The following is a 576,716-nucleotide window of genomic DNA, read 5'->3' on the forward strand; positions in this document are numbered from 1 at the left end:
AAAATGTAATAAATGCAACCATCGGGGATCATCTGACATCCACATGTTCATTGATTGCCCTGACATAGGCCGGTTCTGGGAAGAAGTGAAGCTTACCCTAAACTCCATTCTAAACACATCACTGTCAATAACTTTACCACTTATCATCTTTGGTTTGGAAGATAGCATCACTGGCAGGGCAAGGTCCCTCCTTTTCTACGCCATTTTGTTGGCCAGAAGGCAAATCTGTATGCATTGGGTAGAGAAAACAGCCCAATCACACTCTGGGTGGCTCACGTCCCTATATGAAACATCTAAAGCTGACCTCAACAGATCATGCAGTAAACGTAACTTGGCTTTTCGGGATCTGTTGACCAAGTGGAGATAGTATTCCGGGTGGTTTTTTTTTGTTTTTTTTTCCCCGGGTCCTATGATTATGCCATAAACACTCCTTGGACCGGGTCTAGCCTCGTTACGATATTGGTCCTACAGGTTGAAATATACCTAGATGGAGTCAGCTTAAACCCCTCATGTTTTTGGGACTTCTCTGCCACCATTATTACATCTCGCGTCCCGGCACAGGAGAGGGAAACAAAAAAGGATATGTTGTTCCGCTCCAAAGTGAAGGACTCGCAAGGTGGCTGGTATCTCCTATATTGAGGGTAAGGCAAATGAGGACAAAAAAAAAAGTGACACAAAGCAGCACAAGGTACTGCTTTGCATTACTTACCACCAAGGGGGCGTTACTTGAGAGTTCCCATGCAGTCACCTATGCTTTTTGATGCAAAACCCTATTTACAATTGATTGTAGACAGGGTTTAGTGCCAAAAGTTAACCCCACTTCAAATGAAGCGTTAACAGGAGAAATGTTTTTATTTCTCATTTCTTTTCTGACTATGCATGCGTGTGGCACTCTGCATCAAACATACAAAGTAGCAAAAGTGTTTAAACTTGTCTAGACATAGCATTTTGCGCAGGAAGGGTAACCTATCTGTACAAAACCTATGCTAGACTCAGGCACGCACCCTAGCGCTATGGTGCCAAGATGTGTGCCTGGGGCTTGGCAGCTGAAATCAGCGCTGGCGCTTGTGAGAGGGAAAGAGAGAGCCATGTCTCTGCAGATATGCCACTCTTAAGCTCCCTGTTTTCCTAATTCAGTGCAGGCTCAATTACTTTTTTTTATCTGGCCCTTAATATTCCAAAATAATTATCAGACACTTGGACAGCTACTGCAAAGAAAACCGGATATTTATAAACTAAAATCAGTCCATGATTATGAGATATGGGGTTCTTTAAGAAAGAATAATTCAAAAACATCATGCTGGAATGTAAACATTTACAAAAGGTGCTCACTTCACTAATTTCACATTTGGTTTTTACTATGAAATTAGTTAGACCAACCATCTGCCTAAGTATCAGAAACATGTCTATCGAGCTGCCAAAGGGTTTTTATGAATTACCTATTGGCATCGTACAAGAAAGGGAGAGTATATTAGCTTTAAGTAGCCCAAATTTGGTTGCATTAAGGGCTCCAAGAGATTTTAATTAGATCAATGGAATTCATGGATGAAGCTACTAAAGTTTTCCAAGGCCATTTCTATGGCAATATGTGAAGTAGACTATACTATAAAGACCCCAGAGCTGGAGAAAAGCAACATTGTGTTGTTCTATATGACAAAAAAAACTTCACCAAAACAGATTACTTCAGTCACTTCAGTGGTGACAGATCCAACTTGCTCACCTCCTCTCCCCCCAAAAACAGTGGGACCGCCGCCCGCCTCCCCCCCAGCTACACCACTGAATCATGTTTGCGTGCTAGAAGGCCTATGTATCAGTTATATGTAGGATAAAGTACCATCCTTCCATATATTATAAGAATATTGTAAGTCACAGAGGATTTTCGTGAACATAAACGGCAAAGAAGCAAAAGGCTGAGTTACTCCCTTGTAGTATACAATAGCCTTATGACATATTGCAGAGGTTATTTTAATTCTTATAGTAAATGATCATACCATCACCTATTCCACAAACCACTTCAATCCAGGTCATTTGATATGAACAATATAGTTTGGTTGCGAATAAGAAGATTAAAAGCGAAATCTGTAGTGCAAAATTAAACACTCCAAAAAGGGGTTAGCAATTTGTTGCAAAACGATATAAGAATCAGTGTAATGTAAGTCAGATTAAACACAATGTAATAACTCAGAATGTGAAGAAACTTGAAGTGAGATTCTATCTTGCCTGTAATGATATATATAGCATGCATGCATGAACATATTCCATACTTATTTTTATCACAATTCATAAAAAAACACAGGTTAAAAGGAGAAAAAAATGGCAGTTCTCATTTTTCTCTGTGATCTGCTTTTCATCTTGAAGGATTTATCGGGCCGGGCTGACGGGAGCATGCAATGTCTTGGACAGACAGACGATCTAAAAAGTTTGGATTAATTCAATAGATTTGGAAGAAGGAACAATACAGAACTTTAATAATAGCCCTTCCAAAATGTAAGCTTTATAAGGCTTACAAGTAGCAGAAATAGAAACAAGTGTGATAAAGATGGGATCTTAAATAACTTCAATTATATCTAACAAACCTCGATAGCGAGATATATTCACATTTTTTAGAATTAAGACACAAATATGATAGAATTCAAAAGGATACAGAGAAGTTTGAACAGTTTAGGGTTTAAGCCCTGATGATTTCCACTGCGGATGAAACGCGTCGGCTGATCAACTATATTGAAATAATTGGTGTCTGAACATATTTGTTAGCGAAAGAAAGAAAAAATATTTTTTGCTGATTGACTAATAATATTGTGGAAATCGATTTATGTTTCTTGAATTAAAGAAGAAGAGAAAATAAAACTTTCTGGTTTTGGAACTGAACTTACTGCCTAAAGGACTGGCCATTTGAAAACTTCCAAATAGTGGATTACTGTATATTTTGATATTGTTTGACGCTCCTCCTGTTTACATTTATTGCTTTTCATCTTGGCTGGTGGCCCTGGCAGTAAGCATTATGAAATGATAATTTGACTTGTACATTACTATACCAGACAACAGTTAAAACGGGATGGGTGCAATCAAAGCAGGCGTTTATCCTTGTTGAATGTGGGACTATAGGAGATGCACCCGCAACAGACCATGAGGCAATATTCACCTTCAGAAAGGGACGTCCCAATATTCACCTTCAGAGAGGCAGGTCCTGGCTGTTAATTCTTTCCCTCACTTTAAATCAAGTACGAGGTCCCACACATTGATGAATGTCCAAGACTGTTCAGGATTATAATGTGGCAGAATCCTGTTGGTTAAATCCAAGTTTACCCAAGAGTCATAGTATCCACCAACAAACCCTTTCAATACCCCATGGTACTTTTAAAATTGTACCCAGGGTTTCCCCTTAACAAAATTATACTTTTGTGGTATACCCTATGGTGTTTTAGTGCAAAAACTGGAGCCAAGTTATCCAGATAAAAGATTATTATGTAGGAACTCTCTCAGGGTAGCCCAGCTCGACGTCGAGTTCCCCCTGATTGTATCATCTTAACATGGTGGGACGAGGTTTCTCATGATGAAGTATGTCACATTACGTGAGTGAGTCCACCATTCCAATTCTTGTAATTGCCGTGTTTAGTAGGGGACACACCGGCATTATTCAATAGGATCAATAGAGAAGGAACTGGTACCTCCCCTGGATGCTCTTAACATAAAGACACGATGCCAATAGTTGTGTTTTGGAATAGAGACTTCACAAATACGCTCTAATAAAGAAATTCGAGATGGGTTTTTATATAGTGATTGTAGGTTTCCATGTATAAAATAGAGGATAAAAAAGCCTTTATCAATCAAGAACTAGTTACCAGAAATCTAGTGGCACGTATTAATGGACTTACACTCCACACTCAAATTAACTCATAAGAAAGGTTTACAGAGCAAAAGAGTAATATGGATGGAAAAGGTCCATGCCAAATAACCTCAAGAGGAACTTTTTCTATTACTTCTGAGTGAAACCTTAGTCAAAAGCATGGGGGCACAATGAGATAAATATTTCTGCTGCCCAGGGTAGGCTTACAGCAAAAGATGTGGCATACAAAAAATTATCAAGGCTCAAGACCTCAAGAGGCAACTGAAAATCACCACATATGCTCTTTCATTTCCTAATAATGAAGATTAAATAACAGTTTGTCTGAGGAGAGGCTTAAGGGCCTGGTTCGTGTCACTGACAATATAAAAGTGAGAACAGCATTTAGATGAAATAACCAAAATTCTGAAGATTTGAGGCACCATGTCCAGGCACAATGCTTACTTACATACTAATATAATAAAGAGAGAGCCCAATCCTTTGAGGCGGGTAATCTCAGGAACCACAGCACCAATCACAACACCCAATACAGCTTTGGAAAGGGCAGTTGCAGCAGAGGACATAGGCTATGCAGACGCCCACCATATACATTTAAAAGGTAAAAGAACCATGCTAGCAAAGTAGTCCCTAGTGGGCGTGTCTGCGTTGTGCTGTGGGCATGTGCTGGGGGCGTGACAAATGCTGGGGGCGTGTGGCACGTTCCGCCCTTCATGCCATGTCTCATATTGTGTGCTAATCCCACCCTGCTCCCTTTAAATACCCCTGCACCCCATAATCATAACCCCCTCTTACTCCTTAAAATACCCCAACACCCTTAAACACTAACCCATCTTAACCCTATAAATATATCCTGTACCCCAAAACCCAAACCTACCCCAAAACCATAAAAATACCCCTGTACCCCAAAACCCAAACCTAGCCCTGAACCCTAAAAATACCACTGTACCGCAAAACCCAAACCTACCTCTGAACCCTAAAATACCCCTGTACCCAAAACCCAAACCTAGCCCTGAACCCTTAAAATACCCCTGTACCCCAAAACCCAAACCTACCCCTGAACCCTAAAAATACCCCTGTACCCCAATACCCAAACCTAGCTCTGAACCCTAAAAATAACCCTGTACCCCAAAACCCAAACCTACCCCTGAACCCTAAAATACCCCTGTACCCCAAAACCCAAACCAAGCCCTGAACGCTAAAAATAACCCTGTACCCCAAAACCCAAACCTAGCTCTGAACCCTTAAAATACCCCTGTACCCCAAAACCCAAACCTACCCCTGAACAATCTTCTTGGACCCTTGGATAGTGAACCAACTAAGCAAGACTTGGCTGAAGCTCCAGTCAAAATCTTGTCCTGGAATGTGGCGGGTCTTAAGAGTAAATTGCCCATTCCAGAGTGGGTCTCCCTAATGGCTTTGCATGATATTGCATGCTGCAGGAAACTTGGGCGCTTAAAGAAAGCGTAGTCCAGGGCTTTGCAACATATGATATTCTGGCAACCGTGGGTGCTAGGGGTAGACCCTCGAGAGGATTGTCTATATGGGTTGGCACGCACTTGGGAGTAAATGCAAAACCGATTCCAACTAACTCATTAGATGTTCAGTGTGTCTTGCTGATCTTGCCAAATGGGCCAGACATCACCTTGATTAATGCATATTCAAGGCCAGTTAGGCGGGGTCTTGAGTCAAAAACTATTGAGATTTTGTTAAGCCTCATACAATCGATTGACCCCTCTACTATGTTAATCCTGGGTGGTGATTTTAACTGTCATTTTGAGCCCCTTATGGACCCAAATTTTGGTGAATCAGATGACATAGATCTACTTTGGAATGTCCCAGAACCACTGACCCTCAGGTCAAGGCATGGACACCCCTTGTTTTGCAAATGCCGTCGTTTGTGCTAGCTACTTCGCTAAGAGCCTGCAATGGGAGGGTAGAGCCCGATAGACCAGGGAGAACCACGTTTAGTAGATCAAATCAGACCTCAATAATCGATTATATTTTTATGGAGGCTAAATATTGGGATAGGTTGTCTGAATTTAGGGTCATCGAAAGGTCTGACAGTGACCACAATTCTTTAATTCTGTTCCTTAAACCAGGGAGTTTCGGGTTAAAGGGTTCAACCTTGATTAATTACTCCAATACTGTTCCACTAATAATAACAAACTGTAGACGTAGGGTTAAATGGCCAGATCTACAAGCTTCGACTCCTAAACTCGCAGAACTGTATGAAACCATTATCCCGTTTATCGAATAGATGGGGAAAGTTGGACATCTGGGTAGGGCAACTAAAATACATAATCAACTGGTTGCCTCACTAAATGGTATTTTGCACCCAGTAAGAAGGGTAAATAATACACGGACCAAGATTTCTCGATGGTTTAATAGTTCCTGTAGAGAGGCCAAAAAGGCTTTGCTTACAGCATTAAAGACCAATGATAGCAAGGCCACTAGGATACATCGCATTAACTACAAAAAGCGAATTTGTGAAACTAAAAGGGAGTGGGAAGCTGCGGTGTGGGAAGAGTTGGGATCTGCACTCAGGAATAAGGACTCCAAATTATTCTGGTCCATTGTTTCCACTGGCATTAGTGGGCATACCAAGGCACTTGCCCCCAATATTGCCCGCTCCATCTGGGAAAGCCACTTTGCTAGTTTATACGGCACTTCGGAGCATGACGCCTTGCCTCGTAGCTCTGTAGAACCCCAGCAAATGCAGGGCGTCAATGGGACTGAGGATTGTGGATGGCTGACTGAAGCCCCTACGCTCCACGTTTCGGTGGAACCCTTTACCCTTACAGAGGTTGAGACAGCCATAGGCAAATTGCTCCCCAACAAGGCCCCTGGATTGGATAAACTGCCGGGGGATTTGTTTAGGGGGCAGCCGGATATTTGGGCTCCCTATCTGGTCGTTTTATTTAATGGCATTGTGCAGGGGGAAAATCCGCCCCCTACTTGGCTAGGAGCAGAAATTGTCCCCATTCTAAAAAAGGGCTGCCCGCTTATCCCTTCCAATTATAGACCCATCAGTCTAATTGATACCTCACAAAAGCTGATGGGGAGGGTCATCCTCGATAGGACCGTTGGATGGATCAAAGATTAAGGGATCCTTTCTACTCTGCAGGCAGGGTTTAGGTCCGGGACATCTACCCTAGACCAGATATTCCGCCTACAGTTCCTGTACTGGAAAACAGCAAAGGTGGAGGGTGGCAGCCTCTACCTTGTGTTTGTGGACCTGCGGGCGGCATTTGATCTGGTTCCCCGTGCCAAATTGTGGAATGTGTTGGCGGACCTAGGACTCCCGTTATACCTACTAAATGTACTAGCTAGGCTACATATAAATAATTTTGCACAAGTCAGGTGTGGTAGGCATGACGAACTCACAGATCAGTTTCCAGTTCAAAAAGGAGTTCGCCAAGGGTGCGTGCTGGCACCCACACTTTTTAGCCTTTACATTAACGGTCTTCTAGAACATTTGAATGGTGTGGTTAATAACGATGCCCCTAAACTGGTCACGGGTAGAGTGCCCGCTCTGATGTTCGCAGACGACACACTGTTGTTGTCTAGAACATCATCAGGCATTTAAAATACCCTTGATGATTTTGTTGAGTTCTGTGAGCTACGGGGACTGGAAATCAATCTGGGAACAACCAAGTTTATGATTTTTAATCCCCCTAAGCGGGTACGCCCAAACCCAGTCCTACATGGAACTCCCCTTGAAAAGGTAAAAATATTTGTCTATCTGGGTGTTACTCTAACTGAGAACCTTGATTGGAACACCCAGATCGCTAAATCTACACTTAAGCTATCCCAGCTTGCTGGGGGTATTAGTAAAGTCTTTAGGGAGTCAACATTTAGGCTGGTGTCCCCAGCTCTGGAAATATATTGCCGCCAGGCGAGAATGGCTGCAATTTACGGGGCTGAACTTTGGGGGCACAAGCAGACACCAAATCTCAAAAAGGCAGAACAGCTTTTTCTGAGAAACCTAGTTGGGTTACCCCCCAGTACACCTATGATTCCTCTTAGGCTTGATCGGGCATGGTCCCATTAGAAGAGATCACTAGTGCTAGACCAATCATGTTCTGGAAGAGGCTGTGGTCAGTCCCCGAACTGGCCGCATATAGAGCAGAGTTCGCTGAGATTCTGTCCCTTCTTACACACAAAAAATCCCTTGGCTACAGCACATTTGTGCGGTTAGTACTGGATTAGGTCTACCAGATCTGTGGGAAAACCCAGAGACTTATTGCCCAAGGATATCAAAGAAGGAACTTCTCTTCCATATAAGCAAACAGAGTATTCAGATGCTAGCGAGCTCTACATCATTGGGTAGGTTAACTTCTGAATTCCTCCAAGTTAAACTTGAATCCAAATTCGAGGAATTCTTGAACACAATTGAACCCCCATTTGCTCGAAAATTATATCTTCAGTTAAAGCATGGTACTCTTCCTATTGGATCTTTTACATCTAAGTGGGCAAAAACTAACATTAAATCTTGCCCTGTTTGTAACTATAAAATAGAGAACGTAACCCATGTACTGTTTTTTTGCCCTGCCTATTCTGCCATTAGGAAATGTTGGCTGACCCCTATTTGTAGGAACCTGGGATTTTTGCCCTTTACACAGGCTTGTAGGATATTAACCTATGATACCCATCCCCCGATTGTGTTTGCGGTCTCAGGTTATCTTTTAAGCATGTGGCGCAGGAGACAAACTTTTTTAAATTAAAGTAATTGATGTATTTATTGCTTTTATTGCTGTATCCTGATAACTTCCAGTTTAATGCTGTTTTTACATTTTATGTATATTTATTGTTTTATTGATCGTGCTGATGTATTGTATGTGCACTTTTATGGTCAATTGACCGAAATAAAGTTATCAATGAATGAACATATATGCAATGTTTACTCCCAGTACATACAAAGCAAGCCAATAGGAAAAATTGGAAAACAAGCTATCAGGTGTCCCAAATATGCCCCTCTTTCAGACCCCATGTGTCACCCTTCCCCACAAATTAATCAGTGCTAGTACCGACAATCCAATTTGCAGGTGGCAGGAGGTATTTGTGTGCCTCAAAGGATAGTTGTGTAACAAGAGAATACAAGGAGAGAATAGCGAAGGCCAGTCGGATAAGATAATGTAAGGAAAGAATAGAAGAAGCCAAATAGTCAGTCGAGACAGGGATAAATCAAACCAGACATGGATTAGTGAACTCGGCCAGACCCTGACATCGGTTTCGTAAACAAGGGCAGGGGGTTACTCTTTAACAGAAGAGACACGTAGCAGCTGGCAGCTAAATACGAGACAAAGTCGGAAACCAAAGAACCTCAGCCCTGAAAGACTCAAAGAAATCATGCCGCATGCTTGAAAAAACCTGGCGCTACGAACGGACGACAGAAAACATGACAGCCCTAAAGAACGCCACTTGCGGACACCACCAGCTGATCCGCACCACCAAAAGGACCTCGTTCAGAGAGCGGCTGGACAGCAACACCCACAACAGCAAGGAACTCTTCAGCATCGTAAAAGAGCTCTCCAACCCCAACGCCAGCAACAACAACATCACACCATCACAAGACCTCTGCAACTCCCTCGCCACGTTCTTCTACCGCAAGATCGCAGACATACACAACAGCTTTGACACCCAGATTCCACCTCCAGCCTCCAAACCAACAACCCCCACCACCCTAAGCAACTGGACCCCCATCAGTAGAGAAGATACCACCCACGTCATGAAAACCATCCACTCCGGCTCTACCTCTGACCCATGCCCCCACCACATCTTCAACAAGGCAGTCGCCATCATCGCACCCCACCTCCGGAACATCATAAACAACTCCTTCACATCAGACACTTTCCCAGAGAGCTGGAAGCACGCAGAGATTAACGCCCTTCTGAAAAATCCCACAGCGGACCCTAAGGACTTCAAGAACTTCTGCCCCATCTCTCTTCTTCCCTTCCCGGCTAAAGTCATCGAGAAGACCGTAAACAAACAGCTGACTGTATTCCTCTAGGCAAATTACTTGCTCGACCCAACCCAGTCCGGATTTTGAGCCAACCACAGCACCGAGACAGCCCTTATCGCAGCCACCGACGGCATGGGGACCCTGATGGACAATGGGAAGACACCGCCCTCATACTCCTAGACCTCTCAGCCGCCTTTGATACCGTCTGCCACCGCACCCTTACAACCCACCTCAACAAAACTGGGATCCAAGGAAAAGCGCAGGACTGGATCATCTCGTTCCTCTTCAACAGAACCCAGAGAGTCTGCCTCCCGCCGATCATCTGCGGCGTACCCCAAGGATCCTCGCTCAGCCCAACCCTCTTCAATATCTACAGGAGCCCCCTCGCTGCCATCGCACGCAAACACAACTTCAACATCATCTCCTACGCCGACGACACCCAGCTGATACTCTCCCTCACCAAAGACCCAACCACCGCCAAAACCAACCTCCAGGAAGGAATGAAGGAAGTCGCGGAATGGATAAAGCTCATCCGGTTGAAACTGAACTCAGACAAAACGGAGGTCCTCATCCTCGGACAATCCCCATCCGCCTGGGACGACTCCTGGTGGCCCACTGCGCTGAGCACCGCACCAGCACCCATGGACCACGCAAGCAACCTGGGATTCATCCTGGACTCCTCGCTCACAATGACCAAACAAGTCAACGCCATCTCATTCTCCTGCTTCAACACCCTGTGCATGCTCCGAAAGATCTTCCGGTGGATCCCCACAGAAACTAGAAAGATGCCCTTTTCACCAGCTGACTGGACTATGGAAACGCCATTTATGCAGGAACCACAGCAGAAATGACTGCAGCGAATACAGAACGCCTCTGAACGACTCATCCTCGAAGTCCCTCGCCGCAGTCACATATCGGCCCACCTGAAAAACATGCACTGGCTCCCCGTTAGGAAGAGAAGTTAGCACATTCAGGCTCCTCACCCACACACACACACAAAGCACTCCATGACATGGGCCCCCAATACCTCAACAACTGCCTCTCGTTCTACTGTCCCACCCGCCAACTCCACTCCGGCAGCCTCGCCCTCGCAACCGTCCCACGGATCCGCAGAGCCATCGCCGGAGGACGATCCTTCTCCTACCTAGCCGCCATGACATGGAACTCCCTCCCCGCTCACCTACGACTAACCCAGGACCATCTCACCTTCAGAAAACACCTCAAGACCTGGCTATATGGAGCAGTAGCAGCCCCCCCCCTCACCCTCAGCACCTTGAGACCCTCGCGGGTGAGTAGCATGCTCTATAAGTGTACTGATTGATTGATTGATTGCCACGTTTTGTATGGAATCTACAAATTGAAGATTATTTCAAGTGATTTATTTTTTGCAAGGTGTATTTCAGTATTCTTTGGAGATTTTTTTGTATTTTTAAAACAACATTTTGCTAGAATACCTTTTCGAATTCTCTGGAATTAGACAGAGATCTGCAGCAACAAAATCATAAGTAACATTAATTATTTTAGTATGGCTGGGAAAAGTTATATGTTTATAATTATGTGATAATTATTTGTTGAAGACACTGTTTTGTGGAAAATATATGATGTGTTTTTATAAGTATGTGTAGGTAGTTTTATTTTTGGATGTGTTAAATACCTAGTAATATTTTTATAATTAGCAGTATAAATATTTTTTATTATGTCAGTGAATATTGCAAAATTTTGCAAAACATTTTACTGATATACTAATAATATTTTATAATCTTTAAAAAATGTTTTCTAAATATTTCTATCTATTATGTTGTTGTTAGATGGTTGGTAGATTATATCTGTTGTTTAAAGGATAGATTTTGATACCATTTCTAGGTAGTCTATATCTTTATTGTTTATAAATAGTCTAAGTTTTAATAGTAAATGATCCTGCATGGTTCTGGTTTGTTAGGTTAGTGTAGGACTGATTTGTGTCATGGATTGTTCTAGTCTAAGTTTTTGGTAGCTTTGTTATTTTTGTAAAGATTGCAGTAGTTTGTGCAGGGTAGGTTGAGTTCTTCCTAGTGTGGATTGGAAGGCAATATGCCATCTTTCCACTGAGTTTTTGCTTCTTGTGCTAAGGTGCTGTCATACACATACCACCATTTTATTTGGAATTTTGGCTGGCGTTTGTGCCTGACCTGTGTAGGGTCCCTACGCATGTGTATTCGATGTAATCCATTGGGGGAGCAAGTTTGTCTTCGTTAATTTGTTATAGGGAATTTGTAGAAACGTTTTGTAATGGTTGGCTACTCAAGTTACAAGGATGTAGGCTAGAGCTATCAATTTTTGTATTTCAAATGCAAATTGGCTGTTAGTAGCATATTCCACAATTCGTGCAGATGTTTTGTAGGTGACACCATCTACTTTGCTTAAAATGATGTATACTTTGGGGTAGTAATTGTTTGTTGGTTGCTTAATTCTGGTTAGGAGTTCTATGAAGGTACTGGTTTCATGTTTAACAATAATGCATACCCAAAAGATATGTTAGTTTTATGAAATTCACCATGTATGGTGTAAAGTTGATGGATTGATTTAGGACACATTTTAAATGTGCCATCCATCATCCATATTTGACATTGGCCTAGTTTTAGTTAGTTTTCAGAGATTGCAAAATTAGTATTTGTTTGTCATAACATTTATTGTCATAAAATAAAAATTGTTCTGCTTTGTGTGTTAATACAAGCTCAGGTAGAATTTCTATATCTCTAAATGTTTTAGAAGCAGGTGGGGCTTTGCTGGTGGCCTTTTTAGTTCTGGTTATAAGGTGTTTTAAGGTGGGTATGGAAGGTAACTGACCTGTTATATGTCTGATTCATTGGATAGTATATCTGCAAGGATTTGTGTTGTAGGTTTTTGGGAGCTAGTGCTTTCTTCTTTTCTGATGTATAACACTTCTCTTACTTCTTCTTCTGTTACATTGTATGAGTGGTTATGTTCTTTAATACTAAATACTGTGGTTTGTCTGCAAGTTGCCCTCCCATAACCAGCATTAAATTAATAGTTGGTACTTTTCCAATTAATATGCTGAGAACTTTTTTCTTGACCCTATGCATTTTCCATATAACATAGTAAAAGTTATCCCTTTTGAGAAGTAATACATTTGGCACCTTCTCTCATTATAGCTTTATGTACTGTAATGAAATAAATATAAACATTTTTTATTAATCAATATTTAAAATAATTTACAGTTGAATAAATATTATTGTTTCTTTGCAAACGTACATGTATGTTGTTTTTGACGTTTTTCGCTGTTGGAACAAGTTTCTTCTGCAATCTTTTATTTTCAGGCTCATACTTTTTTCTGTTGGAACAGAAAAACAATTGTATTACTTATAATGCTTTCTGTATGTTGGATTATTTGGGGGATTAGTTGGATGGTGTTGTACCTATTGCCGTTTAACTGTGTTTAAAATTATTTTGCAGATATACTTATGTTTTTTGGCTGCTTTTCTTGGGTGCTTTGTGGTGCAGTTTGTTTGAAGATGGAAGAATCTTTTAAAAAGTGAGTTAATAATTGTTTATTAGTATATATTTCTTTAAAGTTCACTTGGTTTATTTTTTATTTTAAGCAAAAAATATACTTACTTAGTTCAGTTAATGTGGAGTGTATATGGTGAGACTTCTCTGTTGCAGGGAAAATCGTACAAAGTTTCATCTTCTTAAAGAGCCAGATGTACGACCATTCCGTTGTTTGTGACTCTCAAAATGGAATGTACAACAGTGCTTCAGACCCGGTTTGCGATTCCTAATGGCGTCGCTGAAGACCTATATCATTAATATTAACAAGGCAGGTTGAAATTTGTGACCCTTTAAGATTTTCACATATCACAGGGATGATGATCTGCTGAGGATAGCAGACCACCATGTCTGTGTTTGCTTTTTTAAGTAAAGCAACTTTTTTCAAATACAGACCATTTTCTTTAACCCCCTTCACTACTAGGCCTTTCCTCCCTGTGCTAAGCCTTTTTTTGGCTATTTGGGGTAGTTTGCGCTTAAGCCCCAGTAACTTTTTGACCACATAAGGGATCCACAAAAAATGTGCGTCCTTTTTTTCTAATATCATGGGGATTCTAAAGGTACCTAGGGTTTGTGGATTACCCTGGTGGGGACCCAGAAATTAGCCAAAATACTGCTAAATTTAGTTTTTGGAGGGAACAATGGGAAAAAAGTGCTGCAAATGAAAGCTTTGTGCTTTCAACCTCCTTCCAGGTATTGGTAGAAATGGGTATGAAAGCAATAATGGATCCTGGAAAGCTATACATTTTAGAAAATTAGACACAATTCTAAATTCAGCAAGAGGTCATTTGTGTACATCCTTTAAGATTTCTTTATAGAAATTAACAGTTAAATATAGCAAAAAATTAAAAAGTTAATTGAAAAAAACTGCAATTTTTGTCAACGCTTTCACCTGTAACTTTGGATCACTGAAATAATATTGAGTTCATAAATATAGACTTACAAGAATATCGAGGATAAATTATTGACTACAAAAATGTCGACTCCCTATCGACAAACAGGTAAGTAGAAAAATATTGAATGAAAAATATTGTTTGAAACAATATAGTTAGTCAAAATATTGAATTTTTGTAAATGTCTTAAACTTAATTTAAAATAAATGACATATTAAAAATAATTAACTAAAACACTCTTAAAAATAATTAAATAAGCTTATAATTATATACTATTTAATTTAAGCTAAAAAAAACATACAATTTTATTTTTTTAAATATATATATATATTAACATGATATTAGTAAAACATATACCATATTTTACCGTAGGATAGCGGGACGGTAAAATGTACTATTCCCACTACAGTGAGTGCAACAGTAGGGAAAGCGTTAGATAGCGTATTGGTAAAAATTACTATTCCCACTCCAGTGAGTGCAACAGTAGGGAAAGCGTTGGATAGCGTAGGGGTAAAAATTACTATTCCCACTCCAGTGAGTGCAACAGTAGGGAAAGCGTTGGATAGCGTAGGGGTAAAAATTACTATTTCCACCCCAGAGAGTGCAACAGTAGGGAAAGCGTTGGATAGCGTAGGGCTAAAAATTACTATTCCCACTCCAGTGAGTGCAACCATAGGGAAAGGGTTGGATAGCGTAGGGGTAAAAATTACTATTCCCACTCCAAAGAGTGTAACAGTAGGGAGAGCGTTGGATAGCGTAGGGGTAAAAATTACTATTTCCACTCCGGAGAGTACAACAGTATAGAAAGCGTTGGAATGCGTAGGGGTAAAAATTACTATTCCCACTCCAGAGAGTGCAACAGTAGGGAAAGCGTTGGATAGCGTAAGGGTAAAAAGTACCATTCCCACTCCAGAGAGTGCAACAGTAGGGAAAGCGTTGGATAGCGTAGGGGTAAAAATTACTATTCCCACTCCTGTGAGTGCATCAGAAGGGAAAGCGTTGGATAGCTGGAGGGTAAAAATTACTATTCCCACTCCAGAGAGTGCAACAGTAGGGAAAGCGTTGGCTAGCGTTGGGGTAAAAATTACTATTCCCACTCCAGAGAGTGCAACAGTAGGGAAAGCGTTGGATATATTAGGGTGAAAAGTTACTATTCCCACTCTAGTGAGCTTAACAGTAGGGAAAGGTAATATTTAATATATTAATAAAAATAAATTAAATATCAATACAAACAAAAAATCATTAAAAGTAATTACCAATTTAATATAATATAATTATTAATCAATTAAAAAAACAAATAAATGTTAATTATGAATATTCATTAACTAGTAATACAAATGAATTACCAAATAACAATTAATTATTTAACAAATAAAAATTAATTACCAATTAATTCAAAAGAAATACTAATAAATAAATAAAAATATTTAATTAATTACAATTAAGTAACTTCCCACTCTATTCCCCTATAAAGCCACAACGCACTACAGAAAATACATTAATAACATTCACATAATTATCAATAATCAAATTAATAAAAATTAATAACTAATAAAAAATTAATTAATTACCAATGAAAAATGTATTAACAATTTATTTAAAATAAATACCAATAAATAAATTAAAATATTTAATTAATTACAATTAAATTACTTCCCACCCTATTTCCCTATAAACCCACATCCCCCTACATAACTAAAATGCAAAATTAAAGAAAAACTAATTAATAATTTCGAAAAATGTAATATTTCATTTTAATATAATTAAATTACTCCCCACCCTATTCCCCTATAAACTCACAACCCTCTACAGAATTAAATTACGCAACAATTAAATAACATAACATTCATTACTTAAAAAAAAATTACAAAAAAATACACTTTTCACACATATACTAACATACAAAACACTTTAAAAAATTTGATATTAATAAAAATTCTATGTATTTTAATAACCTATATTATATACTTCAATATTTTGACTTTCTATATTTATAAAAATCGTATTACATTACTTACCTTAAATTCGGTATTTTTGCTGACTATATTCTGTCGATTAGATATTTTGTCCATTCTAGATTTTGAAGTCGATATGTATGTAAGTCGATATTTTTTACTTGATATTTTGTGTAGTTACCGTAACCTCTTCTAATTATGACAGCTCTTTGAAAGCAATGTACCGTTACATCCGCTTGACCTTACTGGTTGTGGGTATATATATTTGACTTGTAGGTTCACCAAGAACCCGACGAACCCAGAGCCAAAACCTGAGCAGCGACTTGCTATGTTTTTTTATTATGTACCGGGTATATAGCAATTATTCTGGGAAAATGTATACATGGAAAAATTGGTATGAAAGACACCTCTGTATTTCTGAATTGGGACAAAATATAGAGGGTAGCAACAGTAGATATTTGCACATTTCCGAAATTAGGAGGACTCATACTAGCATGAGACTTATCAGTCACTTTTCAAAATGACTTTTTTTTACATATTCTCTTTCATTTGGAAGGCGGAAATGCATTGAAAGTCAATAGGTAATAACCGTTTCTTCACAAATCTAAATTACCCTAAGTCTCCAAACAAAAATGGTACCTTACTGTGTGGGTAGGCATAGTGCCCATGACAGGAAATGTCTCAAAACGCAACGTGAACACGCCACATTTTCCCACTGTAAATTATTTGCAAAGTCCCTAGCTGTAGTTTTTGAACCCTTGGAAAACCTAGTAAATCTATACATTTTTTTAAACTAGATACCCAGGGAAATCCAGGATGGGGTGACATTACTGCCTCTCACCAGGTTTTATTACCCAGAATCCCTCGCAAACCTAAAGAATTGTACAAAAAAAACACATTTTCCTCTAATTTCTGTGGTGTAAAGTTCTGGAATCTGCGTGGATCCACAAATTTCCACCCACCCCGCGTTCCCCAACGTTTTCCAAGAAAAATGGTAACTCACTTGTGTGGGTAGGCCTAGTGCCCGCAACAGGAAACAGCGCAAAACAAAACGTGGACACACCACAATTTGCCAGTGAAAAATGACCCTTTTTTGGCAAAGTGCCTTACTGTAGTTTTTTAATCCTAGCTCTGCAGGCACCTAGGGAAACCTAGCAAACCTATACAATTTTTAAAACTAGACACCCAGGGAAATCCAGGATGTGGTGACTTGACTGCCTCTCACCAGGTTCTGTTACCCAGAATCCCTTGCAAACCTAAAAAATTGTCCAAAAAAACCCAATTTCCTGACATTTCTGTGGTGGAAAGTTCTGGATTCTTTGAGGATCCACAGATTTCCAACCACCCCGTGATCCCCAAAGTCTTCTGAGAAAAATGGTAACTCACTTGTGTGGGTAGGCCTAGTGCCTGCAACAGGAAATGGTGCAAAACGCAATGTGGAAACACACAACTTCACAGTGAAAAAAATGACCCTTTATTGGCAAAGTGCCTAGCTGTAGTTTTTTTTAACCCTAGCTCTGCCGGAACCTAGGGAAACCTAGCAAACCTATACAGTTTTGAAAACTAGACCCCCAGGGGAATGCAGGATGGGGCCATCTCACTGCCTCTCACCCCTTGCAAACCTAAAGAATTGTAAACAAAAAACACATTTTCCACACATTTTTGTGGTGGAAAGTACTGGAATTCTTGTGGAACCGCAAATTTCCAGCCACCCTGCGTTCCCCAATGTCTTCCAAGAAAAATGGTACCTCACTTGTGTAGGTAGATCTAGTGCCCACGACAGGAAACAGTGCAAAACTCAACATGGACACACCACAATGTCACAGTGAAAAATGACCCTTTTTTGGCAATGTGCCTAGCTGTAGTTTTTTAACCCTAGCTCTGCTGGCACTTCGGGAAACCTAGCAGAACTATACATTTTGAAAACTGGACACCCAGGGGAATCCAGGGTGGTGGGGTTTGACCGCCTCTCACCAGGTTCTGTTACCCAGAATCCCTTGCAAACCTAAAAAATTGTCTAAAAAACATATTTTCCTAACATTTCTGGGGTGGAAAGTTCTGAAATCTGCGTGGATTCAAAAAATTCCACCCATCCAGCTTTCCATCAGTTCGCCCGATAAAAATATTACCTTTCTTGTGTGGGTGGGTCAAGGACCCGCGACAGGCAAGGCCCCAAAACCTATTGAGGCGACATCAAAATTACCTATCACAAACCAACCTAGTTTGCAAGGGGGGTCCCATGAGTTTTTGGCCCGGGGCTCGGCGGCCATCTAGACAAACCTACCAAACCCACACATTTCTGGGAACTATACATCCTGGGGAGTCCAGCAAGGTATGGCTTGTGTGGTTTTCCCAAAAAGTTTCCTACCCAGAATCCCCTGCAAACCTCAGATTTCACTGAAAAAATCACTTTTTTCTCAAATGTATGTGTGGAAAAGTTCTGGAATCTATGGATCCACAAATGTCTTACCCCCAGGTCTCCCGATAAAAATGGTACCTCACTTGTGTGGGTAGGCATAGTGGCTGCAACAGCAAATGGCCCAAATCTTACTGTTTAGACTTCAAAATTACCTGAACATAGGAAATAAGGGTATAGCACCGAGAATTCTAAGCGCTACAGTTTTTTAAAAGTACGGTTTTAGCCAATTTTGCATTGGACACCACACAAGTGAGGTATCATTTTACTCGGAACACTAAGCAGAACGCTGTGGGGTAGCACATTTGTGCCAGCATGGGGAGTCCACTCAAAAATATGTTGAAAATATGTTTTTTCAGCTATATTTGAAGTTTTCAGGGGATTTCGGGTAAGGAAACGTTGGGGGATCCATGCAAGTCATACCTTATTGAACTCTAGTTTTCAGAAATGTGTGGGTTTGGTAGGTTTCCCTAGTTACAAATGGGTACAACGGAGTTCAGGATACCACCAGACTGGGTACTGTCATGGCCAGCGGTCGAAGCAATTGAGTTCAATGGAGTCGGAGCACCACCAACACAGGGACCGTCGCAGCCGCTGAGAAGAAAGTGCAGAGAGAGACAGTGGAGGACCACTAACACAGCTACCAATACTGTTGATGGAAGCAAGGACTCTGCTGTTGAACCTTGGGTGAGCACCGTTACTCAGGTTCAAAGGTTGATCTTCTCCGGGCAGGTTGAAGTTCTTTGGAGTCGCAAGACTCAGCTACAGCAGGCCGTAAAAGGCAGCCCGTTTCGGAGGTACCCTGAATCATGAGGGCTGATTTCGGTCTTCAGCCGTGGCAGTCGGGCCACGGGTGTGATGCAAGGCAGTCCGTCATGGTCACAATGGTGCCCAAGTTGCGCTGGGCATTCAGTCTATGTCACCAGGGATAAGGTGCAGGCTCACAGGAGTGGGACTGTTTCCAGCATCAGCCACTATGCTGTGAGGAGCCTTCCCCCTGGAGGATGCTTGGAGGTAGTCGGCCCATGGTGTGGAGTTCAACAAGCCTTGGCTGCTGCCACAGAAGAGTTGAGGCTGAGTCACGTTGACATAGACCCTGCCAGTCCTCAGCACTTATCAATCTTTACCGGTGTTGTGCTGGAGACCACAGGAATGTTCTGGGTAAATTGTTGAATTCTGGAGGCCTCTGGGGTTTCTTAGTGGCCTCACAGTTTTCCAGGAAGGCAGCAGGTCCCCCTTGGGTGGGCATACCCTGAATCCCAATAGACTCATCCCCATGGTCGATTGTGAAAGGTGGGATTTGCCTTGCCTGCCCCACCTGAGGGTGGTGCAGGGTCAACGTTGACCCATCTCCTACTTTACCTACCTTTTCCACCAGTCCCCCGGACCATAGTGGGGATGGACTGTAGGAGCATATCTGCTCATGCTGATATGTCAACACAATATTGAGCAAAGTTCCTCTGAGGGAGTCTTCCTAACTATAGGATACTCCAATAGGTAAGATAAAAGATAAAAGGTGGGATGTGCCTTGCCTGCCCCACCTGAGGGGTGTTGCAGGGTTAACGTTGACCTACCTCCTACTTTGCCTAACTTTTCCACCAGTCCCCCGGACAAAAGTGTGGATGGACTGTAGGAGCATATTTGCTCATGCTGATATGCCCACACATAGGACATAGTGCACCCAGTATTAGGGCTCAAGGCCTGCCTTAGGGGTGGGTTACCTATATCTTAGGCAGTCTACGGGTGGCATGGTGCACTTTTCGGTGTGCCCTACACTTGCACACACAGCCTGAGACAGCAGTATCACCTGATCTGGTTTAGAGGTCCCTAGAGGACCTCTTTCTGTCCCCATGCCCTGGGTACCATTTACTAGGGCTTACAGAGGAAACAGATGTTGTGCCAATCATGGTACAGTTTTAGAGAAATGAGATATGGCTTTGGGAGCTTGGCTAGCAGGGACCCAATGTACTTGCAGTTTAAAATTGCATCAGGCAAAAAGTGGGGGCTAACCATGTCCAAAGAAGCTCTTTCCTACACCAGCCAAAATAGTCTGCAGTTCTCTTCTCACTAGCCTGGTTCAGCAAGGTTGTCTTCTTCCTTAAAGGGTGCTGGTGTAAGTCTGATAGCTCTTCTTCAGGAATGGCCAGAGTTGGGGTGTGCGTTGTGACCAGGGTAGAGAGTCTGCACCATCTAGGGATGAGATGAGTATATGGAAACCTGTTGCACTACCATTAGTTATCCGTTAGGGTAGAGGTGCCCCATTGCATATCTAGAAGGTACATGATTGCTACGCAGTTAGCATTCATGCCCATTGGAAGATTTCTGTTACCTCTGAAACATAAGGAATGCACTGTAAGTTTCAGTTCAATTAGGTGTTGCTGCTTCCATTGTAACCAAGTGTATCCACCCAACTCACTGTCCTAGTATTCCTGACATGGGGTGGTCCCTTTCTGTCCATGAGCTAAATTGCACTACACAGGCACTCCATGTTGGGAGTCCACTTGTTGTTAATGAAGACTTCCTCCATACACTAAAAGCCACCCTTGGTCAACAGATAGATGCAGGAGCGGACATGTATGTGTATTGAGTTGGAGGTTTTGCTAACTCCAAGAGTCTCTTCTCTGGGAAATCTCAGGGCCAAACAGTTTCCTCCCCTATGGTGCCCTTTCTACACATCTTGTCAAGTTCAATTTGGATATCATTAGGTTCCGTGAAGATTGGTGTCATATCAGGTTAAAATTACTACTACCCTGTGGGGTTCTACTTTGGCAGGTTGGATCTTGGCCCTTATTCTGCATAGATAAAGGTGAAGAAGGCATTTTGCATTCTCAGGGGCTACCTCTTGGTATAAGTAAAGTAATTTTGCACAGACTGCATGCAAAATCAACTAGCAGACGTAACATGACCTCACTGATGTTTGGGATCCCACCGCATTTATGTGCTGGTACCTTGTGTTGTGCAAAAGGATGTTGTGTAATGCATGTAGGATGCTGTTGTTCTGCTTGGTGTAATGTGGGTGACATGGTAGAGGTCCCTACTCAAGTGGTAACTTTTGAATAGACTCCATTTTACTCACCAGTTCCTCCATGACGAATAAGTGCGGTATCACCCAAAGTAGCCATAGGGTACATAACAATGCAATCATAAATATCATTTCATTTCACATTGCAGATCTTGGTATGGGTTCCCTGGCAGGCATCTGTGGTGCTCTAGGGGTGGTGGTTTCCCTTATCACTTCAAATAAAAGGTTTGCTGTGTTAGTTCAAAGTTTCAAATGTAAACTTTATAACTGGGCTGGGGTGTTTGTTGTGGCAGCTGGGTGTTAATGCACTTGAAGGGTCAGTAGTTAACCTGTTTGGATAAGAACGTGATTCCTTGTTAACTCAAAAACATCACATGTGAACCATAAATAATGGTTTCCGGAAGTTACTGCAATTTTACCCTAGGACTGCATCTTCCACACTTCACTATTCACTAATTGAGTGCGGCACCAGAAGGTGACTTTTCTAGTATCTCTTTGATAGTTTGTCTGGAATAAGCGAGATTATTGGTTATGAAGGCAATTTACTCTCTTCATGACTCATTGATCCCTACCATCCTTCTTTCCTAACTAGATGCTTAGGTTAGTGCATGATATGAATGGGGTTGTCTAAGGAGCATCATGTTTTAGCAGGAGATCCATGGGTGCCACTAGTTTTCCAGGAATGTGTTTCACCTGGTGTGTGCATGAAGGCACTTTTGGTGTGAGTTGCGTCTTTGTTGTCTACATGTGCACAGGAATATATGATGCAGGAGTGTGTTGCTATTTATTGGTGCTGGTGGATGCCGCATGGCCTGAGATCAAATGTATATGTACCTCTCAGCTCCTAGAATGCGGCAAGCCACAAGACCCTCCTTTAGGGTAGCAGGTTTCTCGACCCAGCCTTTTATCTGGAAACCTCTTTTGGTCTAACTTTAGGCTGTTTACCTTTTGTTTTGGTCATTTCCCTAAGTCTGTCGTTTTCTATTGTTTCATTTGGAATGTGCGGAAGTTGGTCTGAGTCTACTCCCTAGCCCACTTTTCATCCCAACCTATGCTGCCCTGTGTTATCTGAGGTCAGACCAACTGCTTTTGCTGGATGGTGCATGCAAGATTAGGACCATTAGTTAGTCACTATGCTTGATATGGGGGTGGGTGCATCTGCTGCCCTACCTTCATCTGCAGTGGACATTTGGGATCTCTTCTCCCAGGCACCCCCCTCTCCCTCGGACCACTCCTTGCTTCCTTTCAGCGCACTTGGGCCTGCTATCACTAGCTGGAGGATAAAATCTCTACACTCATGCATTGTAAAGGCATGGCACAGTGACTGAACTTCAGAAAAGATTTCATCATTCATACAGCATAGCAGAAGGCTAGCTAAGTCAGTATTTACCTTGTAACCTCAAACATGTGGAACTCTGGACTTTTGATGAAACATTTCCAGAGTCTGCTGGGTGACGAGGAAAACAAAAATCTGGGGACTGCATCAGCAGTTCCAGGATGCCTGGTCACCCTAGTGAACCTCAATTGGAAGCTTGGGCTCAACATTATGCGGATGCCTCACAGCTTGGCTCTTTGTTTATGCACCGTGGAGTTTTTTGGAGCTCTATGATCCTAGGCACCCATGAATCCTGGTTATTGCCACTAAGGACAGCTTCATTTTAGAACTGCAAGGGGGCCTCCATTGGGTGGAGGTTACTAATTCATTGGAAACACGCTTTACAGGAAACATCGGTCCAAGCCAGATGCCTGAAAATGAGGACCCTTTGACTTAGTGATTGAAACCACTTTCTATTGACTTTGGATGCGGGTACCTAGGTGTCTGCTTTTAAAATACATTCTCTTGGTGCCAACCTGCCCCCTCATCAGACTACCCTCCCCTGGGGTGTGGCCAGCCTACTCCACCCTAGGGGATTTGCAGCAGAGTAGGTCCTTAGATCTCTAGTGGTACTCCGATGTCAAACTCTAGTGAGGATACCCAGTCAACAGAGCACATACAGCAGCCCAAAGCTCCTGGACCCCAATGAAATGTATGGATCCCTATTGCTGTAGCTTTGTCTTTTTTAAACTTTTCGAATATAGGGGATATTGGTTATATGTTGTAGAGTTGATGTTTTAGGTATTGTTATTATTTGTCTAGTCTTGTCTTGTTTGTCTAGTCTACTGTGAACTTTGGTTCTGAGGTTGTGTGAGGGCTCTGCCTCCCCATACTGTTACCCCTCCCCCTGATGTGCTGTGTTACTTGTCAGTGGTTGTTGATACCCGGTGTTTGTCCAACTAACTGATCCCTTCTGCAGGGGGTGTGGCAGATAGCAGACTTCCCTGAAGGTGAGGATATATCGGGTGAATTCTGATTCCCCTGGGCTTATTTTTGTGCACATTTGTGGGGCTTTTTTGTGGATGGTTCTGGCTCATTGATCTATGCTCATGGTATGCCTCTAACCAGAATCTGTCTGCTAGGTGGCCGAGCCTGTGGCAATAGCACCACTCCCTAGGGTCTGGTGGTGCCAGACTCCCTGGCCTTTATCGCTACTGCAAGGTTGGAACCCTCTGGGGCTCTGCAGTGGAGTTCCCCTGGAGACTGGTGCCATTTGCACGGATGCGCCCAGGCTCCTTGGTGGCGGTCTTTTTTTAATAAATTTGGACCAATTTATCAGTATCCCTCTGGGCTTGCTCCTGTTTTCATCCATCCTTTTGTGCTTCTTTCTGTGGTAATGTAATATATGGGCCATGTATCTCTCACCATGGTTTAGTATCTACACCAACCACAATGTCCAGCCAGATCTATATCTTAGTGGGTAACCCTTTTCTGTCCATGGCTGTCCTGTCTCTTGTTCCCTTATTATACCTAGGAAATACCTTATGCTTTCCCCTGGCTTCATGGTCTCTGCCATTAACCCTCCTAAATCTGGATGATCGGGGAACACAACTCTCAGGGCTATCCATATTCAGTTTGTCATGCTCGTTATCTGTTAGCATAATTCCTGGAATGTAGGCCTGTGTGAACACCGCATTGGTTTGTTCCCTAATTAGGCTACTTAACTGGCACTTAATGTCACCCATCACTAGGTTGATACCTACTGTGTTTTTTAAAAAGCATGAAATCCGTTTCCCTGTTCCATCAAGCAATGACGGCAACTTTGCCCTTAGACCATCTATGAGAAGTTGGCCAGACATATGCTGTCCACAAGTTATAGTGGGCACCTTGCACCAGTCCAAAAAACCCCTTTGAGGTGATAGGTTAAAGACAACCTTTACTGAAAGCTATCCTAGTGGTAGCTATGGAGAGCAGCCTTCAGGCTAAGCCTTAAAGGAATATAAAGTAGGCTGTTTTACCAGTCTATATTCTTGTGAATGACCAATTAAAAGGAGAACCACACCGGGTATATATATATAATATATGTAGTTACTCTAATCACACCCTACTAGTCTCTTTGAGGCTAGAGGTCAAAACACATAAGTTTCTCTTAATATCACACAGTAAATTAGCACAATATACGTTAAGCCCTAGGGACGTACCAAACCATATATTAAGAAAGTGGTATAAGAACCATGACTTGACTAGACACAAGGTCTAGAGCCTGTAGAATCACTGGGACCACTAGCGAACCACCCAAGGTAGTGACACAGGGGGCCCACGGGGGACATGTGCAGTGTGAGAACACAGCCACGAATCACCGTTAGCTTCTATAGGGAAAGTCGCGGTTGGCAATTTAAAGATTAAGGAAACTTAGGAGAGGACTTTGAGCAAACCCCTTTGACTCATATACTTGACTTTAAATTCTGTTACATTACTTTTGGTTATCTGTGTCCCTCTTTACCCCCTTAAACAATAAGCAGACTTTGAGCAACTAGAATGATGCCAACTCTATTAAGAAATTGTATTCTGTATACTGCTGTTATGTTCAAATCTCAATTCCAAAAGTAATGTAACAGAATTTAAAGTCAAGTATATGAGTCATAAGGGTCAGTAGCAATATCATATATAAGAAAGGGACCATAGGATAAGTATAGGAAACGTATTGCTTGATTAGGAGGGAAATATGGAGACAAAAAACTGTACAATTGTTTACTTAGCCTTCAAAATCATATGATTTATGTATTTTGATCTAGCCTATGTGCATGTTTCTTTTGGTGTGAAATTGTACAATACAGCCATTATACAAAATGTTTATTGCATTAGTCTTACGTATATTATTTGTACGATATCTATTTCAGGGCGATTGTTAACACTCCCTGGTGAGGACAGAATAAATCTTGTCTTGATAAAGGTGGTAACCAATAAGAGAACCCACCGAAACGCGTCAACGCTACTTACCGTACAATTCAAGTCTCCATAACCAGATTTGATATGCCGATGTTGTAGCAGTACAACACTGGTTGTTAAACCACGGAGCAGGAATGTACAAGTTGTAACCAACAATTTTTATGTTGTACCCATCTTTGTCTGTTCTCGATAGTGTGGATCATTATTGAGTGAATTGTTTTATTGTATTTTATTCTTAGGGATTTAGATTAGTTTTCCCTATTGTGTGTTTTAATTTATTCAAAATAAATGAATTTGTAACTTTCATATGTTTCAGTTGTATGTAACTTTGACACTGTAAGGTTTAGCATCCTAAACCTCCACTTAGCTTGGTCTCAAGGGAATCCTCTTCTTCCTTGGAACTCTGACTAGGCCAGAGTCCATCTCAGAACTCAGGGTTAGCCCTACTACACCCTTATTCTGAGTACCACCACTTGGAGCTAAACTAGGGGGAACAGTTGACTTAGAGGCAATGGTAGCTGGAGTTGAGTTTTTGGATCTATTACAGTCACTAGTCCAATGGGTTTTCTGCTTACAAATTTTACCCCATGGTTTCTTTTGGCCTTTTCCTTTGGATGATTGGGACTCCCCACCAGATGCAGATTTTTGGGGACCTTTAGAAGACTTCTGGTCTTTACCCTTTTTTCACACCTTTATCAGAGTTCTTAGAATCTTGCTTCTTTTGGTCACCACCTTTGTTCTGAACCTTCTGCTTCACCCTGGTTCTGACCCATTTCTCCCTTCTTTCCCAATTCTTGGGGAGAGGTCAGATCCGAGTCCACCAGGTACTGATGCAACAGCTGATTTTGACAATTATTAAGGATCTTCTCCCTCATAATTAAGTTGTACAATCATGTGAATTTACACACCTTACTGCCAAATAACCATCCCTCCAGAGCCTTAATAGCACAATCAACAAAGTCAACCCAGTCCTGAGACTGTGCCTTGTGGGTATCTCTGAACTGTATCCTATATTGTTCAGTGGTTCATCCAAACCCTTCAATCAGACCACTCTTCAGGACTTTATAATCACCAGCATCATCTTCTCTAACAGTGAGGAGCTTGTCTCTTCCTTTGTCTGCAAAGGAGAGCCACACAATGGCTGCCCACTGCTCCTGGGTGACCCTCTGAACTTTACAGGCCCTTTCCAGTGCAGTTATCCATTTGTGGATGTCATCCCCACTCTGGTAGGGAGAGTCAATCTTGGTTAAATTCGTATGGTCATGAGATCTCTATCTATCACTAGGGAAGTTGCTGCTACCATGGGACTCTAGTCCCATCTTTTTCCTAGCTCTCTCGAGCTCTAGGGATTCCATTTCTAAGGCTACCTGCTGTCTTCTAATTCTCAGATGGGCTTCCTCAAACATCATCTGTCTTTCTATCTTCTCCTGGGAGGACTCCCTCCTATGAGAAGAGACAGAGGTCCATAATAATGTGTCAAAATGGGTAGATTCCTGTGATGGAGATCTTGACCTTCTAGGCACACTTCCAACTCTTCCTGGGGGATAACGATAGGGCCACCTTGATCTTCCTACTCATCTTCAGTAGGAGATGCATTTTCCAGATCAAGGTCATTGTCACCTTCCTGGTCAGCTTCAGGGGTTGGGACCTGGGTATTTTCACCCCTGGGCCCTTACTCATCTGCTGACCCATCCCGACTGCCTAACCCATCAGGGCCTGAAGCCTTTCTAAGATCATCCAGCAGCAGTACCTCCTTGAGGCGTTGGGTGTTGGCACTTTTGCCTGTCTTCAATCCCCTAGTAGTACACAATGCTCTCAATTCCAAGAATGGGAATGTGTCAGACTTGGATGCCAGTACAGTACTGACATCTGGCAGGGACCCACTGGTTCCAGCCCTTGAAGACATCACTAGTGTGGTCTGGTGTGTGCACCTACCTACTCTAGTGGGGCCTACTAAACTCTCTTGAGTTGTAGAAAGGGTGTGTTAAGCCCTTGACAAACAACTATACGTTCAGTAGAACTTACTGTAGTTTAAGCTTGTATTATATGTACCTTGGGTACCTTTAGTGGTTTTCAGTTAGTCAGTCTTTTGAGATTATCTGGTAAAACAAAGGCAAGCTTGAATCCCAAACACTGCACACCAATGTGAGAATTTGGCCTGGCATATGCAGTCCACTAGTTATAGTGGGCACCTTGCACCAGTCAAAACAACCCCTTAGTGGTGATAGGTTAAAGACAACCTTTATTGAAAGCTTTCCTAGTGGTAGCTATAGAGAGCAGCCTTCAGGCTAAGTCTTGAAGGAATGTAAAGCAGTTTGTTTTCCGAGTCAGTAATTTAAAACAACATTTCAAATTTAACTTCTGTGTCTGAACCAGTAATTTCCAGATTGTGGGTCCCTAGTCAAATTATGGTGGGTAGGGAAAGTTCAAGCAATAAATAAAGATGCCTTTAAATTCTACATATATCTTGTCACAATTGCTCAGCTTCAAATATAAATGTCAAATATCAGGCTATTTCCTTTTGCAAATTGCTGCTTAATTTTGTACATGAGTTTGGTGTTTACAGACTACCCTGAAATTACATTCCGGGAAAAAAAAGTAAAGTGGATTTTGCAATAATCTTGCTAAGGTACAAGTGTGCAGGGAGTGTGGATAGAAAGGCTGTATAATGCTATTTTTTTTGTTATAGAAAACAAAATATAAATACTTGTAAGTGAGCTGTACCCATTCAGCTGATAGGAAAGCAAAAATAAAGCAAATTGTTTTGTCATTCTGAAAAGTGGTGGAAACAACAATTGAATAGGATAAAACCAAATGAAAACTCTTTACTTGATGATGAACAAATGATAAATATTCACTGTAATCCTATTTCAACACATCATTATTTTGTGTAATATAATTTTGTCAGTAATGCTGTATGTCTGTACCAATGTAGTGGCCATTTCAATTGAAAATTAGCTTTCTGCCAATGACAGTACGCCACCCGACAGTGCTTTAGTTACATTAGAAAACCACCCACCTCATGTCCATTGAAACTAGGTGAGTCGCACAAGTTTTTAATTTTGAAAATTGGGTAAAGGTTTTAAAAAGTTTGGGAAGCAATGGTCTAAACTATAAATATGCTGACTTAATTAACCAGCTGAGCTTTTACTAGTACAAGACAATGTCTGAAAAAAATCTTAAAGATTATTTATTTTAATAAATGTATATGGCTTAAACATTATTTAGGTTATAAATAATATTTTTCCCTACAGTATGTCGAAAATTTCAACGTTATGTACTCCACTAAGATTAAAACTTGCTTAGAAAAGTCTTCATTCAAATGTTGAGAAAAAATGCTTCACCAGCAAGGTATGCCGTGGTTTTTTTTTTACTATTACATTGGTGCAGGCATGTAGAACCACCATTTGGTATGGGGAAGCAGTTAAGTCAACCAGACCAACAGCAATCAGAGTGGCAAAATCCTTAACATGCATTGTGTCATGAAGCATGTCATATTTTAAGGCGAAGAATGATTTAAAGTCATATTGGTTGTGGGGAATTGACAATGTAAAAGCCATGGAAAGCTCTAGAATTTAACTTTCTAACTGTTAAGTCAGTGGGTAAAGTGTGTACTGGGTGATCCCTAATATTTTGGGAAGAATTGCCTCTACAACATAAATGTCTTGAAGTACTTTTAGGCAGCATGGCTACTCGATCCTAATGTGACGTACTGGTGATACCTATGAATAGAAGTCCTATATTTTAAAAGGGCATTTGCACAACAGTAGAAGACCCATCCATCACATTGTCATGGAGTAACATTGCGTACAAAATCAACAAATTGCAGACGTCAATGCCATCATACAACATTTTAAGACTAACCCTTCCTCCAAACTTCAAATGAAGCCTGTTGTTTTTATAAACATAACAAGAAAGAGCCAATAAGGGAATCATTTCATATCTGACTCACAAGACTGTCAAAGAAACGTGATCAATATTAATTGTAACGGAGAAAATATCTATTAATGTTGAGCAACAAAGTGAGAAAGAAGGCACTTCGACACTCAGGCATTTACATGTAAAAATGTATTTTACTCATAGAAAAGGACCATAACAGAAAACAGGTAGAATCAGAAATAAAATGAAGGCCTAAACAAATACCAGCATCTAAAAGCCAAATGACCCGTAACAGTCCAGGATACTACAGTCCATACACGAGCAACATGCACTGTTGATCCACTCTTGCAATAAGGTAAATGATTAATTGTAAAAGCAGTTGATGAGAAAGTTAGTCACATGTTAACAAAACCAGACTTGATTTTGAGGAAGCAAGTAGTGGAGAGGCATTGACGTTTCGTTCTCTTATATAATTAATATACGGAACCATCCTCAGAAAAATACTTAGCAACACAACACCCTGTAGTTTCACTATTTTTAAAAGACAGAAGTTGAGATAAGCTTAGCCATATGCCTCTAGAGACCAAACAAAATATGATAATGCACCTGCGTCAGCTACACGTAAATATACACAAAACCCACACCTGTATCACCATGTGACAAATAATGCCATCAGGAATAATTCAAGAAGAGAGTTATTTATTGAACATAGCCAGGTGCCACACAACAATATTAATAATAATAACAATAATTACAATAAAACAGTTTATAGAGCGCAGGGCTGCTTCAACCAAAGTGTCCCAGCGTTAATGCGGTCTGACTGCTGAAATGAACAAAGGGCTAACAAGAAAGCAGGGGCTGCCTAAGAAAGCCATGTTTTGAGCTTTGAATGAAATAAAAGTTCTATTTTGTCTTTTCATAGATGCAGCGGAAGGGAGGTCCACAACTTGGAGGCAAGAAATCTAAGAGAGCTGCCCCAAATTTGAACTTTCCTGAAAGTTTGGAACTTCTACAAGGAACACCCTGAGGACCTCAAACACTTTGAAGGAGGTAGGCTTTGGTAAACTGATAGCGATATCTGGCCCCAGCATTGTTGAAGCCTTAAAAAACTGATGCTATGTGATTGGAAGTCAGAGCAATTTCTGCAGAGCTGAGGCCATTAAAGCCTGTCTGAGAAGATTCAGCAATAGTCAAGCCACGGCGTTCTGGGCACATGATTGGAGTCTCATAATTTGGGCTTTGGCCCTGGAGGTGAGCCAAGTGATGGTGGTCACTAGTCGGGAGTCTAAATAGAAGTCTAACTTCCCAGGATAAGGGTCTCAGTCCTGCCTGCATTTAGTTTCAGGCAACTGTGGCCCAGCCAGAGCGTCAACTTGGACAGGCATGCTCTTAGAGAGGCCACGGCTGTAGCTGCATCCTGAGACAGGGTGTCAATGATCTGAGTATCATTGGCATATGATATGATGTCAACTCCATACTTCCCAATGATATCCGCCAGGGGGCGCAAGTGGAGATTGAATAAGGTAGAGCTCAGAGGTAAGCAACGTGGCACCCTGGTAGCAGTGGCAAGATGTCAGACAGGAAAAGTTTTCTGCAGAACCGATAGAGTACGGCCCTGCAGAAAGGATGCAAGCCACCGCAGGCCTTATAACAGACACCATAGCTCCACAGCCAGTCAACAGAAGACTGTGGGACATGGTGTCAAAGGCCGCTCTCAGATCAAGCAGCAGTAGCACTGCTGTGCCACCCCTGTCCAGAATGTGGTGCATGGATTCATACACCAGCAACTGAGCAGACTCTACTTTACCAAAGGCAGAAGCCCAACTGTTTACTATGCAGTACGTCCCTGGTCTCAACAAACATTGAGAGTTGATGGTTGACAAAGAGTCCCATCATATAGTGCCTTCGCTATATGACGGGACTTTAGGACACAGCCTCGCGAATGGAGGCAGAAGGGGACATATCAAGGCGCTCCATGAAGGAAATACTATTGTCATTATCTGGGGACATTACAGACAGCTTCATGGACGAACAGGTCATTGTAGAGACTATACCCACACAATCCTCCCTAAAATCTTTTGGATTACCTTATTATTCATTTTAGAAGGCAAGACAGCGCCTTTACGGATGATTCTTTAGAATTAGACATCAGTCATTCTGATACCTAAGTGACTATATGCAGATGGAGCATTAGATCACAGCTAGTGATCCAGTCCTGGCTTTGTGAGAGACCCGCGAGAGGCCACTGTGGGAGCACCAGCAATAACCGGCAGCATCAGCAACTGAGTAGGTCCAGAGAATCGGGAATCGGTCACTTGAACTTGAACCACGAAGCCGCGCTGGGTGCAGCGGGAGCCACAGGAAGCTGCAGGAAGCTCTGGCAAGCCGCGTGTCCCGGTGAGCCGCAGTGGGAGAGTGGGAGCTGAACCAGCTGAACCAGCAGTAGCAGAGTGGCAGCAGAGCCGCGGGCCCAAGAACCCTGCGCAACAAAAAAACAGGAAAGAACCAGAAGGCATCAGCAAGCTCCAGAGAGCCTCAGTGAGCCTCAGTGAACCCCGGTGAGTTGCGCGGTGCCAGAATATTGTGAGCAGTGAGCCGCGAATAACTGCAGTGAGAGTTTGGGAGAAGGTGCCAGTAAGGAGCCCAGTAAGGAGTCTAGAGCCCCCGCAACACAGAGGAGAAGCAGAAGCAGCAGCAGCGGCACGCACACCAGCCCACACACCAGCTGATGGCGACCGGTAGCAGAGGCAGTGACTAACGGTAAGAAGCTGTGAGGAGCAGCCGGTGCGGCTGGTGCTTGGGGTGGGAGAGAGATCCTACTTTGGAAACCAACTGCATCCCAACTGCCTCCCCTAGACTTTATAGCACGGACAGACTAAACTAAAATCTTATTCATCCACTGCACAAACTGATTCAATTGGACCTACTTAATTTAACAAATGATTCAAACACCAAAACTCGTCAAGCAAATTCTTCCCCAAGAGACGGTGACCAAGCCCACAATTACGGTTTACTAGGTGAAAGGGCAACACACTCACTATGAGGTCTAGAAGGACAAGAGGAGGGAAGAAAAAAGACAAAAATCTGTTAGCTAACTCCAAAGAAAAGCGGAAAAGGAAGCCTCCCCGGCGTTGACCACGGAGGAAACCAGCAGCCCAATTGGCTCCTCGCAGGGAGGAGCGATCCAAATAGAGCCAAGGCAAAGAAACTGCGACAAGCAGTATACGTTTGGAGTTTCATCAACGAACACCGCAGTGACCCCTGGAAAGACAAGCACCCAGCCTATCACCAGCAAAAAACTCATCTAGTCGGCTCCACATGTAGCTTTGAAGGTGGTAAGAAAGGTACTCCACTGGCACCATCCAGACGTTATTCATGCCTGAGTAGCAGTAAACGGGCGCTGATCACCGATTTCTTAAAAGTGGCGACAAAAACCATCAAGACTAAACAGGATCAGACTGAACTTGAACGCCCTGAATATTATAAAATCAGCAAAGATACCACCGACATTCAAAGTGAAGTCACCACAAAGTCCCTCCGGGAGAGAAGCAGCAGTGGGAGCCAAAAGTACGAAATAGAAGAATTTCGAGAAACGGACCAGTCCACCAAAACGCGACAAACAGTGAAGCCCAAGGCTCGCAATTCCACACAACCAAAACTCTTCCAAATGGGGACAAAGCCACAAAACTCAAGCCACAGAGGTATTAATACACTGCCATTACCAACCAACCATTCCAGAATCTCATTTGCAGCAGAAAAAGCAATCTGCACTTAGCCGCCACAGCAGCAATGAGGCAGTTCCAACACATGAGACTAGTTTAAACATCCTTGGTCCATTTGGAAACAAACATATACACACACCTATAGACGACTTGGATCTTGTCGAGATAAACAACAAGAAGCAAGACCAACAGACTACGCCACACCACTTATTGTCAACAGTGTATCAAAGTGGCCAGGATCTCTAATTTTCTAACCAATATGATGACATGCCCTTCAAATTAAAAAATGTTGAACATTCTCCCACTGTGCAGCATTCACAAAAAAGGGAAAAACCAAGTGAGATTCCGGATTCACTGAATTTACTGTCTCCGGATCTCCAATTACCACATGAGGAGAAAGCCAGATCACCACCGACAACAGTCTGGTCGCACTTGTTAAACACTCTGGATACCATTGGTAAAGCTATGATTTACCACGCAGACAAGTTAGACACCCAAGTGGATCTCATAAACATCTTACCTATCCACGTACAGGGAGTTGAACAAAAGTTGCAAACCTTTAGCAACATGATCACGAGGGTGCAGCAAGATCGAGAAGCAACTTACCAAATATGTCATTGCCACTGCACTCAAATAATAGATCAATTAGCTGTAGTCCCAGGTTTAATGTCTGAATTATTGGGGGTCACCAGGGACACCTCATTCAACACTAACCCACCAGTCAACAAAATGAAAGAAACACTGAGGGAAGAGGATCCGGTTTGTCCCAGCCCTCTCAAGGTGAAAAATGCAAAAGCTCTGGAGACCAACCTAGCCCAAACACCAAGAAATACTAATAAACCACCACCAACAGAAGTCTTAGGCAACACAGGCTCCCTGGCCACTCCATCAACTGATCATAGCATCAAGTCACAAAAAATATTAGCCCTACTATTCAAGCGAGAAAGAAAAGACAGGCACAGAATATAACCAGCACCACAAAGGAGCAAGATGCGGCTCCAAGTGAAGATCATATAACATCCACAAACATTGAGGATGTTTGCCCAGAGGTTGAAACTACCCCATCCACTAATAAGATCTCCACCTCAATAAGTTAAATCCAACCCATAACAGGACACTTGCAGCCATCAAATGTATACAGCATGTTCAAGCCCACTAAAAAAGAAAAGAAACAGCACCCATCAACCCAGGCCACACAAACCACTAAAGCCACCAAAACAATGGGTCTTGACACGTCAGAAGTCACCACAACCAGCACAAAGGATGCCATCCCGCATAAGGAGGGCGACGATGAGGTCAGGACCAACCATAAAATAACAAACAATCACCACAGGGGAAGTGGCGCAGCAACGACTGTAAAGTATAATGACACATACAACCAAAACAGTACATCTAACGATCAAAATGTTCATATTCAAGACCCGATCATTCCGGAACACATCACGTGGGAGAAACAAATCCGAAAGAGCGAGGAAATCAAACAGTGGCCGGTCTCGCCTGACTTCACCATTGACTATAAAAAGTTGGTCTTTATCGCCCACTACGTCTCAAGGGGAACCCATGATATTCTCAACAGAAGCGTATTATTAAAACTATTTAAAGCACTCCCTTCCTTGAGTCATATCAACACCAGTAACCTAGAAAGCATAGCGTTTAAGCTAAATCCTGACCCAACCGGTCACAAAATTACTACAGCAACTTTCTTTGACAATCCCACCATCGAGCAGATCTGGCGGCAGCAGGAGTCATTTGCAAAATGGGGCATAGAAATAACAAAGCAGTCTCCCCCGTTACCAAAGTCAGCTACAACAATTAAACCCGCCAGAGAGTATGCCGAGAGGAGCAAAAGGCCCGGATGAACACAGCACAACAAAGAGCACAGTCTAAACCACAAGGAATATCACCATCATGTTTGCTCACCCTGAAGCAATTGAGCAAACAGGGCATAGGCAGACAAACATAACCGGAAACCATCGACGGAATGGCATGATTAAATTCAACCAGAGGAACAAAACCAGACAACGGCTGTAACATCTGATCCTGGAACGTCAATGGCCTAAGCACAAAACTAGAAGATCCTGACTTCATGGAATTCATTGAACAGTATGACCTTCTTCTTTTTCAAGAGACGTGGCAGACAAACCTTTCACCAATGGTGGGATATAAAGAATATCTAATTCCGGCAAAAAGAGAATCGAAACACGGAAGAGCAAAAGGGGGCCTCTCCATCTTTGTCTCGACATACATCTCATGGCAAGTATCTGAAGTAGACCTCGACTCAGCTTGGATGTTATGTATCAAACTAGAGGCTGCACCCCTTTTTAGCCTGCTAATATTGAACGTTTACATCCACCCATCACCGAAACAAAAGAGATCATGTATCAATGCCTTAACAGCAACACTGGCTACCCTCAAACTCGCTCACCCTCACACCAACATCATACTGTCAAGAGATTTCAATATGAATCTATTACAAGGCCGCAAAGAAAGATCAATAGGCCATACTCGACCTAGCAAACGAAATGATACACACGGTAACAGATGCGCATCCCTGCTGGAGGAACAGTCCATGTGCGAATTAAACGGACAAATCTCACCGGGGTGTCTCCAAGCATACACCAGGGTCACGCAAAAACAGGATCTACCATTGATTACATACTAACAGATCATGACATTCTCCCACACATCTCAAATTTTCAAATTAAAGAAAGGACATAAAGCGACCACTATCCTCAAATCTTCTCCTTGCACATAAGCACGGCAAATTCAATACCAGATAAAGCAATGTCCCGATAAACACAATGTTACAATCTGATATGACTTACTTGAAAAGGGGAAAATATAGGTGATATCATGGCCACATCCACTGCCCGTTTGGAAAGCTTTAAACTCAAACCATCACGTATAAAGGCCTGGGTATCCTTCACTCATGATCTAAAAAAGGAATTCACAAGAAAAGGCAATGGCTGCAAAGTAGGTAGGTCAGTGGGGGCAGTGTGGTTTAATAATAACTGAAGGAAAAAAAAACAACTGAATAAACATTTAAGACAACTATGAACCCGAGGTTCAGAACCTTCATAGGACATTCTTTCCCTAATATTAAAATTAAGGAAAAATCAAAAAAGGGACATCAAGGTGGCTAAGAAAAACTATAGTGAACTCCTCTGAGCAAAACTCCATCATGCCAGCAAATAAAGAGACTCCAAGTGTTTCTGAGACGTCATTACCTGATATCAAATGGCAAACACCGCCATTTTAATTCAGAAATAATGGAGGGTGCCTGGAGAGCACACATTGAACATGCATACAACGCCATTCCACCTACTGACATTGCAAATTACGGAGTCTCTAATGTAGGAATAGCCCACGACATGGTAAATTCGGAACAACCAGATTTCACCCTGGAGATCTCAAAAGAGCAGGTCCTACACATCATAAAAAACTTAAGGCCCAAAGAAGCTCCAGAGCGCAACGGTTTGCCAAACGCTTTATTCCGGCATGACCCCTCATTCAGGTCAGGTATCCTTACTCCACTCTTCACAGACATACTAGCAACAGGCACAATCCCTGACTCCTGGTGAGGAAGCATCTTAAACCCTATATATAAATCAGATTCACGCTCGGACCCCAACACCTATAGAATAATCGCACTAATTGACGTTGAGGTTAAGATTTATGCTTCGAACCTGCTGGCAGATCTAGAAGAATGGGTGAGTCATACAAATCTGATGCCAAATACACAAACCGGATTTCAGGCTGGAATGGGTACCCTCACCAATATCTCAGCGGTTACTCTTCTAGCGAAACAAGATTGTGCAAAAAGTTCGATAAAGTACCAAGTGCAAGGCTATGGGCCAAAATGCAAAGGTGGGGGTTACCAACCAAACTTCTGGCGACGATAATGAACCTTTACTCAAACACGTGGGTACAAGTAAGGATAGGGGACAGGCGCAGTATAACAAGCAAGATTCCAACCAAAAACGAATTAAAACAGGGGTGTGTGCTGGCCCCCTGCCTTTCTAACATCTATACTGCCGACCTTAAGAAATATCTCCAGCAAGTTCAAACTGACCCCCCCAAAACTGGGTAACATGTCAATCACTACCCTCCAATATGCAGACAACATTTTTCTTCTATCTCAAAAACACAGATAGGTCTGCAGCAATCAATGACCCAACTAGGAGCATACACAATCACAGCCCAATTAACAATAAATCTGAAGAAAACTAAGGTGCTATGCTTTTCTAAACCTCAGAAAACAGGGTCAAAAGATAAATTCACCTGGAATCTAGATGGCAAACCGATATCCCAGGTGAATTCATACAAACACCTTGGGTTTCAACTGGATCACAACCTCAACTTTAACAACAAGCTGAACCAAGGAAAAATGAAAGCAAAACAACTCCACTACACCTTTGAAACTCTAGAGAGGAAGTTAAAAGGCTGCTCAACGGGTCACCTGCTAAAGGTAATTGCAGCAAAATTCATTCCAACTATATCTTATGAGTCAGAACTGATGAATACAAAAGATGCAGCCGCTTTAAACCAAGCCCAGTCGAGTCTCTTTAAGAATCTGTTAGCAATTCCACAATGCATCTCTCAGCCACAGATTCGACTGGAATAATTGGCTCAAAAAACAGAAACCAGCCCGAAAAGGAGCGGTGGTCAAATATTACTGGCGGATGAGGCAAGCAGAAAAAAACACCTTAGCCCACTTTTGCTGGGCAGAAATTGAACAGCAAGCGAGACAAAATAATTCCATTGTCAGCATACTAAAAGAATCACTTGCAGACCTACACCTCGAAGAGGTCTGGCATACAATCATCTCCTATCCTGTGTTAAAAAAAGTGGCAAACATGGCAACCAAACAAATGTCTCTGTTAATGGACAAAACTGCATTTGCAAAAAAAAACATGCATGGGCAGTGATTCAACCACAATACTTGTCAGAAAGCTTTGCACATCATAAAAAGCACTATCTGACAATGCTAGGGTTGGGGCTCTTCTGCACGAAGGAACTGACTCCGAAATGGAAATGCACATGGCCGACGAAAGAATGCAGACTGTGTGGACAGGGAGATGAGACATTACTACACCTTCTATGCATCTGCCCCTCGCTTCTAGAAACTCGGAAAATTGTCCTTCTTCAGATTTTCAGGGAGAAAACAATTAAGGACATGCAGAGCAGCTGTCATAGAATGTCTGGGAGGCCTGTCAGTGCAACTGACCTGCAAAACTTTTACGTTTTGGGAAATGGCAGCCAAAGATCTAGACAAAACACAAGAATCAACTTGAGTGGCCCTTACAATACTGACTGGCCTGACCTCACCTTTTCATGAACTATTTTTCTGATCTCTTCTCAATGAAATATCCTAGCACTTTAAAACCGCATTGATTATAAATTTAATATTTCTTATTTTAATTGTTAATGAGGATTGAGTAATGACGACACAGTGTCTTTTTATTCTTTGCATCTTTTAAATCTTCACTTTTAATTAATGTGTACAATGTGTTTTTACAATCTTTTACGATTTTTTTAACGAAATCAAATAAAAGTATTATTGACTGACTGACATTAGATCACAGCATTATTTGGGACACCATAACATGCGTTGCTGATCTGGTTCACAATTTGATTTAGAATTTGACTTCAAGGATCGACTCCCTTACCAGCCCTGTTGACCCAAGGGACCGTGACAACAGACCTTTATTTTTAGCCTTGAAGAAGTTATTTGTATGAGTAAACATGTACCGGCTGTATCTTTGACCACAATACAAAATATTTATAACAAATCGGCGACTCCTACCTTCTGAAGTTGAGAAATGTTCTGAAATATTGTGCATGACAGCAGTAATGGCCTATGGACATTGAGTGCTTTGGTACATAATTTTTGTATTATTTAGTGATTATTTATTTCTCAATACTGAGTTTGTGCAACTAATGAACCACTGGATACCACTCCTCATATCTGACTTTTGTAAAGTGCATGTGGTTTTTCAGACTACCATTTAACTACACATTGCCTGACAACTGTGTATCTACCTAGACTCGATTTATCATCTGCCAGGATGCTCTGCAACAGCATTTAACCACAATATTTTCTCAGCCATTAAATTAAAAAATGATAAGAAAAATATCAAACTTATCCTGCTTAGCTCATGTGTGTGCCTTTCACTACCGCATTACAACAGTGACTGAGCACATAGTTGTATCACAACATAACCAAGCAACCACCATAAAACTCTCTCTTCAACATCTACATGACAAGGGTGCCACATGACTCACCTCGTCTTTCTCTGTAACCACATTAAAGCTGTGGAAGCTCCTGACTGCAGTCAACGTTTGTTTGCAACATTGCATCTCATCACTGATCGCCTGTGGAAACCCAATCAGCAATTCAGTTGACAGTGTTTCATTGGACAGAATAAAACACATCATATCTCCCTGGCTTCTTCCAGTATTTAACAGAAGGACCCACACCAGGTGACACATAAACATGGCAGTTTTTCTCACACATCAGACTTAAAGAACTGCTTCACAATAGGGTAGGAATGTAGGAAGGTTGGCAGAAAGGGGTACTTTGCCCCTGTCTGTCACCATGAGAAGAGTTGCAATCACAGGTGAAGATGTTGATGAGCCTATTCAAAAGATGAAGTGTGGATAGACTGAAGACGTTTAAGCTAGACTAACTAGACCAAAGGACACATTTCTTCTCAGCGGTCCGAAAGTAGCCACTAGGGTAGCAGAGCTTCAATATATAAATATACCCTGAAATGTGTTTGAAGTCACCTGGCCCAGGGTCGTTTGGAACCTGAAGAACTTATATCCTATTTGGTTACAGGACATCAGCATTGATTTTGTTGGATACATGTGGGATAAAATCAAATTTTAAGATTATCTGGTGAAGGGAAAGATCTATGTAGCTGAGTCTAGACTGTCCATCTTGAGATGGGTACCACAATATGACTTGGTATCATTATTAATCAAGTAGCGTTTGAAAAGCTTTATTCGAGGTATATACTCATAAAAGCACAACATACATTTAAAATACATCACAGTTAAATACTTGAATCACATTTATACAAGTACATATTTCTAAAACAGTTGTGCAAGCTTAATCAGTATAAAAATTAACACACATTTAAAACAGGAATCAAATCGCATTTGTAGAAAGAGCCCTCCGCCTAATGGACCACGCCCACCCCAAATACTTATCTATTCCCAGAGCAATAGGCTCGTCAGTGGAGGTACAGATGATTCTCAATGCCTAAACACCATTAGATGTCCCAAGGTTCTTACAAACTGGAGCTAACCATACCCTCCTTGGGGTGGCGTAGGCATTGCAAAACAAATAGGAAGTGGCCTATGCTTTTATTGGCTGCCCCGCACGCTGGGCAGCACAGGGTGTTCAAACTCCTCCACCTGCCTGTTAGATATCTCAAGGGGAGGGAACCAGATCTCAACTGGAAAAATAACTTCCTGTCCATAGGGACAGTTATACTGTCCCAATACTGTTCTAACACGGGACACATTTTGGTTTCCAGAAAACGACCCCCCATCGAATCAGATTTTATACCCCTCCAAAGCCTACCATCTATCCAATCCCAGTATAAAGTCTTAAGGGTATCTTTACTTGGAAAAACTTCCCCCTCAGGATTGTCCCAAAGGTTGGAGAGGCCAAGTTCACCTAACATAGCCCTTAGATTTTTCAGCCATGATATTTTGTGGAAGGTGTCAACTTTGATTATTGCAAGAAACCCATCTGCATAGTGCTTGATCTCGGGGGTGGTCCAAAGACGTCTACGGTATAGGATGGGATGCAATCGAGCTCGATCACTAACAGATCTTCTCCCAAGATCAAGGCGAAGTGGGATTAGTGGGGTGCTCTGGGGAAGTCCCGTAATTCCCCTGAAAAACCTGTTCTCTGCTATCTGTAGGGAAGTAAGCCTTTCGAAACCCCACAGCTCTGCCCCATATAGGGCCGACCCTATTGCCTTTGCATCATATACGGCAAGGAAAGGTTTTATGGGTTTTGTTTTTGATTTTTTATGCTCCACCCGTAGTGCCCCCGAAAGTTGCTGGTGTTTCAAGACCGCTTTTTCTATGTGATGGACCAACCTTGGCTATTTGCTATTTGTACCCCCAGGTAGGTAAACTCCCTAACCACCTCAAGCTCGATATTATTCAGGTATATCCTAGGACAAGGTTTACATCTTGGGGAAAAAGCCATCAGCTTGGTCTTGCCAACATTAACTTTGAGGCCATGCTCCAGGCAGAATCCATCGAAGATATTTAAGGCACGTTGGAGCCCAGAAGGGGTCTTGGACATGATTAGCATATCGTCAGCGAACATCAGGATAGGGACCCTGAGGCCCGCTAACGAAGGTGCGTCTACACTAGCATCCAGCATCCTACCTACGATTCCATTAATAAATAATGAAAAAAGCAAGGGTGCCATTGCACAACCTTGGCGAACTCCCCGTTCAACCGGAAAGTCGACGGAAGATTGACCATTCAGGCCCCACTGGACTTTAGCGAAATTACTCTCATGCAACCTCATGATTAGAGTGAGCAATTATGCTGGGATACCTATTTGTTTAAGACTGTCCAAAGCTTGCTCCTTGGGACTAAGTCAAAGGCAGCCCGCAAGTCGACAAAGGCGACATACATGCTGCCCCTGCCAAGAAATACCGTCCCCCACCGCAGCATAGTGAAACGAAACACCTGATTGACAGTGCTAGTAGCCAGCCGAAAACCTGCCTGGTAAGGGGAGAGGGAATTATTCTCATCCACCCAATCCATAAGTTTGTTTACCACCATCTTCCCTATCACTTTTTGGATAGTGGCAATCAAGCTTATTGGCCTGTAATTAGCCGGGAGGGACCGATCTCCTTTTTTATAGATCGGTATGATAATTGCTCCCTTCCATTGTTCTGGGACGAGCACGCCCTTTGCAATGGCATTCCCCAGTAGGAACACATACCTAACCCACCTTATTTTATCATTTTTAAAAACATCTGAGGGTATCCCGTCTAAACCCGGGGCCCTTCCCCCTTGTACAGAGCATATTGCAAATTCAACTTTTTTGGGGGAAAACAAATTATCAGTAGGAAATACAGCTGGAATCAATTCCCCCACCACCACCTTCTTTGTCTCTGCATATTGGGGTCTAAAATAATTCACCCAAGCAGCCTCAGCAACATTATGGTCTGGTTTATTTGGGATGCCACCTCTACCCCACTTCACTATCTTCCAGAAGAGCCTGGAATCCTTGGCTCCAGAGGCCTCCTTTAATTCAGCCCAATACTTCTCGTCCCACGTTTTCTTTGCCAGGGAGATGCTTGCGTTGTAATGCCTCCTTGCTGCACTAATCGCAGCCCTATCCCTGCTTCTAATAGCACTACCCAAGGCTAATCTGGCTGCCCTACACTGTTGATTAAACCACCTAGCTGGTTTGGGAGGTAGTGTACGATTTGCCTTGCGTGTTCTCATAAAGTGAGGTCTTAGAAGGGAAAAGAGATTGTTGTGGATGTCAGTAATTACCCTAGACCCTGGGACTGTGGAACTTACGAACTCCATAGAAGCGAGAGCATTGTCCACTTCAGAACTAATGAAGTCCATGGATTCAGCATTCGCCAACACACATGGCCATTTCAATCTGCGCATATCATTGGCCATGTCAGGGAGTAAACCATCACTTGGCTGCAAGTTGTACTGGGCGACCATCCACCAGGTTTGGGTCACACAGAGGGGGTTGTGATCACTTTCTAACCTACCCTTAATTTCCATGTCACAAACCCCCTGCCAAAGATTAAGACTACATATGACGTAATCTATCCTGCTTCTATTGTGGCCATTGTCAAATGTGCAAACACCCTCCTTGTCACCCTTTGTCCTCCCATTTAGGGCTCTCATCCCGTGTTCCAGACACATGGTATTTAGGAGAAGTATGTCCTTTGTCCAGCGTTTGACAGGAGCTAGATTCAAAGAAGGGACTCCCCATAGATTGTCCTCCTCCTACCCCAGGGGATCATCAGTACTGTCTAGGGGTTCAAAGGTCCTATTTAGATCCCCAGCTACTACTACTCTATTTCCAAGGGACTTTGTTTCTGGAAAGGTAGACAGGGCCTCTAAAGTGGGGGAACTCCCGGTATTGGTGCCTCTGGCATAAACGTTGTACAAATCTATCACACCATACTTTTCTGAGGACATTTGCAACATTAAAATGTCTCTACAGCCCAAATCCCACACTTTTATTGTAATTTCCAAACTCTGCTTGATCCAAACTGTAAGACCTCCCATTGGTCTACCCCTGGCGCCTCTGTTTGCTGGAATTGAGAAATTTAAATAACCTGGAAGAAAAATGGGATCACAAGCCCATGTCTCCTGTAAAAAGCACACTTCAAACCCATTAATAAAATCAATCCAGGTTAGTGACATCAGCTTGCTACCCAATCCTGCAATATTCCAAGATATAAACTTCCCTGCGATAGAACCATCTCTACATACTGCTTTTGTCGAGGGCGAGGTAGGGAGATTCATTGGGCTACCACCATGCCCTCCGCAGTTTTGGTCATTGCCCATAATATTGTGCTCCACTTCTTGAGTGCCAGTGATACTTGGTGTGGGTAATACCCCACTCCCCTGGTTTTGCGTTAACTCCCCGCTTGCTTCCTCCACAGGTACAATCTTTTCACCAGCATTTATTTAGTTTGACACCACATTAATATTCAAAGCAGAATCATTAAGGTTCCCACATAAATTCCAACAAGTTGTGCCTCCCCTACTATTCAGATAATCAAACTTTGGTCAACAACCCCAACCCAAACCTTGCATGCCATCCAAAAAGTTATAGTTTAGGCCATTACAATGGTTTTGCCATTGCAATGGTGTAGCAGAGGGAACAACCCCTACCGGGGGGGGGGGGGGGGGGGGGGTTGTTAGGACAACTTAAATTCCTAAACACACCTACTTGGGCGCATGTTGGTCTTGGGTAGAAAAAGGTAGGATCGACAATACCAATTCCACCACTACTTATGCCCCAGCCGTGTCTCGTTATCCAACCTGCCACCCTGGGGTCTTGAAAATTGATGACAATACAGTCCCCCCCAAGTTTTTGGGAGTACAACCAATCCAATCTGTCCTCCTTGCCCCTATTATCAGCCCATCCACTTCCCCTGGTAGTGGTCTGTTTACCCTTAACCAGTGCATTACCTTGTTTTTCAGCATCTGGAAGGTTTCTCTTTGTCTAACCGAAAGGGGTGGTACGTTAGTAAGGACCACCACATAAGAATAGGAGTCTGGGGTAAGATTCATAGGGGGTATCTATTGAGGGGGCTTCGTCGAATAAGATGTTGGTTGTCTAGTAGCTGGAGCAGCAGGGCGGAATATAGGAATATTTGAAGGTTGCTGGGAACTAGTGAGTACAGCATTGCTTATTCTGGGACCGTTATTACCCCCTACTCCAACACTTGGGTAGGGTTTTGAAATACTTGGTGGAGGCTGGGAATCATTCGGAACAGAAGTACTACTTTGAGGGCATTCTTTATTCTTACCCTTAGACACAGGGTCAGGGAGCTTGGTTGTTTTTTTTCCAGTACTGCTGCCAGGGCAAGCTAGCACTACAGAATTAGTCTGTTGACCGAGTCCCTTTCCCTGGGGCCCACTTGTAGTTCTGCCTACTGGGGGTTGTATTTCAACAATAGGCAAATTTTTAACCTGCCCAATAGGTTCCTGCAGCTTACTACTCTCGCTCATCCTAAGTTGGGATTTAATTAATGATTTTGTGGAGAAAAAGTTATCTAAGGTAGCCTGTTCAAAATGATCCAATCGATTAACTAACTTATTAACTTGTTCCTTTATGGGAGTCAGGAGAGACCTTAACAGCTTTTCCAACTCGGGTAGCAGTAAATGAATAGGGGATGAATTCTCGACCAACCCCGTCCCCTGGGGGTCATTGGTAGTGAGGCCTGGACTCATTGAAACGACAGTTCCCCCCTCATCGGGTGGTTCTCCACTTTGGCTAACCCCAATATATTCCTTGTGGGTGCGCAAAATTTTTGCAACTTTCCTAACTTTGCTTGGAGGTTTAGGGAAATAACATTTCCTTGGGCGGTACTCCCCTTTCTTTTTAAGCATGGTTTTGGTTGAGCCACACTGGTTGACACACTAGGTTCAACTATACAAGTTGGTGAGTCAGTAAGATTTGTAGGTGGAATTATGGGCATGGTGGGAATCTCAGATCCCGAGTTCGAGCCACCCTCAGACTCCAAAATTGGAGGAAAGGCATAAGGTGTTTCAGACACAACGGGCAGGATTATGGATGACAAAGGGGTAACCAATGCCGGGAAGGCTTGCGGTGGCCGTTTTTTCACAGAATTTTTAAGGAGCTCAATGGACAGCCTAGGTTCAGCACGTCTCTCTGCCAGGGAAATTTCCTTGTCAATGTCTTGAGTAACGTGATTGAAATATTTATCTAGTGGGCCAAAAATGTCTGGCCCAGCCTCGGCCTGGGGAGGGACCAAGGTGGTACTATTTGGCAATGAAGACATTGTTTACAGCCCCCAACAGCTATACAATAAATAATTAATGCAGGTACAACACAAATAGGACTAGGTATGATTATACCACCCTACTGGCAGGGAAGAGTTCCTTTGCACTAAGTGTCAGTGGGGTGGCCCAGCCCGGCCTCCTTTAGCCCCTGACGGCCACAGACGGCCCGCCCTTTGCCCGGGCTTCGCCCCGGGCACTCCCGCGCGTTCCCACGCAGCGGTGGTGAGAGACACTAATGAGGGAAAGGTAAGGCGGGGGCGGGGCAGGCAGGGAGAGCGACCCAGGTGTTGCGGGTCTAGACCTCACGCAGGGACTCCTGGTACTTTGAGTCCCTGCGGGTCAGCTCGCAGCCCTGCGGTTCTCCCAACACACACACAGCGATACACAGTCCCAGGCGCCTCCGGTGGAAGGGCGCTCACCCCGACAGGCGAAGCGGGACCCGCGCAGTGGGTCCTGCGAGGAGCTGCGGTGGGCTGCGGTGGGCTGCGGTGGGCTACGGTAGGAAACAGCCGAGCAGACAGAGAAGCAGTCCAAAGGTCCAAAGGTCCCAACAAACACAGAAGGATTCCAACGGAGAATCAAATCGCCTGGTATTTCAGTGCTGAGGCGGGGGCGGGGCAGGCAGGGAGAGCGACCCAGGTGTTGCGGGTCTAGACCTCACGCAGGGACTCCTGGTACTTCGAGACCCTGCGAGTCAGCTCGCAGCCCTGCGGTTCTCCCAACACACACACAGCGATACACAGTCCCAGGCGCCTCCGGTGGAAGGGCGCTCACCCCGACAGGCAAAGTGGGACCCGCGCAGCGGGTCCGGCGAGGAGCTGCGGTGGGCTACGGTGGGCTGCGGTGGGCTGCGATAGGAAACAGCCGAGCAGACAGAGAAGCAGTCCAAAGGTCCAAATGTCCCAACAAACACAGAAGGATCAAGTAGCACTACTATTGATGCCAGTACAGTGGGTGTGGGTGCTTGCTGTCTGCTCGTAGCTTCTTGCCAGTAAGTGAAAGACTGCTGGCTTTGCCTTTCACTTTGAAATCAATATCGTGTAGATTGATTTGATTGTAGAGTGGAGGTGTTGGCAGCAGCATGGGGTAGAGAGTTCTTAAAAACAGAAATTTGGAGACCAAGGGTGATTTTAAATACTGACTACAAACCCTTACTCATAATCCTAAAGCCGAGTGGTGCTAAGGAGAGAGACAAATAGATCACTTTGGCACACGAGGACCATCCGTGTCAGACATTGACCAAGAAATGTCCTAAGAAGAAAGCACAGGTCACAAAGAAAGTGATTGAATGTACAATATGTAAAGAGGGTGAAAGGGGGCTCAACATTGGTGGAGGGGAAGGACAATCACACATGCCAATTCCAGGGGTACCATGGATCAAAATTAGCTTGAACTTCACTGGTGCAGGCCTCAGTTCATCAGAGCTTTTTATGTTCTGCTGCTATTATGTAAATGTTCATTCCAAGTGGCTATAGGCAATTGTTTTGCACAATATCTTCACATCCAGCACTGATCAAGGAACTCTTTTCATTCTGCAACACACATTAAATGAGGAAAATGCCCCTCAGGACTGTTTTTGTGCAGGAAGATGTCCCTTCCTGCACAAAGACAATCCTGCTTACAATGCAGGCACCCTTGCACCATGGTACAAGGGTGCCTGCATTGGTGCTAGATTATAGACAAGTGGGTTACCCAACTATAGTCACTGGGAACTGGGTTGTATAGTTACTAGGAGGAGAGGGTCCCAGTGTGAACACAAAATAATTTGAACCTTCAATGAATGAATCAAGAAATAATTGTTATATCCACAGAGTTTAATTCACTCAGGGATCAAATGTAATGAATACATATTAAGAACAATCAACCACATTAACGGTCATACAGTGCCCCGGGGGGGAGAAGGGAAGTGATAGTGATGAGGATAAGGGAGTGGTAGGGTTTGAGTGACAGTAAAATCAAACATTTGAAAAACCTTTTTAGCTATAATTTAGATAGCAGCATTGCCAGTAAAAATGACAACCGTAATCGAAAGAGGCATACAACACCATGTACAATATCTACATAATATTGGCATGAGGTTGCCACACAAGGAACAACAGTCGACGTTTCGACCCTCTTAACAATGCAGGTAATGTGATCCTTGCAGCGGGGTCTTCATCAGGACCAGGGGTAAGGGGCAGATGGACCTAATAAGAATAAATATAAATTAGAGGGGTGCTAATCCAACCTCTCAAGTTTATCACAATGGTAGTAGACAATATTTATTACTAGTGTTAACTAAATAATCGATGATGGTTGCAAGACCGTACCTAAATGCACTGTATAATTAGGAAGTAGAATTAAGTCGAATTAATCCAAACATGTTGATTAACATGAGGGACATTAGTACATGCTATCCAGTTAATTTGAAGAGAATCCCTGAGCTACCAGGAGGGAAATGGACACGCAGGTAGGTAAACCACTTAGTCAAGGCGGAATGTGGATGTAATTCAATTACCTGAATTGGTTCAGACGTTGCCTAAGAGTCAGGCACACAAAGTTGATTGAAGAACCTGGAAGTGCTCCAGATAGTCGCTATTGAGTAGAGGCCTCATATGTAGAGGGAACCGCACCTAGGGGTTGAGGATGCGAATTAATGTCAATCGCGGAGTGGGCAGCAGTCAAGAGTGGACTTAATATAAAGGACACCCGACTTAGCGGTGTATATGGCGCCAGGAAAAGTGAAAATATTGCTGGCGGTGATTTTCAGCCTTTTAGCATTGCAAAATATGGTGGAGTAAGGAGCAGAACATACCATAAAGGTTGAAGTCCTCCCACGTAATTAATCGATTCGAGCAAGGCGGCGTCAAAGTCACAATTACTTTTCTTTCAATGTAAATGGACACTCACGAGACATCTCAGCATAATAAATATAACTACAATACAAGAAAAGAGTTGGCGTTGATTAATAACCATAGCGCTGGTACACGCTGTGAGTCACCATACATATAGTGGTAAAGGCGGGACATACCACAAGGGTTGCCGGTCCTCCAAATAATCAATTTTGTTGTAAGAATGGCAACGAACGAGGAGACAGCACCTACAAATAAATAATTACATTTAATGAAGGAGAGATATTGAAGAGACATCTCCGCATGGTGTGTCAGAAACCGAACTAGGCACATTGGCGCTTACCTGTCATTGCGTGAGGCACTAACATGGTGCTAAACAAATTATCGGCATCATGGGGAATAGATCCACAATCCGTCTGTAGGGTAAAAATAATAAGAGGCCAGAATAAGTGCCTGAATAATCACGGAGTTCAGCGTGATGTAGGACGGGGAGGAGATGGTACTTACTCATTCAATTAGGGACGGGGAGCTCCGTACGAGGGCAAACGGTGTCTGCTCTGCTTCCTGGTTAGTGAAGTAACCAGGGTAACCAGTCACATGGTGCGTGATTGAACAATGGAGCGCAAAGACAGACTGTTGTCTAACTAAGATTGATAGCGGATTTAAGGTCAGGGAAAAAAAGGGTAGAGGGATTGTTTAGTTTATCAGAGTAAATCATCATGTCCCCACTAAAGGATACAATTCATAGAATATTGGAATATTACCAATGAGTCAATAAACATAGTGACAACAAGAGACCTGTTGAGATCTCCAAGGCGTACCTCTCGAGCATGAGGGTAAAAGCCTGGAATCTGACTGATCGAAATTCATAAGTAATGTAAACATTTTTACAGAGTCATATATATTATGTTACATATCATCCAGTGTGGTGTCCAGAGAATTAATCAAAGCAAAGTACGGCGTACCTCTCTACACAGGAGGGTAAGGCCTGAAGCTAAATCGATTCACATGCAGAACATACCATTACTGTAAATGTACCATAATTCTCAAATATGAGGATGAGTCTGGGTTTCTCAAAATATAGACTCCCCATGGGATGCTGAGGCTGGGGGATGCTAGGGGCCGAGGAGACAAGGGTTATTGGAGTTCCAATCAATGAAAGGTATACGTGTCCACGTGATATGGACATGTGAGTGTTCAGAGATAGAACAAGATACCCCAATTTATGGAAGTACAGCTAATTGGGAAAATGAACTGTCCTGTTCGTTAAGACCGGTTTCAATGGAATTGAAGAAATAAATCCATTTGAGTTCACGGGTGTTCAGAATGTCTGAGATATTGCCACCTCGTGGACCCAATGTTGCCTTTTCAATGACAAGCCATCGTAGGCTTTCTGGGGGATGGGAGTTCAATTTGAAATGGCCCACCAGAGGTGCGCCAGGAACCTCACAGCGGATCCGGCTCATGTGTTGTAGGATCCGTGCTTTTACTTTCTGTTGGGTTTGGCCAATATAGATTTTCTGACAAGGGCTAATAATGGCATAAATGATGTTGTTTGAATTGCAGTTACTGAAAGATCTGAGTTTCACTGTCAGATGGGGATGTAAAAGTTCTTTAGTTTGAAGCTCAGCTATTCAAACTAAAGAACTTTTACATCTCCATCTGACTCAAATGGATTTATTTCTACAATTCCATTGAAACCGGTCTTAACGAACAGGACAGTTCATTTTCCCAATTAGCTGTACTTCCATAAATTGGGGTATCTTGTTCTATCTCTGAACACTCACATGTCCATATCACGTTGACACGTATACCTTTCATTGATTGGAACTCCAATAACCCTTGTCTCCTCGGCCCCTAGCATCCCCCAGCCTCAGCATCCCATGGGGAGGGCTATATTTTGAGAAACCCAGACTCATTCTCATATTTGAGAATTATGGTACATTTACAGTAATGGTATTTTCTGCATGTGAATCGATTTAGCTTCAGGCCTTACCCTCCTGTGTAGAGAGGTACGCCGTACTTTGCTTTGATTAATTCTCTGGACACCACACTGGATGATATGTAACATAATATATATGACTCTGTAAAAATGTTTACATTACTTATGAATTTCGATCAGTCAGATTCCAGGCTTTTACCCTCATGCTCGAGAGGTACGCCTTGGAGATCTCAACAGGTCTCTTGTTGTCACTATGTTTATTGACTCATTGGTAATATTCCAATATTCTATGAATTGTATCCTTTAGTGGGGACATGATGATTTACTCTGATAAACTAAACAATCCCTCTACCCTCCTTTTCCCTGACCTTAAATCCGCTATCAATCTTAGTTAGACAACAGTCTGTCTTTGCGCTCCATTGTTCAGTCACGCACCATGTGACTGGTTACCCTGGTTACTTCACTAACCAGGAAGCAGAGCAGACACCGTTTGCCCTCGTACGGAGCTCCCCGTCCCTAATTGAATGAGTAAGTACCATCTCCTCCCCGTCCTACATCACGCTGAACTCCGTGATTATTCAGGCACTTATTCTGGCCTCTTATTATTTTTACCCTACAGACGGATTGTGGATCTATTCCCCATGATGCCGATAATTTGTTTAGCACCATGTTAGTACCTCACGCAATGACGGGTAAGCGCCAATGTGTCTAGTTCAGTTTCTGACACACCATGCGGAGATGTCTCTTCAATATCTCTCCTTCATTAAATGTAAATATTTATTTGTAGGTGCTGTCTCCTCGTTCATGCCATTCTTACAACAAAATTGATTATTTGGAGGACCGGTAACCCTTATGGTATGTCCCGCCTTTACCACTAAATGTATGGTGACTCACAGCGTGTACCAGCGCTATGGTTATTAATCAACGCCAACTCTTTTCTTGTATTGTAGTTATATTTATTATGCTGCGATGTCTCGTGAGTGTCCATTTACATTGAAAGAAAAGTAATTGTGAGTTTGACGCCGCCTTGCTCGAATCGATTAATTAAGTGGGAGGACTTCAACCTTTATGGTATGTTCTGCTCCTTACTCCACCATATTTTGCAATGCTAAAAGGCTGAGAATAACCGCCAGCAATATTTTCACTTTCCCTGGCGCCATATACACCGCTAAGTCGGGTGTCCTTTATATTAAGTCCACTCTTGACTGCTGCCCACTCCGCGATTGACATTAATTCGCATCCTCAACCCCTAGGTGCGGTTCCCTCTACATATGAGGCCTCTACTCAATAGCGACTATCTGGAGCACTTCCAGGTTCTTCAATCAACTTTGTGTGCCTGACTCTTAGGCAACGTCTGAACCAATTCAGGTAATTGAATTACATCCACATTCCGCCTTGACTGTAAGTGGTTTACCTACCTGCGTGTCCATTTCCCTCCTGGTAGCTCAGGGATTCTCTTCAAATTAACTGGATAGCATGTACTAATGTCCCTCATGTTAATCAACATGTTTGGATTAATTCGACTTAATTCTACTTCCTAATTATACAGTGCATTTAGGTACGGTCTTGCAACCATCATCGATTATTTAGTTAACACTAGTAATAAATATTGTCCTACTACCATTGTGATAAACTTGAGAGGTTGGATTAGCACCCCTCTAATTTATATTTATTCTTATTAGGTCCATCTGCCCCTTACCCCTGGTCCTGATGAAGACCCCGCTGCAAGGATCACATTACCTGCATTGTTAAGAGGGTCGAAACGTCGACTGTTGTTCCTTGTGTGGCAACCTCACGCCAATATTATGTAGATATTGTACATGGTGTTGTATGCCTCTTTCGATTACGGTTGTCATTTTTACTGGCAATGCTGCTATCTAAATTATAGCTAAAAAGGTTTTTTCAAATGTTTGATTTTACTGTCACTCAAACCCTACCACTCCCTTATCCTCATCACTATCACTTCCCTTCTCCCCCCCGGGGCACTGTATGACCGTTAATGTGGTTGATTGTTCTTAATATGTATTCATTACATTTGATCCCTGAGTGAATTAAACTCTGTGGATATAACAATTATTTCTTGATGCATTGGTGCTAGGCAGCACATTGTGCACTAGCACAGGGTAAAGACAGGAATGCATTGTATCATGTTAGAAATGGCATATTCCTACCCTTTCCCTATCATGCAGCGCAGCTAGGTAAATTGCTGTGCTGTATGTGTTTTTATGAATATGCCCCTATGTGTCTTGAAGAGACTGTTTAGTCTAATAGCATTTGCAATATGTTCTGTATCTATAGAGGGATATTCATTAAAGAATCATGTAGCGTAGCTCAGGAAGTCACTGCATTCCGTTCTTTTCCGTGTTCCGGAGTACAATGTGCTGCCTAGTGCTAATGCATGAACACTTGCACGATCGTACACGGGGGTGTTCATTGTAAACAGGATTATCTTTGTGCAGGAAGGAAGGCCTTTCTGCACAAAAAAAATCCTGAGAGGTATTTTTCTCTGTCTGTGTGTGGTGCAAAATTCAGCACACATAGAAAGAGGAAGCAACAAGGATAAATAAAGATATTTCCCATTGCTACACAACACCTGTGAAGGCGTTGCATTTTGATGCATTTCCAAAGCTACCAGTAATGGCAATTCTGGAAATGCACCAAAATCCATGAGTGGATGCATGGGAGCACCACCGCTCTACTCTTGGAATGCCTCCATGGGCAGAGTAACACAATGCACTGATTTGTCCTGCTGTCTGTTACTCTAGATTCATCATACCACACAATGTAAGTGAGCATTGCATCGCTCTTGTGCCCCAGTGCGTGGTGCAAGGGTGATGCAAGTCTTTGATAAATTTAGCCTATGCATGTAGTGCGACTACTTTGTTTGGCTGCCTATTTCTCCTGGTTTATCCATTTGTATTGTTTGCCAGTTGCTGTCTTTCTTCATTAGTAGTCTTATTCTTTTATTCTGGAGGGTTGGTTTATTTATTTGTTGTTTTTTGTTGTTATTAAAACAATAATGCAATTATAAATGCCGGAAGTAAAAAAGAATCATGTGGAGGATCCTCATTTCATGAAGGTTAAATTGAGTTACCTACCAAGATATAACTAAATCAACTGCTTCAAATGTTCATCTAGTTAGGCACAGAACTGTCAAAGGTTACCTCACCAATCACTCACCTGTTACAATTAACCTCTATCCTTACTGAACTTACTTAACCTGAATGATTGAACTCAATCTGAAGACAGAAGCAATTAGTAATTTGCTTAGAGTTGGATATTGCATGTGAGCTGTTTAAATTCAATCTCCTTAAACATGTACATGAAGGAATTCAAGGTTAATGGCTTTAAAAGCACAGGCGCCTGGTGTTAAAGGGCTTGAGGGGCATCGATCGCCCACCCAAAAAGAAGAGAAGAGTCTTTTCAAAAGACCAAGCACATGGAAATCAATTTCTGTTGCTTCTCTTTGACAAACTGGTGAAGAGGCATTAGCCAGGCCTGTGATGACAAACTGGGGAACGAGGTGGGCTTTTATTTTTACAAAGTAGTTTCCCTTCCTGTAATTATTTCCATGGCCCAGGGCAGGAATAAGACAGTGCAGGAGCACAACAAGCCCTTACTAAAAAGGCAGGAATGGGTGTATCGCTGGTCTATTTATTCTCCTCTGTCTCACAGCAACTGCAGCCGTTGGTCAGGACTTAAATGTGATTGGTGGGTTGGGGCAGGGGAAGACCAGTTTAATTACCCGAGTTGGAGGTGTAGAATTTTTTACTTTTGTTCCCAGTGACTTAATAATTCGCACTTTCACCAAACTAGTTGGCTGAATCCTACTAACGTAATAAGCAGTGCTGTGCCATACCAATGGTGGGGGGTTTCTGTTTGTCCACAGGGACGTCGCGTGCAGGGACCTTACACTCCAGACCTCAATGTCACTGTAAGTTTGGCCTCTGTCTTCCTTTCTAATAACAATTACTCCGGCTAATTGCTGACTGATATATTTATGAGAGACACACTTAATCCATGCTTTCTCCTTAACCAAATTGTGCAATTTTAGGCAAATATATTATTTTCCACATTCTTCTTCAAAAAAGCGATTTTTGGTATAAAAATGCATTGTTGTTAAATTAACGATCTGCACTGTTGTTATATTTATAAGGAATTGGGCCTCATACAGAATGCACATGACAACTGAAATGTCTTTTATTCGACTGATGGCATTGTCATCAGGGCAGGGGCTGTTATAAGATCATGCTTAAAACTATCTCTTTTAATAAATATCTCTCAATGCACTGATAAAATGGGACATAATAATGTCAAATCAGCAGCATGTTAAAGAAATACAGTTCTTAGCCTTTTAAAGAATGTTCATCATATTTTACATGGAACATATTCAGGGCTGGGCACGAGCACAGGCTCCAGGAGTCAAGCAAGACTCTTGGCTCAGCTCTCTCTGGTAATTTGTTGAGTAGCCCACCTGTACTTACTCTAAACCACATTGCATCACTATCCAATGTATATATTGTGAGCATGTCCAGAGTTTCAGAGTTTGTACTATGTTCTCGGAGCCTGCAGGTATGCCTGGATGTCGCTCTGGAGTCATACCATCCAGGATATGAAGTACACGGACACGGACCAGTTAAGTGAAGTGCTTGCGTTTTTTATTTCCTAGTGCAGTAGTCTCATGACGTTTCGGCTCACAGGAGCCTTGTTCACATGACAATGTTCTAATGCAAGGTTTGCCCTTTTAAAGTGCCAGTGATAGGTTAATTAACGTCACATGTGAGGGCTGTGTATGGACATAGAAAACATACTGAGCTTATATAACAGTTATGTTTCTAAAGACATTATTCAGTTGCTTTTTACAAATCACTGTAAATTACCAGATTAGCATCAAATAACCGTCTGACATTAAATTAGAATGTTGACATTTGTAACATCGTGGGTAAAACGAGGTATCACAGTTAAATACAGTATACTAGTAGGCTGTATAATTCAAACTTCAACTCAACTCAGGATACAATAATATCTTCATTATTCCTAAAAAATATATATACAGATATCATTTACAATTCTCATCCTGCTAGACCAATTGATGTATAAAGTGCATATGCATGATTCTTGATGTGCAAGTGTCGCGTTCAGTACAATTATTCGTGCAAATATCGCATCAGTGCAAAACAAATCCGATCGGGAATAACTATTCCCCCATCTATCTGTGCAAATACGCTAATGTGCAGAACTGGTATGGTCAATATTCATAGCAGCTGATCGTGCAGATATCCTCTGCCTGTGCAAAAAATCGCATGGCTTCAGGTAATTTAAGAAGTTCATAAGGACAATGTGAAATATCGAAGCGTAATTCTTCTACAATAGATAAAACAATCTGAGTCTAATACTTGCTTACTATTTGTATCCGATGTTTTTAAAAGATGTTAAAAACAGCCTTAAACTCGTTCAACCCCAATGTTGTCAACCCACCCTTTAAAAGCCCAGGGGGAATCTCATTATGTACATACACTGTGATAAAAGTGAATTAAGTGTCTACTAAAATAATCAACAAAGGACTGACCGAAATTAAGGACCCACACAGTTCATCTATTTTCTAAAGTGCCCTTCAATTGTGAAAATCAACATTTCAAATATAAGTAGCAGCAAAATCAGTTTTATACTAGGTCCCAACAATGTCTCTAACCCCCTCGTCCTCATGTGGTACCTCCCAACCGGGTGGTTCCTACTCATGAGGCTTACAGAAGGGAAACATCGTATTTTCTGTAGTTGTTTAAAAAACTCTTATGGTAAACATGTATAAAGATCCTCGGTCACATTGAGGCCCCCAGGGGTCTTTGTGTTAAGCAACAGGATGTATTTTGTTGCAAGCTTTCTCAATTTCGCCTCTCTGTCCCCTCCTCTTCTACTTGCATATACTGAGTCAATCACCCAATATTTCAGGGTTGCATTGTTGCTTTGGTGGTATTCCCTGAAATGACGGGCCACCGGATAAGTGTTGTCGCCATTGGTGATTGCACGTAAATGCTGAAGGATACGTTTATGAACAGAATGTTTGGTGCTGCCCACGTATCTTAATATTTACAACAAGGGGTGGTGAGGGACAGAGTCTCTGAATTAAGCAGAAAGCTCTCACCCAGTCAAGAGATCAGGGCTAGATCCAACACCGTTTTTTAGCTCACTGCACCATCCCAGTTTCAGAACCTGGCTGTATGCAAATTAGTCTGTTCCTGTCCCAGTGCATGATGGGAACAGGGCAAACCAAACTACAAAAGCCAATTCTTACACTGGGAAGGAAACAAGTTCCCGGGGACCGGTTTCTGGCATTACAGCCGTCTTCGGCCCGGTTTGCTTGAATCCTGATGGTGCAATGAGCAAGGGTCTCACATCTGAGAATACCCTTCCACGCTTAGGGTGGACAAAAATATTTACAACAAGGGGTGGTGAGGGACAGAGTCTCTGAATTAAGCAGAAAGCTCTCACCCAGTCAAGAGATCAGGGCTAGATCCAACACCGTTTTTTAGCTCACTGCACCATCCCAGTTTCAGAACCTGGCTGTATGCAAATTAGTCTGTTCCTGTCCCAGTGCATGATGGGAACAGGGCAAACCAAACTACAAAAGCCAATTCTTACACTGGGAAGGAAACAAGTTCCCGGGGACCGGTTTCTGGCATTACAGCCGTCTTCGGCCCGGTTTGCTTGAATCCTGATGGTGCAATGAGCAAGGGTCTCACATCTGAGAATACCCTTCCACGCTTAGGGTGGACAAAAATATTTACAACAAGGGGTGGTGAGGGACAGAGTCTCTGAATTAAGCAGAAAGCTCTCACCCAGTCAAGAGATCAGGGCTAGATCCAACACCGTTTTTTAGCTCACTGCACCATCCCAGTTTCAGAACCTGGCTGTATGCAAATTAGTCTGTTCCTGTCCCAGTGCATGATGGGAACAGGGCAAACCAAACTACAAAAGCCAATTCTTACACTGGGAAGGAAACAAGTTCCCGGGGACCGGTTTCTGGCATTACAGCCGTCTTCGGCCCGGTTTGCTTGAATCCTGATGGTGCAATGAGCAAGGGTCTCACATCTGAGAATACCCTTCCACGCTTAGGGTGGACAAAAATATTTACAACAAGGGGTGGTGAGGGACAGAGTCTCTGAATTAAGCAGAAAGCTCTCACCCAGTCAAGAGATCAGGGCTAGATCCAACACCGTTTTTTAGCTCACTGCACCATCCCAGTTTCAGAACCTGGCTGTATGCAAATTAGTCTGTTCCTGTCCCAGTGCATGATGGGAACAGGGCAAACCAAACTACAAAAGCCAATTCTTACACTGGGAAGGAAACAAGTTCCCGGGGACCGGTTTCTGGCATTACAGCCGTCTTCGGCCCGGTTTGCTTGAATCCTGATGGTGCAATGAGCAAGGGTCTCACATCTGAGAATACCCTTCCACGCTTAGGGTGGACAAAAATATTTACAACAAGGGGTGGTGAGGGACAGAGTCTCTGAATTAAGCAGAAAGCTCTCACCCAGTCAAGAGATCAGGGCTAGATCCAACACCGTTTTTTAGCTCACTGCACCATCCCAGTTTCAGAACCTGGCTGTATGCAAATTAGTCTGTTCCTGTCCCAGTGCATGATGGGAACAGGGCAAACCAAACTACAAAAGCCAATTCTTACACTGGGAAGGAAACAAGTTCCCGGGGACCGGTTTCTGGCATTACAGCCGTCTTCGGCCCGGTTTGCTTGAATCCTGATGGTGCAATGAGCAAGGGTCTCACATCTGAGAATACCCTTCCACGCTTAGGGTGGACAAAAATATTTACAACAAGGGGTGGTGAGGGACAGAGTCTCTGAATTAAGCAGAAAGCTCTCACCCAGTCAAGAGATCAGGGCTAGATCCAACACCGTTTTTTAGCTCACTGCACCATCCCAGTTTCAGAACCTGGCTGTATGCAAATTAGTCTGTTCCTGTCCCAGTGCATGATGGGAACAGGGCAAACCAAACTACAAAAGCCAATTCTTACACTGGGAAGGAAACAAGTTCCCGGGGACCGGTTTCTGGCATTACAGCCGTCTTCGGCCCGGTTTGCTTGAATCCTGATGGTGCAATGAGCAAGGGTCTCACATCTGAGAATACCCTTCCACGCTTAGGGTGGACAAAAATATTTACAACAAGGGGTGGTGAGGGACAGAGTCTCTGAATTAAGCAGAAAGCTCTCACCCAGTCAAGAGATCAGGGCTAGATCCAACACCGTTTTTTAGCTCACTGCACCATCCCAGTTTCAGAACCTGGCTGTATGCAAATTAGTCTGTTCCTGTCCCAGTGCATGATGGGAACAGGGCAAACCAAACTACAAAAGCCAATTCTTACACTGGGAAGGAAACAAGTTCCCGGGGACCGGTTTCTGGCATTACAGCCGTCTTCGGCCCGGTTTGCTTGAATCCTGATGGTGCAATGAGCAAGGGTCTCACATCTGAGAATACCCTTCCACGCTTAGGGTGGACAAAAATATTTACAACAAGGGGTGGTGAGGGACAGAGTCTCTGAATTAAGCAGAAAGCTCTCACCCAGTCAAGAGATCAGGGCTAGATCCAACACCGTTTTTTAGCTCACTGCACCATCCCAGTTTCAGAACCTGGCTGTATGCAAATTAGTCTGTTCCTGTCCCAGTGCATGATGGGAACAGGGCAAACCAAACTACAAAAGCCAATTCTTACACTGGGAAGGAAACAAGTTCCCGGGGACCGGTTTCTGGCATTACAGCCGTCTTCGGCCCGGTTTGCTTGAATCCTGATGGTGCAATGAGCAAGGGTCTCACATCTGAGAATACCCTTCCACGCTTAGGGTGGACAAAAATATTTACAACAAGGGGTGGTGAGGGACAGAGTCTCTGAATTAAGCAGAAAGCTCTCACCCAGTCAAGAGATCAGGGCTAGATCCAACACCGTTTTTTGGCTCACTGCACCATCCCAGTTTCAGAACCTGGCTGTATGCAAATTAGTCTGTTCCTGTCCCAGTGCATGATGGGAACAGGGCAAACCAAACTACAAAAGCCAATTCTTACACTGGGAAGGAAACAAGTTCCCGGGGACCGGTTTCTGGCATTACAGCCGTCTTCGGCCCGGTTTGCTTGAATCCTGATGGTGCAATGAGCAAGGGTCTCACATCTGAGAATACCCTTCCACGCTTAGGGTGGACAAAAATATTTACAACAAGGGGTGGTGAGGGACAGAGTCTCTGAATTAAGCAGAAAGCTCTCACCCAGTCAAGAGATCAGGGCTAGATCCAACACCGTTTTTTAGCTCACTGCACCATCCCAGTTTCAGAACCTGGCTGTATGCAAATTAGTCTGTTCCTGTCCCAGTGCATGATGGGAACAGGGCAAACCAAACTACAAAAGCCAATTCTTACACTGGGAAGGAATAACGGTGATGGATCAAGCCCTGATCTTTGGACTGGGTAAGAGTGGTCTGTTTAACTCAGACACTCTGTTCATCACCACCCCCTTTTTGTAAATCGTTTTGGCCACTATAGGTGTGGCAGGGTATACTCAGACATGAGTCCCTTTCTCACTGCTCCATCAGGATTCAAGCAAGCCGGGCCGAAGAAGGCTGAAATGCCAGAAACCGGTCCCCGGTAGCTTGTCTCCTTTCTGGTGAAGAATTGGCTTGGTAGTTTAGTCTGCCCTGTTCCCATGATGCACTGGGCCAGGGACAGACTGATTTGCATATAGCCAGGTTCTGAGCTGGGATGGGGCAGTGAGATAAATAACGGTGATGGATCAAGCCCTGATCTTTGGACTGGGTAAGAGTGGTCTGTTTAACTCAGACACTCTGTTCATCACCACCCCCTTTTTGTAAATCGTTTTGGCCACTATAGGTGTGGCAGGGTATACTCAGACATGAGTCCCTTTCTCACTGCTCCATCAGGATTCAAGCAAGCCGGGCCGAAGAAGGCTGAAATGCCAGAAACCGGTCCCCGGTAGCTTGTCTCCTTTCTGGTGAAGAATTGGCTTGGTAGTTTAGTCTGCCCTGTTCCCATGATGCACTGGGCCAGGGACAGACTGATTTGCATATAGCCAGGTTCTGAGCTGGGATGGGGCAGTGAGATAAATAACGGTGATGGATCAAGCCCTGATCTTTGGACTGGGTAAGAGTGGTCTGTTTAACTCAGACACTCTGTTCATCACCACCCCCTTTTTGTAAATCGTTTTGGCCACTATAGGTGTGGCAGGGTATACTCAGACATGAGTCCCTTTCTCACTGCTCCATCAGGATTCAAGCAAGCCGGGCCGAAGAAGGCTGAAATGCCAGAAACCGGTCCCCGGTAGCTTGTCTCCTTTCTGGTGAAGAATTGGCTTGGTAGTTTAGTCTGCCCTGTTCCCATGATGCACTGGGCCAGGGACAGACTGATTTGCATATAGCCAGGTTCTGAGCTGGGATGGGGCAGTGAGATAAATAACGGTGATGGATCAAGCCCTGATCTTTGGACTGGGTAAGAGTGGTCTGTTTAACTCAGACACTCTGTTCATCACCACCCCCTTTTTGTAAATCGTTTTGGCCACTATAGGTGTGGCAGGGTATACTCAGACATGAGTCCCTTTCTCACTGCTCCATCAGGATTCAAGCAAGCCGGGCCGAAGAAGGCTGAAATGCCAGAAACCGGTCCCCGGTAGCTTGTCTCCTTTCTGGTGAAGAATTGGCTTGGTAGTTTAGTCTGCCCTGTTCCCATGATGCACTGGGCCAGGGACAGACTGATTTGCATATAGCCAGGTTCTGAGCTGGGATGGGGCAGTGAGATAAATAACGGTGATGGATCAAGCCCTGATCTTTGGACTGGGTAAGAGTGGTCTGTTTAACTCAGACACTCTGTTCATCACCACCCCCTTTTTGTAAATCGTTTTGGCCACTATAGGTGTGGCAGGGTATACTCAGACATGAGTCCCTTTCTCACTGCTCCATCAGGATTCAAGCAAGCCGGGCCGAAGAAGGCTGAAATGCCAGAAACCGGTCCCCGGTAGCTTGTCTCCTTTCTGGTGAAGAATTGGCTTGGTAGTTTAGTCTGCCCTGTTCCCATGATGCACTGGGCCAGGGACAGACTGATTTGCATATAGCCAGGTTCTGAGCTGGGATGGGGCAGTGAGATAAATAACGGTGATGGATCAAGCCCTGATCTTTGGACTGGGTAAGAGTGGTCTGTTTAACTCAGACACTCTGTTCATCACCACCCCCTTTTTGTAAATCACGTATCTTAATAGGCAGGGACATTGCAGGATGTACACCACAAATTCAGTCTTGCAGGTTAATATCTGCGTGATGGGATGTTGGTTGTCAGTAAACCCATCCCTGTAGGTCTTAGTATTTTCTCCATGGAGGCAGGCCTTACAGGTTTTACACCGATAAAAGCCCTTATGCTGTTGCCACCAAGCAGACTTGACATATGGTTCTGGATTGGTTTCTACCAGATGATCTCGTAAGGAGGGTGCCCTGCTATAAGTTAAAGACACGCTTTTGGGAAGGTTGGTACCTATAATGGTATTATTGGTTACCAAGGACCAATGTTTGTTCATGATCCTATATATCTGCTGATGTTGTCTGCTATATCCAGTGATTATCCGGAAGTTCGTACTCTCCTTTTTCTTCCTACCTCCCGTCTCTACTATGGCTGTTGCCTGTTGATCAGTTTTCTTGGTCAATAGGTCCTCCCTAGATGGTAGCATAGATTTTTCTTTGGCCTTATGGATCAACTGGCTTTAATATCCTCTTTCCAGGAAACATATCCTGCTTTCCTCCTGTGTCCTCTTTAGGTCAGCTGGGTTGCTGCACACTCGCCGTAGTCGTAGCATCTCCCCATAGGGGATGCTAGACACCAAGTGTGCAGGATGTGCACTCGCAGCATGCAGTATGCTGTTTCCAGCAGTGGATTTTCAGTAAATTCTAGATTCTAAGGGCCAGATGCATCAAAGGGTTTTGCCCATTCTGTGTCTATGGGAAAATGTGTTCATGCATATGGCCCTAGGTGCCCATCACATATGTACAATTCTGTATTCAAAAACGTAACAGTGTCCTGACTGAGGGTAGCAGTGAATCTCAAGTTTAATTCATTATCATTAATGTCATCAATAAATTTTAATGCTTCTTCTTTGCTCCCCCTCCAAATAACAAGCAAATCGTCAATGAAACGATACCAAGCAACTAAATTATTGCGGATATTATGTTGGTATTCCTGGCCCAGGACCAGCTCCTCCCAAGCCCCCATGTGCAAACATGCGAAGCTAGGGGAGAAGCTGGCCCACATGGCCACTCCCTGTAATTGACGATAAAGTTGTTGGTTAAATAAAAACACATTATTATCAAGACAAAATTGCAACATAGTCAGAAGCATCACATTGTGATCATTGAATTCAGGATCCCTTCTTGATAAATAATGTTCGACTGCTCTGATGCCGTCACTGTGTGCAATGCTCGTATATAAGGATGACACATCCAATGCTATAAGCTAATCTCCTATGACCCATTCCACGTCTCTTATTTTTGTTAAAAAATCCCCAGTGTCTTGTATGTATGATCGTAACTTGTGCACATACCTCTGTAAAAAATAATCAACATTGACAGAAGTGTGTTCAAGAAGGCTGCCTCTGACAGAAATAATGGACCTGCCCGGTGAGTGTAGAGGATCTTTATGCACTTTAGGGATGAAATATAATATGGGCGTGATGGGATTATCAGTTTTCAAATATCTGAATTCCGCCTCGCTGATCAGCTTAGATGATTTCCACTTGGATAGTTTCCGATGGTATTCTGTTTTAATTGATGTTAGTGCATGAGCCAGTATACGTTCATAGCAAGTTCGGTCATTTAGCTGTATATATGCTTCTTTGTCGTACTCTGCCTTTGTCATCAAGACTACATTTCCGCCCTTGTCACTGCTCCTCACTATTATATCTTTTTCCTTGGATAGTCTGGTAGTAAGGGCTGTGTACTGTTGTGATCGTCCATCATATTTTCTTTTTATTTTTCCTATATTTTTTTGGAGTTCTTTCAAATCCCCAACCACATTCTCATGAAACATATTGATGTTGTCTCGTGACAAAACAGGGTTAAAGATTGAGGGTGGCCTGAATTGGGTGTTCGATGATACTCTATTGCCCCCTTGGTCAATCTCATTGAATTCATTTATTACCATGTTCGACTCCTCATAGCCTACCCCTTCAGTTTCCCAAAGTTCTGTGATAGTTTGTGTGCCCTGAGAGGCATTAATTGTATCGCTGTTAGCAACAGTTAAGTGTGGTGGGGTGTTTTTTGATTTTTCCTTTAGCGCATAGAATTTTCGAAGTTTTAACTTCCTCACTGCTTTATAGACATCACATCATGTTGCAGGATAGGTAAAATCACAGGGTGCGGCAAAAGTAAGTCCCAATTTTAAAATTTCTTCTTCCTTTGTCGTTAATTTAAGTGGTGTTAATGTCACAATAGTGTGATTACTAGCTCCTTTTATTCCTGTGGGGTGACAGGTCCCTGTCCCCTTCCACCTCTTCTCTTCTTTTGATACCCTCCCCTTGGCCGCCCTGTATCTCTGGCGCCGCCGGTAATTTGCCCGCTGTTTCCTTGTCCAGACTGTGTGCGGGGCCTCAGGATTTTTAATCTCTCCTGGCATAAAAAAGTGATCTCTTGGCCTGGGGAGGGTTTGGGAATTCCTTCCGCCTGTTCCTGCCTGCGGCGGTCAGAATCCGATTCTGCTTCTAAGTCAGAGCTAAGAGTGGAGTTAGAGGAGTCAGTTTGCACATTTTGCCCCTGTTTCTGCCGAACATTTTTCACTTTGGGTTGAGGTTTTACTGCATCTCTGCGAAGGGCATCGTATTTGCGTGAGAACGTAAAAATTTGTCCCAGTTCATAATCACTACGGTCCCTTTGAAATGTATATACTTTTCTTTCAACAATTTTTGCTTCCTCTTTCTTGAGGCGCTCATTCATTGCTTTGGCTAATTTTGTTCTTTCCTATTCCTCCCCCAAAGTTTCCAGTTCTTCTTGGATGGCTGCTATTTCACCCAGCAATTTAGCTCTATCAATGTCTGCATATTTTATTAGAATTTGTACTTGTCGACGTGATGCATCGAGGTTGCACTCCGCCCACTTCCTCATGAGTTCAGGGTTTGGGTCCTCGTAGGTGGGGGCTGTAAGAATTCGTAGTCCTCGTGGTATGCGGTTTGCTTCAATATACCGCTGCAAGGATTTAGATTCCCACCACTTTGCTTGTTCTTGGCGGGACTTTTTCTCTAGAGTTTTGAATAGGTCCCATTGCTGATGAACTCCCACCACTGGCGTCGTTGTTGGACCTCCCATGGATGTCAGCGGGGAGGGGGGTACTGTCAGAAAACATCGTGGCTGCTAATGTTTCCTGATCCCAAACATTGTCAGCAGACATCCCTGCAATACTAGTGTTCATCCGCTAGGCGTCTTCGATATCCTCGATAAATATCTGGTATCAAAAGTCTGCCCGTTCACTAAACTTCTCACCCACCAAGTTGTTTTCAGAGCTTACTTGGTCAGGCATTTGCTGCATCGGTCCTTTGATCACCCGGTCCGCTACACGAGCGGCGCTTGCTCCGACCAGTCTTTCCGCTCTTCGTAAGTTCTTCCGGTTAGTGGGGGTCAGGCGCCCTACTCCTTCCGGAGTCGCGAAATCCCAAAACCAAGTCCAAGGAGGCAATCCGATTGGGGCATCGTCCGTTACTGAGAAGTGTCCCGTGTATAAGCCGGTTCGGAAACAACACGGCTATATATCAAATTCTCCGCCACTTCTCTCACCCTCTGGTGTCACACCAGCCAGGATATGAAGTACACGGACACGGACCAGTTAAGTGCTTGCTTTTTTTTATTTCCTAGTGCAGGGTAGTCTCATGACGTTTCGGCTCACATGAGCCTTGTTCACATGATGATGTTCTAATGCAAGGTTTGCACTTTTAAAGTGCCAGTGATAGGTTAATTAACGTCACATGTGAGGACTGTGTATGGACATAGAAAACATACTGAGCTTATATAACAGTTATGTTTTTAAAGACATTATTCAGTTGCTTTTTACAAATCACTGTAAAATACCAGATTAGCATCAAATACCCGCCTGACATTGAATTAGAATGTTGACATTTGTAACATCGTGGCTAAAACGAGGTATCACAGTTAAATACATTGTACTAGTAGGCTGTATATTTCAAACTTCCACTCAACTCAGGATACAATATCTTCATTAGTCCTAAAAAATATATATATACAGATATCATTTACAATTCTCATCCTGCTAGACCAATAGATGTATAAAGTGCATATGCATGATTCTTGATGTGCAAGTGTCGCGTTCAGTACAATTATTTGTGCAAATATCGCATCAGTGCAAAACAAATCCGATCAGGAATACTATCCCCCATCTATCTGTGCAAATATGCTAATGTGCAAAACTGGTATGGTCAATATTCATAGCAGCTGATCGTGCAGATATCCTCTGCCTGTGCAAAAAATCGCATGGCTTCAGGTAATTTAAGAAGGACAATGTGAAATATGGAATCATAATATTTTATATATATATAGGCTTTCCTGTTTTCAGTTTCTATTTCTGGTAAATTCTGGTGGTGTTTTTTCAGTGTTTTCCAGTTATTTCCATACCTAAAAAAAACAGTGCTTTTCAGTGTTTACTCATTTTCGCGCCGTAAAAAACAACTGAAACGGTGTTTTGCCGGTGTTTATGGAACGCTTTGCTTTTATGATTGCTTATTCAATTTTTTTTCAGAAATTGTATACTGCTCTACATTTCAGAAGCTTAATAAAGTCATTAAATACTTTCCATTGTTCTTTGATTCTGCAGCTCAGATTTAACAAGCATTTGCAATTCAATAGTTCTCGCATTTATGCGAGTTTAAGCTATTGGCATTGTAAATGACAAAGCCTTTTATTTATGTTTCAAAAAACAAAAACAAAAATAAAAGGCATTGTTATTTGCAATCCTGTGCTCGAAGGCATTGTCCTCGTCTTACCTTCCAGCTCCATCTCACGAGTAGTCTTCGCCCTTTTGTGTGCTGGTCATCCCTATCCCATGGTCCTTTTTGATTCTATTTAGAAGGGGTAGGACTTGTCTCTTTCTTCTGACTCTCCTGACGCTCATCCATACCATCCTCACAGAGTCATCTTCCTCACACCAGGAGCAGCCCTAACCCTGCAGCGCATGCCTTCCTTTTCCTTTTTGGACCAGACTGTAGGTTCTAGGTTGGTGTCTGTAGGAACCATGCTGCCCTATGACAGCTAGCCTAAGAGTCCTCAGTAACTGGATGAGAGGTAAGGAGTGTCTGAGCCAGGACAGATCTGATGCCTCTCTGGACATTTAAGCCACGTGAACAAGGAGTGAGACTGAACAAAGAGGTGGAGCCATGAGTCGGGGTGCTCCATGGGACTGAAGCTGGGCTCGGACCCAGGGGGCGGGCTGTGACCTTCAATGGGTAAGCCACTCAAATGTAAACAAGAGGTGCAACTGTTACCCAAAGAGGAGTGGTTAACTTTGAGAGGTTCGTCATTCACTTAGTTGTTATGACAAAACTGCACTCTTTTTTTTTAAGTTGCCAAATGATGTAATTTCAGAGCCTGATGCTTGTTTATCTATCCACATTCATACAAGTGGAAATAAGCGCTGCATTGGAAAATTCAGTTTTCGTTTTATATGAAGTTCTTTAGTTTTGAAAAAACATCTGAGTTTGTGGATTCAGAATAGTGTGTCATTCTTAGGTCTTGCCGTTCCACAGCTTTAGCTGTTTGTGTCAAAAGACCTGGTGTGTACTATACCAATACTTACAGTAGGCTTTGGGGCGGCCCTTTGCTGATCATTGGTTGGCTTTTTTGTCAATCTCATTTGTGTGCTTTTGTTCAATGGCTTTCCTCCTTCTTTTATTTGTCCCCTGGACCACCGCTTCTTTACCATGTGTTTGATTGTATGACTAGCAGTGCCTAATTTGTAAAGTATTAAGTGCCAGGGCACTGACCAGGAGGCCACTGCAGGTTGCACCACCCATCGCCCTGGTCATTGCTGCCAATATTCATGCATGTGTTGTTTGCAAGCTGTTGAGAATACCGAATCTTCATTATAGCTGTAATTTTCAACTTTTAACCCATCAGATTATCTTGTGTAGTCTCATATTCTGCAATGTGGTGGTGCCCAGCTGATGGGGGGGGGGGCTGCTGTTGGGTATCTTTATTTCACTCATGTCACTCACAGATTTGGTTAAAAAAAACATGGCATGTGCTATATAAGCAAATTGTGCTTGTGATGGATAACAGGCACTTTAAACTCCAGGATCATGATCACCGAGGTGTCTCTGCTATCCCAATATTTTGGGAAATACTGCTCTGCATTTGTTTGTCTGTAAGTAATGCAACTCTTGCATCAGATTATAACCTGTAAATGCCCAGTGATCAGGTGAAACAATTATAATTGTGATCTGCACACATGTTTCAGTGTGCACACACGTTTCAGTGACTGGTGGAAAACTGGCTGATATAAAGGTGCAGACTGAAACTGTCAGACTGAGTGGCTATTTGTGCTCATGCTTCAATTTCATTTATTTAAAGTTAAAATCTGTACTATTTTCCTCTCCTCTTTTATTTCGATCACAAGACTGATATATATATATATATTCAAATGTACCTTTTTAATGTGCCCCTATATAGAATGTGCCGCTTTTGTGGTTCTCTTGAGTTATAAAGCAGCACGTTTTGCGCTGTACTTGTGTGTTATAAAACTCTTCTATTGGGGTTCCAGCACATTGTTCAGCACTCCTCTTTTGAGCTGCCCATATTTCACAACTAAACCTTCACTTGTTTCTTTCATGTACATTGTAAGGTACCCCTTTTTGTGATGTGCCTCGATGCTGCAATGCTCCCTTAGTGACTAGTTAATATATTGTACTGGGCCCCTATCTTTTGACTTTCTTTTATATTCTTTTTTTTAAATAGAGGTTCGCTTCTCTGCTGTGTTTGCACTTTCTAATATGTCCCCGGTTTGCGTGTATACTCTAAGGACAATGTGGTTACCTGTATGGTGTTTGATTTGGCCTGAGGCTGCCTCCAGGTGCTATAGAATGCACTGATGTCACCTTAAATGCACCCAAAATCCTGTCTGCGCATGTTATTAATATTTCCTAATCTCTGTTCTTATTCACGCGGCATTAACAGGCGAGGTTTATAGTGAAATTCATTTTTATGAGTGGAAGGGGGAAAAGACATGCAAATAAAGTTGAAATGATGAGCGCCAGTACTAACTGAAACACATTAAGCCCTCCTTCCTGTAAGACGTACATTGAATTCATGAAATGCTGCTAACCATTACCAACTAAAACATGCTTGCCTTCCTGGAAGATGTAGAACAACTAAAAGGCCCCATCCTTCATGCAAGACGAGCAAAAGCAGCTGAAATGCTGCGTCAGTTTGCACCATTTAATCACATTGCACCTCCCACAATGCTCATTTGTGCAACAGCTGTCTTTGCCTCGAGCCAACGTCCAAAAGAAGTATCCTGGTGTGTGAGGCAAGGGCTTCCTTAAGTGATCTGATTAACTTAATGGCCTGGTCACGTGCACATAAGGTTGCGCTCCTAAAACTTCGCTGTGTTGGTGTAACACAAGCCCCAATTTCAATAAATGATCATAGTCAGGCACACAACGCCCATTGGACTCAAGGGCTTCAGCCCCCTCCCTTAAACCCCCTCCCCCCCCTCCCCGTCGTGTGTGTCAGCCCGGGATGCACACCCTCAAACATACATCTTTAAGGCTATTTTGCAACTCGTCTGAAATCTCTTTCCACAGTGGAAAAGACAGGAAATGTTCAAGGGCGGCAGTAAAAGTTTTTCCATGGTGGGGAAAAGGGGGTGTAGGGAAAGGGAATTTGAAATCAGTGAGCAAAAGTTTTCATATGCAAATGTACGCATGTATATCTCCTCATGCAAATATCGAATTCACACAAGTTTAGTTGGAGTTAGGGTTCCAGGTCTACTTCTGTAAAACCCTGAGAATGCACGAAATTGTAAACCTGCACCATATGCAAGGGCGTATGCCAGCAGGTAAAACGTAACTTACTTTAGGAATTCAGCCCATGATTTATTTTTATGTTCCGTGTATGGCTCCTCACAGATTCTCCATTGTTTATATTTTTTAATATTGGCATTCATAAACACATTTTGCTAAATGAGACCTTGAACAAGTGGTAACATTGCCCTGTAGATAAACATTTTTTTTTCAAGTTTCACATTTTCGTGTAACTTTTATATTGAAAGCAATCACCAGTCTTGCTTTCTGGCTTCCTCAGGGACTTATCTGATTAACTTAATGGCCTGGTCACATGCACATGAGGTTGCGCTCCTAAAAATTCGCTCTGTTGGTGTAACATGAGCCTCGATTCGAATAAATGTCCAGAGTCAGGCGCGCAACGCCAATGGAATTCAAAGGGCTTCAGCCTTCTGCAATCTCCCCCAGCCCCCCTAGCCCCTTCCATCGTGTGTGGCAGCCCTGGCTCAGACGGCTTCTGGGCACACACACAGCCGCACCCGAGCACTTAACAGGTCTTTTAAAGACCTTTTGTTTGTTAAGGTGGCATTAATATCCCCCCTGCTTAGAGCCCTTGCAGCTCCACTCTGCCTTTTGTTGGAACAATCAGCCCCCCAACGAATATTTTTCTTAGCCCTCCCCCCCCCCCGAATTCGACTTTAGTTGCGCCTCTGTCCAGGGTGATCAACTGAACCAAAGCCATTGGGCTGTGCATGGTGCCTTTCGTAACAACTGATGGCGAGCAATCGGCAACAAAAGAAACTGGGGGCAGAGGAGGTGTGGAGACAACTGCACAGCTAGGAGCACTCTAATTACCCTACCTGATAGCAGAGCTCAGCTGAATTGTGATCAAGGCGCCTGCTGCAGTGATCAGTGTCCAGCCGGCAGGTCCGATCTCGGCAGGGAAAGCATAACTTAATTTTCCATAGGTCAACAGTCAGCACAGCAGGATAGCGGGATGGTGAGCAGCAAAGCCATGGACACTGGGAAGAGGGCGGGAAAGGAAAGCAAGGCCACAGATAGCAGGAGGAAGGGACCAAACAGCACCATGAACAGAGGGAGGAGGGCGGACGGTTTATTGCAATTACCGACGGTAGCTTGGATTGTATTTTCGTACTGCTTTAGCGCCCTCAAGTGGCCAAACAGTGCAATAACTGTAAATGCAACTAATGTAAAAAATCAGCGATACTCGGTTTAAACCGAGTCAGCTGATTTTCAGCCGGTAGTGTACTTTCGTTGACAATCGGTTTTAACCGAATTCCGGACAGCCTATATATATATATATATAAAAACACTCAGAATCCTCCCACACCAGTCAAGGGAAAGGAAAACAGCACCCCTGAGGCAGCAGTTAGCAGCGGTTTATGCAATCACAAAACAAACGTTTCGGCGTTAGCCTTCGTCAGTGTTTCCAACCATCAACACATCATTTCGGTTTAAATAAAGTTATGTTGAAAAGGTAAACATCGATAAGGGATCAGCCCAGCAAACATTAAACACCTGAATGGGTGCCATCTTGGAACGGGTTCAAAAGATAAGAACCAATGTGAAATAATACCGAGAGTCGGTATGTTCACAAAAGAAATGGGCATTTGAAAAATAAAATGTAAAATACACATCATAAAGCCGTGGATCGGCAATGTCCCTTAGCAGAAGTGTACCGTACAGTAATGTACACATACATTCGCAAGCAAATATATATTGTTAGAACTGGCTATTTCTGGTTGGCTAAGGCTTACGCCAAAGCCAGGCAGAAACCACCATTCTAGTCAGGGCAAGGGAGTCACACGCCAAGATAACCCCTGCTCACCCCCTTGGTAGCTTGGCACAAGCAGACAGGCTTATCCCGGAGGCAATGTGTAAAGCATTTGCGCACACACACAACAGCAACAACATCCTAGGCATACCACCAAAGGAACTCCACACAAGGTTATATAAAAATAACTTTTGTATTGTCAAAACACATCAGATAGTAATCATACAATATACATTGTGCCAACTGGCACGGGCAATATTCACAAGGGATTATTTACACAGGACAGGGCCACGTGGGCCACTGTCAGAATCAGCACTTAGTAGAAAATAGCACTTCTAGAACATAGAATATAGGATATAAAATCACTGTAGCACAAATTAGCAAATATAGCACACTACCAGTAACCACTGGTAACAGGTAAGTACCACCTACGCAACCCTAACCACCTTAGTAGAATGTCACGCAGGGAACCAGGACCTCACTAGGACCACCTGTACTAGAAAGAACAACCACCTAAGTATCACAATACTATTAGGGGTATGAGCACGAACACATTACACATGATGCATAAAACATGCATTCAGCGGTGTAAGAACAAGGCACATGATGCAACAAAAACACATTCAGAGGTGCAGGGAATGAAGACACATGATGCATAAATCAACACATTCAGAGGTGTAAGAACAAGGAAGACACATGATGCATAAAAACATTCGGAGGTGCCAGAACACAACTAAATAGCGCAAAGACACATGATGCATGAAAACACATTCTGAGGTGTAATAAAACCACACAATTGCACAAAACTTACATAAGCCACCACCTGTGGCAGTCCCTAGGCCAGCTGGCCTTGTTGGGGCTAGGACGCCCTGTGTCCCAATGTCAGGGGCCTAAACGTGGCAGCTGCCCACTAAGTGCTGGGCAGCTGGAGATACAATGATGGGGCCACGCGGGAGCCACGCAGGCTCTGATCAACTGGTTGCACCTGAGCCTCTCTGGGCTCCAAGCAAAGAAATGCGGCCACGAGCCTCTCTGGGCTCCAAGTAAAGAAATGCGGCCACGTCGTAGAAGTCCCTCACGGGGGACTCAGACTCACAATGGCCCCCAGAGCCCTTTCAGGGCTCTACGCAAATATGGCCGGTCGGTGGAGTCCCCCCCTCTGGGGGACTCGAGAACAGATATGCCCCCTGAGCCTCCTGGCTCAAAACACCAAGGCCCTCACGCTGAAGGGGAGGGGCGGGCACCGGCAATGTGCCCCGACGCCCTCCTCCTTAGGAATGGACCCCCTGGCCCCACTCACCGGCTGCTCAGGGGCGCTCGCAGGGATCCAGGTCTTCCAGCAGGCCTCTCTTCTTCTGGGCGGCAGAGCTTCTCCTCGCTGGGTCTCCCGGCAGCCAGGATGTCCTTTCAGCAGCGCGGGGCTCCTGTTCAGCACTGGAGCCCTGTCTGCTCTTCCAGCCGCTTTCTTCTTTTCTCCGGCTGCGGGACCGGCCACACTTTCTGGTTGGCGGCCCTGGGGCTCTCCACAGCTACGGGAGCCCCGGTGCCGTGGGAGCATGCAACTTCCTCTCTTCCCAGGCTCGAGGAGGCGGGGTGGGCTCCTGAACTCCTCTCACATGACACCACTTCCGCCTCATTGCAGGCCCAGCCCCGTCACGGGCCGGCCTTCCTGACTTCCGGTTTCGCCGCCACGGTGGCACCGGCTTCTCTGGATCTCGGGGGCTTCCTTGAAAATCAATAAACGTAGCAGCGAGGTGGGCACTCGCTGAGGGGGGCAGATAAACGGGGTGGGCTCCCGTGAATTAAATAATATAAGTGAATATGCCGCGTGGGCAGCCGCGAAAGGGGCATCAAAGCGCTACCAAGCGCTTAGGGGACAATTAAAGCGCACCCAGCGCTATAAATAAAATCCAGCGCTCCCAAGCGCTAGAAGGAAACACCAAAATAAAGCGCTCTCCCAGGCGCTAAGGGGGGCAGAGTCCATAAAGCCCCCAAGGCAAAGACTCCCATTGCAAAGGGGTCCCAGCATCCAGCAGGGGATCCCAGAAAAAGGTCTCCAGAGTCCAGGACATCAGCAGTCCTTCAGGTATACAGGGGCTGTGCAGGGCCCAGGGAGGAAAGCCTTCCCCTGGGCCCAATCAGCAGCACTCCCCTGGCAGGATTCAAGTCAGAAACAAGAACATTTTGTAAGGGGACACAGCCCCTTTTTATGCCATAAAATCCTTTGTCTAGCAGGGTGCAGGCAATGTGAGAACTGGTTATAGGGAACTCCTTTCACAGGCCAGGCTAGGGACATCAGACGCACCACAGGGGGTGGAGCCAGCATTGTGTGGGGAAAGCCCAGCCCTATTCAGGACCAGGTGCACCCCTCCCCTCACAGCAGCATGCTAAACACTCCATTCACCACCGGGGCAGACCCTCCCAGACTCTTGGAGCCAGGCTCACCAGCCAATCACACACCAGACACAAATTACACAAATATGCCAACTTCTAAAAGTGGCACTTCTACACTAGACACAATCATGCCGCATATTTCATTGCGCAGCATTCAATCTCACGGGTTCGCACATACCAAACTCGACCCTGCACTCCCCACACATCAGGAACTACCATGGTGACACATATTCCTCATGCATTCCTATGGGAGGGCAGGTCACTCACCACACATACACAGAGAGCTCACGCACTTTACACTGTACCACAGTGAAAAAGTGCTCAGAGGCCTAAAATCACCAACACCAGGTCACAGAAACAGGCTAGGAAAAAGCAAAAAGTCTCTGGGTGAACCTGCTAAAAGGGCCTGGTCTGTTCTGCGACCGGCAGGCCGCATTTCACGGAAATGAGTTGCCCCTAGTTGGAAAGCACCCGCAGGAGACAAGTGAAAGTCAGGGGAAGTTTCCTCACGGACCTGCAGCCAATCCTGACGTGTTTCGGGAGTTATCCCTTTATCAAAGGTGAGCTGCGGCGTAATAGCAAACATTGAGCTTCAAACATATTCCCTCTTTTATTTCTAGTGCATTCATTAACAACAGGTGAGTTTACACAACATCCTGTGATTTGCATGGTATCTTGGGATTTGAAGTCCTGTCATAGCACCCATGTGGGCTGCGGCCACCACGTCGTAGAATTCACTTGTATTCAGGGTCCATAAAGATCTGCTCCCAGGATTGAGAGCAGGTCTGTGAAGAAAATTCCCCTGACTTTCACTTGTCTCCTGCGGGTGCGTTCCCCCTAGATGGAACGCACCCGCAGGAGACAAGTGAAAGTCAGGGGAAGTTTTCTCACGGACCTGCAGCCAATCCTGACGCGTTTCGGGAGTTATCCCTTTATCAAAGGTGAGCTGCGGCGTAACAGCAAACATCGAGCTTCAAACATATTCCCTCTTTTATTTCTAGTGCATTCATTAATAACAGGTGAGTTTACACAGCATCCTGTGATTTGCATGGTATCTTGGGATTTGAAGTCCTGTCATAGCATCCATGTGACCTGCGGCCACCACGTCGTAGAATTCACTTGTATTCAGGGTCCATAAAGATCTGCTCCCAGGATTGGAAGCAGGTCTGTGAAGAAACTTCCCCTGACTTTCACTAGTCTCCTGCGGGTGCGTTCTAACTAGGGGCAACTCTTTTTCTTTCCATGAAATGCGGCCTGCCCTGTCGCGGAATAGCACCGCCGCTTAACCAGCGCAGACAATATTCAACAATACTGAAAATGTTGAACCTAAAAGTACCAATCCAAGAATTCAACATATTTTAGGATGTAAAGCAGAGCTGGTTTGACACTTTCATTCAAGGCAAGGGGATACACATTTGCTATGTAATGACTATAGAATAGTAGAAGGGATGTGAGAAATATTAATACAATTGTGGTTGAAGCCTGCTTTTCACCAAGGTAGCACAAAGAAACACTTGTGTTCTACTGCAAAGAACCAAATACATGCAATATTTTAATGAAGGTGAGAAATGTGATGGCAAAGAAAACCAATAAAAGGAAAGAGATGTAGTAAAGAGAATGAATGGGAAGGACAACTTTATACATTGAACTCAAAAGTGATCACAAAATAGAAAAGGACAAAAGAGGAATATTAAAAGCGTGTAGTCTTGTCTTTGATAGAGTCGTGTCCCATCCATCACTCTGATGCACTGCTATTTTGTTTACAGGAGTTCCATCCCAAAACCCTTAAGGTATTTTGAAATGAAGACAACTGTTCTTGTTGATCTTGGTTAACAATAGCAGCACATGTGCGGTGAACAACCTTTACAACGCAACTTTTACAACGCACTACCATTACTTTGTTTTTATTTTTTTTTTATTTTTATTGTTCTTAGCACAGCAAACTGAAAATAACATCTCGAGTTTACTTTCAACATATACATTATGCAATAATAAAGTGCAAATTATATTTTAGCTTTCAAGAGAGATAAACTCATGCCTCATAATAGTCTCGGAAGGAACCCCAGATTTTAATGCCCAGTCTTTTTTTTCATTAATCCTTTAATTGAGAATAAACTCCACTCCAAATTATATAAGCTCAGCATTTTAGCACGCCATTGAAGAAAGTCCGGTGGTTTTTCCTGTAGCCATTCCCAGGCGATACAAAGGCATGCAACTGTCATTGCAAAAAAAATAAAATGCCGGTGTTGAAAAAGTGTGTCCAAATTATTGTCTTTCTGAATTTTTCCTAACAGCATCATTGCTGGAGAAATAACTACCGTAGTTTTAATCATTAAATAAATGAACTTTTCCAAATGTTCAATAAATCCCTTTAACTTAAGACAATTATAAAAAATATGTATCGCTCCGGCATCCTCCTCACCACAGTGAAAACATTTGCCTTGACTTCCCACTACCCATTTCGCCATTCGCTTGGGCGTATAATATAAATCATATAATGACTTAAAAAACGGAGCTTTCAAATTTGCCGACATGAGCCCTTCCTTAGACAAAATTAAAAGATCTTCTAGGTTAATCTCGGAGACTCCTAACAACTCTCTCCATTTCAACTGCACTCTTTCTATATCATCTTTCTTAGCAGAGATCAAGGATTGATAAATCACTCCAATTTTGACTGATCTACGAATTTCTTCAATAACTTGATGTTGAATTAATCTCCCACCCCTTCGAGTTAAATAATCCCGTATTTGGAGATATTTAAAGAAGTATCATCTGGGCAGTGAATATTCATCCTTGATCTCTTCAAAAGATTTACACTTCCCATTCTTGTTAACCATATGTCCTAACGTCTTAATGCCTTTCTGCTGCCACTTATTAGACATTACATCAGAAAAAATGCCTGGTAAAATCCTATGTGCATTGAACGGAGTATAGTATGACACTCTTGGTAATTCCATGTTTTTCATGAACCATTTCCAGACCTTGAAAGCCCCCATGATTACCTTGAACCTTGTTCGCTTGAAATAGCTCCCGTCAATTTCTTTTACAAGAATACGTTTTGCATTTGCCCCTAACTGTATATCAAAAATGTTTGGCATGTTAAAATCATCCGAATCATTAACTCCTGTTATTAGAATTTTCATTTTCAATAGAAAACAAGTGACGTAGTAAAAAAAAAATCAGGTACCCCCATTCCTCCCCTTAAAACTGGCAGCGTCATGTATTTCATTGCCCTTCTAGGACTCCCCGGGCTCCATATAAATTTCCAGCATTTAGATTGCAAGTTCTGTATTTTATCTTTAGTAATTTCTAAAGTTATCGATCTGAACAAATACAATACCTTTGGCAGTATGTTCATTTTTATCACATTTGATCTTCCAATGATGGTTAAATACAACCTTTCCCATCTATCCAGGGATGACGTAATTTTTGCCATTAGTGTGTTCCAGTTAATTTGCACTATTTCTGCCATATTTGCCCTGATTAGAATTCCCAAATAGGTCACCTCTTTAACCACCCTACTATCGGCCCAAGCAATTGTGTCAGAACAGAGAATTTGAGTTTTAGTCTCATTCAATTTATAGCCTGCTATCAGTCCAAAAATCTGTGCTAATCGTTCAATTTCTTTAATTGCTGTTGCAGGATTAGTTGTTGCCACTGCTATATCGTCGGCGTATGCAAACACCGAAAAATAAAGATTATAAACTTTATAGGGGGGATCAAAATATTCTGACTCAATAACTCAATAAAAGGGTTTATGTAAAGAGCAAATAAAAGGGGAGAACATGGTTATCCTTGTCGTGTACCTCGTGTTATAATGACATTATCAGAGAGTTGACCCATAACTGATATCTTTGCTACAGGTTTTAAATACAAAGATTGTATTGCTCTAATAAATCTTCCCCCAAAACCCATTTTACTAATTATTTGCCAGAGATACTCCCATTGCACTCGATCAAACGCTTTTTCCGCGTCCAGCAGAATCAGTGCTAGGTCATTCTTATATACTGAAGCAGTATCAAAGAGAGATATAACTGTGTTTACATGTTCTGTCGTCCCCCTTCTGGGGATAAAGCCATGTTGATGTTGTGAAACTAAAGGGGTAACGCAATCTGAAAACCGATTAGCTAAAATTTTAGAGTAAATTTTATTATCAGAGTTTAACAGCGAAATCGGTCTATATGACCCAACACAGTCTGCCGGTTTACCTTTTTTACAAAAGACGGCAATAGTAGCTTCTGCCCATGTTCTTGGGGGATTTCCCACCTGAGCTTCCCTCACTGTTTTTAGAAGTTCTTTTTTAATATCCTGATAAAATTGTATGTATATTTCACTAGGTAGTCTATCGGGGGCAGCAGCTTTACCCTTTGCTAAACTTTTAACAGCCCTATCCAGCTCCTCCTCTGTAATTATATCCTCTAGGCCCAGAGAGACAGTTGAGTCCACCGTTTTTAGGCCCTTTGCAAATATTGTATTCCAGTTGAATCCAGGACCAAATGGTCCTTCATATAGCTCAGAGTAAAATCGTTGGAAAATCTTAAGTATCTCTTGTGGTGTCGACTGAATCGTCCCTACAGAATCTCTGATTTGAGCAATATTTCTGGCCGACTCTTTGATGCGTAATTGAGTCGCCAACCGTCTACCGATTGTTTCACCATATTCATGACTATCCATTTTTAAAGAAAGATACTTCCTAGCATTTTCCTGAGACCAAATACCTGATATTTTCGCTTTGTCCCTGGCAACTTTATTCTCCAATATAGTTAGACGTGGGCCCTTATTGATTACCTCCTGCATTAATAATGTTTCAGACAAGATTAATTGATCGTATAAACTATCTAGCTCTAATTTAGCTTTTTTCTGAGCCCTGAAAGAAAAGCTTATACATTCTCCCCGAAATCCAGCTTTGAAGGTGTCCCATATTATAGCTTGTGAGCTGGATCCCTCGTTCTCTTCAAAATATAACTTCATCCATTTTCTTATATGTTCTTGAAACTCCTCATTAAAAATTAACTTCCTGTCAAATGTAAAACTATTTTGTCTGGGTTTATTTAATTCCATATCAATCTCTAATAATAGCGGGGAGTGATCAGATGATATTCTAGGATATATAGAAATAGTTGCACCTGAAGTGATTGAACTAGGAGAGAAAAAATAGTCAAGTCTAACTAATTTTTTATGTGGGTAGGATTAGAACGTGTACCCATTATCTTGTGGTCTTAGTTGTCCCCACACATCCACTAACCCGTGATCTTGTAACAAGCTTGCCAATGCCTTATATACTTTTGGTTTATGGCCTTTATACATGGCCCGCTCTTCCTTTATAGCAGTATTAGTCAGATTTATGTTCATATCCCCACAAATAATTATAGGTTGGGCCCATGTAGTTAGCTCAGTATTCATTTCCGCTAATACCTCTGGGTCATCTAAATTTGATCCGTAAATATTACAAAGCGTTAGATTCTTACCGTCTACACTTATTTCCACTATTGCCCATCTACCTTTTTTAGCTACACCCCTAATCAGACTAGTTTGACCCGTAGCGAATGCAAGTGTATATCCCAATTCTCTTACGACCAATCTCTTAGACCTAGGTAAATGGGTCTCCTGAATACATACTATATGTGGTCCTATATACTTTAGTTCAGCAGCGACTTTCTGCCTTTTATTCACAATATTAAGTCCTGATACATTTAGAGAACATATTCTTAAGAGTTTCGTTGCCATTGAAAAGTTCAAGATAAATTTCCCTTTATTCTAATATTTCGGGTTATGTTCAAAATCCAAATCATTTCTAAACACTCGTTTAAATCAAAAAACGTAATACTCGATGCCAAAATTAAATCACAATTAGACTTCTCACTTTGCAGTTCGCTGTGCCCAAGAACTGTTTTTTCCCACTTTTCCTCCCTACACCACAACACTGTGCCACCCACACTCAATAGAAAAGGACAAAAGAGGAATATTAAAAGCTTGTAGTCTTGTCTTTGATAGAGTCGTGTCCCGTCCATCATTCTGATCCACTGCTATTTTGTTTACAGCAGTTCCATCCCAAAACCCTTAAGGTATTTTGAAATGAAGACAACTGTTCTTGTTGATATTGGTTAACAATAGCAGCACATGTGCGGTGAACAACCTTTACAACGCAACTTTTACAACGCACTACCATTACAACGAAACTTTTACAACGCAAGTGTATTTACAAAAGTGGAGAAGTGTGGTTCAATGGTTAGAGCGGCAGACCTTGATGCAGAGTGCTGGCCAGGGACCAGGGTTCGATTCCCGCCTCGGCGGGATCGGGCTTAAATTCCTCTGACCGGATATTCTCGCCTCAGTGCCGAATCTAAGCATGGGCCCCACGCTGCAACTCTGGGCAATAGCTTGCTTATTCTCCCCATCGGCCCCCGATACACAAGGGATACCTGGTTTCACCATGAGATGCCCAGGAGTGGACACCTCACAAGGAAAAGCCAGGAGGGGTTCCCTTGTGGTAGGAGTACAAGCGCCGGGATGCTTACGGGTTACTGTTCGCGCTATGCAAATACAACACATTTACATTACAACGCATGTTTTTACAACGCATGACATTACATCGCAGATGCTATTACAACGCATGCCATTACAACGTAAGTATAGGTAAGTTTATCTTTTTTTAAACATTTATTTAATTTTTAAAAAATGTATTTATTAAATTAATTTAATAAATATTAAAAATAAATTAAATAAATTAGGGTTTAGGGATAGGTATGAGTTTTGGGGTATAGGGGTATTTTTAGGGTTCAGGGATAGGTTTGGGTAATGGGGTACAGGGGTATTTTTAGGGTTCAGGGCTAGGTTTGGGTTTTGGGGTATAGGGGTATTTTTAGGGTTCAGGGCTTGGTTTGGGTTTTGGGGTATAGGGGTATTTTTAGGGTTCAGGGCTAGGTTTAGGTTTTGGGGTTTAGGGGTATTTTTAGGGTTCAGGGCTAGGTTTGGGGTATGGGGTACAGGGGTATTTTTAGGGCTCAGGGCTAGGTTTGGGTTTTGGGGTATAGGGGTATTTTTAGGGCTCAGGGCTAGGTTTGGGTTTTGGGGTACAGGGGTATTTTTAGGGTTCAGGGCTAGGTTTGGGTTATTGGGTACAGGGGTATTTTTAGGGTTCTGGGCTAGGTTTGGGTTATGGGGTACAGGGGTATTTTTAACATATATTTATATATATATTTACAAATTCTTTAAAAAAATTATTTAATAAATTAAATTATTTAAATATTTATTAATTACATTTTTTTTAAAAATTATGTACTTACCTATACTTACGTTGTAATGGCATGCGTTGTAATAGCATGTGCTATGTAATGTCATGCGTTGTAAAGGCATTTGTTGTAAAGGATCCTGCGTTGTAAAAATTGCGTTGTAATGGTATGCATTGTAACGTCATACATCCCACATGTGCTGCTGTGCTCGTTATCCAAATTATAAGAGTCAGGGATGTAAACTATGTCGAACTTCATCCTCCAGACATAAATGTTTAACTGGTAGGAGAACAGGTAGATATCAGATAGCGCCTCAAGGCCCTCAGAGGTGATGCATCTGTGCTCTGCAAATCTTGAGTGATTGATTGATTGATTGATTGAACTCTACCTCTGAAGCAGTCTCCCTGATGCCAAAGCCTGAGGTTGCGAATGAGTTTGTGTAATGGGACCATATTTTCAGAAAGGTGCTAACGTTAGGTATTAGATTAATAAACCACTGGGTAAGCATCAAATCTGGAAGCACCTAACAGAAAGGTTAAAGGGTCAGAGTTAGTGTTTCGCTCAGCCACTGCCTGTGCAGTTAAGAGAGGTGGGGTTGGGTGGGAGAGGGCAGATTTTGACCTACCACCACCAGGGAAAATCTAATATTTATTTAATTTTCCCATGTGGTCATTTGTCGAACCTCCCCAACCCCCCCTCCACCGCTCCACCACTCTGGCCTGTATGGGGCGCGGCTAATCTGTACGCAAACTGATAATTCCATCTACTTGAAAGTCAAATATAAACACAAAGGCCAGATTAGGATAAACGCAGCTTAGATTTTAACTTTAAAATACATATGTCATTTTTTTTTGTTTTATTGCACTGGAGCTGGTGAAATATTGTATCAACATAAACAATAACTGTGGACGTACCTGACCTGGAAATCTGTTATTTGGCAGCCCACTTGCAGCACGTTGTGCACTGGCTGGACAGTGACCCCAACTGGGATAGGTCACTGTTGGAGGGCACCCACAGTGGACACCAATTAAGATGCTTTAGATGCGAGGTGGGGAAATGCCCATCGAAATTCCTCATTTGATTTGATTGATGGGTTAGCTGTGGGAGTGAGCGTTACAGCGGGTGATAAGACAGGCACCGTTTGCCCCTCACTTGAATCTGTGGATGATTTACCCTCTTGAGAAGATGACTTGGTTGATGTCAGTTAGAAAATGGCTGTCGTTCCCTGCGGCTCTTAAACCCACACAGACAATTGACATTATGTTGTCCCTGGTGGAAGGGTGCAGACTTATAAATCATCTTTAATGTTCCTTCTGGGCTGATAGGCCCCTGAGGACACTACGTGTTGAGCAGAGGTGGCAGTCTGATTGATGACCCCATCTTCCCACAGAGATTGGTGTAGGATCCATATGGCGGTCCGGAGGGTGTTGGTGAGTCCCAGGTTTAAAAAGATACAGAAAAATATATTGCACATGACCTACCTCTTCGCGAGACGATTATACACTTTCTATCCATCAAAAGATCCACAATGTACTCGCTGTGGAGCCATGGAGGTGGATTTTTTGCAAGTGATTGCGACAAGGGGGTTATTCCTTCCACAGTTAATGGGTGTATGCAGGGGCTCCTACCCAAGGATTTGAAATGATGACTAAATCGGCACTTTACAATACTAGGCCAAACGGTGGGAAAAAGGCACATAAATATTAATTGGTGTGGCTCACATACCCAACAAGGGGCACTTTGGAGAAGAATTTGCTAGAAAGGGAGGAGCGGACCAGGCACACATGCGAAGGACCAGAAGAGATGCAAAAGGGCAGGATGTCTTGTTAGCCTGGAGCGCTATGACTAAAGCACTGCTGTAATACCCCTGGCTGGACCACCCATCCCTTGCCCAATTGAACAGGGGTGATGCTATGGCTTGAGGAGAATGGCAGCTATTCGGGATAGTAGGGATACATATGGCTTATGAAGTCCGGATAACATGGCTCAGAACAGTTTGCATATTTTTGCCTAACCAGTGCTCAGCTGTTACATGGAAGATGCAGGGGGAAGGTTTGGGCGGTGAGGAAAAGTCTTATCTACGCCTTAACTCTTGTCTGGTAACTGTTAGTGTTGATATATTCATATTAGACTATAAACACTTGTTCTGTGTTTTGACCAAACCATTGCATTCTACAGCACCATAGTCGATTGGACTACAGTACTGCTAAACTTTGCAAGTGATGGGACACCTATATCCTATACATGATTAATGTTTTGTTCTGTATTTCTATAATGTGACCCGTATGCTTCCCTTTTTATTCATTGGGATATACAGTATTTCAATATCTGCTGTGGTTATTGATTATTTTTGTCGAATATTGTATATTGTCAATAAAGAAATATTTTTAAAAAAACATAAGCATCAAGTGACATCTGAGAAGAACGATTGAGTCAGAATGCAATTTTTGAACTAGCCGTTGGTTGCAGATGTTGCTTTTCTAGTCAAGTTATGCAAATCCTAGTTTTGAACTTTCTAGGCGTTATAAATGTTGCTTCCTGGTTGCCGAATAACAATGTAATGTTATGTATTATGTTATCTGGACTGCTTCAACTCTCCGTGGGAGTAAGAAATGGCTTTCAGCTTTCAATGTTAATGGTAAAGCCATCCTGGAATTCTCTGCAGAATGACATCAGGCTAAAGGGGGAAACAGTGAGATGTAATATATGTGACACACTCCCAATGCTTCAAATGCTAAGAATAGGCAGTCAGATGAGTAAGTTGAATGGAAAAGACATGTTCGCATATCGTACTGAAAAGGGGAATGCAGCTCACCCATTGAACCGTTCCTAATCACTGTCTAAGAACATTTTTGAAAGCTAAGTCCTCAAAGGAATTTAAAGACAGTATTTCATTTTTCTTCGCTTAATGCCTTTGTTGCAAAGTCAGTGGTGCAAGGATATTGAAAACAAAAAGTGCAGACTGACTTTTTTAAGCTATAAAGACTTTCATGTGATTAACCCAGCTTTAGTGTTTTAGCAAAGCAATCCATTAAGACACTTCATCCCTTGAAGTTAATGAAAGACAAAAGTGTTACTATGAAGATGCTAAGTCAAGCAATTCATTGCATAATTAAGACTAAAAATGTTCATTTCAAAATAGTAGGAACGATAAAGACTCAAATGTGATAAAAGTTGCAAGAATATCAGCAACGTGATGACTGATGCTTATTTTTCCACTTTGTTATATTGTAGACAGCATAATTAGAGCACGGATCGACTCATCTAAGTGGGAGTCAATGTCAAAGAAAGCATAAGAAATACTAACTTAGAGGGAAAGTGCTTGAAGACCAGCAGAAGTAAGCACTCCAATGTTACTGCAGTGCAGTGGACGTAAATATGCTTGAAGAGAAATGCTCCCCTGGAGCAATTTACAACTCCTACGGAATTCTTGAATCATTTCAGATGTAAGTTTCACAACTACAACAGTTATGGATCTACAGAAAATATACATGCTTAATGTATAAGCTAAAAATATTTTCAGCAGTATAGCATTCAGTATATGGTACTTAATGTGACCTAAATGTGGATTTGCACAATTAACATTGTTGTTCCTCCAAAAAAAAGTATGGAAAGTATGTAAGACCGATAGGTCATAGCATGGCCACAGGCCACAATATGCAGATTCCATGCAGGCCTTGACAACAGGAAATTAACAAAGTGATCAAACCCTCCCATTCAAGTAGTTAAAAATGTCCAGGCATACCAATATCAATATAAATCAATATCAATTAAAAACAAACATTAAAAAGGTAACAACATTACAAAAGATAGTCCTCATAACAATATTGCACAATGGTAAAAACAGTCGCCACTACACAATTAATTCATATTGGGTATTCAGTTATTTCCTAAAATGAATCACAGACCACAAACAGCTGGCAATCGGTAAAGTGTGTAATTGTTGCAGGACAATATTGCAGGGTGACATTGTCTAAAATGATAATCATATAAAATGGGCAATATAAAACATTTCTGTGGAACCTTATAACGTGCAAAAGAAATATTATGTCCAGGGTGCTTTGGTTGGATAAGTTATCACACAGACATTTGATTAAAATAGCTGATCAGTCATTGGGTTTGGGAAATGTTGCCTATTGATGAAAAAGAAATATATGAAATTAAATCGTGTCAAAGCAAACCTATGATGACTGTTCTGTATAGGGTTAAGATAGGGTTGCATACCTTCAATGACACGTTCGATTTGGTTTATACAACGCTAGGAAATGCTATTTCCATAGATAGTCTGTGTTCTTCAAGCGGAGATAAAAGTTACTTTTTTTAACTCTCTCCTACTAATGTGATGTAACAAATCAGGATTCTTGAAGCCTTCTACGTGTCCTATTTCTAGACAGGTCTGTTTTATATATTTAAGGTAGCGAGTTTGAAGGAACAAACAAAGCTTAAGACAATCATTGTCAATCTTGCAATTTGAAATTGTGTCTTCACAAGTCCAAATCTTAAGCCATAGCAAAATGTGTTGAATTCTGATTGTGTTGGTTAAAAACGGGGCCCCAAGTTCAGTAAACAAGAATGTGGAGAATGTTGGTTCTGCCGGGTACAGAATTGATTCTTGGTTTACGGAATATTAAACAACTAAAAACAGTACTCCAACCTTTCAGTAACAATCAATGAATAGGAAAGAGAAGAGAAGGTTAGACAAGAAACACACCAAAAAAATGAATAAATCGAAAGTTGTATTGAGTAATAAATTAATATACTCTTTTACATTTTATGGTGTCAAGATAACATTAGAAGGCTGTTACAGGTAATGAACATACGAATTGTGCCAACAGCACATGCAAAATGGTTACAAAAGTGCGAAAAACGTGCAAACAAGTTATATACAGTGCTGTTTGGATGGTTAAAACTGGTCATTCAAAGGAAATCCATGCCGCTTGGGATTTAAATTTCCATTTCATGTGAGGCGGCTAGAGTAGGGTCAGGATTATGATGAGCACATCGACTTTTTGACCCAGAGATGTGTGTGATTGACTAGAAGGCACAGCGGGTCATCCTCAGGACAAGATGAACCAAGGGACTGCCCAAATTAAAGACTTCTCAGTTCCCAAGCAGCGCCGGAGAGCTACAGAACTGTGCTTCCCCCTTGAAGTGATTCATTAACATCAAGGTCCTCACTTCAGTCATTTCTTCTTTGAAGCCAACCTACGGTGGACCGTACCCTGAAGACCATCCTTTTATTATTTGGGCTGCCCTTTAGTTCGCCTTGTCCTGAGGAAGACCCGTGAAATGGAAATTTAAATCACAAGTGACACAGAGATTTATGTACCTAGGGATGGATGTCTTTTGAATGACCTGTTTTAAGCATCCGAACAGCACTGTGTGTATATATATATATAAATATATATATATATATATATATATATATATATATATATATATATATATATATATTGTTCACCTTTAGCACTTTTTTCGCACTTTTGTCACCATATCACTTGTGCCGTTTAAACAAAATGTATGTTCATTAACTGTGACAGCCTTCTAATGTGATCTTGACACCATAAAATGTAAAAGAATATATTGATTGATCCCTCAATACAACTTTCGATTTATTCAGTTTTTGGTGTATTTTTTGTTTTTCCTTCTCTTTCCTTTTCATTGATTGGTACTAAAAGGTTTGGGTACTGTTTTTATTTGTTTAATATTTGGTAACCAAGAATCAATTCTGTACCGGACAGAACCAACATTCTCCATATTCTTGTACACCGAGGTTCTGAGGGGCACTGTGTTACCTCATTATACTAGGGGCCCGATTCACAGAATGAACTTAAGACTCAATCCTAAACTTACTACTGTTTTGGTATTCACAGATTGCACTTACTATTTTTGGTATTCACAGAATGAATTTACTACTTTTGGCATTCACAGAATGCACTTACTACTTTTGGTATTCACAGAATGAATTTACTCATTTTGGTATTCACAGGAGTTAGGACTCCTAACTTTAGGACTCCTAAATGCCTTCTGTGAATACCGAAAGCCTTAAAATTACGATTTTTCTCAATTTAGTAGTAGTAAAGTTAGGACTCCTAACTTTAGGACTCCTAAATTCCGTCTGTGAATACCGAAAGTCCTAAAATTACGATTTTTCTCAATTTAGTAGTAGTAAAGTTAGGAGTCCTAACTTTACTACTACTAAATTGGGAAAAATCCTAATTTTAGGACTTTCGGTATTCACAGAAGGCATTTAGGAGTCCTAAAGTTAGTAGTCCTAACTTTACTACTACTAAATTGAGAAAAATCCAAATTTTAAGACTTTCGGTATTCACAGAAGGCATTTAGGAGTCCTAAAGTTAGGAGTCCTAACTTATGTGAATACCGAAATGAGTAAGTTCATTCTGTGAATACCAAAAGTAGTAAGTGCATTCTATGAATGCCAAAAGTAGTAAGTTCATTCTGTGAATACCAAAAGTCGTAAGTGCAATCTGTGAATACCAAAACAGTAGTAAGTTTAGGATTGAGTCTTAAGTTTATTCTGTGAATCGGGCCCGAAAGGCCCAAGTTTGGTATGACATACAAAGGAGGAACAACTTTTAGGAACTGAAAGAAGGTTCCTAAAAATGGATTTCACAACCAACTGGAGAGTGTGAATTCAGCTGCATCCCCAAACTCCCACCGCATGCAAGGCTGTCTACACACACTTGGCCTTATACATGATTACAATTTAGTTCAAGGGTCTTTTGCCATGTTAGGCGGCAGGGTTTAACAGTGCTGAAATGGCTTTTATGAAGTACAACTTCCTGGAGTTGACAGCCTGTTCCAAAGAGCTATCTTCCTCAAACAGAATTCCCAGTCAATAGAAGGTGGGAGTAAAGCTTAAGTTAATGTCATCAATGCTAGAGTTATGACATTTCATTACTTTCTTTCCATATATCATTATGAAAGTTTTCCTCAGATTCATTTTCATTATCAGTATCTTTATGCACCAAATCCATAATCCATAAAAGTACACAATAAAAATAGCAATAAAATACTTGTATATAATAGGTACAGAAAAGATAACCATATAGAGTTAGGACAAAGGATAGTGTATTAAGCCATATACATTGATTCCAGACACATTAAATAATTAGCTTATATCTGCAGACAAAACGCACACATCTAAAAATAATAAATACATTGACTAGCACAATCTATTTTTAAAATTGTTAAAACTAGAACCTATACACTGTGGACTAATATTGTCCTATATTCCAGACACCACTGCCTCAATCTCCATATTGCCATTAAAAACGGAGAAACTGCAAATACAGTTAGATACCTTACATAATTTTTCAGGATTCTGAATGCAATAGAATAAGATAGTGTGCCCCGGGCCCGAAAAATTGCCATAAGTCACTTCTTCCTAGATAGGGAAAAGGTTGGATAGAAAATGAACATGTGCTCTATTGTTTCCATCACTGCTCCACAGCACGGGCAGTGGGAATCTAAGAGATTAATGTTTTGAGACCATTTGTTGGTACATGTAGTTAATTGTAGGGTTCCATGCCTAAATTGCAAGGACAGTCTGCGAGCTAAAGGAGGCTCTATGGCATCTGGAAATTCTTCGAAAAGTTTAACTTCCAGAAACTGATCAGATATAGAACCTAATTTACATGCTGACAAAATCTGGCCTAGTTTAAACTGTCTGTAACTTGTTTTAATCAAGAATTCACTGGTAACTGGGGCCTCCTTGCAAACATTCCACAAATCTCTACATCCATTCTTACCTAGAGTATCTCTCACATATTTGAACCAGGGTATATTACTTGTCCCTGGATTCTCCACAGGGCCGGACTGGGAACCCAAAGCAGCCCTGGCTATTTTGTCAGACGAGCCTCCTCGGGCAACTGCTGTTTTTGTTACTGGGGGCCGATATTGCAGCACTGCTGTAAAACCGGCCCCCAGTAACAAAAGCAGCCACTACCTCTAAAAAACTGGCCCCACACTTCCAACCTCCAGTAGAAATGCCTGATGCCTGTTACGCCCTTATTCCCCAGCACATCCTTAAGGGCATCCAAATAGGATAAAAGTGTATTTGTGGCCCAGACCCGACGCCATAAAAAAATGGGCATAAGGACAAATTCCTCTAAGGTGGGTCCTAATCCAAAATATAATTTTAGGGGGACTAGTGGTGTACTACAAGGAAGCACAAAGAGACAATTCCCTTGATTAAGATGTATCCTATGTGGATTACAAGCTTCTAAAACACACTGCAATACATTCAAAATACAGTAGAAACACATCAATTAATAAATGTCGGTTTTGAAAAACTAAATAACACTGAATTAAAAATACATATGTTTTTTATTTAACTGCCAAATTGGCTTGATCATTAAAAAGATTATGGCTTTATATTCACCATAAATCATGTACAGAAGAGAAACAACTGTTTTGTCAATACATCCAATTCATTCGTAGTAACACTTTTATACATACAATTAAAATCATAAAAAATAATTTGGTTTACCTTAATACTGAACGTATTTCACATTTCATTATACATTGATTATGACCTGTATAATCCAAACAGTGAGACAACTTAAACAAAAAGACCTCAACCTTGTCTAATCTATTTGCACATTGATATTAGTCGCAAGTGGTCAATATATTAACTTAATATTTGCACCCTCCTTTTGGCTTTTATTCAATTGTGCTCCTTCTGCGTCGACGCGTTTCGGCGGTTTCTCCTAAATTAATGCCGCCTTTTTCAAGACAAATAATGGTACATTGTTGTCTCTCAAATTCTCAAAAATTGTTCCTACAAGCAAATATAAATACGTAAATACATAAATTAGTTTATTGTCTTGCTACATTCAGAACCCCTCATTATACTTCCAGGATCTAAGTATTATTGCTACCACTGATCCCCTCTCTCTTTGTCTCCCACTAATGGATAAAGCGTTGTATAGTAAGTTTAACATCTCGACGAGGTGGTGACATTGACCACAAAAGGAAAAAAGAGATCAGTGGTTTATTTGTCGCTCAAACACAGTTGAAAAGGGCCTAAATTAAAGGGAAGACTGGGTGAAAATCATACAGATGTGACGTACCAGTTAAAACTTCGACGCAGAAGGAGCACAATTGAATAAAGCCAAAAGCACAATTGAATAAAAGCCAAAAGGAGGGTGCAAATATTAAGTTAATATATTGACCACTGGCGACTAATATCAATGTGCAAATAGATTAGACAAGATTGAGGTCTTTTTGTTTATGATGTCTCACTGTGTGGATTATGCAGGTCATAATTAATGTATAATGAAATGTGAAATAGGTTCAGTATTAAGGTAAAACAGGGTGTAAGCGAGCACACATCCATTCCTGACCCCACAAATCCACAGAGAAAGGAGCTGTTAAGAAGCCTGATGTTCCACACCACACTTGTGCATAATTTCGCAAGTGGAGCCTGATTAGAATAATAAACAACAACCTGGATGGATCCAGTAGTGGATCCAAATATAAGGATAACCCACTGTCATACACAGGAATGAAAAAAAAAGTTCATTTTTTGAAAGAACCCTCACCCACTAATTTAGTTGGTGGCATGCTTCATCATTGGGTTCCCAGATGGGCTGCCAATTGCAACTCAGCTCTGCTGCGAAGCCTGAACTACAGCAGAGTAGGTTTTGTTTTTTTGGGGTGAATGTGTGAAAAAAGGGCGTGCTGGAAGTGTTTTAAAAGTACCTCTAGAATAAGCAATATCTATCTTGATTCTTGAGTTTCAGGGGCACGGTTAAAAAAGAGCGGGGATACTGGGACTATAAAATTGGTCTTCCTTATCCCACTTTTAGTGGTCGACATGGTTCAGCCGCGTCAAGGGTGCAGAGGCTGTCTTGAGGACAGAATCAAGTGAACAAAGTGTGGAAATCAGCACACACTCTAAGGTGTGCTGTGATTCAGTGAAGTTACCGTACTTATGGTTCCCACCGTCAGGAACTTTATCTGGAACAACAAAGCACAACATGAAAAACGGACCAACCTTACAAATAAATCATAAAATCGGGTCTAATGGTGGAGGTGCAGGCACCCGCAATGGATTGTGAATTTATGATGGTGGTCATCATTCAAGTGCAGCCATCCATATCGAGGTCGGGATCTACTCTACCCACCTTCACACACGGGCATGCATAAATGCACTTTTTGTATGCATATTCACGCAAAGTGGTTAGTGCACAGGAGCATGCCACCTAGTGAAGAGATATACACAAGTGATGGCAGCTGACCGTGGTGAGGCCAAACAAACATGTAACGGCCTATTGTTGCATGTATCAAAGTGCAAGTAGGTAAAAAATGTGCCTATTAAGCCCTTAACTGAAGCAGTTGTTAGGATTCAGATATGGCATGAATAAGCACTCAATTACAAAATGTAAAAAATGGCAAAAAGTGTGGCTTACAAGGCCTACAAAGGTTAAGTAGTTCAAACTGATCCTGGGGGGTAGCGGACGCCTGTAGTCACATGCTGCAGGTGAGAAAAATATGAAAAGAATGAGCCCTCCGGTCACGGGATTATCAGAGGAAAGTAAGGACAATAGAGAGGAAAGTTCAGAAGGAGCTTAGAGGAAAAACTTACTTCATCAAGAATGTCCACCTGCCCTCGATACCTACTGGAGTCCTACTCAGGATCCCAATGGTATCGAAGCGCAGCGACATCCTGCTGTTTAATGCTGCATTGCCGGAAGTCAGGGGAGTGTCCACGTCCCGCGCGCATGTGTGTCTCCTTATCTCCCTGGGGGTCGGGGGAATGGCCACATCCAGCACGTAGGTCACAGGACCCGTGTGCAGGCATGCGTCCAGGTGGAGCACAAGACAGGGTGTGAATTTACAATCACAGCAAGTAGAAGTTAAGCCTGCATTTACAAACAGGTGTGTTATGCGGAAACCATGCATATTATCGGAGGCTAATTGAATTTGGGCCTTGGTAGATATCCGAAATAGGCCACAAATAAGGAAGATAATTACGCTCATAATTATGGAAAAAAATTAATGTTATTATTATTGTGTAACAGACACAGGGTCAGTCTTGCAATTTTAGAATTTGCTCTCTAATGAGCAGATTAATGTCTTACATATCTGGAGGTGACATTGGGTGAACTAAAAAATGTACATTTATCATATGTTGCTGCTGTGATCTGGGGTATCAATGGTGGTGAAAGGTCAGAGGTGATCAAAATAGAGGTACAAATAACTCAGTGGTCAATCTAGTTAGTTTACCATAGCAGTAATGGGTTTGCAAGGGATACAATGGAATGTATGTAACACAGGTACTTTTTTTTGCAAATGCGTCCTCTGGGAATATTTTATGTCCAAACCTTAATTCACACTTCTGATCAAAGTCACATAAATTTAGATCCAATCATACCGACCATCCAAACCTTGAGTCTGCTAAGTATTGGCACAGAAAACCTACAGTTAGTGAAATGATTGTTGAAATGTATTAAAACAATATGTTTTTCAAGACATTACACAATAAGAACAATTCTAACAAAAAAGTCACAATGGAACAATTACAATACATTCAATATAAAAACGAATGGATCCTGGTTAAAGTGCAATACATATTGCACAAAAGCTTAAAAACAGACAGTAAACCTTGTCATCAATGTGCCACAATCTAAAAACAGGATTTTACCGCATACAACTTGATGTCTTAAGAGTCGAATACATCTAAGGTAATATTGAAACAGACGGATTTGTGGCTACAATCTTAACGTCGACGCGTTTCGAAGGTATGTTCACATAACACTTTCTTTTTCAAGACAGTGGTATTGTTTCTCCCGTTCTTCAGAAATCTATAAACATAAACAAATATCTTTAAAATAAATCTACAATGTCTTCATCTAATTTACAGCCAGCTTTATAACACATTCAGTTCTCTAAGTTCTCTAAACACTACATGTACATATATAATTTAAAGCCTTCTTTGTAACACCTTCAGTTCTCTAAGCACTACATGTACATATACATATATATAGAGGAACAGGATAAATATTTGTTGCCAATACTGTAAACCCACAAAAATCCCAATTATATGTTAAGCCTCATAAGCAATCAATCAAACTTACTCTACCATTCTCCACTCCTGGGGTCATAAGAAAGAATGTCCCCTTGTGAGCATGTGTTATGCAATTCATAAATGTCTATACCCTCAATTCATGGTTTACATAAAATGATGTGTTGTAACTTACATGAGGCGCTGTTAACCAAGTCTGCCCCAGAGTCATGCGGACAATATATTCTCAGAAGTACTTCCTAAGAAGATGTCCCAGTTAGTCAATTTCTTATCTGGGAACAAAAAGAAAGACACTTTTTTTCTTTTTACAATATTTAATCCCTGTATTCTGTTTCACTACCCCTTATTGTAGTTAATGGCCTTTTTAAAAGAAAAATTCCTCAGGGCTTACTTTATAAACTCTGTGCAGAAATTGGGCGTCTGATTCACAGTGATGGACTAGTCTTAATTTGGGGATCACAGCAATCGCGTGGGTCCTGGTATTTACTGCATGAATAAAGTTTGTAATTTTAGTTAAACTTATATCTTTATTATGTTTTAGCTTATTATTTTTCCTAATTACTCATGCATACCTTATTTTAAAAACAATATCTCACTGCCCCTTGGGTGAATTTTATCTATTCCTTGCGGGCAATGATAAAAAGGAACATTTCATATGCGCTTCCATCTTGAAATGGAGCTTTTTAAATATATCAAGCTCTGAAATGAAAAAAGGGGAAAGGAGGCCTTTGTAAGTAATATGTACATATTAGTAAAATAGACCAAAGAACTGCTGAGTGTCTCCAAATGATTTTATATCTCACTCTCAGTCCTCTGAGTGTCGGAGTAGCAGAATGTCACTATATTTCAAATTTAATGTTGTCCTTGTTGTTTAACTTTAACAGCCTCCCGTAGTAGTCTTACAAGCTTTCTTTCGGCCCTCTTAATACAACCCCCTGCATTAAGGAGTAAGGATTTCTTCTATCCTTGCATTCTCACCTTTCCAATGTCAGATGGAAAACCGGCGGTGTTTCATTACGTCCGTCCTTGGGCCATATTCAGGTTTCTAAAGTCACACGATCTTTAAATACTTCTTCTGGCATGATTTAAATCACATGAGTGTTGTGCCTACCTCATCTATACGTAATAGGACGATGAGTGTTTCCAGAGCAACGCTTCCACGTTTCCTCTGTCCCTCTCCTGTTTTGTTGTTCTTTATCAACAAGGAAAGCTTTATTGGGAATATTATTAAATAAAGTACTAATATTACCCCATTGACTTCTCTCTCATTCTGTTGTTACCTGTGTTTTGCCATAATGAGCCCCATATTTCTGATTCTACTCCTCCACCTCTCTAACACGTGTCATATAATGAATAGTCACCTCACAATCTTTCGGCACATAGATGAGGTATATAGTCCGCAATCTAACATAAGAATTGTCTCTGCACCTGTCCTTTCTTAAAATATTATTGTCAGTGGCCCTATCTCACAGACTATCATCTTTTATCCATTGGCATAGAATGTATAATTTTTAAGGATGATAGCCTGACAGTTTGAGTTGATACACAGACCTATCTATGCCTAGTCTATTGTCAGTCCCATTTTTGGCCGTATTGCATGATTATATTATCACTCCCAATATAGATCCAACATGGAAAAAAAGTACAAGTGTAAGTCATCTTTTATTTAATCCTATATGTACTTATGAATTTTTTAGTTCTTTTACAGCTTTTGATTACATATATAGGCATTCTTAGGAGACTATTGACATCCAGTCTTCACAAGAATTTAGACCATTTGAACAGTGTTAAATTTACTAATGAACCATTGTACTCTCTGTTTTCTTTTTTTATTCAGGTCTCCACCCCTCATATTGCCGGATATCTTTTCAAGTATAAACCACCGCAAATCATTGCAGCCATGACCTAAACTCGAGAAGTGCTCCCTTAGCGGGGCATTTTCTTTGCCTATTCTCAGTGCTGATTTGTGTTCTTGTACCCCGAACCTGAGTTTTCTACACGTCTCACCTACATAACCTAAACCGCACGGGCAGATCAGTAAGTATACTAGGTTCTTACTCTGGCAGTTACTCAAACCACTGCACTTAATCTCTTGACCATTGAATGTGATGTTTTTTGCAGCTATACAATATTCACAAATTGAACATGTACCACACTTGTGGTTGCCAATCCCCTTTGTGCCCTGGAATGTGCCATGCACCTCTTTGGTACAGTCTATATAGGTTTTAACTAAACTATTTCTGATATTTCTATTCTTCGAATCGGTAAAGAGTGGCTTCTCTAGTTTCAGATTTTGCCCATCATTGAGAATTTTCCAATTCCTGTTTAGGATATTCTTTATCTGATTACTCCTTTCACAGAATTGGCTCACAAATACAACTTTTTCATTCTTCTGGTTCTCCTTTCTGATCGTCCACAAGTATATAGCGGTAGGAGGCAGGTGGTAAATCTATTACTTAGAGGCCCTTTAATCTGTCAGAGATATTAGGGATTGTTTTTCCCATCTGTCCACAGCATAAATGGAGGGAACAGGAAGCTGGCCAACATTAACATGCGAAGGACACATAATGCCAGACTTTTGTCTACTCAATTGTAAAACATGGTTAGCCTTTGCTACTCCTGGCATATCCCTATTCTTAACCTTGCCTGGCCTATTAGTCAAGGAAGAATGACAGTCAAAAGGTGGGGCATGGGCACCAACAGCCCCTTCTAATCAAGAGTTGGCTGAGCTGGTTTTACTCACAACAAAGTTACCCAGAACTTTTTCAATAAAAGATAGTTGTTCCAGAAGAGGGGAACATTTCTTTGGTCTGCATGTCTTTGATTGCCCCATAAAGTGATTTCATAATTAATACTGCCAAAGGAGGAGGGCTTAATAAATCCTTTGTGTCATTTACCACAGTAGATTGTAAAAAAATCAGGTCAGGGGCATCCATACTAAATGGTTCATTTGTTGGCCTAGCAGAATCTAGACTGGGCTGAGCAGTGCAATTCTCCAATAGTCTTCTCCCAACTCAAGTTGGTTTTGCATTGACCTTTTGCCTAGCCCCCAATCGAGTACCAGACACAAGTGATGGAGACTGCCATATTATCAGCCATATTATCAACCCTGGAGGTTTCCAATAGTAGGGGAGTCCCACTACAGGTATTAAAAGGTGTATCCATGGACAATCTTCTCTCAATTAATTCGATTTCTGTTGAAATCATATCCACAGCCTGCTGTAGCATTCTATCTATGCCTGTGGTCCTATGTGGGGAATGAGGTTGTAGCAAAGCTATTTTCCTGTTATCCATATTGAGGTCAACTGATAAAATCAAAGGGAATATTACAAAAACATAGGACGGATGCAATAGCGGAAACCAGAATATAGACTGGTGCGGTCACTGATGCTGGAGCAGGGCTGACTGGGGCATATTGTTCAGCTTGAATTTTGGCCCTACCCCACCGGCTCCTCTGGCTCGCAGCTGTGAGTACACTGGTACAGGAAATAGGCACCTCCTGGCATGGTCAGTGATGCCTAATTGCAAGTTGGAGTGCAATTTCAGTGGGCAGGTCAGTGACGCAGAAATTGGCAGAAATTAGCAAAGTCCTTCTGTGGAGATCTTTTACATGGTAGCAGTATAAAAAGTTACTATGCTATTACTTGCAGATGATGCATGCAACAGCAGTTACTGGCCGCTTTACAAAGGTCTGCAGATGTGGATGAGTGCAGCCAGAAAGCAAGCTGCACCTAGCCTAGCTGGGCCACTTCCACAAACACAGGGCACACACTTTGCAGAGGGACTAACCCACCGCACTGTCACCATCATCAGCCAAAACTCTACTCACCAGTTTAGCACCAGCCTGGCCCAGTCAGATCACAAATATAACCTTCTCCCCTGCTATAGACTATGTGAAAAGCAGGGGGAGGAGGCGGGGGTTGGAGAGACAAGAAGCATCAAGCAGGCTACAAGCACCGCCAAGCAATGCCCAGTCAGTGCCTCTCGGGGTCTTCACCACTGAGCACCAGACCACCCACAGATTGATTTGGTGGTGCCACTAAGTGACAGCAATACTTGCACTGTGTTTGAGCACAGATGGAAATAAAACATGGCAAAGCACATCCGCTCTGCTCAGCAGCCATGTCAAAGTTCCTGGCCAGCCCCTATTCACCAATGTAATGCCCACATTCCAATATCGTTTTCACTATATTGTGTGTTTTACTCTTCTTTAGATTAGTTATGTTTATCTTTCATGCAAGATCATGAAGTTGCTTATGAGCCACTTGGCATTACCTTATTCAGTTCTGCCTCTAAGGGGAAATCCTGGCCAGTCAAGTTGTGTGGTGCCTGTGAACTTCTGTGGCAGTAGAGGAGGCTTGAGGGCTTCTTTCACTGGCATCTGCTCCCACCACACCTGTTTGCCTGACTTAACGGTATGGCCCACCTTGTGTGCTCCTGAACCTCCATCTCTGGCATCACCTGTTCTGCCTTCTTAGCCACGGCCTCCTGCTTCACTATAGTATGCAGGGAACCGTGTCTTCAGGCATAAAGAGCTATGGTTGCAAGGGTTATGGCTGACAGCAGACTACGGTTGTCTTTGGAAAGTGTGGAGGGCATCAGTGAAGGCGATAGTGAGAGGAAAGGCCCACTGCCCATCGTCATTCAACATTTGGAGTCTTCCGCTCATACCAGCATGGCACTGGTAGCGGCCGGGGTGGTAGAAGATCCGGCTATGTGCTTGCTCAAGGCCCCTCTTCCTTAATTAGAATTATTTGAATTAGAATAGAACTTTCCCCAGATTCACATTTAGACCCAAGCCTTGCAAGTGATTGACAAAGCAAGCAAGTAGCTACTGTAAGCCCAAAGGAATGCAGGACATGAGGACAGTATCATTGGCCTAGAGCAGGACGGCAATCGGCCGATGCCCAATCTGAGGGAGATCCCTGCAATTTCTTGTCAGATAGAGCCCAAGCTGTTAATATACAGTGACCCCTCTCTTTATGCTGAATGCCTCTCTCCATAGTGTAAACACCGACACAATTGTGTCACGTGCAGGAATGCACTGTTCAATTTTGCTCAGGTGCAACCCTTATGTATGACTCTTATTCATAAGTAAACAAACATGGTAAATTATTAAACATTTCAATGCTTATCTTCCAAACAACATTTTCTACCAGAGTCGTTAATATAAACAAAACCACAACTTAAATGTCTTCACTCCTTATTCTTTACTTCAGTTGATGAAAACATGTCAATACTCTACAAAACACATATTTCAAACTGTTTCGCAATTGGTTATCACTGCTGATACAATTCCCATGTGGCGAATATCAAATTAATACAAAGAAAAACCCTTTTCATCTGTGCTTGTGTCGGTTCCCAATGCATTTCGATGCACTCGCATCTTCGTCAGGGGAAATCACTGCGTAAATAAATAATACGAATTTTGTAACCATATTAACAATTTTTCATCTTCTATTCGCATACTACCATTTTTAATCATGAGACAACATAGTAATTGTGTCTTGAACATGTTATTTGATCTAACACAGCCAGCTATCCAAGCAATGTTCACTTCCACTGTGGTATTCCCTATACATGCTATTGAGTTTAACCAAGTATAATCAACGTGTATAATATGAGTACTTAACTACCTGCCTTACAACAAATAAGATGAAAAAGGGGAGAAACATACCCTGAAATCAAGCACAAGTACTTTCTTCAACTGCTGTGAATTGAGCCAAAAGTCCTACAAACCAAAATCAAGAGTTCACGTAAATGCACACTCTCTCTAACTGCTTTTCATTACAACGTCACAATAGCGTATCACTTACTTCTAAATATTCTGGTGTATGTCTTGAGCCTCTTAAATACACTGCGCTGAATGCTGAAAGCACAAAAAGGAGCCCACTGTCAGAAAAAATCTTTCATTCTCCATAACCTTAAAGTACAGCGTACTCAATGTACTACGCGTTCTAACTCTTACCGTCTGCCTTCCTTCCAATGCGTACGCCCTGTTCACCTCGCTCACTCCAACAACACTGACAACGCCATGTGGCCACGTGTCTAACCCGGGTCTATTTAAACCCGTCATCAAAACGGGACAGGCGTCCCCGCCCCCTGAAGGTTACTAATGTTTTTCCAAATACCCGTTATTAAACTGCTCATTTGCGAGCGAAAGTTCCAAAATATGTAACCACGTACGCTAATGTACACCAGTGAACATTATTTTAAAGTGATGTAAAATAATATGAGTTATGTACAGCTCCCATCCATGGTTATGGAAAGAGGACGGATCTAACTACCTCTCATCCACTTCAACTTGTGCTACTCTTCTGCCTACTTCTACATTGTATTATAAACAACAATGTTTGTATCTCCTAATCGCTGCTACGAAAATAGGCTAGGGGGTGAATTAAAAAATTCTAATTGTGAATTCACTATGTACTCAATCGTTGATGATACTTCAGTATAAGCTCAATCCTGTATTGACAACTCAACATGTTACCACAATTTTGGAAAAAATGATGTTAATCAAACCAATTATTACAAAAAACACGCAAATTCAATTTTGTCATTTAGCCCACCCAGTTTTACGGTATTCAGATGTCTCATCCAAAATGTTTCTCTCTGAGCTATTCTAATGTTAGGATCCACGTGGGGTTCAACTAACACCTGCTCCAGTACAGTAAATCTTAGCTGGGGAATAGTATGTTGCCTCTCCTTCCAGTGTTGTGCCAAACTAGATTTCTCCTGATTTAACCTTATGTTAACTGCTGCAGTCCATGCTGTGCAGGTACTGTGTGGATGCACACAGGGGGCACATGTTGTACCCCTCTTTGTGCATCCACATGGAGTGAATGAGGCACCGGAGGGCTCTGTGTGTGTGAGTGGCTGTGTGGCTGTGTAAGTGAGTGTGTGAGTCTTTCAGTGGGTGTGTTTGTCTGTGTGAGTCTGTGGCTGGGTGTGTGAGTGGTTCTCCGGGTCTCTGAGTGGATGTATCAGTGACTGTATGGGTGTTTGAGTGGCTATGTGGATGAGTGACTGGGTGTATGAGTGGCTGTATGAGTGTGTACATGGGAGTGTGAGAGGTTTTCTAGGCTTCTGACTCGGAGTGTCAGTGTATGTTTGGGTCTATGAGTGGGTGTGTTAGTGGCTGTATGGGTATGTGAGTAAGTGGTTGTGTGGGTTTGTAAGTGGGTGTGTGAGTGTATGATGGGTAGGTGTATGAGGTGGTATGTAAGGGAATGTGTGCATCACTGAGTGGTACGTGAGTGGCTCTATGGGTGTGTGAGTGTGTCATTGGTTTTGCTATATAGGTGTGTGAGTGGATGTGTAATTGGCTGTGTGGGTATGCAAGTGGGTGTGTAAGTGGCTGTATGGGTATCGGAGTGAGTGGTTGTGTGGGTGTGTGAGTGAGTTTGTGAGTGTATGATGGGAAGGTGTATGATTTGGTATGTAAGTGAATATGTGGATCGCTGAGTGATGTGTGAGTGGCTCTATGGGTGTGTGAGTTGGTGTGTCAGTTGTTTGACTACATAGATGTGCGAGTGGATGTGTAATAGGCTACATGGGTCTATAAGTGGGTATGTAAGTGGCTGTACGGGTGAATATGTAGGTGTGTGAGTGGGAGTGGGAGTAAGTGTGTGGGTGACTGTTTGGGTCTATGAGTAAGAGTGCGAGCAGTTTTCTGGGTCTGTAAATGGGCCTGTATCATTGACTGTGAGGGGGTGTGAGTAACTGTATGGGTGTGTGAGTGGGTGTATGGATGTGTTAGTGGATGTGTGAGTGGTTGTGTTGGTGTGTTAGAGAGTGTATCAGTGGGTCTGTGAGTGGCTGTAGTTTTTTAATTGGGGTCCGGATCCACAGATCTGCCATGAATCCAGGCACAGGACCATGCTGAGTGCTGTGGTGGGTCCATAAATGCTCGCACGACCCCCCAAAAAAAGTCAGCAATTTCTTCTCCATGAGTGGTCCCTCACCGAACCCTCCAGCAGTCCCATGAGGTCAACATACCTCTATCCTGATCCCTTATATCCTATTTCTATCTCACAGGAACCATGACCCAATTGACATAATGTCAGCTTCAAATTTTTTCTCAGGTTGCGGGCCATCAATGACAACATTGCTGTTGGCAGTAGATCCGTGCCTCTAGACATACATACATGTTTTTTCTTGAATAACTCCTAAACTACAGAGAAGATTTACACCAAATTACTAGGCCTGGGTGGTAAATTCCGTTCCGCCTGTTGAATTTGGCTAATTTCGCATTCCGCTTGTTTGTGCTTTCAAAATGCCTGTTCGCAAGTTATTTCTCCACGAGCGCGCCAACAGCATTTGCGAACAGGCGGAACAAGCAACTCCACGTGTTTGCAGAACTTTTGCGTGCTCGCGGAGATTTTTTACCATTTCACGGAGCTCGGCATAGCGCAACTACGCAAATTCCGCCCACCCCTAAAAATTGCAAAAAGCACTACTTCTGGGCTAAGACCTAGCTTTTAGGACCCCCCCTTCTTCTTGTCCCCTGCTGACCTATCACCCCGACACTTTCCAGACAGCAGCTGAAGTGAGAGACATTCTTGTTTTAAAAATATTGTGAAGATGCGTCAAACAACGCCAGAGTTATTAGCGGAATAAATAAAAAAATCATATGAAAACTAGGTCCAAACCACCTATTGGTGACCCCAAGTAGGTAAAATGTATATATATATAATATAATCTTATAATATGTACTTATGATCATGTAGTGTACACGTATGTTGGCTCATTGCTAAATAACAATGCTGTTTTATGCTTCATGCATTCATTTCAACTTTACAATTTTATAACTGAGTAGGAGACCAAGGGCCAGATGTACGACTATATTTTGCAGTCGAAAACGGGAAATCGTCCCGTTTGCAACCGCAAAATTGGTCTGCCCCATGTACAAACCCAATTTGGGAGTCAGCAGCCTATTACGGCTCTCAAAATAGGGTTTGCGGCTCGATATTAGGAAAGGGCGTGCAAAGGGTGTCCCCTCCTAATAGAGAGTCTCACTAAAATGTATGAGTGTTCTGTAACCTCAATTGTGGCTGCAAAACACTTGCAGTTTACCACCAACTTCAAGTAGGTGGTAAGCCACTCACAAACAGGAAGAGGTCCCCAGAGGACCCCTTCCCCTTTGTGAATATGTGCAAAAGTATATTTTAAGAGCAGGCAGTGGTCCCACGGACCACTGCCTTCTCTTAAAAAATAAAACAGAAACGTTACATTTTGCCTTTTTAAATGCATCCCATTTTCCTTTAAGGAAAACGGGCTGCATTAAAAAAAAGCAGTTACAGAATGGTGGTCAGCTGACCCCAGCAGGCCACCATCCGTGGAAGTGCTAGCCATTCCAAATTGGATCGCAACTTGCACCGGCCTCATGAATATAAATGAGGGAGGCAATTTGGGACCCCATTAGGAATTGCTCACAGTGTCTGAGACACTGTTCTAACTTACATTTTGTGAGTCACAAATTGCGAGCCGCAAATTGTAAGTCGCAAGGCGAAGCAATTCGTGACTCGCAAATTGTAACGGTTGTACTCCTGGCCCTAATTTACTAACCTAATGAGTATAAGTAAACATTGTTAGATGATAATGTACCATTATAAAAATGAAAAACAGAACATATCAATTTAAATATACATTTTGAACAGAAAAATATGTAATCAATTTTTTTAAATAAAACCCATTAAAGAACCCACTTATTATCAGGAATCCCAGTGCGCATTAAAAAAGTATTAGATCAATAAAATAGTCCTGTATGTTCTATGAACATGAGGAGTGTACATGTGAAGTCTAAAGTAAAGCTGCCAACCTTTTTATTGATGACTTTGCATTCATTCAACGAACCAAGTTGGCAGTTATTATTGAAAATATGCGCTCAGTAAAAAAGGAATGAGGTTAATCAGGGCTTTTAGTTCGATCAATGACTTTAATGAAGTCTAATAATGTGCAAGGCTACATTATTAGTGATTAAATGAAAGTGAAAGCTGATTGTTAACTTATTCGAAATATATAACAGCATTGTGATAAACAACTCACTTTACATGCTTGCATTTTTGTGGACAAGTCTCAGGTTAAAGGAGAAATGTTGGGTTTCTCAGTTAGAATTAACCTTGTGCGGAGAACTACGCTCCGTTCACGGAATTTGCGAATTTTCGGCAACTTCGCACTTCGCTGCGAGTGCGAAGCTGTCGACTACTTCGCAATCTACAGCATAGCGCAGTAGTTTTACTTCCTCGCGCGCTCAATAGCATTCTCGCGTGCGCGGTAATGACTTACCGTGGTTCTGCGTTCGTTTTCTCACTTTTCTCTCCCATTCGCGTTCACTACGATATTTGGAATCCGGCCGCACAATCCCACCCGACTGTGAGAACGCGATAACGTCATTTGGAAGCGCGAACACGTCATTAGGACGCGCAATCTTCCTTGCAGCGCCATGTAGCTAAGATCGCGTTTCCAAACACGCAGAAACTGCAATCTGGCACAGAATATCTCTCGAGCATGTTAAAACCTTATCAAAAATTATCATTTTGTTCAGGAAAACCCCTCAGATTGTCATTTGGCTGTATTTTTTTGGGCAAGGACTCCTCTTTTTGTTTCTACTTTTTTTTTCAAGAGAAAGGAAGTGCCTCTGAGTCTCCAACTTCCTCTTCCTGCCCACCAGGCTCCTCCCAGTGCTTTGTCCATGTGATGTTCACTTTCATTTGGATTTGGAGCTGGAAGGATCACTCTTTGTGTATGTCTGCTGCATCATAGCATTTGATTGGATTTATTGAGGACTTTAGGATTTGAACTTTTCTTTTACAAGTAAGTTTGAGAATTGGTGTTCTGTAAATGTTTGTTTGTTTTGGGTTTTTTTCACTACACTTTTCTGTGCTTCTCAATCTTTCTTAAAAATTATTATTGAGGGAGGCCTGTACTTTCATGAGGGGCCAAGTTGTATGTCTTTGAAATTACATCCAGTAGGCCTAGAGGTACCCACGGGTCCAACCAAGTTTCTGTGGTGTCTGTAAAACATCATGGATGGCATTGGATTCAATTGCAAACTCTGTTGTAGTGGAATTTAATTTTTTTCAAAAAAAATTAGGTAACCCTAGTAGTTCATGTAGTTAGTGTAGGCCTGCTTGAGTTCATTTACTTTCTGTGGGTGGCTTGGCCAGGTGGTTGCGGCCATTTTGAATTTTAAGTCACTGTGTTTTTGCCATAGGCCTCCAAGCTTGTGGCCTACTCTGCCAGCAGGCCCAAGGGTACCACTAGAAACATCATCATGGGTGCATGAACGTTGTTCAACTGTTATTGTGGTGTTTAAGTTGTAAGTGTAACATCATGTAGGTCATGGATGGCTTTGGATTGATTAGCAAAATGTGTGTTTGGTGTTGAATTGCAGGTTTTGGGTGTGTGTTGAATATTATGGATTTTTCTGCGCACTAGGTAACCCTGGAATTCAGTTCGCGTAGGTTCGGTAACTTTGCACAGTGTGACAACGCGACCTTACAGTTTTTGTCTTCTTCGCGTGCTCAATGTGCGTGCTCGGGCACGCTATAACGATGTTTTGTACAATTCGCGCTGCCGAACATGCCGATTTTGCAATCTCGCGAGCAATAAGTCTCGAGCTGCATAAAACCTTCTCAAAAATGTGGATGCTGTTCATTTTGCTAAAGAAACTCCTCAGGTTGTCATTTGGTTGTAGTTTTTGGAGCATGGACCACTTACTGTTTCTGTCCTCTATGTACTTTGTTGTTTGAGAGTGGCCTGACCATGTGGGTGGCGGGCGGCCATTTTGTGAAGCCAAGCTGTGAGAAGTTGGCCTGGTGTATAATGCTCACTAGTTCTAGTGATCACTTTGTACCATGCCAAGCAACCCTTATGATGATGGTTGTAATTCAACCTTGTAGACCAGTTATCCTAGTGGTAACGTGGACGAAGCAGTCTTAGGCTAAACTCTGAAAGGCATGTGAAGCCAGCTGTTATACCATACACAACCCCCTTGAATACCAAATGAAAGGGACACCACACAGATATATATGTATGTAGGAAGGTGGATATCTGACTATGGTTACCCCCAAACTTTTTGCCTGGTGTTTAGCTGGTTTTTGACTTAGTTGGCCTGGGATCCTGCTATTCAGGGCCCCAGGCTGATTGCTCTCTCCTTAAAATGGACTCCATGTACCTTAGGTGCATAACACAATTGGAATTGGTTCACCTTATAGGCCCCTGTAACAGTGTACCATAGGTACCCAGGGCATAGGTGTAGCCAAGGCCTACCAGGGGCTGCAGCATGTATTGTGCCACCCCTGGCCTGGCCTCCCTATTTGACACAACTGGCTGATCACTCAGCTGGGGTAAGTTGGTGTAATCACCTCTTACTTAGGTACAGTATGCCTGTGCCTAACCCTAAACTGGACACATATGTTCCTATCAGCCACTCCTATGGAAGGCCTCATCAATCCTGGAGGCAGAGTGCTTGGAAATATGTGAGATGGTGCTCTGGCATGAGCTGAGCCTGTCTGCAGCTGTCGGGAACAACTCCCTAAGCTGGTCCGGGATATTGCCATACCATATACTCTTAAGTGCATTATAATCCTCGCGGTTAAATGCTAACTTTGGTTTGGCTTTATCAAAACATGTCGAGTAAGGTGTCATACGAATTGGAATACTATCCCCTCGCCAATTCTGGCGACGGGGATAGCATTCCACCCTTCTAGAGGGACACGACATGTGCGTAGCCTTAACCCCGGTTAAAGTTAAACAGAGCCTCAGCATCACAAAATGGATGCTGCCACCACAGACACATGTCTGACCTCCTGCTGCTGGGAGTCCTTCCAGCGAGGAGGGCCTGGACAAAGGGTTTCCTGCCTGGGGAGGTGCGAGCACCACCCCAGACAGGGTTTTGTGTATTGGGTAGGACAGGGCTGAATAGATTGAGACATGCCTGGGGCACACAAGGTGTCCCTGTGCATAAGCCAGCCCAAACCGGTTCTGGGGCTTTCCAGCCCCAGTCCTGGCGAGGAGCTGGACAAAGGAGAGGGGGTGTAACCACCCCCCTTCCTGGTCCCACCCATAGGGGAGGGACCTAGTAGGTGATCCACCCCTCAGATTGGAATAAGAGAGGGAGCAGTGCCATTGCACAGCAGATCATCCCGAAATCAACTCAAAACTAAGAAGAAGACTGGACTTCGACATTCTGCTGCACAGAAGACTGAAGAAGAATCTCCCTTGTGGCCAAGGAGTGACCACCCTGTGAACACAGGTACCAACCAGCGACTCGACGTCTGCTTTGCCGCCGCCTCCCGCCGGAGCCCGAGCCCAGAGCCCGACAAGAACCAGATTCCCAGACCTCTCAGAGCCCGATCCACAGTCCCTGCAAAGAAGGGACCCGTGGAGGCACCGAGTGACGTGGGACCGGACCTCTTGAAAGACACCCGAAAAGCTGACTGCGCAGCTTCTGAGGCATCCTCGACGTTGTGCTTTGGGGATTGAGAACCCCCACCACCGAGCAGCCCTTGCACCGAAGATCAGCCCCCCAGCATCTCCACGATCTGCGTGGGGCCCTTTTGCACTGTGCCACTCGACGCGCCATCCCGGCCACTAGCCACGCGGCCAGCGGCCATCTTGGCGACGAACCCGAAGATTTAAACAGCAGGTCTGGTTGCTCCAGACCTACCCAAGCTCCTGTGAAAAGGAGCACCCGCTCTGACCTTGCTGGTCCGAGTGAACAGCATCTTTCAACTTCTGCGTGGCTTGCATTTGCCAAGGCCTGTTTGCTCCGATCAGGTCGCCGACACCGCCAACAGCGAGAAGCCTACGTGGGACAGCTCGTGACCGACTCCTGGACGTCCTCGACCCCGGGTATCCACGTGGCTGCAGAAAGAAGCTACCCGACAACGCCTGTTTGCACCCGACATCACCTGGTTCCACTCTGGTTCCACGGCAGTCACTGGCTAGTGACTTTGAACACTGTCCCCTCTGCTTTCAGGTCTTCACATCTACAGATCCACCCTTGGATCCACCGGAACTCTTCTCATCGAGCCGCCTGCAGCATCTCCTGCTCCAAGCACCATCGACCAGCGTGACGAAACCCGACATATCTTCGACCCTGTGCACCCGCTTCCTGTGGGTGAGGTAACTCAGCTCCGCCGGTGCTCCTGCACTGGTACACATCCCAAGGGCCTGTGTTTTAAGTTTCAGCTCCGTAGGTCACTCGGAAGGTTCCTAACTTTCTAACTTTGTGCTTTTTACGCACCATAGACTTTGTATTGAGAAGTGCGTGCACTTTGGACACTGCACCCGAGTCCCGTGGGCCTTTCCCGACTTAGCTAACTCCAGTCTCGAATAGCTCCAGCGATTCCCCAGGCCCTAGGCCTCTTCACTTTCCTCCTGGTATCCCTTATACCACTTATTTAGTATATGGTTTAGGTGGCCCCTAGGGCTCATCCATATTGTGCAACTTTTGTGTATTTTAAACTGTCTTGTGATTTTACGCTTGTGCTTCTGTGCTCATAAAGAGTCCAGGGGATTTTAATAGTTAATAAATCAATATATATTTTCAATATATATCTGTGTGGTGTCCCTTTCATTTGGTATTCAAGGGGGTTGTGTATGGTATAACAGCTGGCTTCACATGCCTTTCAGAGTTTAGCCTAAGACTGCTTTGTCCACGTTACCACTAGGATAACTGGTCTACAAGGTTGAATTACAACCATCATCATAAGGGTTGCTTGGCATGGTACAGAGTGATCACTAGAACTAGTGAGCATTATATACCAGGCCAACTTCTCACATTGGTGAGCAGCGGATTGGGATCTGAGCTTGCTGTTGTTTTACCATTACAATCTTTGAGATTATCATTTGAAAGATCATACAGGTACCTGCTAGGTACATATAAAACAAGACTAGTATACTTAAGTTCTACTGAACTTAGTCGTTGTAGAGCAAAGGGAGTAGCACACCCTAGCTACAACTACTAGATAGGTTTAGTAGGTAAACACCAGTGTAGGTAGATTGCAACACATCCACCCACACTAGAGCAATGTCTGGAACAGAGGGGTCCAGTGGACTTACTCCTGTTGAGAGTGACCCTCCAAGGGCACCATCCCAGTTTGCTATTTTTCCCTTTAAGGAATTAAGACAGCTTTGTGTCTTAAGGGGTCTGAAGACAGGGCCTACCCCTACTACAGACCACCTAAGAGAGCTCTTGGATCAGTCTGAGGCTCTAAAGACCTCTAAAGCAAACCCCACAGGGAATGCTGAAGGAGGCCATCCTTCAGAGGATGACACTGTAGACACCCCTACCCCTATCATCCTAGTAGATGAGGAAGCCTCCACCACTGGAGCTCCTCAAGTAGATGTAGAGGAAGAGGAAGAAGAAGAGGAGGAGGAGGTGGAAAGCAGTGAGTCAGATGATGACAGAGATAGTCAGGTGCTGGTCAGTAGACTGAACCAGGCTAACTTAAGTCAACTTGGGAATGAATCAGGTAACAACCCATTCAGACCCTCAGGTGGACTTAACCAGGGCCATAGGAGGAGGAGGCATCACTCAGGTGAATCCAATACCTCCCATGTCTCTAGAGGCTCTCATGGTCACTCCAGAAAGGAGATGACTAGCCCTCAGAGAAGGGAACATGAGGCCAAGATGAGAGAGGCTGAGCTTAGGATCCAGAGGCAAGAGTTAGAGGTTGCCCTGGCTAAGGAGAAACTTGCTAGAGCAAGACAGCCTAGAGAGAGTGGGGTAATAGAACCCACTGGTGGCAGCAATATCCAGAAGGATAAAGACAGGTCCTTTGATACAAGAAACCTGAGTAAGATTGTGCCCCCCTACAAAGCTGGGGATGATATCCACAAATGGATGACTGCACTTGAGAGAGCCTGCATGGTACAGCAGATCCCTCAGGAGCAGTGGGCAGCAATCTTGTGGCTCTCCTTTGAAGGTAGAGGCAGAGACAGACTCCTCACAGTTAGTGATGAGGATTCTAGAAACTACATGGTCCTGAAGAGTGCTCTGATTGATGGGTTAGGCTTAACCACTGAACAGTACAGGTTAATGTTCAGAGATACCCAGAAGACACAGACTCAGGACTGGTCTGAATTTGTTGAGTGTGCCACTAAGGCTCTGGAGGGCTGGTTGCTGGGAAGTAAGGTTACTGACTATACAGGATTGTATAATTTAATTATGAGAGAGCAAATCTTAAGTAATTGTCAAAATCAGCTTCTACATCAGCATCTGGTTGACTCTGATCTGACCTCCCCACAAGAATTGGGTAGGAGGGCAGACAAATGGGTCAGAACCAGGATCAGGCCTAAGAACCAGGGTGGTGACCAAAAGAAAGAGACTACCAAGCCTCAAGAGAAGGGTGGGGATAAAAGTAAGGAAAAGACTTCCCCAGGGCCCCAAAACTCCAAGAATGGGGGTGGGTCCCAAGACACTTCTGCATCCCAGAAAAAGCCTTATTGTCATACCTGTAAACAGGTGGGGCATTACAAAACAGATAGCTGTTGTCCCAAGAATGGCAATAAGGAGAATATACCTCCAGGTAAGGCTCCAACACCTCCTGTCACTGTTAGCAGTGGTCCCCCAGGTGGTGGGAGCACCCCCAAGAATTTGGGTGGGTTTACTTTTGGAGGACAGGTGGACTCTGGCCTATCCAGGTCCCCTAACTCAGATACTCTTGTCTATGAGACTGGCATGGGGTTTGCCAATTTCACAGCTTGCCCAAACACTTTGAGCAAGTATAGACAGGAGCCCCTCATCAATGGTTTGAAAGTTGAGGCCTTCAGAGACACAGGGGCTAGCATCACCATGGTGGCTGAATGTCTAGTCCCCTCAAGGCAACTTTTACCTGATGCCAAATATCAGGTGACAAACATTGATGGCATAGAATCCAATCATCCCATGGCAGTAGTCAATCTTAGCTGGGGAGGTGTCACTGGCCCAAAGAGAGTGGCAGTGTCAGCAAACTTGCCTGTAGATTGCCTACTGGGTAATGATTTGGAAATCTCAGCCTGGGCTGAGGTTGAACAGCAAACCCATTCTAGAATGGTAAATCTCCATGGAAAGGTTAGTGGGGCTGTAATGGCTACAGCCCCAATTCAAGATGTCCTTCCTGAAAAGGTTGGGAGGGCTGAGCAAACCTCAGCCCCATCTTTAGATAACTTCCCTCCTGGAAAGAGTAGCAGGGCTGTACTAGTAACAGCCCATACCCAAACTGAGTCTCCTCCTGAAAAGGTTGGTGGGGCTGTGATGGCCACAGCCCAAACTCAAACTGATACATGGGTAGTGAAGCCTGAAATGATGGATCACTCCACCCAAACAGAGAGCATTGAGGAGGAAGAGAAATCTCCCTCCCACCAGACTTTAGGAAAGGATCAGCCTCCTCAGGGAACTGACCTTACCCCTGATGAAGGAACTGTCCCAGAGGTTGTTAGGCCTTGCCTAACAGAGCCTCTGATGGCAGTGGACCCTTCTCAGGTGGGACCCAGTCTGGAGCAGGTAACCTGCCCCTCTCTACCTTGCCTTACTCAGCCCAGGGCTGCAGAGGACAAGAAGGACAGTGAGACCCAAAGGCCCCCCTGTCAAATAAAGCACCCCCATCCACAGATTAGGGGCACCGAAACTAGTAGCCCTAGTGAGGTGCAAACTTTAAAAACTCCTGAGGGATCCCCCTTAAAAGTAGTTAGGGACCTCCCCCAGATGGATATTGTTGGGCACAGCCAAACCTGGGACCCTAAGGGCCCAAACCTGAACTGTCCCTTCAGTAAGCCAAACAGAGGGACTCAGCCTCCAGCTTTAGGTAGCCAGAGGTTGACCCTGAGAGCACAGTGCAACTCAGTCAAAGAAAGAAAGGCACACATGGTGGAGAGTGATTGGAGGAAGCTGAGCCCTACAGAGGAAACTCACTTCAGTACTCCATCTCAACACCAGCCTTTGACTTTGCAAAGACACACCACAGGTAGAGATTCCCTATGGTGGAGACCCTCAGATACCCTTAGGGTGAGGGATTGCTTAGTGGACCATGAGACAGGGGGTTACCAAGCCAGAGCTGGTACTTCCTTATATGGCCACTTAGGCAATATAGGCTTACCTGGTCAAGGATAGCCTTATCTCCTTTCGTTTGGGGGGGGGTTATGTAGGAAGGTGGATATCTGACTATGGTTACCCCCAAACTTTTTGCCTGGTGTTTAGCTGGTTTTTGACTTAGTTGGCCTGGGATCCTGCTATTCAGGGCCCCAGGCTGATTGCTCTCTCCTTAAAATGGACTCCATGTACCTTAGGTGCATAACACAATTGGAATTGGTTCACCTTATAGGCCCCTGTAACAGTGTACCATAGGTACCCAGGGCATAGGTGTAGCCAAGGCCTACCAGGGGCTGCAGCATGTATTGTGCCACCCCTGGCCTGGCCTCCCTATTTGACACAACTGGCTGATCACTCAGCTGGGGTAAGTTGGTGTAATCACCTCTTACTTAGGTACAGTATGCCTGTGCCTAACCCTAAACTGGACACATATGTTCCTATCAGCCACTCCTATGGAAGGCCTCATCAATCCTGGAGGCAGAGTGCTTGGAAATATGTGAGATGGTGCTCTGGCATGAGCTGAGCCTGTCTGCAGCTGTCGGGAACAACTCCCTAAGCTGGTCCGGGATATTGCCATACCATATACTCTTAAGTGCATTATAATCCTCGCGGTTAAATGCTAACTTTGGTTTGGCTTTATCAAAACATGTCGAGTAAGGTGTCATACGAATTGGAATACTATCCCCTCGCCAATTCTGGCGACGGGGATAGCATTCCACCCTTCTAGAGGGACACGACATGTGCGTAGCCTTAACCCCGGTTAAAGTTAAACAGAGCCTCAGCATCACAAAATGGATGCTGCCACCACAGACACATGTCTGACCTCCTGCTGCTGGGAGTCCTTCCAGCGAGGAGGGCCTGGACAAAGGGTTTCCTGCCTGGGGAGGTGCGAGCACCACCCCAGACAGGGTTTTGTGTATTGGGTAGGACAGGGCTGAATAGATTGAGACATGCCTGGGGCACACAAGGTGTCCCTGTGCATAAGCCAGCCCAAACCGGTTCTGGGGCTTTCCAGCCCCAGTCCTGGCGAGGAGCTGGACAAAGGAGAGGGGGTGTAACCACCCCCCTTCCTGGTCCCACCCATAGGGGAGGGACCTAGTAGGTGATCCACCCCTCAGATTGGAATAAGAGAGGGAGCAGTGCCATTGCACAGCAGATCATCCCGAAATCAACTTAAAACTAAGAAGAAGACTGGACTTCGACATTCTGCTGCACAGAAGACTGAAGAAGAATCTCCCTTGTGGCCAAGGAGTGACCACCCTGTGAACACAGGTACCAACCAGCGACTCGACGTCTGCTTTGCCGCCGCCTCCCGCCGGAGCCCGAGCCCAGAGCCCGACAAGAACCAGATTCCCAGACCTCTCAGAGCCCGATCCACAGTCCCTGCAAAGAAGGGACCCGTGGAGGCACCGAGTGACGTGGGACCGGACCTCTTGAAAGACACCCGAAAAGCTGACTGCGCAGCTTCTGAGGCATCCTCGACGTTGTGCTTTGGGGATTGAGAACCCCCACCACCGAGCAGCCCTTGCACCGAAGATCAGCCCCCCAGCATCTCCACGATCTGCGTGGGGCCCTTTTGCACTGTGCCACTCGACGCGCCATCCCGGCCACTAGCCACGCGGCCAGCGGCCATCTTGGCGACGAACCCGAAGATTTAAACAGCAGGTCTGGTTGCTCCAGACCTACCCAAGCTCCTGTGAAAAGGAGCACCCGCTCTGACCTTGCTGGTCCGAGTGAACAGCATCTTTCAACTTCTGTGTGGCTTGCATTTGCCAAGGCCTGTTTGCTCCGATCAGGTCGCCGACACCGCCAACAGCGAGAAGCCTACGTGGGACAGCTCGTGACCGACTCCTGGACGTCCTCGACCCCGGGTATCCACGTGGCTGCAGAAAGAAGCTACCCGACAACGCCTGTTTGCACCCGACATCACCTGGTTCCACTCTGGTTCCACGGCAGTCACTGGCTAGTGACTTTGAACACTGTCCCCTCTGCTTTCAGGTCTTCACATCTACAGATCCACCCTTGGATCCACCGGAACTCTTCTCATCGAGCCGCCTGCAGCATCTCCTGCTCCAAGCACCATCGACCAGCGTGACGAAACCCGACATATCTTCGACCCTGTGCACCCGCTTCCTGTGGGTGAGGTAACTCAGCTCCGCCGGTGCTCCTGCACTGGTACACATCCCAAGGGCCTGTGTTTTAAGTTTCAGCTCCGTAGGTCACTCGGAAGGTTCCTAACTTTCTAACTTTGTGCTTTTTACGCACCATAGACTTTGTATTGAGAAGTGCGTGCACTTTGGACACTGCACCCGAGTCCCGTGGGCCTTTCCCGACTTAGCTAACTCCAGTCTCGAATAGCTCCAGCGATTCCCCAGGCCCTAGGCCTCTTCACTTTCCTCCTGGTATCCCTTATACCACTTATTTAGTATATGGTTTAGGTGGCCCCTAGGGCTCATCCATATTGTGCAACTTTTGTGTATTTTAAACTGTCTTGTGATTTTACGCTTGTGCTTCTGTGCTCATAAAGAGTCCAGGGGATTTTAATAGTTAATAAATCAATATATATTTTCAATATATATCTGTGTGGTGTCCCTTTCATTTGGTATTCAAGGGGGTTGTGTATGGTATAACAGCTGGCTTCACATGCCTTTCAGAGTTTAGCCTAAGACTGCTTTGTCCACGTTACCACTAGGATAACTGGTCTACAAGGTTGAATTACAACCATCATCATAAGGGTTGCTTGGCATGGTACAGAGTGATCACTAGAACTAGTGAGCATTATATACCAGGCCAACTTCTCACACAAGCATTGTCCTTTTGCCGTAGGAATGTATTGTCTGTCTTCTCTTTCTTTTCATGTTGTTGGGGATGGCCAGGCCATGTGGGGGCGGCCATTTTGTGTAACCTTCCATCGTGCTTCAGTTTTGTCGCAGGCCTACAAACTTGTGATTTCTTCTGCCAGTAGGCCTAGAGTCCCCGAGGTAGTCAGCGCAGCGGGGGTGCTTGATGTAGCGGTTTCCCTTTTGTCTGTTGAATTTAACATCATTTAGGGCATGGATGGCAATACATTGAATTCCCAAATGTGGTGTTTGGGGTGTAGTTAACTGTTTGGGTATGTGTAAAAAAAACTGTAAATGCCTTTGTTGTTTGTGTTGTTGTTGTGTAACTTTCAAACCTTTTAGCCATGGATATTTTCTTTTTAGTGCATTAAGCTGTGATGTATAACAGGCATCCTCCTTTTTCTGGCCATATAGGTATATAGGTCTGCTTGAGTTTATTTTTTTCTGGCCTTTACCCATGTACCTGTGAATGTGATATGTGCCCATGTGGCTGGGAGCTGTGGTGGTAGTGTGCTGTTTTGTTTTTGACAAATTGGCCTGTGTCTTGCCATTGTTCCTGTTGGCTTACTACTATTGGAAAGGGGTGGAACGCGCACAGCAAAATTGTTATCCAAGTTTAACTGGTGGTAAAGTTCTGTAGTGTGCTCTGAGGGAATCACTGTCTGGCCTGACAGAGAGAGAAATCCACAAGAACTATTACAAAGCTCCCCCTCTTGGGAGAGAGCACCTCTGAGCACCACTGTGTGGGGACCAGCGGTCTTCTTCCATAAAACTGAGGTAAACCAATAGTTCAATCCATACACATAAAAGTGTTTTCCAACTTCCGCAATTTATCAAACACATTGCAAGTTCATGGCTTAATTGCCTTCTGTTAAAGCCATGACCGTTGAGAAGTGGCAATGGGACCTCATTAAATGCCTGACAGAGATGCTACTTCCTTTTGAGGTCTTCACACGTGCAGTCAGCAGGGATGACTGTACTATGGGCCAAGCTATCCCATTGTTGTACATGCTAGAACAAGAGCTGAAGGAGGTGTCTGAAACATACGAAGGTGTTGAAGGAAAACTTGAAGCATGTTATTTGGCAAAGGTCTTAGCCGGCCGCTTATCTGAGAATACAAGGATTCCAAATAAGATTGTGTCACATCAACATTACATTACTGCCACAATTTTGGATCCACGGTACAAATTATTTGTGAACAGTAATGCAGTAATTCCTTTTTCAGAAGGGAATGTTGCCAAGTACAAAACTGTAATAGCTGAGGAAGCCACTGATTTAGAAAACGAACGGCTCTCAATAAGAGGCCTGCCAGTGCCAGCCCAGGACAGTGCAAGTACTACTGAGCATCCTACAGAGTTAAGTTCCTCTTCACAGCATGAGAGCAGTGCGTTTGCTTCCCAGCAGTCACCAACACTACCAATAACAACAGCACCAACAGGATCTGATTCATCAGACACAACCAAAAAAATAGCTGCTTGGTTTCTACAGAAAAGGATGGGTAAGTCAGTTGCTGTCACAAAGCAAAAAGAGGACAAGCAAACCGGAGCACCACTGAACATTGAGCGGATGGACGAGGCCTAACTGGATGACACAACAGAGGTGTTCATGGAGCAAAGCCCATTGGTGTATTGGTATAGGAAAAGAAACGACTGGCCAGTGCTCAGCAGGCTGGCGATAAAGTATTTTGCTTGCCCTGTTGCAAGTGTCTCTTCTGAGCGTGTTTTCAGTGCTGCTGGTGCCATTGTAACTGTGAAAAGGACCAGTCTCTCTGCCCAAAAGCGTGGAGAGGTTAACCATGATCAAAATGAATCGCCACTTCATACCACCAGACTACAAAATACGTGAATCATACCTGGAAGAGGAGAGCGAGTCGGAAGACATAACTACGGGGTTACAAGACCTACTTCTGTCAGAAGAACCACCAGGGTTTGAGGACAAGCTCCTCTTCCCTGACAACTAGACTTTTAAATTGTTACATTCTCCCTTCCTTTATTTGTGTGTATCTGTCTTTCTTGTTCAAACTTCAAAACCAACACCATCCTTCCTTTTACCTTTTTAATTACCTATTGGAGTTGCACATTTGTGCATTTAACTGTGCACTCCACTCCTCACAGTCCTGCTCCATCTTCCTGACTCACCCAAAATACATTTCCATCTTGCCATACATCGAATGGAGATGGAGAATAGTACAATAATGTAGCGCCTAACAGTCCCTCCATAACAAGTGAAAGGTACGTGACTATAGCCATCTTCTGTTTTGTTTCCAATCTGAAACGCATCACTGTCTTAAGGCTACCACCTCTGTCTGCACTGGCATACACAACTCTTCAATGTCAAACTTCAAAGTAAACTCGTCATCGCTTTCAGAAGGCTCTGCTGCATCTGTGATCTGACAGTCACAAGGAAGAGAAAGACAGGTATATGAAATGAATGATGCCATACATTAACTTTAGTATCATTTTCGTAATTTTTTTGGATTCCTTTTTCCTCTTCATTTATTTTACGCTTGTGTTTGTTAATTGATTGTTCACTTAAACTATTGCTTACTTTTCTTTGCTAGCTTTCAGCCCGCTACAGCAGGTATTACGGTTTCTCAGAGGGCATACAGCCTAGGCAAAAGTCATATTCATATCATATATAAGAAATTATTCCTTTGAATTGTGTAGTAGTAGTTAAGTACCACTTTTTAGTAACCATCAAGTTATAACTTATCTTCATCATGCATGCATTACATTTTTCTGAACTTTAGATTTATTGGGTAGTAGTGGATCATCAATCATTGTCTTCATTGTTTTTCTTTTGTTGTCTCCATGCATACTGTTTTTCTTTGCCATACCTTTCCCCAAACCCCCGTTCCCATCCATTCATCAAACCCTAACCCTTTTCCCCCGGGCTGTGTGGTTTTATATTGAGGTGTGATGTTACTACATTAAATCTACACCAACAATTGATCACACGCTTGCTGGGGCAGATGAGGAGAAAGCAACACCAATTAAATCAAATGTCAACGAGGCAGGGCGAGGATCTTCTTCTGCTTGCCCACCCAAGCTCACTTTATGTACTAGTGTACAAGGCAATTAATTTCCCAAAGTGACCCAATGAATAAATCTAAATAATTGCTGGCATTGTTTGAATTTAATTTTAGAGCATTTAAGTTTACAAATTGGATTGTGTTTTACTGACTCCAACACAACTACAGTTTTCTTCTTGTACTTGGCAGTCCCCAACACCATTGATTTCTTTGAGTTCGTTCAGCAGTTGCAATATTGTTTGTATTTTTTTGTCAGTCCTATGTACTTAATTTTTCTACTTCTCCCACATTCTCTCTCAGGAAAATGACTGTCTTTGTTTTTGTTTGCCAATGCTAGTGCCAGTGTCTAGTCTACTACTACCATCACACAACCACGGCCTATTCTCCGTTGTCTTTGGAAACCATGCAGCCCTTGCGGTGCCAAACTTAATCATCATCAATCACAGGTAAGAAGAGAAGTTTGATGGGAGGTATAATGGAGGACAGGCTGTTAGTAGTACTGATAGGACAAATATAACTGAGTGAGGGGTACCGCATCTATCTGTTTGCATGTTACATATGTGGTCAATTAATAAAGTATTTCAATCAAACACTGGCCGCTGCCCTGCATCTAGAGTAAACCTTGTGACGTACAACAGTAACCCCACCACAAAACAACATCATATGTGTAAGTTGAAAATAAATAACATTTATTCATATACAAAAATATCGTATTCCTATCCCACCCCTATCCCCACCCTAACCCCAAATAATGTCCAAGTCCAAAGAAGTCCCACAAAAATAACCCCAACACCCAAATCCCACCCACCAACAAAAGTATTAAAAAAGGGGAAAATCAACAGGGTCCATTTCAAGTGGCGGGCTTTGAGGTGTTTGTCCACAACGATCTTTACGCGCTCCTCTAATTGGTCCTCCAGCTTGGCCACCTGGAGGAGAAGTTGTTGCCGAAATGCACAGCACCTACATTTGCATCCATGCTGTGAGGGGGTGGCAGATGTTAAATGCCGGCGGTGAACGGCTGCCTGGCCGCGGCGCCGTACTCCTGCAGGTGGGGCCTTGCTGGGGCCAGACGCATTGGAAGAGGCAGCAGCTGCTACCGCCGCCTCTTCCTCCTCCTCCTCCTTGGCCACCAGCCGGCGGTACTCTTCCACAATGGACTGCAGTTTCCGTTGCCGGGCCCTGGCTGCCAACTCTTCCTTGATGGTTTTTGGGAAGGAGTATGAGTATCTATAAAAAAAGAAACAGAATTGTAACTGAAACTCTTCAAAATGAATTCAACAGTACATTATGGCATAGTAGCACTACCAAGCGCAGTACATACAATTAGTGTCAACTTTTAGTATCTATCTAATCTATCCTCCTGCTTCCCCTGCCTGTAGCATTTGTTGAAGTTTTTTCCGTCATTATACTTGCCCTAGTACTATGGGTGGTTGGTTCACCACTGCATCCTCCTCCTGGTAGTCCATCGTTCTTTTCTAGTGCACACATTCTAACCTACCACGCGCAAGTTTACTAATACATATCACCGGTTACCGGCTCGTCACCTAACCTTCCAGGGGAATCACTCTTCTCCGACTCGTACCCCGGACTCTAGCGAACCACGCTGTCTACCTCATGTAAGTGAAAGCCCCATCTAACATTCACAACTACGCTAAGGAGCTCCGCTCCACTAGTGCACTTTACTTAAGTCGATCTCTATCCCGTTTTTTAGTATCACGCCAAAGCTGGCCCGTCTCGAGCCCAAACCGTGAGTGTTCAACCAGCAGCTTTTTTACTAAGCACCGCCACCATTAACCCACCCGTTTGGTTTTACCGCATGATAGCTTTGCACTTTTTTATGTTAACTCCATTTCCCCACGTTTTACCTACGTTACGCTTTATGGCTTTGAGCATGTTATTCACCGTCAGGTACTACGGACATCACCCTATATCTGCTGTTACTTACCCTGTGTCTCCCACCTTCTCTTCTTTGTACACATCACCCGTTTGCATCATCCTTCACTGTTCAGCATGACACATATTTTCACATTTGTTTTTCGTGTTTATTTTAGGCACCTCACTGTTTATAATCCTTGAATGCACATACCCTCCCTCTACATCTTGGTAACTGATATCCCATTCTTCTTCATCCCTTGTAGATACCCCTTGACAAAGGGCTCCACCCGAAATGCATAGGGAGTGGAATTAATTAACCCATATGCAAGACGCTTGTGAACATTAAATGAACTTGATATGATATTAATATCAAAAAAAACTTTTTCTTCATGAAATAAAATGCAAAGAAACCATCACAAACTTGATTGGAGTCTAACTCTTTAGAACCCCACGTTGTACCTCCATCCAGGGATGCACTCACATTTATGCGTGCACACAACTTCATTATAATTCTTAGCGTCATTGGACGGTGACGCCACCTGGGAGAGCACCCTACCCACCTACCAAACTCAAGCCTAAACTATTGACTAACATTGTAGTGCACCTCCCAACCTTTGATTGGCAAACCTAAAAATGCCTACTCTCATTTGATAAGTCTGCCAACCTGGTATATAATCCATTGTATTTGACACTTCATATTTTGCACACAATGTCATGCTGTTACACTCCTTGCCGCAAAGTATAGTTACAATAAAGCCCAAGTGGGCAATCGTGAAGCTTACTTCACCCGATAGATAGCCGGCAAGAAACCACTCAGTCAACCGTTAATTAGCGCAAAAAATAGTGCTATAGAAGAGATAATTGAAAAAATATATAGAACAGTTATTTCCTTAATTTCATATACACACGAGGAGATGTGCCCTACATCAAAAAATATGAAGAAGACATTTGTATATACATAGCAGCTAATCGTCCTACAGAGCACACTTCTTGACAAATTATCCAGAACATATAACATCAGAGCCAAGTATAGAAATCTTCGCTGGCGTTCAATCCTGATGGAAACTTAATATCTAACTCCAATATTTAATGTGTTTCCAGGAGGCACAATTTTGCATCCCGGTTTCCTCTTCTTTTGAGTGGTAAGATTGTATCTATTACAAAATACTGGAGATGCACAGGGTTGCTCTCATGCTTTTCCTCAAAATGCCTAGCAACAGGATAGGCTTTATCTTTACTACTTATTGCCCTGATATGGTAGAGTATCCATTTGTGTGACGGCAGCTTAGTACTGCCAATATATCTCAGCCTATAAGGACACTCCAGCACATACACCGCAAATTCAGTTCTGCAGGTCTGTTTTTTGTTGATCAGTATGGGGTTAGATTTGAATGGGCTGTAGTAATGAGTCTTATTGCAACCAAACTAGCAAGCTTTGCTACTAGGACACTTTCTAGACCCTTTGCAAAGTGCCATCCAGTTAGTCGGTGATTGCACTTCCGGACTGTTCCTGATTAAGGCATTGCTCATTGACCTTGATTTCCTAAAAGTCAAGGCTGGCTTGGATGTTAAAAGCCATCCAAGGACTGGGTCACCTTGTATCAGGTTCCAATTATGATAGAAGATTTTTATGAGTGCCTGGTGTTGACTATTATAGGTGAGTATGATCCTTGGTTGGAGTTCTGTGGTGGGTGTGCTGTCTAAAATCTGCCTAGCTTTGGGTACAAGTGCCTCCCTTCTAGACAGGTTCCTAGTCTTTCTAATCGCACTGTCTATGGTACTAGGGGCATATCCTCTTGCTATAAATCTAAGCCTGCTCAACCCTTGTGCAGCCTCAAAGTCTATATCTGTACTACAGATACGTCTGATGCGCAGCATCTCCCCGTAAGGGATGCTGCGTATAAGGTGATGCGGATGATGACTGCTCGCATGCAGGACTGTGTTGCCTGCGGTAGGCTTTCTAAATAATCTAGTAGCAAGTGTACTATGATCCATATATACCTCCACATCCTAAAAATAGACCAATGTTGTACTAATAGTCGAAGTAAAGTGGAGGATAAGACAATTGTTATTGATTAGACCCACAAATTCCTTTGCACTGGTTTCTGATCCTCTCCAATTAAAAACAGATCATCTATGTACTGTAACCAAATTAATGCATGTTGATCCATTATATCTTTGTGCTGCCCCATAAGAACCTGCTCCTCCCACAGCCCCACATTCAAACATGCATAGCTGGGGGAAAAGCAGGCCCTCATCACATCACCCCTGATCTGTTGATAGATCTGATAGTCAAATGAGAAAATGTTTAGCTCTCAAACATGCCGATATCATAGAGATCAACATTTTGGTATGTATAGAGACAGTCATTGGTCTTAAATTCAAGTAATACTCAACAGCTCTAAGGCCATCACAGTGCTGAATAGAAGTATAGCGCAATGTTACATCTAGAGTAATTAAGAGCATGTCTGAACTTCATACAATATGATCAATGTTGCACAAGAAGTCTGATGTGTCCTGAATGTAGGATGCCAACCATTTAACCCAATCCTGCAAGAAATAATCCACATATTTGGACGTGTTTTCCATTATGCTGTTGATCATGGAGATTATTGGTCTCCCAGGGGGTTTGCTAGCACATTTGTGGATTTTTGGGAGGAGATACAGCGTAGGGATGACCAGATGTTCTTTTTTCAAAAATCTATTCTCGTCATCTGTAATCAAACCCCCACTTTTCCAGGGAAATACTTTACAATAGTGTTCATTCCATACTGCCTTGACAATATGAATGTTACTTTTCCGGAATCAGCCAATTGCTGTCCAGCTTCCTCCATGTAGAGTTGGTGGGGACATAGGACAACATTGCCGCCTTTATCCGCCTGTCTCACAATTGTGTTGTTATCATTTTGTAATCTCTTCATCAATTGCATGTAACAGAGATTTTGCTTATTAATTCCATGGCGGGCTTTATTGGTTGCAGTGTACAATTTCTTCAAGTCCATTGTAACTAGAACGTGGTACACATCCAAATTGTCATGCAGCATAATGGGCTGGAAAACTGAATTTGGGTTGAATGGGATTTTGACTGTACCACTAAAATCTAAAGCCTCCAAGTCCACAGCAGAAGTTTCCATCAGTTGCTCATTTTGCAATGACCAAACATCCTGGGGAAGGCTCAAATCTCCAGCTTTTAGGAGTGAAGGCCAACCGTTTGATCTTTCTGTAGCAGGTACTTTTTTCTTCTTTGATTGTAATAGGTGGCATTTTCTAAGTTTTAGTTTTCTTACAAATCTAAACGTGTCCATACTGGTGTCCGCATAGTTAAAATTGCAAACCGGACTGTAAGAAAGCCCCAAGCCAAGTATTCATTTTTCAGCCATTGTTAATTGAAGGTCAGTTAAATTCACTACTGAATTGGCGCCTGGGCTTGATTCTGATTTTAATAGTGATTCCATCTTCCTCTCATTGGTTTTTTGCTGGTTTGTTTCCCTTCTTTTGTAGCACTATCTTCTTTGGCTGCGTTTGAAATTGTTTCTTTTGTTTTTGGCCCAGACTGTCCTCGGGGTCTCAATGTGTCCATTCGATCTTGACACAGGCAATCTACTTCCTGTGCAAGGGACAACTTGGTAAACCCAAAGCCGGTGTCCTGGGTGTCTCACCTTCCGGTTCACTTTCCGGCGCCGAGCTTAAATATAAAACCGAGGTGGGTGCTGCAGTCACCTCACTGGCATTTCTATAAGAAGCTTGGTTACCCCTTGCCTTCACTGCATCATATTTCCGGGCGAAAGTAAACACCTGCCCGTTCTGATAGTCAGCCTTATCGCTTTCAGAATTAAAAGCCTTAAGTCTTTTGATAATATCTTCATCTTTGTGCAAACCTGCATTCATCATTTCCCTGAGCTTTTTAATTTGTTCTGTCTTTTCCAATTTTTCAATCTCCGCCTTCAACACTTCTAGCTGGACTTGCAACTTTGCAAAGTCGCTTTCTGAGTTTCCGCATACTTCACCAGTATCCTGACCAGCTTGCTCGAGGACTCTAAATGGCAGTCGGCCCATTCAGCAAGCATTGCGGGATCTGGATTCTCATAGCTTGGTGCTAAGGTGATTCACAAGCCTCTAGGTGTTCTTCGGACCTCCAAGTAGCGGGATAATCATTTGTGCTCCCAGTACTTGGATTGTTTGGGGCGCATGAGTTTCACCAGATTCTTAAACATGTCTCTGGCATTTGAATTTCCCAAAGGTGTATTACTCATGTATACATCGGTTGCTGACCCCCCCAGCCGGGGAGTCATAAACATTGCAGTGGCTGCCTCTTCGCGGTTATGCAATGCGTCAGTGGACATCGTTGCTGAAAGTTGTGGCTTAAAAATAGAAAATGCAGTTGATAACGGCTGCTAGTTCACAGAAACAATGTCCGAACTACGTACCGTGCACACTCCCCAACTGGCATGTCTGCCAAGTCCTACCTTCGCAGAATGCCTGGCGCTCGATCCGGTCGTCCGACACAGGTCACGCCGACCTCCACACACAGGCAGGACAATTCGCAGCTTCCAGGGGCACTCGAACTTACTCCTCGCCGGAGTCACGAAAAACAGTTCCGGGTTAGCGAAATCGACTGCTTCCGGCTGCCTTGCCCAAACAGGGGAAGGGTTTCTGCTTGTACCACTGAAGCAATATGTACAGGATTCGCCACAAGCAGCTGCTCCATGCAGGAAAAGACGAAAAGCGGACCCAAGGTTCCTTGTGCAAATCAAGTGACTTTAATTTACGTGCCCAGCAAGTCCACCATTGCGCGTTTCGACCCCAACTCGGGTATTGATCACATGATGCATTGCCTTTGGTTTGGTCGACATTTAAAGTGACAAATGCAGGAAATGACACAATGAGATCAAAGTGCAAGTGCAAAGCAACTGAAGAGTTACTATAATCAGCAAGAGGTTCAATGCATGTGCAAAAGTTACACATTCAAAATATATATGATGATAAATATATAAGTATATAAATATGGTCATAAAAATTATAATGAATACATACATGAATATAAAATAAATTAAATGGATAAATAATGTGTAAAGACAATGAAAATCACAGTTGATAAAAACAATGTTGTTAAGAAACAGGTTACCAGTGGCATTTAAAATCTCTTAAGACATATCCAATGGAATTGTGCAAAGCTAAGAATGCCTACTCTCATTTGTCTGCCAACCTGGTATAAAATCCATTGTATTTGACAATTCATATTTTGCACACAATGTCATGCAGTTACACTCCTTGCCGCAAAGTATAGTTACAATCAGACACGTTTCAGTTATAAACCTTCCTTTAGTGACGTTCAGTTACACGAAGACTTTAAGCCATGCACCCACTTGGGTATTACAAGGAATGCACTACATCAGCCATAAGGCCATGAGATTGGCCATGCCCACAAGGACAGGTGCTGGAATATAAATTGTGCACTCCCGGCAGAGCTTTGAGTCTTTGTGTAAACTGAACGCCACTGAAGAAAGGTTTATACCTGAAATGCGTCTGGTGTATACTGAGCTATGCTGTTCCTGGATGTTTCCTGCTGGCAGGCTGTCAATGAATTAAACAGAGCTGAAATGTACCTTTGTGTCTCTTCAAATGGACTCCTGTTTGGTTGGATGTTAAAGCGGCCGCAAACCGGTCGCGAAGAGAAGCCCACCACTTTAGGTGGGTCAGCTGTGGCACTATGCTGTTGCTGCAGCATGTGTGAACAAAGGTGAGCTGGCGCCCTTACAGGGGGGGCCAGCGCTGAGTTCCGTTTGGCAGTCATAAAGCGCGGCAGGTCCTGTCTTGGACCTTTTCAAGATTTGCAAGTTTTAATTAAAGACTTTAGGCCATGCACCCACTTGGGTATTACAAGGACTTCACTACATAACCCATAAGGCCATGGGGATGGCCACGCCCACAAGGACAGGTGCTGGCATATAAATGTTGCACTCGTGGCAGAGCTTTGAGTCTTCGCGTAAACTGAACCCCACTGAAGAAAGGTTTATACCTTAAATGCGTGTGAAGTATACTGAGCTATGCTGTTCCTAGACGTTTCCTGCTGGCAGGCTGTCAATGAATTGAACAGAGCTGAAATTTACCTTTGTGTCTCTTCAAATGTTTGATTCGATGTTGAGGCGGCCGCAAACCGGTCGTGAAGCAAAGCCCGCCACTTAGGCGAGTCAGCTGCGGCACAACGCTGGTGCTGCAGCATTTGTGAACATAGGTGAGCTAGCGCCCTTCCAACTCGGAGCTCCGTTTGGCAGTCATAAAGGTGGGCTGGTCCCGTTTTGGACCTTTGCAAGATTAACAAGTTTTAATTAAAGACTTTAAGCCGTGCACCCACTTGGGTATTACAAGGACTGCACTACATCACCCATACGGCCATGAGGATGGCCACGCCCACAAGGACAGGTGATGGAATATAAATTGTGCACTCCCGACAGTGCTTCGAGTCTTTGTGTAAACTGAATGCCACTGAAGAAAGGTTTGTACCTGAAACGTGTCTGGCATATACTGAGCTATGCTGTTCCTGAATGTTTCCAGCTGGCAGGCTGTCAATGAATTAAACAGAGCTGATATTTACCTTTGTGCAGCGTGTCTCTTCAAATGGGTTCCTGCTTGGTTTGATGTTAATGCTGCATCAACTCGGTCGTGAAGAGAAGCCCAGGTGGGTCAGCTGCTGCACCATGCTGGTGCAGCAGCATGTGTGAACAAAGGTGAGCTGACGCGTTTGCAGAGGGGGAACTAATTCCCCTTGAATACTGCGGGTCCTTGGGGGCCAACTAGACCACCAGGAACCTCCAGTATGCGCCAGGGGGCTGCGTTGCACAGAGGTGTAATGAGGCCCGCCCCTTTTTACACCTCTCTGCAACGCAGCCCCCTGGTGCGTTTACAGAGGGGGAACTAATTCCCATTGCATAGTGGGGGTCCCTGGGGGCCAACTAGACCATCAGGAACCTCTAGTATGCGCCAGGGAGCTGCATTGCATAGAAGTGTAATGAGGCCACGCCCCTTTTTACACCTATCTGCAAGGCAGCCCCCTTGCGCATACTGGAGGTTGCTGACCCCCTAGGCCAGCTCAGGGGGTCCCACAAGAAACCCCAAGGCCAACCCCAAATCCCAGGATACATGCAGGGTACCCTGCCAATCCCCCCAAAAAACATTAAGGCACCACTCTGCAAATGCACCCCCTGGAGCGTTTGCAGAAGGGGAAATAATTCCCCTTGAATACTGGGGGTCCCTGGGGGCCAAGTAGCCCACCAGCAACCTCCAGTATGCGCTAGGGGGCTGCCTTGGAGAGACGTGTAAAGAGGCCACGCCCCTTTTTACACCTCTCAGAAACATAGCACCCTGGCGCATACTGGAGGTTTCTGATGGACTAGTTGGCCCCCAGGGAACCCCAATATGCATATATCAATATTTTTTAAAACATTTTTTTCAATTTATATTAAAAATATGTAATGTAATTTAAAAAATAAAGTATCTAAAAATAAATACTTTAAAACAATGTAGTAAATTAGTATAAAAAAATATAACAAATAATACATTTAAAAATTATCATTTACAAAACCTTTGAAATTCACTGAAAAAAACATAGGTTTCAGCCACGTTATAGTTAGGAATTAGCATTTAAAAAACCTTTGAAATTCACTGAAAAACCCATAGGTTTCAGCCACGTTATAGTTAGGAATTATCATTTAAAAAACCTTAGAAATTTACTGAAAAAACCATAGGTTTCACACACGTTATAGTTAGCTGGCCATTTCACTCATACAAAACCATTGATATTCCCCCGTTATAGTTAGTTCAGCTAACTATAACTCGCGCACCCGCAATGCACTGCTGATGATGTCATATAATACATCACTCATGACATGGTCAGTGACATCACTCATGACATCACTTATGACATCTCAAATGACATCACTGATGACATCATCCTTGTGAAAGAGTGGCAGACCTCCTCTCACCCTAATATAACATTTGAGACACACACATTCAAAAATAGAACCTAACATTTTCAAAACAAATGGAGATACCAATGCCACTTAGAACAACCTATACAGTAATTCCAAAATCTACATACACATCTACTCATTCACAAATAGTTCTATATAGACACTAAGACATGTACTCACTCATCATATGTACTCATTCACCTATACATCCTGTTACACACCTACACATATACATAGAGTTATTCACACATATACTCACACATGCAAATAAACTATCAAACATCCATTTACTTGCATATACAGCTCTACACACACCACTACTTATTTCTACAGAAACGTTCACATACTTACTCTCTTAAACAATTATTAATAGAAACACATACTTATTTATACAGGAACTCTTCCTATCCTTACTTATATACATCAATACTCACATATACTAGTTTGAAACATTTGCACTTACTCATAAAGACACTATTGAGGCAGTCATTTACTCACTAACACACCCATGCACACACTCTTCCACCCATACAGTTCTGCACACATGCTGTCTTCAAAACACATACAAACAGTGAGTCAGTCATTCATGCATCTGTGCGCTAAGTAATACCCCCATCAAACCATACAGACACTCATTCTGATACTCAAAAAAACAACTAATAACCCATATAGACACTCATGTAGCTACTCACTAACCCATGCAGCCACTTATACACAAATTGAGAAACTGATACAGATATTTACATATTTAAACATTACTCGCTAATACATGTATTCACTAAGATATACTTAATAAGTCAGTTATACAATCAATTTTACAAAAAAAAAACATTTAGACACTTATTTACCCATTTATTCTTCCATCGACCATTAGATATACATATATAAAAAATATTTATATTTCAGAAAAACACACATTCACCGGATGATGTCAGCAGTGATGTCATTTGAGATGTCATCAGTGATGTCATGAGTGATGTCACTGACCATGTCATGAGTGATGTAATATTTGACGTCCTCAGCAATGCATTGCGGGTGCGCGAGTTATAGTTAGCTGAACTAACTATAACGGGGAATTTCAATGGTTTTGTATGAGTGAAATGCCCAGCTAACTATAACATATGTGAAACCTATGCTTTTTTCAGTGAATATATATATATATATATATATATATATATATATTACCTACTGGCGGTCGCCAGTAGGTATATATAGTTAGGATTTTTTTGAATAGGGATTTCTGAAAATTCTATGTTGAATAACTTTGGCGTTGATGGACGGAATTGGCTGACATTTTCAGAAAAATGGCACATTTTGTTTCTGAGCGTCCCCTGAAAGATTGGGGGGGTTTCATAAAGCAGGGGCCGGGAAAAAAGGGGGGGTCCCAAAACGTGCTTTTAATATTGAGTTTTCCATAGGGCGGTTGGACTCACTTTTAGCTCGAACGGCTGAATGGATTTCCACAAAACTTGGCAAAATTGTAGGGACTGGTAGCCCGATGTGCCTTTGCTATGTCTCAAGATATATGCTCCAGTGGTTTTTACAAAAATTAACTTTGAAAAATATATATTGGGCAACATTGGGCTATATATATGTTAGAGCCCAAATGTAGCCCAATGTAGCCCAATGTAGCCCAAAGATGGCCACCAGAGACAAAAAAAAACAAATGTAGCCCAAATATCAGCCAGATGTAGCCCAACTATAGCCCAATGACAGAATGTCCCAGAGTGTTCTAAAGAACAACTAGAGCGCTAACAGTCTTACTTATGACAAAAGTATGGCACACTTGAAGTCATTTTCAAATTAATACATTTAATTTGAAAAGGAACAAAATGAGGGGTTTCATTTTGCCATAGAAATGTTATATATATATATATATATCTATCGATCTATATATATATATATATATATATAGATATATATATATATATATATATATATATATATATATATATATATATAGATATAGATATATATATATAACCTACTGGCGGTCGCCAGTAGGTATATATAGTTAGGATTTTTTTGAATAGGGATTTCTGAAAATTCTATGTTGAATAACTTTGGCGTTGATGGATGGAATTGGATGAAATTCTCAGGAAAATGGCACCTTTTGTTTTTGAGCGTCCCCTGGAAGTTTGGGGGGGTTTCGTCAAGCGGGGGCCAAGAAAAAAGGGGGTCCCAAAACGTGTTTTTAACATTGAGTTTTCCATAGGGCAGTTGGACTCACTTTTAGCTCGAACGGCTGAATGGATTTCTATGAAACTTGGCAAAATTGTAGAGACTGTTTGCCCGATGTGCCTTTACTAGGTCTCAAGATATGTGCTCCAGTGGATTTTGAGAAATTAACGTTAAAAAAAATATATATATCTGTGACAGCGTCCCGGTTAGCGCCCAGGTTCGCGTACCAGACGCGTAACGGAACTTCGCGAGGAGAAGCGGATTGGCTCTCCAGTGACTCTCAACATTCTAAACAGTCCGGAGCAGCCGCCATCTTGTCTCTCGGTAGGATCGAGAGACAAGAGGTGGAAATAAACGAAGGGGGAAATGAATGAAAGGGGGCAAGGTAGACCCCTCCTGACCCCCTAGGATTGATGTGGGGGCTATTAAAGCGCCCCGCAGGGCAAAAAAATAAAATATTTTTTTTTTTATTTTTCGCGGTGGAAGCGCTACCCGGTACGCGAACCGGGTAGCTCATCGGTAGCGTAACGGGAGTCCGCCATCTTGTGTTTCGTGCTTTATTCAAGCATATCAACGAGGACAGCATTGCTTAAAATCCCAAATAGTCCTGACGCGTTAAGGCCTCCTTTTGGCCTGGATCACAGCTGAGCTGTCATGTGAGTGCTGTATAACTTCACGTTGTTATATGCCTGCTTAAGACTTCTGGTCTCCGCATAGTCCACTAGTGCTACAATCAGCAAAATGCACCTTGACAGTCTTGTAATTCATTAGCCTTCAATATGCACTTTGTTTTCCAATTATAATTCATATGGGACATTGCATTAGTGGCTTTTTCTTTACCTACTACACAAGGTGATCTTATATTGCTCATTAAAACAAAAGACCCACTGCTTCTTTAAATTCTTTCTTGCAACACTTTAAAATCGAAGGTCCATGTGAAGGACACAGTATCTTCACTTTCCCTTGCCACGCATTTCACCTCCAATTAAATGGTTGGAACAATCCTGTACCTATCTCTGGTGCGTTGTAGGCGGGCAGGCTCTCATTACTAAACATCCACCACTTAGACTCCTTGAGAGAGCCTCAATGTCACCAGGCCGGCCTCAGCGTGTGGGGGCAGACTGTCCCACTTAAATCCAACAAGGCTCCTTTGTACATTTTTCAAAGAAGCACGCCACACACCGGACTTCCAACAGTAAGGTGCTTTATTCAAGCATATCAAGGAGGACAGATTTGCTTAAAATCTCATAGAGTCCTGATGCATTTTGGCCACCTTTCGGCCATGATCACAGGTGAGCTTTCATGTGATTGCAGTATAACTCCACATTGTTTTTATACGCCTGCTTGAGACTACTGATCTCCAGATAGTCCCTTAGTACTACAATCATCAAAATGCACCTTAACAGTCCCATAATTCATTAGCCTTCAATATGCAATTTGTTTTCCACTTATAATTCCATTAATAGAGGACATTGCATTCATGGCTTTTACTTCACATACTTCACAAGGCACCATTATATTGCTCATTAAAACAAAAGACCTGCTGCCTCTTTCAATTCTTTCTTGCAACACTTTAAAATCGTAGGTCCGTGTGAAGGACACCGTCTCTTCACCTTCCCTTGCTATATATATATATATATATATATATATATATATATATATATATATATATATATATATATATATTACCTACTGGCTATCGCCAGTAGGTATATATAGTTAGGATTTATTCCCTATGGGATTTTTGAAAATTCTATGTCTAATAACTTTGGCGTTTGTGGACGGAATCGGCTGAAATTGTCAGGAAAATGGCAATTTTGTTTCTGAGCAGCCCTTGAAAATTTGGGGGGGTTTTGTCGAGGGGGGGCCGAGAAAAAAGGGGGGTCCCAAAACGCGTTTTTCCCATGTTAATTTCCATAGGGCGGTTGGACTCACTTTTAGCTCGAACGGCTGAATGGATTTGCACGAAACTTGGCAAAATTGTAGGGACTGTTAGCCCGATGTGCCTTTGCTAGGTCTCAATATATGTGCTCCAGTAGTTTTTGAGAAATTAACGTTCAAAACAAGATATATATCTGTAACAGCGCTCCGGGCTGCGCTCCGGTCCGCTTACTTTTCGCGAAACGGAACTTTGCGTGCAGAAAGCTGATTGGCTCTTCGGTGTCTGTCAACATTCTAAACAGTCCGGAGCGGCCGCCATCTTATCTCTCGGTAGGATCAAGAGAGAAGAAGAGGTGAAAAACGAAGGGGGAATTTAATGAAAGGGGGCAAGGTATACCCCTCTTGACCCCCTAGGAATGTTGTTGGGGTTATTAAAGGGTCCCGTGGGGAAAATAAAAAAAAATGATTTTTCACGGTAGAAGCCCTTTACGGGCCGCGAACTGGGCCACAAACTGGTAGCGAAACGGGAATTCGCCATTTTGTGCTTTGTTTCAATTAAATTACTAGGTATAAGGGGGTGCGGGAGACGTATCCTAATCCCCTATGTTTCCTGAGGGTGGCTGAGGAGGCTCATATATGTTGATACATCTCTTCCAGCGGCTGTGCGTGAGCTTTTTTTTTTTGCTGCGTGACATCTGTTAACGTTCGATTCGAAGGAAATCAGGAAGTGTTGATAAAATATTTTGTTATAAATGAATCCTTATTGATAAACATTGTCTGCGCCATTTTGCCTTTTTTCCAATGCCACAATTTTGTCGTGCACGGCAGCCATTTTAAATGCCTTGACCAGACCCACTCTCTACACGCCGTCGATTCTCAGCACGGCTCCCCACCCTCGCAAGCATCTCCCCCACGCACTGGTCACCCCCGCTCTCTCTCTCATGCATCGGCCATATACTTCCCCCCATCTGCGCTGCTCTTCCCTGAGAATCACACTCTGTGCCCGCCCGACACCTCCCTTTCACCCTATTCACTACCGCACCCTCTGACACTCCTCTTCCTCTGTGTCCGATTGTCCAGCCCTGCGGATGTAGTTTATGGCCCCAGCTGTAGAGAATCCAGACATGCCAACCCTCCCGATTCAGGCGTGAGACTACTGATTTCAGTGCTAGTCTTCCGCCTCCCGATTCCTGCAAGGAAAAATCCGGGGGCATATTACCAACAACTAGCGATAATTTTTGTCTCTAACTTGTTTAGAGACAAAAATTATCGCCGCACATCGGCGAATTTTATCGCAGATCAACCTTGCTATTAGCAAGGTTTATCGCAAATGCGATAAAAAACGGCCGCAATGCATGAATATCGCTGAAAAGGCAGCGATATTCATGCATTATCCAGCAAATGCTCTTAGCCATGTTATCCACCTCCCATTGGATAACATGGCTAAAAACTGCTCAGGGCAGGTGTTAGCTTTTGGAGATATTCGCGCTTAGCGCGAATATCTCCAAAAGTTGGTAATAGGAGATAGCGATGGTTAGGGACTGTTTCCAGTCGCTAACATCTTGGCATGCCCACTTTGCATGTCATTAGTGATAAATATCACTGACATGCAAAGCGGGGCCCAAGATGGTTGCTATCTCCTTTTAGCTGTGACTAACTGGTGTTAGCGACAGCTTGGTAAAAGGGAGATAATTTTATCTCCGCTTTCTTGGCTTTTAAAGCCAAAAAAGCGGAGATAAACCCCCTTGATAATATGCCCCACGATTCCTCGGGGGTTTCAGGTGACAGGGCTTGGTATTGTGTTACGTGGTAATTCTTCCAGGAAACGTCAGAGGGTCGATGCAGGGGTTCTAGAAGGGGTGATAAACCATTTAAGCCTCATGAACAAGCGCATGGTCTTTTAAAGATTTGTGAAGTACTCGGGGCGGCGGTGTGTGTGTGCCCTCTTTCAGGAGCGGGCGGGGGGGCACTGCCAGCAATTTGCCAGGTCAGGTAGTGTTCAACACGTGCATCATCCTTTCTCTGCCTGCTATTGCGCTCCATGCTTCGGAAAGGTAAGAAAAAGAACGTGCATTTGAGTTTGAAATGTCCGATCCTGTAGCAGTACACTTGTAAAGCCCACACATGACAATAACCTGATTCAAGGCCCCATTCACCCGATTTTTTAAAAATATATAGCACTCCAACAAAGTCGGATTTTAAAACTTTATTAACTTTGAAATATAACGAACGCAACAAAAACTGTAAATATATTTAAACATTTTTTGAAATTAACCAGAACTATAACGATAACAACAACAACAATAATATAACTTTTATGCCTAAATTACGCAAACATTTAGCTAATCTGCTAAAGGGGGGAGTCGCCATTTCTTTACAATAATCAATAATGAAAAATCAACATCAATAGGGTTGTCCGTTTTCTCGATGCAGCACTATAGTGCAACATACACAGCACCTGGGGTGTCAAGAGTGAACAGGTCCTAGCTGCTTAACCAATGACTGACAAATGCTATATTAAACACTTGCTATGTATAATACTTGCGTTCACAATAGTTTTACTTTACAAAACAGAACAAAAGATGTCCCCTGTAAGTAAACACATATTAGCTGTTTCAGTTATTGAACATCCTAAGGTTTTATGACATGGGGAACAGTGGTGATATCCTGGGCGGGTGATGGAACTGGGATTGTTAATGGAAAAACATCTACAAAGAAAACTATTGGTGAATTATACTTCTCCGGAAACTATAACGATAACAACAACAATAATATAACTTTATTAACTTTTAAATATAACGAACGCAACAAAAACTGTAAATATATTTAAACATTTTTTGAAATTAACCAGAACTATAACGATAACAACAACAACAACAATAATATAACTTTTATGCCTAAATTACGCAAACATTTAGCTAATCTGCTAAAGGGGGGAGTAGCCATTTCTTTTGATAATTTTGATAATCCATCCGTAGCCTCTCTAATCTCCATTACAATATGTTTCTTGCTGTCGCTAGCTGATGAAAAAACTAAAGTGATAACTTCCTCATCCTTATTTTGTCTTTCTTTGTTTCTTAAGATGTTATCTGTGTCAACCTCTTCCGAGAATGCTGATGCGTTAGGGATTTCCTTGTGTTTCTTGATAGCATTGGTGTCTGCACACTTCTTTGCCAATTCTGTGAACATGATAACTGCTTCATAAACAGACGATATCTTTGTTTAGTCATTAGTGTTAAGTGTGACTGAAACTACAGTGCCCTTCTGTTTTTCTTTCTTCAGGCTCTACAGAGTTTTGTGTGTTGTTCTTTTGAGCGACAATTATTCCAGAGGTTTCAGGTTCACTTCTTTTGTCTTGCAGTGAGTTAACAGCTTTAGAGACTTCATGTTTATTTGCTATGTCCTGCTGTTCGTCAACTGCTTCAGAGACGTCAGCCTCATTTGTTATGTTTGACTAGATCCTGGACCTGCCCATCTGCGCCCAAAATGGCGCCGGTGTAAATGGGACTCGTAACTGCTTGTTGTGTACTGGTTGCCCAACCTTGATATCACGAGATACGTATGCAGTTTTGAAGCACATGGCGGAGGCTCGTCTGCTGTAGTGGGGCGCCCCTTTATCGTTTCAGTCGCCATTCCGCCCGCTTTTGCTACACTGTGCCTTTTCCGCCATTCAGCTGTTTACCGCCCGCTCTTACGGCTACAGCGTCTCGCTCACCATGTAGTTGAGTTGCTCCCACTCTTGCGGTGCAGCGATGGGCGGCTGCCACAGGACTCTTAAAATGGCGGCCGGCTCTTCGGATTTGGGCCTGGTCCAGTAAAATGGCCCTGGGACACCTTGGAACTCGGACGCTTGTCTGCCAGGGCTTGGGTTCCATTCTCGAAAGCGTCCCCTCAGCCTTGAAGATTATACAAAAGTCTTGGGGGCCGTCGACTCCCGCGGGCTTCCGGTGGGGAGCGGCTGCCATGATTGCTTGCGGAATGGCCACGACGGAGATACGAGATGGTGGTGCTCTCATGGTGACGCCAGCTTCAGTCTGAAACATCCGGAAACAAGGTGGGGCTTTCATCGTTTGGGAAAAAAAATGTTTTAATCCAATGAAAAGTGTTATTTTTAGGTCACATGACCTAGTCTTACATCATTAGGAAAACAAAAGTAAAATGAAACAATGAAAAGTTTTATTAACAAGTCACATGACCTGTTATGCTTACGTTACGCGCTGCGCGGCGCGCTCTGGATCGTTTCCGGGAGGCTGCGCCTTGCGCACCGGAGCACTTCCGGGTGTGCTAACGCGGCGCGTCATATGACGCATTACCCGACAATGCAGGTTCAGAATATAGTCAAAACGTCATGATAACGTAACAGTTACGCTAAAGGAACGATTACCGGTTCGCGCACCAAGTCGCGGCTTTAAATTGAGCTAACGGGAAGCTGACCGGTTCACGGACTAGGAGCGCAACAACATGTAAAATATATTTTAAGATTTAAAGAAGAATACATTTTACAGATACAAATATTAGCTTTCAAAAAACCATTGAAATTCAATGAAAAAACCATAGGTTATAGTCCATATATAGTTAGGAATTTGCATTTACAAAACCTTGAAAAATTCAATGAAAAAACCATTGGTTATAGAACATATATAGTTAGGAATTTGCATTTACAAAACCTTATTTTACTCGCATAAAACCATTGAAATTCCATATATAGTTAGATGCGCTAACTATATATCGCGCACCCGCAATCCACTGCTGATGATGTGACATATTACATCATTCATGACATGGTCAGTGACATCACTGATGACATCACTGATGACAACTCAAATGACATCACTGATGACATCTCAAATGACATCACTGATGACATCACTGATGACAACTCAAATGACATCACTGACAACATCACAGATGACATCATTCATGTGTTAATATGATGAACCTCTACAGGCTCTGATATATCCTTAGATACACTCAGTGAAAACAGACACTCACAGATTGTCACTCATCCATGGAGTTACTCATACACCTAGACAGTCATGCAAAGAATCAATCACACCTCCAATTTCTCAACTATACAGTTATACACACCTTACTTATTGAAACATATTCTAACACATATTTACTCTCTTATATAATCCCTAATAAAAGTTCACAATGATCCATACAGCCACTCACACATTCACTGGCTCTAATGCACAGTTATTTATATATGTTAACTCTCACATGTACTGTGTTTTACATATGTACTTACTTTGACATGTAGCATTGAGATATCCAATCACTCACCAATACACTCATGCACACAGTCAACCACCCATACAGCTGTTTCCACATGCAGTTTTGAAACCATACATCTAGTGAATCAGCTGTTCACACATCTATGCACAGAGTCACACACCTCCCAGCCACTCACACACATACTCAGTCTCCCATACAAATACGTGGGCAACCAATCAATAACCCATATAGTTACTCATACAGCTACTGATCAACACATGCAGCAGTTTACAGAACAACAGATATAACGATGCACAAATTAATACAGTTTAATCACTAACCCATGCACTCAGTGAGACACATTTAATCACTCCATCATACAATCAGTCATGCACCTACTAAATCCTTCATCCAGACATTTATACATCCACTCATTCTTCAATATGTAAGACATATTTTAACTTTACAGAAACATACAGTCACTGGATGTTGTCATCAGTGATGTCATTTGAGTTGTCATCAGTGATGTCATCAGTGATGTCACTGACCATGTCATGAATGATGTAATATGTGACATCATCAGCAGTGGATTGCGGGTGCGCGATATATAGTTAGCGCATCTAACTATATATGGAATTTCAATGGTTTTATGCGAGTAAAATAAGGTTTTGTAAATGCAAATTCCTAACTATATATGTTCTATAACCAATGGTTTTTTCATTGAATATATATATATATATATATATGTATATGTATATATATATATATATATATATATATATATTTATATATATATATATATATATATATATATATATATATATATATATATATATTGCAACTTGCAATAGCTTGTTGAGCCACCTACACTGTGAACCTTTAAATGTATTTGGTTTTGGTGGAATTATCTGTATTTACTTGTAATTATGTTTTTTAAAACATGAATCATATGTGGAGCAACATTGTATCTAATTGAACCACGTATACACTACAAGATGGCCCCCAGAGTTAACATATGGAAGCTCGACCTAAGTGTCACTCATCGGTTTCAATGAATTTTAACATGAGAGATTTTTTTCACGAAATGAACTTTATTTGTTTATAAAAATGTTTTGAATCACTACCTCCCCGACATTGACAAAGGCGTGTAGCCGAAACCCGTCTGTCGGCCCATTTGTTTTGCGAAATAAACTTATGAAATCACCTCCTTGGTTGCGCCTCAATTTATGCTCCTTTAAGGCACGTTATAGTTAGGAATTAGCATTTAAAAAACCTTAGAACTTCACAAAAAAATTATAGGTTTCATGGACGTTATAGTTAGTTGGACATTTGGCTCATATAAAACCAAAGACATTTGCCTGTTGTAGTTCGTTGAGCTAACTATAACTTGCGGGTCCGTAATGTACTAAAGTTGATGTTACATATTACATCACTCATTACATGGTCAGTGAGATCACTGATGACATCACTGATGGCATCTCAAATGACATCACTCAGACATCACTCATGACATCATCCAGTGAATGTGTGTTTCTGTAAAGGTTAAATATGTTTTATATATATATATTCCAAGGTGTATTGAAGAATTAATGCATTTACAAATGCATAAAGGCATATTTAGTAGGTGCATGACTGACTGTATAAGTGACTGATTGATCCTGTCTTACTAAATGCATGTGTTAGTGACTAAACTGTGTAAAAGTCTGTGTTAGTCTCTCCGTTGGTGTGTGCGCAACTGAATAGCTACATGAGTGTCTATTTAGGTTATTTATTTGTGTTCTGAGTATCTGTATGAGTCCCTGAGTGTCTCTGTGGGTGGGTGCGTGGGGGGATGTATGAGTCTCTGCATAAATGTCTGAGTGGGTGATTCAGTGGTTGTATGGATTAAAAAGTGCATCTGTGAATGGTTTTATGGATGAGTTAGTGTGTCTATGAGTGTGTTGGTGAGTGAATAAATGTCTCAGCGGTATGTCTGTGAGTAACTACATTCGTTTTAAAGCAGTAGATGTGAGTGTTGGAGTATATTAATGACTTTACATGAGAGTAAGTTATTTGAAGAGTGAGTGTATAAATAAGTGCCTGCTTCTATCAGTGATTGCATAAGACAGTAAATATGTGTTAGTATCTGTATAAATAAGTGATGTGGTATGTCTAAAAATAACAAAGTTGGTGTGTATAACTGTATACACAACTAAATGGGTATGTGATTGATACTTTGCTTTACTGACTAGGTGTGTGAGTACCTCAATGGATGAGTGGCAGAGTGTGACTGCATGAATAGATATATGAGTTCATAATATTTTCCTGTATTGATGAGTAACTACAAGTATAAGTGACTGGATGTGTGTATAGACGTAGAAAATAGTGAGTGCTATGTAGCACAGGGCATTCTTCTGTGTACGGTTTCAAAAATAGTAGTCTGCATTTTAGAATGGGTGTATCAAAGTTTATATTAGAGTATCAGTATGTGCATCAGATTGTCACCTGGATATCATGAGGGATTTCATCAGTGATGTCATTTGAGATGTCATCAGTGATGTCATCAATGAAATCATCAGTGATGTCACTGACCATGTCATGAGTGATGTCATATGTGACATCATCATCAGTGCATTGCGGGCACGCAAGTTATAGTTAGCTCAACGAACTACAACAGGGGAATATCTCTGGTTTTATATGACTCAAATGTCCAACTCACTATAACGTCCCTGAAACCTATTTGTTTTTTAGTGAATTTCTAAGGTTTTTTAAATGCTAATTCCTAACTATAACATGCCTGAAACCTATGTTTTTTTCAGTGAATTTCAAAGGTTTTTTATATGTTAATTTCATATTTTAATGTTTCTAAAACCAATATTTTTTTGAATTTTTTTTTAAATATTTTGAAACTCTATTATCCTTTTTTTTAACTTTAAAAATGATGTAATGTTTTATATCTACCCCAATAAAATATGTATATATATTTTTTTTTCTAGAGAAAACTGCACTCCCATACCGGTAGCGTACCAAGCTCCATCACCACGCAAATCCTATCCGCCATGTTGCTAAACTCGTAAATGATGCGCATTTCGTATTTGACGACTTTGTGGGACCGCATCCCGCGTAACATCATACACGCATGAAGTCACCACAGCTGCTACTTTGGAATCCTACAGGTACACAGTACCAAGCCACAAGTTATGCCATGTACGTATGGGGGTTGCGCGTTGTGTATGCGACAAGTACACGCTGCCAAGCCGCTTTCCCGGCAGAGCGTCCAATTATTTTGGGCAATGGCTCTATGACAGAGCATTTGTCCGAATTTTTGGACACCTTCTGGAAACCCCTGGAGGTTAACCTACTCGCCTATATCAGGGACACGAAAGACATAATAAACAAATTTGAGGACCTGCAGTGGGATGACTCTATGTACTTGGTAACGTTGGATGTAGAGTCCTTGTATACGTGCATCAAAAGAGAATACGGTCAGCTAGCCATTGAACATTTCTTGTCCTCCAGAAATGCATCATATCTTGAACATAATGATATGATTATTGAAATGATCAATCTAATCCTATGCAATAACATTTATCAGTTCAACCATGATTGGTACCATCAACAACAGGGTATGGCCATGGGATCAAAAATCGCACCATCCTATGCAAATTTATTCATGGGGTGGTATGAAAAATGTCATGCTTGGCCCCCTAGTGCAGCGAAATAGATACATTTTGTCCATTTTTGGGGACGCTACATTGATGATATGATCCTAATCTGGAAAGGAACTGAAAAAGATTTTCTGGACTTTCAGTTTCTTAATAATAATGTGTTTAATGTAAAACTGATGGTGAATATGTCCCAGACGAGGATTCAATTTTTGGATCTGGAGTTTTTTCATATCAAATCACAAGCTACACAGTACTATGTTCAGAAAAGACACTGCTGTCAAAACTATTTTGCACTATGACAGTGCCCATTCTCACAGTACGAAAAGATCTATACCGTATGGAGAGTTAATTAGAGTACGCAGGAACTGCAGCATTGATCAGTTATTTGAAGAGCAGGCCTCAGGGTCATTAAACCATTTGAAAAGGCAAGGTTATAAGAGTCAAGACTAGAATAAGACCGTTGGGAGGATACATAAGGTGAGAAGAGAGGACACACTTAGGACCACCAGAAGAAAAGTCCGGAATGAGCGTTTGGCCTTTATTACCACCCATTCAGGCTTAAATCTGGATCTGTATAAAATCTGTCAAAACTATTTTGCACTATGACAGTGCCCATTCTCACAGTACAAAAAGATCTATACCGTATAGAGAGTTAACTAGAGTATGCAGGAACTGCAGCATTGATCAGTTATTTGAAGAGCGGGCCGCGGGGTCATTAAACCATTTAAAAAGGCAAGGTTATAAGAGTCAAGACTTGAATCAGTCCCTTGGGCGGATGCGTAAGGTGAGAAGAGAGGACACACTTAGGACCACCAAAAGAAAAGTCTGGAATGAGCGTTTGGCCTTTATTACCACCCATTCAGGCTTAAATCTGGATCTGTATAAAATCCTACACCGACACTGGAACATTCTAAAAAGTGCACCGAGTGTGGGTCCATTAATGTATGATGAACCCTCTGTGACATACAAAAGATCAAAAACACTAAGGGAAGTTCTGTGTCCTAGTTATACTGCTGTTAGGTCACAGGGATCCAGCTTGCAGCTTTAACGTCCCAAAGTTTTTTCATGTGTGGCAATTGCAACATTTGCCATCTGGGTCTAAACAAAACAACAAGTTTCTCATACAATAACAGGAAGGTCTATGAAGTCAAACACTTTATAAATAGTCAATCAACCTATGTTATCTATGTGATTGTTTGCAATTGTTCGACGATATATATGGGAAGCACGGTTAGACAGTTGCAGGTCCGTATTCAGGAGCATCAACATGCTGTGCCTAATAATGACCAATCATATGTGATGTGCTCTAATGTGTGTAGCTCCAGCTCTTCCAAGGGCAATTTCAAGTTCTATGCTATTGACTGTGTATCACAAGATAGAAGAAGAGGAGATAGAGAGCTTCGCTTAAGACAGGAGGAGGCGCGTTGCATCTGTAAATTAAGAGCAGTATCTGCTGGAATCAATAGTGACAATGACCTGCACTTCTTGCTGTGACATCTCGCTATGGGTCACTGTCTCATTTTGTCTTGTCTGAAAATGGTAACCTTTATAGATACCAACCGAATGAGAGTACAACATTGGCCTTTTCCTAACTACTCTTGTTTAGAGATAGGTGTAGAGCCGTACAAGGTGTGGTTCTTTGATATCAACTTGGCCCATCGACTACCGTGGGGATCCGTGTTAGTCTTGCATTAAATGGGCAATTAGTAATAATAAATGGGGTTTAGATTTATTCCTACCCTTTACAAGTGTAGAAGTGCATTTGTTTCTTCCCCTGAAATACATTGCATGGATACTGTTTGTGTGCAAGATGAATTATGTATGTATTATGAAATATGCACCAAATTCCAAATCTTCAATTTGGTGTTAGCGTTTTCCAATGAAATTGTATTAATAGTGCTACTTCAATGACAGTTTACTGTTGTCCTAATGAGAATCCGACTAGTAGTTACATATTAATTTAAAAATAATGCAATGGCTTGATCAGAAATTGTCCTCTTAATAGATGCAATGGTTGGAGCAGAAATTGTCCTCTGAATAGATGTACAATTATAGCATCCAATTGTAATGTTGATTAATGGGAATTGGCTACATCATGTTTAAGTAATGTAATGTATTAATAATGGTATTTTGGGTGACCAGACTTATATGGATGGAATGTACATGCTCAATGAGAAGGTTTGCTGGTCCCAGCATAATAGGGGTACTTGATATTTAAGAGCTGACTTTACTTGCCATATGAGCACCCACATGTCACGGACTTCTGGGCATTTAGTGTTTGTCAATCTTGTAAAGACTATCACAGTATCACTAAAGGGAGGTTTGGAATACATTGTTTAGCGATACATGACATAGACAATGTAAGAGTAAATGGATCATACGGTACCGCTTCAGTTATTGTTATTACGGTGTTGTAGTGGATTGATTTCCTCTAGACTCTGTTCATAGTACGAGTGTGAGGAACAATAAAGTTAAGTTTAGATAGAGTGATCACGCTGGCGCAATAGGTAGGTGGGTTGGTTTTCCCGGCCTAGGATACGTTTTAACAAACACAGTATTGGTTACATTTTTACACGTGATCCGCTCCACAAACCACGTAACTCGTAAGCATAGTAGGTAATGCGGCTATTGGCCGTGACGGGTCTGTTTCAAGTGACGGTGTACATAATAGGTGTATTGCTGGTGACTTGACAAGTGTGGATTGGTCTATGGTAGTTTAAAACATACTGGCAGCAGGACATTATGTGCTTTCGGACTGGAACTACACGGCAATTGGATCGCGGTTCCGCTTGTGTTTGACAAGGGTTCCCGAAATACGGGTGAGTGAAAATAGCGCATATATATTGCGCATATACCTTGATATTTTGTAAAGGCTATGCTGTAGCAGGATGGAGGCTAATCTCGCTGAATGTGGGTGTAGTCTATGACCATGGCAGCATTTGAAGTACCTCCGTTTTTACTATATGATGGGCGGCGTGCATTTTCGGTCTCTGTTTGGGTAATTTTGAATGCGTATAACTCAGTATGACTGACCTCTAGATAAGTCGCAGAATATTGCCCTGGCTAAAGTGTAAAATAAGATGTAATTATATAATAATGGAACAGGAGGATTACCAAAAGTTATCTAATCTAAATGTCGTGGTTTCAGGGTAAGCCCCGTAATAAGGTAGCACCATTGAAGATACATGACATTGATCAAAAACTCTGTGGATGCTGTATGCTGGGATGCATGCAATATTTTGTGATGTTGCTAGAGACGTCTATGGAGCATGCAACATTTCTTTATATTTTTTTTTGTCTTGCCATTTGTGTTTTTAGAATATATTGATGAACGTCCCGAGTGACTTTTGAGAGGAATAGACATTCAGCCTATTGACGACTTATTTGTAGTTTTAAAACCCCTCACCAAATACTTACTTTCAATAGAGATGAAGTGTTAAGGTATTTTTTATCAATAAACATTATTTTATTATGGGATCGGTTTATACTAAATGTGTCCAAATATTGGATCACATGGGTAACAAAGGAATAGCGTGATGTTTAATGGCCGACAATTGAATGTATGTTGACCATAGTTTGGTTTCTGCTTTAGAACCATTTAGAATATTGAATACATGAAGACAGATTACTCGTTCACAGGATTTTGCAACAAAGCATTGTTTATTTAGGTAATTGAAGTATATTTATTATATTACTTTTGTTCGATAATGACTAGCACGTACATGGGTGTGGTTTGAAACACGATGTTGCTTCAATGCATCTTGGGTGGCTTTCTTTGATTCTCATCTCCTCTTCCCCCACATGAGTTGGTCGTGAAATATTATTTTTGCAGAATAAACAACACTGAGTTAATAACTCTGGTTGTTGGGTTTGAACTCTATTGACTTGAAGCTCTTGAACTTTGTGCTCATTTTTATGTGTATGGTTTTGGTCTCTTTCTTTCCGCCCTGGCTTTTTCTATTATTTGTTATTATTATTAATATTATTATTATTTGTTTGGAGTGTGGGTGCTTTCATGGCAAGTCACATTAATTGGTAGATGGAAGACATGATGGGTGACATGCCATGATTTGTTCTTGGTCAAGGGCACAAACATGATAACTTCACTATAAAGGAGTGAGTGCTTATTTTATGTGAATTGTGATTTTGGGTTGTATATTGATGGAACATGTGATGGAATCTGTATAAGATGTTTTATTGTTATCTTAACAGCCCTGAAGAAGCTCTTTATGGGTGAAACGCGTTGGCTGTGTGTATCGAGATACAAGAATAAAGAAGATTTCTCCACACTCAAGTCTCCAAAAAAATCGTCATCATTTGATTGCATATTACATGCAATGCCTCTCTTTCCTTGCAGGCCCTGTGTTACGTCCCAGACATATAGTGTCGGGACCAGGTACGCCATTCCCTCGTTTTTTTTCTTTGTCTCAAAAGTATATCGAAATAACTTTAAACAGCATATGAGAACAAGCAATAATATAAAATATTTTAAACATTTATCTATTTCTAACTGTAATAAACCTATATTATGATAAATGTATTTGTCAAAATCGCGTCGGGTGCGGCATCCTTGCACACTCGGTGCACGATTGCCATGTGAACTGAAAGAAAAGCATTTCATTGCTTCATAACATTTCCCATTGTAACAGCTGGGCGACTCCACCCATTTTACTCATTCTCTCTACTGCATTTGATGAGAGACACCTCTTCTGCTTAGAGAGCTTTTTTGAAAAGTTTTTTTGCTGTGTACACATATCTTATACTACACACAACATGCAACGATCACCTTGATGAATATTCATGGTCTGTACATTAGCCTTCCACGTGTGATCGCCATGCACCTCAACGATACATCAAAAAACAAATATGTCTTACACAATGCCCCTGTTGTGTTTGTGTGCACATTATTGTGCTCTCTTTCGGTCTGGGTATTCATGGCTCTAGGAAGTATCAGGAGCCGCGAGCAGAGTGCACATCCTAGATCACATGAAACAAACAGTAAACAACAATGTGTAGATTTCTTTTGCTGTACGCTCTGTTGGCAGGCTTTACCAATATAGTAGTTTGTTATATATGAGACTTTCAGATTCACATTTGACATGCATTGCTTGACTGTAATAAGCGTTATCACTGTGTATGAGGTAGCCTCACTGCTGATCCTCCCTCCATCCGAGCACATTCACATGTATACGCTTCGCGATAGGAACACTTTCATAAATACCGCACACCATTGACATACGTGTCTGCGCAGATCCACTACCTTGACGAAGACATGTGATGTTCACCATTCAATCTTTTCAAACACCATCTCATTAGCGATAGTTGCGCACCACACCACATGCTACACTAATGTAAATTGCACACTCTGCAAGGTCAAAACTGCAAAAGAAACACACATAAGTACACTTCCTGCCAGACAGGCACTGAACAACACCCAGGTCCTCATAATATAATTATTCACACTCCTTCGCTGGCCTGGTGTACTCAAGCACATCCAACTTTGTGTACGTATACATACAATAACCACAACGCCACACGTCCCCATTCTTCCACACTGCCTCAGATATCACAATGCCCAATGAGGTATACAGAATCCTGGCAATCAACACTGGCTCTAAATTGTGAGCCCTACTGTCCGTCGTCTTTGAAAGGGATCCATGAGCTGCACACCATACTGAAATCATCACTCCACCTGAATTGTGAGCACTGCTGCCCGTAGTGTTTGCTCACACAACAATGACAGCAGGTAAGCAGAGTGGCCAGGGTGCACAGGGCCTTCAATTGAGCGGAGGGAGGGAGGGATAGGGTGCATCACCCTGGCTGCGCAGGTGCGAACAAACGATGTTGCTGTGCATAATGATGTGATCTCTGAACTGACTCAGTCTCATATCTGCCTCTTTTTAAAGACTTGCTGGACCATACTGTAGGGCCAAGCTAGCTGGCAGCGCTGCCCTACAAACATCTGTTGAGCACGGTGCTGCAGGAAGGGGTGGGGTGCATCACCCTGACTGCGCATAAGCAGTTGCCACGCGTAATGATGTGATCTCTGACCACATTCAGTCACATGTCTGTCTTATTTTAAGGACCTGCTGGACCGTACTGTAGGCCTGACCCAGCGGGCAGCACTGCCCTACATACACCTGTTGAGCATGGTGCTGCGGGAGGGGTAGGGTGAATCACCCTGAGTGCAAAACAGCAATGGTGCCATGTGTAAAGATGTGATCTCTGACCTCATTTGGTCACATCTGTCTCATTTTAAGGACCTGCTGGACCATACTGTTGGCTTTTAGGGTACTGTAGTGAGCTCGTTACTAAGTGTACATGCACACAGCGTTCCACCACTGCACTACACGCGCACATTATGCTTCTATCATGCACTCTGTTCCTTCTATATCAACTTTTGTATAATGTATTATTATTTAACCTTGTGAATTCTTGAGCACTCCAACTCCTTTTTGAACCATGATCACCACTAACAGTTGGTAGTTCGTACTTCAAAAACGAAGGATGCACTAAACTCCTGTTTTCTATCAAGCCTGAAATAAACCTTCATTTACCTCCAGATGTTTCCACCATTAAATTATTTCTCCCTTTTCAGACATACAATTGATTGGCTCAAGAAGGGAGGAGAGGGAACTCTACCCTCAATGATGCCCTCCCTGAGCATTCTGACGCCTTCCATCGTGGTATCAAGACACTATCCCCGAACGGAGACCTGGTTTCTTACAGTACAAAGCTACCGCGGGCTTGGAGCTTTCACCAACACGTCGTGGGACACACCGGTGGTGGCAGGTGAGCAGTGAAGCCTCGGTGTGCAGGACCTACAATTGAGCAAAGTGCGGGGGAAGGGGTTGGGGTGCAGCACCCTGGGTGCACAGGTGCAGGCTTCTGATTTCCCCGTAGCTAATAATGTTGCTCCATATTATCAAAGAAGGTCGATAACATTATCAACGCTTTAGCGGCAGGAATCTGCTGCTAAAGTGGCGACAAAGGAATTGATATTATGCCCCTGTGAATTTCCATAAAAGGCCATGTTCGCACCAGAACCTAGGCTTCTATGGGAATTCACAAGGGCATATTATCAAGCCCTTTATCACGCTTTAGCAGCAGTTTCCGGCTGCTAAAATAGCAATAATGGTATCGCCGTTCCTTGATAATATGACCCCTCATCTCTGGCCTCATGTGTATCATTTTGAGGACTTGCTGGACCACACTCTTTCTCGCGGACCACAGTGTCTTAGACAAATGGGTGACGGGAGGGTAAACACTAAGGGCTGGGTGCAGTAAGCCTCCTCCCTCTCTTCTTTTGACTCTCCCTCCCCTTCTCCCTTCCACCCACTCCCCCTCCCTCTCATTCTCACTATTGTCCTTTAATTCGTACTACCTTTCTTTACCTCTTCCACATAGCACACATACTTATGTTTAATTTTTGTCTTGCAGGTTTTCCACACTGCTTCCACTGGAGTCCAACCCATGTTTTTTATATTATACTGTTTGTTCTATTAAACTTACGTTTCTATTTATTTGTGTTTTAATAAAGGTTACTTGTTTTCAAATAAATAACTGAGTGTATAAGTCTTCTTTTTCTGACAACACTAATCTATAGTTTACTGTGAAAATCATCTGTTTATAGGATATTACGAGGGCAAACTATTCCAATATTACAGTACACCTACCAAACATAATCTAACTGACTATTACACAAATGAAGCCTAGGTAATTCTACACCTGCAAGACTTCTATGAGTGTATCAATTTATAACACCATGAGTACTGCCCGTGTGATTACAGAACCAATAAGGCACTGCCCAGGACCACCGAGGCTTCAGAGACTGCCGAGGCCCACCCTGCATATATAAATAAAGACCCGGAGATTGGCGATCCCTGGACTTCAGTTGGCCTCGAACCCCCGAACAATTAGTAAACAATAACCGGGAAGGTGGCGGTCCCCTGGGCTCCAAAACGTCTCTGTGCCCTTCAACGCCTAATTTACATGAGAGATTAAGATCCCCAGTCCTACAGAGACCCCGCAATATAATAATTGATTGGCCATGGAACATTACCCACCAGGAGCCTCATTTAAATGAACGGGTGACACCCCGCAGTTTTTTTCTTTTGTTTCTTTTTTCTCTCCATTTTTACCATCTGCATCCCCTCTATTAAAACAAGGTTTTCCTCCTCTCGCTTCAAGTAGTCAAACAGGGATTTGCTATCACAGGGTGGAAGCCATACACCAGCCCTCTAATAGCAAACACAAATGTCCCGCGTATGAACACCCCGGGACATTGTATGAGCTGCGCCTGAGAGGTCTCCCTCCCTGGGACCATGATGCATTTGTTAGTATAAACGCATATTAACACTACTTACACATGTGTAGTACAGCGACCAGAATGTAGTGAAGAAGCGCAAAATATAAATCCTACCAGAAGTCGGATAACATAGTTCAATGAGTCCACGACCCTGGCATGAGTAGAGACAGCTACATGAAGAAAACAGGACATCAGCGCAACGCAAGCAATTTTGAAATATTGGTGAGTGGTGCCTTATTTTTACCTTCTCCCGCTCCTCGACAAATTTTTGTAGTGAAGAGGCAGACAGCAGTGGATCCAATAAGTAGATTTATTACAGGAAAACAAGACACCTGAAACAGCCATCAGCAGGAGCAGCCAGCAAGGCAACCGCCTTCACTAGCATTGTGCACAAACTCTGCAAGGTTCCCCTCATGACAGCCCTACATTCTAACATTACATACTGAGATTCTAGTAGAATTACATACTAACATTCTAGTATGACATTGAAATACTATGCACAGCACATGACTTTACAGCAAAAAGCTCATGGTTTCATCCACGAGTCTGGAGACCGGTAGGGGTAAGTAGTTCGCTTCCCACTCCCTATATTGTATAAACTCAAACTAACACTACTTCCACAGGTATGCTACGGCGCCCAGAGCCCATCCCTTTACAGCAATCACCTCGGTTTCATCCCCAAGTCTTCACACCGGTAGGCATGAGTACTTCGCTTCCCACTTCCGGGATAGTATAAATGCTCGGTACCGGTTAGTAGTTTGCTTCCCACTCCCTGTATGGTATAAACGCCTACTAACACTACTTGCATGCGTATACTTCAGTGCCCAGAGCCCATCCCATTACAGCAATCACCTCAATTTCATCCCCAAGTCTGCACACCGCTAGGCCTGAGTACTTTGCTTCCCGCATACTATAAACACACAATAGTTGCCAGTAGTTCGCTTCCCACTTCCTGCATGGTATAAACGCCTACAAACACTCCTTGCACACGTATGCTACAAACACCAGACCACATCACTTTAGAGCAATGACCTCACGGTTTAGGCTCTCGGTTTCATACCCGAGGGTAGCACCATATCATATCAATACCATTTCACTTTGAGCAACACCGCACTTTCGAACGAGTAACAGTGACTACTTCGATTCGCACTCCCCCACAAAGCTTACAGTGCTCCTACCCTCCTTTCCTACTTTTTTCACCTTTTTTTCCCCTTACTTGCTTCAACAAAATCACAAAATGGCGGCCAACACTTCTTAGTTTACAACAGCTTGCATCCAATGAGCAGCAAGCTCCTGCTCGTAACGCCTCTGCCAATCAGATGGCATTATTCCCAAATATTGATATCTGTAAATTTAGATATTTCTCAAAAACTAATGAACCGATTTACACCAAATGAACAAAAGCGTGCTTTCTGCACCAAAACCCTTCTCACTGCCAAATTTGGGGTAATTCCGTTCACCTGTTCGACCTGTAGCCTTGTCTAAAGTGTCCTATGGAAATTAAACAGAGAAAACACGTTTTGGGACCCCTTTTTTTTATATCGGCCCTCCCTTGACGAATCAATCCCAAACTTTCAACATAGGAGTTGAAATGAACAAATAATTATTTTTCAGAATTTCCTGAAGATTCATCAAATGACGCCAAAGTTATAAGCAAAATATAAAACACTCTTCCTATGGAAACTCAGTCCTAACTCTATAACACCTACTGGCAACAGCCAGTAGAAGAACAAATTAGAATAGTTCCTTGACTCTTTTAGCTTTCAAAACTTCTCTCTATTACTGTCTTTTTAATTTTCCATACAAACAGTTTTTTTTCATATTTAAGTACACATAAAAGTCAGAAATGCAACGTATTCTATCAACACACTTTCTAGAACATTCTGCAACACATGGAGGTTAAATGTTTTTTTGCAGCATTTTCTAGAACATTTAACGGCACGTGCAGGTTAAAAGTTCATGATTGTTTTAAGTTTGAACACTGTATTCCAAATGCAAGTAGCAGGTGTGGTTGAGTTGATCAAATTTTATCCTATGATATATACTCCACGTTCAAACTGTTTTTCCTTCACCAATCACAAAGATGCTTTTCCACAAATCAAATGTGCACCCTACTCTTAAAAAACAATGCTTTTCATCTCCCAATCAAATATCATTTTGTATATGAAAAGAAACGAGTTCCCCATCTTCAAACATATCTCTTAATCTACGAAGATACTGCATGAGCTACTGACATCTTTCCATACCTTCCAGCCATACCTTCAAAATACTAGTGTGGATCGTAGGACACAGCTATGTTTTCTGGTGCAAGAGGTATGCAGAACAGAGACGTATTGACTTAGACCTCGGTTTACAAAATGTGGACATTAAATGGTTTGGACAGTGAGGATTGAAGGGGCACCAATTGTTGCCTTTGGTTAAAACGGATCACTGACATAATATAGAATGACAAAATATAGACTTGCCAAAATATAGTCACCAAAATATAGAATGCCAAAATATCGAATTCCTATCTATAAACAGGTAAGTACAAAAATATCGAATCCAAAATATAGTCTGTAAAAAATATAGTCAGTCAAAATATCGAATTTTTATAAATGTCTTAAAAGTAATTTAAAATTAATGAAATAATAAATATAATTAACTAAAACATACTTAAAAATACTCAAACAACCTTAAAATTAAGATATAATTTATTTAAGTTATTAATAAAAAATGTACAATATTTTACCGTAGGATAGCAGGAGGGTAACATTTAATATTACCACTCCAGTGAGTGCAACAGTAGGGAAAGCGTTGGATAGCGTAGGGGTAAAACATACTATTCCCACTCCAGTGAGTGCAACAGTAGGGAAAGCGTTGGATAGCGTAGGGGTAAAAAATACCATTCCCACTCCAGACTGCAACCATAGGGAAAGCGTTGCATAGCGTAGGGGTAAAAATTACTATTCCCACTCCAGAGAGTGCAACAGTAGGGAAAGCGTTGGATAGCGTAGGCGTAAAAAATACTATTCCCACTCCAGTGAGTTCAACAGTAGGGAATGCGTTGGATAGCGTAAGGGTAAAAATTACTATTCCCACTCCAGAGAGTGCAACAGTAGGGAAAGCGTTGGATAGCGGGAGGGTAAAAAATACTATTCCCACTCCAGTGAGTGCAACAGTAGGGAAAGCATTGGATAGCGTAGGGGTAAAAAATACTATTCCCACTCCAGAGAGTGCAACAGTAGGGAAAGCGTTGGATAGCGTAGGGGTAAAAATTACTATTCCCAATCCAGAGAGTGCAACAGTAGGGAAAGTGTTGGATAGCATAAGGGTAAAAAATACTATTCCCACTCCAGAGAGTGCAACAGTAGGGAAAGCGTTAGATAGCGGGAGGGTAAAAATTACTATTCCAACTCCAGAGCGTGCAACAGTAGGGAAAGCGTTGGATAGCGTAGGGGTAAGAATTACTATTCCCATTCCAGAGAGTGCAACAGTAGGGAAAGCGTTGGATATTTGAAGGGTAAAAATTACTATTTCCACTCCAGAGAGTACAACAGTAGGGAAAGCATTGGATAGCGTAGGGGTAAAAAATACTATTCCCACTCCAGAGAGTGCAACAGTAGGGAAAGCGTTGGATAGCGGGAGGGTGAAAATTACTATTCCCACTCCAGTGAGTTTAACAGTAAAGAAAGTAATGATTTAATATATTATTAAAAATAAATTAAATATCAATACCAATAAAAAAATAATTGAAATTAATAACCAATTTAATATTATGTAATAATTAATTAGAAATACAACTACATATTAGTTATTAAAAATTAATATCCTATTCATAATTATTTAACAACTAATTAATTTTCAATAACAAAAACTAATTGATAATAAAAATTATTACCAATTAAAAATTAGCAGTAAATTAATTATCAATACACAAAAAGTATTTTTATTATGTAATTAATTATAAATTACATTACTTCCCACCCTATTCCCCTATAAACCCACATCCCACTACAGAAAATACATTAATACAATTATCATAATTATCAAATATTTAATTAATACAAAATATTTACCAATTAGTAAAAATTAATTGCCAATTAATAGAAATTAATTACCAATTAAAAATTAATTAACAATACATTTAAAATCAATACCAATAAATGAATAAAATGATTTACTTAATTACAATTAAATTACTTCCTACCCTATTCCCCTATAAACCCACAACCCGCTACAGAAAATTAATTTAGAAAATTAACATAATTAACAATTAATCAATTAATACAAATTAATTGGCAATTAATAACAATTAATTACCAATTAAAAAATAACAATAAATTCAAAATGAATACCAATAAATATATACAAATATTTAATTAATTACAATTAAATTACTTCCCACCCTATTCCCCTATAAACCCACAACCCGCTACAGAATTAAATTACGCAAAAATTAAATAACATAAAATTCATTACTTAAAATACATTGAACATACATTACAAACATTAATATACACTTTTCACACATATACTACCATACAAAACACTTTAAAAAATTGATATTATTAAAAAATCGATATATTTAATGTCTATATTGTATACTTCGATATTTTGACTTCTATATTTTGAAAATCAATATTACTTACCTTAAATTCGATATTTTTAACCACTATATTGTGTCCATTCGATATTTTGTCCATTCTATATTTTTACTTCGATATTATGTCCATTCTATATTTTGGAATCAATATTATGACTGTTTACCGGTTAAAGCCTGTTTGCATCTCCAACACCCTGACCTTGTGATTGTGCACTATGGTGGAAACGGCCTAGGCACATTGACTGAGGTAGGTTTGGAAATGCTTATGAGGATACCTTTAAACGATTGAGGTTACTTTTGCCTCAAACTGTCTTTGTATATTCCAAAATATACCAAAGACAGAAGTGTAAATGGTCCAAACAATTTTGTTCTCAGATTGAAAAATCTCGGAAAAAAGTCAACAAATCTTTCTCTGCATACCTCAGAGACCACAAAATGGGTCCATATACAACAAAAATATGCGTTTTGATATGGCGGATATGTACAGAAGTGATGGAGTACACTTCACAGAGCAGGGAAACCCAATTTTTGTGATAACTTGAAGCTGTGCATCCGCACTTATGTATATCTCCAACTAATGAACACAAGGGCTCTTTTTAAAGCCACACTATAACTTACAACATAGGCCTGCTATTTTAGGGCCAGATAACGGCAACTCCCGGACCTTCGCCAAATGTATTCTCCACACAGCTGTGGTGCAGCGGCCAGACTATCTCCCTTCACAGCACAGAGCTCTCGCTTTGATCACCAGCTCTACTCACCCATAGGGGTCAGTAGATTGTGCTTTACAAATACCGTATTAATTTACCTTCGAACTCCCTATACAACACCACCTAAGCACCATATACATGTTGGAGAGGTGTGGCACAGCGACCAGAGAACATGACTTCACAGCACAGCACACACAGTTTAGGCTCACGCTTTTATCCCCGAGTCCAGCAGCAGCTCAATTTAGCAGCAGAACACGCTAGGCAATACCTCACTTAATTTGCGTACTGAGCACTTTCAGACTGGTAGGGCTCAGTAGGTCAATGGCTTTACCCTAAGTCGGTCAGCTTACGTCCCAAGCACCATCAGACCCATAGGAGTAGGTAGTTTGCACTTTACAAATACCAAATTGATTTGATACGAGTGAATTTAACTTTGCTCCCTCTATACAAAAGTTCATCCAAGTAGCTATAACTACATGCTCACACTATTGGTACAGGCATAGCACAGTGGCCAGAGCACATGACTTCACAGCATAGCACACACAGTTTAGGCTCATGCTTTCTAGTCCAGCAATCAATCAATCATAACATTTGTATAGCGCGCTACTCACCCGGAGGGTCTCAAGGCGCTTGGGGTAGGGGGTGTCCGCTACTGCTCGAACAGCCAGGTCTTGAGTTGCTTCCTGAAGGAGAGGTAGTCTGAGGTCAGGCGGAGGTGGATGGGGAGGGAGTTCCAAGTCTTGGCTGCCAGGTATTAGAAGGATCTTCCTCCCGTGGTGGCTCTTCGGATGCGTGGAACGGAGGAAAGGGCGAGGCTGGTCAATCGTAGCTGGCGAGTGGGAGTGTAGAAGGTCAGGCGGTTGTTGAGGTACCTGGGTCCCAGGTTGTGGAGGGCTTTGTGTGCATGGGTGAGGAGTCGGAACGTGATTCTTTTGCTGACGGGGAGCCAGTGCAGGTCTCTCAGGTGTCCGGAGATGTGGCTGTGTCGGGGATGTCCAGGATGAGTCGTGCTGAGGCGTTCTGGATGCGTTGGAGTCTTTTCTGCAGTTTTGCTGTGCTTCCGGCGTAGAGGGTGTTTCCGTAGTCCAGTCGGCTGGTGACGAGTGCCTGGGTGACCGTCTTCCTGGTTTTGGTGGGGATCCATCGGAAGATCTTTTGGAGCATGCGTAGGATGTTGAAGCATGACGAAGAGACGGCGTTGACTTGTCTGGTCATCAAGAGGGAGGAGTCCAGGATGAAGCCCAGGTTGCGCGCGTGGTCCGTTGGTTTGGGTGCGCTGCCCAGGGTAGGGGGCCACCAGGAGTCATCCCAGGCAGAGGGTGATGATCCCAGGATGAGGACTTCCGTCTTGTCTGAATTCAGTTTCAGGCGGATGTTCTTCATCCACTCGGCAACGTCTTTCATTCCTTCGTGTAGGATGGTTCTGGCGGTGGCGGGGTCGTTGGTGAGGGAGAGGATCAGCTGGGTGTCGTCGGAGTAGAAGATGATGCTGAAGTTGTGTTGGCTTGCGATGGCCACGAGGGAGCTCATGTAGATATTGAAGAGGGTGGGGCTGAGAGATGATCCTTGTGGTACGCCGCAGATGACTTTGGTGGCCTCGGGTCTGAAAGGGGGAGGTGAGCTCTTTGGGTACTTCCGGTGAGGAACAAGATGATGCACTCCAGTGCCTTCTCTTGGATTCCAATGTTGTTGAGGCGCTGCACTAGGGTGTGGTGGCAGACAATATCGAACGCTGCGGAGAGGTCCAGGAGGATGAGGGCAGCTGTTTCCCCATTGTCGAGTAGGGCTCGGATGTCGTCAGTGGCTGCGATGAGGGCGGTCTCGGTGATGTGGTTGGCTCGGAAACAGGATTGCGAGCGGTCGAAGGATCCATTCATCTCGAGGAAGGCGGCCAACTGTCTGTTGACGGTCTTCTCAATGACTTTAGCAGGAAAAGGGAGGAGCGAGATGGGGCGGTAGTTTTTGAGGTCAGTGGGGTCCGCTGATGGTTTCTTCAGTAGGGCGCTGAGTTCTGCATGCTTCCAGCTCTCCGGGAAGGTGGCGGTGTTGAAGGAGCAGTTGATGATGTCCCGGAGATGGGGTGCGATGACGGAGTCGACCTCGTTTAAGACGTGGTGGGGGCAAGGGTCGGTTGGTGATCCGGAGTGGATGGTGTTCATCGTGCGAATGGTGTCTTCGGTGCTGATCGAGGTCCAGGCGCGGAGGGTGGTGGTGGGGGGCGTCGGTTTGGTGGCAGGGTGCGTGGGCTGTGTGCTGAAGCTGTTGTGTATGTCTGCGATCTTGCTGTGGAAGAACGAGGCGAGTGCGTTGCAGAGGTCTTGTGAGGGAGTGATGTCGTTGTTTCCGGCGCTGGGGTTGGAGAGCTCTTTGACGATGCTGAAGAGTTCCTTGCTGTTGTGGGCGTTGTTTTCTAGTAGTTCCTTGAATGCTGTCTTCTTGGTGGTGTGGATCAGCTGGTTGTGTTTGCGGGTGGCGTGCTTGAGGGTGGTCATGTTGTCTGTAGTCGGGTCATAGCGCCAAGCTTTCTCGAGGGTATGGCAGTTCCTCTTGGAGCTCTTGAGTTCGTCGGTGAACCAGGGGTCTTTCTTGCTGCCGGGTCTGCTGGGGGGGGTCTTCAGTGGAGCCAGGTCATCTGCGCAGATGGTGATCCACTGTGTGAGGTTGTCGGCTGCTTGGCTGGGGTCCGTTGATCTGGCGGTGGTGATCTGGGTCAGGGATGTGGTGAGCTGGTCGGAGGTGATCTTGTTCCAGCTCCTGCGGGGAACCTGTTGTGGGTGGTGGTGGGTCATGGTCTTTCGGAAGCTGACGTGGACGCAGCTGTGGTCTGTACAGTGAAGTCCGGTGGCGTGGCTGAAGGAGATGTACTTGCTGGATGAGAAGAGGGGGTCAAGCGTGTGTCCGGTGTAGTGGGTGGGGGTGGTCATCAGTTGCTTGAGTCCGAGGCTGGCGAGGTTGTCCAGTGGGGTGGTGGTGTTGCAGTCATTGTTGTTCTCCAGGTGGAAGTTGAGGTCCCCTAGTAAGATGTAGTCGGCGGAGGGGAGGGCGTGCGAGCTGATGAAGTCTGCGATGTCTTCGCTGAAGTGTGTGTGGGGTCCAGGGGGTCTGTAGAGGAGCAGCAGCAGCTCAGCTTAGCACCACGAGACTCTAGACATTACCTCACAAACTTTTCGTACCCCAAGACTTTCTGACCGGTATGGGTCAGTAGTTACTCCTAGTAGGTATAAACACATGCTGACACTACTTCCCGATGTATAGTGCAGCGGCCACGGCACATGACTTCACAGCATAACACACAATTTCAGCTCATGCTCTAATCCCGAGTCCCGCACCAGCTCACCTTAGCAGCAACAGACTCTAGGCAATACCTCACTTAATTTCCATTACCTACCACTTTCATAGGAGTGAACACTTCGCTTTACACCCCCTCTATAGCACACCCTAAACACCCCATGGAGTTTACAGTGCTCCTACCCTCCTATTTCCCACTTTTTTCACCCTTTTTTCCCCTTACTCGCTTCAACACAATCACAAAATGGCGACCAACACTTCCTAGTTGCAAACGCTTGCAGCCAATAAGCAGCAAGCTCATGCTCGTAACGCCACAGCCAATCAGATGCAAAAACCACAGTTGATGGACAGGATGCAGAACAATGTCATACATTCACCCCAGGACAGAGATCTGGGCCTAAATCCATAGTTTTTTTTGCACTCCACACCACCCCAGTTTAGACATGGCCATATGCAAATCAGTCTGACCCTGTTCTCATGGGAACAGTCCAGCCCGATCTGCCAAGCCAGGCCTTCCCTGGACTGGAAACAAGCTTCCGAGGACCGGTTTCTGGCATTCCAGCCGTCTTCAGCCCGGCTTGCTTGAATCCAGTGGTTTGGAGTGCATGGGACTCACGTCTGAGCATACCCATCCCACTCGGGGTGACCAATGCAAAAACCACAGTTGATGGACCGAATGCAGAACAATGTCATACATTCACCCCAGTACAGAGCTCTGGGCCTAAATCCATCGTTTTTTTTGCACTCCACACCACCCCAGTTCAGACATTGCCATATGCAAATCAGTCTGACCCTGTGCTGCATGGGAACAGTCCAGCCCGAACTGCCAAGCCATGCCTTCCCTGGACCGGAAACAAGCTTCTGAGGACCGGTTTCTGACATTCCAGCCGTCTTCAGCCCGGCTTGCTTGAATCCAGTGGTGTGGAGTGCATGGGACTCACGTCTGAGCATACCCATCCCACTCCGGGTAACAAATGCAAAAACCATGGTTGATGGACAGAATGCAGAACAATGTCATACATTCACCCCAGTACAGAGATCTGGGCCTAAATCCATCGGTTTGTTTGCACTCCACACCACCCCAGTTCAGACATGACCATATGCAAATCAGTCTGACCCTGTGCCTCATGGGAATAGTCCAGCCCGAACTGCCAAGCCATGCCTTCCCTGGACCGGAAAAAAGCTTCCGAGGACCGGTTTCTGGCATTCCAGCTGTCTTTAGCCCGGCTTGCTTGAATCCAGTGGTGTGGAGTGCATGGGACTCACGTCTGAGCATACCCATCCCACTCGGGGTGACAAATGCAAAAAACACAGTTGATGGACAGAATGCAGAAAAATGTCATATATTCACCCCAGTACAGATTTCTGCACCTAAATCCATAGTTTTTTTTGCACTCCACACCACCCCAGTTCAGACATGGCCATATGCAAATCAGTCTGAGCCTGTGCCGCATGGAAACAGTCCAGCCCGAACTGCCAAGCCAAGCCTTCCCTGGACCGGAAACAAGCTTTCGAGGACCGGTTTCTGGCATTCCAGGCGTCTTTAGCTCGGCTTGCTTGAATCCAGCGGTGTGCAGTGCATGGGACTCACGTCTGAGCATACCCATCCCACTCGGGGTGACAAATGCAAAAACCACAGTTGATTGACAGAATGAAGAACAATGTCATACATTCACCCCAATACAGAGATCAGGGCCTAAATCCATCTTTTTTTTTGCAATCCACACCACCCCAGTTCAGACATGGCCATATGCAAATCAGGCTGACCCTGTGCCTCATGGGAACAGTCCAGCCCAAACTGCCAAGCCATGCCTTCCCTGGACCGGAAAAAAGCTTCCGAGGATCGGTTTCTGGAATTCCAGCCGTCTTCAGCCCGGCTTGCTTGAATCCAGTGGTGTGGAGTGCATGGGACTCACGTCTGAGCATACCCATCCCACTCGGGTGACAAATGCAAAAACCACAGTTGATGGACAGAATGCAGAACAATGTCATACATTCACCCCAGTACAGAGATCTGGGCCTAAATCCATTTTTTTTTGCACTCCACTCCACCCCAGTTCAGATACGGCCATATGCAAAACATTCTGACCCTGTGCCTCATAGGAACAATCCAGCCCGATATGCCAAGCCATGCCTTCCCTGGACCGGAAACAAGCTTCCGAGGACTGGTTTCTGGCATTCCAGCCGTCTTCAGCCCGGCTTGCTTGAATCCAGTGGTCTGGAGTGCATGGGACTCACGTCTGAGCATACCCATCCCTCTCGGGGTGACAAGTCCAAAAACTAGTTGATGGACAGAATGCAGAACAATGTCATACATTCACCCCAGTACAGAGATCTGGGCCTAAATCCGTTGTATTTTTTGCACTCCACACCACCACAGTTCAGACATGGCCATATGCAAATCAGTCTGACCCTGTGCATCATGGGAACAGTCCAGCCCTAACTGCCAATCCATGCCTTCCCTGGACCGGAAACAAGCTTCCGAGGACTGGTTTCTGGCATTCCAGCCGTCTTCAACCCGGCTTGCTTGAATCCAGTGGTGTGGAGTGCATGGGACTCACGTCTGAGCATACCCATCCCACTCGGGGTGACAAATGCAAAAACCACAGTTGATGAACAGAATGCAGAACAATGTCATACATTCACCCCAGTACAGAGATCTGGGCCTAAATCCATCGTTTTTTTTTGCACTCCACACCACCCCAGTTCAGACATGGCCATATGGAAATCAGTCTGACTCAGTGCCTCATGGGAACGGAACAGTCCAGGAAGAACTGCCAAGCCATGCCATCCCTGGACCGGAAACAAGCTTCCGAGGACCGGTTTCTGACATTCCAGCCGTCTTCAGGCCGGCTTGCTTGAATCCAGTGGTGTGGAGTGCATGGGACTCACGTCTGAGCATACCCATCGCACTCGGGGTGACAAATGTAAAAAACACAGTTGATGGACAAAATGCAGAACAATGTCATGCATTCACCCCAGTACAGATATCTGTGCCTAATTCCATTGTTTTTTTTGCACTCCACACCACCCCAGTTCAGACATGGCCATATGCAAATCAGTCTGACCCTGTGCCGCATGGAAACAGTCCAGCCCGAACTGCCAAGCCAAGCCTTTCCTGGACCGGAAACAAGCTTTCGAGGACCGGTTTCTGGAATTCCAGCCGTCTTCAGCCCGGCTTGATTGAATCCAGTGGTGAAGAGTGCAAGGGACTCACGTCTGAGCATACCCATCCCACTCGGGGTGACAAATACAAAAACCACAGTTGATGGACAGAATGCAAAACAATGTCATACATTCACCCCAGAACAGAGATCTGGGCCTAAATCCATCGTTTTATTTGCACTCCTCACCACCCCAGTTCAGACATGGCCATATGCAAATCAGTCTGACCCTGTGCCTCATGGGAACAGTCCAGCCCAAACTGCCAAGCCATGCCTTCCCTGGACCGGAAAAAAGCTTCCGAGGATCGGTTTCTGGAATTCCAGCCGTCTTCAGCCCGGCTTGCTTGAATCCAGTGGTGTGGAGTGCATGGGACTCACGTCTGAGCATACCCATCCCACTCGGGGTGACAAATTCAAAAACCACAGTTGATGGACAGAATGCAGAACAATGTCATACATTCACCCCAGTACAGAGATCTGGGCCTAAATCCATCGGTTTTTTTGCACTCCACATCACCCCAGTTCAGACATGGCCATATGCAAATCAGTCTGACCCAGTGCCTCATGGGAACGGAACAGTCCAGGAAGAACTGCCAAGCCATGCCTACCCTGGACCGGAAGCAAGCTTCCGAGGACCGGTTTCTGGCATTCCAGACGTCTTCAGCAGGTTTGTTTGAATCCAGTGGTATGGAGTGCATGGAACTCACGTCTGAGCATACCCATTACACTCGGGGTCACAAATGCAAAAACCACAGTTGATGGACAGAATGCAGAACAATGTCATATATTCACCCCAGTACAGAGATCTGGGCCTAAATCCATCGTTTTTTGGCACTCCACTCCACCCCAGTTCAGATACGGCCATATGCAAATCAGTCTGACCCTGTGCCTCATAGGAACAATCCAGCCCGATATGCCAAGCCATGCCTTCTCTGGACCGGAAACAAGCTTCCAAGGACTGGTTTCTGGCATTGCAGGCGTCTTCAGCCCGACTTGCTTGAATCCAGTGGTGTGTAGTGCATGGGACTCACGTCTGAGCTTACCCATCCCACTCGGGGTGACAAATGCAAAAACCACAGTTGATGAATAGAATGCAGAACAATGTCATACATTCACCCCAGTACAGAGATCTGGGCCTAAATCCATCGTTTTTTTTGCACTCCACACCACCCCAGTTCAGACATGGCCATATGCAAATCAGTCTGACCCAGTGCCTCATGGGAACGGAACAGTCCAGGAAGAGCTGCCAAGCCATGCCTTCCCTGGATCGGAAACAAGCTTCCGAGGACCGGTTTCTGGCATTCCAGACGTCTTTAGCAGGTTTGCTTGAATCCAGTGGTGTGGAGTGCATGGGACTCACGTCTGAGCATACCCATCCCACTCGGGGTCACACATGCAAAAACCACAGTTGATGGACAGAATGCAGAACAATGTCCTACATTCACCCCAGGAGAGAGATCTGGGCCTAAATCCATCGTTTTTTTTGCACTTCACACCACCCCAGTTCAGACATGGCTATATGCAAATCAGTCTGACCCTGTGCCTCATGGGAACAATCCAGCCCGAACTGCCAAGCCATGCCTTCCCTGGACCGGAAACAAGCTTCCGAGAGCCAGTTTGTGGCATTCCAGCCATCTTAAGCCCGGCTTGTTGAATCCAGTGGTGTGGAGTGCATGGGACTCACGTCTGAGCATACCCATCCCACTCGGGGTGACAAATGCAAAAACCACAGTTGATGGACAGAATGCTGAACAATGTCATACATTCACCCCAGTACAGAGTTCTGGGCCTAAATCCATCGTTTTTTTTGCACTCCACACCACCCCAGTTCAGACATGGCCATATGCAAATCAGTCTGACCCTGTGCCTCATGGGAACAGTCCAGCCCGAACTGCCAAATCATGCCTTCCCTGGACCAGAAACAAGCTTTCGAGGACCGGTTGCTGGCATTCCAGCCGTCCTCAGCCGGGCTGGAATGCCACAACTGTGGTTTTTGCAACAGCCAATCAGATGGCAGAATTCCTAAATATCGATATCTGTAAATTCTGATATTTCTCACAAACTACTAAACGAATTTACACCAAATAAACTAAAGCGTGCTTTGTAGACTGAGACCCTTCTCCCTGCCAAATTTCGGGTAATTCCGTTCACCCGTTCGACCTGTAGCTTTGTCTAAAGTGTCCTATGGAAATTAGTTTGGAGAAAACATGCTTTGGGACCCCCCTTTTATCTTGGCCCTCCCTTGACGAATCACCCCCAAATTTGCAACGTAGGAGTTGAAATGAACCAAGAATTATTTTTCAAAATTTCCTAAAGATCCATCAAATGACGCCAAAGTTATAAGCAAAACAAAAAATACTCTTCCTATGGAAACTCAGTCCTAACTCTATAACTATCTACTGGCAACAGCCAGTAGGTAATAAAGTACAAATTGGAATAGTTCCTTGACTCCTTTAGCTTTCAAAACTTCTCTCTATTACTGTCTTTCTAATTTTCCATATAAACACTTAATTTCCATACCCAGCCCTTTCAGACCGGTAGGGGTCAGTAGGTCAATGGCTTTACTCTAAGTCAGTCAGATTACGCCCCCAGCGCCATCAGATCCATAGGAGTTAGTAGTTTTCCCTATACAAATAACAAATTGATTTGATACAAGCTTATTTACCTTTGCGCTCCCTCTATAACACCTCCTAAGAACCAACACAAGACACAATGTTCGAAACAAAAGTTCATCCAAGTAGCTATAACTACATGCTCACACTACTTGGACAGGTATAGCACAACGGCCAGAGCACATGACTTCACAGTGTAGCACACACAGTTTAGGCTCACGCTTTCATCCCCGAGTCCAGCAGCAGCTCAACTTAGCAGCATGGCACTCTAGGCAATACCTCACTTAATTTCCATACCCAGCCCATTCAGACCGGTAGGGGTCAGTAGGTCAATGGCCTAACTCTAAGTCAGTCAGCTAAGCCTCCAGCGCCATCAGATCCATAGGAGTAAGTAGTTTTCACTTTACAAATAACAAATTGATTTGATACAAGCTAATTTACCTTTGCACTCCCTCTAAAGCACCTCCTAAGCACAAAACACAAGATACAATGTTCGAAATAAAAGTTCATCCAAGTAGCTATAACTACATGCTCACACTACTTGGACAGGTATAGCACAGCGGCCAGAGCACATGACTTCACAGCATAGCACACACAGTTTAGGCTCACGCTTTTGAGTCCAGCAGCAGCTCAGCTTAGCACCATGAGACTCCAGATGATACCTCACAAATTTTCTGTACCCCAAGGCTTTCAGACCAATACAGGTCAGTAGTTCCTCCTAGTAGGTATAAACACATGCTGACACTACTTCCACACGTGTAGTGCAGTGGCCACGGCACATGACTTCAAAGCATAACACAACATTTCAGCTCATGCTCTAATCCCAGAGTCTCGCACCAGCTCACCTTAGCAGCAACAGACTCTCGGCAATACCTCACTTAATTTCCGTTACCCACCACTTTCATAGGAGTGAACACTTCGCTTTGCACCCCCTCTACAGCACACCTTAAACACCCCACTGAGGTTACAGTGCTCCTACCCTCCTATTTCCCACTTTTTTCACCCTTTTTTCCCCTTACTCACTTCAACACAATCACAAATTGGCGACCAACACTTCCTTGTTGCAACCGCTCACAGCCAATAAGCAGCACGCTCGTGCTCAAAACGCCTCAGCCAATCAGATGGCAGAATTCTTAAATATCGATATCAGTAAATTTCGATATTTCTCACAAACTTCTAAACAGATTTTCACCAAATAAACTAAAGCGTGCTTTCTATACCAAGACCCTTCTCCCTGCCAAACTTTGGGTATTTCCTTTCACCCGTTCAACCTGTAGCTTTGTTTAAAGTGTCCTATGGAAATTAAAATGGAGGAAACAAGCTTTGGGACACCCCTTTTATCTCAGCCCTCCCATGACGAATCACCCCCACACTTGCAACATAGGAGTTGATATGAACAAATAATTATTTTATAAAATTTCCTGAAGATCCATCAAATGACGCCAAAGTTATAAGCAAAACAAAACATACTCTTCCGATGGAAACTCAGTCCTAACTCTATAACTACGTACTGGCAACTGCCAGTAGGTAATAAAGAACAAATTGGAATAGTTCCTTGACTCTTTTAGCTTTCAAAACTTCTCTCTATTACTGTCTTTCTAATGTTCCATATAAACACTTAATTTCCATCCCAGCCCTTTCAGACCGGTAGGGGTCAGTAGGTCAATGGTTTATTTCATATTCAAGTGCACAGAACTCAGAAATGCAACATTTTCTATCAACACACTTTCTAGAACATTCTACAACACGTTGAGGTTAAAAGTTCATAATTTTTTTTTAAACCTAACGATATTTTTTTGCAACATTTTCACAAACATTTAACAGCACGTGCAGGTTAAAAGTTAAGGATTGTTTTAAGTTCGAACACTGCATTCCAAATGCAAGTAGCAGGTGTGGTTGAGTTGATTACATTTTATCCTATGATATATACTCCACGTTCAAACTGCTTTTTCTTAACCAATCAAAAAGATGCTTTTCCACAAATCGAATGTGCACCCTACTTTTAAAAAACAATGCTTTTCATCTCCCAATCAGATATTGTTTTGTATGTGAAAAGAAACTAGTTTCCCATCTTCAAACTTATCTCTTATTCTACGAAGGAACTGTATGAGCTACAGACATCTTTCCATACCTTCCAGCCATACCTTCGAATTGGTAGTGTGGTTGTAGGACACAGCTATGTTCTCTGGTGCAAGAGGTACGCAGAACAGAGACGTATTGACTTAGACCTCGGTTTACAAAATGTGGACATTAAATGGTTTGGACAGTGAGGATTGAAGTGGCACCAATTGTTGCCTTTGGTTAAAACCTGTTTGCATCTCCAACACCCTGACCTCGAGATTGTGCACTGTGGTAGAAACAACCTAGGCACATTGACTGGGGTAGGTTTGGAAATGTTTATGTAGGACACCTTTGAACAATTGATGTTACTTTTGCCTCAAACTGCCTCAAACTGTCTTTGTATATTCCTATATATATATATATATATATATATATATATATATATATATATTACAACAACCCCCTCCACACGGGAGAGGAATGAGTTGCCACTCCATCCGATTTTACCAAGTATTTATTTGCAAACAGCACGTTCTGATAGTTTTGAATCCAATGCATTTCGGTCACTTCCGTGACCTTCGTCAGAGATGAGGAAAAGAAACTTCGCAGGTCGACGTAGCAAACAGCTTCTCCACACAGCCATAGTGTTTTTAAACATCCTTTGTTGTTGCCCCCTACTGGGCGCAGCGTTTATAGTTCAGTGCAAGTTATTGTGGGATATGTAGTTTGCTCCTTGCCTCGAAGTTCTTCACCTCTGCAGTGCTCTCTCGGAAGCCCGTCACAATGTCCTTTTCAACATTGCCAAAGACAGAAGTGGAAATAGTCCAAAAATTTTGTCCTCAGATTGAAAAATCTCAGAAAAGTCAACAAAGCTTTCTCTGCATACCTCAGAGACCACAAAATGGGGTCCAGCAACAGACTCTAGGCAATATCTCACTTAATTTCCGTTACCCACCACTTTCGTAGGAGTGAACACCTCACTTCGCACCCCCTCAATAGCACACCCTAAACACCCCACAGAGGTTACAGGGCTCCTACCCTCCTATTTCCCACTTTTTTCCCCCTTTTTTCCCCTTACTCGCTTCAACACAATCACAAAATGGCAACCAACACTTCCTAGTTGCAGCCGCTTGCACCGCTCACAGCCAATAAGCAGCAAGCTCGTGCTCGTAACGCCTCAGCCAATCAGATGGCAGAATTCCCAAATATCGTTATCTGTAAATTTCTATATTTCTCACAAACTACTTCTCGGCCCCCCTTGACAAATCACCCCCAAACTTTCAACATAGGAGCTGATATCAAAAAAGAATTTGTTTTGAAAATTTCGCGAAGATTCGTCAATTGGCCCCAGTTATTGGTAATAGAATACTTGGATTTTCCTATGGTAATTAGGTCCTAACTAAAACTACCTACTGGTGACCTTCAGTAGGTAATATATATAAATATATATATATATATATATATATATATATATATATATATATATATATATATATATATATATATATATATATATATATATATCCCAGCTCCAAACTTCCCTCTTATCCTTCAGGAAAGAAAAGCACTCGCGAGGATTCTGTAGCTCAACAGCAATTTATTCAGGACAAACGCGTTTCGGATTTACATCCTTCGTCAGTGTCGTAAGTTCTAAACAAAAATGCTGGCGGCCATATTTTATTAAAACATTACATGTCACGTGTCTCGGGGTAATAGAGGACGGACTTGGCGTCATTGTAATAATATGGGCGCCATTTTAACACGGTAAATACCGGTCAACAATTGTTCCATTTCATAACAAAACCCACTAAGGTTAACGGTTAGAAATTTCATTTGTCATGCATTTCAACATTTAACAAATTCATCAATAAATATGATATTCATTTAACATAATCAAGCCGTGGATCGGCAATGCAGCCTTATGAAAAGACTGCTAAGGTCCTGTGTTACCCACATACAATTATGCCGTGTATCGGCTAAAGCGACATGTTTAAAAGCGAAACATTTGCAGACAGTGTCTCACAGGTCATTTTTAGATGTCATAGTATTTCATTTATTCAGATGGATGGCCAATTCCTCCCCACTGTTCAACCCTTTTGGAATCTTGGTTCCCAGATCTATAATATAACGTGACTCCAGCCTCCTGAGTTTAAGTAGACGATCTCCCCCTCTGATGTTTGCTGGTAAATAATCCAAACAATAATAGCTAGTTAGCTATGCAGTATATTGCCTTGTGTGCCCCTGCGGACTGAAGTACGTGGGGAGCACCATAAATATGGTTAAATTGCGGATATTGGAACACATGCGGGCCATAAAAAACAAAGACTTCAGCTATCCTGTAGCACGACACTTCTCCATTAAACATAACAGCAACAGGGACCTGTTGCAGTATTATTGTTTGGATTATTTACCAGCAAACATCAGAGGGGGAGATCGTCTACTTAAACTCAGGAGGCTGGAGTCACGTTATATTATAGATCTGGGAACCAAGATTCCAAAAGGGTTGAACAGTGGGGAGGAATTGGCCATCCATCTGAATAAATGAAATACTATGACATCTGAAAATGACCTGTGAGACACTGTCTGCAAATGTTTCGCTTTTAAACATGTCGCTTTAGCCGATACACGGCATAATTGTATGTGGGTAACACAGGACCTTAGCAGTCTTTTCATAAGGCTGCATTGCCGATCCACGGCTTGATTATGTTAAATGAATATCATATTTATTGATGAATTTGTTAAATGTTGAAATGCATGACAAATGAAATTTCTAACCGTTAACCTTAGTGGGTTTTGTTATGAAATGGAACAATTGTTGACCGGTATTTACCGTGTTAAAATGGCGCCCATATTATTACAATGACGCCAAGTCCGTCCTCTATTACCCCGAGACACGTGACATGTGATGTTTTAATAAAATATGGCCGCCAGCATTTTTGTTTAGAACTTACGACACTGACGAAGGATGTAAATCCGAAACGCGTTTGTCCTGAATAAATTGCTGTTGAGCTACAGAATCCTCGCGAGTGCTTTTCTTTCCTGAAGGATAAGAGGGAAGTTTGGAGCTGGGATTTATATCGCGGTACGCCACCGCGTTTACTGCACCCGACCAGGAAGTGCCCCGCCTATGGCGTGTGGAGGAGCGAGATATATATATATATATATATATTCACTGAAAAAACCATTGGTTATAGACCATATATAGTTAGGGATTAGCCTTTTCAAAACCTTATTTTACTCACACAAAACCATTGAAATTTCATATATAGTTAGTTCCACTAACTATATATCACGCACCTGCAATCCACTGCTGATGATGTCACATATTACATCATTCATGACATGGTTAGTGACATCACTGATGACATCACTGATGACATCTCAAATGACATCACTGATGACATCTCAAATGACATCACTGATGACAACATCCAGTGACTGTATGTTTCTGTAAAGTTAAAATATGTCTTACATATTGAAGAATGAGTGGATGTATAAGTGTCTGGATGAAGGATTTAGTAGGTGCATGACTGACTGTATGAGTGAGTGATTAAATGTGTCTCACTGAGTGCATGGGTTAGTGACTAAACTGTTTTAATTTGTGCATCATTATATCTGTTGTTCTACAAACTGCTACATATGTTGATCAGTAGCTATATGAGTAACTGTATGGGTTATTCATTGGTTGTCCAAGTATTTGTATGGGAAACTGAGTGTGTGTGTATGGGTGGCTGGGAGGTGTGTGACTCTGTACATAGATGTGGGAGTAGTTGATTCACTATATGTATGGGTTCAAAAGTGCATGTGCAAACAACTGTATGGGCGGTTGACTGTGCATGAGTGTATTAGTGAGTGAATGGATATCTCAGTGCTACATGTCAAAGTAAGTACATATGTAAAACACAGTACATGTGAGAGTTGACATATATAAATAACTGTGCATAAGAGCCAGTGAATGTGTGAGTGGCTGTATGGATCATTGTGAACATGTATCAGGGATTGTATAAGAGAGTAAAGTAAATGTGTTAGTATATGTTTGAATAAGTAAGGTGTGTATAACTGTATAGTTGAGAAAATAGAGGTGTGATTGATTTTTTGCATAACTGACTAGGTGTGTGAGTAACTCCATGGATGAGTGACAGTCTATGACTGTCTATTTACACTGATTGTATCTAAGGTTATATTAGAGTCTGAAGAGGTTCATGGTATTATCACATGAATGATATCATCAGTGATGTGATCAGTCATGTCAAATGAGATGTTATCAGTGATTTTATCAGTGATGTCATTTGAGAAGTCATCAGTGATGTCATTTGAGATGTCATCAGTGATGTCATTTGAGATGTCATCAGTGATGTCATCAGTGATGTCACTAACCATGTCATGAATGATGTAATATGTGACATCATCAGCAGTGGATTGCAGGTGCGCGATATATAGTTAGTGGAACTAACTATATATGAAATTTCAATGGTTTTGTGTGAGTAAAATAAGGTTTTGAAAAGGCTAATCCCTAACTATATATGGTCTATAACCAATGGTTTTTTCAGTGAATTTTCAAGGTTTTGTAAATGCAAATTCCTAACTATATATGGCCTATAACCTATGGTTTTTTCAGTGAATTTCATTGGTTTTTTAATAGCAAATATCAAAAGCTGTAAAATGTCAAGTACGTGATAGATAAAAACTTTTTCGTGTTTATGCACGCTGATGTGCTTTGAACGCTGCCCCCCTCCCCTCTTTTCTCTTAGTAGTACTCTCTCTTTGCAGATAGTGAAGAGTAGTTAACGCAGGCCTTTACCCCCGTTGTAATCCGTTGTGCCTGCTTGTCTCTCCATTTGATTGATTGTTATCCAAGCATTTACTGTTTTACAATTGATTCTCTTTGGTTCATTCTCTATTTACAAACAAGCACAAAGTCGCAATACTCTGTTTAGTCTTTGCAGATAGTGAAAAATCGTGAAAAATCGTGTAAAAAAATAAAAGTAATCGAGCAAAATCAGTAGGCCACTAATTGGATCTCTTTTTGACCTCGCTAAAATAGAAATATTATGAACAACCCTTCATGAGAAATACGAAAATAGTGAGATGAACTGAGCTCCACACCATGAGGGCTGCAAGACAGCTCGGCTCCGTCACCCACCCCGCCCAAAATAACGGCAAACCCTATGCAAATATTAAAAATATAGACAACACACCAGCAAAGAAACAGGGTAAAACATTTTATTAAATAACTATTTACATAACTATTTTATACTTTTTATTGCCCGATCCGGCTAGCTCAATCGATCGAGCATGAAACTCATGCACTCTGATAGCAAGCGTTGCTACTGATGCTATGCAGACCAAAACTGGTTTTCAGTTTGTACATTTTTCTAGATTTTTCCATCCAAGGTTGGTTGACTTTGTAGAACGATGGCTTCAGATTTTCAACATACGGTGTGGTGGCGCGGACTGGGAGGGGGCGCTTCGCTCCTGCCCCCTCCCCAAGTAAGATTTTCATACGTGAAAGTACGTTAATGGTTTTGGTCCCTGAGTTGCTTCAATGTCACTGCCATTCTCAAATGGCATAAGTTCTGGATGTTGGGTGCCATAGTTCAGAGTTCTGAGCAGCGCTTGTAACACTGTCTGAAGCTTATTTCCACCTACTGCAGCTTCACTATTCTCAAAGTAAGTGAGTGTCGTTTGTGGACCTGACTGCATTTGAAAACAATGTGATATGTTACCTTCCTAAACCGCTTGACGGAGGCCCCCGAGGGGCGGTGTGATGGCCATGGACTCGGAGAAGACGCTTGGCTCCGACCCCCTCCCCAAGTCTTATAGCACCGGTGTAGCCTGAGATCGCCCCCGACATAGGCGGCCGGCTCCCGGGGTCCGGCGGAACTTTTTGCCTTTTGATGACTCTTCTATTCTGGACCTTTTCCCACAATCCGTTTGACCTGAAGACACGCTGTAGTGGGGCGCCCCTTTACCGTTTTAGTTGCCATTCCGCCCGCTTTTGCTACACTGTGCCTCTTCCGCCATTCAGCTGTTTACCGCCCGCTCTTGCGACTACAACGTCTCGCTCACCATGTAGTTGAGTTGCTCCCGCTCTTGCGATGCAACGATAAGCGACTGCCACAGGACTCTCAAAATGGCGGCCGGCTCTTCAGATTTGGGCGTGGTCCACTAAAATGGCCCTGGGACACCTTGGAACTCGGACGCTTCCCTGATAGGGCTTGGGTCCCATTCTCGAAAGCGTCCCCTCAGCCGTGAAGATTCTACAAAAGTCTTGGGGGCCCCCGACTCCCGCAGGCTTCTGGTGGGGAGCGGCTGCCATGTTTGCTCATGGAATGGCCACGACGGACCTACGAGATGGTAGTGCTCTCATGCTGACGCCAGCTTTAGTCTGAAACATCCAGAAACACTGTAGACTACCAATTCGATCAGTTCCGGTAGCGCCCCAACATGACCCGGTAGAGAAGAACTTGCCCTCCCCTCTTTGACTGATGGTTCTTGTTGCCTGTCCCCTCTGTTGTCATTTTACAGAACTTTTTGGACTGCTGAAAGGGGTTGTGTTCCGAACGCTGGTTGGTGGAGACATTTTGACTATATTCTTGACCTACGTTGTCGCGTAATGCGTTATATGACACGCCGCGTTAGCGCACCCGGAAGTAATCCGGGGCGCGGCGCGCAGCGCGCAACGTAAGCATAACAGGTCATGTGACTTGTTAATAAAACTTTTTATTGGTTCATTTTACTTTTGTTATTTTAATAATGAAAAGCTTGGTCATATGACCTAAAAAATACGCTTTTTATTGATTTCAAACTTTTTTAAAAAACATATATGTTATAATATTCCAGGCTAATGTACTTTCCCGGAAAATTTACAACTGTCCTGCAAGTAAAATATATTCCTTTTTCGAGAAAAAAGGGCGTTTCTTCGTTCCATGACGGAGACGTTGAGTAAAAGAGACTCGGCCTGCTGTCTTAGTCGCCGACACGCCTGATTATCAGATTCTTATCGATCACTTTATGTTGCAGAAGTGGAAAACACAACTGCCCTTGACCATTTATCTTTACTGCGTTCCTACATATTATACCTTTTATCCGTCATGTAATTGGACTACTTTATTTCACTTGCCTTTTACTGATTCGAAAACAGTGACTAAAAGTAAAAACTTTACCAATGTAAATACTACTACCATGTTTTGTTTTAAAAACCTTTATTGTGAAAATGTCAGTATACAAATACGGGCCTATAACCACGTGGGCCGGCCACGGAGCAAACTGGAATCGTATATGATGAGGAGACATTTACATTATAGAGGAACGTAACGAACGAGCCATTAGGTTGCAAGAACTAAGGTGTCTAACAGTTGCGGAATCGGTGGACGTACATTTTGTAATTAAAATACGACAGGGCCACTTACAAAAAAGTTATCTAGATATACATTTGCGTGCAAGTACCATGGGTGACGTTAATTCGAACTTTCAATAGTACAGTAATCAATAACACATCAGAACTTAATATCAATAGGGATGTCGAAATATTCAATCAATTCTCGTCCCCGCCCGCCATGAGCATCAAAACTGCATTCATATCTCGTGATATCAAGTAGGCATGGGCGGAAAATCCGTTCCGCTCGCGGATTTTGCGGATTTTCGGGAAATCCGCAATCCGCGAGATTCGCGAATCTCCCGCAAAATCCGCAAATCCGCGAGCAGCGGATTTTGCTCGCACTGCTCGCACTGTTCGCGTGAGTTTGCGCCCCGCGAATAAGTGCAAAATTGCAGAAATACGATCTTAGCAAAACTGAAAGTAACTACTTACCAGGTTCAAAAGTTCAGGCTCATCATTAGTAGCCATTTCCTGTAGTGCTTCCTGAGGGGCCCCTCCAGAGTTCAGTTGCCAGTTGAAACTATTATGTGACCCTGCTCTGAACCTCAGAATAGTTACACATATGCCACAAAGGTCCTGAATTACAGCTAAGGGAGACAAGCAGGAGCCAGGCTGGAAGTTAAAATCCATTAATCAGCCCCTAATTCATTATTGTCAGTTGGGGCAGGGCAGGTGTTGTAACTAATTTTGCAACAATGAAAGCACTTAGCAAGTGCAAAAGATCACTAATCAGGGCGCACTAAGGAAGCAGGTGCCAGCTAAAAAAATATTCTGTGACACATTAATCAGCCCCAAATTAATTCAGGTCACTTGAGGCAGGGAAGGTGTGCTTTGCTTTGCCGAAAATAATGTACACTGGACAACCAGAGGGTGTGGTGATGAAACAGAGGGTGGCATGGGTGGGCCAGAGGGTGGCATGAGTAGGCAGAGAGTGGCAGTGGTGACAGAGAGTGGCAGTGATGAAGAAGAGTGTCCCAAACAGGCTGGACACGTAGAAACAACAAGTTCGCAAAACTTGCGACCCGACAGGTAAGTTCGCAAATTGCGAAATTGTAAAAACCCTCGCGAACTGGCAGAAACACGGGCGAACACAAAAAAAAAAATCCGCAAATTCGCGGGAATTCGCGGATTTTGCGGATTGCGAATCCGCAAATCCGCAAAATTCGCGAACGCGAGATCCGCAAAATTCGCTCATGCTTAATATCAAGGTTGTTCAACCAGTACACAATAATGAGTTACGAGTCCCATTTATACCGGCGCCATTTTGGGCGAGGCCGGGCAGGTCCAAGATATAGTCAAAATGTCTCCACCAACCATCGGCCAGACCAGAACCCCTTTCGGCCCTTTATGCTACAAGATGGTGTCTTCCATTCAGAAAATATTGTTCGCAGCATTTTGAAAGGAAACATAAACAGCCGTTCTCCTAGTGAGTCTCACATTGTTACATTTAGGAAGAATGTTGAAGAGTAGTATGTGGAAAATCTGAAGCCATTTTTCTACAAACTCTCAATCAGCCTTGGATGGAAAAAAAAATCCTGAAGAATGTACAAACTGAAAACCAATTTTTGTCTGTATAGCATCAACAGCAACGCTTGAGTCAGCTTTGTGTCAAGCCGCCATTTTCATTCAATCAATAGCGTCCCCCTGCACACATTCAGGGACCTGGTCGTGTCTTCAGATGAAACGGATTGTAGGACAAGAAGCAGAAAGGAAAAGGAAAAAAGATCCGCCGGACCTCGGGAGCCGGCCGCCTATGTCATGTGCGACCTTTGGCCACACCAGGGCAATAGTGAAGCTGCAGCAGGTGCAAATAAGCTTCAGACAGTCTTACAAGCACTGCTCAGAACTCTCAACTATGGCACTCAACATCCAGGGCTTGCCATTCGGATCTTGGCGCCTTGTGCTGGTTCCGACCTATTCACACATCGGTCCACTACTGACATCACCTCATAAGCCAACGGGGCACCCCACGCCGACTTTCGGCGCAGCATTGTAGGATGGCCAAACCAGTGCGGCAACTTGCTGGACACCACCTCGGTGCCATCCGGATCTCGGCGCGTTCGAGTCACTGTACCGCTAGAGTGACCGGAACTCAGCTGGACACGCCGTCTTTCGGCGCAGCATTGTAGGAAGGCCACACCAGTGCGGCAACTTGCTGGACACCACCTCGGGGCCATCCGGATCTCGGCGCGTTCGAGTCACTGTACCGCAAGAGTGACCGCAACTCAGCTGGACACGCCGTCTTTCGGCGCAGCATTGTAGGATGCCCACACCAGTGCGGCAATTTGCTGGACACCACCTCGGTGCCATCCGGATCTCGGCGCGTTGTGCTGCCTTCGGCCTACTGTAGCCGCAAGTGCGGACGCAACTCAGTTGGACGGCGAGTGAAACGCTAAGGGGCGCCGCACTGCAGCCGAGGAGCCTCCATCTTGGGGGAGACGCACAGCCCCCACTGACTGACGCGACCTCACAGGCCAACGGGGCGCCCCAAGCTGACTTTCGGCGCAGCATTGTAGGATAGCCATACCAGTGCAGCAACTTGCTGGACACTAACTCGGTGCCATCCGGATCTCGGCGCGTTGTGCTGCCTTCGGCCTATTCGCACATCGGTCCGCTACTGACGCCGCCTCACGTGCCAACGGATTTTCTACGCTTTTTGTAGCCCTATGCCGCATAACAGGTCATGTGACTTGTTTATAAAACTTTTCATTGGTTCATTTTACGTTTGGTTTCCTAAAAATGGAAGGCTTGGTCATATGACCTAAAAATAACACTTTTCATTGGTTTAGAACATTTTTTTTTCCCAAACGATGAAAGCCCCACCTTGTTTCTGGATGATTCAGACTGAAGCTGGCGTCAGCATGAGAGGACCACCATCTCGTGGCTCCGTCGTGGTCATTCCGCGAGCAATCATGGCAGCCGCTCCCCACCGGAAGCCTGCAGGAGTCGAGGGCCCCCAAGACTTTTGTAGAATCTTCACGGCTGAGGGGACGCTTTCGAGAATGGAGCCCAAGCCCTAGCAGGCAAGCGTCCGAGTTCCAAGGTGTCCCAGGGCCATTTTAGTGGACCAGGCCCAAAACCGAAGAGCCGTCCGCCATTTTAAGAGTCATGTGGCAGCCGCCTATCGCTGCACTGCAAGAGTGGGAGCAACTCAACAACATGGTGAGCGAGACGCTGTAGCCGCAAGAGCGGGCGCAACTCAGCTGGATGGCCGCCACCTGGGGAGGCCCGTTCACGCCGCCTCCCCCACGCCCCCCCCCCCTGGCCGCCCCACGCCAATTTTCGGAGCAGCATTGTAGCATACCAAAACCAGTGCGGCAGTTTACTGGACATCACCTGGGTGCCATCAACATCTCAGCGCCTTCTGCTGCCTTGGGACTATTCGCACAACAGACCGCTACTGACGAGGCCTCCCTCCGTACCACCCTGGACGCCCCACGCTGTTTTTCTTTGCTGCATTGTAGGATCCCAAAAACCAGTGCGGCACCCAGGTGACATCACCTGGGTGCCGTCCAGAACTCAGCACGTTGTGCTGCCTTGGGACTATTCGCACAAAAGACAGCTTCTGACCATTGTTGCTTTTTTTTGTGAAAAATGTTTAAATGTTTTTACAGTTTTTGTTCCGTTCGTTATATTTAAAAGTTAATAAAGTTTTATAATCCTACTTTGTTGGAGTGTTATATATTTTTTTTAAAACGGGTGAATGGGGCCTTAAATCGGGTTATTGTCATGTGTGGGCTTTGCAAGTGTACTGCTACAGGATCGGACATTTCAAACTCAAATGCACGTTCTTTTTCTTACCTTTCCGAAGCATGGAACGCAATAGCAGGCAGAGAAAGGGTGATGCAAGTGTTGAACACTGCCTGGCCTGGAAGTTGCTGGCAGTGCCCCCCCCCCCGCCCGCTCCTGAAAGAGGACACACACACACCGCCGCCCCGAGTACTTCACAGATGTTTAAAAGACCATGCGCTTGTTCATGAGGCTTAAATGGTTTATCACCCCTTCTAGAACCCCTGCATCGACCCTCTGACGTTTCCTAGAAAAATTACCACGTAACACAATACCAAGCCCTGTCAGCTGAAACCCCCGAGGAATCGTGGGGCATATTATCAAGGGGGTTTATCTCCGCTTTTTTGGCTTTAAAAGCCAAGAAAGCGGAGATAAAATGATCTCCCTATTACCAAGCTGTCGCTAACACCAGTTAGTGACAGCTAAAAGGAGATAGCGACCATCTTGGGCCCCGCTTTGCATGTCAGTGATATTTATCACTAATGACATGCAAAGTGGGCGTGCCAAGATGTTAGCGACTGGAAACAGTCCCTAACATCGCTATCTCCTATTACCAACTTTTAGAGATATTCGCGCTAAGCGCGAATATCTCCAAAAGCTAACACCTGACCTGAGCAGTTCTTAGCCATGTTATCCAATGGGAGGTGGATAACATGGCTAAGAGCATTTGCTCGATAATGCATGAATATCGCTGACTTTTCAGCGATATTCATGCATTGCGGCCGTTTTTTATCGCATTTGCGATAAACCTTGCTAATAGCAAGGTTTATCTGAGATAAAAATCGCCGATGTGCGGCGATAATTTTTGTCTCTAAACAAATTAGAGACAAAAATTGTCGCTAGTTGTTGGTAATATGCCCCCGGGTTTTTGCTTGCAGAAATCGGGAGGCGGGAGACTAGCACTGAAATCAGTAGTCTCACGCCTGAATCGGGAGGGTTGGCATGTCTGGATTCTCTACAGCTGGGGCCATAAACTACATCCGCAGGGCTAGGTGATAGCCTGGGACCGGCCTGGCACCTAAAATGGCTGCCGTGCACAACAAAATTGTGGCATTGGAAAAAAGGCAAGATGGCGCAGACAATGTTTATCAATAAGGATTCATTTATAACAAAATATTTTATCGCACTGACAAATTGGTGGTCAACACTTCCTGATTTCCATCGAATCAAACGTTAACAGACGTCACGCAGCAAAAAAAAAAAAAGCTCACGCACAGCCGCTGGAAGACATGTATCAACATATATGAGCCTCCTCAGCCACCCTCAGAAAACATAAGGGATTAGGATACGTCTCCCGCACCCCCTTATACCTAGTAATTTAATTAAAACGAAGCACAAAATGGTCTCCCGCACCCCCTTATACCTAGTAATTTAATTAAAACGAAGCACAAAATGGCGAATTCCCGTTTCGCTACCAGTTTGCGGCCCAGTTCGGGGCCCGGGAAGCGCTTCTACCGTGAAAAATAATTTTTTTTTTATTTTCCCCACGGGACCCTTTAATAACCCCAACAACATTCCTAGGGGGTCAAGAGGGGTATACCTTGCCCCCTTTCATTAAATTCCCCCTTCGTTTTTCACCTCTTCTTCTCTCTCGATCCTACCGAGAGATAAGATGGCGGCCGCTCCGGACTGTTTAGAATGTTGACAGACACCGGGGAGCCAATCAGCTTCGCATCGCAAAGTTCTGTTTCGCGAAAAGTAAGCGGACCGGAGCGCAGCCCGGAGCGCTGTTACAGATATATATCTTGTTTTGAACGTTAATTTCTCAAAATCCACTGGAGCACATATATTGAGACCTAGCAAAGGCACATCGGGCTAACAGTCCCTACAATTTTGCCAAGTTTCGTGCAAATCCATTCAGCCGTTCGAGCTAAAAGTGAGGCCAAAGGCCCTATGGAAATTAACATGGGAAAAACGCGTTTTGGGACCCCCCTTTTTTCTCGGCCGCCCCTTGACGAAACCCCCCCAAATTTTTGGGGGCTGCTCAGGAACAAAATGTGCCATTTTCCTGAAAATTTCAGCCGATTCCGTCCACAAACGCCAAAGTTATTAGACATAGAATTTTCAAAAGTTCCATAGACAAAAAATCCTAACTATATATACCTACTGGCGACACGCCAGTAGGTAATATATATATATATATATATATATATATATATATATATATATATTACCTACTGGTTGTCGCCAGTAGGTAGTTATAGTTAGGACCTACTTTCCATAAGAGATCCGCAACATTCTATTGGGAATAACTTTGGCGCCGGTTGTTGAATCTTCGCGAATTTCTCAAAGAAGATGGCCCGCTCTGCTCCGCTCCTTCCCTGAAAGTTTTGGGGGGATTCGTCAAGTGGGGGCTGAGAAAAAAGGGGGTCCCAAAACATGTTTTCCCCATGTTTTTTTCCATAGGACGATAGAGACGGCTACAGCCCGAACGGCTGAACGGAATTACAAAAAATTTGGCAAAATGGTAGAGTCCGATTCGCAGATCACCCTTTTGCTTAAATGGTTTAAATCCTTCCAGTAGTTCCTGAGTAAATCAAAAGAAAACATATATATATATATCTATAAGCATGCACCGTGCGTGCACCTGTGCGCTCAGATTGCACGCATCAACTGTTCACGAGCGGAATTTGCTGTTTGACGTCGGTCAACATTCCAATCGGTCGAAATCAGGAAGTGTTGGCCGCCATTTTTTGTCCGAGGTAGAAGAGTGCCAAAAACAAAAGTGGAAAATGTAAAAATGGTGTAGGGTAGAGACTCCCTGACCCCCGAGGCCTTCTCAGGTGGTCCCTGAAGGACCCTGAAGGCCAAAAAAAAAACTTTTTTTTTTTAAAACATTCACGAGATACGCGCACGGTGCACGCACCCTTTAGCTGCCATTTTGTGTCTCTGAGGCAGAAGAGAGACAAAAACAAAAGTGGAGAACGTGAAAAGGGGTCAGGGTAGAGACTCCCTGACCCTCTAGGCCTTCTCAGGGGGTCCCTGAAGGACCCCAAAGGTAAAAAAAACAGGTCAGAAAAAAAAAGAAAACGAAATACAGTTAAATAACAAGTTTGAGTGTTTAGATGTTGGTTGGCTCTAAAAAGAGCCTTTGTGTTCATTGAGTGTTTGTTGTACCTACAAGTAAGTACCGATGCAGAGTCTAAAGTTCAGGAGGAAGACTTTGTTCCCCTCATCTGTGAAATGTACACCGTCTCTTCTATAAATGCCTTGCATGTTGTAACGCAAGCTGTTGTGATATATAGAAACCATACAATAGTCTCTGAGGAAAGCAGAAATAGACTTATTCACATGTTTCCTTACTTTCTCAATCTGCGGACAATATTGGTTGGGCCAGTTCCATTTTTGCCTTTGGCATATATTAGAATATACAAAGGCAGTTTGTGGGAAAAGTTACATCAATTGCCAAAATGTGTCCTTTAAAAGCATTTCCAGTCCTACCCGAGTCAAAGTGCCTAGGTCATTGCCACCACAGTGCACAATTATGAGGTCAGGGTGTGGGAGATGCAAAAAGGATTTTACCAATGGCATCAATTGATGACATCTCAATCCTCTCTGGCCAATCCACATAATATCCACATTTGGTAAATCAAGGTTGAGAAAGCATCTATTTGCTGCATACCTTTCAGTCCAGAAAATAAAGCTGTGTCCTACAATCCACACTCCAAACATCTTGAAGGGAGATCTGGCTGTACTCAGATGGGCTCTGGAAATGAAAAGGCAGTTTGAAAAGTAGGAGTTTAGAAAAAAATGTGGATGAGATTCAGTGCATTTGAAAAAAAAAGAAGTGATTGGTGGTTTCTTAAAATTCAACATTGAAAATTAGGGTGCATGCTACTGTTTTTTTTGAAGGAGAAATGCTAATGGTTGAGAAAAAGTCATTGAAAGGAACATTGCACAGGATAGGTTGGTGTATTGAAAAGTCAAACACCCTTGCTGGTTTAGTTTGCATATGAACTTTTCACCTGTGTGTTCAGTTAGGTGTTCTATGGAGTGTTACCATGGTAACCGGCAGAGAGAGCAGTGGGGGAAGGTTGAATATTATGTGAGATTTAAAGTGTTGCAATGTAGAACCAATTAAAATGTTAGTTTGGTTTTGTATTTGTGTGGGAAGATATTTCATTGGTTATCCACAAGAACATGTGTGTGAAATGAGAGGGAAGCAATGTCATTCTATGATTCCAGTGACTGGTGCACAATTGAGAGATTCTGTTTATGTTTATGTTTGTTGATTTCTAGAGCGCATGGCTGCTCGTGAGCGTCCCAGCTCTAGTGATAGAGCCTGCAAGGCCAATAGAGGGTGATTAGGGGGAAAGCCAGGTCTTCAGAAGCTTACGAAAAGAAAGAAGATTAGGCTGAGCACGGATGTCCAGTGTAATAGAATTCCACAGTTTAGAGGCATTATACGAAAAAAGGCGGCCTCCTGATCGAGCCCTCTTGATCCTGGCTGTCAAAGTCAGATGAAGATGGGTAGACAGCAGGATTCTATTGGTTTTATAGAGGACGATAAGATATTTTAGAATAGGGGGGACTTGCCATGAAGGATTTTGTGAGTCGTGCAAAGGGCCTTAAAATTAACTCTTTCCAAAATGGGTAGCCAATGAAGTGACCTGAGAGCCAGTTTTGCTGAGCTTCGGTTGTTGGTGCCAGTAAGGAGCCGAGCAGCGGTGTTTTGTACAACCTGAAGTTTAGCAATCACTTTCTTTGGAACACCTAGGTATAGGGCATTCCCATAGTCCAATCTGGACAATATGAGGCCCTGGATCAGAAGCTTTCTGGACTGAGTGGGGAGCAGAGGTAGAATTTTGCGGGAAGTACAAAGAGGGCCGTAACAAGTTCCAGAGGTTTTCCTTGCTTGGCTGTTAAGCGTAAGGCCTTGGTCCCACCAGATCCCCAGGCTTTTAATATCAGACTTCGGGGTCGGGGCAGACCCATGCATGGGGGCCACAATGTCTCAGGGCGAAAATGTGACTGGTTACCTATGACCAGAATCTCCGTCTTGTCACCGTTAAGCCTAAGGTGGGACCTGTCCATCCAGCCGGCTATATCCCCAAGACAGGAGTAGAGATCGATGGAAGGGTGGTCCTGCTGCCTTAGGGATACAATGAGCTGGGTGTCATCGGCATAGGTCAAGAGTTTAATGCCATATGAAGTGACGATTTTTTCAAGAGGAGACATGTACACATTAAAAAGTGTAGGGCTCAAGGATGAGTCCTGCGGGACGCCGCAGTGTACCGGGGTGACAATGGAAATGAAATTGCCCTCGGCGACCTGAAATGAGCAGCAATGTAGAAAGGATGTCAGCCAAGAGAGGGCCAGTCCAGAAATGCCCAGGTCTCTGAGCTTGTGGACCAGTATGCCATGGTTCACGGTGTCAAAGGCTGCACTCAGATCCAGGAGGATCAATGCCACTGATCCCCCTGAATCTATGATCTTTCTCGCCTCTTCGACTACCGCAATCATTTCGGTCTCCGTATCCTGGCCCGTGCGAAAACCCGTCTGTGTGGGTTTGAGAAGGTCCCTTGATTCAAGGTAGTCAGATAGCTGGCGGTTGATACATTTTTCTGCCACCCTGCTAATACCTGGAAGAAGAGAGATGGGCTGAAAGTTGTTCAGTTCCAAAGGGTCAAGATTGGGTTTTTTAAGTAGAGCTTTGACTATGGCCTTCTTCCTGTTCGGGGGAACGACGGCCTGTGATAGGGATGTGTTGATCAGATTCACCATAGGGGTAAGGATGGTGGGTTCGACTAGTTGTAAGATGTTCAGAGCGGCTGAATTTAACAGGGATTCACTCTTAATTGATTGAAAGATGGGGGAAAGAGTGTTCATTGTAATGGGAGCAAACGTGTCCAATCTGGGCTCTACTTGCTTATGTACTGGAAGAGGCGGTTCTAGTGGATTGTCAATGGACTGCAGGGGGAGGTTCCGAATTTTTTTAATCTTCTGGGCAAAAAACTCAGTTAGCTCATTGCAGCGACTATCGGAGGGATCCACAACCCATGGGGGGTCTGGGGTTTTTAAAAGCTTTTTCACCATTTGAAAAGTGTATCTTGATGAAGTAGAAACCGATTTGATTTCTTCTTCAAAGAAAGCAGCTTGTGCAGATTTAAGTGCTTTCTTATAGTTTAGAATCGTAAGTTTATAATCCTGCTTTCTACTAGGGTCAAAATTCTTCCTCCAAGCCCTTTCAGATCTTTTACAAAGTTTTTTAAGAGTCGGACCTCCTTAGTAAACCAGGGCGAGGTGGTTCTGCCCCGAGGTTTAAGTGCAGGTTTTTTCGGGAGGACTATGTCCAAAGAGTTTTCAATCCACGTAGAGAACATGGTGTCCCCTGATACAGGATCCATCTCACAAGATGGAGGGGAGAGCTCCAGAATGTGTTTCCATTTTTCCGGATCCAGTTTTGACCAGGGGCGTGCCAGCCTACTGCGGGCTGCTCTAGGACTGTGAATGGCCGGAATCCACCAGCTAAACGGGATGAGGAGATGGTCTGACCACGGTACTGGGATAGGTGCCGACACTTTAAGATCAGAGATATTGGAAAAGATGGGGTCCAAAAGATGCCCCAGTACATGAGTGGGTTGAAGGTATCCCGCCTCCCTTTCCCTTCGAACGGTCAAGATGATGAATGAGAAAGCCCGAGGGCAGAGCCAGAACGATGTCCAGGTCAGAGTCTGGGGAAAGCCATCTTTCTGTTAAAAACAGCACATCAAGCTGGTGGTCTTCTAGGAGTATAGAAATTTCCAGTGCATGTTTAGGCAGGGATCTACAATTTACAGGGCCATGTTGAGTGTGGTGTGAGAAGGAAGACACGGCTCACCAGAGGATAACGTAAATGGGCAATGGAAACAATGATTGTGAGGGCCATCAGGTGTAATTGAATGGGTGCAGAGCGGCCGGGAAAGCTGTCTCAATTGGAGCATGGAGTCCCTAGAATACTCTAGTGGGTTGTGGGGGTTAGAGGGTAAAGTACTGGGCCCTTGGCCCGGTGTGGTGCGGACGGGCGCAGACGGGCTTACCTCTGGCGCACCTCCGGCGCACCATCAGCATGCCCGCTGCGCGTCCGAGTTATGAGGGGCATTTTATAGTGTGTGGGCCAAATCACCCACAGCACTAGTCTGCCGACCTCAATTCCACCCAAGCTGGCACCTGTGCCGATGCGCTCGAGTGCCTGGTCCGCTTCCTAAGAGACCCAAATAGGCTGCCTGAGAACGCGTAGACCGTCGGGGAGAGTGAATGTAAAGGTAAGGGAGCGTACAGTGATTTAAAAAGATGCACAAAGATCACAGCGGTCTGCAAATTAAAAGAGTAACACAAGTCCATATGTTCTTACAATTAAAAAAGGTAATGTCCCTGACGCCCGGCTTTCCGCCTCAAGAGTCTCAACCTCTATCAATGAGCGTTAGTGTGGTTCGGCTTTATATATAGTGTGTGGGCCAAATCACCCTCAGCACTAGTCCACCGACCTCAATTCCACCCAAGATGGCGCCTATGCTGATGCGCTCGAGTGCCTGGTCCGCATCCCAAGTGACCCAAATTGGCCGCCTGAGAATGCGTAGACCGTTGGGGAGAGTGAATGTGAAGGTAAGGGAGTGTACAGTGATTTAAAAAGATGCACAAAGATCACAGCGGTCTGCAAATTAAAAGAGTAACACAAGTCCAAATGTTCCTACAATTTAAAAAGGTAACCTCCCTGACTCCCGGCTTTCCGCCTCAAGAGTCTCAACCTCTATCATTCTGCTTCAGAAAATCTGGTGTGTGATTGTCACTGTTCTAAATCTACAAAAGCCTTTTTAAAGGTGAGTTGTTTATTTGTAAGGGGATCTATGTTGTGCATTTTAAGTTAATAAGAAAAAAAAATTCTAACGTGGAAGCAGGAGTTTATTTGCATAGAGTCTAATTCTGAATTTGTCTGCTTTGGGAAAAACATTGTGATAGTTGCATTTGGTATGTTAATGTGTTTGAGGAGATATTGTTTTGCAGTACAGTGCTGTTGTTAAAAATGTAGAGTGTGTTCATGAAGTGGTCTAACCATTTACACACTTGCATATCAGGGTTAGAATTCTCAGATAGTCTCCTTGTAGTCTAGTAAACTTTCTGGGTGTGCTGCACAAATGCCATAGAAATGTTTTAGTAGCGTGTGGCAGATTAATTTGCTTAGTTGATGTGTTTAAAAATATGGCAATGCATGTAGTCATGGAGTGAGTCAGGCTTTAGGATATTTAGTGCTATAAAGTCCAAAGCAGCATGTGTGTCAGGCCTCTTAATTCCCAAATAGTCTCCATGCTGTGTAATAAAGATCCTGGGTGTGCTGTACAAATGCCATAGCAACTCTCTCTGTAGCATGTAGTAATCATTTGAGTGAATTGCAAGGGATATTTTTAGTTGTGTAGAATCTCCTTCCTTCTCTCTCATTCCCCTTTTTCCCCCTCATACCAGCCTTTTCTCACTGTTACTGCCTTTCACTCACCCTCAGTACTTTTCCTTTATTCACCTACCCTCACTCCCCTTCCTTCACTCCTCTTTGTTCACTCCCTCACTTCATCTCACTTACTCCTGTTTGTTTATTCCTTCCCTCACTTTTTTTCATCCATGTTTCTCTCCCTATCTCCCTCTGTCTCACTCACTCTAACTGCCTCACTCCTTCTCAGTTCCTTGCTCTCCCTCTCTCTCTCATTCTGTCCCTCTCTCTCCCTTACCCTTAAACTCCTTTCCTCTCTCTTTATATCACTCCTCCTCTCTTCCTCACTCATTTTCCCTCTCTCTTAATTGTGTTCCTTCTTTCTCATTCATCTTCCCTCATCCTCATACTCCTTCCCTAACTGGCACTGCCCTTCACTTACCGTCACTCCCTTTCCCCCTCTGCACTTCATCCTATCTATATTTCTCACCCCTTCACTTTCCTGCTTCCTTTTCCAACTCTCCCCCTCGCTCTGTTTCTCTCACTCCCTTTTCCTTACTCTACTTCCTTTATTCCTCTTTTGTCACTCCCTCACTCCATCTCACTTACTCCCCTTCGTTCACTCCCTCACTCACTTTTTTCATCCATGTTTCTCTCCCGGTCTCTCTCTGTCTCACTCACTCTAACTGCCTCACTCCTTCTCAGTTTCTTGCTCTCCCTCTCTCTCATTCTGTCCCTCTCTCTCCCTTACCCTTAAACTCCTTTCCTCTCTCTTTATATCACTCCTCTGTTCCTCACTCATTTTGCCTCTGTTAATTTTCTTCCTTCTTTCTCATTCATCTTCCATCACCCTCTTACTCCTTCCCTAACTGTCACTGCCCTTCACTCACCGTCACTCCATTTCCCCCTCTCCACTTCCTCCTGTCTGTATTTCTCACCCTTTCACGTTCCCATTCCCTTGTTCTCACCCCCCTCGCTCTCCCTCTCTCACTCTATTCCTTACTCCCCTTCTCTCACTTCCCTTTACTAACTCCCTCCATCCCCTCACTCCACTTCTCTCTCCCTCTCTCCCTCACTCCCCATCTCTCACTTTCCCTTACTCCCCTTTCCTCACTCATCATACTCCCTTTTCTCATTCATTCTCTCAGTCCCCTCCTCCCCTTCACTCACTCATTTCAGTCATTCATTTATACACTACACATTCATTCAAAAAAAGTATGACACAGTATATGAGAAATACAGCTCTTCTTGGAGAAGTGAAGTTAGTTCTTAAAATAACTGTTTTTTTTTGTCTTTCTGTTTTAAATATTTTTTTTCTTTTTTGAACAGTTTAAATATATATATATTTTTTTGTAACAAAAACATAAACAGATAACCGAAAAATGTTCAACAGGAACAAAAAAAAGTATCTGCGGGGGCATGAGTGCTGTGTAATTTTCATTTTAATCAAATTCAAACTCTGCTCTCCATAGGTAAGGATCTCGTTGCAGAAATTACTGTGGTAAATAAATTAATTACCCTGTCAGAATTTCTATACATTAACAAGGATCATGCATATAATGAGAGGCAGAGTCCGTGGTGTCCGATTCAGAAGGGCTTTAATTCAGTAACTCGAGTTAAGGGAGAATCGGGTTCCATCACCACTAGGGATCAGGAAGGATCGTCATCTGATCTTTATTCACAAAGTGCATTCTTTATAGTTAAAACATACATTAACTTGCATAAAGAAGGTGGAGCGCTCCAGGCGGAGCAAGTGAAAGAAAGAGATAAGAGCACATGGGCGTGAAAAAGGGCGTGTAAGAAGGCGTACACGTGGGTGTTCACTTGATGAGTCATAGATGTGTCATAGGTGGATGGATACAAGGAGGGGGTCTGCATGGTCAGCAGGAACCTTTACCCTACTTGTGCGCGCAATTTGGTCATGACGTGGAATTGACGTGTAACTGGGGGAAGCTGGGGGGAGCTGACTTTTGTGCTAGTAGAGGATTCCTGGATGTCAGGACGACCTGCACTTCTGGTATTATCTGATATCTTGAGTTTGGAGGATCTATTATCTGACTTAAAGGTCGCTCGAGCAAAGGCTGCTCATCACTAAATGCTAGTGTGTGCATATATTTCTTCGTGCATTGCGTGGGGCCATGGGCCTTCTATGGATGCGAGTTCTGTAAATCACTTGAATGGAGACAGAAAGGCTAGGCCCTATCTTCTGCAGGCGGAATATGTTTACCCTTTTCAATAAGCAGGAATGTGTTTCTGTGGAGCAGAGCAGATAACTGTAGGCAAAATACTGTCTTGGCAGGCCAGGCTGGGCACCTCTCGGCTGAGCAGGAAGTATGTGAGAGGTCAGGGATACATAGCTAAACTGCATCTTTCAGAGTGTCAGGAGGCATGGAGCCTGAATTCGGGTCCTGGCTCGGCTGAGCCACAAAAACGAGTTCATCTCGACTTTTGAACTTGCACCATGTAAATGCATTGGCAACATAGGCCTCAGTACGGAATTAACGTTTCTTTCATGGAGGGCATGGTAACTGACATGTTAACATTGGACGGAAATGCAGAGGCATTATTATTACAGGCATGAGAAGGGAATTACATGGTGACATGGACATACATGGGGTACATGTACATACATAGGGTGCATGTGGGGGACACACTGGCCACGTAAAATTTTTATTTCCTCATTACAACGAATATGTACATTAGCCAAAAATGGCCGGATATCTAAACTTGATGTTGAAGAAGATGCTCCTGCTGTAGAGGTGCTGGGGACAGCAGCAGGAGTATTGGAAGCAAGGGCTTTTGTAGAAACAATTGCAAAGTTGTTTGGATGCACATTTTTAACGTGTCGCATCATGGTGTGGATGCTAAACGAATAATGCTTGCTCGGATTTCCCCTCGAAAGCACACTTCCACATATTCTGCAGGTTACCTTGGGGGCATTAACTTTTTTCTGCCCCTCTGGATAAGTGAAGAATTTACAGATAAAGGACTCCTTTGTGTTCTTAGCAACTGGTTGATCTTCCACAAACTCCACATCTAAGTCATATAATGTCTCTTCTGAGTGGTGTTGCTCTGCCATTTTTCAAGGTGAAAACTAGGAACAAAACTCCAAAGATCCTTCTCTCAGGAAAGTCGAAGAGATAGTGAGAGAAGTGGCCTGGGTTTTTCAAGATTCTGGAAAAGAAAGTAGTATAAACCAATCAAAAGTGTTGTTTTCAAGTCACATGACTTTGTTTTCAAGTCACATGTCTTCACGTGCGGGCGCACGTTGCGCGACCATCGTATATGAATGACGTTTTATCCGATTTTTTTAAATACTTTTAAAAACGTGAAAAGGCCTTCTCAGGGGTCCCTGAAGGACCCCGAAGGGCAAAAAAAACATATATTTGTTTTTTAAACCGTGAGGTGCACGCATCCTCGAGGCAGAAGTGACTCAAAAACAATAGTGGAAAATGTGACAAGAGGGCAGGGTAGAGACTCCCTGACCCCTTAGGCCTCCTCAGGGGGTCCCTGAAGGACCCTGAAAGGCAAAGAATTTAAAAAAAAAAAAATATATTAAAAAAAGGTGCGCGCACGTTGCGAGCACGTGAGAAAAAAAGAAAAAATAACAAATTTTAGTGCTTATATGTTGATTGAAGATGTAGACTATACTGTTCAACTTTATCCAAATCATAAAAAGTAGCAGTGCCGTTGCATATTACAGGATACAGTCAATGTATTGAAACATACAAAGGTAGTTTGTGGAAAAATAAATATATAAAAAATATAAAAATTGATACAGAAATTAGCATTTTAAAAACCTTTGAAATTAATTTAAAAAAACATAGGTTTCACACATGTCATATTTAGGAATTAGCATTTAAAAAAACCTTGCAAATTCAATGAAAAAACCATAGGTTTTACACTCGTTATAGTTAGGAATTAGTATTTAAAAAACTTTGTAAAATCACTGATAAAAGCATACATTTCACACACATTATAGTTAGGAATTAGCATTGAAAAAACCATAGAAATTCACTGAAAAAAACATAGGTTTCACACACGTCATAGTTAGGAATTAGCATTTAAAAAACCTTGCAAATTCACTGAAAAAAACATATGTTTCACACACGTCATAGTTAGATATTAGCATTTAAAAAACCTTGCAAATTCACTGAAAAAACCATAGGTTTCACACACGTTATAGTTAGGAATTAGCATTTAAAAAACCTTGAAAATTCACTGAAAAAATCATAGGTTTCACACACGTTATAGTTAGGAATTAGTATTTAAAAAACCTTGCAAATTCACTGAAAAAACCATAGGTTTCACACATGTTATAGTTAGCTGGACATTTCACTCATACAAAACCTTTGAAATTCCCCTGTTATAGTTAGTTCAGCTAACTATAAATCGAGCGACCGCAATGCACTGCTGATGATGTCACATATTACATCACTCATGACATGGTCAGTGACATCACTCATGACATCACTGATTACATGTCAAATGACATCACTGATGACATCACTGATGACATCATCCTTGTGACAAAGTGAAAGACCTCCTCTCAGCGTAAAATAACCTTTGACACACACATTCAAAAATAGAAACTCACATTTTCTAATAAATGGAGATATCAATACAATTACAACAGCCTATTAAGTAATTCCAATATCTGAATACACATCAACTCATTTGCCAACAGTTCTATATACTCACTCATACATGTACTTACTCATTATATGTAGTCAAACACCTAGAGATCCTGTTACACACTAATACTCATCCATATAGTTTCTCACACACATATTCACACATGCAAAAAAAAATCAAAAATCCATTTACTTGATTATACTGCTATATACACACCACTACACATACTTCTACAGAAACGTACACATATTTACTCTCTTAAACAATCAATTATAAAAAAAATACTTATTTATATATGTAGTCTTCCAAACTGTCACTCTCACATATACTCAATTATATACATCAATACTCACATATACTAGTTTAAAACATATGTAGTTACTCATGAATACACTATTGAGACAGTCATTCACTCACTAACTCACCCATACACACAATCATCCACCCATACAGTCTTGAACACAGGTTGTCTTCAAAATACATACAAAGAGTGAGTCACTCGTTCATGCATCTGTGCGCTAAGTAATATCCCCCACCGACCATACAGACACTCAGTCTCATACTCAAAAAAATATATATATATTTACACACTCATGTACCTACTCACCAACCCATGCAGCCACTTATAAACAAAGTGAGGCACTGATACATATATTTAAATATTTAAACATTACTCGCATTTCCCCGCATTCTGGGGCAGCCCTCAGTCGAGTCAGGCGCTGAGTCTGTGGGTCCCAGGGACATTTTCGGAGCGCCCATCTTGGGTTGGGAGGAAGCGTTTTGCACAGTCTAGCTCTGAGCATAAAAGTGGAACTATTGGCTGGGCGCGAGACCTCGCTGTGTGTGTGTTTCCCTCCTGAGGCGTAAAGCCGGGAGGTTGCTTTGTTATTGTACTGCCTGTCTTTCTGTACCACTCCCTTGCTGTGCCATAGACTTTAAACCAGGTTTTAAAGTTTTTAATCTCCTTGCACTTTGCACTTTGGCTTGAATATTCAGCGCTTTTTTAACTTTCATATAGTTTTCCCGCATTTCCCCGCATTCTGGGACAGCTCTCAGCCGAGTCAGGCGCTGAGTCTGTCGGTCCCGGGGACATTTTCGGAGCGCCCATCTTGGGTTGGGAGGAAGCGTTTTGCACAGTCTAGCTCTGAGCATAAAAGTGGAACTATTGGCTGGGCGCGAGACCTCGCTGTGTGTGTGTTTCCCTCCTGAGGCGTAAAGCCGGGAGGTTGCTTTGTTATTGTACTGCCTGTCTTTCTGTACCACTCCCTTGCTGTGCCATAGACTTTAAACCAGGTTTTAAAGTTTTTAATCTCCTTGCACTTTGCACTTTGGCTTGAATATTCAGCGCTTTTTTAACTTTCATATAGTTTTCCCGCATTTCCCCGCATTCTGGGACAGCTCTCAGCCGAGTCAGGCGCTGAGTCTGTCGGTCCCGGGGACATTTTCGGAGCGGCCATCTTGGGTTGGGAGGAAGCGCTTTGCGCAGTCTAGCTCTGAGCACAAGAGGGGCACTTTTGGTCGGGCGCGAGACCTCGCTGTGTGTGTGTTTCCCTCCTGAGGCGGAAAGCCGGGAGGTTGCTTTGTTATTGTACTGCCTGTCTTTCTGTACCACTCCCTTGCTGTGCCACAGACTTTAAACCAGGTTTTAAAGTGTTTAAATGTCCTTGCACTTTGCACTTTGGCTTGAATTTTCAGCACTTTTTTAACTTTCATATAGTTTTCCCGCATTTCCCCGCATTCTGGGACAGCTCTCAGCCGAGTCAGGCGCTGAGTCTGTCAGTCCGGGGACATTTTCGGAGCGGCCATCTTGGGTTGGGAGGAAGCGTTTTGCGCAGTCTAGCTCTGAGCATAAAAGGGGATGAGTATGCCTCCGGCAGCGGATGCGATCAGCGGATGCGCCGGACCTGTGCCGGAGTCACGCCTGAGTCTAGCCCGTCTGCGCCCGTCTGCGCTGAGACTGCGCCACGGGCTAGAGGGGCTGACCCTCGCACCCCACTCCCTGCGATTGTGAGCTCTATTCCCTCTCTACCCTGCTCTCTGTTAGACCTCCCCCGCCGCCATGCCATTACACTAGATCTCCGGAGGATATATCATCCAATAACTGTGGCTATAATGTACCCATTCCGGCTTACACTAGACAGTTTAGAAAACACCAGACTAGGTCGGTGGCAGTTAAGGTTCTCGACAGCCCTGTAAAGAAGGCTGGCTTTCTCATCAACGCCAGGTCACTGGTTAAAAATAACGTAGCACTCAAAGACTTTGTATCACAAAGGGAACCCCCCTGGGTCTTTATAACTGAAACCTGGGGCTCGGAATCCTCCGGCCCGGATCTGGTTGATGCCATTCCTGAGGGCTACGCCCTGGTTAGAATGGACAGAACCGGGTGCAGAGGTAGAGGGCTGGGAATTCTATGTAGAGACGGTTTCACCTGTCGCATTGACCCCCTCTCGTCCCCCTCGGATAATTTTGAGGCAGTATATTTTTCCATACAGTTTGCCCCTACAGCCTCCTTTTCTGGCATTCTCTGCTATAGGCCTCCCTGCCCTAGGCCTACTTTTTACCACAACATTCTCGAAATGCTAGAGCCCTTTATTAAAAGGCCAAACTTAAACCTCCTTGGCGAGTTCAATTTTCATCTGGAGGTGGCAGATGATAGAGACACGATGTCTTTGGTGGAGGGTCTGACTGCCTGTCGGCTTAGCCAACTAGTAGAAGGCCCTACAGATCTTGCTGGGCATACGCTAGATGGCATTTTTTCTAATGCCACCAGGTTGGAGACGGAAACCTCGATTCCCCTATCCTGGTCGGACCATGGGGCAGTTCCCTTCCACCTTATTATCACTTCTTCGGCCCCCAACGAAAGGAAAAGGAGCATATGGGAAACTAGAAGAAATTATAGAGAGGTCATTAACAGCTCTCTAGCCCCATTTCTGGCAGGGGTCAGTTTCTCCCTCTCGTCAGACCCTAATGCTGCTGCAAGTAGTCTGTCTAATGCCCTGTGTAACGCGATAGACACTCTAGCGCCTTCTAAAAAACATTACTCGGCCAGGAAAAGTCCATCCTCACCCTGGTACTCTAGCCGTCTTAGACTTCTATGGCAAAAGTGCAGACATAAAGAAAGATCCTGGTATGCACAACCCGATGCCCCAACATAAACTGGCCCTAAAGGAATACAAAAAGGCGATAGCCGAGGAAAAAATGAGTTATTTTAGCAATATCACTGCATCGCTAAAATCATCGAGGGAGCTCTTTAAAATCATCGACACTTTGTCGACACCCAAAGCTGCCAATTCTGTTGTGGAGACACGGGAGCTCTGCGATAACATTGCGAGCTTTTTCCATTCAAAAATTGCTGACATACACAACTCCCTTGAAACCCTTAATTTGGAGTTGGACGCGAATCAGGCATCCATGCTCCCCTCCTCCTCTCCCTTCCTGGTTGAGGCCTCGGAATCGGGTTCCTGTCCCTGTTTTGCAAGCTTTCCTCTTTTGTCCCTGGAAGAACTAAACCGCCTCCTTGAAGCCACCAAGTCTTGCTCTCCTCAGGACCCTTGCCCTTTAAAAACTTTAAAGGCTTGTAGAGAGGTGGTCCTTCCCCTTCTGCTGGAGGTGATGAATATGGCCATCACTGAAGGGAGCTTTCCTGTACCCTGGAAAACCGCAGTTATTAAGCTGCTTTTGAAAAAGGCTTCCCTGGATCCTGAAGACCTAAAACATTTTCGGCCCATATCCTTACTTCCAGCACCTGCCAAGATGCTGGAGGCCCATCTCAACCGCTATCTGACCTCGCATCTGGAGAGTGTGAAACTGCTGGATTTCTCCCAACATGGGTTTCGTGCTGCCCACAGCACCGAGTCTGCCGAGTCTGTGGTCAATAATATCAGATCGGAGGTGGACAGGGGACAGACCACTCTGCTGGTGCTGCTGGATCTAACGGCAGCTTTCGACACCCTGTCCCCTCTAATCCTGGTCGATAGGCTAAAGGGGATGGGGGTGGAAGGTAGTGCCTTGAATCTCCTTTCCTCCTTCCTCCATCAAAGACGGCGGAGAGTAAAGTTGAGTTACTTTCCGTCTCCCTCCCACTCCGAGCAATGTGGGGTTCCGCTGGCATCGGCGTTTAGCCCGCTCCTGTTTAACATCTACGTGACCCCCCTGGCTAAAATTGTGCGATCTTTTAGGTACCGGGTACTGTCGTATGCTGACGTCACCCAGATTATCGTCTCCACCACTCAGCCGATAAATATATATATAATATATATATAAAGAAAAAAAAAATAGGTAGGTAGTTATAGTTAGGACCTAGTTACCATTGGATATCCGCAACATTCTATTGGGAATAACTTAAGGGGATCCCAAAACGTGTTTTCCCCATGTTATTTTCGATAGGACGATTAGACACGGCTACAGCCCGAACGGCTGAACGGAATTACAAGAAATTTGGCAAAATGGTAGAGTCTGATTCGCAGATCACGCTTTTGCTTAAATGGTGTAAATCCCTCCTGTAGTTCCTGAGAAAATCAAAAGGAAATAAATATGTAGAAAGCTGCATGCTCATTGGCTGTCAACACTTCAAACTAGGAAGTGTTGGTAGCCATCTTGTGCTCGGTAGACCGAGGCACAAGAAAGCAGAAAAACAAACGTGTAGAACTCAAAAAGGGGGCAGGGTAGAAGCACCCTGACCCCCCAGGCCTGCTCAGGGGGTCCCACAAGGACACCCAAGGTCCCCAATTGTTTTTTTAAACCCAGTCTGTTTTTTTATAAATTACCCCCCGGGGGGGCCAAATCCCGGGAGCATAGTGATAAATGACCAATCCCCCCACACTGCCCCGGGAACCGCTGCCCCCCGGGGCAAAACAACGCAGCCCCCTGGCGCATACTGGAGGTTCCAGGTTGGCTAGTTGTCCCCCAGGGACCCCCAGTATGCAAAGGGAATTAGTTCCCCCTCTACAAACACGCCCAGGGCCTGCGTTGCAGAGAGGTGTAAAAAAGGGTGTGGCCTCATTACACCTCTCTGCAATGCAGCCCCCTGGTGCATATTGGAGGTTACAGGTGGGCTAGTTGGCCCCCAGGGACCCTCAGTATGCAAGGGGAATTAGTTCCCCTCTGCAAACGTGCCTGGGGGCTGCGTTGTAGAGAGGTGTAAAAAGAGGCATATCCTCATTACACCTCTCTGCAATGCAGCCCCCTGGCGCATACTGGAGGTTCCCGGTGGGCTAGTTGGTCCCAAGGACCCTAGTATGCAAGGGGAATTAGTTCCCCCTCTGCAAACGCGCCCAGGGGCTGCGTTGCAGAGAGGAGTAAAAAAGGGTGTGGCCTCATTGCACCTCTCTGCAATGCAGCCCCCTTGGCGCATACTGGAGGTTCCAGGTAGGCAAGTTGGCCCCCAGGGACCCCCAGTATGCAAGGGGAATTCGTTCTCCCTCTGCAAACGCACCACAGTGCTGCGTTGCAGAGAGGTGTAAAAACATTTTTTTTCAATTTATATTAAAAATATGTAATGTAATTTAAAAAATAAAATATTTCAAAATAAATAATTTAAAATAATGTAGTAAATCAGTATTAAAAATATAACAATTAATACATTTAAATATTATCATTTACAAAACCATTGAAATTCACTGAAAAAACCATAGGTTTCAGCTACGTTATAGTTAGGAATTGCCATTTAAAAAAACCTTTGAAATTCACTGAAAAAACATAGGTTTTAGCCACGTTATAGTTAGGAATTAGCATTTAAAAAACCTTTCAAATTCACCGAAAATACCAAAGGTTTCACACACGTTATAGTTAGGAATTAGCATTTTAAAAACCTTTGAAATTCACTGCAAAACCCATAGGTTTCACACCAGTTATAGTTAGCTGGTCATTTTACTCATAAAAAACATTTGAAATTCCCCCGTTATAGTTAGTTCAGCTAACTACAACTCGTGCGCCCGCAATGCACTGCTGATGACGTCACATATTACATCACTCATGACATGGTCAGTGACATCACTCATGACATCACTGACTCTAAAATACAGACTACCATTTTCAAAACCAGAGACACATCCATATCATTTAATGCACTCAGTAATTCATAGGTCTACACATCATACAGTTACTCATACATGCAGTCACTTATCAATACAGCCACTGATATATGCACTCATACACCCATACAGACACTTGCGCACCACCACTCAATCATAGAGTTACTCATACACCTAGTCAGTCACCCAAAGAATTAATCACACTGCCATTTGCTCACCTATACAGTTATAAACAAATCACGGGGCATATTATGAAGGGGCTTTATCTCCGCTTTTTTGGATTTAAAAGCCAAGAAAGCTGAGATAAAATTATCTCCCTATTACCTAGCTGTCGCTAACACTAGTTAGTAACAGCTAGTAGGAGATAGCGACCATCTTGGGCCCCACTTTGCATGTCAGAGAAATTTATCACTAATGACATGCAAAGTGGGCGTGCCAAGATGTTAGCGACCGGAAACAGTCGCTAACATCGCTATCTCCTATTACCAACTTTTGGAGATATTCGCGCTAAGCGCGAATATCTCCAAAAGCTAACACCTGCCCTGTGCAGTTCTTAGCCATGTTATCCAACGGGAGGTGGATAACATGGCTAATAGCATTAGCTCGGTAATGCATGAATATCGCTGACTTTTCAGCGAAATTCATGCATTGCGGCCGATTTTTATCGCATTTGTGAAAAACCTTGGTAATACCAAGGTTTATCTGCGATAAAAATCGCCGCAGACCAGCAATAAATTTTTGTCTCTAACCAAGAAATAGCGATAATTATCGCAATTGCTTGGTAATGTGCCCCATAGTCACTCTTATAAATTGATAAAATGTAAATTGATACTTGTATAGCGCACTACTCACCTGCAAGGGTCTCGAGGTGCTTGTACGAATACCGCTGTGGAACCCGTCCTGGCTTTCCCTGTGAGGCGTCCACTCCTGGGCACCCCCAGGGTGAAGGCCAGGCATCCTTAGCGTTGTGAGGGCTGTTGTGGAGATTAAGCAAGCTATTGCCCAGAGTTGCAGAGTGGGACTCCATGATTAGAATAGGCACCGAGGCGAGAATTATCAGGTCCGTGGAATTTTTTAGGCCGAGGCAGGGAATTGAACCCTGGTCCCGGGCTAGACTTTTGCATCAGGGTCTGCTGGTCTAACCATTGAGCCACACTCACTCATTCACACATACAGTCACTTATATACTCCAACACTCACATATACTGCCTTTCACATATATAGTTATTCACCCATACACCACTGAGACATCCATACACTCACCACCACAGCCATATGCATACTTACTCATCCATTCATTCCCTCACAGATGCACTCATGAACCTATACACCCAGGGATTCACCCACTCATACATCCATGCAGGGAATCACACAGCCCTCTTCACCCACCCACACAGACACTCATGCACCCATCAGGTACTCAGACAACTAATAAATTACCCATTTAGACACTCATGTACCTACTCACCAACCAGTTCAGCCATTTACACACCAACTGACAGACTGATACACACATTTACACAGATTAGTCACTCACCCATACATTCACTAAGACACATTTATTCACATGGGTTCATGAGTGCATCTGTGAGGGACTATTTGGGTAAGTGAGTTTGTGTATGGCTGTGTCAGTGAGTGAATGGATGTCTCACTGGTGAATGGCTAAATACCTGCATATTTGAAAGTCAGTATAAGTGAGCGTTAGAGTGTATACGTGACAGTACGTGTGTGTGAGTGGTTCTAGGAGTAGCTATATGGGTTAGTGCTTAGTGCATGCTTTTGTCAGTGACTGTATGGAGAGTAAGTATGTGTTAGTATTTGTATGAGTAGTGAGTTTGTGTGTCTCTATATGAGTGAGAAAGTGGCTATGTGATTGACTCTTTGGGTGAGTGCATAGGTGTGTGAGTAGCTCTATGGATGACTGACAGTATATGAGTGGCTGTATGGGTGTATGAGTGGATATCTCAGTGGATGTATTGGTGAGTGACTGGCTCTATGAGTACCTGTATGGGTGAGTGAGTAGATGTGTATATAGACCTATGAATCAGTTTGTAGATATGTATGTACTGGTGTATCAATGGTTTCAAGGACGTCTGAAATTTGGAATAGGTACATAATAGCTTATAGTGGGGTGTAAGTATGTGTATCAGATATTATGTGGATGATGTCATCAGTGATGTCATGTTAGATGTCATCAGTGATGTCATCAGTGATGTCACTGACCATGTCATGACTGATATAATATGTGATGTCATTAGCAATGCATTGCGGGTGGCGCAAGTTATAGTTAGCTCAGCTAACTATAATGGCTGAAGTTCTCTGGTTTTCTACAAATGAAATGTCAGCCTAACTATAACGTCCCTGAAACCTGTGGTTTTTCAGTGAATTACTACATTTAAAATGCTAATTACTAACTATAACATCCCTGAAACCTGTGTTTTTCCTGTTAATAGCTAAGGTTTTTTTAATGCTATTTTCAACCTATACCCACATATGTACGATGTGCAGAAAGAGAAAAAAAGGCGCAGAAAGAAGCAAGAGAAGTGCAGAAAAAGAAAACAGAAGTGCTGAAATAGGAAGAAAAGTGCAGAAAGAAGAAAGAGAAGTCCAGAAAGAAGCAACAGAGGTGCAGAAAGTGGCCTATTTCAACTGTACCTTTCCACAGTCACATACAAAGTAGCCTAATCACTAATCCTTCTCCCAAGATGCCTGAAGGTTCACTATTAATTGACTGCTCAGAATGTTAGGCATACCAAATGTAAAACAGAAATCCTAACCATATCACTGTTGTAAGCCTCACTACGTTTGTGAAGGTATGGATACATGGGTCTGCTCTTTTATCTAGTGATATGTTACATAAAAATAAAGATACAAATACTTGAATACCTGTGTTTCAACCAGCATTATCTGTACATTTGTGTACAAGAAGGTGTATATATTTCTTTCTGCTCATAATACAGGGCACATGGGTATACACTTGTATATTTGAAGGGCTCTATACCACCTACATATGTAAAAATGTCTGCCTCTGCAACCGAATGACAGACCAGAACTGAGAAGATGTAACCAACATTAGGAGAAGCTACCAGCTGATTAAGCAACCATCTTCGTATGCATAACACATGTGAGAATAAATGTACAAGTAGGCATATATCTCAGTAACGAGAGCACGCAGACCTTTAAACTTCACAGCTTACACTTCCCATTTGACTACAGAAAGAGGCAAGAAAAGTGCAGAAAGAGACAAGGGAGATGTAGAAAGAGGGAAGAGGAGTACAGAAAGAGGCGAGAGGAGTACAGAAAGAAGCAAGAGAGGTGAACAAAGAAGCAGCAGAAGTGTAGAAAGAAGCATCAAAGGTGCAGAAAGGGCAAGGGAAGTGCATAAAGAGGCGAGAAAGATGCATAAATAAGCAAGAAAGAGGGGTGCAGACAGAGAGAAGAAGGGTGCAGAAAAAGGCAAGAGATATGCAGAAAGAGTCAAAAGAGGTGCAGAAAGAGGGAAGCGGGATGCAGAAAGAGGCAAGGGGTGCTGAAAGAAGCAAGAAAGGCGCAGAAAGAAGCAAGAAGAAGTATAGAAAGAATAACAGAGGTGCAGAAAGAAGCAAGAGAGGTGCAAAAATAGGGCAGAGGGGTGCAGTACGAGGCAAGAGGGGTGCAGACAAAAGCAAGAGATGAGCAGAAAGAAGTAAGAGAAGTGCAGAAAGAACCGACAGAGGTGCAGAAAGAGGCCAGAGGGGTGCAGAAAGAGGTGAGAGAAGTGCAGAAAGGAGCAACAGATGTGCAGAAAGAGATAAGAGAACTGCAGAAAGAGGAAAGAGAAGTGCAGAAAGAGGGAATGGGTACAGAAAGAGGCATGATCCGTGCAGAAAGAGGCAAGAGAAGTGCAAACAGAGAAAAGAGAGGTGCAGAAAGAGTCAAGAGAGGTACAGAAAGAGGGTAGAAGGATACAGAAAGAGGCAAGAGAAGTGCATAAATAGGCAAGAGGTGAAGAAAGAAGGAAGAAGGCTGCAGAAAGAAGGATGCAGAAAGAAGCAAAGGAAGTCCAGAAAGAAGGAACAGAGGTACATAAAGAGGCAAGAGAGGTGCAGAAAGAGGTATGTGGTAAGATTCAAGATGGGTGCAGAAAGAAGCAAGAGAAGTACAGAAAGAAACAACACAAGTGCAAAAAGAGGCAAGAGGGGTAAAGAAAAAGGCAAGAGAAGTGCAGAAAGGAGCAACAGAGGTACAGAAAGAAGCAAGAGAACAGTAAAAAGGCAAGAGACATACAGAAAGAGGCAAGCGAGGTATAGAAAGAGGGAAGAGAGTTACAGAAAGAAGTAGCAGAGATGCAGAAAGAGGCAAGAGAACTCCAGAAAGAGGAAAAATTTGCAGAAAGAGGAAGAAAAGAGCCGGAAGAAGCCTGAGAAGTGCAGCATTAGGCAGGAGAGGTACAGAAAGAAACAAGAGAGGTTTGCACACCATTAGTACCAATTTAACACCCACATTTAGCAATAAGTAACAGGTGACCATTCCAGCTTTGCAAGGGGCCTTCCACACACTGTTGCTGCATTTTTGGTAAAGTTTGGGCGATTTGGGCAAGAAACAAGGGTTTTATTTTTCATTTAAATCTGCAGATTGTGCAGCAGATATAGGATTATGTGGCAAATGCAGAAAATATATACATTTGCAAAAATTGTCACGGCGAAACTGTTGCATAATTCCAGTGGCCTGCTGATATCTCTAACTAGGTCCAAAAGTGCTCCTCTGTGGTTGCTTCTTTTTTTGTGTATCAGTGAGTTTATAGTTTAGCTTCTATGGAAATGAGGAAGACTAAAGATGAGGTTATAACTCTACAACACAGACTACCCTACCACATAATTACTCTCCATAACACATAATCCCACTTCACATCATTCCTTAACACTAAATACCACATACTTTCTATCCACATAATTTCACTGCACAAAAAAACACATAATTCCACTACACACAACATACATCCACTCCACTCCAGAAAACATTAGGAAAAACATTTATATTTGAATGAATGAATGAAATTGTACTTATATAGCGCATGACTACCCTGTGACCTCCCAGCGCTGTTGACAGAGAAACAGAAGAGCCGTGGAGTTTAAGCGGTGTCTTGAATAGATGGGTTTTTAAGAGTTTCCGGAAGGCCAAGAGATTATTTTCCTTCCGTAAAATGGGAGGCAGAGTGTTCCAAATCTTGAAGGCATTGAACGAAAAGGAGCGTCCACCCCATCTAGATCATTGCATTTTCTTTGGGGTGGCCAGAAATGAAGAACTAGAGCGGAGGGTTCTGGTAGGGAGATAGGGAGTGACCAGGGAATAAGTAATAGCCGGGCCAGTCTTCCAGAGGGCTCTGTGAGCCAGGCACATAGCTTTAACTTCATCGCTACTAAGGAGATTTCTCTGCTGTGCTGCAGATCCTTGAAATACATTGTTTCATGACGAGCACAGCTCGTCATAAGCACAGGAGCACTGTACTGCATGACGAGCTGAGCTCGTCATGAGCAAGGAAGGGGTTATACTGTGTCCTGGCCAGAATTGGGAGCCAGTAAAGACTCCTCAGTGCTGGTTTTGCAGATTGCCACTGGGGAATCTGGAGAAGTTGGCAAGCTGCGCAATTCTGAATGAATTGCAATTTGCGGACGGTAAATTGGGGAGCTCCGAGATATAGGGCATTCCCATAATCAAGTACCATAATTCTTCTGGGATACTAGTTTTAATAGTTTGAGATATAATTGTTTTTTCTTCCACCACCCCTCTAGTTCTGTCCCTAACTAAAAGGATGACAAAAAAGACTTCTAAGTACGTTAGGTAGAAGAACCTCACAGCATTCTGATCACATCTAGGGCCCTCCTGTGGAGACAGTCCTATCTTCCCCTATTGTGTCTTTAATGGCTTTACTTCCCTTTTGTCATCCTGGTCCTATACGTGGGTCTTAGTAATAATAATATTAATCACAAAATACCCAGTATTTCCTTACTTGTTTATTCCTTTTGCTTCCTGACACCATTAATTGGTTATGGGGCAGAATGAGTGGGTGTCTGGATTCAACTTTGTTGGAGTCTGTCTCCTTTCCTTTTTAAAAAAAAACTGAAGCGCCCAACTGCTAAAAATATATATATTGCATTCCAATATAAATATATTAAATGAATAAATAATAATATAAAGGGAGATATGTTATTTCTATTTATTTAAAACTTTTCTCACGAGGGAGGATGGGTGGGGAGAAAGAGTGCTTCGAACCGGGGTTCTTGAGCTAAGCACCCGAGTACAAGCGCTCTAGTGTTTCTTTGAGGCCTGAGATACCGGTGGATCACGAGGGGCGACGCTCCATGAAGGGCGTGGCCGGAACATCTTCAAGAGCATCGAGAGAAAGCCAGCTCAGTACCCTACACAGCGGAGCAGGAGAGACGAATTACGTATGCAAACAGCTGGCCTTCAAAGCAGTAAGCAGGGCGCAGGTGCCCCGCAGTTAGTCTGTAAAATCATCACTGGACTACATATTTCTGAGGTGGTGGGGCGTTTGACATGGGCCCATTGCCAATTACACTGGCGGGGGATTTAGTCTCGCTAGCACCTTAAGACTGATAGGATATCTTTTACTATTGAGGAATTTCGGTCGCACTCCACCCTAAAATCTGATGACTAAGGGTGGCGGCAGAGTCGGGGCAGTGCTCCAGAATACAGATGACCCTTGATTCTAATTTATATGTGACAAGGAGGTCTCTCCTTGAGTGAGAGATAAGGCAGACTTGGGGCAGGGTGCAATTACACAAACCTAAAATCATGAAATTAATAGAAGAGTAAGCGACCGCTGGGCTCTTCATAATAGAAGCCCTACCATTGTGCAACTTACTTGACTTTATTTCACTACCTCATCCTTTTCCTTACAGAGAATGTGTGCAGGCAGCTGTTCTCACTCCCCGGCCATTTCGAGTTTATGAATATAATAAACTCGGTAAGTTTGGCGGAGTGCATGGTGCCGGGTACGTTTTGTGGTGCTCTGAGTATTGTTTGTTACGATAATGTATATAACCGCACCTCCTGATTTGGAAACTTTTCTAATGGGGTATATAGCCTGCTACTACAACAGCTATAGGGCGTTAAGACTGGAAGCAAGCACTGCCACCCTTTCCCGAGGGGCGGTGTGAGTATGTTTCTTGTGGAGATTTTTTAATGTGTGTTTTGGCAAGATTCACCATATCTGTGACATGTGTTATTGTATAGAGTGGGATGGAGTACATTTCACTAATCAATCTTTATATATTATAATGTTGTTGTTGTTTTTAATCGCTATAGGATCCTCTCTAAAGGCGAGGGGCTCCACTTAAGGTAATATTTCCTTTATCCTCTAAATTGGGAGGAGGAAGGTTCTGCACATAGGGATTGCAGTTGTCCTGAAGAAAGCCAGGGTATTTTTTTGTGCTGGCTGAAAGATCTTGACATTTGTGCAGAGTGGGGAGGTTGGAATCTCATTATAAGCTGTCCAACATGCCACCCAAGTATTTGTTTTACAATTCTGGACGGGGCACCTAACATTAAAATTGTAATAAGGATCCCCCAGTGCCAGTTTTATATCACATATCATCACTTGTTCTGCACTGTTATCTCACCTGTGATTCCACTTTCACATTTTGTGTTATATTGTCTTCCCCTCCCTATTGCTCTACCTCCAGCGTTGGGCTGGCGCGGAGGTCTGTTAGTAGCCCTATGATGAAGCATGACACAGCTTGCTGTGTGGGAGGGCAGTTTTACAAAATTGGTGCATTTCCACACATGTTATCTATCTCCACTTAGTTTTTAAATCCTTCTTCTTTTTGTGATATAACAATTGAGCGGGGGGTCGAAGAGGGTTTTAGCCTCTAACCCCTCTGTACTTTGTGTGTTTTGGCCATAATTCTTCTCGCCTGGAAGGGAAGGAGGGGGATGATTTTCCGCAGCATTCTTATCAGCCCGTAACAAGCGGCTGAGAGCTTGGTGGCCTAATGGTTAAAATTAAGGGATCAGTCAAGCCACAAGCCAAGGCTCTTGATCTGTGCCTTTGGAGGTGGAGTAGGGCCAAGACATACTGGCCACTGGAGAGCGGGGATGGAAGATGGAGGGTTTCCCAGGAACATAATATCCGTCTTGTCCCGGTTGAGCTTGAGGCAGGAGAGTTCCATCCACTCGGCCTTCACCTCTAGGCAGGAACCAAGGGTGCTAGGCGACCCCTTAGAGTGATTTAATGCTACTACTAGCTGTGTGTTGTCTGCTTAGGTGATGATCTTGATACCAAATGGATGGACAATCTCTGCCAGGGAACTCAGGTAGATATTAAAAAGCATAGGGCTCAGGAGCGAGCCCTGAGGAACTCCACAGCTAAGAGGCAAACTAGAGGACACCACATCTCCTTCACAGACTTGGAAGAAGCGGTCACTGAGGAAGGACTGAAACCAGATTAGTGCTGTGCCTGTCTTTTCCATGCTTTTAAGTCTATGGGGCTTGATGTTATGGTTAACAGTGTCAAACGTGCCACTGAGGTCCAGGAGGATGATTGCTGCCGTACCTCCCTGGTCGAATAACTTCCTTGCCTCCTCCATTACTGCTGGTAAGGCCGTTTCCATCCCAAGCTAAGGACAAAAGCCTGTTTGAGAATTATGCAGTAAGTTGTTGGATTCCAGATAGTCAAGAAGTGTGATATTGATATGTTTCTCAATCAGCTTACTCAGTCAAGGGAGAAGGGAAATAGGGCGATAGTTGGTCAGATTGGATTGATCCAGTTAGGTTTCTTCAGGGGGGCTGCAACCATCAAACATTTCTATGCCATGGGTACCATACCGGAGGTGATGGAAGAATTCAAATATCAAGGATAATCGGGCGAATGAAATTAATGACTAAGGTGAGGGCCTGCAGAGGGCAGGGTAAGACAGAGTTCCTGAGGTTCCTCTGGAGATGATCGGGTCCAGTAACTCACCATCTAGGGAAGGAAATTACACTAACGATTATTTGGAATTGGAATGAGAGCTTCTTGTTCTGATCACCTCAGGCTCAATCTTTGTGGTATGGAAGGACATATAAATTATTGGGATTTTTGGGTGGAAGAAAGCTGCCAAATTATCGCAGCGAGTTAGTGCTCCCTCTATTATCAGGCGTTTTTGGGGTAAGGTGGTAAGTGATTTCTCAATGCGAAAAATCTCCTTAGGTGAATTTGCGGCAGTACCTACTTTCTCTTCATAGAATGTGGTTGGGCTATTTGGATATCTGATTTATACATCCTAATTGCCTTTCTATAGTCCACTTTCCTAGCCTTTGATAAATTGTGCCTCCATCTTCTTTCTAGTCTTCTACATGATTGCTTTAAGTCCATCACTTTGGGGGAGAACCACAGGGCTGTTTCTGTCACTTTTTTTGTGGGTGAGCTCCTTGGGGAGAACAAGGTCAAGGGAATTTTGAATCCACACATTACAATTGTTGCTGGCCAGATTGGGATTAGGATCGCTGGGTGGTCTTGTGTCTTCAAGAGCTATGGTCTAATGATTGGAGGAGAGCCTAGACCATTTCTTTTCCAGGATCGGTACTGCTCTATGGGGGGGAGAAGGCACGAAAGTCTCCCAACTTAGGGAAATCAGAAGGTGATCAGTCCATGGCAGTGGCGTAGGGGTACCTACTACAAGGTTGTGCAGGTTACTAAATACTTGATCGAGAAGATGGTCCTTGACATGTGTAGAAGCAAATCCTTTTTTTAAGTTGGATCGCCAGGAGACTCAGTAATAGTTCGCTGGTTACATGGTTGGACGGGTCATCTAAATGAATAGTGAAATCGCCAAGCACCATAAAATTAGCTGGAGGCAGTACTAGATTGGTGACTAAGGTAGAGAGATTAGGAAGGAATTGCCCTAAGGCTCCAGCGATAGATCAGCAAACCAAAGAATGTGCTCGTAGGTGAAAACTCTAGGGAGAAGGCCATGCTCTCACAATCTGATAGCGTATTTAATGTGGTTCGGCAATTGAAAGTGTCTTTAAATATAATGGCCAAGCCTCCACCTCTGCCGGTCTTGCGAACGACTCTAAGTATTGAATACCATTGGGGAAGATTTTGGATATTAGCAGGATCGGCTTCAATCTGGAGCCAGGTCTCTGTTAGGAAAAGAGCATCTGGCTTGAGCTCATCTATTAGTAGCACTAATTTGACAGAATGTTTAGGGAGCGATCTACAATTTAAAAGAAACTTCCTTAATGGGGTGCTGGCTTGGGGCCTATCATTATTGTAAGGCAGAAGCTTAATATCACCGTGGGGACAGTAAGAGGGGTTATTGGCATATTTACAACGCCAACAGCTCTAACTCTCACAAATGCGAGACCTATTCAGTTGCAAATGCTGGTTTTTACTAGCAGTCTCATTTGCAGAGTGGTGGAGAAAGGGGGCTGGGCCTCCAACCAACACTCAGGAATTCCACTGCGTGGGACTTACATGCGGTACCTGGAGGGCTTCTTGATTCCAAAGTCGCTCGAGTAAAGTGAACTTCATCCCCCAACCAGTAATGTGCCAGGAGGCACATTTGCAGAGTAGTAGAGTAGTAGAGAAAGGAGGGCGTGGCTTCCGCAGGCCTCTTAGCAATTCACTGTGTGGGACTTACTGGAGGTAACAAGAGGGGCAGTTGGCCCCCAAAAACATCCATGTGGGCCAACTTCCCCTCCTATTGCCTCCAGTAAGTCCCACCCAACAGCATTACTGAGTTTTGATAGCAGGCCACGCCCCCTTTGCCCACCACTCTGCAAATGCGTTTCCTGGTACACTCTTAGTTGGGGGATGATGTACCCTTTGCTGCTGGAGGACTTTAGGGGCCAATTAGCTTACCTGTTACCTCCAGGAAGTCCCACACAGTGGGACTGCTGCGAGGTGGTCATAGGCCACGTCCCCTTTCTCCATCACTTTGCAAACACGCCGCCTGGCATGCTCTTGGTTGGGGGATGAAATCCCCTTTCCTCTTTAGGGACCCTGGGGGCCAACTAGCCCTCCTGTTACCTCTAGTAGGTCCCACCCAGCTGGATTACTGAGAGGTGCTCAGAGGCCATGCTCCATTTCTGCACCACTCTGCAAACAAGCCTCCTGGTGCACTTCTGATTACGCGATGAAGTCCACTTTAGTCGTGATGTCCTTAGAACATATGGGGACCTCATCGCCCCGCTAGCAGTGCGCCAAGATGCATGTTTGCAGAGTGGTGTAAAAAGGGGCATGGCCTCCTACCACCTTTCAGCAATCCCACGGTGTGGGACTTACTGGAGGTACCTGGAGAGCTAATTGGCCCCCAATTTCCCTCTTCAGGGAAGAGGATTTTATCTTCTCAACCCAGAGCAAGCCAGGAGGCACATTTGCAGAGTTGAGCTGGGAGGGGGTGGGCCCCCAGCAAGTTGCCAGTTTCATTACTATTTTTATTTTAGGAAGGGGGGCTGTGTGACCCCCCCTTCCCTGGACCCTTTATGGCCCCAGAGACCCCATCCCCTGGTGGCTGAGCCATTTTAAAAAGAAAAAGGCAGGAGAGCATGCAGCGCCTCCTGAGGCCAATTACAGCCTTGGGGACCCCTTCCCCTCGGAACCAGCAAAACTTTTTTTATAGAAGGGGGCTACATGGCCCCCTTTCCCTGGCCCAGTTTTGGCCCTATAGAACCCATCCCTGGGACCTGCCCTGCCTTTTTTAAAAAAAACATTTGGATGGGGGCCACTTGGCCCGCCTCCTGTGGCCATTTTTGGCCCAAAGGACCCCATCCCCTGGGACATAGCCATGACATTGGGGACCTTGGGGGACCCCCAATGCCCCCGTGGTCCCTGCCAGCTCCCTGCCTCCTTCGGGAGCCGGCATTGCTTTTGGGCAGAGGGAGCTGCTAACATCCAGCTCTCTTTGACAAAAAGCAAGTCTGCTTTGCTTAATGGAAGCAAGAGCAGTGTTCCTGCTGTTGTTTCCATGAAGCGAAGCTGATGTTTGCTATGGATGGCATAGTACACTGCAATGTCCGGGGGTGGGCACCCTAAGACATTGCTGAAGCCAGCCCTGGGGGTGATGGTCCCCAGGGCCAAGAAGGGCTCCTGGAGGGGTACCGCTTGGCCCCGCTCCCATCAGGTTTAAAGCCCTTGGGAGCTGGTGGTCCCCTAGGCCCACAACGGACCCCCATATTTTAATTATTAGATGCCCCGGGAGGTGGTGGTCTCCAGGGCAGCATGGTGGGGCAGGAGACCCCCATGTATTTTTTTTAAATAAAAATCCCTGTGATGATCCCCGGGGCCCTTGCATATCATTAACTTTGCCCTGGGGAGGTAGCGGTCCCTGGGGCTGTGGGAGCCCTACAGGTCCCCACATCATAATTAAACATTGTCCCCGGAACCTGGCCCACCGAAGGGCTACAAGAAAACAAAGCGTGGAGCCCGCATTTGTTTCTTTAAAATTTTCAGCAGGATTTGCGGACCGTATGCAAATCCGGCCCAAATGTTTTTGAAAAGTGCTTTTTTTGCCCGCCTTCATCAGGCCTAGTGGGTCAGTGTGTTTCTACCCTGCCCCCTTTTCACATTTTTTCACATTTTTTCTTGTGACTCGGTTCAACTGAGTGACAAGATGGCTGCCAGTAGTTCCTGTTTTGAAGTGTTGGCAGCCAATTTGAGTCTGGCTCTTGATCCAGAGGGTTCGCGGATCCTTTGCGGCCACCAAATATTAATATTTGTAAATATATGCATTTCACAGGAACTACTAAACGGATTTACACCAATAAAAAAAAGATTGCACTCTGGACCAAGAGCTGCCTTTCGGCCACATTTGGTGTAATTCCGTTCAGCAGATCGGGCTGTAGCTGCGTCAACAATTTCCTATGGAAATTACAATGGAGAAAATGTGCTTTGGGACCCCCCTTTTTTCTTGGCCCCCACTTGACGAATCACCCTAAAACTTCCAAGACAGGAGCTGACCTGAGTGCCCCATTAGTTTTTAAAATTCTGAGATTCGTGAAATGGCGCCAAAGATATTGGCAAAAGAAAAATGCTTTTCCTCTAGAAACTAGGTTCTAACCATAACTGCCTACTGGCATGGTACATGCTATATGTTAATGCTAATGTTAAGGGGGTGCTTCTATAGCGCACGGCTACTCCGAGGAGTGTCCCGGTGCTGTAAGAGCCTCAGCAAGTCCAGAGAGGAAAAAAGACCGACGAGTGACAGAAACATAGATCCGCAGGCGATGTTATTGCAGGATGAGGAATGTCTTCAGGTCTTTTCTGAAAGCCAGAAGATTGGAGCTGGATCTCAAGGAGAAAGGGAGATCGTTCCATAGCTGCGGGGCGAGGAATTTAAAAGAGCGCCCACCACAGCGAGCACGACAGATCATGGAAGTGGCTGCCTTGGCTTGAGAGGAAGAGCGCAAGGATCTGGCTGGAGAATAGAAACAGACCAATTTCTGAAGATAGCGGGCACCCATACCATGCAAAGCTTTAAATGCAATGGTCAGGGCCTTAAAGATGATACGCTTCTTCATGGGAAGCCAGTGGAGAGTCTTGAGAAGCTCACTGGCCCTTGCTCTCCTGGGGAGGCCGAAGATGGCACGGGCCACCGAGTTCTGTACCACCTGAAGACGCGATAGGAGGTAATCAGGAAGACCAAGGTAGAGAACTTTGGAATAGTCCAGCCTGGAGCCGATCAGGGCCTGGACAGTGATCTTCCTGTGTTCCAGGGACAAAAGCGGCAGGAACTTCCTCAGCATCTTTAAAGTGGCAAAGCATTTGCCGACTAATCCTGACACTTGGGCCCCAAAGGAGAGACAGTTATCAATCTGAATACCAGGTTTTTTGCAGCCCCTGAGTCGCCAGTAGGGGGGAACATGGCTGCCGGCCACCAGTCTTTCCATTCGGGGTCGGCGGGGCAGCCAAAGAAAAGAACCTCGGATTTGTCGGAGTTGCACTTGAGACTGTGCCGACTAAACCAGTCAAACACAGCCCCAAGGCAGCCCCAGATGGAGGCCCCGTCGAAATCCTGTCCCCTGTCACAAGTGAACAGGAGTTGAGTGTTGTCAGCGTATGACACGATCTGAGCCCCAAAACTCTCCGCAAGTGCCGCCAGACGGGTCATGTAGATGTTAAAGAGTGAGGGGCTCAGAATTGAGCCCTGCGGCACTCCGACCTCCAGAGGCTGCATTGCGGCAGAGAAAGGTGGAGCCCAGATCGTTTGCTGCCGGCCAGTGAGGAAGGACCTGAACCATCAGAGCACCGTCCCCCTTAGACCTATCTCCCAGAGTCTAGATAGGAGGCGGTCATGGGGGACGGTGTCAATGGCCGCAGATAGGTCAAGCATCACCAGCATAGCTTTTCCTCCGCTGTCCATGGTCTCTCTGATCATCTCCGTGACCTCGAGCAAAGCTGTTTCAGTGCTCAAATTTGAGCGAAAACCAGACTGGTATCTATACAAGATGTCATGGAACTCCAAAAAGTGGGACAGGGTGGAATGGACATGTTTTTCAGCCACTTTCGCCAAAGCTGGCAAAAGGGAGATGGGTCTATAATTAAGATGAAGATCCGGGTTCAAGTTAGCCTTCTTCAGAAGGGGCAGAATGAGGGCCTGCTTCCAAGCTTGGGGTACTACACCAGTGTTGAATGAGAGGTTAAGAATAGGATTAATAGGATGATTAAGGGTAGGGGCCATGCGTGCCAAAAATTTGGCAGGGCACGGGTCAAGAGGGGAACCATATTTTAATTTGGAGAGCAGGTCAAGGGAGGACTGAAGGGATAATGGAGGGAAGCTCCAGAGAGAGGGAGTGGTTGGTGTCTGTGAAGGGTCAGGAAAACCTAAAAAGGGGGGGATCCTGGGTAGTGGTTACAAAAGAAACCTGGATAGTCCTAATTTTATTAGTAAAGAAATTGGCCAGTTCGATGATCCAGGGCTCAGAATGAGTCAGTTTGGGAGTGACCCAAGGAAGTGAGATGAAATCTTTAACTATTTTAAATATTTCTTTACAAGAGTTGGAAGCACCATCAATTTTGCTGGCCAGGTAAGATTTTTTGCAAGCTGCAATATCATGATGATAGTCCCTGATCAATGCCCTATAGGTTTCTTTGGCGCTGGCGTCATAAAATTTACGCCAGGTCCGTTCGGCTTGTTTGCATTGTCGACGTTTGGCGGCCAATGCCAGCGAGAACCAAGGGGCAGAAGATCTCACTGAACGAGGCTTAGGCGGAACAGGGGGGGCAAGGATGGCCAGTTGCTGCGTCAGCCAATCCTGTAGAAGATCGAGGTCGATAGCAAGCTATCCTGTCAATGGGCAAGTGTGAGTCTCGAGGGACTTGGCCAATATGGCTGGAGAAATATTTTCAAAAGCCCTAGAAGGAAGCGCATCGTGCCAGTGGCCATTAGCAGCTTTCTTAGTAATACGGGGGATCTCAAAGTCCGCTAAAAAGTGGTCTGACCACAATACAGGGGCGAGGGAAGTAAGGACGATAGGGACAGTGGAAAAGATTTGATCTAAAATGTGTCCTTTGCAGTGAGTAGGAAGGCCGAGGTACGGCAGGAACTGAAGGGCAGAAGTGATGTCTTTAAGTTTAATATTGTCTGGGTCGTCCACCTTATCCATATGGATATTGAAGTCGCCCAACAACAGACAATGGTCAGCTCTAAGGCACAATGTAGAGATCAGTGCGTGGAGTTCTTCAAGGAAGGTGCCCGTGGGACCAGAGGGTCTGTAGATCAGCAGGCCAATACAAGATTGGTGAGAGAAGAGAGAAAGGGAGAAGGCAAGAACTTCGCAGCCTGTGATGTTGTCCGCTGGAATAATGGAGCATGCAATGGTCCTGTCAATGATCAGAGCGACACCACCCCCCTTCCCCTTGACTCTATCTTTCCTGTAAATCACATGGCTCGGGGGGATGGCGTTGGAAATGTCCGTTCCCGCGCCCTCCGCCAGCCAGGTTTCAGTCAGGAATAGACATTGAGGACTGGAGTCTGTCAGAAGGGTGTAAATATCGACTGCATGCTTGCTTAAGGATCTAGTGTTAAGCAACATGCATCTAGTACTAGAGGAGAGAGGGGTCAGAGAGGAGATGCGGCGATCACCAGGTTGCCAGCCACAGGCCAAACATTTGTTGATCGACCAGGGTGGTTTAGGAAAGACCGCAATACAAGAGCTATTAGTATGTCTTAGAGCCAAGAGCTCGTCCCTTGAGAAAGAAATCATCCTGAGGAGAACCCCAACGAAAGTGGCCTGCACCCGGGCGCCTCCGGAACGCTGACGGGCGCAGACGAGCTTTCCTTCGGCGCTCCTTAGGCGCCTCCGCAGCGCGCGTCTGCTGCGCGGAGAGGAGGGTACTTAGTTTTATGGCGTCTCTGGCCGTCCGGTGCGAAGCTGCACCACTAGACTGCCACCCATGCAACAGCCTACCCCCAAGATGGCCGCCACCAAATGTGCGTCAGCAGGTCCCCGGGGCTCCCTCAGCACCTCTATGTGCCGTTAGGGGGGCTGGGAAGGCTGCAGGCAGGTTAGCGCGGCGCGAAAGAGATGCAGGTAAGGAGGAAGTAATTAAGAGTGTGAAGAGCTCTAAGGTCACCCGGCTTCCGCCTCAGGTACCTGAAAGTGCAAGGTGCGGAGGAGAAAAGCAATAGTAGACAAAAGCAAGTAGTCAGCTTAGAAGACTATGCATACATGACATGACAATAGTAGGTAAGGAAAAAATTAAAAAGTTAAAAACACGTGCAACAATCTAATTAAAAACCGCTAGTCATCAGCGCTATGTAAGTCACTCACACCCGGCTTCCGCCTCAGGTGAAATGATGAGCAAGCGAGGGTCAGAGAGGAAATGTTATCACATATAGCACAGTCCCACCATAGTAAAGTAACACCTAAGAATGACCTTTCAAAACATCATACTCAAAAGTAAAAATGTGCCAGAAATTATATATATCTTCAATCTATCATTTTAAAACAAATATAAAAACATTTTTAGTGAGAAGCCAAAAATACGTCCTTGCTCTAAAATTCACCCATAGTAGCAAGTATTTCCTATTAATTGATTTCAGATTTTGGCATGGATGATTTTCTATAAGGGCTCTTCTGACTCTCCAAAGGACAACTTCATGCATCTGCTAAATTATCTTTGATGGCACATCTCTGTCTGCCTGCCTAGGCTTTCTTTGGTTGTATTGCAGAGCAGTACAAAGCCCTCTCCTTTTCCCATTACACTTGTGTTTCTAGTCCTAGATGAATCAGAAAAGGTCAATCTTGAATTGCTTGAACTTTGGTTTGATTAGATGTTTAACAAAGTCTCAAACTTCATGGCTGAGTGGAATTTGCTATCCAAGGTCAAGGTCAATGCTTAAAGGACTTCAGCAGCTGTGGCCTATTCCTGTGCAGGGAAACCCCTCAGAAAGGATTGTGGCTGCTGCGTTTAGTTTTAGATCATAAATGGGTATCATCTGAGGCTAAGTGAAGGCAGGTGCCGTTAGTAAGAGTTGCTTTTATGTATTTGTTTGACAGTGAAACTAAAATAAGTTGTATAGAATAATGTAAGATACACATTATCAAAGAGAGAGAGAGAAACATTTTATTGAAAGGTGCCATAGGCATGAAAATAGTCCTAGGGATGTTTTTGGTTCAAACATTTTACATTTGTTAAATAGTTTGAACTGAACTGAAATGATAATTTGCCATATGAGGTGAATATTTACAAGCCACTATCTCTACAGGAACGTCATTTTTAGTGACGTTCCTGTGGAGATTTAGGCTTTGCCTTATTTACAAGGCAACTTCAAACCATTTACCTTAAGTAAGGCACTCTTTCACGCTATACTTAGTGTGAAAGGGGCGGGCAATTGGTGTTGTGGTGGGCGTTCCAATGAAGCACCCACTTATTTTGACACTGCCTCATATTTAAAAGGATGGCGTAAATATGGATCAGAGACGAAATTAAGACCAGAGAAAACCTGGTCTTACCCTGGTGCAACAAGGAGAAATGTTTAATTTCTCCTTGCTTTTGCTGTTTCGATGTATGCTACATTTTACAGCACCGATAGACACAGCAAAACACCATTGATTGTTTATGTGCTGGAAGGTGTTCCTTCCTGCACATAAAAAATCGTTAGAAAAAGTGACGTTATGCAACTTCTATGTGTGCTGCATCAAGCAGCACACATTGAAGAATCAACACACCATTTCAGATTGTTTATGTGCAGGAAGGGACACCTTTGTGCACAAAAACGATCATTACCATCAACACAGGCACCTTTGTACTATGGTGCAAGGGTGCCTGTGTTGGCGCTAATATTATACCAAATGGGGTGACCCAGGATCCTGCAGAACCTGGGAAGTCAAGCGGTATGAGAAGTAGTTGGTTCTGTAGGGTATGTCTTTATAATACACATAATTTCCTTCTTACTTTGGACTAGCCACCTCCATGGCAGATTTAGGGAGAGAAAAACGAATCTACAGAAATATGTATATAATGAGCAATCAATACCAGAGACCGTTTAAGACTAATAATGTATATTAATATTCATATACCAAGTGTGTATTACACTATCCCACATAGCCATTGATTTCACATATACAAAGAGTGCACAGGCAAATTGACTACAAGATACACAATAGGTGCAGAGTGTCACTAATACAAACATTTAAATCCATAAGACATTACATTTTTACACAACAATATAACAAAGAATTTAATGTTGGTGTCCAGGAATAGTTTTGATAGATTCAAGCTTATGTCCTTATTGCTAGGATGTGAGGTATGCTTGATCGCGTTAGGGAGCACCTGTAGTTATCATCGATGTTTCGGCCCAATTAAGTTATGTGCTCATATCTAGCATCACCACAGGTCTTCATCAGTACAAGGGAAAATGAAAGTATGGCCTGTGTAGTAAGGTATAATAAGTGTCAATGTGATAGGTAATTCTAAACCTGCCTAGTCATGTGGGAAATTGGTTCTTTGACCATCTCACCTCATGTAAATGGCATTAAGGGTGGGCAATAAATTCCGCTCCGCTGGCGGAATTTCCGAAATTTCGGAAATTCTGCGTTTTGTGGGGAACAGGGAATTGCTGAAAATTCCGCGATCCATGGCGTAGCAGAATTGGTGAGCACGGTGAGTAGAGGTATTGCACAAGATGGTGGCCTCTTCTTGGATAAATATGCAGAGCAGGATTCATTCTGGCACGATGTACCTGTCACATAAATTAAACCTTAACAGGAAGTACTTACAGATAAGCAGGTGCCCGAGTTGAAGCTAAAATTCAGTACCGCATTAATCACTCAGCCCAAAAAGTTTGTGAGCATGGTTGAGGCTGGGCAGGTGTGCTTTCTCCCCACATCTACCGTCAAACATTAGCTGTGATCCTTGATGGAGGTTTTTGCATGGATGAGTTTCTTGAGCGCAATCCCCATGTAGTTCCTTTGACCAGGAGGTTCTTTCTCCTCATCTGCTGCTCTGATCGGTCACTGGCCTTTTTTAAACAAGAGGCATGTGAACTTGCATAGAAGCCCTGCCCGTCTGGCCCCACCCCACATACACTAGCGGTATGCAACGTCTTCCCACCCTTTATCCACTATGATGGACAGCTCACACAAGGGAACCCGGCGCCTTTCAGCGTGGTGGCAAAGTTACTGACACACATGGTCACTGGAAGCAACTCTGCTGGCCCTTTATGCAGCTGTAGGGTAGGAACAGCACTATAGATTTACCCAACGAGGTAGCACTTACTGTGATTAGTCAGTACAAAGTACTCCTGTTGAGTTAGTAGAGGTATTTCACAACACAGTGGCATCTTCTTGGATAAATATTCAGGGAAGGATTCTTTCTGGCATGATGCTCCTGTCACAAAAATTAAACCTTAACAGGAAGCACCTGCAGATAAGCAGGTGACCGAGTTGAAGTTCAAATTCAATAAAGCATTAATCACTCAGCCCAAAAGGTTTGTGTGCACGGTCGAGGCTGGGCAGGTGTGCTTTCTTCCCGCATTTACCATCAAAAATTAGCTGTGATGCTTGATGGAGGTCTTTGCATCCATGAGTTTCTAGAGGGCCATCCCTGTATAGTTCCTGTGACCAGGAGGTTCTTTCTCCTCATCTGCTGCTCTGATCGGTCTCTGACCTTTTATAAACAAGAGGCATGTGAACTCGCATAGAAGCCCTGCCCGTTTGGCCCGCCTCACATACAGTAGGGCTATGTAACGTCTTCCTGCCCTTTACCCATTATGATGGACAGCTCACTCAAGGGACCCCAACGCCTTTCAGCATGGTGGCAAAGGTACAGGCACACATGGTCACTGGAGACAACTCTTCTGGATCTCAGCTGTAGTGTAGGAAAGGCACTTTACATTTACCCAACGAGTTAGCACCTACTGATTAGCCAGTAGTACTCCAGTTGAGTAGCGGTATTGCACAAAACGGTGGCATCTTCTTGGATACAAAATATATGCTGGGCAGGATTCATTCTGGCACGATGCTCCTGTCACAAAAATGTATTCCGTGAGCAGAGTTTTTTGCTGTTTCGCAGAACTTTGCGTAGTGCGACTTTTGGTTCAAGTATAAATCATAAGTATGGGCCTCTCCGTGATGATTGCCCTACGATAAGTGACGTAAGTGGGAGAATAACATTATTTTTCAGAATGTATGGAAAAATATACATATATCATCTTTGGTTACTTGAGGGAGAGGAGCCCCAGAAAAATGGTCTTAGAGGGGCACCAGGACGGTTGTACAAAGTTACATTTATTCAGTTTGAGTAGGGGAGGGGGGCCCTTGTAGTCAATTCCCTTGAGGTTTGGTAAAATATCCAATACCTCAGTGATCCAGTAGGGGTTCTATATAAAAGGTAAGAGGCAGTTTTTTTAGCGACAGTGTATGAGCCCCGAATGAATTAAAAGTAATTCATAATCACCGCAAGTTAAGTCTTCTACAGGCATCTTGAACTAATCAAGATAGCAAAAAGGTAAAGTTATTACTAAGTCTGTTGATTGCAGTTGGGGTATTTTCTCACCATGTAAGCAGAATGCCAAAGAAAGCGGATCAGTCACGTCCGGCTGCATGGAAAAGCAATCAACCTCTGTGTGGCCGGAGACTAGAAGGATTTATGCACTCAGGAGCATCGTGCACGCTGGCTGAATCATCCGATGAGACACGGCCGCATTTGGATGGACAGTTCCTGTCCCGATGATGTGAGGGGAAGCACGGTGGTCATGGTTACAGTGAAGGAGCTCCACTCACAAAGCTCTCCAGAGGTTGTCTAAGAAATGGCATTGAATGGGATGGCTGTTAAGTTTGTTACAAACGAGCCGGCTGCATTAATACAGATTTGCAGAATATTGAAACATCATCAGGATTACGTAGGCAAGTGTATACTGGCCTGCTTGTCCCGGGAGCGCGGGATATACGTAGTTAAACATTGCTTCTTTGTGACACATAGTTAACATCACATAGAAGTGGCATGTTACATTTAATCAAATCATGATATTACAAAAAGAATAGTGACAGCTAATCAAAGGAAAAAATCTTTATTCTCTGTAGATGCTCTGTACAAACAATTATTGCATGCTGCTTTACAACCACCTTAGTGGTATACATTCATATAATTAAATCTGATGTAGCATTTAAGTAGAGTAGGTTCTAAATTAACCAGGGTGATCTGTTATTTAAACAAACAGTCATTATGGTTACACATTGCCTCAGAAGTACAGTCTTACAATGCATATATACATTTAAGAACATAGGTTACATAAATACAAAACACTGGTTATGCAGAAGCATTCACCCAGTTATGATGAGGGAGGCTTGTTTTGAAATCGCCTTTGACTCACTGAGCCCATTGTTTACTGTGTCTAGCAAATGTGTCCACTTGCACTTCCTGAGGGTAAAGTGGCCACCAGATCACCGCCACCTTTTGTGTTACCTACTACCCTCTCCAGGATCCACCATTTCAGACTGTCCTTTGTGTTGTTATTCTGTTGAAAAATGTCCTCCAGTGGGGCTCCTGGTGTTTTACAGCGGACCTTCGAGCAGTGTTGTAAATGTAAATGTAAATGTAAATGTATTGGCATTTATATAGCGCACTACTTACCCGTAGGGTCCCAAGGCGCTTCGACCGCTGCGAAACCCTTCCTGGCTTCCCTGAGAGATGGTCCCTTAATGGGTATCTCCAGGGTGAGACCAGGCATCCCCGGCGGTCTGGTGGGGCCGTTAGTGAAGATGAGGCAAGCTAATGCCCAGAGTTGCCGAGTGTGATCGCTGATCAGAGTGGGCACCGAGGCGAGAGAATTATCGAGTCCGCTGACCCTGGCCCAGAAACCTGCCGCGCCGGGATTCGAACCCTGGTCCCAGGCCGTCCTCTGCTCTCGGGTCTGCCGCCTCTAACCAGTGAGCCACACTACTTCTCACTTCTGTAGTATTCTCACCTTGACTCTCTGTCTTGTCTGGCCCTCATATAGTTTGTCACATGGGCTGGTAATAGCATAGATGACATCGACTGAATACGTATTTGTGTGGTGTTTTAATATGTGTACGTGAAGTTTTTTCTCTCTATCTTAAGTGCACAAACTTTGAAGTTGCTGCATTCAAAATTACCCACTAATGAAGGTAGCAGCAAAAGAAACCTTAAATCTGGTGCGGGCTGGTTTGAGGTAAGATTTAACAACAGAGTCTTTCATGTTCCTACCTCTCTTGAAAGCATAAAGCGTTTTTCATGTGTATCTAACTCGTCTGATACTAATGACCAGTGTTGGTTAATGATTTTCCTAATCTCATTACGTTTGGTATTAAATGTTGTTGCACATACTATTCTGGTACTGGAATCTTCCCAGTCAGTTTGAACCTCTAAAAGGTTCTCATGTGGACAATACAATGCCCTCTTCCTTGATCTTTTGAGTAAGACTTTAGGGTATCCCCTATTGTGCAGTTGTGTTAAAAGGTGGTCAGTTTTCTTGAAGAAATCCACCCTCTGCGTAATGTTCCTGGGGAGACTGCAGAACTGTCCATATGGTAGATTGTCACGTAGATTCCTAGGGTGCGTTAGTGCTAGGTAGCTAAATTATCCACTGTGCAGGAGTAAATGCAAGGCTGCACTGTATCATTGTAAATATGGTGCAGCCCTGCATTTCAGAAGTGGCAGAGCACAGGGTAAGCCAAGGAGGCTAACACTGTGCTCTGCCACTTCCTTGGAAATATGCCCTAGAGTGTTGGACATAGCGCATAAATAATCGATGAATTGTCTGAGTGAGACAACCATTTGATCCTCAAATTATATTTTGGGACGAATTAGTAGGGCGATGGCTAGGCTTTGTTCTAACTTACAGAATGAGTTGCCACTGCCTCACCTGAGAAAGGGAGCAACTTGATTTTAAAATACAAATTTGACTGCACGGTACGTTGCTATTGAGTGGAAGAAGTAATGATAAGGGCAAGCAGCATAATGAAAGACTCCTACTTGAAAGAAAACGTACTTCACCTTTAAATATTTTTATCTCAGTGGTTAACATTGGAACTTAGTATAACAGTTTGCATTGGATCAAGAGCAACAGAACTTTTCGTGGGCCGGGAATGCGAAGACGGACCACATAAGGGCCTATGACAAACGCCTACTGAGGGCGGGGTCTGTCGTGTTCCACGTCCCCAATCAGACACAGGAGACAGTGGGGTTATCAGGTAACAATTTATTGATTCTTTGCTGTTCGATATGCTGCTAGCATACACAGCGCCCTCCTGCCCCGAGGTCCTGACCTGGAATGTTCTGTCCCCCTCCCCTGACCGGAACTGGTGTCCGGTGTCCCCTGACCTGTGTCATGTGCCACAGGGTCCTAGTGCCCTTTGTCCAGGGCACAACATCTCCCCCCAACAAATTCACCGACTGCTGCCTGTGGTCAGACAGTGGGAGCGAGAGAGAGAGAGAGAGAGAGAGAGAGAGAGAGAGAGAGAGAGAGAGAGAGAGAGAGAGAGAGAGAGAGAGAGAGAGAGAGAGAGAGAGAGAGAGAGAGAGAGAGAGAGAGAGAGAGAGAGAGAGAGAGAGAGATGTGATAGAAAATTTCCACAGGCTCCTTTCTCCTTATATCTCCTCAATCAGTCTTTTTGTCTTCTTGCCCTCTCTTCTTGGTTGTTGTCTTCCGATGTCAGCCTGTGCTTCTTCCCTGTTCATCTCCTCCTTCCGTTCTTGCTTTGGCACTTCCTCCTCTTTAGTCCTCAGTTCTCTGAAGTGCGAGCTATTTCTGGTGATGTGATATTGACCTGCTGACGCCGTTATCATTGGTCCCTTTACCTCTGTCACTGTCAATGGGTCTTTTGAAAAGGCGCTGTCTGATTTCCTCACTTGTCTTTGTTTTACTATCACAGTGTCTCCTTCTTTTATTTTTGTGTTTGCCATGTGCCTTCTCTGATCAGCATTCATTTTTGCTTTTGCTGCTTGGTCTCTTGCAGCAATGTCCTTTTGCTCCACTCTTTCCACCTCTTTCATTTGTGGCAATCTTGTTCTGCTTGAGCGTCCCAACACCAGTTCAGCAGGACATCTGCCTGTGGAGTTGTGAGGGGTGTTCCGATAGTCCCTAAGCACCTGACACAGTGCTTGTCCAATCGAGACCTGTGTTAGTTTTGCGCTCTGTATCGCCTTTTTTGATCGTTCCCATGAACCGCTCTGCCATTCCGTTGGCTTGTGGCCTCAGAGGTGTTATTCTTCGATAATTTATTCCAAGGTACTCCATGAACCTTTTGAACTCTTCGCCAGAGAATGGCGGACCATTGTCCGTCTTCAGTGTCTGTGGCGACCCCCATGCTGCGAATATGTCATCTAAGACTGGCAGTGTTGCATTTGCTGAGGTTGACCGACTTGTCTCACAATTGGGAATCTGGAGAACTCATCTAATATTACCAGTAGGTAGTTTCCTGTCTCCAGGGGGCCATAGAAGTTGGCTGCCAGCTCTGTCCATACTGCTTTTGGGAGTTGGGACATTTGTAGTGGCTGCTGCTTTGGTGAGGTCCCTGTTATTTGGCAGATGTGGCAGTGCGTTACTATTTCCTCAACCATGTTGTCTAGTCCTGGAAATCACACTTTTTCTCGCCGCATTTTTTTTGTTGCTACAATCCCTCGATGTGACTCATGTGCTAGGTCTACTGTCCTTCTTCACAGTGCCCGCGGTATTACTATCCGAGTGTCTCTCATCATGATTCCATTTTCACTTTCGGAGAGCTCTTCACTTATCTTCTTGAACACCAACAACTCTTCTATTTCTACTTCTTGTTCCCACTTGCTGTTGCTGTTGACGTGTCTCCATCTTTGCTGTTTTGTTATTTCCATTGTGACCTGCATGGTGCGGTCTTGTTTTGTTTCTTGTTCTAGCTCTTCCATCGTTATGGTTGCCGGTGTACTGTGTTTCAGTGCAAAGTTCAGGTACTCCTCTGCCATTGTTGTTGCTTGTGATGCCTGTGGCAGAGGGTGCCTTGATACATAGTCAGCTGGATTGTGTTCCTTCCCTGGCTTGTGTATTATCTTGAAGTTGTAATCCATGAGTCTTATCCTCCACCTCTCTATCCTTGGTGAGATCTTTGCATTTGGATTTCCGAATATTGTTATCAGTGCTTGGTGATCTGTTATGATTGTAAACGGCTTTCCGTAGATGAAAATGTGGTAGTGTTCACACGCCCACACCACCGCCAAGCTCTCTTTTTCTGGCTGGGAGTATCCTTTTTCCACGTCTGACAGGCTTTTGCTTCCATATGCCACTACATGTCTTGGGGATTCTTTTCCTGGTTGGTGTTGCGCCAGTATTGCCCTAGTCGCACTGGACTCGCATCCACCGTTAGTTCAGTGCACAGTCTCAGATCAAAATATGCTAGGTGATCCACTGCTGTCACAGCATGTCTTATTTCTTCGAAAGCTTTGCTGCATTTGTCAGTCCACGTGAAACTTTGCCCCTGTTTTGTCAGTTCTCTTAGCGGTGCGCTTACAGTGGCAAAGTCTTGAATATATCTTGCTCAGTAGCTAGCAAGACCAAGGAACGACCTTACTTCTGCCACATCACTTGGCTGCTTCGCTCCTTCCAGTGTTTTTACTTTGCTGCGATCTGGTCTCATTCCTTTCTTGGAGAAAATGTGGCCAAAGAATACTAGTTCCTCACGCTCTAGCTTACATTTGTCTTCATTCAGTGTTAGACCAGCTAGCTCCAAATGAGAGCATACTCCTCTCAGAGCTTTGTCGTGCTCTTCATCTGACTTTCCAAATACTAGAATGTCATCGCTGTAATTCAAACTGTTTTTTACTGGCCTTATTACTTGGCGTATTGTCTCTTGAAAAATATCCGCTGCAGATGAGATCCCAAAGCAAAGGCGTTTGTATCTGAAAAGACCTAAGTGGGTGGAGAACGTCGTGATATATCTCGACTGAGGATCTAGTTCTAGTTGATGATAACCCTTACACAGATCCAATTTAGAGAAACGCCTTGTGCCTGTGAGGCAGCTGATCATATCATTGAGGTGTGGTCCAGGATGTCTCTCATGCTCAATTGCCTTGTTCGGTATCCTCATGTCGACACAAATTTTAATTTTTGACGTGTCCTTCTTTGGAACGGCCATTATTGGTGACACCCAGGGCGTTGGCCCTTCTGCCGGCTCTATTATGTCCAGCTTAAGAAGTGCTTCCAGCTCCTCTTCTACCTGTGGCTGCAGGTGTATTGGTACTCTTCTATGATGTTGGGCGACTGGCCTTACTGTTTCATCAGTATGTAGTGTTATTTGCCGCCCTTTCAGTTTTCCTAATCCTTGCAGCAACTTGGGGTACTCTTTCAGGATGTTTCTCTTCTCTGACATATTGTAGGTCATTTCTAGGAGACCCGCTCCTATCGGTCGATTTAGCCTGACCTCAAAATGGCCACCTTCATCTCGCGAGACTTCTTGTCTAATCGCGGCTTTGCCTGACTTTAAAATGGCCACCCTCTTTTCCTTCGCTGCTATTGGTGCTCGCTCCTGACCCCTAAATGACCACCGAGAATCTTGCGAGAGCTCGCACCATTTTCTTTTTCAGTCATGCTTTTTCACAGCGCTTACCGGAGCTTGCAGCAGCGGTCGGGGTGGGCTCCCGCGTCGTTGCTCTTCTCCTGGGGGCAATTTCCTTTTCTACATGACGCAATCCAGGGTGGACTCCTGGCATCAATCACGATGGTGCTCCGATGCGCACAGCGTTGGAATCCCGCCTTCGTCGCCAGATGTAGTGTTCCACGTCCCCAATCAGACACAGGAGGCGGTGGGCTTACCAGGTAACAATTTATTGATTCTTTGTTGTTCGATATGCTGCAAGCATTCACAGCGACCTCCTGCCCCGAGGTCCTGACCTGGAATGTCCTGTCCCCCTCCCCTGACCATAACTGGTGTCCGGTGTCCCCTGACCTGTGTCATGTGCCACAGGGTCCTAGTGCCCTTTGTCCAGTGCACAACAGGGTCCACAGGCACAAGAGAGTAAAAGCCCGGGAAAATGCACCTCAGCAATTTGCTGGTGTGCTTTGAATCGCCCAAGGTAAGAGCAAGGGCAGGGAGGAAAGAGGTCATAAGCAAGGGCACAGGGAACCTCTGACTGACTTGACCGCTCCACATGAAAGGTTGATCTCCCCAAACGGAAGTTGTGAAAGAAAAAGAAGCTCATGGAAGGAAGTCTCATAGGAGGTGTCCATCTGTACTGATGGTGCCCAGGAGCAGCAACAGACAAAGGTGGCAGCGGGCACTCAAAGTGCAACGTGAAAAGTCAGACCAGCAGGGTAGGCCGCCCAGATGCACATGGAGCCAGAATGGCAGTGCTTATGGGGAGCAGGCTGCCTGGGGCAAGATAACTCGATCTGGGGCGGCTGGCAGGCTTTGCGTGCTTTAAATAAACAATGTGCCCAGAGCCGTGGATGCCTCTATCAAGTTTGACCAAAAAAGCACGAGTTGTACCTGTGCATCACAGGAGGGGCGGTTCTCTGAGGTAAACACTGATTTGCACATTAAGGTGACCGATTCCCCAGAAGGGATCAGATGGGGTCAATTAGATCCCTTGTTAATTAAAATCAGTTTTGGGTGCAGCTGTACACTGGGAGGAGCGATAGAGCATCAAGCACAGCCGGAGGCCCTGGGACACGTCCCTGGTTAGGCCTCGCTGCTTCCTTAGGTGACAGTATTATTTCATGTGAGGGGAGGTAGCTCAGTGGTGGGGGCCCTGGGTTCAGATCCCCGCTTCTCTAGCTGCACAGTTCTACTTAACCTAAGCCAATTTGACTGGCTGAGGCTACCACAGCTCCCCTGCAATGCTACAGAGTGGTGAAAACTCCCAGTGATCCCAGTATTGGTTGGGGGTGAAGAGTGGAAATTACAGGAATATTCCTTGCCCTTACAACATTTCATAGGTGGTAGGTATGATACAGCAAGCGTATTTTCGTGTGACGGTAATAACATGCTTTAGAAGTGATACTTATATACAATACCTTTAACATGAATGTAGATTTCGAGCATAACGCTGTAGTTTGTGGAGCACTGGTGGGCTGAACTTCGAGCATCTCACATGTTGTCAATAGCAGAGGAGGCAGATTATATTGGGGAATGTTTCTAGAAGCACAACTGAAATGTGTGCGCACTTTGCGGATCTTCGATGAAAGCTGAGAACTAGCTTACAGTAGTTTCAACAAGAAGAATATGCTGTTCCTATGGATTGAGCGACAAAAACACAGGGAATTATAAACCAACCCGACCACTAAGGTTCAAATTTGGGAATTCATTGTATTTGATTGTAATGCCCTCACACACACTGTCGGGTGTCATGCTTCATCATCGGACTGCACCTCGGCAGGTCGGCGTGCAATAACCGACAGGCTTCCTATAGTAGGGGCACTTTATCAGGGATCTTTTTTCAACAGCCGTTTGTTGAATTGCGGGTGGGTGTCCCTGTGTCTATAGAAGTGTGTAAATGTCGTAAGTGAATATAAAATAGGGCTGGGAGTACCTAAGAAAACAACTTTAATCAAGGGGTCTCCTACCCTAAGTAAAAACAAAGCTATAAGGTGCAAGTCTGAAGTAATGTCTCAGGTTGTAGCGCTCTTACAAGCAATAAGTCAACATGTTTCTCGCCAAAAATGAATAGTCTACAGGCGCTTCGTCAGGACCATAACGGGGAACTATATACAACTAAAACTTTAGGAATGGTGTTATGGCTGCACACTCACATCAACCATAGGACTAGATAGTCGAATTCCTGGTAGAACTGGAACTACCTGCTGAGAGAAAATACATCACAAAGGTCAGATTAGTACAGTTGCAATAGGTGGATTCTCTCATATTCTCTGTGAATAGCTGTCTCTCAGCAATTGTATTGTGAGCATCAAACAGTTAAAACAGCGTCAAACAATACATTTTCTCATTTTAAGATCTACTACACTTCTGTGCTCCTAAAATTCCTTCTTACAAGATGTTGATAATATTTCTGTGCACCTCAAACTTGTGGAGCATCGAAACTAGGTATGCACCAGATTACTACACATTACTCCTACCTGATCATTCTTGAATTTATGTACAGCACACACCTATCTAATTTTCAATTTTTAACTTAACCATGAAACATGCCCCCTCAGTTGAGTTTTCCATGACCACATATGACAGCGGATAGGAGGCCAAAAGTGAATGTGTGGTTGTACATGATCTTGTAATAAATGTTATGTATCCATCCATCTTCTTGTTGAAACTACTGTCTTTGGGCCCTTGTGCTCGACCTGTTTAAAAGCCCACTGTCCCTTTTTAAAAAAAAAATATTTTTATTGAAGAAGTTTTTTCCCTCTTTTACATACAGAGCACGGCAATATATTGCATATAACAAGACATATCATACACTTAGAGATAAAGGGTAAAAAGAAAAAAAAAAGAAAAAAAGAAGAAGAAAAGAGTACAGTATTTTAAAGTTCAAACAAAGTTGCAAAATTTCCCCCAACTAAGCAAGCATCAAAAACATAAATATAAATTAGACAGTCCAATATACATTAAACAAATATATTATTCAAGCCTTTCAATCCATACTCTCTTCTTTGCAGCGAGTGATAGGATCCCAAATCTGTTTCCCAGTTTTCCTTCCCTTTTTCCCCTTCCTTGCATAGATCTCAATCTCCAAATTATATATTGTTAATAATTTAGCCAACCATTGATGGAATGACGGTGGCAAAGGGTCCAGCCATGCAGATGCAATACAGAGCCTCATAACTGACATAGCTAAGAATAAAAAGGATTCCCCTTCGCCCTGCTGTTGACCCTCCTCCTCTTTTACCCCAAAAAGAATTATTGAGGGGGTTAGGAGAATATCTGTTCCTAATACTCGGTTTAAGAAACCCTCTATGTCTTTTGTGAGTAACTACAGGTGAGGACATGTTGCAAATACATGTATTAAGTCTGCCTCTGAGTTTCCACATTTAAAACAGGTGGTTCCTGCTGTGCCACCCCATTGAGCTATATTTGCAGGCGTATGGTAAAGGTGGTATAGTGTTTTGTAGTGTTGTGCCTGAAGAGGCGCTGAGCATAACAGTGTATACCCCATTTCTAAAGACATATAGAAACTTTCCTCCCTGACTTCCAAACTACACTTCCATTTATTTGCCCATTTTTCGATATCATCCTCCTTTGAAGTCAATAACTCAGCATAAAATCTCTTTATGGTACAATCCTCCCCTGCTTCAATCACTTCCATAATTGCATTTTTACTAAATCCTGACGAGCCACCTTTTTTGTTATGTAGAAAACTCCTTATTTGTAGGTACTTAAAAAATTGTCTTTTGTCTATTGCATACTTGGCTTGTAATTTGGAAAACTGGTAGACCCCTTGCTGTCCCAGAAAGTCTCCTATCCTTCTGACTCCTTTTCTTTCCCATTCTGCAAGTATAGATACAGAACAACTTCCACAGGTAGATTTGGGTTTCCTTTCAGTCTGGTGTATGAATTATACCGCCCCAACCCAAATCTTTTAGTGAAAGCCTTCCACAGTATAAGCCGCCAGGAGCGTTTTAAACCGTGTCCTTTTGAAGTAGCTGGGTTCGGTATATTTTAAGAATACATTCTCCGCTTCTGACCCCAATAGCAAGCCATAAATTGCTAATGATCCCAACTCGTTCCATCCTTCAAATTCTCCCCCCCCACCAAACCAACCATATTTTGCAGAGCTGCTGCCCAATAATAAAACTTTAAATCTGGCAGTGCCCACCCACCCCTCTCCCGTGGAAGTGTCATAAACCTAAGTGCTCTCCTGGTTTTCCCCTTTGCCCCTATAAATCTGTTAATCATATATTCTATCTTCTTGAACAGCTTGGCCTCAAATAATAAAGGTATTGCTCTAAAAAAGTAAAGAAACTTAGGTAAAACCAGCATCTTAACTACGTTCGTTCGTCCCACATTTGATAGGTGTAAGTTATCTAATCTATCCAGGTCCCTCCGTACTTTATTAATTAAGGGTCTTACATTCTTTTCCACTAAGCAATCTAAATCAGCTGATATAGTCACTCCCAGATATGTTCCTGCTTGAGCAACTCGGCTATCTGTACAGGTAGTATAGTGATTTTTTATTATCTGGGTCTTAGTGGTATTAAGTTTATAGCCCGAGATTTCTTTAAACTTCGAAGCTTCAATTTCCACTTGGGCAATAGCCTCCGTTGGAGTTGGTGTGATTACTGCAACGTCATCGGCGTACGCTAGTATTTTACAATGACCAATTCGTGTAGGTAGTGGTTTTATTAGATCGCACGTCTCTATTCTCCGAATTAGTGGGTCCATATACATTGCAAATAGTAATGGGGAGCAGGGGCAACCTTGCCTCGTACCTCTCCTTATCTGAAATTGTGTTGTAGTCCCCGCATTCACTCGCACAGAGGCCACAGGATCTACATATAGCGCCTGGATTGCTTTAATATACCTTTTTTTGACTCCTGATCTTTCCAGGGTATGCCACAGATAGTCCCAGGAGACCCGGTCGAATGCTTTTTCCGCATCTAGTAACATGATCACCATTGGGTCCCCTGAGACTGCTGCAGCATCAAATAAGGTTATTACCTTACGCGTATGATGGGTGGTGCCCCTTCCGGGTATAAAGCCATGCTGGTTCTTACTCACCACCCTATCTATTATCTTGGCATATCTTGTTGCTAATACTTTAGAAAAGATTTCAGTATCCGTATTCATCAAGGTGATGGGCCTATAGGACCCAGGTTCTTCCGAAGGCTTCCCTTTTTTTAAAATTATCACTATTTCAGCCCCCCCCCATGACCCAGGTATTGATTTACCTATTTGTGCCTGTTGCATTGTCCTGATTTTATCGGCTTCTAAAATGTCCCAGAATATTTTGTAGAACTCTATTGGGATTTGATCTGGGCCTGCAGCTTTTCCAGAGGGGAGATTCATAATAGCATTTTTTATTTCTTCCCCCTGAAAAGCTTCTTCTAAACTATCAGCCTCCTCATCGGTAAATCTGGCCACCCGGATTTCCTGTAGATAATCTCTGATTTTAGTGACATCTCCCCTTATCGGTTCCTCATATAACTTCTCATAAAAATTTCTGAAAACTTTCCTTATCTCCCCTGACTCTGTATGAATCCTACCAAAGGTATCCCTGATCTCCCTCACAGTACCTAACGCTTTTTGCTGCCTTGTTCGAACAGCCAAGGTTCTACCCACTGTTTCACTAAATTCGTGAAATTTTTCTTTTTTTGTTGCATATAGTTTTGCAGATTTTCTGGCGATGTCTCCCTCAGCGTCCCCTTTCACTTTTAAAAGTTCCAAGGTTACATTATCTAATGGGGTACCGCTCATAGTACACTCCTCTAGTTTCTCTTCAGCCTTGAGTACTGCCTTTGCAAGTTCCATATTTCTCATCTGCTCCTGTTTTCGCTTATGAGAATTAAAGCTCAGGGTCTCCCCCCGGATCCCCGCTTTAAAAGCATCCCATACTACCCCTATAGTAGAACTATCTCTATTATTCTCAAAAAATTCTTTAATCCATACTTTCATGTGATCCACGTATTTATCTTCCTGCAATAATCCTCTTTCAAAAGTCCACTGTCTTTGCTTTGCCGGTTTTGTTATTGTAAGGATTAGGGGATTATGATCGCTTAAGATCCCTGGGAGTCTTTCTATCCTTGATTCTGATAAAAGTGCATTTGAGACAAAAAAATAATCCAATCTTACACAAATTTTATGTGGGGCCGAATAATATGTAAAGCCCTTATTTCCTACCCTTCTTTTCCCCCAGACATCAGATAGAGCATTATTTACCACTAATCCCTGTAGGGCATGACATACGCGTCTCTTTCTGCCAGAGTATTTACCAAATTAACCTAAACCTAGACCGTCAGCACCATTGATATTCAGATCCCCTGCCATAATAATTCTGGAAGCCCAAGTAGCTAGTTCCACGTCTAAAAATTGAAAGATCTCCGGGTCATCCTCGGTTGACCCGTATACAGTTATCAACGTGATCCACTCCCCATCTATCCTACATTCAACCATTGCCCATCTCCCCCATTGATCTTGTGCCTTTTTTCTCAGGAGCAAATTTTTGTTTCTGGATAGTATAGCTACTCCCCTTTTTTTAACACTTTGCTGTGAACTTACTAATACCTGAAAGCCCAATTGTTTCAAATAAAATTCTTGCGAGGTCATAACATGTGTCTCCTGTAACAGAATAAAATCCACATTCATTTGCCTTAATAACACTGAAACTTTTAGCCTTTTCTGAGCATCATTTAACCCGCACACATTCCATGTTACATATCTAGTCCCCATGAGTAGTTCATTATTTTGCTGCCATATACATTCATATACTTATAAAATGTATTTCTTTTTTTAGTATTTCCTGTTTTCTCACATCTGTACCCCTCACCAAATAGACTTTTCCTTTCTTTCATCCCCAAATCTCTTGTCTTGTCTCCTCTTTCCCCCACCTCTACCTCTGCTTCTGTGAATGATTCTACCTTTTGCTGCCGTACCATGCCCTATGCCCCCCTCCCCCCCCCCCGACCCCTTCCCTCCCACCCACCCCTACTGGCAAACAGGTCAATGTTGACCTATGTCTGACAGCCGAGCCCCCCCAGGAAGCCTCTCCCCTCCTACTCTCCCAGAATCTCAATATCCTTTTATTAAACCTGCTTCCCTGGGATTATTTATCCATGCTGCTCCCTCCCTCACTTAGTCTGGCTTCTCCATTTCATTTTTTCTTTTTTTGAGTCACATAAGCGGTTTGCCTTATAGCTGCAGCCCTGTCATTTTGCGCTTTGCCATCTCTTTGTGCCTTCCCCTCTTTTAGATAAGTCAGGTATTCCTGTGCCACTATTTCCAAAAAAAAGACCCTGAATTGGCCATTAAAGCCAACTTTGAGTCGACAGGGGAACATCAAGTATACCTCACATCCCACATTCTGGAAGGGTGTTATTAACTGCCTCATTCGCCACCTTCTCTCCACGTAAGTGTGGCAAAAGTCTGGGCGAGCAAGGAAAGTTATGTCCTTATATGAGCGCTTAGCCACTGGCTTTGCCTTGCTGATTACTTCCTCTCTTAGTAAGAAATTTCCCACATATACTAGAATGGCCCTTGATTTAGTGCTTGCGTCTTTTTTTTGCGTCCAAGGAAACCTGTGTGCGCGTTGCACCTCCTTGTCCCAATCCCACTTATCCATCTCTGGGAAAGCTCCTTTCAGCAATTCTACAGTAAAGGCACGTACATCCGCCCCCTCCTTCCCTTCCTCAATCCCAAGCAGTCTTATGTTGTTGCGCCTCTGTCTATTTTCGAAATCTTCGAGCTTCCACAACACATCTGATGATATTTTCTCTTGCTCGTCTCTGTACTCCTGCAGTTTTACGACTTCATCCTCTACTTTGCCTGTCCTCTCCTCCACTTCCACCAGTCTGCCAGCCATTTCCGCATACATTTTATCAACCTTGCGTAGAGTCCCTTGTATTTTTTTATTTGCGTGCTTAGCTCTTTGACTCTCCTGCCGAGCCTCCCCCTGAATCTGCTTTAGGGTTGAAAACAAGAGATCAAAGCTTGCTGCGTAGTCTTTCTCCTGTGTCTGGGCCTGAGCCTGCATTTATTTGGCTGTTCAGAGCCACCAGCTGCGCCCTCCTTGTACAACTGTGAGGTGGCTGCATTATCCCAATCCAGTTTTTTAGCCACACCTGCTTGTATTACACTCCCCCGTTTCTTTGCTCTTCTACGGGTCCTTCCCTTGGTTCTACTTGGCTTACTCACTAAGTTTCGTTTTAATACAGTATTATGTTCTGTCTCTGATTCAGTATCTAGCTCTGAAGTATCTATCTGTGATACCTCCGAGCCACTTTCCATGGGTGATGATGTGTCATCTAAATTAGTAGATAAATTATGACTTGAATCTGACTCTTCGGACTCAACCTCTTCCTCATTATCCTCCTTGTCATCATCATTCCCAGTAAATAAACAGTCATCACTAGGTGAGCCAGTAGCTGCAGGCAGGAAATCGATCCCATTGTTAGCACCCCCCTTATCCACACCCTCAGTCCTTACTTGAGAGCCATCTGGAACACCCTCAGAGGTATTATTATTAATGCCATTTTTAGCCTTACTCATTTTGTCCGCTGAGATATCTGCAAGGTTACCTCCTGGGTTAGTTACGGTAGACATGTCTATTATCTCCTTATTAACAGGAGATAGCTGTGTCATTTCAGCTGTCAAAGTGCTCTCCACCACTTGACTATCCCCCTCTTGCTCCTTACCCGCTTGGGCTTGAATATTAGGCGTTGTTACTGTAGACAGAGGCATGGCCTCTGGGAAGGCTTCTCTTGCGATTATGTTATCATGTGGCTCTGTTTCGCCCATTACATTTCTTGCATCTCCAGGCACTATGTTTGCGTTTGTTAGCACGGTCATACGTTCCAGACCTGTCACCGCCTCTGCAGACTCCTTTCTACTTTGTTCTTCCTCAGGCTCTAAAACAACAGCTCCATTCACGAGTTCCAGGGCTGACTCCTTGCCTGCCGTCGACCCTTTCCGTAAGCCGCTGCTGACTCCCGCTGTGTCATGTCGTTCTTCCCTCTGACACACCGCAGCTGCCGTTCCGGATTGCTCCACGCTCCTCGCTTCATTGACGTCATCCTCCAGGCCCCTCGCAGCCTCTAGACGCTCAGCCTCGATTATATCTTTCAATCCGGACAGCTGCTCTGTAACACCGTCTGACCCATCACAACCACTCGGTCCGGCAGCGTTCACGGAAGCATTCTCAGCGTTCTCAGCTCTCAGCACGGGGAATGACTCAAACAGTATCGGCTGCCGCAGGGTAGCTTCCCTTGAGGATTCAGAGCCGGCATCCGTACTTTTTGTAAGTCCCTTTCTAATTATTTCTTTCTTTTTCCTCTTTTCTGCATCTTTGTCCTGCTTTCTCTTTTCCGTAGCAGACAGTTTCTCTTCTTTGCGGATCCTGGCAGCCTCCCTCCGCAAATGGGCTCTGTGTCGCGCCTTCGCCCTAACATTTACTGGTGGAATCTCAGCATCGCTTGTTCGCAGATCCTCGTCCTCACTTCTGGCCATACCCTTGACTGCCCTCATTACTTTTGGAGCCATGAGTCGTTTCCCAATGTGCCAAGTATTCTGGAATCGCTGTAGCGCCTCTTCAATCGCTGCTCCATCTGTCTGCCAAAAGGTATATGGCTCTCTCTCGAAGCTAGCAGATGATTGTGTAATGGACCACTCAACAAAGTCAAACCAGTTGATCAAATCCTTGAGCATCCTGCTGTGTAGTACCTAACCCCTTAAAGCCGCTTTTTAGCCGCAACTTAATTAATTTCGTAATTCTGTTGCATGTATTGCATATATTGCATAAAGTGCAGCATATCGCTCTGCTCTCCTTATCAAAGCCGAATTCCCAGCGTTTCACCACGGGAGAGTGATCGGGAGCTGCTGCCTCCTAAGGTCTGTTGGCGGCCATCTTGCCCGATAAAAAGTTCACTGTCCCTTCTTTAGTTACCAACTAGCTTACAGTCACTGCAGCCTAGCTTTACAACTGTAACAGATTGACGGAAGGAGCCACACTCTTGCTTCCATGTCAGGTCACAGGGATCAGGCCATTGGTCAGCAAGGATCAAAGAGTGGCTCAAATAGTGTCCACACAGCACTTGCAGCCTGGAATAGACCAGATGCCCACCCACAAAGATCGCGGTAGCAAGGGAAGCCTGGAAGCTACAAACACTAGACACCTTCTAAGGGGCCATCGGGCATGGCTGGACAAGTCTTGCTGGTAAATTGTTAGTAAAGACAATGACTATGTGAATACTCTCCATTTGTGCTCTGTATTATAAAAACAAAGTAATGTGTTTTAATAAAATAGGGGGGATATCAACAAGCGGCAGCAGTAATCATTGCAAATTGTGCTTAGTGCGATTTGCATTAGCACCGTATATCGCCGGTTCACATCGCCATCTCACATCGCCATCTTAGCGGCAAATTTACAACGCTTTGCTAACAGGCGATGTTAAACCTTCGATATACGGCAATTTAAAGCAATATTGCCTGAAAACCAGCGAAGTCAGCATTGCGCTTAGTAAAATGTTGATAATGGGGAGAAGTGGATGTAACCTTACAATCCACCCAATATGCACAAGGCTAAGGCCGAAAATTTCTAGACGTTAGTTTTGGCGATGTCAGCGGTTAGCGCTGCTTTTTCATCGCTGTGCGCGGTCTGGCCTGGCTTGTTGATACCGCGATGTGCGGTTAGCGATCAATTTCCCTGTTGTTTCCTGAAGATAAGCCTACTTTGCATCTCATTAGCGATGCAAAGCGAGGTGTTACTAAAAAGGCAGCAAACATGCGCTAATGTATGTTTGCGCTGCCTTGTTAATAGGGCAATGGCATTAGCTCCGCTTTGGCAGCGAGATAAAGCTGAGATAAAGCGTTTGATAATATGCCACTATGTGTTATGCAAGATTTAGTAAACTGCACCCTGTTTGCACCACAAGTGGTTCCCAGTGTACTCCATAAAGTGGAAGGTGCTCGGGTCAAACAGGAGGGACAAAGTCCACTCGCAAGTCTGGGAGACATTTCGGCCATGGCTTGCAGTATTGAGCAATAATGCCTTATCTAGATAGAAAACCATATGATGTTAAAATTACATTATTCTATCTTGGACAGCGAAATGGGCAGCGTTTAACTTCCAGTTGCATCGAGCGATAGGTATTTTAACAGGAAACTGCAGTATTCTAAAATGGCATCCTTGTTTGAATGGCATCATCAGAGCAAACGGTGCTTCTGATAGAGCGCCGGCTCACCTGCTCGCTTTACCATACTCACCTGGGCCCATAAACGATACACACTTTGAACAGGTAAACCTATGTTTAATCAGATTTCCATTAACCATTTAGGACCTATACCATTGACATACCAATCCTAGTCACCGGTACCTAGAGTCCTAAGGGATCAAGGGATTTAGCATAATAGGCAGTAAATCAACATTTGCATTTATAAGATAATCACAGACTCTGGAAAGATTTAAACTCTTTGGGGCAGATTTATGAGGCCCTTGCGCCACGTTTACGCCGCTGTTGCGTCACGCAAGGCGGCGTAAACGTGGCGCATCCCTACGAACGATTTACAACGTGACGCATCTAGGCAGATGCGTCACGTTGTAAAGCCCTGCGCCGCTTGTGGGCGTTCCGGCGCAGGGTGGGCGTTCCGGGGCAGGTGCGCCTCGCAAAAGTGGCTGAGTGAAATCTATGAGATTTCACTCAGTCACTTTTAAGCCAATGCTGCGGAAAAAGCCTGCGCCTGCTTGAAGCAGGCGTAGGTCTTGACGCAGCATTGTCAAAATGGGGCACCCCCGAGCCTTGCTGGAGCTGCGTCGCGCTTGCGACGCAACTCCAGCAATGCGACACATTTCCGGCACAGATGCGTCACGCATCTGTGCCGTTTTTACACCATGGTGCGCCGCATTACAAATGCGGCGCACCATGGCTAGCGGAGCTGTCGCGCACTGTGGCGCATGTTAACTGGCGCATCCCTGGGGATGCGCCAGTTAACATAAATCTGCCCCAAAATCTATGTAAATTCTTATATGTCATAGTCCACACCAATTCAATTATAGCTTGTTCAATTAAGAAGAAAATAATCAAAGCAAAATGATGTGTAAATATTACGAGACTTTCTTTAAGCATTGAAACATAGGAAGGGTAAGAAAAGGGAAACAGTACAATAACATACCCTCACAAATGTATATTTACCTAGAATGGTGTGAAAACCAACCCTGGCCACGGGCTGGGGCAAAGGACAGGACTTTCGATAGGTCAGGTGCCAATAGGACAAGACAGATGGAGACCAGAATCAGGACAAGTATGGACCAAATTTGATCAGGACAGGACCACCACAGGTCAGGACCGGCACCCACAGCTAAAGTGCAACGCCAGCGTCACACCACTCTCTGCAGCTAACAACTGACTCAAGTGAGATACCTGCCATGACTCCAAATGTTCATGGCCAATATTATTCTAAAATAAAATGCGAGTATTTTTACTATGCAAGACCATTATTTGAAAATTGGCATCTATTATTTTGTTTATTGAGAATCATGGGGTCACATTCAGGCCCGCCCCTTTCTTTTGATATAGGCAAATAACCTTTACTACAGAAAATGCAGGGCAAAGTTTTCAACTGACAGCTGCAAGTGCTGGTGGAAGCCCTTCTGCTTTTTGAACATCTTTGGGTACACATGTCATTGCGCATCACATTCAAAAATAAAAGCTTTGTTGGATAAATTTGTGTACAATGTGATTGCTGTGGGAGCAGCATAATGAGATGTGAAGGGCCATGATGAAAGATGGTATGATTCTGCGACATAGGTTCAAGGAGCAGGTATTACAAGCTAAAGAACATGTCTGGGGGCGGCTCCCCAGTGGACCTCCACCTCAGATCCGTGTATTGACTATAATTGGCCTTGAAAGTATAAGGGGCTTATCATCTGTTAAAATTGGCGAGTAGTATGCTGGCAGTTCGTATTACGTACTACACTATCAGCAATTTTGTATGTTTGCACTCAGTAACATAAGAGCAGAACTTTGTACTTACTAGTTCTTGTCTGTCAAGATGCCAAATCAGTCACTAGCGAGCTGCAGGTTGCAATGCCCAAAATGGATTTTAACTTATCCTTCCACACCTGCTCCCCCACACACAACAAGGGTGAGGTTGCAGCCTTATGGCTAGAGAGTTTGGCCTCCAAGCTGGGGAAAAGGGCAGAGTCTCCCCAACGACTCTCAACCTCCTGTGATTTTGTGCAAATCACTTAATATCCCCATACCCAAAAAAATGAATGTGTCCCTCTGTAACTCAACTGGTGCTCATGTAAAGCGCTCTGATACGCGATATCTTTGGGTCTAGTTCATTCAATATAAAACTCTAAAAACGTTTTGTTTTTTTAAACAATAAGTAAGAGGTGAAATTAGCAACACCAACCAATGTTGTCAAAGAAAACAAAGGGAGAGGAACCACTGAGCAGGTAGGCCCCAATAAGAGAGAACCTGATGGACAACAAATGCAGCTTTCGGCTGACTCCGTCATAAGTAATACACTAGATGTATTAACAACACCACTGCAGAAAACCATTTAGCAACTCCCCAGGACACCACTCCTGAACAGATTATTGTTTCCAGAGTATATGGTGGCATTGCCTACGAGACAGATGCAGTTCCTATAGAGCAGTGATACTCAAAGTATGGCCCGGGGCGCATGCGGCCCTCTTGATCTTTACATGTGGCCCCCTGGCGTTCAGCAGCATTTGGATGCTGCTTACTAGAGAGATGCCTACAATAAGAACAATGTTAAATACACAGACAAGCATTTATTTAAAAGTTAATTGGTGTTAAAGAAAGGAAGTAACTATTGAGCCCTCAGGAGCACCTTGATTTTTAAAGCCATCTTACAACAAAAGTATAAAAATAGGATAAAGTGTCTTCAAGATGCAAAAGTGTATTTAATTAACGTGCAGAACCTTTTCACTTCAACACATCAGATAATATCAGGGCATTGAGAAGTATTACTATAAAGTGAACAATTTTTAAACATGAATTTAGAAACATTACATCTTCCCCCAACTCTGACAACTATGCCAATAGTGAACGAAAGAGGCAAGTTCGTTTTTATGTGCACTGTTTGAATGGCCTGGGTTCCTATTATATAAGTAAAACATTATAGTTTATTAAATCAAACTCAGGAGAAGGGTTTGTATACCATGCATCCTAAAGTCATGTATTTCGAGGTCCTCATATATGTGATAATGAAGACAAAGACGCAAAACTGGAATAAAACTATTGCCTATCATCACACAATTTGGTAAAGTGGGGAAGCAACTAGATGTATATGCTTTGCTTCACTTACACCAACTTTACTGCCAATATCCCCTACATCCACCAGCATGGCCGCACCAGGCTGGCATCAATGCGGCCCTCGGTCACATGACAGAAAACACCTTTTGGCCCCATGGAAAACGTTTGCGAGTACCCATGCTATAGAGCATAACCACACTGAACCAATGTCTAACAATGAAGTGCAGTTCCCCAGTAACACACAATTGCAAGCAAAGGTGCCCTGCGAGGTAAAACAAAGTTTAAACCCACACACTGCACTGATGAGAAAATTGATAATTGGCACAAAGACTGAAATAAAAGACAGAGATACGAACCTCCCTTGGAAGGAAACAGTTGCACATAAATTAATAGCTATACCACTGATTACATTGTCATATGGTTACTTGTTTGTGGCTCCAATTTCATCTAGACATATTCCAGAATATGTATGAAGTACCCCTTATCCAACTGGTAAAGTTTTATCACCTTTTCATTGGTCTTATTGAACATTGCCAGTGTACTTAAAAAATCCATTCTGTCCTCCTCCCCTGTGGGAGTGTTAGTTCAGATTGCTATACTTTAGCAAGTCACTGAGCCCTGTGTCTCCCCAAGGGGTAAACCAATGCTGTCATTGTTCCCACATTGTCCCGAAGCTTTTTCCTTATTGCAATCAGGCTGGGCTCCTTTTCTGTATAAATTTCCAGTCACTGAAGTACCTCTTAAAAGACAATAGCGACTGCTTGAACTGTCTGAACCGCTGAACTGCCTTGCATTTCGTAATTCTGCAGCCATTTTGTAATAATGATGCAACATAAGAAATTGCACAATAACAACAAGTCTCAACTGCTGTGCTCAAAAATACATCTGGGCAATTTCTATGTCAAAAATGTTTCCTATCAAGCACTGCTGACTCCAAGGTTTTGCATATCAAATAAGGTGGCTTAGTTGATTATGCATCTTTGCTTCTACTCTGGACCTTGCTGATGATCATCTTGACGCTTGGTGAGGAATGGTGGATCCCCCTGAACAGATGTCGTCAGGGTGGTGGTGGTGGGTTCAATGTTTGTAAATGGCAGTCACTGCCACGAGGCAACACAGGTCTACAACGTATGTGTCCGCTGTTACCTAAGAAACACGAGGGTTGATGTATTGTCTTTGCTGTCAAAGTAAAGTATTCTTCCTCATTGCCCTGCAACCAGGCAACTTTTGCTTCTTGTAGAATCTCCGTCTGTTTGATCTGTGTGCTGGCCCACGATTACCTTTTCTACAGAATATCCCTAGTTAAAGTTACCCCATGTCACCAAGACGCAGTGTTCCAGTTCTGGAGTTTCTTGTAACAGCCTCATTAATTTAGCGCGTTGTACTCTTAGCTGCCTTTTGTTGACCTAATTTAACTGATAGACCTAAACATATAAAGTATAAAAGAAAAGCTCAGTAATGCAGCACTGCCATCCTTGGTGACATTGAGTTATTTAATATACTGACCCTTAGAAAAATGCAGCCTCACAGGCAAACTCGTAGAACAATATTCTGTATACATGTTGTTTTTGTGTTTGAAAGCTTTATTGAAGAATAAACATAATAAGTAAAGACATCAGCAAAACACGATAAAGATGTGGAAGGAAGAAGTGGTTGCTGGTGCAGGTAATAATCCGCCAGCTGTACCGGCTCATTTTCAGCGTGTCTGGGTGCATGTTCCATGGAAACGTGCTGAAGTTTTAGCTATTAAGCAGTCTTTGCCTGATCCACGCAAAAATCCAGCAGGGTACTATAAAGAGTTGACTCAGACTGTGGGTTCGTGTATTATGAATTTGGCGGACATCGACATGTTGTTCGGCAATGTTGTTCCACAACCTATTTGGAGTAAGATCCGTCATACGGATCATGCGGTTGAATTGGGTGATACATGGGTTAATCTTGGAGATGCCGACAATAGGCAAGTAGGCGGTGCTAAGCCTGAGGATTTGATTACTGAACTTCCTGATAAGATTATTACGTATATGAAGACTTTAATGCCCGAATTGTGTGTCAATTGGGACAGGTTGTCTGCATGTAAGCAGAAGAAAGACGAAACAGTGTCTGACTTTTTCACGAGGTTCAAAGAGACCTTCGTCGACCATAGTGGTCAGGATATGGCTACAGAGGGCGGTCAGAGATTGTTGACAAATTTGTACATAATTTGCTTCCTGAATTGTGCAATAAGTTGAAGGATTCTGAAAGTGCTTGGGCTGTTTCCACGTCAGCACAAATTTTGGCTTCTGCCCAGTACTATGAAAATAGGCACAAAGATGAGTTAGAGAAAGCGGGTAAGAAGACTAAGGACTTGAAAACTAAAGTTCTTCTACAGCAAGCTTATCGACCCCGTACTAATAATCAACGTGATTATCAGCAGAATCAGCAGTATTCGAGAAACTCGCAAAGAAACAAGTCTTCTCAACAGTGTTTTCCATATGGTCCTAATCAGTGTGCGTATTGCAAAGAAGAGGGTCATTACAAAAATAGTTGTCCGGTTTTGTTGCAGCGTACGAATGGTGTTTCTGGTATAAGAGGTAGAGGTGCTCAACAAACGCCTAGAGGTAGAGGGCATGGACAGAATGTACTTTCTTTACCTCCACAGAACTCAATGAATAGTTTTGATCAACAGCGAGGTTCATCTGGTAAGACCGCTCAGTACTATACGGACGATTACTATAATGAAGGTGAGGAAATGAATGGTAATGATTGTTAGGACAGCCATGGACAAAGAGAGGGAGTTGTTTCAGTTCCAGTAGATCAGAGTGGACCTTATGTTGAGGTGAATACATCAGGTGTGTCGGAGCGTTTTCTGTTGGATACTGGTGCTACAAAGAGTTCTATTATGCACTCAAAACTCCCTAGCGCACCTTTGTCTGGCGAAATGAATGTTTCAGTAGGTTGATCTGGCACCCCGGTTAGGAACACGATTTCTAGTCCTATGTCTCTTTCTGTTGGAAGTTATGAATTTGAAGCACCCCTTATTCTGACAACAGGTTGTGGGGAGAACCTTCTAGGATTAGACCTGTTGAAAAGACTATATGCGATGTTGTATTGTTCTCCTTCGTGAGTACAACTTACACTGGGCAAGAGAGTGGTCTCCCCGATGTATTTGTCGAAGGATACACTTCCGACAGAATTGTCTTCTCTTCCGGATGCTCTTTGGTCTACTGGTCCTAACGAATTGGGTCTTTTGGAAATACCGCCATATATTGTAACATTGAAAGCCAATGTTAGAATGCCGCGCATTCCCCAATACAAGATCTCTAGAGAAGGTGAAAGGGCGTTTTTAGCAATCATTTATGATCTGATCGAAAAAGATGTAATTGAAGAGACAAGAGGCAACGTTTGTAATAGTCCTGTTCTGCCTGTTTTGAAGCGCACCGACAATTCCCAGCCACCTGTTTACAGGTTTGTGATTGATCTTAGAGAGGTAAATAAAATAGTTGTGCCACAGTTTCCCGTTGTCCCTGATATCACTGCCCTATTGACTATGATTCCAGCTTCAGCCACTTGGTTCTTGGTGATTGACTTGAAGAATGCTTTCTTCAGCATCCCAATTGCCGAGGAGAGCAGGGATATTTTTGGCTTCAGTTTAGGAGGCTGAAGCTTCCACTTCAAACGCGCTCCTCAAAGCTACTGTGAAAGTCCATCGATATACAGTCAGGCTTTAAAAACACAGCTTGATTGTTTTTTCTGATGGCGCTACCCTTATTCAGTACGTCGACAATTTGCTAGTCGCTGCAGATACTGAGGAGATTTGTAAACAAGACACCTTGTTGTTGTTGGGTCATTTGTATGATTTGCATCACAAAGTGTCTCTTTCAAAATTGCAATATTGTCGACAAGAAGTAACCTACTTAGGTCACCTCTTATGGAAGGAGGGAAGGAAACTGACCCCAGAAAGAATTCAGGCAATTGCAAAATTGAGTGTGCCAAGGACACAGAGAGAAGTACATGCTTTCTTGGGCATTACATCATATTGCAAACAATGGATACCGAATTTTTCTTTGTTGGCCAAACCTTTGGTGGCATTAACTTTCAAAGATACACCGAATCCCATTCCGCGGTCTGAAGATTGTCAGAAAAGTTTTTCCGAATTGCGTGATGCATTGTGTTTGGCTCCTGTGTTGGGTACCCCCGACTACAGTAAGCCCTTTACACTGTATGTCCATGAGAAAGAAGGTTGTGCATTGTCAGTGCTGACACAGTCTTTCAGAGACAAACAGCGTCCATGCGCGTATTTTTCGTCGACTTTGGATCCGGTAGCTAAGGCGTTGCCAAGTTGCTTGAAGGCCACAGCGGCAGCAGCTGTTTCTATCTGATAGTCTGCTGGATTAGTGATGAATATTATGTTGATTGTGATGGTTCCACATGCGGTGGACACTTTGTTAAACAGGACCAAGACACAGCACTTAACTAGTGCTTGTTTGTCAGGTTACGAGTTGACACTGTTAGCGAGTCATGTGCACATAAAGAGGTGCAATACGTTGAATCCAGCCACTTTATTGCCGATTTCAGTAGAAACAGATGATATCGAACAGCACGATTGTTTTCTCAGGACAGAAGAAGAAACGAAAGGGAGAGTAGATTTAAAAGATACTCCTCTTGTGAAGTGTGACGGAACCTTATGGGTGGATGGTTCATGCTTTAAGCTTCCGAATGGTGATACGACTGCAGCATATGCTGTCACGACTTTGCATACGATTGTTGAATCTGCGCGTATCCCACATAATTCAGCTTAAGCAGCAGAATTGATTGCACTTACGAGAGCGTGTGTGTTGTCGAAAGGAATTAGAGTGACCATATATACTGACAGCCAGTATGCCTTTGGTGTGGCTCATAGTTTTGGACGATTGTGGAAAGAACGTGGGTTCCTGACTTCGCATGGAGCTAAGATACAACATGGTCAGTTGGTGAATGAGCTTCTTGAGTCACTGACCTTGCCGTTACAAGTTGCGATTGTGAAATGCAGTGCACACAAAACGGTTACTGATGATGTTGGTTGTGGAAATGCATTTGCTGACGAAATCGCAAAAGAAACCGCAAAAGACGTAATAATTCGAATTTATGTTGCATGCCCTGCAAGATGGGTTGGTGACATTGGAATGTGTGAAGATAGAATAGAGAGTGTGAAGTCTATTCAAGCTGAAGCTTCAGAGAAAGAGTTGAGTGCGTGGAGAGCGAGCACGGGTAAATTGGATGCAAATGGTTGTTGGGTTGAATTGTCAGAACATCAGCGATGGTTGTTACCTGATGCGTATGTGCTTGCAATGGTGACAATGGCCCATGGAATGGCTCATATCGGTGTGAAAGGGATTTGTAAGTTGTTAGCACCAGTATGGCAAAATGCTGGAATTCCTAAGTGTGCAGAGAATGTGATCAGGAATTGCATGGTGTGTCTGAAATACAATCCTGGTTGGGGAACCCCAACTCCAGCTGGTCATTTTGCACCTCCAACGCATCCATTCGAGGTTTTGCAGCTAGATTTCATCCACATGGAAAGGTGCAACAATTTGAAATACGTACTCATTGTTGTTTGTGCCTTTTCGAGATGGGTAGAAGCATATCCCCTAAAAGACAACACCGCCATATCCACAGCTAAAGCCCTTGTCAAAGAATTCTTCCCTAGGTTTGGAATGCCGAGAATTGTCTGGAGTGATAATGGGAGTGTATTTGTGGGTCAAGTGATGAAGAAAGTATGTGAAGGGCTAGGTATCCAACAAAAATTCAATGCTGCAAATCACCCCCAATCATCTGGACTAGTAGAGTGCTATAATGGCACACTAAAACTGAAATTGGCCAAGATCCAAGCGAGTTCTGGTCTTAAATGCCTGACGCTCTGCCTTTAGCACTCCTATCAACAAGAATGACTGTGCATTCACGAGTGGGACTTAGTCCCTATGAAATTGTGTTCGACCACCTGGCCAACATATGTGGAGTGCCAAGGCCGACAAAATTCTGTGAGATTGAACACCCTGTACTGCTTGATTATTTGTATGAATTGACGGCTAAATTGCGTGTTTTACACCAACAGGTTCACAATACTCTGCCTCAGGTCTCTGAAGCTCCAGGACATCCTATCGACCCTGGATCATGGGTGCTGGTCAAGAACTTCCAACGGACAAGGAATGACCAGTCCCGTTGGACCGGCCCTCACCTCGTCCTTCTATCAACAAGATCAGCTGTTCGAGTGGAAGGGAAAAAGAACTGGATCCACGGCGTACACTGCAAGAGGGTCCCTTTGCCTCTACCGTATGACCGGTGGGTCCAGGAGGGGATCGCTGACTCTGAGACTGAGAATGTGCCTCGTTTTCTGCCTTTTGGCGATGCACGTGTAAAAGGAACAATTTCTGAACGAGAAAGTGACAATCTTTTGCATGAAGCTGTGCCACCGTCAATTCGATTGAACACTACAGAGCCTGAACTCTTGTTCCAGATTCAGACAGTACCTGGAAAAAGCTGTTATAATTTGAGGCTGAGAACTATGGACAAATAAAAAAAATCCATTTTTTTTTCCTATTTTTGAAAGTGCAGCACTCTCATCTGAGAAACGTTCTTATTTTTGTTTTTCGAACCGCCATCCGGGTTCAGCTGCTAGGGTCGTGGTTGCCCAAGTCTTTGGAGTGCAGCTGAAGACGTTAGGTCGACAGTTCTGGTCGGTCTAGGGGAGTTGCCCTGGACTGACAGAAGCATTCCTTAGCATAGAACACCCTACCGCCGCGAGCAGCAATTAGAGAGGATGGAGTTTTTCGAGATGGAGAGACCTGCCAAACAGATGGACTTTAAAGCCATAATGTGTATATTGATGACAAAGAAACGATATTTGATATTATGTATTTTCATGTTGCTTAGTGTATTGACGTTTTTAATAGGATATGTTTTATTCTCTTTTCAAGTGACTTTTGCACCCACTACACAGCCTATACCTCCTTCTACTGTTTCCTCACATTCTTTTCACCCTCTGCCTGAGCATGAGTCCACTAGAAGATTAGAGTTTATCAATAACTCCTTCATTCAGCTCTTACACCAACACCAATTAGTAGTAAACACAATTAATTGTTGGGTGTGTGGTCTTATGCCACAGACAACAGATACGGGTATCCCATACTTGGTCTTACCATTTAGTTACAATGGTTCTTTATGGGCGTTTCAGATGATGTTCATTATGCCATCGAACCATATCCCCCACGTTCCACGAAAAGTAACTCGAGCAACAAGGCATTGGTGATGGGAATCACAAATATGAGCAGAAACATTGACTTGTATAGAACGATTCCCAGAGATGAGTTACAAGCTTACGCTAGATGGAATGTAACAGGATATGGAGTTACTCTGAGTGAGAACCAGAGAGCAAAGAGATCCTCCCCGATTTGGATTGTACCCCATCAGGGTCAACTATGTCTGCAAGGTAATGGCAAGAATCCCAGAGCTCAGTTAGGGAAAAGTCTAATTTGACAGCTGAGCTCCAGTCGGATCGCCTTATGACTCTTCAGAACAGGGTCGCATTAGACGTCATACTTGCGGACCAAGGTGGGGTATGTAAAGTGATCCAATCAAGTTGCTGTGTTTTCATCCCAGATAAGGCTCCGACAGTCTACCAGGCCATTTCCAAACTGCATAAGATCTCTGAATCTATTCACATGGATAAAGGAGATCGGTCATTGATGGGGTGGTTCTGGGAACTGATATCTGCCTGGGGATGGATGATTCTGATAGTCATTGGGATAATCTTAGCCATTCTTTTCCTGTTCTGTCTGTGTGTACAGTGTGCTCCTGCAATATGTGGCCTATGTGCTACATCGCATGTAAGGAAACCTGTATCAAGAAACGAGCTAAGTAATAGGATGATGCTACAGCAACATCTCAATGACTTTATGAATATAGACCTGGACTCATATTAGCGTGAGTATAGGTTATTGCCTATGTAAGGGCAAAAGGAGGGCCTGTGGTACTGAAAATCCTCGACCCGTGTTATAAACATCGTTGTATCATGACGATTTTGGTATCAGCAGACCGAGAATGATTAGAATACTATGCACAAGCATTTTCGTCATCTTCGGGTGAGGAAATCACCCTGAAATCAGAGTTTCCATCCTGAACCCTCGGGTTCCATTTTGTGAACGGCAGCCATTTTGTGATTGCCCTCACATAGGCCAAATGATAAAGGCCAAAAACGAGTCTGAAGGACACGTACACCTTTGCTGACTCCTCTGTGACCTGGGCCAGCTGACTCCACTGCCTGAAGCCAAACCTGTTCGGCCAGTTCCTTTCCCATTGGCCGAATGAGATTAGTATCAAGGCACAACATATCATAAACCTTTCATCGCACACAAACCATGCCTAATCTTACACACACCTGTCCCTGTTTCTTTCTCTATGACTTGCTTTAAGAGGAGGAGGTGCCCGTTTTAATTGGCATCCTTCAATATCTGATGAAAATACTGGGCTTTGCCGGGTAATTGATTGTGGGCTGGACAAACTAAAATATGGGCTTGTCATCATGACTCTGCTTTTTCTTTGTAGAGAAAATATGTGAATGGTCAACTGTAAAATAAGGAATGTTTGCCTAAAGCATAATATTTTGTATAAAAAGAGAAGGCTGGTTTTGTAAGGGGAACAGTCTCCTGAGAATATACAGCGTGTTGTACTTCTAGGATACCTGTTACTGGCTGCAGCCAATTAATACGATCTTTCACTTCACCAAGAAGACTCTGTGTTTCTGTAGTCTGAAACAGGAAGGACTCGAAGTCTTAGGGTGTGTTCCCTGGCACCGCTGGGTTCTTAAAAACCCAGTACTTCACAAGGCTTCCACGCCATAGCTGGCTTCCCTCACGTGTTGGGGGCAATTGACTGCACACATGTCCTACTTGTGCCCCACACAATCATCGCAACAGAAAGCACACGCATTCCATCAATGTGCAGGCAATAGTGGACCACGGGAGAGTATTCCCCAATATCATCACCAATTTTCCAGGCAGTGTGCATGATTCCTACATCTTTCGACAGTCCATCATCAACCAGCTCTTTCAGGATGGCACCTATGGAAATGGACTGCTCGTTGGTAAGTACCAACAGAACACACCACACACCTCAACTCCACAATCATACAACTCACAACTGTGGGAATGTACACATAACAAAATAACGTGCAACATGCCCACCGACCAGATACGACAACACAAGTAACTGTGGTAACAGGGGCCAGACATGTAGACAAACCATCCACTAACACATAGCCCCTCAGGCACACAATTGCAGAATGTGGGGAGCGGTGGGAACCAAGAATGTGCGAAGGAGGCAAGTGACTTAGGAATAAGAATTTACACAATGTCAACTGGCGGTGATGTGCTGGACAGTCTTAAGTAGGCAAAATAAACAATTGATGGACGGAATGCTGGACACTGCAAACATTCACCCCCAGTCACAAGGATCTGGGTTAAACACATCATTCCTTTGCTCACCACACCACCTCAGTTTGGACCCAGCCATATGCAAATCAGTCTTGACCATGTTCCTTGTAGGAACAGTCCAGCCTGAACTGCCAAACCAGGCCCTCCCTGGACCGGAAACATGCATCCTTAGACTGGTTTCAGGGCATCACCCTTCATCAGCCAGTCTAGCTTGAATTCAGTGGTGTAGTGAGGATGGGAACCACGCTTGGGCAGACCCTTCCCACTTAAGGCGACATATGGAATGAAACAATTGGTTTCATTCCAAGCCACAAGAGGTAGAGGTGCTCAACAAGCGCCTAGAGGTAGAGGGCATGGACAGAATGTACTTTCTTTACCTCCACAGAACTCAATTAATAGTTTTGATCAACAGCGAGGTTCATCTGGTAAGACCGCTCTGTACTATACGGACGATTACTATAATGAAGGTGAGGAAATGAATGGTAATGATTGTTAGGACAGCCATGGACAAAGAGAGGGAGTTGTTTCAGTTCCAGTAGATCAGAGTGGACCTTATGTTGAGGTGAATACATTTTGTGTGTCGGAGTCTTTTCTGTTGGATACTGGTGCTACAAAGAGTTCTATTATGCACTCAAAACTCCCTAGCGCACCTTTGTCTGGCGAAATGACTGTTTCAGTAGGTTGATCTGGCACCCCGGTTAGGAACACGATTTCTAGTCGTATGTCTCTTTCTGTTGGAAGTTATGAATTTGAAGCACCCCTTATTCTGACAACAGGTTGTGGGGAGAACCTTCTAGGATTAGACCTGTTGAAAAGACTATATGCGATGTTGTATTGTTCTCCTTCGTGAGTACAACTTACACTGGGCAAGAGAGTGGTCTCCCCGATGTATTTGTCGAAGGATACACTTCCGACAGAATTGTCTTATCTTCCGGATGCTCTTTGGTCTACTGGTCCTAACGAATTGGGTCTTTTGGAAATACCGCCATATATTGTAACATTGAAAGCCAATGTTAGAATGCCGCGCATTCCCCAATACAAGATCTCTAGAGAAGGTGAAAGGGCGTTTTTAGCAATCATTTATGATCTGATCGAAAAAGATGTAATTGAAGAGACAAGAGACAACGTTTGTAATAGTCCTGTTCTGCCTGTTTTGAAGCGCACCGACAATTCTCAGCCACCTGTTTACAGGTTTGTGATTGATCTTAGAGAGGTAAATAAAATAGTTGTGCCACAGTTTCCCGTTGTCCCTGATATCACTGCCCTATTGACTATGATTCCAGCTTCAGCCACTTGGTTCTTGGTGATTGACTTGAAGAATGCTTTCTTCAGCATCCCAATTGCCAAGGAGAGCAGGGATATTTTTGGCTTCAGTTTAGGAGGCTGAAGCTTCCACTTCAAACGCGCTCCTCAAAGCTACTGTGAAAGTCCATCGATATACAGTCAGGCTTTAAAAACACAGCTTGATACGATTGTTTTTTCTGATGGCGCTACCCTTATTCAGTACGTCGACAATTTGCTAGTCGCTGCAGATACTGAGGAGATTTGTAAACAAGACACCTTGTCGTTGTTGCGTCATTTGTATGATTTGCATCACAAAGTGTCTCTTTCAAAATTGCAATATTGTCGACAAGAAGTAACCTACTTAGGTCACCTCTTATCGAAGGAGGGAAGGAAACTGACCCTAGAAAGAATTCAGGCAATTGCAAAATTGAGTGTGCCAAGGACACAGAGAGAAGTACATGCTTTCTTGGGCATTACATCATATTGCAAACAATGGATACCGATTTTTTCTTTGTTGCCCAAACCTTTGGTGGCATTAACTTTCAAAGATACACCGAATCCCATTCCGCGGTTTGAAGATTGTCAGAAAAGTTTTTCCGAATTGCGTGATGCATTGTGTTTGGCTCCTGTGTTGGGTACCCCCGACTACAGTAAGCCCTTTACACTGTATGTCCATGAGAAAGAAGGTTGTGCATTGTCAGTGCTGACACAGTCTTTCAGAGACAAACAGCGTCCATGCGCGTATTTTTCGTCGACTTTGGATCCGGTAGCTAAGGCGTTGCCAAGTTGCTTGAAGGCCACAGCGGCAGCAGCTGTTTCTATCCGACAGTCTGCTGGATTAGTGATGAATATTATGTTGATTGTGATGGTTCCACATGCGGTGGACACTTTGTTAAACAGGACCAAGACACAGCACTTAACTAGTGCTCGTTTGTCAGGTTACGAGTTGACACTGTTAGCGAGTCATGTGCACATAAAGAGGTGCAATACGTTGAATCCAGCCACTTTATTGCCGATTTCAGTAGAAACAGATGATATCGAACAGCACGATTGTTTTCTCAGGACAGAAGAAGAAACGAAAGGGAGAGTAGATTTAAAAGATACTCCTCTTGTGAAGTGTGACGGAACCTTATGGGTGGATGGTTCATGCTTTAAGCTTCCGAATGGTGATACGACTGCAGCATATGCAGTCACGACTTTGCATACGATTGTTGAATCTGTGCGTATCCCACATAATTCAGCTTAAGCAGCAGAATTGATTGCACTTACGAGAGTGTGTGTGTTGTCGAAAGGAATTAGAGTGACCATATATACTGACAGCCAGTATGCCTTTGGTGTGGCTCATAGTTTTGGACGATTGTGGAAAGAACGTGGGTTCCTGACTTCGCATGGAGCTAAGATACAACATGGTCAGTTGGTGAATGAGCTTCTTGAGTCACTGACCTTGCCGTTACAAGTTGCGATTGTGAAATGCAGTGCACACAAAAAGGTTACTGATGATGTTGGTCGTGGAAATGCATTTGCTGACGAAATCGCAAAAGAAACCGCAAAAGACGTAATGAATCGAATGTATGTTGCATGCCCTGCAAGATGGGTTGGTGACGTTGGAATGTGTGAAGATAGAATAGAGAGTGTGAAGTCTATTCAAGCTGAAGCTTCAGAGAAAGAGTTGAGTGTGTGGAGAGCGAGCACGGGTAAATTGGATGCAAATGGTTGTTGGGTTGAATTGTCAGAACATCAGCGATGGTTGTTACCTGATGCGTATGTGCTTGCAGTGGTGACAATGGCCCATGGAATGGCTCATATCGGTGTGAAAGGGATTTGTAAGTTGTTAGTACCAGTATGGCAAAATGCTGGAATTCCTAAGTGTGCAGAGAATGTGGTCAGGAATTGCATGGTGTGTCTGAAATACAATCCTGGTTGGGGAACCCCAACTCCAGCTGGTCATTTTGCACCTCCAACGCATCCATTCGAGGTTTTGCAGCTAGATTTCATCCACATGGAAAGGTGCAACAATTTGAAATACGTACTCGTTGTTGTTTGTGCCTTTTCGAGATGGGTAGAAGCATATCCCCTAAAAGACAACACCGCCATATCCACAGCTAAAGCCCTTGTCAAAGAATTCTTCCCTAGGTTTGGAATGCCGAGAATTGTCTGGAGTGATAATGGGAGTGTATTTGTGGGTCAAGTGATGAAGAAAGTATGTGAAGGGCTAGGTATCCAACAAAAATTCAATGCTGCAAATCACCCCCAATCATCTGGACTAGTAGAGTGCTATAATGGCACACTAAAACTGAAATTGGCCAAGATCCAAGCGAGTTCTGGTCTTAAATGGCCTGACGCTCTGCCTTTAGCACTCCTATCAACAAGAATGACTGTGCATTCACGAGTGGGACTTAGTCCCTATGAAATTGTGTTCGACCACCCGGCCAACATATGTGGAGTGCCAAGGCCGACAAAATTCTGTGAGATCGAACACCCTGTACTGCTTGATTATTTGTATGAATTGACGGCTAAATTGCGTGTTTTACACCAACAGGTTCACAATACTCTGCCTCAGGTCTCTGAAGCTCCAGGACATCCTATCGACCCTGGATCATGGGTGCTGGTCAAGAACTTCCAACAGACAAGGAATGACCAGTCCCGTTGGACCGGCCCTCACCTTGTCCTTCTCTCAACAAGATCAGCTGTTCGAGTGGAAGGGAAAAAGAACTGGATCCACAGCGTACACTGCAAGAGGGTCCCTTTGCCTCTACCGTACGACCGGTGGGTCCAGGAGGGGATCTCTGACTCTGAGACTGAGAATGTGCCTCGTTTTCTGCCTTTTGGCGATGCAAGTGTAAAAGGAACAATTTCTGAACGAGAAAGTGGCAATCTTTTGCATGAAGCTGTGCCACCGTCAATTCGATTGAACACTACAGAGCCTGAACTCTTGTTCCAGAATCAGACAGTACCTGGAAAAAGCTGTTATAATTTGAGGCCGAGAACTATGGACAAATAAAAAAAATCCTTTTTTTTTCCTATTTTTGAAAGTGCAGCTCTCTCATCTGAGAAACTTTCTTATTTTTGTTTTTCGAACCGCCATCCGGGTTCAGCTGCTAGGGTCGTGGTTGCCCAAGTCTTTGGAGTGCAGCTGAAGACGTTAGGTCGACAGTTCTGGTCGGTCTAAGGGAGTTGCCCTGGACTGACAGAAGCATTCCTTAGCATAGAACACCCTACCGCCGCGAGCAGCAATTAGAGAGGATGGAGTTTTTCGAGATGGAGAGACCTGCCAAACAGATGGACTTTAAAGCCATAATGTGTATATTGATGACAAAGAAACGATATTTGATATTATGTATTTTCATGTTGCTTAGTGTATTGATGTTTTTAATAGGATATGTTTTATTCTCTTTTCAAGTGACCTTTGCACCCACTACACAGCCTATACCTCCTTCTACTGTTTCCTCACATTCTTTTCACCCTCTGCCTGAGCATGAGTCCACTAGAAGATTAGAATTAACCATTAACTCCTTCATTCAGCTCTTACACCAACACCAATTAGTAGTAAACACAATTAATTGTTGGGTGTGTGGTCTTATGCCACAGACAACAGATACGGGTATCCCATACTTGGTCTTACCATTTAGTTACAATGGTTCTTTATGGGCATTTCAGATGATGTTCATTATGCCATCGAACCATATCCCCCACGTTCCACGAAAAGTAACTCGAGCAACAAGCCATTGGTAATGGGAATCACAAATATGAGCAGAAACATTGACTCGTATAGAACGATTCCCAGAGATGAGTTACAAGCTTACGCTAGATGGAATGTAACAGGATATGGAGTTACTCTGAGTGAGAACCAGCGAGCAAAGAGATCCTCCCCGATTTGGATTGTACCCCATCACGGTCAACTATGTCTGCAAGGTAATGGCAAGAATCCCAGAGCTCAGTTAGGGAAAAGTCTAATTTGACAGCTGAGCTCCAGTCGGATTGCCTTATGACTCTTCAGAACAGGGTCGCATTAGACGTCATACTTGCGGACCGAGGTGGGGTATGTAAAGTGATCCAATCAAGTTGCTGTGTTTTCATCCCAGATAAGGCTCCGACAGTCTACCAGGCCATTTCCAAACTGCATACGATCTCTGAATCTATTCACATGGATAAAGGAGATCGGTCATTGATGGGGTGGTTCTGGGAACTGATATCTGCCTGGGGATGGATGATTCTGATAGTCATTGGGATAATCTTAGCCATTCTTTTCCTGTTCTGTCTGTGTGTACAGTGTGCTCCTGCAATATGTGGCCTATGTGCTACATCGCATGTAAGGAAACCTGTATCAAGAAACGAGCTAAGTAATAGGATGATGCTACAGCAACATCTCAATGACTTTATGAATATAGACCTGGACTCATATTAGCGTGAGTATAGGTTATTGCCTATGTAAGGGCAAAAGGAGGTCCTGTGGTACTGAAAATCCTGGACCCGTGTTATAAACATCGTTGTATCATGACGATTTTGGTATCAGCAGACCGAGAATGATTAGAATACTATGCACAAGCATTTTCGTCATCTTCGGGTGAGGAAATCACCCTGAAATCAGAGTTTCCGTCCTGAACCCTCGGGTTCCATTTTGTGAACGGCAGCCATTTTGTGATTGCCCTCACATAGGCCAAATGATAAAGGCCAAAAACGAGTCTGAAGGACACGTACACCTTTGCTGACTCCTCTGTGACCTGGGCCAGCTGACTCCACTGCCTGAAGCCAAACCTGTTCGGCCAGTTCCTTTCCCATTGGCCGAATGAGATTAGTATCAAGGCACAACATATCATAAACCTTTCATCGAACACAAACCATGCCTAATCTTACACACACCTGTCCCTGTTTCTTTCTCTATGACTTGCTTTAAGAGGAGGAGGTGCCCGTTTTTATTGCCGTCAGCCTATATCTGATGAAAATACTGGGCTTTGCCGGGTAATTTATTGTGGGCTGGACAAACTAAAATATGGGCTTGTCATCATGGCACTGCTTTTTCATTGTAGTGAAAATATGTGAATGGTCAACTGTAAAATAAGGAATGTTTGCCTAAAGCATAATATTTTGTATAAAAAGAGAAGGCTGGCTTTGTAAGGGGAACAGTCTCCTGGGAATATACAGCGTGTTGTACTTCTAGGATACCTGTTACTGGCTGCAGCCAATAAATACGATCTTTCACTTCACCAGGAATACTCTGTGTTTCTGTAGTCTGAAACAGGAAGGACTCGAAGTCTTAGGGTGTGTTCCCTGGCACCGCTGGGTTCTTAAAAACCCAGTACTTCACAAGGCTTCTACGCCATAGCTGGCTTCCCTCACGTGTTGGGGGCAATTGACTGCACACGTGTCCTACTTGTGCCCCACACAATCATCGCAACAGAAAGCACACGCATTCCATCAATGTGCAGGCAATAGTGGACCACGGGAGAGTATTCCCCAATATCATCACCAATTTTCCAGGCAGTGTGCATGATTCCTATATCTTTCGACAGTCCATCATCAACCAGCTCTTTCAGGATGGCACCTATGGAAATGGACTGCTCGTTGGTAAGTACCAACAGAACACACCACACACCTCAACTCCACAATCATACAACTCACAACTGTGGGAATGTACACATAACAAAATCACGTGCAACATGCCCACCGACCAGATACGACAACACAAGTAACTGTGGTAACAGGGGCCAGACATGTAGACAAACCATCCACTAACACATAGCCCCTCAGGCACACAATTGCAGAATGTGGGGAGCGGTGGGAACCAAGAATGTGCAAAGGAGGCAAGTGACTTAGAAATAAGAATTTACACAATGCCAACTGGTGGTGATGTGCTGGACAGGCTTAAGTAGGCAAAATAAACAATTGATGGACGGAATGCTGGACACTGCAAACATTCACCCCCAGTCACAAGGATCTGGGTTAAACATATCATTCCTTTGCTCACCACACCACCTCAGTTTGGACCCAGCCATATGCAAATCAATCTTGACCATGTTCCTTGTAGGAACAGTCCAGCCCGAACTGCCAAACCAGGCCCTCCCTGGACCGGAAACATGCATCCTTAGACTAGTTTCAGGGCATCACCCTTCATCAGCCAGTCTAGCTTGAATCCAGTGGTGTAGTGAGCATGGGAACCACGCTTGGGCAGACCCTTCCCTCTTAAGGCGACATATGGAATGAAACAATTGATTGACGGAATGCTGGACAATGCATTCATTCACCTCCAGTCTCCAGGATCTGGGTTAAATCCATCATTCTTTTGATCACCACACCACCCTAGTTCAGAACCAGCCATATGGAAATCAGTCTTGACCCAGATCTCTATACTGGGGTGAATGTATGACAATGTTCTGCATTCTGTCCATCAGTTGTTCTTTTTGCATTTTTCACCCCGAGTGGGATGGGTATTCCCAGACATGCGACCCATGCTCTCCATGCCACTGGAGTCAAGCTATCCTGGCTGATGAGAGCTGAAAGCCAGAAACCGGTCCAAGGATGCTTGTTTCCAGTCCAGGGAGGACCTGGCCTGGCAGAGGGACTCAACGCTTTTCATTTTTCTTCTATTATCCTAATCATCTGGCGTGAGGACAATAGATTTAGGGCGATTCATGAGGATGGAGGAGCAGGACTCGGAGGAGTGGACTGAAATGCAGAAAGCAGAAACTCATATATGGCAATGAAAGACTAGAAGATGGTGGTGATGGATTTGCTGTAATTCGAAGTTTCCAACCAGAAAGACAGACACACAAATAAAAGTATATAAGGGAGGAAGACAGTAAGTGGAAGTCTAGTTGTCAGGGAAGTAAAGCTTGTCTTCAAACTCTGGGGGTTCAACCAGAAGTAGGTAATCATTATCTGTGTGGTTCGTTGACAACTTCTTGCCCGAACTTAGCTGGCTTACCAGGTCGGTGGCAGCTCCTGGTTCCCACTGGGAGCTTACGTGGTCAAGGGGCTACAGCGTGTTATTTACTGTGTACTACTTTTATCTTCACTCGCATTTGCAGTTTCTGGCGCTCTGCATGATTAGATGCAGGCGCCTAGTATTTTTTAATTTGCTGTCATATTTTAATGCTTAGAATGCTGTAGGCTTACCATCTGTGTGGTGCACTCGCCCCGGTCCATCGCAGCTCCTCTGCCGTTGCGTGGAGGGCAGCTCTTCCCCCGCGGCTCTCTGTGCCTGCCGGGTGGAAAGCGGACACCATCTTGGGGGAGCCTGAAGGTCACTGAGACCAGAGTTAGCGGTCTAGTTGTCCGAGGCTCTTCCGCATAAAATGTACATGGGTAACCGGATGCAGAGCGGGTGCGACGAAGGCGCTGAAGTTGCGCCTAAGTTAAGACCGTCTGCGCCCATCCGCGGCCGGCCGGGGCTAGGGGCACATCATCATGCTCGCACTTTTAATTATTCTGCCTCACAGTTGTGCTCCCTTCAGGGTTCTTGGCCACTCCAGCCCGCGACGTTGCTACGGGCCCAGGCACTAGGCGTAGCCCGACCCTTGCCCTCCCTCCCCGATTCCCTAACTTCCCTATCCTCTTTTCCTTTGGTACCCTCCCCCTCCCCCCTTCCTCCACTTCCCCTTCCACCATCTCGGCCTTCCTTTTGAACACTAGGTCTGCAGTTAGGCACCAACTTGAGTTATTTAATTTTTTGGACTCTAATAAACCGGACCTCCTGTTTCTGACTGAAACATGGTTTTGTTCAGACTCCCTGCCAAGCGTCCTTGCGGCTCTACCTGCCCCCTACTTCTTACTCCGCGCTGACCGCCCGGAGGGCAAGCTGGGTGGCGGGGTTGCCTTGATCGCTCGGAAAGGACTCCATTTTCAGATGCTTCCTTCCCCTACGATTCCGGCAGCGGATTGCCTTGTTGTGCGTTCCGCTTCTTTCCTGGCCCCATTACGTGTGTCTTAGTTTACTGACCGCCCCAGCCTAGCCCCTGTTTTATCCTCGCTATCCAGGACTTACTAGCCACTCAGGTAGTCAACAATGCATCAGTTTTAGTTCTGGGAGATTTTAATTTTTGGCCCAATGACCCCGCAGAAGTCAATATGTCTAGAGATTTTACCCAGCTTCTTCTCAGCCTTAACTTGGTTTCACAGGTTCACACCCCCACCCACTCTCGAGGTCATATCCTGGACCAAATTTGGACTTTAAACACCCCAGTTTCTGCCCCCACTGTTATGCCTTGCATGTGGTCCGACCATTTCTTAATTTCTTTTTTTTTGGACTTTAGTCTTACCAAAACTCCCTCCTTTCCCAGAAACACCTGGGCAAGGAACTGGTGTAGAGTAGATATGCCTTCCTTGTGTGGTTCGTTGACAACTTCTTGCCCGAACTTAGCTGGCTTGGCTGTGTCATCCCAAGTAGCCACCCTCGATCGCTGGCTCTCGAGGGCCTGTGACCAAGTAGCCCCCATGAAGCACATCACAGATAGACGCGCTCATGATGCGAACAAGTGGTTTAGTTCTGGCCTCAAAGCCAAAAAACTTGAGGTGCGACAAGCCGAGCGAGCCTGGAGGCTCGCCTACTGTCCCATTCGCAAGCAACGCTATACTTCTACTCTTAGCGAATACAAAAGAGATATTCTTGCCGCCAAGGCCGAATATTTCTCCGGGCGAATCCTGGGTGCTGAGAGTCAGCGAAGAGAAATCTTTGCTACTGTTCATGAGCTGGCTTCATTTGACAGGACATCGTCAAAAATTCCACCTTCCCAGGACCTCTGCGACTCTCTCAATGAGTTTTTCATTGAGAAAGTCGCACTCATCAAGGCCAATATTCCCCCCCCCCCTTCCCCCACTTTTAGCGACCTCCAACTGCCATCCAATAGGTCTGCTCTCACTCACATTCCTCTATTGACCAGTGAATATTTTCTTCCTTTTCTCAGCCGTGTCAAATCTGGCTCCCCTGCTGACTTTTGCCCAGCTCACATTTTGCGCCAGATTTTTTCAGATTGTCCTTCCCCTCCCCTTACCTTTGAATGATTCCCTCACTATGGGCATTGTCCCTGTCCCCTTCAAAACCGCCACCATCATCCCCATCTTAAAAAAACCTAGGGCTGACCCCGCTTCTTCTGCAAACTACAGTCCCATCTCCCTTCTTCCTTTTTTGGGAAAGGTCCTTGAGTCGTACGTCGCTCAGGTACTCAGCTCCTTTGTGGAGGAAAGCGGTTATCTTTCACCTTGCCAGGCGGGCTTTCGCCCTCGGCATTCCACCGAGAAGGTGGTCATTTCGGTCATGGATCAGCTTAGGGGGGCTGGACACTAACATTCCTCAGGCTCTTGTCCTCCTTGATTTGCCCGCCCCCTTTGACACGGTTGATCATTCTATTCTTCTATCCCGTATCAAGGCGGCAGGCATGGGGGGCCCAACATTGGCCTGGCTCAGCTCCTTCCTGAGTGACCGTACCCAGGCCGTCCATTTGGGCGACTTCCCCGTAAGGTGCAGTGTGGTGTCCCCCAGATGTCCTCCCTTTCCCCCTTATTGTTTAATCTTTATATTTTCCCTCTTGTTTTTGCCCTGCAGCAGATGGAGGTCACGGTGTATAACTATGCCGATGACCTCCAACTCATTTTTAATTTGTCCCCTTCCTCAGCAGGCATTCACAGCTTCCAATCGGTGATGCTGTTTATCCGGGATTGGATGAATTCCAACCACCTCAAACTCAACCCGGATAAGACAGAGTTGGTCCTGGCCGGTGGCAGTCGCAACCCCTGGTCCCCTTCCTCTTGGCCCCCCTCCCTAGTCCCCTCTCCCTCTCCTTCACACTCAGTCAAAACCCTTGGGATCACACTTAACCAACATCTTACACTTCACTCCCACAATAGTTCTGTTTTCTCTTCTTGTTTTTTTACTTCGCGTATTATCCAGAAAATCTCCCGTTTCTTTTCCTTTCCTGCACTCAAGCTGATTTTAATAGCGATGGTCCTTTCTCGGATCGATTATGGGAACATTATATACAATGGGGTTCCCGCTTATGCCCTCCAGCGCCTCCAGCTAGTGCAGAACCGGGCCGCCCGCCTGGTGTACGGCCTTCCCAAGCTCCACCACTCCTCCCCCCTACTCAAATCACTACACTGGTTACCCATCATACAGCGGGCTCTTTTTAAGCTGGTTGCCTGACTTTTCAGGCTCCTGCAGGCACGGCCCCTGTCTTTATTTCCTCTGCTATTAAAGCCTACTGCCCCACTAGAGACCTGCGCTCTTCTTCCAAATCCCTTCTTTCAGTCCCCCACTTCAAGAAAAGCACATCCGGTGGTTTGAAATTTTCTGTACTCGCCCCCACCCTTTGGAACACTCTTCCGCCCCCAATTAAATCTTTTGACTTCTCTATGGAGTTTCGTAGGGCTCTTAAAACCTTTCTGTTCCAGCAAGCCTTCTCTCCCTAGCCCTCTGTACTCCCGGCACTAGCAACCCCCAGCACCAAGAAACCGCATGGTGTATGCGCACTTTATTAATTCTTTTAAATTCAAATTCAACATGCTACTTCCATCACCTGAGCCGCTGTCCTCCTCTTCCTGCATTAATTCATGTATTGTGTAATTCGGGGGTATAAAGTGCTGATTCATTTTGATCATGGTTAATCTTGCCACGTTTTTGGGCAAGAGACTGGTCTTTCCCACTGTTACAATGGAACCAGCAGCACTGAGAACACGTTCAGAGGAGACACTTGCGACAGGGCAAGCCATATAGTACATCACCAGCCTGCTGAGCAGTGGCCATTGGCCCCTTTTCCCATACCAATACCGCAATGGGTTTTGATCAATGTGCACCTCTGTTGGGTCATCCAGATAGGTCTGGACCATCCGCTCAATGTTCAGGGGCGATGCACTTTGTTCAACCTCTTTTGTCTTTGCATCAGCACTGGACCTAGAAAGTCCTTGCTGTAAATACCAATCCTTTAACGATTTTACTGGGGCTGATGATCTGGTTCTTGCTGTTGTCGATAGTGTTGATGAGTTTTCTGAGCCAAACACACTGCCTTCAGGCTCGGAAGTTGAACTTTGACACCGGATGTCCTGCAGCAGTACTTGTTGTGGTGGGTTTATGTAGCAGGCTTTTAATTACCAGCTGTTCATTTTCCAGCTTACTGGCTGCCTCAGCTACCCAAGTTTTGTACCGGGAAACATCCACTTCTGAAAAAGGAATTAATGTCTTTCTTTTCAGTGCTGATTTGGACCGTGGATCCAGAGTTGTGGCACTAATGTAATGTTCTTGTGACAAAATCTTATTTTGCACCTTAGTATTGTCAGCTAAGTGATGCAATAAGCTCTTTCTCTACACCTTTGTTCGCTTTAGACACCTCCTTCAGCTGTTGCTTTAGCATGTGCAACAATGGGATAGCTTGGTTCATAGTACAGTCCTCCTTGCTGACTTTACATGCGAAGACCTCGAAATGAAGAAGCATCTCAGTCAGGCTTTTAACTAGGCACCATTGGTCCATCTAAAGCGTCATGCCTTTCACAGTAGCATCCCCTCTTCGCATGACATATTCATTGCTTGGTCTGTACTACTCAAACAGACGGTCAAGCATGTAATAAGTTGCATTTCTACGTGTTGCCACCTCCTGGATGAGTGCTTTGACTGGCCTTCTATAGTCACGTTGAATGATCCTCAGCTGCTTCCGAGCTTTAAAAGAATGGCTGAAATGAGTGTATATTCTTTGGCAGGTGGTCAGTAAGTTGCTGACTGTGGCTTCTTTTTTCAGAAAGTCTATAATGTTAATGCAGTGCGCCAAACAGGGACCTTGACATAGGAACCAATCACCATAGCCTTAAGTATATTACTGTCATTATCTGTGGAAACAAACCAACCTTAAGCCCTCTTGGGCACAGCCATTCAAAGACCTTGCTGTGAAACTCTTCCAAAATGTTTACAGCAGTATGAGATTTCTCCATGGTGAACATGGCTACAGCTGCATGTTTCCGAGTAGCATTAAAAATCTCCACTCTGTCAACAGCACCTACTTCAGATAGTGTTTCTCTAACCCCCACAAAAGAGACCCGGGGCCCGATTCACAGAATGAACTTAAGACTAAATCCTAAACGTACTACTATTTGGTATTCACAGAATGCACTTACTATTTTCGGGATTCACAGAATGAACTTACTACTTTCGGGATTCACAGAATAGATTTAAGGCTACTAACTTTACGTCTGCACTCGGCTGGAAATTCCGGCCCGGAGGCGGAGTTTCTGGCTTGGGGGCAGAGCCTACGGCCCGGAGGCAGAGCTTGCGGCTTGGAGACGGAGCTTCCGGCCCAGAGGTGGAGATTTCAGCCATGGCTAAATACTCACCTCCGAGCTGGAAGCTCCGCCTCCAAGACGCCAGCTCCACCTCCGGCCCCGGAAGCTCCACCTCGGGGTCGTGAGCTCCGCCTCAAAGCCAGAAACTCCGCCTCCGGGCCGGAATTTCCGGCCCGAGTGCGGACATAAAGTTAGTAGTTTTTAATCTATGCTGTGAATACCGAAAGTAGTAAGTTCATTCTGTGAATCCCGAAAGTAGTAAGTTCACTTTGTGAATCCCGAAAGTAGTAAGTGCATTCTGTGAATACCAAATAGTAGTAAGTTTAGGATTTAGTCTTAAGTTCATTCAGTGAATCGGGCCCCCAGTGTGCAGTGATGCACATTTAATCAGTGGCTTGGCAACTGGTCCACATTTCTGTTGTCAGGTCGATACTGTGAACAGTACTCTGCTGCAAAGATTGTCCAACCAATTCCAGCACATTGTGATGTATTGCTGGAACAGTAACACTGGTGAAATAGGACCGGCTGGGAACCTTCCATTTACGGCAGATGGCTTACACAAATTCGAGCAAACCCACCTCTTCCACAAATGAAAAAGGGAGAAGGTCCAGCGCTAACATTTTAGACAGCTTCGCATTGTACAACCGTGCCATTGGGTGGTTGCGTTGGTACTGCCCCTACAACCTAAGCATGATCTCTTTTTCTTTTTTTTTTTTATTTAGAACCAGTATCAGCAAAAGATAATACATATAGCATGAAATGCAATGAATAAAGTATATACATTTGGATTCAGTAAAAGAGTAAAACAATACATGCAGTAACAGTTACGATATGCAAGAGTGAAAAGAAGAGCAGAGAACTAAAGGGGAAATGAATTAGCGGAGATTACAAAAAGCAATAGCATATGTACAAAAAAAAATCGCATTTTTAGCTCAGCCAATTCCACTAGGAAATAAACCTTCTTTCCCAGTAGAAATTGGACGCCAAAGTTCTTTGCCGCAAAGTTTTGTTTTAATTCCCCTGGTGGCAAATACTGCAGATTCAAAATTAAAGACGGCAAGAAAGCAAGCTAACCACATTTGGAAGCTAGGAGGAAGACTATCCTTCCAGCGTGCAGACAAGATTAATCTCAGTACAGCTGTACCTATAAATAATAATCTTTGTACCAATTTAGTTAAAATTAGCGAGCTATCATATCCCAAAACATATAAGGTGTCAGACTCAAGAAGGTAATGATGAAAAACTTTCTCCCAAAATGAAGCAATCATATTTTTTATAAGAAGAAGTTCGGGACAGCTGCTAAACATATGAAATAACGTCGCTGGGCCTTGTGAGCAACGTGGGCATAAGTCAGTTTCCCTTTTACCCCAAACGAATAGTTTGGTCGGGATAAAATATAAATCGTAAATAGTTTTATACAATTGTGCCCTTAAATTACTAGCCATAAACAAATTATTACTCATATCAAGTACTTTATCTATATCAATATCGGGGTTATTTCATTTTACCGCCCATTTAGTTTCTGTTTTCTCGATATCATCCTTAATATTTGTTAATAAAATATTGTATAATGTTCCTAACCTAGTTTTTGCAATATTACATGCTTCTATTAGGTCATTTTTCTGGAGACTGAATAAGTCCCTTTTTGCTTTTAATTTTGCATGCAATTGAGCAAATTTGAGAAAGTCCCCTTCTGGAAGACCACATTTTATTTTTAAATCTTGAAATGTAGTATGTGGGCCATTTACCCAAACATCTTTAACTGTTCTTATGCCCAGACTGTGCCATTTCTTAGCCGTATGATCAAAATCGAGACCAGAAGTAATGGTCGATTAAAGTAGGGGCGTATATCGGTTAATTTTGCCAATCAGTATATGTTTAAGTATCTGATTCCAGATTAGCCAAGCGCTTTTAGTGATTTCACCCTTAACTTGTTTATAATGGGCGTTTTCAGTTTTTCTTAATAGAAGACCATTGGCTTCCTGCCCAAGTACTAATTCATAAATTGTAGGAATAGTGGTGTTAGTAATATCAGAGACAGAGGGTGTTTCTAGGATCATTGGTTTTAAATGTTTTTAAAAAGCTGCCTAATGATACAAGATAATATTCGGTGCTGTGAGCCCACCTCTATTGAACGGCATAGATAAGTAGGACAGTGATCGGCTGATTTTCCCATGTTACCAAACAAATTTTGAAGTGAGTTTATTGATTAATTTAATTATCTTAGGATCTACAATTAAAGGGATTGAGCGAAAAAGATACAGGCATCTCGGTAGTATATTCATTTTTAAATAATTCACCCTACCTATAATGGAAAGATGTAATCCATTTACCCTGTCCAGGTCTGTCTTAATCTTGTCTACAAGTGGATCAAAGTTGTTTTTAACTAAAGTCTTAATACCAGCAGATAAAATCACACCGAGATACATCACAGTTTTTGCTCTTCTTGTATCTAAGCATATAGTGTTGTTGGTGCACAGTACAATGGTCTTTCCCCTGTCCAGAGAATAACCCGAGTAGTTGCCATATTGCAGAGAGAGCAGTTCAATTTTGTGTAGCGCTTCTATCAGGTGAGTTGTTAATACCGCGATGTCATCAGCGTATGCTAAAACTTTAGTTTCATAATTATTACATAAGATTGGCTTTATATTATTATTTTCTAACAATTTTAAGATAAGGGGATTAATATAAAGGGCGAAAAGTAAAGGTGAGCAAGGACACCCTTGTCTTGTGCCTCTTGTAATATTGATAAAACCCGATTCCAAACCTAAAATTGAAATTTTTGCTTTAGGTTGATGATACATGGATTTGATAGATTTAAGAAATTTGGGGCCGAAATTAAGACGTGCCATGGCAACCCACAAAAAGTTCCATGAAACACGGTCAAAGGCTTTCTAAGCGTCAAGCAGGATCATAGACATCTGGCCCCCCGTGACCGACTTGGCATCAAATAGGGCAATAGCCCGGCGAATATGGTCAGTGGTCCCCTTACCCGGAACAAAGCCATGCTGCCACGGAGAGACCAGATGCCCAATGATCCTGCTGAGTCTGAGAGCCATCACTTTGGCATATAATTTGAAGTCCGAATTTATCAATGAAATGGGGCGATAAGAAGTCAGCTGTTCGGGTTATTTTCCCTTCTTAGGAAATACTATAATACTAGCCTCATCCCAAGAAAGTGGGGGAATGCCATTGTACTGTACACCCAAAAATAAATCCAATAATAAGGGGCTTAATAGGAAACTAAGGGTTTTATAAATTTCGATTGGCAGTTTGTCAGGGCTTGCTGCTTTACCAGAAGATAAAAGTGATAGAGCTTCTACAACTTCATCTAGTGTAATCTCAGCTTCAAGTTCTTCTCTCATCCCATCATCTAGTAAGCTGATGGCTGCCGAATTGTTAAGAAAGCCAGCCAAAAAAGTATCAATATCTTTTTCGGAATTATTCCCTTCCTCAGAATATAAGTTTTGATAATACTTTTGGAATTGTATAATAATATCTGTAGGTTAGACGTAAGTCCGTTCACCATCTACAATAGTGGTAATATTATTAGAAACATTTTTTTGACGTGTACATAATGCCAATTGTTTACCTATTTTATCCCCACTTTCGTAAACCTTCTTTCTATAAGCTCTATAAGTTTGAGAGGCTTTTTGACTTAGATCAGTATTAAGCTCAGCTTTTAGAACCGCAACCCGAAGCCATTGATTATTGGAATCTTTGTTCTGTTCAATCAGAGCGGTGTGCTCTAATTCAGCTTTCATCAAATCAGATAAATTTATTTCATAAAATTTTCTAGTTTTGGTTCGTGCTGCATATTGAAAACTAGAGATCTCTCCTCTTAAAGCAGATTTATATGAATCCCAAACTATGTTTCTAGATGCACTAAAGCGATTTATGTTGAAAAACTCTTCAGTCCATTTTTTAATATGTGAAATGAATTCGGTATTGGAGAGTAGTTTCCTGTCAAATGACCAAGACCGTTGTTGAGTAGAAAGAGGAGTGAATGTAATTGCAAGGATTAGTGCATTGTGGTCTGAGATTATTCTTGGAATTTTTTTATAGTTGATAATGGAATGAGGTCTCCACTAGCAAATATGTAGTCAATTCGAACCTGTTTTTGATGCAGATGAGAGAAGTAGGTAAAACCTTTGTCATGTGGATTATTGTGTAACCACATATCAATTAATCCAAGATTAGTTATAAGTCTCCTAACGGTTTTGTATACTCTGGGTTTACATCCTTGATATTTTGTTTTGGAGGAGATATTGGATAAAGGTGGTATTAATGAGATATTAAAATCTCCACACAGGATTAACGGGCCCTGCCAAGTAGGCAATTTGATCTCTAATTCTTCAAAGATTGTGGGATCATCTTGATTTGAGCCATAAACCGTACAAATGGTTATACCACAGGCGAATTTTGCAATAGCCCATCTGCCATGGGGATCTGATAGGTGTCGAACATTTGGTCCAAGATTATTTTTCGCGAGTATTGCTACCCCCCTTATATTCGAAGTCTGTGTGGAGACAGCCAATAAAGTGTACCCATTCATATTTAACCATGATTTTTTAATCCATGGCAGATGGGTTTCTTGGAGACAGAGTACATCTACTAGAGTTAATTTAAGCAACTCAGCCAATCGTCTTCATTTATCCCGTTAATAAGCCTCCAACATTCCAAGTTTGGATATTTAATCTACCCATTATTAATAGAAAATGATTGTAGCAGCGCTTCAAGCATATAAAACTTTATTATACAGAAATAATCTAAATCTGTTACTGTTCTGTTTGGAATCCTTTTAAGTATTTCCTTTGCTGAAAAAGCTGGTTCTTTTTTTTTCCTTTTTTGTTTTCACCCCCCTAGGTGACCCACCCGTGTCCCCCCCTAGCGACCCCACCACCCTTCCCCTGGAACCCTGTAACGACCGGATTCTCGAACCAGATGGGATCAGCTCCTAGCAGCCCCTCCAACCCAGTCGGAACGTAATCACCTCCCTCCTTAGAACGTATTTACAATAGGTATAGGTATATGTATGTACATCTCGTACCTAAGGATGGGGAAAATAGCAATACACATGCATAGGTTTTCTACAATATCCTATTCATACCAACTAGTCTCACGGCCACTTAGGCCCAGACTAATCTACCCTGGGGCAGGTCTGATTATGTACCATCACACACTGATCACCCTCAGTGCTCACTCGACATGCAATCCGGCGTGCCATACACACTGATCACCCTCAGTGCTCACTCGACACGCAATCCGGCGTGCCATACACACTGATCACCCTCAGTGCTCACTCGACACGCAATCCGGCATGCCATACACACTGGGCTGCAGCCCCAGTGCTCTCTCTCTTTATCCGGTCCACAATCCGGCGGACCTATACACTGGTCTCCCTCCCAGTGCTCGCTTACTTACAACCCGATCCGCAATCCGGCGGATCTACGCACCAGTCTCCCACCTGGTGTTCTCATTAATGCCACTTACCAATGACGATCACTCTCCTATGAATACCTTTGGAAGAAATCTCTCATTTGCTACTCGGGATGATACTACAATAATATGAATGAGCACGACTTTCCAAATTGAATTATGTACCTTCTGTTCTCGGCATCAAATGGTCCCTCTCTCCCTCATTATTCAGTCACCTCTTACCTGACCGGGATTTACATCCGTTCATGAAAACAATGTCTGACTAGAAGACCAGGTTACCCTGATTGAACAAGAATACAAGGCACATGTCGGTTCACTAAGAACTGGGGTATTTTATTACAATGATTATAAACACAGCTCTATACTATAACATATATCCTGCAAAGAAAAGTAAAAGGTTAGAATGTGCACACTAAAAGATGTGGGGCAGATATCACCTTATTAACGTGAAGTCGGGGTTCGGCAGTCATCTAGGTTCCCTTCTCGTCTGTGCCTTGGCTCGTCTCGGAATCACACCTCAGCAGTCACGAGTACACGTCTGCACCGCTATGCTCTGTCTCCTCTGCTTCCCTCCAAGTCACTGGAACCTTTCTCGTTATTAGCTGCTGTCTCTCTCTCTGTCTCTGATCGCTCTGCGCTACTTCTCCTTCTCCTTCAATCTTTCTTAGAGAGTATCAGCTTTATGATCTTTCTCGGACTTCAAAATGGCGACTGTCTGCCTGGAAATAATTAATGGCATTGATGCTAACGGCTAGCTGCCGCCTACAGACTGACTGACTCACAGCCTAACACTTTCGCTAATATGGAAGCTTGTCCTTTCATGGAAAGATACGGCCAGTAACCTGCCGCCCACCAAATTCTTGTACCTCCCCGTACCAAGGACATGTTCCCAGCTGGCCAGCCTGATGTTGTGTCTTCGGAATGGAGAAAAATACAGTCTTTCGATAAGGGCCAGCCTGAGCCGGTTCTCTCCAAGCGAACAACACTTCGAAACTAAAACATTACACTTGACCTAGAAGCCTCTCAAGCTGCCGGGGCAGAAAGCAAGATGGAGTCTCTCCCGTTTGAAGCCTACAAGGCCCGAAATAAGCATAACTCCATAGAAGGTATACTAACACTCTTGCAGAAGGACGGATTATCACTAATACTAATGAATCTATCCCCTAACTTAAGTTTATAAGCTCTGATCTAAGGAAAAGGGTACGAAAATGCACTACTGTGCCTTATGAATAGGCCCTGTCTATAGTTCTAATCCCTGCACTAGGAGGGTAATAGGCTGGAGTCACCTTCAGTCATTCTCCCTCCAGGGAGGGCCGAAAAAGTCGGTCAGAACAAACCCCCCTCCCCATTCAGTGGGCAATCAGACTCACACAGAGTCTGAGTGATGTAGTCACAGCATAGTGTCTAAGCTACCGCTTAAAAAAAGTATTGACTCATAGAATTCTAAAAAGAAAAGAAAAGGAAAAAAGGATTGGAAGAGGAAAGTCGAAATGAAGCGGAGCGTTTACACAATATCAGTGCAATACTAAAAGTGAGAAACCCCCGTTGTAGTACATATATTAACATATATGAAGCATCATCTAAGAGTGTAAAAGCCATTGGTTAGATTATAGGAGATAAGCGGCCTATTTTTTCATGATCTCAATGGTAGGCTGGATTATTTTCCTTGGTGGTGCAGCTGTTTTCTTGAACCCAGGTAGGCTCAACAACGCACTTTTTTCATTGCAGTACTCGGACGCCTTGGTGTCTCAGTCTGACTCTGAATATGGCACTTACTGCAGTGCCACTGAGATGTTGCTGAGGATGTGGGCGGTAACACTACACTGCTGGGGTCAGGGCTAGAAATGTCTCCCTCTTGATCACCTTCCACCGCAATCATATCTTCCCCTAAATCTTCATCCCCAACAATAGCGAATTAGGTGAGCCTCCCACTGGATTTTGTGGTGTATTTTGATGTGACTTGTTTGGCCTCCGGTACCATCGTTTGTACCAATCTTACCCCCCCCAACAGCATGTTGACAAATTGAGCATACAGCAATGTTCTCCATCTTACTGCTGACCGAAACAAAGTCCCAAACTGGGAAGAAGTACTTTCTGGCGCTGATCGATGTGCCACTTTCAATACCAGATGAATTGGAGGGTGGGCTTGGAATGTAACTCTTTGCAGTTACACTTCCACCACCTACTGAGGTGGTGGTTGAGCTGGATGAAGGTCCCTGCTGGGCCTTTGCAAATGCAAATATGGAAGCTGGAGGTCGTGGTGGTGTTACCTGTGTTGGTGGTATCCGTGATACATCCCTAGCAGCCATTTTGGATGGATAATAATATTGCTCTCCATCTCTTTTGGGCCGGGAGTGATGTTTGTGATGACTGGCTTGTCATCATCATCTTCCCCCTCTTGTACATCTACCTCCATAACTTTAAGGCTTTCTGAAGCCTTCCTTTTCAAAAGCCTTGTATTGTGGCGTGCATTACTCTGTAACTGAGCTGGTGGCTTCCAAGTGGCATCTCGATCATCAGAAGCGGCGCTTGAAGAAGAAGATTATGGACTAACCCTCCTTTTCCTTGCTGGAGGTCTGGAAGACAATGGATCTTCTGAAACAGTTTCTTGCTCCACTTTGTCTGCAGGAAGCTCGATTTCCTGAAATTCCCCATCTTCAGTAGGAACAATTACTATTGTGGGCTATTGTTGTGGGTGTTTTTGCTGCTGTTCTTGCTGTTGTTCTTACGGCTGTTCTTGCGGCTGCTGCTGTACTTGAGTCTACTGCTGTACTGCTGTACTTGCGGCTGCTGCTGTTCTTGCGGCTACTGCTGTTCTTGTGGCTTCTGCTGTTCTTGCAGCTGCTGTTGTTCTGGCGGCTGCTGTTGCGCTTGCTACTGCCCACCTATCTGCTTAGTTTCCGCCTGCGTTGATTGTGTATAACATTTAAACATCGCTGCTCGTTAGTAGTCTGGATACCTCTTCAACACTCATGGGCTTGTGCCTTGGTTGGTGGGGCTGGCCAACTGATGCAGAGGTGCTGCTCCCAGCTTGGTCCCAAGACAGCGCTGCTGCAGGCGTAATATTTTTTTATCCCAAAAACACATGGGGCGGCCCATGAGTCTTGGTAAGTGCCACTTCCTTTGCCTGTTCCTTCTTCTCACTGACAACTTTCTTGGGACTGGTGGACCTGTTACCTTTCTTTGGGCCCATCTTCTTCAGGTGTCAGAAGGACACATATCACACGTGGATGTGACGTGGTGGCAGCAGGACTACTGTCTGGCAGTACAACGGGTGATGACGATGATGACAACTCTTCCTCTGTCTTTTTGTGCACTTAAAAGCAAAGGAGCCAGGAGAAGAACATCAGTGAAATGTTGCATTTGTTGTGTTTCAATTACTACTAGTACAACCAAACAAATAAAAGATATAGTTGACTTTGTCAACACAGGTTTTCATGGTATACTGTGTACACTACACTCTCAGGAAGGATAGGAAATTAGAAGAACAACAAAAAAAATACAAATGTAATGGAAGTGAACTCTGTTTGGCATTACATTATTTGCTCATCACATCATTCAGGGAGCTGCTGCTGGCAAAGGGGATGGATGGAAGCAGTAAGCCCAGAGGAAAACCATTCAGGCCCATATGGCAAAGGCAGCACACTAATAACCCCTACCAGAAAAGGTCACCAGTCACATGGACACTCACAAATCACAAGCAACAAGCAGGAGGCCTGGCAATAATGTACTGACAAAAGACCTATATTAGCCAGGCAAAGGATGCATGCTAAACCACACTGCTTTGCCTTTTAATGCAATAAAATGCACAAAGGAAAATTCTGAGGGCTAAACAAGGTCTACTAGGTACACAACAACACACCACACACAGCAAAGGCATTTATTTAACACATCCAAAAACAGAAATCCCATAAAAAAAAAACATTTTGCAATTCAATCCAATGCCATCCATGCCCTAAATGATGTTTAAATTCAACAGAACACACAGAAACAGTTGTTTCATGCACCTGGGACTCCCTCTGAGCCTGCTGGATGAAAGGCCTGTTGGCAGGCTAAGCCACAAGCTTGCAGGCCTATGGTAAAAGCACACTACCGGGCATCAAAATGGCCACCAGCCACATGGCCAAGTCCACACAGCTACAGGAAACTGAAGACAGACTTTGAGAAGGTAACTTTTCAGCAGGACTAACCTGGTCCTTGTTTGTGACCCACACTCATTTGTTATTGGACTGAGCTTGTGACGTCCCTGGGTCGGCATGGCTAGATGACCAGAAGTGGTGCTTTCTGTTTTTATGGCCTATTTATACTTAAATCTATTTATACTTAAATCTTCAAAACTGAATATTTCGAGTTCTACTGATTGGACTTTTGTCATTTTGAGGTCATATAATTTACCATAAATTTACTTGCTGTTTTCTAAATTAGTTTGGGTGTTTTCTTGTGTTTTTAATTTATTAATTTTTGCCTGCTGCATAAATATTGTACACATTGCCTGAAAGTTGAGCCTGTCTGCTTTGTGCCAACTGACAAGGATTGTGGTTGTGTTCTGAGTGGGGCTTCCACACTTATCACCCAACAGCCTAATTTCTTACTCTGAATCATAAATAGTTGTGCCCTATTGTTTTTAAAGTAACTTGTTATAAGACTTATGTGTTACATTCTTCTGAATGTTTACTATTTGGAAAGAAAAAGAGTTACATTAACCTAGCATTTGACATGTATTTTTATAGTCCGCAGTCATCCCCTGGGAAATCTTGGCACGGAATAACAAATGTTTATTGTTACCCAGCTCAATGGCACTTGATGATAATATCAAATATGTTTATTATCACCTTACAAAAAAAATATATCATGGTTCTATATTTGCAGGTTGCACAATTTAACTGAATGTAAATTAAAAATTCCATCATCGTATTTAATTTCATTGAATGATGTATATGTGGCACCAGCATATTCCTGGCTCTTCACGGTTCCTTAGAGTCCCCTAAAACTGGGATCGATTTTGGGCCATTTTAACAGAAATGTGACTTTTGTCTTTCTTAACATGGCATTTTATTTTGCTTGAGCGCAAAGCCCAAATCTGCATTTATATAAAAAAGGATAACTTATGGGAAGATCTATTTCTCATCACTTTTTTCTGTGTTGGCATGCAAATCATTTTTAAATGTAGATTTTGATTTGACATACCACTAATTTTTTTATCACTAATAGAAAATCTTACCTCTTAAAATTACCTTTTTTTCGAGATCCAAGACACTCAACTCAAATTTCATTTAACTTGGTGTACGTGTATATGCTGTTCGTTTCAGCTTGCTGTTACTTGATTGTTGCGCACAAAGTTTATATAATCATAGGGCTGCAGTTAATGTGTCCCCTGCAGGCAGACTCCATATAAATTAGAAATGAATTCAATTACTGAACTCCTGATAACGTATCTCAGCTGAATGCAAATACATTAAAAGGTTAAATGTCCGCTGTCTCATAAATGTAACCATATAACTATAAACATGGTTTCTAAAATTAGAGGTTGATGGTGTTAGGTAATATGTATTTCTTATTGAGTGGTGCATACAAACATCTGAATTTGCTGGCATTAAAAATAAGTTTTAATGCTGATTATAATACTAAAATGAATATACAATGAAGTACCTATCTGGCTAAATCTTGTAAATTGATTTAGAAATATAACACATCTCCTGCAGTGCACAGAATGAACGCATCAAATATATGCATGTTTTCAACTAATTATTTCCGTATGTATATCACAAACAATACAAACATATTTTTTGTTACTAAAGAAAGCTTATTATGTGTCAGCGTAAATATGACACGCAGCATTTAGATGTAAACCAGCTGAGTCTCCTTGAAAAAACAAGCATTTGCAATGCAATCGGTCTTGCCTTTGGGACCTTATATGTATTTATCCATTAAGCACATTAGCCTGAGTGCTGAAACATCTGCTATTCTTTAACATGGAGGGAAAATAAGCCCCAAACTGCGTGACACACCAGGTATGGGACCACAGGGAGAGAAATATTGCCCTTCAGCAGGAAATGGAATAGTCCAAATCTCTGTTTTTAATATAAAATCAGGGCCTTTAGTGGTCATATCACTGAAAATACAGATTTGAAAAGAATATTATTGTCTACTGGTACTCGTGGAAGACAATTTCTATGTACTGGAATCTAGAAAATGCTAAAGTGATTCTGGTATTTTACTAACCTCTGCTGCTTGTTTTCTGTCAAGAAAGTTAAATAGAAGCAGTTGCCAGAAAAATTAAAAAAATAAAGTCCCTCAGCAGAAAGCAATTCTGGTATTTTACTGAAGTATACTGGTTGTTTTCGATCAAGGCAGTTAAATAGAGGAAGTTGAACAGAAAAAAAGTCCCTAAGCGGAAGCAGACAAGTCTTAGGGCTGATCTCCAGAGCCCACAAAGTACATACACATATAAGTATATACAAAAGTATATAAGTATACACTAAAGTATATACAAGAGGTCTTGAATGCTAGATCTGAAAAAAATATATACTTGTCGGAGTTGGTCCTTTTTTCTTGCTGAAAAATGAAAATAAACATCCTGCTTTTTGCTGCTTTCCCATTCTTCTGTCTTCCTTCCCTATTCCACTTGCATGTGTTCACATACATGGCAACGTGGAGTTCGCATATGCTAATGAAGACTGCCAGCGTGCATTCTTAGTATGCTGATCTAATCTGCACTGCCAGTACTGCAGCATGTCATATGCCGAACAGACCCTGTGGAGAATGGTAAACACAAGCTGAAGGAAAGCATCCCCGTAAGGAATAGCATCTTCTATGCCACGGGTACTCATAGTACTCATAGTACGGCCCGCAGGCGGCTAGCAACCTGGCAAGCCTTCGGTGGCGGCCCGCGGACCTTGCAGACCTCGTACCCGTGTTTTAAAAAAACACTGCGTGCGACTCTGAGAGACTCTGCTTCTCTGTGAGGGCCCGGCATTCCAGTGATAGTCAAAGTGGAGCTGCAGGGGCGCTAAGAAGAGCTGAAATACAAAAGCCTCTTTAACATACAAATGGTCTTTTAAAGACCTGTGAAGTGCTCGGGTTCGGCTGTGTGTATGTGGGAGGGAAGGAGAGGGAGGGAGGGAAATGGAGGGGGACAAAGGCAGACAGAGGGAGTGGAAGGGAGGGAAAGGGAGGGAGACAGAGGGAGATGGATGGAGGGAGAGGGAGGGAGGGAGAGGGAGACAGAGAAAGGGAGATAGAGAAAGGGAGAGGGAAGGAGACAGAGGGGGAAAGACAGAGGGTGACAGACAGACAGAGGTAGGGAGACAGACAGAGGGAGGTTAAACAGACAGAGGAAGAGAGACAGAGGGAGGGAGACAGACAGGGGGAGACAGACAGAGGGAGGAGGGAGACAGAGGGAGGGAGAGGTTGACAGAGGGAGACAGAGGGAGGGAGACAGACAGATGGAGACAGAGGGAGGGAGACATAGGGAGAGGGAGGGAGAGAGAGGGAGATGGAGACAGAGGGAGGGAGGGAGGCAGACAGAGGGAGGAGAGAGACAAACAGATGGAGGAGAGAGACCGAAAGAGGGAGACAGAGGGAGGAGTGAGACAGAGAGAGGGAGACAGACAGACAGAGGGAGACAGACAGAAGGAGGAGGAAGGCAGAGGTAGGAGGGGGGCATAGGGAGGAGGGAGACAGAGGGAGGAGGAAGACAGAGGAGGGGAGAGGGAGACAGAGAGAGACAGAGAGAGGGAGACAGAGATAAATCTAGAGAGGGAGACAGACGGAAGGAGACACCTGGATGGAGACAGATGGAGGGATACAGAGAGAGGGAGGAGACAAACAGAGTGAGGGTGACAGAGTGAGGGTGATAGAGGGAGGGTGACAGAGGGAGGGAGACAGAGGGTGGGAGACAGAGGGTAGGAGACAGAGGGTGGAAGACAGAGGGTAGGAGACGGAGGGTAACAGACAGAGGGGGACAGAGGGAGGGAGACACAGGGATGGAGAGAGAGGGAGGGAGAAAGAAGGAGACAGGCAGAGAAAGGGAGACAGACAGAGGGAGGGAGGGAGACAGAGAGAGGGAGGGAGACAGACAGAGGGAGGAGGGTGACAGAGGGAGGAGGGCGACAGAGGGTGGGAGACATAGGAAGACAGAGGAGATAGAGAGAGGGAGGGAGACAGAGGGAGGGAGACAGAGGGAGGGAGATGGAGGGAGTGAGATGGAGGGAGTGAGACAGGCAGAGGGAGACTGAGTGAGCGAGAGGGAAGGAGAGAGAGGAAGACAGAGTGAGGGAGATTGAAGGAGAGAAAGGGAGACAGAGAGAGAGGGGGCGACAGAGAGAGAGAGAGAGGGGGAGACAGAGAGAGAGAGAGGGGGAGACAGAGAGAGTGTGAGGGCGACAGTCAGAGTGAGTGAGACAGAGGGAGATAGGGAGAGGGAGAGGGAGGGAGTGAGACAGTCTGAATGAGCCAGAGGGAGACAGGGAGAGAGGGAAGGAGAGAGAGGGAGAGGGAGAAATAGAGAGAGGGAGGGAGACAGACAGAGAGAGGGAGATAGAAAGAGAAAGAGAGAGAGTGTGTGCACTGGGTCTGGTGGCTCAGTGGATGAAGACGTCCACTGCAGGGACCTGTGTTCAACCTCATGGTCACTGTTTTTTTGTTGCTCTAACCCCGCTCCCTCCCACACCAACCCCGCCCCCACCGGTGCAGCCCTCGGTCACAAACCACACTGTAAATTTTGCCCGAGAGAGAACGTTTGTGAGTACCCATGTTCTATACAATACACTCAGAGCCACATTTCTGGCATTTTGGTGTAGGGCACCACAGCAAGTCATCTTGACCTAAGCCAAAGTGAAAGGTCAGTTTTGCACAATATTTAGCAATACAGTGCATTCCTGTCTGTTTTGGCAGCCTAGCATCAACATAGGCGCCCTTGCACCAATGCAGGAAGGATCACTTTTTTACAAGATGGAGCACCTTCCTGCACAAAAATAATCCCAAGAGACAGGATGCAGCACACATGGAAAGAGGAAAAATGAAGGAGGCATATCGATTTGACACTTCCCCAGGTTCACATCAATTTGTACATCTGGGGCAGTATCAAATCCCATGGGTGTTGCAAGCATGGGAAAACCCACTGCAATGCCCATGGTATGCCTCCGGGTAAAGGAAAATGCGTTGCAGTGATTTGTGCTGCATCAACGTATTAATGATTTTTGAGGCCACTCAAAGTCACACAGGGTGGCCTTGCATGGCATCAGTCTTTATGAGAGCCCTGAGGCATGAAATTACCACTTTACATGTTGAAAAAGTGATGCAGGGCTCTCATAAATAAGCCCCTAAGTACACAGCTAAGAGTATTTCATGCTTTGCGTGGCAGTTCAACCAGAAATGTCTACTGTTTGAAGAAGGCTAAATCAATCTCCAGCTGGAATACCACTGAGTAGTGATGTTTGAGCTGAGCTTATATTTCAGATGAGGCTGGAAACATTTGTTATGGGGCCCATCGTAATTAATGGACTTCTTGTAATGAAGGCCTTGAGAAGTTGAGACCATAGCACAGATCACATAAAGTGAGCACCAGAGTGCTAATGTATGACACATTGTCATCACAGGAATGGGCTGGATGGTTGTAAATTCTTTAGTTGCCATGAAGTGTCTCTTGACTCTTGCCCACACAGTGCCCTGCATGAATCTGGATTGACAATCTCTGTATTTGAGGCTACTTCTTTTTGATGGCGGTTCGGCCCGCCCCATTGGGGAGGTAAGGGATGCCAGTGTTACACTACCAGGGCAGGAACTTCTGCCCACCCTCAAAGTTTCTTGAGCAGGGTGAGAGAGTATATGGGTATTGTGTGTTTGTGCACAATGATTTCCACTGGAGCTTTTATGCAGTAAGTCCATTGCCTATGTCTGCTGTGTTCCTCACATTTATTTGAGGGGCTATTGTGTTAGACTGCAAGTCATCTTGTTTCCCCCTCCTTGTCATCTGGTAGAGTCACTGTATGTTTATTTGGACCGCTTTTTACTGTCACTGCTCTCTGTTGGGCTCCATGTTAAGATACTGATTCATCTAATCAATAAATAAGACAGGCTGTCTCTACCTGCACCAATGTCAAGACTGTCATCACTACACTGGTAGAAACTCTGATTGCCAGTTATAGGGTTAATTTTTGCTGCCCACTTCAAAATTATGAGTTAATTCAGCCCCTAATTAATTATTGTGTGTTTTCATTCTATTGTGCTTTCAGAGGGGAGTGTTGACTTCGGCTGGCCTAAACTGTGTATTTGTTATGCTTTCCAGTATTTGTTCTTCACAGCTTATTTCTTTTAACTACCCTACTATACAAGAAAATGTGTTGTTTCCACATTACTTGTTAATACTTTTTTGTGTCCATTTTACCTCTTATTGCTAGGTAGTTAATGTTTCAAACTGTGTTTAATATGGAATGACAGTAGGATTATCATAGCATACTCCTCATAAACACTCCTTGCCCTCGCATCTAATTTTAATCGGACTGAAAACTTCTGCTATCTTGTAAATGCCCTAGCAAAAGGCATTTTGGGTCTGTTTGCAAACAGGATTGAAAACAAAAGTAGGCAAGTCAGGGCTTGGGAACATTTACTTTAATGGTCAGAAAGGAACCAGGAGTGTCTTAGGGTGTCCCCCAACCACTAGCTGCTCAGAAGACTGCTGGATTTGTGGGATTTTTGATGCAATTCCATATGTAATCCAACAACAGAGAGAGCGACAAGGATCATAAGATTGATCTTGAGTGGCTCCAGTTACATAAAAAATCTGAAGAGGACATTTCTGTGTAGAAACCAAGCTAAACAGTCGCAACTGGACTGGGACTGGACTCTTCTGTTTCCCTTTGCCTGACACACTAAGAATCTCTAAGTGCTCCCCCATAGGGCCTGGGGAAATGGAAGTGTAGTACTTTACTTGTTTAGGCATCAAAAGAAGTTTGGTAACTTTTTTTTTAATTTGTGCTCCAGAGCTTTAAAGGGGCCAACCCAAAAAGTATCCAACTACAAATAACTTTGTGCTGACCTGGAGTGCAAGTTTATACCATGCAGTGAAGAGCTTTCTTAACCCCTTTCCATCACAGCCCCGCCCGCCTAATAGAACGCTCAGCGCAGGCATGAAATCAGCACCTCGCTGAGCGAACCATTCCATCACCAGCACAGCTCCACCGTGGCTCGTGATGGAACCATTCCGTCACCAGCATGCAAGGGGTTAAACAAAAACACAGATCTTTATTAGTCTGGGATTCAGAACTTATTTTTAGCTTCCCTTTTTCCTTGCCCAAGGGGGCCACCCAATTTACTTGGTGTATCCATTCTGTAAGCCATCGCAGTTGGCCTTAAAATGTAGTTAGGTTCCCGGTCGACCGCAAGCATTGACTGTCATTGGTGCTTTGCACTTTTTATTGCCATTTTCAATTAAATTCTTAAAAAATCACATTTCCGTTTCCCTTTATTGCATTTTTTCATTTTGCTGTCATTTTACTTATTAATTTTTTCTCTATTTTTAAAATGTAAGTGGGATTTTTATTGTGCTGCTGACGTTTTAACTATTTTGGTTCTTCTACACGCTTTACACATTTTCTCTTTCTCATTTAACTGGCCCTCGCAACATAGTGATTTTATTACTTGAGGTGGACACTAAACAACTTCTAAACCCTCTTCTCACTTTGGCATTCTGTGTTGTTGCCCAGAACTAGTGTTTAGCAGTACCACTCAGGTTTAAAAGTTGGAATGTTGATTTTTTTATTTAATCAACAGCAAAAATGGATTTTTGATTTTTAATTTGCATTAGGTTGTTTACATGTTTTAAAAAAAAAATCTAAATTATGTTTGAGTTTAATGTTTGCACTGTAAGTTTGTTTGGGAACAATGAGTTGAATGTATTTACTTTGGCTTGTCTTACAGTTGCAGAGATGAAGGCCTTATGCAGAAAAAAGAAGCAGAAGATTTGCCTGAATCGCAGAAGGACATATTATGAATGGCCCCTAAGAGCCTGGGAAGAGGTCTAACAAGCAATGATCACATCAGAGAAGGACGATGAAGAGACTGAGGAAACCCAAGAAGAGGAGGAAGCAGATTGTGTTCTGTCTCAAAAAAGTTTCTCCTATGCATCTGCCATGGCATAAAGTGAATGTGTCTGCATCCTGCGTTTCTCACAGCTCAACAGATGATGTTCAAAGACAAACAGTCAAAGAGGGATCATCAGGTGCAAGCTGACTCACCTAGCCGTGGGGTAGAAGTTTGGACTAGAAGAGAAAAATGGCCTTAGAAAAGAAGAAGGCCAGACAAGGACTGGTATCCATCAATGGTGAGGTTTATAAAAGAGGCTCACTTACTCCTCATTTGCCCAAAAGCATTGTGCCTAACTTTAGTTGTGTTATGACATTAAAAACTGGTTTGCCTTCCATGAAAGAGTATTGAGCATGTGCATAGTAGACCAGCAGCACTGGTGTGCCTTATTATGGGAGTTGGTACCAATACTGAGGATGGATATACTCCTGACTTTAAAAGAATGGGTAGCTGGCTTATAAACATACATGAAAGAGGTCATAGTGCAGAAGTTTGGTCTTTCTCCTGGGAAATACTGGAAGAAGTTCCAGAAGACCCACAAATAGTCAAAGCAAACGTTGTCATTTTTGTAGACATCTCATTGAAAACAATAGAGGGCTCAATAAATAGCAATACAGTGGATACTTTAGGTGGCTTTATGAGAAGTTGGGTTGATGGCTAACGGGGTGCTTAACCTGAGCTTATCCTCCGGTAACTTAACAAAAACAGCAGTCAGACTTAAATTAGAGGCAATGTGTACAGTATTTATGTAGCACACAAACATTAATAAAGTAAAAACACAAAACAAGAAAAACCCCAAACTAATTTAGACCAACAGAACACATATAATAAATGATTTGACACCAAAATGACCCAACTCCAATCAGTAGGACCTAAGTTATCGGAATAGCACATAAAGGATCAAAGCTCCAAACGCAGACATCTGATTGCGCAAAACCAAGTCAAAGTCAGAAGTTAAGGCTGGCTGCGATGGAGACTGGTTCAGATTCAAGTGGATTGGGCCAGGTCAGTGCTCACCATCAGACTTAGAAAATGTTTAAGAGAAAAATGTCTGAGAAGGTAGAACTTAGCAGGGAAAGGCTGCAGGAGTGTCTGAGGAGGGAGCTTCATCATCAGATGACCATGGTGATAAGCTGCAGTGAAGATATTTACCTTCGGTGGCAAAATGGAAGTTGAAAATTTCTAGAGAGACAAAGCAGAAAGCTGTAGCTGAAGACAGTTACATGAGGTCAGATACCCCTTTGGCGAAGAACCACTGAAATGAATTTGCTGCAGAGAAGAACGTAGTCGCTGTGAAGTCAATACAACTGGGGATGTACCTCAGGTACATAGGCCAGAAGATTGGTTTGGTCTCTTCCTGGTTCTCAGAGCATTTCTTTGCAACATTTTAACTAAATCCACTGTTTTGGAAATTAACCATCTGAGTACCTTCAGCACCACAACTGAGGGTCTTGGACTGGTGGGAGACCTCTTGGGGTTCAGGCCTCATTCGGGCTGATTTGAGGTGCCGGTTTAAGATGGTGGCAGCCATTTTTGTCCCCATGCCTCTGAAAAGGAGAACAGAAAGATAGCTTTGGAGTCACGACTGGTAGACCTGGGTGCAGGTGAAAATGCAGGACTAGCCTCTGAAAGTTCAAGGCAGGCTCCAGGCAGCAAAGGAGCCATCCGGTATAGCAGCTGTCTGGTAAAGTACACAGCAGTTCACAGCAGCAGGCAATCCTCTGAAAGTCTTTATGCAGGTCTAGAAGTGAACTGAAGAATGGGTCTGAAGTTCTTCTTTGTATACCCTGGTTCTTTTTTCCGGTAAGGTGGGGGAAGGTTCTAGAAAGGTTTTTGAAATGTCCTGACTCCGGTGCCCTGACGCCTAGCTGGCTGCAGTGACAAAACAGAGTCATTAGGCCTATTGTGAGGAGAAAGGACACAGCCTATTCAGGTGTAAGTGGGGCTGTCCTAAGCTCCGCCCGCCATCCATACAGTGATGGCCCATTGAGGCCGACCCAATCCCTCTATTGTGTGTTTGTCTGTGAGTAATTCACAAAGTCTTACTCTCTTCTAAATTAAGTAATGTGACCCTAGACAGGATGCAGGCACAAAGGCAAAGGCAGAAAAATGCCAACTTCCTACAAGTGACATTTCCAAGATTGTAATGAAAAACCAGTCGTTACCAATAAAGAGAGTTTAATATTACGATTCCATAAGTACCAAACCGCTCTGACAAGGTAGCGCACGGCTGCCAGGAGCGTTATGCGCGCTCGCTGACTAGCGTTTTTTATAACCATTTTTCTTTTCTTTCAGGTCTGCCGGGACCCTTTGTTTTTAGCTCCCCCTTACTTGCACGGAAATTGTGTCCTTACCGCCGCTTGGCAGGTCCGGTGCCTGGGGTGGGCCGCCATCTTGGAGTGGGGTAGAGGCGCTAACATCCGCCAGCGCTTTATTGTGCATGTGCCAGTGAGGGAACGCCTACTTAAGGCGAGTCCCTGGCTCCCCTCGCTCTGACAAGGTAGTGCACGGCTGCCAGGAGCGTTATGCGCGCTCGCTGACTAGCATTTTTTAAAACCATTTTTCTTTTCTTTCAGGTCTGCTGGGACCCTTTGTTTTTAGCTCCCCCTTACTTGCATGGTAATTGTGTCCTCACCGCCGCTTGGCGGGTCCGGTGCCTGGGGTGGGCCGCCATCTTGGAGTGGGGTAGAGGCGCTAACATCCACCAGCGCTTTACTGTGCATGTGCCAGAGAGGGAACGCCTACTTAAGGTGAGTCCCTGGCTCCCCTCGCTCTGACAAGGTAGCGCACGGCTGCCAGGAGCGTTATGCGCGCTCGCTGACTAGCATTTTTTAAAACCATTTTTCTTTTCTTTCAGGTCTGCTGGGACCCTTTGTTTTTAGCTCCCCCTTACTTGCATGGTAATTGTGTCCTCACCGCCGCTTGGCGGGTCCGGTGCCTGGGGTGGGCCGCCATCTTGGAGTGGGGTAGAGGCGCTAACATCCGCCAGCGCTTTACTGCGCATGTGCCAGCGAGGGAACGCCTACTTAAGGTGAATCCCTGGCTCCCCTCGCTCTGACAAGGTAGCGCACGGCTGCCAGGAGCGTTATGCGCACTCGCTGACTAGCGTTTTTTAAAACCATTTTTCTTTTCTTTCAGGTCTGCTGGGACCCTTTGTTTTTAGCTCCCCCTTACTTGCACGGTAATTGTGTCCTCACCGCCGCTAGGCGGGTCCGGTGCCTGGGGTGGGCCGCCATCTTGGAGTGGGGTAGAGGCGCTAACATCCGCCAGCGCTTTACTGCGCATGTGCCAGCGAGGGAACGCCTACTTAATGCTCCTCCCCTAGCGTAGCGGGCGCGCCTTCGCGTGGCCGGAGTCGTGCCAGAGTCCTGCCCGTCTGCGCCCGTCCGCGCTAAGGAAGTGCGGGACGCTGCGATTAGGAGGACTGTGGCAGGCGAGACATCTTTACGTGAGCCGCGATGCTCACATACTCCAGAGAGCGTTTATGTTCCATCGGCCAGGCCTTTCATCGGTGCAGGCTCCCTCCTGTTCACCCGCTTTGCGGCCCGTACCATTGCCCCTGCAATCGATGGGTGCTTGACCTCCCGGGGTCTATCCTCCGGAAGGGCACGTCTGCTGCCCCCCGTGCTAAGGGCTTGCCGCCCTTTTTGCGGGTATTGAATCTGAATGTCAGATCAGTATCGAAACATCATCAAGACATCTATGATCTAATTGAGGATGCAGCCCCCGACGTTTTTGCCATCACAGAAACCTTGCTTCAGGATGCGGATGCAGCTATTATCAATCTAGCCTGCCCCCCTGATTATTTTATGTTCACTCTAAATAGATCATCGAGAGGTGGTGGTATAGCCCTTATAGTCAGGTCCTGTTTTGCCTGCGTATGGAGCGGCCTCAACATCGCAGGATGTGAAAGCGCCTCTTTTAAAATCTCAGTCAGCCCCCAGTTTACGTTCTCTGGGATGGTTGTCTACCGTCCTCCGGGTAGCGATGTGGTGTTCAGAAACTCATTCCCCGATGCTGTCAGCACACTAGTTATGGGCTGCGCTAACTATTCCATCCTGGGTGATCTGAACCTACATTTCGATATTTCGACCAACCCGACGGTACGCAGCATCTCTGCTGACTTAGAGGCTCTTCAGTTCTCCCAGCAGGTATCTCAGCCCACCCATGTAGGGGGACATATTCTGGACCCCTTCTTTACCAATCTGATTGAGACTAAACTTATATCCATCTCCCCGCTAGTGTGGACAGATCATTTTCTGGTGACCATCCAATGCCCTCTACCCGTGACCCTCTCTACCCCTTCGGCCAGAAGGGTATCTAGGAGGCACTGGAATAAACTTAGGCTGGATGATCTTCACCGTCTACTAGCGGTAGAGCCGCTGGGCCCATTGAATGATGTGGAAGCTGGCCATGACCACTTCTGCACTTGGATTTCCAGGGCCTTGGACTCTCTGATTACTATTGTTTCGAGTAAAATCAGCACCAGAGAGTCGAGCCCCTGGTATGACAGTGCTTTACGTGCCTTGAAGGGAACCTGCAGACGGGCGGAAAGAGCATGGCGGAAGACTTATGAGGCTGATCTGAAAGCTGCATACGTTGCCTCCGTCAAGATCTACCATCGGGCCATCTGTCGAGCCCGTGCGGCTTTTTATGCTGCTGAATTTCATAACAGCTCAAACCCGTCAAAGACCATCTTCAAGGCCGTGAAAGATCTTTTGGCGAAGCGGACTTCCTCTGTGGCTGTGGGGTCTACCTCCCATTGTGAGTCCCTTGCTTCTTACTTTCTGGGAAATGTCCAGGCTATCTACCGGGCCTTCCCTCGCACGGGGACTGACCTGGGAGTCTCAGATGGGGCTTAAAGCCACCCTACCCTGCATTCAGGGGTTTGATAAACTTGCTTCGCAGGTTAAATTCGGCTCCCCGTCGGATCCAGTAAGACCTGCTCTTTTTAGAGATCAGGCCTTTATGGGACGTTCTGCTGTATGTTCCTTAGTCAACCTCTCACTGGATTCGGGTGTGGTTCCAACTAAATGGAAGCAGGCGGTGGTTTCTCCAATCATCAAGAAGCCCACCTTGGACCCCTCAAAGCCTGAAAGCTACCGCCCTATCTCACTGTTACCCTGGCCGGCGAAGATAACGGAGGCTCATGTTAATCTGGCCCTGTCAGAACATCTTGTCCGGACCAAGTGCCCTCGACCCCACGCAGAATGGCTTCCGTGCTGGGCACAGCACGGAGACTGCCCTCCTCATGATGGTAAAACATCTACGAGTGGTGTTGGATGCTGGTCAGACGGATCTCAGCGCCGCCTTTGACACGGTCTCCCACAGTATCCTGTTGCACCGGCTCGAGGAGATTGGCGTTGGGGGCCAGGCTTTGCAGTGGTTCCGCTCCTTTCTCGACAATCGTTCCTTCTGTGTGGCCATCCCTCCCTTCAAGTCCAACTTCCAGCCGCTGGCCATGGGGGTTCCGCAGGGATCCTCGCTGAGTCCCACGTTATTCAATCTGTACGTGAGACCGCTGGCTGAGGTCGCTAGGCAGTGTGAGGTTCCGTGACGATTTGAACCCGTGTTTTCAATATTGTCGTAAATACATAATTTTGGTATCAGTGAACCGCAAATGGTTCATTTAGCATATCCTGGTGTTTTCGCTATGCTACGAGCAAGAGCACTCCTGTTATGAACACATTTCTGATCTACCCATGGCATCCATCTTAGATTATGGCAGCCATTTTGTATTTCTTGCCCTCACATAGTCAATGGACACGCAGTGACCTCTTTCACTTAAGGACACGTAAGCTTAGCAGTAGATTCACCTTGTTAGTGACACGTGCACCTTAGGACAGAACATGCCGTGGCTGCATGACTCGACAGAAACTGCCTCCTCTGCCTGAGGCCAGTCCTGCTATACTGGTTCTCGTGTTCGTTGGCCTGATCATGATTAGGCGGCCGAAGCTGGTAGCCTTGCCCATTTACGACCCACAAACATCTCTTATCCTGCTTTTCTATCTTCTGCACCTGGCTCTGCTCCTTTCCTTCTGGGCCTTTATTAGGGGGAGGTAACGAAATTTACGATGAGGCGGTCCGGCTCTTGAATGAAAAGTTGACATGGGATTATGATGGAACAGTGGGAACCCCTCGTTCGTAATGTTTTGACATCAGATATTGTCGACGATTCCTGTGCAACGCCAAATATTTATTGTTTAGGACACAAAGGTTTAGAAATATACTAACATGTAAAGAATTTGCCCCAAGCCTAAAATTTCGTATATAAGGAGCAACCCACTTTGTACAAATCGAACAGGCTCCTAGATACTGCCCGTGTGTAGTTTCTGTGACTTCAAGTCAAGTCAAGTCAAGTCATAAAACTTGTATAGCGCACTACATACCCAGAGGGTTTCAAGGCGCTTAGGAGGAGGTGGAGGATTATTTGTCAAATATCCACGTTTTAAGCTGCTTTCTGAACGCTATGTGGTTCTGGGTGAGGCGGAGGTAAGCGGGGAGTGAGTTCCATGTTTTAGCAGCCAGGTAAGAAAAGGATCTGCCTCCCATGGTGGTCTTGTTGATGCGAGGTATAGTGGCGAGGGCTTGGTCGGAAGAGCGTAGTTGGCGGGAGGGGGTGTAGAAGGACAGTCGGGAGTTGAGGCAGTCTGGTCCGATGTCGTAAAGTGATTTGTGTGCGTGGGTGAGCAGTCGGAAAGTGATCCTCTTATTGACGGGTAGCCAGTGGAGGTCTTTAAGGTGGCCAGAGATGTGTTCGTTGCGTGGGATGTCTAGTATGAGCCTGGCTGCGGCGTTTTGGATTCGTTGGAGTTTCTTCTGGAGTTTGGCGGTGGTACCTGCGTAGAGGGTGTTTCCGTAGTCCAGTCGGCTCGTGACCAGGGCGTGGGTGACTGTTTTCCTAGTTTCGGAGGGGATCCAGCGAAATGTTTTTCTGAGCATGCGAAGAATGTTGAAGCAGGAAGAGGATACGGCGTTGACTTGTTTGTTCATTGAGAGTGAAGAGTCCAGAATGACGCCAAGGTTCCGTGCGTGGTCTGTCGGGATGGGTGCTTTTCCGAGGGCTTCCGGCCACCAGGAGTCGTCCCAAGCAGAGGGGGATGTGCCTAGGATGAGGACTTCTGTTTTGTCTGAGTTCAGTTTCAGACGGCTATGTTTCATCCATTCGGCGACTTCTTTCATTCCTTCGTGCAGGTTAGCTTTGGCGGCGTCGGGTTCGTTGGTGAGTGAAAGGATCAGTTGAGTGTCATCCGCATAAGAGATGATGTTGAGGTTGTGTTGGCGTGCGATGGTCGCGAGGGGGCTCATGTATACGTTGAAGAGGGTGGGACTGAGTGAGGATCCTTGAGGTACGCCGCAGATGACTTCAGAGGCCTCGGACTTGAATGGAGGAAGGCGGACTCTCTGGGTTCTACCGGTGAGGAACGAGGTGATCCATTCCAGTGCTTTTCCTTGGATTCCGATGTTATTGAGGCGATGTAGAAGGGTGCTGTGGCAGACTGTATCGAATGCTGCAGAGAGGTCGAGGAGGATGAGGGCGACTGTGTCTCCATTGTCCAGTAGAGTTCGAATGTCATCTGTTGCTGCGATGAGGGCGGTCTCGGTACTGTGTTTTGCTCGGAAGCCAGATTGTGAGGGGTCGAGGGATTTGTTGGCTTCGAGGAAGGCGGCGAGTTGGTTGTTGACGGCTTTCTCGATGACTTTTGCCGGGAATGGAAGAAGCGAGATGGGGCGGTAGTTTTTGAGTTCGGTGGGGTCCGCTGTTGGTTTTTTCAGAAGGGCGGTGAGTTCAGCGTGTTTCCAGTCTTCTGGGAAGGTGGCGGAGTTGAAGGAGCAGTTGATGACGTCTCGGAGGTGCGGTGCTATGACGGAGTCTGCTTTGTTGAAGATGTGGTGAGGGCATGGGTCTGTGGGGGATCCTGAGTGGATGGAGTTCATCAGGCGGATGGTGTCCTCAGTGGAGATTGGCTTCCAGTCGTTGAGGGTGTTAACGGGGGGAGGATGGACAGCAGACGGTAGGGTGGGTTGGTTTCCGGGTTGGTTGTCAAAGCTGTTGTGGATGTCTGCAATCTTGTTGTGGAAAAAAGAGGCTAGGGAGTCGCAGAGGGTTTGAGAAGGGGTGATGTCGTTGGAGTTGGCCGAGGGATTGGAAAATTCCTTGACGATGTTGAAAAGTTCCTTGCTGTTGTGAGCGTTGTTGTCGAGTCGATCCTTGAATGCTGCTTTCTTGGCTTTTCGGATCAGTTGGTGGTGAGTGCGGGTGGCGTTTTTGAAGGCGTCCTTGGTGCTGGTGGTTGGGTCTTTTTTCCAGGCCTTTTCAAGGGAGCGGCACAGTTTCTTGGACTTCTTGAGATCATCGTTGAACCATGAGGCCTTCTTGCTGCCTGGTTTGTTTTGATGTTTTTTCAGAGGTGCTAAGGTGTCAGCGGTGTTGGATAACCATAGGTTGAGATTAGCGGCGGCTTCGTTAGCGTTGGAGGAGAGGGCTGGGGTGTGTTGAAGGAGCGATGCCGAGATTTGGTCCGTGGTGATTTTGTTCCAGTTCCTTTTCAAGGTAGGTTGGAGGTGGATGCTGGGTTTTGGTTTGTTGTAGGTGAAGTGAACGCATCTGTGGTCAGTCCAGATGAGGTCCGTAGTGTGGCTGAAGGAGACATGGTTGCTGGAGGTGAAGATGGGGTCGAGTGTGTGACCTGCGATGTGGGTGGGGGAAGTGACCAGTTGTTTTAGTCCGAGGTTGGTGAGGTTGTCTACGAGGGTGGCGGTGTTGCGGTCGTTGATCTTATCGAAGTGAAAGTTGAGGTCTCCCAGAAGGATGTATTCTTTGGAGGGGAGCGCGTGTGGAGTGATGAAGTTTGTGATGTCTTCACTGAATTTTGCGCGGGGTCCTGGTGGTCTGTAGAGGAGGGTGCCTCTGAGTGTGGTCTTGGGGTCGATGTGGACCTGGAAGTGAAGGTGTTCGGAATTGGCGAGGTTGGCGTCAGAGCTGGTTGAGATGCGGATAGATTTCTTGTGGACTATAGCGATTCCTCCTCCTGTGTGGTTGGTGCGGTCCTTGCGTGTGATCTTATATTCATCAGGGATGGCAATGGTGATGTCTGGTGCTGAGGAGGCATTCATCCATGTTTCCGTAAGGAAGGCGATGTCCGGAGAGATGGTGTCTAGTAGGTTCCATAGGTCGATGGCGTGCCTGTGGACTGAGCGGGTGTTGAGAAGGATGCATTGTAGGTGGTTGGGGTCGGGAATCTGTGGTGTGGTCGTAGCGGAGATGTTGTCGGTGCCGATGAATTTGCAGGAGTAGCAGGAGAAAGGACCATGGGTGCGTCCAGGAGCGGCTTGAACGCAGTTGGGGGCGCGACCGGGGTTAAGGGCTAGGAGGGTGGCAGCATCGTAGGTAATGCGGGGGTGGGCAGAGCGAGGGGCAGGGGGACTGGCGCTAGGCGCGGGCCAGGCGCGGACGGGCGTAGACGGGCTTACCTTTGGCGCACCTTCGGCGTGTCCGAAGCGCGTGGACGCTGCGCGTGGAGGCATTGGCCATAAATGGATGGTGGAGGGGGCGGAGCGTGGGAGGGGCAGCAGCTGGGAGGAGGCGGTGGCGGGAGGAGGGGCGGACCAGGGGAAATAAACCTAAACAAAATGGAGGGTCAAAGGCCAGGGGCAGCAAATACACAGCGTGAAAACGCACAAAATCGGCAGAAAACTTTGAGAAGCAGCCTCAGAGACGACGCGCTGCTAATTAACTAAATAGGGCGACAGTGCGGCACAAATCAATAATTAAAGCGACAGTGCAGCGCCAATCAGCGAGTATAGTTCGGCGCTATGAGGCGACAGTGCAGCGCTAGCTGATTAGTAAATAAAGGACAATGCAGCGTTGCTCAGATGGACTGCAGAATGCAGACGATACCTGTGTGTGGTTTAGCTGTGGCGTGGGGGAGCAACCGGACTGAATGAGGGTCCAGGCAGTAATAAACCTTTGGTCTTTGACGCCACCATCGAGAAGCCCGTGTTTTTTTTTATTTGTGCACCGAGACAGGTAGAACTCCGGGGTCTTCGGGTGTTATCCCTGACACCTCTGGACGGAACCAAAAAGTCCAGAACTCCAAGTGGGGCCTGACCTTGGTCTCATATGCCGATGACACACAGCTGGTGGTTACCCTCAGCGGGGATGCAGAACAAGATGCCCCCAGGTTTCAGAATGGACTGAAGGCGGTGGCCAGCTGGTTGACCGGGAACTGTCTCCTGCTCAATGCCACCAAGACAGAAGTTATGATTGTCGGAAAGAGAGTGGAATTATGGGGTGACCAATGGTGGCCGTCAGAGTTGGGACCAACTCCGACTCTGGTGTCGGAACTGAAAAACCTGGGAGTCTGGTTGGATGCCGGTCTTACCTTCGTTGGCCACACCAAGAAAACAGCAGCTTGCTGTTTTGGCCTCCTTAGGGGTTTAAGACCTGTCCTCAAATTTTTTGATGCCCCAACCAGGCAGCTGGTAATCCAGGCCACTGTCATCTCTCGCCTGGATTACGCCAGCTCCCTCCTGGTGGGGGCCAACCTGGCAGAAATCACCCACCCTACAACGGGTACAAAATGCTGCGGCTAGAGCGATTGTCGACCTGCCCAGATTTTGTCCTGTGTCAAATGTCCTTCGCTCCTTGCACTGGCTTCCAGTGAGGAAGCAAATCCATTTCAAGGTCCTTTGTTTGACCTTTAAAATTCTGAAAGGTATAGGCCCTCAAATTATGTCTAGCTTCCTGTCCTTTTATGTACCCACACGCACCCTTCGTTCTCAAGGCCAGGCTCTCGCTGTGGTCCCTAGATTCAGGCTCTGCCGTGCGGGAGGACGCTCTTTTAGTGTCAAAGCTGCAACCATCTGGAACTCCCTTCCGGTTGAAATCCGCCTGTTGGAGGACCTTATGTTTTCCGGAAAGCTATCAAAACTTTCTTGTTTTAGTCAGTCTTCTTAATGGCCTTCCCTGTTCAGTTCCTGTTATGTTATGTTCTACCTTGTCACTGTGCCAGGACGCTCCTTCGCTGGAGCAGCTGTGCGCATAACAAATACCAATAACATAACATAACATAACATAACATAACATAACATAACATAACATAACATAACATAACATAACATAACATATATATATATATTACCTACTGGCGGTCGCCAGTAGGTATATATAGTTAGGATTTTTTTCCTATGGGATTTCTGAAAATTCTATGTCGAATAACTTTGGCGTTTGTGGACGGAATTGGCTGAAATTTTCAGGAAAATGGCACATTTTGTTTCTGAGCAGCCCCTGAAAATTTGGGGGGTTTCGTCAAGGGGGGCCGAGAAAAAAGGGGGGGCCCAAAACGTGTTTTTAACATTGAGTTACCCATAGGGCAGTTGGAATCACTTTTAGCTCGAACGGCTGAATGGATTTACACGAAACTTTGCAAAATTGTAGATATGGTTTGCCCGACGTGCCTTTGCTATGTCTCAATATATGTGCTCCAGTGGATTTTGAGAAATTAACGTTTTTAAAAACAGATATATCAGTCACAGCGCTCCAGTTAGCGCTCCGGTTCGCGTACCTGACGCGTAAGGGAACTTCGCGAAGCGAAGCTGATTGGCTCTCCGGTGTCTGTCAACATTCTAAACAGTCTGGAAGGGCCGCCATATTGTCTCTCGGTAGGATCGAGAGACAAGAGGTGGAAAAAACAAAGTGGGAAATGAGCATAGGGGGCAGAGTACATCCTCCCTGACCCCCTAGGTTTGATGAGGGGGCTTTAAAAGGGCCCCCCGGGTCAAAGAAAAAAAAATTATTATTGTTTTTTTTGCGGGGGGAGCGCTCTGTACGCGCACCAGGAAGCATAATATTGGGGAAATGGGATGAAAGAATGTTCAAATATTGTATGTGATTGTTCTTTTTTTTATTTTTTTATTTTATTTTATTTAAGTACCAAGATGTAGGTACCAATGCAGAGTCTAAAAATAAAAAAACACTGTTTTCTTTGTAAATATCTTGCATGTTGTTTCAGAAGTTATTGTGGTATATGGAATTCATAGCGTAGTCTGTCAGGAAAGCAGAAACACCATGGAGGCAGGAGATGATAAAGAGATGTTAAATACACATTGGAGATAATATAGTGGGAGAAAGGAAGTAACTATGAGCAAACTTATTATGTAACACAAAAAAGTTGCACAGTATTTTTAAAGTCTGCTTTCACATTATAATCAATTTGCTACTAGTTTACAAAATACATATAAAAATGAATAATGTCTCAAACAATTTTTGAATTAATAAATAAAAATGTATTTTTCTGATTCGTTTTCAAAATTAAAAAGAACTTCTAATAATTCATTGTCAGATTTTTTTTCATTTTCAATTGGGAAATCTACTGATTCCACACATTGCAGAAGTTCAAAGTCTCGTGATTCATCATAAAATTCTGAGTCAATTTCTGTATCTGTGTTGCTTCTTGCAACAATTTCCAAGTTAGTTTTGTTCTCTCCTTCCATTTTTGTGCTGTAAAACGAATTTTTAAAAAATATATCAGTACAGATAGGGCACTGTTGGGTTTAAGTACAGACAGGTAGTTTGTTTTTTTAAACAGTGATTTTATCTTTTGGCAGTGTATGGTATCAGACTGGAAGTAGAAATATAAAAAAAATGTATGTGATAAAGCCTAAGTTAATTCTTAATTATACAAGACAAGCCTAACTCCATCCATAACTAAAACAGAGATGTCTATCTTATTCTATAACTATTACAGAGAGATAGTATACAACTATTAGAAAATGTTTTCCTACTTAACTTAAAGTGCAGAACATACTTCAGTTTTTAAAATATCATCTTACCAATCAAAAAGAAGTTTAAGTTCTCAGTTGAAATGCACTTGATATATACTTCAGGAAGTAGTAGTCAAAACGGCTGTGTTTCTCTCTCTTTCTTTATATATATTCAGGTACATAACCAATCAAATGTCGTAAAATAATAGAAGATATTGAAAGTAGCATTTTGATTGGTTGTCAATTCTAACACTTCATAAGTGTTTTTGTTAGGTAATTTACCTCAGGATATTTAGTCAGGCTTACAGCATAATTTTCTCAATGGAATTCCATAAAAACTGGGTAAATGGTAGGGACTGCTAAGTAGTAGGCCCTATTCTATATTTTATGAAAGTGTCTGTAGTAGTTTTTCTGTAAATTACTTTCCCACCTTTTTTTATCAAGCGCTTACCGGTGCGCTCCCCGGTACGCGAACCGGCAGTGTTACGGGAGTCCTCCATTTTCTGTATTGGTAGAATTGAGTCATAAGATGGAGGACAAAGAATGTACGGAATGGGTAGAAGGGGGCACGGTAGACACTTTGTGACCCTCTAGGTTTTCTGAGGGGGGATTAGGACGCTGATATATGCAAAAGTAAAAAAATTAAATTTAAAAAAATTTCGCGGGGAGAGCGCCCGGTACGCGCACCGGTAAGCTAACCGGGGAGCGTACTTTGGTGAAGAAAAAAACAAAAAAAAAAACCTTTTGAATGATTAGAGGTAGGGTAGCTCTGAAAAGAGCTATTGTGTTCTGTGGCTAATTTAGGTACCTACAAGTAGGTTCCAATGAACACTTTTAAATAAAGGACGAATATTCTATTCCCTTCATCCGAGAAGTGTACACCATCTCTTCTGTAGATGTGTTGAATGTTGGAACGCAAGTTATTGTTGTATATTAAACCCATTCCATAGTCTCTCATGTAAGCAGAAACAGATTTATTCACATGGTTCTGTGCTTTCTCAAATTGTGAAAAAAATTAATTTGACCACTTACATTTTTGTCTTTGATATATATTTGATATATATTGGAATATACCAAGGCAGTTTGGGGAAAAAGTGTCATTTAAAAGAAGAATACATTTTACAGCTTTTGATATTTGCTATTAAAAAAACATTGAAATTCACTGAAAAAACCATAAGTTATGGACTATATATAGTTTGGAATTAGCATTTACAAAACCTTAAAAATTCACTGAAAAAAACATAGGTTATAGACCATATATAGTTAGGGATTAGCATTTACAAAACCTTAATTTACTCGCACAAAACCATTGAAATTCGCATATATAGTTATGTCACTGACCATGTCATGAAAGATGTAATATGTGACATCATCAGCAGTGGATTGCGGGTGCGCGATATATATAGCGAATTTCAATGGTTTTGTGCGAGTAAATTAAGGTTTTGTAAATGCTAATCCCTAACTATATATGGTCTATAACCTATGGTTTTTTCAGTGAATATATATATATATATATATATATATATATATATATATATATATATATATATATATATATATATATATATATATATATATATATATATATATATATATATATATATATATATTCACTGAAAAAACCATAGGTTTCACACCAGTTATAGTTAGCTGGAAATTTTACTGATATAAAACCATTGAAATTCCCACGTTATAGTTAGTCGGACTCACTATAACTTGCGCGTGCAATGCACTGCTGATGACATCACATATTACATCACTCATGACATGGTCAGTGACATCACTCATGACATCACTGATGACACCATCCAGTGAATATGTGTCTTTCTGAAAAATAAATATTAGTGAGTTATGTTTAAAAATTTAAATACATATATTAGTGTTTCACTTTGTGTATAAGTGGCTACATGTGTTGATAAGTAGCAACATGCGTATGTATATGGGTTATTTGATATTATTATTAGTATCAGTATGAGTGTCTATATGGTTTGGTGGGGGTATTACTTAGCACATAGATGCATGAGTGACTGACTCTTTGTTTGTATGTGTTTTGAAGACAACATATGTACAGGACTGTATGGGTGGATGAGTGTCTATATGTGTTTGTTAGTGAGTGAATGACTGTCTCACTAGTGTCTTTATCAGTAACTACATATGTTTTAATCTGGTATATGTGAATATTGATGTATATAAGTGAGTATATGTGAGAGTAAGAGATTGTAAGAGTTCCTGTTTAAATAAGTATGTGTTTCTATAAGTGATTGTTTAAGAGAATAAATATGTGTAATTTTAAATAGAAGTAAGGTGGAAGTGTGTGTATAACTCTATATTCAAATAAATGGATGTCCAATAGTTTATTTGCACGTGTGAATATGTGTGTGAGTAACTTTTGGATGAATGTCGGTGTGTAACAGGATGTATAGGTGTATCACTTCATATGATGAGTGAGTATATGTATGAGTGACTATATAGAACTGTTGGTGAATGAGTGGATGTGTATATAGATAGTGGAATTACTGAATTGCTTGTTGTAACTGATATAGGTATCTCCATTTTTTTAAAAATTTCAGTTTCTATTTTTGAATATGTGTCTCAAGGGTTACATTATAGTGAAAGGAGGTCTGTCACTATGTCACAAGGATGGTGTCATGAGTGATGTCACTGACCATGTCATGAGTGATGTAATATGTGATGTCATCAGCAGTGCATTGCACGCGCAAGTTATAGTGAGTCCGACTAACTATAACGTGGGAATTTCAATGGTTTTATATCAGTAAAATTTCCAGCTAACTATAACTGGTGTGAAACCTATGGTTTTTTCAGTGAATTTAATAGGTTTTTTAAATGCTAATTCCTAACTATAACTGGTGTGAAACCTATGGTTTTTTCAGTGAATTTCATAGGTTTTTTAAATGCTAATTCCTAACTATAACTGGTGTGAAACCTATGGTTTTTTCAGTGAATTTCATAGGTTTTTTAACTGCTAATTCCTTTGTATATCGAGTTTCTAACCTTTTTTTTTTTTACAATTTGCTGTTTTTTTTTAAGTATTCATTTTTTTTTTAATTTTTTTCTTTTGCGCTCTGGGTGCGCGCTCCGGGAAGCTTTCAGCTAAGCTCTCCTGTAAGCTTCTCCGAGAGCTCATCTGAAAGCGCACCCAGAGCGCAACTGTCGTTCGTGAAAAAAAAATATGAATGAAAAGTTAATAATAATGCAAAACATTTCGTACCATACAAATAAAATTTGTTTTTTTTAATATGGAAAATGATTATGCATTTCTATAAAAGATTGATGACGTCACTTTGGCGCGCAACGTAAGTGCCCTCGGAAGCGCATACGTGCGCGGCGCATAAACGCACGGAAAAGCGCCTACGATCGCGCCACGTTTGCGCCCCGGAAGCGCCTACGATCGCGCTGCGTAAACGCACCCGGAAGTGCTCCGGAGCGCGCAGCGTAAACGCGTCGGGTCATGTGACCCTAAAATAACACTTTTCATTGGTTGCTAACAGTTTTTTTTTACAATGAATGAAATCCCCACCCATTTCCTTCACTTCTTCTTTCACTTTTGTGACTGAAAGACCTGCCTTTTTTGCTGCTCCATATTCCTGGATTCATCATGGCTGCCAGACCATCCAGCAGTGAAGATGACTTCATTGATGAAGAGCCTCCTACCCCAAAGGTGAAGGAACATTTCATCTGGAAATTTTTTAAGTTTCCAGAAGGTCAGAAGAAGGTGAATGCACCAAAAGTAGAGTGCAGGATCTGCAAACAGGTCCTGTCACGGGGTAACCCCCCAAAAAAATACTCTTTTGGCAACTACACCATGATTCGCCATGTGGAGAGGAGGCACCCCCAGAATTTTGCCCGGGAAAGTGTCAGGGCTCTGGCACAGGAGGTTCCCAGAGATGGGGCCTCTACATCAACAGGAGGAGCAACTTCTTCTGGAAGAGAACAATCTCAGGGGCAGGTAGCAAACATTCAACCTGCATTCAACCATGGGGTCGTCAGATGCAGATACTGCAATCAACTCCTCACCTATGGGGAGCAAAGTGTCCTGCTCATGGTTCGGGCATTGGAGAACCATCACTGCCCTTCCCACCCCTAATTTTTTTCTTTTCTTTTTGCTCCTGTTGAGCAGTTTCTATTCCCTGTTTTTGTTCCTCTTCAGTTAAAAGAAGAAAACCAAAAGTTCTTTTCAGAACTACCTCCAATTCTCATCAAAGAGCTATAATCTTAAAAAATGAAGAGTAAGTGAAATATAGTGCATTGATAATTGAAAGGAGAATGAGTAAGAAAGAACAGAAAGGTATGAGAGGTGAAAGGAAGTGAAGTAGGAGGAATGAAAGAAGGTGAGTGTTAGAAAAGAAAGTTATGACACAGTGAATAAACTGGAGTATTTCTGACATATCTGTAAACACAAAAGTAACGCATTGCAGGAGTGCGTCACAAAAGTGACGCAACTCCAGTAATGTGTCCTTTCACATGGAAAAAGCACCATGTGAAAGGTTTGCTGTGAAGCAGGCGCAAGATTTTTGCGCAACTGCATCCTAAAAGTGACGCACTGCGTCATTATTACCAAGCTTTTTGCAAGGAACACCCCCTCTGCATGCATTATACCTGACACTATTTTTTAAAAAGTGACGCATCTAGGTACATGGGTCACTTTTTAAAACTCTGCGCCATATTGTATCTGCAACATGATTCGTCATACATTAAATATGACACATCTGGAATGTCATAAGGAGTGCGCACAGAAAAGTGACGCATAACACCAGCAGTGTAATAAAATGTACCTCGTTGCACTATATTTAAAAAGTGACGCATCTAGATAGATGCGTCATTTTTTAAATATTGCATAACAATGCGCATTTTTTTACACCGCTGGTGCGTCACAAAAATTGACGCACAGGAAGCGCAAAACTAACAGCGCAAGGCCTTCATAAATATGGTCCTGGATTTTCCCCGTGCTTCTCCGGTGCGCGTACCATGCGCTTCCCCCGCGCAAAACGAAAAAAAAATTTTAATGCCCTGCAGGACCCTATTTTAGTCCCTACATCAAACCTAGGGGGTCAGAGGGGGTCTACTCTTCCCCCTTATGGTCATTTGCCCCTTTTTTTTTCAAACCCCTTGTGTCTCGATTTTACCGAGACACAAGATGGCGGCCGCTCCGCACTGTTTAGAATGTTTACAGACAACTGAGATCCAATCAGCTTCCTGCGCGCAAGTCGCGTGTCGCGCCTGGAGCGCACTCGGGTGCGCGCACGGGAGAGCGCCTATAGATATATATATTTTTTTGAACCTAAATTACTCAAAATCCACTGGAGCACATATCTTGAGACATAGCAAAGGCACATCGGGCTACCAGTCCCTACAATTTTGCCAAGTTTGGTGGAAATCCATTCAGCCGTTCGGGCTAAAAGTGAAATCGACCGCCCTATGGAAATTAACATGGGGAAAACGCGTTTTGGGACCCCCCTTTTATCTCGGCCCCCGCTTGACGAATCCCCCCCAAACTTTCAGGGAAGGACCGGACCGCCATGAGACCATTTTCCTGAAAATTTCAGGCAGATTCGTCAACCGGCGCCAAAGTTATTCAAAATAGAATGTTGAGATTTAACATTGAAAATTATCCTAACTATAACTACCTACTGGCGACCGCCAGTAGGTAATATATATATATATATATATATTCGAACACTTTTTTACTCCCAATCCGGGCTGAAGGATGGCAAGCACACAGGTATCCGTTTCCAAGTTGTTTTATTACAAACCCCTCACCCCTAACAGACGAGTTTTGCTTAAAAAAGCTTTGTCAGTGTCATATATGTATATACCTCCTCTCAATAAGAATTGTAGCTTATTAAATGTAAAAAGGAATCCTCAATGTTTTCCTATGTGAGGGTTTGTTTCACTACCAGGACATGTAAAACATAAAAGTACATGTGCAACTTTTTAATTCCATAGCAACATGCCCTATGGTGTACCTAGGGTCTACTCTAGCGGTGACATATGTAATAAAAGGGGAGTTTAAGGCTTGGCAAGGGGGTTTAAAAGCCAAGTTGACATGGCATGGTGACACTGTATTCAGGCTTAGAAGGCCTTAACTCCGGGACAGCTGTTCGGACACACTGACCACTGCAGTCTGCCGTGCGCATGTGCAGAGAGCGGACACTATCACAGAGCCTCACAGTCCGTGTCTGCCACCCACCAGAGCCGCCCGCCCGACCACCGCTTCACAGAGACCACTGACCCCCTGACAGCAACGGTGAGCACCGGAGGCGGCTTCCAGGCACAGGCACGGGCGCAGGCAGCGCTCCTCGCAGAAACGCTGGCCGAAAACGGCCGAAAACGGCGGGAACGGCCCGAGAGAGGCGGGAGCCTTGGCGAGTAGCAAGTTGCCCAGGAGCAGCTGCGGGAGCTTCTTGATGGCTTCTTGACGGCTAAAAAATAGCGGAATTGGCGGGAATGGCCCAACGGAGATGGGAGTCGCAGCGAGCCAGCCGGAGGGTCGTCCTGTGAGTGGGGCCCCCCGGCAAAACACCTGACAAAACTTTCCAGTAGAACTGGTTGCCCGCATCCAGCCAGACAGTCAGCGGAGGAGGAGCTGCAATCTGCACCCTGGGGAATAGGTGAACAGGTGCCAGCAAGGTAAGAGGCGATGGCTGGAGGGAAAGAAAAAAAGCAAGCGCGGCTGCCGTTAGAGGCAGCCGCAAAGTAAGAGCCGGGGGTGGACCCAGGGAGTCTGGTTGACTTGGTCCCCCCAGTCTGCAGTCTCTTCGTGTGCTCCACTTGCTTTCTCGCTGCTTGCCACTCGCAGTTTGCTGCCACCTTCTGTCATTCGCCATTCTCTGACACCCTTATCACAAGCGACAAAAAAAACAAAACAGAAGCAAATCAGTTAACATATCAGATAACCAACAACAACGCTACTCACCACAAATCACTACGAAGTAGCATGAGGTCGGGGAAACTATGAGGCGAAGACGCCATAGCAGCTATACCACAGGGGAAGACAAAGAAGGTCAAGGGGGTCCCCCCATGTATGACCAACGAGGTGGTGGAAGAGGCGGAGGAGGAAGTCGAAGGGACAGTCGTGGGTAGGGGCAAGAGTCCTACAAAGTCAACCCAGGAAGATCAAGGCTGTAGCACAACAGCCCACGCTACTGACTCTGCCATCACAGACCAAGTCCTGTCTCAGAGGGAGGCTTTCGCCGCATGGGGCATTGAATTAAAAAAAGTGGAGCCCGCACGATATCCCAGCCCGCTGCAGAAACAAAACCCTAAAATAAGCCTTTTAAAAAACGCCAAAAGGCCAGATTTAAGAAGCAGTTTCGAAGTGGAAGCGCAGCGACTAAGGCAAATCACAATCACTTTCGCTCACCAAGAGGCAGATATGCCCGAAAGGCCCCAACACGTTACTCGGGCACAATCCTACAGGAATGAAGCTTGAACTGACAGTAGACTAACGATGGGGGAAAAGCAGGGCTGCACGATCTGCTCATGGAACATCAATGGTTTAAATGCAAAGCTGGAGAAAGGCGACTTTATTGAGTTTATAACCCAATTCAAAATACTTTTGTTCCAAGAAACATGGCAGATCAAAAACTCGCCTCCAGTGGGATACAAAGATTTCTTTGTTCCAGCCCAGAAGGATGGACGCTCCGGCAGGGCCAAAGGGTGCCTATCCATTTTCACATCAACAGAGTTTACCTGGACACCAACTGGCATCGACTTAGACTCTACATGGATGCAAAGTATCAAAGTGGAAATTTCCCCAAACCTGGGTCTCTTGATCGTGAATCTCTATATGCACCCCGGCGGAAAACATAAAGGGAAAAGGACAAAACAACTAGTCACCACAATCAAGTCACTGAAATAAATCTACCCAAGTGAAAACATGATTATAACTGGAGATTTGAATCTGAACCTAATTTGTGGTCAGGAGGGAATCCTCCCCATTCACATCGAGCCACAGCAGGGCAATCAATGCAGACAAAATGCATTTGGAAGGAAATGCGCCTCATAACTGGAAGCTCTTCATCTGCACACCCTAAATGGGAGAGGCCATCTGGACAGACCAGCCGCCCTAACGAGGGTCTCCAAGAACTCAGGCTCTACGTTAGATTATACCCTGGCTGACCCCGACCTATTTAATCATATTAGTGACTTCCAGATTCACGAACGTGGAGAAAGCGATCATTTTCCACAGACCCTTATCCTGACCATCGAACCTATAAAGTCGGTGAAGGCGGTGCCTCTGTCCTTGAACACAAAAATCCTAAAACGGCTAAACTGGAACGAAGGAAATCTCTCTATCCTAATGGCGTCATGCCACGTATTGCTCCAACTATCTGAAACATCGAGAGACATAGTTAAAACTTTGGAAAACTTCGTAATGGAGATCAACAAGAAACACCAATCCAACAACAGAGGACGCAAACCCATAAGAAAAAGAGGTGGGGAATGGTACACACCGAAACTGCGCCAGCTAAAAAGGCAATTCAATGCATTCCTTAGGGCCGAACGCAAAAAAGACCCTCAGCTATTACAACCTACACATAACACAATCGAATCTCTAAAAAAAGAACTAAAAAGAGAGATCAATCTGGCCAAGCGAATGTATAAGGAAAAATTAGCGTGCTCCATACTTCACCAAGCAAATTGCATAATTCACAAGATTTTTGGGCAAAAATAAACTTTATGCTAAATGGCAAACATCGCCAGTTTAACTCAGACATGACGGACCAGCTCTGGAGTAGTCACATTGACTTATTATATAAATCCTCGCACAATTCACTCACGGATAATAACGCCGAGCGTCCTGAGGAGCTTCCTCGCTCCAACCTGAGCACAAAGCTAGTTCCAAAAATCATTGGGAATTCACCGCCATCAAAGAATACGGGAGACATGGAATCATTCTCATTAAAGCAGGTCTCAAACACTATCAAATCATTGAGAGCAGATGGAGCGCCTGGACCAAACGGGCTTCCCATTGCCTTATTTAGGAAAGATCCAACGTTTTGGGCCAGCCAACTAACACTTTTATTTGGTCACAGCCTAAAGACCGGGAACATTCCCGAATCATGGAGAGGCACCATTCTTCATCCAATCTACAAATCCGGGTCCCGCGCAGACCCTAACAACTATAGGCTGATAGCCTTAATAGATGTGGAGGCCAAGATCTATGCTTCCAACTTGTTGGTGGACCTGGAATCCTGGGTGAGCAGCACAGGGATAATTCCTCGGACACAAACAGGCTTCCGGCCAGGACTGGGCACCTCGACCAACTTATCCGCGTTAACCCTCCTTGTTGACAAAGCAATCCACAACTCCACTCCGCTGTACACTTGTTTCCTGGACCTAAAAGCGGCCTTTGACAAAGTGCCCAGATCCAATCTTTGGGCCAAAATGAAAGCCTGGGGCATGCCGCCAAAGTTGTTGGGAGCAATAATTGACCTTTACTCAGACACTTGGGTCCAAGTGAAAAAAGGAGATGGTCGACGTCTGACAAAGAAATTCCACACAACCAACGGTTTAAAGCAAGGCTGTGTACTGGCCCCAGCCTCTTCAACATCTACACTGCAGACCTAGAAAGTGACCTACGTACCATTCAGGGGGATCCACCAAAATTAGACCACTCACCTATAGTCTTCAAGTATGCAGACGACATTGTGCTCCTCTCAAAAACCCCCATCGGTCTACAACGCTTGATCTGTCGCAGTGCCTCTCGAACGCACAATTAATTATAAACCTAAAAAAAAAAATCCTATGCTTCCGCGGCTCAAGAAAGAAAAAACAAAATTTTGTCTGGAAGATACATTCCACCTCTCTAACCCAGGTAGATCAATATAACTACCTGGGAATCTTATTGGACCACCGAATAAAGTTTAAACTGCACCTGGAACAGGGGAAATTCAAAGCCAAGCTTTAATTTGCTTTTAAAACTGTCCAAAAGCAATTAAACTGACATTCCACTGGGCACATTCTTAAGATTGCAGCCGCTAAATTTCTGCCATCACTAACATATGGTTCTGAATTGCTGGCAACCCGGGACTTCGCAGTGTTAAATCTCGCCCAATCCAGGCTGCTCAAAAACCTTTTCTCAATCCCGCGTCATATCTCTCAAGCCCAAATTCGTTTGGAGTTTGGTCTTACTAACCAGCTCCCGGCAAGACAAGGAGCACTCGTCAAATATTATTGGTGCATGAGGGACGCAGCAGACGAATCCCTGGCGCACCTTTGCTGGTCAGAAGTTGAAAAACAGGTCGGGCTTCCAGACTCAACATATAAGACCTTGAGGCAAGCTCTCAAAGCATTAAAACTGGAAAAATCCTGGCTTTTGCCGTTGACTTATTCTGCTTTCAAGCTGATAACCAAGAAAGCAGTCAAACAAGCATCATTACTCATGGATAAAGCAGCAATGGCTGGCAAAAACCATGCCTGGATCGTTTTGCCGTCATATACCCACTTAAAACCTCAGGAATATTTGAAAGAATGCTTTAGGGACCACTACAAAAGGAAACTAAGCCTGTTAAGGCTGGGCTGCTTTTCGCCAAAAGATCTCACTCCAAGATGGCTACGGCTGTGGGAAACTCCGGACTGCCGCCTCTGTGGCAAAGGCGCAGAGTCTTTACTGCACCTTAAATGCTTCTTCGATCACTTCTAAGAGAAGCCCAGTTGAGAACATGTAAAACCATAAAGTTTTTGAATCTCGCTGCCATAGAGCTGGAAAACAGGGCAGCAACCAAAGAGGTCTCCGGATAAAATGCCAGGCTTTGGCCGGCCACAGACTCTTCCACTCTTTTCCCCTTCTCTCCAAACGGTCGCCTTTTTGCATTACGAGTTAAGAATTAACGTGCCCCCTGTTTGAACTCCCATTATTCTCCCATACCTTTTCACCTCTCCCCCTCTTATTATGAGTTAAAAATAATGTGCATCCAGAAGGAACACACACGATTCCTTTCATTCTTTTTCCTTTTAGACCTTTCCCCGCTAATTTTGCATATTTTGTGATATCAGTTTTTAAGTTGATTTAAAGTTGATTTTGTGGTGTTTTTATGATGAAAATGTTGCTTGCATGGTGGTAAGTCCACCCTTTTATGATTTTTTAAATTAAATAAAGTATTATTATCACTCAGGCTTAGAAGGCAGGCCTGGGACAAAATTCAGAATGCTACTTAGGTAGGTGATACAATACGTGCAGCAGGCCCACTCATACAATTTCATTTACAGGCCCTGAGTATGTGGTATACCGCTCTACAAGAGACTTACAATACATTAAATGTTTTAATTAGGTATATTCCAAACAAACTGTGTTTAGGAGAGTGAGCACAAGTACTTTAGCACTGGTTAGCAGGGACAGAGTGGAAAGAGCAAAGAGTTATAAGGCCAACAAAAACAAATTTATCAAAAATAGGAGGAGTGAAGGCAAAATGTTTTGGAATGACACTCAGAGAGGGCCAGGTTGCCCAGGCTATATAATTTAATAATGACTGAACACAACTTGATTAATTGTTCTTCTTAGGTACACCATATTCTAGGGGACTCCAAGCTAACGGAGCCCAGGATGCTAGAGGCGGTACCTGAGGTTGCAGGTATGCACTAGGGCCCCCAAAATTCCCAGGGATAATCCCAAGAAGGGAGGGCCAGGACCACACCAGGGAAAATAGGGGAACAATAGGCTTCAAATAGAATGTGCTTTAGGGGTGCAATTATCTGTAAAGGGGCAAGAGCCACCTCCCACTCATGAAAAGCAGAGAAGTTGGTACCCAGGGGAACAAAAAGGGAAATTCTTGAAGCCCCAAGAGGACAATCGACATGGGTAACTATTGTAGTTTTGGGGAGGACTAACCAGAGGAGGCTCTAGTAACTCTTAGGTAGGACGTGGACCCAGAAGGTAAGCTGGTGGTCCTTGAGAATTCTAGAAAGTACTTCCACCGGCTTACAGTGAATGAGGTCCCTGTCACTGCTCTTCTGTATACCTGTGCAAGCTATAACATTGTTGGAAAGGCTAGGTGAAAAGGAAATTGTCAGACGTAACATGCCCCTAGATTGTATCCTTGGCAATGAGGTCTCACAGGCAAGAAATAAGCTGGGAGGGTTCCCCAAACACACATATTTCTGGGTGAATAATCCCTAAGTATATAGTATAGAGGCCCCGGAGAAAACTAAGGGGTTAGGAGGTAAATGCCATACACAGTGGGAAGACCTGAGGGTCTGGGAGGTGCCTGCTCTAACAGGAGAGGCCAAAAAGATTGTTATTTGAGGCAAATTCGGGCCTGGAGTTGTTCTTGCATGGTCACAGTAACAGAATACATAGGACCTGGGCCAGACAGGCTCTTTCAAGACACAGAGTGTCTCACCCTTGACTCTGTATCCACCCTATAAGTCTTGGACAGCCAAGCCCATGGTTAATTCCCAGGGTAAAGACCATGTGATTGCAGTAGTGAGAGTAGGAGGAGGGTGTCTACAATCTGAGGTTGTAGCCCACCACTCTTAATAACATAAAAGGCCATAAGAACCTCAGATGTAAGTGGGCAACTCCTTGCACACTTAAAGGCTTGAGTAAGGCCTACTCAAGCACCAGATTGGAGCATCCACCTGTAAGTGAATGGTACAGAGACTGCCTCCTGTCACTGTCAGCAGTCAGCTGTCACTGGCCTCTATTGGTTGCTTACTTTTAGGACAAAGCTTACTCTCATTTGGGGACAGAAGCCTGACATACTAGACAGGATGAGCCACATCAGTTTGTTGGCCGCAATGGCCCTATTCACTAGCTGCAAGGCCTATGAGACAAGGCTAGAGTTAGGTTTATCCCAGGTAGGATCTGAAGATTAGAATGGTTCCCCATGAACCATCTTAGTGGCTTTTGCTGACCTTCACCAAACTGACCCCACGCGTACAGAGGGTTTTTCCATATTCCTTTTGCTTAAAGCACTAAGAACTCTAGAGGGAATAGCTGTTGCTTGAAGCCTTTTCCGCTAGGGAGGGCCTGTGTGAGAAAATGCTCCCTTCGGATGGCCTCCACATTTTCTGCTAAATGTTATTGCTGCTTTTTGTATTCTGCACATGGTGGCTGTAGCGGTAGTGCAGGGACGTATTCAGTACAAAACACCAGAGGGTGGACAATTGTTCGTATTGGTAAAATAAAAAGTATTCTTCATTTCAAAAGAACCCACAACATCCACCTACACATGACTGGTTCCATGATTGGTAGGAAATCATCCTGAATTTTTCAGCCCCATTTGGATGCCAGAGACAAACAGAGATCCAAAATAGAACTCTAATACAGTAAGCAATAACAGTGTAGAAAGGCTTGACATGTTTGTCATTAAATAAACACTATGAATACATATACATATACATATATAACATGCTACAGTGGAACTGCTGTTTAGTAGCCAGTGTATTTGCTCTAACCACTAAAATGCAGAAAATTGGCTAATTACTGATTGGCATATTCCACTTTTCTAAGAAGCCATAGTACACGGTGTGAGAACACACACCGCAGGATAGCTTAAATGTCACCTGTGGGCTGCAGCCCTTATTGTGCCATCCAGTAGCGTGCCAAAGGAAAACATAGCTTTAGGTTGACCATTGATTCCTGACAGCTGCAGTTTGAAGTTATAGATTAACATGTTAAAATAACACTTTTTGACAGGTAAAGAATACTCTTTTAAATATGAATAAGTCGCCCATCGGTAGCAAATGAACAAGTCAATGTGGAGTCACAACCTATTTATTACACATTAATTTATTCATACAATTTTCCAAATTTTTTATTTTCTTTTATTGAAAAAATATGTGTTTCTTATAAAATCTTTCTGCAAGAAACTCCTGTAGGCTTTTCCAACCAACTATTTTCATTCACAGACATCGTTTAGAATGACTTGTTCCAGATGGGACACACACATTTCCATAGAATGTGAAAGAAAATGTATGCTGAACACAGTCTATAAACCCTCCTGCAGTATAATAAATACTCTTGTAGGCTAGAATTGTTTTTATTCCTGCATACTATACACTATCTTTCCAGGTTCAGATAACTCAAAATTATGCAACCATTGCATTTACTTGGTGAGTTATGTAGTATTTATAGATGAGCCAAAATTTAAATTTTACAAATATTAGGTGATATTTTATTGTGTCATGTATGTTTACTCTTTACAGCCCTGCAGAAACGGTTGTTTTGCCATAAAACAAGTGTTGGCTTTGGCTGTTTCTCTGTATCACAAATTAATCTACATGAGACTTATATTTACCTTTTGGGAGAGGAACATGTTATCTTTGTAAAGTATTTTAGTGAAAATAAAGTTGGTATTAAAGAGCCAATAGTCATATGCATCATAGAGTTACTCTGTGTACTCCTTTGGGTACATGGAATGGAAATAGCATAAGACTGGAGGCAAGAGAAAGATCTACAGTGCTCAATTTACAAGTCAGTTTGAGGTGTGAGTAGTACTCCATGTTAAAACAGAACAGGGTGAGCACATCTGGTTTTGGATGAAGCTTGTTTTCAAGCAGACGTTGGTTTAAAGTAAGCCTGGACGATGAACTCCGCTCCACTTTCGGAGTTTGCGGAGTTATCTGCACTCCGCGTTATGCTGTGCTCGCGGAGTTCTGAAAAATGCAATACAGAGATTTTTCCCTTGCTTGCATTCATCAACATCAAGCTGGTGAGCACAAGTGTTGAAAATCAACCCCCCGGCGAGTTTTTTCTCCATTCACGATCGTCAACATCAGGTTGGTGAGAGCTAGTGAGGAAAATCAACCTCCCGGCAAGATTTCCCAACGCGGGTGGTCGAATTTCTCATTGCGAGTGGCCGCATATGTTCACAACCACTTGCATTGAGAAACTTCCTGCTCGCATTGAGAAAGCTGCAGCTCGAGTAAAAATCTACTCCAGTGGCAGAAAGGAAGCAGCACCAAATTGCGCATTGCAGGATGCGTTTGCGATGATTGCAGTGCGGACAAGCACCTGGCACTGAAAATCACCAGAAACTACACTTATCTAAAGAAACTCCGCTGCTTGCGGAGCTCTGCGTAGTGTAGGTTTTTTGCACTTCGATGAGTTCCGCATAGCGGAACTCTGCAAGTTCCACCCTGGCTTAGTTTAAAGCTGAAGCCTTTTACAATAAGTGTGGGAGGAAGGCCAACGTTTCTGTTGAAAATACGTTATCTTGCAGTGGATATTTGGATGAGGGCCATGTTAAATACTTGTGTTTCAATGCTATTGACACGTTCTATGTAACAATCACATTTCCATGGTGTGGTTGTGCATTTCCAAACCTTTGCTGAATATTTTCAGGCACTGAAGATTTTTGAATAATATATAATATGTGGGTGATCTATTTAGAGATTGTTTAACTCACCCTGGATCTGTAAGCACAGCTCCAAGGTTGTATGCCATTGTGCTCATCTCAGGAATTGGACTGCGTATTTTACGGAACTGTTGAGGGTTTTCCATAGGGTATGGAAGAAGGCATCTTATTAGTGGCAAATGCAAACTCTCTTTCTTTTACTTAAAATTGAGTATCATGTTAAGTTTTTAGGAGAATGATCATGTTAGCTTACTTGAATACAAACACTTTTTGGAGGGTGAACAAGATTTAAAAAGGGGCGGCACCAATTAAAGTCTATGGAGGCATTTTGTTTGTCAGATTTGGGAATACCAGTAAATATAGGTTAACATGTATCCAATGCTCAATGTTGAGATTATGCCCTTTATTTGAACGGAATGTACAGGCATTTTTGGTATATCTGCTTTGATGTATAATTACTGTTATGATTTTATTGTGATTCTGGATGATCAATCAATAAAATACATTTTTTCTTTAAAGAAATGGTGCAATCTAAGCAAATAGAAAAGAAAAATAGCAATACACTGTCCAGGTCTCCAATACAGAAAGCTTGGGAGAAACATATGTTGGAATAGGCACGGGTGGAAAAGGCACAAATGAGAAGGACCAGGAGTGATGATAGTGCAGAGGATGCCTTGTTTGCCTGGTGTGCGATGACACAGGCGCTATTGGAGTCCCCTGGCCAGACCCAGCCCGCACCTGATCAGTTTCGTGGAATGAAAGAGTGATGATGTTGTTGGATGGGACTACTTGTCAACTCAAACTTACTAAACAAAACATGTGCACTGGGGAACTGCAATAACTTAGCTGAAAATGAGATGTGGCTTATTCATAAGATATGTACTAATATTTACACAGAAGCTAAAGTGGTTGGTGTGGGTGGGGGGAGTCACATTTTTTACCAGAACTGTTATCTTGTAACTTAGTTTGGCACATAAATAGGATACACTACTTATTCTATTTCTTTGTTGTACCAGAATCATGCATAATACCGCACTGGTATTCATTGAGTCGTTTGACCATTATTGGAATCTTTTCTCCTGACTATAGTCCCTGTTGTTGCAACACCATATGGTATGGACGTTGGAATTTCTTTTATTCTATGACCCCCATACGCACCATTTTGCAGAATGCCATATTAAATCCTGTATGAAAAAATTTAATGTCAATAAAGAATATATAACATAAAAACCTAAAAATAAGTGTGAAAAAAAATCATCAAATGCGGATGACGACATATTTGCTATGTATCCAGCAAGTGCTCAAAAGATATGTCACTTATAAATTGATTGGTGATAGAAAACTGGGCACAGGTTTAGAATTACTTTTTTCTTTTTTTCATACTTTTATATAGCATGAACTTGACTTGAAGTTATTAGAGCGCTTTATATAAGCACCATTTGGGTTACTCAAAGATACATTCATTTTTGCTAGGCAAGGGGAGATTAAGTGATTTGCCCAGAATCACAGGATTTTGAGTGTCATTGCAGAGACTTGAAACCGGTTGCCCAGATTTGAGATCAACCACCCTAGCCATTAGGCTGCATCCTCTCCCCAACTTTCGGTTCACAAACCATGTAACGATATAGGGGACTTTCACTATGACTGCAGAATTTCATCAATGTTTTCATCAATGATTTAATTTGAGAATTAGTCAGTAATGTCATGAGTGCTGCCTTTTAATATGTCATGAGTGATGTAATATCTGAAGTCATAGCAGCATATTATGGGGCACAGGGTAAAGTTCATTCACTAAACTATTACTGGTGAATTTCATTGGTTGTTTTGTTTTCAATCAATCAATCAAGCATTTATATAGTGCACTACTCACCCGGGGGGTCTCAAGGCGCTAGGGGGGGGTCCGCTACTGTTCAAACAGCCAGGTCTTGAGCTGCTTCCTGAAGGCGAGGTGGTTCTGGGTCAGGCGGAGGTGGGTCGGGAGGGAGTTCCAAGTCTTGGCGGCGAGGTATGAGAAGGACCTTCCCCCTCTGGTGGCTCTTCGGATGCGGGGGACGGTGGCGTGGACGAGGCTGGTTGATGGAAGCTGGCGTTTTGGAGCGTAGAAGTTGAGGCGGCTGTTGAGGTATCCAGGGCCTTGGTTGTGTAGGGCTTTGTGTGCGTGGGTGAGGAGACGGAAGGTGATTCTCTTGTTGACCGGGAGCCAGTGCAGGTCTCTCAGGTGTCCGGAGATGTGGTTGCGGCGGGGGATGTCCAGGATGAGTCGTGCTGAGGCGTTCTGGATCCGCTGGAGTCTCTTCTGGATTTTGGCGGTGGTTCCGGCGTAGAGGGAGTTGCCGTAGTCCAGACGGCTGGTGACGAGGGCTTGGGTGACCGTTTTCCTGGTCTCGGTGGGGATCCACCGGAAGATCTTCCGTAGCATGCGCAGGATGTTGAAGCACGACGAGGAGACGGCGTTGACTTGTCTGGTCATGGAGAGGGAGGAGTCCAGGATGAAGCCCAGGTTGCGTGCGTGCTCTGTCGGTTTGGGTGCAGTGCCCAGGGCGGGGGGCCACCAGGAGTCGTCCCAGGTGGAGGGCGAGAAGCCCAGGATGAGGACTCCGTCTTGTCTGAGTTCAGTTTCAGGCGGCTGATCTTCATCCATTCGGCTACTTCTTTCATCCCCTCGTGTAGGTTGGCTCTGGCGGTGGCGGGGTCGTTGGTGAGGGAGAGGATCAGCTGGGTGTAGTTGGTGTAGGAGATGATGTTGAGGTTGTGCTGGCATGCGATGGCTGCGAGGGGGCTCATGTAGATGTTGAAGAGGGTTGGGCTGAGTGAGGAGCCTTGAGGAACGCCGCAGATGACTTCGGTGGCTTCTTATCTGAATGGGGGGAGGCGGACTCTCTGTGTTCTTCCGGCGAGGAAGGAGATGATCCACTCCAGTGCCTTCTCCTGGATTCCGACGTTGCTGAGGCGCTGCACTAGGGTGCGGTGGCAGACAGTGTCGAAGGCCGCGGAGTGGTCCAGGAGGATGAGAGCCGCTGCTTCTCCGTTGTCGAGCAGGGCTCGGATGTCATCGGTTGCTGCGATCACGGCGGTCTCGGTACTGTGGTTGGCCCGGAAGCCAGACTGCGAGAGGTCGAGGGATCCGTTTGTCTCGAGGAAGGCGGCCAGCTGTTTGTTGACGGGCTTCTCGATGACTTTTGCAGGAAACGGGAGCAGCGAGATGGGGCGGTAGTTCTTGAGGTCGGTGGGGTCGGCTTATGGCTTCTTTAGTAGCGCGCTGTGTTCGGTGTGCTTCCAGCTCTCCGGGAAGGTGGCGGTGTCGAAGGAGGTGTTGATGATGTCCCGTAGGTGGGGTGCGATGACGGCGTCGGCCTTGTTGAAGACGTGGTGAGGGTAGGGGTCGGTCGGGGACCCGGAGTGGATGGAGTTCATCGTGCGGACGGTGTCTTCGGTGCTGATCGGGGTCCAGGCGTGGAGGGTGGTGGTGGGGGCCAGTGGTTCGGTCGTGGCGTGCGTCAGTTGAGTGCTGAAGCTGTTGTGTATGTCCGCGATCTTGTTGTGGAAGTAGGCGGCGAGGGCGTTGCAGAGGTCTTGCGAGGGGGTGATGTCGTTGTTTCCGGCGTTGGGGTTGGAGAGCTCTTTGACGATGTTGAAGAGTTCCTTGCTGTTGTGTGCGTTGTTGTCCATCGGTCCTTGAATGCAGTTTTCTTGGTGGCATGGATCAGTTGGTGGTGTTTCCGGGTGGCGAGCTTGAGGGCGGTCATGTTGTCTGGTGTAGGGTCTCTGCGCCAGGCTTTCTCGAGGGCTCTGCAGTTCTTCTTGGAGCTCTTGAGTTCGTCGGTAAACCATGGGGCTTTCTTGCTGCCGGGTCTGCTGGGCGGGGTCTTCAGTGGGGCGAGGTCGTCTGCGCAGTCGCTGATCCACTTTGTGAGGGTGGTGGCCACTTGCCTGGGGTCCTTTGCGCTGGTGGGTGGGTTCTTGCTCAGGGAAGTCACGAGCTGGTCGGCTGTGATCTTGTTCCAGCTTCTGCGTGCAGCCTGTTGCTGGTGGTGGTGGATCGTGGTCCTACTGAAGCTGAAGTGGACGCAGCTGTGGTCCGTCCAGTGGAGTCCGGTGGCATGGCTGAAGGCGATGTCCTTGCTGGATGAGAAGACGGGGTTGAGTGTGTGTCCGGCGTAGTGGGTAGGGGTGGTAACCAGTTGCTTGAGTCCGAGGTTAGCGAGGTTGTCCAGAAGGGTGGTGGTGTTGCGGTCGTTGTTGATCTCCAGGTGGAAGTTGAGGTCCCCGAGGAGGATGTAGTCAGCGGAGGGGAGGGCGTGCGGGCTGATGAAGTCGGCGATGTCTTCGCTGAATTGTGAGCGTGGTCCCGGGGGTCTGTAGATGAGGGTGCCTCTGAGGGTCGTCTTGGGGTTGATGTGGATCTGGAAGTGCAGGTGCTCGGCGGGTGTGAGGGCGTCGTCGGTGTTGGTCGTGATGCGGATGGAGTTCCTGTGGATGATGGCGATGCCTCCTCCTGTCTGGTTGGCGCGGTCCCTCCGGATGATCTTGTAGTTGTCCGGGATGGCGATGGCAATGTCGGGCGCTGAGGAGGCGTTCATCCAGGTTTCCGTGAGGAAGGCGACGTCTGGAAATGTGGTGTTGAGCAGGTTCCAGAGCTCAATGGCGTGTCTGTGGACGGAGCGGGTGTTGAGCAGGATGCACTTGAGGTGCTTGCTGCTGACGTTTGGCTTGGTCAGTGCTGGTGTGGTGCAGGTCCGGATGCAGGTGAACTTGCAGGAGTGGCAGCAGAAGGGTCCGTGGGTGCGTCTCGGGGTGGCTCGGTAGCAGCCCAGAATTCTACCAACGTTGAGTGCGTAGAGTTCGGTTGAGTCGTAGGTCCGGCGGGTGGGCTGGTGTCTGCGTGGGCCAGGGGTTCTGGCACTGGGCGCGGTCCAGGCGCGGACGGGTGCAGACGGGCTTACCTTTGGCGCACCTTCAGCGCTCAATCGGCGCGCCCGCTGCGCGCCAACGCTGCACGTTTGCCACTCTGCCATATGTGGAGAGTGGGGGGGCGGAGCGAGGGAGGGTCAGCTGGGAGGCGGGAGCGGGGTGGCGAATGGGAAGGATGAGTGAGGGAAGGGGTTGGGGCCGCAGGGGGTGCAGTGGCGTGAAACGCGGCAGGGACTGGGCACAGCAGACAAGGAGTAAACAGCGGACGAAGGGTAACACAGCGGAAAACTTTATACACACGGCGAAGAAGTAGCAAGTATGCAGAAGTACAAAATACGCAGGGGGATGACGCAGCAGGGGCCGGGCACAACAACAAGGGGGGAGCAGGGGGAGAGTCACAGAGAGCAAGGCGGCGCAAACAAGGAGGTGAAATTCAGCACAACAATAGGGGAGAGCAGGAGGAGGTTCACAGAGCAAAGCAAAGGTTACACATGGGCAAAATGCAGCACAACAAGAGGGGAGAGCAAAGCAGAGATACACGGAGGCAAAATGCGAGTTTAGCAGGAGTACAAAATGCAAATGGGGTGGAAGTAGCTCCGGCGGTCGAGGGCCGAGTACAGCTGCGAGCAGTGGCAGCACTTGGCGGGAACGGGCTCACTCACGGGGAGTGCGCACGGTGCGTGGGGTGACCGGCCCAGAGGGACGATGGTCACTTAAACATTCGTTCTTAGCTTACCACCTAGTATAATGTCACATAAAAAATGTTTTTTCAGCGAAAGTAATATTTATACCAAAACCCATCAAATACATGTAAAGTTTTCTATATATTTGTAAGTTTGCTATTGTAAATGGCCACTCATTGATTTTCTCCTAGATGAACATTGCATATATAGAAAATAGACTTGTTCTTTACATTGTGGTTGTTTCTGGCTTGGGTGTTGGAACCTAAGAGCATGTAGATTTATAATCCCCAAAAACTACAATTGAAGATGAAGAATCACAAGTAAACAACTGCCAGGTAGGGCACAAATCCAGACCTCAAGGGATGCAATGAGCCACAAAGAAATAAAACCACCAAGAAAGAAGACACTTAAATAGATGGACTCAACAAAGAACTATCAGTGAATAGCTACTTCAGCTTAATGTAATTGGTGAACTTAAGTGTATTTTTTAGATTAATATGTAACATTTTAATTGACATTTTTCTAATGAAATCAGGGTACAAGGAACTCCATTTCTTGAATTTATTGACATTCATCAAGAAAAATCTTCTCCTCCCACCATATTCTCCACTTGTCTCACTCCCTTTGCTTCTTTTCTTGTATTCATGGCTTAACCTATTGAAACTCTCACTCTTTTTTCAAATCCACTTTCTCTAACTCTTCAATTGATACATTTCTCGAATTTCCTAACAACTTTCTTGCAAAATTTCAGCCTTTAACAGGATCCTGATAATTCCCATTATCTCAATTCTATATATAACCATATGTGTGTGCATGAAATATATGCGTGTGTGTGTGTGTGTGTATGGGTGTGTGTGTGTGTATATATATATATATATATATATTCACTGAAAAAACCATAGGTTTCACACCAGTTATAGTTAGGAATTAGCATTTAAAAAACCTATTAAATTCACTGAAAAAACCATAGGTTTCACACCAGTTATAGTTAGCTGGAAATTTTACTGATATAAAACCATTGAAATTCCCACGTTATAGTTAGATGGACTCACTATAACTTGCGCGTGCAATGCACTGCTGATGACATCACATATTACATCACTCATGACATGGTCAGTGACATCACTCATGACATCACTGATGACACCATCCAGTGAATGTGTGTCTTTCTGAAAAATAAATATATTTTATATATGTATATGTAAAAGTTGATGGAAGAATAAATGTTTAAATAAGTGTCTAAATGGATGGTTTTTAAAAATTGATTGGTTAACTGGCTTAATAAGACATCATCAGCAGTGCATTGCACGCGCAAGTTATAGTGAGTCCATCTAACTATAACGTGGGAATTTCAATGGTTTTATATCAGTAAAATTTCCAGCTAACTATAACTGGTGTGAAACCTATGGTTTTTTCAGTGAATTTAATAGGTTTTTTAAATGCTAATTCCTAACTATAACTGGTGTGAAACCTATGGTTTTTTCAGTGAATTTCATAGGTTTTTTAAATGCTAATTCCTTTGTATATCGAGTTTCTAACCTTTTTTTTTTTTTTACAATTTGCTGTTTTTTTTAAAGTATTCATTTTTTTTATATAATTTTTTTCTTTTGCGCTCTGGGTGCGCGCTCCGGGAAGCTTTCAGCTAAGCTCTCCGGTAAGCTTTTCCGTGAGCTCATCTGAAAGCGCACCCAGAGCGCAACTGTCGTTCGTGAAAAAAAATATGAATGAAAAGTTAATAATAATGCAAAACATTTCGTACCATACAAATAAAATTTGTTTTTTTTAATATGGAAAATGATTATGCATTTCTATAAAAGATTGATGACGTCACTTCGGCGCGCAACGTAAGTGCCCTCGGAAGCGCATACGTGCGCGGCGCATAAACGCACGGAAAAGCGCCTACGATCGCGCCACGTTTGCGCCCCGGAAGCGCCTACGATCGCGCTGCGTAAACGCACCCGGAAGTGCTCCGGAGCGCGCAGCGTAAACGCGTCGGGTCATGTGACCCTCAAATAACACTTTTCATTGGTTGCTAACATTTTTTTTTACAATGAATGAAATCCCCACCCATTTCCTTCACTTCTTCTTTCACTTTTGTGACTGAAAGACCTGCCTTTTTTGCTGCTCCATATTCCTGGATTCATCATGGCTGCCAGACCATCCAGCAGTGAAGATGACTTCATTGATGAAGAGCCTCCTACCCCAAAGGTGAAGGAACATTTCATCTGGAAATTTTTTAAGTTTCCAGAAGGCCAGAAGAAGGTGAATGCACCAAAAGTAGAGTGCAGGATCTGCAAACAGGTCCTGTCACGGGGTAACCCCCAAAAAAAATACTCTTTTGGCAACTTCACCATGATTCGCCATGTGGAGAGGAGGCACCCCCAGAATTTTGCCCGGGAAAGTGTCAGGGCTCTGGCACAGGAGGTTCCCAGAGATGGGGCCTCTACATCAACAGGAGGAGCAACTTCTTCTGGAAGAGAACAATCTCAGGGGCAGGTAGCAAACATTCAACCTGCATTCAACCATGGGGTCGTCAGAAGCAGATACTGCAATCAACTCCTCACCTATGGGGAGCAAAGTGTCCTGCTCATGGTTCGGGCATTGGAGAACCATCACTGCCCTTCCCACCCCTAATTTTTTTCTTTTCTTTTTGCTCCTGTTGAGCAGTTTCTATTCCCTGTTTTTGTTCCTCTTCAGTTAAAAGAAGAAAACCAAAAGTTCTTTTCAGAACTACCTCCAATTCTCATCAAAGAGCTATAATCTTAAAAAATGAAGAGTAAGTGAAATATAGTGCATTGATAATTGAAAGGAGAATGAGTAAGAAAGAACAGAAAGGTATGAGAGGTGAAAGGAAGTGAAGTAGGAGGAATGAAAGAAGGTGAGTGTTAGAAAAGAAAGTTATGACACAGTGAATAAACTGGAGTATTTCTGACATATCTGTAAACACAAAAGTAACGCATTGCAGGAGTGCGTCACAAAAGTGACGCAACTCCAGTAATGTGTCCTTTCACATGGAAAAAGCACCATGTGAAAGGTTTGCTGTGAAGCAGGCGCAAGATTTTGGCGCAACTGCATCCTAAAAGTGACGCACTGCGTCATTATTACCAAGCTTTTTGCAAGGAACACCCCCTCTGCATGCATTATACCTGACACTATTTTTTAAAAAGTGACGCATCTAGGTACATGGGTCACTTTTTAAAACTCTGCGCCATATTGTATCTGCATCAGGTATAATGTATGCAGAGGGGGCAATCCCGCGCAAAAAGCTTGGTAATAACAACGTACTGAAATCTATGAGATTTCCCTGCGTCACTTTTAGGATGCTATTGCGTCAAAATTTTGCGCCGGCCTCGCATCACTTTTATGTTTACACATATGTCAGAAATACTGACGTATCTGTAACTCCTTGCAACATGATTCGTCATACATTAAATATGACACATCTGGAATGTCATAAGGACTGTGGACAGAAAAGTGACGCATCACACCAGCAGTGTAATAAAATGTGCCTCGTTGCACTATATTTAAAGGATGCAACAGCATCCTAAAAGTGACGCAGTGAAATCTCAAACATTTCACTGCGTCGCTATTACAAAGCTTTTAGTGGGAGAACACCCCCTCTGCATGCATTATACCTCACGCAGATATAATGTGGCGCTTGATTTTAAAAAGTGACCCATCTACCTAGATACCTCACTTTTTAAATATAACGCAACGCGGCACATTTTTTTACACTACTGGTGCAATGCGTCACTTTTCTGTGCGCACTCCTTATGACATTCCAAGTAACGCATTGCTGGAGTGCGTCACAAAAGTGACGCAACTCCAGTAATGTGTCCTTTCAAATGGGGAAAGCAGCATATGAAAGGTCTTGCCTCAGTCTAACACCTGCTGTAAAGCAGGCACAAGATTTTGACGCAACAGCATCCTAAAACTGACACAGTGAAATCTCAAAGATTTCACTGCGTCGCTATTACAAAGCTTTTTGCGGGAGAACACCCCCTCTGCATGCATTATACCTGACGCTATTTTTAAAAAGTGACGCATCTAGGTACATGGGTCACTTTTTAAAACTCTGCGCCATATTGTATCTGCAACATGATTCGTCATACATTAAATATGACACATCTGGAATGTCATAAGGAGTGCGCACAGAAAAGTGACGCATAACACCAGCAGTGTAATAAAATGTACCTCGTTGCACTATATTTAAAAAGTGACGCATCTAGATAGATGCGTCACTTTTTAAATATTGCATAACAATGCGCATTTTTTTACACCGCTGGTGCGTCACAAAAATTGACGCACAGGAAGCGCAAAACTAACAGAGCAAGGCCTTCATAAATATGGTCCTGGATTTTCCCCGTGCTTCGCCGGTGCGCGTACCATGCGCTTCCCCCGCGCAAAACGAAAAAAATTTTTTAATGCCCTGCAGGACCCTATTTTAGTCCCTACATCAAACCTAGGGGGTCAGAGGGGGTCTACTCTTCCCCCTTATGGTCATTTGCCCCTTTTTTTTTCAAACCCCTTGTGTCTCGATTTTACCGAGACACAAGATGGCGGCCGCTCCGCACTGTTTAGAATGTTTACAGACAACTGAGATCCAATCAGCTTCCTGCGCGCAAGTCGCGTGTCGCGCCTGGAGCGCACTCGGGTGCGCGCACGGGAGAGCGCCTATAGATATATATATTTTTTTGAACCTAAATTACTCAAAATCCACTGGAGCACATATCTTTATACATAGCAAAGGCACATCGGGCTACCAGTCCCTACAATTTTGCCAAGTTTGGTGGAAATCCATTCAGCCGTTCGGGCTAAAAGTGAAATCGACCGCCCTATGGAAATTAACATGGGGAAAACGCGTTTTGGGACCCCCCTTTTATCTCGGCCCCCGCTTGACGAATCCCCCCCAAACTTTCAGGGAAGGACCGGACCGCCATGAGACCATTTTCCTGAAAATTTCAGGCAGATTCGTCAACCGGCGCCAAAGTTATTCAAAATAGAATGTTGAGATTTAACATTGAAAATTATCCTAACTATAACTACCTACTGGCGACCGCCAGTAGGTAATATATATATATATATATATATATATATATATATTGTGTAGATGGTTTTGCCTTCCATGTACAGGATTTTAGCAGGTTTTACCAAATTTGGTTTTACTTGTTTGTATCTGGTGTTTGGTGGGTGGATGATTTGCACTTTGCTATTTTGCACATATAGAGATAAGCATATTAGGTGAAATTTAGATGCTTTGATGAATTTTGCATGGTACAACCATATGGTATTGGCAATACCATTACATCAAGAATGATTTTCACGGTTTTCTGTCATTTGCATTAGTCACTTTATATTAGTGGTATTTAAAATGATAGCACTTTGTCTAATATTGTAACTGTACTCTGAAAAAATAATACTGTTACGTTGATTTAAAAACTACATTGCACTCGTTTTAAGTTTATATGAAAGAATTACACAATTTTTTCCTTCTCTACCAAGCTCTTTGTTGAAAGTATTATAAGCTATGAACTATATACCAATATCTGTGAAGGGTGATATTTATTTTATCCCCCCTTTTTTTATTATGGAGATAATTTGATATCAAATGAACTACCGTCGAACACAATTTGGAGCCAGGGCACTTGCCCAGTATATCTGACAAAATGATGAAATATATTAGATATGCATTGATATATATGTTCCAAGATAATGCCATTTTAAAAGAATATTATTGGCAAGCTCGCAAAAAGAAAAGTTAAACAACATTGTTAAAAGAAACAGTTGGTTAAAACATAGTCTATCTTTAATGTCTATGACAGAGATGGGAGGAGTCTTGTGTAAAGGAAAATAGCATTTAATCACTGTGGTGGTCACGGCATGGTATGTGATCAAGTCCGGGCTTACCGGACGAAACGCGTCATGTCTGTTGGTGTGAGGAAAATAAAGCACTTGAAAAATCGAAACTTGCCGTGTGGTCCGTGTCCTGGTTTGGCGCCCGTGAGGCGGTGAACATTAGGAAGTGTCTTTTTGTGAATATATATATATATATACATATATATATATATATATATATATATATATATATATATATATATATATATATATATATATATATATATATATATATATATATATATATTACCTACTGGCGGTCGCCAGTAGGTAGTTATAGTTAGGACCTAGTTTCCATAGGAAATCCTCAACATTCTATTTGGAATAACTTTGGCCCTGGTTGAAGAATCTTAGCGAATTTCTCAAAGAAGATGGCTCGGTCCGCTGCGCTCCTTCCCTAAAAGTTTGGGGGGGATTGGTCAAGTGGGGGCTGAGATAAAAGGGGGGTCCCAAAACGTGTTTTCTCCATGATATTTTCCATAGGACCTTTAGACTCGGCTACAGGTCGAACGGGTGAATGGATTTATAAGAAATTTGGCAAAACTGTACAGTTTGTCTCGCAGATTATGCTTTTTTTGGAATGGTGTAAATCCGTTCAGTAGTTGCTGAGGAAATTAAAGTTAAAGTCAATTATATATCTATACGCGCGCACATGTGCGCGCACCCAAACGGCTGCGCGCGCGAGCGGAATTTTGTTGCGTGACGTCTGTTAACGTTCGATTCGAAGGAAATCAGGAAGTGTTGACCGCCATTTTGTCATTGCGAGTAAATATATTGTTGGTTTCAAAGCGTTGGAATATGGAAAGGGGAGAAGGTAGAGATTGTTTTGCTGCGTAGGTTTTCTCAGGGTGTGCAGTAAGGCCCTTAAAGGCGAAAATATATATATATTTTTTTTTTAAAGTTACGTGGTGCGCGCACTCGGTCGCGCACACCTTTTTACAAGAGTGTGAAAATGGAGATAAATCAGAAGTTTGAGTGCTTAGATATAAGGTGGCTCTGAAAAGAGCCATTGTGTTAATTGAGTGTTTTCTGCATTTATAAGTAAGTACCGATGCAGAGCCTGATGTTGCAGAGGAAGATTCTGTTTCCCTCATTCGTGAAATGAACACCGTCTCTCCTATAGACGTCTTGCATGTGGTAACGCAAGTTGTTGTGGTAAATAGAACCCATGCTATAATCTCTGAGGAACGCAGAAACAGATTTATTTACATGTCTCCTTGCTTTCTCAAATTGTGCACAATGGTGATTGGACCAATTCCATTTCTGTCTTTGGCATATATTGGAATATACCAAGGCAGATCGAGGAAAAAGTGTCATCAATTGTCGAAAGGTGTCTTTTAGAAGCATTTCCAGACCTACCCCAGTGATTGTGCCTAGATCGTTCCCACCACAGTGCACAATTATAAGGTCTGGTTCTGGAAGATGCATACAAGTTTTCGCCAATGGAATCAATTGGTGACATTTCAATCCTCTTTTGGAAATCCATCTTATGTGTACATTTGGTAAGCTGAGGTTGCAAATTCGTCTGCTTACTGCATATTTTTCACTCCAGTGAATATAACTGTGTCCTATTAGCCAGACCTTCATTTTCAAGGGATTTGTAGTCGTCCTCCGATCGGTTCTGGAAGTGGAATGGTAGTTAGAAGTTGAAATTCTAAATAAAGAAAAAGGAAGAGGCTGGGTGTGGTTTAAAAAATAAAAATGATTGGTTGATTGTAAGAAGTGGAGATTGAACAGTACGTTGCATGTTAATGTTTATGTTAAACGAAAAGTACTATTGGGTGTGAAAAAAAAAGACATGTAACAGAGCTGTGGATTGGCAGGTGTTTCTGGAGGGAAAACAGTGTTGTTACTTTGCTGTAGAACGTTGAGATATGAACTTTTGACCTGTGCCTTCAGCCAGGTGAAGAATGAGGTTTTACCATGGAAACAGCCAGAGATGGCAGTGGGTGATGGGTGACTTTTATGTGACATTGAAAATATTGTGAGGGAGAACCAACTGAAATGTAATTGCTTACGTTACGCGCTCCGCATTGCTTCCGGGAAGCTGCGCTTCGCGCCTCGCTCACCGGAGCACTTCCGGGTGCGCTAACGCGGCGCGTCATATGACGGATTACGCAAGAACGCGATACGTCGTTGGGGCTCCACCGGAACTGATCGAATTGGTAGTCTACAGTGTTTCTGGATGTTTCAGACTGAAGCTGGCGTCAGCATGAGAGCACCCCGTGGCTACGTTGTGGCCATTCCGCAAGCAATCATGGCAGTCGCTCCCCACCGGAAGTCTGCAGGAGTCGGGGGCCTCGGTGACTCTTGTAGAATCTTCAAGGCTGACGGGACGCTTTTGGGAATGGAGCTCATGCCCTAGCAGTCAAGCGTCCGAGTTCCAGGGTTGCCCAGAGCCATCCTTGCAGACCAGGCCCAAGTCTGTGGAGCCGACCGCCATTTCCTGAGCTCCGTGGCAGCCGCCTGTCTCTGTATCGGAAGAGTGGGTGCAATTCAGCCGGCTGGCGGGTGAGACGGTGTAAATGTGATGGTTGGACCAGGGCACCGCAGGACGTGTCTTCAGGTCAAACGGATTGTGGGACAAGGTCCAGAATGGAAGAGGCATCAAAATGCAAGAAGTTCCGCCTGACCCCGGGAGCCGGCCGCCTATGTCAGGGGCGATCTTAGGCCATACCAGGGGAACAAGACTTGGGGAGGGGGCAGGAGCCAAGCGCCCCCTCCGAGTCCACGTTTCTTGGACCCTGAAGTATGGCACTCAACATTCAGAACTTATGACATTTGTGCTAGGCAGGGACATCGAAGCCTCTCAGGGACCAAGTATATCGAGAGTCCTTCCTACAGAAGGTGGTGGGGGTGGCGGCATTAGCAAGGCATCCCCCCACACAACTTGTCGGACCCTGAAGTATGGCTCTCAACATCCAGAACTTATGACATTTGTGCAAGGCAGGGACATCGAAGCCTCTCAGGGACCAAGGATATCCAGAGTCCTTCCTACAGAAGGTGGTGGGGGTGGCGGCATTAGCAAAGCATCCCCCCACACAACTTGTCGGACATGACCTCTGGATGTACTGGGTGCTCAATTTCAGAATTGAAACTACTAAGAAGCAATTAGAAGTGTTGTTTTCATGTTGCAGTAGGTTCCATGTAAATAGTTATTTAATAAAACGTTTTATCCTGTTACTTTGCTGGTGTGTTGTATATATTCATAATATTTGCATAGTGTTTGTCGCTATTTTGGGCGGGGTGGGTGGCGGAGCCGAGCTGTCTTGCAGCCATCATGGCGTCGAGCTCGGTTCCTCTCTCTAGTTTCATGTTTTTTCTAACGATTTATATGTTATAGTTTGCTAGCACGATACAGCGGATAGTCCCCATTTTATATATATGTCCTTTTTATTAGGGGGGTCCTCCGGTGGAGTCGGACGATCTACCTCTAATAAACGGTCCGGGTTGAACCAACTACCAACAAACGGGGCAGAGATAGGCATGACGGGTTACAAAGGGGACAAAAGTGTGCACTACCTATCCTTCACTATCTGCAAAAACTAAATAGAGTATTGCGACTTTATGCTTATTTGTGAACAGAGAATGACCCAAAGAGAACCAATTTCGAACAATCATAGGCTATTGGCAGTGGGCAGAGAGGCCATGACACAGAAAATGGCTGTTACTTACGTGCATGATGGGGCCTAAAAGGGACTAGATGGCGTGGCCACTGTTTCGCGACTTTCACTTTACTTTTAACAATGGCTGTGGTGAACATAAATGAACGCCGCTTATGTATATCTAATTTTAGTCATTTTCCACAAAAAAGCTTTTGATATTTGCTATTAAAAAAAACAAAGAAAATCACTGAAAAAACCATAGGTTATAGACCATATATAGTTAAATATCTGAAGTCCATCTCTGCACTCCATGGAGATACAGGTCGTCGATCAGAAGATGTGCTGGCCACCTCTAATGGTAATAGCGTGGCCAGGGCTCTTGTCGTTGCCTCTGCAAATTGCAGAGGGTGCACTTGTTTGACATGCCGCACCATGGTATGTATGGAAAAGAAATATTTTTTTGCTGGATTTCTTCTTGAGAGAACCAAGTCACATATCGTGCAGGTTACTTTTGGTGCATTCACTTTCTTTTGATCTTCAGGATAAGTGAAAAATTGCCAGATGAAAGATTTATTTTTTCTTATTAAAGGTAGTCGATCATTTTGGTCAGATTCGGAAGATGAATGAGATACGGTAGCCATTTCACCAAAGTCTTCCGAAAGATGTAGGACGTTGTTGTCTCTTGAGAGTAGAAAAGATAGTGAGGGAAGTGGGTGGAGTGCTGCGGGTAAATTCCAGAATTGAAACTATTAAGAACCAATTGAAAGTGTTGTTTTCATGTTGCAGTAGGCTGCCATGTAAATAGTTATTTAATAAAACGTTTTACACTGTTACTTTGCTGGTGTGTTGTGTATCTTTATAATATTTGTCGTTATTTTGGGTGGGGTGGGCGGTGGAGCCGAGCTGTCTTGCAGCCATCATGGCGTCGAGCTCGGTTTCTCTCACTAGTTTCATATTTCTCATGAGGGGTTGTTCCTAATTTTTCTATTTTAGCGAGGTCAAAAAAAGATCTCATCAGTGGCCTACTGATTTTGCTTGATTCCTTTTGTTTTTTCTAACGATTTATATGTTATAGTTTGCTAGCACGATACAGCGGCTAGTCTGCATTTTATATATATGTCTTTTTTATTAGGGGTGTCTTCCGGTGGAGTCGGACGATCTACCTCTAATAAACGGTCCGGGTTGAACCAACTACCATCCTGATTTTGTATATCTTCTGAGCTGGATTTAAGCACACAATTGTTAAAGTATGAAACGTTTTATATTTCTAAAAAAAATACCAAGGTGTGTACATCCGGTAACGCACGAAAGTTTAAAAAGACATTCGGCTCCATTTACTGAAAAGTTTCATAAGAATAAAAAAGAAGTCTAGGTACAGTCTCTTTGACGTACTATAAGTTCTTTGAGGGGTGTATGAAGAAATTCAATAAGTTCAAATCGCAAGGTTTTCACGAAATATATAGGCCTGTGCGCGCACTCGGTTGCGCACGAAAGCCTGGAAATGCGATATCCATTTTATTGACAACTGTTGCCGAGAGTGTGCACACCGGGTCGCGCACGAAAGTTTAGTAAGGTTATTTTTATTTACAGACAAATTTTAATGTGTTTAAAAAAAGGCAAGGTACAGACTTTCGAATTCTGTATTGCTTTACAAGGAGTCTCTATGCAACTTGAACAGTGAAGAAAACGGCTTGTTTTCGAAAAAAATATTGCCAGAACTTTATTGCCAAAAGTATAGGTTGCATACACGACATTTTTCTGAATTAGCATTTTAAAAACCAATGAAATTCATAGAAAAAACCATAGGTTTTACACACGTTATAGTTAGGAAGTAGCATTTAAAAAACCTATGAAATTCACTGAAAAAACCATAGGTTTGACACATGTTATAGTTAGCTGGAAATTTTACTGACATAAAACCAATGAAATTCCACGTTATAGTTAGTTGGACTCACTATAACTTGCGCGTGCAATGCACTGCTGATGACGTCACATATTACATCACTCATGACATGGTCAGTGACATCACTCATGACATCACTGATGACACCGTCCTTGTGACATAGTGACAGACCTCCTTTCACTGTAATGTAACCCTTGAAACACATATTCAAAAATAGAAACTGAAATTTAAAAAAAAATGGAGATACCCATATCAGTTACAACAAGCAATTCAGTAATTCCACCATGTATATACACATCCAGTCATTCACCAACAGTTCTATATAGTCACTCATACATATACTCACTCATATGAAGTGATACACGTATACATCCTGTTACACACCGACAGTCATCCAAAGGTAACTCACACACATACTCACACGTGCAAATAAACTATTGAACATCCATTTATTTGAATATAGAGTTATACACACACTTCCACTTTACTTCTATTGAAAATTACACATATTTATTCTCTTAAACAATCACTTATAGAAACACATACTTATTTAAACAAGAACTCTTACAATCTCTTACTCTCACATATACTCACGTATATACATCAATATTCACATATACTAGATTAGAACATATGTAGTTACTGATAAAGACACTAGTGAGACAGTCATTCACTCACTAACAAACACATATACACACTCATCCACCCATACAGTCCTGCACATATGTTGTCTTCAAAACACATACAGAGAGTCAGTCACTCATGCATCTATGTGCTAAGTAATACCCCCACCAAACCATATAGACACTCATACTGATACAAAGAGAAACATCTAATAACCCATATACATACGCATGTAGCTACTTACCAACACATGTAGGCACTTATACACAAAGTGAAACACTAATATATATATTTAAATATTTAAACATTAGTCACTAATATTTATTTTTCAGAAAGACACATATTCACTGGATGGTGTCATCAGTGATGTCATGAGTGATGTCACTGACCATGTCATGAGTGATGTAATATGTGACGTCATCAGCAGTGCATTGCACGCGCAAGTTATAGTGAGTCCAACTAACTATAACGTGGAATTTCATTGGTTTTATGTCAGTAAAATTTCCAGCTAACTATAACATGTGTCAAACCTATGGTTTTTTCAGTGAATTTCATAGGTTTTTTAAATGCTACTTCCTAACTATAACGTGTGTAAAACCTATGGTTTTTTATGTGAATATATATATACATATATATATATATATATACATATATATATATATATATATATATATATATATATATATATATATATATATATAAATATATATATATATATATATATATATATATATATATATATATATATATATATATATATATGTATATATATATATATATATACATACATACATACATACATATATATATATATATATATATATATATATATATATATATATATATATATATATATATATATTAACTAAAAAAACTAATGTTTACAGGGACATTAAAGCTTGGAAATAACATTTTAAAAAACATAGAAATTCACTGGAAAAATAACATTGTTACATGGACGTCATTTGAAATGTCATCAGTGATATCATCAATGATGTTGATGACCATGTCATGAGTGATGTCATAAGCATTGAATTGCCAGGCATAAGGTATAGTTACCACAGGTAACTATGACTGCTGAATTTCACAGTTTTTGTACAGGTGAAATGCAAACCTAGCTATAACGTCCCTGAAACCTTTTTCCATTGAATTTTGACATTTTTTAAATTGAACCTTTAGTTTATTCAATGATTTTGTAAGGTTTTTTAAAATTCTATTAACTACTTCTAACCTTTGAAAATGAGTGTGTAAGTAAGTGCAAGAGTGCCTCAGTGGGTGTGTAATAGAGTGTATGAGTTTCTCAATGAGTGTGTGCATGTGTGTCTGAGAGGGTCTGGGAATAACTGCATAAGTATCTCACTGGGTGTGTGAGTGGGTATATCATTGTCTGAGTAAGTCTGTGGAGCAGTACACAAGTAGTCTAAAGAAGGAGGACATCTTGGACTGTGAAAGTGTATATTTCCAAATTATGCTAAATAATAATTGTATGGTCTCCGGTTTATTAATTTACCGACCACCTGGCCCTTCAAAACCTTTTTGAGAAGATTTAGCTAACAAGATTACTTTATTGGCCAGAAGGGCAGACAATTTTACTATATTAGGAGACCTTAATCTTCATTTAGAAGAAGGGGGTAAAACAGATATTGCCAAGTTGTTGGCTGATTTGGAGGCCTGTCAGTTGTCTCAGCGGGTATTAAACAGCACCCCCATTGCTGTTCACTTGCTGGATCCTATATTTTCCAATTTAGACTCTCTGTCTGCTGCAGCCCCAATTCCTATAGTATGGACTGACCATTTTCTTATCCCCTTGTCTATCTGATGGCCTGGAAAACCGACCCAGAAGGGTTCTACACCTATTTTAAAATGACCTTGCTCATCTAAAAAAAGAGAGAAATCAAATCCCTGGTATAATGAATCTCTAAGCAAGGCTAAAACGAACTGCAAACAGCTAGAGGGGCTCTGGAGACGTACCTTTGACTTGGAGGCCAAAAACAAGTATCGGAAGGCCAGAGCTGAGTACATTGCCAGGAAAATGTATGCGGGAAGATTAAATCTGGCTCTTCTGCTGACCCGTTGAGACCAGCTCAGTTCCGTCAATTTCATAATGTTATTTTGCCAGTTGTCTAGGAACTGAGCAATCCTTCCTTGTCTTCTGCATCTCTTCCAGTAGCCAGCAAACATGCCAAATGTATCCCTCTTCTGAAGAAACCATTGTTGGATTCCTCTGAACCTGGCAATTAGCGCCCCATTTCCCAACTCTCTTTCTTGGCCAAAGTAACGGAATCACACGTCAATGCCATCCTCACTGAGTATGTAGAGCGTAATGCTTTACTGAATGCCTCTCAAAATGGTTTCAGGTCCCGCCATAGTACGAAATCTGCCTTAATGGCGGTAACCGAAGAAATCCGCAGCAGTTTTGATGAGGGGAATTCTGTGGCATTGGCATTGGTTCTCCTCGATTTAAGGGCCGCTTTAGATATGGTCTCACATGAAATCTTACTGTGCAGGCTTCGGGAGATTGGGATTGGGTGTCCAGCTTTAACATGGGTCCGATCCTTTCTAGAGGCCAGGTTACTATGCCACCTTTCTATTCCAAAGAACATTCCACTAGACATGGGGTGCCACATGGCTCAATTTTGAGCCCTGTGCTCTTTAATATCTATGTTAAGCCGCTGGCATTGGTGGCCAGGAGCAGAGGGTTATCATTGGGGTCATAAGCCGATGACACCCAACTTGTCATCGCCTTCTCCAAGAATAAAGAACTAAACCTTGTCAAATTCAAGGATGATCTGATGGCAATTGCTGACTGGCTGACATCAAATTATCTGCAATTAAACACCAGCACAGCAGAAATTCTTCTGCTGGGGAAAGACAGTCACATGTGGGCAGAACAGTGGTGGCCGGAAAATCTTGAACCTGCACCTATCCCCAAGGAGGTGGTTAAGAACTTGGGCTTCTGGATTGACAAAAGTCTGTCCTTTGATACTCAATCTAAGTGAGTTGCAGGCACCTGTTTTGGGCTCTTCCAAGGTTTGAAACCTATTTGGGGTTCTATGAGCCCTCTGTTCGCCAGACTATTCTTCAGGCCACTAATCTGGCGAGGCTGGACTATGGGAACTCTTTATATTTAGGGGCCAGTAAAAGTTAGAGCAGGCGGTCGGTCCTTCAAAGTTTTGGTGGCTAAACTTTGGAATTCTCTCACACCCGCAATTCAAGGACTCCAAAATCACCTGGAGTTCCGTAAAGCTATAAAGACATGGCTCTTTCCGGGATGATAATTTATTTACTTTTCTTTGGGGGCGTTTTCACTGTCTGCTTTGGTCATGGTTACTTGGTAGAGTTGGGATGCCCCGTCGCTGGGACAGCCTTGCGCTGTATACATTTTAGTAAATAAATAAATAATTTATGGGTGCATGAGTGTCTGAACGGGTCAGTGACTGGATGCATGTGCTTTTGAGTGGATTTCTGAATGGGTGTATCACTATCTTAGTAGATCTTTGAGTGGGTGCATAAGCTTCTGAGTGGGTCTGTGGCTGGATGTATTAATCTCTGACTGATTCTGTGACTGTGTGCATGAATGTATTATTATGAGTGGCTGCATGTCTCTCAGTGGGTATGAAGGGATATATAAATCTCTGGGTCGGTCTGTGTGTGGGTGCATGAGTTTGTGTGTGGGTTTGCGAGTGAGTGCATCAGACTTTAGCTGGGTCTGACACTTGGTGTCTGAGTGGGTCTGTGAGTGGGTGGATGATTGATTGTGTGGGTTTGTGACTAAGTGCTAGACAATCTGAGTTTTTCTCTGAGAGGGTTTGTAACATAAACATGATCATCTGATTTAAATCATATCTTTTTAAAAAGAGCCTTCAGATTTTAGGAAATTGTGTACTCATCTCTGTTACTTTGTATTGGGAAAATAGGTGCTATTTTGGCATTGTGGAAATACACCAGTTAATTTATTTTTTACTGTCTGTGTGCCACTACTTGCTATTTCTTTAATGTATTAAATAATAATTGAGTTTTTTTATTGTTGCCAATCCTAGAATGAAAAATAAAACAAACTTAAAAGTATGTACGTATTTGATCTTCGTTATTATAGAGTCCCACTAACATATAGTACTTATACCATAACTTTATATTAAAACATGGTTAACATTTAATTTTCTCTTTGTTGCTGGTCTCAGCTTTCATACGTCTTCACTATAAACCGTGATCTATATGAAACATCATCTTCAAACAGCAGAGGAAATACAATCAATGTATTGAAAATAAAACCTATAATACACAATTCAACACTATGATTAAGTGAAGCTCTGCATGGCTCTCACTACAATTCTTAAATTAATGTCTCTTTCTAAAGTTACTTCAGCAATATAAAGAAACCTAAGTTAAAAATATGTTTAATATTATTTTATCTGGTACAGTATTACAAATAAATACAAAGTACTGTTCCCTTTAAGAGATCTTTGTGAAAACATATCTGCTGTTAGGCCAGACAATGTTTAAGTGATGGGGATCCATATAGAGAACTCTCCATTTTATAGTTTTAATTTTACAAATAGTATGTAGATGTTTGGTTGAAGAAACTAAAGAGGTCATTTTGTAGTTAAGAAGACAGTTTTTACTTTCAACTTAAAGATGCTGTAATCTGATTATGTCAATTCAGTTTCTCACTTCAATTACACAGTTTAGTATTTAGATGTGCTATTAACTCCTTTGTGGAAGATAAAGCAACTTTTCAATTTTGAAGAACACTATGCAGACATTACCCTCAATATGCTGAATAATGTCTGAAAGACTGAAGAACCACGTGGAAAAAATACCACACACCACTTTAATATCTAGAATTCCTTGCTAGAACTTCGGTTCAAGAAAAAGAATATGAGAGTTTGGTCATTTGGAATTAAATCTTGGTTTGAATATTAGGTTGTTGTCATTACATTCTGTCCACCCTGTTTCACTTTATAAATAGACAGTGTAGCGTCCAGACATTGTGTTAATTTCTTTGTGAAAGATTATAGGTGAAGTAGTAAAGGTTCTTCCTGAAATATATTTTTATCGAACTTTGAAATTTGTAATTTGAGTTTCTAATTTCGAACCATCTGCTCTTCATCACTGTAGCATTACTATAAGGATTTTTTTTAGCAATAACGAAGAGAAAATGTCTGATCTACACTTTGGACAGGTCATATTGTGATGAGCATTCTTCAACAATTGTTTTCCAAATGCCCAGTTTTGGAAACTGGTAATTTTAAACAGAAAATTCCTAGAATGTATTTGACTGGTAGATGAATAATCACAATCTTCACAGTGTAAAGTGATGGTTCCATGTACAACTCAGTCTTAAGAAATCATCAATATTTACACCTTTACACTAAATATATATACAAGGTCTTCAATATCTGAAGCAGACTGTGTCATAGTGAAGGACTGGGTTCTTTAAGACCCAGCGGTGCCAGGGGACAACACCTGAAACCTTCGTGGGTAACCTGCTCCGGCGTACGAATGACAGAGACACGGGACACTTCCTTCGGCGTCAAAGATTCAAGGTTTATTTACTGCAGGGAAACACAGAAGTCACAGGAAGTACAACTAGTGTAGTTTGGGGAGACTGCTTCAAATTGGTTCTGTGGATCGCTCCTTTTATACAGAATTCTCCCATAGGTTTGCATAGCACACAAAGGTTTACAACCCGGTTCCCATAATCATCCCCCTGAGGGGTCGCTTTGGTCACTTTGATACATACAAGGTCCGGAACATAAGTGCGGAAACATTTGGCGGTTCCCAACTGTAAAAACCCATCTTCCCACCATTAGTACATTCCAATCAGCTGTAAAACAGATCGAAGAAGGAACAAGAACAGGTGCAGAGGAAGATGGAAACAGTGGGGAGATTGGAAAGGGTGTAAAAGGGGAGGTATCGGGAAACACGAGCTACAGGCATCAAAGGGACGTGCCTAATGAGATGCACGGCTGAGACAATAAACCGGCACGGCGAGATGAGCCTCGAGCGGGGCCATCTGCCTTACAGTATCATCCCCCTCATCATAAAGACACTTACAAAGGACATGTGTCTTCCGCAAATATCTTGGGAGCCCCAGGGACGCGAAGCGGACAACGTCCGTTCGCTGGCTACTTGAGGGCAAGAGACAAAATGGATGCCGTATCTAAGATGGAACCCGTGGGTACAGATAGAAAAACCCACGTAACAGACGAACGGTTTAGGTTAGCACAGCGAAACTGCGTACACCCACTAAACTCGTCATTTGCGGTTCATAGATACCAGACTCGACCATATTCGTGCGAGTCGAAAACACCACTTATAATTGTCACGGAACCTCAGACGCTACTTTTGCCCTCATGTAGGCAAGCACTAGTCGGAATCATACTCGATATTCATCAGACCATCTAGATGTTGCTGTAGCATAGCTCTGTCCAACCGAGTTCCATTGGTAACAGGCGGCTGTCTCATACACGTTGTAGCACAGAGGCCACATAAGGCAGGACCGCACTGCACACAAAGGCAACACGTGAACAGGAACGCCACAACGACTCCGATAATCATCAGAATCTTCCAACCCCAAGTCGACATCAGGCCCCAGAACCACCCAAGTAGCGTCCAATCCCCTACATCCACGTGTATGGATTCAGAGATCTTATGCAACTTTGAGATGGCTTGATAGACAGTCGGAGCGTTATCAGGAATGAAAATACAGCAGCTCGAATGGATCACCTTACATACCCCACCTCGATCTGCTAAGATCACGTCTAAAACCATACGGTTTTGTAACGTCATAAGTCTATCCGCCTGAAGTTCTGTGGTGATATTACCAAGGGCACTGGCAGTAATATTAGCTGTCGATTCTACCACTCGAGTCAACTGTCTCAGGTTCCTACTATTAACCATAGGTCCCCAAAACGGGAGGAAACCCTGTAAAAAAGTCTCCTGCCTCTTGACCGGCAGTATCCTCTTCGCTAATTACGCCTCTCACAACTCTAGTCTTGTGATAATCTGCATCTACAGTGAACATCGGAGGCAACAAGTTTGCGATAAAGCATGAGCCCATGAAGTCAGAGGGCAACCATGCATACGCACGATCATGACAGACAAAGTAGGTACCCTTGGCAGCCAGAAACACAGGGGACGAGATCATCGGCAGCATGTAATTTTCAGTGCAAGCACTCTCTCCAAGTTGCGCTTTCGGTCTTCGGCCACGACCCATTAGACAAAAATTACCAATGTGGGGTACGACCCATATCAGAGGCGAGCTTTTAAGCTGTTTATCACTCGTGAGCGCACTATACTCAACCTTACTCAGGACCCTATAGGCTTGTACCTCTTCCACTGGAATGAGCGACGGCTCATAGATATCTCTATCTAAGTCTTCTATCGCTATAGACAAAGGCTTATAGTACGAGCCAGGGCCAAGGTAGGTAGAACGTGGCTCTCGACTGGGGTGAGAATCTAGTGCGCTTCGAAACATTGTTTGAAATGCTCGAGCAGACCCTTGGGAACTATACGGTAACACCAGATATGGAATTCCCTTATCCGTGGTATGTGGCATCAACCCACACACCCAACAATTAGTAGTGTTAACCACTAACTGGTGCTGGTGAAGGAGCTGAATAAAGGAATTGTTGCGGAATTCTGCACGTCTAGCCTGCTCGTGTTCGGGTAAGATATGAAAAGAATGGGGAGATGCAACGGTGGTAAGTTTAGGGTCAGGGGTAGGAGTAGGTATGGCAGGAGATAAGAAACAAGACATCATGTAGTACACCCCACCCGCCAATAATGCAGAAACAGTCAAAAGCAATACGAATATTTGGAACATAAAACATTTGGTACGACTAAGTTGTTGTAGCTTGAACCTTTGCGCCTGAGCTTCTTCCAAGTCCATCAGCTTCGAGAATGCCATCCCCTACGACCGTCCGCAACGTTTCTTGACGCACTTCGTTCTGTGTAGCAGTAGTCAATCCCTAGGAGTTCCCAGGAACCGACGGTCTTTAACCTAGTGTCAAGACCTACTAACCAGAAGGAAGTACACGCGCGGCCCTACGGCCTTTATTCACAATTATGTGTATGCAAAATGTCTCTCAGCTGTGGAAGCAAAAATATGAGGAACGAAACTCAATGTATATATACAAAAATAATTACAATGATACGAGTGTTCAAACTGATCGTGGAAAACGGGATAATGCAGTTGTCAAGGGACAGAACAGGATCTTTTATTAGTCTTTAGTGCTGGATCGCAAAAAGTATCGGGTTTTCCCAGGACGTGTCTGTTCGTCAAACAAAGGATCCGTTGAAGAGACAGCGTCCTGTTGATCAGTTGAATGTTCTGGTCTTGAGTCTTTTGATGACAAATGTTCAACAATGTCTTTCTGCTGCACTGAGGATTCTCCGACAGGTTGTGCGTCGCTGAAAGGTACAAACGCCGGCAATCCTTCGGATTCAGTTGATGCAATGCCTCTCCTCACCCACGAGTCTGCCGGCAACGGAATAGGGACTTTTTTCGTATGGGTGGCGTGCACCCAGTTTTTCCGACCCTCTAGACGAAGAGCAGTTCTCGTGGCAAGGAGAACCTGGTAGGGTCCAGTGAATCTGGGCTCCAAATTCTTCTTGCGCATAAAATTGCGCGTCACCACCCAGTCTCCGGGCTGGAGCTGGTGGCCTGGACCCTCCGTCTGCGTCGGCAATGCTTTGTAAACCTGTTGGTGAATTAACCTCAGTTTAGCAGTCAAGTCATGAAGATAATCAATCAACATTGGGTACTCAAGATCACAGAACACACCCGGCCTAGGGACCCCCCAAACATTTGCAGGACGACCGAACACTATTTCATAGGGACTGAGCCCTACTCGGGAGTGTACGGTTGCCCTTGTTGACAGTAATGCTAAGGGTAAAGCATCAGGCCACGAGAGACCAGTCGTAGCCTGAATCTTCGCTAGCTTCAGTTTAAGGGTGCCATTGTACCCTTCAACCAAACCAGCTGACTGGGGATGATTGGCGCTATGGAATTTTTGATTAATTCCAAGGCCCTTACACACACTCTTCATCACACTCCCCACAAACTCACTTCCGTTATCCGACCATACAATCCGAGGCATTCCATACCGAGGAAAATATTCCTTCAGTAGGATTTTCGCAGTAGACAAAGCAGTGTTGTCCTTAAGAGGGTAGGCTTCGATCCATCGGAAGAATGCGCAAACCACAACTAAAACGTATTTCAGGTTATTGCATCGCTCCATATGGATGAAGTCTAATTGGATCACCTCAAAGGGACATGAAGGGGGAGCAAAACTACCAGGAGGAGTTGGGGTTCCCTTACCAGGATTGTACAACATACATACCATACAATTTTTAACCAATCGTTCAGCACATTTCGCGATACCATCATTCTTCCACACAGGGGACAGCAACTTACAAATACCTTTCACGCTAATATGTGCTAACCCATGCGCCATTGTCACAACAGCTAGCACATATGCATCCGGTAACATCCATCTCTTATGTTCCGACAAATCAACCCAACAACCATTCACATCCAACTTTCCCGTACTTTCTTTCCACTTCGTTTTTTCAGTCTCGGTGGCCTCATTCTGAATTGCTTTCACACTCTCGATAGTGTCCTCACACATACTCGATTCGGTAGGCCACCTAACCGAACTCATCACATACATTCTAGTGCTAAGATCCCGTGCAGTCTCCTTAGCAATCTCATCCGCAAAGGCATTACCGCGACCAACATCATCCGTCACCTTACGATGCGCACTACATTTAACAATCGCTACTTGCTTAGGCAATGTAAGTGCATCCAAAAGATCATTCACAAGCTGTCCATGCTGAATCTTCGTACCATGGGATGTCATAAAACCTCTTTCTCTCCACAACCGTCCAAAGCTATGGGCGACGCCAAAAGCATATTGGCTGTCGGTAAACACATTCACACGTTTCCCTTTCGCTAACACACACGCTCTAGTTAGAGCGATCAGCTCTGCAGCCTGGGCAGAGTTCTGATTCAATCTCGCAGTTTCCACAACAGTATTCAAAGTCACAACAGCATACGCGGTAGTCACATCGCCATTCGGTAATTTAAAACATGAACCATCCACATACAACGTTCCATCTGGATCTTCCAAAGGAGTGTTTTTAAGGTCCACTCGACCTTTTGTTTCCTCTTCCGTTCTCAAATAGCAGTCATGGGCTGCAATTTCATCTGACTCTGTGCTAATGGGTAACAAAGTTGCCGGGTTCAGGACATTACAACGTTTTATCTGAATGTGGCTTGCCAACAACGTCAACTCGTACCCAGACAATCTCGCACTCGTCAAGTGCTGTGTTTTCGTTCGATTCAAAAGAGTATCGACTGCATGCGGAACCATCACCGTAAGCATATTATCCATGACCAATCCTGCTGATTGTCGGATGGACACCGCAGCTGCCGCTGTTGCTCTCAAACAACTCGGCAATGCTCTAGCTACCGGGTCCAAGGTCGAGGAAAAATATGCACATGGACGTTGCTTACCACCAAAAGGTTGCGTTAAGACACTCAAAGCACAACCTTCCCTCTCGTGAACATATAATGTAAACGGCTTACTGTAGTCAGGAGTACCTAACACAGGAGCCGAACATAATGAGTCACGTAATTCAGAAAAACTTTTCTGACATTCTTCCGTCCATGGTAAAGGAGTTGAAACATCCTTGCACGTAAGAGCCACCAATGGTTTCGCTAGCAATGAAAAATTTGGAATCCATTGCCTGCAATACGACGTGATACCTAGAAAGGCACGCACATCTCTTTGGGTTGTTGGCACAGCCATTTGCGCAATCGCTGCAATTCTCTCTGGGGTCAACCGTCTTCCCTCCTTTGACAATAAGTGACCTAGATAGGTTACTTCTTGACAACAATATTGGAGTTTAGAAGGTGACACCTTGTGATGTAAATCGCAGAGATGTTGCAGCAACGACACTGTAGCAAGTTTGCAAATGTCCTGAGTATCCGCAGCTACCAATAAGTCGTCAACATATTGGATTAAGGCCGCACCAGCCGGCAACATGAACGCATCCAGTTGACCCTTCAAGGCTTGACTGTAAATCGATGGACTTTCACAGTAGCCCTGAGGAGCGCGTTTGAAACGGAAGCTGCGTCCACCAAGAGAGAAACCAAAAAGGTCTCTGCTCTCTTCTGCAATGGGAATGCTGAAAAACGCATTCTTCAAATCGATCACCGAAAACCAAGATGCAGAAGCTGGAATCAGAGTCAGTAGCGCCGTGATGTCAGGCACAACAGGAAACTGAGGAATCACAATTTTATTTACCTCCCGTAAATCGATAACAAAACGATAAACAGGTGGTTTCGAAGGATCAGTACGTTTTAGAATGGGCAGTACAGGGCTGTTGCACACGTTTCCCCGTGTTTCTTCAATTACGTCTTTCTCAATCAAATCATAAATGATCGCTAACAATGCTCGTTCACCATCAAGAGAGATACGATACTGGGGAATACGTGGCAACCGCACATTAGATTTCAACTGAACAACATAAGGGGAGATGTCAAGCAGGCCCACATCATTGGGACCTGTTGCCCACAAAGATGCAGGAAGAGAACTCAATTCCGGTGGAAGCTTATCGAGAGACAAGTACATAGGAGAGACAACCCTCTCTCCTAAAGTAAGCTTTACACCCGCAGGAGAACAATACAGAGTTGCATACAAACGTTTTAGCAAATCCAGGCCCAAAAGATTTTCACCACAACCCGTAGTCAAAATCAACAGAGCTTCTAGCTCACGAGGCCCAATTGTAAGGGGCAAAGGGCGCGAAACTGGATTGCTAACGGGGGCGCCAGAGAATCCAACGGAAACATTTGTTAAGCCAGACAAAGGTGTGCCAGGGAGTTTCGAATGCATAATAGAACTTTTCGCTGCACCAGTGTCCAACAGAAAAGGCTCAACGACGCCCGATGTAGCAACTGCGACGTAAGGCCCTCTCTGATCAACCGGAACTGATACCACTCCCTCTCCTTGTCTATGGCTGTCCTAGTAATTACTGTCGTCAGTTCCCTGATCGACGTAATAATCGTCTACATTGTACTGCGCAGATCGACCTTGCGATGATCCACGTTGATCAAAACAGTTATTAGAATTTGATGAGTTATCTGAACGATCATTTTGAGCACCACGACCCCTACCGCGTGATGTCTGCTGTGAACCACCACGACCCCCTCTAGATGTATTACCACTATTACGATCGTTTAGAACAGGACAATTGAATTTTTAATGACCCTCCTGTCTGCAATAGGCACATTGATTGTACCCTAACGAAGATCTTTGGGAAGAGGAGTCATTTCGAGGTTGTGACCTATTTGATTGCGACTGCGGTCTATTTTGTTGCGAAGTATTCTGATTCGAACGCGGAGGATACGCTTGCTGTAACAACACCTTAGTTTTAAGTTCTTTCGTCTTTTTATCAGCACGGTCGTTCTCTTCTTTCTCTCTATTCTCGTAATATTGTGCTGTGGCCAATATCTGAGCTGAGGTAGAAACGGCCCAGCACTTTCTGAATTCTTCAATTTATTGCTCAAATCGGGCAATAAGTTTGAAACAAATTTATCCACGAACAACCGTTGACCACCCTCAGTACCCATATCCTGACCACTATGGTCAATGAATGCCTCCTCAAATCTCGTAAAGAAGTCGGAGACACTCTCGTCCTTCTTCTGTCTACAGGCTGACAATTTGTCCCAATTCACCCTCAAAGCTGGCATAAGAGTTTTCATTAGCGTGATTATTCTTTGAGGAAGAGCAGCAATCAACTGCTCGGGTTTAGCATCACCAGTTTGTCGACCATCCGCCGCTATAACGGCAGCCCAATCACCACCTAATTCATTCGGATGATTTTCCTGACGAATCTTAGCCCACACCGGTTGCGGTACAACATTACCAAAGAGCATGTCAATATCGGCAAGATTCATTACCGTAGCGTCTACGAGCTGTGATAATTCTTTATAATACCCTGCAGGATTTTTGCGAGGGTCAGGCAAAGATTGCTTCACCTGTAAAACTTCTGATCGTTTCCATGGGAGATGTATCCATACTCTCTGAAAGAACGGCAAGATCGGAGGTTGAGCTGCAGGATTACCTGTCATCCACACTGGTGGAACTTCACGCATAGGAAACTGGCCAGACTCATCTGACTGTCTTTCAACATCCTCTACAAACAAGGCTTGAGGTATAGGAGTGGGACGGAAAGATAGCAACCGCTCAACAGCACGTCGAACGTTGGTATCCACTATCAGTCCATTCGAGAACTGAAGCTGTAGATCAGACAAAGCGGTCAGCAGGTGCATCAGCCGATATCTGATCGCGAAGGACCTTACACATTTCTTCGAACACGAATCTTTGTGTCGGTTCATTGAATTGACAAAACGTATCAAGTACACTACGTGGTGGATTTCTAAGAGGATGTGTCAACCAACCCATCGCCATATTATATAGCGAAGCACGTTCCCTGTTACCAGGAAGCTGACTACGTCTCTGAGGACCATCTGAACCAGCGGACCCAAGAACAGGTCCGAGAGAATGAAAGAAGCTAGCCGCAAGAGGAGAAGTACGACTACGAGTAGAGGGAGAAGTATAACACACAGGACTAACAAGCGAAGGAGTAGAGACAGAAGCAACAGCAGGAGTTAACAGAGCAGGAGCAGTAGCGGGAGCAGGAGTATGTGGAAGCGGAGGAGCAGTAGGGATAGCAACAGGCAAAGGAGCAGGAACAGTCGGAAGAATGGGTGCAGGTTGAGGAACAGGCGGAGGAATAGGTGGAAGAATAGGAGGAAGAACAGGTACAGGGGGAACCACAGGAGCTGCGGCACCCTGTACATACGGAGGTGGCGACTTCATAAGATAGGACATTAAAGGATCCTCAACTATTTCTTCCTTCTTATCCGACTCCGTAGGCAAAGCAGGATAGCATTTAACTATAGTCATACGCTGTAGCCTGTCAAACACTTCCTTTTCCTTAACCTCCTTGTCACGCTGAAATTGCTCTGCTTTCTTTACAATAGCAGCAACACCATCTCTCTGATTACGTTTAGTCTGTCTGATCTCTTTCTGTCGGGCTTCTTTACGCCACAACCGAAAGGCATCAAACATGGCCGGCCTTGACTTTCTCTCGAACAATTTAGCCTCAAGATTATCTAAGATTGTTGTCTCAAAACTACCATGAGGTGGCCAACTAAGGGCACCATCCTTCTTAGTATAGCGAATCCAATAATCATTAAAAGTAATCGGGCCTAGCCCGTGTTTGCTGTACAGTTCATAAGTCGGAGTTCCAACCGGAGGTATCGGACACGAGTCCTCCAGTCGGGAATCCGCACCACAACGTCTGAAACAACTAAACAAAGTACTGCGACCAGGCATCCTACACACTAGCCGAGTTTCACAAACGTCAAGGGTTACGGGATTTACCAAGTCCCAGCAAAGAGCAAAAACCCTCGGTTTTTGGCGACTGCAGACGTCAAATATCACAACAAAGTACCAAGGACTACAAATGCAATGGAACCATGCAACCACTAAGCAACCACAACCAAGAACTCTGGGAGCGACCCACAAATACTTAACTCAAAGATCGATGGCGTCACCAGGAAGGCCCGTCAGTCGTCTCGCTCTACCAAGGTCTACGCCAGGTGCCAAAACAGGTCTACAGTCAGGGCAGCAGTCCGTCGCAGCCGTCAGGAGGCGGGAATCTTCGCGGGAAAAGTCTTCGGGCCACTTGTTTCGACAACAGGATCGATGAAGCGGAGTGCACCTTCCCTCGGAGATTTCACACGAAGTTCCTCACGATCGTCGGGCTTGGACCGGTACCACTGATGCAGCCCCACATTGGGCGCCAACTGAAGGACTGGGTTCTTTAAGACCCAGCGGTGCCAGGGGACAACACCTGAAACCTTCGTGGGTAACCTGCTCCGGCGTACGAATGACAGAGACACGGGACACTTCCTTTGGCGTCAAAGATTCAAGGTTTATTTACTGCAGGGAAACACAGAAGTCACAGGAAGTACAACGAGTGTAGTTCGGGGAGACTGCTTCAAATTGGTTCTGTGGATCGCTCCTTTTATACAGAATTCTCCCATAGGTTTGCATAGCACACAAAGGTTTACAACCCGGTTCCCATAATCATCCCCCTGAGGGGTCGCTTTGGTCACTTTGATACATACAAGGTCCGGAACATAAGTGCGGAAACATTTGGCGGTTCCCAACTGTAAAAACCCATCTTCCCACCATTAGTACATTCCAATCAGCAGTAAAACAGATCGAAGAAGGAACAAGAACAGGTGCAGAGGAAGATGGAAGCAGTGGGGAGATTGGAAAGGGTGTAAAAGGGGAGGTATCGGGAAACACGAGCTACAGGCATCAAAGGGACGTGCCTAATGAGATGCACGGCTGAGACAATAAACCGGCACGGCGAGATGAGCCTCGAGCGGGGCCATCTGCCTTACAGTATCATTCCCCTCATCATAAAGACACTTACAAAGGACATGTGTCTTCCGCAAATATCTTGGGAGCCCCAGGGTCGCGAAGCGGACAATGTCCGTTCGCTGGCTACTTGAGGGCAAGAGACAAAATGGATGCCGTATCTAAGATGGAACCCGTGGGTACAGATAGAAAAACCCACGTAACAGACGAACGGTTTAGGTTAGCACAGCGAAACTGCGTACACCCACTAAACTCGTAATTTGCGGTTCATAGATACCAGACTCGACCATATTCGTGCGAGTCGAAAACACCACTTATAATTGTCACGGAACCTCAATAGTCCTAAAGTTTAGAGTAAGTGATACAGTGCAGCACACCATCTCTTATCTGGTGATTGTTGAATTTGGTTCACTTCATGTGGTAAATGAAACACTATATTAAGAACAAAATGTGCATAGCAGTTGACACCTAAATGGTTTTCCAACTGGTAACCTACAAAATCACTGTAATTTTCTAGTTTTCTCATCTTAACAACTTCTACTTTATTCTTCTGTCTTTTCTTTTCATCAACGTCGCTACACTCTTTTGTAAGCTTCTGTTATGGATAGATTATCTGTTTCTCTTAAACAGGGTTTGGCCTAAATGAGGATCGTATAAATTTCTTATTCGATTGAATTCTCTTGCACAGCTTGAATCAACACTAACCTTCTTTTCATCAGAATCAATCAAAAACAAACCAGACAATGGTGTAACTTGCAACAATGTCACATATGACATTCCTTCTCTAAATACAGTACATCTGTTATTAACAAAAGCTGCATCTACATTTAAACCTTGTGATTTATGGACAGTAACTGCATATGCTAGAGAGAGGGGTAACACATATAAGTCTTTCACTAGAAAAAATGAAACACAATGGCCATTCTGCTTCACACCATCTATCTGATAAAATATTATGGCCAAGTATTTAATCTCAATTTTGTTTTGTAAATTATTGCAATTATCGACTTTTCCCATTGCACTATTTACTTTACCTTCCTCTACATTTAAAATACTATGCAAAATGATTCCCCAGTTTTTCCTGACACATACAATCTTTTCTAATCCTGCAGTTTTGGGTGCAGACTTTTCCAAAGCATCGAATTTTGCTTGTAGTTTATCTGTGGGTATTATTGTGACTACCTGATGTTCCATTTTATCAATAGCTGTAATTTCCAAAATATCTTCTTTCTGCAGTTGTAATTGCTAATAAACTCTGGAGCACTCTTCAAGTGTTGGCTTTCAGCAAACTATATGTTTTTGTTCTTCAATGAAAATGTGCATTAGTACGGCTGCTGTAACATTAGATGGAAATAGTTTCTTCATAAGTGAACTTTCCAAAGGATGTTTCCCCTCTTTTGTTAGAACTCCTATTGTAATGTGCTTCAGTATATCTGCATAATCCATAACAGATGCATGACACATATTTTTAACTAGTTCATTGAATTCAAAGTGTAACCAAATATTAACATTGCTATTATACCCCAGAGAGTTTCTTTTTTCATTATGCACAAGTGTTTTGAAAATAGGTTGTGTTTTTATGCCGGTGAGTTGCAGTAGGTCACCAAATACAATTAAATGATTTCCTCCAAAGAGCACATCGTAGTTTGTTCTTAAAAGCTGATGCATTCTTAAGTGTATATAAGCATGCATTATGTTCAATACCATGCTGACCTCATCAATGATTAAAAGCTTCAGTTTCTTCAAAATTCTTGATACCTCATGGAAAGCCGCACCAGAGAGTTTCTGGTCTTCCAGGTAATAATCATGTTCAACGGGTAGCATTAGTAGTCAATGTACAGTAATTCCTTTAATCACATGTGCAAGTAATCCTTTTGGTGTTGTTACTACACATGACAAATTTGATTCTGTAGTCTTCTGTAGATAACCAGGGAGAACTTTAAATATAAAGCTTTTTCCAGTGCCAGCGTGACCACTGATGTATAGTGTTGGTTTAAATGAAGAACATTCACATTGTTTCCTGTCATGGAGAAATCCATGCTCGATTTTATCTTTAACCTTATTGTAAAGTTTTCTTTTTGTTCATTGTTCAGTTGTTCTACTGAGAGGAAAGAACCTTATTCTGATGCGGTTAGGAAAGTATCCCTACCTAGGGCCTGATTCTGATGCGGTTGGGAACGCCTCCTAATGGAATTTGCTCCTTCCAAATCGGATCAGGAACGTCTCTTCCCAACCTAGGGCCCAATTATGATGCGGTTAGGAACATATGCTCCCATTGAAGTCAATGGGAGCCCAACCAAATCGTATCTGGAAGCATCCGGATGCGTCGTACTCCATTGGTCGGACTCTCCTGATCCGAATGGGTTGGAAACCATTTCCAAACCGATTTTGGCTTGAAGCTTTCCGACCCGCATCAGAATCATGCTCTAAGTGTTTGAAATCCACAAATTCCTCTCTTTCTTGCTGCATTGCAGTCTCTGCCTCATTTATAGCTATAGATGCATCATTTTGAAAAATGGTTCTCAAAGAGGATCTTGACTCTCGGGTGCAGAATTTTGGCTGCTTTGTGAACTCACATTGGCTATCTCAGCAGCAATGGCTTCATCTTGTTCAATCCTGTCTTTCACATTTGCTTGAAGGTTGGAAAAACTGAGCATTGAATGATATCTTTCACAGCTTTTAAAAAGTTTTCGTAAACATCATATTGTTCAAGCTTTTCTGATTCTGCTCACTAGGTGTCAAACAAATGCTAAAGTACCCAGTAGAAAAACTCTCTTTTTTCTAGGATTTGGCAGCTAAGTTTTTGGTGATTAATTACATTTATTTTGCCGTATCTGACCAAACAACTATCACATCCAAGTACTCCATATCTTCCTTCTTCTATGTTTCCAGTTACATTACTTCTATATGTGTACTGCTAAAGTACTTCATAGAGTCATATGTTTTTAAGATGAAAACTCCTTCTTGGGTAGTATATGTCGAGCATATTAGTCTTCAGAATGTCTGTACTTTCATGATCAAATTCACCAAGATTCTATATTTATGGAAAAGACTTGAGAAGTCTGTTTTGACTATTTCCAAGACCTTACCCAAACAATTCCTCTTGTCTTGGAGAACAAACTATCTCTATCTCAGACTATCTCTATCTGCTCTGATATTGTTACATATGAAGTTATGTAGTGAGCATCAGTAAAGGAGTTGTCTGCAACAAATTGTGGATCTAAATTTGCATTCCAGATCCTCAGAATCACAGGGTTGTAGTCATTGATATCCTTAAAAACATCTGTTCTTTCCAGGTTGTGTGTATTGTTTAGTGATTTCTGTGTCCGGATATGTCTGACTGTAGCCAAAAAGCTTGAGTCTTCCTATGGAGATGACAGGTCATGGAAATCTAAAACAACGGGGCCGATTCACAGAACTAACTTAAGACAGAATCCTAAACTTACTACTTTTGGTATTCACAGAAGTTAGGATTTTGTCTTAAGTTTGTCTTAAGACAGACTTAAGACAGACTTAAGTTAGGATTTTGTCTTAAGTCTGTCTTAAGTCTGTCTTAAGACAAACTTAAGACAAAATCCTAACTTCTGTGAATACCAAAAGTAGTAAGTTTAGGATTTTGTCTTAAGTTAGTTCTGTGAATCGGGCCCAGTATATTTTTCCTTTGCATCTATATTTTCATCAACAGTACTTCCCACATCTATAAAATTGAAACTGTAGAACTATTTGTTTCAAGCTCTTGTCACCATCTTCTTTTGGAATGGCACAAGTCACATGCTGTAGCATAAAAGACTCATAACTATCTGTATCAAATTTTGACCCCATCATTTGCCCATAACAGTATGTGAATGTGTGGAGCACCTCTAGCTTGGTACTCTTTACACCAACAGAAATCAAGTACTTTGCGAAGAGGAGGATTAGGTTTTTTGGAGATAAAAAATATCATTGTTTGGAACCTGTGGTTAAAGTATCTGCATACATTTACAGCATCAAGCAAATAAAGTTCTCCTTGGGTCTTCAGGTTGATGTCTTTTGTATTTGAATTTGCTTCTCGCAGAAATTCAAGCAGATCTTCCCATGGATACTCAGCATAACTGAGTGTAAGGAACCAAGAAGGTGATCCTAGGGTTCTTAACATGCATTTCAGCGCACCTTGACGATGATACCCATATTCATTGGTGCCATGTTGACATATCATTAAATTAATGAAATTGTCTTCCAGATGTTCATCTTTTCCTTGCACTTTGTCAACGAATTCCCTTGCTCCAAGGTTTTGCAAATTCATTCCGGTCTTGAGAATGTGATTTACTGCATATGATAGACCTGACAAGTCACTCCCAAATAATAGGTGAAATATATAGGCAATGAACCAACGAAATCTAGGATCTGCTGAGTGTAGTCTAGTTGATCTGTATTCAGCTGCTGGTATCTGCATAGGCCGGTCATCATACCTACCACCAATTCCCTTGGGTAAAAGATGCAGAAAACATCAAGCTTCTAAACTTTTGTCCCAGACAACTCAAGGAAGTTCCTTTTGCTTCTTTCATTTGAAAGATACCAGTTGAATCACCAATAATCTCTTTATAATTCCTATGGTGGATATTGTAGTGTTTATAAACTTCCTCTGGATCGATCGCATTTTCAATCTAAACTCTTGTTAATGATATGTCACCCTCCATATGTGTTAAGTCTTGAAGGGTATCTACATATCTACAATAAACGTTTTTTGTACAAGATATAATGTTGCTTTTTTTACTTTACTAACATCCACAAGTCCTGCCATATTTTGTTTTACTATTGGCAGGGACACCATTCACTAGAATTATAAGTTCTTCTTCCAATTCCCTCTCCAACCGTACAGTTTTGATATTCTACTTGAAATCTAACAGCACGTACACAACTCTACCTTTAAGACCTTTCTGGAGGTCAGTTGGAGGTAAATTCCCTGTCTTTGGCTCCATATGGACTATTGCTTGGAATGAATGTATACACTATATTAGAAGTATTTAATAAATATTTACATTTTAAGGTTCTGCAGGGATTACATTGAATATTAACTTGTTAGGGACTGCTTAACTGATATTTTATTATTCTCCATCTTATTATAACAGTACTTACAAATAATCAAAACATATGTTACAACTAGGTAAGCTCCAAAGTCACGCCATATATCTTTATCTTCTTCAGTTCTTGAAAAAAACAACAACATAACAAGTGTGATTCTTGTAGTGAGTGCATCTACAACACATACAAACACGTTTTGGTTTCTCAGAACAGACTGTGCTAAACTTTCTAATATCATCTTAGCAGTTATCAATAGTAACACCTGTCTCCTATTCTGGTACACCTCTAGATACCAAGTTCTCATTTTCCCTACACTCCTCGTCAGGACCAAAGAAACAAAACTGGATATCTTCACAAACTTTTTTTACCTCTGTCACTGTACCATGGAAATTAATTATCTTTATTTTACCTAAACATAAAGTAGGAGTTCAATTACTGCTGTTGCAGGGATTCCTACCACCTTTTTACCCATGAACCCAGGACCGACTAGCTGTAGTGTCGTTCACTCTATTGTACTCATTCACAAAAAGATCTGACAGAGACACGAAACAGTTTAAAATATTAATTTTAACTAATGTGCCCTAAAATGCAGTATACGTGCCACAACAAGCAGGAAAATGCATAATACAAATATTATCAGCATAGCAGTTAGTCCATAAAACATGAAGGGAGATGTCATTGTAAAATGACAATGGAGAAAGGACTATAGCCCCTAACCTCCTTCCTCTTGCTAAGAAGAAATATTAATATATAATAGAAGATCTCTGGGCTTAGTCAGCAGACCCCATAACTTAGACTACAGATGGTAGATCTACATCATGGGTGCTCATCTCCCTGAAAAGGTCCCTCTCTGGTGTGTGTAACCTATTCGTGCAACCCACTAAAAACCAGAGTACTCTGTCCAAACACCAGATCATCTGTATATTTTGTCAAAGGGCTAAGGACCGGCCAGAACAAAATAACAAGGGGCATTGTTGTTCCACCTTGCACAAAGTGTTCAGTAAAAATCCCAGGAACATGCAGAGAGCGAGCACAGCGATGAGTTCTCATGTGAAAGCAGTCTTTGAAAATATTGCAAAAAATAAAGACGTGTAGTAACGTGTACAAAGCAGCAGGCAAGCTGCAACGAGCTCATGCTAAGTTAATGAAAAACAATAATGTCCCTATCGGCCACGTGACACTGCTATTGTCTACGCCTTCCCTGTTTCTCTTCAGCTATCACTTCCTCTAAACAACTAGGTACCATAACCGCTTTTGGAATAGGACTACCATCCTTCATCTCATGTCATCATCCAGAATCATTAGTGGCATGCGCTGATGTGTTCTCTTGGAGTTTGCTTTCTTCTTTAAAGAAAGGCTCAATACTAGAAGTATGTCTCCATTCACAGCTGAAAAATTTGCAAAAGTTAATTTTATTAACAACTTTTTTCTTTTGGCTTCTTTTCCTTTTCCACAACACTCTTTTATCCAGTGTCTTTATTCTGTTTAGAATAAAGTTAAATAGTTTCTTTTATAGAGCGAAGGACTTATCCACTACAATCTTAACATGTTCCTTTTGTGTAGATGCATCTCTTCTTCCTTTATCATTTTTCATGCTTGTTTTTTGATTGTTAATTACTCTACTAAGGAACATTCTAACTCTGGTTTCCTTAAACTGCCTCTGCCTTCTGTCTAAACTTTTTCCTTTTTTAGTTGCTTTTGAAAGTTTGATTTCTGTTGAATTGATTTTGCTCACTTTCCAGTTCTGCAGATACAATTTTAAGAAATGACTTTGTCCTCTTACCAGCAGCTCTTTTCTCTTTCCCCACTGCATTCAATTGGTCCCTTTTGTTTCTCAATTGTGGGGACATAGTATCCTTGCCTCAGTTGCTTACTATTCTCACTGTTGAATGGCATTAACATTGTGTGCAGTTAAATAGAAAATGATACATGTAAATAAAAAAAAAAAAATTTTTAGCTTTTCATTATATACCATAAAATAGTGAAGTGCCATTATAAACAGTTATATTTTTCTAATATTGCTAACTTTACTCTATTAACTTTGATGTGTTCGTCTCTCTGTCTTTCTCTGTATGAATGTATGTATTAGTCTCTTACTGTGTATTGTATCATATCCACTACTTTGTTCTAGTGTATATACCCATCTTTAAATTAGTATTTGTCTACCTACATAACTAGAGTGTGTCAATACTTTATTACATATCTCAGGGTCTATCAGACGAGCTGTAACAGTGTCATAAGATGTATGCAGGCATGTACCACTATCTGACTCTCTTTTTTAGTAGTTCAGTAGCTGTCTAAGTGTGTATATATAAGTGGGTGAATGAATACCACAGTGCCTGTGTTATGGATTACAGGAGTATGTAGCTGTTTATCTATTTACCTTTCATGCTGCTGGATATATAAATGGTTTCTGAGTATATTAGTGAATATAGACGTACGTCTTTTGTTCTGAGAGTAGGTGAGAGAGAGGATCTATGGTTTGTGAAAATGTATGACAGTTCTTTTATGGGTGGTATACTTGATGTACTGGTTGTCATGGGGATCTGGAACTATATCAGTCAGTTGCTAATACTCATAAGGACATATCTCATTTTTCTAAGCAAAAAACACTGTGCTTTGTAGCAGACGTACATCATACCTAGAGGTCTCTTATGTGTACTGAAACCTGAGCTTTACACTTGAGAAAGAGCTATTACATGCCGACTGAACCTTGCAGTGAGAGTGCACAGACACAGTCTGCATTAATAGGCATCACCCATGCTATCAAACAGCTGTTGATTGCTACAGGGCATGTTTCTGCTGACTAAAATTAAATAATTCCTAAAATCAGCATCTTATATGAAAGTGCTGTTGAAACCAAATTTGAAGAGGGTCCCTATTTTAGGGCATCATGTACAAAGCCCTTTTGAAATTGTAAATCCTGTGATTCCAAAACGTTCAGTTTTTGCTACCAAAAAGGTTTTTTTCTTTATGTACATAAGACCTTTGATGATTTGGAAAATGTGGCCGTATGATTTTTGCAACCCTTTCCAAATAACAAAAACGATGGGGCATGAAAGGGGCACCACCCTCAGAATTCTCATTCAGAAAAGGGCTTTATCAATGGATTCTAACCACAATTACACCCACAATTGGGGTCGTAAATTATGGATGTTTCCGACCTTCGTATTGGGATGGTTAGTTAAGAGGAAGCCTTGGAGGGAGAATGCAGCAGCCTAGAGAGCCAGTGCCTGCTCCCCCCGAAGCTTTCAAAAACTCTACACTGAGCCCCATGCTCTTTGATATTTATCTGCATTCTTTGGCGGATATTGTGGGGGAATATGGAGTGTTCACTATCTCTTATGATCAGAACACCCAACTGGTGGTTTTCCTTTCTCCAGGAGCAGGAACAGTGTGAAGGTATATGGCGGACTGCTCACTTAACGTGAACTGAGATAAAACAGAGCTGATGATCCTACGAAACAAACCAACACCGCAATCAGGCATCAGAAGGGCAGAGTGCCTGGGAATTTCGCCCAACCACTCCTCTCCCAGAAAGAGCCTAGGCATATGGCTAGATAGCTCCTTATATATGGGCCAAGGTAAAAAAAAAACTCTTGTTTTGGCCTGATCTTAATTATACAGAAACTCCTAGCCCTTTTACCCCCACGTTCTAGGAGGTCAGTGGTCCAGGTGTTGGTTCTTTCCCGTCTGAGCTATAGGAACTCGTATGTGGGCTCACCTAAATATTTTTTAGGAAACTCCAGCTAATCCAGAACAGGGCTGCAAGGATCATTCTCAAACCTCCCAAATACTTCTCTGTAAAAAATGCACTGGCCTCTTTGGATTGGATTCCTGTGCAGGAGACAATCAAGTTCAAGTAACTTCATCTGGCACATAGTGGAATCAACCATAAAGGGCAATTTTCGATTAGGTAACTCTTGGTCCCCTATAACCGCAGTAGGACCTTAAGATTGTCCAAGGCACGTCTATTAAATGTGCCAGGGATTCCAAAGGGTCAGATGGAGAGGCAGATCCTACTCTCATCTGATACTGAAACTGTGGACTTCAGTTCCCCAGGTGTGAAGGAACACAATGAATGAGCTAAGGTTCAGAAAAATGCTAAAAACCTCGTTATACCCCCATTAACTCATGCCAACGCTTGCATTCTCTCAGCGCTGGGAAGATTTCGGGTAGCTACGTGCTTTATAAATCTGCATAGCATAGCATAGGAAAAATGAAAAACATCTTTTTAAAGAAGCGCTGATTACTTTAAGCAACACATGTTGCTTAAAAAAATCAGTTTTTGCTGATATGAAGACCTTCAGTGCTGCCTAATTGGATGGCAAAGCTATTTTTGTAGCAGCTGGAAAGACCACCTTTTTCACCTGCAGTATGTGCTTCAGGCCTTGCAATTGGCAGCCCTGGCTATCAAGGCCAGTAAGCAATAGATAGAGCAGGTGTCTGTGGTGTACTTAGGGCACCTGATGGCAAAGCTATTTTTGTAGCAGCTGGAAAGACGACCTTTTTCACCTGCAGTATGTGCTTCAGGCCTTGCAATTGGCAGCCCTGGCTATCAAGGCCAGTAAGCAATAGATAGAGCAGGGGTCTGTGGTATACTTAGGGCACCTGATGGGCAGGGGTAAGGTTCACCTCTTCCAGAGAGATTCTATCATGGCCTGGGAGCTGCCAAAACCCCAAACCGAGGTAAAAGCCTTCTTAGGCCTCACATGAGGTTTGTCAAGAAACACCTTTTTTTTCCCCAGACAGAGCTCACTTAGAAGAAGCTGCCGAGAAATGTGATTTAGACAGAAGCATGCCAGAAAGCTTTTAACTTCCTAGAGCAGGCCATGTTCACAGTCCCTGTCTTTTTCTGTGCAGATGGGTGCCTCAGAACATGGCATAAGGACTGTTCTATTACAGCTAAATGATATGGGTCTAGACCAAGCTGTAGCATTCATCTCTAGGAGATTACTTCCCAGGGAACAGAGGTGGAGTGCTTTTGAAAGTGAAGCCTTTGCTGTGGTATGGGCACTGAAAAAGTTGAAACCATATCTGTTTGGAACTCCCTTCCTTATTTCTATTAGAGTGCACTACTTGTGCCCAGGGTCGTTAAATTAAAGGCTACAAGTAGGCCTGCAGCACTGGTTGTGCCATCCACATAAGTAGCATGGTGCACATGTATCACGCCTTCCACTGCAGATACTGTGTGCACAGTTTTATTGCTGTGTCAACTTAGCATTTAAAACCCCTTGCTAAGTCTTAAACTCCCCTTTTATTACATATCATTCACCCATAAGATAGGCATTAGTTAGGCCATAAGCAGGGGGCTGGTAGTGAAAAACACCAAAATTAATTTTTCACTACTTTGAGGCCTATCACTCTACTTAATACTGGGAATTCCTTATTACACTTGCAAGCTGTAGTTCATGAGTGAGGAGGAGTAGTTCTGTCATGTTTCATGTCATTGGAATGGTAATTCTGGCAAAGCTGTATTTTTCATCACTTTTTTACTAATGCCACTTTTAGAAAGATGATATTTCTGTTCTCTTCGCTCTGTGTACCTCCAGCCTGTCTCCAAGACAAGGCTGTCATGTGGATGACAGCTGGACTTTGTGCATTCCCTCTAGATAGCCACGCACAAAAAATGTTAGTTGTGACTGAGTGGCCATCCACATCCTAATGGGTCATCCTGGGCAGGATAGAAGGGAGGAACTATCATTTATACATAAATAGGCCATGTCCTGCTTACTCACAGAAGCTGCATACCCCCATGTAATGAGTCTTGACCCAGAGCTGGGAGGAAGGACCTCTGTGCACTTCAAAGGCTCAACTGGGTATAAGTACTGGGAAGTTGACCCAACCAAATCAGACACTACTGGACTTGTGAGGAAACTCTGCCAGGAGGAATGACTGTTGGGCCGCTACAAGTATTGCCCCTTTGCTGGACTGTGGCTCTGGAAGAACTGGTATTATTTTGTTCTGCCCTGCTGGCTGCTATCCTCTGCCCTTCTGAGCTAGAAATTGACACTTGCTTTAACCCAGAGTGATCTCCAAGGGCATTCTGGCTTGCCTACTTTTCTATGACTCAGGGGCCAAATGTCTTCCCCCCTACTCCTATGCCTGGTCCATTGGAAGTGGATCCAGGTGCTTGCTCCTGTGCAACTGGCACATGGTCTTCTGCATGAGGCAGAATCAACACATTGCTGCTGTTGCAGGCGGAGAACTGGTTCAACGCACTTGTAACCAACACATTGATGCATCAGAGCCACCGTGCATTGCCGCTGCTGCAGTAGAGATGATCGGTACATCCCTTTGACTATGTGGAGCAAACTGTTGTATCATACTCAGAACCACTCATCTCAGAACAGGTGCTTCATCTTCAGAACTGGTAAAACAAAAATTGATGGACAGAATGCAGAACAATGTCATACATTCACCCCAGTACAGAGATCTGGACCTAAATCCATTGTTTGTTTGCGCTCCACACCACCCCAGTTCAGACATGGCCATATGCAAATCAGCCTTGACCCTGTGCTTCATGGGAACAGTTCAGCCCGAACTGCCAAGCCATGTCTTTCCTGGACCGGAACCAAGCATCAGAACTGGCACATCACCATTGTTTCCTGAACAAAATCGACCCATCAAGTCGACTGCAGGATCAACACCAATGCATTGCTCAGCTGCACCTTGCATATCGCTGTTTCGGCCAAAATCAATATACTTTTGTTCAGCAGGCATTGCAGGGCTCCTATCCCCACACAGCGCTCCATTGCAGATGGCCTGAACTCTTGACTTTGCCATGGTCCAGCGTGACCAGATACACCCCCATAGGTGCTTCTTTTTTATAAGCCCTATTTTTACTTGTAATATTTAAATATTCATAACTTGACATCTACGTATTGGATTTTTTGTGGTTTTGGCCTTGTTTTATTTATAAAATTATAATCTATTTTTTTTATCAAACAGGTGTGGATTCTTTTTGTGGTGTTTTTACTGGGTTACTGTTTGAAGTGGTGCACAAATACTTTACACATTGCCTCATAAGTTAAACCTGCCTGCTCTGTGCCAAGCTACCAGAGGGTAAGCACATGTTATTTATGGTGTGTATCTGAGTTATCCCAACTAGGAGTGTGGTTCTTGATTGGACATGGTGTATTCCTCTGCCAAATAGAAACCCAATTTCTAACATCTGTCCTTTGCAGGGTGCCATTCCTCTGAGTGCTGGCAATCACATTGGGTAGTGAATTGCAACTTGCCTAATGAATATTAATCAGGCAGGTACTTCTGTGAATCCCTGAGACCTGTGATTTCTTAATTTGTGAACCAACCTTTTGCTGCAAAGATCCTTTCACAAAACATTGTTCCATTTCCAATGCACCCACTTTTATAGTAAATGGGGCTCTAAATTCCTAACACTCTACTAATGCCTTGGCTGGCCAGTGTCTGTCTGCTGTCTGTCAACCCCAATGAAACATCTGTTCTGTGGTTTGAGGATGCAGAAGAGGATGAGATAGACGTTGCTATTGCCTGCCTTGAAGAAATCCACTAAAATATATTTTAGATTTATCCTTTTCTTACTTGATCTATGATGAAAATATACCTTGAGGTTTGAGGTGCAGAACATCCTGGGATGAAGGACTCTGGTGCCTGGAAGTCAAAATACCTGTCATCCTTTATTGGACCAGTAAAAGGACATGCATGGGGACCTGTCCACCAATTCACTATAGGCCATGGGAACCCTATACGCTGGGACAGAAGAGGATGAGAGACAGGGCACAGAGCAATGAGGTGTTTCACCTGCCCCCTGTTCCAATGTCTGGGATTGGGTGGGTTGAGCGAGTAGATTCCCTCTATGGTCACCAAAAAAAACACAGACTTTGGGTGGCTTCTCAAAGGGAAGGCAGGATTACATTCAGAAGCCCCCCTAAAGTTTTGAAACTAACTCTACATCTCCTAAGGCTGCGGTTGTGGCCTGATAAAAGTACAAAATAGACTTTAGGCATGTTATTGAATGTAATGCTTTAAGAATAATGTTGGTAAAGACAAAGTAATATTTACACTGTAATTTTTTTGACTGTTGGTACTATCCTCTTTTATGTCAATGATGGGGTATAACACGTAATGCATATTGGTACTGACCACATTGGACTTCAATGGTGTTACATAAATGATTTATGACATGTTACTGCTTTCTTTGATATGATGACAACCTGACAAAGACGATAGGTCTGCCTTATGGATAACAACACCCCCTTATATTGTAATGTTGCATCTAGTATAGGTGGGGGGTATTGTGACTATAGGGTTCAGGACTAAGCCTGGGCATAGTTTGTGGAGTTTTGCTACGCGGAACTCCGCAAAGTTACTAAAAAACTCTGCGAAGTTCTGTAAGTGGCAGAGTGTAGATCAAACTGCTGTTCACGCTGGTCTTTCTGCCGCTCAGGTAGAAATTCTACCTGAGCGGCAGCTCTCGTTCGTGAACTTACCATTCGCAAAGCGGGGTTTTCTGCATTTTGCGAGCTCCTGGGAGCAGGGAGTGCAGAAAACTCTGCAAACTCTGCGATCTGAGCTGAGTTCAATGCCCAAGCCTATTCAGGACTCACTAGAATATTGTAATATGAGGATGTCGTCCGAGGTACATCCACATACCTGATTGTACATATTTGTGATTAATGCATAGTGTTTAGTACTGTATGTCTAAAAAAAGTTCTATTCCCTTTCAAAAGTAAAAGCTCTGCCCGAACATTTATTTATTGATTGTTGTTGTTGAATACCAGAGAGCTGGGGTTACTAGCTCACACTACATCCACTGAGTAGGCATTGGAATGCTCTGCTTCACTACCTTGAGTCCAGTGCTTTATTTAAGCCAGTGGTTTCCCGGGGCTCAGCACAGGAACTTAATTGTGAACATCGGCACATATTCGTCAACACTGGCACATATAGCAGTCTAGAGCAAAATAACAAAGATATAGCAACCAAAGACCTAAAAAAATCCTTTGTGCATGTGTGAAAAGATCACCTAGGCAGTAAGGATCCCCATCAGTCACCACCCGGTGCCGCCCTTAGTCATCATCTGGGTCTCCTGTTGGCACTTCCATCGTGAAACATAAATGGTGAACTTAGAGACCTGGTAGATATGTCCCACACCAAATTATGAGTCACTGGATAACCCCCATATGTCTACTCGTAATGATTTTTGATGGGAGAAAGATTATATTGCAGTGCAAAAATCGATTACCAAAAAGTGATTTAAAATTGAGTAAATGAGAGAAACATTATGTTTATTGGTATCACTCAGTGCCCCAGACTAAGAACAGTGCAAACACGGCAGATTTAAACAAATACCTGCCAAAATGGTTAATAGGTCGACATGTTTCAGCAACAAATGAGGTAAAATATGTCCTATACTGTTCTCAGGACCTCATATGGAATTGCTACGGCAATGTGCACAACAAATAATAAAGAAGTGTAAAAAATGAAACAACCATGTCACCTGGAATCCTAGGTGTACATTAGAATCCTCTGCACGTGGACTGATTGGCCACTGTAATGAACACAAAATACCATTATTCAGACTAAATGGTTGCATATCTTAAAGGTAGAAAATCATTTTGTGTCCATAACTATCAACAACCTAATATGGCTTAATAATGATCTCTTTTAACACTTAATAAATCTTAACATCATGTATAGCTATAATCAGTGATGTATTTTTACTTCCAGCTCACCTGGCTGCGGCTCAGGGAGACGAAGCACCGCTCTATAAAAATCTGAGAAAACATACACAAAACCATAGTTAAATGCCCTGTTTCCTCCGATATGCCTCTACATGTTTAAATGTAAATTCCTTGTCAAGTATTACAGAGATCATCCTTATTCACTCAGGGTCAGACTTGTTGTCATTAATCGTCATGACCACACGATGTAGAAACCCTACTGTGTTCTTCCTACCGCATGGTGCATTAAAAGGTAGTATGCCAAACGTGACAGGTCCAATGCCACTCTTTCCTTCTAGGACACTCACTCCTACGAGACAATGTGGCTGTGGTCTGAAAGACCCAATCATATGCTGCTAGGAGGGCACATGCACTCAACAGACATAGCACTGTCAAAAATCCTTGAGAATTTAGTAGTGCGGCTTGTCGACATTGAGCATACCCGCCTTAAGTTGAAAAAGTGAAAAGTACACAGCACTGGCGTAAAGCTCTCTCCTGCCCGTCGGTACTCCAGATGGTCTTCCAAGCCGTCTTGGGGAGGTACCGGAAAGCTTGTGTTCACCATGTTTTATCCACTCATCTGTTTCACTTGCAAAACACTGAGCACGTGAACGAGTCATGTGGTTGCCACATGTGATCAAAGAAAATCTGGGTAATGTAGTTCGAAAGCATTACTTACTTAGAAAGTCATTACACAACAGACCCGTTTTTTCGTGTCCAATTTTACAAAAACCTATGTATTAACAACTCACTCACCTGAATGATTATAAAAACAGAGTACTATCAAGTCAGCGTTCATACTGTGTGACGAACTCGTAAAAAATATATTGTATTATTATGATCGACATATTTTCGTCTCTTTATACCAAAATGCGGGGAATTATCCTGTTATCATGAATCTGTTGTTCCTGTGACCGCCCGTTTATTTCAGGCAGCATAGCAAAGAGTTTTGCATTATTTTTTGTTGATAGTTATGGGCATCTAATGATTTTCTACCTTTTAGACATGCAACCATTTAGTCTGAATAATGGTATTTTGTGTTCATTACAGTGGCCAATCAGTCCACGTGCAGAGGACTCTAATGTACACCTAGGATTCCAGGTGAAATGGTTGTTTCATTTTTTACACTTCTTTATTTTTTGTTGTGCACATTGCAGTAGCAATTCCATTTGATGTCCTGAGGAAGGCAGAGGACATATTTTTCCTCATTTGTTGCTGAAACATGTCGACCTATTAAGCATACTGGCAGGTATTTGTTGAAAACTGCTGTGTTTGCACTCTTTTTAGTCTTGGGCATTGAGTGATACCAATAAACATAATGTTTCTATCAGTTACCCAATTTTAAATCTCTTTTTGATAAACGATTTTTCCACTGCAATACAATCTTTCTCCCATCCAGTGACCCATAATTTGGTGTGGGACATAACTACCAGGTCCCTAAGTTTACCATTTATGTTTCAAGATGGAAGTGCCAAGAGGAGACAAAGATGATGACTAAGGGTGGAACCGGGTGGTGACTGATAGGTATCCTTACTCTCTAGGAGATCTTTTCACACATGCACAAATGAATTTTTTAGGTCTTTGTTTGGTGTATCTTTGAGGAAGACTTGTTGTTTTCCTCTAGACCCATGGACATTTTTGTTTAGTACAGTTAGAATGTAGGGGTTGTGTCCATGCAAGGTCTTTAAATATTTCCTAGGACCGTACTCTAACGGTTTGTGATATACATATAGCAGTCTGCCAAATGGTGGCGATGTTTGTCTAATTCAGCCATGAGCCCAACCCCAGTTATTTATTAATTCAATATACTCTACAGATAACTAATACCTTCCACCCACACCATTGTATTAACTTTGGGAGGCCTGGAATTGTCAGCATTGCCGCACTTGTAGGAGTGTGATGGTTAGTAGTTGTGTAGCTACCATCAATGGCAGCACTGGTATGGGCATTGTGATGTTTAGCAGTCTAGTCTCTGATTGAGACTAGCCCCACCACATATGCAGGCCAGGCCTTCAGGGCTCAATAAAGATAAGCGCCCACTTGGGGGCAGAACCTCCAGGCCGGTATCGTAGTGTGGTCTAGGTTACTGCTGCTGCCCCGCGCCAGCCCCTGCGCAACTGCTGCTCTTAACGTTGCCCCCCCCAGGCGGTCATTACACTGACAACCAGCAGAGGGATCGACAACCTCACCCTCCGCCGACCGCACGCTGTGCCCCGCGCTTGTTCGTGGTCACGGAAAGCACAAAAATAACAAAACAGAAGGAGGCTCGGCCCAGACGGCATGCACCACGCAGTGCCAGAGACAGCGGCAGCCTGCCGAGCGACCCCGCAATAACTACAGGCTACAGGAAGGAAGGTGAACATAGACACACGCGCTCACCTGCGTTTGAGCTACATGAGGTAAAGCCACGCCCCCACACAAAGCCCCGGCAAACACAGGACTCCCAGGGAGCTGCTAAGAGGAATACCACCCACAGGGGAACTGCTAAGAAGCACACAGCCCAAAGGGGAGCTGCTCAATAACTCACAACCGACAGGGGAGCTGCCAGAAGATCTGTCGAGCTTATGGAGTGACACCCCCACTGCCAAGAGACCAGTAAAAGAGCCCACATTAAGGTGGCAGGCCTTAGCACACAACCCCATGAAGCGCCATTTTACGCCATCACTCCTGCTGGGCCTGCGCTGGGAGCGTGAAGCACAACATTCACCCTGACACACCCAGAATCCCCTGCAACCAGACGCCATGGGAGACAATGACTAAGCAGCAGCGCCAGTCCACGCACCATTCCAACACGTGGCCTCAGGGGTCCTATCCCCATTTAGCGAACTGGAAGAACCCGCAACGGTCTCTCTCTGATTGAAGATCTGGATTGAACGCCTAAACAATTATTTCGTCGCAACCCGCAAGATGGACGATGCATTGAAAAGGTCCCTGCTGCTACAATATGCCGGGGATGAAATATTCAAAATCTTCAAGCATTTGCCCATTACAGGTGCAGCGAACGACTATGACGGGGCAGTAACTGAACTGCGTTAAATGGGCATTTTGACCCGCAGCTGAACCTTGACTTAGAACGATTCAAGCTCCGGCAAGACACTTTCTATGCCTGACTTTGCGAGCTTGCCTGCACTCGCACCGATGGTGACCAACCGAAAGAGATCCGGGCGCAGCTCATTCATGGTTGCCTCGAAAAGACGTTGAGAGGCCTCATCCTGCACCAACCGAAGATTGCACTCAAAGACATGCTGATATTGGCAAGATCGCACGACCTGTCTGCGGTCAGAGCAAACGAAATGGACCAAGCACTCATCAAACCACAGGGACGGTCCGACACCATCAAGAAAGAGCGAGCAGACGCCATTAGAGCCAAGAGAAAGGGGGACTTATTTCGAAGACCGAAGCTAGAGACATCTGAACCAAGGTGTGGATACTGTGGACACGAACCACATGCCACAAAAGACTGCCCCGCAAACGGAAAGACCTGCACCAACTGCGGAATACCTAACCACTTCGCCACTGTATGCCGAAGACGCAAAAGAGGACGTGAGTATCGAAACCAAAAGGCTCCAACACGAGCAGTGCGACAACTGTCAGTTACCGAATCAACGCCGCCCGAGGACCCACCAAGGAGAATCAAAAGTTACCCAGTGCAGGCAGAAGACTCATCAGAAGATGACGAGGAAGAAGTATACCTAATCTCTCTTGCGAGGGAACTCAAACGACGCCGGAGGCCCCATCCGAAATAAAAGCGGTAATCGACACTGGAGCCACTGTAACTGTCATGGATCTCCAACAGTATCGCCGTCTTTGACCATACCCGCCAGTAGTGCCGTCCAAGACCAGGATTTAAGCCTACGGGGTGGACACACCCCTTCTGCTGAAGGGAAATATCTTAGTTCCTATCTAAGCAGACGACTTCAAAGTGACAGCGACAGTCCACGTCATTGACAGGGAAGCAGATACCCTACTGAGCAGCCATACAGCAGAAGACCTCAGACTCATCTCCTTCGCAAGGCAAATCCAGACCCACCAGGTAGAAAAGCTGCTCAGTCAATTCCCCGAACTGTTCCGCGGGTTAGGGTGCATCAAATGTGACCCCATCAAACTACACATTGACAAGACAGTCACCCCAGTCGCCCTCCGACACAGGAGAGTCCCGTTCCACCTGCGACCGGTGGTGGAGAAGGAACTAGAGACCCTGGAACAACAAGGCGTCATCGAAAAAGTATCGGGGCCAACACCCTGGGTGTCCCCGATGGTCATCACAGAAAAGCAGAAGCAGCCAGGAGCCATATGCCTCTGCATTGACATGCGACTACCTAACAAAGCCATTCAAAGGGAACACAAAATCACAACAACGATGGATGACATCATCGCAGACGTAAACGGCTCAAAATGGTTCTCAAAAATTGACCTGAACGCAGGATATATTACCACCTTCAGCACCCATCTAGGCTTAAGGAGATACAAAAGACTGAATTTCGGGATATCCTCAGCGGCTGAAGTATTCCAGAACACAATACAGGAGATGCTATCAGGGTTATCCGGAGTACTGAACATGAGTGACGATATTCGAATACACTCACCAACAGCCGCAGACCATCACAAGCACCTCCACAACACACTACAATGCCTTAGTGAGCATGGGGTGACCCTGCATAAGAATAGGTGCCAGTTTTTCCTCCTTCAAATTCTTTGGATATGAGTTAAACCAGGAGGGCATTCAAGTGGACCCAAGGAAATCGCAGGCCATCAAGGACGCACCCGCAATCGACCACTCCAACCACACCGACAGAACTACGAAGCTTCTTAGGCATGGCCACATACTGCGGGAGATTCATCCCAAGACTCACCACCCGAGCTGAACCACTGAGGGCCCTTACGAAGGCGGACGCCACATGACAATGGGGACAAAGAGAGGAAAAAGTGTTTCAAGGCATTAAAGAGACCCTTCTGGGAGAGGCAGCACTAGCATACTTTGACCCGACAAAAAGAACAGAGGTACTGGTCGACGCCAGCCCAGTGGGGTTAGGAGCAGTACTGACCCAAGAACACGAACCAGGACACTTGGCCACATTTGAAAGCAAGTCCTTAACGCCCACCGAAATGAGATACACTCAAATTGAGCGGGAGGTGTTGGCCATCATATGGGCCTGCAGCCATTTCCATGTCTATCTGAAAGGACAGCCGCTTACCATGGTCACTGATCACCAGCCCCTCGTTCCTCTTTTCAAAAGGACTGTGCCCCACACACCCCCATGGATCGATCGATGGGCAATCCAGCTGCAACCGTATGAAATGGAAGTAGTCTACCGGCCAGGAGCCAAAAATCCTGCAGACTTCCTCTCAAGACACCCAGCCCCGCCAAGGGTACAAGACGACGACGAAGACGTGGACCACTATATTCACGTAGTGTCCGTCATCGCGTGCCCCCAGAACATGACCCTGGACGGTCTCAATGAGGCAGCCAACACCGTGTATGCCCTCACCCTGCAAGCCATCCAAGAAGGGTCCTAGAGGAACTATCTTCATCAAGCCAACTCCTGGACCTCGGAAGATCGCGGGAACTTGACGAAAATGTGACGGATACGAAACAAACTCAGTGCTACAAGTGATGGAGTCCTGCTAAAAGGGCCCAGGCTCATAATACCCTGAGCATTACAGCAGAGGGCAACCCAACTAGCCCACGTAGGACACCAGGGGGAGACAAAGAGGAAGGCAAGGATGAGGGAAAAGGTATGGTTCCCAGAGCTAGAGGAGATGGTGGAAGAGTATGTTTGTCGCTGCACACCGTGTCAACTGACCAGTGGCCCAGAGTGGCCAATCCCAGTAATCACTGAAGAAGCGTGCACCGTCCCGTGGTCCAAGGTGAGCATTGATTTCGGTAGTTTTCCAAGAGGGAAACACGCTAGTGATCGTGGATGCATTCTCAAAATACCCCATTGTGGAACCGGTCACATCCACTGCTTTCAACCACGTGAGTCCCGCACTGGAAAAAGTGTTTGCAATGTTCGGCTTCCCTCAAGCGATCCGCAGCGACAATGGGCCTCCGTTTCAAGGTGCCGAGTTTGCCGCATTTCTGAGACAGCGAGAAATTCATCACAGGCGATTCACCCATCAGTGGCAACAAGCCAGCGGTGATGTCGAACGGTTCATGCGTATACTGAAGAAAATGTTCCGCATAGCAGTAGACAAACAACCGGTCCCAGAGAAGAGACTCAATCAATTCCTGAGAGAATAACAAAGTACCCCGCATTGCAACACCCAGAGAAGCCAGTGGGCACTAATGTTCCATGGCCTGAGAAGAGATTTACTCCCCACCTGTCCGGGATGGTCTCTGCCTCCTCCCGAGGTAGAGAGCACACAAGATCGGAGAACCCGCCGAAATCGGCAAGAGAGTATCCGCCACTGGGCCATTCCGAGAACGCTCCACACCGGAGCCACCGTTCTCCTGCAAGACCGCCGTCCTGGAGGGAAGTTTCGAACAAATTACGAACCAGGTACATGGACAGTCACCGCTAACTGGGGAACCATGGTAACCGCACAAAGGAGGGGAGAAGAGGTGTCTCGCAAAGTCTCATGGTTCAAGGATGTCCCGGCGGAACACCAGGCCAGACTGCCCAATGATCCACCCGGTGATACCACTACTCCGGCACCAGAAACCCTGAACGGAAGGCGGGGGAACGGCGAAAGCCGAGACACTCCACAAGCCAACACTCCAAGCCAGCCCAATCCCAGCCCGAAAGATCCAATGCCTGACAGCGTGCAGCTGAGTGACTGTCCCCAGGGATACATCCTGAGACCGAACCCCCCCCGAGCCAGCGATTATGAGACTTTGCCTGCTGAAGGAGCTGACCTCCGCATCCAGGGTTCACGCAAGTAACAAGAACTTGTGTGCCTGTCAGCTAACCTATTCTGAACTGTTTGAAATGTTTTTTTTAAGGACTAAGTTGGATAGAGATGTGTGTTTAGCAGTCTAGTCTCTGAGTGAGACTAGCCGCACCACATCCGCAGGCCTGTCGTTGCCTGCGGGGCTCAATAAATGGGAGGTCCCACTCGGGGGCAGTACTTCTAGACCGGTATCGTAGTGTGGTCCAGGTTATTGCTGCTGCCCCACGCCAGCCCTTGCGCAACTGATGCCCTTAACGCCCCCCTCCTCCCCCCCAGGTGGTCATTACAGGCATAGGGTGGTGCAAGCTGCTGGGGCATTCTGACGAACCCGAACACTTATTTTTTTACACATAAAGCACTGCTTGATTCAAGTGCTACATAGGGGTACTAGGACACAGAAAAAAAATAATTGCAGACTTATTACTTGTAAAGCACTCAATATAAAAAGAAATTGAAAAGTTGAAAGAGATCATTTAAGCGTTATTCTTTAATTATTTAACAAGTGACACTTTTCTGGTAGTTAACTAACACTGACAGTATTTTAATTCCTTAAATGATGGTGCTGCATGGACGCCATCAACTAAATGGTCTCCTTTAGTTCTAGCGTAAAATCTGCTTTTTAATGTTCTCACGTTATTTACATTTTAAATACAGTGTTTTGTAATAGTTGTGTTTGTTTCCCTGAAACACAGAATTCAAAATTGCTACTGCAGTTAGATCAAACTAACTTGCGTTTATTTATTCTTTCAATGTGCTTGATGCACAAGCATCGAATGAACACAGTTGAAAACAAAGCCTGTGCTCAAATTCGATTCCACAGACTTCAAAGAAAATACTTGCTCATTGAAGTGTTTGTAGAGTATAATAGAACTCACGGCCTAATCAATACTCCATTCACAAGACTCTAGGTAAGAAAGTGCAAAAAAACATATCTTGTGGCCTATTATAAATATTTCATTAAATTATCTCTACTTCAGGCTTCTGTCCTTTGGGAGAAGGCGAAGCAGAGTGTAGTACAGTTTTGAGTGTGTTTTTCCTGAGCTTTTATTTCCTTGGTAACATGGAATTTAATTGTAAACCGTTTCTCTTCTGTGCAATATGTACCAGTACAAATGAATCTCAGAGGTCACATTTTGTTTTAGGAGATGGTACCCGAACATCTTATAATTTCTGATTAAAAAAATAAATAAACAAATGCTAAACAGCTAAAAAGACATTTTGCAACATTTCGCACGCAAGGAATAGATTTTGATGATTACATATGTTAAATTATTCTCCTTAACTGTAGTAAATAGCCCACTGCTTTCGTTAGCATAATTAAATTGTTGCGTCTCGATGACTTTTTAATAATAAAAAAGCAAGCTTCGGAGCATTAGGATGATTTGTCATGTTCATTAAATATGTATGAATGTACTACCACCTCTTCAGACAGTCGGGCTTTTTGTTATAAGCACAGCAGAACAGGAGGGCTATTTTGTCCTCCATTTTAATGAGCATATTTCTTACGAAAAGCCGTACCCTCTGAATTGAAATCCAGTTCAACCCTTTACTATAAGATATGTGAGCATCTTTTTGAAACAAAAATCTAGGATGTTTTTATCTCTCCTGCACATTCCTCATAATTTTCATTTTTATGTATCATTCGAGCCCTGATATTTTAGCTCATTCTTTTAGCCTGCCTCTCATACCCTCCCCCGCTCCTTATCTCCTTAACTTTAACAGCAGCTGCCCAGTCTCTACTCCTACCCTTCTCGCTCACGCATTCCTCCATCTTGCTCACTGTTTTTTTATAGAGCCCCCTTTCTTCTACGCACGCTTCTCTCATCGTTCTCTCTCTTATCCTTCTGCTCGCCTCCTCCAACCCTAGACTTCTGTCATGCTCTCTCTGTATCTATCCCCTAAAATCTCTCCATGGTTCTCTCTCTCTTTTATCAGTTCATCCATTAAAACATTCCCCTAGATGCATCATTGTAACATTTTGCGATTTCTTAATTGCGAAAATTAAGGAATCGCAATTAAGAAATCGCAAAATGCTATGCATCAAAAAATCGCAAAATTTTTAGCGATTCAGTAATTTTCCTTAATTGCGATTCACAATTTGCGAATCACAATTAAGGAAAACCCTTCCCATTGATTCCTATGGGTCAAAAGGCCCATAGGAGTCAATGGGAAGGCATTAACATTTTGCGAATTTCAATTTGCGATTCGCAAAATGTGAATGCAATTTCCAGGGTGTAGGGGGGTTCAAAGAACCCCTCCCTGCACCCCTGAAATTAAACTGTAAGTGCAATTTACACACACACATGACCCAAGGACATGTGTGTGTGTAAATTAAAACATTCAAATATGCAACTAGTGCATGTTTGAAAGTTTTCTGTAAATTAGCATGAAGTTCAACTTCATGCTAATTTACCCCTTCCAAATTGCGAATTCGCAATTGTAAAGTAATCATGCATTGCATTTAAGAAATAGCAAAATTGTGATTTCTTAAATGCAATCGCAATTAAAGAAATCGCAATAAAATTGCGATTTCTTAAATTGCGAAAATGGCAAAATGCTTCATGCATCCCAAAAACGGGATTTGCATTCGCAAACGGCCAAATTTTGCGATGTGCAACGTTTGCTAATGCAAAAACCCTTGATGCATCTAGGCAATAGTCACATCTTCTTTCGTTAACTGGCCAGGAAGTTAAGTAATCCTGATAACCTCCCTGTGACTTGATGGGGAGGGCAGTGTCTGTTTTCCTAGAACGATTAATACATTATTGTATGACATGCCAAGGATAATTGTGGTGCGAAGAAAAATTGTACCGCTGCTGCCCCGCTTATTTTACACAGGTATGTATGCAGGTTGGCCTAATGCACTAATACTCAAAGTACCGCCCGGGGGCAACATGCGGCCCTCCTGACCTTTCTATGCGACCCCCTGGTCAAGAGGAGCACTGGGATGCAGTTTACTCGACTCAGCATTAACATTAAAAATATGTTAAGTAAACATTGAAGCTTTTTTTCAAAGGTAAGTAAGCTCATACCACAGATCCAAACACGGTTTAGGGCTGGTATGGGGACGCTAACGAATCTTAGACCACTAGCTAAGCGTATACCATGGATCCAAACAGGGATTAGGGCTGGTATGGGGATGCTAACATATCTAACAGCACTAACATTCTCAACAGGAAAGTCCAGAAATAAGAAGACTCAGCTTTCTGCTTGCTTTGTAGATCTCAAGTCTGCATTGGACTGAGTGCCTAAAGGGTGCCTATGGCAAAAAATGGCCAAATGGGCATCCCCAGCAGCTTACTGACGGAAATCATAGAGCTAAATATAGGAACATGGGCTCAGGTTAAAATTTGAGATAGCATTCGAGCGGCAAGTAAAATTGACACAAGAAACAGATTAAAACAAGGGTGTGTTCTAACGTCAAGTCTGTTTAATTTACTGCCACCTGGCAACTTTGGCCCAGTGGATGACCCTATGGATGTCTTTAGTACACAGATGACACTGTTCTACTAAGCCAAACACCAATAGAATTACAACGTAGCATGAAGGCCCTCAAAATATACATGGATAAACAAGGGCTAGAAATAAACTTGAAAAAGATAGTTGGAGGCTGCTTGACTACAAATATGTCATATTGCTGGTTCTCGGAAGGGAAAAAAGTCAAGGTAGTAGACACATACAAATACCTAGGATTCAACGTTGAGCATCCAATGAACTATAATCAGCATTTAGCAGCCATGTTGGCAAAAGCCTAATCACTGGCCTATGGTTTTAAACGTCATTCAGCCGTCTGCTATCAGTCATGCGCGCACAGTTAATGCTGATTGTGACGTACGGCATGAAAACGATGAGGGGGTGTGAAGCACTTACTCTAATTAAAATCCAATCAAGAGTGTACAAACCAGTGTTTAATACCTCAAAATCAGCCTCCCCGGCCCAAGTTCAACTAGAGTTCGGTCTGATAAACCAAATATTTTAAAGCAAAAGCGTATACATTAAATTATGTTGGAGGCTGCGTGACTCTGAAAGTGGCTCCATCGACAACTTGTGCTAGCAAGGAATTGAGGAGAAAAAACAGATCAACAAATAAAGGCTCCTGGGAGCTTATCTAATTTAGGTAATGGGGAAACTGGGTGCACAAGAAGTCTGGAGGGCGAGCATTGGGAAAGCAGCATTTCATCAAGCAATTAAGGCTACAACCAAATATCTGTCCAATACAACAGATAAGAACATCCTCATATGAAGACAACACGCTTGGACAGTGATCAATTCATATAAAAAATTGCAGCCCCAGGAAGCCTTTCAGCTCATTTTTCATTGTCTATAAAACATCAGTTTATGCAATTCTGTTTTGGCGTGGGACAGAAAGAACAGTTTCAAAACCAAGAATGTCAATTGAGTAGCTCTCTCAAAGGTTCCATCTTTGTAGCAAAGTTTGAAATACATTTTCTGTAGTATTCACACTACTCTGAAAATGAAAGCAATCTATCAATTGTGTCAACCAGTGATTTTTTGGGGAATACTCCATCCTTGGACACAGTGTGGCCTAGATATTCTACAGACTCTTGATATAATTTACATTTCTTGCCTTTTAACGTAAGACCATGTTTACTTAACACATCACAAACATTTCACAAATGTCCTGTGTGAGCGCTTACATCACAAGAAAATATCTATATATCGTCTTGGAAACACTTTACGTAATCTTGCATGTCCTTGAAAATGTACCTCCTTAATAACACCAGTGTATAGCACTTCTTTTAAAGGATTACCCAATTCTTCTCTCACATTGAGAGGAACATTTCTCAATATCTGTTTAACTGGCGAAGCATTTTGCTTAAGTTTTATAACATGTGTAAAGCCTTTAAGTTTCCCCAGTTTTTCCCCAAAAAACATTTGGAAATTACTTTTCTAGCTTTGTTTTACCCAATGAGTCGTCAACCCAATCCTCATCAATGACCATCACTGGTTCTATGCTACGAGGATTTAGAACAACTTTCAATTTTCATTGATCCCTCCATCCTAATACGTTAACCCCTTTCTTGGCCACATATAATTTAACAAAAGCTGTCCTCTCTTTAAAAAATATCCAAATGCAATATATCCAATGAAATCAATTGCCGAACCATCAAATCCCTGAGCAACAATATCAGGTGGACACAGATCATGAATTGATTTCCTATTTCCGAATTTCTCTTGGAAATAGCTCTCCGTAATGATGGTCCAGGGAGAATCAGAATCTGCCATTAGTTCAAGTTCTTCCTCCAAAAACCATAACCATACTATGCATTTAGGAGAATTCAAATTTTCTTCATCAATAACACCAATATTCACAAGCGAAACAACAATTTCTCTTTCTTTATTAACATCAGAATCTAATGAGTGTTCACACTTGTAGCAAACCCCTTCATTACCACTATACCTCACACATGACACATCACGGTTCTTAATCCCATGACTCCTGTTCTTGTCTACGCAATTCCTTTTCTCATCCTTGCAAGCTTTAGAGAAATGTTCTACCCTTCCACACTTATTACACTGTTTCCCAATAGCAGGACAAAATTTGAAAGAAGCAACATGAGAATTACTCCAGCACCTATAACAAACAATACTACTATTAGAAGCTTTTGGTGGGGGGAAATTGTTTGCTAATAGATTGCTAATCCATTGTGCTTGCATGCGTGGGTTCGGATCCCATCCTCGTCGCCAAAATTGTAAAGATCCAATGAATGAATGAAGTTCCAGATTGAAGTTTAAGGTCTTTATTAGGAGAGGCACAGTACAACAGCTTCCAGGTCAGTAGCTGTAACTCTAATACCAGTATTTACATAACATTCAAAAAAGAATCAGTACAGTGTGGCACTTCGCTCTCAAGTCCATGAAGGGGATTGAAGCCTGAGCACAGATACCTATGTATAGCCATTTTATAAGGTGTTGCCCCTCTCCCATATAGTGTAGTGTATGGACTAATTCATGTGTTGGAGGCTCAATTCGCTGCGGGAAACAGGTCTTCTTCTCATAATGTAATACAATAGCAAGCGTTAAGTATAGGTGTCTGGGCGCCCCTGCAAAGCGCATGAAGTTCTTGTGATCTAGAAGTGCATTTTCCATAAACAGGGCTCCCACCATGTTTATTTCCACTTCTGCCCAGGCCTCTAAGTTCTGCTTTGTGAGCCTTCCACCCAGAATTGGTAGCCTCAGTAGCATGATGCTCCCAGCGTAAGGGATAGGGTGGGGTGTGTACATCAATGTTTACTTCCAACACTGAAGGGCGGTTTTAAGTAGTGGTGGTGTACGGGGGGAGCTTGCTTTTTGGCACTAACAATATATGGAGTGTCCCTTGGTCGATGTCCTAGATAGTGTACCCTATATCCTACAGGTTCCTGCCCGCAGTCCACTAGGACAGCTGCTGCAACTGACTAGCATAATATTATGCTTTGAAGTCAGGAACCCCCAGCCCGCCCTTGTGCGGTTCCAGCTGTAGTTATTTAAGACTCACCCTATGGTGTCCATTCCCCCATAGCAGATCTAGCAGTATTGTGTCTAAGATAAGAAATACAGAGAGGGAGATTACTATTGGCAAGTTAGTGAAGTAATATAACAATCAGGGAAGAACCACCATCTTGGATATGGCAACCTGCCCCTTCTCCGATAGTGGCAATGATGACCAGAAAGCGACCCTCAACCGCACTGCGCATATTGCTTTCATCAGATTGCCATCCAGTTTATCTTTTGGAGATCTAGGTATTTAAATGTACTATTGGCCACGGGTATGGTGTACCTGCCTAATCCAATTTCATCTGGGTGAGTGCCTTCATGTAAGAAAAAGGTGTTCGATTTCCCTTTATTGATGTCAAGACCAGAAACCTGTTGAAAACTGGAGAAAGTTCCGGGAGGAGGTTCCAGGGGACCCGAGAGGTCCCATAGGTATATAATGATGTCATCAGCATAGGCTGATATCAAGTGTGTCATATTATCTATAGGAATTCCCAATGGGCCAGCCATCTGTTGCAATTTAGTGTCAGCTGCTCGATGGCCAGTACGAATATCAAAGGGGAGAGCGGGTATCCCTGCCCATTGCCTCTGTGTACCGTTTATTCTTGTGATATGTGAATGCCGGTGCGTGCTCTTGCAGTATGGTTAGTGTATAACAGCCGAACCCAACTGAGGTATTCAGGAGGCAACCCAAACTTCTCCAGGGCTTTGAACATGTAGCCCCACGTGAGGGTATCAAAAGCTTGGAGCAGGTCTAGTGCTATGCAGCCAACTGTCCATACTTCACAGGGGTGGTGGTCATGATGTAGTGTAGCCATCTGATGTTTAATGATGTGCTACGCATCAGTAGAAACCTGCACTGGGCCTTGTGTATTAATATGTGTAGGTGGGGTAGAAGTCAGTTAGCTAGGATCTTACTTAAGATCTTGTACTCAGTCGCTAAGAGCAAAAGTGGACGGTAGCCTGAGAGGTCTGTGACATCCCAGGCCGGCTTGGGAAGTGATACCACCAACGCCTGCATTGTGGTATGCAGAAGGTATCCTAGTTCTAGCCCTTTATTATACAGTTCTTCCAGCTTATGGATTAAAGCCTTAGAGTAGGAAATAAAGAATTCTACCGGCAGACCGTCCAGGCCTGGTGCTTTATTTTGGGGGAGCCCTTTGATTGCCGCCTTTATTTCCATTTTTGTAATTGTGTCTGTTAAACATTTCTGTAAGATGTGCTTCACCACCTGCCCTGCACAGATTATATATTCAGCAGGTAGATGCAGACGTGCTTTTGGGTAGTTGCTGCAATATTCTCACCCTCAACCACATCCGCTTCTGGAGTCAAGCCAGGAGCGGATGAGCCTGCATCTGCATGTGTGCCCCTTCGCACACTCTCAGGCCGGGGAAGCAGTCCATCAAAATGGCAGAGGAAAGGGAGCAGCACTGCAGGCCAGCCGATCCAGTGAATCAAATGTCCATGGGCTATCTAGGAGGTGGCGGCTCTCCCCAGTGCTCCTCACCTCACCAGCGGGTCTTGCAGGTTCACACTCTTCCTCCGGGTGTCTCACTGTCAGTGCACAGCGGTGGATGAAGTGCCGTGACTAGCCCCTTTGAGTCTCCAGAGGCATGCGACATGGCAGGAAGAGGAGGTGAGATAGTTCACATCGCAGGTGATGCTGCAACGTCACCAGGCCAGGTGCCCTCCTGGCGGTGGGCCCAGACAAGCACCCCGTCTCAGGGTGTGTTAGGCCATGTGTACAGAGGAAGCCAGTGTGTCAGAGCCTATCTCAGCACTCCTCCGGTCACGTCCGCCCGGTTCCACACTTCTGGTAGGCTCAACACTGCAATCAGGCCCGCCACGCTGGCAGGTCACCTGCTGGTCGTCCCATGGATTATGCTGGGGCACAGATCTTTCCAGTCAGGGGTATCGGCAGCTCCAGCCACACATGCGCCTCGACCATTAGTGGAAGCAAGTTGTGGGGGGTCTGCATCGGGTGCAAGGCAATCCGCCTCCGAGACGAGTCAGTCCCTGGGAGGCAACCATCCAGGCGCCGCCAAAGGCCGCGGGGCCCACACCACAGGGCATAAGCGACCTTGGTCTTGGCAGCGCAGCTCCACCAAGGTTGGGTTGTCAATACCAGCAACAGGAGCTCAGCCGATCCACAAACCCTCGACCTCCGGCCAACAACGACACCAGGTTTGGCGATAGGCTCCCCTCACCGGCCCTGGCCGCTCCTCCCCAGCCAGGCCCCAGCACTGCGCGAGCTCTTGCCCCAGCGTTCCCCTTGGAAATGTCAGTGTTTGGGGACCGGAAATCCAGTACAGCCTCCGCAATGGAGCGCAGCAGCGCCAGCACGTCAATTGGTGGGTTGATGCAGCTCAATCTGCACCGGCTGAAAAGGATTAATATCTCTGTGTTCCGGAGCCTCTTCAAACTGCATCCGCCATGTCAGGCAGTTAGCCACGCTCCCAGAAACAACATCTTTTTAATCTCATCTTGCATCAAAAGTTTAAAAATATAACAGTTTCTTCAAAATCCAAAAAGTGTAATTAATTAACATGCACAACCATATTTTCTTAGTGCAACTGATTTTAGCAGTGCATTTAGAAGTATTCAAGATGGCTTTCAAACATGAATTTAGAAATACTATTTATTTCCCCTACCCTGACAGCAATGCCAATAGTGAACTAAAGAGGAAAGTCAGTTGTTATTTGCGCTGTTTGTGTGGCCTGAAACCTCATATACATATACACATGAAGAACATTTGCCTAGGATAACACAATTTGGTAAAGTGGGGAAGCCAGGAATACTCCCAGGTTTTCTGGATGCATATTGTTTAATTAAGCCACAAGATGTGTATGGTTTTCTTTCCCTACATTCACCTTACTCTCAATTTCCACCCCTTCGCCTGGCTTCCACCCCACTGGCATCAATGCGGCCTTCCGGCACATCCCACACCAAACGTTTTGGCACCTGGGAAAATGTTTATAAGTACCCATGGCCTAACGGCATGCATGCACACATATTAATAAATCTGCTGTACCAGTAAGCACACTACCAGACATGCAACCTTCAACGCACACACGGACCAGCAGACTTTCAAGTATTTATGAAAAGAACATGCAAAAAGGAAGTTACACACACTTTTAAAACATATTAAAACTTGCATGTAGTCTGACTCTATATCCCCCCATTCCTCCACACACGCATGAAGGCAAACTAGATGGATGATGCTTAATTGGTGTAGGACACAGTCAATATGAATGCCCACTTTGTTCTTGGTACCTCTCTATGGCGAGTAACTGTTAAGTTAAATAAAACACTCTGGTCTTTATGACATTTTAATACTTGTATTCTTGGAGAAATCGCATCTTCAGAGGGTTTGTTGACATCAGCCCAGATTCCCACAAACTTATTGAATGTATCAACAGCACCGCTCTAGTTTTCTAATTTAAGGATTCATTGCATGCTTTTAGGATGGCGACAATTGGTTCTCGTCTTCATAAAGTGTTTTGTAGCAACCATCCTACATGCAATCAAACATTTTACTTTTGTTTCATGTACATTCCTTTACCATGAGAATGTGAAACCATTTTTTATATGTATTGTAATTTATGGTTTCATTATAATTGAAATTAGGTTAAGTTTTCTCTTTTACATTTGGAACTATTGCCTCACCTGCAAAAATATTGACCACTGCATCATCTGATGCTTTTGTTTGATTGCCACCAGTTTGCTTTTATACTTTATGGGCCCGATTCACAGATCTAACTTAAGACAAAATCCTAAACTTACTACCATTTTCGTATTCACAGAAGGCACTTACTCATTTTGGTATTCACAGAAGACACTTACTCATTTCAGTATTCACAGAAGTTAGGAGTCCTAACTTTAGAACTCCTAAATGCCTTCTGTGAATACCAAAAGTCTTAAAATTAGGATTTTTCTCAATTTAGTAGTAGTAAAGTTCGGACTCCTGACTTTAGGACTCCTAAATGCCTTCTGTGAATACCGAAAGTCTTAAAATTAGGATTTTTCTCAGTGTAGTAGTAGTAAAGTTAGGACTCCTAACTGCCTTCTATGAACACCGAATGTCTTAAAATTAGGATTTTTCTCAGTTTAGTAGTAGTAAGGTGAGAAAAATCCTAATTTTAAAACTTTCGGTATTCACAGAAGGCATTTTGGAGTCCAAAAGTTAGAAGTCATAACTTTACTACTACTAAATTGAGAAAAATCCTAATTTTAAGACTTTTGATATTCACAGAAGTCATTTAGGAGTCCTAAAGTTAGGAGTCCTAACTTGACTACTACTAAATTGAGAAAAATCCTAACTTTAAGACTTTCGGTATTCACAGAAGGCATTTAGGAGTCCTAAATTTAGGACTCCTAACTTCTGTGAATAACAAAATGAGTAAGTGCCTTCTGTGAATACCAAAATGAGTAAGTGCCTTCTGTGAATACCAAAATTGTAGTAAATTAAGGATTTTGTCTTAAGTTAGTTCTGTGAATCGGCCCCTAAATTATTAATCTTTGTAATTTACAAGCACCCATGATTAAATATGTTTATTTTGGTCCTGGATGCGAGTGATCATATTACTTATAGGATGTACTTCTCCGGTTTGCCTCACAAACCACCCTCAAATGTATGCCCTCCCATCTTATTCAAAGAGCCTGCCCCAGTGGGCGTGACTGTATTCACAGACTTCTGGTTCTTGTAGTGCTCCGTTGTCCCTCTCAAGTGAGTCCGTCTGCTAACACAGAGATTCAAAAAGGTGTACAGGCTGCTTTGGGTTTGATGTTCACTTCTGTTCTAAACACCAATGTCTCAGTCAGCTGCCTTTCGGAAAATACCTCCCGTGCACGATGACTCCTTTGTGGCGTCATCCGGGTCTGCTGCTGCAGCGGGCTTCTTCCGCGGCTGGGCCCAGCCGATAAATATCAACAAGGAAAGGTTGCCCCACTGGAAGAAGCCACAAGGTAAGTACAAGTATTCTGTTCTTTATTTCAAGGCAGCTGCATTCAGTGAAAGCCGAAGGGAACAATCATGCAATTTTCATCAGCCAGACCAGTTTCAGGAATCTCATCCCTTCATTTGCTGTGAACCTGCTTGAAGAAGAATCTGCAAGGGCATGTGTGTGCTGGCCTCCTGTTCTGAAGTCTCAGGGACACAAAGACTTTACCCACAGCTCCCCTGAAATGTATTGCTGCTAGTTCTGACCTGCCAGGAGGAGCCTATTGCAGTTTTGGGCCTCCGGTGGTTGTCCCTGCAGTTGGGAGCTGGGGGAAACATAAGAGAAGCAAGAACACCTGTCTCCGACACTGTTAGCTTTGCTTCTGTGATGCTGCAATTTGCACCAAGGCCAGGGGCACCGCTTCTGAAGCACACAACGCACAGCCCAGCCTGCAGCGCAGTTATGACACCCTTTGACGCCTACTGTTATCTGCAGTTCTTGGCATTCCCCACATCAGCGCTTGAATAGACTCCATCACTGCCAGCGACTGCATCCTGTTATTGTGGCACCAATAACCACCAAGGGTGACTCCACAACCATCCTCCCTTGTTCTGGACACAACACATTGCCTCCTCGCGGACACAATGCCTCCCCTTCCCCATGGCAGTCAGGGAGCAGACCTCAGCTCTGACGTCTCACCTCCACGACACTGTGCATTGTCATAGACTTAGTTCCCAAGGTACTGATTGTTTGGTTGTCCATGTGACTCTGTGCCCGACACTGTGCACCTCCCGGTCGGTGCTATACCTTGAATTTTGTTTTCTACAAGCTTTACTTTTGCAGTAACTGTTCTAAAGTCATTATTATCTGCATGTTTGATTTTTGTCATTTTGTTCTTGTTGAGTTTAGATAAAGACACTTTATTTTTCTGAACTGTTATGGTGTCCATTTGTGGTATTACATCTGTATTACTGTGTGTTTTGAGTACAAATACTTTACACATTGCCTTTGGGATAAGCCTGTCTCCTCGTACAATACTACCAAGGTGGTGAGCAGGGGTTATCTAATGTGTGTAGCCCCCTTATCCTGACTAGAAGCAAGGGTCCCTAGTTGGACAACGGTACCTACCTCTGACAACTAGAGACTCCCATTTCTAACAAGAGGTATGCATGTGTCATGCTTCAGGAATGGAGATTAACTAATGTTGCATCTCTTAGTTTTGTGGGGGCACTGGTTGAAAGGAATGATGCTCTAATATGAAAGCAGGGATTGCTTGAAACAGAGCATTTGTATTTGTGTTTGAGCAATAGTAGGGTGACTGACCCTAATACGTCTTCTCACATTGCTCAGTAGTTCTATTTATTGCTCAGACCATTTCAGCTCTCCAGTAATATGTAAACACAACAATAAAGTATGAAATTGAAGGGTGCTGAAATCAAAGTAAGCGTGTGGCATAAAGATAAGGCAGCACTTTTTTCGCATTGAATGTACAAATGAAAAGAAAAGAATAAATTGGTCTGTATGGATTTGTTTTTTAAGCAGCTTACAATACTTCAGGCACAGTTACCTAACATCAGTACTGGTACATTCATTGTAACAAGCCCTGGTGGTGCAATGGGTGACCTAGATGCACTTTTGTATTGCAGAAGGGGCTTCAGATGCATGTCGAACTGGCTTCATAATTTGGATCATTTGCATGGATGTGTCCCTGGAGGCAAATAAGGAACATATTTACCATTGCTCCTTCACCATATTGAGTAGAATGTGAAAGGGCAAAGAAACTAGTCAGAGGCATAGTGATTGTGTGCTACGTATGTGATGCAACACAGTTGACACTCCTCCATGAATCCATGGGAGGGAGGAACAAAAGCCACAGGGACACCACCCTCCGCCCCACCAGATATTTCCCCTTAATGGCAGACACCTACTATATCCACTTGCAGAGGGCATCCTTGTCTTCCTTTGAAAATGAGGTCTGATGGGCTGGCTGTGAAGCCACAGCAACGTCTTTGACTGTTGCTATTTCCACTTTGATGAGAAGCCATTTTCCTCTGTAATTGGCACACAGTCCCTGTTTGATCAGTGCACGTGATAAATCGCTTGCTATGCACAGAACGTCATTGATGAAGGAAAGACATTCCCGAAACCTGTCAGGCTGATAATACTTGCATAATTTTTTGCTTCGGCTTTCACTGAAAGCAGCTGCCTTGAAATAAAGAACCGAATACTTGCATACACCTTGTGGCTTCTTCCAAGGGGCAACCTTTTCTTGTTGATATTTAGCGTGTGTGCCCAGCTGCGGAAGAAGCCCACTACAGCAGTAGACCCAGATGACGCCACAAAGGAGTCATCGTGCACAGGCGTTATTTTCTGAAAGGCAGCTGACTGAGACATTGGTGTTTAGAGCAGAAGTGAACATCAAACCCACAGGGGCCTGTTCACCTTTTTGAATCCCTGTGTTATCAGACGGACTCACTTGAGCGGGACAACGGAGCACTACAACAACAAAAAGGCTGTGAATACAGCCACGCCCACAGGGGCAGGCTCTTTGAATAAGATCAGTGCATGTGATAAATCGCTTGCTATGCACAGAACGCCATTGATGAAGGGATGAGATTCCCGAAACGGTCTGGCTGATGAAACTTGCATGATTGTTCCCTTCGGCTTTCACTGAATGCAGCTGCCTTGAGATAAAGAACGGAATACTTGTACTTACCTTGTGGCTTCTTCCAGTGGGGCAACCTTTTCTTGTTTATATTTAGCAGCTGTGCCCAGCCGTGGAAGTAACCCGCTGCAGCAGCAGACCCAGATGACGCCACAAAGGAGTCATTGTGCACAGGAGGTATTTTCCGAAAGGCAGCTGACTGAGACATTGGTGTTTAGAACAGAAGTAAACATCCCACAGGGGCCTGTACACCTTTTTAAATCTCTGTGTTAGAAGACGGACTCACTTGAGCGGGACAACGGAGTACTACAAAAACCAGAAGGCTGTGAATACAGCCACGCCCACCGGGCAGGCTCTTTGAATAAGATCAGGGCACGTGATACATTGTTTGCTATGCACAGAACTCCATTGATGAAGGGATGAGATTCCCGATACTGGTCTGGCTGATGAAACTTGTATGTTTGTTCCCTTAGGCTTTCACTGAATGCAGCTGCCTTGAAATAAAGAATGGAATACTTGTCCTTACCTTGTGGCTTCTTCCAGTGGGGCAACCTTTTCTTTGTTGATATTTAGCGGCTGTGCCCAGCCGCGGTAGAAGCCCGCTGCAGCAGCAGACCCGGATGATGCCACATAAGAGTCAACGTGCACAGGAGGTATTTTCCGATAGGCAGCTGACTGAGACATTGGTGTTTAGAACAGAAGAGAACATCAAATCCACGAGGTGACTGTACACCTTTTTGAATCTCTGTGTTAGCAGACAGACTCAATTGAGCGGGAAAACAGAGCACTACAAGAACCAGAAGGCTGGGAATACAGCCACGCCCACTAGGGCAGACTCTTTGAATAAGATCAGTGCGGGTGATAAATCGCTTGCTATACACAGAATACCATTGTGAAGGGATGAGATTCCCGAAACCTGTCTGGCTGATGAAACTTGCATGATTGTTCCCTTTGGCTTTCACTGAATGCAGCTGCCTTGAAAAAAAGAACAGAATACTTGTACTTACCTTGTGGCTTCTTCCAGTTGGGCAACCTTTTCTTTTTTGTTAGACTAGAAAATGCCTACTTTCTAAAAGTGAGAAAAAGTATACCAGGAAATGAATCCGGGTTTACCCAGTGCACTACTACCACGTCACATTATAGTGTACAAAACATAATCAAAAAGTAATCACAAAATTATTCAGTATAATTCAATAGAAACAGTATTGCAAACAATTCTTCACAGGATCCAGAAATTGCGAATGAGATCTACAAACCATGGGGTTGGTTTTAATCTGTGTTTATTCTCAATCTTCGCAGATAAAGGTCAAAGGTGAACAAATAATGCACCTTGTTTTCAGCATGCAGTAACAAAGCTTCACAAGTCCCAATTCATTTTGGGATTTTAACCTAAGCCCTTCATCAGGGGTATCTGCAATATGTAAATATACAAATTCAAATAAAATGTGCTCAACTATGTACAATGACTGCCAAACTGCATGAATCGACTGACATTTTGACTCATGAAAGTTAAAGAAAGTAGAAGAAAAGAAAGAGAAAAAGGCAAAGAAAAGATGACTACGAACACTGCCTGCGTAAGTACATGCTAAATAGTGCAAAAAGGCTCCTCGAATACTGTGTGCACCCGTGAAATACAAATCATAATGCATTATACACCATTACACTCAAAACCAAAAAATCGCGACCAGTGGAAAAACACTGTGGTCTGCCAAACAAAAGAACAAATAGACATTGCAACACGGAAATAAACGACTGAATGCCGCGATGCCAGCATGGGCAAGCTTACCAATATCAAAGTTATTCACCACCGCCTTTCTCAATCACAACATGGTTGAAATGCCTGCAAGTGAAATCGGCATGAAAAATTAAGCCTCCAATGGCGTTCCCCAAAGCAGAGTTAATGAAAATGAAATAGAACGAGAATTAGAAAGGAATTCACCACCAGCAGTGAACTGCCTGTCGTAAACAAACTCTCAATCGACACCGGCTAGGAGTAATGCGCGCTTTCATAAACGCCATAGATATAGCAGAGGCCGGCACCCAAAGGGGGCCTCAAGGGCCGGGGCCTTAACGGCCGCCGAGGCCCACAAGGAACAAAACCGGTTGGCGCAGGTTAGCGCCACCAGGAATGGGCGCGCGGCAAAGAGTGCCCGAGGCCCTCCCCAAGAACAAAGGGAAGGGGGGAAGGGGGATATAAGGTACGCTCTCCCTGGGCAGCTCAACCTTTTTAATCAGGGAGCTGGGGGAGTGGCACCAACGAATTTCGAGTGCCTCAGAGGAGTGCCGGAAGAATTCATCAACCCCCCCAGCGGGAGCAACCAACAGCACCGGGTCAGCAAAACTGCCTGTGTTCCCCGCAAACTTACTGCGTTGACCCAGAAAGCTGATGGCCAGGTTCCCCTGCAACACAACGCAAGATACCTCACCAGACGGAGTGGAAGGAGCGAGGAGTTCGGCTTCAGCCCGAGATATCGATCGGGAACTAAGGAACCGGGACTGGCACCAGCAATGGCGCGATGACCAGGGGCATCTGACTTTTGGGGGCTGACACCCGAGGTGCAGGGAGATGGAGGTGACAGTCATCGTCGAGGCCCCGATCTGCGCTGCACTGAGTGGGCCTGAGGAGGTCACTGGGAGGCTTCGGCATGGTAAGGTGAGCGAGTCCCGGAAGTGTGAGTAAGGCTCTGAAAAATCGAATCGCTTAAACGGGGAGCATGGTATGTAGCGGATGTTGCGGGTGAGCACCGAACATGTGCGATTGGGTATTTGCTAAAAAGTGGAAAAGAGAGTGTGCCCAGTTGAATACCCCCAGCTAGGTAACGCTGGTAAGGTTGTCGCATAGCGCTGAGAACTGTGCTGGCCTTGTGAGTTCGATAAAGCAGGCGCATCGATAAATAAAGCCTTATCTAATACATAAACAAACTACCTAAAATGAAACAACCATCCAGGTATACAGTTAGCTATGACATGAATTGAAATCAAATGCAAACATGAATTATAAGAAACATGCTCATTTAAATTGATCGTCAAGTCCTTTAGGAGATAGTGTTTGCATAAACCAAATCCAGTGTGCCTCACGTTGAGATATTGCCTTTGACATATCTCTATCCAAACTGTTCTCAACAATTTCAAGCACTCCAAATCTAAGCTGTACAATAATGTGTTGTTCAGTCTGCCAGTGTTGTGCTAATGGCGAACTCATTGTCTTTGTCCTAATCCTGCTTTTATGCTTAGGTATTCTGGTGCAGAGAATTCTCTCCATTTTGCGTACATAATAAAAGTCACATGGACATCTGATAACATAAATCACATGATGACTGTTACAATTGGCACTAAAGTATAAAGAAATCTTCTTGCCTGTGCGAGGATTTCGTAGACTATTACCAACAATGACAATGTTACAATACGCGCAATTCATGCATTTAAACATCTTCATGCTTAAATTTGAAACTGAGCATATTCTTTCTGAAAGTTCTAGGACTTCGAAGCTGATAGCATACAGACGTTTTATAGATGATATACTTATCATCTGGCACGGGCCATGAAGTGAACTAGAAGCACAGATTTTGAAGTTGAATGCCATCAACCCTCGAATTCAATTCACATCTCAGATTGAGTCTCAATGTATGGCTTTTTTGGATGTCATGCTCAGACTTGCAGGTGCCACCATTGAGACGAAACCTATTGATCGAAACAATGCCCTACTGTAACACAGCTTTCACCCTTGGCCTTTGAAATGTCACCTTCTTTTTACTCCGTTTCTGAGAATTAGACATATTACTTTGGATACAGAGCTAGGTTTGCAGACCATTAGAGACTCAAAGCAGAAGTTCCTGAACAGGTTTTATTCCCAACAAGTAATTGACCAGGCTGAGAGTAGAGCACTAGCTTTACATTGCGAAGACTTGTTGAAAAAAATAATATTGTCTCCGTTTTTGGTCAGAGAGGTGTTTGTTTCTACTTTTTCTACCCAGTCCAACCTTGTGAAAAAAGCATTTTGTAAAGATGGGATTTGCTTCAATCAGAACCTGATTTTAAGGGCATGTTCTCTAGTCCCCTGTTATTTGCTTTCAGAAGGTCACGAAATCTTAAAGAAATGTTAAACAAACCTCTAGACATCAGTAAAGTTTCATTTAAAGGAATGTCTAAATGCATGAATTGCTCGCTTTGTAACAATGTCAATATTGGTAATAGTCTACAGCATCCTCGCATAGGCCAGAAGATGTCTTTATACTTTAATGCCAATTGTAACAGTCATCATGTTATTTATGTAATCAGATGTCCATGTGACTTGTATTATGTAGGCAAAATGGAGAGGATTCTCCGCACCAGAATAACTGAGCATAAAAGCAGGATTAGGACAAAGACAATGAGTTCGCCATTAGCACAGCACTGGCAGACAGAACAAAACTCTATTGCACAGCTTAGATTTGGAGTGCTTGAAATTGTCGAGAACCGTTCGGATAAAGATATGTCAAAGGCATTATCTCAACGTGAGTCACACTGGATTTGCTTTATGCAAACACTATCTCCTAAAGGACTTAACGATAAATTTGAATTAGCGTGTTTCTTATAATTCATGTTTGCATTTTATTTCAATTCATGTCATAGCTAACTGTATACCTGGATGGTTGTTTCATTTTAGATAGTTTGTTTATGTATTAGATAAGGCTATATATATATATATATATATATATATATATATATATATATATATATATATATATATATATATATATATATATATAGTGTTACCTTATTTTGACAGGTTTTAGAGCCTATTGTGGCATTTGAATCACTGCTTCTAGTCATCTTGCGTATCCCTTGCGTATCCACAATAGTATACATTTTCTTTGTGTCAAAGCATTAAGCTCATTCTCATAGTGTTGTGCATGATCTATCCAATATTTATATTATATTTTCTTTGCATCTACCGGTTCACTTTAAGTTTTATTTTGTTCACCACCTTGTTGTGTCCACAATCTAACTGGACACCCTTCTGTGTTTTCAGTCTCATTTCTATGTCTATTACTCAACCCTTCTGAAACGCATATCTTTGGCGTTTACGAAAGAGAGCATTACTCCTAGACGGTGTTGATTGAGAGTTTGTTTCAGACAGGCTGCTCACTGCTGGTGGTGAGTTCCTTTCTAGTTCTCGTTCTATTTTACTTTCATTAACTCTGCTTTGGGGAACACCAGTGGAGGCTTCATTTTTCATGCCGATTTCGCTTGCAGGCATTTCAACTACGTTGTGATTGAGAAAGGTGGCGGTGAATAACTTTGAGATAGGTAAGCTTGCTTATGCTGGCATGGTGGCATTTGGTTGTTTATTTTTGGTTGACCCGTGTTGCAATGTCTATTTGTTCTTTGTTTGGCAGAACACAGTGTTTGTCCGCTGGACTCGGTTTTCGGCTTTGAGTGTAAGCACTCTGGCCTTTTGGTATGAATCTTCATGTTTCCGCTGTAGTTCAGACATAAGATAAATACTTTGTTTAGTTTATTTCGTTTGTTACTGACTTCACTGTTCACTTTTATGAGTTCAACTTGAGGTTTTTGCATGGTGCTCTAATGCATTATGATCTGTATTTCATGGGTGCACATGGTATTCAAGGAGGCTTTTTGCAGTATTTAGTGTGTACTTACGCAGGCAGTGTTCTTAGTAATCATTTTTTTCTCTTTTTCTCTTTCTTTTCTTCTACTTTCTTTAACTTTCTTGAGTCAGAATGTCAGTCGATTCATGCAATTTGGCAGTCATTGTACATAGTTGAACACATTTTATTCGAATTTGTATATTTACATATTGCAGATTCCCCTGATGAAGGGCTTAGGTTAAAATCCCAAAACGCATAGGGACTTGTGAAGCTTTGTTACTGCATGCTGAAAAGAAAGCTGCAATATTTGTTCATCTTTGCACTTTATCTGCGAAGATTAAGAATAAAAGGACATTTTAACCAGCCCCATGGTTTGAAGATCTCATTCGCAATCTCTGGATACTGTGAATAATTGTTTGGAATACTGTTGTGTATTGAATTATACCGGATAATTTTGTGATTACTTTTTGGTTATGTTTTGTACACTATAATGTGACGTGGTTGTAGTGCACTGGGTAAACCCGGATACATTTTCTGGTATTCTTTTTCTCCTTTTCTGAACTAGGTGGCCCGCAGAGCCCCTCACCTGTTGCCCATGTGACTTTCAGATAATTTGTTAAAAATTGTATAATAGATTCAGATTGTTTGAATTAGAATCCATGAGTGCATTTTTGCTGCGTATACCCCAGTGTTACTTTCTAAAAGTGCCATTTTCAAACACAGAATTTATAAACCTTCTTTACTAAAAGATGTGGTATTAAATTATGTGTTCAGAGATCCTAAAATGTATTTCTTTATCTTGTTCCAATGTAAATTCATATTTGTAAGATATTACAAATTATATACCCAATGTTATCCTGTGTGACAGATATCCTTTCAATAGTGAAAAACGAAATACACTGTATTTCACTATCTGGAAATGCCACACACACCAGTACATGTCCTACCTTTCACATACAATGCACCCTGCCCATGGAGGTACCTTGGACCTACATGTGGGGTGCATTACATGTAGAACAAATTAAGGTTTAGGATCAGGCAAGTGGGTGCACTTGCCAGGTCGACATGGCAGGTCAAAACTGCGCACAGACACTGCGGTGGCAGGTCTGATATACCTTCTCATGTGGGTGGCACAATCAGTGCTGCAGGCCCACTAGTAGCATTTGATTTACAGGCCCTGGCATAATCACAGCACTTTACTAGGGACTTATCAGTAAATCAAATATGCCAAACAGGTAGAACAAATTGGAATGACAGTTTATGCAAGGAGCACTTGAACTGTGACACTGAACAGCAGTGGCAATGTGTCCAAAGCATCTAAGCCAGCAAAAATAAACTCCCACACAGCATCAAAAATCAGGAGGTAGAGGCAAAAAGTCAGGGGAAACCATGTCCAAGATGCCAAGTCTAACACCTCTCCTGCTCAACCAATGACAATGTCTCGACTTTACTTGCTGCACCAAGCCTAATTGTATTCATAAATTAACACCGACAATTACTTTTATATTCCTAATTCTAAAAAAAACATATTTCGTGATAAAACACGTTAACCTTCCATCAAGCAACCAAGATATTACTAGTTGACTGATGAGCTGTAGCATATCGGCCCTCTCATCTAAGACTTCCTTATCTGTATGCAGATTATCAATAGTAAAAGTGTGCTGAGTGACAATTTCATAAGCAGAATAAAGTAGCATTCCTAAAGCGTGCCTATGTGAAAAGTCCATAAAAAGACATTGCAAATTAGGGGAAATGTTACACCCTAACTTCAAAATTAAGCTTTTCCTCAAACACAGAAATGACCTTTCTCTTTCCACAAAATACTGTACACAAAAGACTACTTTTAAATGGGAAGATAGGATCCTTACAAATTCAGATATGTGTATACTTTATAGAAACGTGTTTAGTTTAACTCTCTGGTCATCTCAGCTACACGGTTACCCTTATCTAGTAAGGTAAAATTAAAATGTTATTGACTAGTTCGTGGACATATTTACATAAAAGGCTGTTAGTTTGGATAGTTGATAAGGTCTTCAGTTGAATGGGAAGTGTTTATATTTTCCGATTTTTGGAAATCGGGTGACTAGAAATGCCTCTTAGAGGTCATTTCATCATTTTTTTGGACTATTTTTACTGCCCGTTGTTGTGAAGCTCTGTTGAAAGGTTTATTTCAATTACTGATATGTATGTGTGGCTGTGAATAAAATGGTCCAGTGTGCGTTCCTTGTTGTAGGTCTGCAAGGGGACATGCAGTGAAGGGTTGTGTAAGTTGGCAAATTATATTTATTTTGAATGTAAAATGGGGTTTTGATATTCCACTGAATATTGAAATCTGCCGAGATAATGTTGATGGAATCTTTTAAAATGTAGGCAGTAAGTTCCTTGAAGTGCTCAAGGAAGATTAATTATTACATGTTGGGTAGCAAATAACTATTTCGATTTGATCTGATTGTTACAGAGGGAAGATTGAAGGATGGAGCAGTTGTGTTGTTTTTTTTGTAAATGAAAGGTAGGCATCCTCAGTTTTTATGCTGCCTGTCTATGTAGAGGATGGTGTAAATCTCTGGAATTAGCACATCAAATCATGTTAATGAGTGTGGAGAACGTAGTTTCAGTGAAGAAAGAGAGGTCCAGGGTAAAGGGTGTTCTAGGATGTGAAATTTCACAAGCATGCACTTGAGCAGACCTGCCATTAATTAACAGTTGGTATGTTTAATTGGTATGTTTAGACATTTTCAGAGTTCATTGATTGCTTTGTTTTTTCTCAGAAAGTATGTATCTCTCTTTCTGATCTGAATGGTAGAGAAGGTATATTCTTTGGTTTTTAATATTATTCAAATTTTGCTGAATGGAAAAATGTAGTACATTAGCGGGTGTAGCCAGAGATTGGGCTCTAAATGGAACAAGGGACGTCTGAGGTCTGTGATGGGTACTGTAGTGTACTGTAATGTAAGCTGTGCATACAAAGGATGTGAATGTAGTGGATTAGATCTGAGGTTGTTCTTGATTGCACAGGGGAATTAATTCTGGGAGAGAAGAAATTAAGACATCATTCAAGGCGCTAGTTAGATGAGTTTAGCAAGGCAGTCTGAGGAGTACTAATCATCGAGCAATGGTTTTATGATAGTATGGTGATTCAGGTGTGGAAGTGTGTTGTAGGTTTGTATGTCAGAAAGTAAATTATTAAGAGAGAGAAACTGAGCAATAGTGACATAATGGTTCTACCTAAACCTACCTTCATACCTAAGTCTGATACTAATATGGCCATAGTTAACTGATCAGATGAGGGCCATTCTATCATGCCATTAGTAAAAGTATGCTACACAAACTTAGCCTGGCAGTTTGGGCTGGACTGTTCCCATTAGGCGCAGGGTCAAGACTGATTTGCATATGGCTGGGTCCAAACTTGAATGGCATGGTGAGCAAAAAAACGATAGATTTAGGGCCAGATCGATGTACTGAGGTGAATGTATGACATTGTTCTGCACATGGGATGGGTATGCCCAGACGGGTATGCCCAGACGTGGGTCCCGTGCTCTCCATGCAACTGGACTCAAGCTATCCTGGCTGATGAGGGTTGAAAGCCCGAAACCGGTCCTAGGGTGCTTGTTTCCAGTCCAGGGAGGACCTGGCCTGGTAATTCGAGCTAGACTGTTCCCATTGGGTGCAGGGTCAAGACTGATTTGCATATGGCTGGATCAAAACTGGAATGGCATGGTGAGCAAAAAAAACAATGGATTTAGGCCCAGAACTCTGTACAGGGGTGAATGTATGACATTGTTCTGCATTGTGTCCATCAATTGTTCTTTTTGAATTAGTAAAAATGTGGCAGATAACAAGTGACTGTGACGTTATCAAATAATGTTTATGCTAAAGAAGCAAAAACAAATGTTCCAGATTAAGCTCAACTTGTATGAAAAATATATTGATCTGTATTAACAGAATTATGTATGGCTTGCACGGCAGAGATTTCTCGTTCTAGTTGTTATAAGAGATTCATCTAAGATATAAGTCAGAAAGCACACCACATATTGGTGGGATAGATTTACTTTGCTGGTTATACCAGCATGCGGAAGTAAAAGACAGAGAGCAAAGGCAGAATTTGACATTTCTAAACACAATTAGCCCAGATTTATTGTGGCTTACATTTTGCCCAAGGACCCTGTATTGGAGGGTCTTGATTTACCGAGCTGTCCCATGTTTAAGGATTTTAGGTTTGAGGTCTACATGGCCTCCAGCATCTACAACCTATCTCCTGATTGAAAATCTATCTGTGGCATAGGTTCAACATGGTGTTGGCTGAGCATCTTACTCCTTCCATCTTTGGAAATACACAAGAAGGGAGACTGCCTGCATTGTTGATGCCCCAACCACAATGCTGAGAATACCTGTAGGGATAACCTCAAAGTAGGTGAAAGGGCCCATTGTCTAGGATTCAGGATGCAAAGAGGGTGTAGACATCCATGAGAACATTCTCTATGTTCACCAGTAATAATTAAGAAGATTAAAAGGGAATGCTTCATGGCATTGTGGGTAAGCATGAGCGGATTTTGCGGATTGGCAATCCGCGAATTTGCGGATTTGTAAACTCGCAATCCGCAAAATCCGCGAATTCCCGCGAATTTGCGGATTTTTTTTTTTTTTGTGTTCGCCCGTGTTTCTGCCAGTTCGCGAGGGTTTTTACAATTTCGCAATTTGCGAACTTACCTGTCGGGTCGCAAGTTTTGCGAACTTGTTGTTTCTACGTGTCCAACCTGTTTGGGACACTCTTCTTCATCACTGCCACTCTCTGTCACCACTGCCACTCTCTGACTACTCATGCCACCCTCTGGCCCACCCATGCCACCCTCTGTTTCATCACCACACCCTCTGGTTGTCCAGTGTACATTATTTTTGGCAAAGCAAAGCACACCTTCCCTGCCTCAAGTGACCTGAATTAATTTGGGGCTGATTAATGTGTCACAGAATATTTTTTTAGCTGGCACCTGCTTCCTTAGTGCGCCCTGATTAGTGATCTTTTGCACTTGCTAAGTGCTTTCATTGTTGCAAAATTAGTTACAACACCTGCCCTGCCCCAACTGACAATAATGAATTAGGGGCTGATTAATGGATTTTAACTTCCAGCCTGGCTCCTGCTTGTCTCCCTTAGCTGTAATTCAGGACCTTTGTGGCATATGTGTAACTATTCTGAGGTTCAGAGCAGGGTCACATAATAGTTGCAACTGGCAACTGAACTCTGGAGGGGCCCCTCAGGAAGCACTACAGGAAATGGCTACTAATGATGAGCCTGAACTTTTGAACCTGGTAAGTAGTTACTTTCAGTTTTGCTAAAATCGTATTTCTGCAATTTCGCACTTATTCGCGGGGCGCGAACTCACGCGAACAGTGCGAGCAGTGCGAGCAAAATCCGCTGCTCGCGGATTTGCGGATTTTTCAGGAAATTCGCAAATCTCGCGGATTGCGGATTTCCCGAAAATCCGCAAAATCCGCGAGCGGAACGGATTTTCCGCCCATGCCTAATTGTGGGTCAGTGATGTCCTTCTCCACATTTCACATTTCAGTGCCCTAAGGAACTATAAGTCATGCCCGCCATGCACAGCATTCTCTTAAATAATTTCATTGCAAATGTTGCAGTGATAGTATCATTGATGTTGTGGGCGTGAGTTATAGTTACTTAAGATACATGCTGAATTTGTATGGTTTTGTGTGAGTAAAATCTGAACTTAACTATAATGTCCTTGTAACCTCTGTTTTTTTCTGTAGATTTCAAAAGGTATTTTACATTTTGTATTCTAAATATAATCACCCTGTAACCTTTGTTTTTTCAGTTACTTTCTATGGCTTTTTAATGCTATTTCCTAACTATAACATCCCTGCAACCTGGGTGTATGAGGGTGTGTGTAAGTGGTTGTGTGGGTGTGTAAGTTGAAGTGTGAGTGTGCGGTGGGTGAGTAAGTGCTTGTGTGACTGGAAGTATGTGTCTGTAAGTGGGTTTGTTAGTTGCTTTGTGGCTGTGTTAGTTGTTTTGTGGGAGTGGGAGTTAAGTTATGGCAGTTTATATAGCACAATATTTACTCCATTATGGATTGTCCTCATGCTGAATTCCATTTAGAAGCTAAGATCATAATTGAACAAGAGAGGTAAAGAAACTCTAGGAACAAGATTAGTCTTAAATAGCCAAGTTTTGAGTTGCTTTCTAAAATCTAATTCTTATGTCGCCTGTCTTAAGTATAGAGGTAGAGAATTCTACCTCTTGGCTGCCAGGTACCTTAAAGAGATACCTCTGAAATGTTTCCTGTTGAATTTAGGAATGCAGACCAGTCCGGTTCCAGCTGATCTCAGACTGTGAGTAGGGGTGTATCATGGGGTGGAGATATTTCAGGCCCTTGCCCAGCAGTATTCTGTGGACATAGCAAAGGGCTTCACAGGAGATCCTCTCTTCAATAGGGAGCCAGTGGATCATCTCCAGAGCACTACCTGTTGAGTAAAATCTAGGGATGTTTAGAAACTTTCGAGTTGCTGCTTTTTGCACTTGTTGGGGCATATCTATGCTCCTTTTTGGTTGCCCGGATAGAGGACTTTATAATAGTGCAGTCTGCTGTCACAAGCACCTGTACCACTGTCTTTCTAGCATCCTCTGAATACCTGTAAGAGACGAAATATAATCAGAGAAGGATAAGGTGGAGTCAAACCAGACTCCAAGATTTTTAATTTTCTGGCTCAGTGAAGGTGCAGATCCTAACAAACTAGGCCACCACTTCGAGGACCAGATGGAGGGCTGTTTCCCTACCACTCAGAACTCTGTTTTGCTGGCATTTACCCTGAGGCATTTGTGTGTCATCCAATTTGCCATGTCCTTCAGGCAGAGCTTAAAATCCTTTGCCGCTTTGTCATTGGCCTGGGACAATGTAAGGATCAGGTGAGTGCCATCTGCATATGTAACAGTCTGCACCCCATGTTTGTACAGCAGGTCTGCCAATGGTCGAATATACACATTAAACAGGGTCGGGCTTAAGGCGGAGCCCTGAGGCACCCCCTGTTTCAGATGTTGTGTAGATGAAGCATAGGGTTGCAGAGTAATTTGAAAGGTGCGACCCTCCAGAAAATTCACCAGCCAGCCCAGGACCAGACCTCCTATACCTGCATGGTGTAGTCTGTCAAGTAGCAGGACATGAGAGATTGTATCAAAAGTGGCGCTCAAGTCAAGCATGACTAGAACCGCTGTTTGATCATCATCAGTATTTTGCCTATTGAGTCTGAAGATAGAAGTAGCGCTGATTCCATGCTAAGGAAGGGTCTGAATCCAGACTGTGTCTCATGGAGCAGATAGTGTTCCTCTACAAACTGCATTAGTTGGTTTTGTGGGTGTGTAAGTGGGTGTGTGGGTGAGTGTGTGAGTAGGTGCATGGATCTGTGAGTGAGTTTATGTTTAAAATAAATTGTGGTCTGGATCTGTTGATTCAGCCAAATCCACCTGACTATGCATATAAAAAAAGGTTTTTGGACAATTTCTTGCCCATGATGCGTCCCTCACAGACCCCTCCTTTAGTCCCATACGGTTTGGGTATCTCTACTCTGACCCCTCCCATCATGTTTTCATTTTATTTTTCCCACTAAGAACCAAGTCTCGATGAACAAAATGAAGGCCAAATCTTTTCTCTCAGGTTGCAGCCAGTCAATCATAGCATTGCTGTTGGTGGGTGGATCCACAAAGCTGCAGAGGAACCCAGAAGGATCTGCAGAGTATCTTTTGTCTCTTGATATACAAATTTGGTTTCTTTCAATATCTCAAATACTACTATTCGGATTTACACCAAATCACAAACACGGCACTTTCTAGACCAAGATCTACCTTTCTCCCAAATCTGGTGTAATAATATCCAGCGCTACAGGATATAGTTGCATCTAACATCTCTATGGAAATTTACATGAGAAATCACTTTTTTGAACCTCCACTTTTTCTCAGCCCAACATACAATCACACCAAAACTTTCTATGCAGAAGTAGAATCACCAGCTTACTTTTTTGGAATGCTTTTGTGGAGATTCATTAAAAGGCACCAAAGGTATAGGCAAGTCCAAAAATGTTTCCCCATGGAATCTCGGTCCTAACTATAATTACCTAATGGTGACCGTCAGTAGGTAATATATAATATATATTAATATTGATATTACATACATTATCTACTGGCTTTCACCAGTCAGTAGTTACAGTGTCCAAACTATAACTCCCTACTGGCAACCGCCAGTAGGTAATTATATAATATAGATATAAATATTATATATATTATCTACTGACAGTCGCCAGTAGGTAGTTATAGTTAGGACCTAGTTTCCATAGGAAGTGAGTTTTTTCCATTTGCCAATAACTTTGGCATCATTTGACAAATCCTCATGATATTTTTAAAACTAGTTTGACGCTCCCCTCAGCTGCTATCTCGAAAGTTTTTTTTTTGATCTGTCAAGCGGGAGATGAGAAAAAGGGGGGTCCTAGAATGCGTTTTCCCCATGTTAATTCCCATAGGAACTTTAGACATAGCTAAAGCCCAACTGTTGAACAGAATTACACCAAATTTGGCAGAAAAGTTGATCTTGGCCCAGGAAAGTGCCTTCTTGTGATTTGGTGTGAATCCGTTCAGTAGTTTTAGAAATATTAACCAAAATTCAAATGTATATATACAGGGACCCAATGCCTCCGTGAACCCTACCAATCTCGTGCTGAGATCCGATTGGCTGCCAGCACCTCAAACCAGGAAGTGTTGGCAGCCATCTTAGAAATCAGCATTAGCCATGCCTCAATAAAAAACATTAAATAGAGATGGGAGCAGGGTAGGAGCATTCTGACCCCTAGCCCTCTTGTGGAGTCCCAGAGCTCCTGCTGATATTTTTTTAAAGCATGGGCTCCCTAACTTCTTTACTATTAGGCCCATGGGAGGGCCAGGTCCCAGGGGAATGTGGCACTTAAAACAAGTGAGTGCAAGAGACTCCCCTTTTGGGGCTTATAAATGGTCCTGGGATCAAAACCTTCCCAGGGCTTATGAGGTTTCAATGGGGGGCTACTCAGACCCAATGCGCCCTGGGAACCAATACCTCCCAGAAACCATATTTAAAAAAAATAGGGAGGCCTTGTGGACCCCCTTAACCAGGGGACCACCCCTGCCCCAGGGCTATTTGATTTGTAATGAAGGAGCCTCAGGTACCCCTCGCCCCCAGGGTTCTCTACCTCCCCGGGACAAGCCCTACTTAAACAAAGTAGGGGGGCCTTCCGTCAGGAACCATAGAAGGACACCCCTCATGGCCGGTTCCTGCTATGTCTCAGTGTTCCCTCCCCAGGACATATCTGTTTGCTGTGTCTTGGTGGGAGCTTTACCTGATTTTCCAAAGCCACAGCAAACACTCTGCTTCCAGCAAGCAATAGGAGTGAAAATGCTCTTGCTTGCTGGAAGTGGAACATTCATCTGTTACTCTGCCTGCTGTCAAGCGAGCAGGAAAACCGAGGAATTGCTTTCAGACAGAGGGAGCTGCATGTTTAGCTGTTCCCTGTATCTGAAAGCAAAGCTGACTCCTGCAGCAGGAGGGGGGCAGGCAGGGACTGTGGAGGACTTTCTATGCGGTCCCAATACAGACTGTGTGCCCTGGGCACTCAGAGAAACATGGCCAGGCCCCTGAAGATGGGGCCAAAATTGGCATAGGGAGGCAGCCAAGTCAGCCCAGGGAGGGGGGCATGTGGCCCCCTCCTCTAATAAAAAAATTAGAAAAGAATACACTATCAAGGGGAAGGTTGCCTGAGGCCACACCCCCTGTGTCAACTACTCTGCAAAGGGGATTCCAGGCACACAAATTGTTGAGGGATGAAGTCCCACTTGGCATTTGAAGGTACTTGGGGGCCAACAACCCCTCATGTTACCTTCAGGAAGTCCCACACAGCAGGATTTCTGATAGGTCATCTAAGGTCCCTCCCCTTTTCTCCACCACTCTGCAAACACACCTCTTGGCACACTACTGATTGGAGGATGAAGTCCCTTTGTATGGTGAGGGTCTTTAGTGGCCAATAACCCCTCCTGTTACCGCCAATAAGTCCCACACAGTGGGATTGCTGAGAGGTCATCTGAGGCCCCACACCCTTTTCCCATTACTCTGCAAACTTGCCTCCTGGTGTACTACTGCTTGGGGATGAAGTCCCCTTAGCTGCTGAGCATCATTGGGGGCCAGCAACCACTCCTCTTACCTCCTGTAAGTCCTACACAGCAGGATTACGGAGAACTTATGGGAGGTCCACCCTCTCCCACCATTCTGCAAACATGCCTCTGGGTGCACTTCTGGTTTGGGGATAACATTGCCTTGGCTGCTAAGGGTCCTTGAGGTCTAAAATCCCCTCCTGTTACCACCAGTAAGTCCCACACTGGTGAGTGCTGAGAGATTGCTGGAGACCCGCCCTCTTCCTCCACAACTCAGCAAACCCATCTAGCAGTTAAAAAAAAATAGAAATGCACTTAAAAAAACAAAGGTTACAGGGACGGTATAGTTGGGCTCAGATTTTACTTGTAAAACACATTGAAGTTCGGCAGTTATAGTTACCTGAGCTAAGCATAACTTATACCCACACAATACACTGCTTATGACCTCATATATTACATCACTTGTGACATGGTCAGTGACATCACTGATGACATCTCAAATGACATCACTGAAGCCATCAGTGATAACATCATCCACATAACCACTCACACACCTACTGACATCCCCATGCAACCTCTCATTGGCCTACTCAAACTCACATAACCACTCACATACCCATTCAAAGATCTATACAGGTACACATCGAACCACTCACTCATACTTTGAGCGACTGAAACACCCACTCACTTACCCAAACAGCCACTCACGCAACAATTCACTAACCCACATTGCCACTCCGACAGCCATACAATCACCCATACAGCTACTCATCCACAGAATTATTCACCCATACAACCACTCACACACCCACTCACAACCCCATATAGCCTTCGAACATAGCTGTTCACTCACCCATACAAGCACTCACACACTCACTCACGCAGCCACAAAACCACTTTATTACCCATTCACATATCCATACAAGCACTCCCATATCTTCTCACTCATCCATACAGTTGTTCACAGAGACACTTAGTCTCCAATTCAATCACTCATACACCTACTCACTTAATTGACCACTCACTGAAATAGCCAGTCACTCACCCATACTGCTACTTACAATCCCAGTCACTCACCCATACAGCTATTCAGACCCCCACCCAATCACCTATATAGTCAAGCACATAGCCACTCACACACCCATACAGCCACTGATATTACACACTCACTCACCAACATAGTTACTCCCACTCCCACTCATTCACCCACAAAGCTACCCAGATAGCTACTTATATAACCATACAACCACTCACACACCCAGTCACAAACCCATACAGCCACTCACACACCCACAAAACCACTTATAGACTCACTCATACACCCGTACAAACATACAGATACCCACTCACACACCCATATAACCACTGGCTCAACCACTCTCACACCCAAATACCTCATCAGAACGTCTATCATAGACATAGGAAGTGAAAAATACAAAGTGCACAAGGCTTTCCATTTCAATCAAGATATGAATGAACATGTAAATCATAAATAAATTGCATCATGATGCAGAAATCTTTTCATAACCTGGTAATCAAATCAAGAAATGATTTGCCCTGAAACAATCTTTCCATTATAAACTAATGGGGTAACCCAAAGTAGGTCAAAGGACCATTATTTATAGTAGATCATGAACAACAAGAGGTCCCGTAGTGCCCCCTTTTATTTCTCTTGGAGGTAGACAAAGAGGATGTGACTCTATAAATTAATTGGCTGAGTCACTACCAAATTATTTCACAAGAATTGTTTACAAAGGAAAGAACAAAGCTTTCACCAAGTAACACCAGGGAAATAGCTGTTTTTGTGGACAGAATCTTTTTTATATTTTCTCTTTATCGAAAAGCAGAGTCAATAAGACATTTCAAAATATATCAACATGAAGTTGCTCTAGAAAAGGGTGTAAAGAGAAAGTGCTCTATGTAAAGTGAGAAAATTAAAGAGAAAAAGTTGGAAAACATAGTATCATTATTTTATACACTGGCTGGAAAAAGGGAAACCAATGTGTGTCAGCCTGCCTACACAGTAATTGGTGATCTATACTTCCTTATTTGTTTCACAGAATGATGCTGGGAAATCAAAATGCATCATCAGAATACTGGGAAGACCAATAGGACGTAATACAGACCCTGAGATGGGGGATATCTCAGACAAAGATATCTTCCTCTATATTGCAGATTATTTTTAATTGATCAACATACAAAGGAGGACAACCCCTACAAACCATATGCCGGATAAATATCAGCTTTCCGTGCTTGGCCACTAATTTGTTTTTTTTACCCCGGTAAGTGTTGCTGGAGGCCTTTGGGAATAAATACCACAATATAGGAATATTCATTCTCAAGTAACACCATTTTGTATAATGTCTTCTTGTAGAATACACCAAGACATTAAGGTACCCTTCTGGTGGCTCCTCTGGACACCCTTTATCTTCACTTCATTAAGAGAGGTATTGTTCTTTCAATAATTGTGACAAACAAGTGAGACGTGCCGGACGACAGTAGACTTACTTAAATATCTACTTTCCAGCAGGTTAATTTGAAAACCTAGCAAGGATCAGAATCCCATTATCCTCATTTGGGCCCTGACATATTAAAGAAAAAGAAAAAATAGAAGTCAATGAAGTCATTACTCTGACTAAAAGATTTTAGTTGAGGTAGGTTCTTTAACCATTAAGTTGGTTCACCTTGGGTTTAGGTGTGTAGGTAACTACATATATATGTATAACTTGGGACAATTAGGTATTGAGGGTTTAATATTGACTATATTGTTGTATGTATTTAACTACTGTTTTCTATACAGATCACTTAGGGACAATAAGGAAACTATAACCATGAAAGAAAATACTCAGATGTCAAAAAAATGCCACTGAATCCATAATTGTCACAGCATATACTGTGTATCATTGTGAATGTTTTTAATTATGTTTGTATTTGTATTAATTTAGAATTGTCCTGAAGAAGGTGTTGTAATCTCAGAAAACCGAAACGCTGCGTCGACAACTATCTCAAACCTTTATCTCCAATTGTAAACTTGTAAACTTGCAAATTTATAAAGCGCGAATTGTTGCCCTGAGGCGTCCAAGCGCTAGGATAACCAGAACCTAGTGATGAGCAGAGGAAGGGAGACAGGCAGTTAGTGGGGGGATGTGAACAGAAAGGTCTTTAATTGCTTACGGAACACAGTGAGGTATGGGTTGGCTCTGAGATGGAGTGGCAGAGTGTTCCAGGTCTTGGATGCGTTGTATGCGAACGTCCTTCCGCCAGATCTAGATCTTTTTATTCTTGGCACTACTGCCGAAAAGGTCTGGCTGGAACGAAGACTTCGGTTGGGGGTGTAATGGGTGACCAGATCGCGGGTGATGCTGGGGCCTGAATCCCAGAAGGCTTGATGGGCTATGCATAATGCTTTGAACAGAATTCTCTGCCGAACCGGTAGCCAATGAAGGCTAGTCAGTCCGGCCCTCACTGAGTGTCTACGGGGGATTTTGAGCAGTAGGCGCCCTGCACAGTTCTGTACAATCTGCAGCCTGCGTAGGGTGTACTCTGGGGCGCCGAGATAGAGTACGTTGTTAAAATCAAGGCGTGAGTGTATGAGACCCTGAATGGCTACCTGTTTGGCTTCCATGGGAAGGAGGGGGACTATTTTATTTAGCATCCTCATGATGCCAAAACAGGTGGCTGAAAGTTTTGTGGCTTGAACATTGAAGGACAGGGATCTGTCCAGCCGCACTCCGAGGCTCTTGATGTTATCTTTGGGGGGTGAGGGAGGGCCTAGACAGGGGGGCCACAGAGAGGGGGAAAGGCCAAGATCTGAAGGGCCTAGGAGCATCAGATCTGTTTTGTCCCCGTTCAACTTAAGGGATGATGCAGACATCCAGGTCTTAACTTCCTCCAGGCATTCTCTAAGCCCGCCTGGCGCAGGTCGGTTTGCCTCCTGCGCCAGTGAGACCACCAGCTGGGTGTCGTCCGCATAGGAGATGATCTTAACTCCAAATGGGCGGACGACATCGGCCAGCGGTCTCATATACAGATTGAAGAGTGCGGGGCTTAGAGAGGGGCCCTGAGGAACTCCGCACTTTAGAGGTCTGCTGGAGGACAAGGACTCGCCATCAAACACCCTAAAGGATCTGTTCTCCAAAAAAGATTGAAACCATGCCCAGGCTTTTTCCTTAATCCCCGCGCAGGACAGCCGGTTGAGTAGGGTGTCATGACTAACCGTGTCAAATGCCGCAATTAGATCAAGGAGGATCACTGCCACTGATCCTCCTTGATCCAGTATTTTTCTCGCTTCCTCAGTAACCATTAGGAGAGCGGTCTCAGTCCCGTGTTTTGTTCTGAAGCCCGTCTGGGTGGGATCTAGTATGTGATGGTCTTCCAGAAAGTTCACTAGCTGTTGGTTAATATATTTTTCTAGGACCTTGCTCACCCATGGGAGCAGAGAGATGGGGCGATAGTTGGCCAGGTCAGAAGGGTCCAAATTGGGTTTCTTAATTAGCGACCTGACCATGGCTTGTTTCCAGACAGTTGGTACAGTGCTGGAGGTGATGGATGCATTTAATACCTCCCTGATGATGGGCAGGGTGATCCGGGATGCTGCCATTAAAATGTCAGGAGGAGCAGGATCGTCCGGCGATCCTAATTTGACACTGAGAGCTAGTGATTCAAGGGTGGTGAGGTTCAGTGGAGGAAAATGGGTCAAGATATGTCGAGAGGGGGGAGGGGAGAGGATTGGGGGGGTGTTGAGTTGGTTTGATGAATTAATTTTTTGAGAGGGAAATGCTGAATAAATAGTGTTTACTTTCTGGTAAAAAAACTCAGCAATATTATTGCAATGAGTGACAGATTTCTTGACATGTAATGCAGGGGGCGGGTTTGTTAACTTTTTAATGATCTGGAAAATCTCCCTGGGTTTCGATTTGGCCTGCAGAATTTTATCGGCGAAATAAGTGGACTGGGCTGCTTTTATTTGGGCTTTATACTCGCTGATAGATTCACGGAAGCGAGTTTTGTAGTCTGCTGAGTCATCTAAACGCCAGCGTCTTTCCGCCCTTCTACAAAGACGTTTCTTATCCCTAAGAGCCTGCGTATACCAAGGGGCAGTTTTGTGGGGATGCTTCAGTACAGTCTTACTCATAGGGAGGGTGACGTCAAGGGTGTGAGTGATCCAGTTGACATAGGCCTGATTTGCTAGGGCAGGATCCTCCTGATCCCCAGGTTGGGAGCTGGCAAGTTTGATGGACCAGTTGTCAACCTCGAGGCGCGACCAGGCTCGCCTGAGCCTTGTAATGGGGGCGGGTGAAGTTTTAAGCAATGTCCAACTGAATGGGATCAGAAGGTGGTCTGTCCAGGGCAAGGGAATGGCTGGGTCCACTGTGAGGTCGGGACAGTTAGTGAAAATTGGGTCCAGTAAGTGGCCTTTGGCATGAGTGGGGGTAGTGACACGTTGGGTGAGTTGCAGGGCTGCTAGATCCTCTAGTAAGGTGGCGGCTGTGTGGTCAGAGGGGGAGTCAAAATGAAAATTCAGGTCACCTAGCACGGTGAAGTTAGATGATGTACTACCTCTATCGGCCACACTAGATGGCAGCGTTTCATGGAACTGCTTAGGGGGGCCAGGGGGGCGGTAAATAAGGGTGCCAGAGAAACAGCTGTTGGGTGAGAGTTCGATATTAAAACCAATACTCTCGCAGTCCGAGATGGTTTCAGAGGTGACTCGGCAGTGGTATTGTTCCTTGTAGATAATAGCCAGGCCTCCTCCTCTCCCTTTAGGTCGGTCTTGCCGTATGATTTGGAAGCCAGAAGGGAGGGCGACTGCTATTGCGGGATCTGACTCAGAGGTGAGCCAGGTTTCCGTCAGGAACAGTATATCAGGGGTGTATTCCTCTAACAGCAGGGCCATTTCCGCGCTATGCTTAGGCAGGGAGCGGCAGTTGAGTAGGAACATGTGAAAGTCATGTGTGGGCACAGGGCAAGGTTTAGGCTTGAGCGGTATGGAGCAAGTGGGGCAGGTTTGCGGCAGGTCCTCGGCTTGAAAGATATGCCGAGTGCAAATGCTAGCGGAGGGCCTTAGCCTATAGAGGGTTGCCGGGGTGTAGCATCTGCGCTGTAATGGCTGAGATGCAGGGGGAGTGGCCCAGGGCTCGGACTCGGAGCGGACGAGCGCAGACGAGCTTGCCTTATGCGCGCCTTCGGCGCGCAATCGTCGCGCCCGCTGCGCTCGTCCGCTGCGCTTCCGGGACATGCACATGTTTATAGCAAGGGGGCAATGCAGGGGGTGTGGCCTCGAGTGGGCGTGTCCCAGTTAGGTCGTCAGAGATACAGCTGGCGGGAAAACTGCGATTTCGCCCTACCCAGTGCTCGTTTTTGAACGAGAGAGGGTGCCTGCACACAGTAATCGTGCAACAGGGAAGGTGAGTGGGTTTTAAAAACAAGTGAAAATTTTCGGATTCTGACAATAAATACACGATTTTTGCTGCTGCTCCCGGCGGTGCCTCAGGAGATTTCTAGTTGTCTAAGCGCTTGTGGTTCAGCGCGGTATTTGTAGCTTTTCAAAAGGGGGCGTGGCCTCGAGTGGGCGTGTCCCAGTTAGGTCATCAGAGATACAGCTGGCGGGAAAACGGCGATTTCGCCCTACCCAGCGCTCGTTTTTGAACGAGAAAGGGTGCCTGCACACAGTAATCGTGCAACAGGGAAGGTGAGTGGGTTTTAAAAACAAGTGAAAATTTTCGGATTCTGACAATAAAATACAAGATTTTTGCTGCTGCTCCCGGCTGTGCCTCAGGAGATTTCTAGTTGTCTAAGCGCTTGTGGTTCAGCGCGGTATTTGTAGCTTTTCAAAAGGGGGAGTGGCCTCGAGTGGGCGTGTCCCAGTTAGGTCGTCAGAGATACAGTTGGCGGGAAAACAGCGATTTCGCCCTATTCAGCGCTCATTTTTGAACGAGAAAGGGTGCCTGCACACAGTAATCGTGCAACAGGGAAGGTGAGTGGGTTTTAAAAACAAGTGAAAATTTTCGGTTTCTGACAATAAAATACACGATTTTTGCTGCTGCTCCCAGGTGTGCCTCAGGAGATTTCTAGTTGTCTAAGCGCTTGTGGTTCAGCGCAGTATTTGTAGCTTTTCAAAAGGGGGCGTGGCCACGAGTGGGCGTGTCCCAGTTAGGTCGTCAGAGATACAGCTGGTGGGAAAACGGCGATTTCGCCCTACCCAGCGCTCGTTTTTAAACGAGAAAGGGTGCCTGCACACAGTAATCGTGCAACAGGGAAGGTGAGTGGGTTTTAAAAACAAGTGAAAATTTTCGGTTTCTGACAATAAAATACACGATTTTTGCTGCTGCTCCCAGGTGTGCCTCAGGAGATTTCTAGTTGTCTAAGCGCTTGTGGTTCAGCGCAGTATTTGTAGCTTTTCAAAAGGGGGCGTGGCCTCGAGTGGGCGTGTCCCAGTTAGGTCGTCAGAGATACAGCTGGTGGGAAAACGGCGATTTCGCCCTACCCAGCGCTCGTTTTTGAACGAGAAAGGGTGCCTGCACACAGTAATCGTGCAACAGGGAAGGTGAGTGGGTTTTAAAAACAAGTGAAAATTTTCGGATTCTGACAATAAAATACACGATTTTTGCTGCTGCTCCCGGCTGTGCCTCAGGAGATTTCTAGTTGCATTGGACATGTGAATATATAACTTGTGGTTTTTTAATCTTTTTAATGTATTTGGATTTATTCCAATTTTAAATGTATTTGTGTGGCAACTGCTTGAAATAAACCCTACTTTATATTTGTAAAGTGACCCATGGTTTTGTAATCAATGTTGTGATGTTGTAAATTTTGATGATACTGTAATGTGTAGATTCACTGAAGTGGCATTTGGCAAAAAAATGTTTTCCCTCTTGTGTGGTCTCTATTAGAATGTGATCTATTTTCCCTACTGATATAATTAGCTATACCAACATAGCTGTCTGTGTTTAGTTGGGACACACCCTGTTTTTTTGGCTCATAGGGATTGACCACATCCCAGCCCACCCAAGAGGAGGGGATAGGGAGCTATCCCTGAGAAAAAAATAAACAGGGTAAATTTGCAGACTCCGATGAGTAGAACTGGGACATAATATTGACGATGAAATGAGCTATTTTCTGTAGAAAAACTGCATGTGTCTTGATGGAATGAGTGGGCGCCTAAGGATGGATGTTGTGCCTTCACAGGGAATATATACAAGATCAAGCATGTCTCGTAATGTAATGTCCATGTTTTAGTAATCCGTTATATATATCATCCATGTGATCTGTTGATTTCCCCTGTATTCATTAATGGATACCAGGACTATATGTGTATTATACAAATGTAATTTAGTTATGTTGAAAATTTCTTTTCCTTTGTTTATATTGTCTGTGAAGACTGTCGTTCCCTCTCCTGTGAATATCGTTATTACTGATTCATCTTTGTCCAGTCTCTTAGTTGGATACCTAAAAGAAAAGAGATAATGCTTACTCTAAATACCCTTAACCATACCAACTAATGGAGTGGAAGGGATCTGTTTCTTGCAGTTTTTATAGTTTAATGTGTCCTGCAAAATTGCATTTCTGAATCTGTCTTGTCTCTAGGTGTCACTTCTTATGGCATTGTTCTCCCTTTTTTCTATGTGTTGCTATGTGTGCCCTTCGAATGGCAACTTTGCCACCTCTCTCTGCTTCAAGTACGGAGTTCCATTGCATTTTGACAGGAATGATTAACCTGATTGTGAAGATTATGGTTTTACCACTATGGCCTCCCAGCTTTACTAATGGAGCTCGAAATAATACTGGTCCCATGGTATGATAAGTCCCACTCACTTGGTGACCATTTGAATTTAAATTATGAGACCCTACCTCATTGAGAACTTTATCCTACAATGGCCGCCTTGAAAATGGGTGTAAAACAGTGCATTAATGTGTCAACAACCTTATGATATTAAACATATGCAAGGTTCAGTGAGACAATAACACTCGCTCAGTGAACTCTTGGATTTTTATTATTAACTCATGTCTCATTTAAAGGTTCACTTCAAAATGGCCGCCCGGGAAAGGAAAGAAGGGACGGTACAACCTCTTGACATTACAGAGTTTGTACACGTTTGGAATGAGAATTTGCCCCATGCTCAGTCAGACACCGCTCTTTAGCTTAAAGAGCATATTGTTATTTCACATAGTATACTCGCTTGACTTTTGCCGTTTCTTGGGCCCAATTCATATGGCAACCCACTCGGTTTATCCTCCTCGAAGAAGCATCGTCAATGATACCCACTATTTATTAACCATATGGGTTGCCATATGAATTGGGCCCATGATGCCAACAATTGCTTACTCATGGCTGGCTCTGGGAGGGTTTTTAAATGTTCTGTATTTACGAAAAGACCACTCTAAAATGGCTGCTATGTAAACTTAATTGAAGAGGTAGGATTGCGTAACTGCAATCATAGGTTAGACTGCAAGGTTTTTTTGACCGTGGAAGATAATTTATCAACATTTCTCTTTTAAGTCTTCCATTTCTTACCAAGTACTCTCATAAGATGGCCGCCGGTGTTCCCAGCCGAAGTGATGATCTAGCACTAGGCAATTCATTTTATGACATACAGCTGTGTCTCTCCTTGCAATGTAAAACCGTATTTTATTTTAAATTCAAACTTTGGAAGAACCTTTCTTCCGTCAAATCCAACGACGATAAGCCAACGGTACTGAAGCTGCTTCAGTCTAATATTGGTGAGGTTGTAGAAGCACCAGGCTCTGGTACACCCCATACTTTATATTTTAGTTGCATATCTGTTGCAAGAAATTCATTAAATAGGAAGGGGTAAACAGTTGGCTAGTTTATAGTATGTAGTCATGAGGTGGTCCCGTGGCTTATTGGGGGCTCTGAAGTCATATAATGTCCTGGGGGCTCTGACAGTCACATACATTATTTCACATGCCCCTATGGAGGGAGATGAGGTTATAAGACTCAACACATTTATATAGAGTTGCAGAATAGCTACAGAGTGAGTGAGGGGCCATGTGCTGAAAAGATATCCTGGCTTCCTTGAATGTTTTGAGATTTCTAGAGCTAACAGTTGCAAATTATGTTGGTCTTATTGACAATGATCGTGGGAGGGTTGGGCTTGTCTATTGACATTAAGTCCAGGCCCCATTATAGACCGTTGATAGCTTGACAGCGGAAAGCTGCTACTGTGCGCTTCTCTTATTACGCTTTTGCCAAAAATCCTGTTGTTGGCCAAGTGACCCTGTGTTTTTTTTTCTTGTTCCATTGACAGGTTTCTGATAGCGCATTCTGTCTATTTGATGTGCTGCAATTGGTACAGCATGCGGATGCAAATTAAGTTATGGTGAAGACCTAGCAGGCATTGATGTGAGTAATATCTTGATACTCACTGTCCATGCCTGTCAGTAGATTTCGCATTTCTACTGCTAACTTCATAGTATTGGATGTCCTTTTTTACACATTTTCTTTGTTTTAGACTTAGTTGCTTTAACATCCTCATATATATCTAAAATTGGTGTTGGGACTCACCCTTGGCTCGCTTTTTATATCTGAAGTGGTGCGCTTTTCTAATGAGGAATAGCTTGGCCCTCTGCTAAGTAAGTGAGGAAAAATGGATTTGTCCTTTTATTGGACCCTCATGCAATATTTCCAAGGAGGGTAATAAGAAAAAGTAGGGTAGCCTAAAATGTTATAATTCTGTTTTATCGCCCTTAGGTATAGTCTGCCATTATATTTTGGGCTCAAACAGTATTGCTTGCCATCCACAATTCTCTAAAGAACATACAGTTGCTACACATTGAGTGAGTGCCATGGCCTTCCTGTTTGTAGTCTTAACTCCAAGATTCGACATATTTTCCAAAGAAAATGGAGGGTAATTTATCTCTAGTCGTGTTATTATCTCGTCATTTCACACCGCTCTGTTATCTCTTTCAGTAAAATGGAGGGTAATCTTTACTTATATTTATTACTATCATCTAGAAAGTCAACCCAAATGAGTGGGCCCGTACAGCATTGTTTGTCTTTCCTATCGTTCTGCAGAATTCACAGTTGAGATATTTTTTGTGAGTATGAAGGGCTCCCTTGTGGTAGCCTCACGATTTATTCTTATCATATTTTATTAAATATTATGGAGGGTAATTTACTTTTATCCCAATTTTCTAGAAAGCCAATACGAATGAGCAGGACATCTTTATATATTGGTGATTCTGCCTTCCTCTGATTTACTGTTGAAACCGTTTTGCATCAGATTCTAAGTGGTGGGTACATTATTATATCATCCACAATATTAAATCTGATATACGACAACTCTGTTGCATTGTCAGAATTGCTTCTGACCAGATAGGTTCTGGCTGCCCTTTGTATCCCCTTTCGTGAATCCATGTGTGTTTTATACAGATGGGCCATGTTTTGCTGGCACCACACAATTGGTTTACTAGTGTTTTTTCTTTTTTCTCTGTGTGCTTCTCCTCCTTCTCTATCTATCTTATTGACACAGTCATTTTGAATTGGTAAGTTGTTGTCTGTCTCTGTGTTCCTCCTCTTTCTCTATCTACTTAACTGACACCTCTTTCACTCATTTTGAACTGTTAAGTTGTTGACAGGGCGTAAATGTACAACAATTTCTTCATAGATGATTCATGAATTTTGTGATTTACAATATAATTAATGTTGGTCTGTCCTTTTTACTGTATAAAACAAGCTGGTTTATTTATCGGTCAGTCTGGGGATGCCAGTACAATTAAGTGCTACGCAGATATTATTAGGTGTAGAAATGGGTCCGGCAGTCCCAGATTCATTACAACAACATGCAAAGTTAATATTTTTAGTTACAGCTGTATACCGGCTTGTAATTGCCTCTTGGTGGCTACAGCAGGAACCACCTTCTTTTAAAATTATGGAGGGCACGTTTCTTTGCAGTACATAAGATGGAGTATAGTCTATATGCCCTTAAGGGGCATAGAGAAAAGAAGCTCGGTCAACAAATTTGGGGCAATGTCACTAATCATATTGATACTGTCATTTGATGGTCTGTTCTCATTATTTGCTTACCCATGTAGTTTTTATTGATATCTGAAGAATCTCGGACTACCTTACTGTACGGCTAATGGCATCTTTTTGTATGTACTGTTATTGTTTATTTCTGTGTTTCATTTATTTTGCTCCAAGACTATGTATGCTATGATTCTTAATAAGTGTACATGTGTTGTGTAAATTAAGACTCCTTAACGACTAATTCATGTATTTTGCAAAAAAAAACAAAAAAAAACAAGCTGGTTAGGGATTTGTGTTTTTAAGAAAGATGTAATGTGTGTACAGTGTTGTGTTGTTATGTTTTATTATTATAAATATTTATTGTATTTTGTTCACTCATGTGTACTCTTTTTTGTTTCAATCAACAGCCCTGAAGAAGTCCTTTATAAGGATGAATTGCGTCGGCTGCAGTGTTGTCAAAATTATATGCCTATGTATTTTAAGACATTTTTAAGCATGGGCAAATTTTGCGAATCTCGCGTTCATGAATTTTGCGGATTTGCGAACTCACAATCCGCAAAATCCGCGAATTCTAGCGAATTTGCGGATTTTTTTTTTTGTGTTCGCAAGGATTTCTGCCAGTTCGCGAGGGTTTCGTACCAGTTCGCAATTGCGAACTTACATTTTGGCACGCAACGGTCGCGATTATGTTGTTTCTACGTCTGGTTCATCATCACAGGTTCCCAGCACCCTCTGTTTCACCACTGCAACCCTCTGTTACATCAATGCCACCCTCTGGTTCATCATCACTGTAGATTATGGGGGGGAAAAGCAAGCACACCAGCCCTGCTTCAACTGACATGAATTAATTTGGGGTTAGTTTATTAATGTGTCACTGTTTTAAAATTCCAGTCTGGCACCTGCTTCCTTATCTGTAATTTGCTTTCTGTTGCAGTGCATTTTTTTTTCCCAGGACCTTTGTGGCCTACTTGTAGCTATTCTATGAGCCTGCTGTGAGGGTCAGAGCAGGGTCATGCAATTGTTGCAACTAGCAACTGAATTCTGGAGGGGCCCCAGTCAGGAAGCACTACAGGGAATAGTTACTAATGATGAGTTTGAACTCTTGCCCCTGCCTAGTGCTTTCAGTTTTGAAAAACTCGTTTTTCTGCAATTTCGCGGGATTCGCGGGTCGCGAACACGCACGAGATCGGATTCGGAATCCGCAAATTCGTGCGAATATGCAATTTGTTTTTTGCGGCGTGTTCGTTGGCAAGGTTTTGTGCGTTTTTGCGAGCCGCTCGTAGCGCAAGGCATGAAGTTACCCTCGCGGTCATTCAAGGGCGCGGCCATCTTGTTTGCCTGACGTATTTCCATTTCCGGGCGCGAAGTGTAATCTCGCAAAGTCTGCGGCTTGCCAGTACAGTTTCGCGCATGTTCGCAAGGAAAATCTTGCGCGAACTTACCCGCGCGGTCGTGAACGGGCGCGGCCATCTTGTTTCTCATTCATTGCTATGGTTCTGGGCATGGTCTTTGTATCCTCTGTCAATCTCTGCCATCCTTTGCTTGTTTGAAGTTTTTTTTTAATCTATTTTACTTATTATCTATCCCTCTATTTTTCTAGCCCTATATTTTGTGTTTACTGCTACTTTTGGTTAATTTTAAACTACTTTTTTAAACTCTTTTCTTTTCTTCTCTTCCCTATTCTATTTTCTTTATTCCTTTCCGCCCAGACCATGGTGAAGGGAGCCGGGAAGCATCCCGAGAAGGGGAAGGGTCCCGCACCCCGTGTCCGGCTCCCGTGCGGGCGTTTGAGGGGGGAGGAGGCCGTACCCAGGGAGATCTTAACCCCGGAGGAGGTGGGCCAACTCATTTTTTATGTTCAGCGCCGCCTCCCCAGGACCATCATGGGAGGCGGCAAGATCAGTGCCGGGTACGGGGTCCGGGAGCGCCGGAAGCGGTGGGAGAAGGTGTGCCAGGCCATTTACCACCACTCTCGGGTCTGGCGCACCTACAACCAGGCCACCCACCGCTGTACGGATGTCCTGACCCGTGAGCAAGATCTGCTCGACCTCCTTGGCCTTGAGATCCCCGGGCTTGGTGAGTAGTAGTAGCTATTTCTTTACTACTATGTTTTCTCCTGCTGTGTTATTATATTGCAAATTTTTGTTTTTTACCAAGAGCAATAATGCTGCTCATTACATTGTAGGTAAATTATATTTCAAAATCTTCTGTGCATTTCAGGTACACTGCTCTCCTTCTTCTCAGTAGTGTTGCTACTATGCTTATTTGTTTTAGATTTTGTGTTCATTTCATTGGCCTGTGAAATTATGTATGAGTGTAGTTTAAAGAACTGTGTAATGCTACACACTAGGGTTCTGATTTTTAATTACCGGCGCATCCCTGCAAAGTAGCAGGGATGCGCCAGTAATTGTGCATCACGCCACCATCACCCATGGTGCGCCGTATTTACAATGCGGCGCACCATGGGCCCAAAACGTCACCAAAGCGTTACGCATCTGTGCCGTAAAGGCGGCGCATTGCTGGAGTTGCGTCGCAACGATGGTGCAGCTCCATCAATGCTCTGGGGTGCCCTATCTCCCCAATGCTGCGTCAAGCCGTACGTCTGCTTCAAGCAGGCGCAGGGTTTGAGTCACGCATCATTGTCCTTAAAGTGACTGATTGAAATCTTGTAGATTTCCCTCAGCCAATTTTAGGATGCGTTCCTGCACAGGAACGCCCTCCCTTGCGCCGGAACACCCCCTATTGGCGCAGGGCTTTACAACGTGATGCATCTCCCATATGCGTCACGTTGTTAATATACGCCACACCATTGCGCCTCTTTTGTGCTGTCGCTGCGTCACAAAAGTCACGCAACAATGGAGCAAAAGAGCCGCAAGGGGCTTCTAAATCAGCCCCTACAGACTCAAGTCCAGTCCTTCCTTTGTACACATGGCGATAAGAAGAAATAGTGGTGGTGGATTAATAGTTTGAGTATTTTAATGACTGGTTAATGTAGTAGGAAACTTTAGTGTTGTCGCTGATCTTCAATCACGATGGACTTTGGCTGTCACTTTGCGTGCTGCGGACTGCTGCCTGCCAATCCTAGGCAAACCTTTTTAGTACTTTGTTTAGTGAGTTACATAGGGTAGTTTCCAATTCGACGGTCCGCAAATCAAGCAATACTAAAGTAATAACGTAGTCGACCACATGAGATTGGTCAATAATATATCCCGTGGAGTCGTTCCCTATTTGCTATTTCGCAAAAATATTTTGTTAGTTCTTTTGAAATGTTTGATTTGGTTGAGAAATATCATCCATGTTTTCTGTTTTTCTTTCTTTCATGTTGTACATCAGCTTCCCCCAGGGGCAAGAGGAGGACACAGGAGGAGGAGGAGGAGGGTGCTGTTGACGATGCAGGCCAGGACCGGGCAGGCGAGGGCTCCTTTGCTGGCCCCAGTAAGTTTTAATTTTAATATAGAGCACTTATTTTTTCCTAGCGTTCCTCATTCGATTTTTTCTAAATCGTCTTTGATCTTCTTGTAGACAGGATCTAAATTCTTATCCTGCCTCGACTATGACTCCGTGTGGTATTACTAGATTATTTTTATTAGTCTGTCTGTGTAGCTAACTAAGATTGCACATTTGGCATTTCCATTGGACTCCCATTCTAGTCAGCAATAGCTCTATGCAGTGAGTGCAGTCCTCTGGGATTGTCCATAAGGTCTTTTCAAGTATTCTAAATGTTTATGCTTTGACCATTGCCAACAATAAAAAGGTGAATGACCACCAAGAAAGAATAAGATACTACTTTACTTTTAGTTTGGATAGGAGGACAATCCATTCTACTACTGTTGCAGGGACAAATCTGCACAAACAGAACTATGGACACTAAATAATGCATTGCTTAGCTTATCAATTATAATAGGTGCTGTTAGACTTTCCACATACCTCAGTGATAACAGACTTTGTAGTTGAACCCCCAATCTCCTTACTGACTAGATAGTGTGGCAGAGTCATTTAGCTCCCAAAGTCACCGATGGCAGAGGCACGGACTCATGCTTGCAAAAATTCCAAAACCTTTAGCTCATCCACTCTAGTCTGGAGGACCAAAAACCACAGAGTCTATTTAAGTTTAAAAGCTTTATTAAAAGTAAACACATTTATTAAAATCAAGTTTGTCATAAAAGTGAACGTGTAACTGAAAATCAAAAAGTGCTTAGTGCTGACGATTAATTGGACACATTTCTTGTGGTCGAGCCGAGCTCTCACCTGGTTTGAACTTGATCCTGCTCGTGTTCTTAGAAGTCAAGCTTCTGTCTGTTAGGAGAAAAAGTGTTGCGTGTTAAAAAGTAAAAAGCAAACATTCATCAGTTGTGCCAAAAAGTGCAGCAAGACAACAGCCTTCCCTGGAAAAAGGAACATTTTTACTTTAGAGTACACAGTCATAAATTATTAAATTGTATACTGTTTTTTTCACATTTCTTTCTTCCTCCTAGACCAAATATTATATAGTAGTGAGTGGTGTATTCTAACATTATTAAATCTACTTTGTAGGTGGAACATCTGGAGACGGGGCCAGCGCGGAGGTGGTGGTGGCATTGGATGAGGAGGACAACTCTGGGGAGGAGGCGGTGCAAGTGCCGGACAAGGACATGCCTGTGAGGGTTCACACGGTGGTGGTGGGCAGAGGTAAGCTATACATTCCTTAGTCATTGAGATTGAAGACTGCAGAGTGTGCTTTCTGCACGGGTGTATTATAAATAAACCAGGTAGTAGCCTCCTCTAAATGTACTTCGACTTAGCTGTGAAGTTTTTGGCGAGAAGAATCCCAATCAGATCTGAGGTGAACTTGATGGATGGGATGAACGAAAAGCGAAAGAAGGGTGTAAGTAAGTGTGGAAGGACGAGAAATGTAATGATGACTGGCAAAGAAGAATGATATGTGTTTGCTTGGTCCCCGAGGTGGCTGGGAAGGAAAGAATATGGTATGGTGCATGGCTGGGTGAATGATGAAGCAAGGATGGGTGGAAGGAGAACAGCCTGGGTGGGTGAGACAGAAACTGCATGTGTGCATATACTTTGAATGGATGGATGCCTGGATCATTCATGGTACTATCTGACTCTTAGATAGCATATGTGTATCTAGAGAGAGTAGACGGTCACTGGATGAACTAAGTGTTACTTTGAAGAGCATGTAACACCGCACCATCACGTCCGTTCCAGTGTAGGAAAGGCAAGGAAAAGAAGTTGTAACGTTGTCCACATACTACCATGAATAGTAGCAGTAGTTTGTATTGCAACTGCAAGCACAGCATATATCCGGTTATTACGGTGGACACTCCCTACCTCTCTTAATAACTTTAGTTTAGTAGTAGTACGTCATTCATGTGTGGGGGTATCACTGTTCACTCAATAATAAGCAAAGCACCTAAAGTCATCCCATATGTCATCAAATACATCCCATGTGAAGTGATAGATAATCAGATAATTTAGCTTCTTCATTTTCCTTTTCTAATACTCATTTGCACTGTAGGGTGAAAGCTAAATTAATTAAGCAGTAGCCCTTTTAACAGAGTATTCTCAGTGCCACCCGTAATAGAAAAGTAAGAGCTTCACCACCTGCATGTACTGGACCGGTACAGTAACGCAAGTCTGTCTCACTAACCATGGTGTGCGTCTGTTTTTCTCGGGTGCAAGTTCACTGTGCTGGCATTATGCCGGCTTGCATAAGATAACGTACCAATTTTCCTAAACAAGAGAGAAGAAGAAGAATAAGAGTGGTGTACTGTCATAGTCGACTGTAATGGAAGTCCATAGTGCTCGTAGAATTTGTTCCTTAAACTCCCTCTAATGTTAGAGCAAGGATGAAGAAGTCGGAGGTTACATAGATACTGTCCTCAATAGTTATGTACTGTGCTTTCAATTTGCTACTTGTACTGTGACAACTTTCTGCTCAATCATTTTGTGTTAATCTTAAGGAGCATTGGTTACAGACTATGTCTTTCTTTCTTCATTTAGTTGCTCCTTCCAAATCCAAGACACCCCCAAGGAGGAAGGAGCTGGCTTGAATGGCCCGGCAACGGAGGCTGGATGCCACTGTCGCTGAATATCGGCGCTGGTGGCCCTGGAGGAGGAGGAGACGCAGTCTGGTACAACAACAACGTCCACTGGGACAGCTGCATACTCCTCCGTGCGGGCTGCCAGCCAGCGCAGTGCTCCAGCGGTACGGAGCCGGGCTACCAAAGCCAAACGCCACCGCCGAGCAGCAAAGAAAGCAGCTGCCCCTCACAGGATTTGCAAGGCACACCAGCGCCGCTTATCCCTCAGACTGTCCTACCTGGAGCAGGAGGTCCATAACTATAAGAACTCGGTGGAGGGCCTCCGCTTCGAACTTGCCACCCTCCGCAAGGAGTATGATGCCCTGGCTGCTAAATCCAACAGCACCCTGCCATAGTGTCCCTTGCCCCATTTTTAGAGACTTTTGGGGGGTGGGAATTGGGAGTTGGGTTTTTTGGGGACTTTTGAAGGACAATCGTTGGGGTTAGGGAGGGTCTTGCGGGAGATTATTTTGTTAGGGCTATAAAAATATACTTTTTGAAACTTTATCTGACCATACCTGTTTTTTACTGCTTTTGAGTCTGGTGGGTGGGGGTTTAACAGTAAGTTTGTTTTCCTGAATAGTCCTAGGACTTTAGTAGTACTACTGTCAATCCAATCTCTCGTCTCTCCTAATACTCCATTATACTACCTCCAACCAAACGCCTATCTTACCTGTAATTTCTGTTTGCAAGTAGGGCTAGGCCCAGGGCTGGCTCCACGGGAAACAGCGAATAAGGTTGGCAATCCTGGGCGGATAAAATTTCCTCATAGCGGTGGTACTAGTGGTGTGACACAGAGGCAGTTGCATGCCTATGAAAAAAAAGAAAATTAAATCTGGTTTGTCCTCCTGAGCAATACAATGGTACAATAGAGAATATAGCAGGTGACAGAAGTACACTAGAACAGTGCCATATTGTAGCCTAACAAATGGTAAAGTATAACTAATTCGGTTGAAGTTCTTTGACATTAGCCATGGGTCTTTGTCAAGCAGAGTAAGAATATATCCTCGGATTTCTTCACCAGCCTGTTGCTATCACCTTATCCTCCCCAGCAAGTGTGTGGATTTATTGCTGTAATTTAGTCACACATCAATCAAAACCACACAGCCCGGGGGAAGAGGGTTAGGGTTTGAAAAATGGATGGGTACGGGGGTTTTTGGGAAAGGTTTTGGGAGACAAGAAAAAATAGCACAGCATGGACAAACAATTGCGAACATAAACAAATCTTTGGGTACAAACCTATCCATCAATCTTTGAAAGTGCATGCGCACTACTGCATGCATGTCAGTGAAAAGTAAGTAGTACTTTTGACAACTGTGGAAGAAAGAATGCGACAGTACAGGGCGTGTGTGGAATTATTGATAACTATATTCAACATAAGGTCTCTGTTGCCAGATACCTGAGAGCCTTGCTGCTCACTATAAATCCATTCACAACACTCAATGGGGTTGGTCTGGAAGGTATAGTAGATAGAAAAGGAGAAATTGCTCTTTTTCTAGGTGTCCCCTCACTCACCAGGGTTGCCCCTTGGTGACATGCTTCATCATTGGGGCCATCCCAGACCTCTACGGGCTGGGGCGTGCTGCGACTTGCGAATTACGTAGGAGCACTTACAAATGACTATGTGTGGTGCAGATGTGATTGTGGAGTGGACTAAGTGATGTGTAAAGGGATCAATTTAGAAGCAGAGAGAGATCCAAGAAATGCAGTCACAGTCAGAGAAAAACACAATGGATACTGTATCTGTATGTTGTTGTAGTTGTCCTGTTGAAAGTGGTAAGTAAGTTGCCTACAGAAAAAAAATCCTCTTATTAGCGGCACTCCTCCATTGCAGCCGACGCTTCGTCCATCGATGTTGGTCACCAGAAGACACCCTGTAAAAAAAGCACAGCATGGACAAACAATTGAACATAAACAAAGCTTTGGGTACAAACCTATCCATCAATCTTTGAAAGTGCATGCACTACTGCATGCATGTCAGTGAAAAGTAAGTAGTACTTTCGACAACTGTGGAAGAAAGAATGCGACAGTACAGGGCGTGTGTGGAATTATTGATAACTATATTCAACATAAGGTCTCTGTTGCCAGATACCTGAGAGCCTTGCTGGTCACTATAAATCCATTCACAACACTCAATGGGGTTGGTCTGGAAGGTATAGTAGATAGAAAAGGAGAAATTGCTCTTTTTCTAGGTGTCCCCTCACTCACCAGGGTTGCCCCTTGGTGACATGCTTCATCATTGGGGCCATCCCAGTCCTCTACGGGCTGGGGCGTGCTGCGACTTGCGAATTACATAGGAGCACTTACAAATGACTATGTGTGGTGCAGATGTGATAGTGGAGTGGACTAAGTGATGTGTTAAGGGATCAATTTAGAAGCAGAGAGAGATCCAAGAAATGCAGTCACAGTCAGAGAAAAAGACAAATGATACTGTATCTGTATGTTGTTGTAGTTGTCCTGTTGAATTTGGTAAGTAAGTTGCATGCAGAAAAAAATTCCTCTCATTAGCGGCACTCCTCCATTGCAGCTGACGCTTCGTCCATCAATGTTGGTGACCAGAAGACACCCTGTCCACTGCCTGCCTGATGCTGAATTGTGGCTCGCTAATGTGAAGCCTGACTCCATCCTTTTTTCCCCATTGCACAGACTGAAACCCGGCCTGTAATTATTCAACGAAAAACAGGAAGTGATATAATATTACAACACCACTGATAAATAAATATAAGGTATGTAGGCTGTGGAGTGCAAAAAGTCACACTTTGATTTTCCTAGTAGACAGTACAATATTTTTGAAAGTGCGTACTCTGTCTGAGTCACCTTTTGAAGGATAAATAAGTATGGGCAAATTAATGTAGCGGATCTTTCCCCTCAAGCTAGGTGTCCTGTAAACTGTGTTTTAGAACAAAATTAGATCTTCCCAGCAGTGCTCCCACCCAGACCCTTACTAAAGCCAGTCGCAAAAATGTAGAAGACCCCCAATCAAATCTCAAAAAACGAGGCCTAGCAGAAAACTGGTGACAAAACGTACTTTGAAAGTAAAAGTAGGCCCAAGTACCCCCTTACCCACCGTGGATTGCATTCTAACCACTTGCAAGCAACCAAGCAAAAGTATCCATAGCCAGCATCGCTCCAAGACTCGAAAACCCCCCCACCCAAACACATGCAATAGAAATACTGCTAACCCTAACAAACCCTAAGTTAAGAATAGTGGCAAAGGCTTTCTTTAACTATGCCAAATCCCCCCTTTCCCACCATGGATTTTCTTCAAATGACTTGCAACCAAAATTACACATTCTCACGAGTGCTCTAAGACCCCAGAACTCAGTTGCAAAAATCTAGAACACCCTGAAACACATGCAATCCTGCTGCTAGGGCTAACCCTAACGAACCCTAAGTTACAAAAAGTGCCAAAAGGCTTTTCCGCGAGGATTTTGTCCCAACCACTTCTACCCGGTATTAGACCTTCCCAGGAATGCCCCAAGACCCGCCAACCCACCCGCCAAAAAGCATAACACCCCCAAACAAGCCTGCGTAGCTAGGCCATAGGTCCGGTTTGCCACCACGGATTTCCTGAAAAGCAAATGCAATCAAGATTAGAGTGTCCCAGCAGTGCTCCCAGACCCCGAAACTCACCCACAAACACCAGGAAGCCCCCCAAACAGGCCCCGAAAACGCTACATTGAGCAAAATGTCACAAATAGCAAAAAAAAAAATCGGCGTGGATTTTGTCAAACCACTTTTATCCGGTATTAAAGCTTCCCAGCAATGGCCCCAGAGCCGTCAACCCAGGAGAAAACGAGTAGAAGACCCCCAAACAGCCAAAAAGCAAAAGTACAAAAATGGGGACTTTGTCATTTTTTTCCAAATTTCCCAAATCACTCCGCGCGCGCTCTGCAGCTAGGCCCTAACTCCCCTCTGCCACCATGGATTTGCTTCAAACCTCTTGCAAAGTAAAGTATATATAGCCAGCAGTGCGCCCAGACCCCAAAACCCACCCACAAACACCAGGAAGCCCCCCAAACAGGCCCCCGAAAACGCTACATTGAGCAAAATGTCAGAAATAGCAACAAAAAAATCAGCCTGGATATTGTCCCAACCACTTCTACCTGGTATTAGACCTTCCCAGGAATGCCCCAAGACCCGCCAACCCACCCGCCAAGAAGCATAACACCCCCAACAGGCCAAAAGCAAAATCTCATACTTGCAATATTTCTCGGACTTCGGTCCAAACGCGCTGCGTAGCTAGGCCATAGGTCCGGTTTGCCACCACGGATTTCCTGAAAAGCAAATGCAATCAAGATTAGAGTGTCCCAGCAGTGCTCCCAGACCCCGAAACTCACCCACAAACACCAGGAAGCCCCTAAAACAGGCCCCCGAAAACGATACATTGAGCAAAATGTCAGAAATAGCACAAAAAAAATCGGCGTGGATTGTGTCCAAACCACTTTTATCCGGTATTAGAGCTTCCCAGCAATGGCCCCAGAGCCGTCAACCTAGGAGAAAACGAGTAGAAGACCCCCAAACAGCAAAAGAGCAAAAGTACAAAAATGGGGACTGTCATTTTTTTCCAAATTTCCCAAATAACTCCGCGCGCGCTCTGCAGCTAGGCCCTAACTCCCCTCTGCCACCATGGATTTGCTTCAAACCTCTTTCAAAGTAAAGTATATATAGCCAGCAGTGCGCCCAGACCCCGAAACTCACCCACAAACACCAGGAAGCCCCCCAAACAGGCCCCCGAAAACGCTACATTGAGCAAAATGTCAGAAATAGCAACAACAAAAATCGGCGTGGATTTTGTCCAAACCACTTTTATCCGGTATTAGAGCTTCCCAGCAATGGCCCCAGAGCCGTCAACCCAGGAGAAAATGAGTAGAAGACCCCTAAACAGCCAAAGAGCAAAAGTACAAAAATGGGGACTTGGTCATTTTTTTCCAAATTTCCCAAATCACTCCGCGCGCGCTCTGCAGCTAGGCCCTAACTCCCCTCTGCACCATGGATTTGCTTCAAACCTCTTGCAAAGTAAAGTATATATAGCCAGCAGTGCGCCCAGACCCCGAAACCCACCCACAAACACCGGGAAGGCCCCCAAACAGGCCCCCGAAAACGCTACATTGAGCAAAATGTCAGAAATAGCAACAACAAAAAAATCGGCCTGGATTTTGTCCCAACCACTTCTACCAGGTATTAGACCTTCCCAGGAATGCCCCAAGACCCGCCAACCCACCCGCCAAAAAGAATAACACCCCCAAACAGGCCAAAATCAAAATCTCATACTTGCAATATTTCTCGGCCTTCGGTCCAAACGCGCTGCGTAGCTAGGCCATAGGTCCGGTTTGCCACCACGGATTTCCTGAAAAGCAAATGCAATCAAGATTAGAGTGTCCCAGCAGGGCTCCCAGACCCCGAAACTCACCCACAAACACCAGGTAGCGCCCCAAACAGGCCCCCAAAAACGCTACATTGAGCAAAATGTCAGAAATAGCAACAAAAAAATTGGCGTGGATTTTGTCCCAACCACTTCTACCCGGTATTAGACCTTCCCAGGAATGCCCCAAGACCCGCCAACCCACCCGCCAAAAAGCATAACACCCCCAAACAGGCCAAAAGCAACATCTCCTACTTACAATATTTCTCGGCCTTCGGTCCAAACGCGCTGCGTAGCTAGGCCATAAGTCGGGGTTGCCACCACGGATTTCCTGAAAAGCAAATGCAATCAAGATTAGAGTGTCCCAGTAGTGCTGACACACCCCGAAACTGACCCACAAACAGACGGAACCCCCCCTAAGAGCACCTCAAAGGCAAGCAAGTCAGCAAAAACACTAAAAAATGTGTGCCTCGGATTTGGTCCAAACCACTTTTATCCGGTATTAGAGCTTCCCAACAATGGTCCCAGAGCAGTCAACTCACCTGCAAAGAGGTAGAACAACACCCCCACAAGTGCTGAGTCTTTCTTCATTGGGCGTAAGCTTTGATGGAAATAGGAGTCTGGAGGAGGAGGATAGAGGAGCATGTTCTTCTGTACTTGTGAACCTGAGGAATGCAGACTGCGGCACCTTCAAATCAATTAGCAAACCAGTGAAGACAGTTCTGCTGATGGGCTTGTTTTTGTGATTATCGGATTAAAGTTTGAAATATATTAACTGTGCACAACAAAGAAAGACAGACACACAGGAATAAAAGTGAATAAGGACGAAAAAGAAAGTGATTGATTAGTTGTCTCATTTTCAGGGCTTGGTATCACGGTCCAGGAATAAGAATAAGGCTTCGTCATCATACTCTGCGAATTCAGGCAGGGTGAGCTCAGTGTCACCTGACAAAGTAGAAATTCACTCATCTATGTTGCTGGCCACCTCGTCTTCATCCGGCGCACTTTCTTGTACTCTGAAATCTGGTGGTATGAGGTGCTGATTCATCTTGATCATTGTTAACCTCTCCACATTTTTGGGCGAGAGGCGGCTCCGTTTGGAAGTTACAATGCCACCAGCAGCACTGAAAACACGTTCAGAAGACACGCTTGCGAGTGGGCAAGACAAGTAGTTTAAAGCCAGGTTGGTGAGCTGTGGCCACAATTCTTTTTTACCATGCCAATACGCCAATGGGTCAGCATTAACATAGACCTCTGTTGAGTCATTCAGATAGTCCTTCACCATCGACTCAAGGTCCTCATCCAAGGTTCCTCCACTTTGCTTAGCTGTTGCTGTGCCTCTGACCTTTTGAGAACCAAACCCAAGCCGAGCTAGCCAATCCTCTTCAGCCTCCAATGTTTCTGTTGTGTCTGGTGCAGATGATCCGGTTGCCGGTGTCTTTAACGGCTGAGAGGTCACTTGTGCCACAGCCACAGGTGCAGAAGTGGATTGTTTTGACTGGGGATGGCCTGCTGATGTACTGCCATTTCCTTCAATTTTCTGCCGTTCTCTTTCAAACCTCTTGGCTGACAAGGCTAGCCAACGTTTGTACTTTGGAACATGTTCATCATCAAAAAGAAAGAATGCTTGGCCTGCCAGCGCCTTTTTGTAGCGTGGATCCAGAATAGTAGCACAAATGTAATGCTCTTCTGAGTGGATCATTTTAAGACGTTCCTCACCTTGTAGGAGCTCTAATAATTTCTCAGCCAGAACAAAAGAGTCTTGGTTTTTTACATCTTTTTCAAACACAGAACACACCTCCTTCAGTTGGTGCTCCAGCATGTACAACAATGGGATAGCTTTTCCCAAATTACAGTCCTCCTTGCTGACTGCACGCGTGAAGAACTCAAAAGGACGAAGCATGCGTGTCAGGCTTTGAACTATGTTCCATTGCGCCGCACCCATCCTCAGGTCCTCCTGAGCTGTACCCTCTGTTAAGAAATATTGATTGAGTACCGTATACTGCTCATACAGACGCTCAAGCATGTAGAAGGTTGAGTTCCAACGTGTTACCACCTCCTGGATGAGTGCTTTCACTGGCATTTGACGTTGATATAGCAGGCTCCTCAGCTGCTTCCGGGCCTTAAAAGAATGGCTGAAATGGTTGCACATTTTTCGGCAGGTGTCCAATACTCTGTACGCTGCACTGCCTTTATTACCCAAGAATTTTTGGACAACCAGGTTTATACAGTGCGCCAAACACGGCACTCTGAAATAGTCACTCAGCCTCATGGCCTTAACTATATTGGCGCCATTGTCCGTGGAAACATAACCAACCTGGCGTTTTTTTGGGGACAGCCACTTAAGGACCTTTGTGTTAAAGACATCCAAAATGTTTTCTGCTGTGTGACGTTTCTCCAAACCAAACATGGCTAGTGTTGCATGTTTCCGAGCAGCTTTAAAAACAATGTCCGCGTCAACACCTGCGTTTAGCTTTGCTTTAGCACCTGAAAAAGAGACCCAGTGTGCAGTGATGCACATGTAATCAGCGCCTGCGCCACTGGCCCACATGTCTGTTGTCAGATGTATAGTGTGAACAGCACTCTTCTTCAAAGCTGCCCCAATCACCTTCAGAGCATCTTCATGTAGTGCTGGAACCGCAACTCGGACAAAATAGAACCGGCTAGGAACCTTCCATTTAGGGCAGAGCGCTGCCACTAATTCTAGAAAACCAACCCCTTCTACAAAAGAAAAAGGGAGAAGGTCCAGAGCTAGCATTTTAGCCAGCTTAGTGTTATACAGACGCGTCAGTGGGTGGTTGCGTTCATATTGCGCTTCTGTAAACAACATCTTTTTAATGTTGCCCTGGACCAAGGATGGCAGTTCATGATGTTTAAGTTCAAGACACCCCACAGAAAGACTAGGCCCATGCAAGACTTAATACCCCTGGTGAAAAGGCCACAAGTACAGCCCCCAAAAACGAAAATCACTGAAAAATCAGCACAATCCCATTCCATCCATGCCCTCCATGATGTTTAAATTTAAGACAACCCACAGAAAGACTAGGCCCATGCAAGACTCACTACCCCTGGGCATAAAGGTTGAAAAGTAGGCAAAAGGGTTGCAGGCCTAACAACAATGCCTACATTTAAAATGGCCACTTGCCTCCCTGCACATGGCCAGGGCCTGTAGCAGCACTCAAAATGGCCCCCAGCCACATGGCCTGTCCCTCCCCATGAACACCACCAAACATCGAAAAACACTGAAAAATCAGCAGAATCCCATTCCATCCATGCCATCCATGATGTTTAAGTTCAAGACACCCAACAAAAAGACTAGGCCCATGCTAGACTCAATACCCCTGGTGAAAAGGCCACAAGTACAGCCCCCAAAAACGAAAATCACTGAAAAATCAGCACAATCCCATTCCATCCATGCCCTCCATGATGTTTAAGTTCAAGACACCCCACAAAAAGACTAGGCCCATGCTAGACTCAATACTCCTGGTGAAAAGGCCACAAGTACAGCCCCAAAAAACGAAAATAACTGAAAAATTAGCACATTCCCATTCCATCCATGCCCTCCATGATGTTTAAGTTCAAGATACCCCACAGAAAGACTAGGCCCATGCTAGACTCAAATACCCCTGGTGAAAAGGCCACAAGTACAGCCCCAAAAAACGAAAATCACTGAAAAATCAGCACAATCCCAATCCATCCATGCCCTCCATGATATTTAAGTTCAAGACACCCCACAGAAAGACTCAGTCCACCCACCACTGAGTACCCCTGGGCAAAAGGCCCCAAAACAGCCCAAAAATCGAAAATTCCAAAATTGTAGTTGCAGGAACTGTAATGCCCCAAACAAACAAATCCAAATATCCAGCAGCATCCACAAAAAGTAATCCTTCCAGTGACCAGGAGATGGACAAAGCACTGGGAGGAGCCTGCTGGACAGGAACAGGAAGTTGAAGACTGTGGGGCACTTCCTTCCTCCCACCCCCCTCCCCCCCTCCCCAAAATGGACTCCTCGCTAAAAAAGTGCAGGCAAATGTCAACCTAAGGAGGTATTCAGATAAAAATCGTCATTTCAAGAAGGTTTATGCTGCTTGCTGGTGGATTTCTTGTGCAGAATTGCAAATTTTATATTTTCGCGTGTGCGAGATTATTGCTGCTCGCCGCATCTCAAATCTCGCAATTGCGAAGTACCGCGAGACGTGATCTTGGCGTACTCGCGTTGACAAACGCTCACTGCAAAAGTTGGCAAGCCGCGATTACGTAATCGCGCTTGCCAAATTCCCGCTGGATCCCGCAGCAAGATCCAAAATGGCGCAGCACTCGCAAAATATCGAGAAAAACAACTCGGCAAACGATGATAAACGCCGTGCGCCGCAAAATTGGATCACCAAGAAAAAAAAATCCGCTGCGTGCGAATTTGCGGATTTTGCGGGAAATTCGCAAATCTTGCGGATTGCGAATTTACCGAAAAACCGCAAAATCTGCGAGCGTAACGGATTTTCCGCCCATACTTAGACATTTTGTATTCAAATAAAAAAGGAGAACTTTGAAGATCACATGCTCTGGATATATATTTAAAGACTCTCCTCTAAAATTAGATCGCCTTGTGGTGCACCTTTGCACATGTTTTGAATTGTATTGTTCCTTGTGGAACTCGCACTGTGACAGTGGGTGTGTTTCAGTGTGCACACAGACCCCATTAGGCACATAGGGGTTATAATACAAGATGGATAGCAGATTATGTGCTGTGGGATTAAGGGTTCCACTGTTCATTTAAATGTTGTTCTTGTTGAATAGAGTTAGTTTCAATGATTGATTACATTATGGTGTATAGGCCAGGTTGAACTCACCACTGAGGTCCTTTCATTGAACTCCAATCACTGTGGGCTTTTGAAAGTTGTAATGGATATACAGTTGGGCATCCAGTCAGGGCGAACTAGGAATAATCAACAGATGACCTTGATATTCTAAATGAAATGGAAAGACAATTGTGGTCAGGATGCCCCAGAACTTATAATTAATAGAACACCAATAATGGAGGAGGCAAGATGGCGGCCGTGGTGTGGGCTGTGTAACAGCTCGAACCTCTCCCTCCTGGCTCTCCGAGAAGGGATTGGACATTATACCCTCACCTGACTGCTTTCACTGTCGGCTGATGGAGAAAAGTCTTCCGTGCTTGGTATTTCTGCAGCGCTGAGTTTTAAGACGCTGTTGCAACAAAGTAGCGAGGTGCGAGGTGTATTAACTTTTAAATGCCGTGAAGCTGTCCGGAGTCGACTTGAGCTACGATGGACTAATTTTTATTGGTTACAGCTGGAAAAACCTCGCGCTTCGTGACTCGGAGGTTGTGCACCGCCGACGGGAGGCAGCAGCTGACAGAGTGGACACCTCTCCGTGCGTGAGCGTGCTGATGCTCATACAGGGCGGTGTGTGTTATAGTCGTTACCGGGCTCGTCTTTGGCGTCTCCCAGCGTTGCTGCTGGGTTCTCACTTCTGTGTCACCCCTGATAGTGGAGGGGCTGTGGCGCGCAATAAGAAAATGCCCCCCAAACCGCCAGCGAAAGTTGTCACGCGTAGCGCTAAAGCGGGGACTCAACGTGCTACGTTGGGGGAGCTCAAAAATGCTGGTGGAGGCGTAAGCAGTAAAGCCGGTGGAGGTGGAGGTGAGAGCTCCCAAACTATTCCCCCGTGTAATGTTTATAAGGGCGCTGCTTCATCTTCTAATAATGCTACAGCCCCGTGTTTACTAAGCCTGGGCGTAGTTCGCGTAGCCGCACTCCGCGAGCTACGCGAAGATGCACTTGCACTCCGCGAACTACGCATAGCTCCGCGAGCATGCGTAGTAGCTTGCTTGACCCGTTCGCAAGCCATTTTTTCGTCTTCGGGAGCGCCGTGGAACTCTGGAACCTGCCCGACACCACATCTCCAGGCGTCGCCTTCCTCACAGAAACATGGATGAACGCCTCCTCAGTGCCCGACATCGCCGTCGCCATCCCGGACGGATACAAGATCACCCGGAGAGACCGCGTCAACGAGACAGGAGGAGGCATCGCCATCGTCCACAAGAACACCATCCGCATCACGACCAACTCAGACGACACCTTCACAGCCGCTTAACATCTTCACTTCCAGATACACACCGACCCCAAGACCACACTCAGAGGCACCCTCATCTACAGACCCCGAGGACCTCGCACACAATTCAGCGAAGACATCGCAGACTTCATCAGCCCGCACGCCCTCGCCTCCGCTGACTACATCCTTCTAGGGGACCTCAACTTCCACCTGGAGAACAACAACGACAACACCACCACGACACTGCTGGACAACCTCGCCAACCTCGGACTCATGCAACTGGTGAACACCCCCACCCACTACGCCGGACACACGCTTGACCCAGTCTTCTCCTCCAGCAAGTACATCTCCTTCAGCCACTCCACCGGGCTCCACTGGACAGACCACAGCTGCATCCACTTCAGCTTCAGAAAGACCACGACTCACCACCACCCGCAACAGGTTCCCCGCAGGAACTGGAACAAGATCACCACCGACCAGCTCACCACTTCACTGAGCCAGAACCCGCCCACCAGCTCAACGGACCCTAACCAAGCAGCCAACAACCTCACACAGTGGATCACCAATTGCGCTCGCCCAACCAGCCTCGACCACTCGCAGTCCGGCTTCCGCACCAACCACCGCGACCGCCCCCTCCTCGCAGCCACTGACGACATCCGAGCCCTGCTCGACAACTGGGAAACAGCGGCCCTCATCCTCCTGGACCTCTCCGCAGCATTCGATACGGTCTGCCACCGCACCCTAGTGCAGCGCCTCAGCAACATCGGAATCCAAGAGAAGGCACTGGAGTGGATCATCTCGTTCCACACCGGAAGAACCCAGAGAGTCCACCTCCCCCGTACAGATCCAAGGCCACCAAAGTCATATGCGGCGTACCACAAGGATCATCACTCAGCCCCACCCTCTTCAACGTCTACATGAGCCCCCTCGCAGCCATCGTACGCCAACACAACCTCAACATCATCTCCTACGCCGACGACACCCAGCTGATCCTCTCCCTCACCAACGACCCAGGAACCGCCAGAACCAACCTACACGAAGGGATGAAAGACGTAGTCGAGTGGATGAGGAACAGCCGCCTGAAACTGAACTCAGACAAGACGGAAGTCCTCATCCTTGGATCATCACCCTCCGCCTGGGACGACTCCTGGTGGCCCCCTGCCCTGGGCAGCGCACCCAAACCAACGGACCACGCACACAACCTGGGCTTCATCCTGGACTCCTCCCTCTCGATGACCAGACAAGTCAACGCCGTCTCATCATCATGCTTCAACATCCTACGCATGCTCCGAAAGATATTCCCATGGCTCGCCACCGAAACCAGGAAGACGGTCACACAGGCACTCTTCACCAGCCGACTGGACTACGGAAACACCCTCTATACCGGAACCACAGCCAAACTCCAGAAAAGATTCTAACACATCCAGAACGCCTCCGCACGACTCATCTTGGACATCCCCCGACACAGCCACATCTCCGGACACCTGAGAGACCTTCACTGGCTCCCCGTCAGCAAGAGAATCACGTTCCAACTCCTCACCCACGCACACAAGGCCCTCCACGACCTGGGCCCCAGGTACCTCAACAACCGCCTGACCTTCTACACTCCCACCCGCCAGCTACGATCGACCAGCCTCGCCCTCGCCGCCGTGCCACGCATCCGAAGATCCACCATGGGAGGAAGATCCTTCTCCTACCTGGCAGCCAAGACTTGGAACTCCCTCCCCATCCACCTCCGCCTGACCCAAGACCACCTCTGCTTCAGGAAGCAACTCAAGACATGGCTGTTCGAGCAGTAGCGGACCCCCCTCCCCCAAGTGCCTTGAGACCCTCTGGGTGAGTAGCGCGCTATACAAATATCCTGATTGATTGATTGCCTGCATGCTCGGGATGTGTAGCGCGCGAAGTTACCCATGAGGTTTGTCCCGCCCGCTCGCGTCCCCTTATTTCCGGTCACTACTAACGTGTTCGCGAGTTATTATGTGCCAGATTGCAGTTTCTGCATGTTCGGCAACTCGATCTTACCGACAAGCATCCTCGCGCACGCGAAAATGCTATTGAGCGCGCGAGAACTACGCTACGCAGCAGTTTGCGGAGTATTCTACAACTTCGCGTTCTCCGCGGAGCGCGGAGTTGCCGAAACTCCGCAAACTCCGCGAACGGAGCGTAGTTCTTCGCCCAGGGTTAGTGTTTACCACAGCAAGGCTCACAAAGTCTGAAGGCAATGTTTGAACGCCAAGCCTTGAAGAATTTAGAATCTCAAGCTGCAGTATCAAGCACACTAACCATAATAACCACACCAGATATTTCAGTTTCCGACAGTAGCATGCTTGATGGCAGTGCTAATTTGGTGGTGGATGCTAGTGAACCAGCTCTGACTACATTAATAGATCCCCCCATAAGCATAAACCTGCAGGCTGGAACTGGACAGGATGATGCTAGATTATTAGAAATAACAGAAACAAATGCAATTATGGATATACAGACTGTTCCTGCTCTCAATTTGAGGTGTGAGGACAACTGCATTATAGGAGATGGAGTCTGTCATAAAACTGCGGATTGTTCTAAACAGACCTTGTTTGGCAGTAAGAAAGATTTGTCAAATGCTATGTTACAAGATTTAGAGCGTGACCTGCTTGACTCTGTTGAAGGTAGTCAGGGCTTAAAAACTACATATGAGACTGGCGAAAAATCCTATTCCATGTCGGACCTATCCTCTGATGAGAGCGCAAATGGAAGCCGAGAGTGGGCAGAGGATAGTGACGACAGTGTGTCAACGGGAAATGTAAGAGGAAACCTAGTTTCTCCAAGCCCAAGCCCAAGTACTGCAACTGTAAAGAAACTTAAGAAAAGAGCATCACAGCTGCAGGCTAATAGAACAGAATCAGTAACACAATCAGAAAAAGATGGGGGTACGCCTGCTAAGGACACAGAGAGCTTGGACAAAGGAAAAAAAATCTTCACCCAGGAGATTACCTTGGCCACAATTTACGAAACAAATTATGAGTCACAGAGCAGAGAGTAAAGCAGAGAACTTACGTACTCAAGCTCCCTTCTGCAAGGTTAAGAATGCTCTTCGAAGAGTGATAAAAACATGTGCAGAAACTGGAGACAGAGTTACGGAAACTGAGGCCAGAATTTCGGTATTGGAGGATGAGGTTGCTGCCCAGAAGACAGCGTTGGAACTAGTAAAAGCCCATCGGGATGACCTTAGTTATAAACTATCGGAGATAGAAAATCATACCCGAAGAAATAACTTACGTTTTTTAGGTGTACCCGAAAATAAGGAGGGCTCTGATACACATATGTTTATAGCGGAATTACTACGAGAAGCTTTTCCTGAACTGACAACATGGGATTGGGCAAAGGAAATACAAAGGGTGCATTGCTTCCCTTTTAAAAAGAAACAGCCACGTGACGGAGAAGAAGTACTTCCGAGGGCAATCCTCGTGTGTTTTAATAACTTCTTAGCCCGGGAAGATATCTTTATGAGAGCACGACCTGACAAGAAAGCATCTGCCAAAGACTGTAATTTTTTTGTTAGGCCAGATTTTTGTCAGGCAACTGTCTCTAAAAGATGGCATCTGCGCCAATTGATATCTGAATTTCAACAAAAAGGGGCAGCGGTGTTTTTGCAGAAACCAGCTAAACTTAAAGTCATGTTTAAGGGGCAAACACATTTCTTTTTGTCTGAAGTTAAGGCCAGAGACTATCTTGAGGGTATAAAATAGAGATTGGCTAGGGATAAATGTTATCAAAGTGTTTAGTGTATTGATAGGCTTGTTTGTTGTGGTTTTATAATTCTGTTTTTGGAGAGTTTCGGAGGAGGAGGACACGGCACTCCATACCTCACAGGGATTGATGATCCCTGGGCCTCACATGTTGGGTAGGGAGACAGGCAGGGGAGGGTGAGTTCAGAGGGTGGGTGTGGGGGGGTAGGGATTGGTGGGTAGGTGGTAGGTGGGTGAAAAGTCAGCAGCAGAACTAAAGCATGTAGCTCTAAAAGATGAATGGTGGAAAACTGTATATTTTGAGAGTGCTGCGATCCTAGAGGTGGAGGTAGTAGCAAATGATTTGTTTAAGCTTCTTTTTGACGATAATGGATAGGATAATTAAAATTTGTTCATTGAATATATGTGGCCTTAATGACTCTAAAAAACGTCTAAAGTTATCCAAATATTACACATTGATATACTTTGCCTGCAAGAGACATTGTGAAAGAGCTCTCCAACCCCAACGCCGGAATCAACTACATCACCCCATCACAAGACCTCTGCAACTCCCTCGCCTCCTACTTCCACAACAAGATTGCTGACATACACAACAGTTTCAGCACACAACCAACGCTCCCCACAACAGCACCAACGCCCCCCACCACCACCCTCAGCGCCTGGACCCCAATCAACACCGAAGACACCATCCGCACAATGAACTCCATCCACTCTGGATCTCCAACCGACCCCTGCCCTCACCACGTCTTCAACAAAGCTGATGCCACCATCGCACCCCAGCTACGGGACATCATCAACGCCTCCTTCGACACCGCAACCTTCCCTGAGAGCTGGAAGCATGCCGAACTCAGCGCTCTACTAAAGAAACCAACTGCAGACCCCACCAACTCAAGAACTACCGCCCCATCTCGCTCCTCCCGTTTCCAGCCAAAGTCATCGAGAAGACAGTCAACAAGCAGCTGGCCGCCTTCCTCGAGACGAATGGATCCCTGGACCCTCACAGTCGGGCTTCAGGGCCAACCACAGCACCGAGACCGCCCTCATCGCTGCCACCAATGACATCTGTGCCCTGCTTGACAACGAAGAAACAGCGGCCCTCATCCTCCTAGACCTCTCCGCGGCATTCGACACTGTCTGCCACCGCACCCTAGTGCAACGCCTCAGGAACGTCGGAATCCAGGAGAAGGCACTGGAATGGATCATCTCCTTCCTCACTGGAAGAACACAGAGAGTCCGCCTACCCCCGTTCAGGTCAGAGGCCACCGAAGTAATCTGCGGCGTTCCTCAAGGCTCCTCGCTCAGCCCCACCCTCTTCAATGTCTACATGAGCCCCCTTGCGGCCATCGCACTCCAACACAACCTCAACATCATCTCCTACGCCGACGACTCACAGCTGATCCTCTCCCTGACCAACGACCCCGCCACCGCCAGAGCCGACCTACACAAAGGGATGAAACACGTAGCCGAATGGATGATGACCAGCCGCCTGAAACTGAACTCAGACAAGATGGAAGTTCTCATCCTGGGCTCCTCGCCCTCCGCCTGGGACGACTCCTGGTGGACACCCACCCTGGGCCCCGCACCCAAACCAACAGACCATGCACGCAACCTGGGCTTCATCCTGGACTCCTCCCTCTCCATGACCAGACAAGTCAACGCCGTCTCCTCGTCTTGTTTCAACATCCTGCGCATGCTACGTAAGATCTTCCGGTGGATCCCCACCGAGACCAGGAAGACGGTCACCCAGGCCCTCGTCACCAGCTGTCTGGACTACGGCAACGCCCTCTACGCCGGAACCACCGCCAAGCTCCAGAAGAGACTCCAGCGAATCCAGAACGCCTCAGCAAGACTCATCCTCGACATACCCAGACGAAGGCACATCTCCAGACACCTGAGAGACCTGCACTGGCTCCCGGTCAACAAGAGAATCACCTTCCGCCTCCTCACCCACGCACACAAAGCCCTGCACAACCAAGGCCCGAGTTACCTCAACAGCTGCCTTAACTTCTACGCTCCCACACGCCACCTTCGATCGACCAGCCACGCCCTCGCCGCCGTCCCCCGCATCCGAAGAGCCACAACAGGAGGAAAATCCTTCTCCCACCTGGCCGCATAGACTTGGAACTCCCTCCACACACCTGCGCCTGACCCAAGACCACCTCGCCTTCAGGAAGCAGCTCAAGACCTGGCTGTTCGAGCAGTAGCGGACCCCCCCCATCCCCAAGCGCCTTGAGACCCTCCGGGTGAGTAGTGCGCTATATAAATGCTATGATTGATTGATTGATTGATTGATTGATTGATATTACATGGGCCAATAGGGGTTATTTGAAGAATTTAGGTTAAGAATTGGTAGTATGTCCTAAACAATCAGGGGTGAAAAGAGGGGTAGCTATTCTGATAAAATGGGGAGTTGGTACTTGTATCAGGGCAGCAGCAGACAAATGGGGCCGTCGTGCGATTGGGGAATTTAGGATTGGGGAACAGGTATTTACCCTGGTAATATTTACGGTCCTAATTTGGATGATGCCGAACTATTCGATTTTAATATTCTTGAAATAGCCCAATAGCCACAGCCTATGATTGGACTTTTGATAGGCAGCTATTAGCTGATAAAGAGTATTTTCAATTTATGAGCAAGGTTATCAAGGAATTCTTTGTTATAAATAAAGGGACAGCGTCATACGAGATTGTATGGGACACGTTTAAACCAATTGTTAGAGGAGAAACTCTTAACTTCTCTAAATTCAAACGTAGGAAAGTTTTGAGGAAACCTCAACAAGATTTTGAAAGGGTGACCATTGCTGAATGTAAGCTAGCTGATTCAATACGATTTGGTCTGGAGCTGCCTCTAGTCCAAAAGCCTCAACAGGATCTAACTATTGCAAGATCATTGGCATATACTAATATTGCGGAGCAGATTGCTGAAAAATTTACAAGATATAAAGAAGAAGCGTATGAATTCGGTGAAAATATCGGTAGAGTATTGGCAAAGAGGCTAAGGGAGAGAGCAGTGTACAACGATATCTCAAAAATTGTGGATATATAAGGGAATCTCTAGGATACCAAGGCAGGGGTACTTGAGGCATTCCAAGGATTCTCTCAAACATTATATAGCATCTCTGGGTCTGATACGGGGCCTGGATTGGGTGTTGGTGAAGAAAAGGAGTATTTTAACGACTTGACCACTGAGACATTGTCAGACCACTGTAAATCAGCATTATCTATCCCTTTGGATTCTTCAGAGGTGGAATTAGCACTTTTAGCTCTGGCACAAGGCAAGGCTATGGGCCCTGATAGCATTCCGCTAGAATTCTATTGTATGTTTTGGTATATATTAAAGACAGAGCTAGTGGAAGTATGTCAACAGGCATATTTAGGTAGGGCACCAGATTCATGGTCAAAAGCAACGATTGTAGTTTTTAAAAAGAAAGGGAAAAAAGGAACGGAATTAGGTTCATATAGACCTATTGCACTATTGAATACAGACATCAAGATATATTCTAAAATCTTGGCGAATAGGATGTGTGATCTGATTCCTGGGTTAGTTTCCATAAGGCAGCATGGGTTTATCCAGCGCAGAGACACTACTGATCACATTAAAAGGATCATCTCTATATTGGATTGGTCACAAAGTATAAAATCCCCCGTTGGTGTGGCCCTGTTGGATGCCGAAAAGGCATTCAACAGGGTCTCGTGGCGGTTCTTGTGGGCGGTTTTGGTTTGGAAGGGATTTCCGATAAAATTTATCAGCTGTAATTCGTGCTAGTGGGGAAGTTTCTAGAGAAGTGGCGATCGGAAGGGGGACGAGACAAGGTTGTCCCTGTTCCCCCTTGCTCTTCGCCCTTTATATTGATCCCTTCATAGCTACCTTAGAGAAAGATAGTATAATAAAACCAGTACGAATAGGTTCAAAGGTTCAAAATAAGCTTTATTCGATATTTGGAAAAAATATCATATAAGCATAAGCATACATTATTATAGAAAGTTTAAAAAAGCATTATAATGACAAACATGAAACGATTTCAGTTAAAAGAAGTTATCCAATACTCAGAAGGCGGTTAAAAAATCACTGATAAGGGAACTATTTAGAGAGGACATTTAAAAACAACAAATTAAAAACAGCAATAATTGTTATGTCCCATATCGGTCTAAAGTTTCCCAAGACCTTTGTGTTCTTGATGTCTGGGTGGGTGAAAAGCTCGGATAAAAGTCATGTAAATCCCAGATGCGAATTTGGCCATCCCCCTGTTTATACTTGCAGGAACGTAAGTAAGGGGTTGTTTTCCTTTGCTTGAACCTAATTAGGACCAAGTCCCCTGGAATGTCTTTTGGCAGAGTGCCCAACCACCCCACCCTCCTAACGCTTAAGATCCCCCCATCTAGGTCAGGTGGCAGAGGTCTATTAGTCTGTAACCAATGCATGGCCTTGTGTAGTAAGTCTTGGTGTGTTTCAACTTTTCCGTGGGTTAGAGGTGGAATCCCGGAGACAACAGTCACATAGGGGGCGGCTTCGGGAGGTAGATTTATTCGTGGCATTCTGATAGGTTCATTTTTCACCTCAATGTGGTTTGTTTGGGCCAGCGATAAAGTTTGAGAATGCGCATTCCTGCGGGGGTTCAGATTTGGTTTTTCCTGGACAAGGAGGGGGATCGGAGGGTTTGATGATGCTGATTTAGTTCCTGGTGGGATATGTGTTTTGACTATCAGTTCAATGTTAGATATCCTATCCCCCAGATCGTTGATTTTTTCCACCAATGGAGAGATTAGGGAGATTAATAGACGCTCGAGCTGGGCCAATAAAGTTGGTTGGGGAGGTGGTGGGGAATTTTCCTTATTTCCAGACTCCATATCCCCCGACACAGAGGTAACATTTAAGTGGTGCTGAGAGCGACTGGCGCCTAGTTTAGGAGTTTTGGGTGGGTTTCCGTTGTTGATGGCATCATCTGTCTTTCTTTTGGTGTTCTGCCCACCCGGTAGTGCTATAAGTGGAGATTGAAGTTTATTAACAGACAGAGGTGACATCTGCAGGGAGTCGTAAGCGAGATGTGGGTTGTTGTCTGTGCTTATAGGGGATAAAAGGTTGGGTGTATATTGAGTTCCACACATAGCATTAAGCTCGTCCCAGATAGACATGGTGTAAAGCTAAATAGCAAACAGTGGGCTATATAGAGATAAGGGGAAGCACAGTACCTCTTTGCTGTAACAGGATGATAAGGGTGGTGGCCCGTCCCGGCCTCTTTGTGCCTCTGAGGGCCACAGAGGGCCCGCCCTTTGCCCGGGCTTAGCCCGGCGCCGGCCCGCGCGCGTCCCGCGGGACGGGAGGTGTTCCGCGTTCTTGTGGCGCCTCCAGGCGCAGCGGGAGCGTCACGAGCGCGCCGGGTGCCGGGGCTGCTGGGAACTGTAGTTCCTGGCGCTCACGGAGCGTCCCTGGTCACGTTGGCCGTTTCCCTCACGGCTGGGCAAGCAAAGGGTCCTTCCTGGCTGCTCCCCCCGCGGCTCCCTGCCGCCACAGGTAAGTGTTTCCGAAGTGCCCCCAGGCGCGCTCGGTGCTCCGCGTTCTTGTGGCGCCTCCAGGCGCAGCGGGAGCGTCACGAGCGCGCCGGGTGCCGGGGCTGCTGGGAACTGTAGTTCCTGGCGCTCACGGAGCGTCCCTGGTCACGTTGGCCGTTTCCCTCACGGCTGGGCAAGCAAAGGGTCCTTCCTGGCTGCTCCCCCCGCGGCTCCCTGCCGCCACAGGTAAGTGTTTCCGAAGTGCCCCCAGTACGAATAAATTCTGGATCTTTTAAAGTATTTGCATACGCAGATGATATCGCTGTGACAACGTCAAATATCGAAGAGCCTTACCTCGGATAATTGAGAAGGCGAGAATTTTCTGGAAATTTTCTGGCTATAAATCAAATGTCACCAAAACTCAAATGCTTCATTCACAAACCGGCTGCCCTGAAAATATGATTTTTGAGACAGAGGCAACCTATCTCGGCATTAAGATCACACCGAAGGTAGAGAACATTATTGCTATAAATCTTGATCCTATTATTAGCTCCTCTAATAAAACTTTAGAAAGGATCAATAACTTACATCTTTCATTGTATGGTCGCAGCAACATCTTAAAAATGTTGATCTTTCCTAAATGTTTGTATGTATTCCGATCTATTCCTTTTTTAATTCCTGCTGGTTTTTTTGTCCGAATCGAGAGAATGTGTTCAAGGTTTCTTTGGGGTTACCATCGAGCTAGAAGAGCTTTGAAATGGAGCTTTTTACCCAGAGAGAGAGGAAGTTTGGTGAAACCCGATTTCCAACTTTACCATTTCATTGCCATATTGCAATATATGGGGGTGTTAATTTTGCCAGTAGATCCGACACCAGATTTTGCCGCCCCTTCAATATATGAGATGCTTTTAGGAACAGAAGCAAAGCAGTGTTTGAATCGTGTAATCGAGCCAAGCTATTTAAAAAAAACGATATTCAAGGCAGTTTTTGCAGCTTACATAATATGGAGGAAAACAAAAAAAATTAGGCACAGGCATAGATCTGAGTATCTACACCCCTCTTCAAAATTCTTTTTTTCTACCCGGGATTTTTCGTGATTATGTAATGACAAGATGGCAAGATTTGGGCATCCAGCATTTAGGGGACTTATTTCAGGGGATTCACTTTGTCTCATTTGAATTTCTGCAAAAAACGTATAAACTAGATCGGAGAGACTTCTTTAAATACCTCCAGCTCGGTAGCTTTTGTGAACAGAAATTAAAAAAGAATGAGATTATAGTAAACAAAATCGAGATTGTGGAAGCACTTAGATCAAGGGCTAAAATGGGCCTTCTTTATCAACTGTTTATAGCTAAAATGGAGGATGATTTAGAAGTATGTGAGAGGAAATGGACGATTAAAGGGTTGGAAGGGGCTAATTTTATAAGAAGAGTTGACCTTGCAATGAATGTTCTTCATAACGGTTCCCTAAAATCACACCATTTTATGTCCATTTTTGGATTATATTTTACACTAGGGAAATTGGCCAAGTGAAATACAGGAAGGGGGACCAGTTGCAGTCGTTGTGGTTTATATGCGGCCGATCCCATTCACATGTCTTCACTTGTGTTAAACTTTCCAAATTTATTAAAGATATAGAGGTTTTTATCACGGTTAATCTGGGTATACCAATACAAATCTCACCAACATTGGTGATTCTGGGTTGTCAAGAGAATATGTTGACTGACTGGTCTCCCCCTGAGCAGGGATTTGTGTTTATCTGTATGGCCATCTTCCGCTTATGTATCACCTCCCAATGGCTGGATGAGTTACCGACAACTTTTATTAATTGGCAAACTAGATTGCTTTCCACATATCATCTCGAGATGGCATTGTACAGAACTAAGGGTATTAGAAGGAAAGAACAGGGGATTAAATTGTGGCACCCTATCGCAATGTGGATAGGTTCATAATTTTAAGAAACTTCTGAACTAAAGGAAGACAGTTTATGATTTTCTCCATAGATATCCACAAAAAGCTATGTTGAAATGTAATAGTGAGGATTGCTCGTGAAACATTTTTTAATTTGTGCAAATGTTTTGTAATGATTATACTTGAAAGTCTATTGTGTTTCTTCCTTTTTTTTCTGCATGAGATATCAGTCAGTCAAAGCAGTCTTTATTCGATATTTCATCATAAAAGACATACTACACAACATGCTACAACCAGTAATATATTAAAATTACAAATAAAATGTACAGGTAAAAAGTGTATGCAGTGTGTTAAGACAATAAATTAATATTGTATGAGATATCATGTATCTGTTTGCTGACATAAACTTCAATAAAAAAAAGAAGAACACCAATAATGTATCACAACAGAAGGAACTCACAACTGTACATATGAGCTGGAAAACAATTCAATCGTAGATTCCTTTAATCCAGGGGATGGCTCAATAGTCTGGGAAAGTGAAGTCACTTAAGGAAAAAGTGAAACGAATCACCAGGGATTTCTAAGTAAGGGAACACAGGAAAATAAATCAAGTTTTTTCCGGTACGGGAGCAAACTGACCTGACTTCACACATACCGGGACTATAGGAATATAGGCCCACATGCATCAAGCACTTTTTCATTCGCAAACGGTGCGATTCCTTAAAATCGGCCGTTTGCGAATGCAAAAGTGCTTTTTGGGATGCATGAAGCAATTTTAGAATTCGCAACATTGTTGCGAGTTCTAAAATTGCGGGTGCTTTTAAGAAGTCGCAGATGTGCGACTTCTTAAAAGCAATGCATCATTACTTTGACAAGTGGAAATTCGCAATTAGGGTTCCAAATTTACCGAGTGGTTGAACCACTCGGTAAATTTGGAAAAAGTGTTTAAAATGCTTTAAATGTTTTTTTTTCAACATTCATGTTTCACACACACATGTCCTTAGGACATGTGTGTGTGAAACATGATGCGAAAAATACATTTCAGGGGTGCATGGGGGGGTCCTTTGGACCCCCCCCTACACTCATGAAATTTTCTAAGTGCCACTCGCAATTTGCATTGACTCCTATGGGCCTTTTGGCCCATAGGAATCAATGGGAATTGCGAAAATTAACTTAAGAATTCGGTATTTCTTTGGGATTCGGTAAAAATTGCGTTTTTTTCCGAATCACAAAGAAATACCGAAAAAAATGATGCATAGCATTTTGCACTTCTTAATTTGCGATTCCTTATTTTTCGCAAATTAAGAAATGCAAAATGACACAATGATGCATGTGGGCCTCAGCGAGCCCAGACATACCTCGTAAGCCGGCTAGACGGCAAAACACAAACGCGACGCTCCAGGCGAGGGCTGTCAGAGAATAACAAGCAGAGTGGGCCACAAAAAAAAGCTCTCAGCGTGCACGCAACTTGTGCACATGGAGCCGGAGCAACGTGAGGCGGCCTATGTTGCCTGGCAACCTTGTCCCGTTTGAACTGGAGCTATCCTAGGCTTCATTAAAGCACTGAAAGAGATGAAACACTATCTAATAAACAAATGGATGATGAATACCATAAGAATGGTGAATTAAATGTATATAGCCATAGGCAGTGTCTGAATGCCTTGCGCGGGCGGAGTCATGACGGAACGGTTCAGTCATCAGCACAGCTCACCCGTAGCTGATGACGGAACCGTTCTGTCATCAGCACGCAAGGGGTTAAAAAAACCAAAATATTAGTACCATGGATCACTCAACATCTAAAAACAAAACATAACATAAATCATCATTAGAGTGATACATATACAAACAAATATGGAATCTTGTAGAGATGACAATGTGGCAGTATAAAACAGGATGAGACAGACATTGCTATACAAAACATAACTCATTAACAGGATTCCTTGAGGTGTATTAGAACATTGGAATGTTGGTAGCTCCATTGAAAATAATGGCTGGTATAAGCCCGGAGCTCCAACATTCCAATGTTACTTTTTTCACAGTTCTGGCTGTGAACAAAGGCTTCAGGGAGCCTGAGGGGATTTCAATCTCCTTGCGCTCCCTGATGGCTTTGTTTTATTTGTTAGAACATTCTGCCCTCTAGTGGCAGAATGTTCTAATAGCCTTATAGCCCTTCGTAACAGGGCTATACTAGCAATTAAAGTCCTGCTGGTGTGTTAAAGTCCCTCGCCTTCTGCTCCGGCCTTTAACGCTGCAGCGGGCATCTAATAGCCAGTATAGCCCGCTACGGCGGGCTATTAGGCTATATTATACATATATACACATGAACGGAATGAAACAAAGATTACTGTATAAAACAACAAGGCTCCCTGGATGCTTGAGTAGGTCATTAGCATGATTCACAAAACATGAGTCATTAACAGGATTCCCTTAGGGGTATTATACATATATGCAAATGAGCAGACACTGCTGTATAGAAAAATAAGGCTCCCTACAAATGGATTATTTGCATGATTCTTTAACATGTATTATACATATATACAATTGCAGAGGAGAAGGGAGTAAACCGTAGGTCAAATTGATGTATCAGTGATCAACTATTCTGAGCCAATGGGAAAATGAACCAGGTCAGAGCTCTCAGCCATTGTTCAAGGTGGCAACTTGCACTAAAATTTCCTCATATTTATCCAGCCCCTGTAATGTGGTATCAAAAATGTGGATCCGTTTGTATTGTCTGAGGTTCAGGGTGTTGGCAAAATTCCCACCCCTGGGGTTCAAGCTTACTTTTTCTGCAACCCAACATTTCAAACTCTCGACCGAGTGTCTGAAAGTAGAAAAGTGCTCAACTCTGGGTGACCCCTGGACGTTACATCTTATGCTGGTTTTGACCTTTTGTGTAGTCTGTCCAATATACAAAAACTCCCAGGGACATGTAATGGTGTATACCACACCCATACTGTTGCAGTTGTTGTGATCTTTTAGAGTGTGGGTGTAGTCGTTATGGGTGAAACTCTTGATTTCCCTGGTCATGGCCCACATTTAAGATGTGCCTTTACTGATGGTATATGCCACAGGGTAGAAGGATTAGATCTGGAACTTGGGAGTAAGGATTTAACCATGTGATCCCTTATACTTTTCCCTTTCTTAAACGCATGCATAGGTGGATTTGAGATACCTACATCATCGGCCGCAAGGTGCCAATGGCGGTTGAACACTTTCCTAATCTCATTGCTCCTTGTGCAAAATGTGGTTACACAGAACATGCATTCCTGTTCCGAACAGGTTCTTTGTATGGGTTCCAGAATGAATTGCCTACGACAGAACCATGTTCATTTACACTCTTTTTTTAGTAAACTCTTTGGGTATCCTTTATCTGCTAAACGGTTCATGAGATCATCTGATTCATTAAAAATATCTTGTTTCTTGGTACAATTTTTCGGTAACTGGAATATTTGGCCAAATAGTAAATTGTCTCTGAGATTTCTAGGGTGGTGGCTTGAATAGCGTAGAAGGATGTTCCTTTCACTCTCCTTTCTATACAGTATGGTATATAGCCCGCTTTCTGCCTCCTTCATTTTGATGTCCAGAAAATCGATCTCAGTGTTGCTATAGACAAGTGAGAACTGGATGTCACTCAACATTTCTTTCAGCCAAGTTGTTGAATGTGATTACATTTTGCTCACTACTGGTCCAAACCATAACTACATCATCGATGTAGCGTCTCCAAAGCTCAAAATTGGTTTTGTATGGATTATTGTCGCTTAATCTTTGGCATGTATTGTTACTCTTGAGGTGCATCATGGAAACAAGAGGACTGATAGGCAAATACCTGAGCAACAACCATCTTGCTGTCATAGGTCTAGTCATAATAGTCAAGTGAATGTTAACTCAAGTCATATAGAAGTAACATAACATTCAATTAAATTGTGGTGGCAATACACACTGAAAAGAAATATTCACTAGCCATGTCCTTGCTCTGAAAGCTATTTATCTGCAAATTGGTAGTGAGAGGAAGGGTCAGCAATATGTGTCAACAGCAGCAAAAGGGGGAGAAAATAGAACAGAAAAAATATATCAACGGAAAGAGCGGCTGCTGGTGCATGCCATGGTATGTCCACAAATGGTGGGAAATGGTGTACATAATTCATTAAATGTACACACAGAATATAGTTAGGAAATAGAATTTAAAAAGCTTAGAAATTCACTGAAACAACCAATGGTTACAGATACGTTATAGTTAGGCTTACACTTTACTCGTACAAGACCAGTTATATCACTTGTACCATGGTCAGTGACATCACTCATGATATCACTCACTCCATCTCAAATTACATCACTAATGACATCACTGATGACAATATCTAGTGACTGTGAGTATTTTTAAAATGTTTATGAGTGTTAAATATATATCAAAGTGTATTGGTGAATCACTGTGTGTATGAGTGCCTGCATGGATAATTCAGTGGGTGCGTGACTGACGGTATAAGTGAGTGATTAAGTGTCTCGATGAATATGTGGGTGAGAGACTGGTTGTGTGCATGTTTGTATCAGTCTGTTAGTTAGTGTCTAATAACTGTAAGGGTGTGTTACTGGGTATGTGAGTGGCTGTATGGGTGATTCATTTGTTGCCTGAGTGCATATATGGTTGTCTGAGTGAGTGTGTTGGTGGGTAAGGGACTGTGTGATTGCCTGTATGTTGAGTAAGTAGGTGAGTAACTGGCTGTATGTTTTAGTGTGTGTGTGTGTGTGAGGAGGTGAATGGGTGAGTATATATATTACTGTGTGGGTGAGTAAGTGGATATGTCAGCGGTATATGGGTGAGTAACTGGGTATGTGATAGGCTGTATGCATGAGTGATGGAGTATATGAGTGACTGTGTGGGTGAGTGAGTGTGAGAGTATCTGTATGGGTGAGTGTGTGCTTGTATCAATGACTGTATAGGTGAGTGGGTATGTTTTAGTGTCTCTATGAGTAAGTAAGTGTGATATGTGCAACTGCCAGGGTGATTAAGTGGCTGTGTGATTGACTGTACGTATGAGTGACTGGAGGTGTGAGTAGTTCTATGGGTAACTGATTTAGTCTGTGAATATCTCTATGGGTGTTTGAGTGGAAATGTCAGTAGCTGCAATGGTGACTGAGTGGGTGAATGAGTAGCTGTAAGGGTGAGTGAGTAGATGTGTGTGTAGGTCTATAAATCAATGAGTGGGTGTGTAAGTACTGATGTGGGTGTATGAATGGGTTTGAGAATGGAAGTGAGAGAGTGGGTGTATAAAAGGTTTTAGGGGGTTGTGAGTGGGTGTGCCAGTAAATCTGTTGATGATGTCATCAGTGATGTCATTAGTGATGTCACTGACCATGTTATGAGTGATGTAATATGTAAAGTCATAAGCAGGTAATTGCAGGGTGTGTGAGTTATAGTAAGCTTCTTAGGTTTATTTATGAGTGAAATGAGAGCTTAAATATGATGGCCCTGTAACCTTTGGTTTTTCCAGTGACTGCCTACTTTTTTAAAAATCAGGGATACTTTTGCAGAGCTAATGTCGCTTTTCCCTCACACTGTATTGGTGTACTCTAATATATGTCAAAGACAGATATGGATGTGGTCGAATCAATTCTTTCCACAGATTGACAAAGCCAGGAAACATGTTCATAAAACTGTTTTTGCTTCCCTCAGAGACCATAACTTGGACTCTATCCACAACAACAAACTGCATTCTGACCTGCATGAAATAGAGGTGATGCAGTTCACTTTACAGATGAAGGGAACAGGGTGTTTCTAGGCAATATGAAACTTTGCATACAGTCTTTTATGTAGCGGTCTTATACAAACTCTTAACACAAAGGCTCCTATCAGAGCAACCCAAGAGGTTAAAATTGCTTTACGAACAAAAAACACCCAATCAAGAGGACGGGCATTTTGAAACTTTTAGCGAATGTGAGGAAAGACGGAATAAAAGATCCCATAATGCCGTGGCATTAAGCATTTTTGAGTGGCCCTGTCATGAGATAACAAATCTAATAAATAGAGATACCGTGTGGAATAATATACCAGTCCCGTATCAAGTGATTCGCCCACTAAAGACTATCAGATGAGTTTACATCTTGCTAATAACAAGTGGGAATGCAAATTAAAGTATATCCTGAATCATTGAAGAAGGTGGTCGATCTAATCAACAGGCTTCAGACAAACTTCTGTTGTAAATAGCTTGTCCTGAAAAAGGTGGTGTTTATCATGTCTTATCCACCGAAACGCTGCATTGACAACTTGTTATTTGAATGTCTAACAAATTAGAGTATCTTATGACACCGGTTTTTAACCTACTTTTTATTTGTATATTTAATATTATTGATTGATGAAGTCTATTTCTGATGTTTTAATGTATGGAGTATAATGTATTTGTTTTATGACAAGAACTACTGTAAGAACATTTTGTATGAGAGAATAGTTTTAATAAAAGAGTCATCTTTACATGTAACTGTGTTCAGTGTTTAGAAGAGGAGTGATTGGGAGCAAGGATACATTGAGATCAAGCTAAATTCTATACAAATGTACTAGTATCATTGATATTTAGAGCGAGTGACACAAAACGGACTCCTTTATGTTTTTATTATAGACTGACCCGGTCCCTTTTGGTTGGAAGGGCACCTCTCCCATACTGTTGAGTTTAAGACTCATTGTGAACAGTGATTGCTACTACGTGTCCACCATAAAAAGTGAATAACAGGGACGGTTGATTCTTTGTAGGGGAAAAACACATATCCCCATATGATTATGTTGTGAAAACCAATTAATTTATCACACAATTGCTTTTCGATATGGCTTTCTGGATCTTATTTGATTATCCAGTGTTCAATATTTCGAAGGATTTTTTGGCGATGATTCGCTAATCAGAATATTTGTATGTGAACATACTCTGCTGACCTGAAAAAAACATGCAATGAGCACACACCATTTTTTTATGTCCGTATGTTAGTAAAAGTGTGCAAAGATCATTGACTCATTCAAATGTGGAGAGAAGCACATTTTTATCATTGATGGTATTTCAGTAAAGGGCTTCAAATGTTTTAAGAACCTCTTGAAGTATCTTGAAACCCAAACCACTTAGCATAATATTGGAATTTCTGTGTCAGTACAATTCAGCTCATCTGGCCATATTTATTTATACATGCAGGCTGGGTCGTTTTCGCTGTATTAAAAAATTCTCGTATGTAATGTTAGAAAGGATTTTCTCTTCCAAACATCCCTAATGCCAATGTATATTTGAGTTAAACTTAAAACCATTTATATGCATTTATGAATAGATATTTTATGAGGGTAAATTGAGCCCGGTACCTTCTCATAACATTTGCAGTAATCTACCACTAATGTCCTATGTGCATTAATATTTATAGCAGGACGTTCCCTGTCCTTATCTTTTGAGTTAGCCTTTTATAATATTCCAATACGGATGCAAATTATGAAAGACCTTTGCAAATACAAGTGAGAAGGTCATTTACCAAAGCTTTAGAAGAAAGAAGACTTTTTAATTTCATTCGTTTCCTTTCCCGGCATGAACATAGAACTTGATGCTCTCATTTATTTTTATTTTTTTATTTTTTCTTATTTCGCTAAGCACCAGGAAAATAAATGTAAACGAGACATGCCTTTTATGAGCTGCTTAGAAATCTCTGTGCCGGGCATCTACCCGGGAACAGAAATGCAACTTAAAGTCTTTTCTGTGTTGGTTTTCGTACGTTGTGTTTTATTGAAAGCTGTTGTCTGTGAGTTGTTATTTGCATACTCTTCGGGAGCACTTTCCACGTGTCACCTCTTTAGCTGGCAGTCTCCTGCGAGAGGTCGATTTATTATCGCCTAGTTTTCCGTACAGTGTGAAATAATTTACAAAAGCCATTGACACATTTGTTCATGAGCCAAGTTGATGGTGTCAAGAAATTTTGAAAAGCGGCACAGGGCCAAGACATTATCATCTCCTGTCACTCACAGCAAAGTAGAGCAATAACTTGCACTCAATATTGATGCTGCCCTTTGCTTAGCAATAGCGGTGCGAGTCCCATGGGTGTTCTGTCGCATGACAGCGAATGACCTCCATCTTCAGTCAAAGAGTCTAATTTTGCACGATGTCTGAGTAAGCTGCCTTAGAAGATCTCGTTGATGTTTATTTTAATAATAGCAGATAAAGGTGGTTTGAGAGCTGATATCAGCCAACATTATTATATGACAAACTAAATGGAAATGTAGTTTGAATATGAACCGTTAATATTATATTATTAGCTGATGGATAAAGCTTCACAAATATCAACACAGGCTCATACTGCTACTGCTATTCACTTTTGTAAGCAAACTATCAGTGTTATGTTACGTTCAGTGTATTTGTAAAGCGCACTATCCCCCTGCTCTGTATCCTGGCGCTAAGCAGGTGTGTGTGAATGAGCTCAGTGGTGGTTCCTGCTTAGAGTGCGTTGCCGTAGTCGAGCCAGCTGATGATGAGGAGCTGCATTATCATTATCCTGGTGCTGATGGGGAGCCACTTGAAATCCTTTGTCCCACCCCACCTGGTTTTCAGTACAAGACTACTGCCTGCTTTATATTTTTTCTTTGAGTTCTTCTGGTACTAAGGAGAATTAGGCTTGCTTTATTACCTCCTCACCACAAGGTACATTCTTTATAATGACCAAAGGCCAATCATCTTCAGCTAGAATGATATAAAAAGCGTCTGATAAGTGTCTCCAAAATATTGCTTTTATTCTTCTTTGTATATCCCCTCAATCAGTATCTCTACATTATGAATGCTATCATTAAGATTTACTTGCCCAGCAGTCTCTCAACCTGCATATGCTGTTTAGTTGCAATCACTGCCAGATACTCTTTGGAAGTCTGGGAAACTATAAGCTTGACTACAAAGTCACCATTTTGTTAAAGAGGAGGAGGAGCTCACTCTTGTTGTCCCCCGAGTTCCTGTCAATCAGGAGCGCCCATCCTTGTGCTCACAGCCCCTACTGCTGTGTTACTAGTCCAGGGGTACTTGTCCCATCGCCCGGTGCAGGATGCAGCAGCAACTTCAATGAAAAGACAACCAACTCCTAAACCTCTCTGTCCTCCAGCAACACTTGACAGCCCACCATCTCCTCCTGGACCCCAGTCACCATCGAAGACACCACGTCAACCAAGAAAGGCATTCACTCAGGAGCCCCCACAGACCCCTGCCCTCCACACATGTTCCACAGAGCCACCACCGGCATCGCACCTGAGCTACAACGCACCATCAACACCACCTTTGAAACCGACACATTCCCGGATGACAGGAAATGTGCAGCAGTCAAACCCCTACTCAAGAAGCCCTCAGCAGATCAAAAAGACCTCAGGAACTACTGACCCCTCTCCCTCCTCCCCTTCGCAGCCAAAATCACAGAGAAGACCTTCAAAGTCCAAATAACGAAATTCATCGAAGAGAACTCCATCCTCGATCCCTCCCAAGCCGGATTTCGCAGCAACCACAGCACCAAAGACTGCTCTACTCGCCGCTACAGATGACATCCGCACACTCCTCGACCAAGGCCAAACCGCAGCCCTGATCCTACTCAATCTCTCTGCAGGTTTTGACACCGTCTCCCACTGCACACTCTCCGCCATATTCCACAAAGCTGGCATACAGGGAACTGCCCTCAACTGGCTCTGCTCCTTACTCACTGGCAGAACCCAAAGACTCAGACTTCCACCCTTCCTTTCCAAACCCACTGCGATCAACTGCAGAGTACCCCAAGGATCATCGCTCAGCCCTACGCTCTTTAACATCTACAGGGCCCCCTCGCCACCTTCGTCAGACAGCACGGACAGGAGTAGCATAGTATCCTACCCAAATGTCACCCAGCTCATCTTCTCCCTCACCAAGGACCCCATCACCGCCAGACTCAGCTTCCAGGAAGGAATGAAGGATGTCGCATCCTGGATGAGCAGCAGCTGCCTGAAGCTCAACATGGAGAAGGCAGAAGTCCTCACCCTCAGACCCTTCCCCTCGGCATAGAACAACACCTGGTGCCTCACCGCTCTTGGCAGCCCACATACCCCCATAGACTATGCCCGGGACCTCGGCATCATACTCAACTTCTCCCTCTCCATGACCTGACAGATCAACGTCGTCGCTTCCACCTGTTTCAACAGCCTCCACATTCTTTTCAAGACTTTCAAATGGATTCCCACGAATCAAGAAAGACAATGACCCGTGCACTTAAAACCAGCAGACTGGACTATGGAAACTCCCTCTACACCAGGATCAACAAATCTCTGGTCAGCAAACTCCAGACCATACAGAACACTGCAGCCAGACTCATCCTCGGCATCCCTTGATATGAGCACATCACCCAATACCTGTGAGACCTCCACTAGCTCCCAGTTGAGAAGAGAGTCGCTTTCAAAATACTGATCCACGCCTAAAAATGCCTCCACAACACCGGATCCCAATATCTCACTCAGAGAATCTCCATCCATGTACCCAAGAGAAACCTCTGATCCACCGACCTCGCCCTCGCCAAAACCCCTTGCATCCACAGAGCAAAAACAGGTGGAAGCGCCTTCTCCTACATCCCGATCGACATCAAGCGCGCCCCCACTCTACACATCTTCAGGAACCCCTCAAAACCTGGCTCTTCAACGGACCAGAGCTTCTAACCCCCCCTGCCCGTGCTTTGAGACCCTTTTGGATGAGTAGCACGCTTCACAATATCTTGAATAATTAATTGATTATCATCACTTCTGCTGTGCTGTTTAGAAGCACTACTATTCAATCCCAATTTCACAGAAGTATCTGTAGTTGGCGGTGCAATTGTTTTTTCAGTACAGCTATATTTTCTTTTTAAAGTGAGTCTTGGAGTCCAAAACATTCTCTTCTTTCTTGACATTGACTGCAGCTTTATATCCTGATTAATTTTTCTGTTTGAAATACTCGACTTTCCTATGGTATTCAATTCATCCACTCCTTTCTGGTTTTTTACTACCACAGTGCTGAATAAACAGAAGACAGCTTTTAGAAAATGTATACCTATCTGGCTTTTAATTTGACCATGGTCCCTCAAATTGTATCCTTCCGGCTGGACATCTGAGATAAGGGTGCTCCAGTCCCTGTTTTGAGTTGGACCTTTTGCTTCTTTTTAGGCTGCTGCATGGTTATCTACTTGCTGAAATCCTCAGTATCATTTTTGAGATGTGGTTTAATGGCTCATGAGTCTATGGTATCACAATCCACAGATCTATAAACTAGTGAAATAATTTTGGGTAAATCCTGTTCACGATCCTAAACAGGATTTGTTTCCATTCTCAGGTGATCTGGCAGTATTTGAACAAAATATTGAATTGTAAACATGAGGCTAAAAAAAATATTAGAAAGAAATATTATGATACAAAAATATTGTAATGCAGAAATATCGTTTTTTTCATTGTTAAGATCATTGTTGCTGGGGCGTGGCTTGGCGCCTACGGGACATGGACGGACCTGGGTGAGCGCTCCGGTGATGGCTCCTGAAACCCTCGGTTCGCGATATTGCCCCAGCTGAGTGCAGACTGATTCCAGCATCAGAAGGCAGCAGGAACATGATGGTGCTATTTTTGGCGCTCCTGGCGGCATTTCTCATCGTCTCAGTCAAACTGCCGAGCGCGGTCGCCTATTTGATTTTCTACTGCGCGATGTATGCTACGCAATTTTTACCTTGAATCTCCTCAGAACTGGATTGTTCCTTCACCATGTTCCATGCAATGGACGTTCTCAACATTTAGCATGTTTCCTGCCCCTAATTGGGAACTTTCCCCCTCGCTGCTTTAATTCTCACTTCAGATGACACAGTCTTTTCAATGTGCGGCAGCCATTTTGTGTTCCCTCCCAGTTCTACCATATTTTTATAAAGCGATGTTCCTCCTGTTGCAGCTGAAGGCTTGTTAAAGGCGTGTTTCCTTTATTTTTTCACCTCGGGTGGCGCTTTACTTGTACTTTCTGCAATTATTGTTTGACTTGGTGGCTGTATCTTGGCTTTCCGCTGCAATAGCCTAACAACTTTCTTCCTTGCGCTACCAATAACGTGCCACTTGCTTGCTTCCTTCATAAGGCAGCTTTTCCACTCCTTTCCTCCTCACAATTTTTACAGTAGCTCTCATATTGCCTGAAGCTGGCGCTGATGGTCTACATTCTTGATTCTGCTGTATTCAGAGACTCTTTTTGATATTTGCTTCCTATGGGCAAGAATAGAGGCCATATTATTTCTCATACTTTAAGACACGGTCTCGTTAAAAACTCTAAATTTTTTTCTGCCATTGCTCAGCTTGAATCCTCGACCCTGTCACTCGCTTCAGACACACAGTTAGGAATTGAGTCGACACTATCAACCCAAGGAAAGGCCACCACCAAATGGCTGAAAAAAGATCCTCCCTCACCACCTAAATCTGTGTCATCGGTCTCTATAGAACTTTTACTGGAGGAAATAAGAGCTCTCCGCCCCTTTATGGAGGAAACGAATGCCAAGTTGCAGGTCTTGACGGACAATTAGCAGCAAATGGATATTAGCGTTACGTCGATGGAACAGAATGTTACTGCTTTTCAAGAAACAACGACCAAGGTCTCTCACTTGCACACACAGGTCACATCCCTTCAACGACAGGTGGAGGAGCTTGAAAATTGCAACAGGTGCAACAACCTAGGCATCTACGGCCTAGTGGTGGGTTGCGAGGGGAACAACCCAATTGTCGGGGGCTCCTCTGCGGGTGCAGGGGGCGGCTTCCTGCTTCTTGGTGCTCCTGGCTTCCTTGCATGTTGCCTGGGGTCCGTTGCCTGGTTTTCTTTCTCGGGTCTGGTGTGTTTGTTTCCCTGTCCTGTCGGGTCCTTCCCTTCGGGGTCTTTGCTGCTTGTGTTGGATGTCCTGTCCGGTCCGCCCTTTGGGCTCCTTGGGGTCTTGGGTTGCGACTCTCCGCTTTGGGCCTTGTTTTTCGGGCCCTGTCTTGTGCGTTCCCTTCTGTCTGGTCTGTTTGGTTCTGCTGGTTTTGGGTCCGGTTCCGTCCCTTGTCCCTCCGGTGGCTCTGCGTTTTTGCTCTGTCATGGGGTGGTTTTGCCTGTGTTCTGTCCTGCTCCTTCCTTGGCTGTGGAGTCTCGTTTGCTCAGTTTGGCTGTCCGACCTCTTTTGCCTGCTGGTTGTGGTGTCCTTCTAGGTGGAGGACTCTGTTTGTTCACTTTGGTCCGACTCAGGTGTTTGCCTTCCCCCGCTCCGTGGGGTTGTTGATTTCGGTCCGCAGTCTAGGTGGCTTTTCCTCTGGTGGGGGTTCGGGCCTCGGAGTCTTGTCCTCTTAGCGAGGCCGGGGATGTTCATCTGCTGTGTTTGGGGCACTGTTTTGTGTTCTTTGTCACTCAGTTGTCCGTCTCTGTTTTCTTCTGCTTGCTATGTCCTCAATTGTGCTGAAGGAAGGCGAGGGAGGGACGGGAGGTAATGCATCCATTTCTAACGATAATGGCATTACTCCTAGTCCTACTCCCTCACCTTCCTTCAAGGACCCTCCCTCCCTCCCGGTGCGGTTCAACTGAGTGCTAGCTCGGCTTGTTTGTGTACAGGTGAGGTGGGGGCGGGCAGAGTTTTTATGCTGGGGGTGGGTCTAGGTGGGAGGCGGGGCCTCAATTGTGCTGAAGGAAGGCGAGGGAGTAGGACTAGGAGTAATGCCATTTTCGTTAGAAATGGATGCATTATTGTGCTGCATTATTGGGTATTAGTGGCTCAAACTGGTATCATCAGCCACGGGCAGAGTGCACATCCTAGATCACATGTGACAAACAGTAAAGAGTAATATGTACATTTGTGTTTCTGTATGCTCTGTTGTCATGCCCTCCCGTGCCTAATTTACATGTGAGATTAAGGTCCCCAGTGCTGCAGAGACCCCGCAATATAATAATAGGATCGGCCCTGGGAACATTACCCACCAGGGGGCGCATTTAAATGAACGGGTGAGACCCCGCTTAATTTTTTTTTCTGCATTTTTACCATCCAGATCCGCTCTAATAAAACGATACAAGGTTTTCCTCCTCTCGCTTCATCGAGGCAAAGAAGGATTTACTATCACAGGGTAAAAGTCATGCACCGCCCTCTAATAACAAACATAAATGTCCTGTGGATGCATAGGGTAAGAGGGTAGTGAAGGGGGGGTTTAGTTATGGGGTTTCTCTCCTATGTTTTCCTTTTTTCTTCTTAGCTTTTTCTCCTGATGGGGTTGTACGCATTTATGAATTTCACCAGTTTCAATTCACATTCGTCTGCTTGGACTCATTCTATCAAGTGTCTTTAGCTTTGGTAATGCTACTGAATGCAATATCGCTGACAGTTTGTGTTTAATCATATGCGTGACACTCATTCAATGAAAATGATTTAATACTAAACAGCCACCAACAGGAGCAGACAGCAATGCAACCGTCTTCTCCAACACCGTGCACAAACTCCCCAAGGTTCCCCTCATGACAGCCCTACAATCTAACATTGCATACTTATATTCTACTAGCATTACATACTAACATTCTACTACGACTTACATTAGAATACTACACTGAGCACGTGACTTTACAGCAATGAGCTCATGTTTTTATCCACGAGTCTTGAGACCAGTAAGGGTGAGTAGTTCGCTTCCAACTCCCTGTATTGTATGAACGCAAACTAACACTACTTCCACAGGTATGCTACAGGGCTCGAAGCACACCCCTTTACAGCAATGGGCTCACGATTTAGGCTCACGGTTTAATCCCCGAGTCTTCAGACCAGTAGGGGTGAGTAGTTCGCTTCCCACTCTCTGTATAGTATGAACGCATACTAACACTACTTACCCAGTTATACAACAGTGGCCAGAATGCTTTAGCGCCCAGAGCCCATCACTTTAAAGCAATCAGCTCGGTTTGATCCCCGAGTCTTCACACCGGTAGGCATAAGTACCTCACTTCAGTATAGTATAAATGCACCGTAGCGGTCAGTAATTCGCTTCCCACTCCCTGTATGGTATAAACTCCTACTAACACTATTTGCACACGTATTCTACAAAGACCAGAGTGCATCACTTTACAGCAATGAGCTCAGGGTTTAGGCTCTCAGTTTCATACCCGAGTATAGCAGCATCTCATCAGCATTTCACTGTGAGCAACACCGCACTATCAGACAGATAGGAGGGACTACTTTGCTTTGCACTTCCCACAGAGGTTACAGTGCTCCTATCCTCCTCTTTCCTACTCTTTTTAGCCATTTTTTTCCCTTACTCCTACAACGAAATCACAAAATGGTGGCCAACAGTTCCTAGTTGCAAATGCTTGCAGCGCTTGCAACCAATAAGCAGCAAGCTCATGCTCATAACACCCCAGCTAATCAGATGGCAATATTCCAAAATATCGATATCTGTAAATTTCGATACTTCTCTCTAACTACTGAACAAATTTACATCAAATAAACAAAATCGTGCTTTGTAGACCAAGACCCTTCTCCCTGGAAAATTTGGGGTAATTCCGTTCACCCGTTCGACTTATAGCCTTGCCTAAAGTTTCCAATGGAAATTGCATGGAGAAAACACGTTTCGGAACCCCTACTGGCACTATAACTACCAGGGGCGCGAATTATAGTTAGCTCTACTAACTATAACAGCCACATTTCTCTGGTTTTTTATACAAGTGAAATGTCCAACTACTATAAAGTCACTAAAGCATATGTTTCTTTCAGTGAATTTCTAAGATTTTTTTAAATGCTAATTTCTATCTATAACGTCCCTGAAACCTATGTTTTTTTCAGTGAATTTCAAATGCTTTTTAAATGCTAATTTCTAATTATAATGTTCATTACACCTATTTTTTTTCAGTGATTTTAAATTATCATACTATTCTCAACCTGGTGATACTGCCGATATCGCCAGTTTTACAGCAATTGCTTCCTTCAAAAACAATTGCCACAAATGAGAGCGACAACTAACGCTATTGATATATAGAGTAGGCGTTCCCGTGCAAAAAAAACATGAAAACACTACTTCTCGATATTTTCAATGACCAGCCAAATCTTCGATACGATCCAAAAACAGACGAAAAGCCACTTTAGCAGTAAGAATTTAACCTATGCCTTTTACTGGTATAAAGCAGGATGACTACCTACAGTATGAAAAGGAGCCCATGCCAGAGCCACATCTGAAGGCCCAAACTTGTCATAGAGCTACTGACCATGCAGCTCCAACACCCAAGAAGGCCACAACACCCATTGCCAGCACTATCAGGACCTCCCCCCGGACCACCACCCTCGTACTACCACCGAGGCACTGCAGAACAGGACAGCGGACCTTCCCAAAATGGCATGGCCCCTCAGCCACACAATAGCTGAATATTGGAAGATGTGGAAACCAAGTATGTGTGAAGAACGCAAGTCACTCATCAATAACAATGCACACAATGCCCAGTGTAGCGGTGATGTGCTGGATAGACACCACTATGCTGAGCACAGACCTCTCCATGTGAACATATACTGCTGGTGCTTGTAGTGTTGTGGACAGTGGACGCAAGCATGTTACCTCAGGCAGTAGGGAAGATCTCAGTCATGTAGGTGTGGCACCCCTGTAAACAGAACCAGAAGCGGAGTGGGCTGGTCCAACTTATGCTACTCCAGCGTAGGAGTAGAATAAATAGGCCGGGGTTCTGGGTGTGGGTCACTTCTGGGAAGTTCAACGTGTCTGCCAGGGTGGCGGCCCTTACCCTGCCATGAGGCTGCCACCATGGCTTCCAGTCTCCTCGACACAGGCCCCAAGCAAACCCAGCGGCACAGCACCACAGAGTTATGTCTGTACAGACTATTGCCTTTGATGTACACTGCTTACAGCAGGACTCACAATTCAGATTGAGTCTTGATTGTAGATGATGCAGTCCAATAGGCAACAGACATTGCTACAAGTGCAGCCCGCCCAGACCACGCATCATTGCAGGGTGTGCACACGCTGAGTGCTTCACTTTCCACTAACTCAGTGCACCACAGGTCATCACCACGTAGCCTTATTAAGGCAGAATTCATTACACAAAAGAAATTGCTACCAGTGCGGCCCATCCGGACCACGCATCATTGCAGGCTGCGCATAAGCTGAGTGCTTCTCAACGCCAAGGGTCTGTGGACCCTTGCTGACCATTGCCTCCAGCCTACACTGTGGTCATCAGGGCTCACACTTAAAATTGAGTCTTGATCCATTAATTGCCGAGTCCAGTAGGCAACTAACTGTAATGTCCCTACAACCTACATAATATCCTTTTAGTATCCTTGCTTCAAGAACTGGTTTTATATCAGTTATAGCTTTAGTACAATGACCAAATTCATCTTGCAAGTCCAAAGAAACACTGAATGGCGTCCACACTGCGGACAGCAGAGCTCACAGTTCGAATTCAGTATTGATTTATTAATTGCAGAGTGAACTGTACTCTATGTCCTCGGATTTTGTCAAGAGGAAGTGACAAATACCATTTCTCGATGTCTGTGCTGACTACTGCCTTTGATCTACACTGAGGACAGCAGGGCTCACAATTCAGTTTGAGTCGCGATTGCAGATGACGCAGTCCAGTAGGCAATAGACATTGCTCCCAGTGAGGCTTGCCCAAACCACACATCATCGCTGGCTGTGCACATGCTGAGTGCTTCAGGTGCCACTAACTGTGCAGCTCAAGTGAATGCCACGTGACTGTTGGCCCTTGCTGACCGCTGTCTCTTGCCTACACTGCGGTCAGCAGGGCTGGCAATTCAGATAGAGCCGCGATTGCAGATGACGCAGCCCAGTAGGCAACAGACATTGCTATCAGTGCAGCCCACCTGGATCACGCATCATCACTGGCTGTGCATACCGCTGAGTGATGCAGGTGCCCCTAACTCTGTGCAGCTGAAGTCAACGCCACGTGGCTCTGGGCCCTTCATGACCACTGTCTTTGGCCTACACTGTGGTCAGCAGGGCTCACAATTCAAATTCAGTCTTGATCCATTAAGTTTAGAGTCCATTAGGCAACTAACTATAACGTCCCTGAAACCTACATATTTCGACAATGTAGTCCATACATATATCATCTTTTGTTCCATACGCCCACACTGCAGTCAGCAGAGCTCACAATTTAAGTTCAGACTTGATTTATTAATTGCAGAGAGAATAGTACTCTATGTCCTTGGATTTTTGAAGAGGAAATGACAAAAAGCATTCCTCGATGTCTGTGCTGACTACTGCCTTCGATCTACACTGCAGGCAGCAGGGCTACAAATTTAGATTGAGTTGCAATTGGAGATGACGTAGTCCAGTAGGCAACAGACATTGCTACCAGTGTGGCCCTCCTGGACCATGCATCATCGCTGGCTGTGCACATGCTGAATGCTTCTAATGCCCCTACCTCAGTGCACCACAACTCATGGACCCTTTATGATAGAATCTTTTGTGTATGATTTCAGATCTGCTGCTCCTCCCTCAGTACATGGCAAGTCATGGACCCTTTACGATATAATTTTTTGTGTATTATTTCACATCTGGTGCCCCTACCTTAGTGCAGCACAATTCATAGACCTTTATCATTGAATCTCTGTGTGAACCGATAATTACTGTTATACTTGTTGCCAACACTAACCCTTCTCTGAGGGCTGGCTTACACTCACCCCACACGCATCCAACACAGACGTCACTGGACAAAAAGGGCCGAGCGCACGTGCCCGTACCAAGTTTCACTTTCTATCTAACTGTGTCTGTGTGTTCATTATGTATGCATGATGCTGCCCCTGGGCCCTACACATTACACTGTGTTGTGGACAACCCACGCAACCATGTTACTTCTGGCAGTGGGGAAAACTTTGGTTATGTAACTTTGTCTGGGTCATTGTATAAGTACATAAGTAGAGGCTGGACCATTAGAGTACTGTAAGGAGAGTGTATAGTGAATTTATTTGTACTTGGGGATAGGCAGAGTGATTGGATAAGTACATATGTTGGTGGAGCCTAACCCCCAAGCACAAGCTTGGGTCTAATTGGCTGCCCTCCATGTGTCAAAAACTGAAATTTGGGCTGTGCATGGCCCTGTATTGCTACAGCTGTAACACTCCACTGAATGTGCAATAAACATTCATATCCACACAGGTATGTCATGTCCACGATCTTTCATGTGTGGAAGTATGGATGAATGTAGGGTCAGTGATTCCCCCTGCCTTCCATGTTGGCCATGTTGTGGGACTTGAATACAGGGTGACACATTGGAGATTGGGGCAAGTGTGGCAGCAACACTTTAACAGAGACACCTGAATCAGTTGATTCCTCATACAGCCCAGGACGAAACCACGCCCAGAGCTCTGCAGTCATTGTTCACAGTCTTACGCATGACTGGCATATGCCAGGTCAGCTCACTCCGCTTACGCTTACAGGGAGGAACCACAACTCTACATGTCCCAATTCTTCCCTGTAGTGATCTGCTGATCACATGCCTAGTTGTCAACATGCTACAGCCACTCCCTCACAGCTGGTTTACACCCACACCACACCCATGCAGCACAGGCGTCACAAACCATATGACCTTACCAATAAAAAGGGCCGGGCGCAAATGCTGGAGGCACTTTCCATTTTCTCCATAGACTTGAAGTACACAGAGTTGGTGGCAGCCAAGGCACTTTGCCCGATACGGGCCTCCCGCCATGTGGGGATGACTTCAGTTCCACTAAGTTAATGCCACCAGACCTGAGCAGCCTGCGATGATGCATGGCCTCCATACACCATTCTGGCAATCAAGACCCGATTTGAAATGTGAGCTCAGCCCGACCGCGTGTACGCCGAAGGCAGCTGGCTGTACAGACATGCCTCCTCTGCACAGTGCTGCAGAATCCAGCAACAACTGAGGAGGTTGCTACGCCACGTGGTGGGCCCTCTCAGACACACGCCGGTGGCGGAAGGAGAGCAGAGAGGCTTGTTTGCATAGTGGCAGGCAGTCACCTCTGGGCGGTGGGAGTGGATGGTGTGCAGCAGCCTGGGTGCGCAGGGTCAGGCAGACACCTCTGGGTGGTGGGAGTGGATGGGGTTCAGCACCCTGGGTGAGCAGGTGCGGGCAAGCGATATAGGCGTGTGCAGTTGTATGTACTATGCCAACACTGATTTTATACTTTGTTTCAGATAAGTGAGCTTGCAGCTGCACTAAGTTGTAGCATGGCCTGAGGCCTGCTTTGCGCGCATGTTATGTTAGTATGGCTTACGTCATTATACCTTTTGCTGCTTTTGCAGATGACAATACATAGCTGTTTTTTGTACGTTAGCCTTCACAAAGGTCTATACAGGAGAAAAGGTTTATTTTCGGCTTCTCTAGACTTACATCGTGCCCCTAGTCTGAACAGTGAGTGCTGATACGTGAAGGTTATCAAAATAATGTTAGCTGTTTTTCGACATGTCAGTGTAACGCTCTCTAGACACAACAGTTTGGCAGCTGTGAGCCAAGTAAGATTCTGGCGTCCCTATTATCACACACTTGCCATGATTTTACACACTTGGAAGATTCTCGTTTTAGGGATGCAGAGAGACTATGCTGATCCAGATGTACTTGACTCTTACTGAGCAGAAAGGTAATGGGTCCCCCAAAACAAGCCCAAGAGACCTTCTTTAGTTTATAATACATAGTTCCTATATCGGGAGGGTGTTAAAATTAGGCTCTATAGGACCTGTTTTTTCACTATCATTGTCATGTGATTCCTCCTTTTGTATTTTATGGAATTGTAACCATGCAGACCATATTATTCTTAATCATATGTCTGCTTATGTTGGCTAAAATACTGCATATGAAATCACGTTGTTAAAATAAATATTTTAACCTTACCGTGTCTGTTCTTTACTCCTGTTTTGGACTGGTATGAGAGTATAACAAAAGAGTGTTTTCACTTCCCACCATTCCTGAGATGATCCTAAGTCGCATGTTCTAGGTTGTCTAGTCATTGGTTAATTTGCTATAGGACAAAGAGCTAATGTGGCACTGATGCTAGCTGGTTGGGGTTTTTCTAGGTACACAGGTGAGTTTCTGGTACACCACAATTCACTGACTTCCTAGGTCTCTGTGCACAGTTCTGTGTGTGAGCAGGATCCTTACAAATTGGCGCCGCCAACGAGTGTGGTCTTATAGTGAGACACTTGAATAGTGCTTATATCAGTCTACGACACCCTCACTATTGTTTCCGGTTAACAGTAGTGAAGGATAAAATCTACCTATAGTAGCATAGGTCTTTTCAAGTTTGATATTTTTAAAAATGTTTTCTATTTGAATTACTACCCAGGTGTGCCTTTTTTATTGTGTTGTACTTATCTATCACTGTCTAGATATGGCTGTTGATATTCCAGCACACAGTCGCTTGCCTGTGCGGAATCACTTGCAAGATTACTTAATTTTATTAGAGGGGCATGCAGTTGTTTTTGTTGTATCAGCTGACGCTGTGTACGCGATTGAGTTGTTCTACTCATGGGTCACATTTCTTGCGGTAGATGGTGTGTCTGGTGTATTTCACATTCACACCCCTGCTGATGCTCCTGCACCGTACGCTCCATATCGGACAGTTGAAATACCGATTTCTGCTTCGCAGCATGCCGTTTGGTTTAAGGGCGACCTCCCATATGTTATAACTGCGGTCAGACAAGGGCCGTTGTCAATCCCAGGCGATAATTGGCCTGTTTTAGCTGCTTACACCCGCACCCTAATGCGGGCAGTTAACAGCTCCTCAACTAAGACCCCTTTATGCCTCTGCTGTGTCAGTTATTAGGGGTCTAGTTCATTACATTACCCGCAACCTCCCGGGTGGGGCCCCGGGTGAAGCCCCGGGTGGTGCAGAGCATCCAATTGGTGGAGGTGGGCTGAAGCTTAGCCCCGTCATGGTTAATGCGGTCATGGGCAAGCATCCCCAGGATAAGGATGAGATGCCTTTTTGGTTAGCCGAGATATTCGGCCAACTGGAAGCACTATTCCCGAATACTACTCCTGTGGAAAAGCAAAGGATCCGTACCATAAGTTTGCAGAAAGACTTAGGGCCCGATGTAGGTAATAGGGAAATACCGATTCCTAAATACTGATTTGGTATTTAGAAATCAGTATTTCAGATGTACGTGAGAATTCTGTAAAAAATACTGAATTCTTAATATTCGTTATTACCGAATCTGTAATTGAGATTCGGTAATAACGAATACCTACCCATTCATTCCTATGGGCTTGGAGTCCCATAAGAATGAATGTGAAGACATTCGGTATTACCGATTCGGTATTGGGTAATATCGGGAGGTATTTCAAGGGTGCCACTCAGCGCAATCATAGGCGCAACACACATTGTGATTCATCCAAACTACAGCCAGCCCAAAGTTGAACCAAACTCCACTTCATCTAGAACCATATTGTTTCATTTACTCACTGTATATATTAATGCACCAGGCACCAGTCACCATGCGCCATTTATGCTGATCACATTGTCACTTGCGTCGCCACCGTGTATATCACTTGCACAATTTTAGCACCAAGTACAATTAGGGTTGTATTATTTGTTTAATTACAGTGCTGCTACAACTGTAACTTGCCCATTCTTTGTTCTAGATAAATATGGTTCCATGAGCACATTTATAACTACGAAAGGTTCTCCTTATTTCCTTTCTGATAATGTTTGTAACATATCCTCTTTAACTGTCTATAAATAATACCAGTTGGGATACCAAATGTTTGTATTATATTATACCCCAATCTCAACGTGGTTGATGGGTTTTTGATCCTGTGGTTTTTACAAGGGTGTCCAAAGGACACCATGTTGCGCCCCTGAAATGTGCATGTATACACATATGGCCAGACAAAAATTTGGTGGGTGATTTTTGCGGCAGTCTATACTAGGTGCTTTGGCACCCCATCAATGGCTGTCCTAACCACTGTCATCCAGCGTGTTCAGGATGAACACGGGCCGGAGGCTGCTGTGGAATTGGGAATGCGACTCGTGGGGGCGTTTGACATGGTGCGCGATCTCGTCCTTGCAAATGTCGAGGGGTATGCGGTGAGTTTCCAGGTGTCTAATGCTTTGCGCAATATCCCCGACGCCTACAAACCCCGTCAGAGACCAAATTATTATGAAGGCTTATAAGAGCGTTGGCCATAATAGTTTGGGTGTTAAGCCTTTTGCTGAGAAACAAACTCAGCAGCAAACTCAACAAGCGTCATCTGATAAGGATGACCGCACAAAAGTTCAGAAATGAAATTGGAGTAAGACCAAAAAACATCGGAAACAGCAACAGAAACAGGGGTCCCATCCTGCTTCACATACACCTGCCGCTACTGAGTGGCGTACATATGAGTTGCGTGACCACAGTACTATTAAGTCGCCTGAAAAACATTCTGCTCGCTCTTTGCAGGAAACATTGGTCTCAACCATAGGTGAAGGAGGCGGCTCCAGAGGTCGAGGTGCCCAACAGAGCTGTGAGCAGCCTCACAAGGCTGACAGAAAAGGCAAGCAAGACGAGTCACAGTGACCAAGACCCCAGTTTCAAAAGAAGAAAGTTGCTGCTGTTACAGCGAGATATGCCGCAGATAGTGAGAGCGCAGCTTCGGAATCTGACATGGGCGCTGATGCTGCTGTACCGTGCGGCTGAGTTTACCATAGTGCGAGAGGCCCTGTGTCCACTACTGAAGGTGTCATCATTCGACACCTTTCTCGTAGTTGAGACAGTTGATGCTAGAGTGGCTCCCCCTGACAGGCTTTTTGAAATTGTCCTTGTAATTGAAGGTGACATAGAATGCACCATAAAAGGGGCATTTTGGGAGAATCTAACTACTACCATTGATATATTGTTGGCGGAGGTTGACTGGCATCCTCCTTTTGTCTTAGCTGCTCCTCAAGGGGAGGAGTTAATCCTCCCTAGTTTCGCGCACACAGTGCCGAAAGAGCAGGCGCTGCATTTTGCTGAAGATTGGGCTAAGGCGCTTGTGCCGGCTTTGTACCGTACTCATTGTGGATGGGACAAATTTTCCCCTTCACATGAAATTCCTTTGCGGTCAATGCCACATCCTCAACCTCAATACCCCATGCGACTTGAAGCAAAGGCTTCCATTGCGGAAATCCTTGAACAATTGGAATAGCAAGGTGTAATTGAAATATCTGTGTCTCCGATGAATAACCCCCTTTTTACTGTGACCAAACCAGATGGTTCGTACCGTTTGATATTGGATTACCGCCACTTAAACTCACATTGTCGTACGTGTGCGGTGCAGAATACTGACAGTTCTGCTCTTGTAGATAGTCTTGTGCGTAAATGGTTCAAAAGCACACTTGACATATCCAACTTTATCTTTGCCCACAATCTCTCCCCAGTTAGTAGTCAATGGACAGCTTTTACCAGTGGTGGCAAACAGCGCCACTTTCGCTGTTTGGCTATGGGCTATAAGAAAAGTTCGGACATATTTGCCGCTTGTGTTATCTCTCTCTTTGAGAGTATCGACACAGATGCATGTTCGTATGTGGATGACATTTATCTCACAGACGGCGAATTATGACCGCATCTGTGCTGCGTGGACCGCATAATTTGCAATTTTGCGGTTTTTGGCTAAGAATGTAACTTTGCTAAATCTCACATTGCAAAGTACACAGTGTTGTTCCTGGGCTACGAGCTCAACAATAAAGGTCGAGGTTTGGCTCCTCACTTCCTGGAGAAATGCGCACTTTTGCGAGTTCCCACAACACTGAAGAAACTACAATCCTTACTGGGCTTTTTGAATTTTGGGTGTACCTACATTTCCGAATATGCCCAGCGTATCAAGCCTCTTTACGCTTTGATACAACCTACTTTTTTCCAAATCGTGCTGGCTACCTGAGCATTCAGCCATCTTGCAATATTTGCAGGCTAATCTGCTTGAATCTATATTCTTGCTGACCCTTGACAACCACACCAACCTGGTAATAAGAATCGTGCCAGGGGTGGTGGGTTTCACATACCTCACTTTTAATGAGGGTGACACAGTCCCTATCGCTTACAAGTCACACTTGTACACAAGCTGAGTTGCGGTTTTCCAATGTGGAAAAAGTTTTGGCTGCGGTGCAAATGACGAATCTTAAGGCACGTGCACTGTCGCAGGGAAATCGCATTTTGGTTGTTACTCTGTCTCCTGCCTTGGAGGCAGCCAGTGTACCAAATTCTAAAGCTTTGCACCCTCGGTGGATATAATGGGCCACGTCTTTGACATCTCCGGATGTCACGTTCATTTTTGATTCCTCACTGCAGACTCAAGAGTACTTGCAATATGAATTTGTTCATCCTGCTCCTCTGACTATGCGCCCACTTGAGGGTTTACTTTGTATCATTTACACTGATGGCAGTGAGCAAGTTGCTACGGTTTCAAAGTACGCATATTCTTTGGCCTGCGCAATTGTGGTTGGTACTATGGTGGATGGTGAATTCAAGTCCGATTTCTTGCATACTCAGACATTAGGGGACTGTACTGCCCAATTCGCAGAGCGCTGTGCTCTGATGCTTGCATTAGAGTACACGGACCCCAGTGTGACCACTCTAATTGTAAGTGACTCTTACTACCGTGTTCATTCCTACAATGACAATCTACCCTTCTGGACTCAAAATGATTATCGTGACTCCAAGGGGGGCTCAATAAAACAACATGATCTGGGTTTGAGTTGCTGAGCTTAAAGAGAGGCTGCCACTTGTCTTTGTAAATCATACTCTGGGTCACCAGCGTGCTAGAGTTCACGCTGTTGGCAACTGTCTCGCAGACGAGGCTGCGAAGACAGCAGTTGCTACAAATGCAGTGGCAGCAGTTACACGTTTCTAAAGTAAGTTTGATGATGACATCTTGGCAGCTACTGCCACAACAGAGAAGGGAGGTAATTACCCTAGGGGTTCCCCTTCTAAATACTCTTATCATTTAAGCCCTGATAAAGTTCCTTATGTGAGCATTAACAACGTTAGTGACAGGTTAATACACAATGTGGACCGCAGGCAGGCTTTGATTACAGCAGCCCACGCCAGGATGGCTCGGGCGCATGCCGGCGTGTCAGCTACTATTTCTCTTCTCCAGCAACAATATTGGTGGCGGAGTTTGTACAAACAAACGCTTGATTATGTCCCTTAATGTGGAATTTGTCAGCAAATTAAACCTTCTCCTGCTGCGTGCCCGCCCCAAACTCAGTTGTACATATTTAATAAACCACTTGCGTGTGTTTATTTAGATCACTGTGGTCCTTTCTCATCTGATACTGCGTTGACTCTTGCACACACTTTGTGTGACTTTAGCCTCCAGGGCCGGACTGGCTACCGGGCAGTTTGGAATGCTCCTGAGCTGGGGGTGATTTCGTTCATGGAGACCTGCCTGTCCTAAACAAAATTTGTTTTGCATTAATTATTTCGAAGCACACGCAAGTCTCCATGAATTAAATCAGCCTCCACCACAGGGAGAGCAGCCCCCAGCTCGGCAGCATTCCAAACCGCCCGGTCGTCAGTCCGGCCCTGATGGCCTCAAAGGAGTGCTGATTCCAGATCTGTTGTAAGGGATTTGCATGTCTTTGTGGGAATTTTTGCATGTGGTACATTCCATTCGGACCAGGGTCCGCCGTTTGCCTCTAAGGCGTACAAGGCTGCCATGGCTTCATTTGGGGTCCAGGTCAAATTTTCGTCCCCATACCGGCCTGGGGGTAATAGTGTTGTGGAGCGAATGAACTGTGACTAAAAGCAATCCTTGACAGCTAAAGTATAAGGTACTGGCAGAGACTGGTTAAACCACCTCAATAGCGTACAACATGCAGTAAATAATCTCCCTAGAAGGTCTCTGGGTTGGCGGACCCCATACAAGATGCTCTTTGGCATCAAAATGTTTGTCCCGGACCTTGATGGTCTAGACATGGCAGTGGCAGCCGCATCTTTTGACGTAGATGAACATTCTAATGTTTTACAGAACCTACAAAAAAACAGACACAGACTTGCAAAGGAACACTTGCCCTCCACATCAGAAGCTGTGTTGCAAATTCCGGTAGTCGGATGGCTATCTCAGTTGGAGAACTGGTCCGAGAGAAGATCAACAACAAAAAAGAATTCGGTCCTTCATATCGAGCTCCAGTTGCCGTGCTTGCCATGCAGGGATACAAGAACAGTCATTTTACCTCCTCTTCCTTGGTGAAAGGGGAACAGGTACATCTCCATTGACAATGTCAAACTACTCAGGGTGGCAGATTCTTCATAGTATGACTCCTGCCGTTTCGTGTCCAGCAATGGTGTGACACTCTGTTTTAGTTCTGGATCCTGTCATCAGCCCTGAAATGAATACAGTTACGAATTCTTTATTGAATTCATCTGCTGGTGATCCTCTTAATGATACTGAATATACTTACCCCACTGACTTGTCTATGCCTGATTTGGAGACCTGTGTGGTTAATCAGTCCCATTTTTCATTTGATACTGGATCTACAACATCTAAGGCCCCTTCAAAAGTTTAAATTTTTGCTACCTGGCGTAACAAACATTTTTTAATTCCCCCTTGTACTTACATTTGGCTGGTGCTTTTTGAGATTTTCCTATTCATATCCATTGGATTTGTGGTATATTTTTTTCATTTTATTAATGGACACTACGTTCAAGAAAGAACTTTGATTAGACTAATTGAACTTTGGCCCCCCACTCCTCTTCGAACAAAATGAAGAGGGACCTGACATTTGCGAATATAACTGCCTGGCCCGTTTTAGATGGGATTGTATGGGATGCTGTAAAGTTCCAGATTCATGGTCCCACAGAGGTTATTCATGTTCCCAATGTACTCCGTTTTTCTATGGGGGATGTGGTTAAACAAAATATTCGCTCTGATGATTGGGACGTCCAGGCCGTAGAGGCTATGTTTTCTGATTTGAAATATTATGCTGCCTTTGATGCTGACGATTTATATTTAGAGCCTGCAAACTATGGTGATTTGCACTGTTATCAGCATTTTGGCAATCACTTTCTGCATAAAACAAATATTGTTTCATCTGTTGTTGATATTGTGCAAGGAAACATTGCAATACTGTACCATGGTCAGAATCAATTGTGTTCTGTTATGCAGTTTGCTTGGACTCTTCAAATGTTGAACAATGGCAAAGTACCATGGGATTTCATGAACACAAGTTTGTTATTCTTGCCTTTTAATTTACTGTTAAACAACAATTTATGTCAATAAAGGATGCCACGTTTTCACAGTTGCATATTGAAAAACTGGAGTCATTTCAGTGGCCGAATTCTACAGTTTGGCTCATCCATGGATTGATAACTCTCCCTTTTCCCTGTTTAAATTTGAGTCTTGCTTGAAACACTATGCCATAGGGAGATTTGAACCTTTAGGAAGTGCTTTTCTTCATGACGTTTGGAATCTCCCATTCACATATAGGTGCTTGAAGGAAGGAAAGATTGAACATCCATACCAAGTCATTTATTAGTCTGTAGATATGTGCAATTGCATGGTTCTTGCAATGTTCAAACACCAAATCTTGCATGTGTTTTGAAAGGCACCCCACCCCGGCTATTACACCGACTTTCACACTGCTTGCAAATGGTAGTTATTTATTATTAAATAATGAAGATTGTTGTCGTATGCTTGCCAGTATTCCTTCGATGTACGTTGTTACAACGTAGGTTGTAACAACGCATACCTTTACCACGCGGCCGCTACAACGCAAGTCGTTACCACGACTTGCGTTGGAGGGCGCGGATTTAGGATTTTTATAATTTTATATTCCAACACTAGTCCCCGTAACAGAAGGGAAGGTGTTGGAATATAAATTTATAAAATTCCTTATTCCACAGCGCCCTCCAGCGTAAATCGTGTTAACGACTTGCGTTGTAACGGCCGCGTGGTAAAGGTACCGCGTGGTAAAAACTTCGTGGTGAAGGTTGTTTACCTATTCCTTATATTGTTACAGTTTCCCAGCTTGTGGTTTTCTGTAAGAATGTCTTGTTTCCTCCTCCACATGGGAGGCTCGATGTTTCCATCTGACCTTCTATTCGGACATTGAAAGCAGAGTTCAACAAGATGAATCGAATAAGAGTTCTTTTGTCGCAGAAGGAAGTCCCCGTTACATCTGCGCGTGAGACATTCGTCCTTCACGTTGCAAACACTCATACTGAGGTGAATGCCTTATTAAACACAGACCTGCCCCTGCATTTTGGTGCTTTGATTCACACAATCTTTAATGCCTCATCAACCACTCGCCTGGCACACTTTTCAAACTATATTTGGTGTGATCCCTGCATTTTTTCATTTGATTGTTTCGAGTGTATTCAGCGGTTTGCCTTTAGTTCTCGCTTTGGGAGCGGGCATACTGCTGTTAATTTATTTACTCCAGAATGTATGCACAATCTGTGCCCCACGACGATCTGCACCGGCTGCTCCAGCTTCGTAACCGGATGCTAGAATACTATGGATCACTGCCTCTGCCGATTCTGACTGTGGCGTATGGTGTTTCTTTCCGGTTCTCATTCTTCACTTGCGTGCAGCCTATTTTCCATTACCTGGATTGTGGATTTGACTGGGCTCTGGATTTGTGTCTCAACACAGTGTCTCCTGACTTGGAATTTAATCTACTAATGAGTCCCTTAGTTGCTCATGAAATAGATTGTTCTAGTTCCCGGATTATGGCCTGTGCAGCAGCTCATGGAGTTCTAGGCAATTGGAACATTTTGACTTCTGCCAATGACTTTCTGGCACACAGTTACATTGAAGTAAGCCTGAGTTGTCCTCTGATGGTTCTAGGGCTCCAGCCATAGAAGAGCATGTATGCTCATTTCCATTGCTCAATTGGATGGCTGAAATGTTCATGGATGATGACATGAAGTCTTTGATCACACCATGGACACCCGTGATTGTTTTCAATATCATGGTTTTGTTCTTTAATTTGGATTTTTACTCCCAATAATCAAGTTTGGCAAAATTCCTGAACTTGGTTCTGTCTCATTCAAACTTTAACTCTGTGTTCTAGTAATCATGCCCCCTATATTGTGCGTTCCCCAAACAAGGGAGGGTTTAGTATATCCTGAGGCCTGCTTTGCGCGCATGTTATGTTAGCATGGCTGTTGGACCCGGCCCTTTTGGCAGGTGCACCCCGATACTTTTTGCTTTTTCCTAGCCTGTTTCTGGAACCTGGTGGTGGTGATTTTAGGCCTCTGTGCACTTTTTCACTGTGGTACAGTGCAAAGTGCGTGAGCTCTCTGTGTATGTGTGGTGAGTGACCTGCCCTCCCATAGGAATGAATGGGGAATATGTGTGCCCATGGTAGTTCCTGATGTGTGGGGAGTGCAGGGTCGAGTTTGGTATGTGCAAACTCGTGAGATTGAATGCTGCGCAATGGTATATGCGGCATGATTGTATCTAGTGTAGAAGTGCCACTTTTAGAAGTTGGCATATTTGTGTAATTTGTGTCTGGTGTGTGATTGGCTGAGGCTGGCTGGTGAGCCAGGTTCCAAGAGTCTCGGAGGGTCTGCCCCGGTGGTGAATGGAGTGTTTAGCATGCTGATGTGAGGGGAGGAGTGAGCCTGGGCCTGCTCGTGGATTGACCGTCTGGTTTGAGGGTCCTGAATGAGGCTGGGTTTTCCCCACACAATGCTGGCTCCACACCCTGGGGTGCGTCTGATGTCCCTAGCTTGGCCAGTGAAAGGAGTTCCCTATAACCTGTTCTAGCTGGTTCTCACACTGCCTGCACCCTTTAGACAAAGGATTTTAGAGTATAAAAAGGGGCTGTGTCCCCTTCCAAAAATGTTCTTGTTTCTGACTTGAATCCTACAAGGGGCGTGCTGCTGCTTGGGCCCAGGGGAATCCCTGGGCCCTGCCCAGCCCCTGGGTATCTGATGGGCTTTCCTGTACTGGGAGCTGCTGGGCTCCACCTTATGTCCTGGATTGCTGAGGTCCTGGACCCCTGAAGGACTTTGCAGGACTTTGTGTGACTTTAGCGCTGGGAGCGCTTTACTCTCACTGTTAAGCGCTGGGAGCGCTTTATCCCTGCTCTAAGCGCCTGGGAGCGCTTTTATTTCCACTGGGAACTTGTTGGTCCTCTAGTGCTTGGTAGCGCTTTTATTTCCGGTTTATTTAGTTAATTTACGGGTGCCACCCCGTTTTTATTTAATTAGTTGAAGCCTGTGCCCACCCGGCATTGCCCCGTGTTGATTTCACCGCCGCTGGCCCGGAGATCGATATAGAGGAGCTGCGCCCGCCTCCCTGCCAAGGGCCGCGCGGCCAATGGCGGCCTTCAGCACAGGAAGCCAGGCAAGCAGTGGCTCGACATGGGCGGGACCTTGAGACACCAGGAAGCAGCTCACTGGCCAATCCCTGGGTGGCCGGCGGGAAGAGCTACGGCGAGAGGAGAAGGAAGCTGCCTGCCGGGTCCCCCGGGGCTCCCAAGTGAAGGGAGAGCCCCGGGGAGAGAGAGAAGTCCGGCGCGAGGGCAGCGAGGCTCTCAGAATGGAGGGAGAGCCCCGCAGCCGGTGAGAGGAGCCCCACAATAGAGACAGTCCGGTGAGTGGGACAGAAGAGAAGGGAGGGGTGCCGGGACACATTGCCGGTGTCCGCCCCCCCAGTGGCGCGATCTTGCGGGCCTTGTGCTTGTGAAGCCCACGAAGGCTTATGGGGCATTTTTACTGATTTCGTGCCCACAAGGGCTCCAGGGGCCTTTGTCCTTTCGAGTCCCCAGGACGGGGACTCCAGCAGAGCGGCACCACAGTTGCTCAGAGCCCCGAGAGGCTCAAACTGCCCTAAGTATGCCCGGGTCCCCCGTGAGGGACTCCACCACCTAGGGAGGCTGTATCTTAGTCTAAGAGCCTGTGTGGCTCCCACAGGGACATTATTGTCCCAAGAGCCTGTGTGGCTCCAGCATTTGACTAGGTGTAGTGTCAGAGCCTGTGTGGCTCCAACGTTGGGCACGTGTTATGCCAGAGCCTGTGTGGCTCCAACGTGTGTAGAGTGTTTTCAGAGCCTGTGTGGCTCCAGCAGTGGGCGCAGTTCGCGCCTAAGGGTCAGTGAGGATCCTATCGCAGTTTGAAGTTCCCAGCTGCCCAGCAATTAGTGGGCAGCTGCACCGTTTAGGTCTTGTGTGGTTCTCAGGTGTCCAGAAAGTAGTGGGCACCTGCTACGTTTAGGTTTTGCGCCAGTGGCGCACCCCTGACTGGCGCTGCATGGCAGCGCGCCCTGACATTCTGGACACAGGACTCTTTTAGTCCCTTTATTAGATGGGGGCTGGTATGTGACTTTATTTAGGCGCAATGTGATTATCTATTTGATGGTAATTGCCTAATGTGAGTTTTGCGCAATGTGATGTGGTGCTAGGAAATGTAATGCATTTATTATGATTACGCACCTTGATCTTACACCTCTGAATGTTTTTAGGCATCATGTGTTTTTGCGCTATTGAGTTATGTTCTGGCACCTCTAAATGTTTTCATGCATCATGTGTCTTCCTGGATTTTACACCTCTGAATGTGTTGGTTTATGCATCATGTGTTTTTCATTCGCTATGTGTTTTTGATGCATCATGTGCCATGTTCTTAAACCGCTGAATGTATGTTTTATGCATCATGTGTTTTTCCTTCCCTACACCTCTGAATGTGGTGATGCATCATGTGAAATGTGTTCTTGCTTATACCCCTAATTGTATTTTTATACTTAGGTGGTTATTCTTTCTAGCACAGGTCGTCCTAGTGAGGTCCTGGTTCCCTGCGTGACATCCTCCTAAGGTGTTTAGGGTTGCGTAGGTGGTACTTACCTGTTACCAGTAGTTACAGGATGTGATTTATAACTGTTATTTTGTGCTATACTTATTATAAGTTCTAGAAGTGCTATTTCTAAAAGTGTTGATTCTGACAGTGGCCCATGTGGCCCTGTTCTGTAAATAATCCCTTGTGAATATTGCCCGTGCCAGTTGGCACAATGTACATGTGTGACTGCTATCTGATGTGTTTTTACAATACAGAAGTTATTTTTATATAACCTTTTGTGAAGTTCCTTTTGTGGTGTGCCTAGTATGTTGTTGCTGTTGTGTGCTGGCGCAAATGCTTTACACATTGCCTCCGAGTTTAGCCTTACTGCTCGTGCCAAGCTACCAGGGGATGAGCAGGGGTTATCTTGGCGTGTGACTCCCTTGCCCCGACCTTTTGCTGCTTTTGCAAACAACACTACATAACTGTTTTTTGTATGTTAGCCTTCACAAAGGTCTATACATGAGAAAAGGTTTATTTTCGGCATCATTAGACTTACATCGTGCCCTTAGTCTGAACAGTGAGTACTGAGACGTCCAGGTTATCAAAATAATGTTAGCTGTTTTTTGACATGTCTGTGTAACGCTCTCTAGACACAACAGTTTGGCAGCTGTGAGCCAAGTAAGATTCTGGTCTCCTTATTATCATACACTCTCCATGATTTCACACACTTGGAAGATTCTCGTTTCCAGGGATATAGGGAGACTATGCTGATCCAGATGTAATTTGCTCTTACTGAGCGGAAAGGTAATGGTGTCCCACAAAACAAGCCCAAGAGACCTTCTTTAGTTTATAATGCATAGTTCCCATACAGGAAGGGTGTTAAAATTAGGAGTTATAGGACCTGTTTTTACTACCATTGTAAAAGGATTCCTCCTTTTGTATTTTATGGAATTGTAACCATGCTGACCATAATATTCTTAATCATATGTCTGCTTATGTCGTCTGAAATACTGCACATGAGATCACATTGTTAAAATAAATATTTTAACCTTACCGTGTCTGTTCTTTACTCCTGTTGTGGACTGGTATGAGAGTATAACAAAATAACTAAAGAGTGTTCTCACTTCCCACCATTCCTGAGATGGTCCTAAGTCTCATGTTTTAGGTTGTCTAATCATTGGCTACTTTGCCATAGGATGAACCACAACTCAGGTCTAGGTCTTTGTGCACAGTTCTGTGTATGAGCAGGTTCCTTGCAACATTGTCCCGACACGTGGTTGGAGACACATTGGCGGCGGAAAGGTGAACTGTGAGGTTTTTGTACACAGTCTCGGCACTCACTCTCCCTCTTCATCTAGTTCAAGTTCAAGTTCAGTAATTTGTATAGCGCACTACTCACCCGGAGGGTCTCAAGGCGCTTGAGGGAGGGTGGATGCGTTACTTATTGAATACCCAGGTTTTTAGCTGCTTTTTGAAAGAGAGGTGGTTCTGTGTGAGGCGGAGGTGAGTGGGGAGAGAGTTCCAGGTTTTGGCCGCTAAGTAGGAAAAAGATCTTCCTCCCATGGTGGATCTATTAATGCGTGGAATTGTGGCGAGGGCTTGATTGGATGAACAGAGTTGGCGGGTGGGTGTGGGGTGTGTAGAAGGACAGTCGTTTGTTGAGGCATTCGGGTCCTAGTTCGTAGAGGGCTTTGTGTGCGTGGGTGAGGAGACAAAACTTTATTCTCTTGTTGACGGGAAGCCAGTGGAGATCTTTTAGGTAACCGGAAATGTGAGCTTGACGGGGGATGTCCAGTATGAGTCTGGCTGAGGCGTTTTGGATGCGTTGGAGTTTTTTCTGTAGTTTGGCTGTGGTTCCGGCGTAAAGGGTGTTTCCGTAATCTAGTCGGCTCGTGACTAGTGCGTGGGTGACTGTCTTTCTTGTTTTGGTGGGGATCCAGCGGATGATTTTTTTGAGCATGTGCAGGATGTTGAAGCATGATGATGAGATGGCGTTGACTTGTCTGGTCATCGATAGGGAGGAGTCAAGGATGAAGCCCAGGTTACGTGGGTGGTCCGTAGGTATGGGTGCGATTACCAGAGCCGGTGGCCACCATGAGTCGTCCCAGGCAGCGGGGGATGAGCCTAAGATGAGGACTTCCATTTTGTCCGAGTTAAGTTTTAAATGGCTGTTTTTCATCCATTTGACTACTTCTTTCATTCCTTCATGTAGATTGGTTTTGGCGGTGTTAGGGTCTTTGGTGAGGGAGAGGATCAGCTGGGTGTCGTCAGCATAGGAGATGATGTTGAGGTTGTGTTGTCGCGCGATGGATGCGAGGGGACTCATGTATACGTTGAAGAGGGTGGGACTGAGTGATGATCCTTGTGGTACGCCGCATATGACTTTGGTGGCTTCGGATTTGAATGGGGGAGGCAGACTCTCTGGGTTCTTCCGGCGAGGAACGAGATGATCCAGTCCAACGCTTTTCCTTGTACTCCGACGTTGTTGAGGCATTGTATGAGTTTGTTATGACAGACTGTGTCGAATGGGGCGGAGAGGTCAAGTAGGATGAGGGCAACTGTTTCTCCGTTGTCCAGTAGCGTTCGGATGTCATCTGTAGCAGCGATGAGGGCGGTTTCGGTACTGTGTTTGGCTCGGAAGCCGGACTGTGAGGGGTCAAGTGAGTTGTTGGATTCAAGGAAGGTGGCGAGCTGACTATTGACGGCTTTCTCGATGACTTTGGCCGGGAAGGGGAGGAGTGAGATGGGGCGGTAGTTCTTAAGTTCAGAGGGGTCCGCAGTGGGTTTCTTCAGAAGGGCACTGAGTTCGGCATGTTTCCAGCTTTCTGGGAAGGTAGCGGAGATGAAGGAGCAGTTTATGACATTGCGTAGATAGGGTGCGATGATGGAGTCTGCTTTGTTGAAAATGTGGTGGGGACATGGGTCAGTTAGCGATCCCATAGTGGATGGAGTTCATCAGGCGGATGGTGTCTTCAGTCGTGATTGGGTTCCAGGCGCAAAGGTTGCGAGAGTGCTGCTTTGGTTCGGAGTTGGGTGGAGTGGGTTGTTGTTCGGACAGGTTTACAAAGCTGTTATGAATGTCGGCGATTTTGTTGTGGAAGAAAGAGGATAGAGAGTCGCAGAGTTCCTGGGAGGGAGTGCTGTCGTTGGTGCCGGCGGTGGGGTTCGTAAATTCTTTCACGATGTTGAATAGTTCCTTGCTGTTGTGGGCGTTGTTGTCGAGTCGATCCTTGAAAGCTGATTTCTTGGTGGATCGGATCAATTGGTGGTCTTTGCGGGTGGCGTCCTTGAAGGCGGTCAGGTTGTCAGTGGTTGGGTTTTTTCTCCAGGTTTCCTCGAGGGTACGACATAACTTCTTGGATTTCTTAAGGTCATCTTTGAACCAAGGGGCCTTTTTGTTTCCTTGTTTGATCTGGTGGTTTTTAAAGGGTGCTAATTCATCAGCGCTGTGGGTGATCCATAGTGTGAGATTAGTGGCAGCTTGGTTTGGGTCCGATGATGTGGCAGGGGGGTTTTGGTTAAGCGATGTGAAGAGTTGGTCGGTGGTGATTTTGTTCCAGTTTCTTCGAGGAATAGGTTCTGGTGGGATGTGGGTCATGGTCTTTTTGTAGCTGAAGTGGACGCAGCTGTGGTCCGTCCAGTGGAGGGCTGTGGTGTGATCGAAGGAGATGTGTTTGCTGGAGGTGAAGATGGGGTCGAGCGTGTGTCCGGCTAAGTGGGTGGGGGTGTCAACAAGTTGTTTGAGGCAGAGATTGGCCAGGTTGTCCAGAAGGGTGGTGGTGTTGCTGTCGTTTTTCTTTTCCAGGTGGAAGTTGAGGTCTCCCAGAAGAATGTAATTCTGGGAGGTGAGGGCATGTGGGCTGATGAAGTCAGTGATGTCTTCGTTGAATTGTGTGCGGGATCCTGGTGGTCTGTAGATGAGGGTGCCTCTAAGTGTGGTTCTGGGGTCGGTGTGGATCTGGAAATGAAGGTGTTCAGCGGTCGCGAGGTTATCGTCAGAGCTGGTCGTGAATCTGATGGTGTTCTTATGGGCGATGGCGATGCCTCCTCCTGTTTCGTTTGTGGGATCTTTTCGGATGATCTTGTAGGCGTCCGGGATGGCTATGGCGATGTCGGGCGCTGATGAGGTGTTCATCCAGGTTTCAGTAAGGAAGGCGACGTCTGGCGATGTAGTGTCAAGTAGGTCCCAGACTTCAGTGGCGTGTTTGTGGACCGAGTGGGTGTTCAGCAGGATGCATTTCAGGTGGTTAGATTCGGAGCTGTGTTTGGAGGAGGAGGATTTGGTATGGGTCTTGATGCAGGCGAACTTGCAGGAGTGGCAGGAGAAAGGACCGTGGGTGTGTCCTGGGGTAGCTACGCAGCATTGTGGGGTGCAACCGGGGTTAAGGGCAAGGAGAGTAGCGGCGGCATACATTATGTGGGTGGAGTGGATTTTGCGGGGGCCAGGGGGTCTGGCGCTGGGCGCGGTCCAGGCGCGGACGGGCGTAGATGGGCTAACCTTTGGCACACCTTCGGCACACATGGGGCGCGTCCGCTGCGCGTGAACGCTGCGCGCAAATGCATCTGTCATAAGTGGATAGAGGAGGGAGGTGGGGCGAGGGAGGAGCAGCTGGGAGGCGGGAGCGGGGTGGATAGCCGGGCTGTGAGGCAGAACAACAAACAAACCGACAAAATGGCAGCGAGCCAAAAAGCGCTACAGGACGAGATGGGGCACGACCTTAAAGAAGCGCTAATAGACTGGTCAGCACAGTCAGTCAGACAACAATAAACAAAGCAGGCAAAGCGGGTGACACAGACAAAAATAATGGTACAGTTAATATCTATGCACGGTCTCAAAAGTACAGCGCTACAATCTCTAATCAATCTGCAGTACGAGCAAGTCAGGTAATAGGCGCTACGATGCCTAGCAGCTTATAGCAATTTAGAGCAATGCGTGCAGAGCGTGGAGGTCCAATCGTAACAATACCAGCTGATGTGCAGGGAGCAGCGAGGGGAGCTACCGCTTCGCAGAAGCTCAGGATGGTCCATCTCCATCTCTTGTTTTCTCTCTCACACTGTTTCTCTCTTTCTCTCTCTTTACCCCTCTCTCCCTTTTTCTCTATCGTCTTCTCTTTCTCTCACACTTTCTCTTTCTCTCTCACTTCCCCTTGCTCTCACTCTTTCTCTATATCCCTCTCCTTTGATGGGTGCATGACGCACAATCTTATCTTGCTTTTTTCTCTTGCAGGCTATGATTCACAGATTGTTATTCCCCCAACACAGGCAACCCGCCATGTGGCGATGACTTGAGTTCCACTGAGTTAGTGCCACCTGAGCTGAGCGGGTGTACAGCCTGCGATGATGCAAAAGCCTCGATACACCATCCTGGCAATCAAGACCCGATTTCAATTGTGATCTCAGCTGGACCACGCGTACGCCACACAAAAATTACTCCTTGGTGTGGTGCTTTGATATGTTCTCGGCCATTGCAATATCAAGACCCAGAATCAAATGTGCGACCTTCTGGCTGCCAAGGACGCGGGCCCCGGCCTTGGAGCTCTCTTCAGCATGTGGTGGGCTCTCTTGAACACATGCTGGTGGGGGAAGGTGTGCAGATGGGCTTGTTTGTGCAGCGGCCGGCTATCACCTGTGGGTGGTGGGAGTAGATGGGGTGCAGCAGCCTGGGTGCGCAGGCGCGGGACAGCGATGAAGGTGTGTGCAGTTGCATGTACTCTGCCATTACTGATTATATACTATGTTTCAGATGAGTGAGCTTGAGGGCTGGGGTATGTCCTGGCATGGGGTTAGAGACACACCGGTGGTGGAAAGGTGAGCTGTGAGGGTTTTGTCTGCAGCGTCGGCACTCATTCTCCCTCTCCATCTATTCCTTTCTCTCTCTCACATTCTTTCTCTCTCTCTTCCTCTCTCTCTCTCACTCTTTCTCTTTCTCTCTCTCTTTTTCTCTCTCTCACTCTTTCTCTCTCTGTTCCTATCTCTCTCACTTTCTCTTTCTCTTCCTCTCACTCACTCTTTCTCTTTCTCTCCATTGATGGGCGCATAACGCACAATCTTTCCTGTTTTTTTGTCTTGCAAGCTGTGATTCACAGTATGTCGAGGGATGACACGCCATTGCTGTACCTACTTTTATTTTGTTGTTTTGTTTAAATAAAATGTTTTAAATATAAATCCATAGATGACTGTGATTCTCATTTGTTTAACCTCACATGCATCTTGATTGTTATACTTGTGCGACATCAGCCGATTTGTTATGTTCCAGATTTCGGAAAGTTGTCACATTTGTTTGTCAGGGTATCAGGGGGGATGGCGGACAATGGGGTGGTGGCGGGGGGTGGCAGGGCACTCTGGGTGTCTGAGCTGCATGATTGTTGGCCCCATGACATCAGTTGTCATTCAGGTGTGTCTGTAGTCTGGGCGCCCTTTGATGTTGCAGGTTGTAGTCCAACTTTACACCAGGTCAGAGCAGGTGGGGAGCACCACGGAGCGTACCATGGGGAAAAAAGAATGACAGACTTTTCAAAAATGTATGTTTATTAATTGTTCTTTTTGTTGGTTTTTTTTTATGAAGTACCAACATGTAGGTACCAATGCAGAGTCTAAAATTTAATATACACTGTCTCCTTTGTAGATATCTTGCATGTTATTACAGAAGTTATTGTGGTATATGGAATTCATACCATAGTCTGTCAGGAAAGCAGAAACAACATGGAGGCAGGAGATGATAAAGAGATGTTAAATACACATTGGAGATAATATAGTGGGAGAAAGGAAGTAACTATGAGAAAACTTACTATGTAACAAAAAAAAGTTGCACAGTATTCTATAAGTCTCACTTTATATTATAAACATTTTGGAACTACTTGATTAATTACATATAAAAATGAAAAATGTCTCAAACAATTTTTGATTATTAAGTATAAATGTATTCTTTTGATTATTTTTCATAATTTAATAAAACTTCTAACAATATATTGTCTGGAATGTCCTCATTTTCATTCTGTGATTCTATTGATTCCACACACTGAACTAATTCATGGTCCAGAGACTCATCCATAAAATCAAAGTTATAATTCTCAGCAATTTTTTCTTCAGGGTTGTTGTCCAAAACAATTTCAAAAGAAATATTCTGATCTCCTTCCATTTTGTTGCTGTAAATTGCATAAAAAATAAATATATCAGTAGAGATAGAGCACTGTTGGGTTTAAGTTCAGACAGGTACTTGTGAGTTTTTTACAGTGAAGTTATCTTTGGGCAGTGTATGGTTTCAGGCAGGAGGTAGAACTATTAAAAAGTGCCTGTGATGAAGCCTAAGTAAATGCATCATTATACCAGAGAAGCCTAACTCAATCCATAATTATAAAAGAGAAGTCTATCTGAATCTCTAACTCTTACAGAGGGACAGTATATAACTATCTGAAAACGTATTCCCAAATTAACTTAAAGTGCATAACATAGTTCTCCTTTCAAATTAACAACGTACCTATTTCAAAGTAGTTGAAGTTTTCTGTCAAAATTCTTTCCAAATGTACCTTAGGTAGTGTTAGTCAAAATACCTGTGTTTCCCTCTCATTTTTCATATATATTCATGTTCTTAACTAATCAAATGTCAGCACATAAAAGTACAAAATGTAAGTAACATTTTAATTGGTTGTAAATTCAAACAGTTTCATATGTCAAGTCAAGTCAAGTCAAAGAATTTATATAGCGCACTACATACCCAGAGGGTCTCAAGGCGCTTAGGAAGGGGAGGAGGATTACTTGTCAAATATCCATGTTTTAAGTTGCTTTCTGAATGCTAGGTGGTTCTGGGTGAGGCAGAGGTGAGTGGGAAGTGAGTTCCATGTTCTAGCAGCCAGGTATGAGAAGGATCTGCCTCCCATGGTGGGCTTGTTGATGCGAGGTACAGTGGCGAGGGCTTGGCTGGAAGAACGTAGTTGTTGGGAGGGGGTGTAGAAGGACAGTCGTGAGTTGAGACATTCTGGTCCGATGTCGTAGAGTGATTTGTGTGCGTGGGTTAGCAGTCGGAAAGTGATTCTCTTATTGACGGGTAGCCAGTGGAGGTCTTTCAGGTGACCAGAGATGTGTTCGGTGCGTGGGATGTCTAATATGATCCTGGCTGAGGCGTTTTGGATTCGTTGGAGTTTCTTCTGGAGTTTAGCGGTGGTACCTGCGTAGAGGGTGTTTCCGTAGTCCAGTCGGCTCGTGACCAGAGCATGGGTGACAGTTTTCCTGGTTTCGGTGGGGATCCAGCGAAATTTTTTTTGAGCATGCGAAGAATGTTGAAGCAGGATGAGGATACGGCGCTGACTTGTCTATTCATAGAGAGTGAAGAATCCAGGATGACGCCTAGGTTCCGTGCGTGGTCTGTCGGGATGGGTGCTTTTCCAAGGGCTTCCGGCCACCAAGAGTCATCCCATGCAGAGGGGGATGTACCTAGGATGAGGACTTCTGTTTTATCTGAGTTCAGTTTCAGACGGCTGTGTTTCATCCATTCGGCAACTTCTTTCATTCCTTCGTGTAGGTTAGTTTTGGCGGTGCTGGGGTCATTGGTGAGAGAAAGGATTAGTTGAGTGTCATCCGCGTAAGAGATGATGCTGAGGTTGTGTTGGCGGGCGATGGCCGCGAGGGGGCTCATGTATACGTTGAAGAGGGTGGGGCTGAGTGAGGATCCTTGTGGTACGCCACAGATGACTTCAGTGGCCTCGGACTTGAATGGTGGAAGGCGGACTCTCTGGGTTCTTCCGGTGAGGAACGAGGTGATCCATTCAAGTGCTTTTCCTTGTATTCCGATGTTACTGAGGCGTTGTAAAAGGGTGCTGTGGCAGACTGTGTCGAATGCTGCAGAGAGGTCGAGGAGGATGAGGGCGACTGTGTCTCCATTGTCCAGTAGAGTTCGAATGTCGTCTGTTGCTGCGATGAGGGCGGTCTCAGTGCTGTGTTTTGCTCGGAAGCCAGATTGTGAGGGGTCGAGGGATTTGTTGGCTTCGAGGAAAGCAGCGAGTTGGTTGTTGACTGCTTTCTCGATTACTTTGGCCGGGAAGGGAAGGAGCGAAATGGGGCGGTAATTTTTGAGTTCGGTGGGGTCCGCTGTGGGTTTTTTCAGAAGGGCGGTGAGTTCAGCGTGTTTCCAGTTTTCCGGGAAGGTGGCGGAGATGAAGGAGCAATTGATGACGTCTCGGAGGTGCGGTGCTATGACGGAGTCTGCTTTGTTGAAGATGTGGTGAGGGCATGGGTCTGTGGGGGATCCTGAGTGGATGGAGTTCATTAGGCGGATGGTGTCCTCAGTGGAGATTGGGTTCCAGTCGTTAAGGGTGTTCACGGGGGAAGAGTGTTCAGCATAAGGTTGGGTGGGTTGGTCTCCGGGTTGGTTGTCGAAGCTGTTGTGGATGTCTGCAATCTTGTTGTGGAAGAATGAGGCTAGGGAGTCGCAGAGGCCTTGAGAGGGGGTAATGTCGTTGGAGTTGGCCGAGGGATTGGAAAATTCCTTGACGATGTTGAAAAGTTCCTTGCTGTTGTGGACGTTGTTGTCAAGTCGATCCTTGAATGCTGTTTTCTTGGCCTTTCGGATTAGTTGGTGGTGAGTGTGGGTGGCGTTTTTGAAGGCGTCCTTGGTGCTAGTGGTTGGGTCTTTTTTCCAGGGCTTTTCAAGGGAGCGGCAGAGTTTCTTGGACTTCTTAAGGTCATCGTTGAACCATGAGGCCTTCTTGTTGCCAGGTTTGCTTTGGCGTTTTTTCAGTGGTGCTAAGGTGTCGGCGGTGTTGGATAACCATAGGGTGAAGTTGGCGGCGGCTTGGTCTGGGTTAGAAGAGTGGGCTGGGGTGTTTAGAAGGAGCGATGAGGAGATCTGGTCGGTAGTGATTTTCTTCCAGTTTCTTTGCAGAGTTGGTTGGAGGTGGTTGATGGGTTTTGGCTTGTTGTAGGTGAAGTGAACGCAGCTGTGGTCAGTCCAGAGGAGATCCGTAGTGTGGCTGAAGGAGACATGATTGCTGGAGGTGAAGATGGGGTTGAGAGTGTGACCTGCGATGTGGGTGGGGGAAGTGACCAGTTGTTTAAGTCCGAGGTTGGCGAGGTTGTCCAAGAGGGTGGTGGTGTTGCGGTCGTTGATCTTTTCAAGGTGAAAGTTGAGGTCTCCCAGAAGGATGTAGTCTTTTGAGGGGAGCGCGTGAGGAGTGATGAAGTCCGTGATGTCTTCACTAAATTTTGCGCGGGGTCCTGGTGGTCTGTAGAGGAGGGTGCCTCTAAGTGTGGTCTTGGGGTCGATGTGGATCTGGAAGTGAAGGTGTTCGGAGTTGGCGAGGTTGGCGTCAGATCTGGTTGAGATGCGGATTGATTTCTTATGGACGATAGCGATTCCTCCTCCTGTGTGGCCGGTACGGTCCTTGCGAGTGATCTTATAGTCTTCAGGGATGGCGATGGTGATGTCTGGGGCGGAGGAAGCGTTCATCCATGTTTCTGTTAGGAAGGCGATGTCCGGAGAGATGGTGTCTAGTAGATTCCATAGGTCGATGGCGTGTCTGTGGACCGAGCGGGTGTTGAGAAGGATGCATTGTAGGTGGGTGGGGTCGGGAATCTGTGGTGTGGTCGTAGTGGAGATGTTGTCGGTGCCGCTGAATTTGCAGGAGTAGCAGGAGAAAGGTCCATGGGTGTGTCCAGGAGCGGCTTGGACGCAGTTGGGGGTGCGACCGGGGTTAAGGGCTAGGAGGGTGGCGGCATCGTAGGTGATGCGGGAGGGCTGGGCAGCTCGAGGGGCAGGGGGTCTGGCGCTGGGCGCGGGCCAGGCGCGGACGGGCATAGACGGGCATACCTTTGGCGCACCTTCGGCGTGGCCGTAGCGCGTGGACGCTGCGCGTGGGGGCATTGGCCATAAATGGATGGTGGAGGGGGCGGAGCGTGGGAGGGGCAGCAGCTGGGAGGCGGTGGCGGGAGGAGGGGCGGCAACAACAACAACAACACAAAATGGAGGGTCAAAGGCAAGAGCCTTACACGCACTATCAGCTGAATATAATTTAAATGCAAAGTAACTGCCTCAGCGACGTCGCGTTGATAATTAAATAAAAGCGACAGTGCGGCGCAGATTAAATAAGTCAATTAGACAGAGCAGCACAATTAAATAAATAAATAAGTAAATCCCAACAGTGCAGCGCTATGAAGCGATCGTGCAGCGCTATAAAATGAAAGATTAGCTGAGTCAATGCAGCGCTAGTATCTCGAAGGCAGGAGGTCAAACGATACCAGGCTGGAGCGTGGGGGAGCAACCGGGCTGAAGGAGGGTCCAGGCGGTCACAGTGATCTCGGGAGCAGGGAAGGATACTAATCGTGGGTGGGAGGGGCAGCAGCTGGGAGGCGGTGGCGGGAGGAGGGGCGGCAACAACAACAACAACACAAAATGGAGGGTCAAAGGCGAGAGCCTTACACGCACTATCAGCTGAATATAATTTAAATGCAAAGTAACTGCCTCAGCGACATCGCGTTGATAATTAAATAAAAGCGACAGTGCGGCGCAGATTAAATAAGTCAATTAGACAGAGCAGCACAATTAAATAAATAAATAAGTAAATCCCAACAGTGCAGCGCTATGAAGCGATCGTGCAGCGCTATAAAATGAAAGATTAGCTGAGTCAATGCAGCGCTAGTATCTCGAAGGCAGGAGGTCAAACGATACCAGGCTGGAGCGTGGGGGAGCAACCGGGCTGAAGGAGGGTCCAGGCGGTCACAGTGATCACGGGAGCAAGGAAGGATACTAATCGTGGGTGGGAGGGGCAGCAGCTGGGAGGCGGTGGCGGGAGGAGGGGCGGCAACAACAACAACAACACAAAATGGAGGGTCAAAGGCGAGAGCCTTACACGCACTATCAGCTGAATATAATTTAAATGCAAAGTAACTGCCTCAGCGACGTCGCGTTGATAATTAAATAAAAGCGACAGTGCGGTGCAGATTAAATAAGTCAATTAGACAGAGCAGCACAATTAAATAAATAAATAAGTAAATCAAAACAGTGCAGTGCTATGAAGCGATCGTGCAGCGCTATAAAATGAAAGATTAGCTGAGTCAATGCAGCGCTAGTCTCTCGAAGGCATTAGGTCAAACGATACCAGGCTGGAGCGTGGGGGAGCAACCGGGCTGAAGGAGGGTCCAGGCGGTCACAGTGATCTCGGGAGCAAGGAAGGATACTAATCGTGGGTGGGAGGGGCAGCAGCTGGGAGGCGGTGGCGGGAGGAGGGGCGGCAACAACAACAACAACACAAAATGGAGGGTCAAAGGCGAGAGCCTTACACGCACTATCAGCTGAATATAATTTAAATGCAAAGTAACTGCCTCAGCGACGTCGCGTTGATAATTAAATAAAAGCGACAGTGCGGCGCAGATTAAATAAGTCAATTAGACAGAGCAGCACAATTAAATAAATAAATAAGTAAATCCCAACAGTGCAGCGCTATGAAGCGATCGTGCAGCGCTATAAAATGAAAGATTAGCTGAGTCAATGCAGCGCTAGTATCTCGAAGGCAGGAGGTCAAACGATACCAGGCTGTTTTTGTCATGTAATTTACCTCAGGATATTTAGACAGGGCTACAGCCAAAATGGCTCCATGGAATACCATCAAATTTGGATAAATGGTAGGGACTGCTATGTAGTAGGGTCTATTCTATATTTGGTGTAAGTGTCTCCAGTAGTTTTTATGTAAATTACGTTCCCACATTTTTTTTGGGAGCGCTTACCGGGGCGCGCTCCGGTACGCACACCGGCAGCGCTACGGGAGTCCGCCATTTTGTGTTTCGGTAGAATTGAGACACAAGATGGAGGACAAACAACGTTGGGAATGGGTAAAAAGGGGCACAGTAGACACCCCCTGACCCTCTAGGTTTTCTGAGGGGAGTTTAGGAGGGGCATATATGTACTTTAAGTGGATCTCATAGTAAGTGATATCAGTTTTATAGGAAATGTTGAACATGAGTGATCAAAAAAGGGAATATGAATTTTTAAAGATTGTGAAATGTGAGCTTTTCTTTGAAAACTTCGGGTAAACAGTAATTTCAGAGTTTAATTAGAGAAATTTAAAAAAATACTCATATATCTGACACTATTTGGCCGTAAGGAAAGTGTAAGGTATGATGTTCTTAGATCTTTTTTCATAGGAAGTCGATGAAATGGAAGTTATAGAGAACAGCAGACTTTTTTTCCACCAAAAGGACCTTCACTATCTACTATTTGGCCTCAAGGAAAAGTAGGTGAATCAAAGATTAGTGTACATATATGATTTGTAAGTTTTTATGTTTTTTTTAAAACACAATCTTTTAGGTTGTGTTTTTTTTCCCGCTGTTATATGATGCAGAGTTTGAACTCACTAATTTAAGTGAAATTCAATATATTCTGAGAACAGCAAAAATAAACAATGTAACATATTGTATAAGCCATTCTATAGTTTGCATTGTGTAATTTATATTGTATTCCCATTGTCTCACACTCATTTTCCTTTTCCACCCTTATTTAGCTCTCTTTACTCACTTACACTGCCTTTCTTTCACTTTGTTTCATCGCTGTTCCTTTACTCCATTTCTTTCACAACTCCTCAATCCAATGTCAACTGTCTGCATTTCCTCTCTCCCTAGACCCACTTTTCAGATTTCTCTCATTCTCTCAGTACCACTGCTTTAGTTCTCTTCCCCTCTCTTTCCTTCGTTTGCTCCTTTACTCTTTTTCCTTTCTTCACTCATTGTACTGCGGTTCACTCAGTCCTTTCCTTTCTCTTTCTGTGTACTTACTTTCTCACTCCTTTTTCCTCTATCGTTCTATATTAACCTCATTCCTTTAATCCCTTCACTCTGTGACTCCCCTTCACTCACTCTCAGTCATCTTCCATTTCTCTTTCTTATTAATGGTTTCTCATTTAGACTCCTTTCCCTTTCACTCATTTTCCTTTTACTTACTTCTCTTTCCTGATTTCGTTTTGGTATCTCAAATTCTGTTAGTATCTTACTTACCTTCAGTAATTTGTTCTCCTTCTATTTCTTTTTCCCTCTTTTTTGTCTTTCTACATTACTTTATTTCTGTTTTTGTATCCTTCACTCTTGCTTTATTTCTTAGTACACTTTTTTTGATTTTTTACCTCTTGACCTGTTTCTTCTATTTTAAAGTATATATTTTACTAATTATAACTTGTTTTTTCTTTTGTCTTTCAAAGATACAAGTAAGTTTTCAATAATTATATGATAAGTGTGACTACAAAATGTAGTTTGTCATCACCCTTTCCTTTAACCTCACTACTTTTCTCTCACCCTACCTTACTCCTGTTTCCTTACTCTGCTTCCCTCACTTATTCTTATCCTCCATGTTTACTTCTCGTTTCCTTACTTTCCTACCACATTCAACTTCTTTCAGTGCTCCTGCTCATCCACACTCCCTCACTTACCTGTTTTTCTGGTTCACTTAGTCCCTTTCTGACACTCCTTCCTTTACTCTCTCGGTTCTTTCTCTCTGTCACTCCCCATGTCTTACCCTTATTCACTTTTATCCACCCTCTTTCACTCATCTTTACTTACACTCACTGCTATTTTCTTTCCCTCCGTCACCACTGTTCCTTTTCTCTGGTTCCGTCACAACCTGTCATTCCCCATCCTTTACTCTCTTTCCTTTTACTTTCATCACCCATTTACATTCTGCCATAACCTCTGCTTTAGTCTTCTTCCTCTTTCTTCTCTTCTTTTGCTCCCTTATTCATTTTCCTTTTCTCAGTTTCTTCCTCTTATACCTTTTCTCTGTTTTACTATTGTTCTGACCGACTTTTTCGGCCCTTCCTTGAGGGAAGGTGATTGGAGGTGACTTCAGTCTACTATCATTCTAGTGGAAGGATTAGAACCGTAAATAGAGCCTATTCACAAGGTGTGTTGATGTAACTCCGTACCCTTTTCCTTAGATCAGGGCCTATAAACTTATGTTAGGGGATAGATTCATTAGTATTAGTGATAATCCGTCCTTTTGTAAGAGTGTTAGTATACCTTCTATGGAGTTATGCTTGTTTCGGGCCTTGTAGGCCTCAAACGGGAGCGACTCCATCTTTCTTTCTGCCCCGGCAGCTTGAGATGCTTTTAGGTCAAATGTAATGTTTTAGTTACGAGGTGTTGTTCGCTTGGAGAGAACCGGCTCAGGCTGGCCCTTATCGAAAGACTGTATTTTTCTCCATTCCGAAGACACAACATCAGGCCGGCCGGCTGGGAACGTGTCCTTGGTACGGGGAGGTACAAGAATTTGGTGGGCGGCAGGTTACTGGCCGTAACTTTCCATGAAGGAACACGCTTCCATATCAGTGAAAGCATTAAGCAGTGAATGAGTCAGTCTATAGGCGGCAGCTAGCCGTTAGCATCAATGCCATTATTTATTTCAGGGCAGACAGTCGCCATTTTAAAGTCCAAGACAGATCGAGAAGCTAATACTCTCTTAGAAAGATTGAAGTTATTTTAGCTGGAGCAGCTGGCGAGCTTTGACCTCTAAGTCAGAGCATACAGAGTGAAGAAGTAAGTTAAGGGAACGAATACCAGAGTGGCTGAAACTGAGTTATAGCTATAGCTACTCATATAGCTACTGATCAACACATGCAGCAGTTTACAGAACAACAGACATAATGATGCACAAATTAGGACAGTTTAGTCACTAACCCATGCACTCAGTGAGACACATTTAATCACTCACTCATACAGTCAGTCACGCACCTACTAAATCCTTCATCCAGACACTTCTACATCTACTCATTCTTCAATATGTAAAACATATTTAAACTTTACAGAAACACACAGTCACTGGATGATGTCATCAGTGATGTCATTTGAGATGTCATCAGTGATGTCATTTGAGATGTCCTCAGTGATGTCATCAGTGATGTCACTGACCATGTCATGAATGATGTAATATGTGACATCATCAGCAGTGGATTGCGGGTGCGCGATATATAGTTATTGCAACTAACTATATATGCGAATTTCTATGGTTTTGTGCGAGTAAATTAAGGTTTTGTAAATGCTAATCCCTAACTATATATGGTCTATAACCTATGGTTTTTTCAGTGAATTTTCAAGGTTTTGTAAATGCTAATCCCTAACTATATATGGTCTATAACCTATGGTTTTTTCAGTGAATTTCAATGGTTTTTTAATAGCAAATATCAAAAGCTGTAAAATGTATTCTTATTCTAATTCACAAACATATTTTATATATTTTTGTATTATATATTTTTAATTTAATTTATATTATAGTTAAAATTATTTTTTCTTGTTTCGCTGCCGGTCCGCGAACCGGTAAACATTCGGTTAGTGCAAGTACCGCGTTAGAAAGCCACATCGTGACACGTCGCATAATCGCAACGTATCGCGTTACTGCGTAATGCGCCTTATGACGCGCCGCGTTAGCGCACCCGGAAGCGTTCTGGAACGCGAACCAAGGCGCGAAACGCAGAGCCCCGGAAACGATCCGAGGCGCGGAGGGCGTAACGTAAGCATAACAGGTCATGTGACTAGTTCATAAAACTTTTCATTGGTTCATTTTACTTTTAGTTTCCTAATGATGCAACGCTTGATCATATGACGTAAAATAAACACTTTTCATTGGTTTAGAACATTTTTTTTTCCCAAATGATGAAAGTCCCACCTTTTTTCCTCACTCTGACTTTCATTTTTATGAGAGAAAGACCTGTTTCTGCTTGTTCAGTCATGGCATCTGTAGTAGCTGCAGCTGGTGGATCCCCACCACCACCATCACCACCAAGGAAGAGAGGACCAACTCCACAGGTCATCTTCCAACAAGAGGAGGAAGAAGAGGAAGACGAGGAACAGGAGCAAGGGACAAGGGGGTTTTTGAAAGAAATGTCAAGGACATCCCATGTAAAAGAACATTTTATTTGGCAATTTTTTTCTTTTCCTCCACATGAAAAAAAAGTAAATGCGAGGTAGGTTACCTGCCTCATCTGCCACGATGTACTCTCCAGAGGGACCGAAAAAAATATAGTTATGGTTATCTACCATGCATCGATACATGGAGAGGTGGCACCCGATTAATTATAGTGCTGCACAAATTTGAGATTTGGTGGATAACCCCCGACCTGCCAGTACATCCACCAATGAACTAGCAATAACAGAATCAGAGGCAAGGGAAACGGTCCCAAATCTTCAGAAGAACTTTGGACAGATGAAAATGGCATGTATAGCTTGTGGCAAATTAATTTCATATGGAGAGAGGAGTCTTACTCTAATAAATAGAGCATATGAACATCATCAATGTCCAAAATGTCCAAGAAATTACATTTTCTTTTTTTTTTGTTGCTCCTGTTGAGCCCTTTGTAGTGAATCATTTTTGTTTCCCCTTCCTCCAAAAAAACACAAAAAAATATAAAACAACAAAAATAATTTAAAAAAAGTTCTTTTCAGAACTACCTTCCCTTTTAAAAAAAATTGCTAGAATGTTTAGCACTCTAGCATCCTCTATTTCTTTTGATTCGCTTCCCGGTTAGCGCTCCGGTAAGCGAACCGGGAGCGAACTAAAACATTTTTTTTAAAAAAAGACTAGTAAATAAACAGAGAGTAATGTGAAAAGAAAGACAAATAGAGGGAGTAACACACAGTTACTGTTGAAAGAGGGACTGATAAAAGGAGTGAAAAGAGTAGTATAAATAAGTAATAGAAAAAGAAATGAAGGAAGTAGCAAAGGCAGGAAACTAAGGGTTAAAGAAATGAAGCAGTGGAACTAATAAAAGTTAAATCTGATAGACATGTAACGTAAAGAGTACTAAATACTTACCTTATAATTGTCATTAACGTAGTCAATTATCATTTTTATACTTTTAATCTGTGTAAGAAAGAACAAAAAAATGTAAATTAATACAAGGTAGTAAAAAAAGAGTGAGCATGAGACAAAATGAATACATATTATAAATCACAATTCAAAGTACAAAATTAATTATACATATTTAATGGTTTATTTTTGCTGTTATCAGAAAATATCAAATTTCACTGAAAACAGTGAGTTGAAGGTATTCATCATATAACAGCGGGGAAAAAAAAACACAATCAAAATGATTGTGTTTAAAAAAAAACAAATAATATAACTAAGCAGAAATCAGAACTCCTCAAAAGTAACTTACTTTCTATGACGTCAAAGGATGTCCTATGAACAGCTTATACTCTGTTGTGCTGTTACTATTTTCTGCCCGCCACTTTCTGAAAGATAAACTCCATCGTTTTAAGAAAACTGAGACATACAAAGCAATTTAAACAGCACACTAAATTACAGCAACACCTAGAATCATTATAGTCGAATTACCTACCCTAAATTCTCACTTCAGTAATCAAGTCAAAAGGCAACATTGCTTCGTACTCAATTGGTAATGTTTGCTGAAAGACTAGCCTTTTTTATATTTCAAATAAGCTGTGTAATATCCAGATGTTGTCAAAGGACCATCATAATATATAATAGCTGCAGTTGCAAATGCTCTTCCTGAAATCGATGACTGTGTAGCCAAAACATTTTTAATTAGACTTAACAACTTTTTTTCATCCAGTTTATGTAGTTCAAATTGTAAAATGACATTTCACCCATAAGTTTCCATAAAAAATATGGACAGCATTGCAGACTTACATTTCCTCTACTCCTTATTTTGATCTACTGCTTGACTTAGCTTATAAACACAAACAGTTTTCGCTCTGTACTACAATTATCCACAAGGCCATATAGAGTAGGAGCCATTAGAACCTCTGAAAATTCCTCTAAAGAAATCCCAAGATTCCTTTCCTAAAATTTTGGTTGTAAGAACACCAGGTAAGAATTTTGAAGGTGGAAAGACAATCTTTTTTTGAAAGTTAAAACAGAATCATTGCAGAATGACCAGCCGTTTCCAGATTTTAAATAAGCTGTATAATGTCCTGAATTAGTTGAAGGACCGTCATGATATATAATTGCAGTAGTTATAAAAGTCCTTCCTGATATTGACAACTGCGAAGCCACAAAATTATTAATTAAAGTTGTCAATTTAGTCCCATCAGGCCTACATCATTGGAACATTAAAATGACATACTGGCCATAACTTCGTAAAATTAACGTGGAAAGCATTGCAGACTTACATTGGCTACACTCCATGTTTTGATCGGCTGCCTTTACCAGCTTATTGAAGGATACTGATTTACTGTCAGGCAAAGTTAAATATATAAATCTTTCTGAGTCTACACTAGTAGTACTTGATAGCCTACAGTTCTCGCAGTCATGCTGCCATAGATAAGAAAGGCCAAACAGATAATCTACATCTACACCCTCATCTTGCAATACATCAAGCATATACATTAAAAACTCCTGACAATCCTGCTGAATATTTTCAGAGAATTCTGTTTGACCTGAACATTCGTCTAACAGAAAACGAATTTCAGACACACTTTCTACTCTCGTTCTATCAGCACTACATTTCTCTAACACAGAATTCAACAAACAGCATAAACTTTGTTCTGAATTGATCACAATCTGTTCTTTTAAAGTCTCTAGTGAAAAGAGAACATTAACAACTACATTAGCATAGCAGTTGACACCAGAACTATTTTCAAAATGAAAACCAACAACATTTTCAACAGAATTCATTTTATTCCTGCTTACAATTTTTGGATCATCGACTTTTGGTCTTTTTGCTTCAACCTCCCTACTATTACTGATATTTCTTTGTTTCCGGCCTACCGCACGTTTCTCAAACAAAGGATATTGAGGCAAATGTGGCGCATACTCTCTTCTTAACCTATTGTATTCCTTAACACAATCTAGATCCGCACAAATGTTTGTGACATCACAGTCAATCAAGTACAATCCCGATAAAGTTCTGACTCGTGACAATGCGACATAAGCCATACCCTCTTTGAACACAGAACTGCCAATATTCACTAAAGCAGTGTCTACACTTAAACCTTGCGATTTATGAATTGTCACCGCATATGCCAAGCAAACAGGAAACTGCTTACGGCGAACATATAAGTCTTTTACAAGCAAAAACCTTGCTGTGCAACGACCAATTAGCTGTACTTCCTCAATACCATCAAATTTAATTTTTAAAAATTCAATTCCATCTCTACTTCTGTATTTCTCAAAATCAACAACATTACCCATTGATCCATTTACCAGACCTCTTTCAACATGTAAATTCCTTCTCAAAATGATACGGCAATTTAAGCACACATTCAGAGTCTTTTCAAAGCCCGCAGTTTTAGATATAGTCTTCTCTAATGAATCCAATTTAGACTTCAAATTCTCAGACAAAATAATTGTTGCTCCCATATGCTCTATTTTGTCAATAGCTTCCAGTTTCACAATCTCTTGTTTTTCTAAATTCAACATTTTGTTGTTGAAGATGGAACATTCTGCAAGAGTTGGCATCAAACATATTCCAGATTTCTTCACAGTAATTTTCTGAAAAATATCCTCTGGCAAAACGTCTTCTTCTGGATATAAATTTGACAGTAATCGTGCATGTAAAGCTTCTTTACCACGCTCAGTCACTTTCCCGACTCTAACATCTTGTAGAATATTCTTGTAATCTTCGTCCTTCGCCTGACGCATATTTACACGCAGCTCAGCATAACTGAAGTTTAACCATATGTTAACATTGCCAATGCTCCCTAGGCATTTCTTGGTATCTTCATGTGTAAGCAGTTTGAACACTGGTTGTCCTTTCACTGGTGTCAGCTACAGAAGATCACCAAAAACAAGGATTGTTTGCCACCGAATAACACATCATACTCTGTTTTAAGAACTTCCTGAATTCTCAAATGCACAAAGGTAAGCATGACATTGGAAACCATGCTTACTTCGTCAATAATAAGAAGTTTCATCTTCTTCAACACTCTAGATACTTCACAACAAGCATCCCCAGATAACTTGTGGTATTGTAATTTGTTATCATGCTCCACTGGCAGCATCAGTAACCGATGCAAAGTAATCCCTTTAATGTTATGAGCTGCCAGTCCATTTCGAGCGGTCACAACACAAGACAGCGATGACTCAGTCCTTTTCTGCAGATAACATGAAATTGCTTTAATAAGGAAGCTTTTTCCAGTTCCTGCTTCTCCACTCACGTATAGTCTGACAGGCTTCAACGACGTACATGAGCACTCTTTCTTCTCATGACTTAATCCATGCTCAATTTGATTGGTAACTTTGTCATATATTTTCCTCTGCTCAACGTTTCTAGATATTTTGGAAAAACAGGACATTCTATGGACTCCTTGGCTGCATTGAAAGAGTCTTCGTAACAGAGGAAATCCCCAAGCAGTTCCTCTTCTGCACGCCAAGGCTTGAAAAGTTGCAAAAGAGCTAAATAGAAAAACTCTTTTCTTTCTGGAGATTCGCAATCCAATTTTCGATTGTTTATCCATTGACATTGTTTTTGCTTGACCAGACATCCCTCACTTCCAATTACAGCATACACTCCTTTATCAATATCTTCTTTGATGTTCCTCTTGAAAACGTAATTTTGAAGAACATCATACAGACAAACATTCTCCAGGTGACTGCTTCTATTTGGATAATATGTATCCAACATGTTGGTCTTCAAAATATCTGTACTGTTTGTCTCCTTCTCCGCCAAATACTCAATTTCCCGTACAGGTTTCAGAACTCGATTACGCGTTGCAGCAAGACCAAGACTCGCCCAAATGATACTCCTAGATTTGGCATAGAGACTTGCTGAAGATAACCGGTCAGAACATTCGTAAGCTCCGATTTCTCGATGCGACAACATCTTCAGACTGAAACTGTACAACTTCTTACTGAGGCTCTTTTCATGGGAAATATCCTCCCACATATCCTTCAGTTCTGTCTTTTCTTTTTTGGTGATGTAAGACATCACATACCGAGCCACAGCCATACAGTTGTCATCCACAAACTGTATATCCATGTTAGCATTCCACATGGACAAAATCACTGGGTTGTAGTCGTTAATGTACTTGGACTCTTCGTTTCTTTTCAAATTGTATGTGTTTTTGGGTGATTTCCTCGTCACATTATGTCGCAGCGAAGACATCAAATTGTTAATTCTTCCTTTTGATATCACCGACCGTGGAAATGCAAAACGACATTTGGTGTAGTACTTGTCCTTGTTTCTGAATTTACGACGAAAGTACTTTCCACAACGATGGCTTTGAAACCGTAAAACTTGTTCTCTTAGACTTTTGTCTTCGTTTGTCTTTGGAACAGCACATGTAGCATACTGTTCTATGAAACTTATCACTAAGTCATCTGGATCTGTTCCAAATTTGGGTGCATCTTTGATCCATAGTAGCATATGTATATGAGGAGCACCTCGTGCTTGATACTCCTTTCTCCAGAAGAAATCCAACACCTCTCCAAGAGGTGGATTTTTCTTGTTCGTGATGAAAGACATCATAGCTTCTAATCTATGACTGAAGTACCTGCATACATTCACAGGATCCAAAGAGCACAGTTCTCCGGGTGTCTTGAATTCAATATTTTCAATGTTTCCATTTGCCTCTCGTAGAAATTCAAGTAAGTCTTCCCAGCCATAGTCAGCACAGCTGAGAGTGAGGAACCATGTGGGAGTTCCTAAGTTCCTCAGCATACATTTTAAGTCACCATGACGACGGTACCAATACTCATTAGTACCACGCTGACATGCCATCAGATTAATCAGGTGAGAATCCAAAATACTGTTTTGCACATTGACTTTATCCATAAAGTCCCTTGCCGAGATATTTCGCAGTTGTACACCACTTTTCAAGATGTGGTTCACTGCATAAGACAATCCAGAGAGATCACTTTCAAACAGTAGATGAAATAAATAGGGAATGCATTGACGAAACCTAGGATCTTCTGCATACAATCGTAAAGTCCGGTATTCTGAAGCAGGTATTTGAACAGGTCGCTCATCATATCGTCATTCCTCGACCTGTGGGAAATAACTGTGGGAAACATCGAGCTTCCAAACTTTCCTCCCAAACACTAATGGGACTCCCTTTGGCTTGTTTCATTTGAAACAGCTCAATAGCATTCCCCATGACTTCCTTGGAATGCAAAGGATGAACACTATAATGTTCATATATTTCTTCCTTTTTAGAGGCTTCTACTTTCTCAATTTGAACAGGACACAAATCGCTGTCCTCTTCTTCACTTACTTCCTCTTCTACAACACATACATTCTTGTAGTACTTATTATTTTTTATCAAATACAATGTTGCCTTTTTGACTTTCCTAACATCCACTAAATCTTGCCAGATTTTCTTACTCTTTGTCGGAACACCATTAACTATGATAACCAGAGGTTCCTCTTCCACTTTCTCTACTCCAATTGTATTAATGTTTTTCTTCAAATCCAAAGGCAAATAAACAACCCTTCCCTTTAATCCTCTCTGCAAATCTGATGGAGGCAACTTCTCTGTCTTTGGCTCCATTCGTACAATAGCCTGAAAGGGATGGACACTTTGAATCAAAATAGATTCATAAGTATTTAAATCCTTCAATTCAGAAGGAATGTCAACTAATTCCAGATTATTATAAACCGCTCTAGCAGGCATCTGGTTTTGGTTTAATTTGTTATAGCAATAAGTACACATACGTTGCTCTGCTCCCAAATCAAAACAATTTTCTACCATCAAGTATGTGAAAAAATCCTTCCATTCACTATTGTTTTCCATATCACTTTTTGCATATAAATCCACTAACTTAGTCTGATTCTTATAATAAGTCCGTCGACAACACACACAAGTGAAATTAGGCCTCTCACATGTTTTCACCATAAACGTGGAAATTTCCTTGTGAAACTTATGTGTACTGAAAATCTGTACACTGTCTTCCACATTACCTTCTTCTTGTGGTTCAATATCAACATTGTTCTCTTTACCAGCAAAGTAAAAGAACTCAATTTCTTGACAAATATTCTTCACATCTACTTCAGAACCATGCAAAAGAGCTCTGCTTAATTTTTTAAGCATAATTGCTGGACTATTAGCATAATACAACATTCTAACTAATTTCCTCACTTTATTATGATGCACTGCTAGCATCCTGAAATGATGAAAAACACTCTGGCATACTCTCCTAGAAAGACAAGCCAGTGAATGACCATGCAAACCTGTCACTTCTCTCACTCTGCAAGGATCTAATTCTTGCAACAACTTTATATTTTGTTTTAAACTTTTCTTATTAAATGTCCATATAAAATCACAAAGCAAATTGATGGAATCCTGTCGCACACTGCAAATAGAACTACCCTTCCAGGTGTACACTGGTCCCTTAGGACGTCTCCCTAAAACCTCATCACTTAACACCTCTTCTGCATCTGCAGACACCAGTATTTCTTTTTCAACCGGACGACCATCTTTTACCTCATATGCTCGACCACTGCTGTCAACTGCATGCACCAAATCATTGTCCTGAAAATAACTCTCCTCATTAAAAAATGCCTCACTATGCATCCATTCTCCTAAGAAAACTTCACAAAAATTATTTAGATTAACTTCTCTCTTCCATCTACTATTTGATTTGAAAACATAGATTACCTTGTTTAGTTTCCTAATTCTATTAATTACCAAAATAAATAACTTTCGCTTAATTTGGAAAGCCTGATCAATAATTTTCTCTACATTTTTCTTTTTTTTATAAAATGCCACTTTCTGTTGACCTTTCTTAAATTGTTTTAGCAAATTGACAATTACCCTGTTTTGGAACATTCGCCTACGAATGTCCCTGAATGTATTTTCCCTTCTACTGCCATGCACAGAGTTATCTCCTGCTCTAGCAGAAAAATTTTTGACGGGCCTTTCCTTTCCATTTAAATTGGCTCTCTTTTTCTGGACTAAAACTTGTTCTGTAGTTATACTTTTGTTTCTACAAATGTTTCTAAGGAATGATTTTGTTCTCTTAACCGGAGCTTTCTTCTTGCGTTGAGGTGATTTTAATGTAGAGGACTGCTGAAGCATTTAGTAATCTGCTGTCTTTGACGTTTCGTAGCCTTTCGGATTCTATCCTTAGACGGCATTGTCTAATTTCTAAATAATCTGCAGTTAAATCTGTGGTAAAATATAATAAAAAATGTTATTAACCACTATTACCAAACAGTAAATCAATAACAGAAAGAATTTGATTCAGCAATGCTATAAAGATGATTCAGTAAAATGTTTTTAATTTTACTGTGATAGTGATAGTATTACAGGGCTTTCATGCAAATGACTGCCCACCCTGCAACAAAAAGCCCACATGAAACTACGCACATTAAATTGTGTACTTACCTGCAGTAATCCATATGCCAGTGTTTAGGTACCTCCACCCTGCCCCTCCCCCTCCCCGCCTGCCTGCCCCACCGTAACTCCCTCCACGACCCGCGGCTGCTATCTTGCAACATGGTGCATCTTGTAAATCTCTCCTGCATTATAAAAGTGACGCAACAGCAGCAAAAAAGAGGTGCACAACCATCATAAATCTGCCCCTAAGACTTTAAGGGCCAGATGTAGGTTGGTCGGTAACGGCCGAAAAACTGTATTTTCGGCCGTTACCGACCGGTTTACAAAATTTGGCATGTAGGGGGCAATATTTTACCGAATCGGTAAAATTACCGAATCGGTAATTTTACCGATTCGGTAAAATAAAACATCGGTAAATATACCGATTTGAAGCCACCCATATGTAGGTGGGACTCTTCAGAGTCCCAGGAGCCTTAACGAATCGGTATTTTACCATCAAAACCAATTTGATGGTAAAATACCGATTCTGGTGTGCATGCAATTGATTTCAAAAAACGTTTTTAATCCTTTTATGTAAAACAATTATATACCTACATTCATGGGGAACTGACTTAAAATGCCCTAATAAACATGAAAACGTTTTTTTAAGGTACTTGCACCTTTTTTTCAATACCTTTTAACATGGCTATGTAACTCAAACAATCAAAATCAAAATTTTTCAAGCACACATGGGGGCGTATTTACAAGGGCCTTGCACCACGGGGAAAGTGACTACAAATGACCAGACACACATGGGGACGTATTTATAAGGCCCTTGAACCAGGGGGAAGTGACTTGAAATGGCTAAGCACACATAGGAGAGTATTTACAATGCCCGTGCAACACTTATGCATAATTTTTTACATGTACACTGTAGAGCAGCATGGGGCAATAACAACACAGATGCATCATGCATCTGTTCCGCAAAAGCGACGCATTGCAGCAGTCACATCACAAGTAAATAAATTCTCATAATTTTTTAAAGCATGCCTTATCTGCAATTACAATTGGTAAAAGAATGCAAAATCGTCTTTGAAAGCATAATGCAAACACTTGACGTAAAACATCATTTTAAATACACAGCTGGCTTTCTTATTTACGCAAAAAAGCATACTAGTCTTTATCTAAAATATGGAAACTATAACTCACCTTTACAAATTCTTTTTGAATTTCAAAACAGTCTCAGAAACACACCAATTTTTCTTTAGCAGAATTAAAGGTATGCACTCCAGAGGCTGGAACCAACAAAGGCACTGAAACGCTGATATTCATCACACATATCTCTCATGTCAGCCAATCAAAACTCTTCCCTCACTATTTTCAAATCAACACCCTTCCCCCCTCTGCCCTTTCTGCCCTTTTTCCATAGCAACTACTGCCTGCCAGACCTATCATGTTTACAAGTTCACACAACAATGTTTCAAATGAACTCTGAACTCTCAGTACACCTGCTAATCCACTGCAATGTTTCATAATAACATTTTTAAATACCCATTCAAATTACATCTTTCAAAGAACACATCCATGCACCCTAACTTTCTGTTTTCACCAATGGAAATACACCAATCACTACTAATGAATCATTTGCACTCAAACTCCACAGTTTTTTTTCATTACAAACTTCACTATTTCAACTGCCATTTCATTCCCACACTTCATCTGACTGCAGCAAAAACTCCTCTAACCATGTTTTCAGTCTGGATTATTGGACATAGCTACATCCACTGGGCTCACAGGTATGCTGATAACAGAAATTTACACAACCTCAATTTACAAAATGTGGAAATCAAATGGATTGGCCGAAGAGGATTGAAATGTCACCAATTGATACCATTGGTGAAAACCTTTTTACATTTTTACATTTGCCAAACCCTGACCTCATAATAGTGCACTGTGGAGGAAATGATTTGGGCACTTTGACTGGGGTAGGTCTGGAAATGCTCCTAAAAGACACCTTTGAGCAATTGATGACACTTTTTCCTCAAACTGCCTTGGTATATTCCAATATATGCCAAAGACAAAAATGGAGGTGGTCCAATCAATTTTGTCCACAAATTGAGAAATCGAGGAAGCATGTAAATAAGTCTGTTTCAGCTTACATGAGAGACCATGGAATTAGTGCTATCTACAACAATAACTTGCGTTACTATATGTTATGTTATGTTATGTTATGAATTTTGTAAAGCGCAAACAGCTGCCCCAGCAATGGGGCGTCCCGGCGCTAGAACCATAACACAACCAGCTGAATCGGGAGACGAAAGAGACCTACAGGGGGGGAAAGAGATGGGCTTTGATCGCTCTGCGGAAAGCTAGTATGTTGTTGATGCATCGGATGTGGGGGGGAAGGGAGTTCCATAACTTGGCCCCCAGTAGTTTGAAAGATCGTCCTCCGATGCGACAGAACTCTGTGAGGGGTACCATGGCTAGATGTTGCCCCTTGGATCGGAGATTATGTTTGGGATTGTAGGGGGTCAGCAGCGAACGGAGGAGTTCTGGGCCTTCGTTCTTCAGAATTTTAAAGGCAAATATGAGGGCCTTGAATTGGATGCAAGCTTCCATGGGTAGCCAATGTAGTCTGTAATGGTAGCTCTCGCAGAGCACCTTCTTGGCAGACCTACGATTGCCCTGGCAGCCGAATTCTGGATCCGATGGAATCTCTTGATTTCAGTTTTATTTGCTCCTAACAGCAGGACGCTCGCATAGTCCAGTCTGGACAAGATGGTAGATTGTACGATAAGTTGTCGCGTTTTGGAGTCGAAGTAGCCTAAGATGGGGTTGAGGCTTCTCAATAAGCCAATGCAAGTTGCGGCAACTTTTTTAGTGTGCGACTGGAAGCTAAGTGTAGAGTCCAGCCAAACTCCTAGATTTTTTGCTAGAGTTTTCGGGGGGGGTGCTGGGCCCAGAGATTGGGGCCACCAGAGGTCACTCCAGTTGTTAGTGTTTTTCCCCAATATCAGCACCTCGGTTTTGCGACCGTTGAGCTGGAGGCAGTTTGCTGTCATCCATTTAGCGACGGCAGTCAATCCATCCCTGAATCTAGTGGCATCGGGAGAGGGAGCCTCGTTGAGGCTGATGACCAACTGTGTGTCGTCGGCGTACGACACCATTGTGAGGCCCCATTTCTTGGCAACCTTCGCCAGGGGTTGCATATATAGGTTAAACAAGGAGGGACTGAGGGCAGAGCCCTGTGGGACTCCTTGTCCTATGTCTTGGGTTTGGGAGATGAACGGTGGGGCAGATACCCGGAATGATCTGTTGGTTAGAAATGATCGGAACCATTGTAGTGCCGAATCTACGATCCCGATGTTTTCAAGGCGTTTTAGTAGGATGGCATGGGAGACCGTATCAAAGGCCGCGCTGAGATCGAGCAGTATCAGCGCGGCACTTTTACCGGTGTCCATGATTTCCCGTAGATTTTCCGTGGAGGTAAGGAGCGCGGATTCCGTGCTGTGGCCCGGCCTGAACCCATGTTGGGAGGGGTCCAGGATGTTGTTTTTCGCCATGTGATCACTGAGTATTTTGTTCGCGTGGGCTTCCGCTAGTTTTGCGACCCATGGGAGCAATGAAACGGGCCGGTAGTTCTCCGGTTTAGAGGGGTCTAGGGAGGGTTTTTTTATAATCGGAGTAACCCAGGCCTGTTTCCAGCAGGAGGGTACCGTGGCTGTGGCAAATGAGAGATTGAGGAGTGAGGTCAGGGATGGGAGGAAGAATTCCAAGGCTCCCAGGAAGTGAATTGGCCTCATCGGATCTGTAGGGGCACCAGATTTCACCTTCCTACAAATGTTGGTAAGTTCCTCGCCAGAGATAGCGGGTAGGCAAGTGAGCCTGGAGTCTCCGAAGATGGCGTTGGGAGGGCTGATGTCCTCTGGACTATATTGGGTGAAGGCGTTGTAAATTTTCTTCACTTTTTCCGTGAAGAAGGTGGCTAAGTCTTCACATTGTTGAGTGGAGGTGATGTGAGATGCCGGCTTGTCTCCATTTTGCAATTTTTGCACGATTTGGAAAATAGTTTTCGTGGGGTTGAGGCTAGCTTTTATCTCATTAGCGTAGTAGGCAGCGCGGGCTACGCGGATTGCTTTGTGGTATGTTCTAAGTATGGCCAAGTATGCGTTTTTGTCCTCCTGCTTGTATTCTTTCCTCCATTGCCGTTCCACCTTTTTACAAGCTTTCCTCAATGTTTTGAGGTTCTCATCATACCAAGGGTTGGAAGGGGTGTTTCCCCCTTTTGTCCACTTGGCTGGTATAATAGCGTCCAGTCCCTTGGTGATCCAGTCCTGGAAGGACGCATATGACGTTTCAATGTCGTTTACATCCTCCAAGTTAGGTTCACCTAGGCTGACCGCTAGGTCACAGTGTTGGAGTTTGTGCCAAGGTCGTTTAAGGCATGAGGTGGGTGCCTTTTTTATGGGAGGGGAGGTGCTCGGGATTGAGAAGGTTACTAACGAGTGGTCCGTCCAGGCCATGGGTTTAGGGTCGTCGGCTCTGGCTTCCGGAATATTAGTGAACACCGGGTCAAGCAAATGGCCCGCGACATGTGTGGGGGTTCGGACGAGTTGGGTTAGCTGCAAAGCAGCTAGGTCTGCTACGAAGTTGCTGATTTTAGCATCCGACGAATCGTCTAGGTGGAGATTGAGGTCTCCTAAGATAGTGAAGTTGGCCGAGCCACGGATCAGAGCGTGCGCTGTCTCAAGAAGCTCTTCCGTGAATTTTGTAGAAGGCTCCGGGGGTCTGTAGATAAAAAGGCCAGAAAGAGTGCAATGGGGACTCGTGGAAATTTTAAAGCGAGCACATTCACTGTCAGTAATACTTTCCTTTTGGAAGGAGCAGGTAAAGGAGGATCTATGGATGGCGGCAATGCCACCTCCTCTCGAATCTCTATTGATGCAAGTCATAGAGAACCCGTCCGGTAGTGCTAGATTGGGGATGCTGGTTAGATCGTCTTTAAGCCAGGTATCACACAGAAACATTATCTCTGGGTTCTCGTCTATTAGAAGCGTTCTTACCTCCGCATGGTGTTTGACCAGGGATCTGACGTTCAGCTGCATGATGGTAAGTGACGTTTCCTTCCTTCTGTTCTCTTTGTGGCTGATAGGGCGTGGTTCAGGTATGGCCAGATTACAGTTTTTACAGTGAAGGGCGGTTTGACCAATGCATCCCTCTATATTGTTACATCTAGGGCCAGGATTGAGTGACCATAGTAGATTACTGTCATATACGTATGATTTTTGGGCAGGGGTTCTGGCGAGAGGCGAGGACTTGGCGAGGACGGGCGAAGACGGGCTTGCCTTAGGCGCGCCTTCGGCGCGCAAACGGCGCGCCCGCTGCGCCCGTCCGCTGCGCGCACGGTGGATGCACATAATTTCTAGCCAGAGAGGGGCCGGGGGGCGTGGCCTCGGAGTGGGCGTGGCCTCTTGTCTTTAGCCAGAGAAAAGGGGGGTCCCAAAACGCGTTTTTCCCATTCATTTTTCCATAGGGTGTTTGGCCTCACTTTTAGCTCGAACGGCTGAATGGATTTGCACGAAACTTGGCAAAATTGTAGGGACTGTTAGCCCGATGTGCCTTTGCTAGGTCTCAATATATGTGCTCCAGTGAATTTTGAGAAATTAACATTTTAAAAAACAGATATATCTGTGACAGCGTCCCGGGTAGCGCTCCGGTTCGCGTACTTTTCGCGTTACGGAACTTTGCGAAGCGAAGCTGATTGGCTTTCCGGTGTCTGTCAACATTCTAAACAGTCCGGAACGGCCGCCATATTGTCCCTCGGTAGGATCGAGAGACAAGAGGAGGAGAAAAACAAAGGGGGAATTTAAGGAAAGGGGGCAAGGTAGACCCCTCTTGACCCCCTAGGAATGATGTTGGGGTTATTAAAGGGTCCCGTGGGGCAAATAAAAAAAATTTGATTTTTCGCGGTAGAAGTGCTTCCCGGTTCGCGAACCGGGTCACGAAACGGGAATTTGCCATTTTGTGTTTCGTTTTAATTAAATTACAAGATGGAGGAAAAACAATGTGAGAAATGGGTATAAGGGGGTACGGGAGACGTATCCTGACCCCCTATGTTTTCCGAGGGTGGCTGAGGATGCTCATATATGTTGATACATGTCTTCCAGCAGCTGCGCGTGAGCGTTTTTTTTTTTTTGCTGCGTGACGTCTGTTAACGTTCGATTCTAAGAAAATCAGGAAGTGTTGACCGCCATTTTGTCACTGCGAGTAAATATTTTGTTAAAAATAATTGTTATAAATTAATCCGTATTGATAAACATTGTCTGCGCCATCTTGCCTTTTTTCCAATGCCACACTTTTGTCGTGCACGGCAGCCATTTTAGATGCCTTGACCAGACCCACTCTCTGCACGCCGCCGATCCTCAGCATGGCTCCCCACCCTCGCAAGCATCCCCCCACGCACTGGTCACCCCCGCTCTCTCTCTCATGCATGGGCCATAAACCTCCCCCCATCTGCGCTGCTTTTCCATGAGAATCACACCCTGTGCCCGCCCGACACCTCCCTTTCACCCTATTCACTACCGCACCCTCTGACACTCCTCTTCCTCTGTGTCTGATTGTCCAGGCCGGTCCCAGGCTATCACCTAGCCGTGCGGATGTAGTTTATGGCCCCAACTTTAAAGAATCACCCCTCTTCAAAGGAGTTACAGTAGATCAAGGCCCCCATCTCATGAGATCCGTCACCCCACACGCGTTCCTACTATCTGATAACGATCCTGTATTGTGATTGGGGAGGGGATTCTCACTGTAAGGGTGTGTGGGACCGAGCCTGAAGTGGAAGATTCCAGGGATGCCTTTTTGTACATCAAAGTCTTCACAATTATGTGTCACATTGAAAATATATAGCACTCCAACAAAGTAGTAGGATTATATTACTTTAATAACTTATAAATATATACAATGCTCCAACAAAGTAAACACGTAAAAAAAAAAAAAAATTAAACAACTATTTACATGGCAGCCTGCTGCCACATCCATCTCAAAGCAACAATGAGCTGCTTTGGTTTGTCTTTTAGTCAGTAGCGGTCCGTTGTGCGAACAGGCCGAAGGCAGCACAACGCGCCGAGATCCGGACGGCATCCAGGTGGTGTCCAGTAAGTTGTCGCACTGGTCTAGCCATCCTACAATGCTGCGCCCAAAAACGGCGTGGGTCGCCCCGGGGGGGGGGGGGGGGGGGGGGAAGGGGAACGAACGGGCCTCCCCCGCCTCCCCAGGTGGAGGCTTCTCTGCTGCAATGGGGCGCCCTTTAGCGTTTCAGTCACCATCCAGTTGGACGGCACCCAGGTGGTGTCCAGTAAGTTGTCACACTGGTCTGGCCATCCTACAATGCTGCGCCAAAAAATGGCGTGGGGCGCCCCGGGGGGGGAGGCGGAACAAACGGGCCTCCCCTGCCTCCCCAGGTGAAGGCTCCTCTGCTGCAGTGGGGCGCCCCTTGGCGTTTCACTCGCCATCCAGTTGTTTAGCGCCCGCTTTTGCGGCACTGTGCCTCATCCGCCATTCAGCTGAGTTGCGCCCACTCTTGCGGTGCAGCGATAGGCGGCTGCCACAGGACTCTTAAAATGGTGGCCGGCTCTTCGGATTTGGGCCTGGTCCACTAAATTGGCCCTGGGACACATTTGAACTCGGACATTTGCCTGCTACGGCTTGGGCCCCATTCTCGAAAGCGTCCCCTCAGCCTTGAAGATTCTACAAAAGTCATCGGGGCCCCCGACTCCCGCAGGCTTCCGGTGGGGAGCGGCTGCCATGATTGCTTGCGGAATGGCCACGACGGAGCCACGAGATGGTGGTGCTCTCATGCTGACGCCAGCTTCAGTCTGAAACATCCAGAAACACTGTAGACTACCAATTCGATGACTTCCGGTGGAGCCCCAACGTGACCCGGTAGGGAAGAACTTGCCCTCCCCTCTTTTGACTGATGGTTCTTGTTGCCTGTCCCCTCTGTTGTTATCTAACGGAACCTTTTTGGATTGCCGAGTGAGAAAAAAAAAGTTGGGCTTTCATCATTTGGGAAAAAAATTTTTTTCAATCCAATGAAAAGTGTTATTTTTAGGTCATATGATCAAGCCTTCCATCATTAGGAAACCAAAAGTAAAATGAACCAATGAAAAGTTTTATAAACAAGTCACATGACCTGTTATGCGGCTTTGGGCTATAAAAAGCCTACAAAATTCGTTGGCCTGTGAGGCGGCGTCAGTAGCGACCGATGTGCGAATAGGCCGAAGGCAGCACAACGCGCCGAGATCCGGATGGCACCGAGGTGGTGTCCAGCAAGTTGCACTGGTGTGGCCATCCTACAATGCTGCGCCGAAAGACGGCGTGGGGTGCCCGGGGGGAGGCGGCGCGAACGGGCCTCTTCCGCCTCCCCAGGTGGAGGCACCTCATCTGCAGTGCAGCGCCCCTTACCGTTTCACCTGCCATCCAGTTGAGTTGCGCCCACACTTGCTGCTACAGTAGGCCGAAGGCAGCACAACGCGGCGAGATCCGGATGGCACCGAGGTGGTGTCCAGCAAGTTGTTGTTCTGGTGTGGCCATCCTACAATGCTGCGCCGAAAGTCGGCGTGGGGTGCCCGGGGGGGGGGAGGCGGCGCAAACGGGCCTCTCCCACCTCCCCAGGTGGAGGCACCTCATCTGCAGTTGGGCACCCCTTAGCGTTTTACTCGCCGTCCAGCTGAGTTGCGCCCGCACTTGCTGCTACAGTAGGCCGAAGGCAGCACAACGCGCCGAGATCCGGATGGCACCGAGGTGGTGTCCAGCAAGTTGTTGTACTGGTGTGGCCATCCTACAATGCTGCGCCGAAAGTCGGCGTGGGGTGCCCGAAGGGGGGGGGAAGGCGGCGCAAACGAGCCTCTCCCGCCTGCCCAGGTGGAGGCACCTCATCTGCAGTGGGGCGCCTCTTAGCGTTTCACTCGCCGTCCAGCTGAGTTTTGCCCGCTCTTGCGGCTACAGCGATAGGCTGCTGCAACAGGACTCTCAAAATGGCGGCCGGTTCTTTGGATTTTTAGGCCTGGTCCACTAAAATGGCCCTGGGACACCTTGGAACTCGGACGCTTGCCTGCTAGGGCATGGGCCCCATTTCCGAAAGCGTCCCCTCTTTTGACTGATTGTTCTTGTTGCCTATCTCTTCTGTTGTCATTTAACGGAACCTTTTTGGACTGCCGAAAGGTGTTCTGGTTCGACCGCTGGTTGGTGGAGACATTTTGATTATATCCTGGACCTGCCGGGCCTCGCCCAAAATGACGCCGGTATAAATGGGACTCGTAACTCCGTGTTGTGTACTGGTTGCCCAACCTTGATATCACGAGATACGTATGCAGTTTTGAAGCACATGGCGGGCGGGGATGAGTACTGATTGAACATTTGGACATCCCTATTGATATTAAGTTCTGATGTGTTATTGATTACTGTACTATTGAAAGTTCGAATTAACGTCACCCATGGTACTTGCCCGCAAATGTATATCTAGATAATTTTATTGTAACTGGCCTTGTCGTACTTTAATTATAAAATGTACGTCCACCGATTCCGCAACTGTTAGATACCTTAGTTCTTGCAACCTAATGGCCCGCCTGTTACGTTCTTTTACAGTGTAAATGTCCCCTCATCCTATACGATTCCAGTTTGCTCCGTGGCCGGCCCACGTGGTTATAGGCCCGTATTTGTATACTGACATTTTCACAATAAAGGTTTTTAAAACAAAACATGGTAGTAGTACCTAGATTGGTAAAGTTTTGAATAATAGCCACTGTTTTCGAATCAGTAAAAGGCAAGTGAAATAAAGCAGCCCAATTACATGACGGTTAAAAGGTATAATACGCAGGAACGCAGTAAAGATAAATGGTCAAGGGCTGTTGTGTTTTCCACTCCTGCAACATAAAGTGATCGATAAGAATCCGATATTCATGCCTATCAGCGACTAAGACAGCAGGCCGAGCCTCTTTTCTTCAACGGCTCCCTCATGGGACAAAGAAACGCCTTTTTTCTCGAAATATTTTACTTGCAGGACAGTTGTAAATTTCCCGGGAAAATACATTAGCCTGGAACATTGTTAGTGGTAAACTGTAAATGCATCTGGGTCCTTTGCTTTACAAGTCAGAGTGAGAAAAAAAAGGTGGGGCTTTCATCATTTGGGAAAAAAAAATGTTCGAAAGCAATGAAAAGTGCTTTTTTTAGGTCATATGACCAAGCCTTCCATCATTAGAATAACAAAAGTAAAATGAACCAATGAAAAGTTTTATTAACAAGTCACATGAACTGTTATGCTTACGTTACGCGCTGCGCGCCGCGCTCTGGATCGCTTCCGGGAAGCTGCGCCTCGCGCACCGGAGCACTTCCGGGTGCGCTAACACGGCGCGTCATATGACGCATTACGCGACAACGCAGGTCCAGAATATAGTCAAAATGTCTCCACCAACCAGCGGTCGGAACACAACCCCTTTCAGTAGTCCAAAAAGTTCTGTTAAATGACAACAGAAGGGACAGGCAACAAGAATCATCAGTCAAAGAGGGGAGGGCAAGTTCTTCTCTACCGGGTCACGTTGGGGCTCCACCGGAAGTGATCTAATTGGTAGTCTACAGTGTTTCTGGATGTTTCAGACTGATGCTGGCGTCAGCATGAGAACACCACCATCTTGTGGCTCCGTCGTGGCCATTCCGCGAGCAATCATTGTAGCCGCTCCCCACCGGAAGCCTGCGGGAGTCGGGGGTCCCGGTGACTGTTGTAGAATCTACAAGGCTGAGGGGACTCTTTTGGGAATGGGGCCCATGCCCTAGCAGTCAAGCGTCCGAGTTCCACGGTTGCCCAGAGCCATCTTTGTAGGCCAGGCCCAAGTCTGTGGAGCGGACCGCCATTTCGTGAGCTCCGTAGCAGCCGCCTCTCGCTGTACCGCAAGATTGGGTGCAATTCCGTTGGATGGCGAGTGAGACGTTGTAATAGCAAGAGCAGGCGCAATTCAGCTGGCCGAGCGAGGCACTGTGTCACAAGAGCGGGCGCAAGTCAGCTGGTCGAGTGAAGCGCTGGGGTGTAGCTGAGAAACCTCCACCTGGGGAGGTGGAGGAGGCTCGTTCGTGCCGCCTCTCCCTTCTAGTGCACCCCACGCTGTTTCCTGGCGCAGGTATATGTGATGGTCGGACCAGGGCACCGCAGGACGTGTCTTCAGGTCAAACGGATTGTGGGACAAGGTGTGGAGCAGGCGCAATTATCTCGGGGGCCTCCGTCAAGCGGTTCAGGGAGGCACCGCATCACATTGTTTTCCAATGCAGTCAGGTCCACAAACAGTCCCCACTTACTTTGAGAATAGTGAAGCTGCAGCAGGTGCAAATAAGCTTCAGACAGTGTTACAAGCGCAGCTCGGAACCCTCAACTATGGCACCCTACATCCAGGAATTATGCCATTTGTGCAAGGCAGTGACATCGAAGCATCTCAGGGACCAAGCAACATGCCATATCTTGAGTCCTTCCCACAGCCTCTGCCTTCCTTCTTACCTAGTTATTGTTCTTTCACTCCCACTCCAGGCTTTTAGTCTGTGGATGGAAAATCATGAACCTACACTCACCTATGAAAATCTTATCATTGATGGTTGATTTTGAGCCCCAAATACAAAGGCTTGTTTGGATCGATGTTGCAGCAGGCTGCCATGTAAATAGTTATTTAATAAAACGTTTTACCCTGTTACTTGTTGATTTTGAGCCCCAAATACAAAGGCTTGTTTGGATCGATGTTGCAGCAGGCTGCCATGTAAATAGTTATTTAATAAAACGTTTTACCCTGTTACTTTGCTGGTGTGTTGTGTATATTTATAATATTTGCATAGGGTTTGTCGTTATTTTGGGTGGGGTGGGCGGCGGAGCCGAGCTGTCTTGCAGCCATCATGGTGTCAAGCTCAGTTCCTCTCACTAGTTTCGTATTTCTCAAAAGGGGTTGTTCATAATGTTTCTATTTTAGCGAGGTCAAAAAGAGATCCCATTAGTGGCCTACTGATTTTGCTTGATTCCTTTTGTTTTAACAATTTTTCACTATCTGCAAAGACTAAACAGAGTATTGTGACTCTGTGCTTGTTTGTAAATAGAGAATGAACAAAAGAGGACCAATTCCAAAACAATAAATGCTAGGATAACAATCAATCAAATGGAGAGGGAAGCAGGCACGACGGGTTACAACGGGGGCAAAGGCCTGTGTTACCTACCCTTCACTATCTGCAAAGAGAGAATACTCCTAAAAGTAAAGAGGAGGGGGGGGCAGCGTTCAAAGCACATCAGCGTGCATAAACACGAAAATGTTTTTACCTACCACGTACTTGACATTTTAAAGCTTTTGATATTTGCTATTAAAAAACCATTGAAATTCACTGAAAAAACCATAGGTTATAGACCATATATAGTTAGGAATTAGCATTTACAAAACCTTGAAAATTCACTGAAAAAACCATAGGTTATAGACCATATATAGTTAGGGATTAGCATTTACAAAACCTTATTTTACTCGCACAAAACCATTGAAATTCGCATATATAGTTAGTTGCACTAACTATATATCGCGCACCCGCAATCCACTGCTGATGATGTCACATATTACATCATTCATGACATGGTCAGTGACATCACTGATGACATCACTGATGACATCTCAAATGACATCACTGATGACATCACTGAAGACATCTCAAATGACATCACTGATGACAACTCATTCGACATTACTGATCACATCACTGATGACATCATTCATGGGATAATACGATGAACCCTTTCAGACTCTAATATAACCTTAGATACACTCAGTGTAAAGAGATACTCACAGACTGTCACTCATCCATGGAGTTACTCACACACCTAGTCAGTCATGCAAAGAATCAATCACACCTCCATTTCCTCAACTATACAGTTATACACACCTTACTTATTCAAACATATACTAACACATATTTACTCTCTCATACAATCCCTGATACAAGTTCACAGTGATCCATACAGCCACTCACACATTCACTGGCTCTTATGCACAGTTATTTATATATGTCAACTCTCACATGTACTGTGTTTTACATATGTACTTACTTTGACATGTAGCACTGAGATATCCATTCACTCACCAATACACTCATGCACACAGTCAACCACCCATAAAGCTGTTTCCACATGCACTTTTGAACCCATACATCTAGTGAATCAACTGCTCACACATCTATGCACAGAGTCATACACCTCCCAGCCACCCACACACACACTCAGTCTCCCATACAAATACTTGGGCAACCAATCAATAACCCATATAGTTACTCATATAGCTACTGATCAACACATGCAGAAGTTTACAGAACAACAGACATAATGATGCACAAATTAAGACAGTTTAGTCACTAACCCATGCACTCAGTGAGACACATCTAATCACTCACTCATACAGTCAGTCATGCACCTACTAAATCCTTCATCCAGACACTTATACATCCACTCATTCTTCAATATGTAAGACATATTTTAACTTTACAGAAACACACAGTCACTGGATGTTGTCATCAGTGATGTCATCAGTGATGTCATTTGAGATGTCATCAGTGATATCATCAGTGATGTCACTGACCATGTCATGAATGATGTAATATGTGACATCATCAGCAGTGGATTGCGGGTGTGCGATATATAGTTAGTGCAACTAACTATATATGCGAATTTCAATGGTTTTGTGGGAGTAAAATAAGGTTTCGTAAATGCTAATCCCTAACTATATATGGTCTATAACCTATGGTTTTTACAGTGAATTTTCAAGGTTTTGTAAATGCTAATTCCTAACTATATATGGTCTATAACCTATGGTTTTTTCAGTGAATATATATATATATATATATATATATATATATATATATATATATATATATATATATATATATATATATATTACCTACTGGCGGTCGCCAGTAGGTATATATAGTTAGGATTTTTTCCCTATGGGATTTCTGAAAATTCTATGTCTAATAACTTTGGCGTTTGTGGACGGAATCGGCTGAAATTTTCAGGAAAATGGCACATTTTGTTTCTGAGCAGCTCCTGGAAATTTGGGGGGGTTCGTCAAGGGGGGGCCGAGAAAAAAGGGGGGTCCCAAAACGCGTTTTTCCCATGTTAATTTCCATAGGGCGGTTGGACTCACTTTTAGCCCGAACGGCTGAATGGATTTCCACGAAACTTGGCAAAATTGTAGGGACTGTTAGCCCGATGTGCCTTTGCTAGGTCTCAATATATGTGCTTCAGTGGATTTTGAGAAATTAACGTTTAAATCAAGATATATATCTGTAACAGCGCTCCGGGCAGCGATCCGGTTAGCGAACTTTTCGCGTATCGGAACTTTGCGATGCGAAGCTGATTGGCCCTCCGGTGTCTGTCAACATTCTAAACAGTCCGGAGCAGCCGCCATCTTGTCTCTCGGTAGGATCGAGAGACAAGAGGAGGCCAAAACAAAGGGGGAAATGAAGGAAAGGGGGCAAGGTAGACCCCTTCTGACCCCCTAGGATTGATGAGGGGGATATTATAGAGCCACGCGGGGCCCCAAAAAAAAAAAAAATCCGATTTTTTCGCCGTAGAGACGCGTCTTGGTAAGCGAACCGGGCAGCTAACCGGGCAGCTAACCGGGAAGCTAACCGGCAGTGTAACGGGAGTCTGAGGAGTAGCTGATTGGCTGTCAACATTGTAAACAGTCCGGAGCGGCCGCCATCTTGTCTCTCGGTAGGATCAAGAGACAAGAGGAGACCAAAACAAAGGGGGAAATGAAGGAAAGAGGGCAAGGTAGACCTCTTCTGACCCCATAGGATTGATGAGGGGGATATTATAAAACCAACCTCGGTAGGATCGAGAGACAAGAGGTGGAAAAAAAAAAGGTGTAAATGAATGAAAGGGGTAAGGCAGACCCCTCCTGAACCCCTAGGATTGATGAGGGGGCTATTAAAGTTCCCTGCGGGGCAAAAGAAAAAAAAATTGTGATTTTTCGCGGTAAAGGTGCTTCCTGGTACGTTAACCGGGCAGCTAACCGGCAGCGTAACGGGAGTCCGACATATTGTGTTTTTTGAACGTTTGTGATATGTGCACGTGTGGATTTTGTCTAATTAAGGTTAAAAAAATATATATATCTTTAAGCGTGTTCTGGCGCACTTACGTTTTGGGTTTGGTTTGCGCTGCAGAGCCGATACGTCACGGTTATGCGATGCATCATGAGGCGTCTCACGGGCTACGTGATACGTCACTTAATAAAGAATATATTTTACAGCTATAGATATTAAAAACCAATGAAATTCACAGAAAAAACCATAGGTTATAGACCATATATAGTTAGGAATTTGCATTTACAAAACCTTGAAAATTCACTGAAAAAACCATAGGTTATAGACCATATATAGTTAGGGATTAGCATTTAAAAAACCTTATTTTATTTGCACAAAACCATTGAAATTCCATATATAGTTAGTTGCACTAACTATATATCGCGGACCCGCAATCCACTGCTAATGATGTCACATATTACATCATTCATGACATGGTCAGTGACATCACTGATGACATCACTGATGACATCTCAAATGACATGGTTTTTTCAGTGAATATATATATATATATATATATATATTTTCTTAAGTCCGGTACAAATGCAGCAGAGCGCAGCCACGCCACACAGCAAAGTCGGAAAATCGAGTAAAGCCACATATATACCTACAGGCAGTGGCCAGTAGGTAGTTACAGCTAGGATCTATTATCCATAGGAAAACCGCAACATTCTATTGGCAATAACTTTGCCGTCGATTGATGAATCTTCTTGAAATTTTCCAAACTTCTGGCTAGCTCAGTTCCGCTCTTTCTTTGAAAGCTTGGGGGTGATTGGCCAAGCTGGAGCCGAGAAAAAACGGGGGTCCTAAAAACTTGTTTTCCCCATGCAATTTCTCTTAGGACCTTTAGACACGGCTACCGCCCGAACGGCTGAACGGAATTACACCAAATTTGGAAGAGAGGTAGTCCTCAGTTCTGACTTGTGACTTTTGCTTATATGGTGTCAATTTGTTCAGAAGTTTCCGAGAAAATTGCGGTTAAAGTCATTCATATATCTATGGGCGCTGTGGATCCGCGGATTATGTGAGGATTGGCATCTTATTATATGCGCACCACCCCGATCACCCGTTCAATGCTAATTGGCTGTCAAGTGGTTGTAGACATTCAAAACCAGGAACTGTTGGCAGCCATTTTGTGCCTCGGTAGAAGCGAGGCTGAGTAAGTCAGTGGAGTATGTGTTCAAAACGGAGAAAGGGGGTAGGGTAGAAATAATTTTACCCTGTAGACCCCCAGGGCCCACATTTTTTTTCAAACAATCGGGATGCGTGTAGGGTGCTTGGACTGTGCCGTAAAATAAATAAAATAAAAAGGAGGTTTTTTTAAAATAATTTGTCTCTGGAGGATTAAATTCCGGGGGCAAAATATTAAATTTATGTGGGACCCAGAGGGGACCCCCAGCCTCGGGGATCATCAGTGCCTGGGGCAAAAAAAAAATGGTGGGGGAGGAGTCAAAGTTCCTGGAAGCTGGGTGGACCATCACCCATCGGGGGTTTATGAATTGTGGGAGGGGGACTACGTGGCTAACCTACTGGAGCACTCGAGGACCCGTTACCCACTGGGGCTACAAAAAAAAGTATGGCTAGGGAGGGTGGGGCTGTAAGGTCTCCAAAGCCCCGGGGACCACCACTCCCCGGGGCTTTATGTATTGTGGGATGGCCGGTTCCTGTAGTGTTCCGGGGTGTACATCCGGCCCTCTCATAGCAAGGAAATCAGTTCTCTCTTTCAAAATCAAAATGACATTGCTTTTCCACATGGGGAGTTGTATGTTAGTAGCTTGTGATGTGGAAAAGTAATGCCGAGTCCCAAACGCGTACACGTTGTGCATCAAAGGTGCTGGAGTCGCGCACCCTACAGATTATGAGTCTTGCATCAAGGGGGCACACCAGACTTGTAATTTTACTGTAAAAAATAGCCCTTATTAGTAATTTCTAATATCTCCGGGGACCCTATCCCCGGGTCTTATAACAAATGTTGGTGATCATGAGGGGAGCTACAATGCCCCCATGGTCCTGCCGGCTTTGCCCATTCTTCGGGAGTCGGCATTGCTTTTTTGCAAGGGGAGATGCAAACTTGTATGCGGAAATGCAATGTGCTTTTTATTTTGAAAGTGAGAACAGATTTCTCTGCTCTGTCTTTCAAAATGCAAACTAAGTCTGATATGGGAAGGCAGGAGCCGAAAGATTTTCGCCCTCTGAAAGCAAAATGCAGTGTCTCGGCGGTAGGCACCCCGGTACACTGCATGACCCTGCCGTCGGGCGTTGCGGTCTCCAGGGCTCTCGAGGGCTCTAGGCATAGGGTCACGCAGTCTGTCTCTCACAATACACAAATTTCCGGGGATGGTGGTTCCTGGGGCTTGGGGGGGGTCGTTGAGGCCCACACACTTCTAATTTAGTAGGGGGGCCTCTGACGCAAAAGTGGTGCAAGGGGGTTGTAAATCAGGTACACATTGTTTTGTTTTAGTTTGCTTTCCTTTTTGGTCTTGTAGAGAATCCAGGGTTAATATAATGGTTTTTGTACAGCCAGTATCTTTCAATTCTACCCCCAAATGGCTTTCTGCCTGTTACCATAGTAACAGTTCATTGAACACTTAAATGAGCACAGAGGTTAGAAGTTCACCACACTATGTTGGTAATGGAAAAAAGTTACTGTGCTGGAGTTTTTAAACTTTTCTATAGGAACCGTTAGTCGTAGGTTTAGACTCTGGTAAAGATATGGTAAAGAGTTAGCCTCAGAATTATGCTTCAAATTATAAATATCATTTCTATTGGGGACCGCATACCCCCCCCCCCCCCCAAAAAAAAAAAGACGTATATACTTCTTTTTATTAACTTTTAATAAAACAATAAATAACTGGAAATGTAACTTAACGATAACAATACAATAAATAACTAGAAACATAACTTTAACAAAACATTATAAGAAAGAAAATGTGATATGGAGTCCAATAAACATACGGTAGGTAATCTGCAGAACAAAAAAGAGAATTAGTTTTTAAAATTAGATTGATGTGACTAAATGAGGTCAAACATTACAAATCAAATTATTAGTTGAATATATTTCCTCCTTCTAACATGTGCAGTGTGCCTGATACATTTGACTTGTCTTACAGGCTTGCGTTCAAACGGTATCTGTCTGGAAGAGCCTACTGCATCATATTTACATTACAGATCAACAGGTCTTTAAAATGATTCAGAGATGGGACTGAATTAGGTGAGAGATCAAGTCATTATGCAGGACAATAGTCTTTAGGGCTTATTTACAAGACTCTTGCACCCGTTTTGTGTTACTTTTCTCATGTTGAAAGTGACGCAAAAGTGGCGCAAGGGGATTGTGAATAACGTCTTTCATTTCTAAAGCATTTAATCAGAGACATTGTATATCTAGGTCGCTCTGCTTACCTTGTGTAAACACTGTGGCCAACGTAGTTCAAAACTTGAACTCAGCTTTGGTTGGTCACGGCACAGTGGACAACAGTGTCCATAACTTTAAAAGAGAAATGACGTGAGAGGGAGAGATAGAAAGAGAGGAGAAAACAACATTGAAACTGTGAGAGAGTGAAAGTTATAGATGGAGCAGTTAATAGTGGAGAAAATACTCGTAGCTCACCTTTTGCCTTGGTTGTGTGTCCAAGTATGTGCTGGTTCGTAGTGCACCCTCCAGTTTAGTGATCTGAAATATAGTATATAGAGTTAGTCATAGTATAGTACATTCAAAAGTGGTGAATGGGGCTTGTAGATTTGTCTCTAAGACAGTTGTAATCTATCTAGTGTCACTGCTCAGAGGTAATTTTACTTTCCTACGCAGTAAAGCTGCTGCACACTACCCACTCTCTCCTTTCACAGATGAATTGTCGTTGTTTCGGAAAGAAGCTTTTTTGCTCACCTTTTGCCATTGGTGTGATTCAAAGATGGTGCACCACGTGTTGTAGCAGCCTTCAAAGACAGTGTTACAGTGGCCACGCCTCATCGCATAATCCTCGAACGTTGAGTTTTAGAGGTGTTGGGTGGAGTCAATTTGTGAAACACAACCTGTAAGATAAAAGGACGTTAACATTGCGTGTGATTTTTTATGAAAGGAGAGAGGAAGTGAGAGAGTGACCGCAAAGAATATTAGCAGCTCAACTTTCTGTCACCAGTGTGTTTTTCACCATGTGCTGGGACTTAATGCACCCTGAAGCTCTACATCTAAAAGATAGTAAAAGAAAGATGTTATGTTTGGTAATTGTTACTATCTTAATGTGGAGTTCAATAACATCGGCCTTTCACACACGTTTCCTCTCTCTCTTTAAAAGAACTATTTGTATAGTTTATATTCCAGATGTTTGACCGATCATAAAAACGTTCCTGCTATTGGAAAAAAAATTACATATAATTTGATACACTATATAAGACTGCATTTGTCTAAATTGCTGCGTCGTTTTCTTGTATCCAGTCTGCTGCAGCCTATCGACTCCCTCCGATGCGCACCCAGACCTCACTACTTACCTTTTGTGGGCAGGACACCTTCTGCATCATGTAGTTCCGCTCTGCCACCAAGAAGTCTCATATATGGTGCCAAATCTTGATATCGGTATGGCTAACTACATACTCGTGCTCCCATCATCATCATCACAGGTTCCTCATCCGCTTAGTGCTACTGATACTACTAACTCAGTGGCCAAAGAGGCCACACACATAATGGTGGGCCCCCTACTCGGTGGTGCGGGCCTACATGAGGCGTTTGAATCAGTAGGATGGGTCGTCACAGCGCTTGGGATGAGAGCAATAAGATGGTGTAGAGCACATCTTTTTTATTGAGAGGGTCACATGAATGGTGAAGCAGGTGCGGGATGGGTGTGGTGTGGGTGCATACCACCCATGAGGGAGTGTGTGTGTACCCTTCTGACAAGTAGACCTGCAAGTAAGAAATCACTACAATTAAATATTGGCAATGTTTCGTTGTTATGTTTTCCTGGAAGCGTAAGTGGAGTGGGCTGGCCTGACGTATGCTAGTGCGAGGCTCTGAACCATGATTCCGGCACTATGGGCGTGGTCCCGTTGTGAGCTATATGAGAAATCAAGTGATTCGGATGTCCGTTTTGTAGTGCTGACTTCACCTGGGTCTTAAAAAGAAAGGTGTCATTATATCTGTAAAGTCCCACAACTTGGCCAACATGTAATGTATGGGGTACCACTGACTCTATATTCTTCATAGTTGCATACATAAAAGATGGTGAAAATGACACATTTCTGCGATTATGAATCTTTGTTATACATTCAGTGGAGTGTTGTAGGTGTAGTAATACAGGGCTGTGAAAGGTTTATGTTGCAGTTTTTGGCACATGAAGGGCAGCTAATATATATTTATATGTATGTGGTTGTTCGGGTACACTGTAGAACTTGGTGCAGGAAATTAGTGTTCAAGCCTTGGAGTTGCGTCTACATCCTTTTATTGTAGAGTAATGACGTAATGTACGCATGCCTGAAAATGTATTAGTTTTGAGTTTATTTTGCGCTATACACATATGCAAAAAAAATGTTTTTGAAAGGAGGAATCGGCCACACTTACTGTTACAGGTAAGATGGTTGCATACGCTATTTATAGCACAATATAATGTGGTAGGGTGAAGGAGCAGCATTTTACAAACATAATAAATACACAGACACAGATAGATAGTTTACGTGGGTATGTGCACGTGTGCTCGACTCCATTTTATTACGTTGTTGTTGGTAACAAGTAGAATCGTAATCATGATATCATATGTAGATAATTTATCATAAACGTTTTATGACTTCTGCTGTACAAAGGTAGGAGCATTGTATTTCAAATAATACATGGAAGATTCTATTGTAAAGTGTTCATTAGTTGTGGTGCACTGAGGTAGGGGCGGTTTGTGTGGAGCCTGCGATGATGCGTGGTCCAGGCAGACCGTACTGGTAAAAATGTGTTTTGACAATTGAATTTTGCTTTAACAATGGCACATGGCTATTACTTACGGTGTACTGAGTTAGTGGTACGTCTGGTGTTTATCATGTGCTCACCCTGCAATGATGTGTGGTCTGAATGGACTGCACTGAAATCATTCTCTGTTGCATACTGGAGTATATGAACTTTGAAAGGGGGGAAAAAAACTAGCGTTGATGGTTATCAATTGCTGTGAAAACTAGGTGTACTGATTGCTCCTCATAACAAATTTCACAATTCCTCATCACGCAGTGCATTGTAACTTTCACAAATTGGGGACGTATGTCTGATGGCGATGTTGAGGGTGATAACCCAGAGGTACTTGGGATTGCTGGTGGTGGAGGTACATTTTGGCGCAAACTTGAATATTGTTTGTTATCATAGTTCACATGATGCAGCTATTGAAGGTGCTTGCACATACTAGCAGTGCAAAAGCACTAATTTTTTTCTCTGCTTTAAATAAATCAAGGTTGAATTTAATTGTGTCTGTAGTGCTTATGTGCCACTGGTATCAAGCGGTAGATTCTTTTGATCGCAGTGTACATTTGAAAACAGCCATTGAGGAATGTTTTTGTGGCATCCTTTAAGAAAATAATCTTTGCCTTACATAAATCAAGGATATGTTGAATGCTGTTCGTAGTGTATTTATTTATTTATTTATTGAACTTATAAGGCGCAATCAGCTACCCAAAAAGGGTTTCCCGGCGCCGAGGCACAGCACAGAAATGTGGAACGGGTTCACAGGGGTCGTTGAAGATTATTGATCGAACAACCAGGTTTTTATTTCTTTCCTGAACCTAGAGTAACTAACCACCTTGCGTATATGGGGCGGAAGAGAATTCCAAATGGATGGACCCTGATGGGCAAAAGATCTCCCTCCCATTCTGGAGAGTTTGAACCTATTCATCAAATGGGGAAAGGATCACTTGTCCTGCGAAAAACTCAGGTCTGCAGATTGGTAACTGGGTGTCTCCCAATAAAATGACCCTCATACACGTGTGGTTTTGCTCTTGCTTGCTTACGTTAGCGGTATATGAGGTGTCCCCGCTTATATCACACGTGCGTGTGTAATCACTGGGTCAATTCATTCGTTTGCACCCTCCACCAGGAGGTTATACCTTAAGTTTTAAGGCAGTAGTGATCGTGGAAACGGAGTGATCAGGGCAGTGGTGAGTGATTTTAAAAAATAGTCCGGATTTCCAGTGCTTGGAAGTTTATTGAGTCTGGATTCGGGCTATTGTTAAAAGTAGGGAAGTTCGTGCTGCTGTGGAATCTGTTATGAAGTCTAGCGCACTTAAAGGTCTAATAAAATGGTCGACATGTTTCAGCTGTGATTGACTATTTGTCAGATAGCTTTCTTCAGGACCAGGGAGTGAGAGTGGTGAATTAAGTGAAATAATAGGTAAATTATAACCTGATTCTTCAAGTGATGAGAGGTCTCATTGTACCGGAAATTTCCGGGTGGACGGAGGCAGAGACAGCACATGCTGCAGGCGAGGACGCGAAGGCGAAAGCGCTACCGTCTTCTTCAGGAAACCTCCCTCCCCTGATGAAGCAACCAGCTACTAACAAAGAGGTACAATGAGACCTCTCATCACTTGAAGAATCAGGTTATAATTTACCTATTCTTTCACTTAATTCACCACTCTCACTCCCTGGTCCTGAAGAAAGCTATCTGACAAATAGTCAATCACAGCTGAAACATGTCGACCATTTTATTAGACCTTTAAGTGCGCTAGAATTCATAACAGATTCCACAGCAGCACAAACTTCCCTACTTTTAACAATAGCCCGAATCCAGACTCAATAAACTTCCAAGCACTGGAAATCCGGACTATTTTTTAAAATCACTCACCACTTCCCTGATCACTCCGTTTCCACGATCACTACTGCCTTAAAACTTAAGGTATAACCTCCTGGTGGAGGGTGCACATGAATGAATTGACCCAGTGATTACGCACGCACGTGTGATATAAGCGGGGAGACCTCATATACCGCTAACGTAAGCAAGCAAGAGCAAAACCACACGTGTATGAGGGTCATTTTATTGGGAGACACCCAGTTACCAATCCGCAGACCTGAGTTTTTCGCAGGACAAGTGATCCTTTCCCCATTTGATGAAAAGAAATTTAACAGGAGTATGAAAGGATTGTATCTCTTACTCCCCCCAATTGATTACCTGAGTTTGAACCTAGGCACACAAAAATTTGCTGCTGTTTGTGACCATAGTTTTCTTTTGGGAATGTAGGGATGAACTAGTGCCTGTAGATATTTAGGTGCGATGCCTGCTTTAATCTTGACTCTGATACGGTTTTCCACCCTAAGCCAGTGTAGTTCCCGCAAGTGGGAGGAAACACAGGTGGCTTTTGGAATTTTATATAAAAGTCGGGCAGCTGAGTTTTGGACATGCTGTAACCTCTTTATGACTGCTTTATTTGCACCTAAGTACAGGATGTTCCCGTAGTCAAGCCGAGATGTGACAAGGGCATTGACTACGGTTTTCTGAGTGGAGATGGGCAGCATCCACAGGATCTTTCTAAGCCACTTAATGATGGTAAAACAAAGGCCTACAACCTTGTTGGCCTGTTGTTTCATGGACAGAGAACTGTCCATAATTACCCCCAGGTTCCTAGCATGAGTGACTGGTGTTGGGAGATTTCCCATCTGGGAAGGCCAATGTGAGGCATTCCAGAGATCTCGCTGTTTGCCCAGAAGGAGAATCTCTGTCTTGTCTCCATTTAATTTCAGCTGGTTGTTAGTCATCCAGCTGAAGATGTTCTGGAGACCTTGTTTAAGGAGAGACAGGGATAGTGGGCTGGATTCCAACAGAGAGAAGATAATCTGTGAATCATCTGCATATGTCATGAGGGTAAGTCCACATCTCTCCACTAAATCTGCCAGAGGTCTAAGTTAAAAGTTAAAAAACAACGGGCTGAGAACCCTGCGGTACTCCATGGGGGAGTTGAAAAGTCCAGGGCACGCTGTGGATGAGGTAATTTGGAATGTCTGTTGCTCCAAAAAGGACCTGAAAGCATTGCCACAGATCCCGTTTTTTTCTAGTGTGGTTAGTAACCTTTCATGCGACACAGTGTCAAAGGCTGCGCTCAGGTCAAGAAGAATAAGGGCAACCGTTTGACCGTCGTCAAGGAGTTTCCGAATGGTTTCGGTGACTCCCAGCAGAGCGGTTTCTGCGAAGAAACCAGCTCGGAATCCAGACTGAGACGGATGAAGGAGAGAATTTTCTTCGGTAAAAAGAGTTAGGGCAGAGTGCACCTGTCTTTCCAGACATTTGGAAAAAGCAGGGAGAAGTGAGATGGGCCTGTAGTTTGACAGTTTTTCAGGGTCTGCTGTTGCTTTCTTTAGTAGTGGACTCACCATGGCATGCTTGCAAAGTGAGGGAACTGTAGAGCGTTCCAGGGAAGAGTTTAGTGTGTCCATAATGATTTCAAGGGAGGGAGTGTCCAGTTGTTTCAGTGTAGATGGAAAGCTGAATGCAAGTTGTGAACCCTGTTGTATGCAGTGTAGATTTAAGGCAGTAGTCGACACAAAGATCAAAACATGCTATTTTATCACAGAATCCGAGGACACAGTACAATTGTGTCTGCCTTAAATAAAGCAATGCTGGATTCAATTCTGTCCTTAGTGTTGGTGCAAAGCTGAATTGAAGTTGAGAACCCTATTATACGCAGTGTAGATTGAAGCCAGTAGTCGACACAAAGATCGATGAATGGTATTTTGCACAGTTAACAGAATCTGAGGACACAGCACAATTGTCTCTGCCTTAAATGAAGCAAGGCTGGATTCAATACTGTCCGTAGTTCTGATGCAAAGCTGAATTCAACTGGTATCAAGTTTTTAACTCTACTGACCACAGATTAGATTGTAGGCACTTCTCAGCACAGATACTGAAGACAAATTTAGATCCAAAGTTGAATTCAAGTTTTGAACCCTGCAGTCCGCAGTGTGGATGGAAACCACTAGTCGATACAGACATAAGTCTGTGGTGCTGTGGCGTAGAGTTCGCAATCGGCCTGTATCAAGGAAGCACGCGGTAATGGTGGCAGCCACGTGGCAGGGTGTGGACCTTTGCTGCAGCGCATTCTGTTCTCTTTGAAGATGTGAACCACGCCCAAGACGTAGACTAAATATTTATAGTCTTACGTAGACGTTGTTCACGTTGGACTAGCCCACTCTGCTTCTGTTTCAAAGGAGGGGGGTGAACACAGCTACATGACCGAAATATTCCCTAGTGTCTGAGATAATATGGTTGCGTCCACTATTCAGTACACTACATGTATCAATGGTATATGTACACACTAAAAAGTTATTGATTTTTATAGTGAATTGTGCATAGTATTTCACCCATAGTCTTAGCGTTGTGTACATTATTGTTGATGTTTGAGTTTTTTCCCTTATACATACTTGGTTGCCACATATCTGTAGATTGAGCTAGTGTACTGTTGAGGAGATATATTATTTTGGAAAGGTCTGTATTACTGTTTTGCGCTGCCTCTGAGGTAGTAGGAAGGAGAGGTCCGTGGGGGTGGTTGTAGTGGTAGTGGTGCTGAGTATTGTGATTTTGTTGGGTGTCAAGTGTATAATTAAAATCTCTAAGATATATTACTCTTTAAACATGGGTGTGAGTTCGATGTAATTCACGTAGTACATATTCAACATTCTTACAGTAGTTAAATGTTGATGTTAATTTGTTACTGATAAGTGGAACTATTGCCTGCTTTCTTATGTAGCATTGCAGATTTGGTTTCTGGTTGAAAATATGGGGAAGTGGTCAACATAATAAGTAGAAGTTGTTATTTTAAAAACCTTTGAAATTCACTGAAAAAACATTGGTTTCAAGCAGGTTATAGTTAGGAATTATCATTTAAAAAACCTTTGAAATTCATTACAAAACCATAGGTTTCAGGCAGGTTATAGTCAGGAATTATCATTTAAAAAACCTTAAAAATTCACTGAAAAAACCATTGAAATTCCTCTGTTATAGTTAGTTGTACTAACTGTAACTCATGTGCCTGCAATCCACTAGTGATGATGTCACATATTACATTGTTCATGACATGGTCAGTGACATCACTGATGACATCACTGATGACATCTCAAATGACATCACTGATGACATCCTGAGATAGACATGTGACTGAATAAGGTGAGAGATCACATCATTATGCACAGAAATTTCGCTTCTTAGCACCTGAGCACCCAGGCTGATACAGCTCACCCCTCCCGCAGCACTGTGCTCAACATGTGGCTGTAGAGCAGTGCTGCCCGCTGGCTCTGGCCTACAGAACGGTCTATCAGGTCTTTAAAATGAGACAGAGATGTTACTGAATGAGGTCAGAGATCAAATCATTACGCAGGGAACTTCGCGTTCTCGCACCTGCAAACTCAGGCTGATGCAGCCCTCCCCTCCTGCAGCACTGTGCTCAATTGGAGCCGCTGTGCACCCAGGCCCCACTGCCCACCTGCTGTCATTGTTGTGTGCGCAAACACTATTGGCAGCAGTGTTCACAATTCAGTTGTAGTGTTAATTGTAGGATGTGTACACCTCATGGATCTATTTGGAAACACGACATGCAGTAGGGTTCACAATTTAGAGCCAGTGTTGATTGCGAGGATGGTATGCACCTCATGGATCGCTTTTTTTTAATTACGTATTGTGATATGCGAGGTGGTTGCGGCCCTATCACCTGAGGCAGTGTGGAAGAAACGCAACATGTGGCATCGTGGTTATCCTATTTATATGTACGCAAAGTAGGCTGTGCTTGTATACGCAAGGCCAGTGTAGGGGTGTGAATAATTGTTCCAGGGGTCTGGGCATTTTTCAATTCCTGCCTGGCCTCGAAGTGTAGTTATGTGTGTTTCTTTTGCAGTTTTGACGTCACAGAATGCGCATTTTATATTAATGTAGCATGTATCGGGAGGGTGGCAACTATTGCTAATGAGATGTTATTCGAAAAGATTGAATGGCGAACATTACATGTCGTCAAGGTTGTGGATATGTGCAGACATGCATGTCAATGGTGTGCGGTATTATTGAAAGTGTTGCTATCGCAAAGCACACACATGTGAATGTGCTCAGATGGAGGGAGGATCAGCAGTGAGCCTACTTTATACACAGTAATAACGTTCATTACAGTCAAGCAATGTATGTCAAATGTGAATCTGAAAGTCTCACATATGACACACTACTATATTGGTAAAGCCTGACAACAGAGAGTACAGCAATACAAATCTACACATTACTGTTTACTGTTTGTCACATGTGATCTAGGATGTGTACTCTGCCCGTGGTTGATGATAGTCCTTAGAGACAGGCCAAAAGGCAGCACAATATTGTGCACACACACACCAGGGGCATCGTGTAACACACATTTGTTTTTTGATGTAACATTTGAGATGCATGGCCATCACACGTGGAAGCCTTAATGTACAGACTATGAACATTGATCAATATGATCGTTGCATGTTGTGTGTAGTATAAGATATGTGTACACAGAAATAACCTTTTCAAAAAAGCTGTTTAGGTGAAGTAGTGTCTCCCATCAAACGCTGTAAAGAGAATGACTAAAATGGGTGGGGTTATCCAACTGTTACCATGGGAAATGTTATGAAGCAGTCAAATGTTTTTTGAAGGTCACATGGCAATCGCGCACCGAGCGTGCAAGGAGGCCACACCCAACATGATTTTGAGAAAATATATTTATCATATTATAAGTTTATTACAGTTAGAAATATAAATGTTTAATATAGTTTAGATAATCGCTTGCTGTCATATACTGTTTAAAGTTATTTAGATATACTTTTGAGACAAAAAAAAGAGGGAATGGTGTACCCGGCGCAACACCATAAGTCTGCATTATAACAGAAGGCCGGGCGGCGTGCACTTGTCACATACGGAATGCGCAGTGGGTGCGACCGCATACGTACATGACGTAATGCGTGGCTTGGTACTGTGTACCCGTCAGATACCAAAGTAGCAGCTGGGGCAACTTCATATGTATATGATGTTCCACGGGATGATGTGTCATGAACCTGTTGGATACGAAAGGCACATCATTTACGAGTTTAGCAAATGGTGTATCTGATGTGCATGGTGATGGAGCTTGGTACAATAGTGGTATGGGAGTGCAGTTTTCTCAAAACAAAAAAAGAGATACATATTTTTGGGGGAAGATATGAAACATTAAATCATTTTTAAAGTTAAAAAAGAAGTATAATAGAGTTCCAAAATATGTAAAAATATATTAGAAAAAATATAGGTTTTATAAACATTATAATATGAAATTAACATTTAAAATAACTTTGAAATTCACGGAAAAAAACTGGTTTTAGAGATGTTACAGTTAGGAAATAGCATTTAAAAAACCTTCCAAATTCACAAAAAAAACAGAGGTTTCAGGGACTTTATAAGTAGTTGAACATTTGACTCCTATAACCAGAGACATTCGCCTGTTATTGTTAGTTGAGCTAACTATAACTCGCTCGCCCACAATGCACTGGTGATGACATCACATATTACATCACTAATGACATGGTCAGTGCCGTCGACCTCCAGGAGTTGTCCCAGGCTGAAGGGTTGGAGCCGAGGATGAGGACCTCCGTCTTGTCCGAGATCAGCTCAAATATATATATTTTTTCTACATGGTACAGTTCCATAAAATCCATTGGCCCTTTGTGGCGAAGGGTCAGAAAGGGGCGAGAGATCTGCAGAAAAAAGGAACAGAGGTGCCAAAAGAGGCAAGTGGGATGAAAAAAGAGGCAAGAGATCTGCAGAAAAAAGTAACAGAGGTGCTAAAAGAGGCAAGTGAGGGCAGAAAGAAGCATGAGATGTACAGAAAGGAGGAGAAGTGCTGAAAGTAGTTACAGAGGTGCTGAAAGAGGCATGAAGAGTGCAGAAAGAGGCAAGAGATCTGCAGAAAAAGCAACACAGGTACATAAAGGCAACAGACATGCAGAAACAGGCAGATACGGTGCAGAAAGAAGGAACAAAGGTGCAGAAAGAGGCTAGAAAGGTGCAGCAGAAAGAAGCAAGAGAGGTGCAGAAAGAGGCAATAGAAGTGCAGAAAGAAGCAACAGAGGTGCATAAAGAGGCAAGAGATGTGCAGAAGGAGGAGAGTGAAGTACAGAAAGAAGCAAAAGAGGTGCTCAAAGAGGCAAGAGGGATAAATAAAGGGCAAGAGTAGTGCAGACAGAACCAAGACAAGTGTAGAAAGAAGCAATAGAGGGACAGAAGGTGGAACAAGGGGTGCAGAAACAAGGAAGAAAAGTGCAGAAAGAAGCAACAGAGGTGCTAAAAGAGGGTCAGAGGGTGCAGAAGAGATAAGAGAAGGACAGAAAGAAGCAACAGAGCTACAAAAAAGAGGCAAGAGTGGTGCAGAAAGAGGGAAGAGAGGTGTAGAAAGAGGCAAGAGAGTTGCAGAAAAAGGGTCCAAAAAGAGGCAAGAGAGGTGCAGAAAGAAGCAAGTGAGGTGCAGAAAGATACAAGAAGGGTGCAGAAAGAAGCAAGAGAGGTGCAGAAACAGCTAAGAGAAGTGCCGAACGAGGCAAGAGAATTGCTGAAAGAAGCAACAAAGATGTAGAAAGAAGCAAGAAAATTGCAGGAAGAGGCAAGTGAGATGCAGAAACAGGCAAGAAAGGTATGAGTGCAGAAAGAGACAACAGGGGTGCAGAAAGAAGCAAGACTGGTGCAGAAAGAAGGATGGAAAGTGCAGAATGAAGAAACAGGGTTGCAGAAACAGGCAATAGAAGTGCAGAAAGAAGCAAAAGAGGTGCAGTAGGAGGCAAGAGAACTACAGAAAGAGGCAAGAGAATTGCAGAAACAGGCAAAAGAGGTACAGAAAGAGGGAACAGAGGTGCAGACAGACGAAAGAGAGTCCTAGAAACTGGTAAAAGGGATGCAGAATAAACAAAGGGAGTTACAGAAAATTTGCAAAAGAGTAACAGAAAGAAGCAAGAGCCGTGCAAAAGAACCAACAGGAGTGCAAAAAGAGGCAAGTGAGATGCAGAAAGAGGCAAGGAAACTACAGAAAGAGGCAAGAGAGTTGCAGAAACTGGCAAAAGAGGTACAGAAAGAGGGAACAGAGGTGCAGACAGAGGCAAGACAGGTGCAGAAAGATGTAAAAGGGGTTCAGAATGATGCAAGAGAGGTACACAAGAAGAGCAGCACAAAGAACTAACAGAGGTGCAAAACGAGCCAAGTGCGGTGCAGAAGGAGGCAAGAGATCAGCAAAAATAGGCAAGAGTGTTGCAAAAACAGGCAAAAGGGTTGTAGTTAGAGGGAACAAGTGGGCATATGGAGGCAAGAGAGGTACAGAAAGAGGGAAGAGGGTACAGAAAAAGGCAAGAGGGTTGGAGAAATTTGGAACAGTGGTGGAGGAAGATGCCAGAACAGTAACATGTAAAAGGGTGCAGAAAGAGGTAAGATTGGTGCAGAAATTTGCAAGAGCAGTGCAAAAGAACCAACAGAGGTGCAAAACGAGCCAAGTGAGGTGCAGAAGGAGGCAAGAGGACATAAGAAATTGGAAAGAGAGTTGCGTAAACAGGCAAAAGGGGTATAGTTACAGGGAACAGGAGGGCAGACTGAGGCAAGACAGGTGCAAGAGAGTTGCAGAAAGAGGGAAGAGTAGTGCAGAAAAAGGCAAGATGAATGTAGAGATTTGGAACAGAGGTGCAGCAAGAAGTCAGAGAAGTGCAGGATGAACCAACAGATGTGCAGAAAAAGGGCCTGAAGGGTACAAAAAGAGGCAAGTGAGGTGCAGAACAATGGAAAAGCGGTACAGAAAGAACCTACAGAAGCAAGAGGGGTGTGGAAAAGCAAAAAGGGGAGGAGAGGTGCACAAAGAGGCAAGAGAGGTACAGAAAGAAGCAGGAGGCATGCAGAAAGAGGAGGAGAACTACAGAAAGAAGCAACAGAATTTCCGGAGAGAGGCATGAAGGGTGCAGAAAGAGAGAAGGTAGGTGAAGAAAGAAGGAACAGAGGTACAGAAAGAGGTAGAAGTCGTGCAGAAAGAGGCAAGAGAGGTGTAGAAAGAGGCACGAGAGATACACAACGAGGGAAGAGGGGTGCAGAAACAGGCAAAAGAGGTAAAGAAAGAAGCGAGTAAGGTGCAGAAACAGGTAAGAGAAGAAAAGAAAGAGGCATGAGAGGTACAGAAAGAGGCAAGTGAAGTGCAGAAGGAGGCAAGATAACTGCAGAAAGGTAAGAGAAGTGCAGAAAGAGGCAAGTGAGGTACAGAAAGAAGCAAGATAATTGCAGAAAGAAGCAAAAGAAGTATAGAAAGAGGGAAGAGGGGTGAAGAGAGAGGCAAGAGAGGCGCAGAAAAAGAAGCAAGACAGGTGCAGAAAGAAACAAAAGAAGCACACAAAGAAGGAACAGCGGTGCAGATACAGGCAACAAATGTACAGAAAGACGTAAAGGGTAAAGAAACAGGCAAGAGAGTTGCAGAAAGAGGGAAGAAGGATGCATGAGGAGGCAAGAGGGGTACAGAGAAAAGCAAAGGAGGTGCAGAAAGAGGCAACAGAGGTGCAGAAAGAGGCAAGAGGGTGCAAAAAATAGAAGAGAGTTGCAGAAACAGGCAGGAGAAGTACAGGAAAAGAAAGAACAGTGCAGGAAGTAGCAACAGAAATGCAGAAAGAGGCAAGAGAGGCACAGAAGGAAGCAAGAGTGGCTTACACACTATTAGTACCAATTTAACACCCACATTTAGCAATAAGTAACAGGTGACCATTCTAGGTTTGGAAATGGCCTTCCACCCTGCTGTAACACTTGTCGCTGCCTTTTTGTTAACGTTTGAGCATTTTGATCTAGAAACAGGGCTTTTTTTGTTCAAACCCACAGATTCGGAATTGTGTGGCTAATGCTGAAAATGTATAATTGTGCGAAAGACGGTGCAGCCAAACAGTCGCATAATTCCAGTGGCCCTGCTCATACCTCTGACTAGGTCCACAAGTGCTCCTCAGTGATTCCTTCTTTTTATCACACTGAGTTCATAGTTGAGCTTCTACAGAAACAAGGAAGACTACACCTGAGGTTACCACTCCACAACACAGACTACCAATCAACATAATTGCTCTCCATAACACATAATCCCACTCCACATAATTCCTATAAAATAACTACCACATACTTTCTATCCACATATTTTCACTGCACAACTTACCACTTAATTCCCCATTAAAAACTGTTACATTTACACAACCAATAGCTCTAAGTCTGGCAAATGTGAAACCTATTACATTGCAAACATTTCTTTAACTAGTAGTCACGTTTGCAGAGTGGTGGAGAAAGAGTGCTGAGCCTCCGAACAGCGCTCAGGAATTCTGCTGCCTGGGATATACAGGATATACCAGGAGAATTTCTTGGCCCCCCATAGTCCCTCAGGAGTAAATTGAACTTCATCCCCGGTAGTCTGCCATGAGGCGCGTTTGGAGAGTGGTAGAGACAGGGTGGCATGGCCTTCTAGGTTGTCCTAGCAATCCCACTATGTGGGACCTACTGGAGGTAACAAGAGGGGTAGTTGGCCCTCAAGGGCATCCTTGCGGACAACTACGTCTCCTATTATCTCCAGTAAGTCCCACACAGCAGGATTGCTAAGTTCTCATAGCAGGCCACACCCCGTTTCCCCACCAATCTGCAAACGCACTACTTGGCACGCTCTTGAATTGGGATTACAGTCACCTTCCCTGCTGGTGGTCCTTAGGGGCCATCTAGCCTACTTGATCCCTGCAGTATGTCCTAGATAGTGGGATTGCTGAAAGCTGGACACAGGCCACACCCCCTTTCTCCCCCACTCCTAAAACATGCTTCCTGGAGCATTCTGGGATAGGGATTAAGTCACCTTGAATTCTGAGGGTCCCTAGGGGCCAACTAGCCCACCAGGTACCTCCAGTAAGTTCAACACAGCTGAATTTGCTGAGAGTGGTCCGAGGCCATGCCCTCTTTTTACACCACTATGCAAACACTACTCCTGGCGCACTGCTGTTTGAGAGATGAAGTCCACTCTAGTCCTGAGATCATCAGGACACGAGAGGAGCTCATGATCCCACCAACAGTGCACCACATGGCGCATTTGCAGAGTGGCATAAAAAGGGGGTGTGGCCCCAGACATCCTCTCTCTGGTGGGCTAATTTGCTCAAGTCTTAATCCCCCAACTTAGAACTCTCCAGAAGGTGTGTTTGCAGAGTGGTGCAGGAAGGGGGTGGGGCCTCCAGTGAGATGTCGACTTTAAAAAAAAGAAATGTTAGAAGGGAGGCTATGTCACCCCACTTCTTTCAAACTTTTCGTGCCCTGGGGACCCAATCCACCAGGGCATTGCCTCCTTTTTTATTTATGTACTTATTTATTTATTTGGGAGGGGAGCTGTGTGGCCCTCTTCCTGAGGTCAGTTTTGGCCCTGGTTAGCACATACTCCAGGGCATGGCCACATATACATATGTTTTTTTATGGAGGGGACCTTGTGCCCCCCTCCTGAGGCCTTTCTCTGCTCCGGGGACCCCTTCACTCTGGGCATTAGCTCGTTTTTATCAATTTTTTTCCTTTTTTTTATTCAGGAGGGGGGCTGCATGGTCCCCTTTCCTTGGGCCAGTTATGGCCCGGGGGACCAAATTCCCCCGGTGCCTGGCCTCCTTGATGAGGACTGTGGGGGGAGCCCCAATGCCCCCAAGGTCCCAGCCGGCTACCATCTCCTGCGGGAGCTGGCATTGCTTTTGGGTAAAGGTAGTTGCTTACTTGCAGCTCGTCTTGCTCAAAAGCAATACTGCTTTGCTTCATTAAAGCAAGAGCAGGTTTCCTGCTCTCGATTCAATGAAGCAAACGGCAATGTCTCGGGGTGGGCACTCCGGGACATTGCAGGTGCTGACCCTGGTGGGTGGCGGTCCCCAGGGCCATCCAGAATCCTAAAGGGGGGCCACACGGCTCCCCTTGCAGCCTTTTTTGAACCCGGGGAGGTGGTGGTCCGCGGGGCTGGGGGTCTGCAACAGGCCCTGCCCTTTATTTAAAATTGCCCCGGGGAGGTGGTGGTCCCTGGGGCAGTGTGGGGAGGGGCAGGAGCCCCCACACTTATTTAGATTATTTTAAGCCCCGTGGAGGTGGTGGTCTGCGGGGCTTGGAGGGGCCCATGAGGCACTCGCACATAATTAGAAATTCCCCGGGGAAGTGGCGTCCACAGAGGGGAGTGGGGGGCAGGATCCCCCATACATTTTTTAACACAAAGCCCCAGGGGGTGGCGGTCCCTGGGTCTCTGGGGGTTACGCGCACCCACATATGATAAACAAAGTCCTGAGGTGCCCCAGGGCTGTGGGGGCCCCCACTTGCCCCAAACCATACTTAAGAATTGACCCTGGGACCTGGCCTACCTGGGGGCTAAAAACAAACAAAGCATGGGAGACCACACTTTTTTTCTCATTTATTTCTCAGCCCGGATTTGCGCACCCAGTGCAAATTTGTCCACATTTTTTTCCAGAAAATGCTTTTTTCATAATGGATGGTGGGGGGTTGGAAGCAGGGCCTGGCATTGTGCTGCCCCCACCCAAGGGTGCTGCTCTTGCCTTCCCTCCTCCTAGCCATCCAGTGTCCAAGTCCATGACCCTGCTCCCTTATAACAGCCCTGTGTGGCTGTTGTTCTGCCACTGGCATTCACACCTTCTCTGAACAGTTATCTTGCTGCCCCATCCACCTCCTCCCTATCCTCTGTTGTCTGAATCCATGGACTAGCCTCCTTCTTCCTGCCATGCATGGTTTGATGTGCTGCCACTGCCCTCCATTTAGCATTATGTACCAGTCCACTCCTCCTGCCCTCCTTTGCCCAATTATATGCCCCATCATTGATCTTCTGCTTAGTTGCTGTTATTAGCTTGCTGCCCCTGTTCTCCTTCCCCCTGCCCTCTGATGTCTGTGGGCATGCCCCTGCTCCATCCTTTTTGCCCACCATGTTCTATGGACCTGCCACTCCTATCTACTCTGAGTGTTCTGTATGGCTGCCACCCCCCTCCACCTGCCTAGCATTGTCAGATGACTGTAACCTGTCCCTGACTGTCCACAATTCATGCCCCTATCCCCTTCCTCCTGTACCCCTTCGTCCATTTTACTGCCACACCCTTCTGCTCTCCCTGGTCTGTTGTGCTGCAACTGCTCCTCCTGCTGCCCTACGTGGTCTGTTGTGAGGCCCCTTCCCCTGAACTCTCTTGTCTGTGCCCAGGTCCTAAGACCTGGGTACAGACAAGAGAGGTCTGCACTATAACTACCTACTGGCGATATATATATATTGTATATATATATATATATATATATCCAAGGAAAACGATCTCAACATTCTCTCACCAGGAGCCCTTATGCTGGATACCAACGGCGCAGAAGAAGAGAGGAAGACCCAGGTTGGTGGTGAGCAGTGATTTTATTCAATAGCGTGGAAGGCCCACCTCAGCATAACATTTCGGCCTTCACAGAGGCCTTGGTCACATGACTCAAAGGAGGGAAGGCAAAATTTAAAGTGCAAATGCAAGAATAATTAAACTGTGATTGGCTGCATTAATCACATGCTCCTGCAGTAAATTCATAGACATGAAAAACATACTGGAAGGCTACTCAAATTATATATATATATATATATATATATATATATATATATATATATATATATATATATATATATATATATATATATATATATATATATATATATATATATATATATATATATATATATATATGTGTATATATATTCACTAAAAAAGTATGTTTTAGGGGTGCTATAGTTAGCTGGACATTTCACTCATACAAAACCCATGAAATTCCTCCATTATAGTTAGTTGCACTAACTCTAACTCGCGCACCCACAATCCACTGCTGATGATGTGAAATATTACATCATTCATGACATGGTTAGTGACATCACTGATGACATCACTGATGACATCTGAAATGACATCACTGATGACATCATCTAGTGAATGTGGTTTGGTTCCATATTTAAAAAAGTATTATATATATAGGAATCTGTATTGAAAACTGAGTGGATGTAAAAGTGTCTGGATGGAGAATTTACTAGCACTGTGATTGACTGTGTAAGTGTCTAATTTAAAGTGTCTCACTAAACATATGGGATAGTGATTAAACTGTATGAATACCTGTATCTCTCTGTCTCTTGTTGTATAAACTAAGCATGGGAGAATTTTTCGAATTCGCAATCCGCAAATTTGTGGATTTGCGAATTTGCGCAAATTTGCGGATTTTTTTATTTTTGCGTGTTCGCAGGTGTTCGCGAGGCGCTTTGCGTGTTCCCGGGTGTTTGCGAGGCGCTTTACAATTTTGCGGGTTTTTTTTTGCCTGGTTAATCACTGCCACCCTCTAATTTTTTATGCCCATCTGCCCTCGCTTTTGTACCCTTCTGCCCTCTGCCCCACTCATTTTTTGTCCCCTTCTGCCCTCTGTCCCACTTTTGTGCCCTTCTGCCCTCAGCCCCACTTAGAATGGCGCTGGCAAGCTGCCAGCGCCATTCTAAAATAGCTAGAAATAGCTTCAACAGGAAGCACTAATAGATAAAGTAAAGCAGGTGCTCCAGTTAAAGGACAAATTAAGTTACACAATCATTAATCACCCCAAGTTTCTCCACAATGAGAGCAATAACTACCTGTAGCACCTCCCCACTTAAAGATCCGCGATTGAGTAATATACAGGTTTAGCCACGTCTTATAGCATTGAACCTGTATGTTAGCTGAGATGGCTGCATTAGAGCTCAGCAGTAAAGAGTCCTCGCAGACCCCCGGGTCAGCTTGGACCTTGTCTTGCCACCGGTCCATATGCTTAATGAGATCATCCTCCATTGTGTCGCTTAGCAGTATGTACAGCTAGGAAATTGATGTCCCTTGAGTTCCCAGGGCTGCCTCCAATAGGGGGATTTTATGGCCCTGCATGATCTTTTTTAGAAAGGAAGTCCCTAATTTGTAAATATTTGAAGAAGTAATTCTTTCCCACACCAACTTTTTCCTTAATTACTTAATTAAAGCAAACAACAGAATTGTGTTATCCCTTATTAGATCCCCAATATGTCTTATCCTTTTCTCCCTCCAAGATTCCATATAACCATCGTGAAAAATGTCTGGTAGAAGTTGGTTGTTTTGCAAAGGTGTATACCTGTGTATCCTATTCAGTTTTAGTTTTTTCCTGATTGAGGTACATATTTTAAAAGCACCCAACAAAACCTTGAACATTACTCTTTTAAAGTAGGCAAAATCAATATGCCCCATCAAGCACCTATGGGCCTCGTCCCCAAGCAATAATTTGTATATGGAGGGGTAAGATCCATCTTGGGCGATGGGGTATCCTTTACCCAACACCTCGAACATCTGTTGAAGATTTGCAGCCCAATAAAAAATCTGAATATCTGGGACAGACCTCCCACCCCGGTCCTTGGGAAGAGTCATGTACTTCAAAGCTCTCCGTGGGTGCCTCCCAGTCCATAAAAACTTAGAAATGGCTTGGTTAAAGTCAGAGAGCCAGGTTTTATTTACTTCCAGTGGGATGGATCTAATAAAATATAACATTCTGGGCAAAAACCACATCTTGATAACATTACACCTTCCCAGTAATGTCAGGTGTAGGCTGTTCATTCTATTGAAGCCAGATTTGGTCTTGAGTAACAAGGGTGCCAGGTTACATTGCGCTATATTGTCCACATTAGCTGGGGTTGCAATCCATAGATATCTAGCCTTCTCTGTGACCCTGCTATCAACCAGTTCTGCCCGGGAGTTTTTAACGATCATGGTTTTTTCCCTGTTCAAAAAGTAGCCTGAGACTTCCCCACATTTTTTGGCCTCTTTTTCCACCTCCCTAACTGCATCCGCAGGATTAGTTGTTGTTATAGCAAGATCATCTGCGTACACTAAAATCTTTGATTCTCCCCCCAAGGTTTGAGGTGCCCAGATGTCGTTGTTCTCCACTATTATCCTGATAAAAGGGTCTATATATAATGCAAATAATAGTGGAGCGCAAGGACACCCTTGACGAGAACCGCTTGTGATTTTAATTGGATCCGATGAGGCGCCCATCACGTTAATCCTAGCCTCAGGATTTTGATACATGCAGCCTATTGCATTAATATAATTTCTGCCCAGTCCCTGCTTTTCCATGGTGGCCAAAAGGAAGGTCCAGGAGACCCTATCAAAGGCCTTCTCTGCATCCAGAAATATGGCCGCCACAGGGTCCCCTGACACTCTAGACAGCGTGATTATCCTTCTAATGTGATCTGTAGTCCCCCTGCCTGGTACAAATCTGTGCTGGAATGGAGAGACTAGTTTTCCTATGCCTGCTGACAGCCTATTTGCCAGAATTTTAGAGTATATCTTTAAATCGCTATTCAGCAAGGTTATTGGCCTATAGGATCCTAGTTCCGCAATAGGCTTGCCTTCTTTTGGAATACTATGATATTCACCCCTTTCCACGAATATGGCGTGATCTGGTCCAGTTGTGCCCTTTGGAAGACTTCCAACATCAATCCCATAATATATGTTTTACATTTTTTATAAAATTCCTCTGGAATTAAGTCTGGGCCTGTGGCTTTGCCTGTTGGGGACTGATCTATTGCTGTTGACAGTTCTTCCAAGGTGATTGGCTCATCTATTCAATTTCTTTCTTCCGCCGAGAGCTGACCCAGGGCCACCCCTGATAAGTAATCCTGAATTTCCCTACACCCGCCCCGAATATCTTTGGTATACAGATTTTGGTAGAATTTGTGAAAAGCGGTGATAATTGCCTTTGTCTCGGTCACCAACCCCACACCCGGATCCCTGATCTCTCTTATCCTGGCGTGCACTGTTATCTCCCTAGTGCGTGTTGCTAATAGATGCCCTATTCTTTCACTGCTCTCATAAGCCCGTGTTTTCCATGCCAGATATTTTCCAGCTGCCTTTTTTGCTGAGATTTGTGGGATTGCGGATCTTGCAACCGTAAATTTTTTCTGTATAGCCTCTGAGTCTGTTCCAGCAGAGAGAGCCTCTATCAGCTGAGCCTCTGCCGCTCCTAGATCTTGATATAATGCTTGCAGCAGGCTTTTCTCTTCTCTCTGTGATTCCCACCCAAACCTGTTTGATTCTCCTCTTACCCCTGCTTTCAATGTGTCCCACATATTACTTAGGTTATTACTTCCATAGTTGTCTTCAATAAACCTGGGGATCCACTCTCCCATCTGCCGGATATATTCTGTATCTCTTAGATATGCCCTGTTGAAAGACCACTGTGTCTGCCTGATAGGACGCTCGATATCTAGCTCGATCACCAGGGGATTGTGATCTGACATAACCTTTGGGAATAGGTCAATAGTGCTTTTTGAGGCTAACTCTTGTGAGGCTAGAAAATAATCCAGCCTGGCATAAACCTTATGAGGAGCAGAGAAACATGTGTATTCTAAATCTGCCCCCTATTCAAGGCCCATACATCTTCTAACCCATGCAGTGCCTGCAGTTGAGATAACGACTTAAACACTTTAGGCTTCCTGCCCTGATAGGGGATTTTCTTGGAGGCAACTTGGCTATTCAGATTAATATTTAGATCTCCACAAAATATCAGAGGTAAAGTCCAGCCTACTAATTATGTTCTAAGCCAATCTATTAGAGCTGGGTCATCCAGCACTGAACCATATACTGAGCAAAGGGTAATCCTTTTATTTTCTATACACCTTTGTACGATCACCCATCTGCCCAAGCTGTCAGCCAGACATCGAGGGAAGCTAAGGAAGCTCCTCGTCCCATTCTGTGCCAAGATAGCCACCCCCTTTGTACGTGTTTCTTGTGATGTATCAGCTACAATATAATACCCAGACAATTCCAGAAGCCTTTTCCTGTTCCCCTCAATGTGAGTTTCCAGGAGGCATAGGACGTCAGCTCTTAAGACTTGCACATCCACACTAACCTGCCTCCTCTTTTGAGGGTCATTTAAACCACATATTAACCGAGGCCATTCAAATTTTTTCATTTACAAAATAAAGTAATATAAAAAAACGTGGTCCAACCAAATACAACATTGTACACGCCTGTCTACTGTAACAAACTGCTTCTCCCTTGGTCCCGCCCCCCCCTCCGCCCCCAACCCATCCCTCCCCTCCATTCAAAGTGGCAAAAAAGGTCCAAAGTCCCTTGTGATGCCTCCTGCATGTGGTTGCGCCCCTAGCCACTCCCAGACCTGACCCCACACCAATCCATTAAGTGATACTGCCTATATTCAAATTAACCCTCATTTCCTGGCTTCCCTGTTCAGAAGTGAACACTCTAGTCATGCCTTTACAAATAACTTTAAGCCTGGCCGGATTCATCAAAAAAAACTTCACACCCCTGTTGCTGGAAGGGAGAGATCAGAGAGCGAAGTCTCCATCTCCTCTCTACCGTGGAGTGACAAAAGTCAGGGCGAACGAAAAAGGAATGTCCTTCAGCAGTTCTTTTTGCATCGGGCCTGGCTTTCTCAAAAATAGCTTGACGTAAAAGGTAATTGCCAAAAAATATTATTATGGCTCTTGGTTTATCTTCTTGGCCTGGCCTTTTCTTAAGCATTATGGGGAACCTATGCACCCTTTGCACTTCTGCGTCCCAGTTCCAGTGAGACAGTTCTGGGAAGGCCTCCCGGAAAAGTTTCAGAACAAAGCCTCGGATGTCGTCGCTTTCCTCTGTCTCCGCAAGTAGCCATTTGTAATACCCTGTCCGGGTATGGGTGCTGGCTCTAGCGCACCTTCTAAATGTGAGGCGGAATAGTCCCATATCAACTGGTTTGACTGGCTACACTCAGAAGTAAAACCTTGATCTTTCCCCAAGTCTCTTAAGTTTTTTTTTTTACTACGAAAGGGTATGCGCTTCTGAGTATCAGGCTTCCGAGCAGGACTTCCGCTGTCTGTTGAAAAATAATCAGGGCTGTCTTTACAGCTGTCCTCTGAGGCCTCAGATTCATCAGTCATTGAGTAGAAATTATCCACCTCTGCGGTTTCTGCAGCAGCTCCTTCCATTTGTGCCTGAGAGGGCATGTCCAATAATCCTTTTACCGGGGTATGTGGAGACCTGTTATCTGTACCCCCTAACTGTCCGGCAATTTGCTCCCTGTCCTCCACGGGAGCACGGGAGGTTCCTCGGTGATTTGGCTTTTGGACCCACTGGTTGTACTAGAGGGAGCAATAGTGAAAATGTTTGCCAAATCATTAGCTAGGACATTAATATCCTCAGCACTAGACACCATGCTCACAGGGCTGATCACCCCATTGTTTTGTGCCCCTTTATCCGCTATTTGCTTTTTTTTCCAGTGTCTTTAAGCGTTTTATCATTTGAATTGGCAGCAATTTTACCTTTATTTTGAGGCAGTCCTGTATTCGCTGTTGAAGAAGAGACAATGTTAGCTCCTTTGCCGGCAAACAGTTGGACCCTTGCATCGGACTCCCTTCTCCACCTCCACGATGGGTCCAATCGGCGCTGTTCTCCCCCAATGTGAACCTTCTCTGACAGACCAGAGTACAGAGCATCAGTGCTGGATTCCAGGGCTCTGCTTTCACCGGCACGCCGAGTCGAGGATGCTGTCAAGGATGTCTGCTTTGCCCCAGTCCCGTCCGTGTCTTTCGCCGCCTGTTTCCCTTTAGGAGGCATTCCTGAAGAGATACAAGTTATCTTACAAGAGCTTGAAGAGTCCTCTGAATCAGCAACAAAGTATTGCCGGACCCCCTGCCTCTCCACACATCTGTCTGTGGCTGCTGCTGCCGCTCTCCGTGCTCTCAGCGCTTGAGTTGCGAGAGTCAGTGCCACTGGGGAAAGTTGCATCCGCATCTGGCTGTAGCCAGGTAGGTGATGTATTACGAGTGTTCCGATATCCAATATCTTCAATTTCAGTTTTTTTTAGGCAGTCATCTTAGCTTCCTTTGTCAATTACGGGGCCGTGGTCGGAAGGCAGCTACCCGCAAAACTCATGCAGCCACCATCTTGCCCTCTCCCAACGAGTAAATATATTTCTCAAAGATACATGTAGAAATATAAAAGGCACTGTATGTGACAGTTGTTATGTATAAATAAGTATACATAATAATCAGTGATTGCCTGAGTCACTGTATGGAAAAATGTATACTTGTAATAGTGATTTTATAACACACTAAGTATGAGTTACTTTCTAAATCAATAAATAAAGTTATGTTTGTATAAGTGTGTAGCGGAGTAAATGTCATGTCATGAATGATGTAATATGTGACATCATCAGCAGTGGATTGCGGGCGCCCAAGTTAGAATTAGTACAACTAACTATAACAGAGGAATTTCACTGGTTTTGTATGAGTGAAATGTCCAGCTAACTATAGCACCCCTAAAACCTTTGTTTTTTTTAATGAATTTCTGAGGTTTTTTAAATTCTAATTCCTAACTATAACATGTCTGAAACCTATGGTGTTTTCAGTGAATTTCAAATTTATTTTTAGATATTTTAGATATTAGATATTTTATTTTTTAAATTACATTACACATATTTAATATACATTTTAAAAAATGTTTTTAAAAATATCCAAATTCTAATATTGTTTTTTTATTTTATATTGTTTTAAATATATTTATATTTTCTTTATTGTTTTAAAAAAAAATTGGGGGAGTCGCGCTTCCAAAGTGTACCTTTCTCGATCACTGCGCGGATCCTAGTCGCCATTTTAGGATTGTTGTGTAGGATCCGCGTAGGGTGTGCGATGGGTGCGTATTTTCCTGTGCGATCGCTATGCGACCGGTACCCGACTCCTGGCGCATACGCGACATATACCTGTTACGTTACGCAACGCTTCCTCTTGATGTGAAATAGGTTTTCGGCACGTTGGATGCGTGCTGCTTGTGCGCACGGTGACCTCAAAAAAAGACATTTGATTGGTTCATAAGACTTCCTATTCTAACTATTGAAGGACCCCACCCATTTAAATTATTCTTCTTAGACTTTCTTGGGAAGGACATCTCTCTGCTGAGAAAAAACTTTTTGGGGAAATTGGACACCTATTACTATTCACAATGCCTTCAGGACAGCAGCCAGCACTTGATTCTGAACACTCTTCAGATGAGGTATTTGTTCAAGAACCTTCACCTCCTGAAAGGTACACCTCAGTGGTGTTTGCCGTTTTTTTCTATACCGGAGAGAGAAAAGAAAGTGAGTGCTGTCAAGGTCACATGCAAAATTTGCAAAAGGGTGTTGTCAAGAGGTGACCCCATGAAAAAATACTCTTACGGGACCGCAAGTATGATGAAACATCTAAAAACGCAGCATCCTGTGAACTTGGCGAAGGAGGAATGTAGAAGATTGGCTCAAGACCCCGCAGCTGCAGTTCCTAGCACCTCTGCTGCTGCTACGTCCTCTGAACATCTGGACATACGCCTCCAATTTGCCAACGCAAAAATACACTGCGTTAAGTGTAATAGATTGCTTTGCTATGGAGAGCAGTCTGTGGATTTGGTTTGTCGAGCAATGGACAACCATCGGTGCTAGAGTTTTTTTTCCCTGATGTTCATTGTCTTGTTCCTCCAGATGTCTTTTTTTCCTTTAAAAAAAACCCCAAAATTTTAAAATTGTTCTAAAAAAACCCACAAAAAATATAAAACTAAAAAAACTAAAAAAAAAAGTTATTTTCGGAATTAACTACTCTGGGTCAAAAAAAGAGCTATATTTGTATGATAGTGTGTGAAAGTTTAGACAAATGTATATGCAGTGCATAATAGACTGAAAGAATGCATTTGTGGTGTATGGTGAATGTATAAGTGCAGAACTATAAGGAAGTGATGCAGCATGACGCTGTAAGCTCTTTAGCTGCAGTGTACTGTGGTACTTACAAAGCACAGGGATGCAAAATATGTACATAAATATGTTGCAAGACTATGCTTCCCTCTGGACTGCTGCTTAAACTGCAGCCATGTAGTGACACAGGCACCCTTGCACCATGGTGCAAGGATATCTGTGTGGTGTGGAGTTTGTTTTTGTGCAAGAAGACACACCTTCCTGCACAAAAACAATCAGTGAAGGCAATTTTCTGCTTCAATTTATGCTGTGCATTGTAGCATACATTAAAAGAGAAAAATGAGAAATGAAAATATTTCTCCTTGTTGTGCCATGCTACAGTAATTGGAGGATGCTGCAGCATTCACACAAATGTCCAGATTCATGATTTCTGATAAATCTGGAGATGTGTCTTGTTCTATGAGTGTTGTGTGGAAACACCCACAGCAGCACCTTCGCAATGCCTTTTCAAAATGCCTTTTCAATGCAAAGTGGTGTGTATGAAGAGGTCGTATTTACATGGAGAAGAAAAGCTACACAGGAAGCCTTTTCCTCTCCTTGTGAATAGGAAGGAGTGTCTTGCGCCATCACTATGTTACAAAAAGAAACATATTGTTGGCACAGGATGTTTCTAAATTTGCCCATTAAGTGCTTAGGTATTGGGGGACTGTTACAGTAAGAACATATTGGTAATTCATTGCTTGAAAAATTGCATGAGAGTGACAGGAGGTAAGCACAGAGTTATGTCTCCAAAGATGCTCAAAGAAGAATAATTCAAAAGGTTGTGGTCCTTCAATAGGTACAATGGGAAATATTATGAACCAATCAAATCTTTTTATTTCTAGGTCACACGGTATCCTATGACAGGGAGATTTCAAAACTACATAGGTATAAACTGGGTGTTTTGAAGACTATTAATACTTCTTGCAGATCTGCTTTCATAGTATATAAAGAAATTAACTTGTACTAGGGTTAATGACTAGGCCAATCCTTAACTATATGAGTAATAAGTAGAGCAATTTCAGTACTCCAAAGAGTGAACAAGGTAAATGTATAAGTACTTAGGTTTTGGCAAAGTGATAGGACATGTTTAAAGAGTTGTGAAGGGAAGGCATCGGGCCTGATGTGAAATGTGCAAACACACTATGTGAAGTGTTTTAAGTTAAAAAATTAAGTCTCTTTTAATCCTGAAACTCCCTGGACCCTAGTAGCCCACCATGTCTCTCTATCGAACACCATACAGCTGCATTGCAGAGAGGTGCTCTGAAGCCATGTCCCATTTTATACCTCTTCACAATGCAACTGTCCAGCACTTTCTGCACTTATCTGGTGGGTTAGTTGGCCCCAGGGACACTCACTATTGATGCTAACTTTATCATGTAACTTAAAACGCCCACAGAGCATCTTTCCACACATATCTACTCCGTCCATTCTCCCCTTTCTTCACCTGTGTGCCAACACAGGCAATTGTGCATTTTAATACTTAGTTAAACTTACCTTCCCAGTAATAGAAATAAAAATTCCTATACATTTTTTTCAGTTGTTTTTTATAATGTAAATTTCTTAAAATGTCATATTTTAGAATTATGATCTGTGAAAGAGAAGAAAAAATACAGTTATAATATATAATATATTTTTTACAACACAATATAATTTTAACATTTTGCAAATTATTTTCTTTGCCTTTTTTGCTGTTCTCAGAAAATATTTAATTTCACTAGAAACAGTGATTTCAATCATACTCATTACATAACAGTGGGCAAAAAAAAAACAATCAATATCATTGTATAAAAAAAAACTACATCCTCAATAAAATACCATATAATACAAAACACACATATATAAAATGCTTCCTCCTAAGGAAGTTTTCTTATTTACACTGTAAATGTTGTTATTTAAAAATATACACTGAGAGAATGTGCAAGAAAAAGTCCGTAATTCAAAGATACACCGTTCTTCTAGGCCAAATGGTGTTACTGAAATCCTTCATATTGAAATTTTCCAATAGTAATCGTATTAGTACATATTAATCATTTCCTCAGAGGCCAAATTATGTTCATAAAACTTTGGCTTAAAAATATTAGGTAGGAATTTGTTAATTCTTTAGGCAAACGTTGTTTAAAATCTAATTGAGCATCATTACAGTATGTCCATCCTTTATCACATTTTAAGTAGGCAGTGTAATGTCCAGATGTTGTGGAAGGACCATCATGGAAAATAATTGCTACTGCTACAAAAGTTCTTCCTTCCTGATATTGATACTTGAGTTGCTAAAAATGTTTAATTAAAGATTCCAATTTTCTTCCAACAGCTGTACAACGTTGCGTCATTACAATAATATATTGTCCATATCTTTCTATAAATAATGTCAATAACATTTCTGATTTGCATTGGCTACACTCCATGTTTTGATTTGCTGCTTTAACTAGTTTGTTGAAAGACATTGATTTACAGTCGGGTAAAGTCAAATATATATATATATATATATATATATATATCTTTCAGTGTCTATGTTAGTGCTACATGTAAACATACAATTTTCACATTGATGTTCCCATTTATAACAAAGGCCAAAAAGATTTTCAATTTCTATGCCTTCATTTTCCAATACGGTAAGCATATACGTTAGAAATTCCTGAGCATCGTGTTGGATATTCTGCATAAATTGTGTAGAGCCAGATCATATATCCAATAGATTACGAATATCAGAAACGCTTTGCATTTTACTTTTATCAGTACTCAATTTTTCATAAATACACTGCAACAAGGAACAAAATCTTTTTTCTCGATTCTCCATAATTTGCTGTTGCAAACTTTCAAGAAAAAAAAAACACCATTGACCACAACATAAGCATAGCAATTGACACCTTAACTATTTTCAAGCTGATAACCAACAATCTCTTCAACAGTCTCCTTTTTCTTTTTGCTTGCAATCACAACATTATCTTGTTTTTGTTCCTTCTCTATACATTCACTACATATACTCTCATATACCTTCTTTTTTGACCAATCACAGTCTTTTCAAAAACAGGATATTGACCTAAATTGGGAGTATACGCTCTTCTTAACCTATTATACTCTTTTACACAGTTTGTATCTGCAGTAACCTTTGTGTCATCAAAATCAATAAAAAACAAACCAGATAAAGTTCTGACTCAGGACAAAGCAACATGTGCCATACCCTCTTTAAACACGGTACTTCCAATGTTCACCAAAGCACTGTCTACACTTAAACCTTATATGCCAGAGAAAGTGGAAACTGTTTTTAAGGACATATAAATCTTTAACAAGCAAAAAACTAACTGAACAACAAACAATTTGTTTCACTTCTTCAATCTTATCAAATTTAATTTAAAAAAATTCAATTCCTTCTTTATGCTGATAATTAACAAAATCCACAACTTTGCCTTGCTCTATTAACTAAACATTTTTCTACATCCAAATGTTGCCTTAAAATTACCCGACAGTTTATACAAGTATATAGATACTTTTCTAAACCAGCAGTTTTAGATATCAATTTTTCTAAGGAATCCAAGGTTTTTTTCAATTTTTCTGTCAAAATAATAGTGATTTCTTCATGTTGTATTAAATCAATGGCTTTGGTCTTTTATTATTTCATCATTTTCAAGCTTCAATAGTTGTTCATTGAATATAGAACACTCACGCAGTGTTGGCATTAGGCAGATTATAGATTTGTCTTTGGCAATTTTCCTATATATTTTTTTAGGAACTATATTTTTATTTTGAAAAAAATTGGAAAGTAATCCACTCTGCAAAGCTTGTTTGCCATGTTCTGTTAGTATACCAATTCTTATATTTTAAACAATAGTTCCATATTCAACATCATTTGCCTGTCGCATATTTGTAATGAGTTCTTTGTATTCAAAATATGACCAAATGTTAATGTTTCAAACGCTATCCAAAGACTTTCTGGTGTTTTCATGCGCAAGTGTTTTATATACTGGTTGTCCTTTTGCGGGAGTAAGTTACAGTAGAGCTTCAAAAACTATGACATGTTTTCCTCCAAATAAGACATCGTACTCTGTTTTAGGAATTTGCTGCATTCTTAAATGGTCGAAAGCAAGCATTAAGTTTGAGACCATGTTTCCCTCATCAATATTCAGAAGTTTCATTTTCTTTAGCACTCCTGAAACTTCACAACAAGCTTCTCCAGATAGGTTGTGATATTCCAATTTGTTCTCATGCTCTCATGCTCCACAGGTAGCATAAGTAAACGATGTAATGTAATTCCTTTAATGTTGTGTGCTGCCAACCCAGTTGGAGAAGTTGCAACACAAGCCAAATGTGACTCAGTTGTTTTCTGTGGATAACTGGTGATTAATTTAATTAAGAAACTTTTTCCTATTCCAGCTCATCTACTCACATACATTCAGATAGGTTGAAATGATGTGCAAGTGCATTCTTTCTTTTCATGAAGAAATTCATGGTCAATCTGTTGTTTCGTAAACACCAAAAATAGTACAGAGTTCCCCAGAAGGATTTAACTACATAAACTCATTAAGACCTCTCTCTTTAAATGTGTGATAGAGCAGGGAAAGTGGGAGTCCCTTATCGGAATCAAGGATGCCTCACACAAGTCAAAGGCTGGATGACAACTGTCACCCCACCCGATGATTGTTCAGTGTCATCATTGGCTATCCTGCTCCTTCGGCAGGCTGGCGATGCAATGCCCGTCGGGCAGCACGAAAGTGCTGCACTTTAGCGGAGATCTTTTATTCCTTTAGCCAATGAGTGCATGTGTGTGAGGGACCTGGGGAGTGCAATAAGTGAGCGTGAGTGAAGATAAGTTAAAAAAGGTCAGTAGAGTCCAATAGGGGAACCTTTAATAGCATGGCTCACTGCCTTATTAAAAAAAACGTGAAAAGTTGAGGGGTATTAAGGCGTGACGGTAAGGGTAATCAGGCCTTATTCAACCCTCAGTCCGGGTATGGTCAACATGTTTCTTGCCTCTAAGGCAATTCATCAGGACCAATTGCTCATAAGATTGCTCATGAATTCCTCCAAAAAATAAGGAATCAAGTATACGACCTGTAATGTGTCGCAGAATCAACCCTTCATTGAGGCCCTCCCTGGGAATAGAGAAGGAAACAAAACAAGGGTGCAGTCAATCAGAGGTTTGTTAACCCGAGACATTGTTGCATGTGACAATAGCATGCAAGTCATTGTAATTATAGGGGTCCCAACCCCTGTGGGATTATCACATCTGTGTCAGAGAGGGTCTAAAGGAGTATAAACTAGATTAAATTAAAGTGAGAAAATGTCCTCCCAACATGCGCCATTGGTAATTCGCACTTGGCAAGCATTTTGTCTGATCACAACTAGACAGCGTGCCACACCCGAATGGGTGACACACGTGTGTCATAGAGGTATTGCCGGTGTGTTCCTACACACCAACTGTGAGAATTAAAATTAAAAGGTACCACTAAAACAACTAATTGTGTACCGGAAGGCATCAGTCATACTGATGTCGTGATAAAGCCTAAAGTGTAGTTCACCGGGTGAACAGTAAGTCATAAGCATGATGGTAACATCGGAAACGCGGCGCTTACCCGCAGTCCCTGGTCGGATTTCAAACCGGCTGGCCTGGTGGGGCCAGTGCTATGAGGTAAGGTACCTGGGAAACAAAAAAAAGCGTAACGCTCGTCAGCACAATGGGGAGCGGTAGAGCTTACCCTTGAAGCAGGCATCAGTCCGTGTAAACTCGGGGCGATCGTGTAGGTGAAGCCGACCTTACCTTGTTAGCTGCTGGCAAGGCTTGTATCACCTACCCCACCCACATCGGTACTGCCGCAGGATCGCCGGTAGAAGCGGACTGCCTCACAGCCGCTAAACATAGCCGGTCGCGCGGGCGCCGCGGGGGGCGTGTCCGTGAAGGTTGCTAGGAGACGTGGCACGCCGGGGCATAGACAGAAATGATTTCCCCACTGGTATCACCTCGTAACAGTGGGCGCCATCTTAGAACGGGTTCAGAAACCGAGTGTGTCGATGGTACAGTAAACTCGGCGTTTTTCAATGGGCAATTGAATTTGAAGGTTTCATTGTATATATTGGCTTGTAATGTTGTGCGCCAACTTCAAATGGATATGGAGGGACAGGTACCTTTAAAAATACATTCGATGCCTTTGAGGGGAGAGTAAATAACTCATGGAATGTGCTATCTGGCCAGCATAGTCCAGGGCACCGCATCATTAAGGCCAGATTCATCAGTGTGAAGGCGATGAACCCATCTTTGTTCCATTTTGAAGAGGGCCTGTTGGTTTATTGAAGGATGGCATTCCAGGACAGTCCATTTTAAGGTCTCAGCCACATGATTTTGTTGTCTGCAGTGCTCATATAGTTTGGTGTGAGTCTTATGACAACGAATATTGCTATTATGCTCCATGATGCGTAGTTTCACAGGGCGCATCGTCATCCCAATGTAGATCATCTTACAGGGGCATGTGAGTACATAAATGCAACGTGAGCTATTGCAATTAGTGTGTCTATTGATGTTCCAAGTGAAGTTCCTGGAAATGTACAAAGGATCTACTATTCCTGATCAGTCAGACAGCAAAACGCCTTTCTGATGCCTTGTTGGAAAAGATCTCGGCCCTGGAGGCCTCCATGAAAAACGCAACTTCCAAGAACAACAAAACGGTATTCACCACTAAGCTGAGTGAAATTAATCAGGAAATGTCTGACCACCATGAGTTCTCATTAAAACAAAAAAACACCAAACTTGAGAAAGACATTGCCAAGTTTGAAAAAGAAAAAGTTTATCCCTATCTCAAGGACGGTTACAAAGGGAAGAAGAATACTTACTCGTCCGATGAGAACTCAGGCAGCGATCAGAGACGGGGATCGACGAGTAGCGACTCGAGCGGGGGATACCCTGCTAGGAACTCACGAGCCCCCCAACGCGCTTGGCAACAAGGGTTCCAACAAGGCCCAGTCTTCCACGGTCCTCCTCATATGACACCAGCTTGGCAGTATCCCTTTTTCCCACAAGGCCCGCCACAATTTTACCCCCTCAATCCACCACCTTTTCAAGGCAGAGGTTGGGGCAGAGGAAGAGAGCGAAAGCGAGGCGGGCAAAAAGGAGTGCAGTGGCAGGACCAGCCACCAACGTCAACCTCAATGGAATATCCATATCCATTCGAAGTTGGCGCACAACATTACAAGCCAATATATACAATGAAACCTTCAAATTCAATTGCCCATTGAAAAACGCCGAGTTTACTGTACCATCGACACACTCGGTTTCTGAACCCGTTCTAAGATGGCGCCCACTGTTACGAGGTGATACCAGTAGGGAAATCATTTCTGTCTATCCCCCCGGTTTTTTTAATAAGGCAGTGAGCCATGCTATTAAAGGTTCCCCTATTGGACTCTACTGACCTTTTTTAACTTATCTTCACTCTCGCTCACTTATTGCACTCCCCAGGTCCCTCACACACATGCACTCATTGGCTAAAGGAATAAAAGATCTCCGCTAAAGTGCAGCACTTTCGTGCTGCCCGACGGGCATTGCATCGCCAGCCTGCCGAAGGAGCAGGATAGCCAATGATGACACTGAACAATCATCGGGTGGGGTGACAGTTGTCATCCAGCCTTTGAATTGTGTGAGGCATCCTTGATTCCGATAAGGGACTCCCACTTTCCCTGCTCTATCACACATTTAAAGAGAGAGGTCTTAATGAGTTTATTTAGTTAAATCCTTCTGGGGAACTCTGTACTATTTTTGTTGTTTACTATGTTATAGGACATGTACACTGGACCCCGTTAAAAATTGTCCAACCCCTGTTCCCCCTTTTTGTTATAACAATCTGTTGTTTCACCTGCTGTTATGTTTCTTTCTGTTCAACATTTGGGGGCCCATTCTGATGTAAAACACGACTGCCCGCCATAAGGGTGGCAGTCCAGTGGGGGCCATTAGGATGTGCCCGCTACACTGGCGGGTGCATCCCGCATTTTTAACATTGCGGCGAGCAGTGCTGAAAGCGCCGCCCGACGCAATGCTAAAAATGCACGTCAGCGCACTTCAATGCACAATGTGACAGGCACCGTGCGGTGCCTACCACATTTTACATTGAAGTGCAGGGGGTACCATAGGTACCCCCCAAGTGTGCCCCCTACCTCCCAGAATCCCTGGGGGCCCGCAACGGACCCCCGCAGGAGATTCCTGCATGCCTTTCCATGGTGGCAACGTTCCCACTGCTTTCCTAATTTGGATGGCGATGTCTAACAGACACCACCACCATATAGAACCCTTTTCCGCCCGGTCCACATGTCGACCGGGCGGAAAAGTGGCGGGCTGTCTTTCCGTCAGCAGCGGTCCCCCCGCCATAGTAATATGGCATGGGGAAGTGGGTGGCTGGCGGGGAAGGATGTCGGGCGGATCACCACCGCCCGCAGGGAGGTGGCGATCCACCCAAAATCCTAATGGGGCCCTTAGTTGTTCTTCAAGTTTGCTAAGTCTATTTTATCTTCTTGAGCTTGATGCATTGCTGTTTCTACCTCATTCATGGCAATTGCTGCTTCATTTGCAGCAATTGGTTGCCGTAGTGGATCTTGACTCTGTGGAGTAGAATTTTGACTGTCTTGAGTACTGTCTCTAGCAATCTCAGCTGCAATAGTAGTTTCTTGATCAATTTCATCGTTCAATATTTTCACATAATTTGCAAAAACAGTACATTCTATTGTATCTTTACAAGCATTGAAGGAATCTTCATAGCTCTGAAAATCTCCAAGAAATTCCAATTCTGAACGCCACGGTTTGAACAGTTGCAAAAGGGCTAAATAGGAAAATTCCCTTTGATAAGGAGTGTCGCAACTCAGTTTCCTGTGATTAATCAAATTTCCTTTAGTTTGTTTCACCAAACATCCTTCAGAACCAATCACTGCATATTTTCCAACATCAATGTTTTCTGTAGTATTCCGTTTAAAAGTGTAGTATTGCAGCACTTCATTGAGACATATGTTCTCAAGATAATGACTTCTATCTGGATAATATGTGTCCAACATATTTGTTTTTACAATATCTGTACTTTCCAGATCTTTTTATGCTAAATATTCTATATCTTGTACAGATTTAAGTACTCAATTTTGCATTGCAGTAAGACCTAGACTCACCCAAATGATTCTTCTAGATTTGGAGTATAGACTTACAGATGATAACCGATCTGAGCATTCAAACGCTCCGATTTCTTGATAGGATAAGATCTTCAAACTGAAACTGTATAATTTCTTACTTAGACTCTTCTCATGAGAAATTTCTTCCCACTTTCCTTTCAATTACGTCTTTTCTGATTTTGTAATGTAGGACGTTACATATCAAGCAATAGCAATGGAATTGTTTGCAACGTACTGAATATCCACGTTATGATTCCACATTGACAGATTAACCGGATTGTAATCATTTATGTATTTTGATTCTTCGCTTCTTCTCTAATTGTAGGTATTTTTTGGAGACTTTCTTGTAATGGTATATCGCTGACAGGGGGTGACATAAAATGGTTCACTCTTTCTTTGGATATTACAGGACCTGGAAATGCAAGACGACATTTGGTATTGAACTTTTCCTTAGACTTGTACTTCTGTCGACAGTATTTTCCACAACAATGGCTTTGGAATCGTAAGACTTGTTTTCTTAAGTTGTTTTCTTCTGTGTTTTTGGGTATAGCACATGTGGCATCTTCTTCAATAAAAGACAAAACAACATCATCCAATTCGGTTCCGAATTTGGGGGCATCCTTAATCCATAACAGCATATGTATATGAGGAGCACCTCTTGCTTGATACTCCTATCTCCAAAAGAAAACCACAACTTCTCCAAGAGGAAGATTTTTTTTGTTGCAGAAAAAAGACATCATAGCTTCAAATCTATGATTGAAATACCTGCATACATTAACAGGATCAAAAGAGCACAATTCTCCTGGTGACTTGTATTCAATATTTTTTATATTTGAATTTGCCTCTCGAAGAAATGTAAGTAAGTCATCCCAAGCGTTTTCAGCACAGCTTATGGTAAAGAACCATGTAGGAGATCCTAAGTTCCTTTTAATACATTTAAGTTCTCCATGACAACGGTACCAATACTCATTAGTGCCGTGCTGACATGTCATCAGATTAATCAGCTGAGATTCTAAATGATAATCTCTCTGGTGCACTTTATCCAAAAATTCCTTTGCAGAAACATTTTGCGGATGTACTTCTGTATTCAATATGTGATTGACTTCATTTGAAAGCCCAGACAAGTCATTCTCAAACAAAAGATGAAATATATATGGGATACATTGTCGAAATCTTCTATCTTCTCCATACAATCTTGTCTGATATTCAGATACAGGAATCTGCACAGGTCGTTCATCATATCGTCCTCCATTTCTTGTTGGGAACAACTGCGAAAAACAATAAACTTCCAAGCTTTCTTCCCATACAGTCACAGGACTTCTTTTCGCTTTTTTTCATTTGGAATAACTCAATAGTATTCCCCATCACTTCTTTTGAATGAAGTGGATGTACACTGTAATGTTCATAGATTTATTCTCTTCTGAACATGTCCACTTTTACAATTTGTCCAATTAACGTTCCAGTATCTTCTGCTAAAAGCATGTCTTCTTCTCCCATATACACATTTTTATAGTACTGATTGTTTTTTATCAGATGCAATGTTGCCTTTTGTACTTTCCTAACATCCACTCATTCTTACCAGATTTTCTTACTCTTAGTAGGAACGCCATTAACTAGACGAATAACTAGTGGTTCATTTTCTACATTCTCTACACCAATAGTTTCAATATTTTTTTTCAAATCTAGAGGTAAATATACAACTCTTCCTTTTAATCCTCTCTGTAAATCTGAAGGAGGCAATTTACCTGTTTTAGGCTCCATACGAACAATAGCCTGAAATGGGTGCACACAATGAATGAGAATAGACTCATAGGTATTGAAATCTATCAGTTCTGGAGGAACAGTTACCAACTCTAGATTATTATGGACAGATCTAGCGGGCATTTTAGTCTTGTCTAATTTGTTATAACAATATTTACAAATACGCTGGTCAAAACCCAAATCAAAACAATTTTCTAAGAACAAATAAGTTGCAAATTCCTTCCACTTATCATTATTTTCTCTTTCACTTTTTAAATACAGATCAACAGTCCTAGCCTGATTTTTATAGTGAGTTCGCCGACAACAAATACAAGAATAATGTTGCCTTTCACCTGAAATCACCTTAAACTTTGTAATTTGTACCTCAAAATTTTTTTAGTAGTATGTTGCACATTCTGTTCAACAATTTCTTCTATTAATGATGTACTGCTAACATTCTGAAATGATGAAAAACACTTTGACATGCTTTTCTACAAAGACAAGCCAGAGAATGACCTTGCAAACCAGTATTTATTCTAACTCTACAAGGGTCTAATCCTTCCAACATCTTAATCTTTTGTTTAACACTTTTTTTACTGTAATTTCAGAAGAAATTGTGTAAAATATCAATAGATTCTTGTTGTACACTACAAATACTACTGCAATCCCAAGTGTACACTGGGGCTTTTGGATGTCTTCCTAGAACTTCATCAGCTAACACTTCTTCTGCATTTCTGGGAACCATGTTCTCTTTCTCAATTGGACAACCATTTCTAACCTCATAGGTCGACCAGTGGTATCAACTGCATGCAACAAATCATTGGTCTTAAAATAAATCTGTTCTTTAAAGAAAGGCTCCGAACTTGAACTGTGTTTCCATTCAGCCAAAGAAAATCACAAAAATGTGTTCTGTTAAATACTCTTTTCCTCTTACTTTTAGACTTCATTAAATGGATTAGTTCATGTAGTGATCAAATTCTGTCTCAAACTAAAATGAATAGTTTCCTTTTTACTTCAAAAGCCTTTTGAACAACGGGTTCAATGCGCTTCTTCTTTTTATAAAATAGTGCTCTTTGTCTATATTTTTTCACCTCTTTCAGCAAGTTAAGTACCACTCTATTATATTTTTTTACAGATTTCTTTATACTGATTTAGCCTTCTTTTACCATACATCAAATCTTTTGTCTGGAAATTAACTTTTTTTCTTTTCCTGTTACTCATTTTTTTTTCTGGTTGAATTATTCTCAGTAGTTTGCACATGCTGCACACTGTTTGTAGGCTTTGAAAGTTTTTTTAATGAATTCCTTAGTTGTCTTACTGGAAGATTTTATCTTTTATCCCACATGATGTTGGTCATCCAATACTTATTGTTGAGCTTTTTTCAAATAATTGTCCTTTAGCTGTCTTTTTCTCCTTCGTGATTTTCAGGCATGATAACTTTATTTTTATGATGATGAACAATATCTGTACATTTTGTAAAAAATTAGCATAAATAAGTATATTTTAATAAATATATAAATTATACGTTTCTATTACTATACAAACACATTCTACATAAAAATCATTTAACCACTTTCTTTTATCAGCACTAATTGAAATTGTAATTCAAGGTGTATACATAACTGTATAGGAATGCAAGGGGAGTAACAGGGTGTTTGCAGTAGTTTATGGAATTGTAGGCCTGAAACACAAGTGTTTAGGTGGTTATATAACTACATGCATAGTGCATAGGAGTTTGAAGCAGTCCATGTCCAAAGGCCTGGCTTGCTGCATGAGTACATGGATATTGAGTGAATGATTAGAGTAATATAGGGAGAGACACTGAGTGAATGTATTATAGGTTGAGTTTTACTTCAGTGAATTGATTAGTACATGGTGCTGCAAGGGTCACTATAGGAGCGCAATGGCAGTAACAGGGATTTGGCAGCAGTGTATGGATACTGACTAGGGAATTGTAGACCTGAAACACAAGTGTGTAGGTGGTAAGAAGACTACATGCATAGTGCATAGGAGTTTCAAGCAGTCCATGTCCTAAGGTCTGGCTTGCTGCATGAGTACATGGATATTGGCTGAAAGATTAGAGTAGTAAAGGGGAGACACTGGTTGAATGTATAATTGGTTCAGTTTTACTTGAATAAATGGATTAGTGCATGGTGCTGAGAGGGTCACTAGAGGAGCACAAGGACAGTAACAGGGTGTTTGCAGCAGTGTATGGCTACTGACTGGGGAATTGCAGACCTGAAACACAAGTGTGTAGGTGGTTAGAGAACTACATGCATAGTGCATAGGAGTTTGAAGCAGTCCATGTCCTAAAGCCTGGCTCGCTGTATGAGAGCATGGATACTGACTGAATGATTAGAGTAGTACAAGGAAAGACACTGGGTGAATTTATAATTGGTTGAGTTTTACTTCAGTGAATGGATTGGTATATGGTGCTGAAACGGTCACTATGGGATTGCAAGAGCAGTGACAGGGTGTTTGCTGGAGTGTACGGATACTGACTGGGGAATTGTAGGATGGAAACACAAGCGTGAAGGTGGTTAGAACACTACATGCATAGTGCATAGGAGTTTGAAGCAGTCCATGTCCTAAAGCCTGACTCGCTGCATGAATACATGGATACTGACTGAACTATTAGAGTAGTATAAGGGGAGACACTGGATGAATTTATAATTGGTTGAGTTTTACTTCAGTGAATGGATTAGTACATGGTGCTGAAAGGGTCACTATAGGATGGCAAAAGCAGTGACGGGGTGTTTGCTGAAGTGTATCGATACTGATTAGGGAATTGTAGGCCTGAAAGGTAGGTAAAGGTTTTTAGAACACTACATGCATAGTGCATAGGAGTTTGAAGCAGTCCATATTCTAAAGCCTCGGTCACTACATGATTACATGGATACTGACTGAATGATTACGGTACTATAAGCAGAGACCCTGGCTGAATTCATGGTTGAGTTTTACTTCAGTGAAGAGATTAGTACATGGAACTAAGAGGGTCACTATAGAACTGCAAGAGCTGTGACAGGATGTTTGCTGGAGTGTACAGATTTTGACTGGGGAAATGTAGGCCGGAAACACAAGTGAAAATGTGGTTAGAGCACTGCATGCATAGTGCAAAGGAGTTTGAAGCAGTCCATTAACTAAGGACTGACTTGCTGCATGAGTACATGGATACTGACTGAATGATAGAAGTAGTACAAGGAGAGACACTGGGTGAATTTATAATTGGTTCAGTTTTACTTCAGTGAATGGATTAGTACATGGTGCTGAAAGGGTCATTAGAGGAGTGCAATGGCAATAACAGGGTGTTTGCAACAGTGTATGGATACTGACTGGGGAATTGAGGATCTCAAACACAAGGGTGAAGGTGTTTAGAGCACTACATGTATAGTGCATAGAAGTTTGAAGCAGTCTATGTCCTAAAGCCTGACTCGCTTCCTATGAGTACATCAATACTGACTGAATGATTAGAGTAGTGTAAGGAGAGACACTGGGTGAATTCAGAAATTAGTTGAGTTTTACTTCAGTGAATGGATTAGTACATGGAGCTGAAAGGGTCACTATAGAACTGCAAGAGCAGTAACATGGTGTTTGTTGGAGGGTATGCATTTTGACTGGGGATTTGGAAATCTGAAACACAAGTGTGTAGGTGCTTAGAGGACTACATGCATATTTCATAGGAGTTTGAAGCAGTGATGTCCTAAGGCCTGGCTTGCTGCATGAGTACATGGATACTAACTGAATGATTAGAGTAGTACAAAGAGAGACACTGGGTGAATTTATAATTTTTTGAGATTTACTTCAGTGAATGGATTAGTATATGGTCACTAAAGGAGGGCAAGAGCAGAAGCAGTGTGTTAGCAGGAGTGTATGGATAATGACTGGGAAATTGTAGGCCTGTGTAGGTAGTTAGAAGGCTACATGCATAGTGCATAAGAGTTTGAAAAAGTTTGTGTGCTAAGGCCCTGAATTGCTAAATGAGTACTTGGATGACTGAATGATTAGAGTAGTACAAAGACACATGAAGTTACCAAATGCTTCTCTCACAATGGTTTCCAAATGCACACAGACTCACAGTGTGATTCCAGACAAGCAACACTATTCACTATTCAAGAAGAGGTAAGTTGACTGCACACATTCCACATATTTTAGTACTGCACTTTAGTGTGGAAGCCTGACTCACTACCAAAACTTGAGACCAGAATAGGTTTTTAAGCAGTTATGTATCTGCAAGCACATGAAGTACCCAAATGCTTCTCTCCCAATGGTTCCCAAATGCACACAGACTCACAGTATGATTCTAGACAAGCAACAGTGTCCCTTGGAGTTTACCAAAAATCATTTACGTCTGGAAGAGGTAAGATGACTGCACACATTCCACATATTTTAGAACTGCACTTTAGTGTGCAAGCCTGACTCATTTTGCAAATACATAAGCAATGACTGGTTTCTAATTCTATCAAAACATGAGAACAGGAGAGGTTTTTAAGCAGTCTTCAAAAACATGAAGTACCCAATTGCTTCTGTCACAATGGTTCCCAAATGCACACAGACTCACAGTGTGATTCTAGACAAGCAAGCCTACTCCCTGGACTTTTACCAGGAAAAACACATTAATCTTATTAAAAACAAAGACGCCACATATAACACCTCACAAATTATTAACTCACCTTTCAAATTGATTTGTAGGTTAAGAAGTATGTCAGTCCCACACCAGATTTTCTTATTCAGAATCTCTGTACTGCACTGGCAAAGTTCCCCTCTCATTCTGCACACATATACATGTAATATATCAAATCACATTGCTTCCCACAATAATTCAAAATCTAACACACATTTCTATTGGTTAGGCATTTCAACCCTTTCCAATTGACATAAGTTTGAACCCTACTCCAAATCTGCTTACTGCCTGTTACCATAGTAACAGTTTATGGAACACTCGACTGAGCACACAGGTCACACGTTCAGCATACAGTGTTGCTAATCCAAACAGCAAGTGTGCTTGACTTTTCAAAATATCACCTTATCCTATGTAAAGTTCCTTTCAAACAGTTTTTCTTAACCAATAAGAAACAAGCTTTTAAAAAACGGAAACACCCTACTTTTCAGTCTAGAATGTTCTAAAACAGCCAATCATTTCTTTTCTATTTTCAAAACTGTGTTTTATACCATTTTACAAAAATCCTAGTTTTCAAACTGCCATTTCATTTACAGAGACTGAGTGCATTCAGACCTCTTTTCAAGATTAGAGTGTGGATTGTGGTACACAGCTAAATGTTCTGGAGCCAAAGGTATGCAGAAAACAGAGACATTGACAAATACCTAGCTTTGCCAAATGTAGACATTAAATGGATTGGACAGAGAGGATTAAAGTGGCACCAATTAATGCCATTGGGTAAATCTTTTTTACATCTCCAACATCCTGACCTCATAATTGTGCACTGTGGTGGCAATGACCTAGGCGCTTTGACTGGGGTAGGTCTGGAAATGTTTATGAAGGACACCTTTAGAGATTTGATGTCACTTTTCCCCCAAACTGCCTTTGTCTATTCTAACATATGCCAAAGGCAGAAATGGAACTGGTGCAATTAATTTTGTCCACAGATTGAGAAAGCTAGGAAACATGTCAATAAAGCTGTTTCTGCTTTTCTCCGAGATTATAGGATGAGGTCCATTTACCACAACAATCTGCGTTTCAATATGGAAGGTGTCTATAAGAGAGATAGTCTATATTTTACAGATGAGGGTAACCGAGTCTTCCTCATGAACTTCAGACTCTGCATAGGTACTTACTTGAAAATATTTCAATAAACACAACAGCTCTTTTTAGAGCCACCCAAGAGCTAAACAAATAAGCTTGATGTATATCTGAAAAATATGACTTTTTTTTGCTTGGAATCGTGCACCCAACACGAAAGGAATCGTGCTTCCAACGCGCTGGAGTCGCTCACCCTACATGTTAGGAGTCATGCACCCAATGTGTACACACCAGGGGGCCTTGCTGAGCGCTGCGCTGGGTGCGCGACTCCTAATTTTACCTTAAAAAAATTAGCACCTATCACTAATTTCAATTCTCCCGGGGACCCCATCCCCCGGTGTCTATATGCAACATTGGGGACAGTGGGGGTGCCCCAATGCCCCCACGGTCCCAGCCGGCTCCCCGCATCCTTTGGGAGCCTGCATTGCTTTTTCAAACGGGGAGCTACTAACATATAGCTCCCCGTCTGGAAAAGCAATATGGTTTGCATTTTGAAAGAGAAATCAGGTTTCCCTGCTCTCCCTTTCAAAATCCAAACCAAGTTTGCTATTACAGGGCACCCCAAGACACTCCCACAACATACAAATCCCTGGGGTATGGTGGTCCCCAGGGCTTGGGGGGCCTTTGAACCCCCCAACCATTTTTAGAAAGCCCTGGTAGTAGCGGTCCCCGGGGCTGGGGGGGACCTTTGAGCTCCCCACCCATGTATTTTTCTGGGGGGGCTGGCGGTTGAGCCCCACAACCATTTATTTTCTAGCCCTGGGGGTGGCGGTCTCAGGGGCAGGGGGCCCCCCTGGGCCACCCATAAAATTGAATATTTTTGCCCCCAGGATTTGGTCCCCCCAGGGGCTAATTATTAAAGAAGCGCCGGGCCCGCACTTCATTTTATTTTTTATTTACTGCAGGATCCCCGCACCCTGCGCGTTTTTTGTTGTTGCCCTGGTGGTTCCCCTAAGCAGGTCTAGAGGGTCAGGGTATTTCTACCCTGCCCCCTTTATATGTTTTCCACACTTCTTCCACTGATTTCTTCAGCCTCACTTCAACCGAGGCACAAAATGGCTGCCAACACTTCCTGGTTTGGAATGTTGGCACAAGGCACAACTCTGACCCAAGGGCTACCTCTTTGCCAAATTTGGTGTAATTCCATGCAGCAGTTTGGGATGTAGCTGTGTTTAAAGGTTCCTATAGAAAATTGCATAGGGAAACACGTTTTGGGGCCCCCTTTTTTTTGGCCCCCGTTTGACAAATCATCCCAAGACTTTCAGGATAGGAGCGGACCGGAGCGGGCCATAAGTTTTCAAAATTTTGGGATGATTCGCGAAAAGCATCCCCGGGGTGTTCAGTGACCCAGATCTGGTGGTGGCGGGTCCCAATAGCTCCCAGATGGGTAATAAAAGGGCCGTTAAGCATAACGTGGGGCACTTGGAAGGATTTGATACATTTACATTACTACCCTAAACCCCCCTTCAGTATACAAACACCACTGCACTACTTTAAATCCTAAAACACTACCCCCAGCACTGGCCCCTACACTACACAAACACCACTGCACTACCTTAAAACACTACCACAGCACTACCACCTACACTACCCAAACACCACTGCACTATCATAAACCCTAAAACAATACCCCCAGCATGACTCCCTACACTACCGAAACACCAGTGCACTACCCTAAACTTTAAATTTACCCCAGCGCAACTTCCTACATTACCCAAACACCACTACACTACCCTAAACCATGAAACACTACCCCAGCATGACCCCCTACACTACACAAACACCACTAAACTACCCTAAACCCTAAAACACTGCTACCAGCATGACCCTCTACACTACTGAAACACCACTGCACTACCCTAAACCCTAAAACACTACCCCCAGCACAACCCCCTACACTACCCAAACACCACTGCACTACCCTAAACTCTAGAAAAGAAACCCCCACCCCATGCCCAATCCCCTTTACCTCTCACTCCTCGTAGCTCGCCTCTCCTAGTGGTTCCTGCTTCACGTCGTCTTTGAGGGTCAGTGCACGTTGTTGTGAGGAAAAACAACAGCCTCTGTTTCCTTACAATGACGTGTATCATCTACATGTTTTTTAGAACGAATGGTAATTTACCATAAATACCCTTACAATAAAATTAGTTGTAAAGGCATGCGTGGTAAATGACCATGCGTTCTTTAAAAATGCTTAGTAATGACTTCGCGATGTACAATGTATGTGTGGGATTGCATGCATTGTAATGGTATCGCAAAGTAAAAAAGTCATTGTAACGGCTGTTTACCAATCAAAGCTGGCCCCTGTTCTACAGTGAGACGTTTAATTGACTAGTTTGGAGGAAGGAATGTGTTTTTTTTTACCGAAAAGTGCATTCCCAGCTGTTGTATTATGAAAGTGTCCACGTGGTCTGGTTTCACTTCCGGTGAGAGAGTGGAAGAGTATATTTGGATCTTAAGGAGTTCAGTTGTTGGACAGGGCCGGCGCGACACCTTGCAACAGCCTTCCAGAGAAATTCTTTCCTAGCTCTCCCACATCGACGAGGTTGTCAAAATACCACGGCTTCGTCACTCATGATGTCATTTGAGATGTCATCACTGATGTCATGAGTGATGTCACTGACCATGTCATGAGTGATGTAATATGTGACATCATCAGCAATGCATAGTGGGCGCGCAAGTTATAGTTAGCTGAACTAACTATAACGGGGGAATTTCTGTGGTTTTGTACGAGTGAAATGTCGAGCTAACTATAAAGCCCCTGAAACCTATGGTGTTTTCAGTGAATTTCTAAGGATTTTAAAAGCTAATTTCTAACTTTAACATAACTGAAACCTATGGTTTTTCAAGTGAATTTCAAAGATTTTTTGAAAGCTAGTTTCTAACTATACCGACAGACGTAGGTCATGTGAAGAAAGAAGAAAAAACACACAGAAAGAGGAAACAGAAATGCAGAAAGAAGCAACGGAAATCCTCAAAGATGATGAAAAGTGCAGGAAGACGTGCAGAAAGAACAAACAGAGCAGCAGAAATAGGCCTTTGTTGCAAAATCATCCTGTACCCTTAACTTTTTCAGATGGGTATTGGTGGTAACTGACTCTGACTAACCAGTCCTAGAGCCAGTACTAAGCAAAAAGCCACTTAGAATACAGTGAAAACACCTACATACACTAGGGAACACTATGTGTTAAGGTACCCCTGTTATTAGCATGACCTCCTCAGTAAGCCCCTAGTATATAATAGGCCAGAGAAATTAAAACTACCTCTTAAAACGTTCCAATGGGGGTCTTTGCACACTGGTGAAGGGAGGGGGGTGCTGAGCTGACATTTGCAAACACGCCCTGTGGCTATTTTATTTTTGGGGATAAAGTCCCATTGAATCCTTGGGTACAACTACCCATTAGGTATTACTAGTTAGCAACACAGAGCTGTGTTGCAGAAAAAATGTGCATGGCCTGGACCACCTGTCTGCAACGCAGCACAGTAGCACTTACAGGAAGCACCTGGTGAACTAGTTGGCCCCCATGGGCCCTCAGTATTGAATGGGAATTATTTTCCCAACTTAAAACACGCCAGAGGGAGTGTTTGCACATGTCACCTCCGGCCCATCACCTCCCTTCCCTAGTGTGTAAACATGCCATGTGGCCGTTTTTTGTTGGGAGATTAACTTCCCTTGATTCCTGAGGGTCCCTTGGGGTAAATTAGCCCACTAGGTATGTCCAGTAAGCACCACTGCAGAGAGGTGTACAAAGGGGCATAGCCTACACCACCTCTCTTCAATGCAGAGCAGTGGCACCTACTGGAAACACCTGGTGGGCTAGTTTGCCCCCAGGGTCCCTCAGGATTGAAGGGGAATTATTTCCCCAACCTAAAACGTGCCCCAGGGGGGTGTTTGCATGCGTCCCCTCAGGCCCCGTCCCCCCCCTTCACCATTGTGTAAAGGCGCCCTGTGGCCATTCTAGGTTGAGTGATTAAGTCCCTTGAATCTTAAGGGCCCTAGGGTCAAACTAGCCCACAGGCACCTCCAGTAAGCGCCACAGAGCTGTGTTCCAGAAAGGTGTTAAAGGGGCGTGGCCTCTGGAAACCTGTCTGCAAAGCAGCTTCCTGGCGCATACTGGAGATACCTGTTGGGCTAGTTGGCTCTCAGGGACCCTCAGTATTGAAAGAGAGTTAATCACCCAACTTAAAACGTGCCAGGGAGTGCGTTTGCACAGTGGTGAAGGAAGGGGGTGACATGTGTAAAAACACTCCCTGTGGTGCGGTTTAAGTTGGAGAATTAATTCCTCCTCTATCCTGAGGGTTCCTGGAGGCTAACTAGCCCACCAGGTACCTCCATTATGCGCCAGAGAGCTGTGTATTTCATTCCAAAAGTGCATAAACAGGGGATTCCTGTTCCTGGCCGTCCAATAATCTTCGCTCAAAATGGCATACTAGAATCAATGTCAAATTATGTGGACTGCTTCCTCCATGATTATGTAGAAGACCTTCCCTTATACATTAGGGACACTAGTAATTTCTTGAAGAAGTTAAGAGAAGTCATGTGGAAGGAGGATTACTATTTTATAGTAATGGACATGTGCTCTCTTTACACCAGCATAAATCACTATCATGATTTGAAAGCTATACATCAGTTTCTTTCAAATAGAGATATGTGTTTTTATCAGCATAACAAGATGTTGTTGAAAATGATAGAGATATGTTTAACAAACAATTTCTTTTTGTTCAACAAGGAGGTTCACCAGCAGTAGAGAGGCGTAGCTATGGGGGCATGCTTCCCCCCAGCTATGCATGTTTACATGTTGGTTGGTGGGAGAAGCATGTCCTCGAGCACATGCACGGTGACAAATTTTGCAATAATGTCATCAAGTGGCGGCATTTTATTGATGATGTGTGTGTGGTGTGGCGGGGCTCAAAGGAGTCAGCACAGAATTTTGAATATTAAATCAATGAAAATACTTTGAATCTGGATTTCCCAGCGAGCGTCAGTAATGAAAGCATAGAATTTTTAGATATGGAGATTTATGTGGATTCTAACATCATTCACACCAAGTTATATAAAAAGGCCACAGCTGGCGATTCTGTATTACGTGCCAGCAGTACCCATAACTGACACCTGATTAAAAGCATCCCCTATGGGGAGTTTCTAAAAAGAATTAAAAGGATATGCAGCAATAAGAGTGACCTTGCAGTATGTTTAGCTGAGTCAGTACAGAGGTTCACAGCACATGGTTAAAGAATGAGTGATCTACAGATCGCACTCTCGAAAATACATGATGAAGAGATTGAACAATTGGAGTCATATGGTGATGAGGTGGTATCAATTGATAGACCACAAGCACAGGAAAGTAAACAAGCAGTGTTCAGACTCATTGCTACTTTCAATTGTCAGGAGAAACAGGTCAGAAGGATCATCAATAAGAATTGGCCCATTTTGAAAACCGATATCACTCTTGCCCCAGAAGTAGATTCACTACCCGCTATTACATTCAGAAAGGTGCCCTCTATGAGGGATGCCCTAGTAAGAACAAGTTCAGAAGTGATAGAATCCAATAATTGGTTGACAAATAGAGCTGGGTTTCATAAGTGCAGCTCATGCAGTGCGTTTAGGTTTGGGGTGAATAAAAATGAATTTTTAGATGCTTTTTCACTTATCTCAAATAAAATTAAGGACCTATTGACGTGTAAAACTGACCATGCATTTCTTATAGTGGAATGTACTTACCATTTACAGTACATAGGAAGTACAAAACTTCAAGTATGTAACTGGATTTTGCAGCGCTTACGCGTGATTGTGAACTTAGACTCAACTTATCCAGTCACGCGTCATTTTAAGCTGGTGCACCAGAATAATCTTAATGCAGTTGATGCAGTCCCTAAATGGAAACAGAGAGAAAAAACTACATCAATTAGAGAGTCAATACATTTTACAGTTAGATTTAAAAATGCAGAAAGGCCTGAAAAAATGGGGAGGACCGGTATAATTTCCTGTAACTTTGAAATTGGAGATCAGTTGCTGCTAATACAAAAATGAAATTAAAGTGTATTTAAACAATTTTATATATATATATATCTATATATATTCCACGTTTCCTGCCTGCCCTCCAGGGCACAGAAAAAGGTCGGGACACTCCGAGATAGTGAAGGTGTTTATTTACCACAAAGGTTCAACAAAGCCGACGCGTTTCGCCGTTAGGCTTGCTCACGGTAATGTCAGCACATTTTCCACCTGCATACATACACCCAGTGATAATAATGGAAATAGGACTATGCACATTTCAAAACATAAATGTGTCCGCCATCTTGTAATGGTTTTATAATTAGCACTCTCGCCCCAGTGGGCTGGTTCAACAGTATGCATACATTTATAGCTACTTGTTCTCGCCACAAACGTTATTAGTACACTAGGATTTGGTTTATCACTACATGTATACAAATCCATAACGTATCTATTAGTCCCGCCCTAGTGGGCAAACATTGCGAGAGTTATGTCACAAACGTTATTTGTACACTAGGAGTTGGTTTGTCACTACATGTATACACATCCATAACGTATCTATTAGTCCCGCCCTAGTGGGCAAACATTGCGAGAGTCTTGTCAGATGGTCAGATTCTCTTTCCCAAAATATTTCATCTTCATCAGACTGCATAGTCCTAGAAATACAAACAAAAATGGTGCTCACATAACATTGCAAAAGACTAAAAGACAATACTGTTATAAAAGAACAACAATCATTCATCATTAAAAACCTAAATAGGTGTGCAGCAATAAGTATATACAAGAAGTTCCAGACTGTATTTTCTCTTTATGTTATCACAAATGGACTGCCAGTTCCTCACTGGAATTAAGCCCTATGGGCATCAGAGAATCGAAGTCTATGATATATCTAGACTCCAACACTCTGAGTTGGTGTTCTCTGTCCCCCCCACGGGTTTGCGGTCTAATGGCATCTAGTACCACAAAGGCCAGAAGCTTGTCATTTTGATTGTGGTAACTCTTGAAATGCCGTGCAACAGGATATAGTTCATTATTATTCCTGATAGCTCTTTTGTGCTCCAATACTCTAAGTTTGGCTTTTTTCTTTGTGCTACCAATGTACCATTTGTTACACGGGCACATAAGACAGTACACTCACATCTCAGTGTTGCAATCAAATTCTCCTCTTATTTCAAAGGTTCTGTCACTGTTGGGGATCTTGAGCCTGGTACAGTTTTTGCTGTATGCGCACGCCTTGCATCGCATACAGCATGCAAAGCCTGTCATGGCTCTACTCTGTCCTCTAGTGTTTTTGGTTGAACTGCTCAATTCATCCCTCAGTGTCTTTCCTCTCCTGAATGTAATCTGGGGGGTATCATGTAAACATTTATCCAGTGTGGCATCTGTTTTCAGTATGTGCCAGTTACTGTTGAGAATCTTACGCACTTGGAAGGCCTGACTGGAGTATGTGGTAATGAAACTGATCTTATTTTCCTTGTCCTCATCTCTCACTCTAGGATTCAGCAAAGTAGTTCTCTCTAGTTCATTGACTTTACTTACTGCCCTGTTGATCACTTTATTAGAATAGCCCCTTTCTTTAAATCTCTCGCACATGATGTTCCTTTCTCCCTCAAACTCATCCTTGGTACTGCAATTCCTTTTGGCCCGAATTAGTTCACCATAGGGAATGCTTTGTATGAGACTAAATGGGTGCGAGCTTGAGGCACTCAGTAGGCTGTTCCCGGCAGTGGGTTTTCTATGTAGTGTGGTTTTCAGATGATCTCCCTGCACTTGTACTTCCACATCTAGGAATACTAGAGAGCTTCTACTTATCTGTGATGTCAATTGGATGTTTAAATTGTTATCATTCAACTCTTTGATGAATTCTACAGCACTACTTTGGTCACCGCGCCAGATCACAAAAATGTCATCAATGAACCGGGTCCACATGACGACCTGGTCATTGAACTGTTTAAGGCGGTTGGACACTTGCTCCTCCCACCAACCCATGAATAGGTTGGCATAGCTTGGGGCAAAGCAAGTGCCCATCGCCGTCCCTTGTAACTTTACATAGAGTTGGTCATCAAAGAAAAAATAGTTATTCGACAAACAAAATGAAATCATCTCAATCAACATTTCTGTATGCATCAATAATGAGATGGATCTTGCTTTCAGGAAATGTCTCACTGCCTGTATCCCAGCCTCCTGTTTTATGGATGTGTACAGGCTAGTAACATCCAGAGTGATCATCAGAAAATCAGATTCCCAGTGTATCCCGTGGGGGGGACAGAGAACACCAACTCAGAGTGTTGGAGTCTAGATATATCATAGACTTCGATTCTCTGATGCCCATAGGGCTTAATTCCAGTGAGGAACTGGCAGTCCATTTGTGATAACATAAAGAGAAAATACAGTCTGGAACTTCTTGTATATACTTATTGCTGCACACCTATTTAGGTTTTTAATGATGAATGATTGTTGTTCTTTTATAACAGTATTGTCTTTTAGTCTTTTGCAATGTTATGTGAGCACCATTTTTGTTTGTATTTCTAGGACTATGCAGTCTGATGAAGATGAAATATTTTGGGAAAGAGAATCTGACCATCTGACAAGACTCTCGCAATGTTTGCCCACTAGGGCGGGACTAATAGATACGTTATGGATGTGTATACATGTAGTGACAAACCAACTCCTAGTGTACAAATAACGTTTGTGACATAACTCTCGCAATGTTTGCCCACTAGGGCGGGACTAATAGATACGTTATGGATTTGTATACATGTAGTGATAAACCAAATCCTAGTGTACTAATAACGTTTGTGGCGAGAACAAGTAGCTATAAATGTATGCATACTGTTGAACCAGCCCACTGGGGCGAGAGTGCTAATTATAAAACCATTACAAGATGGCGGACACATTTATGTTTTGAAATGTGCATAGTCCTATTTCCATTATTATCACTGGGTGTATGTATGCAGGTGGAAAATGTGCTGACATTACCGTGAGCAAGCCTAACGGCGAAACGCGTCGGCTTTGTTGAACCTTTGTGGTAAATAAACACCTTCACTATCTCGGAGTGTCCCGACCTTTTTCTGTGCCCTGGAGGGCGGGCAGGAAACGTGGAATATTTTCTCAAAAACGCCGGTTTTGAGGAAGGGACCGCTGTGCAGTTTGAGCCCAGGATTACCGGCAACTTTGTGCAAAAAAAAAAAAAATATATATCTATATATATATATATATTTATTTGTGTAAAATTGATTATTTATTGGATTTTAGCCCCACTTTCATCAGATTTCACTGGTCTTACTGGATTTCTGGTTTTACTCGTTTTTATTCGGAGTCTGTGTTGTATTCGAGTCTGATGGTAGTTGGTTTTCCACTTTTTAAATGTATATGTTTAAATTTCGAGTATAGTTTGTAGATAGCGTATGCCAATATTTTTGGGTACCTGATGTAGCGTCAATTAGAACATATTTATTCTTTGCACTTTCTATGCACTTTCTATGCCGATATTTGGCACATTTTCACGACTTGTGAGACCTAAATATTGCTCTTGGGCATTGAAATGCATTCACATAAAAGCATTTCATAATCATGAAGTTTCATCAGCATCCGCACTTTCTGCAAAAATGTTTTTTTCAATATTATCATGTTTACTATGATGTTAATAGTTTACCAATATTTACTTGTGCTTTTGGGTTGAAATATGCACTTTTATTCCGATATTAGGACTTAGAAAAATGCACTTTGCACCTTAACATATCGACAGACTTATTGTTACTTTTGAGGCTTTGAGTGTTGGCTTGGGATTGAAAGCCAAGTAATATTAGGGCACTTGCCCAGTATTGCTGATGTGCACTATTATGCATTGATTATTGTTTTAAAATAAGGAAATACTATATGCTAATATTTATACATGTATGTATATATACAAAAACAATTAACTGTGTGAAAAGTTTTTTTTAAAGCAAAAGAAATGATACAATTGCATATTGGAATCACTTTTAACATATGTTACTTGATCAGAAGTCTGTTGTCTCCCTCCAAGCTATACATGGGGAGTGGATTTTTTTGGCAAGTGTATTTAAATCACGATTGGTCTCGAACATGTCATGTGATCAAGACCGGGGCGACTCAGTCGAAACGGGTCATGCTGTGATTTGGGAAAAATAAAGCACTGAAGATACCAACTTTCCTGTGTCGTGGTCCGTTCCTGTTGAAATGCTGAGAAAATTGCATGCAGTCAGGTCCTTGTGTTGGATATATTTGATAATGTTCTATTGATCTTTGTTAGTATGTATGAGTGAATCTACAGATAAGTGTTTATGTGTGTGTATAGATGTAGGAATTACTAAGTGGGTTTTTAGAAAATTGTGTTACTGTGTCAATGGTTTCAAACATGATACTCCATATTTTGTAATGAGTGTTGAAAGGTTATGCTACTGTATGATGTGGTGTATCAGTTTGTCACTTGGATGATGTCATCAGTGATATCATCAGGGATGTAATTTGAGATGTCATCAGTGATGTTATAAGTGATTTCACTGACCATGTCATGAATAATGTAATATGTATCAGCAGTGGATTGCGGGTGCGCGAGTTATAGTTGGTACAACTACCTATAACAGGGGAATTTCAATGGTTTTATATGAGTGAAATCTGTGGCTAACTATAACACCCCTTAAACCTATAGTTTTTTCATTGAATTTCTAAGGTTTTTTAAATGCTAATTCCTAACTATAATTTTTCCGAAACCTTTTGTGTTTTCAGTGAATTTCAAATGTTTTTTAAATTCTAATTGCTAACTATAACGTGTCTGAAACCTATGGTTTATTCAGTGAATTTCTAAGGTTTTTTAAACGCTACTTCCTAACTATAACAAATGCAAAACCTATGGTTTTTAAATATATTTATTGGTTTTTTTTATATTTTCTAACTACATTTTGTAAATCTTTTTTTTTAGATGTTATTTTTTAAATTACATTACACATTTTTTTATATAATATCTTTTACATACAAATATTTTTTTCCATTATTTTATATTGTTTATAATGTACTTAAATTATTTTCATTTTTTTTTTTTTGGGAGTTGAGCAGCCTACGAACATCCTGCTCGCTTACAGTGCGAAACGTGTCTGCCATTTTAGGGTCGCTGTCTAGGATCCGCGTACGGTGTGCGATGGGTATGACTTTTCCAACATGGTTGCTATGCGACTTGTGCGCGACGCTTGGCGCATACGCAAGATGTACATATAAGGCGACGTGACGGACGAGCGGTAGTGTGTGAAGTCATATGCATATCGGAATGCGGTGGGTCCGTGACTACCTCGATTTTTTTTTATTTGGAAAAATGTATTTTTATATATTTAATATAAATATTAAGGCAAAGATTATCTGAGGTTATTATAAAAATAATTTTCTTTAACTTTCTTAAAAAGTACATCACTTTTTAATGCAATTTTAAGAAATGCTGCTTGGCGGAAGTACTGTGCGAGCAGGGTGCTTGCTAAGTGTGCTCATCCTACGCGCATCCTACGCGCACCCCATGTGACTTCAAAAACAGAGATTTGATTGGTTCATTACAATTCCTATTGAAACTATTGAAGGACCTCACCCATTTCAATCACTCTTCTTAGAACTTTTCTTGGAGAAAGACATCCTGAGAAGATCTACTGCTCTTTATTTTCTGGAGAAGAGATTCATTTAAACATACCATGGCTGCTAATCTACCATCATCCTCTGATTCAGAGAACTCATTAGAGCAAGAATTTCTTCCTGAACATGCACCAAAGGAAAAATATACCAGCATTGTCTGGAAATTTTTCACCTTTCCACCAGGCTTAAAAAAGGTGAATGCAACAAAAGTTACTTGCCGCATATGCAAGGAAGTGCTTTCAAGAGGAGACCCCAACAAAAAGTGCTCCAGCATAACTGCAAGCAAGCGGGAGCACTTGCAATCTAAGCACCCGATCATCTTTGCAAGGGAGGAGTTAAGTAGATTGGGAGAGGCTCCTCATGCTTCACCGGAAGGCCCGAGTACGAGTGGAGCAACACCATCAACTTCTACCGTACACCCTGATATTCGTGTCCAAGTTTGGGAAACTTAGAACGAGCTGTGTAAAATGTAGACGGCTGATATCATATGGAGAGCAGTCGGTGGATCTGGTGTGTCGAGCTGTTGACCACCACCATTGTTAGAAATCTTTTCTCCTCTCCTCATAGTTTTTAGTTCTCTTTTCCCAGTTCTCATGTTTTTCCCTGTTTTAAAAAAACAAAAAAAATACAAAATTGTCTTTTCAGAACTAACTACTCTGGTTAAAGAAATATCTCAACTAGTATGCTAGTGTGTGAAAGTTGAGATGAATGTATTTGTAGTTCATAATTGCCTGTAAAAATACATTTCTGATGTGTGGTGAATGCATTAGTGCAGAATTGTAAGGAAGTGCTACAGCATGACTCTGTAAACTGTTTAACTACAATGTACTGTGGTACTTCTGAGGCACAAGGATGTAACAAATGTACATAAATATGTTGCAACTCTGTGCTTCCCTCTTCACAGCTGCAGAAACTGCATGCATGTGGTGACACAGGCACCCTTGCACCATGGAGCAGGATGTCTGTGTCATGTAGAGATTGTTTTGTGCAAGAAGGGACACCTTCCTGCACAAAACAATCAGTAAAGGCATTTTTCTCCTTCAATATATGCTATGCATTGCAGCACATATTGAGAGTGAAAAAAATGAGAAGTGAAAACAATTATCCTCGTTGTGCTTTGCCAATAGAAGGATGGTGTAGCATTCACAAACATGTCCAGAGTTATGATTTCTGATAAATCTGGAAATGAGTCTTGTTCTATAAGTGTTCTGTGCAAACACGCACAGCAAAACCTATAGAACACCTTTTCAATGCAATGTACTGTGTATAATGAGATTATATTTACATGGAAAATAAAAGGTATACAGAATGCCTTTTCCTCACCTTATAAATAAGAAAGAGAGGTAATGGCTAGGCCAATTGTTATTATAGGAGTACATTTCTGTACTGATAACAGAGAACAAGATACATGTACAACTACTTACGTTTTGGGAACTGATAGGACATGTTTATATATTACTTAAAGGAAGGGGTGCGACCAAATATAACATCTGCAAAAACACTGACTGATGTGGTTTAAATTAAACAGTTTCATTTCTTTTAGTTCTGAAATTCTCAAAAACCTTCACAACAAACATATTAGTCTATTCTGTACTGCACCATTTATCTTGCAGACAGGTGTTCTGAAGCTGTCCCCTATTTTATACCTTTTGCATTGTAATGTTCTGACAGAAATCTAGTCCATCCATGTTCCTTTTCTTCAACTGTGTGGAAACACAGTTCATTCTGCATTTTAAGACTTACTAAAACTTACCCCAACAGTAATACACGTAAAAAACAGTACACATTTTATTCACTTGTTTTTTATAATCTAAATGGTGGTAAATTTGATATCTTAAAATTAAAATCTGTAAAAAAAAAAGAAAACATAGTTATAACATATAATAATAAATTTTTAAGAGCACAGTATAATTTTAACATTTTACAAAGTAATTTCTTTGCCTGTTTTGCAGTTCTCAGAATATATTGAATTTCACTAGAAATAGTGATTTCAATTGTACTCATCACATAACAGCGGGCAAAAAAAACAATCAATTAGATTGTTTAAAAAAAACAATAATTTATGTATAGTAAAATACTAGATAATAAAAATCACACATATATGAAAAGATTACTGCTAAGAAAATGTATTACCTTAAATTTATAAACACTATAAATAATGGCAGTTAAAATTATACACTAAGACAATGTGCAACAAAAAGTCCATAATTCAAAGAATTACATTTCTTCAGAGGCTGAATTATCTTCCTAAAAATTTGGCTTTAAAAATATTAGGTAGGAATTTGGTAATTCGAAAGGAAAATGTTGTTTGAAAACCAACTCAGCATCATTACAAACAGTCCAGCCTTTCTCACTTTTGAGATATGGAGTGTAATGTCCAGATGTTATTGAAGGACCATTGTGGAAAATTATTGATACTGCTACAGAAGTCCTTCCTGATCTTGATAGTTGTGTAGCTACAAAATGTTTTATTAAAGTATCCAATTTTCTTTCGTCAGCTGTACAAAGTTGCATCATTAAAATGATATATTTTCCATATCTTTGGATAAATAATGTTGATAACATTTCTGATTTGCATTGTCTACACTCCATGTTTTGGTTTGCAGTTTTAACTAATTTACTGAAAGACACTGATTTACAGTCCGGTAATGTCAAATATAAAAATCTTTCACTGTCTACATTAGTGCTACATGTATATATACAACTTTCACAATGATGTTCCCATTTATAACAAAGGCCAAAAATATTCTCTATGTCAACACCTTCATTTTACAATTCTGTAAGCATATACATTAGAAACTCCTGAGCATCTTGTTGGATATTTTGTGTAAATTGTGTAGAACCAGAACATACATCCAAAAGATTACAAACATCAGAAACGCTTTGCATTTTACTTTTATCTGTACTCAATTTTTCATAAAGAGAATGTAACAAGGAACAAAATCTTTTTTCACGATTCTCCAACATTTGCTGCTGCAAAACTTCAAGAAAAAAAACAACATTGACCACTACAATAGCATAGCATTGACACCATATTCAAACTGACAACCAACATTCTCTTCAACAGTGTCCTTTTTCTTTTTGCTTGCAATCATAACATTATCTTGGTTTGTTCTCTTCTCTACACCTTCAGTACAGATGCAATATATTCTGAGAATAGTTGGGCTCAGAATATATTGAATTTCACTAGAAATAGTGATTTCAATTGCACTCATCATATAACAGCGGGCAAAAAAAAATAATCAGATTGTTTAAAAAAACCAATAATTTATGTATAGTAAAATACTATATAATACAAATCACACTTATATAAAAAGATTACTGCTAAGAAAATGTATTTACTTAAATTTATAAACACTATAAATAATGGCATTTAAAATGATACACTGAGACAATGTGCCACAAAAAGTCCATAATTCAAAGAAATACATTTCCTTGAGGCCAAATTGTATTTTTGCAGTAGTTTTGTATGTAAATTTTCCAATGATAATCCTATGCAATGATAACAATAACTTCCTCAGAGGCTGAATTATCTTCCTAAAACTTTGGCTTTAAAAATATGCCGGCCACGGCTGTTCTTTAGAAAAGGGTGTTTGACCACTGCTTCACTCACATGAGCTAAGGAAGTTGGAGGGGTTCCTGGCTGTGTGTGCTTTGTTTTTCTAGTTTCCGGAATGCTTAATTCAAAATAAAAATGCTTTCTTGGGATTGGGAATTAGCTGGTGGAATTTCGGCCTGCGGGCTATGCGTTTTGGGAGATGTCTGAAATTAAAGCTTGTACCACTGTGCTATCTTTCCAGGCAAGCTTCTGAATTCATGGTACTTCATATATAAATTCCTGGGTTATGTGTTTCCAAGAGTTGCCAAAGCTTTACTGATTCATTGAAGGTGCAATCATACTGCATAACACTGTATGCGACTCTAATCAGGCCACGCAATGACAATTATTATGCCAGCTTTTCTGCCAGTTCTCTTATTTTCCTTGCAGTTTACCAAACCTAACAGAATAGAGGAAAGCAAAAAGGACAACATTCCTTCTTTTAGTTCCACATATGAAAAAGTAAGCACTGGCAAGCCAAACGTCTGGCATTTTGTATGCAAACAAAGCAGAACAGGTTGGCAACCATGTACCTAATCCCAATATATTCACTCACCAAGTCAACACACTTTCCCACTTCTATCAATACACAGAACAACATACAGGCGCCTGTGCTCATAGAGCAACAGACATACTGACACACAAGGCACTTAAAAAAATGACTAGAGAGGAAAATCATGTGAAATCCAAAATAGACAGGAAAACCTGAAGACAACCATGCACACACAGCATAATATATCAACATTCACATGCAAAGCAAGCCACCTATAGATGTCCACACATACCCCAACTAACCTAGGCTGTCAGATTTATTTATGGAACTCTGTATAGCACCAAACATCCCTTTCAGTCACTTCAAGTGGGTAGGTTGGTGGGATGGATACAATAGCATATATGGCTGTGCAGTCTAGTCTCTTGGAACCTGATGTAGGAGAGGACCAATCAGCAAATATTTGCAAGAGGATTGTGTCACCGGAACCTCACTGTTTCCAAATTTCCGGTGGCCCAATGCCCTCACCATATTTACAAAGTGTTGTTAATCCACTTTGCATGGCTTAATGTCACTTTGTAAATATGGTACCCTTTCATGGAGTTTTCTGCATGAAAGGGGTGTGCAATGGGTGTTGCTGTGGGTGCTCCACCACAACACCCATTGCTTTTTGACTCTGCCCCAGTTTACAAATCTGAGGCACTGCCATAAACGAATGCCATGCAAAAGTAGGCGTTAGTTTGATGCAAAGAGGAGAAATACTTTTATTTCTCCTTGTTTTTGCTCTTTCTATATGTGCTGCACTATGCAGCACACATACAAAGAGCAAAACGTATTTAACGATTACTTATGTGCAGGAAGTTGTCCTTTACTGTCTATAAGCAATCATTAAGTAGTGATGATTTGCTACTTCTATATGTGCGGCAGAATGCAGCACACATTCAAGTAGCAAATAGCCATTATTGACTATTTATGTCCAGGAAGGGACACCTTTCTACCCATAAATAATTATTCCCTGCAATGCAGTTACCATTGCACTGTGGTCCAAAGGTATCTTTGTTGAGACTAGGCTATTTTTAGTGCAGGGGAAAACACAGGGGTGCACTGTATTGTTGTAAATCTGCTGCATCCCTGTGTTTTTTAAATGATGCAGCGCTGCAAACTGTGTCACAGCGCTGTGCTTTGCCATTTTTCCTGAAGATATGTACCAAAGTCTTTCTGGAGAGTTAGCAAGATGCTGAATAGTGGAAAGGTATTATTGATAGTTGGGCCCATCCTGGGAAACTGATAGCCATGCCATGTGTACATGGTCCTGAAAATAGAGTTCCTTTAATCTGCTCTCAATATTTGTGGTTAATCTGTCATGGAAAGGTCTACTTCGTTCTACGAGACTTTCAGGAATTTAGATCTATGTTTTTAGAATTGGGGCTTGTTTTTTTCTAAACCAGGAAGTCCTCATCGATATCAGATTCCCCACAAGTAGATAGGTGGAAGGCAGAGTTGATGCCAGGCTGATTTTCTTCAGAGTCTTGTGTATGAAACCTTAATTCTTGAAATTGACTCTTTCCTGTCCTAAAAACCAGTGGAGGGAATTTACAGGTCTAGTTGGACCATCCTCTATCGGACTAAGGCTCTTCTAGGTAAGTCCTCTAAGATTACTGACTAATATATATATATACAGAAAATATGCACAGGTAGGCACCCATAACCAGACAGCACACCAACAGACATCCATTTACAAAGAAGTAACAAACAGTGGGACAAACAGACAGCACACACATTGTCATTGATTAAACACATCCTGGCACACATGCCAACACAGGTGGGTGGATAATGCAGGGGTGTTGGTGAATGATCAGTGGAAACAAAAGTGTTTCAGTAAATGGGTAGCTGCATGCAGGAGTTAACATAGGTTTGACACATTGATGCATAACTTGGGACTATGTATTGATGGAATAGTGTACGGATGTATAAGTGTGTGGGTTAATGGAAGAAACAAGAGTGGGAGGTAGATACACAAACTGAAGAATGGATCCATGTATTGATGTGATTCCTTGAATAGACCAACATTTCATCTATCTATCCATACACCCACTCAATCTTACCCTTTCATCCATCTCTTCACTATCTCATTCATTAGCCTATGTACTCAAATCCATCCCTCCATCTATACACTGATCATTTCACTGTTGCTTTCAGCCACTTACTCATTCACGTAACAAACTCAGTCATTTATGCATTCATCTAACCCTAATGTCATTTTCACATTCAATTTTATTATTTTATTCCATTTACATAACATTTCCTTTGAATAGTTTCTAAAGTTTCACTGTTGTATCTTTTGAATTCCAACCCCCAACTGGGATATCATTATTTTTATTATAATTTAGGGTTACCTGCCGAGAATATAGCGAGCACTCAGTTACAGGAATTCTCTCCCACATCTATTTGCTTAATTCACGCTTTATTGATCATGTTCAATAATATTTATTCATTTCATAATTGGAAAGTTTTTATCGCAATTTGCCTCTATGCATTTAGACTGCATATCTCTTAATCTTTTTAAATTTAAGTCTCAAACATATACCTTCTGTATTATGCAAGTCCGAACGCAGTTGCCGAATGGAGATCGAATTGCAACCGCTCCATTGCTATGACCTACATTAGAAAGAAACACATTTTTCTCCAGACTAAACCACACGGAAACCCACAAACTGACAAACAGTGAAGAACTTTTATTTATAATAATCCAGACCAATTGTTATTTGTCCTGTCATATGTCCCGTGCAGGCCCATTTTCGTTTCCCCTATGGTAGCATGAGCATGTTGCAGACTGCCCTCTGCTTTGCACATTTTACAAACATATTTTGCTTTGTGCCACAGTGTAGTATCACACAGACCTGCTGCTGTTTTCAGGTTCTGTTCTTTCCTGGTATTTAGTCTGAACATGTAGACAAGGTCGAACAACATTGCCCCTTGTTATTATGTTCTGGTCAGGCCCTAGCACCTAGACAAAACACAGTTTTAATTTTGTAACATGTGCGTATGTCATATAGGTATGCACAAATAGGTAACACACACTTGGGGAGGGACCTTTCCAGGTAAAAGTTCATGACAACACTTGAGATGTAGAACTTTTATCTGTGTATACTAAGGTACCGGGTCTGCTGCTAACTGCCAGATATCTTCTGATATATAATCAATTTGCTTCTGTAGGGGGGTCATACATAATGAAAGCTCCTTTTGTTATTTATGAACTACATTTCTATGCTAACCATATTTTTGTTAGGCATTTTCTTACTTATTGTGGCAATTATACTGCATACTAGAGCACAATAGTTAAAATAAACACTTTCCTTGTGCCTCTGTCAGAACTTATTGTGGACTAGTATGAGTGTGAGAGTGAAAGGGTATCTCCTGCAACCTCAATTCCTAGGAGGATCAGGAGTGTTGTGTTCTGGGATGTCTAATCACTTGTTCCTCTATGAGTGAGTGGGGTGACCATCGTCCCTCTGGGCCGGTCACCCCACACACCGTGCGCACTCCCCGTAAGTGAGCCTGTTCCCGCCTAGTGCCGCCACTGCTCGCAGCTCACAGCTGTACTCGGCCCTCGACCGCCGGAGCTACTTCTGCCGCATTTGCATTTTGTAATCCTGCTAACCTCGCATTTTGCCTCCGTGTATCTCTTCTTTGCTCTCCCCTCTTGTATTTCCGCTGTGTTACCCTTCGCTGTTCACCCCTTGTCTGCTGTGCCCAGTCCCTGCCGCGTTTCCCGCCACCTCCCCGCCGCTGCCCCCCCTGCGGCCCGCCCCCTTCCCTCGCTCGTCCTTCCCATTCGCCACCCCGCTCCCGCCTCCCAGCTGACCCTCCCTCGCTCCACCCCCCCACTCTCCACATATGGCAGAGAGACAAACGCGCAACGTTGACACGCAGCGGGCGCGCCGACTGAGCACCGAAGGTGCGCCAAAGGTAAGCCCGTCTGCGCCCATCCGCGCCTGGACCGTGCCCAGTGCCAGGACCCCTGGCCCCCGCAGACCCCAGCCCGCCCGCCGGATGTACGATGCCGCCACCCTCAACGCACTCAACGCCGGCCGGCTCCCGGGCTGCTACCGAGCCACCCCGAGACGCACCCAAGGACCCTTCTGCTGCAACTCCTGCAAGTTCACCTACATCCGGACCTGCACTACTCCAGCACCAACCAAGACCAAAACGAGCAACAGCATCAGCCACCTGAAGTGCATCCTGCTCAACACCCGCTCCATCCACAGGCACGCCATCGAGATCTGGAACGTGGTCGACACCACAGCCCAAGACATCGCCTTCCTCACGGAAACCTGGATGAACGCCTCCTCAGTGCCCGACATCGCCATCGCCATCCCAGACGGCTACAAGATCATCCGAAGGGACCGCATCAACCACACCGGAGGAGGCATCGCCATCGTCCACAGGAACACCATCCTCATCACGACCAACACCGACGACACCCTCGCAACCGCCGAGCACCTGCACTTTCAGGTCCACATCAACCCCAAGACCACCCTCAGCGGCACCCTCATCTACAGACCCCCGGGACAACGCACACAATTCAGCAAAGACATCGCCGACTTCATCAGCCCGCACGCCCTCTGCTCCGCTGACTACATCCTCCTCGGGGACCTCAACTTCCACCTGGAGAACAACAACGACCGCAACACCACCACCCTGCTGGACAACCTCGCCAACATGGGACTCAAGCAGCTGGTCACCACCCCCACCCACTACACCGGACACACACTCGACCCCGTCTTCTCATCCAGCAAGGACATCGCCTTCAGCCACGCCACCGGACTCCACTGGACGGACCACAGCTGCGTCCACTTCAGCTTCGGAAGGACCATGATCCACCACCACCAGCAACAGGTTGCACGCAGGAGCTGGAACAAGATCACAGCCGACCAGCTCGCGACCTCCCTGAGCATGAACCCTCCCACCAGCACAACGAACTCCAGCCAGGCGGCCACCAACCTCACGAAGTGGATCAACAACTGCGCAGACGAACTCGCCCCCCTGAGGACCCCGCCTAGCAGACCCGGTAGCAAGAAAGCCCCATGGTTCACCGACGAACTCAAGAGCTCCAAGAAGAACTTCCGAGCCCTCGAGAGAACCTGGCGCAGAGACCCAACACCGGACAACATGACTGCCCTCAAGCTCGCCACCCGAAAACACCACCAACTCATCCACGCCACCAAGAACACTGCATTCAAGGAACGACTGGACAGCAACGCACACAACAGCAAGGAACTCTTCAACATCATCAAAGAGCTCTCCAACCCCAACGCCGGAAACAACGACATCACCCCTTCGCAAAACCTCTGCAACTCCCTCGCCTCCTACTTCCACAACAAGATCGCGGACATACACAACAGCTTCAGCACTCAACCGACGAACGCCACGACCAAACCACCGCCCCCAACCACCACCCTCCACGCCTGGACCCCGATCAGCACCGAAGACACCGTCCGCACGATGAACTCCATCCACTCCGGATCTCCGACCGATCCCTGCCCTCACCACGTCTTCAACAAGGCCGACGCTGTCATCGCACCCCACCTGCGGGACATCATCAATACCTACTTCGACACCGCTACCTTCCCGGAGAGCTGGAAGCACGCCGAACTCAGTGCCCTACTCAAGAAGCCATCGGCCGACCCCACCAACCTCAAGAACTACCGCCCCATCTCGATGCTCCCGTTTCCTGCTAAAGTCATCGAGAAGACTGTCAACAAGCAGCTGGCCGCCTTCCTCGAGACGAACGGATCCCTCGACCCCTCGCAGTCTGGCTTCTGGGCCAACCACAGCACCGAGACCGCCCTGATCGCAGCCACCGATGACATCCGAGCGCTGCTCGACAACGGAGAAACAGCGGCCCTCATCCTCCTCGACCTCTCCGCGGCCTTCGACACTGTCTGCCACCGTACCCTAGTACAACGCCTCAGCAACGTCGGAGTCCAGGAGAAGGCACTGGAGTGGATCATCTCCTTCCTCGCCGGAAGGACACAGAGAGTCCGCCTCCCTCCGTTCAGATCTGAAGCCACCGAAGTCATCTGCGGCGTTCCTCAAGGCTCCTCGCTCAGTCCAACCCTCTTCAACGTCTACATGAGCCCCCTCGCAGACATCGCACGCCAGCACAACCTCAACATCATCTCCTACGCTGACGACACCCAGCTGATCCTCGCCCTCACCAACGGCCCCGACACCGCCAGAGCCAACCTTCACGAATAGATGAAAGGGGTAGCCGAATGGATGAAGAACAGCCGCCTGAAACTGAACTCGGACAAGACGGAAGTCCTCATCCTGGGATCCTCACCCACCGCTTGGGACGACTCCTGGTGGCCCCCCGCCCAAGGCAGCGCACCCAAACCAACAGACCACGCACGCAACCTGGGCTTCATCCTGGACTCCTCCCTCTCCATGTCCAGACAAGTCAACGCCGTCTCCTCGTCGTGCTTCAACATCCTGCGCATGCTACGTAAGATCTTCCGGTGGATTCCCACCGAGACCAGGAAGACAGTCACCCAGGCCCTCGTCACCAGCCGTCTGGACTACGGCAACTCCCTCTACGCCGGAACCACCGCCAAACTCCAGAAGAGACTCCAGCGGATCCAGAACGCCTCATCACGACTCATCCTGGACATCCCCCGTCGCAGCCACATCTCCGGACACCTAAGAGACCTGCACTGGCTCCCGGTCAACAAGAGAATCACCTTCCGTCTCCTCACCCACGCACACAAAGCCCTACACAACCAAGGCCCAGGATACCTCAACAGCCGCCTCAACTTCTACGCTCCCAAACGCCAGCTTCGATCGACCAGCCACGCCATTGCCGCCGTCCCCCGCATCCGAAGAGCCATCAAAGGGGGACTGTCCTTCTCCTACCTCGCCGCCAAGACATGGAACTCCCTCCCCACCCACCTCCGCCTGACCCAGGACCACCTCACCTTCAGGAAGCAACTCAAGACCTGGCTGTTCGAGCAGTAGCGGACCCCCCTCCCCCAGCGCCTTGAGACCCTCTGGGTGAGTAGTGCGCTATATAAATGCGATGATTGATTGATTGATTGAGTGAGTAGGATGGCAAGTGAGGCATTATAGCTAGTTGGTCTCCGGGCTCATGGGCACTCAGGTGGTAGGATGATTAAGTCCCTGCCTACTAAGGTTCCATGGTCTCAAGCATTGTTCTCTGAGTCCGTAGAATCCCTGCAACAAGTCAAACTTGTTCAATTCAACTTGTCACACTGCACATCAAACTGGTTATTAGCAAAGGAGATATTGCTTTCATTTCCTCTTTGTTATTTAAAAATGTATTTCAAAGATTTACATTTCTGTCTGCTAGAGAGGTACATGGTCTTATTGCTGCAGTCTTGGACATTTGTGCCCTTGGGTGTCCAAAATGTTGGTTTTATCACAAAACTAGTACTGAAAAATGCACCTAAATACACCAACATTTTTAAAACCTCTTGTGGTGGTCCATTAACAGCCGCTGACAAATGTCGAGCTCACTCGTTATGCTCATTTGCACCCATAAATCTGTTTGTATGTCTTACATCCCACACTTTTCCACCAGTCCCCACTGCCAGAGTGTTTAGATTTTAGAAATGTCTGTGATTGCTAGTTTACCCTGAGTGCCAGCAAACCCAGGGCCAAAATAGCACAGCTATCCACATCTCCAAAAAGATTGGAATTGAAAGTTAGAATGTTGATGTCTCAACATTGTATTCTGGGGCTTTCTCTGTCCTGGTTATTATGCTTCATTCACTCAAGCGGGATAGCAATTTTATTAAGAGGAAGGTAGGAAGATTGTTATTGTGAATTTCCCTCGTAAGTCAGTGGGCAAAAAAGAACACATTTCACACAAAATACTCTGACTCATGTGATATAATGAGGAACTATAAACTTTGGGGAAAGAAATCCCAACTTTGCGTCTGATGTGAACTCTTCTCTTGACACCATGAGGTTAGCAGATGTGCTGGGCAGCTTGATGTGAGTCCTCAACCACAACACCCTATTTTTAGCTTGTCCGCCTTCTAAGTGAGTGTGTCTGAAGAGGTGACAGTAAGACTGAATAAGCACATGTTTTTGGTAAATTCAATAAAACCCTAAGGCTATGGATTGTTTTATACTTCATTTGTTGTGCTTGCACTTCTATTTGCACGTGTTCAGATTTAGATATTATGCCACACCTACTTTAAACAAGCCAGTTGATTAATTTTGATGTTCTAACATGCAAAGATACAAGCAAGCATCAAACCTGTTTAGACTATATGTGCCATGTCTCCTATACCATTTTTACCATTTTCAGCACTGTTAAAGCAGAAACAAAAAACAAGTGTAAGTGTAATCATGGAAATGTAGCACATGAAAGCATGGATGTGGAAGTAAGGTCAGCGCTTCTGACTTTAGGATCGGGGAGCTAGGTTTGAGTTTCAGCACTGGCTCAATATCCTTTGAATGTGGCTTTATGTAATGTTACTGGTGGTCCTGTAATGCACTCCAAAGCACTCCGGTCGAGTTGGCACTATACAAAATTTCACAAAAAGTCAGTTCTGAAAGACATATATCATGGCTGGGCTGTAAGATGGCAACATCACAAAATAAAATGATGGGCAGAGTGTAAAAACTTTTCAAACACTAACGCCCAGTCATAGATCTGAGATGAATCCATTGTTATTTTGCTCACCATGTCACCCCAGTTGGGATCCAGCCATGTGTAAATCAGTCTTGGCCCTGCTACCCATTGGAAGAGTCCAGCCTGAACTACCAAGACAGGTCCTCCCTGGAACGGAAACAAGCTTCCTATGACTGGTTGCAAGGTATCACCCATCAATACCAGGCTGGCTTCAATCCAGTGGCGCAGCGAGCAAGGGACCCGTGTCTGGGCTTACCCTTAGCCTGCTTGTCCCACCTTTATTGCCTGGGTCCTTTAAACATTTTCAATCCAGTATGGTTAGTCAATGTGGAAACGGATCACTTACATAATATCGACGGCCAAAATATAGAATGGACATAATATTGACACCAAAATATTGATGTACAAAATATAGTCTCCCTATCTGCAAACAGGTAAGTACCAAAATATCGAAGACTAAATATCGTTGATTTAAATATAGTTGTAAAAATATCAAATTTGTAAAATATGTTAAAAATAAAATTAACTTAAATAATCAATATAATGAAGTAAAACATACTTAAAATTATTTTGAACATGTTAAAATTAATAAATAATATATGTAATCTCTTTAAAAAAAATTTACATCACTGTTGGATAGCGGGAGGGTAAAATTTACTATTTCCACTCCAGTGAGTGGAAAAATAGGGAAAGCGTTGAATAGCGGGAGGGCAAAATGTACTATTCCCACTCCACAGAGTGGAACAGTAGGGAAACTGTTGGATAGCATAAGGGTAAAATTGACTATTCCCACTCCAGCGAGTGGAACGGTAGGGAAAGCGTTGCATAGCGGGAGGGGAACATGTACTATTCCCACTCCAGCAAGTGGATCAGTAGGGAAAGAGTTGGATAGTGGGTGGGTAAAATTTACTATTCCTACTCCAGAGAGTGGAACAGTAGGGACAGCGTTGGATAGCGGGAGGGTAAAAGTTACTGTAGCGGATAGGAATAGTTTAAAATTCCCACTCAAACAATTTCCTCAACATTAAATAAAAATTAATTAATTTTTCTAAATTAATTTACCTCCCACCATTTCCCCCTATAAATGTCACCTCCAATATAGTAAATTATTATTAATTTCACGTAATTAAATAACAATTAATTAATACACTAAAAACAATTAACAATACAATTTATAATTATCACATCAACATTAATTTACACAATTAACACATTTAAATAACTTTTATTAAATATGAATTTCAAATTATTATAAAATGTCATTACAATTATATTACTTCCCACCCTACTCCTCTATCAACCCTCAACCCAGTCCTAAAATACATACATAATTAGCATATTTTGAAAATTAATTTTAATAATGAATATCTTTTTAATTACTATTTAATTCTTTTTTAACACACCATAATTACCAATTCTTTATTTATTGTTATTAGCCAAATTATAATTATTTAATAATAAATTAACTTAATTAACAGTATATATTATTAATCCCACAAACCGCTACATATTTAAATTACATAAAAAAATTAACATATATTTAATTAATTTTAATTAATTATAAAATATTTATTATAAATAAATTACTTCCCACCCTATTCCCCTATAAACCCACAACCCACTAAGGAATTAAAACACGAAAAAATAGTTTACATATATTCCATAATTTAAAAAAAATTAAACATACATTTAAAAAAGAATATACACTTTTGACACATACACTAATATACAGAACACTTTAAAAAAATCGAATTCAATATTCTGTATATTCTATACTTTTTTTCGATTTTATGTCTAGTTACCTTAGGAAACATATGGAAGCAACGTTATTGTGTCTTCTAAATGCTGCTGCCCTGGAAATTAGATTGCCTGCAAGCAGAATTCAAGTAGATAATAGAAAAAGAAATCTTTGGCTTAGTTTATCGCATGCAGCAGAAAAAGTGTACAAAATAAAGAACAATTAATCACATTCAAATTTTGTTAGCCTACACCTGAAATGTTAACAAGGAGACATTAGTAGATACATACAATAAAACTACAAGATCCATGTAATCAAGCTCTCAAATCCCTCTAGTGGACAAACAACAATTATGGTAATCAGGTTGTACCTTTGTGGAACAGAAACAAAAGGCAGTACCATTGAGTTGACAATTTGCGTGAATGAGCTACAGTATGGCTGCTTAGGTGTTTCGGCATTGTTAGTCATATGTAAGAAGCGTGAGTTCGTGTGGGTGCTTTTTGGATGCACGTGCAGATGACATCTTCGCTACAAAACTAGGGAATGCCAGACTCCAAAAAACAATCCTGGAAAAGATTCGCTGTACAGTCCGCCGATGTCTACTCCTCCAATTTCAGGTAAAAATGAAATGCAGTCACTGAGCAATGTTGGATTTCTTCCATAAAACTGTCGTGTGCGAGAGGCGGCCTTTAATGATCAGAGACATTCGTGTTCAATTGACTGTGACTGTGTTCACTCGCAGAGACAGCCTAATCGCCACAGGACTCACTGTTTCCACCAGCTGCCGTTTTCCGCTACTGGAGTAGCACTTCTCACCACTTGAAGCCCCGCAGCGCGACTGAGAGAGGGAGGCCGCAGAGGAGGACGAGGCGCCGGCCCCAGGACTGCGAGGACCAGCATTCACCACCTGCAGCTGGTCCTCTTCCTGCGAGAGCCGCGCCCCCTTCCAGTGCCCCGCCCCCAGCGAAGCGCAATAACTTCTCGCGGCACCCGCTGCGCGGGTGCCACTCGCAGAGACAGCCTAATCGCCACAGGACTCACTGTTTCCACCAGTTGCCGTTTTCCGCTACTGGAGTAGCACTTCTCACCACTTGAAGCCCCGCAGCGCGACTGAGAGAGGGAGGCCGCAGAGGAGGACGAGGCGCCGGCCCCAGGACTGCGAGGACCAGCATTCACCACCTGCAGCTGGTCCTCTTCCTGCGAGAGCCGCGCCCCCTTCCAGTGCCCCGCCCCCAGCGAAGCGCAATAACTTCTTGCGGCACCCGCTGCGCGGGTGCCACTCGCAGAGACAGCCTAATCGCCACAGGACTCACTGTTTCCACCAGCTGCCGTTTTCCGCTACTGGAGTAGCACTTCTCACCACTTGAAGCCCCGCAGCGCGACTGAGAGAGGGAGGCCGCAGAGGAGGACGAGGCGCCGGCCCCAGGACTGCGAGGACCAGCATTCACCACCTGCAGCTGGTCCTCTTCCTGCGAGAGCCGCGCCCCCTTCCAGTGCCCCGCCCCCAGCGAAGCGCAATAACTTCTCGCGGCACCCGCTGCGCGGGTGCCACTCGCAGAGACAGCCTAATCGCCACAGGACTCACTGTTTCCACCAGCTGCCGTTTTCCGCTACTGGAGTAGCACTTCTCACCACTTGAAGCCCCGCAGCGCGACTGAGAGAGGGAGGCCGCAGAGGAGGACGAGGCGCCGGCCCCAGGACTGCGAGGACCAGCATTCACCACCTGCAGCTGGTCCTCTTCCTGCGAGAGCCGCGCCCCCTTCCAGTGCCCCGCCCCCAGCGAAGCGCAATAACTTCTCGCGGCACCCGCTGCGCGGGACGCAGCCCGGGGCGAAGCCCGGGCCAAGGGCGGGCCCGTTGTTGCCCGTTGGTGCCCGATAGAGACCGGACCGGGCCATCCCTCTTTCATCAACGACCTGGCAACGAACATCATGCCACCTAAAACCAGAAGCACCTCCAAACCCAAACCCAAATCCAAACATGCACAGGAGGTAGCACAGGTAACAGGCCCCATTGACCTGTTTATATCGCGGGTCAATGAAACAATAAATCAAAGCATAGCCTTAATGGAAAAGAGGGTTTC

Source organism: Lissotriton vulgaris, chromosome 3_1 (assembly GCF_964263255.1).
Source record: "Lissotriton vulgaris chromosome 3_1, aLisVul1.2, whole genome shotgun sequence".
Classification (NCBI taxonomy): domain Eukaryota; kingdom Metazoa; phylum Chordata; class Amphibia; order Caudata; family Salamandridae; genus Lissotriton; species Lissotriton vulgaris.